Source organism: Chlorocebus sabaeus, chromosome 1, assembly GCF_047675955.1.
Source record: "Chlorocebus sabaeus isolate Y175 chromosome 1, mChlSab1.0.hap1, whole genome shotgun sequence".
NCBI lineage: Eukaryota > Metazoa > Chordata > Mammalia > Primates > Cercopithecidae > Chlorocebus > Chlorocebus sabaeus.
This window is the reverse complement of record NC_132904.1, coordinates 8,791,181-9,250,557: the sequence shown is the minus strand read 5'-3', so window position 1 is coordinate 9,250,557 and position 459,377 is coordinate 8,791,181. Positions and strand designations below refer to the sequence as shown.

Here is a 459,377-nt window from a genome sequence, read left to right as displayed (position 1 = left end):
AAGACTCCATCTCAAAAGAAAAAAAAAGAGACAGGGGCCCTGTGCGGTGGCTCACGCCTGTAATCCCAGCACTTTGGGAAGCCAAGGTGGACGGATCACCTGAGGTCAGGAGTTCGAGACCAACCTGGCCAATATGGTGAAACCCCGTCTCTATTTTGTAGAAATACAAGATCAGCCAGGCGCGGTGGCTCACTCCGGTAATCTCAGCACTTTGGGAGGCTGAGGCAGGCACATCATAAGGTCAGGAGATCCAGACCATCCTGGCTAACACCGTGAAACCCTGTCTCTACTAAAAATACAAAAAATTAGCCAGGCATGGTGGCAGGGGCCCGTAGTCCCAGCTACTCGGGAGGCTGAGACAGGAGAATGGCCTGAACCTGGTAGGCGGAGCTTGCAGTGAGCCGAGATTGCAAGATTGTGCCACTGTTCTCTAGCTTGGGCAACAGAACAAGACTTCATCTCAAACAAAACAAAACAAAAACAAGATTAGCCAGGCATGGTGGGGCACACCTGTAATCCCTGCTACTCAGAAGGCTGAAGCACAAGAATCTCTTGAACCCGGGAGGCAGAGGTTGCAGTGAGCTGAGATCACGCCATTGCACTCCAGCCTGGGCAACAAGAGCAAAACCGCGTCTCAAAAAAAAAAAAAAAAAAAAAAAAAAAATGGTGTGGGGGAGGGCCAAGCGCGGTGGCTCACATCTGTAATCCCAGCACTTTGGGAGGCCAAGGCAGGCAAATCACGAGGTCAGGAATTCAAGACAAGCCTGGGCAACATGGTGAAACCCCGTCTCTACTAAAAATACAAAAATTAGAGTTGGGCATGGTGACCGCGTGCCTGTAATCCCAGCTACTCTGGAGGCTGAGGCAGGAGAATTGCTTGAACCTGGAAGGCGGAGGTTGCAGTGAGCTGAAATCACACCACTGCAGTCCAGCCTGGGCTACAGAGCGAGGCTCCATCTCAAAAAAAAAAAGAAAGAAAGAAAAGAAAAAGGAAAAGAAACAAAGAAACTGCAGAGCAGTTTTCCAGAGTGGCTGTACCATTCTGCACTCCTGCCAGCAGAGTGTGAGAGTTGCTCTGCATCCTTGCCAGCACTTGATATTTTCAGTTAAAAATTTTTTGCCATCCTAATAGATGTGTAGTGGTATCTAGTTATAGATTTAATTTGCATTTCCCTAACGACTAAGAACGTTGAGCACCATTTTTATGGGCCCTTGGGATTCTTGAGAATTAATAAACCTATACCCTAACTCAGAAACAATTTACAGTGCTGAAGAGACTCACATGGATTCAGACTTAGCCTGCCATACTGGAACATTTCAACAGCAATGCTCGCAGATGACAACAGAATTCAAAGCACATATACCAGATCTGTCAAGCCAGCCAGCACATGGCAAAAGCCTGGCAACAAAAAATAGCACGCTGTGTGTGTGTCTGTCTCCAAGAAGCTCAGTGTCACTTAAATATAAGAAACAGGTGGCCGGGTGTGGTGGCTCACACCTGTTATCCCAGCACTTTGGGAGGTGGAGGTGGGCAGATCACCTGAGGTCAGGAGTTCGAGACCAACCTGGGCAACATGGTGAAACCCTGTCTCTACTAAAACAAACAAACAAACAAACAAAACACAAAATTAGCCTGCACCTTAATCCCAGTTGGAGGCTGAGGCAGGAGAATCACTTGAAATCGGTGGGTGCAGGTTGCAGTGAGCTGAGATTGTGCCATTGCACTCCCGCCTGGGCCAAAAGAGCAAAACTTCATCTCAAAAAAAAAAAAAAAAGAAAAGAAAAGAAAAGAAAGAAACAGGTGTGGAGTGGCAGGAGATAGGGTTGAGTGGGGACACAGGAGCTAGACTACGAAGAAGCTTGTGCTGAGGTAATTGAATTTATCCCTACAGCAATAAGATGCTTTTAAAAGTTGGATTTTGGTTTCAGAAAAATGTTCCTGAGGCCAGGTGCGATGGTTCACACTTGTAATCCCAACACGTTGGGAGGCTGAGACAGGAGGATCTCTTGAGGTCAGGAGTTCAAGACTAGCCTGGGCAACACAGTAAGACTTCATCTCTACAAAAAATAAAAAAATTAGCCAGACCTGGAAGTGCACGCTCGTATTCCCAGCTATTCGGGAGGCTGGGGGGAAAGATCGCTTGAGCCCAGGGATTCAAGGCTGCAGTGAGCTGTGATCATACCACTGCAGTCTGGCCTGGGGGACAGAGCAAGACCCCCACACCCCCAGACCCTCCCGCCGCTAAAAAAAAAAAAAGTTCCTGGAACCCTGGCGTCTTCATTTTCATTTTCTGCCTATTTATTCTTTCTTATTGTTCAAGGCCCAGCCCAAATGCCACCTCCTCTGAGAAGCCCTCTGTAATCCCCCTAGCCAGAAGATCAGGTCCTTTTTTATTTTTGCCTTTCCTTGTATTGACTGGCCAGTCTGCCTAGAGGGTGGGAACTGTAATTTACCCCACTTTGGGCTTTTTTTTTTTTTGAGACGGAGTCTTGCTCTGTCACCCAGGCTGGAGTACAGTGGCGCGATCTCGGCTCACTGCAAGCTCCGCCTCCCAGATTCACGCCTTTCTGCCTCGGCCTCCTGAGTAGCTGGGACCTGCCACCACACCTGGCTAATTTTTTTTTGTATTTTTAGTAGAGACGGGGTTTCACCATGTTTACCAGGATGGTCTCAATCTCCTGACCTTATGATCTGCCAGCCTTGGCCTCCCAAAGTGCTTGGATTACAGGTGTGAGCCACGGTGCCGGCCACTTCTTATGTGGCTTGACAAGGGATTTAGCACATAGAAGGTGCTAATCCATGTTTGATGAATGTCGATGAATTTTCAAATGAAGGAAGTTTACTGGGCAATCCAGCTCTGGAGTCCTGTCAGATTACACCAGTATTAGTTCTCAAACTAGGGCATGCATCAGAACTACCTAGAGGGCTTGTAGATTGCTGGACCAAGCCCCCAAGTTTCTAATTTGGTAGATCTGGGGGTCTGAGGATTTGCCTTTTGAACAAGTAAGTTCCCAGGTGCTGCTGCTGCTGGCAGAAGGGACCATACTCAGATAAACTTTGGATGAAACAGTCCCTACATGTGGCTGTGGGTACAGTTCAGGTGCTTCTCAGAATCAAACTCTGGCCTGGACACTCTCAAGGGACCATCATTCCTATGCTTTATCACAACCATCTGATCACCAGACCCTTCAGCAGATGTCGTTGGTCTTGACTACTGTCCCACCCCTTTGACCTGGAGGCAGGATTACTTTACCCTCTCCTGGTCCCTTTATTTATTTATTTATTTATTTATTTATTTATTTTATTTTATTTTTGAAACAGAGTATCACTCCTTCGCCCAGGTTGGAGTGCAATGACACGATCTTGGCTCACTGCAACCTCTGCCTCCTGGGTTCAAGCAATTCTCCTGCCTCAGCCTCCCAAGTAGCTGGGATTACAGGCACCCACCACCACATTCAGCTAATTTTTTTTGTATTTTTTGTAGAGATGGGGTTTTGTCATGTTGGCCAGGCTGGTCTTTAACTCCTGACCTCTGCCGATTCACCCACCTCGGCCTCCCAAAGTGCTGGGATTACAAGCGTGAGCCACCGCGCCTGGGCTATTTATTTATTTATTTATTTGAGACGGTGTCTCACTGTTGTAATCCCAGCACTTTGGGAGGCTGGAGTGCAGTGGTGCAATCTCGGCTCACTGCAACCTCTGCCTCCCAGGTTCAAGCAGTTCTCCTGCCTCAGCCTCCCAAGTAGCTGGGATTACAAGCATGCACCACCACTCCTGGCTAATTTTTGTATTTTTAGTAGAGATGGGTGTTCACCATGTTGGCCAGGCTAGTCTTGAACTCCTGACCTCAGCTAATCTGCCCGCCTCGGCCTCCCAAAGTGCTGGGATTACAGGCGTGAGCCACTGTGCCCAGTCCTCTCCTGGTCACTTTTTCCCAGGGACTCCCAGAAAGGCTTCTCATAGGGGCCCTGGTCACACGGTCACATTCTATAACTGGCTTTCCTCCCCCTAAGCAGTACAGTCTAAGAGCCTCAGAGGACAAAAGAAATCCTGTCCTAGGAAGGGCCTAGCACGTACAGAGGAAGAATGGAGTGCTGGGAATAGGGCCCCCATTAACTGCCAGCCCCTGAAGTTCTTAGGGAAATGCTCCGCAGACCCATGATCTCCTGGAGAGGATCAGAACCAGGTCTTGTTCCTTAGAGAGCTGCTGCTGCTTCTTGGGCCTGTGCAGCTTCCTAGCCTCCAAGGCTGAGCGAAGGAGCCATTTAATCAACAGCTCCATTTCCTGCAGCACCTGGGGCTCCCCAACCCCTATCACCTCCCTTTGGGCTTCCCAGGTCAATTACCTGCCAAGCAACGGGCCTCAGCTCAGAAAAGCTGGCCAACCAGACACTGGTCTGACGGGCCATGGGGAGTTGAAATGATCTGACTCAGAGAGGCAACCCTGGGGGTGGGTGCAGGGGGGTCCGCCCCCACCCCTAGGGCAGTGTAATTTAGTCTTCAGTTCACCACTCCCTCTGTGTGTTGGGTGTCTGGCTCACAGTAAGGCTGTGAAACCCAGTGACCATCCAGATATGAGCCTTGTGGAGCTTGAGGAGGTGATAGGGTGGGATAGGTTTGCTCAAAGAGGCCTCCAAATCCTTCCAGGCTCAGCCCAGACCTTGAAGGCCTTTGTGCAGTTTTAGTAACAGGAGTTGATTCCTGTGGTTGGTGGCTGTCACAGGACAGAAGCAGAGGTCACCAGGAAGGAGGTGAAACTTCCAAGAAGGAGGTGAACCACTAACCCAGGAGTCCCCTCCGCAACCACAGAGATCCTTCAGAAGAGCTCTGTTTGGCGACGTTTTGTGTTTGAATGTAACTCAAAATACCGGGTTGTTAGAGGCTCAAGTGTTCCCAAGAATCGTCCATGGAAACTGTTCTAGACACTGGGTCCAGGCCCACCCCAGGGAGTCAGATTCAGGAGTCTTGGCATGATTGAGAGATCTGTCCTAGGTTATTTTTACCCTGACTGGAGTCTCTTCCCTGTCCACTGCCTCACCAGATAAACAGAAGCCAAGACACAAGGAGGAAAGCTTGCAAGGGCCTGGGCACGCTGTCGGATGTAGTGGAGGCAGGACTGGCCTCTTTGGAGAGACTTCAGCATTCTCCGCTTTGAAAAACGGGGCTGTAGACCTTTTTAAATGGCATGCATTTTTGCAGGAACACACACACAGACACTTACAGTCCCCAAGGAATAGTCTCTCCTACAGGATGGGAATGCCCCCAGAGGGCACTGAACCACTAATCAGAGAGGAAAGGTCTCAGATTCCTTCTTGCCTCAGGTACCCTGTATCAGACCTGAGATTTTTCCTTCAATCTTCCCTGAGTACAGGCTCTGATCTGTCCATGGTTCTGATTTTTAATGGAGTTCACTTGGGGGCAAGTCATGAGTTCTTTCATTCATTTGGAGCAGCTAACATTTACTGAACACTTACTATGTGCCAGGGACTGTGAGCTACTTCTTACATGCAACCCGCTTTTTCCAAAGTAACCAGACATAATAGAAAAAAACCACAGGTCAGGCCAGGTGCGGTGGTTCATGCCTGTAATCCCAGCACTTTGGGAGGCCGAGGCGGGCACATCATGAGGTCAGGATATCGAGACCATCCTGGCTAACACAGTGAAATCCGTCTCTACTAAAAATACAAAAAATTAGCCGAGCGTGGGGGCAGGCGCCTGTAGTCCCAGCTACTTGGGAGGCTGAGGCAGGAGAATGGCATGAACCCAGGAGGCGGAGCTTGCAATAAGCCGAGATCGTGCCACTGCACTCAAGCCTGGGCGACAGAGCGAGACTCTGTCTCAAAAACAAGACAAAACAAAACAAAACAAAAACCCACCACAGATCATAAACGTGTAGCTCAGTGAATTTTCTTTTTCTTTTTCTTTTTTGAGATGGAGTCTCACTCTGTTGCCCAGGCTGGTCTTGAACTCTTGGGCTCAAGCCATCCTCTCACCTGGCTTCCCAAAGTGTTGGGATTACAAGTGTGAGCCACCATGCCTGGCTGAACATATACTTTTCTATTATACCTTTTGTATTAGTTTTCACACTGCTGACAAAGACATACTTGAAACTGGAAAGAAAAAGAGGTTTAATTAGACTTACAGTTCCACATGGCTGGGGAGGTCTCAGCATGGCAGGAGGCAAAAGATACTTCTTACATGACAGCAGCAAGAGAAAAATGAGGAAGCAGCAAAAGCAGAAACCCCTGATAAACCCATCAGATCTAGTGACACTTACTCACTATCACGAGAATAGCACAGGAAACACGGACCCCCATGATTCAATTACCTTTCCTTGGGTCCCTCCCACAACAGGTGGGAATTCTGGGAGATACAATTCAAGTTGAGATTTGGGTGGGGACACAAGCAAACCATATCACCTGTCTACATTATACATTCATATCTTTGTCTATACACACACACACACATATATATTGGGTAGACTGTAGGTGGGTACCTTTTTAAATCTCCATTTTCCAGATGAGAAAGCCGAGTCTTGAAGTTGAGTGAGGAAATAATAGAGCTGGGACTTGAACCTAATCCTATCTGACCCTGGAGTCTATGCTGTCTAACCGCTATGCTCCACTGCCTCTGAAAGCACAGGCTTTTTTTTTTTTTTTTTTTTTTTTTGAGGCGGAGTTTCGCTCTGTCGCCCAGGCTGGAGTGCAGCGGCCAGATCTCAGCTCACTGCAAGCTCCGCCTCCCGGGTTCACGCCATTCTCCTGCCTCAGCCTCCCGAGTAGCTGGGACTACAGGCACCCGCCACCTCGCCCGGCTAGATTTTTGTATTTTTTAGTAGAGACGGGGTTTCACAGGGTTAGCCAGGATGGTCTTGATCTCCTGACCTCGTGATCCGCCCGTCTCGGCCTCCCAAAGTGCTGGGATTACAGGCTTGAGCCACCGCGCCCGGCCCTAAGCACAGGCTTTTTAAAAGTACTCATTGGCCGGACACAGTGGCTCATGCCTGTAACCGCAGAACTTTGGGAGGCCGAGATGGGAGAATCGTTTGAGGCCAGGAGCTCAAGACCAGCCTGGTCAACATAGCAAGACCCCATCTCTAACGAAAATTTTAAAAAGTGAAAAATTAAAAAATAAAAGTATTCATTATGTGTTGGCCAAGTGTGGTGACTCACACTTGAAAATCTAGCACCTTGGGAGGCCGAGGAGGGAGAATCACTTGAGCCTTGGAGGTCAAGGCTACAGTGAGTTGTGTTTGTGCCATTGCACTCCAGCCTGGGCCTCCCTGTCTCAGTAATAATAATAATAATTATAATCATTATGTGCCACACTGGTGCTGTCATTGAGGGCGATAAGAGGGTAGCAAGACGCAGTCACACAAAAAGGAAGATGATAGAAAAGCACATGGTGAGGAAAGCAGGTCACTTTTTTTTTTTTTTTTTTTTTTTTTTGAGATGGAGTTTCGCTCCTGCTACCCAGGCTGGAGTGCAATGGCATGGTCTTGGCTCACCACAACTTCCGCCTCCTGGGTTCAAGCAATTCTCCTGCCTCAACCTCCCGAGTAGCTGGGATTACAGGCATGCACCAACCACGCCAGGCTAATTTTGTATTTTTAGTGGAGATGGGGTTTCTCCATGTTGGTCAGGTTGGTCTTGAACTCCCGACCTCAGATAATCCACCTACCTTAGCCTCCCAAAGTGTTGGGATTACAGGAGTGAGCCAATGCACTGGGCCTGCAGGTCACTTTTATCTTGGAAAATTACAGGAGGCTTCCTGGAGGAAGGAGCATTTGAAGAGGAAGGATGGGGGCAAATTCTGGGCATGAAGGAGTGATAAGGGAAAGACTATCAGGCTGAGAGCTCTGGGTGCACAAGAAGACACAGGCTGCAAAGGCCCTCAGAGGTCATCCTGCCCATCTCTCATTGTCCACCAACCTACTGATGGCTTCCAAATTTATTTATCCAGTTCTGACCTTTCCCAGACTCCAGACTCTTATTTAAACCAGTTGGATGTCAAATAGGTATCTCAAATTTAACATAGCCAAAACAGGGCTCCTGATCCCTACCATGAAACCCCAAACTGCTCCTCTTCCAGCCTTTCTCGTTTTTTGGCACTACCAACCACCAATTGCTCAGGTCCCAAATCTCAGAGTCATCCTTCCTTCCTCCCTTTCACCACACTCAATCCATGAGCATATCCCATCAGCTCTATCTGTAAAGCACACCCTGAATCCAACCACTTCTTTTTTGTTAATTTTTGATTTTTGTGAATACACAGTAGGCGTGCATGAGATGTTTTGATATAAACATGCAATGCACAATAATCACATCATGGAGAATGAGGTATCCACCCCTCAAGCATTTATCCCTGGTGTTACAAACAATACAATTACACTCTTTTAGTTCTTTCCAAGTGTACAATTAAATGTTTATTGACTATAGTCACCCTACTATATGCTATCAAATAGTAGGTCTTATTTGTTCTTTCTTTTTTTTTTTTTTTTTAATCTCTTAATCATCCCCACCTCCCCCCACCCACCCCCAATCCTCTTCTTAGCCTCTGGTAATCATCCTTCTACTCTCCATCTCCATTAGTACAATTATTTTGAGTTTTAGATCCCACAAATAAGTGAAAACATGTGATGTTTGTCTTTCTGTGCCTGGCTTATTTCACTTAACATAATGATCTTCAGTTCCATCCATGTTGCAAATGACAGAATCTCATTCTTTTTATAGCTGAATAGTACTTCATTGTGCATATGTACCACATTTTCCTTATCCATTCTTCTGTTGATGGACACTTAGGTTGGTTCCACATCCTGGCTATGGTGAACAGTGCTGCAACATGAGAGTGCGGATATTTCTTCGATATACTGATTTCCTTTCTTTTGGATCTATACCCAGCAGTGGGAGTGCTGGATCATATGGTAGCTCTATTTTTAGTTTTTTGGGGAACCTCCAAACTGTTCTCCATAGTGGTTGTACTAATTTACATTCCCACCAACAGTGTTCAAGGGTTCCCTTTCTTGCACATCCTTGCCAGCATTTGTTATTGACTGTCTTTTGGGTATAAGCCATTTGAACTGGGGTGGGGTGGTATCTCATTGTAGTTTTCATTAGCATCACTCTGATGATTAATGATGTTAGCACCTTTTCATATGTCTATTTGCCATTTGTATATCTTCTTTTGAGAAATGTCTACTGGAATCTTTTGCCTCCCCTCACTTTTTTTTTTTTTTTTTTTTTTTTGAGACGAAGTCTCGCTCTGTCTCCCAGGCTGGAGTGCAGTGGCATGATCTGAGCTCACTGCAACCTCTGCCTCCTGGGTTCACACAATTCTCATGCCTCAGCCTCCCAAGTAGCTGGGATTACAGACACATGCCTCTCAAAGTGCTGGGATTACAGGCACCCGCTACCACACCTGGCTAATTTTTGTAGTTTTGGTAGAGACAGGGTTTCGCCATGTTGGCCAGACTGGTCTCGAATTCCTGACTTCAAGTGATCCGCCTGCCTCGGCCTCCCAAAGGTCTGGGATTACAGGCGTGAGCCACTGTGCCCAGCCTTTTTGCCCATTTTAAAATCAGATTATTAGGTTTCTTTCAGGAAAATAGGAAGAAAATTTTAAAAGAAAGATTATTAGATTTTTTTCCTATAGAGTTGTTTGACCTCCTTATATATTCTGGTTATTAATCCCTTGTCAGATGGGCTGACCTTTTCTTACCACCTCACTGCTTCCACTCTTACCGCTGAACAATCTGATCTTTTGTAAATGTCAGGCTCCCTGATTCATGGAAAAAAGGCAATGCCCTTGCAGTGGTCTGTATGATCTGGCCCTTGGTTATCTCTCTGACTTTATCCCTGACCAACTGACCATCTCTGACCCTCCTTCATTCCCTCCAGCCACACCAGCTTCCTGTCTCAAATGTTCCAGGCTCACACCTGCCCCCAGGCCTCAGCACTGGCTGTTTCCTCTGCCTGGAACGCATCTCCACCTGGCTAATTCACTGCCTTCTTCAAGACCTTGCTCAAATTTTTTTTTTTTTTTTTGAGATGGAGTCTAGCTCTGTCACCCAGGATGGAGTGCAGTGGTGTGATCTCTGCTCACTGCAACGTCCACCTTCTGGGTTCCAGAGATGCTTGTGCCTCAGCTTCCCAAGTAGCTGGGACTACAGGCATGTGCCACCATGCCCTGCTAATTTTCTTTTCTTTTTTTGAGATGGAGTCTTGCTCTGTTACCCAGGCTGGAGTGCAATAGCGTGATCTTGGCTCACCGCAACCTCCGCCTCCTGGGCTCAAGCAATCCTCCTGCTTCAGCCTCCCAAGTAGCTGGGATTACAGGCATGCGCCACCATGCCCAGCAATTTTTTTGGAATTTTTAGTAGAGATGGGGTTTCATGTTGGCCAGTCTGGTCTCGAACTCCTGACCTCAGGTGATCTGCCCGCCTCGGCCTCCCAAAGTGCTGGGATTACAGGTGTGAGCCTCTGTGCCCAGCCACTAATTTTCTTTTTTTGTGTATCTATTTATAGTAGAGAAGGAGTTTAAGTTTTGCCATGTTGGCCAGGCTTATCTTGAACTCCTGGCCTCTAGTGATCTGACCACCTCAGCCTCCCAAGGTGCTGGGATTTAAAGCCATTACACCTGGCTTCAAATACCCTCTTCCTATTGAACCGACCTTGACCACCTTTTTTATTTTATTTTATTTTATTTTATTTTATTTTATTTTATTGAGACTGAGTCTCGCTCTGTCACTGAGGCTGGAGTGCAGTGGTGTGATCTTAGCTCACTGCAACCTCCACCTCCCAGGTTCAAGCAATTCTTGTGCCTCAGCCTCCTGCATAACTGGGATCACAGGTGCCTGCCACCATGCCTGGCTAATTTTTGTATTTTTAGTAGAGACGGTGTTTTGCCATGCTGGCCAGACTAGTTTCAAACTCCTGACCTCAAGTGATCCTCCCACCTCAGCCTCCCAAAGTGCTGGGATTACAGGTGTGAGCCACCGTGCCTGGGCGACCACCCTATTTTAAATTGTACCTTCTCCACCATGACCTTCTTGATTCCTCTTTTCTTGTCTTACCCCTCTTGACCCAACTTCCCTACTAAATATAAGCATTTTTGTCTGTTTTGTCCTCTTCTTTATCCCAAATGCCTAGGATAGTGTTTGAAAAGAGGTGCTGAATATTTTTTAAATGAATTTAAAAAAATCAGAGGCTGGGCACGTCAGAGTGCTCTGTTAGCCAGGCTGGAGGCCAAGGCGGGCCGATCACCTGAGGTCAGGAGTTCGAGACCAACCTGGCCAACATGGTGAAACACCGCCTCTACTAAAAATACAAAAATTAGCCGGCGTGGTGGTAGGCACCTGTAATCCCAGCTACTCGGGAGGCTGAGGCGGGAGAATCACTTGAACCCAGGAGGCGGAGGTTGCAGTGAGCTGAGACTGTACCATTGCACTCCAGCCCAGGTGACAAGAATGAAACTCCATCTCAGAAAAAAACAAAACAAATCTCTCTGTCTCTCTCCACACACACACACTCTATTGGTTCTATTTCTCTAGAGAACACTGACTAATACACCTGGGCAAGTCCATCTCATCTCTGAGCCTCAGTTTCCTCATCTGTAGTATGGGAGGGAGATTAATTAGCCGGTTCATGAGGGGTTGCCCATCTCTATTATTCTCTCTTCTTTCAAAGACTCTATAGGTTACAACCAGAGGTTTAAGCAACTAGGCAAAGCAGAAAAGATTGCAAAACACTTTATTTCCATCACATATGTTCCAAGACTTGTGTTCAGTATCCAGGAATGCGTTAAATACTAACATAGTGTTTCATTTACATGTGAGTGAAACCTGGGTGAAGAGCCAGGGTTTCTCTCCCCAGTCCCCCTTAGAGTGCTTGTCCTGGAGTCAGAGTGCAAAACACCCTCTTGAAGCAGACACCATCACTGAACTCCCACCGGGTCCTGGGCCATACTCTTCCTGCTGTTAGCCCAGGCCAAGGAGCAATGAGGGAACTGCTTAGGAGGGGTCTGAGGGTAATGGGGGCCTAGGGGCCACACACGGGTGGGTGCTACCAGGAAAGGTATAGCCTCCCTGCTGTCAGGTGCAAGCCCATCACTGCTTGAAAATAACCTTGCACAGGGTCCTTGCTCATTCTTTCCTCTTGCTTTTTGTTTATGAGATGAATGGCTCTTCCACTGTGGCTTTAGGGGCAGTGGGGAGGCAGGGAGCTATTTGGGAACAGCCTGGAGAGCTGACCCTGCAGAATCTCCCAGAAGCCTTGGTGTGGCTATGAGTACCCAGGCTGTAGAAATCCCAGATGGGCCTGTTCCAGGCCTCTCCCCAACTCCAGCCTGCAGGTTCAGCTTCTTGGCACTGAAAACACTACTAGGGGAAGCAAGAGTCCGGGCTTCTACTTGGCCTCTACCCACCAGGGCTTGGACTCTGGACCTGCCCCAGCCTGGTCAAGATTTCTGGGACCATAGGGCTCTGGCCCTGGAATCACGTAGGAGTGCAGAGAGCCCTTCTCTGATCCCAGCACACAAACCTTCTCACATCAGCCCTCAGTTTCCAGGATTTCAGCCCCTAGGATGCCTGGGCCAGGACAGGAGAAGGAGGAGCAGAGGGTGGTGTTTCGGGCTCCAAGAAAGGCTTTGTGACCTTGGCCTTGTCACTTGGCTTCCCTGAGCCTCAGTTTCCTTGTCTGAAAAAGTGGAGTGATCATCTCGATTTCTCAGGTCAACTGTGAGGTTGAAATAAGATATTGGTGGTGACAGTGGGAGGCATCATTGGTGACTTCCTTTTCCACTGTGAAATCCTGGGCCAGCTGGTCAGCCACGCAGGGCAGCACCCAGTAGCGAGGGAGGAGAGGCCCGTGTGCTAAGGTTGCTTCCTGAGCCTGAAGAAGGGGCCAACGCAGCTCCAGAGACCAGGTTAGAAGTGGACTTGAGAGAGGCGAGCAGAGGAAAGGCCAGGAGAGGGTGAGGGCTAGGATCCACACCCAGCCCTTGCCAAGCGGCCGCTGAGAGAGCAGGTTTGTGCTCCCTGATCTGCAGACATGCAAGCCCCAGGTCAGAAGAAGGGTTGTTGGGAGAGGACTTCAGCTTCCCTCTGGTGGGATGCTCCAGCTCGAGGGGCTGTGGAGGGGCAGTCTGGGCTGTGAGGCTGGGCTGGAGGGCACTGAGCTTAGAGGAAGACCCCTGCAGGCTGGAACCAGTGTGTGAGGCAAACAGGAGAGGGCTGGGGGACAGTTGGACAGGAGGTTCAGCAACCACAGTGGGGCCAAGGGACAGTGAGGGCAGAGGGGACTGGAGGAGGCTGGGGGAATCATGAGGCTGTGGACCTGGAGACAGCGGCTGAGCTGGGGAACAGGAGTCCGGGGTCTGGAACAGCTCCAGCTGCTCCTGGCAGCCATGTTGTCCCTGTGGGCCAGGGCCCAGGAGCCCCTCAGCCTGGTCCCAGCAGCCCAGGAGCCCTGGAGCTGAGCAGGAGGCACAGTCCATGGGGCACAGGCGCTCATGCACGTGCAGGGTCTGGCTCCACCACGCCAGCTCGGCCTGAAGGGCCTGGATCTCCTTCCGCAGGGCGAGGTTGTCTTTCTCCAGAGACTCGTGCTGCTGCAGAGAAGCAGATGGAAGGGGCGGGGAACCTCAGCCAGTGTCAGGAGCCCTGCATTAGCCTTGGCCCCTTCCAGGGTTCTCAACTTCAGGAGACAGATGCCACCACCATTGGAATAGCCAAGTGGGGTCTCTTGGCCCTTCTCTGGTCAGCCCTTCATAACCACCTACCAAGTCTCCCCTGTCCCACCCCCTGAGGGGGCTCAGATCCACCTGCTTTCATCCCACCGCTAGTGCCCTAGAGCCAGTGCCATTTCTCACCCGGTATCTCCATGGGCCTCCAACCCGTGTGCCCCCCAAACCACCTATTCCCTTGCCCACAGGAGCCATTCACCAACTGTGTCATTAATTGCAGGTTAAAGCCCTTTAGAGGCACCCACCAAATTCCCTGTGGTAGAATTCCAGGCCTGTGTGGTGGCCGCAGCTCAGATCTCTGGTATTCTCTCTCTCGCCTTCTTTCTTTCTCCCCTCCCTTCCTGACCCTCACATGAACTCTGCTTCCTGGCCACATTTCCTGTTTCCTCTGCCTGGACACCCTTCCACTGCCCTTCCCTGTGCAAATCCCAACAGGGCCTTCCCGTGGCAACTTTGATGTCATTCTGTCCTAGATTGCTTATTGCCAGTGCCAGATCTTTTGAGGGCCCAGAACTCGCCCCTACAAGCACTGTGGGAGGATTCAGGAGATTGTTTTACAGGTTGATAGCACGAGTGTGTTCGATTCTGCATCCCTGAATCAGCATTTATTAAGTTCTATTCTGCTGAATGCCGGTTCTGAGAACCCCTGAGACACAATCAATGTGCAGTTCTAAATAACCATTTATGATGACAATAGTGGTAAAAATGCAGAAAGAATTTTATGTCCACATCTCACACAGGGCTGAATATATTGAACAACTTCCTTCAGTCACCCCCCGCCCCCTTTTCTGGACACTTTGAAAGAAGAAGTTGCAAGGGTGTTTTGCATAAAAATGTGGTTTTGGCCCTGGACTCAAAGTTCTTTTTTTTTTTTTTGAGACGGAGTCTGGCTCTGTCGCCCAGGCTGGAGTGCAGTGGCTCGATCTCAGCTCACTGCAAGCTCCACCTCCTGGGTTCACGTCATTCTCCTGCCTCAGCCTCCTGAGTAGCCAGGATCACAGCCACCACGCCCGGCTAATATTTTGTATTTTTAGGAGAGATGGGGTTTCACCATGTTAGCCAGGATGGTCTCGATCTCCTGACCTCATGATCCGCCCACCTCGGCCTCCCAAAGTGCTGGGATTACAGGCATGAGCCACCGTGCCTGGCCCTGGACTCAAAGTTCTAACAGGCCTGAAAGCCACCAGCCCCATTCCCAGACTGGTTTCTGCACGTTGAATGATGAATTTTTTTTTTTTTTTTTGATACAGAGTCTTGCTCTGTCGCCCAGGCTGGAGTGCAATGGTGCGATCTCAGCTCACTGCAACCTCCGCCTCCTGGGTTCAAATGATTCTCCTGCCTCAGCCTCCCGAGTAGCTGGGACTACAGGTGCGCACCACCATGCCCAGCTAATTTTTGTATTTTTAGTAGAGATGGGGTTTCACCATGTTGGTCAGGCTTGTCTTGAACTCCTGACCTCGTGACCGCCAGCCTCGGCCTCCCAAAGTGCTGGGATTACAGGGGCGAGCCACCGAGCACAGCTGGAATGATGGACATTTCTAAAATGTATCATTAGGTCACCCTTCACCTAAATTCTCCAAAGGCCTCAACTCACCTCCAGGAACTGAGTCACTCACTCATTCATTTATTCATTCATTTGCTACCTTCAGGAGGCTCAAGGAGTGACAATTTCAATTTCGTCCCTTTCCTCTTCCCTGTTTTAGTTTTCCTGACAGGATTTAACACCATCTGACATCCTGACCACTCGAGGGACTTTTTGTCTGTGGGTCTGGCTTACCCAGGAGAATATAAGCCCTGTGGGTGAGGCTAGGGTGGGCGTTTGTCTACTGTGTCTACAGCTCTACATCCAGTGCTTAGAACTGTGTCTGGCACACGGGAGATGCTCAATAGGCATTTCCAGAAGGAAGGAATAAACGAATGCATGGGTCTCCTAGGCACCATTCTGAGCACCAGTCCTCACTCTCACCTGGTCTACAGGTTGCTGCTCCCCACGCCTGTGCCAGCACTGTGTCATTTGTTCCCAATGTGTTTTCTTACCTTCATCCTCTGGGAAAACGCCCATTTGTTCTTAAGCTCAGGCTTCATCGCCTTTTTCTTTGTTATTTTGGCCCTGGACTCAAAGTTCTTTTTTTTTTTTGAGACGGAGTCTGGCTCTGTCGCCCAGGCTGGAGTGCAGTGGCTCGATCTCGGCTCACTGCAAGCTCCACCTCCCGGGTTCACGCCGTTCTCCTGCCTCAGCCTCCTGAGTAGCCAGGATCACAGCCACCACACCTGGCTAATTTTTTGTATTTTTAGGAGAGACGGGGGTTTCACCATGTTAGCCAGGATGGTCTCGATCTCCTGACCTCATGATCCGCCCGCAGAGTCTCTCTCTGTTGCCCAGGCTGAAGTGCAGTGGCATGACCTCAGCTCATTGCAACCTCTGCCTCCCAGGTTCAAGCAATTCTCCTGCCCCAGCTACTGAGATTGGCTAATTAGCTCCCAAGTCCCTGTAATCCCAGCTACTGGGACTGCCTAATTAGCTACGTGCTTGGCTAATTTTTGTATTTTAGTAGAGATGGGGTTTCACCATGTTGGCCAGGCTGGTCTCGAACTCCTGGCCTCAAGTAATCCACCCACCTCAGCCTCCCAAAGTGCTAGGATTACAGGCGTGAGCCACTGCGCCTTGCTCATCTCCTCTTTAGACCACTCAGTGCCACTACCTATGTGCTATGGACCCTATTATGTTCCCTCCAAAAATTATATGTTGAAGCCATTATCCCCAATATGATTACATTTAGAGATAAGGTTCTTAGAAGGTGATTTAGATTAAATGAGGTCCTAGGATAGAGGATAGGGTTCTAATCTGATAGGATTGGTGTCCTTATAAGAAGAGGAAGGGAGACCAGGAGCAGTGGCTGAAGCCTGTAATCCCAGCACTTTGGGAGGCCGAGGTAGGTGGATCAATTGAATCCAGGAGTTCAAGACCAGCCTGGGTTACATGGAGAAACTCTGTCTCTACAAAAAATACAAAAATTAGCCAAGTGTGGTGGTGCATGCCTGTAGTCCCAGCCACTCGGGAGACTGAGGTGAGGAGGATCGCTTGAGCCTGGGAAGCTGAGGTTGCAGTGAGCTAAGATCGTGGACTGCACTCTAACCTGGACAACAGAGCAAGACCCTCTAAAAAAAAAAAAAAAAAAAAAAAAGAGGAAGGGGCCAGGCATGGTAGCTCATGCCTGTAATCTCAGCACTTTGGGACATGGAGGTGGGAGGACTGCTTGAGCACAGGAGTTCAAGACCAGCCTGGGCAACATAGCAAGACCCCCATCTCTATTAAAAAATAAAGAATATGAAGACATCAAAAAGAAAGAATAAATAAATAAGAAATGAATAAACAATTAAAAAGGAGGGGGCCAGGTACGGTGGTTCACGCCTGTAATCCCAGCACTTTGGGAGGCTGAGGCGGGCAGATCACTTAAAGCCAGGAGTTTGAAACCAGCCTGGCCAACATGGTGAAACCCCACCTCTGCTGAAAAACAAAAATTAGCTGGGCGTAGTGGCGCATGCCTGTAATCCCACCTACTCAGGAAGCTGAGGCCGGAGAATCACTTGAATCCAGGAGGCAGAGGTTGTAGTGAGCCAAGTGGCGCCACTATACTCCAGTCTGGGCAACAGAGTGAGACTCTGTCTCAAAAGCAACAACAACAACAAAAACCCCCAAAAGGAGAAGAAGGGAAAGAGATCACTCTGTCCTCTCATGTGCACTGGGAGGCCATAAGCACACAGTGAGAAGGCAGCCACTTACAAGTCAGGAAGAGCACCCTCACCCGGAACCGAATTGGCCGGCGCCTTGATCTTGGACTTCCCAGCCTCCAGAACTGTGAGAAATAAACGTCTGTTGTTTAAGCCACCATCTATGGTATTTTCAGATGAGCATGAAGCTCAGTAAAGGAAGCAACTTGAAACTGGGACTGGAAACCCCGCCCATTTTAACCCTGAACCACAGTTCTCACAGTATGGTCTTGGCCACCTCCTGAACTCTGACCCCTGAGTGGTTAATCACAGATCACCATGCAGGTCCTTGGGCCCCACCTGGCCTCATGAGGTGGGAGCTGACAGAGGAAGAATAATCCACTTTTTTTTTTCTTCTACAGACAGGGTCTCAATCTGTTGCCCAGGTTGGATGCAGTGGTACAATCATGGCTCACTGCAGCCTTGAACTTCTGGGCTCAAGCGATCCTCCTGTCTCAGTTTCCTGAGTAGCTGGGACTACAGGTGTGTACCACCATGCCCAGCTAACTATTTTTTAATTTTTGTAGAGACAGAGTCTCACTATATTGCCCAGACTGGTCTTGAACTCCTGGGCTCAAACAATCCTCCAGCCTCAGCCTCCCAAAGTGCTAGGATTATAGGCATGAGCCACTGTGCTCAGCCTAGAATCTGCATTTTAACCAGTGTCTCAGCTGGCCATTGTGTTGGGGTCTCCCTGTCTGCCTGCACTTCCTGTCTTCCTTGCCTTAGACTGCAGACACCTTAGGACAAGGCTGGGCTGAGGATAACCCTTTGTGTCCCTGGATCCTGGTGTGTACCTGGTACATGGTTTGTACTCAACACCCAGAACTTTCCAAATCTCAGCCACAGGACCCTTTCCGCATCCCAAACCCAGGTGACCTAGAAAAATACAGGAGTTTGGGGAAAGTCTGCTCACAGGTGGGGTGGAGAAGAGGTGACTGGGCCGGTGAATGGAGTCAGAGACAAGGAAAAGGGTTGTCCGCACCTGGTGTAGGGCGTCTGCCTTGTCTGTGTGCTTCTGCCGGCTTCGCTGGGCAGCTGCCCGGTTCTTCTGCTTCTTCAGCTGCCTTTGTTGCTCCTCGGGGTCCTGAGGGGCATGAGGCAGAGGACTCAGGGGGCGTGGTCAGGCCTTGTGCCCTCCATCCTAGCCTGCCATTTGTAAAGCCAAGTCTTTCCCCTTGAGTCAAGCTCCCAAGGGTCTTTGTTCTCCCAGAAGCTCCCTTGGCACCCCTATAGCAGGCACTGCACACCGTGTTGGAATGCCAGCCTCACCCAGTGTCCTGCTCACAGCTCACGTGGAGGGTGGGAGGGCAAGCAGGGAAGATGGGAAGCCTGAGAGTCAAACTCAGACAGAGCTGACTTCAAACCCCACATTCTTTTTTCTGTTTTTTTTAAGACAGAGTCTCGCTCTATTGCCCAGGTTGTAGTAGTACAGCGGCACAACCCTGGCTCACTGCAACCTCTGACTCCCGGGTTCGAGCAATTCTCCTGCCTTAGCCTCCCAAGTAGCTGGGACTACAGGTGCCTGCCACCATGCCTGGCTAATTTTTGTATTTTTAGTAGAGATGGGGTTTCATCCTGTTGGCCAGGCTCATCTCAAACTGATCTCGAGCTCCTGACCTCAGGTGATTCACCAGCCTCGGCCTCCCAAAATGCTGGGATTACAGGTGTGAGCCACTGCACCCAGACAAGCCCCACATTATTATTATTATTATTATTATTATTTTTTTTTTTTTTTGAGACGGAGTCTCGCTCTGTCACCCAGGCTGGAGTGCAGTGGCCCGCTCTCTGCTCACTGCAAGCTCCGCCTCCCGGGTTCGCGCAATTCTCCTGCCTCAGCCTCCCGAGCAGCTGGGACTACAGGCGCCCGCCACCTCGCCCGGCTTATTTTTTTTTTGTATTTTTAGTAGAGACGGGGTTTCACCATGTTAGCCAGGATGGTCTCGATCTCCTGACCTCGTGATCCGCCCGTCTCGGCCTCCCAAAGTGCTGGGATTACAGGCTTGAGCCACCGCGCCCGGCACAAGCCCCACATTATTGAACCCAATTGCCCCATCCCTGCAATGGAAGCACCACAGCAGAGGGGTAAAGCCCATGCGGCAGGCAGCCCAGAGCCAGCGTGGCATAAAGCTCAGCTTCCATTCTTCTCACTGCCATGATTTCCACACCAAGGTGTGAATTTTCCTGTGAGCTCCATGAGGGCAGATGTTCCCTGTGCCTAGCTCCGCTCAAGCCCAAAGCAGATATTCACTTACTCAACAAACATGTATAAGGCTCCTACTATGTTCCAGGCAGTAAGCTAGGGGGACACAATAACAAACAAAATACACACAAATCCCTGCCCTCAAATTGCTCACATTGTAGTGGGGTGGTAGCGAAGGATGAATGAATGAAGGGTTTACTCTGGTGGAAGAGTGGACTCAAAGATTGACAGTTGTGACCACCTTGTACCCTGGGGTGAATGAAACTTAGATAAAATATTTTACCCAAATGTCCAGAGCTCTGCAAAGTCAGAGCAAGAGGGACTGTTGGAGAGCTCACAGCCCAGCCCTCTCCCGCAAGTCTCTCTGGGGCATGTGTTTTGAGGGTAAGGACCTCAGGCAAGGCCCTGGCCGCCCCGGCCGCAGATTCTTTTTTTTTTTTTTTTTTTTTTTTTTTGAGACGGAGTCTTGCTCTGTCGCCCAGGCTGGAGTGCAGTGGCCAGATCTCGGCTCACTGCAAGCTCCGCCTCCCGGGTTCACGCCATTCTCCTGCCTCAGCCTCCCGAGTAGCTGGGACTACAGGCACCCGCCACCTCGCCCGGCTAGTTTTTTGTAATATTTAGTAGAGACGGGGTTTCACCGTGTTAGCCAGGATGGTCTCGATCTCCTGACCTCGTGATCCACCCGTCTCCGCCTCCCAAAGTGCTGGGATTACAGGCTTGAGCCACCGCGCCCGGCCCGGCCGCAGATTCTGAATGCTCCTAGGCTCCTGCCACAGCTCCACCCTGGCCATATGCTCCCTGGGGCCATGTCCACGGCAGGCTCACTGTAACACTGGGGCACCAAGAGACTAAAGGCTGAGACAGGACCCACGGAGAGTGAATGGGGCTCCTGTGAGATGGGCAGAGCCTCCAAGGGAAACCATGGCCCAGGGAATATTTTTATTTTATTTTATTAATTTAATTTAATTTATTTTATTTTAGAGACAGAGTCTCTCTCTGTCACCCAGGCTAGAGTGCAGTGGCACGATCTCGGCTCACTGCAACCTCCGCCTCCCAGGTTCAAGCGATTCTCCTGCCTCAGCCTCCTGAGTAGCTGGGATTACAGGCATGTACCACCACGCCCAGCTAATTTTTGTACTTTTAGTAGAGACGGGGTTTCACCATGTTGACCAGGATGGTCTCGATCTCCTGAACTCAGGTGATCTGTCCGCCTCAGCCTCCCAAAGTGCTGGGATTACAGGTGTGAGCCACCGAGCCTGGCCTATTTTATTTTATTGAGACAGAATCTCTCTCTGTCGCCCATGCTGGAGTGCAGTGGCAGAATCTCAGCTCACTGCAACCTCCATCTCCCGGGTTCAAGCAGTTCTCCTGCCTCAGCCTCTCGAGTAGCTGAGACTACAGACGTGCCCTGCCAAACCCGGCTAATTTTTGTATTTTCAGTAGAGACGGGGTTTTGCCGTGTTGCCCAGGATGATCTTGAACTCCTGGCCTCATGTTATCTGTCTGCCTTGGCCTCCCAAGGGGCTGGGATTACAGGCGTGAGCCACCACGGCCAGCCGGCCTGGGTTATATGGAGAAGGAAGGAAAGGCTGCTGTGAGGGTAGTGAGGGGGGACCAGGTACGTTAGGGGAGAGCAAGTACACAGAGGTCAAGTTCTAAACCGAAGGCTGGACCTGCAATGTGAGAGCTGAAAACAACTCATTCCAATCCCGACTTCAGGGGAGGAAAGTGAGGCCCAGAGAGGGGCATGCAGAGCTGTCTGTCACACTGCTAAGAGTATAGAGCTGGGACTAGGAGCTCCTGACTGCAGCCCTCACTGTCTGGGCACTGAGAACCCTTGGGATGCTCCCCTTCTCATCCCCGATCCCCAATCCCCTGTACTCACTGTCCCGGTCAGCAGCCCACTGCCCCTACAGAGGTGCATGGCTTGGGCGGGGAAGCAGAGTCGTCCCTCAGCAGCTGTGACTTCTCAGTGCCCTCTGGAGGCCTAAGGAAGTGGTGGCTCTTTAAATCCCCAGTGGCCACTCCGCCCCCAAAGGGCCAAGTTTCAGTTTCTCCTAAAGCCACCAGTTGCTCAGAATCCCTGGCTCAGGCTTGTTCACGTGGCTAGAATTTCCTAACATGAACTGGTCTTCCGGTTGGGCCCCTTCTCTGGAAAGAGGATGGTGGAGGGTGGAGAGGAGGGAAGACCAAAGGCCAGGTGTGAGGAGGGTGTTCCGGGGAAGGGAGGGCAGGCGGCCAGGGACTGAGATGAGAGGAGAAGCCAGTGGGGACTGAGGCTCATGTGGGGTAGAGAGCCCTTGAGCTCTGGAATTGGGGGAACTGGATCACAGCCCACATTGGAGCTGTCCAGCTTTCAGAAAGTGACTCTCCTTCTCTGAGCCCTAGTTTTCTCATCCATAAGGGTATGGGCTGCAGGATGGTACAACTACCCACTCCCAGGTTCATTACAGGAACTAAGCCAGATAATACAACCACCCCCAACCTTCTGAGACCACTATGGAAGCATGTCTGCAAAAATAAGCAATGGCCGTTGGATAGAACAGATGGATACATTACTGTTTTCACACAACAGACTGCGTAGCAGTGGAAAGATTGATGTCCAGTGGTTAGGAGCCCAACTTCCAAGCTACGTGACTTGGGTTCATAATTTCATCTGTGTTTCTGTTTCCAAATCTGTAAAGTGGGGATAAAAACAATTTTATTAGGCCAGATGCAGTGGTTCATGCCTGTAATCCAAGTACTCTGGGAGGCCAAGGCAGGAGGATCACTTGAGCTCAGGAGTTTGAGACCAGCCTGGACAACACAGCAAGACCTTATCTCTACTAAAACAACAAAAAAAATTAGCTGGGCATGGTGGCACACACTTGTATTCCCAGTTACTCAGGAGGCTGAGATGGGAGGTCACTTGAGCCCAGGAGTTCAAGGCTGCAGTGAGTGCCCATTGCACTCCAGCCTGGGCAATACAAGACCTTGTTTCAAAAAATTAATTAATTAAAAATTAAAAAATAAAGACCTAGCAAACCCTGAAGCCCCAGGCATATCTGCATGGTTGCTGTATCTCTAAGAGGGACCACACTTGGATGGGGCATCTGTTTGGGGGCCAGAGAGGCCAGTAATTCCTGTCCAAGAACAGCATGCATGCAGTCTGTAGAGTCCTATGGTCTGGTGACTAGAGCGTCTTGGGGTTGTACCTGAGACCTGAGGGTTCATGGCTGATGATGTGGGGTCACAAGAATGGCAAATACAGGTATGATCTTCTGATAGGTGATGGTGGCTGGAATGTTGTTTTAAAGAGTCATGGACACCTCTGAGCTTAGTAAAAAAGAGTACTGCAGTTGATTAGCAATGTCTAATAAAAAAATAAAAATAAAATAAAATAAAATAAAATAAAAGATTAGCAATGTCTGCCACACCATGATCGATTAGTGATGTCTGTCATGGGCAGCGATGTGGAGAGTGCAGTCCCCTGCTGTCCTTAGAACCAGGCATAAAGCAAGTCTGGGTTTCAGAGTCAAAAGACTTGACTCTCAGTCCTGGCACTCCACTCACCCAGTTTATCACCTGGAGCCTCAGTGTCTTCAAATATATGCTGGCAATTACAAAGAAATGATACCTATTTGACAGTTGTTTTGAAGATGGGAAAGAATGAAATGAGAAGAAAGTTCTTGGGATATTGTAAAGTACTATGTGGCAAGGAATCCCCCTCCTGAGATTTGTGGTGTCATATTCTGGATTCTAAGATTATTAATGCAGGCTCCTAATTTAAAATGCCTGGGTGGGTGGGATTGGGCATAACAGCTGGGCCTTGCCCTCCTAGTTTCTGAGGGGCCTGGGGGCAGAGGCTGAAGTGGGATGCCCCACGCAGTGAGGCCATCCCTGTTTCTCTGAATTATTATTTCCCAGAAACCAGGAAGGCTGGGGCATCTTGCCTGAGGCAGGCACCTGAAGGGCTCATTAAGCCAGCCTATGAACTCCCCTGGGAGGATCTGCAGGTGCCTTATGCATGATGTGACTAAGAAGAAACACCCACGCGCGCGCGTGTGTGTGTGTGTGTGTAGGGGCTAGTGTCCCCACTCCAGATCCCAGCCCCCACCCCGGACCCCTAATCTTTCTTCTCCAGACCTCAGCTTCTGACAGAGGTGAGACAGCAGGTATAGCTCTTCCCAGAACACCACAGCCCTGGGAGAAGACCAAAGAAGGCAGCATTTATGGCTTCCTAAGGAGGCGGCTGGGAGAGGGAGTGGCAGGGAGGGAGGGAAGGAGGGGGAGTGGGTAATGTTTAACTAGGAATGGCTGTGGGAGACTTCTCCCAGGCTGGTGGGACCATCCAATCTGACCTTGCCTTAGACGGTGTCTCAGTCAGCTCAGGCTGCTATAATGCAATACCAGAAACTGGGTGGCTTAATGACACTTTTATTTCTCACAGTTCTGAGGGCTGAGAAATCCAAGAGCAAGGTACTGGTAGGTTTAGCTCCTGGCAAGGCCTCTTCCTGGCTGGAAGATGGTGGCACTCCTGCCGTGTTCTCAGATAGTCTGTCTGCCTTCTTATAAAGACACTCATCCCATGGTAGGGTCCTACCCTCACGACCTTATCTCAGCCAATTACCTCCTGAAGGCCCCACCTCCAAATACCATCTTACCAAGGGTTGCCACTTCAGTGTGTGAGTTTGCGGGGGACACAAACTTTCAGTCCATAAAAAGAGGGTGAGGAAACTAATGCCCAGAGGGGCAAGGTCACCCCACAGGAGGGGCAGAGCTGCAGGGAGAACACAACCTCTCTCTTCCAGGCCTCAGTCCTGCTCCACACCCTGCTTGGAAAGGCCTGGTCCATTAGTCCAGAGCCAGCAGCCCCAGTGGGTGGAGGGTTGGAGGCCTCCCAAATACCACACCTACCAATGAGCTCCTGCATGGCAGGACTGGTTCTTTGAAGGGTCCTCAGTGCTTCAAACACTGCCTTCACATAATAGACGCTCAATTAATGAATTAATGAGTTAAAGTCCAGCAGGCAGCTTGCCACCCAGGAACCCCAAAACTTTTCTGAGGAAAGAAACTTTTCGCTCATTCCCACAGGGCCTGCTCTGGGTTCCTGGTGGGCTCTCCTCAACCAACTTCATCATTTTACCAGTGAAGAAACTGAGGTAGAGGGAAGAGAAAGTCACACCACTGTTTGGGAGAAGCCAGGATGCATTGAAGCCCTGTGCCCCCACTTTTTTTTTTTTTTGAAACAGAGTCCCACTATGTCACCCAGGCTACAGTGCAGTGGTACAATCTTGGTCACTGTGTCCAGCCCCTACCCTGTCCCAATTCTTTCCCACACTTCCTGGGGTTAGACAGACGGTCAGATCTCCAGCTGCTGAAGATGAGGACCCTTCAGTCTAGGTCCTTCCACCATGTGCATCCCTCATATTAGGGATTAGGTCGTATTAGGCATGGCCTCCTCAGGGCACCTCCAGAGAGCTACAGATGAAAGCAGAAAAAGAGGCCAGTAAGTTGCTGGCAGGGCTGACTGGCTACTGACTTCCCATCCACACCTCAGTGCGAGCCAAGCCTCAGCTGGGAGGAGTTTACAATCCAAGGGTGTGTGGGACACGCCTGTTGAGGAAGGCACTTCCTGTCATAGAACTTCCCACTGGGGAGGTCACTTTCTGCTGGAGAGGTCAGGGAAGGATTTCCAGAGCAGGAGCTCTTTTGAAGGGACATTGAAGGATGGGCAGGCTCTATCCTAAGACCTGGAACTTGTTCTTGGGCAAGGTTACTTAACAAACCTCTTTATACCTCATCTGTAAAATGGGGATGATATGTTATGGTGGTTGTCTTTATGGCAAAGAGAAACATACAATTTTGTGGGGTTTTTTGTTTGTTTTTGTTGTTTTGAGATGGAGTCTCTGTCGCCCAGGCTGGAGTGCAGTGGCGCGATCTCGGCTCACTGTAAGCTCCGCCTCCCGGGTTCACACTATTCTCCTGCCTCAGCCTCCCGAGTAGCTAGGACTACAGGTGCCCGCCACCACGCCCGGCTAATATTTTGTATTTTTAGTAGAGATGGGGTTTCACCGTGTTAGCCAGGATGGTCTCGACCTCCTGACCTCGTGATCCGCCTGCCTCAGCCTCCCAAAGTGCTGGGATTACAGGCGTGAGCCACCGCGCTCACCTTGTTTTTTTATTTTATTTTTATTTTATTTTTTTTTTTGAGATGGAGTTTCACTCTTGTTGCCCAGGCTGGAGTGCAATGGCACGATCTCGGCTCACCGCAACCTCTGCCTCCCAGGTTCAAGCAATTCTCCTGCCTCAGCCTCCGTAGTAGCTGGGATTATAGGCATGTGTCACCACGCCCGGCTAATTTTGTATTTTTAGTAGAGATGGGGTTTCTCCATGTTGGTCAGGCTGGTCTCGAACTCTCGACCTCAGGTGATCCACCCACCTCGGCCTCCCAAAGTGCTGGGATTACAGGCGTGAGCCACCGCACCCGGCTTTTTTTTTTTTTTTTTAGACGGAGTCTTGCTCTGTCTCCCAGGCTGGAGTGAGGTGATGTGATCTCAGCTCACTGCAACCTCCACCTCCTGGGTTCAAGTGATTCTCCTGCCTCAACCTCCCAAGTAGCTGGGATTACAGGTGCAAGCCACCATGCCCAGCTGATTTTTATAATTTTAGTAGAGATGGGGTTTCACCATGTTGGCCTGGCTGGTCTCGAACTCCTGACCTTAGGTGATCTGCCAACCTCAGCCTCCCAAAGTGCTGGGATTATAGGCATGAGCCACCATGCTTGGCCAATGAGGATAATAATAGAAGGATTTAAGTAATTCGTGTAAAGGGCTTAGAACAGTGCACAGCCCACAGTTAAATCACATAAACATCTGTTAAACTTAACAAAGGCACTCAATACACATCTGATTAATTTTTATTCATGTAACAACAGGCTTGTATTTTGTCCTTCCCTCCTTCCCTCCCTCCCTCCCTCCCTCTCTCCCTCTCTCTCTCTCTCTTTCTGATGGAGTCTCGCTCTGTCGCCCAGGCTGGAGTGCAGTGGCACGATCTCAGCTCACTGTAACCTCCACCTCCCAGGTTCAAGCGATTCTCCTGGCTCAGCCTCCTAAGTAGCCGGGACTACAGGCACGCACCACCACACCCAGCAAAACTTTTGTATTTTTAGCAGAGACGGGTTTTCACCATGTTGACCAGGCTAGTCTCAAACTCCTGGCCTCAAGTGATCCACCTGCCTCTGCCTCCCAAAGTGCTGGGATTACAGGCATAAGCCACCACACCCAGCCTTTTTTAAAAATTTTTTTGAGACAGGATTTTGCTCTTGTCACCCAGGCTGGAGTACAGTGGCGCAACCTTGGCTCACTGCAAACTCCACCTCCTGGGTTCAAGCAATTCTTCTGCCTCAGCCTCCTGAGTAGCTGGGATTACATACGTACACCACCACGTCCCGCTAATTTTTGTATTGTTAGTAAAGACAGGGTTTCACCACTTTGGCCAAGCTGGTCTCGAACTCCAGACCTCGTGATCCTCCCACCTCAGCCTCCCAAGAGACTGGGATTACATGCAGGAGCCACCACACCCGGCCGTAAGTGAAGTATTCTCCATGCAACTGCTCGTGAAACCTTCACTGGGAGGTAGCAGATATCTGTGTTAGAGGAGTCTCTTTCCCTTATAGATGATCTAAGTTAAGTTACTACCAAGTCTAGAGTGTACCAGCTTCAGACACCATGCCCAAACGATGTCATCGGGAGTCAGACTCTTCCTCTATTTGTCCTCCGGGCTGGCTACATTCTCAGGCAAAGCCCGCTCATGGCAGTAGGATGGCCACCAGAAACACCAGCTTCACAGCACCCCAGCAGGGGCACATCCCCAGCCCCTCCCGCTTTCCCAGTAGCTACAACAAAAGTCCCAGGCTTGGCCTTCCTTGGTCTGGCTTGGGTCATGTGCCTATTCCTGACATCAATCACTGTGACCAGGTGAGATTGGCAAGGCCAGGACTTCAAGCCCATCCTGGAGCCCAGGGTTGGGGTCAGCCCCATCTAAACCATAGGGACTAGGGGTGAAGGGGCAGTTCCCCAGGGCATTGGGTACTGTTGGCAGAAGAAGGGTGAGTAGATGCCAGTTGATCCCACAACCTCAGCTCAGCTTCCGACATGAGGAAACTGCCACTCAGCAGCACATCCTGGACCCTGGTCACCTCCCCAGGTTGATAGACTCCAATGCCCCCCTGCCTCTGATACCAAGCTCAGCACTCTTCCTGTCCATTGTTTCACAGCTGCCCAAGATGCGGAGGAAGGTCCCAGCAGTCAGGGACCCGTGGACAGGAAAGCAAGGGCTTGCCAAAGGATGATTCCAGATGTACTGAATGCTGGGCAGAGACAGGGGAAGCATCATGGGGACTCCCCAGGGCGTGGGGAGAGAAAAACAGACTTACTTTCAGCACATTGTGCACAGCACATTTCAGTGCTCATTAAAGATGGAGTCTGGGCCAGGCGCAGTGGCTCACACCTGTAATCCCAGGACTTTGGGAAGCCGAGGTTGGCAAATTAAGAGTTCAAGACCAGCCTGGCCAACCTCGTGAAACTCTGTCTCTACTAAAAATACAAAAATTAGCCAGGCATGGTGGCACATGCCTGTATTTCCAGCTACTCGGGGGGCTGAGGCAGGAGAGTTGCTTGAACCTGGGAGGCAGAAGTTGCAGTGAGCCGAGATTGCACCACTGCACTCCAGTCTGGACAACAGAGACTCCGTGTTAAAAAATAAAAATGAAAAAAGATGGAGTCTGCAAATAGCTGGGCCTCCCAGGAACTAAGTGACTTCCCCAGGGCTCTATGGGGCTCTTCACTGCCTGGTCCTCGGTGCACCTTCCCACGCTCACTCCCCTCCCCAACCCCCACTCCTGCTGGCTCTTTGCCACCTCCAATGCCTTGTGCTTCTGAGTCTCTGCCATTCCTTTAATGTACTTGCACATCTTTCCAGGAAGTGGTCTGGAACTTCTGGAAACGGGCAGGCAGTATAAATTATAAACAGCTGAGCTCTGAAGAGTCTGAGAGCATCCCAGGGCTTTGTTTGCAAATGGCAGTTGCGACTATAGCTCCTGGATTTTCCCAGGCAGTTGAAGTCCCGAAAAGACCAGGGTTCAATCCTCGCTCTGTCCTGCTACTGTGTGAGCTTGGACAAGGCCCTTGGTTTTTCTGGGTTCTCACTGTCCTTGTCTGTAAAATGGTGATAATTCCCTCACTTTGCCAGGGCTGCCCTGATGACTGAAACAAGGTATGGAAAGTGGTCACCAGTGACCTCAGACAGGGTAAGTCCCTTGCTCTTGTCCTAGTTACCCCTAAAGACGGGAGGGCCTCATGCAGAGGCTGGTGCCAGGGAGTGGCCAGCCAAGCTCATGGAGCAAGGGACTGGAGGGCTGGCTGGGGTGCAGTGGGGTGGGAAATGAAGCCCAATCCAGGCTAGCTAGTGACTTGAAATGCAACAGACAAGACGGCGCTGCCCTTGGCAGAACCAGCATCAAGGTTAGCACCAAGGGTGCAGGAGAGCTTTGACCACACAGGTCAGCAGTCAGTCACCATCAGAGGACTCCAGAGATTCTCCAGTTTGTTTTGCAACTGGGGAAACTGAGGCCTAGCAAGAAGAGGGGAACTGGCCAAGTACAAGAAGGCAGCGGAGACAGACAAACCCAGGTTCTGCTGCAGCCTCCGTGTGCTCTTCTCATGTATTCCTCACTGATCCAATGTGGGGAAAAGAAAGAAAGATCAGACTGTTACTGTGTCTATATAGAAAGAAGTAGACATAAGAGACTTCATTTTGTTCTGTATTTGAGATGCTGTTAATCTGTGACCCCACCCCCAACCTTGTCCTTGCAAGAGACATGTGCTGTGGTGACTCAAGGTTTAAAGGATTTTGGGCTGTGCAGGGTGTGCTTTGTTAAACAAGTGCCTGAAGGCAGCTTGCTGGTTAAAAGTCATCACCATTCTCTTAATCTCAAGTACCCAGGGACACGTACACTGCCGAAGGTCGCAGGGACCTCTGCCTAGGAAAGCTAGGTATTGTCCAAGGTTTCTCCCCATGTGGTAGTCTGAAATATGGCCTCGTGGGAAGGGGAAGACCTGATCGTCCCCCAGCCTGACACCCATGAAGGGTCTGTGCTGAGAAGGACCAGTACAAGAGGAAAGAAGGCTTCTTGGCGGTTGTTGGCGGTTGAGATAGGGAAAAGCATCTGTCTCCTGCCCATCCCTGGGCAATGGACCATCTCGGTGTAAAACCCGATTGTATGTTCTGTTTACTGAGAAAGGAGAAAACCGCCTTAGGGCGAAAGGCGGGACTTGCTAGCAATGCTGCTCTTTATGCACTAAAAAGGTTTATGGAGATGTTTGCATATGCATATCAAGGCACAGCACTTTTCCTTAAACTTATTCATGTCACAGAGATCTTTATTCATATGTCTTACTGCTGACTTTCTCCCTATAATGATCCTATTATCCTGCCACTTCCTTTTCTTTAATACTGAAGGAACTCAGAGACCGGTGCTGGCATGGGTCCTCTGTAAGCTGAGCGCCGGTCCCTGGGCCCACTTTTTCTTTCTCTATACTTTGTCTCTGTGTCTCACTTCCTTTCTCAAGTCTCTTGTTCCACCTAACGAGAAACGTCCACAGGTGTGGAGGGGTAGGCCACCCCTTCAATCCAACAAACATCCTGGGGCCTGGAGTGGAAATAACAGGGGCACAGGACACCCTTAGAGGGCAGGGAGCATTTGTAACTGTTGTGGGTCTGCAGGAGCAGGATTGATTCCCAGAAGCCCCAGACCAGGGTCCCAGGAGCTGGAAAGGGAGCCCCATCCGGAAGAAAGTCTGGGGATGGGGTTCTCTAGAGAGCTGAGTTCACCTGCAGCTCACGTGCACCAAGCTTCAATGTCTCAGACAGTCTTGTGCCCTCTCTGGACCTGTTTCCTCATGTGTAAAATGAAGGAACTTAACTAGGCGCTGTGGCTCACACCCTATAATCCCAGCACTTTGGGAGGCCAAGGCAGGAGGATTACTTGAGCCCAGGAGTTCAAGACTAACCTGGGCAACACGGCAAGACCCCATCTCTGACAACAACAACAACAACAAAAACCCCAAAAATGAAAACAAAAATTAGCTGGGCATGGTGGTGTGAGCCTACAGTACCAGCTACTCAGGAGGCTGAGATGGGAGGATCACTTGAGCCTGGTTGGCAGAGGTTGCAGTGAGCTGAGATCACATCACTGCATTCCAGCCTGGGAGACAGAGCAAGATCGTGTCTCAAAATAAATAAAATAAAATGAAGGAACTTGACAATGACTTCTCAGGGAGGCCAGGGCCTGCCTGCACCTCTTGGGAGGCTTTTTTCTAAACAAGGGACTAGCAATGAACCGAGGTTGGTGCTGCAGACAGAGACCTGGGTGCCTCCCCCAGCACTGCCACCTGCCTTCCACTCTGGGGCTCAGTCTTCCCTTCCCGGCACCCATGGGGAGGGGTACCTATGAGATGCCCCCCCCTTTTTTTTTTTTTGAGACGGAGTCTCGCTCTGACCCCCAGGCTGGAGTGCAGTGGCCAGATCTCAGCTCACTGCAAGCTCTGCCTCCCAGGTTCACGCCATTCTCCTGCCTCAGCCTCCCAAGTAGCTGGGACTATAGGCGCCCGCCACCACGCCTGGCTAGTTTTTTGTATTTTTAGTAGAGACGGGGTTTCACTGTGTTAGCCAGGATGGTCTCAATCTCCTGACCTTGTGATCCACCCGCCTCGGCCTCCCAAAGTGCTGGGATTACAGGCGTGAGCCACTGCGCCCAGCCGAGATGCCCTTTTTCTTTTCTTTTTTTTTTTTTGAGATGGAGTCTCACTCTGTCGCCCAGACTGGAGTGCAGTGGCACCATCTTGGCTCACTGTAACCTCTGCCTCCCAAGTTCAAGCAATTCTCCTGCCTCAGCCTCCCAAGTAGCTGGGATTACAGGTGCCCAGCACCATGCCCAGCACCACATCCAGCTATTTTTTTTATTTTTAGTAGAGATGGAGTTTTGCCATGTTGGCCAGGGTGGTCTCAAACTCCTGATCTCAGGTGATCCACGTGCCTCGGCTTCCCCAAGTGCTGGGATTACAGGCATGAGCCACCATGCCCAGCCAAGACGCCCTTTTTGATTTGGGGCCGGTGTGGGAGTTGGAATCTGTGGGGATCTCAGAGAGTGGGAGCCGGGTCTGCCATGGTTTGGGGGCTGAGAAACCTGATGGCGAGAACAAGCCTGGTGAAGCCCTGCTGCTTCCTGTCTGTGAAAGCAGCTAGAAAGCAATTCACAAACCTCTATCCCTATTTCTACCACCCAGCAACTATTTCCTGAGCATCTCCTATGTGGCAGGCCCTGCTCTGGGTGCTGGGAGACATCTGTTTTTTAAAAAAGATTCAAGTCCTGCCCTTGTGGCATTTCCATCCTAGGGAGGAGCAGGGAGACAATAATTCTATTAAGGGAATTATCTAGTCTGGTGGGAGTCCACAGGTACCACGGGGAAAAGAGAGCTAGGTAAGGGCCGTGGGGAGTGTAGGGTGGGGGATTTCACATGTAAATAGTGGGGTCAGACTGAGCCTCATTGAGACATTTGTACAAAACAAAATTGTTTTTGACATTGGATATTTGAGCAAAGAACTGAAGAGGAGAGAGCCGTGACAGTGAGGTACTGGCTGGGGTCGGGGGCAGAGTGGTGTAGTGGACTCCTGGGACTGGCAGGGTCGGGGGAGCAAGAAATTGGGGTGGAGGCCACGGGCCATTCACGCAGGGGCTCTTAGGCCAGTGAGAACCTTGGGCTTTTACTCTGAAAGATACAGAGAGCACCAGAGGGCTCTGAGCAGAGGAGAATGTGATCTGATGCAGATGTTAAAAGGGTCCCTGGTTGGGCATGGTGGCTCACACCTGTAATCCCAGCATTTTGGGAGGCCGAGGCAGGAGGATCACTTGAGGTCAGGAGCTCAAGACCAGCCTGGCCAACATGATGAAACCCTGTCTCTACTAAAAATACAAAAATTAGCCGGACGTGGTGGCGCACGCTTGGGAGGCTGAGGTGGGAGGATCATTTGAACCCAGGAGGTAGTGGCTGCAGTGAGCCGAGATCGCACTGCTGAGCAAGACTCCATCTCAAAAATAAATAAATAGGCCTGGCACGGTAACTCACACCTATAATCCCAGCACTTTGGGAGGCGGATGTGGGCGGATCACCAGAGATCAGGAGTTTGAGACCAGCCTGGCCAACATGGCGAAACCCTGTCTCTACCAAAAACACAAAAATTAGCTGGGCGTGGTGGTGGACGCCTGTAATCCCAGCTACTCAGGAGGCTGAAGCAGGAGCCACTGCACTCCAGCTTAGGCAACAGACAGGAGCCACTGCACTCCAGCTTAGGCAACAGACTGAGATTGCATCTCAAAATAATAATAATAGCAATAATAAATAAAAATAAATAAAAAATAAAAGGGTTGACCGAGCGCTGTGGCTCATGCCTGTAATCCCAGCACTTTGGGAGGCCAAGGTAGGTGGATCGCCTGAGGTCAGGAATTTAAGACCAGCCTGGCCAACATGGTGAAGCCCCATCTACTAAAAATACAAATATTAGCCAGACATGGTGGCTCATGCCTGTAACCCCAGCTACCCTGGAAGCTGTAGCACGAGAATCACTTGAACCCGGGAGGCAGAGGTTGCAGTGAGCCAAGATCACGCCACTGCACTCCAACCTGGGCGACAGAGTGAGACTCTGTCTCAATAAATCAGTAAAAATAAAAAGGTCTCTGTGCCTTGGAGCAGGTGAGCAGGGAAGCTGGTCAGGAGACTGCTGCATCGATCCAGGTGAGTGGGGGGGTCTGTCACATGGACAGAAGAGGGGTACCTGCCGCTCAGGTTCCAGAGTAAGGGCACAGCAGGACACAGGCAGCCAGAGGCAACAGTTTCTCCTGCATTCATTCACCAGGCTCAGCCCCATAGAGGCAGGAAGCATCCAGCACAAGCAACAGGTGAGGTGGACGAGCACGTGGCTGTTGGAAGAGCTCAGATTTTCAAGTCCTTTCTACCTCCGAAGGTTCTGGAATAGCTTGCAGATGTCATGTGCCCTTGGGGGATGAGTAACACCTCCTTTTGTCATCTGGAAATTGGGGAGGATGCCTCTGTTGCCTCCCACACTGGCAGATGGGCTAAGACCTGTAATGAAGATGCTTGAAAACTCTGACTTGTCTTATGAGGCATGCAGCAGTGGCATGCAGGATGTACACACCCACTGAATCATCAGTGACCAGCACTAGGGACCCAGCTGTCTTTGGATATGTAAAACCTGCAGAGGCTGAGCGCAGCAGCTCATGCCTGTAATCCCAGCACTTTGGGAGGCCGAAGTGGGTGGATCACTTGAACCCAGGAGTTCAAGACCAGCCTGGCCTACATGGTGAAACCCTGTCTCTTCTGAAAATACAAAAATTAGCCAGGCATGGTGGTGCATGCCTGTAATCCCAGCTACTCGGAAGGCTGAGGCAGGAGAATCGCTTGAACCCGGGAGGTGGAGGTTGCAGTGAGCCAAGATCGCACCACTGCACTCCAGCCTGGATGACAGAGTGAGACTGTCTCAAAAAAAAAAGGCCTACAGGAAGATGAGCGGTGGGAGGGCAGAACTATGGTCTGTATGCAGTTGCCATCTCTGTGCTTCCAGTTCTTTGCTTATTAATTAGTGGGACAAAACCTACACTTGGGTAAGCTGCCAGCACGTGCTGGTTGGTGCCTCTGTCACAGGCATGTGGTCCAAAAAATAAGACTGGCATCATAGATTGTCTTATCAGAGAGGGAAAACAGGTTTTCTGTCTTCTCATTAAAACTGTGACTTTATCATAAACAATCTAATATAAACAATGTATAAAAGTTTAAAAGAATTAAATAGGCCAGATGTGGTGGCTCACGCCTGTAATCCCAACGCTTTGGGAGGCCAAGGTGGGGAGATCACTTAAGCCTAGGATTTTGAGGTTAACCTGGGCAACAAGGTGACCTCAACCCTGTGCTCCAGCATGGGCCTGGGGCCCTGGCCTTGCCAATCTCACCTGGTCACAGTGATTGATGTCAGGAATAGGCACGTGACCCAAGCCAGACCAAGGAAGGCCAGGCCTGGGACTTTTGTTGGAGCTACTGGGAAAGTGGTAGGTGCTGGGGATGTGCCCCCCTGGGGTGCTACTAAGATGGTGTTTCTGGTGGCCGACCCACTCCCATGGGCAGGCTCTGCCTGAGAATGTAGCCAGCCCAGAGGACAGCACATAGAGTAAGAGTTTGACTCCCAATGACATGGTTTGAGCATTATGTCTGAAGCTGGTGCACTCTAGACTGGGTAGTAATTTAACTTACATCATCTATAAGGGAGAGACTCCTCTAACACAGATATCTGCTACCTCCTGGTTAAGGTTTCATGAGCAGCTGCATGGAGAATATTTCACTTGCTGCAACACTGCAGAAAAATAAGGCAAGTCCACAGAGGGCAACAAATGACAGTGAAGGGTTAAACAGGGAAAACTAAGAATCCAGAGAACCCAATTTCCCATCTCTTATTGAGACTCCTTTATAAGCATAAGAAATCTGGAGCAATTTACACCAGATATAAGTGCTGCTTCTCACACATGAACACAATCATAACTTGCTCCCTCTTTTTTTTTTTTTTAATTTTCTTTTGAGACAGTCTCATTCTGTCTCATACAGGCTGGAGTGCAGTGGCGCAATCTCGGCTCACTGCAACCTCCGCTGCCACCCACCACCCCCGGGTTCAAGCGATTCTCATGCCTCAGCCTCCCAAGTAGCTGGGACTACAGGCACGCGTGACCACGCCTGGCCAATTTTTTGTATTTTTAATAGAGACGAGGTTTTGCCATGTTGGCCAAGCTGGTTTCAAACTCTTGGCATCAAGTGATCCACCCAGCTTGGCCTTCCAAAGTACTGGGATTACAGGCATAAGCCACCACGCCCAGCCTCATCATTATTTAAGAAAAAAAAATTAAAAAATTTTAAAAATAGCTGGGCATGGTGGCATGTGCCTGTGGTCCAAGCTACTTGGGATGCTGAGGTGGGAGGATCATGTGAGCCTGGGAGGACGAGGCTGCAGTGAGCTGTGATCATGCCACTGCACTTCAGCCTGGACGACAGAAAGAGACCCTGTCTCAAAAAAAAAAAAAAAAAATTAAAACAGAAACTGTGTGTCTAGAGCAAACTTAAAAATAAATATTTAGATATATAAACAAATAAATAAATAAATAAAATACTTGAGTATACTCCTTCCTAATGCTTAATGGTCAGCAATTCTAATTTAAGCAGAGTCTTCTCCCCGGTCTTTTTTCCTTCTGGTTCCATAATATAGAGTTTTGTTACTTTTCTTATTATTATAAAGGTAATACCTGAAATATAATGGTTGATTAAAATGATTTACTTTTTAAAATTAAAACTATAATGCCAAATTTTCAGGCCCGGCACAGTGGGTGACGCCTGTAATCCCAGCACTTTGGGAGGTCAAGATGGGAGGATCACTTGGGGCCCAGAGTTCGAGACCAGTCTGGGCAACGTGGCAAAACCCAGTCTCTACAAAAAATACAGAAATTAGCTGCGTGTGGTGGTACAGACCTTTAGTCCCAGCTACTCAGGTGGCTGAGGCGGGAGGATCACCTGAGCCCAGGGAGATCAAGGCCGCAGTGAGCCGTGATTGTGCCACTGCACTTCAGCCTGGGTGATAGAGTGAGACCCTCTCTCAAAAATAATAATAATAATGCCAAACTTTTCTTTCCAGATGTTGGGTAAACATGCCTTGGTAAAAGGCTCTAGATCTCTATCCTCAGGTTACAAGCCACTTACTCAGACCTAAGAAGTTTCCCCTTCAAAAGCAGGTTTCACAGATGTCACGATTTGGGTATTTTAATTTCACGATTCTTTCTTGTTAAAAAAAAAATATATATATATATATATATTCATATTCACAGTTATATATAACTACAGCTCTATACATCTTCTTTCCTAGTTTTCTTCCAAAGGTATTTCCCAAAGATTTTATTTAAGAGCTCTCTTCTGTTCCTCTGCTTGAAAGTAAAAAAACAGAAAGAAAAAAAGCCAGGTGTATTGGCTCACGCCTGTAATCCCAACACTTTGGGAGGCCGAGGTGGGTGGATCACTTGAGGTCAGGAGTTCGAGACCAGCCTGACCAATATGGTGAAACCCCGTCTCTACTAAAAATACAAAAATTAGCCGGGCGTGGTGGTACACGCCTGTAATCCCAGCTATTTGGGAGGCTGAGGCAGGAGAATCGCTTGAACCTGGGAGATGGAGGTTGCAGCAAGCTGAGATTTCGCCATCACACTCCAACCTGGGCAACAAAAGCAAAACTTCATCTCAGAAAAAAAAAAAAAAAGAAAGAAAAAAGAGCTCTCTTTCCTCCTTTCCATGAGGCAAATGAAAACACAGCTTGTAATGAGGCCCCTTACTTGTCTTTGAACGCCTCTCCACCCAATTTCTAGCTACAGTTAGTTCTTCAAAAGTTAAACACAGGCCAAGTGGGGTGGCTCATGCCTGTAATCCCAGCACTTTGGAAGGCTGAGGTGAGAGGATCACCTAAGCACAGCAGTTCAAGACCAGCCCAGACAACACAGCGAGACCCTCGTCTCTACAAAAAAATTTTAAAAATTAGCCAGGCTTGGCCGGGCGCAGTGGCTCAAGCCTGTAATCCCAGCACTTTGGGAGGCTGAGACGGGCAGATCACGAGGTCAGGAGATGGAGACCATCCTGGCTAACACGGTGAAACCCCGTCTCTACTAAAAAATACAAAAAACTAGCCGGGCGAGGTGGCGGGCGCCTGTAGTCCCAGCTACTCGGGAGGCTGAGGCAGGAGAATGGCGTAAACCTGGGAGGTGGAGCTTGCAGTGAGCTGAGATCCGGCCACTGCACTCCAGCCCGGGTGACAGAGCGAGACTCCATCTCAAAAAAAAAATAAAAAAATAAAATAAATAAAAATAAAAAATTAGCCAGGCTTGATGGCATGCACCTGTAGTCCCAGTTACTCAGGAGACTGACGTGAGAGGACTGCTTGAGGCTGCAGTGAGCCATGATCGTGCCACTGCACTCCAGCCTGGGTGACAGAGTGAGACTCTGTCTCTAAAAAATGTTTAAAAAGTTAAATATAGTTGGGTGGGCGTGGTAGCTCACGCCTGTAATCCCAGCACTTTGTGGGGCCGAGGTGGGTGGATCACGAGGTCAGGATATCAAGACTATCTTGACTAACACGGTGAAACCCCGTCTCTACTAAAAATACAAAAAAATTAGCCAGGCGTAGTGGCGGCGCCTGTAGTCCCAGCTACTCGGGAGGCTGAGGCAGGAGAATGACGTGAACCCGGGACATGGAGCTTGCAGTGAGCTGAGATTGTGCCACTGCACTCCAGCCTGGGTGACAGAGCGAGACTCCGTCTCAAAAAAAAAAGTTAAACATAGTGACTTCCTGAACTCCTCCTTTTTCACAGAGCTTGGATTTTTTTTTTTTTTTTTTTTTTTTAAATTTCTATTCACTGAAATTCTACTATGTGGCCTCTGGGAACAGCATGGACAGGCAAGACTTTAAGCCAGACATTTGAACAAGTTCTTTCAATGCTACTGGTAGGAAATAAAACAATCCAAGGCTGGGTGCAGTGGCTCACACCTGTAATCCCAGCCCTTTGGGAGGCTGAGGAAGGCGAATCTCTTGAAGCCAGGAGTTCGTGACCACCCTGGCCAACATTGTGAAACCCTGTTTTTACTGAAAATATAAAAATTAGCTAGACATGGTGGCTCATGCCTGTAATCCCAGCTACTCAGGAGGCTGAGGCAGGAGAATCGCTTGAACCCAAGAGGCAGAGGTTGCAGTGAGCCGGGATTGTGCCACTGCACTCTAGCCTGGGAGACAGAGTCAGACTCTGTCTCAAAGAAAAAAAGAAAATACAGAAACACCCAAGGCAGGCCAGGCGCAGTGGCTCATGCCTGTAATCTCAGCACTTTGAGAGGCCAAGGCGGGCGGATCATGAGGTCAGGAGATCGAGACCATCCTGGCCAACATGGGGAAACCTCGTCTCTACTAAAAAAAAAAAATACAAAAAATTAGCCGGGTGTGGTGGCGGGCGCCTGTAGTCCCAGCTGCACGGGAGGCTGAGGCAGGAGAATGGTGTGAATCCGGGAGGTGGAGCTTGCAATTAGCTGAGATCACGCCATTGCACTCCAGCCTGGATGACAGAGCGAGACTCCGTCTCAAAAAAAAAATAAAAAAGAAACGCCCAAGGCAATAATTTTATGTTGTCCCAAACTTACTCCCCAGTTAACAGCTGCATTGCACTGATTTTCAAACTTTTGTGACTGTGACTCACAGTGAGAAGTATTCATATCTGTATAAATATCTGAAACAAATGTTTCACCAAACACTACTTACCTTTACTACATGGGTAAAGGTAGTAATGTTTTCAGTTCTGTTCATTCTGTTTCATTTTTGTTAATGCTACTAAGTTGAACCATACATCTGTGTACTCAAAACTGTCAAATATGGGCAATTTCATACAGTTCAACCTCTTTGTGACACTAATTTTACAATCCACTTCCTTAATGGAATGCATCTCATAGATTAAAAAACATTGCTAAGTGGGCATATTTCCAGTTAATGTTATTTTTAAAACTAAAACAGGACTGAATTTGTTTTTGTTTTTCATTTAGTATGGTGCGGACATCTTTCCACACTGCTATCTTACAGCTCCACCTCACTGTTTTCTGTTTCTTTGAGACAGGGTGTAACTCTGTCATGAAAACTAGAGTGTAGTGGCATTATCACGGCTCACTGCAGCCTCGTCCTCCCAGGCTCCCACCTCAGCCTCCTAGGCAGCTGGGACTACAGATGTGCACCATCACACCTAATTTTTTTTTTTTTTTTTTTAAATAGACTCCATCCCCCAGGCTGGAGTACAGTGGTACAATCTCAGCTCACTGCAACCTTCGCCTCCTGGGTTCAAGTGAGCACATCTGGCTAATTTTTGTATTTTTTGTAGAGATGGGAGTCTCCCTAAGTTGGCCAGGCTGGTCTTGAACTACTGGGATCAAGCAATTCACCCACCTCGGTCTCCCAAAGTGCTGGGATTACAGGCATGAGCCACTGCGCCAGGCCCGCTTCACTGTTTTAAGGGCTTCATGGAATCCACATGCACCTACCCCGGCTGAGGTAACCTGCCCTCACTGGAGACACTTAGGTTTTTTCCAACTTCTTGCTGTTCCAAACTATGCCACAGTGAACTTCCGTGTCATATCCAGAATGCCTGTGGTGCAGGCTCCTAGAAGGAGGATAGCAGGCTCCTACCTCTAGGCATTTCTCTTTTTTTTTTGAGATGGAGTCTCGCTCTGTCACCCAGGCTGGAGTGCAGTGGCACAATCTTGGCTCACTGCAACCTCCGCCTCCCAGGTTCAAGCAATTCTCTGCCTCAGCCTCCCGAGTGGCTGGGATTACAGGTGCCACTACCACACCCGGCTAATCTTTTGTATTCTTAGTAGAGACTGGGTTTCGCCATGTTGGCCAGGCTGGTCTTGAACTCCTGACCTTGTGATCCACCCGCCTCGGCCTCCCAAACTGCTGGGATTACAGGTGTGACCCACCGCGCCCAGCTAGCATTTCCCATTTTGATCTTAGTTGGGTTTCAAAGTCTCTGGGTAGGCGCTATGCTCAGTTTCTTCCTTTGTGTGTGTCTGATGGAGGGTAAATGGTGCTGACCAAAGGGTCACACTCAGGCAGCCTATCTGTTCAGCCCTCCTCTGACCACAAGCCCCTTTCTGCAAGATGGGAAGCTCCAGCTTCTTCCAGACCGCTCTCTAGGCAAACTTCAGGGAGGCATGAAGACATTGTGCTTTACCATTGACCAGACCTGAGTTTGAATCTCACCCACGCTCCTTAAACACTTTGGATTCCATTATCATAGCTACGGAAAGAATAGAAACCTCTCAGGGTTGCGGGGAGGATGAAGCTGAACACGTGGAGTGCACTGCAAACAGTTACACAGGAGTTAGCCATTGTCTTCAGCTGGGGCTGACAGCTCTTTCCCAAGAAAGAGAGAGGATCTTCTGCGCTGCCTATTCACATTTAGCCTGCAGCCGGCTGGGGCACCAAATTAAGACAATAAGGCTCTCTCCTGAGTTTACAATAGGCTTGATGCTTGACCTATTTCCTCACTTCTTCTGGACTTCTTGAGCGCTAAGGTAAAGAATGAAACTCTTGGACAAAGCCATTCATTCAACAACAAATATTTATCGAGCACCTACTACATGCCAACCACTGTGCTAAGCACCATCTGGGCCTCAGTTTTTCCATCCGCAAAAGTAGGAATTGTGCTTCTCAACAGGGAAACGCTGGGCCTCTGCGTGGGGGAGCCTTTAGGACGGGACTACAATTCCGTCATTGGAACCCAGGGACGCCCCGCACGTTTTCGAACGGCCTCCAGGGGGCACCGCCGCCCTGAACTGAGAGCCACAGAAGCAGGGTAGGGGGAGGCCCAACTTTCTGCTCTGTCACTGGCAGATTGAGGACGATGCCGAGGGCCCAGAGGAGCAGGATTTGGACCGTGTTGCTGGGAACAGGGGCCTACACTGGCCCCAAGATGAGTTCGTCCGTACCTGGAGACCCTGGGTTCTGACTCTGAGGTCAGACGCAGCCAAGATGCAACTCAGGAACTTCAAAGTTTCCGCTCTGGCCCAAAGCCCCGGTCTGGCGGGGGAAAGGGTGAGGGTGTCGCCCTTACTCCCCCAGCCTCAGCCTTCGGGAGGCGCAGCGTCAGGGCGGGCGGCAGCACAAAAGGCTCCTGCGCCGCTAGGGGCACTCTCGCAGCAGCTGCGCGGGCGACCTCGCGATCACGTGCGGCGGGGGCGGGACCAAACGAGCGTCCAGCCAATTGGCTGTGCCGTCGGCGAGCGTGATAGCCAATAGGAACCGGGAACGGGGTCCCGGGACTGGGAAGAAACGGCGGCCGGGAGGGGCTCCGGGGACCATGGGGCTCCTGACCATTCTGAAGAAGATGAAGCAGAAAGAGCGGGAGCTGCGACTGCTCATGCTGTATCCTCCCAGACGCCGGAGCCGCGCGGGTAGCGGGGCCCCGCCGGGCGGGCGGTGCCGGGCGCCCCCTGTCGGGAGCGGAACGCGGCGGCCGGCGCGTCCCAACTGCCCCTGGCGTCACCACGCCGGCCCCACCAATCGCCCCGGGGGCCGGGAGGCGCAGCACCCCCGGCCTGGGGCAGGGGCCAGCTCCGAGGGCCGCAGAAGCGGGCCTGCAGGCGCAGCGGCGGGTGGCCTGAGTGTCAGGGGCGGTGGGTCCCGGAGATGACTCGGACGCCACCACCCGGCGGCCTGGCGCAAGCGTGGGGCCGCTGCCTTCCCGGCTCTCATCTCCCCCGGGCCCAAAGGTTCCAGGCCCCGGCCGCGCCCTCCAGCTGCGAATCTCGGGGGCGTGCGGGGTGGCGGGTGGCGGATGTGGGCTCTGCAGATCATTTCGAGCGTGGCTCCAACAGTCCGTCTCTTTGGTGCTACGCGGCCCTTGGATGACCCTGTGGCTGAGGATGTGTGTGTGTGAGCCCGAGTGCCCCGTACGCGCTGTGCGCCTTCTGAGTCCATTTAGGCGCTGGCACCTGTTCCCTCTGCTCTGTGCCAGGCCCCGCGGGGGAATGGCAGGGGAGATAAGACGCTTACGTGCACATATAACTTAATAATCAAATCTCACATTTTTGAGATAGGGTCTTGCTCTGTTGCCCTGGCTGGAGTGCAGTGGCGCAGGCCAGGCTTACTGCAGCCTCCAACTTCTAGGCTCAAGTGATCCTCCCACCTCAGCCTCCCAAAACTCTGGGATTATAGGCATGAGCCACGGAGTCCGGCCCATGTCTGTTTTATTTTATTTTATTTTATTTGAGACGGAGTTTCGCTCTTGTTGCCCAGGCAGGAGTGCAGTGGCGCAATCTCAGCTCACTGCAATCTCCGCCTCCCGGGTTCAAGCGATTCTCCTGCCTCAGCCTCCCAAATAGCTGGGATTACAGGTACCCACCACCACGCCCGGCTCATTTTAAAGAATATTTTTAGTAGAGACAGGATTTCACCTTGTTGGTCAGGCTGGTCTCGAATTCCTGACCTCAAGTGATCCACCTGCCTTGGCCTCCCAAAGTGTTGGGATTCCAGGCGTGAGCCACCGCGCCCGGCCCCATGTCTGTTTTAAAGAACTCTGAGAAAAGCATACAGTTCACTCATTTGATAAATATTGAGTGCCTAATATGTGCTAGGCACTGTCCTAGGGGCCAGGGTACTAAAACAAAGAAAAATGTTACCTTCATGGAAATTCTGTAATGCAGGGGGGTAGAAAAATGATAACACAGGAAATAAGTAAAATATGTAATAGAGGCTGGGTGCTCAGTGGCACACACCTGTAACCCTAGCACTTTGGGAGACTGAGGTGGGAGGCTCGCTTGAGCTCAGGAGTTTGAGACCAGCCTGAGCAACATAGACCCCGTCTCTATCTATACATATATATATTCTCCATACATATTATATATGTATATGGGCCATGCTTTGGACCATGCTTCTGGGGAACAGGGCCTTTTACTGCTCCAGGATGAGCTCCCACTACGTATCTATGTATGGAGAATAATGCAATTTAGGGTGGTCAAAGAAGGCCACTGTATGTTGGTGGGGCATGGTGGCTCACACCTGTAATCCCAGCACTTTGAAAGACCAAGGCGGATGGATCACCTGAGGTCAGGAGTTTGAGACCAGCCTGGCCAACATGGTGAAATTCCGTCTCTACTGAAAATACAAAAATTAGCTGGGTGTGGTGGTGGACACCTTTAATCCCAGCTACCCAGGAGGCTGAGGCAAGAGAATCGCTAGAACCCAGGAGGCAGAGATTACAGTGAGCCGGTAAGCTGAGATCGCGTCATTGCACTCCAGCCTGGGTGACGAGAGAAACTCTGTCTCAAAAAAAAGTGACAATTGAGTACATGAGGGAGGTGAGGGTTGAACCTTATAGCAGTCTGGGGGGAAACTTTAAAGCAAAGAGAACAGCAAGTCAGAGGCCCTGGGAGGACTAATTGGCGTGTTCAGAGGACTGGCGAGGAGGGCAGTGTGTCTGGAGTGGGGAGGACTGTTGAATGGGAACCACCTCACCTAGGGCCTTTTGGTTTTTGATTTTCCCTTTCAGTGAGAAGTGCAGAGGATAGAAGGAATCAGAGACCAGTTTGGCCACTACAGTGATGCAGGCGAGATAGAATGGTGACTTGGACCATGATGGAAGTGTGAGGTCATGGAAGTTTCTGGCCTGAGCAGTTAGAAGGGTGAGGAGCCATTTGCTGAGGTGGAGAGGACTGGGGGAGAAGCAGGTTCTTGGCTCACTGTAACCTCTGCCTTCCGAGTTCAAGCAATTCTCCTGCCTCAGCCTCCCAAGTAGCTGGGATTACAGGTGCCCAGTACCACACCCAGCTATTTTTTTTATTTTTAGTAGAGATGGAGTTTCACCATGTTGGCCAGGGTGGTCTCGAACTCCAGACCTCAGGCAATCCACCTGCCTTGGCCTCCCAAAGTGCTGGGATTACAGGTGTGAGCCACCGCGCCCGGCCTATTTGCTCTTTTGAAGGTGGGAGAAAGAACGGCAAGCTCATCAGCCAGTGGGGATGATCAAGAGGGGAAGGAAACATGGACGATGGCTTGGGGGCAGGGGGTCATCAGCGGCCAGGTTCCAGGGACTAAGGCTGGGCCTCAGGGGAAGTCTCCTCCTCACCCCTCTCCTGGACTGGGCTCATTCGCCCCAGCTCCGATGAGCAGGGAGAGGTGGTCCAGTCCAGGACCTGCCCACCCCACCATGCCCAACTGAGCTGCAGTGTTGGGAGGATAGAGGAGGGTGGTTCCCTCCCACAGTAAGCACACCCATTAATTTGCACTCTGCAGTAGCAGGTCTGGAATATTCCAGAAACACATGAGGGTGGCTTCCTCCAGATATCTGTTCTTCCCTTAGTTCTTCAAAAAGCTTGCTCCTTGTATTTTGGGTCTCAACTCCAGATACCTCAGAGAGGCCTTCCCCGGCACCCGAGCTGAAAGAGCCTCCGATGGCCCTCTCGGAAATCCTCTCTGTTGTGTTGATGGTACTAGCCAGGACCTGGCAGCTCCTTCTTTTCTCATTTGTTTGTACTTTATTGACTGTCTTCCCACTAGAGTGTAAGCTTCCTAAGGGCAGGGCTTTGTCCTCAAGCACCCAGAAGAGAGTCTGGCACATAGTAGGTGTTCAACAAATTAAGGAGCTTTTGGTCAGTAGAGATGATATTTATATCTTGATACTTTCACATTTATTGTGGGCCAATGATGGCCAGGCATGTGCTGAACTCAGTTTGATACATGGCGGAAAATAATGAGTCCCCTAAGAGGGGCTCTGTGACGATGTCACCACCCGGCGGAGAACAGGGACTTCTCCTTAACCTGCTGCGCCCCAGTGGCCTGGACAATGCTGGAAAGACAACCATCCTGAAGAAGTTCAATGGGGAGGACATTGACACCATCTCCCCAACACTGGGCTTCAACATCAAGACCCTGGAGCACCGAGGGTGAGCAGGGGCCCCACGGGTGGGCCAACCCAGAGCAGGGCAGGGAAGGTGGGAGAGGGGCCCAGCTGACCCTCTTGTCACCTGCTTCTTGCCCAGATTCAAGCTGAACATCTGGGATGTGGGTGGCCAGAAGTCCCTGCGGTCCTACTGGCGGAACTACTTTGAGAGCACTGACGGCCTCATCTGGGTAGTGGACAGCGCGGACCACCAGCGCATGCAGGACTGTCAGCGGGAGCTCCAGAGCCTGCTGGTGGAGGAGGTGGGCAGCTCCTACCCTTTGTGCAAATGTGTGGACATGTGGCCGCCTTCTCAGCAGATGCCCAGAGGGGTCCGTGGCCCCAGAGGGAAACTAGAGGCAGGATCCATTCCTTCACTGGGCCCCCACCATGGGAGGCCCATGGTGCCAGAGGCAGGACACGTGCCGTGGACTGAGATTGAGTTAACGTCCCTGGGTTGTTACTACGTCAATACCCTGAGTATCAGTTTCTGTGCCTTGAAATGGTGATGATGACACCCACATCATTGGGCTTTAGGGAGGATGACCCAAGGCCAGCATGAAGCTTTGAGAGGCTGTGGAGCCTGGCTCAAGAGTCTGACTCTTCGCTGTGTGACCTCAGCCAGGGGTGGTGGCACGCACCTGTAGTCCTAGCTACTCTGGAGGCTCAGACAGGAGGATCAGTTGAACCTAGGAGGTCGAGGCTGCAGTGAGCTGTGATCATGCTACTGCACTCCAGCCTCCTGGGTGACAGAGCAAGACCCTGTCTCAAAAAAAAAAAAAAAATAAGGGGCAGGGCGCGGTGACTCACACCTGTAATCCCAGCACTTTGGGAGGCTGAGATGGGCAGATCATGAGGTCAGGAGATCAAGACCATCCTGGCTAACACAGTGAAACCCCGTCTCTACAAAAATACAAAAAATTAGCCGGGCATGGTGGCGGGTGCCTGTAGTCCCAGCTACTCAGGAGGCTGAGGCAGGAGAATGGTGTGAACCTGGCAGGCAGAGCTTGCAGTGAGCTGAGATTGTGCCACTGCACTCCAGAGTGGGCAACAGAGCAAGACTCCATCTCAAAAAAAAAAAGAAGGAAACTTGCAAAGATAGTACAGAGGTCCCCCATATACCCTTTACCTTGCTTCCCCATCTTACCTAACCGTGGCCTGTCCAAACTAATAAATCAACATTGGTGAATTACTATTATCTTAATTACAGATTTTATTTGAATTTCACCAGTTTTTCCACTAATATACTTTTTGTTTCCAGTGTTTGATTGAAGCTACAACATTGCATTTAGTTGAAAATGAGGACACTTGTGAGAGTGAAAGGGGGGATTCTGCAGGCAGAGTCGGGATTATCCTGGGCACACTGCACACACCTCCTGTGTGAGTGAAGCAGGTCTAATGAGATCAGGGCCATCAAATGCTGGTCAAGGCAGGTCAAGGCCCAAGGGTTAGACCCGTCCACCCACATCTCCCAATAACAGACACTTATGTGGAAACAACTAGAATCAGAGGTGGACAGTGTGGCCTGTCGGGAGTGGAACGGTTAAAGGGCTGTGTGAACCCAGAAGAGGGAGAGATCACATTCTCTGTGCATGTCTGGTCATCAGATTGGAGCAGTCTAGAACCACAGAGAGCTCAGGGATCATCTTATCCAGCACCCCTCCTTGTTTATGGAAGGGGAAGCTGAAGCATGGGGGACAGCGGTGTCCCCTGTGGTGGTTGACTGGAACCAGAACCCTGGCCCAGGACTGCCATCGCCCATGTGGTCCAGCCTTGATGGCTATGTCCACAAATTCACTCCTGGGCCTCTCCCACCACCACAGGGCCTCACCTTGATCTTCCAGGTCGATCCTTCACCCCAGATGCTCTGGGCCATTAGAGAAGGGGTCAGGCTGTCCTCTGAGTCCCCACCCCACCCCTCTGTCTTCTCTTCCCCAGCGCCTGGCCGGAGCAACCCTCCTCATCTTTGCCAACAAGCAGGACCTGCCTGGAGCACTGTCCTCTAATGCCATCCGCGAGGTGAGTCCAGGCCCTGGGACAGGCTCGCTGAGGGAAAGGGGCGCACTTTTTTTATTTTAAAAGCATTTATTAAAAATAACCAAAAAAAGTAATAATAAAAGCATTTATTAGCCCCTGCTAGGTGGCAGGACCTATGCAGGGCACTGGGGATCCAGTGATTAATAAGGCATGGGGTGGCCCACAGCCTGGGGAAGGCAGAACTGCGCATGTGTTGTTCACAGGCTAACAGTAGCCAGCGCATGTGTTGTTCACAGGCTAACAGTAGCCAGCACAAACAGAGTGCTTTCAGTATGCTCTGCTCCTTGCATGGATTAACTCATTTCATTCTCACAACAACCTCATGAGGTAAGAACTATTATTTTACACATGGTGAAGCAGGCTCAGAGAGATTAGGTAACTTGTCCCAGGTCACACAGCCACTAAATAGACCAGAAGCCTGTCTGACCCCAGAGCCCACATTTTAACCATGATTCTAGTGCTCAAGCACCACAGCGAGAAAGAGCAGCGTTAAAATCTTGGCTCTGCCACTTATGAGCTATGTGCCCTTAGGCAGGTTGCTTAACCTCTCTGAACTTTGGTTTCCTCCTTGGTGAAATGACTGACACAATCCCTGGCTCATGAGGACTTGAGGAGAATGAGAGAGGGTGTGTGGGGCTCCTGGCATGATGCCCAGATCCTGGGGGATGCTCAAGAGCCCGTGTTGCATTTACATCACTAAGGGGCGGCACTGGTGTGGTACTGGACAGAGAGCCCAGGTGCCCCTGGGGGCTGACAAAGTCTCCCAGGGACCAGCGGGGCTTCCTGGATGGGATGACCTGGAACAGGGCCTTGAGGGAGGTGTGGAGCTCCTCTGGGCTGGGGAGGGAAGGGGCTGAGGGCAGGCAGGGTCTGCAGTCACTGGCCACCACCATCAGCACCTTTGTTCTTCCAGGCCCTGGAGCTGGACTCCATCCGCAGCCACCACTGGTGCATCCAGGGCTGCAGCGCCGTCACCGGGGAGAACCTGCTGCCAGGCATCGACTGGCTCCTGGATGACATTTCCAGCCGCATCTTCACAGCTGACTGAGCCACTCCAGATGTCCCTCCACCTAGCAGTCCAGGTTCCCCAACCCTCACCAAACACTATCCATGGGGGCATGGGAGTCAGCCAGCCAAACTAACACTCCCCTTCCTCCACCCCAACCTGCTGCTGCTACTGCTGCCCGCTGCTGCTCTGTGGCCACCCAGCTCCTGTGGCGGGAGGGCTGTGCCCTGGCTGTTTCCCTGGCTCCTGACCTGGCCTTTGGCTACCATACCAAGAAGAGAGGACTGGGCGGGGAGGAGCTGCTACTGCTGCTACCGAGGCTGTGGGCCTCATCCTTCACTCAGCTGTGAAATAAACCACTCCTTGCCCTGATTCCTGGCTGAGTCATTTGTTGATTCAACAGCGTTAGAGACCACCTGGGACCCACAATCCAGCAGGGGACAGAAAGGAACAGACCATTGCAGTCAATGGTGAGCTGCGGCTATGTCAAAGGGATGCAAAAGAAGTTATAGAAGCATGGGACACGGTGCAACTGATTCCATCCGGAGTCCAGGCAGGCTTCCTAGAGGAGGTCATGTTAAAACTGGGAATAAAATGTGAGTAGTTTTCCAGGTAGAGGAAGGGGAAGACGGTTCACTAGGGGAACTCCAACTCTCATAGGTATGAATTAGAAAAAGGGACACAGCTCCAGACCAGGGCTCCAACTTTTTGAATGGAACATGGGCTGAAGCTCCCAATTCTCTGTTGTAGCCAGGACCTCATGTGCAGTGGACAACCTGAATAGCTGTACGAGGCCAGCAGAGGTTCAGGCAGAGGGGATCACAGGACAGGCATGAAGAGCAAAGGCTCTTGGGAAATGGGGAGGGGCATAGAGTAATGTGTGGGAGGGAGTGCAGCCAGAGGGCGGGAGGGGGCCACATCAGGTAGGGGTAGCTGAGTCCTTCCCTGAAGGCGACAGGAACTCGGAACTAGTGCCAGGCTGGGAAAGGATAGGAAATGAGGCCACCCCAGGGGTCCAGTCCAAGTGGCAAGACTGGTGGATGTTTTCACGGCCCAGGGTCCTAACAGCTGCTTACTCTGCAGCGTTCTGTTCTAAGTACTACCCATTCAGCAATGCAGTTAGGGACAGCCCTGTGCAGTGCTGCCTATCAAGATCTCCCTTTATATGGTACACTAAGGGGTGGCACTGGCGTGGGACTGTACAGAGAGCTCAGGTGCCCTGGGGAACAGATAAGCTCTCCCAGGGGCCAGGGGAGGCTTCCTGGATGGGCTGACCCTTGAGCAGGGAGGGAAGGGGCTGAGGGGAGGCACTGGCCACCACCAGTACCTTTGTCCTCCCAGGCCCTGGAGCTGAACTCTACAGCCACCACTGGTACATCGAGGGCTGCAGCCCCGTTGCTGGGAAGAACCTGATGCCTGGTATCGACTGGCTCCTGGATGACATTTCCTCCAGGAGGTTAAGTGACTTCCTCAAAGCCACACAGCTAGGAAGTGAGGGAGGGAGCTGGACTTGAACCCAGCACACTTGGTCACTATACCTACCCTGCTGCCTCCCAAAATAGCTCAGGCCTAATTGTCTTCAATTTTTGTCTCTCTGCTCAAAATTCAAATGCCAAGGAGAGGCAGCCTGCCCGGCGCAGCTTGAGGCTCACGATTATCTTTTGATGTGGATTTGTGGCCCAACAACCCTCCCAGCAGAGTATATCCAATGGAAGAAGGGCAGTTTTCCCAAAGGAAAGTTGAATGCTATTATCAAAAGGTGAGGAAGAGACACTGGGATTTACTCTGAAGCTGGCACTAGGATCCTTTTGATGAGGGGTAGAGACCTGTGCAAAATCTGGGTTTCCTTTTTTTTTGAGACAGAGCCTCCCTCTGTCACCCAGGCTGGAGTGCAGTGGCATGATCACAGCTCACTGCAGCCTTGACCTCCCAGGCTCAAGCCATCCTCCCATCTCGTTGCTGGGACTACAGGCTTGTGCCACCACGCCCAGCTAATTTTTTATTTTGTAGAGATGGGGTCTTGCCGTGTTACCCAGGCTGGTCTCAAACTCCTGGGCTCAGGTGATCCTCCCACCTTGGCCTCCCAAAGTGCTAGGAAAGTGCTGGGATTACAGGCGTGAGCCACCATGCCCGGCCTAGGTTTCCTTAAAAGTGGAAGAAAGGGCTGGGTGCAGTGGCTCACGCCTGTAATCCCAGTACTTTGGGAGGTCAAGGCGGGCAGATCACCTGAGGTCGGAAGTTTGTAGACCAACCTGACCAATATGGAGAAACTCTGTCTCTACTAAAAGTACAAAATTAGCCAGGCATGGTGGCTCATGCTTGTAATCCCAGCTATTCGGGAGGCTGAGACAGGAGAATCGCTTAAACCTGCGAGACAGAGGTTGCAGTGAGCTGAGATTGCATCATTGCACTCCAGCCTGGGCAATGAGAGTGAAACTCCGTCTCAAAAAAAAAAAAAAGGTGTGGAAGAAGGGAAGTGAATGTTGCGTGGACAAGCTTAGAACATGAAGAAACTGCCCTTCAGGGTACAAAATTAGAAGCCCCTGCCCTGTCCTCCTTGCAAGACAGACCTGGTGGTCTGCAGGCTCTTAAACCTGGACTCTGGAGCCAAATCCTGGCCTGCCACTCCCTGGTGGATGCTGAGCAACTTGCCTAGCCTCTCCGTGCCTCAGTTTCCCTCCTAGTGTTGGGAGGACCAAATGAGTTGGTGTCTTGTATGTCATAAGTATTGTGTAAGTGTCAGCTATAATTATGATTATTTGAACCAGTAGGACTGTACGCAAATTCAACTAATGTGAAGTCAGCCACCCACTGACATATGTGTCACCCCAGTGTTCACATCCTCCCAGGTGCCCTTAGGAAACAATGCTTTTCTTGAAAAGGTGAATTAGGCCGGGTGCAGTGGCTCACTTCTGTAATCCCAGCACTTTGAGAGGCCGAGGTGGGCGGATCACTTGAGGTCAGGAGTTCGAGACCAGCCTGGCCAACGTGATGAAATCCCATCTCTACCAAAAAAATACAAAAATTAACCGGGCATGGTGGTGTGTGCTTGTAATCCCAGCTGCTCAGGAGGCTGAGGCAGGAGAATCACTTGAACCCAGAGGGCAGAGGTTGCAGTGAGCCGAGATTGTGCCCCTGCACTCCAGCCTGGGCAACAGAGTAAGACTCCGTCTCAAAAAAATAAATAAATAAAAGGTGAACTATTCACAGAGACAAATATGAAAATAACAAGGTGATATTCATCACAAAGGTCTCCACCACATGGTCAAGCATACCCTACCCTGGGTGAGCTTGGGGAGCAGACCCTGGAGAAGCGTGGTGGGCAGCCCAGCGCGGCGCCCCTGCAGCCTCTCCTGCTCCACTGCTGCCTTCTTTTTATTTTGAGCCGGAGTTTCACGCTTGTTGCCCAGGCTGGAGTGCAATGGCGCGATCTCAGCTCACCACAACCTCCGCCTCCTGGGTTCAAGCGATTCTCTTGCCTCAGCCTCCTGAATAGCTGGGATTACAGGCATGGACCACCATGCCCGGTTAATTTGGTATTTTTAGTAGAGACGGGGTTTCTCCATGTTGGTCAGGCTAATCTTGAACTTCCGACTTCAGGTGATCCACGCGCCTCGGCCTCCCAAAGTGCTGGGATTACAGGTGTGAGCCACCGTGCCCGGCCTCCACTGCCGCCTTCTGTTTGCTCCTCCTGGTGAGGGAACTGGTGGGGTGGGAGATCTGGAGAAGGCCAGGGGCTAAATTGCTCTAGATGGAAAAGGGCTTGGAGAGGACAGGGAGAAAGAAGGGTAAAGGGAAGAGTGTGGGAGACACTGAGCCAGAGAGGGAGGGAAAGATCGGTGAGAAGGAAACTGGGATAATATCCCTGCCGAGGGAACTTTGGAGAGGGGAGCAATGTCTGAAGGGGTCTTCAGAGGACTTCTGGTGTGTGTTGCATGAGGGGACATCCCCCATCCCTGGCCTCCTCCTGAGCAACTGCTAGATGAACTACCCAGTTCAGACCCTCCAGAGTTTGATCTGGAGTCTGCTTTTCTTTTCTTTTTTTTTTTTTTTTTGAGACAGCATCTCACTGTGTTGCCCAGGCTGTAGTGCAGTGGCATGATCATAGCTCACTGCCACCTTGAACTCAGTGACTCCATCATAGCTCACTGTAACCTTGAACTCTCAGGTTCAAGTTATCCTCCTGCCTTAGCCTCCAGAATAGCTGGGACTACAGGCCCACGCCACCATGCCCAGCTAATTAATCTTTCTTTCTCTCTTTCTTTTCTTTTCTTTTCTTTTCTTTTCCTTCCTTCCTTCCTTCCTTCCTTCCTTCCTTCCTTCCTTCCTTCCTTCCTTCCTTTCTTTCTTTCTTTCTCCTTTCTTTCTCCTTCTTTCTTTCTTTCTTTCTTTCTTTCTTTCTTTCTTTCTTTCTTTCTTTCTTTCTTTCTTTCTTTCTTTCTTTCTTTCTTCCTTTCTTTCCTTTCTTTCTCTTTCTTTCTTTTCTTTTTCTTTCTCTCTCTCTCTCTGTCTCTCCCTCACCCCCCTTTCTTTCTTTTTCTTTTTTTTGATACAGAGTTTCGCTCTTGTCGCCCAGGTTGGAGAGCAATGGCGCGATTTCAGCTCACTGCAACCTCTGCCTCCCGGGTTCAAACAACACTCCTGCCCCATACTCCCGAGTAGCTGGGATTATAGGTGCCCGCCACCACACCTGTCTAATTTTTGTATTTTTAGTAGAGATGGGTTTTCACCATGTTGGCCAGGCTGGTCTTGAACTCCTGACCTCAAGTGATCCGCCTGACTCGGCCTCCCAAAGTGCTGGGATTACAGGCATGATATTTAAATTTTTAAATTTCTCATGAAATCAGGGGCAGCCTGTTGCCCAGGCTGGTCTCGAACTCCTGGCCTCAAGTAATCCTCCCGCCTTGGCCTCCCAAAGTGCTGGGATTACAGGCATGAGCCCCAAGCCATGCTTTGCTTCTTTCTGAAGACCAAGGCACCGCACCTGTACACCTGAGTTCCAGGAACAAGAGTGGCTATTCACAATGCTTCCTTTGCACTAAATACTATGTACTGTATTTAAGCTTCCCAGCTTTATGCTGCATTTCAACAGATTTTTGCTTCAATTCTAACACTTACTGGAGCAAAGGTCTCAAAACCTATGCCGGGTCTGGGAACACCAGTCTCCACATGGCCCACAGTGACAGTATCAATAACACCAATATTGCGGACATCTGGAGGGGCAGAACCAGGAGCTTGTGAGTTGGTAGGATGCGATCTAGAGCTTCTGAGCAGCGTGGTTCCACAGCATTGCCATCTTTACAGGTGACTTCCTATCCCTTGAGCTAAGGCATGTGAGCTCTTGGCTCCCGCCTGTTGTCACCACTCCAACCAGATATTGGCACAAATACTACTATGTCAGGGTTGTAGCCAATTTCTTAATGTAGGTGCTGATTTCCTTAATGATTTATCCCATCGCTCCTCTTCTTTTTATTTATTTATTTATTTTTTAAGATGGAGTCTCACTCTGTTGCCCAGGCTGGAGTGCAGTGGCACGATCTCAGCTCACTGCAACCTCTGCCTCCCAGTTTCAAGCAATTCTCTGCCTCAGCCTCCTAAGAAGCTGGGATTACAGGTGCCCGCCACCAGGCCCAGCTAATGTTTGTATTTTTAGTGGAGATGGGGTTTTACCATCTTGGTCAGGCTGGTCTTGAGCTCCTGACTTCGTGATCCACCCACCTCAGCCTTCCAAAGTGCTGGGATTACAGGTGTGAGCCACCACGCCCGGCCCCCATCTCTCCTCTTTAGAATGGCCCATTGGGATCCATTTTGTTAACACCAACAATTAGTTTCACACCCAGCATGTAAGCCGGAAGGGTGTGTTCACATGTCTGCCCATTCTTGGAAATACCAGCTTCAAATTCACCAACACCAGCAGCAACAATCAGGGCAGCACAGTTAGCCTGAGATGTGCCTGTAATCAGGTTTTTGGTAAAGTCTCTGCATCCTAGGCCATTGATGATGGTCACATAAGACCAGTACTGACTGGTCTTTTTTTTTTTTTTTTTTTTTTTTTTTGAGACGGAGTCTGGCTCTGCTGCCCAGGCTGGAGTGCAGTGGCCGGATCTCAGCTCACTGCAAGCTCCGCCTCCCAGGTTTACGCCATTCTCCTGCCTCAGCCTCCCGAGTAGCTGGGACTACAGGCACCCGCCACCTTGCCCGGCTAGTCTTTTTGTGTTTTTTAGTAGAGACGGGGTTTCACCGTGTTAGCCAGGATGGTCTCGATCTCCTGACCTCGTGATCCGCCCGTCTCGGCCTCCCAAAGTGCTGGGATTACAGGCTTGAGCCACCGCGCCCGGCCGCCTGACTGGTCTTAATTGCCAGCAGGGAGGTAGCAGTGGTGATAGCACTCTCACGTTCAACTTTTAGCTTACCCAAGACCCAGGTATGCTTGAAGGAGCCCTTTCCCATCTCAGCAGCCTCCTCAAAATTTTCGATGACTCTTTTGTGGATCCCATCATACTTGTAAATCAGATAGCCAGTAGTGGTGGACTTGCCCAAATCAGATGACGATGTTGAGCTGAGTCTTTTCCTTCCCCTGCACCCTTTCTTTTGAGATGGAGTCTCACTCTGTTGCCCAGGCTGGAGTGCAGTGGTGCGACTGCAGATCACCGCAGCCTCAACCTCCTGAGCTAAAGCCATCGGCCAGTTCCACCTCTGGAGTAGCTGGAATTACAGGTGTGCGCCACCACGCCCAGCTAATTTTTGTATTTTTAGTAGAAATGGGGTTTCACCATGTTGGACAGGCAGGTCTTGAACTCCTGACCTCAAGTGATCCACCCGCCTCCACCGCCCAAAATGCTGGGATTACAGGTGTGAGCCACGGTGCCAAACCCCCATTTTGGCTTTGATTTAATGGTGATTTTCACGACACCTGTGTTCTGGCAGCAAGTCCATTGCAAGAAAGCTCCACTGACCTACATAGATTCTATTATAAACATCTCCATGCTACAGATGAGAAACTGAGGCTGAGTAGTTATGGGAAACTCCTACAGCTAGTAAGAGTCGTGACTCAGAGCCCATGACACCATCCTGCTTCTCCAGCGTTCTTTGCTTCCTCTACTTTCCAGAAAACATGAATTAGGGAATCCTGACAGGGAAATAATTTGACGTTGTCCTGCACATACTGGGCACAATAGGAGTTGGGTGGATGAATGAAAGCAGGGATTTGGGAAGCAGGGGAGAAGTCCTTTGGAGGACTGTGACAAGGGTTTATGCTTGGATAGGGTAGGCTTGATCACCCGGCAGAAATGAGACGAATGATCACAACCTCCCCGACCAATCTTTCCAATGACTTGGGTTTACGCTTCACCACAGAGAAGGAACTTTTCAGACGCTCCCTTGGCCGCGCACCCGGGATCGGAACAGCGCTGTCACTTGCGATAAAATCCCTGGGCCGGAGGAAGAAGGGCGCAGGCCCAGGCGAGGCGGCGGCGGTCGGAGGCCGGGCCGGAGGGGTGGGGACAGGGAGGAAGCGGAGTCCGGCGCTCCGCTCCGCTCCAGCTCGGTTTCATGTCCCGCCAGGCGAAGGATGACTTCCTGCGGCACTACACAGTGTCGGACCCCAGGACGCACCCCAAGGGCTACACCGAGTACAAAGTAACCGCGCAGGTGAGGTGGGGCCCAGCGCGTACTTTACCCTTTTAACTAGAGGGGCGCCGAGTTTTACCTTAAGGAAAGGCGCTGCAGCCACCACTCCCTTTTTAGACGACAGAAATGGGTTTCCCCTTTAAGCGGCGGTTGCAGTACGAGGGTTCGTTTACTTCTTTAACCATCAGCGAGGCCGGGCCCTGAGTGGGCGCTGTCTTTTTTTAAAAGGGCGTGGATGCCCACGCCCGGCGTGTAGTGTCTGGGCATCAGACTGTGAACTTCTGTAAATTAACATGAAAACTCTGGTTTAACCCAATTATTAATACTCCAATCTCGTAGAGTAAGTTTTGTTTATTGGTTTGTTTGATCTTACATAAAATCCCTTTAACGAGTTTAACCATTTTTAATTTTTCAGAAAATAATACTGGTCAATGGTTGAAAAAAATTCATGCAGTTCGGAAGGACTTAAGGAGTAAGTCGCCATATCAAGGTCACAGCAGGAAGATAGATAGGCTAGACTTGATATATGAAGCGATAGCAACATCATAAGCACAATTTATAGAGAGACATGGAGGAAACCATGAAAATAATTAAAAATAGTAAAACAGGACACCTGTAGAATGATATACAAGAACGGGTAACAAGAAGGTCCCCAGGGAGAAGAACTGTGTCACTGGGGACAGAAGTTGGGGAAGGCTTTTTACTGTAAGTTTTTTGTACTTTTAGAATTTTCAACTAGGTGACTATTAAGCTGGTGCATTAGTTAACTATAAAAGCAAAGCAGGCACATAAGGACACTTATAAAGGGTCTAAGTGCAGAATCTTAGCTATTTAAAATATGCTTTCCCCAAATCGTTTGTCTTTTCCATGCCTAAAAAAAATGCAAATAAGGCCGGGCTCAGTGGCTCATGCCTGTAAATCCCAGCACTTTGGGAGGCTGAGGGAGCAGACTGCTTGAGCTCAGGAGTTCAAGATGAGCCTGGGCAACATAGTGAGACCCCGGCTCAATATTAAAATGCGCACACACACACACACACACACCCGCCCCCCACACACCTTTTAAAAAATGCAAATAAAAACGTTGTCCCTGGGAAGATAGACTGGAGGTGGGGTTGGGTTAGGAAGGATGTGGCAAGGAACTGTAACCTTTTATTATAAGTCTTCCCAGTGGGTTTTTTGTGTTGTTGTTTGTTTGTTTATTTTTTTTTGAGATGGAGTCTGCACTGTCGCCCAGGCTGGAGTGCAGCGGCGCAATCTCGGCTCACTGCAAGCTCCGCCTCCCGGGTTCACACCATTCTCCTGCCTCAGTCTCCCCAGTAGCTGGGACTACAGGCGCCCGCCACCATGCCCAGCTATTATTTGTATTTTCTGGTAGAGATGGGGTTTCACCTTGTTAGCCAGGCTAGTCTGAAACTCCTGACCTCAAGTGATCCACTGGCCTCACCCTCCCAAAGTGCTGGGATTACAGGTGTGAGCCACCGCACCCGGCCTCCCATTGGCTTTTTAAACCAAGCAACATGCATTACTTTGATATATTTTTGTACATATATATATATAATGTATTATATATAATAAATATATAAAATATAAAGCACATTCTCTCTCTCCCCCCCCATATATATATGTGTGTATATTTTTTGAGACAGAGTCTTGCTCTGTTGCCCAGGCTGAAGTACAGTGGTACTGTCTCAGCTCACTGCAGCCTCCACCTCCTGCGTTCATGCAGTTCTCCTGCTTCAGCCTCCTGAGTAGCTGGGATTATAGGCGTGTGCCATCACACCCGGCTACTTTTTGTGTTTTTAGTAGAGACGGGATTTCACTTTGTTGGCCAGGTTGGTCTCGAACTCCTGACCTCAAGTGATCCTCCCACCTCGGTCTCCCCAAGTGCTGGAATTACAGGCATGAGCCACCGCGCCCGGCCTATATTTTTATTTTATTTTATTTTATTTTATTTTATTTTATTTTATTTTATTTGCGACAGAGTCTTGCTCTGTCACTTGGGCTGGTGTGCAGTGGCACGATTCGTGTCTTACTGCAGCCTCAAGTTCCTGGATTCAATCCGTCCTCCTGCCTCAGCCTTCTGAGTAGCTGGGACTACAGGCATGTGCCACCATGCTTAGCTTAATTTTAAAATTTTTTGTAGAGACACAGTTCTGCCATGTTGCCCAGGCTGGTCTGAAACTCCTGGCCTCAAGCAATACTCTCATTTTGGCCTTCCAAAGTGTTAGGCTTATAGGCCACACCGTACCTAGCTTCCTGTGGCACTACACAGTGTCAGACCCTAGGTCCGACTGGCTAACACGGTGAAACCCCATCTCTACTAAAAATACAAAAAAAAAAAATTATAGAATTTTTTTTTTTTTTTTTTTTTTTTCTTTTGAGATAGAGTCTCGTGTTGCCAGGCTGGAGTTGAGTGGCATGATCTCAGCTTACTGCAACCTCTGCCTCCTGTATTCAAGTGATTCTCCTGCCTTAGCCTCCTGAGTAGTTGGGACTACAGGCGCCTGCCACCACGCCTAGCTAATTTTTGTGTTTTTAGTAGAGACAGGATTTCACCATGTTGGCCAGGCTGGTCTTGAACTCCTGACCTCAAGTGCTTCACCCACCTCGGCCTCCCAAAGTGCTGGGATTACAGGCATGAGCCACCACACCTGACCACTCAATAGTTTTTAAGTAGTTTCTTTTACCAGAATATTTTAGGCAAGTCTCTGTTGTCAAAAGCCAAGTCCAAGGTTTTAGTTCCAGCGATCTTTCGTACCTAGTATGTGATCTTCTATGGCCACACCTCTCAAAGCCTCCATTTCCTTATCTCTTAAGTGGGCATGTTAATTATGTCTGCCTCAGTGGGATCTAGGATAAGGAATAGATGTTTTTATTTATTTATTTAGTGTGTAAGAGACAGGGTTTCACTCTCTGCAGTCGGGAGTGCAGTGGTGCGATCTCAGCTCATTGCAACCTCTGCTTCCCATGCTCAAGTGATCCTCCCACCTCAGCCTTCCAAGCAGCTGGGACTACAGGTGTGCCACATCACCACTCCCAGCTAATTTTTTGTATTTTTTGCCGCTGTTGGGTGTCACTATGTTGCCCAGGCTGGTCTCAAACTCCTGGACTCAAGTGATCTGCCCACCTGGGTCCCCTAAAGTGCTGGCATTACAGGCTTGAGCCACCGTGCCTGGCATAGGAGATGTTATTAAACTGTCAAGTACCCTAGACCATAGGGCATTATTTTAAAATTATTATGAACATAACATGATGAAAACTGAATCTCGTTTTCACTTCAGACCCAAGTCTGCCCTTCCAGGGACCTCAGCTCCAGCAATGGTTTCTTCTGTGTCCAGGGCGCTGAAGCACAGGACCTTCTCTCTCAGGGAAGGAGGTTCCTGAGGCAGAACCTCCCTTCTTTGGAGACTTGGGGTTCTTTGGTTTCAGAAGGAGATGCAGGGAGTTGGCCTGCTCAAGGAACCGGGATAAAAATTGTGCTGATGGCCAGGTGCTCACGCCTGTAAGCTGAGGCCGAGGTGGGCGGATCACTTGAGGTCACGAGTCCAGACCCGCTTGGCCAACATGGTGAAACCCCATCTCTACTAAAAATACAAACATTAGCAGGCGTGGTGGTGCATGTCTGTAATCCTGGCTTCTTGGGAGGCTGAGGCAGGAGAATCGCTTGAACCTTGAAGGCAGAGGTGGTAGTGAGCTGAGAGTGCACCACTGCACTCCAGCCTGGGCGACAGAGCAAGACTCCATCTCAAAAAAAAAAGTTGGGCTGAGGTTGGAGCAGTCCAGATGGGCCTTTAGAGGTCCTTCTATTTGACAGATGGAGAAACTGAGGTACATAGTAGGAAAAGTTTCTAAAATTATACGGAAAGGCTTAAAGTCAGGATGCCTTGACGCCAGAGGCCAAAGGCCATTGCCCCATGAGGGGGATTAGGAGGCACCTGGGGCAAACGGGGTGAGAGGGTGTCAGATGGTGGTCTCTGGTCTCAAACAGCTCTTGCCTTTCTTTCTCAGTTCATCTCAAAGAAGGACCCAGAGGATGTCAAAGAGGTGAGGCTCCTGGGAGGAAGAGGGCCTATTCTGCAGTTCCAGATCTGGAAACTGTCAAGGGGCAGCTGGTAACTCTGCTTGGACACCGGCCCTCCTTCCTCCCTGTCCCTGGGCGAGGGGCTGCTGCAGCTGCATCCTGATCCTCACCTGCCCTGGGGGCAGGCTGGGCACCGGGGGCAGCTGCCTCCCACCATTGCCAGTTCTGGGCAAATCTCATGTCCCTCGTAGGTGGTGGTCTGGAAGCGGTACAGCGACTTCCGCAAGCTGCATGGAGACCTGGCCTACACCCACCGCAACCTCTTCCGCCGCCTTGAGGAGTTCCCTGCGTTCCCCCGGGCCCAGGTGTTCGGTGAGTGTTAGATCGGGGCACTCGGGCCAAAGATGAAGGGAGCGTTGGACAAAAGGGGACCTCTGCCAGTGGGGGCTGGATAGAGAGGGCCTGAAACTCTGGGCACAGACATGTTTGGAAGGGCTTTTAGAGATGACCTCATTTGACAGATGGAGGAACTGAGGCTCAGAGCAGCCTAACACTTACTGTGTATTGCACCTTTTAACATTCCTGTTGGGCCAGGCGTGGTGGCTCACACCTGTAATCCTAGCACTTTGGGAGGCCGAGGTGAAACTCCATCTCAAAAAAAAAACAACAAAAATCCTGTCTTTATTAGCTCTATTTTATTTTCCTTTTTTTTTCAATTTTTTGTTGTTGACAGCCTCACTTTGTCACCCAGGCTGGAGTGTAGTGGTGTTATCTTGGCTCACTGCAACCTCCGCCTTCCAGGTTCAAAGGATTCTCCTGCATCAGTCTCCCGAGTAGCTGGGATTACAGGTGCACACCACCATACCTGGCTAATTTTTGTATTGTTAGTAGAGACGGAGTTTCATCACATTGGCTAGGCTGGTCTTGAACTCCTGACCTCAGCTGCTCTGCCCGCCTTGGCCTCCCAAAGTGCTGGGATTACACGCCTGAGACACTGCACCCAGCCTATCTCAATACTTACTATATTGATTACACGTTGCAGTGAGAATATTTGGGATATATTGGGTTAAATAAAATATTAAAATTAACTTGTGGCTGGGCGTGATGGCTCACACCTGTAATCCCAGCACTTTGGGAGGCTGAGGCAAATGAATCACAAGATCAGGAGTTCGAGACCAGCCTGGCCAACTTGGTGAAACCCTGTCTCTACTAAAAATACAAAAAATTAGCCGGGTGTAGTGGCGGGCGCTTGTAATCTCAGCTACTCAGGAGGTTGAGGCAGGAGAATCGCTTGAACCTGGGAGGCCAAGATTGTGTCATTGCAGTCTAGCCCGGGCGACAGAGTGAGACTCCGTCTCAAAAGAAAAAAAAAAAGTTGTTTCTTTTTTCCTTTTATTTAATGTAGCTGCTAGAAAATGTAAAATTGCATATGTAGCTCATATCTGTATTAGACAGTGCTGAACAGTTGCTTGGGTCTGCGTACTCACGTGAGATGTTCTTTGTTGTTGGTTTTTGTTTTTGTTTTTTGAGACAGAGTCTCACTCTGTCGCCCAGGCTGGAGTCCTGTGGCATGATATCAGCTCACTGCAAACTCTGCCCTCCCAGGTTTGAGCGATTCTCCTGCCTCAGCCTCCCAAGTAGCCAAGTAGCCTCCCAAGTAGTGTGCGCCACCACACCTAATTTTTTTACTTTTACTAGAGACGGGGTTTCACCATGTTGGCCAGGCTGGTCTCGAACTCCTAACCTCAAGTGATCCACCTGCCTTGGCCTCCCAAAATGCTGGGATTATAGGTGTGAGCCACCACGCCCGGCCGAGATGTTCTTTTGTTCTTTTGAAGCAAGGTGAAGGATTGCTGTTGTCAGGTTATGCCAGGCCAGTGGGGAAGTACCACAGAATGGCCACACAGTAACTGGACCAGAGTTAGCCTGCACTGCATAATACCTAGGACAGAGCAGTGAAACTGTGACTCGCACCTGTGATCTCAGCACTTTGGGAAGCCAAGGCAAGGTAATCACTTGAGCTCAGGAGTTCAAGACCAGCCTGGGCAACATGGTAAAACCCCATCTCTACAAAAAATACAAAAATTAGCCAGGCATGGTGGTGTGTACCTGTAGTCCCAGCTACTTGGGAGGCTGAGGCAGGAGGGCGGCTTGATCCCAGGTGGCAGAGGTTGCAGTGAGCTGAGATTGTGCCACTGCACACCAGCCTAGATAACAGAGCCAGGCCTTGTCTCAAAAAACAAATGGGGGCTACTTGCTGTGTGACCTGGGGCAAGTCACTTTCCCTCTCTGAGCCTTACTTTTCTCCTCATTAGATCAAAGCCATCAGAAATGTTTTTGTTTCTTGTTAACTACCTAGCTCCCCCTGTGTAGGATGTGATATTCACAAGGGCAGAGACTTGTTCCTCCCCTGTTCACCTTCTGAGTCTAGCATATAGTAGGTGCTCAGTAAACATCTGGCAAATGAATGAATAGGGAAATTGATCTGTCCTGGAAGCCCCTCCCTCACCCCAGGAGGAGCCAGAGAAGATTGCTGGGAGAACGGGTAGGAGGGCAGTGAGTTGCTCAGAGCATCTCAGGCAGGACCAGGAAAAGTGGCCCTTGGGGCAGAAGCCCCTATAGGTCACCGCCACTCTCCCCTGTTCCTTGTCCTGGGGGCTGTAGGCCGATTTGAAGCCTCAGTGATCGAGGAGCGGCGAAAGGGGGCAGAGGACCTGCTTCGCTTCACTGTGCACATACCTGCGCTCAACAACAGCCCCCAGCTCAAGGAGTTCTTCAGGGTATGTGCACCTTCCACCTTACCAGAACTTGGGCCACTTACCCACCCACCAGATTGCACCCCATGACTCCCCATGGCTGATCTTTCTGTCCTGCAGGGTGGGGAGGTGACCCGACCCTCGGAGATGTCCAGGGACCTGCACATCCTGCCACCCCCTCTGATCCCCACCCCGCCCCCTGATGACCCCCGGCTACCCCAGCCGCTCCCTGCAGAAAGGAGGGGCCTTGAGGAATTGGAGGTGCCAGGTACATCAGGGTGGGAGGAGGGAACCGAGGCTGGAGGGTACAGAGTGGGGAGGGGGCCACACTCACTCCTCAGTGGTCTTAGTGAGAAATGGGCGTGTGTCCAGGTCTATCACTGACTGGCTGAGGAACTTTGGGCAGGTCCTTTTCCTTCTCTGCACTACAGTTTCTTAATCTGTAAAATGGGCATAAACCCTAATAACGGGCTTGTCTATGCCCATGGTTGCTGCAAGGGCTTAGAGAGAGAGTAATTCCATTTTGAAAGCTGAGAAATAAATGCGGGTATTCATGACCCCAATGATCTCTTCCTCAGTGGACCCCCCACCATCCAGCCCTGCCCAGGAGGCCCTGGATCTTCTCTTTAACTGTGAGAGCACCGAGGAAGCGTCTGGTTCCCCTGCCCGAGGCCCCCTCACCGAGGCTGAGCTGGCCCTCTTCGACCCCTTCTCCAAAGAAGGTAATGAGCTGGGTCAGCCGGGAAGGAGCCAGGGCAGGACATCCTTAGGACAGGGAGGAGGGCAGAGCCCCACTAGCCTGCTCAGTGCCTGCGCAGATCTGGGAAAGACATCCCCTCAGTAGTGCTGCCCTGTGGACCAAGAGCAGCTTCAGTGAGAATTAGCAGCCCCGTGCCGGGGCTCGTGGTATGGTGTGCTGGATGCACCTGTGCAACAAGTAGCCATGAGGAAGGAAAGGAGGCACTTCCCACATTGGGGCCATCTCACTGAGAAGGCTTTGGAAAGAGCCGGGTCACACTGCTCTGGGACATTTTAGTTCCTTCGCTGTAAGCTCATGGTGGGATTTCCTGGCTGGCCAGGGTCTGGCTGCAGATCCTGAAGGCAAGAAGCCTGCTGGTCAATGGGAGTGAGTTCTGAGCTCAAAGAGCAGCTGCAAAGGGAAACCCCTCTGGGGGCCTGGAGCCACTGGCATTTGGGGATGCCGGAGATTGAAGGGCCCCCTGATGGAGGTTAGGGTCCTGGGCACCTTCTTGCTGTGAGATCCTGGGACTCGACAGTCCCAAGCTCTGAGGCATTGGAGTTTTTCATTCTAAAATTCGCCAAGGCCTGGCACATTGGCTCACACCTGTAATCTCAACACTTTGGGAGGCTGAGGCAGGGAGATCCCAGGAATTCAAGACCAGCCTGGACAATATAGCGAGAGCCCATGTCTGTTATTCTTTTTTTTTTTTTTTTCTGAGACAGAGTCTCACTCTGTTGTCCATTCTGGAGTGCAGTGGCGCAATCTCTGCTCACTGCAACCTCCCGGGTTCAAGCGATTCTCCGGCCTCAGCTTCCCGAGTAGCTGGGACTACAGGCACACGCCACGGCACACGCCTGGCTAATTTTGTATTTTTAGTTGAGATGAGATTTCTTCATGTTGGTCAGACTGGTCTCAAAACTCCTGACCCTCAAGTGATCCACCCTCCTCGGCCTCCCAGAGTGCTGAGATTACAGGTATGAGCCAAAGTGCCCTGCCTCTTTCACTTTTCTCGTTCTGCTTCCTCCTGTTCCTGCTACTGCCTCTCCAGGGTTGGGGAGTGGGAAGAAGGAATGGGAGGGAAAGGCAGTGTTGGTGTCACAGGACTGTTGTGTCTGGCCTCTGGGTGGCAGGCATCCAAGTGCTCTGTCCTTGTGCCAGCTGAGCGCTTGCCTGGGCAGGAGCTTTTCTATTTTCTCTTTTTTTTTTTTCCTTTCTTTTTTTTCTTTTTTTTTTTTTTGAGATAGGGTCTGGCTCTGTCACTAGGCTAGAGGGCAGTGGTGTGATCGTGGCTCACTGCAGCCTCTACCCCCTAGGCCCAAGTGATCCCCCCACCTCCGCCTCCTGAATAGCTGGGACAGAACCACAGGCATGCACCATCACGCCCAGCTAAGTTTTTTATTTTTTGTAGAGACAAGCTCTCACTATGTTGCCCAGGCTGGTCTCAAGCTCCTGCACTCAAGTAGTCCTCCCACCTCGGCCTCCTGAAGCGCTGGATTATAGGCATGAGCAACTGTCCAACCAGGATCTTTTCAAGACCCTTCACAGGCAGCTCCAGTGAGACTCATTCAGCCCATGGGGAGAGTCCCCAGAGCCTGGAGCTGCAAGGCTTCAGAAACCCCTAAGATTCTCTAAGTCTCCTATTCTAAGATTATTCCAAGGCTTGGAGGATTTCTACCCTCAGCCTGGTGTCGTTGGCCTAGCATCCTTCAGGAAAACTTTCTGGAGGGGATTTTTGGATTTCTAGGTCAACTGGAGTCAAGAGGGAAATAGGACCAGTGACCCAGAGCTCACAAACTAAAGTGAGTGTGTACCTAATGAAATAATTAGGAAGGTAAGGCTGTGTTTTTTTTTTGTTGTTGTTGTTTCTTTTTTTTTGAGACGGAGTCTCACTCTGCCGCCCAGGCTAGAGTGCAGTGACGCGATCTCGGCTCACTGCAAGCTCCGCCTCCCGGGTTCACGCCATTCTCCTGCCTCAGCCTCCTGACTAGCTGGGATCACAGGTGCCCGCCACCACGCCCGGCTAATTTTTGTATTTTTAGTAGAGACGGGGTTTCACCATGTTAGTCAGGATGGTCTCGATTCCTGACCTCGTGATCCGCCCACCTCGGCCTCCCAAAATACTGGGATTACAGGCGTGAGCCACCGCACCCGGCGGTAAGGCTGTTTTTACAGAAGCACATGAACCCTATCTATCAAATACATCATGGCCAGTTTTTGATCCACAGACGACTTCTGGATTGCCCTGGCATTGGTCCCCTCTACTGGGGACAGGCTGATACCCTGATGACAAAAGAGGTCTTGGGTTGGGCAGAGGGCCTGAGAAAGGAAGGGCTAGTCTGGTCTGAGTCCTCCCTTTCTAATTGCAGAAGGCGCAGCCCCCAGCCCCACCCATGTGGCTGAGCTGACAACGATGGAGGTGGAGTCGGCAAGGCTGGAACAGGAACCCTGGGAGCCAGGAGGGCAGGAGGAGGAAGAGGACGGGGAAGGAGGGCCCACCCCTACCTATCTAAGCCAGGCCACAGATCTCATCACCCAGGCCCTGCGGGATGAGAAGGCAGGCGCTTATGCTGCCGCACTCCAGGGCTACCGAGATGGTGTACACATCTTGCTTCAGGGAGTCTCCGGTGAGTAGGGACTGAGGGTGGAGGGTCAGGCCTGGGTCCCAGGTGGGGCATTGATGAAGGGAGCAAAAAGCAAGCAATTCACAGAGCAGGAGCCCTTTTGCTCCTCACTGACCAGCTGTGTAACCTGGGCAGATTTTTGTTTCTGTCTTTGTTGTTTGTTTGTTTGTTTTGAGACGGAGTCTTGCTCTGTCACCCAGGCTGGAGTGCAGTGGCGCAGTCTTGGCTCACTGCAAGCTCCGCCTCCCGGGTTCACGCCATTCTCCTGCCTCAGCCTCCTGTGTAGCTGGGACTACAGGCGCCCGCCACTGCAGCCGGCTAATTTTTTGTATTTTTAGTAGAGACGGGGTTTCACCGTGTTAGCCAGGATGGTCTCGATCTCCTGACCTCGTGATCCTCCTGTCTCGGCCTCCCAAAGTGCTGGGATTACAGGCGTGAGCCACTGTGCCCGGCCTGTTTGTTTTAACACCTCTTGTGGCCTCAGTCTTCTTTTTTTTTTTTCTTTCTTTCTTTTTTTTTTTTTTTTTTTTTTTGAGAGTCTTGCTCTTGTCACAGGCTGGAGTGCAGTGGCACAATCTCGGCTCACTGCAACCTCCGCCTCCCAGGTTCAAGAGATTCTCCTGCCTCAGCCTCCTGAGTAGCTGGGATTACAGACGCCCACCACCATGCCTGGCTAATTTTTGAATTTTTAGTAGAGACGGGGTTTTGTGATGTTGGCCAGGCTGCTCTCGAACTCCTGATCTCAAATGATCTGCCTGCCTTGGCCTCCCAAAGTGCTGGGATTACAGCCGTGAGCCACTGCACCCGGCATGGCCTCAGTTTTCTTGTTTGTAGAATGGGAAGAATGGATGCTGGGCCCCAGAGAAGAGGGAAAAGCACATGGTGATACTCTGTGAATTGTAAAGGACCAGACCAGGGGTTCCGACTAGACCAGTGGTGCCCAGGTGCCTCAACTGAGCAGTCTCTCTCCACAGGTGACCCGTTGCCTGCCCGCCAGGAAGGTGTGAAGAAGAAGGCAGCTGAGTACCTGAAGCGGGCAGAGGAGATCCTGCGCCTGCACCTGTCTCAACTCCCACCCTAACAGGGAGTGGGCCCTTCCCTGGGACTCTTGCTCCTGCACTGCCAGCCCCTTCTCCTCTCCCCAGGGCCTAGCCCCACCTCCTGGTCTTGTAATCGCAGGGGCCATTTCTGTAGGTAACTGGACCAAGCATGAGAAAAATAATGAATTCTCAGTTCCCTGATTACACTTGCCACCTTGGAATCAAGGACTCACACTTCTGATCCTGCCTGTCTTTTTGTGTTTTTCTTGAGATGGAGTCTCACTCAGTCACCCAGGCTGGAGTGCAGTGGTGTGATCGCAGCTCACTACAACCTCCGCCTCCCAGGTTCAAACGATTCTCCTGTCTCAGTCTCCCTAGTAGCTGGGATTACAGGCACATGCCACCATATCCAGCTAATATTTTGTATTTTTAGCAGGGATAGGGTTACACCATGTTGGCCAGGCTGGTCTCAAACTCCTGACCTCAAGTGATCCACCCGCCTCATCCTCCCGAAGTGCTGAGATTACAGGCATGAGTCACTATGCCCGGCCCCTGCCTGTCTGTCTTGATGTGTGAGCAGCAGCTGTGGTCATTAAACCATTAGTTTACCCCTCTAGAAGTGGGGTCTGCAAACTCCCGCCTGCAGCCAAATCTGGCCCACCCCCTTTTTAATGTAAGGCCTGTGAGCTACAGTGGTTTTTACATTTTTTTAATGATTAAAAAAATCGAAATAATATTCTGTGACAGAAAGACAGATGAAATTTATATGTAACAGGTGAAAATTATATTAAATTTAAGAGTCTATAAATAAAATTTGTTGGAACACAACCAGGCTAATTCATTCAGTATTGTGATGGCTGCGTTCGCGCTACACCAGATGTTGAACAGTTGCAGAGTTGAGTCTTTGCCGCCTGCAAATCCCAAAACATTTACAACCTGGCCCTTTGCAGAAAACATTTGCTGAGCCCTGAGCTAGAAAATAGCACAGTCTCCAGGGAAATAGAGAATGACAAGACGATGAAGCCGGTCTATTGGGTGGAAGGGACGAAGGAGAGGAACCCAAAGCAGGGGTACCTGTCTCCGAGGCCCCAAAATCAAATCCTGATTGCTCAGCGGGCTGGAAGGCGTGGCCTCAGTCCCGCCCCGCCCCTCCTCGCCACAAAGCGGTTGGTGGCGGCAGGGACTACACCGGTGTATCATGGGAGCGGCCCAGGCTACCCGTTAAAAAACACTAAGGGGAGCGCGCAAAGCTGAACCTGGCGCTCGATGGGGGCCGTTAGCCGCCCCAGAGCGCGCGGAGCCGCAGAGGCGTCGCTGGACTACAACGCAGTGCATCTCGGGAGGCCAACTCCACAGGACCGGGTGAGAAGACAGAGGCGGCCCGATGGGCGGCCCGGAGGCCGGGGATCATGGCGGGCAGGCGGGCCCAGCCAGGTTCAGCCCCGCCCCACCGCTCCCCACCCCCAGCCGGCCTCGCTTGCCTTCCCGCAGCACCGCTGTCCCCGGGATGCTGAGCGCCCACCGTCTCCCCGCAGCCCCTCATGCTCGGCTGCGAGCTGCCCGTGGGCACCTGCCCGGACATGTGCCCGGCCGCCGAGCGCGCCCAGCGCGAAAGGGAGCGCCGCCTACACCGCTTGGAAGTGGTGCCGGGGTGCCGCCAGGACCCGCCCCGCGCCGATCCGCAGCGCGCGGTGAAGGAGTACAGCCGACCCGCCGCCGGCAAGCCCCGGCCCCCACCCAGCCAGTTGCGTCCGCCCTCCGTGCTGCTGGCCACGGTACGCTACCTGGCCGGTGAGGTGGCGGAAAGCGCCGACGCTGCCCGCGCCGAGGTGGCCAGCTTCGTGGCAGACCGCTTGCGAGCTGTGCGCCTGGACCTGGCCCTGCAGGGCGCGGGCGACGCCGAGGCAGCGGTGGTGCTGGAGGCGGCGCTGGCCACGCTGGTGGCCGTGGTGGCGCGGCTCGGGCCCGACGCGGCGCGGGGACCTGCTGACCCGGTGCTGCTGCAGGCCCAGGTGCAAGAGGGCTTCGGCTCGCTGCGGCGCTGCTACGCGCGGGGCGCGGGACCACACCCCCGCCAGCCAGCCTTCCAGGGCCTCTTTCTGCTTTATAACCTGGGTGAGTCGGGGTCCTGGCGGCTGGGCAGAGCGTGGGGACAGGAGCCCACCATGACAGTGGAGGTAGGGAAAAGAAAGATTAGCTTTAACATCTTACCATTAGGCGCCTCCCAGGACAGCACAAGATCCACCAATCCCCGACATGGGACCTCGGGCCCATCTCGGGGTCTTACTTGTCTCAGGAATAAAAGTGGAGGGGCAAGGGTGGAACGGGAGAGTTGGCCTAAACAGTGATTTTAAAACTTTTTTTTTTTTTTTTTTGAGTCTGACTCTGTCGCCTAGGCTGGAGTGCAGTGGCTCGATCTCGGCTCACTGCAACCTCCACCTCCCTGGTTCAAGGGATTCTCCTGCCTCAGCCTCCTGAGTAGCTGGGATCAGAGGCGTGCCACCACACCTGACTAATTTTTGTATTTAGTAGAGAGGGGGTGTTTTACCATGTTGGTCAGGCTGGTCTCGAACTTCTGACCTCGTGATCCGCCCATCTTGGCCTCACAAAGTGCTGGGATTGCAGGTGTGAGCCACCGCACCCGGCAGATTTTCAAACTTTTTTTAAACCTCCCTGCCCAGTCAGGGTTACAAAGCAAACAAGAACACATATGCCCACGAATATACCTGAGACAGAAGTTTAAGGCATTAGAGATACTTTCTATGGGTGATGCATTCTAATAAACTCTATTATTTGTTACTTTGTTTGTTTTTGAGACAGAGTCTACCTCTGTCGCTTAGGCTGGAGTGCAGTGGCATGATCTTGGCTCACTGCAACCTTTGCCTCCCAGGTTCAGGCTATTCACCTGCATCAGCCTCCTGAAGAGCTGGGACTACAGGTGTGCGCCACCACGCCTGGCTAATTTTTGGATTTTTAGTAGAGACAGGCCAACACCATGTTGGCCATGCTGGTCTCGAACTCCTGACCTCCAATGATCCGCTCACCTCTGCCTCCCAAAGTGCTGGGATTACAGGCGTGAGCCACCGCACGTGGCCTGTTTTCTTATTTGTAGAATGTGTTTTTTGAGACAGGGTCTTACTCTGTTGCCCAGGCTGGAGTACAGTGGCTTGATCATAGTTCACTGTAGCCTCAACCTCCTGGGCTCAAGGGATCCTCCTGCCTCAGCCTTCTGAGAAGCTGGGACCACAGATGTGTGCAATCACACCTGGCTAACTTAAAACAAATTTTTTTTATAGAGATGGGGTCTCGCATGTTGCCACTTGAATTCCTGGGCTCAAGTGATCCTCCTGCCCCACCCTCCCAAGTAGCTGGGTGCCTGCCATCATGCCCAGTTAATTGTTTATTTTTGTCCACACTGCTCTTGCGAAGAAGGCATAGTAATTATCCCTGCTCTAGTGGGGGAAGAAATCGAAGCCCTGGGTGGTGAGGTGACTTGCCTGTTGACTCAGCACTGGTTAACAATAGCAGAGGTATGACCATGATTTTCTTTTAATTTTTTAAAATTTATTTTTATGTAGGGATAGAGTCTTGCCATGTTGACCAAGCTGGTTTCAAACTCCTGGGCTAAAGTGATCCTACCGCTTTGGCCTCCCAAAGTGCTGGGATTACAGGCATGAGGCACTGTGCCCAAACAAGCTCTGTTCTGGCTGGGCCCTCTCTACTAAAAATGCAGAAACTAGTTGGATGTGGTGGCACATGCCTGTAATCCCAGCTACTCAGGAGGCTGATGCAGGAGAATCGCTTGAACCTGGGAGGTGGTAGAGGTTGCCATGAGCCGAGAGCCACTATACTGCAGCCTGGATGACAAAGCAAATCTGTCTCAAAAAAAACAGGCCCTGTCCTATACAATTTTAACAAAATGCTGTTGACTTCACAACCTACTAATTGGTCAGAAGCCCTAGTTTACAAATGAGGCCCAAAGTTCCAGTGTCTGAGACTCTTCTGGAAGGGAAGCAGGGGCAGAGTCTCCTGAAGGAAGGGGCCTTCCCAGGTGTTGAGGGGAAGGTGGGGCAGAGTTGGCTCCCAAAACCATGGGTGCAGGGAAGCCAGGGTAGTGGGAAATCCAAGTCAGAAAACTTGGACTGGGGTCAGGCTCAACTACATACCCACCCTAGGACACTCTCAGGCGAATCATTAAATTATCTGGGCCCGCTTCCCAAATCCGTAAACCCTGCCCACTTCAGTGCTGTAAGGATCTGGACTGCAGGAAGTCAAGAGCCTGAGGCAACTCATTCAAATATGGGTCAGGGAAGGAGCCAAAGGCTGGCCCTTAGAGGGGAAAGGGAAGTTAGGCTAGGCCTAGAGAAGGGGTGTGGTCGAGAAGAGAGGAAGGACAAGGTGTTGGGAGGGGAGATGGGCCTGATCCTGTAAGGACCAGGCGTCCTCATTCTGGCTTCCTGCTCTCACAGGCTCGGTAGAAGCCCTGCGTGAGGTTCTACAGCTGCCCGCTGCCCTGCGCACCTGCCCGCCCCTCCGCAAGGCCTTAGCGGTAGATGCTGCCTTCCGAGAGGGCAATGCTGCTCGCCTGTTCCGCCTGCTCCAGACCCTGCCCTACCTGGCAAGTTGCGCTGTGCAATGCCATGTGGGCCATGCCCGCCGGGAAGCCCTGGCCCGCCTCGCTCGTGCCTTTAGCACCCCCAAGGGCCAGACCTTGCCTCTGGGCTTCATGGTCAACCTCCTGGCCCTGGATGGACTCAGGGAAGCACGGGACCTGTGCCAGGCCCATGGGCTGCCCTTGGACGGAGAGGAGAGAGTTGTGTTCCTGAGGGGTCGCTATGTGGAGGAAGGGCTACCGCCTGCCGGTACGTGCAAGGTGTTAGTGGATAGCAAACTTCGAGGACGTACCCTGGAGGAGGTGGTCATGGCAGAGGAGGAAGATGAGGGTGCGGACAGACCTGGGTCCCCAGCCTGAGGAGGGAGCGTGAGCCTCCCAGAGCCCCAGGACTGGGCCAGAGCACTTAGATTTCTTTTTCTATGGTTCCCAGATAATAAAAGGAACTTGTTTTGTTGGTACCAGTCACTAGATGTGATTTATTTGAGGGGCTGTTGTAGGGAGTTAGGATACACAGTATGTAGGGAGAGGAACGCAGACTAGGCAAGTCCTAAGGCACCCCATGCCTCACTTTCGCCACTGGTCCTTGGCCTTGATGATCTGAGTTGGCATCTGAAGTTGGCATTATGCATCCCATCTTCACCTACCCACCACCAAGAGCAGCTGGTGGTTTTGCCATCCCATCCCTGTCCCCTGCTGCCCACCCTCTGCCACCTAAGCACCAGGATGAGGGTGAGTTGCATTAGGGATTGCCACTCCCCTCATGGACCTCAAGCTATTGCCTGAGAAGCTTGAGAGGGTCCTGTGGTAGTGCCGCCTCCTGGCACCAGGGAAGACCAGGACATCTCAGGAAAGCAGGCAGGAGAGGGTTGGGGTAAAGGGAGGGCCTAAGAAAGAGGGCTGGGGTCAAAGGTCAGCCACAGGCAGAAGGAAGAGGGCTGGGGTCAGAGGTCCGCCACAGGCCTCAGGGTGGCTGCCGCACCCTCCAGGGCTGTCACCACAATGCTGAGCTGTCTCTGCACCTCAGCCCAAGCTTCAGATCCAGAGGCTGTGTCCCTGGCCCTGGAGCAGGCATTGGATAGGCCCGGGAATGTGGCTACGGAGCCCGTGCGAGTTGCCCAGAGCACATGGCTGACAGGAGAAATGGGACAGGATCAGGGTCAGTCAGGGGCCAGGAAAGAGAAGCCTGGACTTAGAACTGGCTTAGCTCCTGTACGCAGCTAGGCAGAAGAGCACCCCTCTCCACCTGTCTCTGAAGGCCAGGGGGCTCTTACAGCAGTGGCGGTTGGGGGAGGAAATGTAGGTTCCAGTCCTAGCTCCCAGAGGGACCCTGAAGCAACTTCCCTCCCTGAGCCTCACATTCCACCTTCTTCAGGGGCTGGGTTGCACTCTAAAGGGCAGAGAAGCTGAGCACCTCATCTCAGGTCGGGGGCCATTGCCCGGCCCCACCTGGCGGCACCTCCCAGGACTCTGGGACAGACTCACCTGTAGTAGCGTTCCTCTGGGAAGGCTCGAGGGTTCAGAAAGGTCCGTTCCAAGAGCATCAACTGGTCATTGAGCATCCGGACCTGCAGGGGACTGGTGGAGGCAGGACCTGCCGGTCACCCTGGAGCCAGCAGCCCAGCTATCAGCCTGGTATCCTGCCCTGGATGCTGCTCTCCCAACCCCTGCCCACTGCCCTTGCTCACTCGGGGCTGCCCTTCTGCAGCGCTGATATGCGTTGGCCCAAGGCTGCAGCTTCTGCCTCAAATTTCTCCACTGCAGTCACCAGAGGCCCTGTGAGGAACAGGCAGTGGCTTAGTCCTGGGGGTGCAGGGCTCCCCATGCCTCAGGGTCAGGCTGTGCATACCCAGGCTGATGCTGTGCTGCTCCAGCAGGGCCCCGAGGTCTTCCTGGGCTGCCTGCAGGAAGCTGCGGAGTGTCTCACTGTAGTCACTGACTTTGAGGGGCAGGAAGAAGCTGTCACTGAGCCGGAGAATAATACTCCCCGCTGTCCGGGCCACAGCCTGATGGCTGCTGAAGCCTGCGGCAAGGTCACAAGGCCAGGACTCAGTCTTCAGCCTCTCCTGTCCTGTTCTAAGGATGCCCTTTGTCTCCCTCCTCACCTGGGTCCAAAAACTTGTCCACATAGTCAAAGGTGTCAAAGGCTGTGTGGTAGGTGGGGTAGATCCTGGCTGAAGTCTTGCTCTGGGGGAACAAAGCCCAGAGGTGACAGGCTTGGGATGGGAAGGGGGAGAAGGTGTACCTCCAGTGAGCTACAAAATGTGGGCATTATCTCCATTGAATCTTGGCCATGTCTGTGAGGTGGGTTCTAGAACTCCCACAGAAAAGGAAACGGAGACTCAGAGAGGTTAACCTGCTGACATCACACAGCTAATTAGTGGAAGAGCTGGGTCTGGTGCCAGTTTCCAGTTTCACAGGAAGGAGAAGAACCTGGGGCTTTGGAGTCAGAGAGATTCAAATTCCAGCTCTGCTACGGAGAATTGCTGTGGCTGTGAGGTAGAGAACGTACTTTTTGGAGCATCAAACAGGGAGGTGCCAGCTGGGCACTCTGCAACCCTTGTTTTACCTTCATGCCAACGCTCACACCAATGATCTGAGTTAATCAATGCTGAGATTAACCTTTTTCCCCGCTACATTTTAAGATCTTTGGAAACAGAATGCTTCTTACAGGCAATGTCATCTTACAACTGGTTGGAAGCGGTGGGTTTTTTGCGGTGGGTTTTTTTCCCTTCCTGAATCACATCTTATAATCAGTAGTATCTTACATTTGATAAAATAACAGATGAGCATAAAGAGGTGCTTGAAAAGGTTAAACTTGGCAGAGCCCTGGCACCAAGGCTCACACCTGTAATCCCAGCACTTTAGGAGGCTGAGGTGGGAGGATGGTCTGAGCTTAGGAGTTCAAGACCAGCCTGGCAACAAAGCAAGACTCCGTCTATATAAAACGCGCGCACGCGTGTGTGTGTGTGTGTGTGTGTGTATTTTTAAGAAACTTGGCAGAGGTAGCAGTGAGTAAAGGAGCAGGGTTCAGTCTGTGCGAGAACAGCTCCAAAGAGAGGAGGGGGCGCATGCAGCAAGGTACCGAGGCAGGGACGGAGGGGCGCCTGCTCACCCGGTCATAGGTGTAGGCGATGTCCATGGAGGAGATGCCCAGGAAGTGAATGAAGGGTGCATAGTCGCTGCCAGCACCCAGAGAACCCAAGCTGCGGGAAGGAAGGGGGCCAGGATAAAGAGCGCTGAGCCGGACCGCCTCGCTCCGGGCCCCCTTCTATCCCTGGGCTCACCTGGGGACCAGGCCGTACACTGGGCTGCTGCGATTGAAGTACTGGATCCAGTTGTCGTAGATGCTCAGGTCGCCAGGGCCTGGTGAGCGGATCTGGCCGGAAGGAGAATTTAGTCTCGGTGCGGGGCCCTCCCCAGCCCCAACAACAGGGCGGGTCCTCCACCGTCTCCTGCCCACGCACAGTCCAGTCCTTCTTAAAAAGCTCGCCCCAGCCTCAGTCTGGCCCCAGCAGATCTGGAGAGTACCACTCCCCAGTCCCGCCCACCCGTGCGGCCCGTCCGCCGCACAGGCCAGCCCACCGCACTGCCCCGCCCCCGCCAGTTCAGCCCCGCCGGCCCGCCGCCTTCCACCTCTTTGGTTGCAGAGAAGACGACACTCTGGACAGGGGGCGTCCCCTGCACCCTAAGGGTAGCGTTGGCTGTGGGAGGAGGGGAGAAAGACTATTTGGGCCCCAGCCCCTTCTTTTACCCACCCCGTTGTCAGGCCGTCCCCTTCCCTTTCCCTCCCCGCCACCTCCATACCAAACACCGCGATGTCCACATTGATGTAGGCCACAGTGCGCTCCTGCAGCTTGTTGAAAAACTCCTGCGGGTGCGAGGAGCGACGTCAGCCCCGCGCTGTTCTGCCTCGGGAACCCCTTTTGATCCCCTACCCTGTAGGGACACTCACTTCTGTGAATTCCGTGGAGCCAATGAGCCCAAACTCCTCAGCCCCCCAGCTCGCAAACACGATAGATCTGCGAGGACGCCAGGTGCCTGGGAATGGAGGACAGAGGGTTGGAGGACAGGGTCCTCCTGATCCTAGGGTGCCTTAGGAGAAAGGCTGCGGACGTGAGGAGGAGGGGAGAGCTGGAAAAGGCGGGGTAGCTGGTGACAGGAGGTCCTGGCACTCTGCAGCCAGGTCTTCCAGGAGGCTCCCGCACCAAACACTGAACACAACTCCAAGCCCCCTGAAGGGTCGGGTGGTCCCTTCTATCAGAATGCCCACTGCCCCTCTCTCTGTGGGCATGATCTGGGAAGACTTCTGACCTGCCACCCTCAACCCCCGCCTCCAGGCCAAACTCCATAGCCATCTTCACTTGGTGATAACACATGAACATTTCCTGTTAGGGTGTTATCCACATTGAACCAATCCCTACAACAATGCCTTGAGGGAGATACTATTATTATTTCCATTCACAGTTGAAGAAACAGAGAAGCTAAATGACTTTCCAGGGTCCCAAGGCTGGTAGGCAGCAGAGCCAGTTTCAAATCCAGATATTTGGCTCCACACTGTGGGTATAGGGACTGGAGGTGGAAGCCAGGCTGCAGGATGCTCCGCCTCCCGGGTTCAGGCAGAAGAATTGCTTGAGCCTGGGAGGTAGAGGTTGTAGTGAGCTGAGATTGTGCCACGGCATCCAGCCTGGGTGACCTAGTGTCACTCTGTGGCCCAGGTTGGAGTGCAGTGGTGCGATCTGGGCTCACTGCAGCCTCAACTTCCTGGGGTCTAGCGATCCTCTCACCTTAACCTCCCAAGTAGCTGGGACCACAGGCACACACCACCGCACCTGGCTGATTACTGTATTTTTGGTAGAGATGGGGTTTCTCCATGTTGCCCAGGCCAGTCTTGAACTCCTGAGCTCAAGCGATCCACCCACTTTGCCTCCCAAAGTGCTGGGATTACAGGTATGAGCCACCGCAACCAGCAAATGAATTTTTCAGTGTGATGTGATCACATGCTTGCAATTACACATTTTTACACTTTTTTCTGCCAAAAATATAATCTAAATCAAATGAGACAAATCCAAATTGAGGGTTATTTGACAAAATAATAGGATAATAATTGCAGAATCATGAAACACAAAGAACAGCTAAACAATTATTATAGATTAAAGGAAACTAGTGACCAGATCACTAGTGTGATCCTGGATTGGAGCTTGGGCCAAAAAATTATTTTGCTATCAAGGTCATTATCACGTCCCAACACTTTGGGAGGCTGAGGCGACGAGGATCACTTAAGCCCAAGAGTTCGAGAGCAGCCTGAGTAACACAGCAAGACCTTGTCTCTACCAAAAGTAAAAAATTATCAGAGCTTGGTGGCACACATGTAGTCCCAGCTAATCAGGAGGCTGAGGCAGGAGGATTGCTTGAGCCCAGGAGGTCGAGGGTGCAGTAAGCTGTGATTGTACCACTCCACTCCAGGCTAGGCAACAAGGTGAGACCCTGTCTCAGAAAGGTTTTTTTCTTTTTTTCTTTTCTTTTTTTGAGGCAGAGTCTCACTCTCATCAACTAGGTTGGAGTACAGTGGCGCAATCAGCTCACTGCAACCTCTGGCCCCCAGGTTCAAGCGATTCTCCTGCCTTAGCCTCCCGAGTAGCTGGGATTACAGGCGCGCACCACCATGCCCAGCTAATTTTTGTATTTTCAGTAGAGATGGGGTTTTACTCTGTTGGCCAGGCTGGTGTCGAACTCCTGATCTCAGGTGATCCACCTACCCCGGCCATCCAAAGTGCTGGGATTATAGGCATAAGACACCACACCCGGCTGGAAGTATTTAAAAGTTGTGGAAAATTGGTCGGGCACAGTGGTAGAGGTTGCAGTGAGCTGGATTGCGCCACTGCACTCCAGCCTGGGTCACAGAGCGAGACTGCATCTCAAAATAATAATAATAATAATAATACTTCAGACAAAAACATATATAGTTATATTATAAATAGCTAAGGCTTTTTTCCCCTATTTTTTGTAGAGACGAGGGTCTCACTATGTTCCCAAGGCTGGTCTTAAACTCTTGGGCTCAAGCAATCCTCCTGCCTCTGCCTCCCGATGTACTGGGATTATTGGCATAAGTCACCATGCCTGGCCCATATGTTATACATAGACAGACAGAAAGCAAATGTGGTGAAACATTAATATTAGGAGTGTCTGTATAAGAGGCTTCTTTGTACTATTTTTACATCTCGGTAAGTCTGAAATTATTTCACCATAAAACACTTCGACAAACAAAAAAATACAGGAATTTCTGTGCTACCCATAAGGGTAAAGTTGAAAGCCCAACCTCTCTCAAGCTTGCCCACTCCCTCCACCCATGGCTTCTGAGCTGATCTCAACCACACTTGTGGTTTCACAGACCATTTTGCTACCAACTCCCCAAGTCATCTCTCAAGTCTTTCTTTCTTTCTTTCTTTTTTTTTTTTTTTTGAGACAGGGTGTTGTTCTGTTGCAGGCTGGAGTGCAGTAGTGTAGTGTGATCATGGCTTACTGCAGCCTCCACCTGCCAGGCTCAAGCGTTCTTCCCACACAGCCTCCGAAGTAGCTGGGACCACAGGCGCATGCCACCACGTCTGGCTATTTTTTTATGTTTATTTTTTCATAGAGACAAGGTCTCACTATGTTGGCCAGGTTGGTCTTGAACTCCTGGGCTCAAGCAGTCCGCCCACCTCGACCTCCCAAAGTGCTGGGAGAACAGGCATGAACCACTGTGGCCAGACTTCAGGTCTCATTTCTGAACTGTGACATCATATTATACAAGGAGGGGAATGGAGCTTGATAGCAGTGGCGTGTTTGTGTGCAATTAAAGTTGAGTGGGTATCGGTTCAAATGCCATGCTTAGCACTCCGGGATGTTATATGTAAGGCAAGATGAAGAAGTTCTCGAGCCGATGGCAGTGATGGTTGCACAACTTTAGAAATGTACTTAATGCCACTGAATCAAATACTTACAAATGTAAAACTGGTCAATTTTGTTATGTATATTTTACCATGAATTTTTTAAACTAACAAAAGAGGGCCTGGCATGGGAACACAATGCCTGGGGATCACTTGAGTCCTGGAGTTCAAGACCAGCTTAGGCAACATAGTGAGACCCCGTCTCTATCAAAATAAATAACTAAAACTGAAACAAGAAATCAATATGGGAAGACCCGGATTCACATCTTCCTTCTCGATCTGTCCTAGATCCGCCCAGTTCTGTTTTTCATAAATGACACTAACGTCGAGTCCCTTAGACCAGAGCCGTTGACTTGTCCTCTCTCTTGCCCCTGGAGCCAGACCCAGGCCCAGCAGCCTGTCCCTGCCCCACTGCCCTCCATCCTGGTCCAAGCCCCACAGCATCTCCAGCCTTGGAATGACAAGGCTCTACCTGGCCCCCCTACGTGGCTTGCCCTCCCTGACCTCCTTTTCTTTTAGACGGAGTCTTGCTCCATTCCCCAGGCTGGAGTGCAGTGGCATGATCTCAGCTCACTGCAACCTCCGCCTCCCAGGTTCAAGTGATTCTCCTGCCTCAGCCTCCCAAGTAGCTGGGACAACAGGCGCATACCACCACACCTTGCTAATTTTTGTATTTTTAGTAGAGACGGGATTGCACCATGTTGGTCAAGCTGGTCTTGAACTCCTGACCTCATGATGCACCTGCCTCAGCCTCCCAGAGTGCAGGGATTACAGGTGTGAGCCACTGTGCCTGGCCAGATGGGGTTTTACTGTGTTGGCCAGGCTAGTGTCGAACTCTTGACCTCAGGTGATCCACCGACTCTGGCCTTCCAAAGTGCTGGGATTACAGGCATAAGCCACCATGCCCAGCCTTCACCAGCTTCCCACAACCCTTGGACTGAACTCCAAACTCCCAGCCTGGCCTGGCACTGCCTGCTCTGTCACCTCACCCAGCCCTGCCCACCTCCTTTCCGGCTGCCACCTCCTTGCCCTCCTCCCCTTCCCTGAAGCACTGAAACATTGAAGTGCTGCCTCTACTGAGAGACTTGTCCCAACCTGGCCTGGCACATCAAAGGCACATGAGATATTAGAGACATCAGAGTTAGCAATCGGCTGCCATCCCTGACCCAGCTGAACTAAAGCTCCCAGAGGGCAGAGCCTGGGCGCTGCCTGCTTCACAGCAGCATCGGGCCTCGCTCCTTCCAGGCACACTGGAGGCACTTGGAAGCTGCACACGAATCAACCCACAGTCTATTCCCTGTACCACACTGGGCTGCTGCAGGCCAAGGCTGGTGTCATGCATTTCTGCCCCCAGGACCCTCAGGCATGGCACAGGAAGCACTGCAGTGTGAGGGAGAGGAGGTGGAACAGGAAGGGGACCTCCAGGGGCAAAGGTCCCTGGTCCAGGGGAGGGGGCCGCCTCACCCTTCTTCAGCAGGGTCCCCAGGACGCGGGAGAGCTCCAGGAGGACGGCGGTGCCACTGCTGGGGTCCACGGCCCCGTGCACCCAGCTGTCTCGGTGGTTCCCATATAGCACATAGCGATCTGACCAGAGGAAAAGGGGCAGAGAACCAGAGGAGAGGGAGAGGTGGGCACGGGGAGCTGGGCTGGGTGGTGACACAGTAGCAGTGGCACCCAGAGCACAGCAGGGGCCTGGGAAACAGTCAGCAAGAGGAGGGCTCACCAGGCTCCACAGCCCCGCGGATGATGCCCAGGACGTTGGAAGAGTTCCTTAGCTCCAGGCGGTTGTAGACGCTCACGTTCACCTGGCTGGGGAGGGTGAAGGGTGTGAGGAGACTCTTGGCCTTGCCCACTGCCCCCAACCCAATGCAGGAGACACCGAGGCCCGGAGCCAGAAAGTGACGTGGCAAGGTCGTTGGCCCAGAAGTACCAAGAGAGGCAGCAAGGCTGGAGCCAGGCTCTCCTGCTCACTCACTGGGGAGGTGCTTATTGGGTGCTCAGTCCCTGACTAGGCTCTGGGCAATGACTGCGACAGATGCGGACCTGGTGCTCATGGGGCCTCCCTCTCCCGAGTGAGACAGACCACGAGGACAGGAACAGCTGGGTGAAGGGGCCTGGGAGGAGAGGGCACCTGGAGGCCACGGGGTGCTGCAGGGAGGGAGGCTGGTGCATGTCAGGAGTGGCAGTGGCCCTGATTTGGGAAGGAGCTTGGCATCTTTAAGAGAGGGAGTCGTGGGGTGCAGATGTCGAGATGAGGTGGGAGGGGCAGGGGAATCCAGGGGCTTCCCCAAAGACAAGACAGATATTTTGGGGTCAGGAGAGGGTCTGGGAGAGAGAAGAAAGGGAAAAAGGTCAGGCTTTGAAGTGGAAAGAGGGAACATAATCACGAGGGAAGGGGAGAGGCAAGTTGGGGGAGAGGGCAACTGAGGGAGAACTGGTCTGGCTGCATCTCACCTGTCTGCTGAGAAGTTTCCATCAGGCCGGAAGCCGGGACCCAGACTGTAGGGGCAGCCCAGTGCTCCCTGCCAGGTGGCTGGGGCCAAAGTTCCGTTGAGGTTACTGGGGAGGAGGAATAGACCCCTCAGGGTAAATGTCAGTGTGGGGCTTGAGGTCTGGAGGCCACTGGGGGCTGGGCAGGACATCCCAGGGAACAAACTCACCAGAGCAGGTCTCTGGCATCCTGGAAGCCAATGGGCTGTGTAGGAATTGGGGGAAACCCGGAGACATTGGCAAGGTCCAGGCGGAAGGAAGAGGGGATGGCTGGAAGGTAGGGAGTCAGAGGGTCCCCAAAATACTTGTAGTAGGAGCCTCGCTCCACTCCTGAGGGTGGCAGGTACCAGGAGTTGGGAAAGGTTTCGTTGGGCAACCTCAGCCCATCGTTGATGTCGGCAGGGTCTGTGTACACCAGCACCCCGGCCACCCCGTGCTTGGCAGCATTCACAGCCTGCAGTGGCAGAGGAGGCTGTGTGTAAGGGAGGGACTGGACCGGATGTGTCCTGTTCCTCTTCCTCCTTCCTCAACTATGGAAGCCAGGATAGACCAGTCTTCCCATGGGCAAGATGATGTTTGCACAAGTCATTTATGGCAGTGCCTCTTGCAACAGCAAAGGTCATTTCGGCACAGCCAAGTCAGTGCCTATCAGTGGAGTCTGGCTGAATAACGGGGATATCCTACAGTGGAATACCATGAAGCTGCATAAAATAACATGGTTGTGTACTCGCGTCCACAGCAACGTTATCCTCAACGGCCAAGAGGAAGAAATAGCCCAAGTGTCTATCAACAGATGACTGGCTAAACCAAATGTGGGCTGTAACATACAGTGAAGGCCGGGTGTGGTGGCTCATACCTGTAATCCCAACACTTTGGGAGGCCGAGGCAGGCAGGTCACCTGAGCTGGGATCACCTGAGATCAAGACCAGCCTGGCCAACATGGTGAAACCTTGTCTCTACTAAAAATACAAAAATTAGCCAGGTGTGGCTACACCTGTAGTCCCAGCTACTTGGGAGGCTGAGGCACAAGAATCGCCTGAACCTGGGAGGCAGAGGTTGCAGTGAGCTGAGATCATGCTACTGCATTCCAGCCTGGGTGACAGAGCAAGACGCCGTCTCAAAAAAAACCCCAAAAAACAAAAAACAAACAAACAAAAATAATGGAATATTATTCAGCCTAAAAAGAAATAAAGTTCTGCCGGGCGCGGTGGCTCAAGCCTGTAATCCCAGCGCTTTGGGAGGCCGAGACGGGCGGATCACGAGGTCAGGAGATCAAGACCATCCTGGCTAACCCGGTGAAACCCCGTCTCTAGTAAAAAATATAAAAAAATAGCCGGGCGAGGTGGCGAGCGTCTGTAGTCCCAGCTACTCGGGAGGCTGAGGCAGGAGAATGGCGTAAACCCGGGAGGCGGAGCTTGCAGTGAGCCGAGATCCGGCCACTGCACTCCAGCCTAGGCGACAGAGCGAGACTCCGTCTCAAAAAAAAAAAAAAAAAAAAAGAAATAAAGTTCTGATACGTCAATGAGTCTTGAAGATGTTATGTTAAGTGAAATAAGCCAGACACAAAAAGACAAATATCTTATACTTTCACTTATGCAAGGTCCCTAGAATAGGCAAATTCATAGAAAGTAGAATTGAGGTTACAAAAAATAGAATAGGGGCTGGGGCAGGGACCTGGGGAGTTATTGTTAAATGAAGTGTCTGTTCGAAATGATGAAAAGGTTCTGGAAATGGGTAGTGGTGATGGTTAATTAATCATCTGTGTATTTCTACACTATTTGTTCCCCTTTCTTTTTCTTTTCCTTTTTTCCCTTTCTTTTCTTCCTTCCTTTCCACTTTCCTTCTTTCTTTCTCTTTTCCCAGCTCTTATTATAGACACTTTTTTTTTTTGAGACGAAGTCTTGCTCTTGTCCTCCAGGCTGGAGTGTAATGGTGCGGTCTCGGCTCACCGCAACCTCTGCCTCCTGGGTTCAAGCGATTCTCCTGCCTCAGCCTCCTGAGTAGCTGGGATTACAGGCGCCCGCTACCATGACCGGCTAATTTTTGTATTTTTAGTAGAGACGGGGTTTCACCATGTTGGCCAGGCTGGTCTCAAACTCCTGACCTCAGGTAATGCGCCTGCCTTGGCCTCCCAAAGTGCTGGGATTACAGGCGTAAGCCACCGCGCCCGACCCACTTTTTAAAAAATTGTGGTAAAATACACATAACGTAAACTTAGCATGTGGAGTGTGCAGTTCAGTGGCATGAAGTACATCCATGTTGTTCAACCATCACCACCATTCATCTCTAGAACTCTTTTCATCTGACAAATCTGAAACTTTGTCCCCATTAAATACCAACTCTCCCTTCCCCTCTCTCATTCTACTCTTTTTATATTAATTTTTTTTTTTTTTAAGAGATGGAGTCTCGCTCTGTCACCCAGGCTGGAGTGCGGTGGTGCAATCTTGGCTCACTGCAACCTCCACCTCCTGAGTTCAAGCAATTCTCCTGCCTCAGCCTCCTGAGCAGCTAGGACTACAGGTGCACGCTGCCGTGCCTGGCTAATTTTTTTTTTTTTTTTGTATTTTAGTAGAGACGGGGTTTCACCATGTTGCCCAGGCTGGTCTCGAACTCCTGAACTTAGGCAATCCGCCTGCCTTGGCCTCCCAAAGTGCTAGGATTACAAGCGTGAGCCACCATGCCCACGTCCAGCTTTTTTTTTTTTTTTTTTTTGATCAGAGTCTCGCTATCTCCCAGGCTGGAGAGTGCCATGGTGCAATCTCAGCTCACTACCATCTCTGCCTCCCAGGTTCAAGCAGTTCATCTGCCTGAGCCTCCCCAGTAGCTGGAATTGCAGGCATGCACCACCATGTGTGGCTAATTTTGCCTTTTTAGTAGAAATGGAGTTTCGCCATGTTGGCCAGGCTGGTCTTGATCTCCTGACCTCAGGTGATCTGCCCACCTTGGCCTCCCAAAGGGCTGGGATTACAGGCATAAGCCACTGCGCCCGGCCCCTAGTCAGAATTTTTGATGGAAAGGAAATGGCAGGGACAAGGAGAGGGCCAACAGGAGGGACTTAAGCTGAATATTCAGAACTACTTCACAGGAGGACTTAGACTTCCAGAATACCAAACCTGAAAATTGTACTCAGCCCCTTTATTTCCTATAGCTCAGAGAGGGTCAGGGAGGCATCCGAGGCCACACAGCCCCTTGGTGGGACAACCTGAAAACACCTCACCTTTCCTGCCCCACCCCAGGGCTTGGGTCCCCACTCAACACTGCCCCTTCTCCTTCCCTTTCCCCTCACTTCCTCCAGTCCACTGCCCGGCCCCTTCCTCACCCAGGCCTCGTGCACTGGGGGGCTGCCACTCACCTTGGCCCCACGCCCTACACCCCCATAGCGAGTCAGGGCGATGGTGCCTTCGAGGTTGATGCCCTGAGTCTGTAGCTCCTTAAAGTCTTCTTCCGTGCCACGGTTGGCATAGACGAGGAGGCCCTAGTCCCAAGAGGGGGTGATCCTTAGAGCTGGGCCCAGCGAAGGGCGGGTGGGGAAGGGGTGGGGGAAGGCTGGATGGCAGGAGGGAGAATTTAGATTCTGTTCCTCCACCTCACCCAGAGCATGTAAGCTCCCCAAGGACAGTCACCCCTGGTTTCCTCCATGTCTGGGTGCCCTGTAACAGGCCTGGCCTTAAGCAGAGCCACTAGTGTTTGTTGAATGACTGATGGAGGAAAGGAGCAGCGATGGAGTGTCCAGGTGAGTAAATTCGGGAGGGGGCGCTGTGCCCCAGTTGAGGCATGTTCCCTGGGTCAGGGTGGGGAGAACCCTAGGTGGAAACAAGGGACCTGGGCCAGGGCAGTAGGGGGGTTCCGGGCCCACCTGTGGGGTTCCAGAAGGAGCATAGGCGGCATAGGGTTGTACCACATCTGGCCCCCCTTGCTCCCCGGTCACATTCTCCTCGGTCCGGTGGCAGGAGTGGATGATGTCCCCGGTGGGGCCCACTGTTGGAGGGGGTGGTAGTGTCATGGCTGGGCCCAGCAGCTTCCCCCCACCAACCCTCTGGGCATTCCCAAGGCTGGGCAGGACCTCACCAATGTCCACGACGTTGGGCTGCTCCTGGCTAGGGAAGGACAGCAGCACCTCGTACGTGAAGGCCTCGGCCGAGTCCAGGCCTGACTCTGGGTCCTTCCAGCGCTGTAGCAGCAGCTGCACCAGATCCTCATCCCGAGGGCTAGAGGCCAGGTGTGGCTCCCTGGAGAGTTCTCTGCAGGGTGGGCAGAGGGAAGGGCAGGGCCAGCATCAGGGAGGGGGCCTCTGGCAAACGGAGGAGCAGACGGCCCCACCTCTCACCTGAGGTTCTCCCGGATCCTGTGGGCATCCAGCTGCCCCATGACGGTCTCCAGGATCTCCAGGTCCAGGTCCTGGGGGGCTGAGACGCTGGGGGCCGGTGAGTTGGCTTTTTTGGGAATGGCAAAGTGGCCCAGGATGATCCCCAGCCCCAAGAGGGCAGCAGCCCCCAGCCCCAGCCCCAACACCTTCGTCCACTGCATCCTGCAGACTCTTAGCCAGCTGGTGTGGGACTGGTCTGTAGGTTATTCCCTATAGAGGGGGTGTCGGGCCTGGTTAACCATTACCCCATGGGTGGCACTGCCCTTTGACCCCCAGCTGGCAGGGAGAGTGAGGGAACATCCCGCAGTGAGAGCCAGGAGCCATCCACATCCACCACATTCTGCATCATTTACCTGGAATGGCCCTCCAAGGGCAACAAGGTCGCCCAGGGACACAGGCCCAGAGGGAAGGGTCTCATCCGGGGTATCCCAGGAAAACAGAGGCCAAGCCAGGGCTGGAACTCAGAGCTCCTGTGTTCACAGCAGGGCCGTGCCCACTGGCCACCCTCACTGCCTCTGCCTCCCTCCAAGGCGGCTAATCTGCAGCACACCCAGCCCTGCCTGCCTGAGCAGATTTTGAGTTGAGATCCCCTCTTTGCTGGACGTAAGCTGTGTGACCTTGGGCAATTCACTCAGCTTCTCTACGCCTGTTTTCCTTTCTTTCTTTTTTTTTTTTTTTTTAGACTGTGTCTTGCACTGTCACCCAGGCTGGAGTGCAATGGCGTGATCTCGGTTCACTGCAACCTCTGCCTCCCAGGTTCAAGCAATTCTCCTGCCTCAGCCTCCCAAGTAGCCGGGATTACAGGTGCCCACCACCATGCCCGGCTAATTTTTTTATTTTTAGTAGAGACGGGGTTTCACTATGTTGGCCAAGCTGGTTCTCGAACTGCTGACCTTGTGATCTGCCCACTTTGGCCTCCCAAAGTGTTGGGATTACAGGCGTGGGCCACTACGCCCGGCTGCTCCTGTTTTCTTAGCTGCACAGTGGGGATAATAAAACCTGCTTCACAACGCTCTGGTGTCATTTTTTTTTTCTTCTTCGTCTTTTTTTTTTTTTTTTTTTAGTCAGGGTCTCACTCTGTTGCCCAGGCTGGAGTCTAGTGGTGCGATCTCAGCTCACTGTAACCTCCACCTCCCAGGCTCAAGAGATTCTCCCGCGTCAGCCTCCCAAGTAGCTGGGATTATGGTATGCACCACCATGCCTGGCTATTTTTTGTATTTTTAGTACAGACGGGGTTTCACCATGTTGGCCAGGCTGGTCTCGAACTCCTGATCTCAGGTGATCCATCCGCCTCGGCCTCCCAAAGTGCTGGGATGACAGGAGTGAGCCACCGCACTCAGTTATGGTTTGTCATTTTCGTTAAACAAGATGGCATCTGTAGAAATAGCTAGTGCAGGCTGGGCGCGGTGGCTGAAGCCTGTAATCCCAGCACTTTGGGAGGCCGAGACAGGCGGATCACGAGGTCAGAAGATCGAGACCATCCTGGCTAACATGGTGAAACCCCGTCTCTACTAAAAAATACAAAAAACTAGCCGGTCGAGGTGGCGGGCGCCTGTAGTCCCAGTTACTCGGGAGGCTGAGGCAGGAGAATGGCGTAAACCCAGGAGGCGGAGCTTGCAGTGAGCTGAGATCGCGCCACTGCACTCCAGCCTGGACGACAGAGCGAGACTCTGTCTCAAAAAAAAAAAAAAAGAAAAAGAAAAAAGAAATAGCTAGTGCAGTGTCTGACATGTAGTGGGAGCTCATTAATTTTAACTACTCATCCCTCATCTGACCATCAAAAACAGAAGGCCTAGAGCTAAAGGAAGGAGGAGGACCCAGAAGAATTCTCCGCATCTATCCTGAAGGGAGCCCAGCGATGCGAGGAGTGGGAGTCCTGGGAAGGGAGGCTGTCCCAGAGGACGCGGCAGGGGAAGCCCATGCCTCCCTGGCGAGTTGACTTCCTCTTCTATTCCCTGGCTCTGCCTGGACTCTGTCATCCACCCTCCTATTTATGCATCCACCTATCCCTCCATTCACTTACTCATTCCTTCCCTTGTACATGCAAGTACTGTTCATTCTGCACTGTGCTAGAGCCATGCAAGGCCATGGGGAAGCAAAGTCCAGCAGGCGAGGCAGACAGGCTTCGGGTTCAGCCATGTGGAAAGTGCCCTGTAGAGGGAGGACCACCATGCTCCCAGTGAGAGAGCGAGTTCTGTCTAGGAGGGAACATCTGCGGGGGTCCTCTAAGGCTGAGAAGGTGTTCCAGCATGTGCAAGGGCTGAGAGGGAAGTGACACTTCAAGTACGCCATACACATAGTGAGCCTCTCTTCCAGACCTCACGGAGAGCCAGGCGGGGCTGCGGGGGTCCCTAGGGACTTGAGCTAGGACTTCTCCCACCCTCCCACGGCCTCTCCTGCCTTAACTCTGCCTCGCAGGTTGCAGCCCATGGATGGGCTCAAAGATGCCTGCAGAGCTTGGGGGCTGGGTCAGGGCAGTGTGTGTGTGTGTGCGCGCGCCCGCGCGCCCTCGTGTGCGTGTGCGTGTGCGTGTGCGTGTGCGAGATTTCACAGACCCCCCTCAGAGCAGCCTCCTTCCTGCTCACAACCCCATTTTGTGGACACCACCATCTGTTGTGCTGCTGGTGAGGAGGGTCAGCATGAGAGGACTAGGGGTGTCTGGGAGGGGATGTGGTGTGATCAGTGACTTCAGGGAGGTGCACCAGGAAGCCACAGTTCTTGGCAAGGTGATTATCGACGCCCAGAATATGACCTTGGATCTTATCAGAAACCCATCAGTGCAGGGAGCATACACCTTCCTTATGAAGACACAGGACAGTCACCACCAGGTGGGGAGTGGGACGCCAAGGTCAGCTGATAAGTTGAGGGACTGAGGCAGCAGCCACATGGTCCTACCCCACCCACTCCTGGAAGGATTTTTTTTTTTGAGACGGAGTCTAGCTCTGTCGCCCGGGCAGGAGTGCAGTGGCCGGATCTCAGCTCACTGCAAGCTCCGCCTCCCGGGTTCACGCCATTCTCCCGCCTCAGCCTCCCGAGTAGCTGGGACTACAGGCGCCTGCCATCTCGCCCGGCTAGTTTTTTTGTATTTTTTTAGTAGAGACAGGGTTTCACCGGGTTAGCCAGGATGGTCTCAATCTCCTGACCTCGTGATCCGCCCGTCTCGGCCTCCCAAAGTGCTGGGATTACAGGCTTGAGCCACCGCGCCCGGCCCCTGGAAGGATTTAACCCCTCCATCATATGAAGTCACAAACAGGACGCCTGGACAGGAGTGTGTGACATCTGAGTGATGACTCCTGGGAATGTGGTTTGTGTCGGAGAGTGTGCAAACAGCTGTGTGTGTGACACCCAAGAGATTCACTCAGGCTGTTGGAATCCACTGGTGTCTACATGGCTGTAGGCACCAGACATTAACTTGGTCAATTTTCCTTCCTCCATCTTTGCTGGGTGGGTGGTATGGCCCCTCCCAGAACATTCTGGATTGTGGGAGTTCCTGGAAATCACTTAAGGTAGTTAGAGCACATGAACACCTTTCATTTTCCTGCCTTATTCTCCCAATGGCTCTGGCTCCAAGGGGTCTTCAATCCTCCAGGACCAGCAATGCACTGCTGCTGGCTGCCTCCCCACTCTCCACCTGCCCCACACGCTCGCCTCCGTCACACCCTTCTTCACCTCCCACGTGTACTCACCTTGCCCAGTTTGAGGCCCTGGAAGCCCTCTCAACCCCCAATCCTCTCTGCTTTGGTCACATCCACTGGGAAAACCCCATTCTGGTTACACCTGACTCACTCTCTGCTTCCTCTGCGCCTGCACCCTTGCCCCTGGATGTGCCTGCAGAGTCATGTGGCCTCCTGGATGCCATATTGTGAGGACACTCAAGCAGCCCTGTGGACAGGCCTCATGGTGAGGCGCTAAAGCCTCCTGCCAACACTCAGCACTAACTTGCCAGCCCTGTGAATAAGCCACGTTGGAAATGGTTCTTCCAGCACCAGTCAAGCTGTCAGAATACAGCAGCCCCTGCTGCCAGAATCTTGACTGCAGCCTCAGGAGAGTCCTTCAGCCAGTACCACCCAACAAAGCCACTTTCAAATTCTTAACCTGTGGACACTGTGTGAGATAATACATGTTTATGGTTTTAGGCTGCTAGGTTTTGGAGTAATTCGTAACACAGCAAAATAGAGAACCAATACAAATGACCAAATGTAGACCAGAAACCCACAAGTAAATGTCTCCAGTCTAACCTATCCCCTGAACTCTTGTATTTTCAGCTGCCTAATTTTTTTTTTTTTTTTTTTTGAGACAGAGTTTTGCTTTTGTTGCCCAGGCTGGAGTGCAGTGGCGTGATCTCGGCTCACCACAACCTCTGCTTCCCAGGTTCAAGTGATTCTCCTGCCTCAGCCTCCTGAGTAGCTGGGATTACAGGCATATGCCACCATGCCCAGCTAATTTTGTGTTTTTAGTAGAGATGGGGCTTCTCCATGTTGGTCAGGCTAGTCTCAAACTCCCAACCTCAGGTGATCTGCCCACCTCGGCCTCCCAAAGTGCTGGGATTACAGGCGTGAGCCACTGTGCCCGGCCTGCAGTAGCCTCTTAACTGGCCTCTCTGATTGTATTCTTGTCTCCTCCAGTTTTTTCTCTACGTAGCAGTCAGACTCAGCTTTGTGAAACCCAGGTCGGCCATGTCACGACCGTGCTCACAGCCCTCCAAGTCTCCCTTCACACTCAGAATGACAGTCATGACAGTGACCATAGAGCCCTTCATGTCTCCGACCTGGTCCCCTCCCTGTCCTCCTCACTCACGGCTCCTGCAGCTCTGGCCTGCTGCTGTCCCCTGAGCCTACCAGGCATGCTCCTGACTCAGTGCCTTCGTGTTGGCAGCTCCGGCTCCCTAGAACCCTGCTCCCCAGTTGTCCACAGGGCTCCTTCCCTCAGGTCCTTTGTGTCTTTGCTCAAATGTCACTTCTCAATGAGATCTTCCCTGACCGCTCTATTTAAAATTGCATTCCTGACCGGGTGCAGTGGCTCATACCTATAATCCCAACACTTTAGGAGGCTGAGGCAGGAAGATTGCTTGAGTCCAGGAGTTCAAGACCAGCCTGGGCAACATAGTGAGAATCCATGTTTAAAAATACATAAATAGGGCCGGGCGCGGTGGCTCAAGCCTGTAATCCCAGCACTTTGGGAGGCCGAGACGGGCGGATCACGAGGTCAGGAGATCGAGACCATCCTGGCTAACATGGTGAAACCCCGTCTCTACTAAAAATACAAAAAACTAGCCGGGCGAGGTGGCAGGCGCCTGTGGTCCCAGCTACTCGGGAGGCTGAGGCAGGAGAATGGCGTGAACCTGGGAGGCGGAGCTTGCAGTGAGCTGAGATCCGGCCACTGCACTCCAGTCTGGGCGACAGAGCGAGACTCCGTCTCAAAAAAAAAAAAAAAAAAAAAAAAAAAAAAAAAAATACATAAATAGGCCGGGCGCGGTGGCTCACGCCTGTAATCTCAGCACTTTGGGAGGCCGAGGCAGGCGGATCATGAGGTCAGGAGATCGAGACCATCCTGGCTAACACAGTGAAACCCCATCTTTACTAAAAATACAAAAAAAAGTAGCCGGGCGTGGTGGTGGGCGCCTGTAGTCCCAGCTACTCGGGAGGCTGAGGCAGGAGAATGGTGTGAACCCGGGAGGTGGAGCTTGCAGTGAGCTGAGGTTGCGCCACTGCACTCCAGCCTGGGTGACAGAGCGAGACTCTGTCTAAAAAAAAAAAAAAAAAGAAGAAGAAAAGAGATGTTAGCTCAGCTCAACTCAGCCTGAGGCTGGGGCAGAATTAAATGGTCACTAATCAAGCGCTTCATCAGTTACTTTGCCCAGGCCTGATCCCTAGGAGTCTGGTGTAAGTCAAACCAGGCCTGGGGAGGAGCCACAAACCTGAATTTCCATCCTCTTGGCTGTGGTCTCCCTACGGTGAACGTAAGGCAAAATGATCATCCTTAGCCCCTTCTGTGTCACACGAGGATTAACGAAGGGATTCTGCTTGATCTTTCACCATCGATTAGGCCTAGATGCTGTAAAATTAAGGTCACTTTACAGAAAACTGATTAAGATGCAAATGATTTCTGCCCAGTGAATAATACAAGCCTTAGGGTTATGAGACCTTTTATTTTACTTTAAATTTTTAAATTCTTTTTTTTGAGACAGTGTCTCACTCTGTCGTCCAGGCTGGAGTGCAGTGGTGCCATTTTGGTACGCTGAAACCTCAGCCTCCCAGGTTCAAGTGATTCTTGTGCCTCAGCCTCCCAAGTAGCTGGGATTACAGGCATGCGCCACCACACCTGGCTACTTTTTATATTTTTAGTAGAGACCGGGTTTTTCCATGTTGGCCACTCTGGTCTCAAACTCCTGACCTCAGGTGATCTGCCCACCTCGGGCTCCCAACGTGCTGGGATTACAGGTGTGAGCCACTGTGCCCAGCCCAGGTTATGGGATTTTAAAAATAAATGCCGTATAGAATATTAACCAATTTTGTATGTAATTTAGCAATCTTCTATCATTATCCCTTCCTTTCTCCGCCTTGACTATATATGTGTCAGATTTTTTTTTTTTTTTTTTTTTTTTTTTTTTTTTTTTGAGGCGGAGTCTCGCTCTGTCGCCCAGGCTGGAGTGCAGTGGCCGGATCTCAGCTCACTGCAAGCTCCGCCTCCCGGGTTCACGCCATTCTCCTGCCTCAAGACTCCCGAGTAGCTGGGACTACAGGCGCCCGCCACTGCGCCCGGCTAGATTTTTGTATTTTTTAGTAGAGACGGGGTTTCACCGTGTTAGCCAGGATGGTCTTGATCTCCTGACCTCGTGATCCGCCCGTCTCGGCCTCCCAAAGTGCTGGGATTACAGGCTTGAGCCACCGCGCCCGGCCTATATGTGTCAGATTTTTGTATTCTTTTCTGCAACCCCATTGGTGGAGGAGGGTTGGGGGCTCCCAGGAGGCCCTGGGCCACAGGGCTCCTGCGTTGGGGGTGAAACTAAAAATCGATATGTATCTCCAGTCCTGAGGCGTGTAGGATGCAGGCCCTTGGGGAGTTGCCACCACCTCTCTCTGCCCCCAACCCCATGACTTACGAAGGGGAAGGGTCTTTTCCAAGGTTACCAGATGGTTAGTGGCTTTTCCCCTATCCCTCCCCCACTGACACCCCAGTATCCTTCTGCACTTTGGAGTTACAGCAGGTACCCGGATCATCTGGGGAGGAACTGTGGCCCCTTTCCAGCCCCACCCCAGTGCTTATCTTGGGAACATCACCCTTGAGCTCTCATCTCAAGGCTGACAACAACCAGGTCTGGAACCTTCTGTAAGGGGCAGGGGGAGGGCAGGGCCATGTCAGGGAGGGGTAGATCCAGGATGGGTGAACTGAGGGAGTGGGGGTGATGTCAGAGGGTGGCTGAGGGGCTGAGCTCAGTGTGGACGTGGTGACCTCCTGCTCCCCACCTGAGCCCAGGGCCCACAGACACTTGGCGGAGCTGAAGCTCAGCTTCTAAGTTTATTTCCAGGATCTAGGGAGAAGCTGGCTGATGGAGTGGCCTCCCGAGGAGGTGTCCGACCTCTGACCTGGGGCCTAGCCAGGCCTGACTCTGGTCTCTGTGGCTGTGGGGCAGGTCAGGCAGCATGAAGAGGAGACCTGCCTTCCGGGGGTTTGGGTCACTGCAGGCAGAGACAGCTAGAGTGAGCAGTGTGGGGCAACCGCCTCTTCCCTCCCCGCTGCCACGGCTGCCCGAACACCTGAGCAGAGCCACCTCCAGCAGGGCCTGGGTTTCCTCCTGCAGGGCCTTCACTTCATCCTGGATGGCCTGGGCCGCCTCCTGGATGGCCTGGGCTCCCTCCTTCAGGCTCTTATACAACAAGGTGGGCTGGACAAAGGGTTGCAGGGCCCGAGGTGGGTAGCCTGCTGTGCAGGCCAACCCGAGGCCCCTCTAGGAGAGCTGGGCTGGGAGGCAGGGAGAAGGCAAGACAAAGAAAGGGGGTCCTAGCTCAGGGTCTCACCAGGTTTTGCAGCTTCTCCCCCAGGGCCAGGTTGTGCACTTGGGTGGTGTTCAGTGACTCCCGAAGCCTAGGGTTGAAAAACAGACCCCTCCCACCTCAGCCCCCAGGCTTTTGTTCCAGGCAGCACCCCTCCCCCCACCTCCTGCATCAACCACCTGGTCCTATAGCCACCTGGGACCAGTGTTTCACTAAGAGCCCAGTCCTCCTGTCCCAGCAAAACCACAGGTGGGACGAGAATGTTCTCCCTGAGTGATTGGTAGCAGGGGACCCAGAGAAAGACTAATTATGCTTTTTGCCTTCCTTTGCAAGAGCAGGGCAGGCTGCCTCTGGGTGAGCTAGAAACCCTCTCAGGCTCCTCTTGGAAGGGGTGGGTGGTAGAGGGCTAGCCGCTCCTTTGGGCTGTAGGCAGGGTTAAGACAGGATTCTCTGTGGCTCCAGGCCAGTGACAGGGTCAATGCTGGAACAAGCCCTGCCGAGGGGTATGAATGGGAGGGCTGATCACTCAGGTCTATGGCCTGGACGCCTCTGTCATGCCCCGCCCCCACCTCAGGACCTCTGCTGACAGATGGGGCTCTGACTCCAGCATTACCCGAGAGGGGTGAGTGGCCACGGGATTGTGCAGACCCCAGCTCCAGGGCCCGACATCTGGGGAACAAGCCCCTCCCCGAGACTGAACGCTCCTCAAGTTCTTGGACAATTAAAGGTGGGGGTTCCTGAATGCCTGCTCACCAGGCATGTGGGCCCTGACCTGAAAGCCAGACCTGGCCTCAGTTGGGGGCAGCCCTGTCACCCTATCTGCCCCCATCTGCCCGCCCAGCTCACCTCATGCAGTCATTCTGCAACTGCCTGATCTCCTTTGAGGTCCGCTGGGGGCCCCAGTCTTCCTGATCTAGGAACCGGTACTCCTGGACCTCCGAGTCCCTGGAGCAAGTGGGCAGTGAAGGTCAGGCCAGAGGGTCTAGGGGATGAGGGAGGTGGGTGGGCAGTGTGGGGGTGCCCAGCCAAAGGCCCAGGTTCCAGCAGGCCTCTTTGGGCCTCCTCTCTGCACGGGCCAGGGCTGAGTCCTGGCCCAGGTTTGAATGTTTCTGGGTATGGGGTGGGGAGAAACACCATCCGCCTCCCCCAGTTTTGCGCGTGCCTGCATGCTCCTGCACGTGCACACACTCTCTCTCTCTCTCTCATGCAGCCTTACGATTCAGGGTCTTTGGGCTCAGTGGGCTCAGATGTGTTCAGGAGTGTAAACAGGAACGTGACGGTGGGTTCCAGTTGTTCTGAGCAAGGTGGCTTTGTAGAGAAGGTGCCAAGGTGACTGGAGAGGGTCGAGGCTGCTCACCCAACAGCCCGGGTCCTCCCACGCCCCCCATCCTTGCCATCTCCCTGCCTTTCAGGGGCCCCATCTTCTGTGTCCCCCACCCTGTAGAGAAAGCGTGGTAGGAGGTGTGAATGGAACCTGTCCAGGAGGCCCTCCAGCGCTGAACTCCCCTGCACCCATTCCTCAGCCCTGAACCCAGGAGCTGGGCCTGGACGCCCTGACAGCTGGGGGTTGGGTGTGACGACGGGGGTTCAGGCCTCCATTCAGACACAGGAAGAATTTCTCCAGCTGTCCTGCCTTCCCTGCCCGCCGCCTTGGGAGGCGCTGGGGTTTCCGTCACCTCCGAGTTCCGCTTCTCGGAAGCCTGAGGGTCCTTGGGTTCCTGCTCCTCAACAGGCTGCACCACTCGCTCGTTGGCCAGCTTAGAGTGGGCTTTTTGTCTGCTCCTAAGAGACTGAGAGAGACAGAAGCCTGCTAGTCACCCACACCTACCATCCCCCCACGCCCTTTCTAGCCTGGTCTGTTTTTTGTGGGGCAGCTTCCAGCCTGGGGAGCGTCTATCACCAGCTTTATCCAGCATGCCAGACCCCCCTCAAAGTGAAAGTTGCCAGATTTAGCAAATACAATACAGCCTACCCAGTGAAACCTGAATTTCAGCTGAAAATGGAGACTTTTTCAGTATCTGTCTCACATAATGTTTGGGATATACTTACACTAAAACACGATTCACTGTTCATTTGAAACTCAAATTTAACTAGGTGTCCTGTATTTTATCTGTCAGTCCTACCAAACTACATGCTAAAAATATTTTGAGGCTGAGTGCAGTGGCTCACGCCTGTAATCCCAGCACTTTCAGAGGCCAAGGCAGGAGGATCGCTTGAGCCCAGGAGTTGGAGACCAACCTGGGCAACATAGCAAGAACCCATCTCTACAAAAAATTTAAAAATTGGCTGGGCATGGTGGTGTGCACCTGTAGTCTCAGCTACTTGGGAGGCTGAGGTGGGAGAATCACTTGAGCCTGGGAGGTCGAGGCTACACTCAGGTGTGTTTGCATCACTGCACTCCAGCCTGGGCTTCAGAGCAAGACTCTCAGGAAAAAAAAAAAAAAAAAAAAAAAAAAGGCTGAAGTTAATAGAATTGTGGCTATTTTTCACCCTGGTATTTTTCAGAATCCTGTGCATCTACTGGCCAAGTAACCACAGACAAGGTCCTTCTTCACACTGAGTCCACCTGCCCCTCTAGATCCCCATGGACTTGTGGCAGGGGGCTTGTGGCTGCCCCTGTTATACTGTTATATTGTACCTTTCTAGGCAGCCTAAAATTACACAATTCCTGAGCATGTGATATAAACCGACAGCTCTGCAGAGGGCCCGTAACCCTGGAAAGTCCCTGAGCTCCAGCGTGGTATGACTGCTGGAGAATAGGCAACTCTGTCACCAGGGGAACCTGGCTGCGTATAACAAGATCCACAGAATGATGGAGAGTCGTGCCTCTGAGAACCTCACTTCGGAAACGGCTTAAAGAAACAACTCCGGGCCGGGCGCGGTGGCTCAAGCCTGTAATCCCAGCACTTTGGGAGGCCGAGACGGGCGGATCACGAGGTCAGGAGATCGAGACCATCCTGGCTAACACGGTGAAACCCCGTCTCTACTAAAAATACAAAAAACTAGCCGGGCGAGGTGGCGGGCGCCTGTAGTCCCAGGTACTCGGGAGGCTGAGGCAGGAGAATGGCGTAAACCCAGGAGGCGGAGCTTGCAGTGAGCTGAGATCCGGCCACTGCAGTCCAGCCCGGGCCACAAAGCGAGACTCCGTCTCAAAAAAAAAAAAAAAAGAAAAAAAAAAGAAACAACTCCAAATAAAAGTAATTCACACGGATGACCACAGTAGCTGATTTGCACCATGAAGAAAAGCTGCAAGGGGCCTAAAAGGCCCAAATATAAGAAGTGGTAAGGAAACAAAGACTTCTTCACGTGGTAGGACACAATTCACTCATGCGCTTACTGGTCTCCTGTAAACATTGCCTGTGGCATAGGCCTTGGGAACATATAGATGGACACAACCTGGTTCTGCCCAGGAGAAGTTCCAGAGGATGAGGGAGGCCCCAGGTTTGCAGCTGACAGTACGGGCGGATGAGCCACACAGAGGTCTGTACAGAGCCCTGGCTGCAAGAGGAAGGAGTCACGCACTCTGCTTTGGAGTTCCAGAAAGACTGCACACAGGATGTGCCGCCTGGTCTCAAACAAAGATGCAGGGGAAAGCAGAAGAAGGAATGGTGTAAGCAAGAGCCATGGGGTCCTGCAAAGGGCCCATGGCAGGGCCTGGGCTATAGCCCACAGGGGACGAGGAGGCATGGGGATCATTTTGTGTCTGTCTATGTGGGCTGTTTGGCATAGTTCAGAGGATAGGTGGAAGGAGCAGACACTGGGGGCAGGATGCCAAGGGCCTTGGAAGTGAAGAAGAGAGACAAGCCACTAACTGCTGCATGTGACAAGTGTCTAAACTGTGTTAATCCTGGAGAAGGTATGCATGAGACCCTGTCACACCACAAAAGAGGATCTTACAGTGGTATGAGCTGGGTACCAGTGTACCCACATAGGGTTGCCAAATAAAACACAGAATGCCAGGTTAAATTGGGATCTCAGATAAATGATGAATTTTTTTTGAGACTTTATTATTTATTTTTGAGACAGGGTCTCACTCTGTCACCCAGGCTGGAGTGCAGTGGCATCCTCATGGCTCACTGCGGCCTCGACTTCCCAGGCTCAGATGATTCTCCCACCTCAGCCTCCCGAGTAGCTAGAACTGCAGGCCTGCCACCACACCCCGCTAATTTGTGTATTTTTTGTAGAGATAGGGTTTCACCATGTTGCCCAGACTGGTCTCGAACTCCTGGGCTCAAGCGATCCTCCTGCCTTGGCATCCCAAAGTGCTGGGATTACCGGTATAAGCCACTACACCCAGTCCGATTGAGAATTTCTTCTCCAAAATGCCTATCTAGAAGTGTTTTGGATTTCAGATTTCTTAGGATTTGGGAATATTAGCATTATCTGAAAATCCAGAATCCAAAATGCTACAGTGAATGTCAGGGCAGTGCTCACAGTTTGGGATTTTGGATTTTCTTTTTTCTTTTTTTTTGAGATAGAGTCTCGCTCTGTCGCTCAGGCTGGAGTGTAGTGGTGCAATCTCAGCTCATTGCAAGTTCCGTCTCCCAGATTCATGCCATTCTTCTGCCTCAGCCTCCTGAGTAGCTGGGACTACAGGTGCCCGCCACCACACCTAGCTAATTTTTTGTATTTTTTAGTAGAGATGGGGTTTCATCATGTCAGCCAGGATGGTCTCAATCTCCTGACCTCATGATCTGCCCGCCTCCTCCTGACCTCATGATCTGCCCACCTCGGCCTCCCAAAGTGCTGGGATTACAGGTGTGAGCCACTGCGCCCGGCCAGGATTTGGGATTTCCAACCCACATATTTATACCCCATATGTGGCATGGGACATAGTTGTACTAGAAAACTATTATTTCTCTGATTTGGGAAACGCTTATCTTTTTTTTTTTTTTGAGACACAGTCTCGCTCTCTTGCCCAGGCTGGATTGTAGTGGCGCAATCTCAGCTCACTGCAACCTCTGCCTTCAGGGTTCAAGCGATTCTCCTGCCTCAGCCTCCTGAGTAGCTAATTTTTGTATTTTTCTTAGAGACGGGGTTTCACCATGTTGGTCAGGCTGGTCTCAAACTCCTGACCTCGTGATCTGCCTGCGTTGGCCTCCCAAAGTGCTGGGATTGAGGCAGGGTCATGCTTATTCTTAAAAAATTGTGTTGTTTATCTAAGATTCAGGCTTAAGTGGGCATCTTGTATTTTTTGCTAAATCTAGCAACTCTAACACCACGGACACATGTTGGTGCCCATCAGAGGACACTGGAAGGCATGAAAAGCTCCATGATTACCAGTTGGTACGTGAGGAAGATGAGCAGATAGACAGACAGACAGGACTGGGGTCCTCTCAGGGTCCCACCAGCCAAGCACAGACAGGTGCTTAATTCAGACTTAGACAGAAGATAGCTCAGGACCCGGATTTGAGTCCTGCTCTGCTGCTCATAGGTGGGGCAGCTGCAGGAACTCAGGCTCAGCTTCCTAGCCTGTGAAATGGGTATTCAACTCCACAAATATTGATTGAGCCCTAACTTTGTTCAAGGCCCTTTGCTCAACGCTGAAAGGGTACAAAAATGAATCTCCTCCTTTGAGGTTTAATCACAGGCTGTGTAAAATGCTACTAGCCATCAGTGATGAGGAACTCTGCTGGTTGCTTTGCATATGACATCAACCTTGAAAACAACCTCCCGACCAACTCCGTTAGAGAGATGGAATTGGCCCCACTTTTCAAAAGAGAAAACCAGGGCTCGAGAAGAGTCACAGATGGGGGTGTACTGATCCCCAAGCAGGTGGCTATCAGGGAGCCTGCCAACCTGTCAGCCACACTGTGGAGAGGGGAAGGCAGCCTGGTCTAGGCCCACATGTTGGGAGAACCACCAGGCCTGAGCTAAAGCCTCATCTCAAGGGGTGGTGGGCCACCGGGCTGAGGAGGACCTAGGCAAGGAGGCAGGGGTCCGTAGGCTGTGTGGGGAACTGCCCTGTGGAGAGGGAGGGTGAAGTTCATTCTCCAAGAAATAGGGACAGGTGTGAGCCAGGGGTTCAGACCTCATATGCACATTAGTGGGACTAGAATTTTGGTGTGGGAGGCTCATGCCTGAGGCAGGGTGCCAGGCGCCATCACTCCTGACTCCACCTGTGCCCCTCCTACCGGGCACTCAGAGGCTCTCTGAAGCCCCTGTCCCCAGCTCCCACTGGAGGGGCACACCTGCCTAGGCTGGTGAGAAACCACCACACCCACTTACTCCATGACGTGTCTGGACACTGGGAGAACAGAGACAAATAGGACCCTGCCTCCAGCCTGAGCTGGAGTTGACACAGCTACTGTGTAAACGTGTGTGCAGAGCAGACAGAATGGAGCTTGAAGGTGCTATGATGGAGGTTTGTGTGGACTTCTGGGATTTCTGGGACTTAAAAAGGGAGGGAACGGTCAGTTCTACTTGAAAATTGTTCATTGAGCACTCACCATGCACTAAGTGCTTTACTTGTATTATCTCATTGTTTTTTTTTTTTTGAGATGGAGTCTTGCTTTTTCACCCAGGCTGGAGTGCAGTGGCACGATCTTGGCTCACTGCAACCTCCAGCCCCCGGGGTTCAAGTGATTCTTCTGCCTCAGCCTCCCGAGTAGCTGGATTACAGGTGCCCACTACCACGCCCAGCTAATTTTTGTATTTTTAGTAGAGACGGGGTTTCATCATCTTGGCCAGGCTGGTATTGAACTCCTGACCTCAAGCAATCCACCCACCTCAGCTTCCCAAAGTGCTGGGATTACAGGTGTGAGCCACCGCACCCAGCCGGCCATCTCATTTTTAAACACTGTGGCACAGGTATTATTATTGTCCTCATTTTACAGATAAGTAAACTGAGGTACAGCAGAGTCTAATTATTATCATTTGCCTGGGGTCATACAGCTAGAAGCTGGCAGAGCCAGGATTCAAACCGGGTTGGATTGCAGAACCTGTGCTCTTTGCTTTCACCGGGTGGGGCAGGTGGGGAGGAAAGACTGAGCAGGGGTGGCGTGTGAGCCAGACTTAATGACGCAGGGCTACCCAGGTGACGCAGGAGTGGGAAAAGACACAAGAGGCAGAGAGCAAAGGTTCAGAGGCAGGGACCTCCGAGCAACTCGCAGCCTGCGTTGGGTCTATGGTCTGAAGCCTGGACACCAGCCTTGGCCTGGAGTCCTCATGAGCCCCGCTAAGGTGTCAGGAGCCCCCTAGACCAGCCAGGGTTCTGGGGTGCAAACAGGAAACAATGCTGGCTGATTTGAGCAAAAAGGAGTTTATTGGGAGGATGCTGGGGAGTCACAGAACTCATGGAAAGAAGAGACTTCAAAGGGCAAGCACTGTAGGGCGCCGACTGCCAGAACCAGGACGGGGGAGGGCCTGCAGACGAGCAAACACACATTTCCCCCACCAGACACTGCTGGACAGGCGGTGCCTTCATCCCTGCTCACACCCATTGCTCAAGGTGGGGAATCTGATCAGCTTAGGTCCTGGTTGCGGGGATCCACCAGCGAGCATCCATTCTACCGCAGCACGGAGCATGGGAAGTCAGCAGAGGTTTCTGTTTTGGCTGGAGAGCAGTGGCACAATATTGGCTCATCACAACTTCCACTTCCTGGGTTCAAGCCATTCTCCTGCCTCAGCCACCCAAGTAGCTGGGATTACAGGCAACCGCCACCAGGCCCAGCTAATTTTTCTACTGTTAGTAGAGACGGAGTTTCACCATGTTGGCCAAGCTGGTCTTGAACTCCTGACCTCAAGTGATCCGCCAGTCTTGGCCTCCCAAAATGCTGGGATTACAGGTGTGAGCCACTGCACCTGGCCCAATTTCCTTCTTTTTAAGGCTGAATAATATTCCACTATATCGATAGGTCATACTTTATCCATTCAGCTGCTGGTAGACATTTGTGTTTCCAGCTATTTGGTTATTGTTGAATAATGCTGCTAGGAACATGGGTGTACAAATCTATTCCAATCCCTGCTTTCAACTTTCTCTGGTCTTATTACACTCAGATGTGAAATTGTATTAAAAGGTTTTAAAGGTCAGGCATGGTGGCACACGCCTGTAGTCTCAGCTACTTGGGCGGCTGAGGTGGGAGGATGGCTTGAGTCTGAGAGGTGGAGGTTGCAGTGAGCCCAGATCACAATACTGCAGTCCAGCCTGGGCGACAGAGCCAGACCCCGTCTCAAAAAAAACCAAAACAAACAAACAAAGGCAGGGGTTTTGGCTGGGCATGGTGGCTCACACCTGTAATCCCAGCACTTTGGGAGGCCGAGGATGGTGGATCACCTGAGGTCGGGATTTCAAGACCAGCCTGACCAACATGGAGAAACCCAGTCTCTACTAAAACTACAAATCAGCTGAGTGTGGTGGCACATGCCTGTAATCCCAGCTACTCAGGGGCTGAGGCAGGAGAATTGCTTGAACTCGGGAGGCGGAGGCTGTGGTGTGCCGAGATTGTGCAATTGCAGTCCAGCCTGGGTGACAAGAGTGAAACTCAGTCCCCCCCCAAAAAAAGAGTTTTAAGGAGAGGAGAAATAGTCCCAGCATGCCAGCCATGGTGATTCACACCTATAACCCCAGCATTTTGGGAGGCCGAGCTGGGCGGATCACCTGAGGTCAGGAGTTCAAGACTAGCCTGGCCAACATAACGAAATCCCGTCTCTACTAAAAATAGAAAAATTAGCCAGGCATGGTGGCGGGCATCTGTAATCCTAACTACTCGGGAGGCTGAGGCAGGAGAATTGCTTGAACCCAGGAGGTGGAGGTTGCAGTTAGCCGATTGTGCCACCACACCCTAGCCTGGGCAACAAAAGTGAAACTCCATCTCAAAATTAAAAAATTAAGGAGGGAAGAGACAGGATCGTATTGTGTGTTTTAGGAAATATGTTCTAGCTGCAGTGCAGACAGTGTGGAGACACAGCAGCCAAAGGGAAGCACCCATAGGAGGCTAGTGCAATTGTCTGGTGACTGTGGAGTGGGGGGATGTTGAGGGGGATGGGGCTGGCCAGATGGGGTGAAGGAAGGAGCTGGTCCTGGGTTCCTGGCCTGCGTGACTGTGTCAGCTGGTGGCTCTGCTAATGGCACAGAGAACACAGGAGTAAGCAAGCTGCTGGATGAGCAGAGCTTCAGATGACTTCCTGAAAGGCAGTTCTAGATTCTGATTTGTAGCTCAGGACAGTTTTAGGTTGGAGATAAAGATGGCCAAGTCTTGAGCAAGGAGGCAGTTCAGAGAACCTGAGGCTACCTGGCAAGAGCAGGCAGGTGGGAAAGAGGGTCCAGGACTGAGGCCTGGTATCCAGACATTTCAGGAAAAGCCAAGAAAAAGGAGCTGGCAGTGCCATAGCCCCAAAGAGGGTGTGCTGGCAGAGTCCTGAGCTTGGAATACTGGACATTAGGACATCACTGGTTACCTTTGAGCTGTAAAGAGAGTGATGAGGGCATTGGGAATAAATTCAAAGCCTGAGCTGGAGTTGGAAACAGCAACTTGGAACGTTCCTTCAAGCTTAAAAGGAGGGAGTAATGGTGGTAGCTAACAACAGATGCTGGCCAACTTTTGGTGGTTTTTGTCTTTTGAGACAGGGTCTATACTCTGTCGCCCAGATTGGAGTGCAATGGCGTCATCATGGCTCACTGTAGCCCTGACCTCCCAGGCTCAGGTGATCCTCCCACCTCAGCCTCCTGAGTGGCTAGGACTACAGATATGCGCCACCACACCCATTTTTTTTTTACATTTTTTTGTAGAGTCAGGGTCTCCCTATGTTGCCCAGACTGGTCTTTTTTTTTTTTTTTTTTTTTTGAGACGGAGTCTTGCTCTGTCGCCCAGGCTGGAGTGCAGTGGCCAGATCTCGGCTCACGGCAAGCTCCGCCTCCCGGGTTCACGCCATTCTCCTGCCTCAGCCTCCCGAGTAGCTGGGACTACAGGCACCCGCCACCTCGCCCGGCTAGTTTTTTGTAATATTTAGTAGAGACGGGGTTTCACCGTGTTAGCCAGGATGGTCTCGATCTCCTGACCTCGTGATCCACCCGTCTCCGCCTCCCAAAGTGCTGGGATTACAGGTTTGAGCCACCGCGCCCGGCCAGCCCAGACTGGTCTTGAACTCCTGAGCTCAAGTGATCCTCCTGCCTCGGCTTCCCAAAGTGCTAGGATTACAGGTGTGAGCCACTGTGCCCAGCCTGGTTGTCATTTTTTAACAACAAAGCAAATAAAAGCCATTTAGGATTTGGCAGAAAGAGGAAGGTTTCAGAGACAAGATAATTGGATCAAAAGCCAAGGTGGAAAGGTTAGCCTTGAAGAAAGGACTCGTGTCCTCTGGGTCAGAAAAGGAGGCCAAAGTGAATTAAGTCTGCGGAAAACTTAATGGCCTTGATTTGTTTGGATGACTAGGAGGCAAGTACGGGTATGGAGGATGGGATGGGAGGCTGGTCTGTGCCACCTACATGTAGGGTCCTAGCCTTACCTAAGGCCAAGTGGGAGAATTTCCAGGCATCAGCATCTTTGAGCAGCTCCCCAGGGGTCCCACAGCACCTGCTGCTACACAGCGTCCAGTCTGGACCATGGAGTGAGCAACTCAGGCTCCTTCAAAGGGGCCTGAAAGGGAATGGGGAACAAGGGCTGGACTTGGGAGGATGTTTACTTCCCAGGCATCTCCTGTGGGCACTGGGGGAGCTCTCAGCACCCTCACCCCAGACCCGGCTTTCTTCCTCCTGGAAGAGGATCGGATTAGGGACTGGACAGAAATAAACAAGACAAAGGGCAGGACAGGCCAGGCACGGTGGCTCACGCCTGTAATCCCAGCACTTTGGGAGGCCAAATCACTTGAGGTCAGAGTTCGAGACCAGCCTGGCCAACATGGTGAAACCCCATCTCTAATAAAAATATTAAAATTAGCTGGGCTTGGTGGCAGGCGCCTGTAACCCCAGCTACTGGGGAGGCTGAGGCAGGAGAAACGCTTGAACCCGGGAGGTGGAGGTTGCAGTGAGCTGAGAGCACGCCACTGGACTCCAACCTAGGCGACAGAGTGAGACTCTGCCTCAAGAAAAAAAAAAAAAAAAGTGGGGCAGGACAGTGATCTACCATGGGGCAAATGGGGGTGAGTGGGGCTGGGAGCGCCCGGACAAAGGGACAACCCCAGTGATGCAGCCCACAGGAGGCCTGGCCTTACCCTCGGCTCTGCCTTTGACTCAATAAAAGAAACATAGTCCATGGACAGGCAGAAAATCTTTAATCAGGATTTTTTTCCAACTATAAAACAAAATCCCATTTTTTTCCTTAAATTTAGTTCCTCAGGAACAGAGAAGTTTGCAGTGATGATCTCAACTCCGCATCATCTGGTGACCCCTGATTCTGCAGAACTAAGACATTTCCCAAGAGTACTGCCACATCAGCCAGTGAGGACAAGAGTTCTTTAGTGCCGTTCAGCTCAAGGACACCTAGGCCTCCCCCGCAAGGGGGCTTGCTTGCAAGTCTGACAAAGCACAGTGTTGAGCAGATGGCCTGGGACTCCCAGGCCTGGCAGAGGGTTTTATTAGGGCCTGCCTGGCCTGCAACGTTTCTTCCAAGTACCCTGACCCAGCACTCATCTTCACTGGCATTCTCTGTTATCCATCAGCTCCTCTGCACACCTCAGTGTCTACTTCCATGAACTTATAAACATCAAAAGGTACAACGGACTGGGGTGCGGTGGGAGAGTCGGGGCAGGGCAGCCTTCGAATCCACACTATTGAATCCTCAGTATTCAAAGAAGAGAAAGATGGGGAAATTCTCCAGAGATCATGACATGCATCCAGGCAGTGTTCTCATGTGAGAGGATAGGGAGGCCAAAAACTAAAACTGCTATCAGCCCCCACCGCTGTCTGGTACACAAGGAGTTTCCGAGGACTTTACAGGTATAGTTGCAAAATGCTAGTAAGACTGGCACTCTTCAACTTTTTCTTCTAGGGCCAAGTAGACTCTGTGTAACTTATTTTGTAAGAAATGGGTGTGGGTGACAAGAGGGGCCATCTTCCACCCCTGCAGCAGAGTGGTAAGACTCCAGCGTGGGCCCTGTGCAAGGCACCAGCCCAGAGGCCGTGAGCCACAGAAACCCACAGCACCTGGTGGCCCCTTTGCTCCAAGCAGCCAGTGCCCTATCAACCTGGCATTTACCAAACATCTCAACAGCAGACCAGAACTAGAAAACACAGCTTCTTAGCCGGGCGCGGTGGCTCAAGCCTGTAATCCCAGCACTTTGGGAGGCCGAGACGGGCGGATCACGAGGTCAGGAGATCGAGACCATCCTGGCTAACACGGTGAAACCCCGTCTCTACTAAAAATACAAAAAACTAGCCGGGCGAGGTGGCGGGCGCCTGTAGTCCCAGCTACTCCGGAGGCTGAGGCAGGAGAATGGCGTAAACCCGGGAGGCGGAGCTTGCAGTGAGCTGAGATCCGGCCACTGCAGTCCAGCCCGGGCTACAGAGCAAGACTCCGTCTCAAAAAAAAAAAAAAAAAAAAAAAAAAGAAAACACAGCTTCTGTGTAGTACACACTTATGGTCTGAGACCCAACTAAGGCTTCCCACATCCTTCAAAACTCAGACTTCACAGGCTGAATGTCCAGCTTCTTCCTCCAAGATAGAATTGCCCTCAGCCCACGAATTCTCTCTGGGACTATTTACAGAATTGGAAGGAAAACCCACGGAACCGAAAACTTCTTTAGGCAGATGAGTTCAGGAAGAAAGCCACCAACAGAAGGCAGCTCAGGATGGAAAGGCCGAGGCTGGCAGAACCCCTGGGCCTATTTCCAAGGAGCCACCCTTCCTGGCAAGAGCAGAGGGTGCCCCTCACCTCAAGCCTCAGCCCTTTAACTTCTGGCTGGGCCAGTGATTCTCCTCCCCAGTCTGTGGCCCATCTGGAAACTGACTGTGGTACTTTGGAGAGATAGGAAGGACAGGACGACAAGAGACAGGACACCAGTGAGTGGCTGGGCCAGGCGGCCCCATTTCCTAAAACCAAGATGGCTGCCACTGCTGCCTAAGCCCTCAAAGGCAGACAGGCTTCATGCGCAGCACCAGCACACACACAGGTAACAAGACCAGGGGAGGGGACCCTAAGTGTCCCCTCCACAAGGAGGGGGCTATGTACAGGACAGGAGGGAGAGTCTGGCCAGGTGCACCCCCCACTGCATCTCATTCAACCAGGAGATCAAACTGCTCAGCAGCTTCAAACTCCGCGTTCATGGCCGCCGCCCACTCATCCAGCTCCGTTTTCTGAGGGAAGAGAAATGGGGAGCAGGTGAGTGAGAAGGGAACATGGTGGCTGGAGCATCTCACCCACACCCTGCAGGTGCTGCCTATCCCCCAAAAGAGCCAGAGCCCCAGCCGTGCACGTCTGCCAGAGCACACGGCAGAGAAAAACCCCTGCCTCTCACTCACCAAGATCTCTGGCATCTTCTTCTTCTTACGTTTCTGTTTCTCGGGTGGTGGGGAGATTCCAGGGAGAGTCATGTCTGGGGCCCAGGGCTTTGCACAGACTCTGGGGACCTCAGTGAATTTGGAGCACACCACTGGTGAGACTCCGGACAAGTCTTCTGCCCCCAGCAGCCCCTCGAAGCCAAAGCAGGACCGGCGGCCTGGGGTGGAGGTGGAGGCAGAGCCCAGGGTCTCCAGCCGGCTGTAGGAACGCCTGACTTTCTTAGACATTTCCAAGTCTCTGGCGTCCAGCTCTCCTTCCGTGGAGCTGGACTCGGCATCAGGGTTGGGCACAGGAGTGGTGGTGGGGGTGGCAGGGATGCTGTGTGTCTTGAAAAGGTCCTCTTTAGTAAGCTCCCTGCCAGGGGGCTCGTTTTCTTTCTCCAAGAGAAAGGCAATCTGTACCAGGACAGAAGAGAGGATGCCCCCAGTACTTAGTTGGACTGCTTACTTCCAGAAAAGCCTGAGAAGATTCAGCGTGGAAAGAAAGACCCACAGGACACACACTTTTTTAAGGAAGAGACAAATCAGACCCTGAAAGAGACGAGGGGAGAAGAAAACAACCCACCATTGCTTCCGAGGAGTCTGCTTTTGTGACACGAGTGGACTTGCCCCCATCTGCTGATGCTGTCGCTTGCTTCCAAAATGTGCCCAGCATCCAGCCTCCCCTCTGACCAACTCAAGCCCTCATTAGGTGTCTTCTAGACCAGCTGAGCAACCTTTTTTTGTTTGTTTTGTTTCCGGATATAGGGTCTTAACTCTGTTGCCCAGGCTGGAGTGCAGTGGCATGATCATGGCTCACTGCAGCCTCAGCCTCCAGGGCTCATGCAATCCTTCTACCTAAGCCTCTGAGTAGCTGGGACTACAGGCATGTGCCACTCTGGCTGATTTTTTTTGTTTCTTTGTAGAACAGAGGGATCTCCCTATGTTGCCCAGGCTGGTCCCAGTGACCTTCTGATTTCTCTCCACATTTCCGCCCTTGCCTTCTGTGGTCCATCTGCCACACAGCTGATGAGGATTGTCCTAAAATGTCCACTCAGTCCATAAGTATTTATCAGTCACCTGTTCTGTGCCAGGAACTGGGAATACAGCAGGGAATAAAACAGAGAAAACCCCTGCCCCATTCTAAGGGAAAAACAGATAAGAAAATTCAGTATGATGTGAGCAGTATCAAGCACTACAGGAAAACACAGAACAGGACAGAGTGCTTGGGGCAGGTTAGAATTGCAAAGAGATAAAGGTCAATACAGGCCTCACTGAGGTGACATTCTTGCTACAACTTGAAGGAGGTGTGGGAGTGACTCGTGGCCAAGTGTTCTAGGCAGTGGGAACAGAAGGTGCAAAAACCCTGAGGCCACAGCGTACTAGTCAGGGTCAAAGAACAAGAGGCCAGCGTAGCTGAAGTGAAGGAAAGAGGAAGAAACTGAAGATGAAGTTCAAGAGGTAACGGGTGGCCAGACATGGTGGCTCATGCATATAATCCCAGCACTTTGGGAAGCTGAGGTGGGTGGATCACCTGAGGTCAGAAGTTCGAGAGAAGTCTGGCCAACATAGTGAAACTGTCTCTACTGAAAATACAAAAAAATTAGCTAGGCGTGGTGGCAGGTGCCTGTAATCCCAGCTACTTGGGAGGCTAAGGCAGGAGAATCAACTGAACGTGGGAGGCGGAGGTTGTAGTGAGCCGAGATTGCGCCACTGTGCTCCAGCCTGGGTGACAGTGCAAGACTCCAACTCAAAAAAGGCCGGGCACGGTGGCTCACACCTGTAATTCCAGCACTTTGGGAGGCCGAGGCGGGCGGATCACGAGGTCAGGAGATCGAGACCATCCTGGCTAACATGATGAAACCCCGTCTCCACTAAAAATACAAAAAAATTAGCTGGGCCTGGTGGCGGGCACCTATAGTCCCAGCTACTTGGGAGGCTGAGGCAGGAGAATGGCATGAACCCGGGAGGCAGAGCTTGCAGTGAGCCAAGATTGCGCCACTACACTCCAGCCTGGGCGACAGAGTGAGACTCCGTCTCAAAAAAACAAAAAACAGGGAAGCTGAATAAATTGGTGGTCACCACTACCACTTCCTCATCCTCTGTAGCCAAGCAGTCACTCAGGTCCTGGCAACTTTATCCTGTTTGATGTACCGTGAATCTCAGTCAGTCAACAAGAATGAGTGGCCACTAGGAAAGGCAGAAGTCCCTACCCTCAAGGTGCCTATGTTCTTAGAGAGGAGAGAAAGACATCAAACATGCAAGAAAATACACTATAAGAACTGGTAAGGATCAGGCACAGTGGCTCATGCCTATAATCCCAACACTTTAGGAGGCCAAGGTGGGAGGATCACTTAAGTCCAGGAGTTCAAGACCAGCCTGGGCAACATAGTGAACCCTCATCTCTACAAAAAAAATTAGAGAAAACATAAAAAAATTAGCCAGGCATGGTGGTGTGCGACTGTAGTCCCAGCTACTTGAGAGGCTGAGGAGGATCTACAGTGAGTCAAAATCTCACCACTGTGCTCCAGCCTGGGTGGCAGAGCAAGACCTTGTCTTTAGAACTGGTAAGGCCTTGGGCCGGGCGCGGTGGCTCAAGCCTGTAATCCCAGCACTTTGGGAGGCCGAGACGGGCGGATCACGAGGTCAGGAGATCGAGACCATCCTGGCTAACATGGTGAAACCCCGTCTCTACTAAAAATACAAAAAAAAAAAAACTAGCCGGGCGAGGTTGCGGGCGCCTGTAGTCCCAGCTACTCCGGAGGCTGAGGCAGGAGAATGGCATAAACCCGGGAGGCGGAGCTTGCAGTGAGCTGAGATCCGGCCACTGCAGTCCAGCCCGGGCTACAGAGCAAGACTCCATCTCAAAAAAAAAAAAAAAAAGAACTGGTAAGGCCTAACAGAATTACATAGAGAAATGTGCCAGCAATAGGATAAGGGTGATCAGGGAAGCCCTCTGGGGAGGGATGCCCTCTGAACCCAGTACTGTGTATCATCCTGGCTTTAGCTCACGCCCTTGGCTTCATGCTTCAGAATTCCTGGACTTCACGTCATTCCACTGGTCTTGGAGCCCCAAGGTAGCGCTTCTCCAAACCATTCTCCCCACAGCTCCCAGAAGGGTCTTTCTTAAAACATTCAAACTTGACTCAGTCACTACCTTACCCAGAACTCTCCAAAGGCTGCCCACAGACCCAAGAATGAAGCCCAAGTCATGAGTGTGGCTTTTGTGCCTCATCGGGCTCTGCTCGGCCTCTGAAAACATGGCTTCTTCTTTGGCCTGGAACCCTCCAATTTTTTTTTTTTTGAGATGGGGTCTCGTTTTGTCGCCCAGGCTAGAGTGCAGGGGTGCGATCTTGGCCCACTGTAACTTCCGCCTCCTGGGTTCAAGCGATTCTCCTGCCTCAGCCTCCTAAGTAGCTGGGACTACAGGCATGTGCCACTATGCCTGGCTAATTTTTGTATTTTTAGTAGAGACAGGCTACTCTACTATCATGTTGGCCAGGCTAGTCTTAAACTCTTGACCCAAGTGATCTGCCCGTCTCGGCCTCCCAAAGTGTTAGGATTACAGGTGTGAGCCACTGCACCCACCTCTACTTGTCTTTAAAGACTCAGTTTAAATGTTTCTTCTTCCATGAAACATTCCCTGAGCCACATGGTCTGGGTTAGCCACCATCATAGCATCTAGTATTCCTTATTGCAGTCCCAGTACAAAACGCTGCCATCACTGGTCATTTGTCTTTCTCCCTAGTTGACTCTAAGCCCTATCAGCTCTTCAAAGGAGTTCACATTTCTCATTCATTGTGTCTTCAGATTGTCTATTAATGAAACATCCTTTGATAATAGCTTGTGCTAAAACTGTAAAAATGTCATACACATGACTTATCTTAGAACACCCATAAATGAAAGCTAAAGGCAAAATGGATTAGAAAGGCAGTATGTGGAGTTAAGACATCGCTCAGTTTTTACATGAAGTTCCAGGAAAATGGTAGAAATACACAAGGCATAAAAAGTTAAGTGTATTAAGTCTTCAGGGAGTACTCAAGACTGGCAATGCATGCAGGTGCCCAAAGTCAAACTGTTTCTGTAGTACTGCAAAACAGCTCCCTGGGCAGATGTGAGCAGCCAATGTATGCTGTCCACCTCTAGAGTGACCCAGATTCTACTTAATTAAGTAGATGAAAGTGAACTCACCCTAGGGCTCCTGCGAGGTGACTGGACAGCTGGGACCTGCGGGGTACAATACCAATTATCTCATAGCTAGCCCCCAGTTTTGCCCGCCTACTCACCCACAACACCCTCCTTAGCTTTTACCTCTACAGCATGGGCCACGATCCTCTTTAAAACGATGGGCTTTCTGATTGCAGCCGCACTGGGTGTCTGGAGAAGAGGGATGAACGTGAGCTCAACATTAGGTGAGGGGCCACAAGGGGAGGAAGTGAGAAACCTGGGGCTCACCTTCGGCCAGATTTCAGGGAGGATGCTCGGGAGTTCAGAGCCTGATTTCCGCTGGGACCTCCGCAGAGGCTTAGTAGGAGATGGGGCCCTTGGCCCTGGAAAGAGAAAAAAGTTAAGTGGTAGAGGAGGACTCTAGACCTTAGAGTCCAGAGAACAGGTTCTAGAGACAGCGAGAAAATTCCCAAACAAGCCCGTCTAAGGGCGCCCCACTGGAGGCAGCAGCGGGAGAGAAGGGCAATCTTTCACAGGACTGCGTCCCCCAAACGGCTCGACCTCACGTCTCCCACGCGCCCTCCGCTCACCGGAGCGCTGAGCGGCTCCTCCAGACCGCGTTCGCCTCCCAGACATAACTAAGCTCGGTCTTGAGCTCCTCCAGCGCCGCCGCCCCGGGCGCGCGCCAACGGGGAAGGCCACTCGCTGCAAAAGACTTTCGAATTACCCGCCCTGCGGAGAAGGAAGCGGAAGTGACGTAGGGAGAGAGGTCCGCGGCGCTCGGGCCCCCACTCTTTTCCACCGGTATTCACGCCTAGCGTCAGCGGAGGCGTGGCCCAGGGGTGCGATGGCGTCATCAGGGCGCGCCGCACCCGGAAGAGACGTGGCAGCGGAGGGATAATCGGGGCGGCCGGGGCTGAAGGGAGCGGAGCAAGAAGCTTGGAGAGCGTGGTCCCTGCCCTTCCTCGCCTCGAAGCATCGCTGCCGCCCTTCGGAACCGGTGCAGCGGCCGATCAGTAAACACAGAGACTGGGGTCTGTAGAGAAGGGGCGGGGCTTGGAGGGGGTGGGGCTCAGGAGAGGCCTTGGGGGCGGGGCCGGTGGTATCGGGGAGTCGCTGATGGAGGGGCCTGGCCAGGGGCGGGATCCAGAAGGATTGAGGGGTCGCCGGAGGTGGGATTTATGCAGGGGGTGTTTCCCCGCATAAGGAGGAACAGTGGGCAGAAATCTTGGGTCGGGGCGAATAAGAGAGTGTCTGGGGGAGTTAAGAGTGGAAACTGGGCTGGTGAGAGCGTAGTGGTGGCCACCAGAACCTGGCTTCCTACCAACTCAGGCCCCTTTCCCAGGATCGATCATGGGGCTTTGTAAGTGCCCCAAGAGAAAGGTGACCAACCTGTTCTGCTTCGAACACCGGGTCAACGTCTGCGAGCACTGCCTGGTAGCCAATCACGCCAAGGTGGGGCCTTCAGGGGAGCGACTGAGCGGGGCACTGGGTGGGCAAGGCGGTATTGGCTTCCTCCAAATCCATGAGGGACCCCGCGCTAGAATGTAAGCCCCACAAGGGCAAGGACTTGGTTTATTTTGTTCACTGATATATCCCCGCCCCCAAGAGAGAGTCTGGCGCACAGTATGTGCTCAATAAATATTGATTGAACAAACAAAAGGATGAGTCTCCTCTGTGACTAGAGAAAAAGAGACCGTCAGACCTTGGGGTGATAGGCCGAGCAGCCCCAGCACCAGTTGTGACATCTCTCTCCCACTCCAGTGCATCGTCCAGTCCTACCTGCAATGGCTCCAAGATAGCGACTACAACCCCAATTGCCGCCTGTGCAACATACCCCTGGCCAGCCGAGAGACGACCCGCCTTGTCTGCTATGGTGAGGCCTTGGCACCTCGGGGGGATCAGGCCATCCTCAGGGGCCAGCTTGGTGACTGGTTTCCAGGCCCTCCTCAAGCAGCAGGACAGTGAGTCCCCCAAGTCTCAGAACCCAGATTCTAGTCATATTAAAGTTCCTTACCTGCTCTGTAAGTTCAGGCAAGTTATTCTTCCTTTCTAGGCCTCACTGTCTTTCCTAAAAATTAAAGCTCCTAGTTCCTCTTTCCTAAAAATTCAGCCCTGCCAATCTGGAGGTTTGAGCGAGAGCCAGTCAAGCTTATGTGTATGCTGGTGGCCGTGACTATCAGCTAGCCAGACCGGCATGTCGCTTTCAGATATTCAGGATCCACCACTGATTCCAAGTCTAAACAGAGAGGAAGTGAGTTTCCCACGTTAAAGTTAGCTAAAAGAAGTCAGCAGACATATGTGTCATGACTTTGACCTGAATCTGGAGTAAGAGCCTTAGCTCCAGTTTTTGAAGGAGCTCATGCAAGAGGCAGCTCCATATGTGTTTCTCCTTATGAGTGCGTGTGTGTACTTGCAGGCACTTAATGTACACTGTGTGTTTAAATGAGTGTTAGTGTGTTGATTAGTACTTGGGGGTGAATGAATGGGTAAATGTATGTACGTAAACATGTGAACACAGGTGTGTTGTGGGATTACAAGAGAATGCATGGTTGAATGTGCCTGAGTGTTAGCAAACCTGTGAGTGTATAGATGTGTATGTGTGAAGGCTCCTGTGCCCATAGTGTAGATATAGTGAATGCTACTTGTGTTTGATTACGTGCTTATAAGCACATGTACATGTGTGCCCAGGGATGTGTACATGCATATGTGTGCCTGTGTGTATATCAAGGAACCTTTTCTGAAACTGTTCATTATTAGCCATTAGCCCAAAGAGTATGATGAGTGCAGGCCCAGAGAGGACTCACTGAAAGGAGAGGTGGCATTTCTTCCCACCCAAACTTACCCCTGTGAGCTGGACAGCTTGGTAGCACTGCCTGGACTTAGATGGTGATAGCCAAGAAGACTGATGTTTTAGGGAACAGGACGGGGAGGAGAAGGCTCTGGCACACACGTGTGTCCATATGTCCTGCAATGGTTTGGGGGCTATTGCTAGGCTAGGAGCCCTAAGTGTCTTCTTCCTCATGTCTCTTCTCCCCTGTCTCATGGGTCCTAAGATCTCTTTCACTGGGCCTGCCTCAATGAACGTGCTGCCCAGCTACCCCGAAACACGGCACCTGCCGGCTACCAGTGCCCCAGCTGCAATGGCCCCATCTTCCCCCCAACCAACCTGGCTGGCCCTGTGGCCTCCGCACTGAGAGAGAAGCTGGCCACGGTCAACTGGGCCCGGGCAGGACTGGGCCTCCCTCTGGTGAGAGTCCCTCTGTCTGTCTGACCATCCATCTGCCCTGGGCCCCACCTGAGCCAGATGGGTGGGGACAGTACTAAGCAGCCTGGTGACCCAGATTCCTTCCTCCAGATCGATGAGGTGGTGAGCCCAGAGCCCGAGCCTCTCAACACATCTGACTTCTCTGACTGGTCTAGCTTTAATGGTAAGTGGTGGCTTCCACCGACTGTCTGGGCTTTAGCCTCCCTGCTCTGCTGACAGCTCCCTTGGTCTACAGTCACATGCTCTACCCCTGAGCTCTACCCACTACTTCTGCTGATGGCTCTCTTTCCGCCCACAGCCAGCAGTACCCCTGGACCAGAGGAGGTAGACAGTGCCTCTGCTGCCCCAGCCTTCTACAGCCAGGCCCCCCGGCCCCCGGCTTCCCCAGGCCGGCCCGAGCAGCACACAGTGATCCACATGGGCAATCCTGAGCCCTTGACTCATGGTGAGCCTGGGAGTGACCCAGGCCGCGGAAGGATAGAAAGAGGGTGGTGGAGTGGTTTGTGTACGGGGATCTTGAGGATCCAGAGAGAGACCCACCTGGAGGAACCTGTCCTCAATCCAGGCACAGCCATTACCTCCGCACGATTCTGAGATACTCTGTTAGACTGAGGAGGGCAGGTGATCCCCCTAGCCCTCCCAAAGCGGCCAGTTTTCCTGAGTCTATTGGTGCTAGTGGCTCCACCCTGTAGCCCCTAGGAAGGTGTATGATACGCGGGATGATGACCGGACACCAGGCCTCCATGGAGACTGTGACGATGACAAGTACCGACGCCGGCCTGCCTTGGGTTGGCTGGCCCAGCTGCTAAGGTACACAGGGTCAGGCGGGCAGAATGCCGGGAAGGGGTAGAGAGGGAGTGGGAACCAGAGGCCCTGGGAGGGACAGTTTCATGACCAAAGGGGCTTGTTCTGGGGAGTGACAGTACCTGGTGCTGGGGCTGTGCAGAGGCCTTGGCTGTGCAGCAGAAGCTGTGGTTTGCTTCTCTCTGGGGCTGTCTCAGTGCCTCCTACACAGGAGGTTTGGACTCAGGCTCTTTGAGGCCCCTTCCTGAACTGACACCCCCTAATCTTTGTAACTCTCCCCGACGCCTGACACGTTGTAGTTTCCAGAACACAGTCGTGTGCCTCAGCTGGTCTGAGCTGCACAATAAGGCCCTATGGTGGCAAGTGCAGGAGTGATCATCTCTGAGGCACAGACGAGGAGATGGAGGTTCAGGAATGGGTGGTGACCGGGGCTTCTCTCTAGGCCGTGGGGGCCACCAGGGACTGGGGCCTGACCTGATTTTCCCCTCATCCCCCCAGGAGCCGGGCCGGGTCTCGGAAGCGACCGCTGACTCTGCTCCAGCGGGCAGGGCTGCTGCTACTCCTGGGACTGCTGGGCTTTCTGGCCCTCCTTGCCCTCATGTCTCGCCTAGGCCGGGCTGCAGCGGACAGCGACCCCAACCTGGACCCTCTCATGAACCCTCACATCCGCGTGGGCCCCTCCTGAGCCCCCTTGCTTGTGGCTAGGCCAGCCTAGGACTTGGGTCCTGTGGAGGAGAGGCGGGGTAATGGGGAGGCTGGGGGCACCTCTTCACTGCCCCTCTCTGTCAAGCCTAAGACACTAAGACCCTGGACCCAAAGCTGAGTCCACCAGAGTGGTTGTAGGCCGGGCCTGGAGTCCCTGCGGGTCAAGGATTTGTCTTGGCTTGCTTTCCTCCCGGGTCTCCAGCCTCCCACCCCTTGCCCCATGAAGGAGCTGGCAGGTGGAAATAAACAACAACTTTATTAAAACACCCGAGGCAGCCTTTTCGTTCAGCCTCCTCAGCCCTGTTCCGACTCCCCAGGCCTCAGTGGTTCTCCTCCCGGTACTCGATGGCCAGAAACTCCAAGGACAGGCGGTTGAAGAACATGGCTCCGTTGAGCACTGGGTGGAGGAGAGAGCCCCCCGTGATCCCCAGTACCCTTCCCTGGCTACTCCTTGCCATATCTCAGGGTTCCAAAGCTCCCCGCTCCCCCTTGTACCCTCCCCCTCCCGCCACTCACTCAGGATGGTCAGGGCAGAGCAGCGGATGTACTTGTTTTCTGTCATCTCAGCATAGAGTGACCCCATGGCGGCCCAGCAGATGCTGATCACCTGGGAGAACTGTAGGCCCATCTAGTGGGAGAGTGGCCCCCTGACACAACAGTGGGGTTTCCATCAGCCCCCTGGGCCTCCCGCAGCCAGCCCTTGTGTCCCTGCCCCGAGCCTACCATCAGGACGACCGTGTAGTGAAAGCTCATGTGTTCGTAGTGGTGGGTGATGCAGAAGTTGTGCACGTCGTTGATGAAGATGCCCAGGTGTAAGAAGAAGAGCATCAGTGCAGCCGTGGTGAGCATCATGCCTTTTGGGAAGAAGAATGTGGCGATGCGGTCTCGCAGCCGCATCTTGCCCACAGCGTAGATGCAAGTCAGACTTGAGAGCTGGAGCAAGCAGGCCCTGCCCAGGAAAAGCAGCAGTCTCTGGTTCTAGAGTGCCTGGTATGGAATAGCAGTGGGATTCTAGAACCAGGAGGACAGTGGAGGGGACAAGATTCTAGAACACAGGCTGATTCCAGCCAACACAGGACTGCCTCACAGGTGGTAGGGGTGCTCTGAATTGTGAGATCAGTGGGGGCCCATAGCAATGGCGAAGGGGCAGCAGCCCTAGTTGTCCCATACTCACTCTAGACACTTTTGTGCACATCTCAATTTTCCCACAACGGAGGCAGCGTGAACACAGTCTACAGATGAAGAACGGGCTCAGAAAAGTTGACGGGTGTGGTCTAGATTCACAGCTAGTCTTAGGCAGATGAGAGATTAGGACCCACCTGCATAGCTGGAAGGCATTCCCAGGTGAGGGGAGGCCTGGGGTGAATCCCAGGTTTCAAGTATTTGCTCTACCCTCTGGTGGAAAGGAATTACGAGAAGGAAAGATATCAACAGATTCTTCAGAGCTGTCCCGGGATCTTCCCTGTGCCCTTCCCAGTGTGGCCCAGAGGGCACCTGGCTTTACCATTCTCTCCCCAGATGTTCTTACAGGACCCAATGCTGGTCAGCTTTCCTCTCTGCCACCTTCAGGTGCTTGGAGCATTTTCACCTCCATCAGTCCAAGAGTCCCATGAGACAGCTGGGGCTGGTGGCATAAATCCTATTTGACACTTGAGTCTGAGGCAGAAAGGATGGTCTTCCTCAAGTTGTCATAGCCAGTAAGGGAGGGAGTCAGTACTGAAACTAAGATCTGATACTACCTGAGGCTGTGCTGAGTGAGCAGGGTCAGATGCAAGCCAGAAGGAAAACATTTCCTCCATGCATGTAAGAGATAAGAGCTAGGCTGGGTGTGGTAGCTCACACCTGCAACCCCAGCACTTTCAGAGGCCCAGGTGGGAGGATTGCCTCGGGCCAGGAGTTCAAGACCAGCTTGGGAGACAGCAAGACCCCATCTCTCTCTCTTTTTTTTTTTTTTGAGACAGAGTTTCACTCTCGTTGCCCAGGCTGGAGGGCAATGGCGCGATCTTAGCTCCCTGCAACCTCTGCCTCCTGGATTCAAGCGATTCTCCTGTCTCAGCCTCCCGAGTAGCTGGGATTACAGGCATGCACCACCAAGCCCAGCTAATTTTGTATTTTTAGTAGAAACAGGGTTTCTCCATGTTGGTCAGGCTGATCTCGAACTCCCAGCCTCAGGTGATCTGCCCGCCTTGGCCTACCAGGCGTGAGCCACCACTCCTGTCCAGCAAGACCCCATCTCTTAAAAAAAAAAATTGCTGAGTGTGCTCGTGCGTGTCTTTAGTCCCAGCTACTCAGGAGGCTGAGATGGGAGGATTGCTGGAGCCCAGGAGTCCCAGGCTGCAGTGAACTATGATCATGCCACTGTACTCCAATCTGGGTGACACAGAAAAAAAGAAAGGAAAAGAAAAAAAACAAAGGTGAGCACTCCAAGGGCGTCAACAAAATATGCCAGAAAAACAGCCAGAAATGGTATAGAGTGAGATGACAGCTCCCAGGGATTGAAGCAGGAGAAGAGGAGGGAGGAGTACAGGACTTGATGTTGAACTCAGCCACCCCACTGCCTCCTGCCCAACTGTTTGCCCCAAAAGTTAGGTCCCAGGTCAGCCCAAGACCCACAGGCTGCCTCCCAGCAGTGGGCTTAGAGCCTGCACCCGCCGCCTGTGCTTGCTGGCCAGTCTCCAGACAAGCACAATAGTTCTTCAGAGCCCCATCCTAACCACATGAAAGGGGTGATGCCCCAAGGCCCAGCTGTGGTCCCACTGTTGAAACAATTGTTTGTGCCTCAGTCCTTATTTGAATACAAATGAACTTTTATGCATAAAAGTTCCTAGCTCCTAATTCTATTTTATTTTTGAGACAGAGTCTCACTCTATCGCCCGGACTGGAGTGCAGTGGCGGGATCTCAGCTCACTGCAACCTCCGCCTCCCAGGTTCAAGTGATTCTCCTGCCTCAGCCTCCTGAGTAGCTGGGATTATAGGCATGTGCCACCATGCCCAGCTAATTTTTTTTTTTTTTTTTAAGACGGAGCTTCGCTCTTGTTGCCCAGGCTGGAGTGCAATGGCGCCATCTCAGCTCATAGCAACCTCGGCCTCCCGGGTTCAAGCAATTCTCCTGCCTCAGCCTCCCAAGTAGCTGGGACTATAGGCATGTGCCACCAAGCCCAGCTAATTTTGTGTTTTTAGTAGAGACGGGGTTTCTCTATGGTGGTGAGGCTGGTCTCGAACTCCCGACCTCAGGTGATATGCCCACCCTGGCCTCCCAAAATGCTGGCATTACACACGTGAGCCACCACGACCTGCCTGGATGATTTTTCTTAACACTATTCTCCAACTTTTAAAAACGTTTATAGACTTCTTTGAGTAGGCCTCAATCTATACCCTTTTTCATGTTCTTAAGATTATAGTTTCATAGGCTGAAATCAAGTATTTTAAATGGTTTCTAGACATCCCATTGATTCAGAGGTCAGCAAACTTTTTCTGTAAAATAGTAAATATTTTAGGTTTGGAGGACCATGCAGTCTCTATGGTAGCTACTCAACTCTGCTCTATTTTTTTGTTTTTTGTTTTTTTTTGAGATGGAGTTTTGCTCTTGTCACCCAGGCTGGACTCACTGCAACCTCCGCCTCCTGGGTTCAAGCGAGTCTCCCACCTCAGCCTTGGGAGTAGCTGGGACTACAGGCGAGCTCTTCACCTTTGTGCACAGCTGCACTTTTGTCCAAGTCAGAACCCTGGGAGAGCAGCTCAGGAGGCTGAGGTGGGAGGGGAGGTCAAGGCTGCAGTGAGCCGAAGACAGCACCACTGCACTCCAGCCTGGATGACAGAGCAAAACCCTGTCTCAAAAAAAAAAAAAACCAAAAAACAAAAAAACCAAAAAAAAAAAAATAGGAAAAGAGAACCCTGAGAGTTATCCTCCACATTTCCACCCAGCCCTTCACTCAGCACATTCCATCAGTCAGTCACATAAGCTCTGCTGAGTCTGTCCTTTTTTTTTTTTCCAATAATAGAGAGGGGGCGGGTCTCACTATGTTGTCTAGGCTGGTATTGACCTGACCTCCCGGGCTCAGTTCTCCCACCTCCGCCTTCCAAAGTGCTGGGATTACAGGCGTGAGCCACTGTGCCCAGTCTTACAGGTTCTTAAATGTGAGTGTGTATCAGAACTACTTGAACTACTTGGGAACTTTCTAAAAAGAAGCTAGACCTGGGTGAACCCCAGAGTCTTTTTTTTTCTTCTTGCTCTGTCACCCAGGCTGGAGTGCAGTGGCACCATCCGGGCTCAAGCAATTCCCCCACCTCAGCCTCCCGAGTAGCTGGGACCACAGGCGTGCGCCATCATCCTGGCTAATTTTGGGTTTTTTTTTGAGACAGAGTCTCGCTCTGTCATCCAGGCTGGAGTGCAGTGGTGAGATCTCGGCTCACTGCAACCTCTGCCTACCGGGTTCAAGTGATTCTTCTGCCTCAGCCTCCCGAGTAGCTGGGACTACAGGCATGCGCCACCATGCCTGGCTAATTTTTGTATTTTTAATAGAGACGGGGTTTCACCATAATGGCCAGGCTGATCTCGAACTCCGGACTTTGTGATCCGCCCGCCTCGGCCTCCCTAAGTGCTGGGATTACAGGCCTGTGCCACCGCGCCCGGCCTGTATTTTTTAAATAGAGACGGAGTTTCGCCATTTTGCCCAGGCTGGTCTCGAACTCTTGGGCTCAAGCGATCCACCCGCCTCGGCCTCCCAAGCGCTGGGATTACGGGAGTGCCTCGCGCAGCTCAGCGCAGAGACTTATAATGTGCCACAGATAGTCCTGAAGGCAATTCTGATGCACGTCAGAGGACCAGGCCCTAAGTAGAACTGCGCTAGAGGCACGGTACAGAATAGTGTACATGCATTTAATCCTCGTAGCTCCCCTGTGAACTATGTACCCCAATTTTAGGAATGGGATAAACTGAGCCACTGCCCAGGTCTCGAGACAGTGGCGGGATCCCAGGAACACTCTACTCTGGCCTCACGTCCCATATCCGTCCATTGTGTCTGGGCACATATTCCGTGGGCTGCTTGCCTGCGGGAGTGCAGGTTTGGGAGCCACTACCCGTCCCCGTTCTGGGACAGCAGCAACCCCAGGCAGTTGCACAAAATGCTTCCACCTAGGAAACTGGGGGAATTCAGGACTCTCCCGGAACCTTTGCAACCGGGGAAGACAGGTGCGGGGGAACTCTAGTCTCGAAGGACCTAGGGCTGCAGGGGGACGTTTCACCTGAAGGACTGCCTCGTTTCAACAATAACTTTATGGCTCCCGGAAGTGCCTCCTCCCCGTCCCTTTCCTTCCCAGCCTCACGCCCGTGGGCTGCAGTTGGAGTGATGGCGGCAGCAGCTGCCGCCGGGCCTATCCCGGGGTCTGGACCTGGGGACTCCCCAGAAGGGCCCGAGGGGGAGGCTCCGGAGCGTCGGCGGAAGGCGCACGGGATGCTGAAGCTTTACTACGGCCTCTCGGAAGGGGAGGCAGCGGGACGCCCTGCGGGGCCCGACCCCCTGGACCCGACTGACCTGAACGGGGCGCACTTCGACCCGGAAGTTTACCTAGACAAGGTGTGTGTGCCGGGAGCGGGGGATGCGGGGATGGGGGAAGGGCACCAGGCCCCTGATATATTGATCCCCCAGATCATGCCTCCGACTTTTTGTGAGGTTGAGGGGAGCAGGGGTTCATAAGAGGACGAGCTTCGGCCAGGGAGTACGAGCAGCTCAGGCGTCTGAGGTGATATGAATAGGACTGGACTGGCCTAAGGTGATGCGGCAGCTGAGGTCTCCTGGGCTGATGTGATAGGCCCCGGATTGGGGGCGTGGCCCAAGCGTTGACAGGCGCGGGGCTGGGCTTAGGCCGAGCCCCAGGATTTCAAATGCTGACAAACACCAAACAGGGTTGAACCTAGTAACCCCTGAGCTAGGCCACGTAGGGCCCCATGCCTGGGATTCCTGAGAGCCGGCGGGGGTTTAGCGGGTGGGGTGGGGATCAGAGATTTCTTGCACTGAAAGCCTATCAGCTGCGGGCAAGGCTGAGGGACATGAGTGCCTCCTGACCCGAACACTAACCACCCAACTTCTTCAGCTGCGTAGAGAGTGCCCTCTGGCCCAGCTGATGGACAGTGAGACGGACATGGTGCGGCAGATCCGGGCTCTAGACAGCGACATGCAGACCCTGGTCTATGAGAACTACAACAAGTTCATCTCAGCCACAGGTGATCCCCACGGGGACACACCCTCCAAAGTCTCACAGCCCCCATTCTCCCCACCTGTGTTGGGAAAACCAGCAAGGGATTTAGAGGGGGGAGACTCAGATTCCAGTCTTGCCCTGACATTATTCCATTCTCACCTCCTTCCCTTTGAGCCTTCGTTGTCAGACTACTGTAGAGATAATAGCTGCTCTGAGAGAGTTGTCTTAAGTACCAAAAGAGAGAAAAGACAAAAGGAGATTATTTGTTTATTTTTTAGAGACAATGTCTTGTTCTGTCTCCCAGGCTGGAGGGCTGTAGCATGATCATGGCTCACTGCAGCCTGGACATCCCAGGCTCATGTGATACTTCTGGATCCTCCCAAAGCACTGGGATTATGGGTGTGAATCCCTGGCCCAGCTTAAAGTGAAATTTTAAAATGAAATGTATTTATCTGAAGCACTTAAAAGGCCAGGTATGGTGGCTCATACCTGTAATCCTAGCACTTTGGGAGGCTGAAGTGGGAGGATCACTTGAGCCTAAGAGTTTAAGATTGACCTGGGAAATACAGTGGGACTCCATCTCTACAAAAAAATAAAATATAAAAATTAGCCGGACATGATGGCGTATGCCTGTAGTCCCAGCTACTCAGGAGACTGAGGAGGGAGGATCACATGAGCCTGGTAGATGGAGGCTGCAGTGAGCTGTGCTTGTACCACTCCACTTCAACCTGGGCAACAGAGCAAGACCTTGTCTCAAAAAAAAGAAAGTATCTATCTGAAGAAGAATCCCTGACGCGAGGCTGGGCGCAGTGGCCCATGCCTGTAATCCCAGCACTTTGGGAGGCCGAGGCAGGTGGATCACCTGAGGTCAGGAGTTCGAGACCAGCCTTGCCAATATGGTGAAACCCCATCTCTACTAAAAATAAAAAAATTAGCTGGGTGTGGTGGCAGGCGCCTGTAATCCCAGCTATTTGAGAGGCTGAGGTGGGAGAATCGCTTGAACCTGGGAGGTGGAGGTTGCAGTGAGCCGAGATAAGGTCACAGAACTCCAGCTTAGGCAACAGAGCAAGACCCTGTCTGAAAAAATAATAAGAATCCCTGACACCAAGGAAACCTCAGTAAAGTGTAGTTTCTCTTATTATTGATAGCTTTCTTTTCTGCTCCAGAGAAGAAAAGGTGGTCTTGTCCCTCCCTTTCTTTCTCTCTCCCTTCTTTCCCTCCTTAACTAAGCAAAGAGAGAAGATGTATGATATTAAGGGACACAAAGATCATGTCAAGGCTTTTTTTTTCTTCTGTCCTGTTTTTTTTTTTTTTGAGACAGAGTCTTGCTCTGTCGCCCAGGCTGGAGTGCAGTGGCCGGATCTCAGCTCACTGCAAGCTCCACCTCCCGGGTTCACGCTATTCTCCTGCCTCAGCCTCCCGTGCAGCTGGGACTACAGGCGCCCGCCACCTCGCCTGGCTGGTTTTTTTGTATTTTTTAGTAGAGACGGGATTTCACCGGGTTAGCCAGGATGGTCTCGATCTCCTGACCTCATGATCCGCCCGTCTCAGCCTCCCAAAGTGCTGGGATTACAGGCTTGAGCCACCGCGCCCGGCCTCTTCTGTCCTCTTTATTCTCTAGTACCAGACAGTGTTCCGCTATTTTCCACACTAGCTTCTGTGCTGTTTTGAGGAGATGTACTACTCAGACTTTTGTAGTAATTGTACACCCACGTGTAGTAAGTCCAGGAGGCAGATCCGAAGGGTTTACCTGCAGTCTGTGGAATGTTCTGGGAGCATCTGTGGGGTTGCATTCTGATGTCTGTTACTCTCATGTCACAGTGGTGGGTGTGGTAACCTACACACATTGTTCTTTTATCTGATTTGAAGCATATTCCATGAGTAGGCACCTTTCTGTTAGCTAATACCAGCATCAAAGTGGCAAGAAATCATAGTTTCTGTGCTGGGATATTTCTCACAGGAATTTAGTAAGATTACATTTTCCATTTGTTGGAATGTGTATAATATTTTGAGACTTAGCTTTTTTTGTAGATCCCACAAAAGGAACAAACATTTGGCAAACTGCGAGGATAACCAGGAGCATTGATGTCTTAGAAGCTTAAGTGAGGGGCCGGGCATGGTGGTTCTCGTCCGTGATCCCAGCACTTTGGGAGGCTGAGGCAGGTGGATCACTTGAGGCTAGGAGTTCAAGACTAGCCTGGCCAACGTGGTGAAACCCTGTCTCTACTAAAAATACAAAAATTACCTGGGCAAGGTGGCGCATGCCTGTAGTCCAAGCTACTTGTGAGGCTGAGGCAGGAGAATCGCTTGAACCCAGGAGGTGGAGGTTGCAGTGAGCTGAGATCACACCACTACACTCCAGCCTGGGCAACAGAGTGAGACTCCGTCTCAAAAAAAAAAAAAAAAGCTAAGTGAGGAAGGTGTTCCAAGACATGGATTTGATAGACATGGACGAGACAGTCAGGAAAGTAATGTAGCATGGAGTATGTGTTGATTAGGCGAGAGAGAGAGAGAAATGAAAAAGGAACAAGGTCCTCAGGAAGGAGGCGGGTGGAACAGAGCAGGGATGGAGGCGTCAGCCTCAGCAAAGGGCCGGGAGCTCATCTATGGTAGCAGGAGGGGAAGCAGGATGTGGGCAGAGCCAAGCGGGTAGTAGATGTTCAGTTTAACTAGAAACCTTCCAGAACATGTTAAGGATTTGGCTTTTATCCACAGAGAGCTAAGACAAATGAGTGATGGGCTCAGATTTCTGGTTTGAATAGATTCCTCCAGCTGCACTGGTAGGAATGGATGGGGCTGAGCGCAGTGGCTCATGCCTGTAATCCCTGCACTTTGGAAGGCTGAGGTGGGAGGATCACTTGAGCCCGGGAGTTTGAGACCAGCCTGGGCAACATAGTGAGACCCGATATCTAGGAAAAAAAAAAAGGCTGGGTTTGGTGGAACACACTTGTTAGATTAAACCCAGCTACTTGGGGAGGCTAAGGTGGGTGGATCACATGAGCCCAGGAGTTGGAAATTGCAGTGAGCTATAATCTCACCATTGCACTCTAGCCTGGGTAACAGAGCAAGACGTAGTCTGAAGAAAAAAAAAAAAAAAAGCCGAGCAGTGGTTCATGCATATAATCCTAGCATTCTAGGAGGCCGAGACAGGTGAATCACCTGAGGTCAGGAGTTTGAGACCAGGCTGGCCAGCATAGTGAAACCCCATCTCTACTAAAAATACACAAATTAGCCAGGCCTAGTGGCGGACACCTGTAATCCCAGCTACCTGGGAGGCTGAGGCAGGAGAATTGCTTGAACCCAGGAGGCGGAGGTTGCAGTGGCTGAGATTGTGCCATTGCACTCCAGCCTGGGCAACAAGAGTGAAATTCCATCTCAAAAAAAAAAAAGGAATGGGTTGGAGAGGTGACCATCATATCAATAGTTGGGCCAGAGATTCTGGGATCTGACACCAAGATAGTAATGGTGAAAATAGACAGTGATAAGCAGACTGGGGTATGGACAGCCCTGGTACTGAGGAACTCTAGATGTAAAGAATGACCCCTGGCTTTCAGCTTAAGCACTGAATGGTAGATATAGCAGCAAACAAGACAACATTAAGCTGTCACAGAACATACATTCTAGAGAAAGAGACAGTTAGTAAACAGACTGATGAAACAACCTATGCCGAGGCCCTGGGAAAGCTCTCCTGTGCAGGAAGAACAGGAATGTTGGGAATGAAGCGAGCAGGGCTAGACCATAAACCAGGGGTTGTCAAACTTTTTTTCTGAAAAGGACCAAAAAGTATTTTAGGCTTTATGGACTATCTATTCTCTTGCAGCTACTCGACTGTGCCATTATAGCCTGAAAGCATCATAGCCAGTATGCAAATGAAAGAGCTTGGCTGTATTCCAGTAAGATTTCATTTACAAATGTGGGCGGTGAGGTTCTGGAGTGACATCAGCAAAAATGCTGGAGTAAATACATTAAATATTTTTATCCTCCATAAAAGCAATGAAAAAAATTAGACTGGGGGCAGTGGCTCACACCTTTAATTCTAGCACTTTGGGAGGCCAAGGCAGGTGGGTCACCTGAGGTCAGGAGTTCAAGACCAACCTGGCCAACAAGATGAAACCCCATTTCTACTAAAAATACAAAAATTAGCCAGGCATGGTGACAGATGCCTGTAGTCCCAGGTACTCAGGGAGGCTGAGGCAGGAGAATCGCTTGAACCTGGGAAGCAGAGGTTACAGTGAGCCGAGATCATGCCACTACACTCCAGCTTGGGTGACAGGGAAACTCCATCTTAAAAACAAAAAACAAACAAACAAAATAGCCGGTTGTGGTGGCGGGCACCTGTAATCCCAGCTACTAGGGAGACTGAGGCAGGAGAGAATCGCTTGAACCTAGGAGGTGGAGATTGCAGTGAACTGAGATCACACCACTGTACTCCAACCTGGGTGACAGAGTGAGACTCATTTTCAAGGGGAAAAAAAAAAAAAAAGCCATGAAAAATCTAGCCAGAATAGTCAGAAACAACTTTTTCCGAACTCTGGAAATTAACCAAGGTTTGCGGCAAGCAATCCAGGGAATATTTATTTAAGAAAAGTAGCTGAATCTTGGTAAGAATAGTGAACCCTGTGGTGTTTGAACTTGCCCTAGCCCCACTGCTTGCTGTCCAACTCAGCTGTAGCCTTAAAAAAAAAAATAACAGCTCAGGCCGGGCGCAGTGGCTCACACCTATAATCCCAGCACTTTGGGAAGCCAAGGCGGGTGGATTATGAGGTCAGCAGTTCAAGACCAGCCTGACCAACATGGTGAAACCCCGTCTCTACTAAAAATGCAAAACTTATCTGGGCGTGGTGGCAGGCACCTATAATCCCAGCTACTCAGGAGGCTGAGGCAGGATAATTGTTTGAACTCAGGAGGCGGAGGTTGCAGTGAGCCGAGATGACACTACTGCCCTCCAGCCTAGGCGACAGAGCGAGACTCCATCTCAATAAAAAAACACAAATAAAATAAAATAGCAGCTCATGGCTAGGTGTGGTGGTGCATGCCTTGTAATCCCAGCACTTTGTTTTTTGTTTGTTTATTTTTTTTTTGAGATGGAGTCTTGCTCTGTGCCCAGGCTGGAGTGCAGTGGCACGATCTTGGCTCACTGCAAGATTTTTATTGAGACTCCATCTCAATAAAAAAATAAAATATCAGCTCATGGCTGAGTGCGGTGGCTCACGCCTTGTAATCCTAGCACTTTGGGAGACCGCGTCAGGCAGATCACTTGAGGTCAGGAGTTTGAGACTGGCCTGGCCAACGTGGCGAAACCCTGTCTCTACTAAAAATACAAAAATTAGCTGGGCATGGTGGCGGGCGCCTGTAATGCCAGCTACTCAGGAGGCTGAGGCAGGATAATTGCTTGAACTCAGGAGGTGGGGGTTGCAGTGAGCCAAGATTGCACCACTGCCCTCCAGCCTGGGCAACAGAGCAAGACTCCATCTCAATAAAAAACACAAATAAAATAAAATAGCAGCTCATGGCTAGGTGTGGTGGTTCATGCCTTGTAATCCCAGCACTTTGTTTTTTGTTTGTTTGTTTGTTTGGTTTTGTTTTTTTGAGATGGAGTCTTGCTCTGTGCCCAGGCTGGAGTGCAGTGGCACGATCTTGGCTCACTGCAAGCTCTGCCTCCTGGGTTTATGCCATTCTCCGGTCTCAGCCTTCCAAGTAGCTGGGACTACAGGCACCCGCCACCTCACCCAGCTAGTTTTTTGTGTTTTTTAGTAGAGATGGGGTTTCACCATGTTAGCCAGGATGGTCTTGATCTGATGTCTTGGCCTCCCAAAGTACTGGGATTACAGGCTTGAGCCACCGCACCCGGCCATAATCCCAGCACTTTGGGAGGCTGAGTCGGGCAGATCACTTGAGGTCAGGAGTTCGAGACCATCCTGGCCAACATGGTGAAACCCTGTCTCTACTAAAAATACAAAAATTAGCTGGGCGTGGTGGCGGGTGTCTGTAATCCCAGCTACTTGGGAGGCTGAGGCAAAGAATTGCTTGAACCCAGGAGAAGAAGGTTGCAGTGAGCCGAGATTGTGCCAATGCACTCCAGCCTGGGCGACAGAGTGGGACCCAGTCTCAAAAAACAAACAAACAAAAACAGCTCCTGTTGCTGGTACTGAGTGGAATAGAGCAGAGAGGAACTCTTTCAAAGCCTCATGCCCAAAGATGTTCATCATTTGACCTATCTGGTGGTTTTTGAGAGATTCCACACCACAGACTTGTCTTTATTTGACTGACTTAGAGGATACCCTATGCTAAAAACCTTTCACGGGGACTTTTTTTTTTTTTTTTTTTGAGACGGAGTCTTGCTCTGTCGCCCAGGCTGGAGTGCAGTGGCACGAACTCGGCTCACTACAGGCTCCGCCTCCTGGGTTTACGCCATTCTCCTGCCTCAGCCTCCGGAGTAGCTGGGACTACAGGCGCCCGCCACCTTGCCCGGCTAGTTTTTTGTACTTTTAGTAGAGACGGGGTTTCACCGTGTTAGCCAGGATGGTCTCGATCTCCTGACCTTGTGATCCGCCCGTCTCGGCCTCCCAAAGTGCTGGGATTACAGGTGTGAGCCACCGTGCCCGGCCTCACGGGGACTTTTTGTTTGTTTTTGAGACAGGGTCTTGCTCTGTCACCCAGGCTGGAGTGCAGTGCTGCGATCACAGGTCACTGCAGGCTCAACTTTCTGGGCTTAAGCTATCTTCCCACCTCAGCCTCCTGAGTAGCTGGGACCACAGGGGCACACCACCACACCCAGCTAATTTTGTGTTTTGTTTTTTTTTTTAGAGAAGAAGTCTCACTCTGTTGCTCAGGCTGGTCTTGAACGCCTGGGCTCAAGCAGTCCTCCCACCTCAGCCTCCCAAAGTGCTGGGATTATAGGTGTGAGCCACCACACCTGGCCACCAGGGCTTTTTGTCAAAATAATTGTAGGCCAATGTGTGACTGCCCCAGTTGCTTTATAATAGTTGGTACAGACGTAGACTAACCAAAAAGCCTTAATGGAAAGCCGAGGAATGAGATAGCCACAGCGGCTCTGACAAGCTCTGACGTATTTATTCCTGGGAATCTTGAAGGCCACTTGCATTTGTAGGGCTGTATGTTTGCTCAGGAAAGACTTGAGAATACCCTAAGCTCTCATGCCTGGCTCATCTTGAGGCACTTCTGCACAAGCAGGAAGTGAAGGCTGAGGCCAAGCTAGAAACTGTCTGGCTGAGTGTTTTAGTTATGCCAAAATACGCACACAGAGCCCCTCAGCAGAGACAGGGATTTATTGGTTCCAGGCATTTAATTTTTAATTTTAATTACTTTATTTATTTTTGAGACGGAGTTTTGCTCTTGTCTTCCAGGCTGGAGTACAGTGGTCCGATCTCGGCTCACTGCAACCTCTGCCTCCCAGGTTCAAGCGATTCTCCTGCCTTAGCTTCCCAAGTAGCCAGGATTACATGTGCACACCACCATACCTGGCTGGTTCCAGGCATTTAAGGAAATTGCTGTTCAATTATTAGCTGACCACCAAGCTGGCCAAGTAAAGATTTTAGCGACTATATACAACAAATAACACAAACTATATAGTATTTCCTCAGCAACTAATTAGTTCAGGCTGAGTAACTCAAAACTCAGTAAACAAACAGCAACTACAACAAGGAGCAACAATGAACCCGAGGAGGGAAGATAATCTGATTTCCAGAGTTTCCTTAATATATTATATGATTTTATTTTATTTTATATTATTTATTTTTTTGAGATGCAGTCTCACACTGTTGCCTGGGCTGGTGTGCAGTGGCATGATCTCGGCTCACTGCAACCTCCACCTCCCAGGTTCAAGCAATTCTCCTGCCTCAGCCTCCCAAGTAGCTAGGATTACAGGCACCCACCACCACACCTGGCTAATTTTTTTATTTTTTTTATTTTTAGTAGAGATGGGATTTCACTATGTTGGCCAGGCTGGTCTCAAATTCCTGACTTCGTGATCCGCCTGCCTCAGCCTCCCAAAGTGCTGGGATTACAGGTATGAGCCACTGCGCCCAGCCAATATATTTTAAATGGTTAATTTTGAACAAAAATTGATGAGACATGCAAAGAGACAAGAAAGCATGGTCCATTCACAGGAAAAATACCCCAGTAATCAATAGAATTGGGTTTACTACTCAAAGGCTTAAATCTGTTATTTTAAGTATATTCACAGAGCTAAAGGAAACGATGTTTAAAGAACTAAATGAGGCCAGGCGCAGTGGCTCATGCCTGTAATCCTAGCACTTTGGGAGGCTGAGGTGAGAGGACCACTTGAGCCCATGAGTTCGAGACCAGCCTGGGTAACATAATAAAACCCCCATCTCTACAAAAAAATCTTTTTTTTTAAATTTTCTTTCTTTCTTTTTTTTTTTTGAGACAGGGTCTTGCTCTGTTGCCCAGGCATGATCTCTGCACACTGCAACATCTGCCTCCTGGGCCCAAGCGAGTCTCCTGGCTCAGCCTCCCGAGTAGCTGGGACTACAAGCATATGCTACGAGGACCAGCTAATTTTTGTATTTTTAGTAGAGATGGGATTTCACCATGTTTGGCCAGGCTGGCCTTGAACTCCTGACCTCAAGTGATCCGCCCACCTTAGTCTCCCGAAGTGCTAGGATTATAGTGTGAGCTACTGTGCCTGGCCTCTATAAAAAAAAATCTTTAAAAATGAGCTTGCGTGGTGGCATGTGCCTGTGGTCCTAGCTGCCTCAGAGGCTGAGGTGGGAGGATTGCTTGCTTGAGTCTGGGAGGTTAGGTTGCAGTGAGCCTAGGTCGTGCCACTGCACTCCAGCCTGGGTGACAGAGCGAGACCCCATCTCAAAGAAAAAAAATAAATAAGAAAACAGTTCCATTTACAGTAATATCAAGAATAAAATATTTAGGAATATATTTAATAAAAGAAGTAAAGGTATTTTTGGTATTTTGTATACTGAAAACTATAAAACATTGTTGAAAGAAGTTAAAGGAGGCCAGGCGCGGTGGCTCACGCCTGTAATCCCAGCACTTTGGGAGGCCAAGGCAGGTGGATCACAAGGTCAGGAGATCAAGACCATCCTGGCTAACACGGTGAAAACCAGTCTCTATTAAAAATACAAAAAATTAGCTGGATGTCGTGATGGGCGCCTGTAGTCCCAGGTACTCAGGAGGCTGAGGCAGGAGAATGGTGTAAACCCGGGAGGCGGAGCTTGCAATGAGCCGAGATGGCGCCACTGCACTCCAGCCTGGGCGACAGAGCGAGACTCCATCTTAAAAAAAAAAAAAAAGAGAAGTTAAAGGAGACCTAAATAAATGAAGACATTCCATGTTCATTGATCAGAGAACTTTATGTTTTAATTTACTATTTAAGATGGCAGTACTTCCCAAATTGATTCAAGGACTTCCCTATCACTTTTCCAACTGACTTTTTTTTTTTTTTTTTTTGTAGAAATTGACAAACAGCATAAAATTGTATGAGGAATTGCAGGAGACCCAGAATTTCCCAAATAACCCTGTAAAAGAAGAACAAAGTTGGAAGACTAACACTTCCAAGTTTTTTGTTTTTTGTTTTTTTTGGAGACAGAGTTCGGTCTCACTTTGTAGCCCAGGCTAGAATGCAATGGCATGATCACAGTTCACTGTAATCTTGGCCTCCCGGGCTCGTGATCCTCCCACCTCAGCCTTCTGAATAGCTGGGCCCACAGGTGTGTGCCACCACACCTGGCTAATTTAAAAAAAAAAATTTTGGGCTAGGCATGGTGGCTCATTCCTGTAATCCCAGCACTTTGAGAGGATGAGGTGGGTGGATCACTTGAGGTCAGGAGTTCAGGACCAGCCTTGCTAACAGGGTGAAACCTCGTCTCTACTAAAAATACAAAAATTAGCTGGGTGTGGTGGCGCACACCTGTAATTCCAGCTACTTGGGAGACTGAGGCATGAGAATCGCTTGAACCAGGGAGGCAAAGTTTGCAGTCTGCCGAGATCGCACCACTGAACTCCAGCCTGGGTGATGGAGTGAGACTGTGTCTCAAAAAAAAAAAAATGTGTAGAGACAGGATCTCCCTATGTTGCCCAGGTTGGTCTTGAACTCCTGGGCTCAAGTGATCCTCCTGCTTTGGTTTCCCAAAGTGCTGGGATTAAAGGTGTGAGCCACTGTACCTAGCCACACTTCCAAGCTTTAAAACTTAGTATAAATCTACAGTAACTAAGGTGGTGTAATATTGGCATAGGATAGATATCCAGATCAACTGAATAGAATTGAGAGTCCAGAACAAACCCATATATCTGCAGTCAACTGATTTTTTTTTTCCTGCAAGCTCATCCTTAAGGTGAACTGTTTTTTAATAAGGAGGCCAAGGTCATTTAATGGGGAGAATAATCTTTTCAACACATGGTGGAGTGCTGGGACAACTGGATATCCCCAGGCAAAAGAATGAAGTTGAAGGCGGGGCGCAGCGGCTCATGCTTGTAATCCCAGTGCTTTGGGAGGCCAAGGTGAGAAGATCACTTGAGTTCAGGGAGTTCAAGACCAGCCTGGGCAACATAGTGAGTCCTCAATCTCTACAAACAATTAAAAAAAAAAGTTAGCTTGGTGTGGTGACACACACCCTATAGTCCCATCTACTTGAGTGGCTGAGGTGGGAGGATTGCTTGAACCTAAGAGGTTAAGGCTGCAGCTGCATTACAACCTGAGTGACGGAGCAAAACCCTGTCTAAAGCAAACAAACTACAACAACATAAAAAATAAGAGTGAAGTTGGACCCCTACCTCACATCACATACAAAAATTAATTCAAAGTGAAACATAGACCTACACATAAGAGCTAAAATTATAAAACCTTTTTTTTTTTTTTAGATGGAGTTTCACTCTTGTTGCTCAGGCTTAAGTGCAATGGTGCGATCTCTGCTTACCGCAACCTTCGCCTCCTGGGTTCAAGCAATTCTCCTGCCTCAGCCTCCCGAGTAGCTGGGATTACAGGCAGGCACCACCACACCCGACTAATCTTCTATTTTTAGTAGAGACAGAGTTTCTCCATGTTGGTCAGGCTGGTCTCCAACTCCTGACCTCAAGTGATCTGCCTGCCTCGGCCCCCCAAAGTGCTAGGATTACAGGTGTGAGCCACCACGCCTGGCCTATACAACTCTTAGAAGAAAACATAGGTGTAAAATTTTTTAACCTTGGATTATGCAGCAGTTTCTTAGGGATGACACCCAAAGCACAAATAACTAAAGATAAAAATAGATATATTTGACTTCATCAAAATTCAAATCTGTGCTATAGGGACCCTATCAAGAAAGTAAAAGGATCCTGGGCAACATGGCAAAACCTCATCTCTACCAAAAATACAAAAAATAGCCAGGGATGGTGGTGTACACCTGTAGTCCCAGTTACTTGGGAGGCTGAGGTGGGAAGATCACTTGAGCCCAGGAGGTTGATGCTGCAGTGAACTGAGATTGTGCCACTGCACTCCAGCCTGAGTGGCAAAGCAAGACCCTATTTCAAAAAATAACAAAAAAAATAAGGCCAGGCGTGGTGGCTCATGCCTGTAATCCTAACACTTTGGGGGTTGATGTGGGTGGATCACGAGGTCAGGAGATCAAGACCATCCTGGCTAACACAGTGAAACCCCATCTCTACTAAAAATACAAAAAATTAGCCAGCGTGCTGGTGGGCGCCCGTAGTCCCAGCTACTCAGGAGGCTGAGGCAGGAGAATGGTGTGAACCCGAGAGGCAGAGCTTGCAGTGAGCCAAGATGGCTCCTCTGCACTCTAGCCTGGGTGACAGAGCGAAACTCTGTCTCAAAAAAATAAAAAATTTAAAAAAATAAGGCCAGGCACAGTGGCTCATGCCCGTAATCCCAGCACTTTGGGAGCCTGAGGCGGCAGATCACCTGAGGTCAGGAGTTCAAGACCAGCCTGGCCAATATTATGGTGAAACCCCGTCTCTACTAAAAATACAAAAATTAGTCGGGCGTAGTGGCAGGCACCTGTAGTCCCAGCTACTCGGGAGGCTGAGGCAGGAGAATCACTTGAACCCAGGAGGTGGAGGTTGCAGTGAGTTGAGATCATGCCCCTGCACTCCAGCCTGGGCAACAGAGCGAGACTCCATCTCAAAAAATAATAAAATAAAAAATAATAAAAGGGCAGCCCACAGAATGGGAGAAAATATTTGCAGGTTATTTATCTAATAAAGATCTAATGTTCAGAACATATAAAGAACAGTTTTTAGCTCAGGACTAAAAAGACAACCCTAATTTAAAATGGGCAAAGGATTTGAATAGACACTTCTCCAGAGAAAACATACAAGTGGCCAAAAAGCACATATAAAGATGCTCAACATCATTAGGTCTTAGGGAAATGCAAATCCAGACCACAAAATGGTGCACCCAATGTGGAAGACAGTTTGACTGTTCTTCAGAACCACACTCAAGGTTACCATATGATCTAGCAGTTTTACTCCTAAGAATATACCAAAGAGAATTGAAAACATGTTCACACAAAAACACGTACACAAATGTTCATAGCAGCATTTTGTTGTTGTTGTTTTTGAGATGGAGTCTAGCTCTGTCACCCAGGCTAGAATGCAGTGGTGCCATCTTGGCTCACTGTAACACACTCTGCCTCCCCAGTTCAAGCGATTCTCCTGCCTCAGCCTCCTGAGTAGCTGGGATTGTAGGTGTGCACCACCACACCTGCCTAATTTTTTTTTTTTTTTGTATGTTTACTAGAGACAGAATTTCACCTTGTTGGCCAGGCTGGTCTTGAAATCCTGACCTCAAGTGATCCACTTGCCTCGGCCTCCCAAAGTACTGGGATTACAGGCATGAGCCACCGTGCCTGGCCAATAGCAGCACTTTTTATAATAGCCACAAGGTGGAAGCAATCCAAATGGCCATCAACTGATGAATGAATATAAACAAATATCCACACAGTGGACTATTATTCAGCCATAAAAATAGGTATTACATACTGACACAGGCTACAACATAGATTAACCTTGGAAACATGCTAATGTTTCCTATGCCTATGATTCCATTTCTGTTAAATGTATTTTGTAGAATAGACAAATCCATAGAGACAGAAACTAGATTAATGGTTGCCAAGTTCTAGGAGTGGGGGAATAAGGAATGACTGCCAAGGGTTACAGGGTTTCTTTAGGGGATGATGAAATGTTCTGGAATTACATAGTGAGGTTGTTTGTACAACCTTGTGAATATATTAAACATATTAAAAACCACTGAATTTTATGGTATGTCACTTATATCCCAATTAAAAACAAAAACCAGGGGTTGAGCCAGCTTTGGCCCGCAGGCTGTAGTTTGCCAACCTCTCACCTAGACATTGAGTTTCATTATGTAATAATGCATTTACTTGTGTCAAAATTAGAAAGATCTCAAACGTTATACGGGGAAAAGCCCCTTCTAATTCTTTTCTCCAGGCAAAGACAAAGGAGTCTTTGACAGTACATTTCACTGAAAATTAAAAGAGGCCAGGTGTGGTGGCTCACGCCTATAATCCCAACATTTTGGGAGGCAGAGGCAGGCAGATTGCTTGAGCTTAGGAGTTCAAGACCATCCTGGCCAACAGGCTACACCCATCTCTACAAAAAATACAAAAATTAGCTGGGTGTAGTGTCGTGTCCCTGTAGTCCCAGCTGCTCAGGAAGCTGAGATGGAAGGCTTATACCTGGGAGGCAGAGGTTGTAGTGAGCCAAGATTGTGTCACTGCACTCCAGCCTGGGTGACAGAGCCAGACCCTGTCTCAAAAAAAAAAAAAAGAAAAAATTAACAGACATGCAGAAAAGTGCACAGAGGTGAAGAGCTCCATGGATTTCACATAATCAGTATCCAGATCGGGAAACAGCATAACCAGCAAAGCCCCCTGAGCCTCCTACCAGTTACCACCCAGTCCCCTCCCAAGGTAGCCAGCATCCTGGCATCCAGATGGTTTCCACTCTGCCTGGTTGCAAACTGCTTTGCTTAACGAGCTTTTTTTTTTTTAGACAGAGTCTTGCTCTGTCACCCAGGCTGGAGTGCAGTGGGGCAATCTTGGCTCACTACAACCTCCGCCTCCGGGGTTCAAGTGATTCTCCAGTCTTAGCCTCCCAAGTACCTGGGATTACAGGCGCCTGCCACCACACTTGGCTAATCATTGTATTTTTAGCAGAGACGGGGTTTCACCATGTTGGCCAGGCTGGTGAGCTCAGGTGATCCACCCACCTTGGCCTCCCAAAGTGCTGGGATTGTAGGCGTGAGCCACCGTGCCTGGCTTGCTTTTCTTACCAAGCTTGAAATGCAAAGATGAACAGTGTAGTCTTTATGACTGAATGGTATGGATGCTTTTCACTGTCATTTTTGGATATGGTACAACTTTTATCTCCAGTTTAATGGCTCCATGGCTATGCAGGCAATGACAATCACAGCACACAACAATGTTGAGTTTTCTTTTACTCTATTTTCCTAATGACTTAGTGTTTGGATTTTACCCTTTAGAAGTTGGATTCAAACTTCCCTCTTCAGGTAGCCCCTAAGTGTCATGGGCTCAAACACCCACTACTGAAAGAGTCTCCTCTTTTGATGGCAGCTTTTGGCAGACCTGGAAGGAGATTGTGTCACATGCCTTGTAAACAAAACCAGTAATTCACTGGGTGAAGACGAAATGCCTCATCAACTGCCAAGCCTCTGTCTCCCTTAGATCATTAGCCCATGATCCCTTTACGAACCTCAGCCTTGGCTCTGCTTTTGTTGTTTTTCACTTCATAGCACTGCCTTTGCTATGTCCTTTAGTTCACCATCTATGAATTGTCAAGAAAAATTATTTTTCTGCCAGGCACAGTGGCTCATTCCTGTGATCCCAGCACATTGGGAGGCTGAAGTGAGAGCATCGCTTGAGCCCAGGAGTTTGAGACCAGCTTGGGCAACATAGAGAGACCCCATCTCTACAAAAAATTTAAACAAAAATAAAAAAATTAGTCAGGTGTGATGGCACTTTTGTGTAGTCCTGGCTACTTCAGAGGCTAAGGTAGGAGGATCACTTGAGCCCCGGAGTTCAAGGCTTTAGTAAGCTGTGTTTGCACCACTGCATTCCAGCCTGGGTGCCATCTTGGCTCACTGTAACCTCCACCACCCTGGTTCAAGTGATTCTCCTGCCTCAGCCTCCTGAGTAGCTGGGATTATAGGCGTACACCACTACACCAATAGACAGAGCAAGACCCTATCTCAAGCAAAGAAACCCCCAAAAATTATGATTTTCCCAACAAAATGCAGGCAATGGTCCCAAAAGTAATATAGATGTTTCGTATCATGTGATTTTATTCCTTAGTAACCTTCCTCTCTGTGAAATCGTCTCTAAGAGGGCTAAATGATCTTTTCTTGTGGACTGTGTTGTTAAAATGAAAAGTTCATTTTGCTGATACATGATCTACCTTTCCATGTAATTTAAAAAAAAAAAATTTTTTTTAATAGCTCTACAGATGTGAGCCCTGTAAATTCTTTGTCTTGGGCAGTTCTTTCTCTTGGATTTTCTCTAGTATTTTTTTCTTGCATTTTTTGTGTCTGTTTGTACCTTGTCAAATTGACCTCAATGCTTTTGTCTTTACTCACCCTTCCAGCTATCTCCCCAAGTGGGATGGATTCCCAGTGTTGCTTGGAGGACATTCCCACAGTCCAGGAGCCACATACAGACAGGTGTGGGTGTGTGAAGGCTCACAAGTGATTGCAGTTAGATATTTCCAGATTCTTCTTTATAAACACTGATCAGTTTACATAACCACCAGCAAAGAAGAGAATACCTCTTTCAATCTTTTACAATCTAAGAAGTGTATCTCTTGTTTATAGCAACGTTTACAGGGTTTTTTTTTTGTTTTTTTTTTTAGGGCTTTCTATTTATTCAATTATTATTATTATTATTTGAGACAGAGTCAGAGTGCAGTGGCACAATCTCGGCTCACTGCAACCTCAGCCTCCAGGGTTCAAGCGATTCTCCTGCCTCAGTCTTCCCAGTAGCTAGGACTACAGGTGCCTGCCACCACGCCCAACTAATTTTTGTATTTTTAGTAGAGACGGGGTTTTACCATGTTGGCCAGGCTGGTCTCAAACCCCTGACCTCAAGTGATCTGCCTGCCTTGGCCTCCCAAAGTTCTGGGATTACAGCATGAGCCACCACGGCCGGCCTATTTATTTGATTATATCATCTGCAAATAGTGATACTTTTCCCTTCTTTCCAATTTGTGTATCTCCATAATACATCTTGTGAATCTAGCTGAGTTGGCTAATGCCCCAGAACGATGTAGATAACATTGGCAATCAAGGTTGTCCTTGCCATGTTTTGACTTTAATTGGAGTGCTTCTAGCACTGCCTTAGTAAACATGATACTGAGTTTTGGAGGTTAGGGAAATATTTAGGCCAGAGGTCAGAGACCAGTCTGGCCAACATGGCGAAACCTTCTCTAGTTAAAGTACAAAAATTAGCCAGGCGTGTTGGCGTGCGTGGGTAATCCCAGCTACTCAGGGGGCTGAGGCAGGAGAATGGCTTGAACCTGGGAGGTGGAGGTTGCAGTGAGCTGAGATTGTGCCACTGCACTGCAGCCTGGGTGACAGAGGGAGACCCTGCCTCAAAAAAGGAATGAGATTTTTTTCTTTGTGACCTACCATATGGAAAGGTTTGGATATATTTTATGGCATTGTTTGGGAAAAACGCAAACTGTGTGCTTCCTATGCTGTCACATCACCACAATCATGACCACAGAAGAGTTCTGTGACCAAATGTGTTGGGTTTCTTCCCCACACACCAAGCAGTGGACACCCGCTGCGTGTACTCTGATTTAATTCCAACACATTTACCCAGAGATAGCATCAGATTCCATGAGTTGAGAGCTCAGTCCCCAAGTCTGCCTCCCCCCACCTTCAGATACTAGCTGCAGGTCGGGGCCTCGGGCCTCCAGAACTTCTGACCAACTGGCTCCAGGTTGGGGTTTCCACAACTCCCTCTTTGGGCTCAATTTGCTGGAGTGGCTCACAGAGCTCAGGAGAACACGTTTGCCAGTTTATTACAAAGGATGTTACAAAGGGTACAGATGAAGGGTACAGAGCGAGGTGTAGGGGAAGGAGCGTGGAGTTTCCATGCCCTCCCTGGGCGTGCTACCCTCCAGGAGCCTCCAGAGCTGAGATCACGCCACTGCACTCCAGCCTGGGCAACAGAGCGAGACTCTTTCTCAAAACAAAACAAAACAAAGCAAAAATATCTGTTACACATACACATTTCTGTCTTATCCTTTCGCCTTCCTTTATGAACATTGTTGGTATGTTCGATGGAATTAGGGAAATTAGTTGGGAAATGTTGGCAGTTGTTGGACATGAGATGATAGTGGCTTAGATAGAAAATGTTGCAGGTAGACCTTCCATGACTTGGTAGTGGATTGATTACTAGGTGTATTAATCCGTGTTCATACTGCTATAAAGGACTGTCTGAGACTGGGTAACTTACAAAGGAAAGAGGTTTAATTGACTCATAGTTCACAGCATGACTGGGGAGGCCTAGGGAAACTTACAATCATGGCAGAAGGTGAAAGAGAAGGCATCTTCTTCACAAGGCAGCAGGAAGGAGAAGTGCCAAGCAAAGCAGGGAGAGCCCCTTATAAAACCATCAGTTCTCGCCAGGTGCAGTGGTGCAGTGGCTCAAGCCTGTAATCCCAGCACTTTGGGAGGCCGAGGTGGGTGGATCACGAGGTTAGGAGATTGAGACCATCCTGGCTAACAGGGTGAAAGCCTGTCTCTACTAAAAATACAAAAAACTAGCCAGGCGTGGTGGCGGGCACCTGTAGTCCCAGCTACTCGGGAGGCAGAGCTTGCAGTGAGCCAAGATCGTGCCACTGCACTCCAGCCTGGGCGACAGAGTGAGACTGTCTCAAAAAAAAAACGAAAACCAAAACCCATCAGATCTCGTGATAACTCACTATCATGAGAACAGCATGGGGGATCTGCCCCCGTGATTCAATTCCCTGGTCTCTCCCTTGACACATGGGGATTCTGGGGATTACAATTCAAGATGAAATTTGGTTGGGGACACAAAGCTTACTCATATCACTAGGTGAAAGACAAATAAGAATCAAAGATTACTTCCGAAAGGCCAAGGGTTTTGTTTTGGAGGTGATACGTGTAAGCTCTTTGTGCACTGCCCCCATCAAGGTGTTACATAGGTCATTAGGCAGCGCTCTGGTCAGGACAGGAGGCAGAAGTGTCTCAGTCACCACAGCTGCAGGATTGGATGAGACCTCTCAGGAGAGGGAGAGCAGAAGGCATAGACTGTGCACAGAAGTCTGTTTGCTTTGCAGACTTAGAGGGAGTTGATGTTTGCTTTTATTCTCTCCATGAAGTATGTGTATGAAGCAGGGTCCCAGTTGAGAGTTAGTGAGCATGTATTGGAGGTTTTGTTGTTTTTTGTTTGTTTTTGAGACAGAGTGTCGCTCTGTCGTCCAGGCTGGAGTGCAGTGGGATAATCTCAGCTCACTGCAACCTCTGCCTCTCAGGTTCAAGTGATTCTCGTGCCTCAGCCACCCGAGTAGCTGGGATTACAGGTACACCATGATGCCTGGCTAATTTTTCCATTTTTAGTAGAGCTGGGGTTTCACCATGTTGGCCAGACTAGTCTTGAACTCCTGACCTCAAGTGATCCACCTGCCTCAGCCTCGCGAAGTGCTGGGATTATAGGCGTGAGCCACTGAGCCCAGCCTTGTATTGGAGTTTTGAGGACTGAGGAGAAAATTTTACTTTGGAAAATGGGAAAATAGACCCACTAGAAGCTTTGGAAGGATGGCTGGGCAGTGTGGAGTGCCACTTTGGGACTTCGTGTCATAAAATTTAAAGGGAGACTAGCTGGGTTGATTGGTTCAGGTGCCAGGGTAAGTGGCTCATTGGGCTTAACCTGCACTAGGGTTTTGTCTGACAAGTAATGGAGGTGGGTGGGGCTAGAGAGGCAAGGGAGCTTGCAAATGTGTGATGATGCTGATGGAGGACCCCAAATTCTGAGAGGAGTGAGGGGGCAGGAAGTGAAGCCATGAGGGGCGTTGTGAACAGGGACCAAGTGCTGGTGTCAGTGTGCCCAGACTTCCTGCAGAGGCCAACGGATTGTCAGAGAGGGCAGAAAGGGTGAGTGGCCCGAATAACGAAGGCAGCAAGGCTTGAGGCTGAGATTTTAGAGGGGCAGTTCTTGGTGATGGCAAGGAGAGGGTAGATCAGAAAAGGCAAATGCAAGAATAGGTGGAACTGGCCGGGCGCGGTGGCTCAAGCCTGTAATCCCAGCACTTTGAGAGGCCGAGGCGGGCGGATCATGAGGTCAGGAGATTGAGACCATCCTGGTTAACATGGTGAAACCCCGTCTCTACTAAAAAGTAAAAAAAAAAAATAAAAATAAAAATTAGCCAGGCGTGGTTGTGGTCGCCTGTAATCCCAGCTACTCGGGAGGCTGAGGCAGGAGTTTGCAGTGAGCCAAGATTGCGCCATTGCACTCCAGCCTGGGCAGCAGAGTGAGGCTATCTCAAAAAAAAAAAAAGTATAGGTGGAATTGAGGCGGTCAGTGAGCAGTCAGGAACGTTTGAAGGCTCATCCATGTGGATGTGCACAAGGAGGTGACAGGAGGGGGACAAGAGGAGGCAGTGATCGGGAACTGAGAGGAGTGGCAGAGAACAGTAGAGACGGCAAAGAGGAGGGTTGTGGCTTGATGGCATGGTCTTCCGAGAAGCCGAGGTTTTGAAGAGAGATCTAGGCATGATTTAAAAGTATGAAGGGACCAGGCTCCCAGGCACCTGGTGTGTGAAAGGAAGAACAGCCTCCCTAGGCAGGATTCTATCAGGACCAAAAGGAAAGGGCCCTTCAGAGAAGACAGCCCATGTTCTGGAACGCATGTGAAAGGTTGGGCGGTCTGGAAAAGAGATAAGGGTGAACAAGAATGTATTGCCTCCTCTGGTCAGTGCACTGGGCATGCCCATGCGCCTGGGAGCCAGCGGTCCCTGCCTTGGCTGCTTGAGGGAGTAATTGAGGCACAGTGGTGGCAGCTGGCTAAGCACCTGTGGCCCGCTTCGGATCTGGACTTCTTGTGAGGACTGGCTCTCCTGGCTACCAGGGCTAGGGAGTTACAGGGGGTATGTGAGTGACGCCTGCTTTGGGAACATAAACCCCCCTCCCCCGCCCCCATGTGCGCTGTGACCCGCGCCCTCGCAGTCCTTTCTGTCGAATCATCCATGCGCTCCTGGAGCAAGCTGGGGCGTCTGTGAAGGGGTGGGTGAGAACGGGCTGAGGTTGCGCCCGCCCCGTCACCCGCTCTCCCCTCTCCCCCGCCCCTGACATCCTAGACACCATCCGGAAGATGAAGAACGATTTCCGGAAGATGGAGGATGAGATGGACCGGCTGGCCACCAACATGGCAGTGATCACGGACTTCAGCGCGCGCATCAGCGCCACGTTGCAGGACCGCCACGAGCGCATCACCAAGCTGGCAGGTGGGCGCCGCCAGGCGGGGCCTGCAGTGGGCCTTTCCTGGGGCTCTGGGGCTAATGTCACCCTCCATCCCCCAGGGGTCCACGCGCTGCTGCGGAAGCTGCAGTTCCTCTTTGAGCTGCCTTCGCGCCTCACCAAGTGCGTGGAATTGGGCGCCTACGGGCAAGCGGTGCGCTACCAGGGCCGCGCGCAGGCCGTGCTGCAGCAGTACCAACACCTGCCCTCGTTCCGCGCCATCCAGGACGACTGCCAGGTCATCACGGCACGTCTGGCCCAGCAGCTGCGGCAGCGCTTCAGGTGTGGCCCCCCTGCCCTGACCCCAGCGCTCCCGCCGGCCCCGAACCCCATCTATGCCCTGCTCCTGGGCCCTCCTGGAGCTGTTGCTCTGCCCTGTGCTTTGCTTTCCTGCTCCTGCCCCATCCACCGGCAGCCCCAGCCCTGCCCTTCACTACCTCTCTCTCGTGCAGGGAGGGCGGCTCAGGCGCCCCGGAGCAGGCGGAGTGCGTGGAGCTGCTGCTGGCCCTGGGCGAGCCTGCAGAGGAGCTGTGCGAGGAGTTCCTGGCACACGCCCGCGGCCGCCTGGAGGAGGAGCTGAGAAGCCTGGAGGCTGAGCTGGGACCCTCGCCTCCGGCTCCTGACGTGTTAGAGTTCACCGACCACGGAGGCAGTGGCTTCGTGGGCGGCCTCTGCCAGGTGGCGGCGGCCTACCAGGAGCTGTTTGCAGCCCAGGGCCCAGCAGGTGCCGAGAGGCTGGCGGCCTTTGCCCGGGAGCTGGGGAGCCGCTATTTTGCGCTGGTGGAGCGGCGGCTGGCGCAGGAGCAGGGTGGTGGTGACAACTCGCTGCTGGTGCGGGCGCTGGACCGCTTCCACCGGCGCTTGCGGGCTCCCGGGGCCCTGCTGGCTGCTGCTGGGCTCTCAGAGGCTGCAACGGAGATCGTGGAACGCGTGGCCCGCGAGCGCCTGGGCCACCACCTGCAGGGTCTCCGGGCGGCCTTCCTGGGCTGCCTGACTGACGTCCGCCAGGCGCTGGCAGCGCCTCGAGTGGCTGGGAAGGAGGGCCCTGGCCTGGCCGAGTTGCTGGCCAATGTGGCCAGCTCCATCCTGAGCCACATTAAGGCCTCTCTGGCAGCAGTGCACCTTTTCACCGCCAAAGAGGTGTCCTTCTCCAACAAACCCTACTTCCGGGTACGCCTCCTCTTGGGTGTTCCTTGTTCAACCTGCTGGTTGACCCTCCAAAACCTTTTATACCAGTGCTTGGGAAACTGGGGAAACCAGGCACTCTGGGTGTGGTTTCAGGTTCTTATGCACAGTCTGGGGGGTGGGTAAGGTTCGGGGCATCTGCAGCTGGGCTGAGTGCCCTGAGAAGCAGGCATGGTGGGGTCCCCAGTGTTGGCTTTCTCTACCCCCACTCAGGGAAGCTGCTACAGGGTACTTAGAAAGCAGGATGATGCTGTCCCTTGCAGAGGGGGCTGGAGCACTTAGAGCCCCAGCAGAGGGTCATTAACAGCCCTACCTGGAAGAGGGGACCTGCTGTGGACCTGGGCACCTTCTCCTTGCAGGGTGAGTTCTGCAGTCAGGGTGTCCGTGAGGGCCTCATCGTGGGCTTCATCCGCTCTATGTGCCAGACGGCTCAGAGCTTCTGCGACAGCCCTGGGGAGAAAGGGGGTGCCACACCACCTGCCCTGCTCCTGCTGCTCTCCCGCCTCTGCCTGGACTATGAGACGGCTACCATCTCCTACATCCTCACTCTCACTGATGAACAGTTTCTGGTGCAGGTGAAGCACTAGCTCCTAGTCGGGCAGGGAATGGTGGTTCGGGGAATGCAGGTGGCTGGACAGTGCCCTCATGGCCAGACCCCGGACCAGCTGCCTGTGTGTACCCCAGCCTCCACCTTGCCCAATCTGTGCCCAGCTCCTGGTTGGCAGTGGCCCCTGAGCTGTACCCCCATACCCACTCCCTCTGTCCTCTGCCTCTTTGGCTCAGGATCAGTTCCCAGTGACGCCCGTGAGCACACTGTGTGCAGAGGCCAGGGAAACGGCACGGCGGCTGCTGACCCACTACGTGAAGGTGCAGGGTCTGGTCATATCACAGATGCTGCGCAAGAGCGTGGAGACTCGGGACTGGCTCAGCACTCTGGAGCCCCGTAATGTGCGGGCCGTCATGAAGCGGGTGGTGGAGGATACCACCGCCATCGACGTGCAGGTGCTGCCCAGGCTGTCTGGGGGAGCCCTGACGCAGGCTGGGGGTGCTGTCCCTTCAAGAGGGGCTGGGGAAGCAGAGGATCACTAGCAGTCTCTGCCTGGAGGAGGAGACATGTGTATCTGGGCTTCTTACGGGGCCAGTTCTGTAGCCAGGGCGTCCCTGAGGGAACCCCGGGGGAACAAGTCTCCAAGGATGAAGACGAAAGGGGCTGGGCAGTGCCTATGTCCACGGTCTTGTTCCTCTTCAGCCCAGGATTATGACATCTTCGCCCCTATTTTACCTGTGGAGAAGCATAGGCTCAGGGTTACCCAGGAAGTCAGGGCAGGGTTGGTGCTGGTGCCCATGCTGAGGCTGAAGATTAGGCCTCAGACCAACTCTTGTGTCCTGCCTTTGCCCCACTCCACTGGTTCTATAAATAGCGACCACGTACCTACTAAATAGCAGGCCCGGTGGTGACTACCCTGTTATTCTCGTAATGCTTGAGTAGCTGACTTAAGGGCATCCTCAGCACCGATGGGCGATTTCCCCTGGCTCTGGCCTCCTTGTAGTACCCCTTTTTACCACCAGGTGGGGCTTCTGTACGAAGAGGGTGTTCGCAAGGCCCAGAGCAGCGACTCCAGCAAGAGGACCTTCTCCGTGTACAGCAGCTCTCGGCAGCAGGGCCGCTACGCCCCCAGCTATACCCCCAGGTCTGGCTGGTCAGGGGAGCCCCAGGAGAAAGGGACAAAAGAGGGCGAAGGTGCAGAGCGGGCTGTGATTCCTTGTCTCCCCCAATTCAGTGCCCCGATGGACACCAACCTCTTGAGCAATATCCAGAAGCTGTTCTCTGAACGTATTGATGTGTTCAGCCCTGTGGAGTTCAACAAGGTCCGACTTCCAGCGTGACTCAGACTTCCAGGGAGCCCGGGGAGGGTTGGCTGGAGCAGCCCCACACCTGCCCAAGGAGCTCCAGGACTCTGTGACCAACTGGGGGTGACCCTGACCCTCTAGTCTCTGTCTCTAGGGCTGTTCTTAGGTAGTACAGAGTGCCCTGCCCCCAAATCCCACAGCCATTGTCCCAACCTTGGTGTGTGCCCAGCCTGAGTCTCTGGGTGCTGAACTGGGATGACTCTGCCCTTGTCCTTATCCCCACAGTAGTCTTGGGGCCTTCCCAGGGTTTTCTGTTCACCCATGGTTCCTGCCCCACCTCACCCCAAGCTCAGGGATGCCTCTGATTGCTGGGCCCTACCTGTCCCCTGCCCGCCAGATGACGGCGCTAATATTGTATCCCTCCGCTTTTATCTGGCCCTGGAGACTTTCTGCCTCATCCCAGCTACTTCCATCGTATGTCTCCCCGGCCCCTGCTTGGAACTTGGGTGACCCCCCCCCAAAACCTGCTGTCCCCAAGCTGCATCCCTGTGTACCTGTCTGCAGGTGTCGGTGCTGACTGGCATCATCAAGATCAGCCTGAAGACGCTGCTGGAGTGTGTGCGGCTGCGCACCTTTGGGCGCTTCGGGCTGCAGCAGGTGCAAGTGGACTGCCACTTTCTGCAGCTCTACCTGTGGCGTTTTGTGGCCGACGAAGAACTGGTGCACTTGCTGCTAGATGAAGTGGTGGCCTCGGCTGCCCTGCGCTGCCCAGACCCTGTGCCCATGGAGCCCAGTGTGGTCGAGGTCATCTGCGAGCGCGGCTAGGCGCAGCCGCTGCCATGCACAGGCCTGTCCCGGCGCCCCATGGCACCCAGGCTTTGGTCTCCGCCCGGTGGTCCCTGCAGGCAGGTGTCAGGACCTACCTAATAAACATGTGTGGCCTCCTCCTCTCGCTTGCTGGGCGGGCCTTTCCGAGGGCGGGGTTTTGAAGCTGAGGCTTCTGAGGCGCCCGCGTCGGGTCCGCCCCTGAGTGCCGATTGGCTGGTGTGCTGGGCCCAGGATGGGCAGGGGGCGGGTCCATTTAAAAACCCTGGGACAAGAGCGGTCCTTGTCTGCACTCGGTGTCCAGGCAGGTGCAGGCGCCGCGGGGCCGGATCCTCCGCGCGGACAAGTCCATCTCCTGGGAAATGGGGCGGACTGTGTTTCCTTGACCGACTATTGTGAGCGCCCTCTCTCCGGCGGAGCGGAGACCATGGCCCCTCCTGAGGGCCCCCGGGCCCCGCTGGAATTCGGAGGGCCCCTGGGTAATGGGGCAGCGAGAAGGGACCTGGGGCAAAGGCTGAGCGAAGGAGAGCTGGAGGGGGTGAACTAAGAGCGGAGACAGGATCTGAGGATGGAAGGTTTTGGGGGTGTCGGAGGCAGAGGGACCCGGGGGTTTGCAGCGAAGGTGTCTGGAGAGGGAGAGCTGAGCAGGGGTCGGTTCTGGGGCTGCAGAACGGGGATTTATGGTGTCGACTGGGAGCAGGAGGAGGGTCTTCGAGGGGGGAGCGGGGGACCAAGATGGACGCCTGGGAAGGGAACTGGGAGGCAGCGGGGTACCTGAGGGCTGAGGAGGGGTGCAGAGGCACACTCTGGGAATGCCGAAAGGGTCCCGCGGAGACGTCAGAGCGCCGGTGGGGGACGGGGGGGGGAGCTGGGGCGCTGGGGGCGGACGCCCGATGTGATGGCCCATCCCGCAGGCGCCGCGGTTCTGCTGCTGCTGCTGCCCGCCACCATGTTCCACCTGCTCCTGGCGGCCCGTTCGGGCCCCGCGCGCCTGCTGGGTCCACCCGCGTCCCTGCCTGGGCTGGAGGCGCTGTGGAGCCCACGGGCGCTGCTGCTGTGGCTCGCCTGGCTCGGCCTGCAGGCGGCGCTCTACCTACTGCCGGCGCGCAAGGTGCGGGCGCCGCTCGCGCACGCTCGGGGGAGGGAGGCGGAGGGGCTTGGCGAGGGAGAGGACGCCCCGGGCCTTATCAGAGCCCCCTTGGACCCGCAGGTGGCTGAGGGGCAGGAATTGAAGGACAAGAGTCGCCTGCGCTATCCCATTAACGGTGCCTGGGGGACGGGCCCTCGCGCTGGAGTTAAGCGGCCGTGGGTGGAGCTCCAGCCCTAGCGGGGAGGTCCACGGAGATTGGCCCCCACCCCAGGCTCCTTTGCGTGCCTCTTTGTGAGCCCCAGGACAGACGCCGGGGGCTCTCCCTAAGCCCCTCGTCCCCACACCCTTACCCCGTTTACTGCTACTCCGTGCACCACAGCAGTGGCTGGGGTGATCCTCTGAAGGCCAGGGTGGCAGCCTAATGCTTGGGGTAGGGTCTGCGGCCCCCCTGAGTTTTGGGCTCTGTGTGTGTTCGCAGGGTGGGGATGTGGAGGTGCGCAGCCCCAGGGCTCACTGTGTGCTGTGGTTTAGGCTTCCAGGCCCTGGTGCTGACAGCCCTGTTGGTGGGGCTGGGGGTGTCAGCAGGGCTGCCTCTGGGGGCGCTCCCGGAAATGCTCCTGCCCTTGGCTTTTGTCGCCACCCTCACCGCTTTCATCTTCAGCCTCTTTCTCTACATGAAGGCGCAGGTAGCCCCAGTTTCGGCCTTGGCACCTGGGGGGATCTCAGGTGAGAGGGGTTCTAGGGGTGGAGATGGAAGCAGATCGGGGCGTCTGCCTGTACATTCACTCTCCAATATTCTCCAGGCAATCCGATTTACGACTTTTTTCTGGGACGGGAGCTCAACCCTCGTATCTGTTTCTTTGACTTCAAATATTTCTGTGAACTGCGACCTGGCCTCATCGGCTGGGTATGTTGGGCTTGACTGAGCTGGCCTAAGGCCAGGGGGAGGGTTAGGGTGGGTGAGCAGCGCTTGGGCAGGGCAGGGCCAAAACTGTGCAGACACGAATCATTAATCATTCCTATTCCACAAACATTTGTTAAATCCACCTGTGCCCTAGGCACTGCTCTAGGTACTGGGAGACAAAAATAAAGTTAGAGGCAAGAAAAACATCTTTGCCGCAGAGAGCCTACATTCTGGTGGGAAAGACTGACAAAAAATAAGTAAAGTATATATAGCATGTCAGGGATAACATCAGGAGAGCACGTGCAATTCTCAACAGCAGTCAAGCACAAAATCTATTTCCAGGGAGTGACCGCATGCTGCTTGGTGGTCAAAGCAGTGCACAACCTGAAATTGATCACTGGGTTTAGCAACCTACCCGTCACTGGTGGCCTTGACAACATTCCAACTGTGATCTCTGGTTCTGTGGCCAAGATGACCCAAAGAGACTCTTGGGCAAGGCCTCTCCTGTTGCCCTGGAAATTATCTTACCCGAGGCAGGAGTGCCAAGTGCCCACCCTGGATCTGGGCCCTGGCCTGACAACACTTTCTGAGGCCACTTTCTCATCTGTGAAATGGGATAAAATTAAAGCTTTCTCCTAAGATTACTGGGAAGATTAGAAGAGGTAATCTGTATGACAGAACAGAGCTCAGTGTAAAATGCAGGCACCCAACACAGGGTTGCTCTGGCTAGCCACCATTGAGCACGTACCACTTGCTAGGGACGCTGTGGAGGACTTCAAACACAATGATGCCATTGAGTCATGACAGGCCCATGATTATTCCCATTTTTCACACAGGGGTGGGGAAAGTAGGCTATGGAGAGGGCAAGCAACCTGCCCAGGTGATGCTGAGATTTGAAACCAGGTCTGTTTGAGCTCTGAAGCCTCAGCCCCCAACTGCTCCCAGGGCTACTCTGCAAGAGCTTAGGACAGACAAGGCAAGAAGAAACAAGCTGCGGACACCTCCCTGTCTACAGTCTCTGTCCTTGGGTCCAAGGCCTGGATCCACTTAACAAAGGGTTAGAGTGTAACTGACAGCTGAGAAGGGCAGAGGTTAGCCATTGCTCTGCCCAGGGCTGCCACCTCTGTGGAGACGATTGCCCTGTTCCCCCTCCCCCAGGTCCTCATCAACCTGGCCCTGTTGGTGAAGGAGGCAGAACTTCGGGGCAGTCCCTCACTGGCCATGTGGCTGGTCAATGGCTTCCAGTTACTCTATGTGGGTGATGCCCTCTGGCATGAGGTGAGGCTGGACTGGACAAGGGTGGGTGTCTGAGGGCCGCATGGGGACTAAGCCAGTGTGTCTGGGTCTTGTCCTTGCAGGAGGCCATCCTCACCACCATGGATATCACACATGACGGGTTTGGCTTCATGCTGGCATTTGGGGACATAGCCTGGGTGCCCTTCACCTACAGCCTGCAAGCCCAGTTCCTGCTGCGCCACCCGCAGCCCCTGGGGTTGCCCATGGCTTCCGCCATCTGCCTCATCAATGGTCAGTCAGGAAGGGACAGCAGGCTGGGCCCATCTTTCCCCTCCTTTTCATTCATGCTCTGTTTACATACACACCACACAGGTGCTAACCGCCAGGGTCTTCTCTAAAGCCAGGGGTGGGGTCCTGGGTGTCCAGGCAGAGTCTGGGCTGCAGACAGGTTGGGCAGATGGTCAGGGTCAGGCAGGAGGCTGCAACCCTTGACCCTGACCACTTGTTCACACTCTCTCACCAGCTATTGGTTACTACATCTTCCGTGGGGCGAATTCCCAGAAAAACACTTTCCGAAAGAATCCTTCTGACCCCAGAGTGGCTGGTGAGCTGGGTCTCTAGGGCCATGGGTGAGGTGGGGCCACTGGGCTTCCTGGGAACTCCCCACCTGCTGTCTTTCTCCAGGGCTTGAGACCATCTCTACAGCCACAGGGCGGAAACTGCTGGTGTCTGGGTGGTGGGGTATGGTCCGCCATCCCAACTACCTTGGAGACCTCATCATGGCTCTGGCTTGGTCCTTGCCCTGCGGTGAGTGGCCCATGTGGATAGGGGCAGGAACATATGAGGGGAAGGGGTGGCTCAGTGACCACAGGATGCCTACTTTGGGTATGCACCAGTGAGAGTAGTCAGAGAGCTGGGATGGACCCAGTGTGTGGCTGGGGCCCACCTCTGTGCCAGCCTAGTACGGTATGCCTAGATGCAGACCCTGGAGCTTTTGCTGCTGAGCCCTGATGCCCACAGGAGCCATTAGGTGTGGAAATGTTTGCGAACTGAGGGATGGAGGGGGCTGGCAGGGTGGTCACAGAGCCTCCTTCTCTACAGGGGTGTCACACCTGCTGCCCTACTTCTACCTCCTCTACTTCACCGCGCTGCTGGTGCACCGTGAGGCCCGGGATGAGCGGCAGTGCCTGCAGAAGTACGGCCTGGCCTGGCAGGAGTACTGCCGGCGTGTGCCTTACCGCATCGTGCCCTACATCTACTGAAGCGGCTCCACCACCCCAGGTGGGGGCATATGCCCACTCATCCACCAGCACACCCAGGACCAGGAGCCTGGACACACTTGGGACTCAAGGGCTTGTACCCCACCCAGCCCTGAGGATGAACAGCCTCAGAGAAGAGGTGGTTTAGAGCAAGGAAAAAAATGAAACCAGTGACCAAAATCGGAGATGCTCTTCCTCCTTTGGATAAACATTGGGAACCCTTGGTGCACTTCTCTCCCCTAGGACTGGCTGAGTCAGCACTGATCAGGGAGAAGCTGAGCAGTGGCTTGTGGGCCCAGGAATCTGGGGGCCTGGTAGGACAATAGCTATCCTTCAGAAACAGGCAACAGGGCTGACCAGTCACAGCTTTATTAATGACCAGGGTCCCCAGTTCAGCCAGGGAGCTCCTCAATGAGAGTCCTTGGGGCAGGTGGCACGGGGCCTCCCCAAAGCCGCTCCAGCTCCCCAGTGAGGGCGGCCACCTCCTCGGCTGCCACAGCATGGGCTTGGTGAGCCCTGGCGCAATCTAGAGCCAGGGGTGTGAGGGCCGCCTCATTTTCATTGGTCCAGGCCAGGAGGAATTGGCACTTTTTTCGGGCCCGGTAAAGATGATCTCGCTCTTCTCTAACCACAGCCTGTTTCCGGGCACGGCCCAGGGTCTTTGCCAGGTCTCCCAGTGCTGCCAGCGTGTAGCCTTTCTGGTTGGTCGGGCCCTCACCCAGCAGGATGCGGGCAACCTCGTGCATAGCCCCTCGTGTGCCCAGGGGCCCAGGCGGGTGCTCGCCTGCTTCCAGCACGTGGGCTGCGGCCTGCAGGGCTTCTTCCACAGAGGCGAAGACTTGCTGGGCACCCAGGGCTCCGGAAACGCCGAGCAGTGTAGCACAGAAGTCAGAGAGCAGTGCGTCGTCACCGCCGTGATACAGGGCGAGAGTATGCGCGTAGGCGAACAGCACATTGGGCAGCTGGAAGCGCACGAGCGGCGACACTGGACCGCGGTTCAGGCTGACCAGCGTGGGGATGCGGGTGGGTATGGCGGGCGTGCAGGCCCCCGGGACATCTCCAAGAACCAGCTCGGCAGCCGCGAGCTCCGCGGCGAAGGCATCTTTCATAGATTCCGGCGGGGTCCTCGCAAGGGCGGGCTCCAGCCCCGCGGCATCACTGCCCGGGGCATCATCCAACTCCTCCAGAAGCCGCCGCGGTCCGGCTCCGCGCTTCCACCACCACGGCCGCCATGGAGGCAGCAGCCGCCCGGCCTCACCACGGCTCAGCAGCCGCTCGAAGGCAGTTTTTTCGGCCGGCGCCAGCCGCTCCCACAGTCCCGAGAGGCCGCCGGGCGCCGGGCCGGGGCTAAGGCCTGTTTCCCCAGGCTCGTCCTCGGTATCGCGTTGCTGACGCAGCCGGCGTAGGGCGCTTGCCAGGCGGCTGGGCGAGGCGCTGCGGCCGCGGAGCTCTCCCAGCACCTGGTCACGGTAGAAGTTTTCTGCGCAGGTGCCATGCGTCCGGTAGCAGCGCAGCGAGCAATAGGGCGCATTACAGCGAGGGCAGGTGTAACGCGCGGGCTGGGCCTCCCCCGCTGGGCAGAAACCACAAGGCCCGACCGGCTCCATAGCAACTGTCACTGCGATATACCTGCGAACGCACGCCGGCGGTAGTTCCAAACTTCCGGGGCTTATTCAATTACTTCCGGCTCACCGCGGGGTCGACGACGGTCCGTCGTTTCGCAAAGCTCCCGAGGATTCTGAGCAATTTCCGCCCACGCCCGAAGGCCGAGCCCCACCCCTTTCCCTAGTAGAGTGAGAGCAGGCCCAGACGCCGGGCGTCAGGTACGAGCCCCGCCCTGTGCAATGACGCAAGGAGCGGAAAAATGGGTCTGGCGAGCGCTCCGCCGGTGCCACCTCTCCCCCTAGCGGTCACACCAAAACGTGGCCCGATCATCTGAACAGAAAACCCTCTCTCTTTAGCACTATAATGCGCTGTAGCAGAAATCCTTTACTAAGCACCTACCCTGGGCCAAGCCTCAGAAAGGGGATGCATCCCTGCGCTGTACACAGACAAATAAAATGCACTAGGGGACACAGACGAATAAAAGGGCAGTCGGGATCGGGTGCGGTTCGGGTCGGGATAGCGGCTCTCACGCCGGTAATCCCAGCACTTTGGGAGGCCAAGGCGGGCAGATGACCTGAGGTCGGGAGTTTGACCACGGCCTGACTAACATGGAGAAACCCCATCTCTACTAATACAAAATTAGCCGGGCGTGGGGGACGGGTGCCTGTAGTCCCAGCTACTCCGGAGGCTGAGGCAGGAGAATCATTTGAACCCAGGAGGTGGAGGATGCAGTGAGCCGAGATCGCGCCACCGCCCTCCAGCCTGGGAGCCTGGGCCACAGAGAGGAACTCCACCTCAAAAAAACAAATAAAAAGCAGTATTTAAGAAATATTTGAGCTCCTATTTTTTCCTCCAAAACTGACTCTTCATTAGTGTCTTCTCATTAAATACCACTATTCATCCATCTCATTAAGTGCAGGCCCCATTCTAGGTGCCAAGAACACAATGCACATCAAAGGGAGTCGGGGGTCCCTGTTCTAACAGAGCTCATTCTTGTGGTGGAGTGGAGGTGTGATGAACCAAACTGTGAGTGTTCTTTGCATCCCTACTACTACTACTGGTGGTCTAAGCTTCCTGACCCCTCACGTGGATGACAACACATTGTGTTTTTCCTTTCTTGCCACCCTCCAGAAAAACCTGCCAGAGAAATTAGATCACAAGTCAGATCAGATCCTTCTCTTACTCAAAACCCTTCTGCGACCCTCCATTGCACTTGGACTCAAACCCAAACTCCTCTCCATGGCTGACAAGGCCTTGCAGGATCTGCTCCCACCCCTAGACATCACCTCGTCCCCATCTTCATACAGTCCTCTTGGCTTAAAAATATTCCCCTACCTGATCACTTATTTATTCATCTCAGGTCTCACACATGTCATTTAAACATGACCTCTCAGTTGGGCACAGTGGCTGACACCTGTACTCTCAGCACTTTGGGAGGCCAAGGTGGGCGGATCACTTGAGCCCAGTTCAAGACCAGCCTGGGCAACACAGGAACAAAACCCCGTCTCTATAAGAAGTACAAAAACTTAGCCAGGTGTGGTGGTGCATGCCTGCAGTCCTCAGCTACTTGGGAGGCTGAGTAGGATCACCTGGGCCCAGGACTTGGAGGCTGCAGTGAGCCATGACTATGTGACTGCACTCCAGCCTGGATGAGAGACCTTGACTCAAAAAGAAAAAAGGCCAGGTGCTGTGGCTCACACCTGTAATCCTAGCACTTTGGGAGGCCGAGGCGGGTGATCACAATGTCAAGAGATCGAGACCATCCCGGCCAACATAGGGAAAACCCATCTCTACTAAAAATACAAAAAATTAGGTAGGCATGGTGGCACATGCCTGTAGTCCCAGCTACTCCGGGGGCTGAGGCAGAAGAATGGTGTGAACCCAGGAGGTTGGAGACTCTGTCTCAATAAAAAAGAAAATAAAGAAAAAAGAAAAACAAAAAAGAGGCCCTCTCTGGGATGCTATTCTATCTGTCCACGTCCTCCCCCTTTCTAAACTGCTAGAAAGCAGAAAGCATGTCTTTAACACCACGAGACAAAAATAGCCAAGATTCTCACACTACATCCTTTAACCCTCACAGCAGCTCTGGAGATGGCAGAGATTAAATTAGTAGTTCAAAGGCCAGTCACCCAGTAAATGGATTAGGAAAAAAAAGAAGGTCCAAACTCAGGCATTCAAAGTCCACAGCCCAAGGGTTTTACCCTGTTGGATGCTATTTCCCAAGAACTGGCAGGTCCAGAAACTTTAGCTGAATGAGTAAGGCTCAGTTGCTAGAAGGGAACCCTGAATCAGCCCCAGAGATAATCCAACTTTTGGGAACACCGAAACATCACTATATCCAATCACAGATGTGATTAGGTTACCAAGTCTAGCCAGGCAATCATAGAGGTACAAACGAGACCATGCACCCAACGTAATATTTATTTCTAAAACCGAGGCAGACCAGATTCCTGCCCTGGACTCTAAGGCCACAGCTGGTACCAAGTTCAGGGAATGACCAGGTTCACCTTCTATACAAACCTCTTCCCCCACCCAGCCCTTCCATTGCTGCCTCCATAACAAACGTCTCACCACAATGATTCCTGCTACCTTCTCTGTTTAGAAGATGAAAAAGAATGACTTGAGGGGACTGATCAAGTTACTTAGGATAGGGAATAACTCCAATTCTACACCTGAAGCCCCAGGATCTGTGGCTACTGTTTCTTCACAGAAAATTTCTCTTGCAGTTTACTATTTCTTCCCCCATACCAAGGGCTTTTCTGCCTCACTGTTCTTAGTGGGGACACAGCACCAACCTCTCCCTGAGGCCTTGCAAATAAAGATGAAGCAATGCAATGACTGAACTAAGTGGCTTTTTTATTAGAGAAAGCCGGAATTACAAAGGACTTAAGAATTGGCATTGGGGCCCTTCTTCTTGCCAAAGGTGGGCACAACGTTGACAAAGCGCCGGTTGTACTGCATCCGGCGCTTAGCCCGACCGGTCTTCTTCTTCTTCTTCTCCTGTTTGGCCACCTGAAGAAGGGAGGGTTAATCAGGCCCTGGTTTCTGTCTTCCACACCTAGCATCCTTTCCCTCAGGCTCATCTCCAGGGAGGGAGAAGGCAAACCGGGTAAGAGCCCAGGGACTTGATTTAGCTGTGACAGGAAAAGACAAAGTCCAAACACCATGACCACTAATACTCTCACTCACCTTAGGAGTCTGACCTCTCACTTTCCCAGCACGGGCCAGGGAACCATGGACTTTACCTGTAATGGGAAAGGAAGGAACCAGCAGGTAAGAGCAAGAAGGTGCCACCCAGCAGAACCCCTCTTTCCTCAATTCAAGCCTTTAAAGAGAAGCTGGGCCCAACAGGTAATGAGAACAAAGCTGCAGACATCTGACCTTGAAATCTTAAGTTTCATTTCAGGATTTTCCAGCTTCTAACTTTCTAGAGCACTTTGGGGGCCCCGGTCTGACCTAATTTTAGTGGGGAAGCTGATAACCAGACTCGGATCTCGTGATGTGACAGAAACACAACTACACTCTGGCTCAGTCTCCCATGGACATCTGTGTTCAACATGAGGGATGTAAACAGGAAGAATCACTCTGAACTGAGGACAGTGAGAAGTACTCTATTACCATAGGTGTGACACTCAGCTGCCAGGACTATGCACCCCCCACCCACTAGACGCTTACCGGTAGTTCAAAGAACATTCTTCTCTCACTCACCTCCAAGCATGCGGCCTGCTACTTCCAGGGTAGTCAGGGCCTCCACCCCGCACTGGCCCAGAGTGGCCTCATCCTCCAAGGGGGTACCTGCCAGGAGCACGACTTGATCTTCCGGGGCAATGCCCTCCAGTGAAGCTACATGAGCCTACAGGGAAAGATAAGGCTCGTAAGTGTTCCCTCGGGCCGCGAGGGTGAAGAGCACAAGAAAATGGAACCCACGGCGCACCAAGCAGCCTTACCTTGATCTGGGCGACCGTTTCCTGGCCGGTCACCTCGAGGGTGTGTAGCTCCTGGGCGCGGACAAAGAGCTGCATGTTGACGACTGAGTAAAGAAAGACGGCTTGTAAGAGAAGCGAAGAAATGCTCTGGGATAAAGGAGGTTTGGGAATGGAAAGTGGTCCAGAAACGATAGCGACGGGATGGAGGTGGTCGCGGCGGCTCACGTGGGGAAGGCCAGGCCTCCCGAAGAATTCGGATAGGGACTGGAGCAGGGCCACAGAGCCGGCCCGGTTCTTCAGTTTCCCCCGCGCCCTCTGACCCCGCAGCCAACCTGCTACAAGCCCTTCGGATCCAGCCAAGGCCCTATTCTTACCTGAACCGCGGTCCCAGCTGCCGCTAGCGCGAAGATGGAGTCGAGAAAGAGGAAGAAGCGAGGGCGCGTCTGTACAGAGCGCGAGCTGCGTATCTCGTCACTGCTGAGCGACCGCGCGGGTCTCTGATATTTGTACCGCCCAAGGCGACCCTAGCTCCGCCCCTTTACGCTCGCACAGGCTAGCCTGCCAGGGGCAGGGAGCACGCGCAGGAGGGGGCGGAACCAGACAGTTGCGTGCACAGACGGCTGGCGTACGAGGTCAAGATGGCCGTTACCATGTTCCGGGCTGCGCTTCGGGGATGGAGAACCGGTGTCCAGCGGGGCTGCGGGCTACGGCTGTTGGTGAGAGCGCTGAGCGAGGAGCTGAGGGCATCTTGTGGGTGTGAGGCTCAGTGTTAATCATTGTTAACCCCGAAAACTAAGGCATTCCTACTTGGGGCCTTAGTTTTGCCGTTTTCGATCGGAAGAGCTTGTCTCCGATCGAGTGTAGATACAGAAACGAGAGGGAAAGTGGTAGACTGCGGTGCTCTTTGGGAGCACTTAACACAGTGCCTGGCAGTGTCTATATAAGCCAAAACGTTTCAGATAAGGGGCGGGATCCTAGCATGAGTGTGCGTAGGGAATTATGATTGCCTTCTTTTTTTCTTTTTTCTTTTTTCTTTTTTCTTTTTTTTTTTGAGACAGAGTCTCGTTCTGTTGCGCAGGCTGGAGTGCAGTGGCGCGATCTCGGCTTACTGCCAGCTCCGCCTCCCGGGTTCACGCCATCCTCCTGCCTCAACCTCCTGAGTAGCTGGGACTACAGGCGCCCGCCACCACGCCAGGCTAATTTTTTTTGTATTTTTAGTAGAGATGGGTTTCACCGTGTTAACCAGGATGGTCTCGATCTCCTGACCTCGCGATCCGCCCGCCTCGGCCTCCCAAAGTGCTGGGATTACAGGCGTGAGCCACCGCGCCCGGCTGATTGCCTTAATTGTTAAGGCAATCATAAGATTAAACACCACTATATCCAATCACAGATGTGATTAGGTGAGCAAGACCAGCCAGGCAATCATGAAGGTACAAACAAGGTTACGCTGCCAATGTAATAATATCTATTTCTAAAACCGAGGCAGAAAGTTAAGCCTTAAGTTTCTAAAGACTTGATTGACTTTTCAGAAGTCTACACATACTCTTTTGAATCCCACCGAAATCCTCAGAGAGGCAGACCATTCAGAGTATCTGAGCCTCCTTTCCATCCCATCTGTACCCTGCACCGTGGAAAACCAAAGACTGGTGCTATCTTATGTCAACTTAAATAACAGACTCTAAAAGAAAATGATATTTATTCGGAGATGGGTGTAGACTATGTGCTTATCAGGGAGGTAAAAGAAGACAAAGGTTTTTAACGGAAAAATGGGCCAGGCACGGTGGCTCATGCCTGTAATCCCAGCACTTTGGGAGGCCAAGGCGGGTAGATCACCTGGAGTCAGGAGTTTGAGACTAGCCTGGCCAACATGGTGAAACCCGTCTCTACAAAAAATACAAAAATTAGCCGGGTGTGATGGCGTGTGCCTGTAGTCCCAGCTACTTGGGAGGCTGAGGCAGGAGACTTAACTTGAACTTGGGAGGCGGAGGTTGCCGTGAGCTGAGATCACGCCACTGCACTCCAGCCTAGGTGACAGAGTGAGATTCCGTCCCAAAAATAAAAAATAAAAATAAGTCAAAGGAAAGGAAAAAAGAGTATTACATAATTGCATTGAGATAGTTATCCTTGGCTACAAGGATGAATAACAAGGGTGGTGCCAGCTCAAGATTGGACAGGCAGTTGTTGGACAGGTGGCCTTGTAGAAATTTTTGTTTATTTTTGTTTTTTGAGAGAGTCTTGTCGCTCTGTCACCCAGGCTGCAGTGCAGTAGCATGATACCAGTTCACTGCAACTGCTGCTCCCTATGTTCAAGCAATTCTCCTGCCTCAGCCTCCCAAGTAGCTGGGATTACAGGCATGCACTACCATACCTGGCTAATTTTTGTATTTTTAGTAGAGACGGGGTTTCGCCATGTTGGCCAGGCTGGTGTTGAACTCCTGACTTCAGGTGATCCACCTGCCTCGGCCTCCCAAAGTGCTGGGATTACAGACGTGAGCCACCGTGCCCAGCCAGAAATACTTTTTTGTGTAAGGTTGCAGTGGCCTTTGTGCAAGTCTGTGGTTTTTGCAGTCTTTTGTGATAGTTCTTGTTATTAAGTATTTGTGCACAAGAACTCTTTTTTTTTTTTTTGTCTTTTTTTTTTTTTTTTTCCTTTTTGTGGAGAACAGGGTCTCGCTATATTACCCAGGCAGGTCTCGAACTCCTGGGCTCAAGCTATCCTCCCACCTCTGCCTCCCTGAGAGCTGGGATTACAGGCGTGAGCCACCGTGCCCAGCCAAGAACTCTCTCTTCATGGCCCTCCCTAGCTTTGTTTGTTGGGATTTTTAACCCAAGTGACTCACTCCATTTTGATTCTGATAGCTTTCACACCGATCGCCCAGCCTTTTATTTATGCCATTCTCTCTGCCTGTAATGTTTCCATTCTCTACTTACTGAACTTATGCCATCCTGTGTTGTGTAGGCTAATGGAGAAATGGAATTTTTGTTTTGCTTCAGAGCCAGACCCAGGACCCTCCAGATTACCCCAGCTTTGTGGAGTCTGTGGATGAATATCAGTTTGTGGAGCGCCTGTTACCAGCTACGAGGATCCCAGATCCCCCAAAACATGAACATTATCCTACCCCTAGTGGCTGGCAGCCTCCCAGAGGTGAGCTGGGTGGTTAGGGATGATTTGAAAACTTCACGGAGCATCACCTCTTCCCCAGAGGTTGGCCTCCCCCATGAGGCTCTGGACTCTTCAGTGGGTTCAGGACTTGTTTTGTGATCCCTATGGGTTACATCTGTCTCATGCCTGAGGAAGAGCCCAGGAATGGAGTCCTCTGTTGTTCACTGGTACTCATCCATCCACACTATTGGAATTGGGTCGTCCCCATATGGGGGAAAGTAAACAACAGAGAGAAAACCCAAGAGCTTGGACCTTCTTTCCCCCCAGGAGACTATGTCTATAATTAAGAACACAGCATGGAGTCAGGCAGTTCTGGGTTTGAATTTGGCTTTATTTACTGTTGATATTATCTTGAATTAGTCACTTAGCTTGACCCAATCTGTTTTAGCAAAATGGAGATGATCTGCTCAGTACCTAGAGCCCTTAGTGCAGAGCCCAGCATATGGTAGGTGCTCAGTGCTTGTAAATCCCAATCTCTTTGTTCCAGAGATTGCTTTCAGCCTCCCTGACCCAGTGGAGGAGGGCAAGGTTTGGCCTAGAGGGGGACCCAAAGATCCAGGGAGGCATGTCCCTGACTTCATGTTTTCTTGAGTACCTACTTAGTGACAGGCCTTGTGTGGGGCCTTAGGGTACCAGGGTGAACAATTTGGTCCTGACTCCAAGCTGAAGGAAAGAGGAGACCCCCTGACCTAAAGTCTGGAGGTGGCTTGGTCCAGCTGGGTGCATTTGCCCTCTGCAGACCGAGAGCAAGGACCTTGGCTGAGGTGGGATGGCACCTAGGAAGAGTTGATTTAACAGTGTCTTTCCTTGTCGCAGACCCCCCACCCAACCTGCCCTACTTTGTACGACGCTCTCGGATGCACAGTGTCCCTGTCTACAAGGACATCACGCATGGCAACCGGCAGATGACTGTGATCCGGAAAGTAGAAGGGGACATCTGGGTAAGTAGGTGGGTGGGTCTGGGGCTAGGCCTGACCCTTTCAGGGCTGGAGGGACAGGAGTCCTTTCAAGGGAAGGGACTCTTGGCCTGACCTGATTTGTCATCTTTCCCTAGGCCCTGCAGAAAGATGTGGAAGATTTTCTGAGCCCGCTGCTGGGGAAGACACCCGTCACCCAGGTCAATGAGGTGACAGGTACCCTGCGAATCAAGGGCTACTTTGACCAGGAGCTTAAAGCCTGGCTCTTGGAGAAAGGCTTCTGAGGCCTAGCTGAGGCCTGCATGTCACCCTTCCCTGCGGATCAAGTCTAGGGGGCCTCAGGAGGAGGGAGGTGGGTGTTGGAGCCCCTGAGACAGGGGATACAGAAACTAAGGCTAAAGGACTTTGGGGTCAGGCCTTGCTTGCATAAAGGAGAAAACTGGACCCTATGTACATGCTGGGGGAGAGTGCCTAATGTGGGAGACCAAATAGGAATAACCAGGCTAATGGGGGATGTCAGCAGCTTTCTCTCCCTCCTATCTTGGCCTGTTGTTTTTTGTTTTTTGAGATGGAGTCTCACTCTGTTGCCCAGGATGGAGTGCAGTGGCATGATCTTGGTTCACTGCAACTTCCACCTCTGGGTTCAAGCAGTTCTCCTGCCTCAGCCTCCTGAGTAGCTGGGATTACAGGCATCCGCCACCATAACCTGCTAATTTTTGTATTTTTAGTAAAGATGAGGTTTCACCATGTTGGCCAGGCTGCTCTCAAATTCCTGACTCCAAGTGATCCGCCCACCTCGGCCTCCCAAAGTGCTGGGATTATAGGCGTGAGCCATGTGCCCTGCCCACCTTGGCCTGTTTTGTTTTCCTTTCCTTGGGCTCAGCAATTCAAATTCTAGTTGTTATTTGGTGGAAGCAGTAGCCCAACCTAGTCTAGGGGAAGGTAGCACAGGGCAGAGCCACTGGGCACTTTGTTCCCTTGGCCCTCCAAAGCTCATTGTTGCAAACGTCCCCAAGCCCTTGCTCTAGGCCAGATCTTGTTTGGTACAGGCTATGAACACAGATGACTCGGGCATGGGGCTTGGAGATCTTCTGTTCGAAGTCAGGCCCATTCTTGGTCACTGTTCCACTGCAGACCAGACTTGCTGGCCTGACCACAAGGGAGTGGCTGGGAACTCCTCACAGCCAGCATAGGGCCATCCTCCCCAGCCTGCTGACCTGGAATCAAGGCTGGGGAGGGGTTTGCAGGCAGGAATATGCTGACCTTTCACCCTGCCATCTCATCCCAACCTCAGCTCACTAGCCTTCATTGGAGTCACGGGGCCAAAGGCCTGAGACCCCACCCTACCCCCAAACTGGCTAAGACAGCTCCCAGTTCCTGGCTCCCCAACTTGGTCTCTGCCCTGAGGCAGGGCACTGAACTCTGGGCTGCTTTTCCATGTGTAAAATGGGCACTTCTTCCTAATCTGTTAATGGTCAATGGTGTCCCCAAGGATAGTGCTGGCTTCCATGGAAACCCTAACTCCTGGAGATTCCATTCCATTCTCAAGTGTACAGCCACAGCAAGGAGCCCGACACTGATTTTATTGATTCCATGAGACAAACCCCACTAACTGTTAATGCAAGTTTTTATTTGGTTGTATATACAATTTAAGCTATTAAAATTTGTACAATATTTACAAATTAAATAATCATCTGAAACTGTCTCCAACAACTCTTGTAACACAAAACCAAGACAGGGGCAGGCAGGTCCCAGCTCCTGTGGTCCCTCCTTGGTACAGAGCCTTTTCTAAACTGGAAAGACCTTCGTCTTTCCCGGGATTAAGCATTCAACTTCAAAAGACAAAATTTAAGCCAAAAGACACTAGTAAGGAAGTAATTCCAATTCTAAACTCCGGAAGTTCTGCCAGTTGAGAAGTGGCCTTCCTTGGGCGCTGGGATTGCAGTGGTCAGGAGCAGGCACACTGGCCCTTGCCTGGAGTGCGGCTGGGCAGTGGCTGCTGGGTGAGACAGGTCAGTCTCACCTGAGAAGCTGCAGGGGAAAGGGGCCTGGGGGGAGGGGCGGGGCAGGGTCCCTCAGTGCTGCCCGCCTGCCCCCCCCACTCCCAGGCATTCCTTTCCCTGAGTTGTGTGGTTGCCAGTAAGACGCAGAAATGCCACAGGGCATAGGGGGCACAGCCACCACCACAAGAGGCTGCTGGGGACATCAGGGTAAGAAAAGGAAATGGGTGGGTAAGAAAAGGAAATGGGTACCAGTCTTAGGGGTGGGCCAGGGAGCAAGTTCATAGCTTGCGTCCAGCCCCTCTGGAGTCCACACTTAGGAACGGGAGCTAATACTGTTCGGCACTGCAGTGTGACTCCACACATACAAGTAGGGCTCAGAGGGGCTGCCCCTTCTCCCAGAAAGGGGGAGGGGAAGAAGAGGGCTTCTCAGAGGCTCAACCTTCTGCCTTCATGGCCCCAGCAGAACACAGGGCTGAAGAGTTGGAGAGGAAGGCTGGAACTGACCCGAGATCCCCATGGCTGCCTGGGACTCTGAGAGCTGGAGTCAAATGGGAACCCCAGCCTCTTTCCACTTGGCCTAGGGGATGCCGCCTCTTTCTCAGAGCTGGGGGTACTACTCCCTGCTGCAGACAGAGAGGGAGCTGGCACTTGGTGGCAGGATGTGTTCCAGCGAGGGCTGCTCAAAAGAGCAGGGGCTGGGGCTGGGCTGGGGCAGTGTCAGTGGGCAACAGGAGACTCCAGCTTTTGCAGGCGGCGCCGGCGGAGCTCTGCTGCATCAGGCTCTCCATCCTCGGGCATCTCCTCTGTGCCCACTGACTCAGGAGCTGGGGACAGAGAGACTGGAAGTGGAACCTAGAGAAGTTCCCTGCTCCCCTGGCTGGAGGCCAATCACACCTACCTGGAGGCCTTTCCGTTTCAGGGGCTGTTGGGGAGGCTCCTGTGGTTGGGGTCGTGGCCTCTGAGCTGGGGATGCTGGTGGAGGAGGCAGCAGCAATAACTGTAGTGGCAGTCTCCTCAGGGGAGCTGACTGAAGTGGCAGGCCGAGGGGGCCTGGGAAGAGAAGGGACGAGAGGCGGGTCTGGCCTTGGCATCCTAGGTTGGGCAGATTCTCCTGCCCTTGGTGAGCCTTGCAGAACAGAGTATAGAATGATGTGCCCTTGTGGCCCCAGTGCCTGGCAAACACAAGTGAACATGCTGAATGAACTCAGACAGGGTGACTTGACTCAAGGGCCAAGTGATTCTATCCCTTAACTGTAAGGTGCTTGCAGGCAGGGACTGTTGACCTATTCACTCTTACCCTGCAGTCTCCACCCTGGGGAGTCAGGCACCTTATAGGGGACCCACTGAATAAGCCACAGTGCTCAAGCCTTGGACTCAAGTTCCTCTCCGAGCCTGTGCTGTCACTGCTAGATGCCAGGCATTATGTACATGTCACTTTTTTAAAAGACAGGGTCTCGGCCGGGCGCGGTGGCTCAAGCCTGTAATCCCAGCACTTTGGGAGGCCGAGATGGGCGGATCACGAGGTCAGGAGATCGAGACCATCCTGGCTAACATGGTGAAACCCCGTCTCTACTAAAAAAATACAAAAAACTAGCCGGGCGAGGTAGCGGGCGCCTGTAGTCCCAGCTACATGGGAGGCTGAGGCAGGAGAATGGCGTGAACCCGGGAGGCGGAGCTTGCAGTGAGCTGAGATCTGGCCACTGCACTCCAGCCCCCAGCGACAGAGCGAGACTTCGTCTCAAAAAAAAAAAAAAAAAAAAAAGACACGGTCTCGGCTTCATCACCAAAGCTGGAATTTAGTGGCACAATCATAGCTCACTGCACCCTTAAACTCCTAGGCTCAAACAGTCCTGCCTCAGCCTCCCAAAGTGCTGAGATTACAGGTGTGAGCCATCGCATTGGCAGTAGATATCACTTACGAATATGAATTAAGACCCCTTTATTCAAATAACATTAAGAGGTCAAAAACAAGTGAGTGATGGGACCAGCGCTTGAACTTGGGCCAGGATGGCTCCAAGTGACTTCCTATTATTTGCTCCCTCAGTTTGGGGGCAGCAATTGTCAATCTAAGTGTCACTACATCTCAGGAGACTATCATGTGATGAACTAAAGCACTGCAAATTCTGAATAATTTGACTTTAGAGAAATAAAAAGGAGTAAGATCCAGCCGGGCGCGGTGGCTCAAGCCTGTAATCCCAGCACTTTGGGAGGCCGAGACGGGCGGATCACGAGGTCAGGAGATCGAGACCATCCTGGCTAACCCAGTGAAACCCCGTCTCTACTAAAAAATACAAAAAAAGGCCAAGAACCACTGCTGGGGACCTCCTGGCAGCTCCACTCCTGACCCACCAAACCCACTCTGCTTCCCCTGTACAGACACACCCCAAGGAGGCCAGCACAGTGAGGTACTGGTTGATCTGCAGCATGGCGGCGTCCAGCAGTGTGTGGATGTTACGCAGGCTCTGCAGCCGGGCCTCCAGGTGCTGCCGTTCATGGCCCTCCAGAGCTCGTAGCTCCTCTGGGGTCAGCCCAGCAAACCCCGCAGGGGGCACAGGCATCGGGGGGAAGGCTGTAGAGAGAGAGAAAGGCTCAGTCTGGGCTGCTGGGGCCAGACACCAACCTCACCCCCTAGAAGAACCCAGAGTGGCCCAGCTTACCAAAGGGCGGAGGCAGGGGCATACCCATCCAGGGAGGAGGGAAGGGGAAGCCAGGGGCAGGGCCAGCTTCTGGGGCAGAGCCAGAGCCTGGGCCAGATGCTGTGGCAGAAGCAGCAGCAGCACTGGTGCCAGCAGCTGTGGTTGTAGCTGCTCCACTGGGCCGAGAAAGGGCTGCTGAAGAGCAGGAACAAGTCAGTGAGTGTTCTATCCCTGCCACCCCCTGGCTGTCACAGTACCCAAAGGCTCACCTGCACTGGTGGATGGAGGGACCACAGCCTCTCCTGAGCTGGGGGGAGGCGGGACAGGTGGAAAGGGGCCCATGGGGGGCCACAGTGGGAACATGCCTGGAGGAAAAGGAGGCAGGAGGCCCTGGGGGACTGCAGAGAGAAGACAGGGAGGTAAGAAAAGGGCCAAATGGACACAGACCCAACTCCCAGGCAGGGGGCCTGACTATTGCAAGCTCTGTCCTATTCCCACAGGCCCTGAGCCCAGCACTGGTCACACTGACTGCAAGCATCTATTTCTCATCTTTCCATCCCTTCCTGGCCCAGACTGAGATTCTGGAGGGCAGGGACTCTCCAATTTCCCAGCATCTTCCATACCCAGTCCAGGGCAAGTACCCAGCGGTGTGCTGGGTGGTCAGACAAGGGGACACTCACAGTTGGGGGGCTGAGGCAAGAGTGGTGGGGGGTGGGGCGCAGGGGGTGGCCCCTGATCCGCAGGCTCCGGGGGTGGTGGTGACTGGGCTGGCAGCGATGCCCGAAGGACATCCATACGGCAGGTGGGGCAGGTCTGCTGCCGCTGGAACCAGGAGCGCAGGCAGCTGCGGGTCAAGGCCAGCCAGAGGTCAGCAGGTCCCTAGGGGCCTGCCTTCTGGGGCCTGTGCCCCGCTGTGTAGGCTCCCCAGGGCCCCTCCCACCTGGTATGGAAAATGTGGTTGCAAGGCAGTCTCTTGGCACCAGTCACCATCTCTTCTCGGCAGATGATGCAGACATTGTCCATTGCCTGGAGCTCCTCTGGGGTGGCATCTGGATACCTGGTTAGGATGACGGGCTGTATCAGATCCAGAGCTGGAAGCAGAGGGACCCAGGACACAGCTTGGGACAGCAGCCATGACAAGCCTACTTACAGGGTGTTCATGTTGCGGATGGCTCGGCGAGACATGATGGCATCTGTCACAGCTTTTTTGAACTGTCTGAAAGGACAGTCAGTGAAAGCAGGAGAAGGGACGGGATCGGGTTGGGAGGATCGGGGGATAGGGCTGGGCTCACCTCATGGCCAGGTACATGGGCCGGATGGCAAAGAGTGGGAAGGTGTGCACCTTGATCATGATGGTCATGAAGGCCATGTACAGCAGAACCTTGATGAAGCCTGCGGGGAGGGGATGCAGAAAGCAGCAGGTCACAGGGCCAGGAGGCAGAGTGGAGTATGCTGGTCCAGATCAGGAGAGGCCCAGGCCCCTCTCACCTGTAAACAGCTCTGTGTAGAGCATGTACACAGCCTTGTTGTCCCAGGGGTTCTCACTCTGGAGGTCCACGGAGTGCAGCACATACTTGATGAAGATGGTGAGCACCATCGTCATCAGGATGGCATACTGAAGGGAGAGGGGGACGAGGGGGACGAGGGGGATGTGAACACACAGCTCCCCCTTGCTGCACCCACACTGCTCCCCCGAGCCTCTGCACAGCAGGTGCAGTGGTACAATCACAGGCTGTAGACACACCCGGGGTCCTCCTAGCCCCTCCACTTACTAGCTGTGACTTTTGGCAACTCAACGAACCTATATTAACTTATCTATAAAATGACAGAATTAACTGTTCCTTTATAACAGTATTGTCTTGCTAAATAAGAGATGCAGGTCAGGAGCTCAGCACAGGGCCTGGTGTGAAATTCGCATTCAACAAATACGAGCTGTTGTCACTGAACACATTCTCCCTCTGCCAGGGACACGCCTCCAATTGTCCATTGAGCTAATCCTCTCCTGTCCATTACCAGCTAGCTCTGGCACAAGCCTCTAGGAACCCTCTCCTGAGCCCCAGGTTGGGGTTCCTCCTCTGTCCTAGGCTCTTTGTGCTCTTCCCCAATCACCTAGGAGTGAGTGTGTGGAGGGCAGGAGCCATATCTGATCACTGCCCCTTGGTGGCCAGCACAGGTTGGCCACATAGCAGGTGCTGAGGAAGGGTCTGTTGGGTTATTCAAAGCGCATGTGGGGTCACCTCGGGCTTGTCTTCTCAACCTCCCAAGCCAGTTTTACCTCAAAGCCAAACACCAGCTGCACAGAAGCCCCACGGGTCAGGATGCTGTGATAGGCATGGCTGACGAAGAGGAAGTCCAGGATGCCCAGAAGGAACATGAGAGCTGTGGGGACCCCCATACATGCGGGGTAGGGGAGGTCAGCCCAGGGCCCAACAGCTATTTAATGATCTACGACAGCCCCACCCTCCAGCCTACCATGGCCCCAGTGATCTAGTCAGGTGGGCACACTCCACTGAACCTGGCCCTCTGGGAACTTCCTGGGGGAGGGGGAGTCGTTGGGGCTGCCCAGGCTGCAGGTGAGAAGGCAAAGGGCTGAGGGCCCAGGCAGTTGAGAAGCCCTGGAGTGGAACAGGACAGAGACTATGCAAATTAACTTCCTAAATTATCTTTCCTGTACAGCTGTGGGGGGCGGCCTGTGCTCCAGAGTACAGGCCCACTGTTCACATTCCACTCCTCCCCTCCCTTCCCCTGAATCTCACTCACAGACAATGCGGCAGTGAAAGAGCCAGGAGATGTTGGGGCTGCGTTCCATCTGAGGCAGAGCACACAAGAGGCCTGTCAGGAAGCCTGGGGCTCACCCCACATCCTCAACCCAGCCCTCCCTGCTCTTTAAGCCTGCCCGCTGGCCACTCCCTGGCTTCCACCTGCTTCAGAACTCCCTTCCTTGACTCACAAAGTCCACACGATCCTCAGCCAGCCAGTGGAAACATTTGAGGAAGAGAAGAAGAGTGAAGAGTGCAACAAAGCGGGGGCTGAAGTCATCCCGAAAAACGGTGAAGGCCAGACAAGTCTCTGTGACAGCATACCAGGAACGTTCCAGAAGGTGCTGGGGGCCAGGCAGGGAATAATGTGGATCCCAAACATTCTTTCCCAGCACCCTGCCCTCACCTTTGGGGCAACCGACATCTTACCTCCATCTCTGCTGCCCTCAGTTGCCCAAAGAACACCTTGCCCATCACCTTGCCCAGGAGGAAGACAAGGACAAAGGCCTGGATGTACAGGACCTAGGAGTGGGGAGAGGCTATGGTTTGAGGTCACTTTCCGCTTTCCTCTGCTTGGGACTCATCATTCGGGATCCTCCACATCCTAATCACAGTTTATTCAAAGTTAGACAGCTGGCGGCTACTTCCCTACTTACCTGACCTCTAGCCCCGCCCCTGGCCCAGGCAGACTCCTCCTTCCCTCCCAGGGAGTTCCTCCCTCCCTGAGCCCTGAACTCACTGCCATGCTGGGGCTGGACTTGGTCAGGTACACCACAGTGGGGTAGAACTGGTGTTTGAGGTAGTAGGCGTGAGCCACCACAGCCCCGGTCAGCGCCAGGCTGGCCGCCATCATCACTGCCGTGCGGAACATTGCCCTGGCCCGGAGACCTAAATGGGGCAAGAAAATAACTTATGTGATGCGCCTGCTGTGCAAAATAGCACGGTGCCTGGCACAGCCTTAATCAATAGGAGAAAGCGGGGAGAGGGGGGAATCACATTTCGCCCTCGAAATCATCAGACCAAGAATAGCTTACTCTTCCCCATTTCACAAATAAGCCTCGAAGGGGTTAAGTGATCACACTGACGCAAGGCCTGGAACCTGGGTCAGTCTTGTTTCAAATCTAGGGCTCTTTCCACGCTGACTGCCAAGCCGCCTCCTCTAGGGAGGCGATGAGGAAAAGCTGCAGTGTTGGAGGAGGGGGAGCTGCACCGCTGACCCTCCGGTGGAGGAGATGGGGTGGGAGGCAACAGCAGAAATCTGCTCCAGGGGCGGGAACGCGCGGCCAGGGCTGAGCAGCCAAGGCAAAGAGGGTAGCAGACTGGGCAGGCGACAGCGCCGGTGACAGCTGTGTTAGGGTGGGCAGTTCGGACGCGCGCCCCGCGGGAGCGGGCGGGGAACGTCAGCCTGGAATCCTGGGGTCCCCCGACCATCGGAGTAGTGTCAACTCAGGGCACCACAAGAACGGCCGACCGGCAGAGAGCAGCAGCGGGACGGGAGGAGCCGGGTCGCCCTCGCGGCCGCGCACCTGTGAGCACTAGGAGTTGCGGACGTCGCAGGCAGGGCCCAGGCTTGAGCAGAGCGCCCGCACCGGCGTCTGAGGTCTCCAGCCAGCTGACAGGCCGAAAGCGGGCGGCGGGGCTGAGGGCCGCGCCCACTCCGGAGCCCTCAAGGGGAAGGTTCGGGTCCCGACCCCAACCACAACTCGGGCCAGACTTCGCCCCACTCACCAGGAACGCAGCGCCGCGAGCCCGCTCAATCCGCGCGACTGCGGCGGCCGCTCCGGTTAACAACACTCCCCACCCCCTGCAAACCGGAACTTCGGGGGTCAGACACCTCACTTCCGGCGGCGCGGGGCGCGGCGTGGGTCATACCAAATGCGTCCTGCCCTGGCTCGCACTGCGCCCTACGTGGGTCCATAGCAATGGTGTCACCACCGTATCTGGGGCTCGTGTCTACGGGGAAGGGCTGGGCAAGAGGTCCGAGAGGTGGTCAGAAGGTAATAGAGCAACAGTGGGACGTTGTGGGGGGGGTCCCCCTATTATTTATTAGTCACAGATGGTATGGCCCCTGCGCTGAGTGGCCTCCGCCTAGTCGGGGACTCGGCCCCGCGAGGGGCTGGGAGGTGGAGCCGCTTGCGGGCTGTACCACCTGGAGGGGGGAGTAGGCCAGGGACAGACTGTACAAGCCTAAGGGGAATGAAATGTTTAAAAGCCTCAATTTAGGGAGAGTCACAACAGTTTGACAAATACGGTGCTCTCTGAGAGAACTGGATGCGGAAAACAAAAATTTGTCTTCTCCATGATCACCCCCCAAGTTGTGTGGGAGTGAGTTGGGTCCCGTGGCTGCCACTGATTGGTTGCGATAAGTTACGCGGACCAATAAGAAAAAGAAAGTACCTTTACTGGCCTATAGAAAGGGGAAAGCAGGTGAGTGGTTGTTAGGGGCGGACAGCTGCGTTGCCTAGGCCCAGGTCCGGCTCCAGTTGGCTGAAGAGTAGGGAAAGCGCAGTCCTTGGGCGGGTGATCCCTGGCTGGCCTCCGGGGACGTTTGCCGCGCCAGGACAGGGAGGGGCAGCCAGGTGTACCCGAGACTAGGAGATTAATTCCTGCTAATCTTGGGACGGAAGTGTTCTGTTTGTGCAAAGGAATTGACTTCAGCATCGCAGACCTGCCCCCATCTCAGGTTCTGGTTTTGCTGTCCGTGTATTGTTCAGCTCTGAGCCATAAGCAAGACCCCCACTGGTCCTGGGCTGCATTGTGTTTTAGTTCGTGTCTGGGTCGCAGCCAACTAAGCCCGCTGATTAACAAAATGGAGCCAATGCATCCACTTTGTGCCTTGCGTTTTCCTCCGTCATCTCATTTAATCATCAATCACTAAGGTTTATGAGCTAGGGGGTGCTACCCCCTCCCGCGAAACGTGGGGCAATTGAAATTCAGAGGCTTATCAAAACCTGTCCTAGGATTGGCGCCAGGTCTGTCTGCCTCTAAATCTCTGTGCTCATCTTCCCTGTCACCTGTTGACCTGACAGTTTCAGCTTATAACCAGTCAGACTTGGCTTCCCCGTAAGGCCACGTATAACTTTTTTTCCCCCCTTTTCTTTTCATTTATTTATATATTTATTTTTGCGACAGGGTCTCGCTCTGTCGCCCAGGCTGGAGTGCATGGGCGCTATCAGGGCTCATTGCAGCCTCGACCTCCCAGGCTCAAGCGATCCTCCCACCTCAGTCCCCCAAAGTGCTGGGATTACAGGCGTGAGCCACAACACCCTGCCTATCTGTAACTTTCTAGTGACTGCATCCAATGGCTGGCTTTCAACCCTTGCTTGACTCAACTTCTCTCCCCTTCTTCTCTCCTCCCTAAGCTTCTGTGATCCACGTGTCTCTGCTCCTCTTTTCTCTCTGGCTATGCATATGTCCTCTTCTCTTTACCTGATGTCCTTCTCTTTACTCTTCCTGCATGATTTCCTCTGCTCCATTCCACCCCCTGACCCAGGTGCTGATGATTTCCATGTCTGGTCTCCAGCCGGGATCTATCCTGCTTTCAGTGTCCCTAAACACTGTCCGCACCCCAGCTCCGGAAACGGGCATCATGCTCACTATCTGTCCCCCACATCCAAACTGGTAATTAAGTCATTTATTCAGTTAGTCTACAAATATGGATCAAGTGTCTCCTGTTCTAGGGACTTAGGATGTCACTTAACAAAATAAAGATCTCTGCCTTTATGGAGCTTATCCTAGTAGATGTGACAGCAAACCATAGACATAAGTGAAAAATCTAATGTGCTGGAAGATGATCAGTGCTATAGGAAAAAAGTAGAACAGAATAAAGGGGATCAGGATGTGGTGGGGTACTTGAAGCTGGTTGCAGTATCAGCAAGGATAATCGGGTAAGCTTCCTTGAGAAGGTGACATTTGAGCAGACTTAAAGGAAGTGAGGTTATGAGCCAAGTGGATGTCTGGGTAAAGAGTTACAGCTCAATAAAGGTGGAGCGGTGCTACTTTGTTGGAGGAGATGAGTGTGGCTATAATGGAACTAGTGAAGGGTGTGTAGGAGGAGAGGGGCCAGGGCAAGATTGCATTGGCCATCACAGGGACCTTGGCTTTTCCTGAGTGAAGTGAGAAGTCACTGGAGGGTGCTGAGCAGAGGTGTGACATGCTCTGACTTAGGTGTAATAAAGTCACTCCAGGCCAGGTGTGGTGGCTCACACCTGTAATCCCAGCACTTTGGGAGGCCAAGGCGGGCAGATTGTGAGGTAAGGAGATGGAGACCATCCTGGCTAACACAGTAAAACCCTGTCTCAACTAAAAAATACAAAAATTGGCCGGGCGTGGTGGCAGGCGCCTGTAGTCCCAGCTACTTGGGAGGCTGAGACAGGAGAATGGCATGAACCCGGGAGGCGGAGCTTGCAGTGAGCCGAGATCATGCCACTGCACTCCAGCCTGGACAACAGAGCGAGACTCAGTCTCAAAAAAATAATAATAATAAAATAAATAAAGTCACTCCAGCCCCTGTGTTGGAATAATCTGTAGTGGGGAGGAAGGCAAGTGTGGGAGCAGAGAAACCAGTTAGGAAGCTCTTGTGGTGCATTAGGCAAGAGAGGACATCCTGTTGGTTCTACCTCCTGAGTGTCTCTAGAATTCATTCTTGCCTTGCCATTTTCACTGCCACTGTCCTAGTCCAGACCATCATCATCTCATGCCTGGGAAAATGCAGCAGTTCCCTTTCCTATGCGTTCCTCCTCATCCGTTATCCATACAGCAGCCAGAGAGATCTCCTCACACTTGAGCTCACGCCTTGCCTTCCCTCCCACATTCTGCCCTTCAGGCATAACGCCCAGTTTGTGGGGCCTCAGGTGTACCGTCCCTACCATGCCCCAGGCAGGCCTATCACCTTTTGCATATTTCTTTCCTTCTCCCAGGAACGTCTTTCTCAAATATCACAAAAAGCATTGCCCACCTCCTCAGGCTGGGTGGAGTGCATGCCATCATGGCTGGCTAATTAAAAAAAATTTTTTTTGTAGCGACAGGGTCTTGCTATCAGGCCCAGGCTGCTTTTGAACTCCTGAGCTCAAGTGATCCTCCCAACTTAGCCTCCAAAGTATTTGTATTACAGGCGTGAGCCACTATGCCTCGACTAAAAAGCAGTTGTACTTCTAAGTACTAACAATAAGCAATCAGAAATTGAAAATTTCAAAATACTAATTACATAACTTCAAAAAATCAAATGTTTGGCCAGGCACGGTGGCTCATGCCTGTAATCCCAGCACTTTGGGAGGCTGAGGTGGGCAGATCACTTGAGGTCAGGAGTTCGAGACCAGCCTGGCCAACATGGTGAAACTGTGTCTCTACTAAAAATACAAAAACTAGCCGGGCGTGACCGGGCGCAGTGGCTCATGCTTGTAATCCCAGCACTTTGGGAGGCTGAGGTGGGCGGATCTTGAGGTCAAGAGATCGAGACCATCCTGGCTAACATGGTGAAACCCCATCTCTAATAAAAATACAAAAAATTAGCCGGACGTGGTGGTGGGTGCCTGTAGTCCCAGCTACTTGGGAGGCTGAGGCAGGAGAATGGCGTGAACCCAGGGAGCAGAGCTGGCAGTGAGCCAAGACCGCACCACTGCACTCCAGCCTGGGCAACAGAACGAGACTCCGTCTCAAAAAAAAAAAAAAAAAAACTAGCCAGGCGTGGTGGCATGCGCCTGTAATCCCAGCTACTCAGGAGGCTGAGGCAGGAGAATCGCTTGAAACCTGAAGACAGAGGTTGCAGCGAGCCGAGATTGCGCCACTGCACTCCAGCCTGGGTGAAAGAATGAAACTCTGTCTCAAAAAAAAAAAAAAAAAAAAACAAATATTTAATAATAAAATATAATCAGGGGTGTGCAAGACCTGTACACTGAAAAGTATAAAACATTGCTGAAAGTGAAGATCCAATAAATGGAGAGATATACTATATCCATGGATCAGAGCACTCCATATTCCTATGATGTCAATTTCCCCCAAATTGATTTATGGAGTGAATGCCATTCCAATCAGAGTCTCAGTAGGCATTTTTTAAAAATTGATGCTGATTCTAAAATACATGAAAATTCAAAAGACCTATAATATCCAAGACAACCTTGCAAAGTATAAACAGAGTTGAAGAACTTATACTACCTGATTTTACGACTTACGATAGGCCGGGCATGGTGGCTTATGCCTGTAATCCGAGCACTTTGGGAGGCTGATGTGGGTGGATCACCTGAGGTCAGGAGTTTGAGACCAGCCTGGCCGACATGGTAAAACCCTGTCTCTACTAAAAATACAAAAATTAGCTGGGTGTATTGGTGCATGCCTCCCAGCTACTCAGGAGGGTGAGGCAGGAGAATCACTTGAACCCAGGGGCAGAGGTTGCAGTGAGCCAAGATCGCACTATTACACTCCAACCTGGGTGACAAAATGAGACTCTGTCTCAAAAAAAAAAGACTACTATAAAGCTACAGTGATTAAGATAGTGTGGTTTTTGGTGTAAAGATAGACATGCAGATTAGTGAAACAGAATGCATTACAGAAATAGAATAACATTTATATTTGTAGCAGGACGAGCTGCAGACAAAACCCCTCAGACACTGAGCTAGTGAAGGGAGTGGCTTTAATCAGCTGGGACATGGGCAGGCTAGCGTCTTAAAATCCGAGCTCGTCAGGTGCTCAACTTCTGTCCTTTTTAAGGACTCACAACTCTACGGGGGTCCGCGTGAGAGGGTGGTGATCGATTGAGCAAGCCAGGGGGTACGTGACTGGCTGCGAGCATACCGGTGGTCAGAGTGAAACAAAACAAATGGGAGGTTTCACAATGTCCTTCCATACAATGTCTGGAATCTATAGATAACAACAGTTGCTAGGTCAGGGGTCGAATTTTAACTACCAGGCTTAGGTCAGGCAGGCCCAGGCCTGGTTTCAGGTCTGGTTCCTAGGCGCCAGGCTACCTGCCTGTAGTTTCGCTTCTCTTTCCTTTTCTGAGTATAAAACAATATGAGAGGGTCTCTCTCTTCCCTCATACTGATTTTCTTTTTTTTTTGAGACGGAGTCTCACCCTGCTGCCCAGACTGCAGTGCAATGGCGCCATCTCCGCTCGCTGCAAGCTCCGCCTCCCCGGTTCTCGCCTCCTGAGTAGCTGGGACTACAGGCACCCCCCACTATGCCTGGCTAATTTTTGTATTTTTAGTAGAGACAGGGTTTCACCATATTAGCCACGATGGTCTCGATCTCCTGACCTTGTGATCCGCCTGCCTCGGCCTCCCAAAGTGCTGGGATTACAGACGTGAGCCACCGCGCCCCACAGTATATTGATTTTCAATATAGGTACTAGGGCAATTCAGTGGTGAAAAATGATTTTTCTTTTTCTTTTTTCTTTTTTTTTTTTTGAGACAGAGTCTTGCTGTGTCACCCAGGCTGGAGTGCAGTGGTGTGATTTTTGGCTCACTGAAAGCAATTCTCCTGCCTCAGCCTACCAAGTAGCTGGGATTACAGGTGTGCGTCACCATACCCGGCTAATTTTTGTATTTTTAGTAGAAACGGGGTTTCACCATATTTGTCAGGCTGGTCTCGAACTCCTGACCTCAGGTGATTCACCTGCCTCGGTCTCCCAAAGTGCTGGGATTACAGGTGTGACCCACCGTGCCTGGCCAAAAGATGATTTTTCAACAGAAGTGCTGAAATAATTGGATATCCATATGAAAACAAAAAACCTCATTCCCTACCTTGCATCGTATACAACACTTAACTTGAAATGCACCGTAGGTCTAAATGTAAAACCTAAAACTATAATATCTCTAGAAGAAAACAGAAAAAATCTTAGTGATGTTGGGTTAGGCAAAAATGTCTTAAATAGGATACAAATAGCATAAACTATCAAAGAAACAAATTGATAAATTGGATTTAATCCTAACTAAACACTTTAGCTGTTCAAATGACAGTTAAAGGGAGAAAAATTGGGAGAAAATATTTGCAAAGCATGTATCTGACAAAGGACTCATATTGCGAATACGTGTTCTTCTAACTTTATAATAAATAAATGAAAAGCTAATACAAAATGGGCCAACATTTTGAGCAGACATTTAATCAAAGAAGATATTCAGATGAGAATAAGCCCATAAAAATGTGCTCAACACCATCAATTATTAGATAAATTCATTGAAAGCAATGCAATACTATTACTACTAGAATAGTTAAATTAAAAAGATGTCATACAAAGTGGTGATAATGATGTGGAACACCTAGAACTCTCTTAGATTGCTGGTGGGAATACAAAATAGTATAGCCATGTTGAAAAAAGGTTTGGTAATTTCTTACAAAGTTAAATATACATTTACCATGTGACCCAGCAATTCCATTCTTAAATTACCCAAGATAAATGCAAATATATGTTCATACAACTAGTGACAGAGAGCATCTCTAGTAGTTGCCAGGGACAGGGGGTGGGGGAGGGGACAGATTGCTCTATGGCACAAGCAAACTTTTTGGATAGTGGAAACATTCTATATATCATGATAGTAGTGGCAATTACCTGACTTATACACCTTTGGTAAAGCACACCAAGTTGTGTAAGTGGCTAATCTTATTGTGCGTTAAAACTGGCAAATCTTATTGTGTTAATATACATGATTATACCTCAGTTAAGTTGACATAAAAGTTGTTGAAAGCAAACTTACATTTTGACCTAGATTTTCCCCTTTCAGGAATCTATCTTGTTGAAGAGCTTGTACATGACCCCAAAAATTGTAAGTCCAAGGATGATTGCCACAGCATTGTTTGAAATAGTAAAACAAGACAATAGAACCATATACCCATTAGGGAGAGGATGGTTAGGTCTGTCTTTTAAATTTTTATTTATTTGTTTGTTTGTTTATTGTATTTTTTTGTAGAGACAGTCTCACTCTGTTGCCCAGGCTGGTCTTGAACTGCTGACCTCAAGTGATCCTTCTGCCTCAACCTCCCAAAATGCTGGGATTCACATGTGAGCCACCATACCTGGCTGAATTGTATAGTTTAAAATAATGAATTGTGATATGTTAATTACATCAATAAAAAAGGTAAGGAAATAACAAAGACAAAATGGAATTCAGAAAATAGAGGACAGGTGCGGTGGCTCACGCCTGTAATCCCAGCACTTTAAGAGCTTGAGGCGGGCAAATCATGAGGTCAGGAGTTTGAGACCAGCCTGGCCAACATGGTGAAACCCCGTCTCTACTAAAAATACAAAAAATTAGCTGGGCATGGTGGTGGGCACCTGTAATCCCAGCTACTCAGGAGGTTGAGGCAGGAGAATTGCTTGACTTCTGGGACTTCAGGTGCCCACCACCACGCCTGGCTAATTTTTTGTATTTTTAGTAGAGACAGGGTTTCACCATGTTGGCCAGGATTGTCTTGATCTCCTGACCTCATGATCCACCCACCTCGGCCTCCCAAAGTGCTGGGATTACAGATGTAAGCCGCCACGCCTGGCCTTTTTTTTTTTTTTTTGAGACAGTGTCTTGCTCAATCACCCAGGCTGGTGGAGTGCAGTGGCATGATCAGGGCTCACTGCAGCCTCAAACTCCTGGGCTCAAGTGATCTTCCCACCTCAACCCTACAGAGTAGCTGGGACTACAGGCATGTGCCACCGTGCCTGGCTTATTTTTGTATTTTTTGTAGATATGGGGTTTTGCCATGTTACCCTGGCTGGTCTCAAACTCCTTGGCTCACGCAATCTACCTGCCTTGGCCTTCCAAAGTGTTGAGATTACAGTCATGAGCTGCTGCGTTCGGCTTAAAGTTTTTCAACATTTTTGACAACAACATCTGGATTCTCACATTCTCCCTCCATGAAAGAGAAAATGAGGAACTAGTCTCCCTCTTCCATGGTAGAACACTCCAGGTACTTCCAGCCTGGAAGGCCAGACCCTCCAACATTCCCTGAATGACCCCTGCCAAGAAGTGTGCATTGAATGTGGGACTGACCACACATGAGGTCAGTTTGTCTGTCTGTTGGTCTGTCTAGACTGCCTTTGGACTTCCCTTGGCCTCTGATCTCATTCCTTCAATTAGCAAACATTTACTGAGGGCCTACTATGTTCAGGCCCCAGGCCAGGTTTTGAGGACACTGTGGAGAACAAAATACCTTCCCTGACCTCATGGAGCTTTCAGTCTCATGGTGGAGAGATCCACAAGCTAATTGCAGGGTATTGGACTATCTGCTGAATGAATGCATTAGTGGAAGAATGAATGAGTAAAAGCTACATTGTCCAAATTTCTGTCCTGTCAGAATTGATGTTGACATTCTTTTGTTTGTTTGTTTAGATACTCACTTACTTTAACAACAGTACATATACCATGTTATCACCATGAAATGTAAATTCAGGTTAGACAAGAGAATTTCACAAATGTAATAACATTCTATAGTTTATAAAAGTTTGGGTATACTGTCTGGCCAAACCAGCTTTCTCATAAGTCATTAATCAGTTCCATTATAGGTAATTTGTTTGGTTTAATGTCTGTAATTCTGAGGGAAAAAATAAGCAACGCACACATTTAAAAAGGGTTCATTGGGCTGGGCACAGTGGCTCATGCTTGTAATCCCAGCAATTCGGGAGGCTGAGGCCAGCAGATCACGAGGTCAAGATTGAGACCATCCTGGCCAACATGGTGAAACCCCGTCTTTACTAAAAATATAAAACTTAGCCAGGCATGGTGGTGTGCACCTGTAGTCCCAGGTACTCAGGAGCCTGAAACAGGAGAATCGCTCAAACCCGGGAGGTGGAGGTTGCAGTGAGCCGAGATCATGCCACTACACTCCAGCCTGGCGACAGAGCGTGACTCCGTCTCAAAAAAAAAAAGTGTTCATTTACCTTTGCATGAGTGCTTAAATACGTATTTCTATCTCAAGATGACATTTAAAAATTATTCAGATATAACAGCAGCAAAAATATAATTCTGCAATTACAAAATAACTAAACTAGAATCCATAAGTTATTCTCATGTTTACAATTGTGATTCTTTAATAAATACCACTACTATGCAGCTCTATTGTAAGCTTTCTAGATTTGGTTTAAACACACACATAGATACATCAGTTGTGGGAAGCTTTACAAGTTATATTCCATGCACTTTTTGGACGGAGTTCTAAAAGAGCCAGCCAGTCCACAAGACGGGCAGAAAAAAGTCAACTGGGGCAAATAGGACTCTTATATAACATCCAAAACATGTGAGATCCTGCAGCAAACTGGGAGTACTTCAGGGTTGGCCCGTTATCTTCTTTTTTTTTTTTTTTTTTTTTTTTTTTTTTGAGACGGAGTCTCTCTCTGTCGCCCAGGCTGGAGTGCTGTGGCGCAATCTTGGCTCACTGCAAGCTCCGCCTCCCGGGTTCACGCCATTCTCCTGCCTCAGCCTCCCGAGTAGCTGGGACTACAGGCGCCCGCCACTGCACCCGGCTAATTTTTTCTATTTTTAGTAGAGACGGGGTTTCACCATGGTCTCGATCTCCTGACCTTGTGATCCGCCCGCCTCGGCCTCCCAAAGTGCTGGGATTACAGGCGTGAGCCACCGCGCCCAGCCCGTTATCTTCTTTAGAACTAAGTTCATCTTCACAGTTTAAGAAGGTGGACATTTCAACACAATCTAGTGCATTTAGGTGACATGTTTCTTTTATGCTAACTTGATTTCCTTGAATGACCTAGTTAGTAAACTAGTCACTAGTAATTTGGTCACCAGGCAAATCAAGCCTGCAAGAAAGGAAGCCAATATTCAAAATGCTGTGTTACCATCTAAACCCACTCAAATAGTTTATTTTCCACAATAACACATAACTTCAATAATGAGACGTCTAACTAAAGCAAGCTCGTCCAACAAGACCAAGACAGCATCTCTTCTTCTAAGGCTTAGGTTTTGTCTGGAATTCCCGATACACGGAACAGCCCTTACCAACAGTCGTTGCTCCTGCAGCAAAGCCAGATGAAGGGACATTTGAGTATTTCCCCTGCTCTTCAATGTGTATAATCCATATGTAACAAGTGCTGCAAAACCTGCTATTCCAACGGGTACGAATAGTGCCTCTTTAGCTTTTCGAATAAGTTTGGATCCCTGATCTTCATCATATGAAGAAAGGGAAACATCTGTGTCTGTTAACATAGTGACCGCTTGAGGAATCTCCCTAGAGCAGAAAACCTGTCACACCTGATGTCAACATTCTTTTAGTTAACACTTAACGTGTTTTAAGTGCCAAGTATGTGACAGATTTAGACCAAGCGTTTTTACAGGGCATGCAACGTAACACCCAGTCCTTCCCTGCCCAAGTTTAGTACCATCTGAAAAACAGACACATAGGATAGAGATGAAAATGTTACTTCTGTAACCAATAGAGTTGTTGAGAAAATGCCATTTGATGTCCCCGTACCCATCCCAGAGTTGCACAGACTTACCCACTCTGCTCCCAAAGGTTTCTCCTCCTTTTGATGTAGGGTAGGCAAGCCCCCAAATTGGGGCTTAGGCTGGGAGGGTTTTTGGCTTTGTCCAGGAAAGAATTCCACTGTGAGCCAGTGCTGTTAGCCACTTTTATTGAAGTGGCAGTGCACAGCAGCAGCAGATGTACTGCTCCTTGCAGACCAGGGCTACCCTGAGTAGCAGCTCAGAGGCAGTTCTGCAGTCCTATTTATAGCCACTTTTAATTATATGCAAATTAGAGAGCAGATTATGCAGAAATTTCTAGAAATAGGGTGGTAAATTCTTGAGTCATTTGGTCATTAACACAGAAAAGGGTAGTAACTTCCAGGTGTTGCCATGGTAATGGTAGACTGACATGGCACACTGGTGGGTGTGTCTTATGGAAAGCTGCCTCCACCCCCATCCCTGTTTCAGCAAGTCCTCAATTTGATCTGGTGACCCAGCCCCACCTCCAGAATCGAGACCTGCCTCCTATCTCACTTTGGGTCCCATACCTAGTTGCTTCTAACAACTTCACCAAGAAAAGTCTCTTCTCTACTTCTTGGGAGGAGTGAGTGACAGAAAGTGGGACGAGGCCACTTTTCTGCAGTGTTAGTTACTCCAGAAAAGGCCCACCATGCAGAAAGAGATATAATGAGAAATAATCCTTAGTTTGTGTCAATCAAACCCAAACAGTCAGTTATCCAACCAATCAGTCAATTCCTCAATCCAAGCAGCATGAAACTGCACTCCTAGTTAGGTTTGTGGATTACAAATGCTCATAAATTCCTTATCCTTTCCCTCATGGAAAAGTGGGGTTTACTTCTCCACCTCCTTAATTCTAGACTTGGCCGATGACTTGCTTTGAACCAGTAGAATATGGTGGAAATGATGCTGTGCCCAATTCTGGACTTACCCTTTAAGACAGAACTGGCAGCTTCTGTTTTCTTCTCTTGGAATTCAGCCACCATGCTGTGAGGAAGCCCAGGCCGTCCTGTGGGGAGGTCCATGTAGAGGAGAATCAAAGCTCCATTCTCAGCCTTTTGGGTAAGATCAAGTGTAGTAGTATCTGTTTTTATCAGTTTAATATCTGATATGTCCTCTACTCGAGGACACAATCTATATTAAATAGATTTTTGGAACTAAGAGATAGAATAGGAGCTTGCCCCACCCACTCCACACATCGACCTAGCATTGCAGTACCTCCAGGAACAGTGTACCCCTAAGGAGAGATAAAGTTTAAAAATGAAAAAAGTAGGGAATAAAAAGCTCTAGCCCTACCATCCAATTGGCTGGGGGAATTTAAATAAACAAATAAATAGCTCTAGCCAGCATCACCTTGCCAGCCATTGGAGTGCACCATCTTTGAAGGGTCCTCCAGCTCCAAGGATGAAGCTGGAGGCACAAGAAGAGCTGTCTCAACCAGGCCTTGCCCAAATTGCGTAATGGTGAAATAAATGATTGTTATTGTCACAAGCCTCCAGGTTTGAGAGTGGCTTGTTTCACAGCCCTAATCTAATTTGACTCCCTGTTCTCGGCCCCAGAGCCAGGGCCTGCTACAGAATAAGAACTCAGGGAGTGTTGAAGAAGTGAGTCAACAAATGACTGGGCTGAGTGCTGTGGCTCACGCCTGTAATCCTAGCACTTTGGGAGGCCAAGGCAGGTGGATCACCTGAGTGAGGTCAGGAGTTCAAGACCAGCCTGGCCAACATGATGAAACCCCATCTCTACTAGAAATACAAAAATTAGCCAGGTATGGTGATACGCGCCTATAATCCCAGCTACTCAGGAGGCTGAGGCAGAAGAATCGCTTGAACCCAGGAAGTCGAGGTTGCAGTGAGCCAAGATAGCGCCACTGCACTCCAGCCCCTGGCCGACAGAGTTAGATTCTGTCTCAAAAAAAAAAAGATTGGATTGGCTAAGTGGATGATGGATGACTGAATGATTGGATAAGTGAATTGTGTTAGGCCTGAAAGGTCTAGAGTGATGAGCTCTGGCAGAACCAGGGACTCAGAGTCCAGCAGCTTCAAGGAGGATGAGAAGCCATCTCTGCTGGAATTGTTATAAATAATTTCCTGGGAAGGGCCCCTGGCAGATCTACTTGGAGTGGCATGTCACAGGCAGTGCATACTCAGCTGCTCAAGTGAGACACTAACTGCAGTCCCAGAATCTGGAAAGCTCCACAGTGCATTAGGCCCAGTCTCACTATCCCTGCTGGACCCACACCAGCAGAAGGAGTGCCCGGGGGCTGTTACCTGTCTCCCTCGACTCTACTTGGTTCCAAATGTAAGTCTCACATGATTGAAACTGTGGAAGGAGGCTGGGCACGGTGGCTCTCACCTATAATCCCAGCACTTTGGGAGGCCAAGGGGTCGGATCATCTGAAGTCGGGAGTTCAAGACCAGCCTGACCAACATGAAGAAACCCCGTCTTTACTAAAAATAAAAAATTAGCCACCCATGGTGGCACATGCGTGTAATCCCAGCTACTTGGGAGGCTAAGGCAGGAGAATCACTTGAACCCAGGAGGCAGAGGTTGCGGTGAGCCGAGATCGCACCACAGCACTCCAGCCTGGGAGACAAGAGTGAAACTGAGTCTAAAACAAACAAACAAACAAAACCAGAAGGAATATCTGCAACTCGTGTTTATTTATTTATTTATTTATTTTTATTTATTTATTTATTTATACCATTCCAGCCTCTGTGGTCCAGGCAGCCAGCTGGGAGGAGGCTGGGACAGATGCTCAGTGACCAGCGTGGGCTTGCTAATCTGACAAGGGCCTTTCTAAGGGGATATTTGGATTTCTGCATGATCTGCTTCCAGCCTGCCTCCCTAACCCTGCCAAATCCTCATCATGCACTTTGTTTGTTTATTTATTTATTTATTTATTTATTTATTTTTGAGATGGAGTCTCACTCTTGTTGACCAGGCTAGAGTGCAATGGCATGATCTCAACTCACTGCAACTTCCACCTCCCGAGTATAAGCAATTCTCCTGCCTCAGCCTCCTGAGTAGCTGGGATTACAGGCAACTGCCACCATGCTCAGTTAATTTTTGTATTTTTAGTAGAGATGGGATTTCATATGTTGACCAGGCTGGTCTCGAACTCCTGACCTCAGGTGATCCACCCGCCTCAGCCTCCCAAAGTGCTGGGACTACAGGCGTGAGCCACTGTGCCCGGCCCTCATCATGCACTTTGGTGTTTTTGGTTTTTTTGAGATGGAAGTCTCGCTCTGCCGCCCAGGCCGGCCCTCCAGTGAGGGCCTGTGGTGAATTCTTCCTACTATTGAAGCAGTGTCTCGGGGCTGTCATTTCCAACAGTTTCTGTGCAAAGCCAGGGAACAGCCACCTCGGGCCCCTTGGCAGGCTGCCACCCTAGGCAGTTGTCTCGAGTCTGGGTGTCCTCAGAGGGCAGACCAGGGACAGGAGGTTGATGTCTGTCATCCCTCTGCAGGAGCACGGGCAGCTGGGCAGTGAGGCCACATTAGGACTCAACTCAGGCTGTCCTGAGCATCTGAGAAAGGGAAGTAGGATAGAGGGGCAGGCGGGGACAGATCCGCGGGCAGCATGGATCACCCAAGACTAGTATAAGGAAAGGGGCTGGGGCGCTAAGGTGCAAGTTGGGCAATCAGCTGGCACCTGGGCAATCAGCACACAGTTACCTGTTATGTGCCAGGTGCAGGGCTGGGTGCTGGGATTCCAGGGTGAGCAAAAAGACACCTGCCCTCATGAGACTTTTGCCTAGTGCAGGAGATTCAGGGCACACACCTTTCCTCCTACTGCTCACACTTGGTCCTCCTGCCTCCTCATTTTTCCTTCCAGCTAGAATGGGTGGGGTTTCCTCTTCACATTCATTCACTCAATTATTCACCCAAGTATTTATCCAGTGTCCACCTTGAACCAGGTCTTGTTCTAAGTGTTGTAAATGTATTAGCAAATGAAATAGAAAAACCTCCCTTCCCTTATGAAGCTTACAGAATATTAAAGACAAAAAATAAACCAGGAAGCACACAGAGAAGTGACGACTTTGAGAAATCAAGAAGGGAGGGGAGGCAAGCAGGTGAGGAGGACCCAGAAGCTTTGAAAGGAAGAGAGAGGTTGGGCGTGGTGGCTCACGCCTATAATTTTAGCACTTTGGGAGGCTGAGGCAGGAGGATCACTTGATCCCAGGAGTTTGAGACCAGCCTGGCCAACATAGCAAGACCCCGTCTGTATAAAAAAATAAAAAGAAAAAAGAAAAGAGGAGAAAGATGGCTGTTCCATTCTAGTAGGAGAGGAGGCAGAGAAAGTGTTTACAGGTGCAGATTCAGGTAAGATAGAGGAGAAGAAAAAGGAAAAGGGGCTGAGCGCAGTGGCTCACACCTGTAATCCCAGCATTTTGGGAGGCCAATGGGGGTAGACTGCTTGAGCCCAGGAGTTCAAGACCAGCCGGGGCAACATGGTGAAACCCTGTATCTACAAAAAATCAGCTGGGCTTGGTGGCACGCACCTGTGGTCCAAGTTATTCAGGAGGCTGAGGTGGGAGGATGGCTTGAGCCCAGGAGGCAGAGGTTGCAGTGAGCAGAGATCGAGCCACTGCACTAAACAGCCTCGGTGACAGTGAAACCCTGTCTCAAAGCAAAAAAAGCAAAGGGGAAAGAAGGCGTGTTGGAGCTTTGCAGAGAGAGGAGAGGGTGTGATTAGTTACCTCAGAAAGTGGAACTGTGATTCTGAATGACATTTTCGTAAGAAAAAAAAGTGGAAATGTGAAGTTTCTAGACATCTGCAGTGTGATTGCCAGGAAACATGAATGGCCAAGGAGTTTTGTAGCTGAATTGAAAGTGAAACAATCGGCCGGGCGCGGTGGCTCAAGCCTGTAATCCCAGCACTTTAGGAGGCCGGGACGGGCGAATCACGAGGTCAGGAGATCGAGACCATCCTGGCTAACACGGTGAAACCCCGTCTCTACTAAAAAATACAAAAAACTAGCCAGGCGAGGTGGCGGGCGCCTGTAGTCCCAGCTACTCGGGAGGCTGAGGCAGGAGAATGGTGTAAACCCGGGAGGCGGAGCTTGCAGTGAGCTGAGATCTGGCCACTGCACTCCAGCCTGGACGACAGAGCGAGACTCCGTCTCAAAAAAAAAAAAAAAAAAAAAAAAAAGAAAGTGAAACAATCCTCTGGCTATCTGATTTCCTCTTCTTCCAGTACAGGCACTAAGTAGGTGGATGGATGTTTCAACCAGGCCTTGAGTCTCCCAGGCGAGGTGGTTTTAGGAATGTCCATGCATTCTAGATGCCACTTCCTTCCTTCCTTCCTTTCTCTCTCTTTCTTTTCTTTTCTTTTCTTTGACAGAGTCTCGCTCTGTCACCCAGGCTGGAGTGCAGTGGTGTGATCTTGGCTCACTGCAACCTCCGCCTCCTGGATTCTAGTGATTCTCCTGCCTCAGCCTCCTGAGTAGCTAGGATTTCAGGTGTGGGCCACCACACCTGGCTAATTTTTGTATTTTTAGTAGAGATGGGGTTTCACCATGTTGGTCAGGCTGGTCTTGAACTCCTGACCTTGTGATCTGCCTGCCTTGGCCTCCCAAAGTATTGGGATTAAAGATGTGAGCCACTGCACCTGGCCTGATACTCCTCTTTTCAAGACATGGAGGCTCGCTCCCCTCCCCCGAATGTAAACTGGACTTAGTGACTCACTTCTAAAGAATAGAATGAATGAAGGTGGTGGTGAGAGACCTAGGAGAGCTGGCACAAACGCACTTTGGCTTCCTGTCTGCACTGTCTCTTGGATCTCTTGCTCTGGGGGAAGCCAGCTGTCATGAGACACTCAGCAGCCCTGTGGACAGGTTCACATGGTGAGGAACTAAGGCCTCCCAGCCCACAGCCGTGTAAGAGAGCTGCCTGGGAAGGCAATCCTGCAGCCCCACACAAACCCTCAGAAGACAGTAGCCCTGGCCAGCATCTTGACTGCAAACTTCACGAGAGACTGTGAGGCAGAACTTCCAAGTTAATGCTCCCACATTCCTCATCTACAGAAACTGTGAGATAATAAATTGGGTTTTTTTTTTTTTTTCATTTAAACCACAAAGTGTAGGGTAATTTTTATTTATTTAGTGCAAAGCTGACACATTCCAGATAAGGCTCCCAAACTCTAGATGCTGTCTCAACAACTGGACCAAAAGACTTTCTGCATAGCCACTGCCTCTCCTGCTGCTCCTTGCCTCTAGTCCCTTACTACATGATGTGATATGTACTTGTGGGGTCTAGTTCACTGCACATGGCAAGATGTACTCTCTGCAATCCTTGAGATTGTTCAATTTTCTCCCGTAATCTGTTAAGGAGGAAAATCAGATTTATCAATTTTCTCATCTCTAACCTTGCATTTTTAGAATAAATCCAACTTGGGCACAGTGCGTTCTCTTCCTATATATTACCAGATTCATTTTGCTAATAATTTGCTTAGGATTTTTCCATCTGTGTTTATGAATCTGGGTCGGATGCAGTGGCTCATGCCTGTAATCCCAGCAGTTTGGGGGGCCAAGGTGGGTGGATCACCTGAGATCTGGAGTTTAAGACCAGCCTGACCAACATGGTGAAACCCCATCTCTACTAAAAATACAAACATTAACTGGATATGGTGGCTCACGCCTGTAAGCCCAGCTACTCAGGAAGCTGAGGCAGGAGAATCGCTTGAACATGGGAGGCAGAAGTTGTGAGCTGAGATTGTGCCATTGCACTCCAGCCTGGGCAACAAGAGTGAAACTCTTGTCTTGAAAAAAAATAAAAAATAAAAGAAAGAAATTGTGGAAGGAATATCTGGAACTCACGTGGTTTTTTTTGTTTGTTTTTTGTTTTTTGTTTTCAACCGTTCCAGCCTCTATGGTCCAGGCAGCCAGCTGGGAGGAGGCTGGGACAGATGCTCAGTGACCAGTGTGGGCTTGCTAATCTGACAAGGGCCTTTCTAAGGGGACATTTGGATTTCTGCATGATCTGCTTCCAGCCTGCCTCCCTAACCCTGCCAAACCCTCATCATGCTCTTTGTTGTTTGGTTTTGTTTTTTGTTTTTTGTGATGGACTCTCACTCTTGTCGGCCAGGCTACAGTGAGTTGAGATTGCACTACTGCACTCCAACCTGCGCAACAGAGTGAGACTCCATCTCAAAAAAAAAAAAAGGCCGGGCGCGGTGGCTCACGCCTATAATCCCAGCATTTTCGTAGGCCAAGGTGGGTAGATCACGAGATCAATAGATCAAGACCATCCTGGCCAACAGGGTGAAACCCCGTCTCTACTAAAAATACAAAAATTAGCTGGGCGTGGTGGCACGCATCTGTGGTCTCAGCTACTCAGGAGGCTGAGGCAGGAGATTCGCTTGAACTCGGGAGGCGGAAGTTGCAGTGAGCCGAGATTGAGCCACTGCACTCCAGCCTGGCGACAGAGCAAGACTCAGTCTCAAAAAAAAAAAGAGAGAGAAATACAAAAAATAAAAAAAAATGTTAAATGTATGAACAGAATCTAGTTTGAGACACTAAGAAGGATAAGACATCAGTTTTAAAATAGTCCCTATGAAAGAAACATGAATTATGCTAAAATTGAAGCAAGAACAAACATGAAATTTATAGTGAAGCATTGGTGGAAGGATGAAGAGATCACTGATGCTTTATGAAAAGTTTATGGAGACAATGCTCCAAAGAAATCAGCAGTTTACAAATAGGCAACTTGTTTTAAGAAGGGATAAGATGATGTTGAAGATGAAGTGTGCAGCAACAGATCACCCGCAACAATTTGTGAGGAAAAAAATCTTATTGGTACCCTGATTGAAGAGGACTAAATGATTAACAGTAGAAATGATAGCCAACACTAAGCCACCTTAATTAGTCCAGCTTATACAATTCTGACTGAAAAATTCAAGTGAAGCAAACTTTCCACTCAATGGATGCCAAAACCGTTGCATCCAAATCAGTTGGAGACAAGAGCACAGCTTTCCATGGAAATTTTAAAACAAGCAGGATCAAGATCCTGAAACATTTCTTGGAAGAATTGTAACAGATGAAACATGGCTTTCGCAGTAGGATACCGAAGGCAAGGCACAATTAAAGCAATGGCTTCCAAGAGGTGGAAGTGGTTCAGTCAACTCAAAAGCAGACCAGTCAAGAGAAAGGCGATGGCATCAGTTTATGGGGATGCTCAAAACATTCTGCTTGTAGACTTTCTGGGCAGCCAAAGAATGGCAACGTCTGCTTATTTTGAGAGTGTTTGGTGTAGCAAAAGCTTTCTCAGAAAAACACCCAGGAAAGCTTCACCAGAGAGTCCTCCACCGTGACAATGCTCCTGATCATTCCTCTCACTAAAGAAGGTCAATTTTGTGAGAGTTTCAACAGGAAATCATTAGGCATCTGCCTCATAGTCCAGATTTGGCTCCTTCTGACTTATTTTTGTTTGTTTGTTTGTTTCTTTCTTTCTTTTTTGAGACAGTGTCTCGCTCTGTCACCCAGGCTGGAGTGCAATGGCGTGATCTTGACTCACTGCAACCTCTGCCTCCCGGGTTCAAGCAATTCTCCTGCCTCGGCTTCCTGAGTATCTGGGAATACAGGCGCGCGCCACCACGCCTGGCTAATTTTTGTATTTTTGGTAGAGATGAGGTTTCACCATGTTGGTCAGGCTGGTCTTGAACTCCCAACCTCGTGATCCACCTGCCTTGGCCTCCCAAAGTGCTGGGACTGCAGGCACGCGCCACCATGCTCGGCTAATTTTTGTATTTTTTGTAGAGATGAGGTTTCGCCATGTTGCCCAGGCTGGTCTCAAACTCCTGGGTTCAAGCGATCTGCCTGCCTCGCCCTCCCAAAATCCTGGGATTAGAGGCGTGAGCCCCTGCACCCAGCCTCTGGTTGCTTCTTCTTCCATGAATTTGTCACTTTTGAAGAGTACCAGCCAATTATTTTGTGGAACATCCCTCAATTATTTTGTGTTTATGTGATGCTTGTAATGTGTCGTCTGAAGTTATTCATTTTTGGCAAGAATCCTAGAGCAGTGAATTGTGCCCTTCTCAGAGCCTCCTAGTACGTGCACATGATGTTGACGTGCCTTATAATACTGGTGATACTAACTTTGATCATGTGGTGTCTCCCAGGCTTCTCCACTGTCGATTTACTCTTTCCCCCTTTATTTTAGTCTGTTTCTGCTGCTATAACAAACTACCCAAGATTGGGTCATTTATAAACAATAAAAACTTATTTGTTATAGTTCTGGAGGCTGGAAGTCCACGATCAAGGTGCCGGCTGGCATGTTTGGTTTCTGGTGAGGGCTGCTCTCTGCCTCTAAGATGGCACCTTGTTGCTGCATCCTCCAAAGGGGACAAACACTGTGTTCTCACATAGCAGAGGACCAGAAGGGCAAAAAAGCGGCAGAACAATGCACGAAGCCTCTTTTATAAGAGGTTTATCCCATTAGCCGTGCCTGGTGGTACGTGCCTGTGGTCCCAACTACTTGGGAGGCTGAGATGGGAGGATCTCTTGAGCCCGGGAGGCGGAGGCTGCAGTGCGCTGAGATTGCTGCGCCACTTCACTCCAGCCTGGATGATAGAGCAAGACCCTTTCTCCAAAAAAAAAAAAAAAAAAAAGGGCCCCACATCTTCATACTATCACATTGGCAATTAGTTTCAACATGAGGTTTGGAGGGGACAGAAACATAAACATTCAAACCATAGCACCCTTTGTGATTAGTAAACGTTGTGAGGTGCACTTTGAGTGTACACAAATATCTTCTTTTGCATCATACTTTCACTCACTAATTTTAGCATCCACCAATGAATGATTGGCACCTGCAACAATGATGACTGCGGTGTTTGTCTAATGGTGATTTTCTATTTCCATCACTTCTCCTACATTTATTTATTAGAGTTCTGCTGCACAGAGGAGTTGTCTCTTCTCTCTCAGTTATTTACATATATCAGTATAAACTCATGGATAGTTATTTTATTCTATGAGTAATAATTTATTGATATCATTACTTATTTTGTTGCTCAAATTATCCCAGATTTGGCCCTTGGGAGCTCCTTCGAGTTGACTCTTGTGTCCTTTTGAAGTGTCCCCATGACTTTGTGAGTACTTCCTTACTTTCTGTCACTACGTGATGTTCCAGACTCATCTTGTATTATCTCTGCCCCAGCCCTGAAATGAACTATTTCTCCAAAGAGTCTAGATTCCTTTTATTACAGAATGGAATTTTTTTTTTTTTTTTTTTTGGACTTAGTACGCTCCATTGCCCAGGCTGGAGTGCAGTAGTGCAATCTTGGCTCACTGCAACCTCCGCCTCCCAGGTTCAAGCAATTTTCATGCCTCAGCCTCCCCAGTAGCTAGGATTACAGGCGAGCACCACCGTGCCCGGCTAATTTTTTTTGTCTGTTTGTTTTGAGACGGAGTTTCGCTCTTCTTGCCCAGGCTGCAGTGCAATGGTGTGATCTCAGCTCACCACAACCTCCATCTCCCGGATTCAAGTGATTCTCCTGCCTCAGCCTCTTGAGTAGCTGGGCTTACGGTCATGGGCCATCACGCCCGGCTAATTTTTGTATTTTTAGTAGAGACGGGGTTTTGCCATGTTGGCCAGGGTAGTCTCAAACTCCTGACCTCAGGTGATCCACCTGCCTCAGCCTCCTAAAATGCTAGGATTACGGGTGTAAGCCACTGTGCTCAGTCAGTAGTTAACTTCTTGAACATAATCGTTTCCTGAGATCACCAAAACTTCTGCAAATTCATTATTCAGTTTAGTTGCTTTCCACTCAGCCAGTCTCTACTGTCTGTACATTTCAATGGCATGTTCATCCTCCTCATTAAATTCATCTACATGATCCTCCAGCTCTTCCAAATTCACATCTTCATATGTTTTCACTCCACACAACAGTAAGAGTATGAATGAGAAGTTTCCCAAGTTTACAAAACAAGAGTTTTATCTGCCTGACGTCACCTGGTTCGGCCTTCAGGTAAACCCCTGGGCTGGGTGTTATCAACAGTTCCCATATCATCCAAGGAGACACAGAGGACAATATTCTGCACACAGGATCAATCTTCCAGGGTATTTGCTGTTTGTCTCTGGCCAGGGCTACCGTCTTCTTGTGTGGGGCTTGTGTGGGGCTGGAGAATCCCCTTCCCAGGAGGCTCACATACACGGTTGTTGGCTGTTGGCTGTTGGAGTAACAGAAGGTAAAAAGAGAGAGAGGAAGGTAGAGAAATATTTGGAGAAATATGAAATAAAAATGAGAAAGCATACAAAAAGATACTCAATGTCATATGCCATTAGAGAGTTGCAAATTAAAGCAACAGTCAGGTATCACTGCACATCTATCAAAGCAGTTAATTTGCAAAATACTGACAACACCAAGAGCTGATGAGGATGTGGAGCAACAGCAACCTTCACTCATTGCTGGTGAAAATGCAAAACTGTACAATCACTTTGCAAGATGGTTTGGCAGTTTGATACGAAGTGAAATAGATTATAACCATGTGATCCAGCCATTGCTAGGTCGTAGATATTTACCCAATTGAGTTGAAAATTTGTAGGTATTTGTTTAATTGAGTTGAAAACTTACATCTACCTCTAAACCCCTGCACAAATATGTATAATAGCTTTTTCACACTCTCCCCAAACAGGAAGCAACCAAAATGTCCTTCAATAGAAGAATGGATAATAAAACTGTGGTATATCCATACAATAGAATATTATTCAGTGATGAAAATCATAAGTTATTTTGATGATTCATTTTATGTGTTTATTTGGCTGGGCCACAGTGCCCACATTTGTGGTCAAACATTATTCTGGATGCTTTGGTGATGGCGTTTTTGAATAAGAGTGACATTTAAATTGGTCAACTTTGAGTAAAGCAGATTGCCTTCCATAATGTTGGAGGACCCTGTTCAGTCAGTTGAGGTTCTGAATAGAACAAAAGACTGACCTTGGCCGGGCGCGGTGGCTCACGCCTGTAATCCCAGCACTTTGGGAGGCCAAGGCGAGTGGATCACGAGGTCAGGAGATCGAGACCATCCTGGCCAACATGGTGAAACCCTGTCTCTACTAAAAAAATACAAAAATTAGCTGGGCGTGGTGGCACTTGCCTGTAATCCCAGACACTCCGGATGTTGAGGCAGGAAAATCGCTTGAACCTGGGAGTCGGAGGTTGCAGTGAGCCAAGATCACACCACTGCACTCCAGCCTGGCAACAGAGCGAGACTCTGTCTCAAAAAAAAAAAAAAAAAAAAACAACAAAAACTGACCTCCTCCAAGCAAGAGACAATTCTGCTAGCAGAGGCCTTTGATTTGAATTGTAACATCATCAGGGTCTTCAGTCTGACAGCCTTTACATTTCCCTATTTTATTTATTTGTTTATTTATTTATTTTTATTTTTATTTTTTCTTTCTTGAGATGGAGTCTCACTCTGTCGCCCAGGCTGGAGTGCAGTGGCATGATCTCCATTCACTGCAGCCTCCGCCTCCTGGGTTCAAGAGATTCTCCTGCCTCAGCCTCCCAAGAAGCGGGTATTACAGTCACCTGCCACCACATCCAGTTGATTTTTGTTTTTTTGGTAGAGATGAGATTTCGTCACGTTGGCCAGGCTCAAATGCCTGACCTCAAGTGCCCACCTCAGCCTCCGAAAATGCTGGAATTACCGGCATGAGCCACCACACCTGGCCTCCAATTTTAAACATACTACAAAACTACAATAATTAAGACTATGTGCTACTGGCATGATAGACAAATAGATGAATAGAATAGAATTGACAGTCCAGAAATAAAACTATACATTTCTGGTTAACTGATTTTCTGTAAGGGTGCCAAGACTTTTTAATGGGAAAAGAATAGTAGAACAACTGGATATCCACAGGCAAAATAATGAAGTTAGCCACCTACCTCACACTATGCAAAAAACACAACCGAACCAATCTCAAAATAGATCATAGGCCTGAAATGTAAGAACTAAAACTATGCAACTCTTAGAATAATCTATTTATTTGTTTACTTATTTCCTCTTGTCACTTTTGAACATATTTATAACGGCTGCTGTGAAGGCATTGTGTGCTAAGTCCAATATCTGGGACTGTTCAAAAGCAATGTCTATGGCTGCTTTTTCTTTTCCTGTGGATGGACCAGACTTTCCTTGTTGCTTGCATGTCATAATTTCTGTTGAAAAAATGTACTTTTAGGCCGAGTGCAGTGGCACATGCCTGTAATTCCAGCACTTTGGGAGGCCAAGGCAGGCAGATCACCTGAGGTCAGGAGTTCGAGACCAGCCTGGCCAACATGGTGAAACCCTGTCTCTAGTAAAAATACAAAAAAATTAGCCGGGCGTGGTGGCACATGCCCGTAATCCCAGCTACTCGGGAGGCTGAGGCAGAAGAATCGCTTGAACCTGGGAGGTAGAGGTTGCAGTGAGCCAAGATGGTGCCATTGCACTCCAGCCTGGGCAACAGAATGAGACCCCCCTCTCAATCAATCAATCAATCAATCAATCAATAAAATGTACTTTTATCCAGTTTCATCCATGTTGCTGAGAATGACAGAATTTTGTTCCTTTTATGGCTGAACAATATTCCACTGTGTGTATATACCACATTTTCTTTACCCATTTATCCACTGATAGGCACTTAGATTGATCCAATATTTTGGCTATTGTGAATAGTACTGCAATAAACTTGGGAGTGCATTTAAAAATATATACTTAAATGAACCGAATGTTTTTATTACAATGTACTTTTTTGTTTGTTTGTTTTTTGAGACAGAGTCCGTCTGTCGCCCAGGCTGGAGTGCTGTGGCATGATCTTGGCTCACTGCAACCTCTGCCTCCCGGGGTCAAGGGATTCTCCTGCCTCAGCCTCCCAAGTAACTGGGATTACAGGCGTGTACCACTACGCTCAGCTAATTGTTGTATTTTTAGTAGAGACAGGGTTTCACATATTGCCCAGGCTGGTCTCAAACTCCTGACCTTAGGTGATCTGCCCTCCTTGGCCTCTCAAAGTGCTGGGATTACAGGCATGAACCACTGTGCCTGGCCAAAATGTACATTTTAGATAATACATTGTAGGATGCCAGTCCTCTGTTAGGAGTCAATGTTGTTACTATTTGATTGGCCATTTCTTTTTATGTTTAGTGACTTGGCTGAATTAACTTTGTGAAGTGTATTTTCCTTGCAGTGTTTAGCCTAGAATGTCTGTTTTCTGATTTTTTTTTTTTCTTTTAAAAAAATCTAGCTACTGGGCCTGGTGGCTCGTGCTTGTAATCCCAGCACTTTCAGGGTTGAAGCAGGAGAATAGCTTAAGCCCAAGAGTTCAAGGTAGCAGAGAGCTATAATCATGTCATTGCACTCCAGCCTGGGTGACATAGCAATACCCTGTGTCAAAAATAAAAATAAAAAAATAAATATATATATATATACACACACACACATACACACACACACATATTTTAGCTTGGCTCTCTAGGGGTCACCCCCGGTCAGCATAAATCACTTGTGGTCAAAGTGACCATAAACCACTTATTGGTCAAAGTTCGTGCTTAAGTTTCAGATTTTTCTCTTTACTAGTAGGTATGTGTGTGGCCTGCAGACTGGCTACTGCACTTCAGTGAGTTTATGTTTGTGTCTATGTTCAGTCAGGGAATATGCTTCCCCATTTGCTGTATGTGCCTTTAGGATAATTTACAGATTTGAAATGATTGGGTTCTTAAAATAAATCTTTCAGGCTGGGCACGGTGGCTCACACCTGTGATCCCAGCACTTTGGGAGGCCGAGGCGGGTGGATCACGAGGTCAGGAGTTTGAGACCAGCCTGGCCAGTATGGTGAAACGCTGTCTCTACTAAAAATACAAAAAATTAGCCGGGCATGGTGGTGCGCACCTGTAGTCCCAGCTACTCGGGAGGCTGAGGCAGGAGGATTGTTTAAACCTGGCAGGCAGAGGTTGTAGTGAGCAGAGATCACACCACTGCATTTCAGCCTGGGCAACAGAGTGAGACTCCGTCTCAAAAGTAAATAAATAAATAAATTTTTCTAGTTAAATGGTTGTTTTGTTGGGGAATGGGTCTGCTGAGCTCCTTACACCACCATTCTGGGAATTGGTATTAAAATTATTTTAAATATCTTGTTCCTATGGTTCCCTCCCTTTTGTCATGTATTTGCTATATTTGTCTTTCTCCTTTTTTCCCCCTGAAACAAGGTAACTAGTGGTTTGTCTTTTTTTTTTTTTTTTTTTTTTGAGACAGATTCTTGCTCTGTTGCCCAGGCTGGAGTGCCGTAAACATGGCTCACTGCAACATCTGCCTCTCAGGCTCAAGCGATCCAGCATGCCCAGCTAGGTTTTTTGGTGTGTGTGTGTGTGTGTGTGTGTGTTTTGTTTCATAGAGACAGGGTCTCTCTATGTTGCCTAGGCTGGTCTTGAACTTCTGGGTTCAAGCAACTCTCCCACCTTGGCATCTCAAAGTGCTGGGATTGCAGGTGTGAGCCACTGTGCCAGGCTGTGTTTGTCTTTGTTAATAATGTCTCATTTTCGCTGGGCATGGTGGCTTTCACGCCTGTAAAGCCAGTACTTTGGGAGGCTGAGGCAGATGGATCACGAAGTCAAGACATCGAGACCATCCTGACCTACATGGTGAAACCCCATCTCTACTAAAAATACAAAAAAAGTAGCTGGGTGTGGTGGCACCCACCTGTAGTCCCAGCTACTCAGGAGGCTGAGGCAGGAGGATTGCTTGAATCCTGGAGGCAGATGTTGCAGTAAGCCGAGATTACACCACTGCACTCCAGCCTGGCGACAGACTCTGTCTCAAAAAATAATAATAATAATGATGTCTCATTTTATTACACTGTGCTCAGAGAATATTTGTATATTTCTACTTTTTTTAATGTACTGATGATTTCTTTGTGACCTAAGATATAATCATTTTTTTGTAAATATTTTGTTTCTTTGGAAACATGGTTGTTTTTTTTCCAGAGCAATTTTTCTTAGTTGATGTGTGTTGAATTTTGTTTTCAGATTTTTTTTTAATATCAGCTCTGTACAGATCTATTCATCTTCTTTCTATTCGTTTTTGTGATATTGAATGGTTTACAAGATTCCTAGCTCAATAGCACACTGTAAGGTCAATATAGCAAAGTTCAGATGCTTTAGAAGCTTTTTGTTTGTTTGTTTTGGTGTGGGGGTGGGTAGGGTTTTGTGTTCTCCCATTGCTTGGTTCTCTTTTGTCTTGTAGGCCCCTCAATTTCTCCCTTCTGCATTTTCTCACTTCACTTAATGCCCACGGATGCTTCTGGCCCGTTTTAGCACCCGCCCCCGACCTTTTTTAAAACCGCTCCCGCGGAATCAATGGACTTTAACAACCTCCCTTCCTATCGCACACACTTGTGAGCCCCTTCCCTGAGGTCTGAGCTCTGACTTCCCAGGACGTCTTCTTGGTATTTTCAGATTTTAGAATGTCGCCGTCTTTCTGATGGTGGCTCTCGACCAACCCCAGCCCGGCCACTCCTGTCTCCCCTCCTTCCCCAACTTTTCTTGGCACAAAGCCTCGTGCCTAGGAGAGGCGGCAGCGCACGATGGCGTGCGGGGATTTTGTCGCTTTCTTTTTATTTACAGTTATCTTGAAGTTTGGACCTTCTCTGCTTTCGAGTTATGCTGACACTGTGGTTTTGGCAGCGTTTTATTTTTTCTTTCTTGTTGCCTGGAGCTGTGTGGGGAGCAAAAGTTGGCGGATGGGGACCCAGGCAGCCCCTTGGGCCTCAGAACCGCGAAGTACCCCGGGCTCACTTGTGACTTTTTAAGATGGAGTTCAGTTCGTCAGCTTGTCTTATTTTCTAACACGCGCATTTGAGGTCATAAATTCCTCTCTAAGAATTACTAGTTGTGTCCTCCAACTTTGACAGACAATATTTGCTTTCTTTTTCTTCTTCTTTTTTTTTTTTTTTTTTTTTTTTTTTTTTTTTTTTTTTGAGACGGAGTCTCGCTCTGTTGCCCAGGCTGGAGCAGTGGCGCGACCTCGGCTCACTGCAAGCTCCCCCTTCCGGGTTCACGCCATTCTCCTACCTCAGCCGCCTGAGTAGTTGGGACTACAGGCGCACACCACCACACCCGGCTTTTTGTATTTTTAGTTAGAAACGGGGTTTCACTATGTCGGCCAGACTGGTCGCGAACTCCTGACCTTGTGATCCACCTGCCTCGGCCTCCCAAAGCACTGGGATTACGAGCGTGAGCCACCTCGCCCGGCTGCATTTGATTAATTTTTAGGAAGATGTTCTGTGCGTGCTTTTCTGCCTTTGTTGGGTGCAGTGCTACCTTATTTGTCCACTAGGTCAAATTGGTTCATCATATTCTTCCTATCTTTTACTGCTTTGCTAACTTTTTTGCCTTGCATGTGCCATCAGATCTACAGTTACGTTTGTGATTTGTTTTTCTGTGTGGTTCTGTTGATTTTACACACACACCCACACACACACACACACACACACGGTTTGTTGCTTATTGACTTTATTTTTAGGAGTAAACAAATTACTATATATATATTTTTTTCTTTACCTGGATTCTGGTTAGGTAATTATATACATTTTTTTTTCTTCCTTTCCTCCCACCCTTCTTTCTTTCTTCTCCTTCCTTTTTCCTTTTATTTTTCTTTTCCTTCCTATTTCTTTTCCTTTATTTTCCCTCCCCTTCTTCCCCTTCTCTTCTTTCCGACAGGGTCTCCCTACGTTGCCCAGGCCAGCACTACGGGTGCACACCACCACATCCAGCTATATATTTTTAAACTCTCTTTCTTTCTAGTTACGCTTTTTGCCCAGAGTTCCTTTTTTTTTTTTTTTTTTTTTTTTTTTTTTTGAGACAGGGTTTTACTCTGTCACCCAGCAGACTGGAGTGCAGTGGTGCAATCTCGGCTCACCGCCACCGCTGCCTTCCAGACTCAAGCGATTCTCCTGCCACAGCCTCCCGAGTAGCTGGGATTACAGGCATTTGCCACTACCACCCACCTAATTTTTGTATTTTTAGTAGAAATGGGATTTCACCATGTTGGCCAGGCTGGTCTTGAACTCCTGATCTCAAGTGATCTACCTGCCTCGGCCTCCCAAAGTGCTGGGATTACAGGCGTAAGCCACTGCGCCTGGCCTAAAGTTGTTTTTTTTTTGTTTTTTTTTTTTGTTTTTTTGAGACAGAGTCTCACTCTGTCGCCCAGGCTGGAGTGCAGTGGTGTGATCTCGACTCACTGCAAGCTCCGCGTCCCAGGTTCACACCATTCTCCTGCCTCAACCTCCGGAGTAGCTGGGACTACAGGCACCCGCCGCCACACCCAGCTAATTTTTTTTGTATTTTAGTAGAGACGGGGTTTCACCGTGTTAGCCAGGATGGTCTCGATCTCCTGACCTCATGATCCGCCCGTCTCGGCCTCCGAAAGTGCTGGGATTACAGGCGTGAGCCACCGCGCCTGGCCCTAAAGTTGTTTTAATATACTAGTGTAGTTATCCCAGCTTTCTTTTAGTAATTGCAAATTATTTTTCTATCTTTATATTTTCAAATTTTTAATTAATTAATTAATTAATTAATGTTTTAGAGACAGGGTCTTGCTGTGTCACTCAGGCTGGGTAGAGTGGCAAGATAATAGCTCACTGCAACCTTGAACTCCTGGGCTCAAGTGATCCTCCCACCTCAGCCTCTTGAGTAGTTAGGACTGCAGGCATGTGCCACCACGCCAGGCTAGTTTATTTTTTGTAGAGATGGGGCCTTGATGTATTGCCCAGTTTAGTCTCCAACTCCTGAACTCAAATGATCCTCCTGTCTTGGCCTCCAAAAAGTGCTGAGATTATAGGCGTGAGCCAATGGACCTGGCCATATATATATATTTTTGAGCTGGCAGTATGTTATTATGTTTTATGTGTATCCTTTTATATCCTTTTATGTGTATCCTTTATAGCATGCAATGTTAATGTGTGATTTTATAAATTATATATACATTCACATGAATATAAATTTTATAAATAGTATATTAGTTAGCATAGAATAAATTTTGCTGTGATAATTGTAACAGGCAGAATAATAGACTCCCAAAGATGGCTACATTCCACTTCCCAGACCTGAGAATATGTTATCTCATATGGCAAAAAAGACTTTGCAGATGTGATTAAGTTAAGGATCTTTTTTGAGACCAAGGCTTGCTCTGTCACCCAGGCTGGAGTGCAATGGCATGATCTCAGCTCACTGCAACCTCCACACCCTAGGCTCAAGCAATTCTCCTGTCTCAGCCTCCCGAGTAGCTAGGATTACAGGCATGCGCCACCTTGCCCTGCTAATTTTTGTATTGCCATGTTGACCAGGTTGGTCTTGAACTCCTGACCTCAGGTGATCTGCCCGCCTCAGCCTCCCACTGTGCTAGGATTACATGGGTGAGCCACCTCTCCCAGCCAAGTTAAGGATCTTGAGATGGGGAGATCATCTGGGCAGATTGAAGAGCCCAATGAATCATGTGATTCTTAAAGGTGAAAGAGAGAGGCTGGGTGCAGTGGCTCATATTTGTAATCCCAGCACTCTGGGAGGCCAAGGCGGGTGGATCACGAGGTCAGGAGTTCGAGACTAGCCTGGCCAATATGGTGAAACCCCGTCTCTACTAAAAATACAAAAATTAGCTAGGTGTGGTGGCACTTGCCTGTAGTCCCAGCTGCTTGGGAGGCTGAGTTGAGAGAATCGCTTGAACCCGGGAGGCGGAGGTTGCAGTGAGCTAAGATGGCACCACTGCACTCCAGCCTGGCTGACAGAGCAAGATTTTGTCTCAAAAAAAAAAAAAAAAAAGTGAAAGAGAGGCAGAAGAGGGGTCAGAGTCAGAAAGATTTGAAGACACCAAGTTATTGTCTTTGAAGAGGGAGAAAGGAAGTCACACTGGGAATGCAAGCAGCCTCTGGAAGTTGGAAAAGGCAACGAAATGGGTCCTAGAACTCCCAGAGCGAGGAATCCTGCTGCCACCTGGATTTGGGCCTAGTGATACCCATTTTGGACTTCTGACCTCTAGAACAGTAAAGTAATAAATAAGTGTTGTTTTAATCCACTAACTTTATGATCATTTGATAGAGCAACAAATAGAGATCCAGTACAATAATAACCCCTCAGTCTCAGTGGTTTTCAAATACAAAAGTTTGTTTCTTGCCCATATTACGTGCCCTTCACAGTTTGGCTTTGGCTCTGTCCCATGTCTTCTGTGTCCCAGAACCCTGGCAAGAGAGGCTGCCCCTGGCAGGAGAGGCTGCCCCTACCAGGGGGACACCAGGCTCAGGGCAGATGGAAAAGCACAATGGCAGAACCACATTGGGGCTTTGAAAGCATCAGAGAGGTGCTTTGATGCTCTGCTTCATGTCTTCTATATCCCAGAGCCCTCTCTTGTCAGGGTTCTGGGATACAGAAGACATGGAGCAGAGTGAAAGCCAAACTGTGGGCTGAGCGCCATGGCTCATGTCTGTAATCCCACCACTTGCTGAGGCCGAGGCGGGCAGATTACTTGAGGTCAGGAGTTTGAGATCCACCTGGCCAACATGGTGAAACGCTGTCTCTACTAAAAATATAAAAATCAGCCAGGTGTGGTGGTGCTCACCTGTAATTCCAGCTACTCAGGAGGCTGAAGTGGGACGATCACTTGAACCCGGGAGGCGGAGGTTGCAATGAGCTGAGATCATGCCACTGCGCTCCAGCCTGGGTGTCAGAGCAAGACTCTGTCTCAAAAACAAAACAAAACAAAAAAATAGCCAGGCGTAGTGGCACATGCCTGTAGTCCCAGCTACTCAGGAGGCTGAGGCAGGAGAATTGCTTGAACCCTGGAGGCGGAAGTTGCAAAGAGCCAGGATTGTGCCGCTGCACTCCGGCCTGGGCAACGGAGCGAGACTCTGTCTCAAAAAAAAAAAAAAAATAAAAAAATAAAAAAAAAAAAAATAAAAAACAGACATTCTCCCCAGTGTAGGAGAGCAGTGTCAGATCTCCAAGGGTGGCACTGAAGGAAATGAGCCTGGACACCCTCCCAAGGTTAAAGTGACTAGCCCACTCCCAGGCTTCTTTTTGGTACCCCTTCCTGATCTCTAACCTTAATTATGGGGGGGAGAGGAGAAGAGTTGAAAACACAGCTGGTCTAGGAGATTCATTCCATTTCATGGAACACCTTCTCTGTGCAGGCTGTGTCCGGGAACAGCTGTAGACCACACAGCCAGGCTACCCAGCGTGTGGGCCCAGCAGCCAGGCTGGAACTCTATCTCCACTTACCTGCTGAGTGGCTGGCAGGAAGTTACTCAGCCTCTTGGTGAGCAACCCAAACTCTGTGTGTTAGTTGTTTGTTCATTGATAAAATTAGGCTTCTCATCATTCTCATCAACTTCACGCGCTTGCTGTGAGGAACACATGAGCTGATGCCATCACAGCCTCCTCAGTAGGCAGCAGTAGGTGTTTAGGGAGCTGGCTATGGAGGCTGCCCCGCTCACTGCTTCCTTTCTAGGGGAGGCCGACTTCACATGCGTGCACACACACAAACAGGGTGGCCTGATGCAGACCAGCTGGTCTAGAAAGGCCTTCACGGCCTCAGGGAGCCTGTGAGGCGGCTTGGGGGAGACCATGAAACGCAGATAGACCAGTGACCCAGAGATCAGAGAGACCAAAGGACCCAGAGATCCAGAGACATCCAGACACCAGAGGCAACAAGAAACTGAGAGGCTCAGAGGGCCATTGAGACCCAGGCAGCTTGTTCTGTGTTACGAGGGGAAAAATAAAATAAAAAACAAAAGAAACAAAAGAGAGACCCAGGGAGCCTCACTGAAACCTAGAGACTCAGGGAGGCCAATAGATTCAGGGACACCCATAGAGAGCCAGAGACCCTGCCCCAGCAAGGTACAATCAATGAATCAAAACTCGCCACCGGGCCCTCGCAGTCCAGGCCTCATTTCCCGGCTCAGCACCTTGGCGCTGCGTTTATCAAGAGGGGAACAAGGATCCTAGCTCCCTGCCTGTCCTATGGAGTCTCAGGCCCTGGGGTCCAGCTGGCCTGCCTTCACGTCTCTTATAGTTGATGAAGCTTTGGAGAGGTTTTCACCCTGGGGAGCCACAGCTGGGTGCCGACTGGGCTCACAGGCGGAGGGGCAGGAGGTGAAGGCCAAGCCCCGCCCCCCAGGAAGGCCCTGATTGGTGGGCGGGCTGCTCTGGGCAGGGCCGCCCTCAGGCTATATAAGCCCGCTCGCTGTCTGCACGGGCATTCTGCTCTGGGCAATTTCTGAGCTCGGGTAAGGCTCTCTGGAGGAGGAGGCTGGGCTGCTTGTGCGCGCCGAGATGGAGATTGGCCCCGGGGTGGTCGACCGCACGTTCTCCTCAGCCCGTGGTTAGCGTCACTCTCTCGGGGATGAGGGTGGGTTTAGGACAGGAGCTGGAAATGTTTGAAGTGGCCCCATCAGCTTGCTCTAAATTCAGGTATTTCTCTAATTTCGTTCATCCCTGAGGGCCTCAGTTTCCCCTCGGTGTAAAGGGATCAGTGGCCCTTTCAACTCTGCTTTGGTGAGGGGTCGGGGGTGGTTGTGAGTTGGGGCCTGGAGGAGCAGTTAAACTCTGGGTTTTTTTTTTTCTTTTTTTGCTAGGCGCAGTGGCTCACGCCTGCAATCCCAGCACTTTGGGAGGTCAGGAGTGTGAGAGCAGCCTGGCCAACACGGTGAAACCCCGTCTCTACCAAAAAATACAAAAAATTAGCCGGGCGTGGTGGCGCATGCCTGTAATCCCAGCTACTCGGGAGGCTGAGGCTGGAGAATCACTTGAACCCAGGAGGCAGAGGTTGCAGTGAACCGATATCGCGCCACTGCACTCCAGCCTTGGCGACAGAGAGAGACTCTGTCTCAAAACACACAAACAAACAAACAAACGAAACTCGAAAAACCTCTTGGGGTTTTGGAGACCAAAGACTTCACTTTTAACTGGCTGTGAGGTTTTCAGTTTCCTCGTTTAAAAATGGGTCCGAGGTAATCACCTCCTTACCAGAATGGAATAAGATAAGGCCCTTAAGCACAGCTCCAGGCACTTAGGAAGCCCTCAGCCGTGCTTGTTGCTGCTGTTACTCTGGCCTGTCCTGGCGTGCCAGGAGGAGGGCGGGGGTGCCACAGCCCATAGCAACTCTTTGCTTCTTTTCTGACCTCCCCACTCCTCTTGCATCCCAACTGCCTTCTATTCTGAGCCCCTAAGTCTCTGCACCCACCCCTCCGCCATCCTGGCCCCTGTCACCACCCTCTTGATTTGTGGGCGTCATGGGGGTACATGCTAAGTCCTGAGCCTCCTTTCTCTACAGGTCAACCTGCCCCATCTCCATCTCTTATGAGATGAGTGACTCCCAAGACCCCACCACTTCCCCTGTAGTTACCACCCAGGTAGAGCTGGGTGGCTGCAGCTGGCAAGGTGGGGGCAATGGGTTCCTCCGTTTTCGCCAGCACCAGGAGGTCCAGGCCTTCCTCAGCCTTCTGGGTGAGTTTGGAGGGCTGGCATGGGAGGGACTGTGAGGCCAAGTGTGAAAGCAGACGTGAAGTGTGAGGTCTCACCTGCCTGTACAGACTGAGGCCTCTGACCCTCACCCTCTCAAGGTAACCCAGCTTAGGCAGGTAGGAGGGGAGTCCTCTCAGAAACTGGGTTCATGGCCGGGCGCGGTGGCTCAAGCCTGTAATCCCAGCACTTTGGGAGGCCGAGACGGGCGGATCACGAGGTCAGGAGATCGAGACCATCCTGGCTAACACGGTGAAACCCCATCTCTACTTAAAAAATACAAAAAACTAGCTGGGCGAGGTGGCGGGCGCCTGTAGTCCCAGCTACTCGGGAGGCTGAGGCAGGAGAATGGCGTGAACCCGGGAGGCGGAGCTTGCAGTGAGCTGAGATCCGGCCACTACACTCCAGCCTGGGCGACAGAGCCAGACTCCGTCTCAAAAAAAAAAAAAAAAAAAAAAAGAAACTGGGTTCAGGGCCAGGCGCCATGACTCATACCTATAATCCCAGCACTTTGGGAGGCTGAGATGGGAGGATTACTTGAGGCCAGGAGTTCAAGACCAGCCTGGTCAACATAGTGAGACCTCATCTCTATTTACATTAAGAAAGAGAGAGAGAGAGAAGAGAGAGAGAGAGAGAGAGAGGGTTCAGTGGTGGCTTGGGCTTTGGAGCTTCTGATGCCACTCTTCTCCATGGAGGTGGTAGTAACCTGCATCCTGTCTTCTCTTCTGTACCCTCAGAGGACAGTTTTGTCCAGGAATTCCTCTCCAAAGACCCCTGCTTCCAGATTTCAGATAAGGTGAGGGAGCACAGGCTGGGGGTCTCTTGAGGTTCAGGTTGAGTTGGTGGGAATTGAGTGCCGCTGCTTTATTGGGTGCCCTGGTCTGGTCGGGAGAGCCACTCCCCTTCCACCCTTACCAGTTCATCTTTGCATACCCCTTCCCACCATTTTACTGACTTTCTTTCCCTGCAGCAAAACCTCCTTGGGTGCAAATGAACCTGGGTGCAAGCCCCTCCTCCTCAGAGGATAACTAACCCCCCGACCCTGATCTGTCTCTGCAGTATCTTCTGGCCATGGTGCTGGTCTATTTCCAGCGCGCCCACCTGAAGCTCAGCGAGTACACCCACAGCAGCCTGTTCCTGGCCCTGTGAGTGGCGGGGGCAGGCAGTGGAGGCATTTGCTGGAGGTGTCGTATGGGACAGGGCAGATGTGTGGCCTCTGCTCCCTGACCCTGTGCCTCTGTGGCTAGGTACCTTGCAAACGACATGGAGGAGGACCTGGAGGGGCCCAAATGTGAGATCTTTCCATGGGCCCTGGGAAAAGATTGGTGTTTACGAGTGGGGAAATTCCTGCACCAGAGGGATAAGCTTTGGGCACGGATGGGTTTCCGGGCTGTTGTGAGCCGCCAGTGCTGTGAGGAGGTGAGGTTGTGGAGGCAGCCTGGGGTGTGGGGAAGGCTGGGGTTCCTGCCCCATTTACTGTCCACTCTGCTCCTCCCAGGTCATGGCAAAGGAGCCATTCCACTGGGCTTGGACTCGGGACCGGCGCCCCCACCATGGTGGGGTTCAGAGGGTCTGTCCACAGGTCCCTGTTCACCTTCCCCGGGGTCCTGGCCTCTCGCCGCCCCACTGTTCCCCCTGTGGCTTGCCCCAGCACTGCAGCCACCACCAGCTTAAGCCTGTGTCATCCAAGTGCCCTTCTCTGACCTCGGAGTGTCATCGTCCTCCTTCCCAAAATTATCTCTCAAGGGTCAAAAACGCCTGGGGTGGGGACTTTCTCATCGTCTTGCCCCCCCAGATGCAACTGGAACCAGGCACCTACTCCCTCCACAGTGAGTGCAGGATGGGTCAGCAGCTACAGGGCTGGTGTGGGAGCTTGGGAGGCAGGAGTGAGGACCAACAGTATGAGAGGGAGTGCTGTGGGCCTGGATCGCCCTTCCTGTGTGAGCTCGGCAGGCTTCCTCTCTGAGCCTCACTCTTTCCTCTCCGCAGTCTTCCCAAAGCCTCCGGCACGCCCTGGGCACTGAAGCCCTGCAGGGTGAAGAACAGCACGCCTGCTGGCCCACTGACCGACACACCACTGGCTGTGCCCCCACCCCTGCCCCTTCCTCCCAGCCCGCAGCTTGTGCCCACTCTGGTCCTGGTCCCCTCTAATAAATTCATGTCCACAGGACACCAACTGTGCTTAGGTCCTGGCCTGGTTCCTTGACCCAGGGTTGGGGTAGGGAGGAGGTGTCTACCAGGGTTATACCATGTGAGCACAGGCTCTGTAACAGCGTGGCCCCTTCCCATTGGTGGCCAGTTATTCTGAGCCTCAGTTTCCTCTCTGTGCTATCCACGCCTATGGATGATGAGATCTACACAGTCTAGATGGGATTAAATGAGATGAGGTATCTGCAGCCCTTAGAAGAGGGCCAGGGAGCCAAGCCTGGTGGCTCACACCTGTAATCCCAGCACTGGGAGGCTGAGCCGGGTGGATCACTTGAGGTCAGGAGTTCAAAACCAGCATGGCCAACATGGTGAAACCCCTTCTCTACTAAAAATACAGAAATTAGCCAGGCATGGTGGTGGGTGCCTGTAGTCCCAGCTACTCGGAACACCAAGGTGGAAGAATTGCTTGAACTGGGGAGGCGGAGGTTATAGCAAGTTGAGATCATGCCACTGAGCTCCAGTCTGGTGACAGAGTGAGGCTCTGTCTCAAAAAAAAAAAAAAAAAGGGGGGGGGGGCGGGGGCCAGGAACATATTGGGAAACAAAATTTGAATGGAAAACAGCTCTTTATTTAGTCTAGAAATGCCTTCAGGGCCAGATTTACTTAGGAATAAGACTTGATCACTTCCTTGAGCTGCAATCAAATATAATATTATTATTATAACAACCCCCTCTCCCCCAAGAGACATGAGGACTCAAAAGGGTTAATTTCTTTCTTTCTTTTTTTGTTTTTTTGAGACTGAGTCTCGCTCTGTCGCCCAGGCTGGAGTGCAGTGGTGGGATCTCAGCTGGCTGTAACCTCCGCCTCCCCGGTTCAAGTGATTCTCCTGCCTCAGCCTCCTGAGTAGCTGGGATTACAGGTGACCACCACTGCACCTGGCTAATTTTTTTTGTATCTTTAGTAGAGATGGGGTTTCACCATGTTGGCCAGGCTGGTCTCGAACTCCTGACCTCATGATCCACCCACCTCGGCCTCCCAAAGTGCTGGGATTACCGGCGTGAGCCACCATGCCCAGCCCAAAAAGGGTTAATTTCTTAATGGAGGAGATAGGAAGGCTTCCCAGAGGAGATGGCAATTGGACTGCACCTGGATATTCATGGAAGGACAGTCTAGAGTAGTGATTATGGCTTGGTCTTTGGAGCCAGCTTTTTAAATTCAAATTCCAGGTCTCTGGGTTAGCTTGGCATGTTATTTAATCTCCCTGTGCCTTCATTGACTCATCTGTAAAATGGGTTATTCTGAGATGTGAGTGGGTTAATCCCATGGAAGGGTTTAGAACGATGTCTGGCATGAACAAGTGTGAACCCTGGGTGTTCCAGTGGAGGAAACTGCCTAGAGAAAGGCTGGTGAGGAGGGTGTTTAGGGGGTGAAGATGGAGAAGGGTAGCAGAGGATAGACAGAGTTAAGAAAGCCTGGAGACTGAGGACATTAGAAGCCAAGACAAGGACTAAAAAGTATTTTTAATATGTTTTTCCAATAGATAATATATTCACATGTACATTTTAAACCAAGAGCCACCCTCCTACCCCTGACTTCAGCTCCCTGGTTCTCTGCCCTGAAATCAACGAAAGCAATGTTTCTCCTGTCTTTCCAGAGAAAGAGTCTCAACTTATAGAAGCCCATGTGGTATAATAAAATTTTTAAAAAATATATAGATTGCTGGGCGTGGTGGCTTACACCTGTAATCCCAGAACTTTGGGAGACCAAGGTGGGAGGATCACTGGAGCCCAGGAGTTCGAGACCAGCCTGGGCAACATAGTGAGACCTCATCTGTGCCAAAAAATTTAAAAATTAGCTGGGTGTGGTGGTGCGTGCCTGTAGTCTCAGCTACTTGGGAGGCTGGGGTGGGAGAATCACTTGACTCCAGGAGTTGGAGGCTGCAGTGAGCTATGATCGCACCAGGGCGCTCCAGCATGGGCGATGGAGCGAGAGCCAGTCTCAAAATACATATGTATGTATATTTGGTTCCTAACAGAGCTCCTGAAACCCTTGTAATTTTCTTTTCTTCTCGCTCTGTTGCCCAGGCTGGAGTGCAGTGGCATGATCTCGGCTCACTGCAAGCTCCGCCTCCTGGGTTCATGCCATTCTCCTGCCTCAGCCTCCCGAGTAGCTGGGACTACAGGCGCCCAGCATCACGCCCAGCTAATTTGTATTTTTAATAGAGATGGGCTTCCATCGTGTTAGCCAGGATGGTCTCGATCTCCTGACCTCATGATCCGCCCGTCTCAGCCTCCCAAAGTGCTGGGATTACAGGCGTGAGACACCGCGCCCACCCCTAACCCTTGTAATTTTCTAAGTGATAGAAGTGTCTTTTCTTGATAGCAACCCTCCCACCTCTATTAATCCTAATAAGACCACACCTGAGTTTATGCTAATGAGGTGACAAAACCGGGGGCTCGGGGACTAAAGACTGGGTTATAAAAACGGGTGGCTGTAATCCCAGCACTTTGGGAGGCTGAGACGGGCGGATCACGAGGTCAGGAGATCGAGACCATCCTGGCTAACACAGTGAAACCCCGTCTCTACTAAAAAATACAAAAAACTAGCCGGGCGAGGTGGCAGGCGCCTGTAGTCCCAGCTACTTGGAAAGCTGAGGCAGGAGAATGGGGTAAACCCGGGAGGCGGAGCTTGCAGTGAGCTGAGATCTGGCCACTGCACTCCAGCCTGGGCGACAGAACGAGACTCCGTCTCAACAAACAAACAAACAAACAAACAATAACAACAACAAAAAAAACGGGTGGATGTGCTGGGAGGGTAGAGAGGGCCCTGGAAGCTCTGTGTACCATACCCCCAGTGCCTTGCCCTATGCATCTCTTCCATCTGGCTGTTTTGGAATTGTTTCCTTTATAATAAACAGGTAATATCCTAGGAAGTGAGGCACTTTCCTGAGTTCTGGGAGTTGTCTACTGCATTATCAAACCTGAGGAGGCGCTGGGGGAACCTCTGAATTTGTAGTTCTCCAGAGAGAAGCATCAGTTCCCTGGGCACCCCCTTTGTGGCTGGTATCTGAAGTGGGGGCAACCTTCGGGTACTGAAGCCTTAACCTGTGGGGTCTGTGCTAACTCCAGAAGTAAGTGTCAGAATGGAATTGAATTGTTCAACACCCCATTGGTATTGGAAAATTGGTGTGGAAAAATGTATTTCGTGAAAAAAAGACAACACACTGATATGTATATATTTCTCACACCATTTTTATTAAATGCCAGAATTCTCTGCATCCTGTTGTGCACTTATGAATGCATTATGAAGTTGTTTTTTTTTTTTTTTTGAGACGGAGTCTTGCTCTGTTACCCAGGATGGAGTGCAGTAGTGCGATCTTGGCTCACGCAACTTCCACTTCCTGGGGTCAAGCAATTCTCCTGCCTCAGCCTCCCGGGTAGCTGGGATTACAGGCGCGCACCACCATGCCCTGCTAATTTTTATATTTTTAGTAGAGATGGGGTTTTGCCATGTTGGCCAGGCTGGTCTCGAACTCCTGACCTCAGGTGATCTACCTGCCTCAGCCTCCCAAAGTGCTGGGATTACGGGCATGAGACACTGCACTGGCTATTTTTTTTTTCCTTTTTGTGAGACAGCATTTTGCTCTGTTGCCTAGGCTGGAGTGCAGTGGCACAATCTCAGCTCACTGCAGCCTCCGCCTTCAGAGTTCAAGCGATTCTCCTGCCTCAGTCTCCCGAGTAGCTGGGATTACAGCCATCTGCCACCATGCCTGGCTAATTTTTGTATTTTTAGTACAGAATGGGATTTCACCACGTTGGCCAGGATGGTGAAGATGGTCTTTTATTCATACATTTCTTGCTACAGCTGTGTTGTATTAATCTTTTTTTTTTTTTTTTGAGACGGAGTCTTGCTCTGTCGCCCGGGCTGGAGTGCAGTGGCCGGATCTCAGCTCACTGCAAGCTCCGCCTCCCGAGTTCACGCCATTCTCCTGCCTCAGCCTCCCGAGTAGCTGGGACTACAGGCGCCCGCCACCTCGCCCAGCTAGTTTTTTGTATTTTTTAGTAGAGACGGGGTTTCACTGTGTTAGCCAGGATGGTCTCGATCTCCTGACCTCGTGATCCGCCCGTCTCAGCCTCCCAAAGTGCTGGGATTACAGACTTGAGCCACCGCGCCCGGCCTAATCTTTTTTTTTGAGACGGAGTCTTGCTCTGTCGCCAGGCTGGAGTGCAGTGGTGCAATCTCAGCTCACTGCGACAACTTCTGCCTCCACGGTTCCAGTGATTCTCCTGCCTCAGCCTCCCGAGTAGCTGGGATTACAGGCACCCACCACCATGCCTGGCTCATTTTTTGTATTTTTAGTGGAGTCAGGGTTTCACCATGTTGGCCAGGATGGTCTCAGACTCCAGACCTCGTGATCCGCCCACCTCGGCCTCCCAAAGTGCTGGGATTACAGGCGTGAGCCACTGCGCCTGGCCATCCTTTTTTTTTTTTTTTTTTTTTTTTTTTTTTTTTGAGATGGGTCTCACTTTATCACCCAGGCTGGAGTGTAGTGGTGCGATCTTGGCTCACTGCAGCCTCGACCTCCTGGGCTCAAGACATTCTCCTGCCTCAGCCACACAAATAGCTAGGACCACAGGTGTGCACCACCACGCCCTGCTAAATTTTGTATATTTTGTAGAAAGGGGGTTTTGCCATGTTGCCCTGACTGGTCTTGAACTCCTGAGCTGAAGGGATCCCCCCACTTTGGCCTCCGAAAGTGCTGGGATTACAGGCATGAGGCACCGCTCCTGGCCTTGTGTTCTTGTTTATGGATGTACCATAAAGTAACTAATTGCCTATTGGTCACCATTTAAGTTGTTTCTAGGATTCTGGTAATCCCATGGTGTGAGACTTTTTTTTTTTCCTCCAGACGGAGTCTTGCTCTGTTGCCCAGGCTGGAGTGCATGGCACAATCTCAGCTCACTGGAACCTCCGCCTCTTGGGTTCAAGCTATTCTCCTGCCTCAGCCTCCCGAGTAGCTGGGATTACAGGCACAGGCACATGCCACCGTGCCCGGCTAATTTTTTGTATTTTTAGTAGAGATGGGGTTTCACCATGTTGGCCAGGCTAGTCTTGAACTCCTGACCTCAGGTGATCTGCCCACCTCAGCCTTTATTCTTAAAGACAGGGTCTTGCTCTATTGCCCAGGCTGGAGAAGTGACACAATCATAGCTCACTACAGCCTCCAACTCCTCAAGCCATCCTCCCATCTCAGCCTCTGGAGTAGCTGGGATGACAGGCATGCACCACCACACCTGGCTAATTTTCTAACTTTTTTATAGATGGAGTCTCATTATGTTGTCTCATTATGTTGCCCAGGCTAGTCTCAAACTTCTAGCCTCAATTAATTCTCCTCTCTAGGCCTCCCAAAGTGTTAGGATAATAGGAATGAGCGACCACACCCAGACCATGATTTTTAAAAAAATATATATGGAGAAAAATACTCCTGTAAGATGTTAATTGTAAATGTTTTCTTCAGTCCATCATTTTGACATAACTGTATGGATTTTTAATGTAGTAAAAAATGCAATTTTATGACTTTTGGGTTTTGTGTCATAGTTAAAAAGACCGTTTCCACACTGAGATGATATAAAAAGTTTCTCCTTTAGGTCCTGGCTGTGTTTTTTTTGTTTTTTTGAGATGGAGTTTCGCTCTTGTTGCCCAGGCTGGAGTGCAATGGTGCAATCTCCACTCAGCGCAACCTCCACCTCTGTCTCCCGGGTTCAAGCAATTCTTCCAAAGTGGTGGTGATCATTTTACCCTCTCTTGGTATATGAGAACTCCAGTTCTTCTATATCCTTGACAACATGACAACACTTGATTTGGTCAATCTTAAATTTTAGCCATTCTAGCAGGTGTTCTTTGAGAAGCAGTCCTTCTAGTGACTTTAGTTTACATTTCCCTAAGAGTAATGCACTCAGTGCTTTTTCATGTGCTTATTTGCCATCCAGAGATCTTTTTGGATGAAGTGTCTATTCAAATGTTTTGTCCATATTTTGACAGGCATGGTGGCTCACCCTGTAATCCCAGCACCTTGGGAGGCAGAGGCGGGCAGATCACTTGAGGTCGGAAGTTTGAGACCAGCTTGGCTAACATGGTGAAACACCATCTCTACTAAAAATACAAAAATAGCCTGGCGTGATGGCAGGCGCCTGTTTCCCAGCTACTGGGGAGGCTGAGGCAGGAGAATTGCTTGAACTCGGGAGGCGGAGGTTGCAGTGAGCCAGGATCATGCCACTTCACTCCACCCTGGGTGACTGAGGAAGACTCCATCTCAAAAACAAAAACAAACACAAACACCAGAAAACAAATGTTTTGTCCATTTTTACTGGATTTTTATTCAATTGTAAAAGTTCTTTACACAAGTCCTATATCAGATAGAATTTTCACAAATATTCTTCCTAGTCTATGGCTTATCTTTTCATTTTTAATAGTTTTGTGCATTTTGAAGAACAAAAGGGTTTTATTTTGATGAAGTTCAATTTATTGATTTCCTCTATCATTTATACTTTTTGTGTCATATTTAAGAAATCTGGCCAGGTGCCAAAGTTCACACCTGTAATCCCAGCACTTTGGGAGGCTCAGGCAGGAGGACTGCTTGAGCCCAGAAGTTCATGACCAGCCTGAGTAACACAGCAGGACCCCATTTCTACAAAACACTTAAAAATTAGCTGGGTGTCGGGGCACATGCCTGTAGTCTCAGCTACTCAGGTGGCTGAGGTGAGAGATCTCTGGAGCCCAGGAGTTTAAGGTTACAGTGAGCTGTGATCAGGGCACTGCACTCCTGCCCGGTCAATGAAAGCAAGACCCTGCCTTTAGAAAAGAAAAAAGAAATCTTTTCTAAACCCAATATTGTTAAGATAGTCTCCATTTTTATCCAATCCATCTACTTCTGCTTGCCACCTCTCTAGTTTAAGCCACCGTTCTCTGTCCCTGGACACCTGCGCAGAAAGCCTAGGAGCTGGTTCCATCCCTCACTCATCAGATTAGATCAGCGGCTCTTAACTTTTGAGGGGTCATGGGCCCTAGAGTCCTGGGAACGCCATGCAGTTTCCTCAGCAAAATGCTTGCATCCACAACCTGCAAGGCTGCAGCAGCTGCTGGGCTGGGACTGCGAGACCAGCGAAAAGCCCTGACTTGGGAGGGTCTCAGGGGTCTCCGCAGTCTCCCCACCCACACCCCCGGCCTCCGCGCCGAAGCCTGGCCCCCCAACTTCTTGCAGCCCGTGAAGCAGGACCTCCGGGTCCTGGAGGTGGGGAGTGGGGGCTGCCGTCCTGCTTGGGCCTCTGCCGCCCTCTCCTGGGTAAGGTGATACATGGGCGCTTCCAGGTGGGTGGGCTGAGAGCTTGGGGGAGAGGACAGGGATGTCCACCTCTCGAAGTTTCCAGGTTCAAGAAACCCCAGAACGTTAAAGAAAGATGGGCTCCCGCAATTGCCCATCCCCATCCCATAGGCTGCACGCATGCGGAAAGCCGGGCCAAGCGGGGCATGGACTTACCCAAGGTCACGCAGCGAGCCCGGTCCCCCAGGGTTCCCCTGGGGAGCGCCGAGCAGGGGCGCGGCGGTGGGGTGGGGGCGGGGAGCGGCGCGGCCCTGCGGGGTGAGGCTGCCGTTTGCGGAGTGTCCGGCAGGGGTCTGCTCGCTGCCAGCCCGGTCCCTCTTCAGAGCAGCTGCCGCAGCCCGAGGTAATCTCAGCCCCGTGCCTGGGCGGACTGGGAGCGGCGGGAGCAGCTGCAGCCGCGCGGAGCGAGGGGAGCTGGGGACGGGGCGGGTCCGGGACTGCGGGAGGCGGCGCCGCCGCCCGATCGCCCGGGAATGCCCGCCGGGGCGCGCGTGGGGTGCCGCCGTCCGGCCCTGCAACTCGAGCTGCTGCCCCTGGTTAAAAATACCCCCTGCCCGGCCCTCCCCCTCCTCTCCCCACGGTGCCCTTCCGCCGCGCCCCAGAGCCTCCCCGCCCCACCCGCGCAGGCCCCTCCCCGGGGACTGCTCTGCCTTTTACTAATTTGTCCTCTCGCGGAATTGGCCCCCGGCCTGCGGAGGGAGGGGCGGGGAGACACCGTGGGTAAGAGATAGTCAGAGACCGTGCCGGAGAGATAAGGGAGAGCCGAGAGGAAGCGGGGTAGGAGCCCCAGGAGGAGGAGGAGGAGAAGGAGAAAGGGAGGGCGGAGGGCGGAGGGGCGGCGGGAGGAGGGCGGGGAGGAGCGCTCTTCCTGGTTGGGCCCAGCCCTGAGCTGCCACCGGGAAGCCAGTCTCAGGGACCGCAGCGACCCCCAAACACCCCTCCCCCAGGTAAGAAGCTGGGTGGCCGAGCCAGGATTCTTTGACCCTGGCCACTGCTCCCGGGCTGAGGGGCTGCCCCAGTTCGGCCCCTTCTGGGGGCCCTCTGCGTGCCTGGGGCAGGGGCGGGGGCTGGAGGAGCTGCACAGCCCGGGCGCTTGTCCCAGCCTGGCTCACCGCTGTCCCCAGGGGCTGGGCTAGGGCCCACCAGCTCTGATATGAGCCTGCTGCGGGATGTTCCCAGGGACTGGGTTAGGGCCCACCAGCTCTGATATCGAGCCTGCTGAGGGGGCCTGAGGAGGGGGACCCCGACTGTCTGGGGTTTTCAGTCCACGGCAAGGGGCCGGTGAGCAAGGAGCTTGGTTAATTTGGGAAGGGGGTTGCAGGCCCGTGAACAGGATCAAAGAGGCCTTCCCTGCCGTGTCCCACCTGCCCAGTTCCTTGTGCTGTCTGGAGGCTCCGCCCTGCCCCACCTGACCTGCTGGCTCACCACAGAGCTGCAAGCCCCTGACAATGGGATCCGGGAAAGGAGAGGTGGCCGGCACGCCTGGGAACTGGGAAACCCCTTTCCTGTATTCACTGGGAGCACCGAGAGGTGGCTAAGAACCCTACTTCTGTGAGGGGAGCAGTGAGGCAGGGAAACCCCAGGTTTGGGGATGGATAAGCAGGGGCAGGAGAGCAGCGCTTGCAGGCAGGAGCCCAGGTTCTAGTCTTAGGAAGGCCTGCGTTCTGAGCAGGCCCATCTTTCCCGCAGGATGGCTGAGGAGATCATCACACCGGTGTACTGCACCGGGGTGTCAGCCCAAGTGCAGAAGCAGCGGGCCAAGGAGCTGGGCCTGGGCCGCCATGAGAATGCCATCAAGTACCTGGGCCAGGATTATGAGCAGCTGCGGGCGCGATGCCTGCAGAGTGGGACCCTCTTCCGTGATGAGGCCTTCCCCCCAGTGCCCCAGAGCCTGGGTTTCAAGGACCTGGGTCCCAATTCCTCCAAGACCTATGGCATCAAGTGGAAGCGTCCCACGGTGAGAGGGGCCATCCTGGGTGGGACTCCGCTGAGCCCAGATCCTGGATGAGGAGTAGGGATGGGACTTCATGTCTCTGGTGGGCAGTGGGGTCGGGGTGGCCTGGTGCCTATTTCTGGGAGGGGCTGGCCCAGGAACAGGACTCTGGGTCTCTCCTAGGAGCTGCTTTCAAACCCCCAGTTCATCGTGGATGGAGCCACCCGCACAGACATCTGCCAGGGAGCACTGGGTAGGCCCCCAGGGCGCGGGGTCCTGGGTGTTTTTTCCACAGTAGTTCCCCATTCCCGCTCCTTCAGGCTCTGCCCCAACCCCTCCCTCTTGCAAGCCCAGGCAGGCTCTGGCTATCAGCGCTGGGGCTGGTTTGCCCAGATTACTGGGTCTTTTCTGCAAGCTGAGGGGAGTTAAGTGGCACCCTGGCCAAGGAACCCCAGATTCTCCCTAGCACCTGCTTCCCCCCGGGGCAGGTTGGTAGAGCAGGCTGATGTGCGTCCCTCCCTCCCCAGGGGACTGCTGGCTCCTGGCGGCCATTGCCTCCCTCACTCTTAACGACACCCTCCTGCACCGAGTGGTTCCACACGGCCAGAGCTTCCAGAATGGCTATGCTGGCATCTTCCACTTCCAGGTGAGGGCCCCCCTGGGGAGGAGGGGAGCAGGCACTGGGGGAGATGCGGAAGGATGACCCACAGCACCTGCAGTTAGGGCCACACCCTGTGGGGCCAGTCCTCCCTGTAGCAGGTATTTGACCTCTCAGTGCCATCTCGGGTCTGTCATGTGTGAAGTGACTGGGCTGGGCAGGTATTTCAGCTGGCAGTTTTCCTAGGTGGTTGTATGTATCAGGTGGAAACTGCATGAAAGAACAGAAAGAGGTTTATGTTATATCCTGTGGGACAAATTCCGATCCTCCCGGAGGTCGGTCTCAGTTGCCCCATCTGAGAAAGGAGTGGTCGCTGGGGAAAACAGATCAGCACGCGTGGCCTTCTCCACCTGTCAGGCCTCCTATCCCCCAAATCCTGCGCTTTGGCAAGGTCTGACTGAGCAGAAAAGAAAGACTCGGGATTAAGTCTATGTAAACGAGCTTTTCCTGACAGTGTGCCCAGGGTCCATTTTTCAAGTCACACCAATCAATTCTCAATGATCTACCTTTGGGAGGGACATGCCCAGCAACCAGGAATGAAGCCCTCCAGCCTTGGAGGCCCCAGCCCTGCCCGAAGGACTCCTGTGTGTTCCCTCCTTCTGCCTGGTTAGAGAGCCCCTTACCCTATTCTGTCCTTGCCCGCCTTGCGCGGGTGGAGGTGGTCCGCGGAACCCACGGTGCGGATCCACTTTGGCTCAGCGCCACACCCACCCGCTCTAGTCTGCAGGGGCGCAGCCTCGCCCCCTTCCCTCGCTCCTCCAATCCGCTCCTTCCTGGCCTTCGATTGGCCAGTTCAGTACCCGCCACCCACACTCTCCGCAACCTGGGCTCTTAGGGCCGCCTCCTCTCCTCCCCGCCACCCTCCCCACGTTGTCCTGGCCTCGACCCCTCAGATGGAACCTGGAGTCCTTGGTCGTTTCTGACCCCAGACGCCTTGGGCCACGATCCTGCCCTGGGAAACCTGCCCCTTGTGGCATCTCTGAAGCAAAGCATCTGCCCATCTTGTGGTTGTAGGATCTGGATGCCACATTTTCACTGCTCACCCAATGACATAGATGTCCCCTAACCCCCTAGAATAGGGAGGGAAGAGCTAGGGGGCCATGGCCTAAAAGGGGGCTAGTTCTGGAAAGCCCAGGCCCGAGAGCTTTCCCACCTCTCTGTGCCTGAGGAGGAACCCTGTTTGTTCAGTGACTCACTAAAGGCTTTGTGCCTGTGTGCTCCTGTTTAAATCTTCGTGAAGAAGGCACTGCTGCTCCTTTTTATTGATAGGGAAACTGAGGCTCAGAGGCGATAATTTTCCCAGGATCATGTAGCTAGTGTATCTCCAGCATACATGTACATATCAAATATACACGTCTATATGTGGTATGCATGTATTAGTATACATCAAATATGCATATAGCTAGTATATGCTGTACAGGCAAAGGAAAGCATCCCCTTAGCCCTCTGAGGGTTCACTGAAAAATCAACTCACAAAAGGAGGTTAGTAGGAGAAATGGCAGACAAATTGATTAGCCTGCAGCGTAGGGTCGGGAACCACAGAGTGATCACCCCAGCCCCACAGTGGGTACAGAAGCGTATATACATACCATCCCGAGGTTACGGGAAGAATGGGGGCTCGAAAATGGCCAAAACCAGGTTCTGGTGGTAAATTAGGTTATAGTGGCAAGACAGGCTATGGAAGGGGAGAAAAAGGGGGCTGGGTAGCAAAGACGGTCTTGTTATGTAGATGAAACCTCACAGGTAGCAGCCCTCAGACAAAATAGATGGTAATTATTTCTTTCAGACCTTTAAAGGGTGTCAGGCTCTCAGTCTGACAAGGGAAGGCCTTAGAGAAAGCCCGGCATCATCAATGCAGATTTTCTCTACGGATGCAAATCTCCCCCACAAAAGACAGTATACAGGGCTACTTCTGTTTGCAGACCCTCTGAACAGCTATCTCAAAATATGTTGAAGAAGTATATTTTGGGGTGAAATGCTTTGATTTGTTCAATACCCAGATACATGTATCTAGTGTATATGTAGCATACATGTATCTAGAGGTATACATGCATCTAGCATGTATCTAGTATATGTGATCAAGTATACACACATCTAGTATGTATCTGGTATACCTGATGTAGTATACATCTAGTATGTATTTAATATATATGATTTAGTCTACATATATCCATTATGTATCTGGGATCTAGAATCCCGCATCTAGGAAGTTATGTATCTAGATACATATCTAGATCCTAGAATGTATCTAGGATCTAGAATCCTGCATCTAGGAAGGTAGAGGTAAGGGTGGAGCTCAGGTCTGGGGGATTCCAAAGCAGGTACTCACCGTGCCCCTCCCCTACAGCTGTGGCAATTTGGGGAATGGGTGGACGTGGTCGTGGATGACCTGCTGCCCATCAAGGACGGGAAGCTAGTGTTCGTGCACTCTGCCGAAGGCAATGAGTTCTGGAGCGCCCTGCTTGAGAAGGCCTATGCCAAGTGAGTAGCGGCCGAGGGGACAGCTCCAGCTTCCAGCCCCCTCCAGGGGTGGGGGCTCCTGACTGTCTTTCCAGAGGGTCCTGCTTGATGTCAGAGCACTGACCTGGAGCTGCCCACAGGGTAAATGGCAGCTACGAGTCCCTGTCAGGGGGCAGCACCTCGGAGGGCTTTGAGGACTTCACAGGCGGGGTCACCGAGTGGTACGAGTTGCGAAAGGCTCCGAGTGACCTCTACCAGATCATCCTCAAGGCGCTGGAGCGGGGCTCCCTGCTGGGCTGCTCCATAGACGTGAGTGCACCCGGCCCCAATGCTTTGGGGTACCCTGGAACCCTGTTATCCTGACCTGTCACATTTTCCAAAAGTCCTCACCCAGGCTTTGATCCAGACCCCTGTCCTGCACCTAAGCTCCATCTCTGGATGCATACCCAGCCTCATCCATCACTTCCACCCCCATGCCTGGTGTCATTCCTGTCCTCACCTCCCCATTCCTTCCCCAAAACTTCATACCTCAGCTCTTTCCTGGGCTTGTTTTCCCGACCATCTACCATGCTGTTTCCCTCATTCCTGTCATCTCAATCCATGCCATCCTCTGTCCAGTTCACCAGCCTCAGATTTCATCTCCTGGTCTCAGTTCCCACCCATTCCTGGCCTTAATCCCACACTCACTCCATTCCCACCCTTCCCTGCTCCTCTGTTCCCACACTCAGCTCCGTTCCCCGGTCCTCGACGCCAGACTTGACCCCAATATCACTGCCATCTGCAGCTCTAACCCCAGCTCCCATTCCCATTTCTAACCGACCCTCCTGTCCTCACATCTTTCTCCGTGAGGCCCACTGAGGGCTGTGTGGCTCTGGTGGGCTGTGCACGGCTGTGTGTGTGCACAGGCATGTTCGCACAGGTTCTGGTCAGCCCTGGCCAGTAGCAGTGTCAGCAGGGTGCCTGGGCTTCCCCATCCCAGTGGCAGCTTTGGTGGGGTATCCAGGCTACCCCTCGCCAAAAGAGCAGCATCTGTATGTGGGGGTGTCTATAGGTGGGGGTGACAAACTAGGTGGGATCGGGGTCCCTGCTTGCTGCTCCTAGAACTATTGTATGTACAAGTGGGAACATCCAAGACCCTGAATGCTGGGGGCTCATCTGATACAGTGGAGGGACCTAGCCACTGACCACAGTGTGTGCCTCTTTCTGCAGATCTCCAGCGTTCTAGACATGGAGGCCATCACCTTCAAGAAGCTGGTGAAGGGCCACGCCTACTCTGTGACCGGGGCCAAGCAGGTACTGCCCTGGGTGGGGCCTTCCCTGCAGGGCGGTTCCTGCCCCCTGGCCTGTCCTTGCCTCTCTGGCACCTGACCAGGGCTGTGGAAGGTGCTGGCTCCACCCTTCCCCTCCTGCAGCACCTTATCTCTCTTCTGGGGACACTCATCTGAGATGCCTATCATGTCCTGCCCTGACTGACTGTAGTTCACGTGCGCGGCTGCCTGCCTGGGTTATGAATTCCAGGAGGACAGGCTTCATCTGGGTGCTGAGCAGGGCTTGGAGACGATGAGGGTATGGGAGGCGGAGTGTTAAAGTGCATGCATGGGCCAGGTGCAGTGGCTCACACCTGTAATCCCAGCACTTTGGGAGACTGAGGCGGGTGGATCACCTGAGGTCAGGAGTTCGAGACCAGCCTGGCCAACATGGTTAAACTCTGTCTCTACTAAAAATACAAAAATGAGCTGGGCATGGTGGCAGGTGCCTGTAATTCCAGCTACTAGGGAGGCTGAGGCAGAAGAATTGAATTGCTTGAACCCAGGAGGCAGAGGTTGCAGTGAGCTGAGATTGCACCACTGCACTCCAGCCTGGGTGACAGAGCAAGACTGTCTCAAAAAAAAAAACAACAAAAAAACAAAAAAACAAGCGCCTGCTGGAAGCTAGCACTGACAGGAGCTCTGGGAAACAGGTGAACTACCGAGGCCAGATGGTGAACCTGATCCGGATGCGGAACCCCTGGGGTGAGGTAGAGTGGACGGGAGCCTGGAGCGACAGGTGAGGGGCAGTGGGTACTGTCTGGGGTGCCTTGGGGAAACTGTTAGGTGCCCCGACATTTCTGCTCGGGGCTCTACCAGGCCAGGCTGGACTCAGGATTGAGCAGAGGGACCCATCTTCACGCAGCTGGGTCTGGGGGACTGCCCTAACAAAGCTCAGGCCATGCGGGCCGGTGCCCAGCCGTCGGGTGTGCGCAGGGCATCTGACTGGCCCTGATGAGACCACTCGCTAGAACCGGAACTTTGGGGTTTGACCTTGAGGAGGCCACCTGGGTTGGGCTGGGGGAAGACAGGCCAGGGTAGACAGGCCCCAGGGGCAGAGGCCAGGCAGGTCAGTGCCACCAGCCCTGGCAGAGCCCCGCTCCTCACAGCTCCTCAGAGTGGAACAGCGTGGACCCATATGAACGGGAGCAGCTCCGGGTCAAGATGGAGGACGGGGAGTTCTGGTGAGCGCCCCCTCCCCTTCTCCCCCACCTCTCCACCCCTACACATCAGCTCTGTGCCCTGATGGGCTGTGCCTCACCTGTGCACCTCCTCCCTCAGGATGTCATTCCGAGACTTCATGCGGGAGTTCACCCGCCTGGAGATCTGCAACCTCACGCCGGACGCCCTTAAGAGCCGGACCATCCGCAAATGGAACACCACACTCTATGAAGGCACCTGGCGGCGGGGGAGCACCGCGGGGGGCTGCCGGAACTACCCAGGTGACCTGAGTTCGCTGACGCGGAGGTTGCACACAGGCGGGCTTTCGTTCTTGCTGCTTCCTGGCTTAGGGGCTCCAGAAGGCACGTCATCTCACTGAGCCTCTGTTTCCTCACTTGCAAGATATAGGCTGATCTCTTGAATTTGCTTTGAGGAATAAAATATTAAATGTCTTCGTACATTTTAAAGAGGCAAGCTTGACTCACCGTCCTGGGGCCTGAGCCCAGTGTGCTCACGCGGGGAGAAGACCTTGTGGCCATCCAGCCACCTCTTTGTCACTCCTTTCCTGGGCCCTTCCCTCCTGTCTTCTCTTTTTTTTTTTTTTTTTTGAGACAGAGTCTCACTCCTTGAGTACAGTGGCCTGACCTCGACTCACTACAACCTCCATCTCCCGGGTTCAAGCAATTCTCCTGCCGTAGCCTCCTGTGTAGCTGGGATTACAGGCACCTACCACACCCAGCTGATTTTTGTATTTTTAGTAGAGGCTGGTTTCTCCATGTTGGCCAGGCTGGTCTTGAACTCCTGACCTCAGGTGATCCAACCACCTGGGCCTCCCAAAGTGCTGGGATTACAGGCGTGAGCCACTGCTCTAGGTCCCTTCTGTCTTCTCTTGCCATCTTTCCCTGGGCTTCTAGATCCATGTGGCTGACACGGGCCACAGCCTGGCCTCTCAGTTCCTTGTCACTCTCACCTACAGCAGGCTTTTCCTGTACCTTAGCTCAGCCCCCACCACCAGGGCACCACAGCTGCCTTGCCTTGCAAACAGCCGCTCTCTGACCTCCACCTTTGACTCTTTCTACTCCCTTAGTCTTCAACCCTTGAACCAAGCCAGCCCGTTGAACTCACTACTTGTATACCATCCTGCCTCTCCCGTCTTGCCTTTTCTCCTTACCTAGGTTAGAGCTATCATTTTAATCTTGTTCCTACAAACACCTTCTGTCCCCTGGCCCCTGTCTCCCATCATCTGGCACAAAACCCATCCTAGTGGAACCCAGCTCTCCACCGGCTTGGGAACCATTGAGTATGGCAGGAGAGAAATCACATAACTGATGCCATATTTTCCCTGTAAATTCATAGCCACAAATCTCAAATAAGCATTTTCCATGATCTCCAGCAATTCCACTACTGGTTAGTAACGTTTCCACTCTCACCTCGACCTCTCCCCATTGTTACTCTCACCTTCGGGCCTGGCCTTACACATCATTGAAATGATAGACGTCATCCTGCAGGACACCTCGTGTTCCCACCTCCAAATCCCCCAGCCTTCTGCACCTGTGCCTGTGTCCTCACTGCCTCCCCACCTGCGACAGTGGCAGAACAGTCCCTGCTCATGGGGACCCCCACCTCTGCTCTGGATCCCATTCTCCCTGACCTCTGAAAGCATTTGCTCTTTCATCTGTCACCTCTCTCCAGCGTCATTATGGAAAATCCTCTGTCTTAACACAAAGCAGCCCTCTCGACCCCACTTCCCTGTTCATTTCTCTGCCCTCCTTCAAAGCACAATTTCTCGGGAATTACCATACTCCCTATTTCCTTTCTCACTTCTGCTTCATTGCTTAACCCTTCCCAGTCCAGCTTCATCCCTACCATGCTGCTAAAACCGCCCTTTCAAAGGTCACTTACAGCTTTGGCCTTGCCAGATCTGCCGCTGTGCTGTTCTCCTGTGCTTCATTCTCAGCACGGCTCCCTGCCCTCTGTTTTGAAGCATTCTTCTCCCTTGTAGGGATCCAATTTCAGTCTTTCCCGAAATAGATAACCACCGTTCCCTGTACCATTTATTGAGAAATACATCATCTCCTCACTTCCCAGCAGCACTAGCGCCCTCACCTAGTCCCCAGGTATGTGTCGGTGTGTGTCTGGACTCACCATTCTGTCCCTGGATCTATCCCTCTGCCAATAGCACATTGAATCCATTACTATAGATGTGTAAGTCCTGCTGTTGGACAGGGCAAAGTCCTTCTTCAACAGTCTCTTAGCTGTGTTTTTGTTTTTTTTTTTGAGACGGAGTCTTGCTCTGTTGCCCAGGCTAGAGTGCAGTGGCGCGATCTTGGCTCACTGAAACCTCCACTTCCTGGGTTCAAGTGATTCTTCTGCCTCAGCCCCCTGAGTAGCTGTGATTACAGGTGCCTGCCACCACACCTAGCTAACGTTTGTATTTTTAGTAGAGACGGGGTTTCACTATGTTGGCCAGGCTGGTCTTGAACTCCTGACCTCAAATGATCCACCTGGCTTGGCCTCCCAGATTGCTGGGATTACAGGCGTGAGCCACTGCTTCTGTCTTAGCTGTTCTTGACCTTTGTTTTTCCAGATGAATTTTAGGATCAGTTTACCAAGTCCTATGAAAAACCATTTTGAGGTTTTAATTTGGAATTGCATGAAACCTATAGACCAATTTGGGGAGAATTGACATTTTTATAATTTTAAGTCTCATCCAAGGATGCGTTGTATCTCTTCATTTATTTTGGCCTTTAATGTCTTTCAATAGAATGTTGTATTTTTTTGTCATAAAGAATTTATACATCTCTTGAGATTTAATGCTAGGTACACTATAATTTTGTTGCTATTATAAATAGTATATTCTTTTTTTTTTTTTTTTTGAGACAGTCTCACCCTGTCACCCAGGCTGGAATGCAATGGGGCGATCTCAGCTCACTGCAACCTCCGCTTCCTGGGTTCAAGTGATTCTCCTGCCTCAGCCTCATGAGTAGCTGGGATTACGGGCATGTGACACCATGCCTGGCTATTTTTTTTTGTATCTTTAGTAGAGACGGGGTTTCACCATGTTGGCCAGGCTGGTCTTGAACTCCTGACCTCGTGATCTGCCCACCTCAGCCTCCCAAAGTTCTGGGATTGCAGGCATGAACCACCACGCCCGACAATAGTATATTCTTTAAAATTACAGCTCCCAAGTGAACTTGTTGCTGATACAATAACATGCATTTGACCTTTTAGATGTATTTTTTATATCCAGCAAATTTTTAAAAACTGTAATTAATTTTACTGATTCATCTGTATGTATTTTTTGGCACAATCTTAGCTCACTGCAACCTCTGCTTCCCTGGTTCAAGCGATTCTCCTGCCTCAGCCTCCCCAGTAGCTGGAATTACAGGCGTGCAGGCACCACTCCTGGCTAATTTTTGTATTTTTAGTAGAAACGGTGTTTCACCATGTTGGCCAGGGTGGTCTCGAACTCCTGACCTCAGGTGATCCGCCTGCCTTGGCTTCCCAAAGTGCTGGGATTATAGTCATGAGCCACTGCATCCAGCCCTTTTTGGTTTTCTTTTTTTTTGTGGTTTTTTTTTTTTTTTTTTTTTTGAGACGGAGTCTCACTGTGTCGCCCAGGCTGGGGTGTGCAGTGGTGCGATCTCGGCTCACTGCGAGCTACGCCTCCCGGGTTCACGCCATTCTCCTGCCTCAGCCTCCGAGTAGCTGGGACTACAGGCGCCCGCCACCACGCCCGGCTAGTTTCTTGTATTTTTAGTAGAGACGGGGTTTCACCGCGTTAGCCAGGATGGTCTCGATCTCCTGAGCTCGTGATCCACCCGCCTCGGCCTCCCAAAGTGCTGGGATTACAGGCTTGAGCCACCGCGCCCAGCCCCTTTTTGGCTTTCTAATTAGGAATATAGCATCTGCAAATAATGGCAAATTGTTTCTTCTTTTCTAATTCTTACAACTTTTGTTACTTTTCTTGTCTAATATGCTGCCTAGAACTGTAGAGGTTCCTGCTCTTGTTCCTCCCTTTTTTATTTTTATTTTTAGGAGCAACGCTATTAACTAGGCCTCACTCTTAAAGGGGAAGTTGTCACCACTAAGTACCTTTCTAATCTAGGTTTTTTTGTGGATACCTTTTATCAGACTAATGAAGTTTAATATTGTTAAACACTTTCAATTGTCTATATAATAATGATCGTATGCTTTTTACTTTTATTTATTAACATGGTCCCAGGAGTTTGCAAATAACTTGGGCAATACAGTGAGACCTCATCTCTACTAAAAAATTTAAAAATTAGCCTTGTATGGTGGTACACGCCTGTGGTCCCAGCCACTCAGGAGGCTGAGGAGGGAGAATCATTTTAGCCAGGGAGGTGGAGGCTACAGTGAGTCATGTTTACGCCAGCAACTGCACTCCACCCTGGGCAACAGAATGTGACCCCGTTTAAAAAAATAATAAAGTGGTAAATTGCATTTATTGCTTTCCTAACATTAAATCAACTTCACATTCTTGAGATAAAAACAACATGGTCGTGAGTGACATTTGCCTGTTATTTTCCTTTCTCATACTGACCATACTGGTATCAGTGCTATGTTCGTCCTGTACAGTGAGGTGGGAAGTATCCTCTCTTCTTCTGTTTCCTAGAAGAGTTTACCTAAGATGGGAGTGATTCGTTGTTTGATTGATTGGTAGAACTTGTCTGTAAAGCTGTCAGGCTTGCTTTTTTCTTTGTATGAAGATTAATGATATTCAGTATTGAAAGTTAAAGGTTATATAGAATTGTTCAGATTTTCTGTTTCGTGAGCCGATTTTGATGAGTTGTATTTTCTTTTCTTTTTGTTTTTTCTTTTTCTTTCTTTTTTTTTTTTTTTCTTAAGAGAGACAGGGTTTTTTTAGAGACAGGTTACTCACTGCAGTCTCGAACTCCTGAGCTCAAATCCTGCCTCAGCCTTCTAAGTAGCTGGGACTACACAGGTGTGAGCCTCTATGCCTGGGTAATTTTTTTTTTTTTTTTTTGAGACGGAGTCTCGCTCTGTCGCCCAGGCTGGAGTGCAGTGGCGTGATCTCGGCTCACTGCAAGCTCCGCCTCCCGGGTTTGCGCCATTCTCCTGCCTCAGCCTCCCGAGTAGCTGGGACTACAGGGGCCCGCCACCACGCCCGGCTAATTTTTTTTGTATTTTAGTAGAGATGGGGTTTCACTCTGTTAGCCAGGATGGTCTTGATCTCCTGACCTTGTGATCCGCCCGTCTCGGCCTCCCAAAGTGCTGGGATTACAGGCGTGAGCCACCGTGCCTGGCCTTAATTTTTTTTTATAGAGATGGGAGTCTCACTATGTTGCCCAGGCTTATCTCGAATTCCTGGGCTCAAATGATCCTCCTGCCTTGGCCTCCCAAAGTGCTGAGATTACAGGCATGAGCCACTGTGCCCAGCCCTGAGCTGTATTTTCTAATATTCTTTGCATCTGTGTTCAAAGTTATTAGCACAAAGTTATCCTTAATATACTTTTATGTCTCGTGTGTAATAATATCCCCTTTTTATGCATGAGATTGCTCATTTGCACTCTCTTTTGTCTTTATTAATTCTTCAAGAAGTTTGTCAATATTAATCTTTACAAAGAAATGACTTTTGGTTGGGCATAGTGGCTCACGCCTATAATCCCAGCACTTTGGGAGGCCGAGGCGGGTGGATCACGAGCTCAGGAGATCGAGACCATCCTGGCTGACACAGTGAAACCCTGTCTCTACTGAAAATACAAAAAATTAGCCGGGCGTGGTGGCGGGCGCCTGTAGTCCCAGCTCCTTGGGAGGCTGAGGCAGGAGAATGGTGTGAACCTGGGAGGTGGAGCTTGCAGTGAGCCGAGATTGTGCCACTGCACTCCAGCCTGGGCAACAGAGTGAGACTCCGTCTCAAAAAAAAAAAAAAAAGAAATGACTTCTGACTTTGTTGGTCCTTTGTATAGTATTTCTTTTTCTTTTATTATTTTTACTTATTTATTTAGAGATGGGGTCTTGCTCTATTGCCCAGGCTGGAGTGCAGTGGCACAATCCTAGTTCTCTGTGATCCTAGGTCACTGCAGGCTAGATTCCTGGGCTCAGGTGATCCTCTCACTTCAGCCTCCCAAGTAGCTGGGATTATACGTGTGTGCCACTGTGCCTCGTAGTATTGTATTTTTTTCCTATATCATTAATCTTTACTGTTTATTATCTCATTCCTTCTACTTTCTTTGGATTTATTTTTATTTATTTATTTTTTTTTTTGAGACGGGGTCTCACTCTGTCACCTAGGCTGCAGTGGTGCGATCTGGGCTCACTGCAACCTCCATCTCCTGGGTTTAAGTAAAATTTAAGCAACTAAAGTGATAAATTTCCTTCTAAGTACATCCTTAAGTTACATAATTTTGATACATAGTGTTTTTGAAAATTGTGAATGAATATAATTCACACACTAGAAAATTTGCACTTTTAATGTGTGAAATGTAGTGGTTTTTAGTGTACCAGTGTTGTGTAAGCATTACTGTTATCCAGAGTGTTTCTTCACCCCCTCCCCCGAAAATCCTGTAACTACTGGCCATCACTTTCTATCCCTTTCTCCCTAGCAACCACGAATCTACTTTTTGTCTCTATAAATTTACCTATTCTGGACTTTTTTGCTTTAGCATAATGTTTTTAAGGTTCATTTATGGTGTAGAAGTACCTCATCTCTTTTTTATCACAGATTAATCTTTCATGATATGGATCTATCACACTTTGCTGATTCATTCATCAGTTGATGGACATTTGTGTTATTTCCAGTTTTTGGCTGTGTGAAGAATGTTCCTGTGAACATTCATGTGCATGTGTTTGAACATATGTTTTCACTTCTCTGGGGCCTGTAACTAGGAGTGAAATTGTTGGGCCATAGGGTAATTCCATGTTTAAGTTTTTGAGAAACTGCCAATTGTTTTCAAAAGCAGCAGCACCATTTTATAACCCCACCAGCAATGTGTGAGGGTTCCGATTTCTCCATATCCTCTTTAATACTAGTCATTGCCCTTCTTTTTGATTATAGCCATCCTACTGGGTGTGAAGTGGTATACTGAAGTTTTTTGTGTTTTTTTTTTTTTTTTTGAGACCGGGTCTTGCTCTATCGCCTAGGCTGAAGTGCACTGGCGCGATCTCCGCTCACTGCAACCTCTGCCTCCCAGGTTCAAGTGATTATCCTGCCCCAGCCTCCCTTAGTCCCTAGCTGGGACTATAGGCGCACACTGCCACACCCAGCTAATTTTTCTATTTTTAGTAGAGATGGGGTTTCACCTGTCAGACCAGTTGTGTTGGTCAGGCTGGTCTCAAACTGCTGACCTCGTGATCCGCCCACATCAGCCTCCCAAAGTACTGGGATTACAGGTGCGAACCACCGCACCCAGCCAATTTTCTGAATTTTTAAAATCATGAACTGATGTGCTTTTTGTGCATCAATTGAGATGAATGAGGTTTTTTTCCCCTTCATTCTATTTATGTGGTATATTACATTGATCCATTTTCCTTTGTTGAACTACCCTTGCATTCCTGGGATAAATCCCACTTCATCATGGTGTATATTCCTTTTAATATACTGTTGGTTGGGTTTGTAGCTTTTTTGGGGGGGGAGTAGATTTTTGCATCTATATTCATAAGTGATATTGGTCCGTAATCTTCTTTTCTTGTGGTGTCTTTATCTGGCTTTAAGGTAATGCTGGTCTCCTAGGATGAGTTAGGAAGTATCCCCTCATCTTCAGTTTTTTAGAAGAGTTTCAGGATTGGTGTTAATTTGTCTTTAAATGTTTGGTGGAATTTTGAAGCCATCTGGTCCTGGACGTTTCTTTGGTGAGAAGTTTTTTGTTGTTGTTGATTCAGTCTTTTTATTATTATAGGTCTATTTAGATTTTCTATTTTTCCTAGGTCGGTTTTGGTGGTTTGTTTCTTTCTAGGAATTTGTTCTTTTTGTCTATATTTTCTAATTTATTATCATATAATTGTCCACAGTAGTTCCTTGTAATCTTTTTATTTTTGTTAGGTTGGTAGTGATGCTGCTTGTTAATTCCTGATTTTAGTAATTTGAGTCCTCTGTCTTTTCTCCTGTTTAGGCCAGGTAAAGAATTGTCAATTTTGTTGAGTTTTTCAAAGAACTATTGGTTTTATTGATTTTTCTTTATTGTTTATTCTCTATTTCATGTATTTGGACTTTAATCTTTATTAGTTCTTTTCTTCTGCTTGCTTTGGGTTCAATTTGCCCACTTTCTTTTTTCTTAAATCCCAAGAACCAGTGAATGTTCATTTTCTACTTTCTTTTTTAAAATTTAATAAATCCATTTTTTTATTTGATATATCATAGTGGAACATATTTTTGGGGTACATGTGATATTTTGATAACATATACAATGTGTAATGATCAAATCAGGGTAATCGCGATCCATCGCCTCAAACATTGATCTTTTATTTGTGTTGGAGACGTTACAATTCTTCTCTTCTAACTATTTTGAAATATACAATAAACTATTGTTAACTATAATTTCCCTGCCTTACTGTCAAATACTAGAACTTATTCCTTTTATTTAACTGCCTTTTCTAGTTTCTTAAGGTGCAAGTTTAGGTTATTGATTTGATAGCTCTCTCTTTTAATATACGTACATTTTTCATGGTCATGCTATGTAATTTCTCATTACCATTATCATCTCTTTCTGATAAACTAGTTATTTTAGAAGAATGTTTTTTAAAACTTAAAAAAAATTTCTAACTTAATTTTCTTGTGGCAAAAAAATGTGACCTACATAAGATCAGAGCTTTGAAGTGAACAGAAGCTAGTGCTATGGCTCAGTGTATGATGAATTTTCGTAAAGATTCCTTCGTTTGCCGGGCGCAGTGGCTCAAACCTGTAATCCCAGCACTTTGGGAGGCTGAGACGCGTGGATCACGAGGTCAGGAGATCGAGACCATCCTGGCTAACGCGGTGAAACCCCGTCTCTACTAAAAAATACAAAAAACTAGCTGGGCGAGGTGGCGGGCGCCTGTAGTCTCCGCTACTCGGGAGGCAGAGGCAGGAGAATGGCGTGAACCTGGGAGGCGGAGCTTGCAGTGAGCTGAGATCCGGCCACTGCACTCCAGCCTGGGCGACAGAGTGAGACTCTGTCTCAAAAAAAAAAAAAAAAGATTCCTTCATTCTTGAAAAGACTAGCTAACAAATTGTGACTGTATGTGAAGCACTCCTAAGTATTTTAAATATTATAATTAGCTTAACTCACACTGAGCCTACAAGGCAGGTACTATTATTATCCCTCTCTTAGGGATAATAAAGAAACTGAAGCACAGAAATATTTAAGCAACTTGCTGAAGTCACTGATCTATGAAGTGGCAAAACTGGGATCTGAACCCAGACAGAGGGATCCTGAAGCCTGTTCTCTCAACCAGTATGCTATTCTCTGAGTATTAGGGGGATTGTTCTATAATTGTCCATTATATCAAACTTATTATTTTGTCTGCTTAATCTATCAATTACTGAAAGAAAGATGATAAAAATCGTATCCTAATGGCTTTGCCAACTTCTCTCTATATTTCTATCAATTATTTTTCATTATATATTTTGAGCTATGATATTTGGTACATCACATTTAGAATTCTTATAAGCGCCTAGGGAATTAAACATTTTTAAAAATCTAGTGGCCACCTTCATCTCTAATAATTATTTTTAGTTTCCAGTCTATTTCAGCCGATGTTTCTTTTTTTTTTTTTTTTTTTTTTTTGGAGACGGAGTCTCGCTCTATCACCCAGGCTGGAGTTCAGTGGCCGGATCTCGGCTCACTGCAAGCTCCGCCTCCCGGGTTTACGCCATTCTCCTGCCTCAGCCTCCCGAGTAGCCGGGACTACAGGCGCCCGCCACCTCGCCCGTCAGCCAATGTTTTTATAGCTAATTCAGGAAGGATTTTTGTTGAATTTTTAAAATATATCCTTTTATACTCTTTGATGTCCAATCTTTCTATAGCCCAGTGTTTTGTTTTCTTGTAAACAGCACTTGCGGACTTTTTAGTAATCCAGTTTGAAAAATTTTGTCCATGGCCAGGCGCGGCGGCTCACGCCTGTAATCCCAGAACTTTGGGAGGCCCAGGCAGACGGATCACCTGAGGTCAGGAGTTCAAGACCAGCCTGGCCAACATGGTGAAACTCCATCTCTACCAAAAATAAAAAAATTAGCCGGGCAAGGTTGGGGTGGGTGCCTGTAATGCCAGGTACTTGGGAGACTGAGGCAGAAGAATCACTTGAACCCAGGAGGTGGAGGGTGCAGTGAGCCAAGATTGTGCCATTGCACTCCAGCCTGGGTGACAAGAGCAAAACTCTATCTCAAAAAAAAAAAAAAAAAGGAAAATTTTGTCCTTTGACTAGAGAGTTTAGTTCGTTTACACTCACAGTGATTAATGCTGTATTGATTTCAGCTGACTTACTGTTTTTACTGATTTTCTGCCTGCCTTTCCTGTCATGCTGCTCTTTGGATTGAGTTCCTGCTTTTCTCTCTACTAGTTTTGTTCCCTGTGAGTTTGAAAGACAGAAGCGTTTGCTTAATACATACTGAAATTAGTTCATCAGTTTCTTTCTTTTTTTTTCCTGAGACAGGGTCTGGCTGCGTCACCCAGGCTGGAGTGTGGTGGCGTGATCTCAGCTCACTGCAACCTCTATCTTCTGGGCTCAAGCCATCCTCCCACCTGAGCTTCCCGAGTAGCTGAGTGGTACTATAGGCACACACCACCATGCCTGGCTCATTTTTGCACTTTTTTGGTAGAGATGGGGTTTTGCTTTGTTACCCAGGCTGGTCTCAAACTCCTAGCTCAAGCCATCCACCTGCCTCAGCCTTCCAAAGTGCTAGGATTACAGGCATGAGCCACCTCACCCAGCCCTAATCAATGTCTTTACCTTCCTCTCGAACAATGCAAAAACTTTAGAAATTAAGCCTGAATCACCCCTTTCCTTTGTTTATGATGCTATGGTGGGCTAATATTTTAATTCTAAAGTGTGTTTTTTTGTCTCAAACATCATCATTTGAGATAACATGGGCTATCTCAAATATCATCATGATTTGAGATAGCCCATGTTATTTGGATTACCCACAGAATAACAGTATTTTTGTTCAGCATTCTCAGACCTTTCATCTGAGATCATTTTCCATCCACCTGAAACATAGCCTTTTGTATTTCCTTTGTTTTGTTTTCTTTTTGAGCAGGCTTGATCTCGTGGTCTCAGGTGAGCCTCTCACCTCAGCCTCTCAAGTAGCTAGGACCACAGCCACCATGCCCAGATTTTTTTTTTTTTTTTTTTTTTTTTTTTTTTTTGCGGTGGGGAGTTGACGGAGTCTTGCTTTGTCGCCCGGGCTGGAGTGCAGTTGCGCGATCTCGACTCACCACAACCTCTGCCTCCCAAGTTCAAGCGATTCTTCTGCCTCAGCCTCCTAAGTAGCTGGGATTATAGGTGTGCACCAACACACCCAGCCAATTTTTATATTTTTAGTAGAGATGGGGTTTCACCATGTTGACCAGGCTGGTCTCGAACTCCTGGCCTCAAGTGATCCACCTGCCTCAGCCTCCCAAAGTGTTGGGATTACAGGCGTGAGCCACCACGCCCAGCCCCAAGTTAGTCCTGAACTCCTGGGTGCAAGTGATACTCCTTCCTTGGCCTCTCAACGTGCTGGAATTACAGGCATGAAGTACCACACCTGGTCCTTTTTGTATTTTTTTTTTTCAGCTAGGGTCTGTGGGTTATAAACTTTCTCAGTGTTTGTCTAAAATGCCTTTAGAGTGTGCTTATTCTTGACAGTTCTCTGGATATAGAATTCCGGCTTGACATTATTTTCAGCCTGTCAAAGACACTATTATTCCTTGTTCTGCTTCCATCATCACTATGTAAGCCAGGAGTCTGTCTACCTTGCCTTCTGGAAAAAATCTTAAATTTTTTTTTCTTTCTTTTTTTTTTTTTTTTTTTTTTTTTTTTGAGACGGAGTCTCACTCTGTCGCCCAGGCTGGAGTGCAGTGGTGGGATCTCCACTCACTGCAAGCTCCGCCTCCCAGGTTCACACCATTCTCCTGCCTCAGCCTCCAGAGTAGCTGGGACTACAGGCGCCCGCCACCTCGGCGGCTAGTTTTTTGTATTTTTTAGTAGAGACGGGGTTTCACCGTGTTAGCCAGGATGGACTCGATCTCCTGACCTTGTGATCCGCCCGTCTCGGCCTCCCAAAGTGCTGGGATTACAGGCTTGAGCCACCGCGCCCGACCTTTTTTTTCTTTTATACTATACGATGCACCAAGATGCGTGGAGCTATGGATTTCTTTTCATTCTGCTTTGAATGTATTGAACTTCCTGGCTATGAATTGATGTCTTTTAACAATTTTAGAAAATTTGTAGTCATGATCTTTGAGAATATCACCTCCTTCCCACTCTCTGTATATCCTAATCAAATATAAACTGGACCTTCTCACTCAATCCTCTCTTTCTCTTAATCTTGCTTTTAGATTTCCCATCTCTTAGTGTCTCTGGATTGCATTCTGGGTTGTTCCTTCAGTTCCTTTCTCAATTCACTAATTTTCTTTTTTGCTCTGTCAAATCTGTTGGTTATTTCTTCCAAGAACTTAATTTCAATTTAAAAAATTTTATTTCTAGAAGATATAATGGATCTTTTCAAATCTATTCATTTTTGCTCAAATTTTCAAACTTTTCATTTATTTCTTTAAATATAGCAAGCATAGTCTTATATTCTGTGTCTGATAAGGTCAGTATCTGAAGTCTTAGTGGTCAGTTTTTGTCCACTGTGGCTGCTGCTCAGTTATCACGCCTTGTTTGCTTGTGAGATCTCTGCCTTGCTTGGCCTAGAAGTTCACCTGTGAGAGAGTTCTTTGAGTCCTCAGATAAAGTTAAATTGCTCCAGGGTGTTTCTGCTAGTTACCTGGAATGCCACCAATCCAGAACACCATTTTCGTTCTTTTTTATTTATTTATTTTTTGAGACACAGTCTTGCTCTGGCTGGAGTGCAATGGCACAATCTCAGCTCACTTCAGCCTCGATCTCCCAGGCTCAAGGAATCCTTCCACCTCAGCTCCCCAATAGCTGGGACTACTGGCAGACAGCACCACGCCCAGCTAATATTTGTAGATGGGGTTTTACCGCCTCACCCAGGCTGGTTTTGAGCTCCAGGACTCATGCGAGCTGCCTGCTTCAGCCTCCCAAAGTGCTAGGATTACACGCATGAGTCACCACACCCAGCCTTGTTCTTTTTTTTTTTTTTTGAGACAGAGTCTCACTCTGTTGCCCAGGCTGGAGTGCGGTGGTGTGATCTCAGCTCACTGCAACCTCCAGTCCCCAGGTTTAGGCAGTTCTCTGCCTCAACCTCCTGAGTAGCTGGGATTACAGGTGTGCGCCACCAGACCCAGCTAAATTTTTATATTTTTAGTAGAGATGGGGTTTCACTATCTTGGCCAGGCTGGTCTTGAACTCCTGACTTTGTGATCCACCTGCCTTGGCCTCCCAAAGTGCTGGGATTACAGGTGTGAGCCACCGCACCTGGCCACCTTGTTCTTTTTTAGAGACAGGGTCTCACTCTGTCACCCAGGCTGGAGTGCAGTGGTGCAATCATAGCTCACTGCAGCCTCAGTCTTCTGGGCTCAAGCTATCCTCCAAGTAGCTGGGACTATGATAGAGACACATACCACACACCCAGCTAACTTCTTACATTTTTTGTAGAGATGGGGTCTTGCTAGGTTGCCTAGGCTGGTGTTGAACTGGGCTCAAGTGATCCTCCCACCTCAGCCTCCTGATTTACCTGGGACTACAGATCCATGTCACCATGCCTGGCTCATTTTTTTACTTTTTGTAGTGATGGGGTCTCCCTATGTTGCCCAAGCTGGTCTTGAACTCCTGGGCTCAAGCAGTCCTCCCACCTCGGTCTCCCAAAACACTGGGATTACAGTCCATCAGCCACTGTGCCTGGTGCAGGACACTTTTAAAACTAAATTATCTTCTTAAGGTTTCAAAGGCAGTGTGAATTAAAACTGAAAGGTCATATGAAGGCTGGCTTGAGGTTATTTTTCCTTCCCTCCAAGGAGGTTTAATTTTCTTTCTTTCTCTTTTTTTTTTTTTTTTTTTTTTGAGACACAATCTTGGTCTGTTGCCCTGGCTGGAGTGCAGTGGCATGATCTTGGCTCACTGAACCTCCGCCTCCTGGGTTCAAGCGATTCTCCTGCCTCATCCTCCCGAGTGAGTGGGACTACAGGTGCCCACCACCATGCCTAGCTAATTTCTGTATTTTTTCAGTAGAGACTGGGTTTTACCATGTTGGCCAGGCTGGTCTCAAACTCCTGACCTCAAATGATCCACCCGCCTCAGCCTCCCACAGTGCTGGGATTACAGGCGTGAGCCACTGCGCCCCAGCCTAATTTTCTGTCATACTTAATTGCTGACATTCCTGAATAGGGGGTTCCAGTTTAATTGCAAGAACCTCCTATTGGATTCTCTACCTCACGTAGATCTTTATCATCTGCTTCTATACCCTGGGGCTCAGGGGTCTACAGAAGCCCTTTAGCATTATTTACCTTGCAGGGTTCCTACTTTCTGTTTTTTAAAAACATCTTTATTGATAGTTAATTCACATACCATACAAGTCACCTATTTAAAGTTACAATTTAAATATACTATTAAATATACAATTTAAATATACTGAAGTATATTACGATTTTATTTATTTATTTATTTGTTTGTTTGTTTGTTTATTGAGACGGAGTCTCGCTCTCTCACCCAGGCTGGAGTGCAGTGGTGCGATCTCGGCTCACTGCAACCTCTGTTTCCTAGGTTCAAGCAATTCTCCCACCTCAGCCTTCTAGGTAGCTGGGATTACAGGTGCCTGCCACCACGGCCACCTAATTTTTGCACTTTTAGTACAGACAAGGTTTCACCACGTTGGCCAGGCTGGTCTCAAACTCCTGACCTTAGGTGATCCAGCTGCCTCGGCCTCCCAAAGTGCAGGGATTACAGGCATGAGCCACCACATCTGGCCATGAATTACAATTTAAATATAATATTAAATATACAATTTAAATATACTATTTAAAGTATATTCACAGAGTTGTGCAACCATCACCATGTCAATTTTAGAACATTTCATTATCCCAAAAACAAATGAGGTACTCCTTAGCCATGACTCCCCAGCCCTCCCGGCAGCCCTGGCAACCACGAATCTACTTCTTATCTCTATGGATTTTCCTATTCGGAATATTTCATGTGAACAGGATCATATAATACACGGTCCTTTGTGGCTGGCCTTTTTCACTTAGCATAATGTTTTCAACGTTCCTCCATGTTGTAGCATGGATCAGTATGTTGTACCTCTTGGTTGCCAAATAGTATCCCATTGTTGGGCTCTACATTTTGTATATTCACTTTTCAGTTGATGGATAATTGGGTAGTTTCATCCACTCAGCTGTTATAAATAATGGAGCCATTAACATTCTCTCTCTCTCTCTTTTTTTTTTTTTTTTTTTTGAGATGGAATCTTGCTCGCCACCCAGGCTGGAGTGCAGTGGCACGATCTTGGCTCACTGTATCCTCTGCCTCTGGGTTCAAGTGATTCTCTTGCCTCAGCCTCCTGAGTAGCTGGGATTACAGGCATGCACCACCACGCCCAGCTAATTTTATGGGTTGTTTATTTGTTTTTGAGACTGAGTCTCACTCTGTCGCCCAGACTGGTATGCCGTGGTACGATCTCAGCTCACTGCAACCTCCACCTCCCGGGTTTAAGCGATTCTCCTGCCTCAGCCTCCCAAGTAGCTGGGACTACAGGCATGGGCCACTATGCCTGGCTAATTTTTGTATTTTTAGTAGAGGTGGGATTTCACCAAATTGGCCAGGCTGGTTTCAAAACTCCTGACCTCAAGTGATCCGTCCGCGCGGGCCTCCCAAAGTGCTGGGATTACAGGCGTGAGCCACCGCGCCCTGCCACGCTCTTATGAACAAGCCTTTGCGTGGACACATGTTTTCATTTCTCTTGGGTATAGAGCTGGGAGTGGAATTTCTGGGTCATATGAAGCTTTGTGTTTAACCTTTTGAGAAACTGCCAAAGGGTTCTTCGGAGCAGCTGCAACATTTTACATTCCTGCCAGCATCCAGTGAGGTTTCGATCCCTCCACATCCTCACCCAAGTTGTTATTATCTTTATTATTATTATTGTCAATGGAGGGCAGGGGATGCTGTACCTTTAAAAATAAGTTTTGCAGTTTACCGTTCTATCCCGCACTGGGTTGTTTTAGTCAAGAGGGTTCTTCAGGCAGCAAAATGACCCAACTGCCAGAAATGCAAATCCCTGCCTTCCCTTGCTGGCTGGCTGTGGCCTCCTGTCGGACCTTGCTTTTTCTCTTGCCCTTTTCTAAGTCTTTGTCCACACAGCACTCTAGCCACCTTTTAGAGTCCTAATGCAGTCACATCCCTCCTTGCTGCAAGCTGTGGGAGGGTCCTTACCCTTTGCTTCAGTCCACACGCCCCTAGCCCCTGGCCGGCTCCTGTGAGCTCTGCAGCCACCCTGGATCTCCATGTTCCCTGGAACCTCTGAAGGTGCTCCCTGTCCGCAGATGCGTGGGGCCCTTCCCCACCTCTGCTCTGGGGTGCCCTCCGCCTGGCTTCTGCTTCTCAGTGGCTTCCCAGGGCAGCCCCTTTGGGTCTCAGCGCATAGGCCCCCTACTCTGATCTACTCTGTTTGCTTTTTTTTTTTTTTTTGCAATTGCTCTGCTCGCTAACTTAATGGACTTGCTCACACTTAAGCCTCTAGTTTCCAAATACAGGCCTTGAGGGCACGAACCGAGCCTGGCCCAGCCTGCCCATCACCCTGCCTGCTCCCTGCGCTCAGTAATATTAGTTGAATGAATGAATGCACACACGGGAGCATGCTGGGGAGGCTTGGGGGCCACTTGGCTCTGCCCCACCCTGCCTCTGATCCCCACCTCCTCACCTGCCCGCAGCCACCTTCTGGGTGAACCCCCAGTTCAAGATCCGGCTGGATGAGACGGATGACCCGGACGACTACGGGGACCGCGAGTCAGGCTGCAGCTTCGTGCTCGCCCTTATGCAGAAGCACCGCCGCCGCGAGCGCCGCTTCGGCCGCGACATGGAGACTATTGGCTTTGCAGTCTACGAGGTGAGCAGGGTGGATCCCCGGTGGATCTCACTGAGCAGGCAGAGGACCTGGCACCCCCCTACCCGCAGCGCACGTAGGCTTCCGCCAGGGGGCGCCAGGGGCCGTAACCTTCCCCCCAAATTCCACCCCACACCCCCACCCTCCACTCTGGCCACCATCCTGAGGGCTGGGAGATCTCAGCCTCCAGGAGGCACCTGCTGAGGCCCTCTGGCCGAAAGAGAGGAAGAGGGTTGGCTCAGGGAAGGGAGATTCTGGGATTAACCTCCTGCTTAGAGGGCGGCCTGCTGCTCTTGGAGGAGGGAGCTGGCTCAACTGACGCCCGGAAATACTGAGCTTTCGGTCTTGGAGGCTGTGAGCAGAAGCTGGCAGGGGAAAGACAGGGGATAGGGAGGGCCTGTCGGCCAAGGTGCGGCTGTGCCAGTCGTTCTGTGATTAGAACTCCTTGCTCTTGCCCTATATCTGCCCTGCTTCACACACTGCCCTCAAGACAGGGACAGAAACTTCTGGACCTCGCTGGTGGCAGTCTTGGCCCACACCCAGACCCCCTGGCAGCAGCCTGCGGTGGCCCTTTCCTGTCCCTGGGCTTTGGAACATTGCAGTTGGCCACCCCGAGGGCTGGCCTGGAGCCTCTGACTCAAGAGTGGAGTCCTAGGGCAGACATTCCCAGGACCAAGAGGACCCTGCCTGAGCCCTTCCTCCTGGGGCCCTGCTCTGGTGCAGGGACCACATCTGGGTCCCCAGGGCCCTGCCTTCTGCCTCCTCATCCCATCAGTCCCGTCTGAGAACTCAGGACCTCTGCCTGTGACCCCGTCCTGGGACAAACACACGTCTCTGACTTCCTGTGTCTCTCTATTGCAGGTCCCTCCGGAGGTAGGTGTGGCACTTGACCCACCTGCAGTCACACACCTCTGATGGTGCCACAGGGGAGCAGCCCAGTGGCAAACCCACCCTGGCCTGGAGAGCTAAGAAGTCACCTTGTTTCACTGCTTGAAAAATGCTTCTCCCCACCTGTTCAGTGGGCAGAGCAAACATTGCCCTCCTAAGGGGCAGCACAGGTAGTCAGTGAGGGAGCTGGATTTGAGCCCTGGTCCTCAGAGCTCCTGTCTGACATGTACACATGAGGCTCTTCCTGCCTTCCCATCTACACCAAGTAAGTGCCAACTAGGGCCGTCCAGCAATGTCAGGAGCAGGGCATTAGACAAGCTGAGAGTTCTGTACCCTTGAGCAGTTGCTTCAGCTCCGAGCCTGTGTTTGTGTCTGTAAAATGGGCATAACAGCAGAACAGCAAGTGAGGTGCTGAGTACCCTGCAATGCCTGACCTGGGGAAAGCTCCCAGTGATAATAATGACCACGTTATTGAAACACATGCCTAATCTGCAATCTGGTGCTCCTCTCCTCTGCAGTAAGTAGGGTTGTTACATTTTACAGATGAGGAAACTGAGGCAAAATGTCTTGTTAGGGTCACACAGGCTGTGAGTGAGTCATGTCCTAGCTCTCCAGCCCCTTGGCCAGGACAAGGAGCCCGGAATCTGGGTCTGGGGGCGGCCCCTGAAGGTGGGCTGAGTGGGCAGTTGCAGCCCTGCTCCCTCCTCCCTCCCACCAGCTGGTGGGCCAGCCGGCCCTACACTTGAAGCGCGATTTCTTCCTGGCCAATGCGTCTCGGGCGCGCTCAGAGCAGTTCATCAACCTTCGAGAGGTCAGCACCCGCTTCCGCCTGCCACCTGGGGAGTATGTGGTGGTGCCCTCCACCTTCGAACCCAACAAGGAGGGCGACTTCGTGCTGCGCTTTTTCTCGGAGAAGAGTGCTGGGACCGCGTGAGTCATGGACCAGCCCCTGCCACTCTCCCCTCTCTCAACCTCCCCCGCTTGGCCCTCTGCTGTCCCCCTCTGACTGGCTTCTTTCCTCCCCACTCTCTGCAGGGAGCTGGATGACCAGATCCAGGCCAATCTCCCCGACGAGGTACGTGGTCCCACCCTACCAGACCCTGTCCTCCTCTCTTCCTCAGCCCTGGGTGTGTGATGGGGACCCAGGTGTTCTGTCCCCTGAGTTCCTGCTAACAGGGAAGATCCCCTCCTGGCGGGAGCCATAGGAGTAATGCTAATCCCTCATCAACCCAACACTTCACAGTTTGCAGAGGACCTGTGATACTAATGGCACAGGCCCTGAGCTCTCGCCTGGTGGCGAGTTTGTGCTGAGCACTTCATCTGTGTTACCTCATTTCCTCCCCATGTCAACCCTGTCCGGGTCTTGTTACTATACCTCCTCTGAATGGGAAATTCAGATTCACAGAGGTTAGGGAACTTGCCTGAGGCCATACAGTAGGGATCCAAACTCTTACCTATTTTTTTTTTTTGAGACAGAGTCTCACTCTGTCACCCAGGCTGGAGTGCAATGGTGTGATCTCGGCTCACTGGTGATTCTCCTGCCTCAGCCTGCGGAGTAGCTGGGATTACAGGCGCACGCTGCCATGCCCGGCTAATTTTTAGTAGAGACAAGGTTTCACCATATTGGCCAGGCAGGTCTCGAACTCCTGACCTCAGGTGATCTACCCACCTTGGCCTCCCAGAGTGCTGGGATTACAGGCATGAGCCATGGCACCTGGCCCAAACTCTTGCCTTTTACTCCCTGAGCTGCACAGCACCCCCTTCATTTAGGTCACGAGTCCTGGGCATGGAGTAGGGCAGGGCAGGGACAAGATTCCCTTTTCACAGATTAGAAAAGTGAGACTCAAACTGGGTGCGGTGGCTCACACCTGCAATCCTAGCACTTTGGGAGGCTGAAGTGGGCAGATCACCTGAGGTCGGGAGTTCGAGACCAGTCTGGTCAACATGGCAAAACCCCGTCTCTACTAAAAATACAAAAATTAGCCGGGCATGGTGGTGCGCACCTGTAATCCCAGCTACTCAGGAGGCTGAGGCAGGGAGAATGGCTTGAACCCGGGAGGCGGAGGTTGCAGTGAACTGAGATCGCGCCACTGCACTCCGACCTGGGTGACAGAGTGAGACTCCATCTCAAAAAGAAAAGAAAAGTGAGGCTCAGAGAAGCGAAGTGACTTGTAGCAGATATGCGGCCTCAGCCCTCCCTCCAGCCGCCTCCACACAGGCAGGGCCAGGGCCTGGGCCTCTCTTACCTGCTTTCCCCCCTTCTCGGTCCAGCAAGTGCTCTCAGAAGAGGAGATTGATGAGAACTTCAAGACCCTCTTCAGGCAGCTGGCAGGGGAGGTAGGTTGGGGCATGGAGGGTTGGGAGGGGCCTGTGAGGGGCAGCCCTTTCCTGGGGCAGGTGCCACCTCCTCTCTCTCCCCAGGACATGGAGATCAGCGTGAAGGAGCTGCGGACAATCCTCAACAGGATCATCAGCAAACGTGAGTCCCCGCGGGGCTGCCGCACCACCCCACCATTTCTTCCACATCAGAATCCAGGCCCCTGCCCACACACTGAGCTGAACCCCATCCCTTGGTCTGCATGAATCCAGGAACCCTCCAGTTTTTCTGAGCCCAGTTTCCTGCCATTTCCATCCCATACTCCTCCTCCTGACCTGCCGTCCTGAGAATCCCTGTGCTTGGGTGCTGTGCCTTTGTGAGATTAGACGCACAGCCTGGCCAGGTACAGTGGCTCACACCTGTAGTCCCAACACTCTGGGAGGCTGAGGCAGGAGTCGCTTCAGCCCAGGGGTTCAAGACCAGCCTGGACTATATGGAGAGACCCTGTCTCTACAAAAAAGTACAAAAATTAGCCAGGCCTGGTGGCATGCACCTGTAGTCCCAGCTACTCAGGAGGCTGAGTTGGGAGGATGGCTTGAGCCCAGGGAGGTTGAGGCTGCAGTGAGCTGTGATCACATCAGTGCACTCCAGTCTGGGCAACACAGCAAGACCCTGTCTCAAAAAAAAAAAAAAAAAAAAAGCAGGAGCAGCACCTTAGTACCAAGGAAAAGTCTACCCTTCCTCTCAAAGCCTCCTGGACCAGGCTGAGTGGCTTGGGGAACACCATGTGACTGGCTTCACTCCCAGTGCAGACAACTGTTGGCAACCCCTCCCCTCTCTTCCCCTCTCCTCTCCTCCCCTCTCCTCCCCTCCCCTCCCCTCCCCTCGGCTTTGTTGCCACTGACCTCCATCCACACAGTTTCCTTAACCAGAGCCTCTCTCCTCCTCTCCTTGCCAGTGAAGCACTGCCTGCCCTCCTAGCCTGCAGCAAGCCCTGCGCTGCCCCATCTTTCTACCCAATTTTGCGCTTTTCTGTTTCACAGTCGTTTCTTTTTACTTTGGATTAATTGTGGCTGTTGGGACTTTGGCTTGATTGCTAACATGCTTTGCCTGTACTTCCTGATGATACAAACAATCCTGCCCACTGCCTCTGCCAGATATTGCACCCACTGGGCAGAATTTGTGCTTCCCTGACTCTGCCCCACGCAGTGCTCCCAGCAGGGGCAGGGGCAGGAGTCTCGCTAGGTGGAGGTGTTGGAATTGGTTTTTCTTGCAGACAAAGACCTGCGGACCAAGGGCTTCAGCCTAGAGTCGTGCCGCAGCATGGTGAACCTCATGGATGTATCCTTCCATTTGCTTTTGTCTCCTGAGTGGGGTTTTGGGTGGAGGTATCCATGCTGGGAAAACTGTCCCAGGACAGTGCAGAGAACAGGACAGAGCCATGTGAAGTGTGGACACACACACAGTGCCTCATGCTCAGATGCCTCCCTGGACATCTTCCTGTTTGTTGGGAGGGAGAAACTGAGGCACAGACCTGTGTCAAGTGAAAGGCGGAGCAAGACCTGGGTCCCCATTGACCCGAGGCTGGTGCTGTTTCTGACCCCTCCCCAGCCCACTCCACTGCAGCCCAGCTCAGAACAATGCAAGCCCGGCTGTGGGCTGACTGTGTGTGGCTTTTGCTGCTTCTCCTCACCCAACCCCAAGTCGGCTTGCTGGCTCTGCGGCCGTCTCCCTTCCACACAGTTGCCCACTCTCTCCCATGCCTGGTCTAAGTGGTGGAATTTCCTTCTTAATGGCCACCCAGCGTGACGGCAATGGGAAGCTGGGCCTGGTGGAGTTCAACATCCTGTGGAACCGCATCCGGAATTACCTGGTAGGTTGTCCCCACTCACCTCAGTCGTGTAGGTGCGGGCCGGGCCGGCGGGAAGGGCTGGGTGACTCAGCCTGGCCCTCACCCTCTGCCCCCACCCCAGTCCATCTTCCGGAAGTTTGACCTGGACAAATCGGGCAGCATGAGTGCCTATGAGATGCGGATGGCCATCGAGTCGGCAGGTGAGACCCCAAGGCTGATGGCACCTGTGGGGCCTGGGACAGGTAGCCCCACTGCTCCTATGCCCCAGGCCCTTGTCCCTGCGGTGCTGGTGGTGACGTGGTAACAGCCATCTTGTCCTTTTCCCCGCAGTTACTGAGCGAAGTGCATTACTGGGTTTCCTTCCTTCCTTCCTCTCTGCAGCCTAACGAGGCTAGGGTCTTTTACCATCCCCACCGTGCACATGACAAAAGAGAAGCTCAGAGAAGGAAAGTGACTGACCTCAGGCCTCACAGCCAGCAGGGGCAGAGCCAGGCTGCAGAGCCTCCAGTGAGGGAGACGCAGGGCTCACCCACCCCAGCCCGCTTAAGCACAAGGCCAGGGCATTCAGCACAAACTAAGCTGGACCCCTAAGCCCTCACTGGCCCGCTCCTGATTCCCTGGCATGACCTGGGCCCAGAGACCGGCACTCACTTGCCCAGCCCCTCACAGCTACTGGCCCTGCCCAGGAGGCCTTCATGCCCCTTCTGGAGAAGAAAAGGCCCCAGGCACCCTGCCTAGCTCCAGCCCCCTCCTGGGGACTCAACCCCTCCCCCATCCTGTTGGGCAGGGGCTGCGCCTCCCTGACCTTCACTCACTCTCCTGGACCAGGCTTCAAGCTCAACAAAAAGCTTTATGAGCTCATCATCACCCGCTACTCGGAGCCCGACCTGGCGGTCGACTTTGACAATTTCGTGTGCTGCCTGGTGCGGCTAGAGACCATGTTCCGTGAGTGTCCAGCTCCGTCCCAAACGCGTCACCAAGGAGCTGGGGGGAATGACAGATGGGTAAATTAGCAGATACAGGCCAGTGCTGTAGATGTGTGCCAGAGAGGCCTGGTTCTGGGTTTGGGGGGCCCTGGCTGAGTGCCAGGAGAGTTGGGGAGGGAGGGAGTTGATGGCAGCTTCTCAAGCAGCAGGAAGGGGTGAAGCTTCCCAGCTTCAAGGGGTGTCAGCTTGGGGTACTGTGGGGACGTAGAGAGAGACCAGGCAGGAAGGGGGCCAGGCCTGGCCCTGCGTGAATGTCCCACTGAGTTTTCAGCCCTGTATCACCTTTTCTTGAACACACAGGATTTTTCAAGACTCTGGACACAGATCTGGATGGAGTCGTGACGTTTGACTTGTTTAAGGTGGGAACCTCCCTGGGCCCATGGTGGGGGAAGAGGTCCAGGCAATCGAGTTTTCTTATCTGGCCAGTGTTCCCTGTCCTTTCGTGGAAATGAGCCTGAGCCTCAGAGGCAACCCTGAAGGCCGGGCCACCTGAGTCCTGAAAGGCTGGGGTGGGGGTGTCTGGATTCTGGGAAAGAAGCAGGAGGGGAGACCCAGGCCTTTGGAGGCCTCTATGGGAGCAGCACTCTGGTTTCCTGGGGGTGGAGGAGGTAAGAAAGTAGCCCCTTCATGAGGTCCCTGAGGTGGTCCCTGAGCCGTGGAGTTGGGGGCTGGACCTGGGGTTTGGGTGGGGAAGAAGCCAGGCAGCCATTTCTGTGGCCCCGGCTGACCTGCCTGCTCTCCCGCAGTGGTTGCAGCTGACCATGTTTGCATGAGGCAGGGACTCGGTCCCCCTTGCCGTGCTCCCCTCCCTCCTCGTCTGCCAAGCCATGCCTCCTGCCACACCACACCAGGCCACGCCAGCTGCAAGTGCCTTCCTTGGAGCAGAGAGGCAGCCTCGTCCTCCTGTCCCCTCTCCTCCCAGCCACCATCGTTCATCTGCTCTGGGCAGAGCTGTGTGGCCCCTGCCTGCGCCAGCTGTGGGCTCGGGATGGACTCCCTGGGCCCCTCCCATTGCCAAGCCAGGAAGGCAGCTTTCGCTTGTTCCTGCCTCGGGACAGCCCCAGGTTTCCCCAGCATCCTGATGTGTCCCCTCTCCTTACTTCAGAGGCCACCCACTCAGCAGCACCGGCCGGGCCTTGCCTGCAGACTGTAAACTGTAACCACTAGCTCTACACTGTCTGCAGTCCAGGCGTGTGGAGCTGCCTCCTGGCTCGGGGAGGCCCCGGGGCTGGGAACGCCTGTGCCTTCCTGTGCCAAAGCCAGTGCCCCCTCTGTCCCTCCCTGGCCCTGTTGCCGACCAGGAGCTGCCCAATCTGTGGGCGGTCGGCCTTCCCCCCTTCGGTCCTTTTTTATATTAGTGATTTTAAAGGGGACTCTTCAGGGACTTGTGTACTGGTTATGGGGGTGCCAGAGGCACTAGGCTTGGAGTGGGGAGGTCCCATGTTCCATATAGAGGAACCCCAAATAATAAAGGAAAAGGCCCCACATCTGTCTGTGACTTGTTTCTCCCCAGTCTACTGCCTGGAGGGCACCTGCAGGCCCTGGCCCATGGGGGCAGCTCGTGGCCTCAGCTCACCCCTCCCCTCCAACCCTTCCATCTCTTTCCCCTTGACCTGAAGCCTGAACCCCTACTGGAGTACTGGGTATCTGGGCCAGGCTACCCCTGGCCCTGGGAGGTTGGGAAGGAGGGGACCCAGCTGCAGGGACAGGGCCACACAGCTGAGGTCCCACATGACTCTGCTGATCCTACATGCCCTCCCCGCCGCCCAGGAGGCCTGACCCCTACCTTTCTTGCACACTTCAGCCCATTGAGGTGAGGCTCTGGCTGAAACTCAAACCTCTACTTAGCACACACCCGGTCCCCCAGGGAGCTCCCCGGAGCACAGAGCCACCTTCAGGTCCTTCTGTGGGGAGCCCCTGTGACCCAGACACCTGCACTTATATAGGCCCCTCCAGGCCCTTCCGGGATCCGGGATTTTCTTACCAGAGATAAGAGTGGCTTGGGGGAAGGAAGAGGGGATGGGGCGAAGCCGCAAATGCAGAGCAGAGGCCAAGGTGGGGGCGGGGGGTGGGCTGCTGTCAGCTACTGTGGGTCCCAGTGTTGGGGCAGAGATGGAGGTGGAGGCCCCTGTGCGCCCCATGGGGCAGGCTGCCCGCACGCTGCTGTCTTGAGCTTGCATTTTGCCCTTGTCACCTCCTCACTGGGAGTCCAGGTCCTGTTGGACTCAGGGTCTTCAGCAGTGAGGGCAGTGGCTCAGCTCTTCCTGGAGCCTGGGCGGGTGTATGAGCGGCTGGAGGGCGGGAGAGTGTGCAGGGCCCCGCCATCTTGCTCAAACCCTTACTTGCTCTCCGGATTGGGTTTTATTTGATGAGGGGATGGGAACACCAGAGTCTGGATGACCTGGGGCCCTAACCTCTCAAAAACTTGGAGTCATTGAGGTGGGAGTGGGAAGAGCAGGGCTTCCTCCTGACTGCCCTATTTGGGCTTGCTTTCCTTTCTCTTTCCTCTCCTCCTCTCCTTCTCTCTTTCTTTCTTTCTGACGGAGTTTCTCTTTTGTTGCCCAGACTGGAGTGCAGTGGCGTGATCTCGGCTCACTGCAACCTCCGCCTCCCAGGTTCAAGCGAGTCTCCTGCCTCAGCCTCCCAAGCAGCTGGGATTACAGGTGCCCGCCACCACGCCTGGCTAACTTTTGTATTTTTAGTAGAGACGGTTTTACCCTGTTGGCCAGGTTGGTCTAGAACTCCTGACATCAGGTGATCCACCTGCCTCAGCCTCCCAAAGTGCTGGGATTACAAGTATGAGCCACCACGCCCGGCCTATTTGGGCATTTTAAAAGGGCTTTTTCCCAAGTGTCACCTGTGCAGCCAAGTCCCTGCCTTCTTGGGAAGTGGGGAAGGGTAAGCAGCTGTAACCACTGCACCCCATTATTCTGAACTCTCAGCACTTAAGGCTCCAGCTGCAATTTGGAGCCTAGTGACAGGGACTGTGTCCCAAGTGCCAAGACTGGAATCGGGGCTTCCTAACATGCCTCGGTGTCCTCTGGAGGAAAAGGAACGTGACGGTGCTCCGTTCACTGCTGGGGTCCTGCCGGTGAGAGCAGTGGGCAGGGCGGCTGGACCTGCGGATCTGGGTGGTGGGCTGTGACTCCGCCCTCAGGGTGAGAGATGGAGAGACCTAGAGAAAGGGCATGGGGGAGGGGAGCCCTGCAGATGTGGGGACACCTGAACCCTCCTATGGGGTGTAACCTGAGCCTTCTGACACAGGGTGCACAGGATGTCTGCAGTCCTCACCCCTGGCCTGTTCCTCCCACTCCCAGGGCCCCTCCCCAGCCTCTCTACATAAAGCCAGGCAGGCTGGGCCTCAGGTCAGGCCTATGGCCATGGCCTTCACAGACCTGCTGGACACTCTGGGCGGCATGAGCCGCTTCCAGCTCATCCATACGGCCCTGCTGTTGCTGCCTTGCGGCCTGCTGGCCTGCCACAACTTCCTGCAGAACTTCACGGCCGCTGTCCCCCTGCACCACTGCCAAGGCCCTGCCAACCACACTGAGGCCTCCACCAACGACTCGGGGGCCTGGCTGAGGGCCACTGTACCCCTGGACCAGCTTGGGGCCCCTGAGCCCTGCCGGCGCTTCACCAAGCCTCAGTGGGCCCTGCTGAGCCCCAACTCCTCCGGCCCGGACTCAGCCACGGAGCGCTGCAAGGATGGCTGGGTCTATACCCACAGTGTTTTCCCATCCACCATCGTGATGGAGGTCAGAAGGGGCTGGGCGCGTGGGGGGCTGCTGCCGAGGCCCAGTCTGAAGCGCTCACGTCTTCCCTGCAGTGGGATCTGGTGTGTGAGGCCCGCACTCTCCGAGACCTGGCGCAGTCTGTCTACACGGCTGGGGTGCTGGTGGGGGCTGCCGTGATTGGCAGCCTGGCAGACAGGTGAGCCCGTGGGGATAAGTGTCCCAGCCACCCAGTGCGGGCCAGAAAGCCTAGGCCTCTGCATTCATTTTTCTTTGTTACAGTTGATTTGTGCATTTTAAACAGATAATACACATAGTACATTCACATGGCTTCAAATCCCAAAAGGCACAGAAGAGCCTGCTGGGGATCACCCCTTTCCTGCCTCTGCCCCTCCCTGCAGTAATCCCCAGAGGGCAGCCTGGTTTCTATGTCTTTTACCAGAGACATTTTATGATTCTATGCAGTCAAGCAAGTGGGTGTATATGTTCTATTCCCCCATTTTTATTTTCCTGTTTTTTATTTGTTTTCTTCTTCATGTCCCCCCATTTTTTTCTTTGAGATGAAGTCTCACTATGTTGCCCAGGCTAGTCTCAAACTTCTAGGCTCAAGCAATTCTCCTGCCTCTGTCTCCCAAGTAGCTGAGGTGACAGGCCTAGCCATCCTTTTTTTATGCAAATGCTGGCATACACCCCACATGGTCCTGTACCCAGCTTTTTCTTCACTTTGGAGGCCTCCTCTCCTATTCCTTCAGAAAGAGCTGTCCCACCCTCCTAGTCTTTACACTACACCCCACTGTATGTATGAGCCAGTACGAACCCTAACTTGCTCCTCCTTATTTTTTAGGGTGAGGTCTCACTCTGTCACCCAGGCTGTAGTGCCGAGGTACGAACATAGCTCTCTGCAGCCTCGACCTTCTGGGCTCAAACGATCCTCCTGCTTCAGCCTCCCCAGTAGCTGGGACTACAGGCACCCACCAACACACCCAGCTAATTTAAAAAAAATTTTTTTTTAGTAGAGATGGGGTCTCACTATGTTGCCCAGGCTGGTCTCAAACTCCTGGGCTCAAGCAATCTTCCTCCCTCTACCTCCTACAGTGCTGGGATTACAGGTGTGAGCACTGCGCCCAGCCTAACTGACCCCTATTGACAGATGGCGATGTGCAGCCAGCTCATGGCTCTGAAGTTGGCTCCCACATCTCTCTCTCTCTGCACCTCTTTCCCCTTCCTCCTCTTCGCTCTCTCTCCCCTCTCCCTTCTCCTCTGCCCTTCTTCTCTCAGTTCAGGTTTAGGGGGTCCTCCCGGACTCCACCCCACACTCTGGAGTATAGATGGCTCCCTGTGCCACACACCTCAGGCCCACATCACACTGTCATGACACATCCTGGTCTTTCTACATGTGAGCTTGTGTCTTATCCACTGTCTCATTTGTCACCAGCCCTCAACTCAGGCCTGTCACTTAGAGGTGATTAATGATCAATGAACATTGTGTCACAATGAATGAGTGAATGAAAGAATGCATGAAGAAATGAGTGAGTGGGTGAGTGAGTGGGTGAGTGGGTGAGTGAGTGGGTGAGTGGGTGAGTGAGTGAGTGGGTGAGTGAGTGGGTGGGTGAGTGGGTGAGTGAGTAGGTGAGTGGGTGGGTGAGTGGGTGAGTGACTGGGTGGGTGAGTGGGTGGGTGGTGGGTGAGTGGGTGGGTAGGTGAGTGGGTGGGTGAGTGGGTGGGTGGGTGAGTGGATGAGTGGGTGGGTGTGTGAGTGGGTGAGTGAGTGGGTGGGTGGGTGAGTGGGCATGTGAGTGGGTGTGTGAGTGGGTGGATGAGTGAGTGGGTGGGTGAGTGGGTGAGTGGGTGGATGAGTGGGTGGGTGGGTGAGTGGGTGGGTGTGAGTGGGTGAGTGAGTGGGTGGATGAGTGGGTGGGTGGGTGAGTGGGTGGATGAGTGGGTGGGTGGGTGGGTGAGTGGGTGGATGAGTGGGTGGGTGGGTGAGTGGGTGGGTGTGAGTGGGTGAGTGAGTGGGTGGATGAGTGGGTGGGTGGGTGTGAGTGGGTGAGTGAGTGGGTGGGTGAGTGGGTGGATGAGTGGGTGGGTGGGTGAGTGGGTGGGTGTGAGTGGGTGGGTGAGTGAGTGGGTGAGGGAGTGGGTGGGTGAGTGGGTAGGTGAGTGAGTGGGTGGGTGAGTGAGTGGGTGGGTGAGTGGGTGAGTGGGTGGGTGAGTGGGTGGGTGGGTGGGTGAGAGGGTGAGTGGGTGGGTGAGAGGGTGAGTGGGTGGGTGAGTGGGTGGGTGGGTGGGTGAGTATGTGGGTGAGTGAGTGGGTGGATAAGTGAGTGGGTGAGTGGGTGGGTGAGTGAGTGGGTGGATAAGTGAGTGGGTTAGTGGGTGGGTGAGTGAGTGGGTGGGTGGGTGGGTGAGTGAGTGAGTGAGTGGGTGAGTGGGTGGGTGGGTGGGTGGGTGGGTGAGTGAGTGAGTGGGTGGGTGAGTGAGTGAGTGAATGAGTGAGAGGGTCATGGGGTGTGTGGAGAAGAAAAGCTGCTTTCCTTCTTGGCCTGCTTCCCTCCTGGCCAAATTGGGGTTGTGCGCTCTAGCCATGGACCTTCATTTGCAAATAGGGCAAATAACCCTGCCGTCCTGTCCTCGGGCCCCTCTGTGGCATGGCAACCCTCTAGTCCACGTAAAGACTCAACCCTGGCTCCTGCTCCCACACTGGGGACTGGCCAAGGGCTCACCCGCTGTGAGTTCTGGTTCGAGGCCTCCCTCTAGCCAGAGCAGTGCTCAGGTGACCTCTCCCCACCTGCCACACGCCCCTCTGGGGCTTTGTAGAGTCCCTGCCTTTCCTCGAGCCTGGACTAAATCTCCTTGCCAACTTCCTAATACACCATGTCCCTGTGTCTGTGACCAGCCTCTGCCACCAAGCCTGGGTCCCAGCAGTTTCAAGTTTCTGTTTTGGAGGGGTGGCTTTTGCGGGGTACCCCATCTTCCCCGTGACGTGACTGCCTTGATAACGCCCCTGCTCGGGTGGAAGGGGCAGGCGTGGGCTGCCAATTTGTTCCTTGGGGGCTGCTGCTGCTGCCTCTCAAAACCCTAATGCCTGTGCCCATTCTCTGGACTCAGGCTGGGCCGCAAGGCCCCCCTGGTCTGGTCCTACCTGCAGCTGGCAGCTTCGGGGTCCGCCACAGCGTATTTCAGCTCCTTCAGTGCCTACTGCGTCTTCCGGTTCCTGATGGGCATGACCTTCTCTGGCATCATCCTCAACTCCCTCTCCCTGGGTGAGTCCAGCCGAGGAGAGGCCGAGAAGGACTGGGGCTCCTGAAAGAGTGGGGCGGGTGGGGGGCAGGAGGGCGGGGGCAGGGGGACACGGGGATGGCAACGTCCAGGGTTGTTGGACATTTTTCTCATGTTGTTTTGTTGGGATTCTCATCCAGCAACCTCATCTCAAAGCCTCCCGCCAGAGTTCTGGACTTGGGGGACCTGGGCTCCCAGGTAGTGGTGGCCCTGCTGGCTGTGGGTGGGGAGTCCCTGGATGGCCTTTCCCAGATCTGAGCTTTAGTGTACTCATCTGTAAACTGAGAGGGTTAGATTTATTTTATTTGTGAATTAGCCAACAATAACCACTTACTAAGCACCTATTGTCTCCAGGCTTAGTGTGGGGACACAGAGGCCACAGGGACGCAGGAGGGGAGTGAGCCATGATGGTCCCCAGGGCTGCAGCCAGCCCTGAAATTGTGTGATTCTAAAAAGGCTGGTGATTCTTCAGCTTCATGGTGGAGACCTGGCTCCTAATGCCAGCTTGGAGTGTTGTGCCCCCAAGTGATAAATGGCAGACTCAGTCCTCACTCTGGGCTGGTTCTGGGCAGTCCCTGGGTGGTCCTTGGAGAAAGCTTTGCAGGGCAGTAGGAAGCCCACCCAGGACACAGGCCTGCCACCCACCCAGGCTTCATTTTAACACTTAGCTTGCTCCTGGGGACATCGCTGGGCGCGGAAACTGCTGCCACCGTCAGCTGTGCAAAGACAGGATGGGTCTTTTATATCAGGGGTCAGGGAGAAATCTTGGGACCGGAGAACCAGGACGCACCAGGCCAGCACACCTGACCTCCCCTCCCTCTCCCAGCACAAAGTGGGATCTCAGCAAATCCCAGCCTACACAGCTCACTCTGCAGGGTGGGCATCCGGCCATGGCTTGAAACAGGTGTCTGAGGTCCACTTCATGCTGGAATGGGCTCTAACACCTACACAGACACATACAGACACACACAGACACACACACACACACACACACGCATGCACACATACGCATCAGAGACTGCCCAGCCTCTTAACACCTCCTGAGGCTGGAGAGGACGGGCGCTGTCTTAGGACATCTCAGCCTGTAAAGACGACTTTGCAGAGATTCTATCAAGTGCCCTGGAGCTCCCACCACAGGCCATGCCCTGCCTCGGGTCACACCGCACAAGTGTAGTGACCCCCCCACCTATGTGTGTGTATATATATATATATGCCTCCCCTCATGTTTGTTCCTGTGCACACTGTTCTGTATCTTGATTCTTCTACTTAACCAAGTTGTCACTGGTCCACTGCCTGATAGAGGACCTCCTAGTGCCCGGAGAGGCTCTAGAGGTTGCGATGAACACAGCAAAGCCCCGCTCCTTGGGGTCCATGTTCTAGCGAGGGGCGATATCACCACCACACATAACGAATCGTATCGTTTGTTCGAAGACAGTAAGTGCTACAGAGGAAAACCGAAGCCTGGAAAGGGGAGAAAAATGGCCAGGTTGCCCAGGCACGGTGGCTCATGCCTGTAATCCCAGCACTTTGGGAGGCCAAGGCGGGTAGATCACCTGAGGAGTTTGAGACCAGCCTGGCCAACATGGTAAAACCCCATCTCTACTACAAATACAATTAGCCGGGCGTAGTGGCGGGCGCCTGTAATCCCAGCTACTCGGGAGACTGAGGCAAGAGAATTGCTTAACTCGGGAGGTGGAGGTTGGTGTGAGCCGAGATCGCACCACTGCACTCCAGCCTCGGTGACAGAGTGAGACTCTGCCTCAATAAAACAAACAAAAAACCCCACAAAGAATGGCCGGGTTGGAGGAGAGGGGTCTGCAGTTTTAATTAGGGTGGTTTGGGAAGACTGCACTGAAAAGGGGTCATTCTGAGCAAAACTGGGAGGAGTTGAGGGAGTGAGCCCTGCAGGTTTCTGGGGTAGAACATTCCAGGCAGAGGGAACTGCCAGGCAGAGGCCCTGCCGCGGAAAGTGTGCCCAGGGTGAAGAGCAAGGAGGTCCCCGTGGCTGAAGCAGAGTTGGGAGGTGGGCGACAGGGGAGGTCGGGGAGGGCAGTTCTGCAGGACCTTGTGGCCAGCGTTCTAGGACCTTGGCTTTGCCTCTGAATGAGACAAGAGCCACTGGAGGATTTTGACCAGGGAGAGACCCGATCTGATTTAGGATTTGAGATCTGATAAGATTTATCTGGCTGCCATGTGACACCAGGACAGAAGCAGGGAGGCCGGTTAAGGGGCTACTGCTGTCATCAAGCAAGAGACCAGGTTGAGCTGGGCCACGGTGGCAGCAGTGGAGGCAGCGAGGAGAGCTCAGATTCCGGCTCAATTCTGAAGGATTTGCTGAAGGGCTGGACGCACAGGCTTCTTGCCCACTGGGAAGAAGCTTCCTCATTAATTCGTTACAGCTGCCTCGTAAGGGTGTGTCGTCGTTATTTAACCAGTCCCCTGTAGATGGACATTCAGGTTGTTCCAAGTTTTGCTCTTTACAAAAATTAGTGTTTTCTGTCTTTGCATGGGGTTGAGCACCTCTGCCCATTTTCCTTTTAGCTTGTTGGCTGTTTTCTAATTGATTTGTGAAAACTCTTCCAGTATTAGGGAAATTAGTCTTTCTTCTTTCTTTCTTTTTTTATTTTTTGAAAAATAAAAGAGTTTTTTGAGACAGAGTCTAGCTCTGTCACCCAGGCTGGAGTGTAGTGGTCCAATTAATTTCAGCTCGCTGCAACTTTCGCCTCCCAGGTTCAAGCAATTCTTGTGCCTCAGCCACTCGAGTAGCTGAGATTACAGGCACACACCACCATGCCCGGCTAATTTTTGTATTTTTAGTAGAGACAGTGTTTCGCCATGTTGTCCAGGCTTGTCTCAAACTCCTGACCTCAGGTGATCCACCCGCCTCAGCCTCTCAAAGTGCTGGATTACAGGAGTGAGCCACTGCACCCAGCCCAAAATTAATCCTTTATCTGTTAGTTGGGTTAGTTTATCTGTTAGTTGGGTTACAACAACTATATTTTTACGTTTTTTGTTGACTTTTTTTGGCTTGACTTATGGTGTTTTGTTTTGTTTTATTCCAATGCAGACATTTTTTATTTTTACAACTCCAAGTTTGTCAACCTCCCCTTTTATTGCCTCTGGGTTTTGTGATGTCTTTGGAAAAGCCTTTCCCTACTCTAAGATTGTAAAATAATCTCCCCTGATTTCTTCCGGCATTGTTGTGGTTTTATTGTTTGTTGAGTTCTTTGATCCACTTAGAATTCATCTGGAGTGCAGTAAGGACACCTTTGCCTGTGTCTCAGCAGGTCTCTGGAATGAGTTTAAGCTGTCAGAATCATAAGGGGGGTGTGGTGAATTAACCACATGGGTAGCTGAATGCCACTGCATGTCACTGTTTTCTCCCCAGTTGTGGAGTGGATGCCCACCTGGGGCCGGACTGTGGCAGGTATCTTGCTGGGGTACTCCTTCACCCTGGGCCAGCTCATCCTGGTGGGGATAGCCTACCTGATTCGCCCCTGGCGGTGCCTGCAGTTTGCCGTCTCTGCTCCTTTCCTGATCTTTTTCCTCTATTCTTGGTATGTCCTGAACAGAGTGGGGTGGGGGAGGGTGCACCTGTGTGGCCGAGTCTTCACCTGGCCCTGTGAGAGGTTGGGGTGTGCAGTGACTGGGACTTGTTGGACTTGACATGGGACACGAAGGATGCCAGGCATTCGTGGAGGCAGCAAGCTCTCAAGTCCTCACAAATGGCTACTGGGACACTCTGGTAAAATCCCTTGCATTAGTGTGGGGCCCTGGAACATCCCAAGAGCTTTTGCCTTCATCAACTCCTTCACATCCCTCAACATTTTATAAGTACTCTAAGTACTTATAAAGTTATAAGAATATAACTGGGGCATTTATAAGAGGGTAATGAGGCACAGCCTCGTTACAGAGAGGGCCCATGACTCACTCAAGGCCACACAGCTGGGGTCAGAACCAGATTCAAAACCGAGTCTGGGACAGGTGTGGTGGCTCACACCTGTAATCCTAGCACTTTGGGAGACTGAGGCAGGCAGATCACTTGAGGTCAGGAGTTTGAGACCAGCCTGGCCAACATGGTGAAACCCCATCTCTAAAAATAAATTAATTAATTAAATAAAATTAGCCGGGCATGGTGGCGGGTGCCCCAGCTACTCGGGAGGCTGAGGCAGGCGAATCACTTCAATCCGGGAGGCGGAAGTTGCAGTGAGCCGAGATTGCGCCACTGCACTCCAGCCTGGGCGACAGAGTGAGACTCCATCTAAAAAAAGAAAAACCACGGGTCTGTTGAAATCCTAAGTCCTCTGTAGTTTTTGTTTGTTTGTTTTTTGTTTTGTTTTTTGTTTTTGAGATGGAGTCTCTCTCTGTTGCCCAGGCTAGAGTACAGTGGAGCGATCTCGGCTCTGCAACATCCACCTCCCAGGTTCAAGTGATTCTCCTGTCTCAGCCTCCCGAGTAGCTGTGATTACAGGCACACACCACCACGCCTGGCTAGTTTTTTGTATTTTTAGTAGAGACAGGGTTCCATTATGTTGGCCAGGCTAGTCTTGAACTCCTGACCTCAGTTGATCCACCCTCCTGGGCCTCCCAAAGTGCTGGGATTACAGGTGTGAGCCACCGTGCCTGGCCAAGTCCTCTGTAGTCTGTAAATACTGTTCATTGAGTCTCTGTATGATATGCTGCAAAAAAAGGGAAGCTGGCATGGCCCCCAGACTTCCTGATGCAACAGACAAGAGGACAGGTCACCTTTTCTGGGTCTGAAAGAAGGTGGACAAGGAGCTATTGGGTTTGGGGAACAGAATGAGCTCTACCCAGCCCCAGATCCTTCTTCCTCCTCTCGATCCCAGGTGGCTGCCAGAGTCATCCCGCTGGCTCCTCCTGCATGGCAAGTCCCAGTTAGCTGTACAGAATCTGCAGAAGGTGGCTGCAATGAATGGGAGGAAGGAGGAAGGGGAAAGGCTGACCAAGGAGGTAAGCGAGCTGGGAGGAAGGAAGGGTGGGAACAGTCTTCAGTCTTGCTGGCAACCTCCAGTTGCACCAGAATTTAGCAACTTTCCAGGACTCACGTGCCATCCAGGTGTAGATGCTGGGAATACAAGTACAGGCAGAGTTCTGATGTGTGAAAGATGTTGTCTAGGTATTGAATGACTGTGTGATTTAGGATAAATAATTTAACTGCTTTGCTCATCAGCTGATCCATCTTTGCAACGAGGAAATAACCCTATTAACCTTGACATCCAGTTGAAATTTTAATAAAATAATAAACTAAAATTATTAAAATAGCAACCACAAAGTAAAATTACTGGGGAATCAATAACAAAAGTACTATCACAAATACCATTTATTGTAAGATAGTTACCATTTATTATCAATACACATCATTTCTCAAGCCCCATGCCAGACACTAGGCTAAGAGCTTTATGTACATAACCTCGTATCATGTCTCATTTTTGCCAATGAGGAAATTGAAGTGCGGACAGGTCAGGTAACTTGCCTGAGAACATACAGTAGGAAGTGGCAGAACCACTTGGAACCCCTGCTCTTATCTGACACAGTCTTCAAGTCTATATCAGGAATGGGGTGGGAGGCCCTCCAGAACCACAGAACCTCAGTACTGTTGGGGTTCGTGTTGGAGCTTCTCAACACCCTGGAAACAGCCCCTCAAGTGCCATCAGTCTTTGGATGGAGAGGAGACAAGGGCCAGCCACCTCACCAAAGACCTCAACCCCAGCTCTCCTCCATACAGATGAAGGGGTTCCCTGCAGGGATGTGGGGTCCCAGCTCCCTCGCTTCCCCTGAGCAGACTCTTCTCACCTAGGCGGTGAGCTCCTACATCCAGAGCGAGTTTGCAAGTGTCCGCACCTCCAACTCGATCTTGGACCTCTTCCGAACCCCAGCCATCCGCAAGGTCACATGCTGTCTCATGGTGATCTGGTAGGTGACAGGCTCATGCCCAAGTCTTTCACCCAAGGCAGGGGCATGCTCTCTGCCCCCACTGAAAAACTCTGTTCTGAAATACTCTTAATGCAATGAGCAGGTGAGCCGTGTGAACTCAATCTCTTCCCACACCCTTTTTCCAGCACTCGGCCTCTGCTGGACGCTGAGATGTGACAGATGAGATATCGTGCTAACCCAGGAACCCCATTTCTGGACAGTGGGTCTCACCTGGGTGGGAGGACTACTGGAATCACCAAGGCAGCTTTTCCAGAATGTAACTTGTCCCATCCTGATATGCCCCTGGGGCTGGCTCTCCAGTGGATTCTGGGAAGTGTCGCACTCTGGAAAAAACACTTCTGGATCCAGAAGGCAATAGACAGGAAAATCGTAATTTCCATGCAGTGAGACAAGTATCTTGACAGCATTTCTGCTAGTTGGGGCTGCTGAGGGCTTCAGGCAGGAGACAGCATTTAGACTAGTTTTAAAAGATGGTTAATCAAGTTTGCAAGGTGGGCAGGAAGGAATTCCTAACAGGTTCACAGGCATGAAGATGTGAAATGGACAAAAATACAAAGGCAGCCCATATGCAGTAGTGCCACCTACTGGAAGCTGACAAATCCTAAGGGGAAGGGCTGATCAAAAACAACCGTGTTGATTTCATTCCTACGGGATTTCCTGCACATTTAAATAATTGGTATTGATACCAACAGGGACTGCAGGCAATGACTATTCGTTTTCTTTCTTTCTTTTCTTCTTCTTTCTTTCTTTCTTTCTTTCTTTCTTTCTTTCTTTCTTTCTTTCTTTCTTTCTTTCTTTCTTCCTTCCTTCCTTCCTTCCTTCCTTCCTTCCTTCCTTCCTTCCTTCCTTCCTTCCTTTCCTTTCCTTTCCTTTCCTTTCCTTTCCTTTCCTTTCTTTCTCTTTCTTCTTTTTCTTCTTCCCCTCTCTCTTTGTTTCTTTCTTTTTTCTTTTACTTTCTTTCTTTCTTTTTTTTTTTTTTTTTTGAGACGGGGTCTCCCTCTGTCTCCAGGCTGGAGTGCAGTGGTGTGATCTTGGCTCACTGTAACCTCCCCCTCCCGGGTTCAAGCGATTCTCCTGCCTCAGCGTCCCGAGTAGCTAGGACTACAGGTACGCGCCACCACACCCAGCTAATTTTTGTATTTTTGGTAAAGACGGGCAACTATCTGTTTTCTGTAGCAGACTGGGGAGTCGCTTTTAGTAGATATCAGCTGGGCTCTGAGGCCAGACTATCCATGTGACCTGAGCAAGTAAGGGAGCCCAGCCTCATGGGGCCTCTTTCCTACATCTGTAAGGTCCTTGTGAGGATCCAAAGTTAAGACATGAGGCCAGCCCTGGTGACTCATGTGTGTAATCCCAGCACTATGGCAGGCAGAGGCGGGAGGACTGTTTGAGCCCAGGAGTTCCAGACCAGCCTGGTCAACATAGGGAGACCCCCCGCCAGCCGGGCATGGAGGGCTGTACCTGTGGTTCCAGCTACTTGGGACACTGAGGTGGGAGAGTCGCTTGAACGCAGGAGTTGGAGGCTGCAGTGCTCTGTGATCTCACCGCTGCACTCCAGCCTAGGTGACAGACGGAGACCCCGTCTGGAGAAAAAAAAAACAGTTAAGGCACATAAAGCACTTAAACCACAGGTGGCCCCTTGGGAAGCTCTGGGGTATAGAATCTTTCCTCTGGTTTGGATTTGGGGCTGTGACCCCTGTGTACTGGGAAGATGGGATGGCCCCCGACTCTGGGAGGCTGTGAGGGCTTCTGTCCCCAACAGCGTGGCAGGCAGCGCAGTTCTGGCTCTGGGGAGCGAGGGGGCTCCTGCGAACCCGAGTCCAGGAGGGGGTGTCTTCCTGCGGTAGCCCCGCCGGCCTGGGCTTGCCTTTCCTCCACCTTCCTCTTTCCGCGAAGGAGAAACGGATCCTGAGTTCAAAACTCCAGAGCAGAAAGTCCTGTCTTGGATCCTTCTGGAAAGAGTAAGCAAAAGCCCGTTTTTGTTGAGAAAGTGACTCGGCAGCCATCCGGAGCTTTCTGCCTGCAGGTGGGGCCATTCTCCCATGGAGCCGACCCGACCCGCTCAAAGCTGCCCCAGGCACTGCAGGTTTGGTTTGTGCACGCTGGGACTTACCAACCGCAGCCGGAAAATCGGGGCCATTTCCCAATGTTTCGCTTCGCTGCCGGCTGGGAGCCACGCCAGGCTCGCGCCTGGGATCAATTGCACAGTCCTGGCTTTGAGGAGCGGGAGGCGGCGAGCGTGCTCCCCTACCCCTTCCTCGCCAGTGTGTCTGGGTTGAGGTGGGGATGGGGAGTCCTGGGGTTCGAAAAAGGATGAAGGAGGAGAAAGAGGAATTGTTAGGAACTGGTGAACTTTCACAAACTTCCACAAACCCTATTGTAAATGCCTTCAATTAACTGGGATTTTTTTCTTTACTGGTTGGTTGATTTGATTGAGACAAGGTCTTGCTCTGGCACCCAGGCTGGAGTGCAGCGGCACAATCGTAGCTCACTGCAGCCTCGACCTCCTGGGCTCAAACGATCCTCCCACCGCAGCCTCTGTAGTAGCTAGGACTACAGGTGCCTGCCACCAAGCCTGGGCTAATTTTTAAAAATAGAGATGGGGTGAGGTCTTGCACTGTCGCCCAGGCTGGTCTAGAACTCCTGGACTGAAGAGATCCTCCCCCTTGGTCTCGCAAAGTGCTGGAATAACAGGCTTGAGCCACCTTGTGGTTTTTTTTCTAAATTCTGAAAAGCATGCATATTCATTGTTAAAAACTTTTTTTTTCCCTAAAGAATCCAGAAACAGATAGGCAGTGTGCGCATTGGTTAAGAAGCAGGACTGTGGAACCTGCTCCTTCGGTTTGAATCTCAGCTCTGCCACTTACTGACTTTGTGATCCTGGGCAAGTTACTTAACCGCTCTGTGCCTCAGTTTCTCCATTTGTAACATGGGCATCATAATAGAACCTACCACATAAGGTTGGTGTGAAAATTAGTCTGCAAAGGAGGTGGAACAATGCCTGAATGCGAGTTGTTTTCTGTTATCAGATATACAAGTGAATATTCCTCTCAACCTACTCTCCCTTCCACCTCTGAACATCTCCCATCTCCCATTTCTGTCAGGCATGAATTTGTACCCTTGAAGATACATGTACTAAGGTACATCCATGACACCCACATACTTACACACGCACATACACACACACACATACACACGTTCTTATAGAAATGGATTTAATAGTGGCTGGGTGTGGTGGCTCATGCCTGTAATCCCAGCACTTTGGGAGGCCGAGGTGGGTGGATCACCTGAGTCAGGAGTTCGAGACCAGCCTGTCCAACATGGTGAAACTCCATCTCTACTGAAAATATGAAAATTAGCCACGTGTGGTGGCGCGCACCTGTAGTCCCAGCTACTTGGGAGGCTGAGGCAGGAGAATCACTTGAACCCAGGAGACGGAGGCTGCAGCAAGCCAAGATCTTGCCACTGCACTCCAGCCTGGGCGACAGAGTAAGGCAGAGTGTCTCAAGAGAAAAAAAAACAGGATTAATACTCTACCTATTCTGCTTTTGTTTTTTTAAATAACTTAATCACATCTGTAAAAAACTTTTACAACATTACATGTAACCAGCTCCTGGCGTGTGATAGCTTTGCAATAAATATTTGATGAGTGAATGAACCAATGAATGAATGAATGAATTTTAGAATACTGTGAGCCACAGAATTATAAGATGAAAAGGAATCTTAGAGAATGTCTTGTGCATTCTCCCTGCCACTGCCAGTCTCTCCTCAGTGGCAGTGCTGGCTGGTCATGGTCCAGTCTCTCTGGGAAGACTCCGTTTCTGGAGCTCACATTCTCAGGAGCCTTTCCGCCTTCTTTCCTCCTAGGTTAGCAGACATGTTAACAAGCAAAAGATCTGAATGTAAACCTGGTGGTTTTTGACTGAGTGTCCCTCAAATTTCTCAATGGTCACTTTATTTTTTGTGTAATGTTTTAGTCTTACATTGCTATGTAACAAATCACTATAATTTAGTGGCTTAAAATGACACCCATTTATGAGCTTACAATTCTGCAGGCCAGAAGTGCCAGCTGGGTTCTCTGCTCAGGCTCTTAGGAGGCTGAAACGAAGCCTCCTTTCTGGAGGCTCTGGGGAAGAAATCACAGCCAAGTTCATTTCAATTGTTGGTTTGATTTAACTGCTTACAGCTGTAGGATTTATGTCTCCATTTCCTTACAGGCTGTTAGTCAAGGGACACCCTCAGATCCTAGAAGCCATCTATATTGCTGGCTAAGTGGCCTCCTCCATCTCAAAGGAACATCTTCCTCACATCAAATCTCTCCCATGCTTTGCATCTCCAACTCCCGGTCTTTGAGCTCTAGACCCAGATTTAAATCTCATGTAATTAGACCAGGCCCTCCCAGAAAAATCGCTCCGTTTTAAAGTCAAGTGATTTGGGACCGGAATTACATCTGAAAAATCCTTTCACAACACCTAGATTAGTGTTCGAATAACTGGGAGAAGGTTTGTGTTCACCCAGGCCAGGAATTTGACGGATCATCTTGGAGTTCTTCTTCCCACATATAGTTTTATTTATTTATCTTTTTCCGAGGCAGAGTCTTACTCTGTCGCCCAGGCTGGAGTGCAGTAGTGCCACCTCAGCTCACTGCAACCTCTGTCACCTGTGTTCAAGCAATTCTCCTGCCTCAGCCTCCCGAGTAGCTGGGACTACAGGTGTGTGCCACCACACCTGGCTAATTTTTGTACTTTTAGTAGAGACAGGTTTTCTCTATGTGGGCCAGGCTGGTCTTGAACTCCTGACCTGAAGGGATCTGCCCACCTCAGCCTCCCAAAATGCTGGGATTACAGGCATGAGTCACTGCACCTGGCCCACATATACTTTTTGTTGAAGTATCACACACATGCAAAAATGTACAAGGCTCAGCTTAACAAATTCTCACAAACTCTACACACCCATTAATGACATACTGACATACTGGTCAAGAAACAGAACATGATCAGCCTCCAGAAGCCCGCCCCACCGTGTCTTCTTCACTCATTACCCTCCCCTAAGGGAATCACTATCCTTATTTCTAATGCCACAGATTACATGAGCCTGTTTTTGAGCTTTATATAACTAGAGCTACATAGTTTTGTAATTTATACTGTTTGTGAGATGCACTCATGTTGTCATATGTAATTTGGTTCGTTCTTTCTTTGTGTATAACAATCCATGGTATGAATATACTACTTGTGGTAGACGGAATAATGACCCCCAAAGATGTCTGAATCTTTACAGCTTTTCTGTAAATATGTATTTATTCCAAAATTAAAATTATTTTTAAAAAGCAAGGTATGCAGTAGAATCAGATACTTGCAGAAACCAATATCCAACAAAAAACCATACCCAGAAAATATATCTATATCTATATATAATATAGATATTACTAGAAATCGGTAAGTAATCCCTGGAATCTGTAAATGTGTTACCTTCTATGGCAGAAGGGACTTTGCAGATGTAAGTAAGGATCTTGACGGAGGATTACCCTGGATTATCTGAGTGGGCCCAGTCCAATCACAAGGGTCCCTTTAAGTGGCAGAAGAAGGTCAGAGAGAGAGACCTTTGGAGATGCTGTGTGCTGCTGGCTTTGAAGACAGAGGAAGAAGCCACAAGCTAAGGAATGCAGGCAGCCTCTAGAAGCTGGCAAAGGCAAGCAAACAGATTCTCCTATGGAGCTTCCGAAGGAACACAGCCCTGCCCACACTCTGACATTAGCTTAGTAACACACATGTTGGGCTTCTTACTTCCAGAAGTGTGAGATAATACATTTGTGTTGTTTTATGGCACTAAATTTGTGGTAATCTGTTACAGCAGCAATTGGAAACTAATACAGAAACTTTACCAATTTTTTTTTTTTTGAGACAGACTCTCGCCCTGTTGCCCAGGCTGGAATCCAGTGGCGCAATCTCAGCTCACTGCAACCTCCTCCACCTCCTGGGTTCAAGCGATTCTCTGCCTCAGCCTCCCAAGTAGCTGGGAGTACAGGCGTGTGCCACCATGCCCAGCTAATTTTTTGTATCTTTAGTAAAGGCAGGGTTTCACCGTGTTAGCCAGGATGGTCTCAATCTCCTGACCTTGTGATCCGCAGAGCCTGGCCTCCTAAAGTGCTGGGATTACAGTCGTGAGCCACCGCGCCCGGCCTACCTATTCTACTGCTGAAGGACACTGGGCTTTTCCCAGGTTGGGTTGTTACAAATAGTGCTGCTATACATATTCTTGTACATTTCTCTTGGTGAGAAAACACACCTGTCTTTCCTTTCTTTCTTTTCTTTTTCTTTCTTTCTTTCTTTCTTTCTTTCTTTCTTTCTTTCTTTCTTTCTTTCTTTCTTTCTTTCTTTCTCTTTCTTTCTTTCTTCCTTCCTTCCTTTCTCTTTCTTTCTTTCTTTCTCTTTCTTTCTTTCCCTCCCTCCCTCCCCTTTCTTTTCCTTCCTTCCTTCCTTCCTTCCTTCCTTCCTTTCTTCCTTCCTTCCTTCCTTCCTTCCTTTTCTTCCTTCCTTCCTTCCCTCCTTCCTTTGTATGGAGACAGTATCTCACTATGTTGCCCAGGCTGATCTTGAATTCCTAAGCTCAAGCGATTCTCCCACCTCAGCCTCCCAAAGTGCTGGAATTACAGATGTGAGCCACTGTGCTGGGCCCACGCTTGCATTTCTGTCAGATACATACCTAGGATTGGCATTGCTGGATCATAAAGTATGGGTGTGCTTCTCTGTAATAGAAGCAAGCAGTTTTCCAAAGTGGTTATGCCAATTCACACCCTTATCAGAAGCATATGAGTTCAGCTTGTTTCACATCCCTAGTAACACTTGGTATTATCTGTAATTTAATTTTAGCCGTTATAGTGAGTGTGTAGTGATACTGTACTGTGATTTCCAATTCTCTGATGTCTTAAGGAATGAAAAATATTTGCATGAACTTACTGGTATTTTGGATAGCTTGTTTTTTTTTTTTTTTTTTTTTTTTTTTTGAGACGGCGTCTCGCTCTGTCGCCCAGGCTGGAGTGCAGTGGCCAGATCTCAGCTCACTGCAAGCTCCGCCTCCCGGGTTTACGCCATTCTCCTGCCTCAGCCTCCCGAGTAGCTGGGACTACAGGCGCCAGCAATCTCGCCCGGCTAGTTTTTTGTATTTTTTAGTAGAGACGGGGTTTCACCGGGTTAGCCAGGATGGTCTCGATCTCCTGACCTTGTGATCCACCCGTCTCGGCCTCCCAAAGTGCTGGGATTACAGGCTTGAGCCACCGTGCCCGGCCTTGGATAGCTTGTTTTTTGTGAAATGCTTATCCAAGACTTCTGCCAATTTTTCTACAGGATTATCTTTTTTCTTATTGCCTTACATAAGAATTTTTTTTTTTTTCCTGGCCAGGCGCGATGGCTCATGCCTGTAATCCTAGCACTTTCGGAGGCTGAGGCGGGCAGATAACTTGAGGTCAGGAGTTTGAGACCAGCCTGGTCAGCACGGTAAAACCCCGTCTCTACTAAAAATACAAAATTAGCTGGGTGTGGTGGTGTGCACCTGTAATCCCAGCTACTTGGAAAGCTGATGCAGGAGAATTGTTTGAACCTTGGAGGCAGAGGTTGCAGTGAGCCGAGATTATGCCACGGCACTCCAGCCTGGGCAAAAAGAGTGAGACTCCATCTCAAAAAAAAAAAAAAAAAAAATTATATATATATACCCATGTATATATTTTTTTCTGGATAAAATTTATTTTCTGAATATTAGTTTTCACAAATATATTCTGTTAGCTTATCTTCATAAAATTTTGAAATAAATGTATATTTATTCTTCTATAAATGTATAATTATAGAAAAGTTGCAAAGATAGTACAGACAGTTCCTGTATCCACTTCACCCAGTTTCCCCTCATATTATCATCTTTTTTTTTTTTTTTTGAGACGGAGTCTTGCTCTGTTGCCCAGGCTGGAGTGCAGTGGCCGGATCTCGGCTCACTGCAAGCTCCGCCTCCCGGGTTCACGCCATTCTCCTGCCTCAGCCTCCCGAGTAGCTGGGACTACAGGTGCCCGCCACCTCGCCCGGCTAGTTTTTTGTATTTTTTTAGTAGAGACGGGGTTTCACCGGGTTAGCCAGGATGGTCTCGATCTCCTGACCTCGTGATCCGCCCGTCTCGGCCTCCCAAAGTGCTGGGATTACAGGCTTGAGCCACCGCGCCCGGCCATATTATCATCTTAAATTACCTTAGTACATTTGTCAAAAGTAATAATTTAAGATTGGTAATTTACTATTAACTAAACTAGAGATTTATTTGGATTTCACCAGTTGGTATATCCCATTACATTTAGTCATTATATCTTCCTGGTCTCCTTTGATCTGTGGCTGTTTGTTAGTCTTTCCTTGTTTTTCATGACCTTGACAGTTCTGAAAAGTATTGGTAAGGTATTTTGTAGAATGTCCCTCAATTTGGATTTTTTTTTCTTTTTGGCCCAGGCTGGAGTGCAATGGCATGATCTTGGCTCACTGCAACCTCTGCGTCCCGGGTTCAAGTGATTCTCCTGCCTCAGCCTCCCAAGTAACTGGGATTACAGGCATGCACCGTAACGCCTGGCTAATTTTTGCATTTTTAGTAGCGATGGGGTTTCACCATGTTGGTCTGGCTGGTTTTGAACTCCTGACCTCAGATGATCCACCAGCCTGGCCTCCCAAGGTTCTGGGATTACAAGCGTGAGCCACTGTGCCTGGCCTCAGTTTGGATTTGTCTGATGGTTTTCTCATGATTAAACTGGGATTGTGGATTTGGGAAAGGAGAACCATGGAGGTGATATGAGCTTCTCATCATATCATATCATACCATATGAGGGCATATGTGATGTCAACATGACTGATTACTGGTGATATTGAAGTTAATCCCTTGGTTAAGGTAGTGTCTATCACGTTTCTCCACTGTAAAAAATAATGTTCTCTTTCCATATTCTTTTTTTACTTTTAAATTTTAATCTATTTATTTATTTTGAGACAGGTTATGAGACTGGCTCATTTTTGTACTTTTGGTAGAAATGGGGTTTCACCATGTTGCCAAGGCGAGTCTTGAACTCCTGGGCTGAAGCGATCCACCCACCTCAGCCTCCCAAAGTGCTGGGATTAAAAGTGTGAGCCACTGTGAGCAGCCTCTTTCCATACACTATTATTTGAAAGTGAGTCCAGTCCGCACTCAAGGGGAGGGAAACTAACTTTCATCTCCTGAAGGAATGGATTTTTTTGTTTGTTTGTTTTGTTTTGTTTGAGATGGAGTCTCCCTCTGTCACCCAGGCTGGAGTGCAGCAGCGTGATCTCGGCTTACTGCAACCTCCGCCTCCTGGGTTCAAGCAATTCTCTGCCTCAGCCTCCTGAGTAGCTGGGATTACAGGTGCCTGGCTAATTTTTGTATTTTTAGTAGAGATGGGGGTTTCACCATCTTGGCCAGGCTGGTCTTGAACTCCTGACCTCGTGATCCACCCACCTTGGCCTCCCAAAGTGCTGGGATTACAGGTGTGAGTCACTGCTCCCAGCCAAGGAATGGAATATTTACACATATTGTTTGGAGTTCTTCTGTAAGAAAGCCTTTTTTATTAAATCATTTATTTATATAGGCTCATGTATAATCATGTAGTTTATACTTTGGGTTATAATTCAACGACGTTTTTCCTTTATTTAGCAGATACTACATTCTTTACCTTATTTCCCAAATTGCTCCAACTTTGGCTATTGGGAGCTCTTCCACATTGCCTCCTGTGTCCTTTGACCTTCCTCCATCTTCTTCTCTTTTTATTTTTTAGCACTGCCTTAATTTCGGCACTGAGGTGGTACTGCAGAGAAAAGCAAACACACTCCAGAACCCTTGCACTGGATCCAGGAGTGGGTGGTGGAAAGGGATGTGGAGGGAGGGGTCTGAGCTCTAATACTAAAGACAGAGACTTAGGAGACCGAGAAGGGGTGTTTATGGAAAGTCAGGGAATTTTACTCCCCGAGGGGAGGAATCCTGTGTCATCCATCTTTGAGTCCCCTCCCCTGGGCTCAGAACAGTAAACCACGGGGTCAACAAGGACCATTCCACTGCCTCTCCCAGGTTCTCCAACTCTGTGGCTTACTATGGCCTGGCCATGAACCTGCAGAAGTTTGGGCTCAGCCTTTACCTGGTGCAGGCCGTTTGGAATCATCGACATCCCGGCCATGCTGGTGGCCACCGCCACCATGATTTACATGGGTTGCCGGGCCACGGTGGCCTCCTTCCTCATCCTGGCCGGGCTCATGGTGATCGCCAACATGTTTGTGCCAGAAGGTGAGTCACCCACTTCTGCCCTTGCTGCCCACCAAGAACTGGGAGCCTCTGGGGTCTGATAGACAACAAATTTCACGTGGCAACAATGCTGAGGGGTGTGTCTCCGGATCTGAAAAGAAAGCAACTGTTAGGCTGAGAACGGTGGCTCACACCTGTAATCCCAGCACTTTGGGAGGCCAAGGTGGGCAGATCACCTGAGGTTAGGAGTTCCAGACCAGCCTGGCCAACATGGTGAAACCCCGTCTCTACTAAAAATACAAAAAAATTAGGTGGGTGTGGCGGTGTGCACCTGTAATCCCAGCTACTTGGGAGGCCGAGGCAGGAGAATCACTTGAACCTGGAAGGTGGAGGTTGCAGTGAGCCAAGATCGTGCCATTGCACTCCAGCATGGGTGACAAAGCAAGACTCCACCTCAAAAAAAAAAAAAAAGAAAAAAGAAAGAAAGAAAGAAAAAGAAAAAGAAAGCGACTGTTGATTACTAGAGTTTGTATTAAGCACTTAGTGCCCAGTGGCAATTAGGGGCAGGTGGAGGCCTTGAGCCGTGGCCCTCAGAGCTTCTACTGTGTGGCCAGGGAGGTTAGACAGGTGCATCTAAGCAGCTGGAGAGCACAGGAGCTGGCTCCGTGTGGCCAGCAGTGTGTGCAGCCCCCCAAAGTCTGAGCAGGCAGCATGTCCAAGGGTTGAGAAGTTAGGATTCAAACCTCAGCTGGACTGGCCCTGGAACAGTGGTTTGCAAACCTGGCTAAAATGACCTTCACCAGGAGCACTTTGAAAACTCCCAGGGCCCAGGTGCTCCATGCCAGTGCCCTGGGAATCTCAAGGAGTGGGACTCAACCCTCAGTATTTTACAAACTGTCCAGTGAGTCCAGCAAGATGCCAGTGTTGAATAGCAGCGACATAGAGCATGTGATAAACCCTTTGCCCATTGTGACTGCAGCCTTGGCTGTGGGCAGGTTGTCCAACTTCTCTGTGCCTTGGCTCTTTACCTGTAAAAGTGGATAAATGTTATTATTGGTATCTTGATCTATTTTCTTCCAATCTTTTTTTCCTATTTATAGATTTGTATTTAGCATAGTTGAGATATTTTATATGTTTATACATACAAAAATATAAATAGGATACATACATCTATATGTATATATGTGCATATGTACATATATATAATGTGCCCTTATTTCATTATATGTTGAAACATACACATGCTTTTCCATGTTAGCACAAATGTTTCATGGACCTGATGATCACTCATCGCCCAGACTGGAGTGCTGTGGTGCTCACTGCAACCTCTGCCTCCTAGGTTCAAGTGATTCCCCTGCCTTAGCCTGCAGAGTAACTGGGATTAGAGATGTGTGCCACCATGCCTGGCTAATTTTTGTATTTTTAGTAGAGACAGGGTTTCATCATTTTGGCCAGGGTGGTCTCGAACTCATGACCTCAAGTGATCTGCCCACCTCGGCCTCCCAAAGTGCTGGGATTACAGTCATAAGCCACTGTGCCTGGCCTCATGGACCTGATTTTTTATTACTATATGATCCTTCCTTCCTTCCTTCCTTCCTTCCTTCCTTCCTTCCTTCCTTCCTTCCTTCCTTCCTTTCTTCCTTCTTCCCTCCTTCTCTCCCTTCCTCCCTTCCTCCTTTCCTCCCTCCCTCCGTTTCTTCCTACCTTTTTCTTTCTTTTCTTTTTTGAGACAGAGTCTCACTCTGTGGCTCAGGCTGGAGTACAGTGGCACAATCATGGCTCACTGCAGCCTCAACCTCCCAGGCTCAAGCAATCCTCCCACCTTAGCCTCCTGAGTAGCTGGGACTACAGGTGCAGTCCACCACACCTGGCTAATTTTCTGTATTTTTGTGTAGAGACAGGGTTTTGCCATGTTGCCTAGGCTGGTCTCAAACTCCTGGGCTCAAGCGATCTGGCTGCCTTGGTCTCCCAAAGTGCTGGGGTTATAGACGTGAGCCACTGCACCCAGCCTAGATAATGTTTCATCTGGATTGGTGTTTCTAACTCTGGCTTCACAATAGAATCTCTTGGGAACCTTTAAAAAATACCCAAATTCAAGCCTATCTGCAGTCGGTCTTGCTAGAGTGGGTATTGAGTAAGACCCAGGTGTGAGTGTTTTATAAATCTCCCCACCTGATTCCAGTGTGCAGCAGCCAGTGCTGCCACCCAGCCAGAGAAGGCACCATCATTTCCTTGACTGCTGCCCTAATGTTGGATGTCTGAATAGGGGTTTTGCTATTTATAAACAACAGCAGGATAAGCATATTGAAAATCAGGGCAAAGGGCTGGGCGCGGTGGCTCATGCTTGTAATCCCAATACTTTGGGAGGCCGAGGCAGGTGGATCACCTGAGGTCAGGAGTTCGAGACCAGCCTGGCCAACATGGTGAAACCCTGTCTCTACTAAAAATAAAAAAATTAGCTGGGCATGGTGGTGCACACCTGTAATTCCAGCTACTCAGGAGGCTGAGGCAGGAGAATCGCTTGAACCCAGGAGGCAGAGGTTGCAGTGAGCCGAGATTGTGCCACTGCACTCCAGCCTCAGTGACAGAGTGAGACTCTATCTCAAAAAAAAAAAAGAAAAAAAAAAAGGAAAAGAAAGAAAATGAAGGCAATGGCAAACATTTAATGGACACTTTGCACCCCTAGCATCATGTCCAGCTTACACCAACCCCACGAAGCAGGTGCTGCTATTTTCCTCATTTTTTTTTTTTTTTTTTTGGAGATGGAGTCTCGCTCTGTCGCCCAGGCTGGAGTGCAGTGGCGCAATCTCGGCTCACTGCAAACTCCGCCTCCTGGGTTCACGCCATTCTCCTGCCTCAGCCTCCTGAGTAGCTGGGACTACAGGCGCCCGCCACCACGCCCAGCTAATTTTTTGTATTTTTAGTAGAGACGGAGTTTCACCGTGTTAGCCAGGATGGTCTCGATCTCCTGACCTTGTGATCCGCCCGTCTCGGCCTCCCAAAGTGCTGGGATTACAGGCGTAAGCCACTGCGCCTGGCCAATTTTCCTCATTTTACTGATGAGGACAGGGAGGTGCAAAGGGGGTAAGAAACAGTGACCAAGGTCAGCCAGCGGGGTGAGAGCTGCGATTTGAATCCAGGCCTGACTCTAAAGCACCTGCCTACCCAGCAGGACTTGGCAGCAGATGCAAATAAGGGAGCAAGGAGGCAGAAGTCAGAGAAGGGCAGTTGGGGGACTCCTGGGTCCCAGAAACAGTTGGGAAGGGGAGATGGTGGAAATCCTGGTTCTCCTCTGGGTTCTGAGTGGGCTCTGCCTCTTCCCCGGGGCCTATCCCCTCCTGAGGCTCCGCCCCCTCCACTGCACCCTGGGCCTCCCCCTCCTCCCTCCCTCCTCAGCTCCACCCCACTCCCGTCTAGGCATGCAGAGCCTGCACATGGCCTAGGCAGCGCTGGGCAAAGGCTGCCTGGCCAGCTCCTTCATCTGCGTGTACCTGTTTACGGGCGAACTGTACCCCACAGAGATCAGGTGGGTGCATGGGGGGAGACACTGCAGGTTGAGACCTGCTGGGCTCACTGAGGCAGGATCCCCGGTCCCTCCTGTCCTCTGACACTCAGGGTACGGCTCTCTTGGGCCCCTAGGGGTGCAGGTCGCTACACTGACCCATCCACACACCTCCCACAGGCAGATGGGGATGGGCTTTGCCTCGGTCTACGCCCGCCTCAGGGGCCTGGTGGCACCCCTGGTTACCACACTTGGGGAGTACAGCACCATCCTGCTGCCTGTGAGCTTCGGGGCCACCGCAGTCCTGGCTAGGATGGCCGTCTGCTTCCTGACCGAGACCCGCAAGGCACCCCTGGTGGAGACGATCGCAGCGATGGAGAGAAGGTGAGGGTCCTCCAGCACCAATAGGTCGAAAGTTACAGGAAATAACTGGGGGGCAAATGGGGTGCTCTCCTCACTCCTGTGCATCAGAAACATCTTGGCTGGATGCACCAGAGCTGTGAGATGCGTCCCCCACCTCTATCTACAATGGCTTAGCTTTCCCCAAGAACGGACCCAATCATGAAGGTTTTAAAAAGAATAAACTGTGAACCAGGAAACACGTGGGTTGGAAGTGAGAACTGGCAGAGAAGTGGGGAGAGGACAGCAGGGGAAACTGAAGCAAACAAAGGCCCCCGTGGTTGCTGTGCAGGCTTCAAATTTGGTTCTGGGCTTCCTCCCAACAGAAAGGGAGACCCCATTCACGACTACTCTTGGAGAGGAAAACGAATACCAGCCCCTCAGGAGAGCGAAGCTTTCCGCTTTCCTCAGCATTTAGCACTAGGAGAGGTTTCTCTTCTCTTTTTGGCCTCTTTTTTTTTTGAGATCATCTTGGTTTCAAGTGTGGGTCTCATTAGAAAAGTCACTAAGGTAACAGCAATGTCCTGGACAATGTTTCTAAAACAAACACAGCAGGGGATTTGATCTGGCTGCTGCTTGCAGCATTTCTTAGCAACAGTGGGCTCAGGGAGGACCTTTAGTTTGCAGGAATGGTGACAGGGACAGTAGCAGGGCCCGTCTATAACCCTCTCTGAAGGTCAGCTTGATCCCAAAGGTGGACCCATCTGTACCCAGTGGCCTGTATAGGTGCTGTGTTTGCAACCCTGAAATAACTCCCATCAACATCCCATCTCTAACCTGAGCCATGGGCCAAGGTTGCACTGCAAGAAATGAAGGATATATTCTTTGGCAAGTCCTATCATTTCTTTTCTTCTTCTTCTTTTTTTTTTTTTTTTTTGAGATGGAGTTTCACTCCGTCGCCCAGGCTGGAGTGCGGTGGCACGATCGCGACTCACTGCAACCTCCACCTCCCAGGTTCAAGTGATTGTCCTGCCTCAGCCTCCCGAGTAGCTGGGATTACAGGCGTGCACCCTTGCGCCTGGCTAATTTTTGTATTTTTAGTAGAGATGGAGTTTCACCATCTTGGCCAGGCTGGTCTTGAACTCCTGACCTCATGATCCACCCACCTCGGCCTCCCAAAGTGCTGGGATTACAGGCATGAGCCATTGCGCCCAGCCCAAGTCCTATCATTTCTGCCTCCAGAATAGACTTAAATCTGTCATTCTCTCTCCAGCCCTGTGTCCATGGCCCTACATCAAGCCACCATGTATTGTCTCTTGTCTGGACAACTATGAGAGCCTCATATCCTCCCCTGTCCCTGTCCACTTTATTCCCTGCAGGCCAAGCGGGGGAAGACAGGCTTCATCTGGGCGCTGAGCAGGGCTTGAAGAGGATGAGGGTGTGGGAAGCGGAGGGGTAAAGTGCGTGCATGAGCCAGGTGCAGTGGCTCACACCTGTAATCCCAGCACTTTGGGAGACTGAGGCGGGTGGATCACCTGAGGTCAGGAGTTTGAGACCAACCTGGCCAACATTGCAAAACCCCGTCTCTACTAAAAATACAAAAATTAGCCAGGTGTGGTGGTGGGTGCCTGTAGTCCCAGCTACTTGGGAGGCTGAGGCAGGAGAATTGCTTGAACCCGGGAGGTGGAGGTTGCAGTGAGCCGAGATCGCACCACTGCACTCCAGCTTGGGCGACAGAGCAAGACTTTGTCTCAAAAAAAAGAAAAAAAAAAAGGTTAAAAAAACCTAAGATAATTCAGTGGGAAAGCAGTTATCAGTGTCCACGATGCAAAGATAAAAATAAATAGAAGGAATTAGAACATAAATCATTTCAAAGACTAGAGGGTTCTTTTTTAAGGCAATAGGCCAGGCATAGTGGCTCAAACCTGTAATCCCAGCACTTTGAGAGGTCGAGGCGGGAGGATCGCTTGAGCCTAGGAGTTCAAGACCAGCCTGGGTAACATAGCAAGACCCTCATTTCTATCCCCCACCCACCAAAAAAAGGCAAAATTGGACCTGGTCAAATAATAGAAAGCCAGTGGGGTAGCCTTGGACTATCTGGGACTGAGGGGGCCTCAAAGTCCAGGCAAGCCCCTCCACCACCCTCAACCTGCCCTGACTTCTTGAAAAGCCAAAGAGGGAAGGGCAGGAGTGGCTCAGAGCCCCAACCTTTGCCCCTCCCTGCCTCCTGGGGTGGGAGAAGAAGGGCGCTAATAGTGCCCAGTCCCTGGGGGTGTCTGCTGGCCCCTGTTCTCCAGCCAAGTGACCTCGGGCACGTGTCCAGCCTCTAGGTCCTCATCTGTAAGACTCTTCATTGAACTCCTTGACCCTGCAGCTCTTTCAAGTCTGTCTCCAGACACGCCAGCCTCTGCCAGCTGCGAGACCCCAGGGATAGAGCAAGGAGGGAGCTGGAGGGACAATAGGAGGGTGGCCACCAGGGTGCCTGAGAGAATCCGGAGGAGGGGCCGCTGCAGCGTCCGCCTCCCTTCTGGCTTCAGGAGGGTGGAGCTGCACCCCGTGCATATGGCACCACTCTCCCCAAGACATGCACACCGCCTGCCCCTCACCACTGCCTTCTGCCTTTTCATTTCTACAGGGCCAAAGAAGCCTCTTCCAAGAAACATGTAGAAGAGAAGAGTGAAAAAATTTCTCTTCAGCAGCTGAGAACATCTCCCCTCAGAGAAACCATCTAAGCTGCCCGGAGCCTGGTACTTGCTAGTAGCACCTGAGCCGATGTCCAGACGGCCCCCTGGGGGCTTCTCCTGGAAGCCCCTGGGGATACTGGTACTGAACTGGAGGAAAGGTCGCTGAAAACATCTTGGCTCCTATAGAGAGCCACCCACAAGCCAGGGCTGCTTGGAGGGAAACCCCCACCAGAAACAGCCAATCTGCGTTACAGATGCATAGAAAGCCAGGAGAAGCCAGTCCCAAGGACCAAAGGAGAGACTGTTTTCCTTTCCCATCCCCAATCTGCCCCTTAAAATGTCTCTGTATTAGTCCATTCTTGCACTCCTATAAAGAAGTACCTGAGATTGGGTCATTTATGAGGAAAAGTGGTTTAATTGACTCACAGTTCTGCAGATTGTACAGGAAGCATGGCTGGGAGGCCTCAGGAAATGTACAGTCATTGCAGAAGGCAAAGGGGAAGCAAGCACGTCTTCACATGGCTGGCAGGAGAAAGAGAGATATTCTATTTTCTTCAAAAATAAAAGTAAAGGCTGGGTGTGGTGGCTCATGCCTGTAATCCCAGCACTTTGGGAGGCCAACGCAAAAGGATTACTTGAGTCCAGGAGTATGAGACCAGCCTGGACAAAATAGCAAGACCCTGTCTCTTCAAAAACTTTAAAAATTAGCCAGGCATGGTGGTAGACACCTGTAGTCCTAGCTGCTTGGGAGATTGAGGTGGGATAATTGTTTGAGCCAGGGAAGTTGAGGCTGCAGTGAGCCGAGATCATACCACTGCAACTCCGCCTCGGGTGATGTAGTGAGAACCTGTCTCAAAAATAAATGAATAAATAAAATAATAGTCATTCATGGCAAGGCGCTGTGGCTCAAGCCTGTAATCTCAGCACTTTGGGAGGCTGAGGCGGGTAGATCATCTGAGGTCAGGAGTTCGAGACCAACCTGGCCAACATGGCGAAACCCCGTCTCTACTAAAAATACAAAAATTAGCCAGGCGGCCGGGCGCGGTGGCTCAAGCCTGTAATCCCAGCACTTTGGGAGGCCGAGACGGGCGGATCACGAGGTCAGGAGATCAAGACCATCCTGGCTAACCCGGTGAAACCCCGTCTCTACTAAAAAATACAAAAATCTAGCCGGGCGCAGTGGCGGGCGCCTGTAGTCCCAGCTACTCGGGAGTCTTGAGGCAGGAGAATGGCGTGAACCCGGGAGGCAGAGCTTGCAGTGAGCTGAGATCCGGCCACTGCACTCCAGCCTGGGCGACAGAGCGAGACTCCGCCTCAAAAAAAAAAAAAAAAAAAAAAAATTAGCCAGGCATGGTGGCGTGCACCTGTAATCCTAGCCACCCAGGAGGCTGAGGCAGGAGAATCGCTGGAACCCCAGGGGCACAGGCTGCAGTGAGCCGAGATTGCACCACTGTACTCCAGCCTGGGTGACAGAGCAAGACTCCATCTCAAAAAATAAAATAAAAATAAACATAAATAAAATAAAATAAAATAAAATAAAATAAAATAGTTTTGGGGCCGGGCATGGTGGCTCATACCTATAATCTCAGCATTTTGAGAGGATGAGGCAGGCAGATCGCTTGAGCTCAAGAGTTTGAGGCCAGCCTGGGCAACATGGTGAAACCCTGTCTCTAATTCAAAAAGAAAAAAATGATTTTGAGGCCAGGCAGTGGCTCACGCTTGTAATCCCAGTGCTTTGGGAGGCAAAGGCGGTTGGATCACTTGAGTCCACGAGTTCGAGACCAGCCAAACCAACATGGGGAACTCGTTTCTACAAAAAAAAAGATACAAAAATTTTAAAATAATTGTTTAATTATGGTATTTCTAGGTGCAGTGGCTCGGGCTTGTAATCCCAGCACTTTGGGAGGCCGAGGCAGGTGGATCACCTGAGACCAGCAGTTCGAGACCAGCCTGGCCAACTTGGGGAAATCCCATCTCTACTAAAAAAACAAAAATTAGCCAGGCATGGTGGTACACACCTATAATCCCAGCTACTTGAGAGGCTGAAGCACGAGAATCGCTTGAACCTAGGAGGCAGAAGTTGCAATGAGCTGAGATTGCGCCACTGCACTCCAGCCTAGGCAACAGAGAAAGACCCTATCTTAAAGAAAAAAAAATGTGGTGGCATGGGTCTGTACTTCCCAGCTACTTGGGAAGCTGAAGCAGGAGGATCACTTGAGCCTGGGAGGCAGAGGTTACAGTGAGCCAAGATCAGACCACTGTACTCCAGCCTGGGTGACAGAGTAAGACCTTGTTTTTTTGTTTTTTGTTTTTTTATTTTTATTTTATTTTATTTTTATTTTATTTTTTTTTTGAGACGGAGTCTGGCTCAGTCGCCCAGGCTGGAGTGCAGTGGCGCGATCTCGGCTCACTGCAAGCTCCGCCTCCCGGGTTCACGCCATTCTCCTGCCTCAGCCTCCCGGGTAGCCGGGACTACAGGCGCCCGCCACCTCGCCCGGCTAATTTTTTGCATTTTTAGTAGAGACGGGGTTTCACCGTGTTAGCCAGGATGGTCTCGATCTCCTGACCTCGTGATCCGCCCGCCTCGGCCTCCCAAAGTGCTGGGATTACAGGCGTGAGCCACCGCGCCCGGCTGTTTTTTGTTTTTTTAAAAAAGTTTTTGGTAAAGTCCCTATCAGTGCAAACAGCTAGAGTATCTGATGGTGCAGCTATACCCCTTAGCTGGATATATGAAAGACCAGAGACCAGTCAGATGCGGTGGCTAACAACTGTAACCCCAGCACTTTGGGAGGCCAAGGCAGGTGAATCACCTGAGGTCAGGAGTTCAAGACCAGCCTGGCCAACATGGTGAAACCCTGTCTCTACTAAAAATACAAAAATTAGCTGGGTGTGGTGGTGCACGCCTGTAATCCCAGCTACTCGGGAGGCTGAGGCAGGAGAATTGCTTGAACCTGGGAGGTGGAGGTTGCAGTGAGCCGAGATTGTACCACTGCACTCCAGCCTGAACAACAGAGTGAGACTTCATCTCAAAAAGAAAGAAAGAAAGAAAGAAAGAGAGAGAGAGAGAGAGAGAGAGAGAGAGAAAGGAAGGAAGGAAGGAAGGAAGGAAGGAAGGAAGGAAGGAAGGAAGGAAGGAAGGAAGGAAGGAAGGAAAGAAAGAAAGAAAAGAAAGAAAGAAAGAGAGGGAAAGAAAGGCCAGAGACCAAAATACTTAGGCTAGGTGGCAAAGGCTTCAGCTGCAGCTCATCTGAGTCTTGGCAGGGCATCTTGCCATCATCCAGAGGGTGAAAGGCCTATAGTAGCTGCTACCAGGCCACCTCCCATTGGCCTCCCCATTTCCCCTGGAGGCTGTCATGAGACGGTTCTGCATCACCTCCAGGTTCTGTGAGATCTGAGGCTCTCTGCCCTGCCCTCCTCTAAATAGAGCTGCAGAAGATAAAATTACTCAGCTGTATCTGGAATAGGCTCCTCAGCTACGGGGCATCCCCTAACTCCCCTTTCAGCCACCAGCCCCTTCTCTTTCAGGGTCATCCTTTTTGGTGTAGGGGACAAGGACCGCAGGGGCTGGCATCTTAGGCTTGTCCTCCTTTTTGCTGTCTATGTAAAGAATTAACCCTAGGCCGGGCGCGGTGGCTCAAGCCTGTAATCCCAGCACTTTGGGAGGCCGAGACAGGTGGATCACGAGGTCAGGAGATTGAGACCATTCTGGCTAACACGGTGAAACCCCATCTCTACTAAAAAATACAAAAAACTAGCCGGGCGAGGTGGCAGGTGCCTGTAGTCCCAGCTACTCGGGAGGCTGAGGCAGGAGAATGGCGTAAACCCGGGAGGCGGAGCTTGCAGTGAGCCGAGATCCGGCCACTGCACTCCAGCCTGGGTGACAGATCGAGACTCCGTCTTAAAAAAAAAAAAAAGAATAAACCCTAAATCTAAGAGTGGTTCATCGTGCCTTGCAGGTCAAATCAGTCAGGTGAATCCTTTCCAGAAGGTTTTCAATTTACTTTGCCCAGATCCATCAGAGGAATCACTTTCCACGGCAGCTACAGCCTTACAAAAAGGTCTTTTTTTTTTTTTTTTTTTTTTTTTTTGAGATGGAGTCTTGTTCTGTTGCCGAGGCTGGAGTGCAGTGGCACGATCTCAGCTCGCTGCAACCTCCGCCTCCCAGGTTCAGGCAATTCTCCTGCCTCAGCCTCCCAAGCAGGTGGGATTACAGGCGCCCACCACATCCGGATAATTTTTGTATTTTTAATAGAGACAGGGTTTCACCATGTTGGCCAGGATGGCTTCGAGCTCCTGACCTCAAGTGATCCGCCTGCCTCAGTCTCCCAAAGTTCTGGGATTACAGGCGTGAGCCACTGCGCACGGCCACAAAATGTATTTCTTAAATAATAAAACTTAAGAGTTGAAATTATTCCTTCACCTGCTGCAGAATGGATGTTGTGTTCACAGGCGTGAAAACATTCATCTCCGTGCACATCTCCATCAGATGTCTCGGTGACCAGGTCCATTGTCAATGAGCAGTAATGTTTGAAAGGAATCTTTTTTTTCTGAGCAACAGGTGTCAACAGTGGGTTTAAAAAGATTTAGCAGGGCCAGGTGCTGTGGCTCATGCCTGTAATCCTAGCACTTTGCGAGGCTGAGGCGGGCAGATCACGTGGTTCTAGGCTCTAGATTTAGTCTCTACTGTCTAACCAGGTTGTCACTGCCACATGTAGCTACAGAAATTTTTTTAATTAGTTAAAACTACATGAAATTTAAAATGTAATTCCTCAGCTTCTCTAGCCCCACTCCAAGTGTTCAGTAGCCACGTGGGGCGGGCAGCTACCGAATCCAGCGGCACACATCTAGAACATTTCCACCATGCCCTCCTCTCACGGTTTCTGCTCCAGCGTTGGTCCCACTGAGGCACTGGCACAAAGACTCCCTCATTTGCAAGAGGAGCCCCACTCCTAAAGAGTCCTAAATGCTTTTAACACATAAGGTAATGCATGATGAATATGACTGTTATGGGTGATGTCCTACCATTCTAGACGGAAGTTCTGTGCAAGAGAGGATGACTATGCAGAATTGCAAAAGAAGGAAAAAAGTTTAAATAATGTGTCCATTGTTATCTCCTCGGGGCCACCCTTCTTGGGTTCCCAGGACTACTTCTCTCTTAGCAAGCACTCATTCAAGGGCAAGCCAAGGTCGGTTGTCATACAATCCTAGCCCACACCCAGCTCACTCAGGAGAGGAAACCCAGCCAGGTCTGTTCCTAGCACACTCCTCCCTTCTCACAGCCGTCAGCAGGTCTCAGAAGGCTATGGTGAGGATTATAATACAGCCCCATTGAGCAGAAATGGAGCAACTGAGACGCCCAAGTCCAAAGAAGGGCAGTTCACCAGAGTGGTCCCAACCTGCTGCTGGCTTCAAGCAAAGGGGCCCTCTGGCATTAGCTGGGAACAACTGTGAACACAGCCGGCTTCATGGGCGTGCAACCTGTGCAACTGCATAGAGCCCCGAGTTCAGAAGAGTCCCACACTTCGTTCATGTTCTGCTTGAACTCCTGGCCTCAAGTGATCCACCCACCTCAGCCTAGAAGAAAAAAGGAAAAAATCTTTGTGATCTTGGGTTATGCAAAATTTCTTGGAAACAAAAAGCATAAACCATAAAAGAAAAAATGATAAACTGGATTTCATCAAAATTAAAAACATCTCTTCAATGGCCGGGTGCAGTGGTTCACACCTGTAATCCCAGCACTTTGGGAGGCCGAGGCGGACAGATCACTTGAGGTCAGCAGTTCAAGACCAGCCTGGCCAATGTGGTGAAACCCCATCTCTGCTAAAACTACAAAAATAGCTGGGCGTGGCAGTGGGCACCTACAGTCCCAGCTACTAGGGAGGGTGAGGCAGGAGAATTGCTTGAGCTTGGGAGGGGAAGTTTGCAGTGAGCCGAGATCGCATTACTGCACTCCAGGCTGGGCAACAGAGCGAGACTCCGTTTCAAAAAAAAAAAAAAGAACAAGAAAAAGGCCTCTTGGGTCAGGTTGAGAGGCTTAATCTTCATCCTAAAAGAAAGAGGAACTCACTGACAGGGTTCTAAGGGGACGAGGAATGCTGACATGATCGGATTTAAATTTTAAGCAGATGACAGTGGCCTCCATAGGGAGAACTATGGGAGGGTGGGAACAGTCATGGCACACAGGGCTGCCTAAGGAGTAAAGATAACTTGGGGGAGGTGGCCAACAAGGTGCCCATCCCAGCTGCTGTTGTTATTCCCTCTGAGCTCCCACCACCTTCACCACGGGTCTAACTCAGTGCCTCAGACATAGTAGTAACTCAATAAACAGTTGCTAATAGGTTCAAAGTTCAGAGCTTTGGATTTTTTTTTCAGATAGAATCTTGCTCTGTCACCCAGGCTGTAGTACAGTGGTGCAGTCTTGGCTCACTGCAACCTCCACCTCTTGGGTTCAAGCGATTCTCCTGCCTCAGCCTCCTAAGTAAGCTGTGATTACAGGCACCCGCCACCATGCCCAGCTAATTTTTGTGTTTTTAGTAGAGATGGGGTTTCCCATGTTGGCCAGGCTGGTCTTGAACTCCTGACCTCAGGCGATCTGCCTGCCTCGGCCTCCCAAAGTGCTGGGATTACAGGCGTGAGTCACCGTGCCCAGCCCAAGCTTTGTTTTTTTAAATCTTGCCTCCCACAATGCAGAAAGCCTTAGTTTCAGATAACAGCATGGGGAAGAAGGAAAATTTGGGAGGAAGAAAATTTGAATAACAATAATATTGATGTTGGCAAGGATGTGAAGAAAAGGGAACTCTTTTTTTTTTTTTTTTTTTTTGAGACAGAGTCTTGTTCTGTTGTCCAGGTTGGAGTGCAGTGGCGTAACCTCGGTTCACTGTAATCTCCACCTCCCGGGTTCAAGTGATTCTCCTGCCTCAGCCTCTTGAGTAGCTGGGATTACAGGCAACTGCCACAACGCCTGGCTAATTTTTTTTTTTTTTTTTTTTTTTTTTTTTTTTTGGAGACAGAATCTCACTCTGTTGCTCAGGCTGGAGTGTAGTGGCATAATCTTGGCTAACTGCAACCTCTGCCTTCCTGGTTCAAGTGATGCTCCTGCCTCAGCCTCCCGAGTAGCTGTGATTACAGGCAACCGCCATCGTACCCGGCTAATTTTTGTATTTTTAGGAGAGACAGGGTTTCACTATGTTGGCCAGGCTGGTCTCGAACTCCTGACCTCGTGATCCACCCGCCTCAGCCTCCGAAAGTGCAGATTATGCACTCTTAACACAACCCAATAACACTCATCACACCAAAGGAGGCCATGCTGAAGCCAGTGCCATCAGAAACAGGAAGAAGGCAAGGATGCCTACTGTGATTCAACAACGATTCCAAAGTTTGGTTCAATGCACCAAGACAGGAAAATAAAATGATTAGTATCAATATTTGAGAAGAAGGGAAAAATATATTTTTATTTGTAAATGTTATTATAACCTAGGAAATCTGAGATTCTCCTAAAACATTAATATTAATAAGAGAATTTGGTCAAAGTGACTGGTTGCAAGAAATATGTCCAAGGCTGGGAGTTGTGGCTCATGCCTGTTGGTGGATCACCTGAGGTCAGAAGCTTGAGACCAGCCTGGCCAACATGGCGAAACCCCATCTCTACTAAAAATACAAAATTAGCTGGGTGTGGTGGTGGGCACTTGTAATCCCAGCTACTCGGGAGGCTGAGGCACAAGAATCGCTTGAATCTGGGAGGCAGAGGTTGCAGTGAGCTGAAATCACTCTACTGCACTCTAGCCTGGGCAACAGAGTGAGATACTGTCTCAAAAACAAAAACAAAAACAAAAACAAGCCAGGTGTGGTAGTGCATGCCTGTAGTCCCCGCTACTTAGAAGAGTGAGGTTGGGGGATCACTTGAACCCAGGAGACTGAGGCTGCAAAGAGCTTGATCACACCACTGCACTCCAGCCTGGGCAACAAAGCAAGATCCTGTCTCGAAAAAAAAAAAAAAAGTAAAATGCTTCAACAGTTTTGGGAAGTTACTGTAAAGCTACTTGGGGCAAACACTACTAAGTGCTTACTTAGTATTAACTCCTTTCTGAGTAACAAAATTTGTATATTGATGGGGTAGCAATGTGTTTCCTCAATAATATTACAATGTAACTTATAAGAAGGCTTTCCCAGCCTCCTTTAAAGATATGGCTATTATAAAAAATAATAAAAACAAACAAATAAATAAATAAATAAATAAAGATATGGCTATGTGGCTAAAGTCTAAGCAAAAGTGGTTGAGAAGGATTTCTAGAAAGACTCCTCTTCAAAAATGGATAGACAACGGTTTGCAAAAGTCATTTTTTTGTTTCTTTTTTCCATTTTCGTTTCATTCCTCTTTTCACTCTCTTTTCTTGTTTATTTAAGTTTTATTTGCCATTTCTTCTTCCTACTTTCTGCTACCTGGAATGGAATGTGAATCTGATGGCTGGAATTCCAGAAGCCATCTTGTACTATGAGGTGACTGTAAGGATGGAGATTAATTCGAGGACAGTGGAGCAGAAAGATGGAGGCCTGATGAACGTGAAGCCATCATTTTAGCCCTGGGCTACCTATCTCTGAAATTATTTTACCTGACAGAAAAATAAAATTCTGTTTTGTCTCAGCTACTATTGTTTTAGGACTTGGCTATGTCACAGATCTAAAACCCACTTAATTTACTCCTGCAATCAAAATATTATATTGACACAGAAAAGACAACAAATAAATCAGTGGGATAAAACAGAAAATCCAGAAACAGATTCAAGTATTTATGGGGACTGGATACATGAAAGATCACAATTCAAGTCAGTTGGAGAAGAATGTTTTATTTACTAAGTATAACTGCTGACATGCTGGCTGTTTGTCAGGAATAAAAAAAAGCTAAATCCTTCCTCACATCACAAATAAGATTAGTTCTAGGTGGATTAGCAAACTAAAGGCAAAACGTAAGTAAAATTAATAAACAAAAATTAGAAGAATATTTTCATAACTTTAGGTCGAGGATACCTTATTATACAAAGCAGGAAACCTAAAACCCATACAGGAAAATAATTGTACAATGTTGTGTAGAAAAAAAAAAACACATACACAAAGCTAAAAGACAGGTTGGGAAAAATACGTATGTAACACATTTGCTATCCATTAGTTACTGCTGATGGTGGGAAACTGCAAACATTTTCCATAAAGAGCCAGATAGTAAACATTTGAGGCTTAAGGGTGTGAACCCTAAAAGAGGTTCATGATGGATCCGGAATGGCTAACTAGGCCTAAATTCAAAATACAGCCAAGCAGCCATTGGCTGACTAGAGGTCACAAGTACTTCAGTTTTGTTTGCTTTCTGAGACATGATCTTGCTCTGTTGCCCAGGCTGGAGTGCAGTGAGGCGATCATGACTCACTGCAGCCTCGACCTCCCGAACTCAAGCAATCCTTCTGCCTCAGCCCCTGGAGTAGCTGAGATCACAGGAACCCGCCACCACCGCCGGCTCATTTTTTGTAGAGAAGGGGTTTCACCGTGTTGCCCAGAATGAACTTGAACTCCTGGGCTCAAGTGATCTGCCCGCCTCAGCCTCCTGAAGTGCTGGGATTACAGGCGTGAGCCACCGCACCCGGCCTGGGACGGGCATTTTTAAGGCTCCTGATACATATTGCTAAATTGTTTTCTAGAAACGCTCTACCATCCAACCAGCAAAGTATGACTCCTACGGTAGAGATTTTTGGCTCAAAGAATTAGGATGTATTTTAAGGGGAGAACCCTCTTCTCATCTTACCCCTAACCTCTATCCTTGAGTGACCTACCTTCACTCCCAAGCCTCCAGTCACCCACTGGGAATCTCTACCTGGAAATCCCAGAGGCACTCAAACTTAACGTGTCCACAACTAAATTATTATCTGTCACCTTCCCACCACATATCCCCCAAAATGCCCCAGATTCAGAAAACATACCCATCACTGTGGCTGGCACCACGGTGATAATCACGATAATAACCATGGCAACCAGATTCCTCACTGAAGCCATTCTTTTAGGATGAACCAAGGGCACAACAGGCAGAGATGACAAGGGGAATGGAGAAGGGGGTACAGTAAGTTTGAGACAGTTGAAGGCACGCGCACGACAGCGCCTGCGCACCACGGAACAGGGCAAAAGGGTGACGAACATGCGCCACTGAGCTTCACCGAGCAGCCGATGCCCAGAAAACAGGTATCCGCACACAGACTCAGTTTCCGTGTAGGTAACCCCGGGGCGTTGCGGGTCGCACCCGGCTTTCTCGCCCAGTGAGAAAAAACTGCGCAGCTGCCGACTGGCTGGCCGCCAGGCGCGTGCGTAGAGACGCCCACACGCCCGGTGATGCGCACGCGCCCTGGGCCGCGCGTGCGCGCGTCGGGTCCCGGAATGAGCCGGGGAAAGCAAGCGGAAGGGTTGGGGTTGGCTCCCGGTTTCGCGCATGCGTGCGCTGCACAAACCATTTGGCGGGTTTTTCCCGGCCACTCTGTTCTGCCGCCGTCGCTGAGAAACTCAGCGGTAGCTTTTAGGAAGCAGGACGTTCTCTCCAGGAAAGCGTCCTCTCGAGATTTCTGCTCCCTCCATTCAGGGCGTTTGGGAGCCACCCCTTCATTTTTTAAAAAACATATTTCTCTGTGACCGACGGCCGGGGCCCTCTGACGGTCCGAGGTCTTGCTTGGGCCAGTCACCTCCTGTCACGGTCCGCGGAGGGTGGAAGGATAAGAGGGCGAGGCGCTCATCGCTCGCCAGGCCCGTGGGTTTCTTGGGCACAGGTCGGAGCTGGGTGGGCCGGCTCCCCGGCCCCTGGCTTGGGCGACCATGTCCGCATCCCCCCAGCAGCTGGCGGAGGAGCTGCAGATCTTCGGCCTAGACTGCGAGGACGCTCTAATTGAGAAATGTGAGTCCGGCACCCCTTCCCGCCCCGCAGCCGTGTTCCACGCTCTCGCCCGAGTTCCTCGGCGCTTAGAACCGAAAGGGGAGCGCTTCCAATTTCCCCCTCCCCTGGAGCGGAGTTCTCGGTGGCTGTGAGATGAAGAATCAGACTGAGTTTTGAGATTTAGGATGTGGGCACTTTGAAATGCCCACCGGGTGCCGCTTGGATGCCAAATCAAAAATACGAATATGCAGCACGATTTTAAACCAACTCGAAGTTCTCGAAAGGCGGAATTGGGATGTGCTAGATCGAGACTAGGCCCCGGTGGCACCTGAGTTTGGGAATTGTTGAGGCCCAGGTAACGGGTAACGAAGCAAGAGATGTGGGGGTTTTGAAATGTAGCTTTTTATTCTTGGCTCCTCCCTTTCCAGCCTATACCTTAAACCTCTGCTGATCCATCAGTTCTCTTATCGGAGCTGTTGGTGGTCTGTGCAAATATGAATCCCTTGAGGTGGATTCCTAAAATTGAATTTGAGCTGTGGAAGGGGCTTTAGGGAGCTTGTTGGCTCCCTCTGTTTACAGATGGAGAAACAGACAAGGAAAGCTAATTGCCTGAGCTGTCTGTGAAGCCAGGTGTCCTGCCGTGGAGTCCTGGGCTGCATCATACGGGTCCATCGTGTTGGTCAAGCTGTAGATCAGTGTAAGGAGTCATTTGAAGCAAAGCCCGGGAGATGTGGAAGTTCTGGAATCCGTGTGAATGTGCACCTGCCTTAACCACTCAACACTTTGAACTTCTTATATATAAAAAGAGAATGAAACATGTTAATTTATGGTGAGAAATTCGTTTCAGAAACCAGAATACTTTGTCTTCATGCCCAGTGCCTTCTCTCTCTCTCTTTTTTTTTTTTTTTTTTTTTTGAGACAGTCTTGCTTTATCACCCAGACTGGAGTGCAGTGGCGTGAGCTTGGCTCACTGCAGCCTCCACCTCCCAGGTTCAAGCGACTCTCCTGCCTCATATTCCCAAGTAGCCGGGAATACAGGCGCCCACCACCAGACCCGGCTAATTTTTTTTTTTTTTTTTTTTTTTGTATTTTTAGTAGAGAAGAGGTTTCACAATGTTGGCCAGACTGCTCTCAAACTCCTGACTTCAAGTGATCCACCCACCTTGGCCTCCCAAAGTGCTGGGATTACAGGCCTGAGCCACCGCACTCCGTCCTTCTCTTTTTAAAAGAAGACTAGCCAGGCGCAGTGGCACACGCCTGTAATCCCAGCACTTTGGGAGGCTGAGGCAGGCGGATAACCTGAGGTCAGGAGTTCGAGACCAGCCTGACCAACATGGAGAAACCCTGTCTCTACTAAAAATACAAAATTAGCCAGGCGTAATGGCACATGCCTGTAATCCCAGCTACTCAGGAGGCTGAGGCAGGAGAATCGCTTGAACCTGCGAGGTGGAGGTTGTGGTGAGCTGAGATCACGCCATTGCACTCTAGCCTGGGCAACAAGAGCGAGACTCCTGTCTCAAAAAAAAAAAAAGAAGACTTAAGTGGAAAACCTGATCATAGTCAGAAATTTATGTGGTAAGCATGAAATCAGCATGAGAGAAATTAGTTATGTGAACCAGATTTGTGAGAAATTAGTTATGTGAACCAGATTTGTAAAGGCTTCAGGCCAAGATGCCAATTGCTTTCATCTCGTGTAGAGCGAAATTGGCAATGGCTTTGGAATTGTGGACTTTGGATCATCAGTAACCTCAATGGCACCTTAATGTTTCCTGAAAGTAAACCATATTTCCCTGGTCTCTTCCCCCCGCCCCAGACGGAATCTTGCTCTGTCGCCAGGCTGGAGTGCAGTGGTGTGATCTCAGCTCACTGCAACTTCCGCCTCCTGGGTTCAAGCGATTCTCCTGCTTCAGCCTCCCGAGTAGCTGGGACTACAAGCACGCACCACCATGCCTGGCTAATTTTTTTGTATTTTTAGTAGAGACGGGGTTTTGCCATGTTGGCCAGGATGCTCTCGATCTCCTGACCTCATGATCCGCCTGCCTGGGTCTCCCAAAGTGCTGGGATTACAAATGTGAGCCACAGTGCCTGGCCCTTTTTTTTTTTTTTTTTTTGAGATGGAGTCTTGCTCTGTCACCCAGGCTGGAGTGCAGTGGCTTGATCTCAGCCACTGCAGCCTCTGCCTCCCGCGTTCCAGTGATTCTCCTGCCACAGCCTCCCGGGTAGCTGGGATTACAAGTACACGCCACCACACCCGGCTACTTTTTGTTGTTGTTTTGTTTTTTTGAGATGGAGTTTCTCTCTTGTCACCCAGGCTGGAGTGCAGTGGCGCAGTCTTGGCTCACTGCAACCTCCACCTCCTGGGTTCAAGAAATTCTCCTGCCTCAGCCTCCTCAGTAACTGGGATTACAGGCACCAGCCACCACACCCGGCTAATTTTTTGTATTTTTAGTAGAGACAGAGTTTCGCCATGTTGGGCAGGCTAGTCTTGAACTCCTGACCTCAAGTGATCATCCCGCCTCGGCCTCCCAAAGTGCTGGGATTACAAGCGTAAGCCACCGCGCCTGGCCTACTTTTTGTATTTTTAGTAGAGACAGGGTTTCACGTTGTTGGCCAGGCTGGTCTTGAACTCCTGACCTCAGGTGATCCACCCACCCTGGCCTCCAAAAGTGTTGGGATTACAGGCGTGAGCCATTGTGCCAGGCCCCTGGTCTCTTCAGAGTCTTCCAGATGACTGTTTTCCACCTACTCCTGTAACATCCTTCTCTTCCACCTTCACTCTCAGCTGACAAACTTCTATTTTTTTTTTGCTGAAAAAAATTTTGCTTGCCATCTTTAAATGTTTCCTCCTTAAATCCATTTCAGTAAGTTCTTTTGTTGCCACCACTTCACTGAAGCTTCTCTACTCAAAGTTACCAGTAACCTTCACCTTGCTAAAACCAGTGATAAATTTTCAGTCCTCATCTTGAATTAGCAATTAGCACCAGCACTTGACACTATCATTTTTTCTTTTTTTAAAACACATTTTTCTCTTAGCTTCTTAGACACTACTAGTTTTTCTTTTTCTTTTTTTTTTCTGAGACAGGGTCTTGCTCTGTTACCCAGGCTGGAGTATAATGGGCAAATCACAGCTCACTGCAGCCTCAACCTCCTTGGCTCAAGCAATCCTTCCACCTCAGCCCCCGAGTAGCCGGAACTACAGGCACATGCCACCAAGCCCAGCTAAGTTTTGTATTTTTTATAAAAACAGGGTTTCACTGTGTTGCCCAGTCTGATCTCGAACTCCTGGGCAATATGCCCACCTCAACCTCACAAAGTGCTGGGATTACAGGCATGAGCCACTGCGCCTGGCTTACTGCTAGTTTTTCTTAAGCTTTGCTTGTGTCACCACTTCTCAGGCTTTGCGGATTCATCCTCAGAGGCCCTAAGGCACCCCAAGACTCAAGCCTGGGATCTTTTCTCCCTTCTAGATACGCTTGCTCCCTTGGTGATCTCACCTGGGATCTCATAGCTTTAGTATCCCATGTATTTACTGATGGTTCCCAAATTTATACCTCTGCCCACACCGCTTGCCTGAACTACAGGCTGGCTTGTTCAACAGCCTACTGTCTTCAGTTGAATGTCTAAATGGCACCTCAGACTCTGCATGTCTAAAACTAAGCTCCTGGTATCTCCTCTCTCTCCTCAGAGTAGTGCCTCCGGCTCTTTTCCCCATCTCAGTTAATAGGGACACCACTCTTCCTGTGGCGCAGGCTAAAAATATCAGCATCATCCTTGCCTTCTTTGTTTTTCTTATACCTTCAGTTAGCAGATCCCACTGGCTTCACTTCCAGTATGTAAAGTCCTATCCAGAGTCCAACCACTTCTCACCATCTCCACTGCCACCACCTTGATCCAAGCTACCATCATTTCTCACCTGGGCCTTTCCATGATTCTTTATTTGGTCCCACTGATTCTTCCTTTGTCCCCCTCTGTTTCCCCCCAATAGCGAGCTTTGTGAGGACAAGGATGCTTCTGTTTTCTCATTGCCCAAAACAGTGCCTGGCACTAATAGATTATGAGTAAACACTGATTGAGTAAACCAGGATTATTTTTGCTTTTCTAGGTGAAAGCTTCGACAAATGAACTAAGTTTTTACTTGTCCAATTTTCCTTTCTACAGTGGTAGAGCTTTGTGTTCAGTATGGACAGAATGAGGAGGGAATGGTAGGCGAGCTTATAGCCTTCTGCACCAGCACACATAAAGTTGGCCTTACCTCAGAGATCCTGAACTCTTTTGAGCATGAGGTAAGAACAGAATGAAAGCAAACTAATAATGTAATTCTCCATTTCTGCTCTACAGGGGAGGCATTGTGATCTATTGAGAGGAGTGTGGGCTTTCAAGTCAGGCCCGGATTCCAGTCCCAGTGTGAACTTGGACAAACTACTTTATGTTCCTGAGCCTCAGTTTCCTCTTCTGTCATTGGGGCTAATAATCTGTATTTTTTATGATTGTTATAAGAATTAAATGGGGCCAGGCGCTGTGGCTCACGCTTGTAATCCCAGGACTTTGGGAGGCCGAGGCAGGCAGATCACAAGGTCAGGAGTTCAAGACCAGCCTGGCCAACATGGTGAAACCCTGTCTCTACTGAAAATACAAAAATTAGTTGGGCATGGTGGTGGGCGCCTGTAATCCCAGCTACTTGGAAGGCTGAGGAAGGAGAATCGCTTGAACCTAGAGGAGGCAGAGGTTGCAGTGAGCTGAGATCGCACCACCGCACTCCAGCCTGGGACGGAGCGAGACTCCATCTCAAAGAAAAAAAAAAAAAAAGAAAGAGATGAGAATGGACATACAGCACTTAAAACTATCACCCAGCAGGTGATAAGTCTTCACCAAATAGTTGGTATTGTTAGGATTGTTATGTGTTATAGACAGTAATGGGATGTCTTTGTTTTTAGTCTGTATGTATCTTAATTCTTTGAGGAATGTTAGATCTTTGATTATATTTTGAATACATTTTATTATCTCAAGGCTTTGGAAAACACCTCTGCTATTACTTGACTATGAAGTACAGTATTCACTATCTTTTCTTTTTCAGTTTCTAAGCAAAAGATTATCAAAAGCCCGGCACAGTGCCTGCAAGGACAGTGGCCATGCGGGAGCTAGAGACATTGTTTCCATTCAAGAGCTGTATCCTTTTCTGCTGAAGGTCTTTTTCACCCAGCTGCATGTTGCATTTTATAATTTGTCTGTAGTTGCATGTGTAATTTAAACACAATAATAAGGCCGGGCATGGTGGCTCAGACCTGTAATCCCAGCACTTTGGGAGGCCGAGGCAAGCATATCACTTGAGCCTAGCTAGGAATTTGTGACCAACCTGGGCAACAAGGTGAAACCCTGTCTCTACCAAAAGTACAAAATTTTTTATGTGTGTGTGAGTTGGTTTCACTCTTTTTGCCCAGGCTGAAGTGCAATGGTGCAATCTTGGCTCACTGCAACCTCCGCCTCCCGATCTCAAGTGATTCTCCTGCCTCAGCCTCCTGAGTAGCTGGGATTATAGGCACGGGCCACCACACCTGGATAATTTTGTAATTTTTTTTAGTAGAGACAGGGTTTCACCATGTTGGCCAGCTGGTCTCGAACTCCTGACCTCAGGTGATCCGCCCACCTAGGCCTCCCAAAGTCCTGGGATTACAGGCGTGAGTCACTGCCTGGCCAAAGTACAAATTTAAAAAAATAATAATAATCTGGCCATGGTGATGCATGCCTGTAGACCCAGCTAGTTGGTAGGCTGAGGTGGGAGAATCTCTTGAACCTGGGAGGCGGAAGTTGCAGTAAGCTGAGATTGGGCCACTGTACTCCAGCCTGGATGACAGAGGAAACCCCATCTCAATAATAATAATAATTTTAAAAATTACCTAATATTTAGATTTCTTCTAGCAATTAGCCCTTGCCTTATATGAAAGTTTATTATTATTATTATTATTTTTTTTTTTGAGATGGAGTCTCACTCTGTCACCCATGCTGGAGTGCAGTGGCGTGATCTCGGCTCACTGCAAGCTCCGTCTCCCAGGTTCATGCCATTCTCCTGCCTCAGCCTCTGGAGTAGCTGCGACTACAGGCACCAACCACCACGCCCAGCTAATTTTCTGTATTTTTTTTTTAGTAGAGACGGGGTTTCACCATGTTAACCAGGATGGTCTCTGTCTCCTGACCTCGTGATCTGCCCACCTCAGCCTACCTAAGTGCTGGGATTACAGGCATTAGCCACCGTGCCTGGCGATTATTGTTTTTCTTAACCAGTGTTCTTAGAATTGAAGTGGAAGAAGAAGAGGAAATCCTCTTGAACTCTTACACCACACCCTCAAAGGTAAGTAAACAGTGTTTGGACATCGCATTTTACAAGTAACATTTTAAAATAGGTTATCGCAACATTTGAAGATCGGAGGGAAAAAAATCAACCACTCTCATGCATTTCCTACTATATTTCCACTTATACATCTTCCTTTCTGATCGTATGTCTAAATGTTTTACATAATGGCAGTCCTTATAAACATATAGTTATCCTGCTTTTCTTAGCACAACATAAAACATTTCTATAAATATAATTTCTCCATAATTGCCCTTTTTAAATAGTTGCATAGTTTTATACTATAATTGAATAATTCAGTTTTGTGTTGGATCCCAGTGTGAAAGGTCAAGTAGAGTAGTGGAAAAGCATTGCCTTCAAAGTCTGAGTCAGAAGACCTGGGTGACCTGGAGTGAGTTGTTTTATCTCTCTGAGCCAGTTTCCTTATCCATAATATCAGGATATTCATTCAGTTATCCAGCAACAACTATATACTGCACTAGGACACTGGGTAAACAGTGGTGAACGAAACAGACATGGATGGGCTCTGCCCTCAAGAAGCTGACAGCCAGTGCACAACATCCCCCATCTTGGAGGGCCTGAAGAGGAAATAAATAGGTAAAGTATCAGGCCCTATGCAATGTATTCAGTAATAGTAATTATTCTTTATACTAACTAAATAAGTTCATAGAAATTCATAAACATGGAGTGAGCCTTAATTATTCAAAGTAAATTACATCATAAGAAAGATGTAATGTACATTGCCCTACGCAATGTATTCAGTAATAGTAATTATTCCTTTTTTTTTTTTTTGCAACAGTTTTCCTCTTGTCGCCCAGCTGGAGTGCAATGGCACGATCTCGGGTCACTGCAATCTCTGCCTCCCAGGTTCAAGCAATTCTCCTGCGTCAGCCTCCCGAGGAGCTGGGATTACAGGCGCGCGCCACTACGGCCAGCTAATTTTTGTATTTTTAGTAGAGATGGGGTTTCACCATGTCAGCCAGGCTGGTCTCGAACTCCTCACCTCAGGTGATCCATCTGCCTCGGCCTCCCAAAGTGTTGGGATTACAGGCGTGAGCCACCGTGCCCAGCCCAGTAATTATTCTTTATACTAACTAAATAAATTTGTAGAAATTCACAAACATGGAGGGAACTTTAATTATTCAAAGTAAATTACATCATAAGAAAGAAGGTAAGGGCTGGGTGCAGTGGCTCATGCCTGTAATCCCAGCACTCTGGGAGACCAAGGCAGGGGGATCAGTGACCAGAGATCATGCCACTTCTCTACAGCCTGGGTGACAAAGTGAGACCCTGTCTCAAGAAGAAAGAAGGGGCCGGGCACGGTGGCTCAAGCCTGTAATCCCAGCACTTTGGGAGGCCGAGACGGGCGGATCATGAGGTCAGGAGATCGAGACCATCCTGGCTAACACGGTGAAACCCCGTCTCTACTAAAAAATACAAAAACTAGCCGGGCGAGGTGGTGGGCGCCTGTAGTCCCAGCTACTCGGGAGGCTGAGGCAGGAGAATAGCGTGAACCTGGGAGGCGGAGCTTGCAGTGAGCTGAGATCTGGCCACTGCACTCCAGCCCGGGTGACAGAGCGAGACTCCGTCTCAAAAAAAAAAAAAAAAAGAAGAAAGAAGGTAAATAGATTTGCCTGTGGAGAGTAAGAGGGTCAAAAATGTGCCCCATGAAGTTGCTAGCACAAAACCAGGTGCATATAATATTAAAAGAAATAATGAGGTGTTTGTTAGAGTTTCTTAAGATTGGAGAGACTGTAACTCATTTGATTTTCCCCCTAAAGTGGTTTTCCGAGTCCATATCCCAGTGAAGGACACCTCTGTTCTTCCATTGGCTCAGGCCAAGAACCTTAGAGACCTCCTTAAATCCTTTTTCTCTCACACCCCAAGTCCAACTTAGCTACCAGTCCTGTCATCCATCTCCAGGATCTGGCCACCTCTCACCATTTCCACTGCCACTACCAGGTCCACAGCATCATTGTCTCCCGAATGATTGGGACAGCCTCCTAACTAGTCCGTTGGCTTCTTTCTGCCGTGTCTGCCTCTAACCAGCTCTCCACCCAGCAGCCAGGGTGCTCCTTTCCAATGAAAGGTCAGGTTTTCCTGCTCACATCTCTCCCACTGACTTTTCATCTTTCCTCCTAATACCCAAAGTTTGAACCAGCATGTGTGAGGTTCTGTAGGAGCTGGCCCCTCCTCCTTCTGTCCTCTTTCCCTGCTGCCCCTTGCTCTCTGCTTCTGCCATGCCAAATATGGGTCCATTTCCTGTGTCTCTTCGTCAGAGGGAACAAGCCTGCCTAAAAGAACAAAACCCTTCCTCTGTTTTATTTTCTTGCTTTATTTTTCTCATTATTCTCTTGCTTTATTACCACCAAACATGTTACATACTTACTTTTTTGTTTTGGTTGGCCTTCCCTCCATTAGATGGAAGCTCCTTGAGAGTAGAGACTTTGTTTTTACTTGCTGCTATTTTCCCAGCACCCTGACACGTTAATTGTTGTTAAAAGACCTCTGAATAAGGGAGTGTGGTTGACTCTCCAAATAGGATCTCAATTGCAATACCAATGGGACCACCACAGTTTTATCTGGTTGTCAGCTTCACAGATCCAGAATTTTATCTAATTTGTCTGTGTATCCAGAATTGATCATATTCTTGGAGTCTGACTCATGGTAACCCAGCTGTCAGTAGACTGATGAGTAAGCCAGGTACAAATTTGCTTATTTTACTGTTCAAGTAGATACCCTTCCAATAACTGAAATCCCATATTTAGGCTATCCCATTCCTGCTATGGAGATACTTAAGAGACTAAATTGTGAATCAAAGTTTGTGACTGTGAGGCTGGGTGCAGTGGCTCACGCCTGTAATCCCAGCACTCTGGGAGAGTGAAGCAGGTGGATCACTTGAGGTCAGGAGTTTGAGACCAGTGAAACCCCATCTCTACTCAAAATAAAAAATTAGCTGGGCATGGTGGTGGGTGCCTATAATCCCAGCTACTCAGGAGGCTGAGGCAGGAGAATCGCTTGAACTTGGGAGGCAGAGGTTGCAGTGAGCCCAGATCACACCACTGCACTCCAGGCTGGGCGACAGAGAGAGACTCCATCTCAAGAAAAAAAAAAAAAAAAGAAAGAAAAAAAGTTTGTGACTCTGAATTCCAAGCTAAATGAGTTGGATTGAAATGTTAAGCAAACATTATGTGTCTGGACTAGAGATACATAAAATGCTTAGAACAGTACCCATCACGTGGAAATTGTTCAGTCACTGTTAGGCCATGCATCAATGGCAGCATGATAAAATAGTCAAAGTGTGGCCAGGCGTGGTGGCTCACACCTGTAATCCCAGCACTTTGGGAGGCCAAGGTGGACAGATCACCTGAGGTCAGGAGTTCGAGACCAGCCTGGCCACCGTGGTGAAACCCCATCTCTACAAAAGTACAAAAATTAGCTGGGCATGATGGCAGGTGCCTGTAATCCCAGCTACTCGAGAGGCTGAGATGGAAGAATCACTTGAACCCGGGAGGTGGAGGTTGCAGTGAGCTGAGATTGTGCCATTGCACTCCAGCCTGGGTGAGACAGTGAGACTCCATCTCAAAAAAAAAAAAAAAAAGGCAAAGTGTGAAGGTTGGCCTTTCCATACAAACAGTGCCAGGCTGAGGTTGCCTGACCCTCAGGTCTTAGGAACAGGTGTCCTTCTGCTATAAAGGTAAATATGATATGTCAGTGATTTTAGCTTATCACTATTAAATATTCCTGTGCAATTGACAGCTGTTCTTTTGCTTCCGTGTTCACCATAAATCTGCTGATGATTTGGCTGCCATGTCCCTGTCTAACAGGGAGAGAATGTGTTAGCCTGGTGACTTGACGTTACCATACCCTGGGCAGTTATATTTCTAGTAAATTAATAAACCGGTTATAATTTTATTTTCTCTGTGGGTGTGAAAATGTGCTTACCCTAGGATATGAAAATATGGTACCATTGCTGACTACATTTATCATTAAAAATGATGAAACCGCCCACCGCGGTGGCTCATGCCAGTAATCCCAACACTTTGGGAGGCCAAGAAGAGGGGATCACCTGAGGTTAGGAGTTCAAGACCAGCCTGGCCAACATGGTGAAACCCTGTCTCTACTAAAAATACAAAAATATTAGCTGGGCGTTGCAGCGGGCGCCTATAATCCTGGCTATCCAGGAGGCTGAGGCAGGAGAATTGCTTGAACCCGGGAGGCGGAAGTTGCAGTGAGCCGAGATCGCGCCACTGCACTCCAGCCTGGGCAATCAGAGCAAAACTCCATTTAAAAAAAAAAAAAGAGAGAAAGAAAGGAAGGATGAAACTAGCCAGGCATGGTGGCTTATGCCTGTAATCCTAGCACTTTGGGAGGCCGAGGTGGGTGGATCACCTGAGGTCAGGAGTTTGAGACCAGCCTGGCCAAAATGGCAAAACCCCATCTCTGCTAAAAATACAAAAATTATCCCAGCATGGTGGCACATGCCTGTAATCCCAGCTACTCGGGAGGCTGAGGCAGGAGAATTGCCTGAACCCAGGAGACGGAGGTTGCAGTGAGCTGAGATCATGCCTCTGCACTCCACCCTGGGCGACCCTCCGTCTCAAAAAAAAAAGAAAAAATGATGAAACCAGCATTAAGTGTTAATAATGAATCTTATGAGCTTGGTTAAAGGGGGTGCATCTTTGAGAACTGGGACTGGAGTTGGTGAACACTATTGGATTTCAGCCCTAAGGCTGAGGACCGGAACACCAGACTGTGCCTTGTTTACCAAAGTGCTGTCACCTTGCCACGTGCTACGAGACAGACTGTCATTCTCTCGAAATATCCCTGCCCCACAACATTGGCCCTAGAGTGTTGTAGCCCACTGTATATTAGGAGAATCTTTTGGAGGGATAGTTTGAGAAAATATATTCAAATTATAGAATCTCTTTTTTAATTATAAAAAAAAATAAAGACACGGTGTCACTGTGTTGTTCAGGCTCAGGTTGGTCTTGAACTCCTGAGCTCAAGTGATCCATCTGCCTCGGCCTCCCAAAATGCTAGGATTACAGGCATAAGCCACCATCCCTGGCCAAATTCATAAAATCTTTTTCTATCCTTTGACCCAGTAATTCTCCCTAGAGGAGAAAAAAAAATCTGTTCTGAAGAAATAATTCAAATTATGGGAAAAGCTATATGCATGACGATATGCACCTTAGCATTATTTTATTTTGAAATTTAAAATCTTAACTTGCCAAATCACTTTTCACATAAGAATCAGCATTATTTGTAATCACTGAAAAATCACAAGCAACCCATAATCCAGCAATTGAGAATTATGTAAATCATTGTAGATCAATTTAAGCAAATAACACAGCTACTAAAAAGGATAAAGACCTGTAATCCCAGCACTTTGGGAGGCCGAGGCAGGTGGATCATCTGAGATCAGGAGTTCAAGAGCAGCCTGACCAACATGGCAAAACTCCCATCTCTACTAGAAATACAAAATTAGCTGGGCATGGTGGCACATGCCTGTAGTCCCAGCTACTCGAGAGGCTGAGGCCGGAGAATGACTTGAACCTGGGAGGTGGAGTTGCGGTGAGCCGAGGTTGCAGTGAGCTGAGATCGTGCATTGCACTCCAGCCTGGGCAACAAGAGCAAAGTGAAACTCCGTCTCAGAAAAAAAAAAAAAAGGAAAAAGATTGGGCCAAGTGCAGTAGCTCATATGTATAATTCCAACATTTTGGGAGGCCGAGGCAGGTGGATCACTTGAGGTCAGGAGTTCGAGACCAGCCTGGCCAACATGACAAAACCCCATCTCTACTAAAGATACAAAAATTAGCTGGGTGTGATGGCGGGCACCTGTAATCCCAGCTACTTGAGAGGCTGAGGCAGCAGAATCGCTTGAGCCCAGGAGGCAGAGGTTGTAGTGAGCCGAGATCTTGCCACTGCCTAAGCCTGGGTGACAGAGTGACTCCATCTCAAAAAAATATATAACAAAAAAACAGTGTGGGAAAATATTTATTATTAATATAGAGTGAAAAAATCAGCACATAAAATACTTAGGTTTATATTTAAACTAAGATTATGACTATAATTTGTATATTTGTAATCTTAATATGCAAATTATCAGCCACCATGCCTGGCTTTTTTTTTTCTCCTCAGATGTGAGGTCTCGCTGTTGCCCAGGTTGGTGTTGAACTCCTGGGCTCAGGTGATCCTCCCACCTTGACCTCCCAGAGTGCTGGGATTACAGGCATGAGCCACCACCCCTGGCCTAGAAAAATATTAAAATACTATTAAGGAATATTCAAAACTGGTTATTATATCAGGATGGTAGAATAATGGATTTTTTTTTAAAATCTGTTTTCCATTGCATCTACCTAATGATGGTTTTGAATCTGTTCTCTGGCATTCTGTCCTTTAGTTGCTACCAGTTGATCACTCGGCAGTATAACTTCTTAAACTTGCAGCCAGGAGGAGCCCTAGGGCAAGGAAAGCTGCAGACTAGCTGGCTTCCTGGCTGCTATCCAGGCAAGGATTTTGTTTTCTCTATTACAGTTGATTATCCTAGACTTTAGGGAGGAATGGGTCTCTGAACTGTAGGTTTCAGCCTCCATTCTGGGCTTATCTTTGGATTCTTGTTGATGAGTCAAAGGAAAAAAAAAAAAAAAGGGAGTGACCATCAATGAGATGTTTGCTGACTCTTCTAGTATGAGCTCAACCTTGTTATCTGTTATCTGCCGGGAGTCATTTCCTTTGAAAATGTGTGGTATACTTTACCAGAGTAAGTAGTAATGTCCCATTCCTTCTCAGGAAAATGTGTACACGTAGGTCAAAACTATGCATTGTAAAACTCAGATCTGTTTGAAAACAGAGAGGTGGGGACAGAAAGTAAACATACGAAGGATTTGACAGGACAGATTACCAGCCTGGTGGTCCTTTCTGGAAAATGTTTGCTTTGTCGTAATTGCCTTCAAAATAGGGAATGTTGGTTACGGTTGTTGAAGATTTCTTTTTGAGATTATGCTTGGATGATGGGGCCTTAAGAAGAGAACCCACCCAGTCCTGTTTTGTGCCTTCATTTGGACATGCTCTTTCTTTTCTTCCAAGGAACTATACACTTAATTAGTATTGGGTCTAGTAGGACTGAGATTTTGTTTTCCTTTTTTTTTCCCTAGGGTTCTCAGAAGCGAACTATCTCCACCCCAGAAACCCCCCTAACAAAAAGAAGTGTATCAACTCGTAGCCCCCATCAGCTCCTCTCACCATCAAGTTTCTCTCCAAGGTATGGATCATAATTCATTCAAGTGCCATAAAGCTGGCTTCCCCTCCCCTTTCTCTGGCTATCTGAGGAAGGCTAACAGCAGAGTTATTTATTAACTGTAGGTGGGCATGTACATCTGCAGTGAATTGGCTTGAAAGCCTATTGCTCTTTGCCTTCCTTGCTTTCCCTTTCTTTGTGGAAAATTACTGATTCTTACGGTAATTAAGGAAACACTTTCCACCCACTTTTCTAGGGCTCATTTCCTAGATCAGGAACTGATACCTTCTGTTGAAAACAACCTGTCTATTCAGAAGTCTAAGAGTCTTAACAGGTCTTGTCAGTAGAGGCAAGTAGGTTTCCACCTGCTTCTGTTTGTGTTTTGTTGGGTTTCTTTTTCTTTCTTTTCATCTAAAGTTTTTTTGTTTTGTTTTGTTTTTAAAGAAAAGCACATATCTTTGTTCATAATGTTTCGTAACCTGTTTATTGTTTCAAACTCAGGTTACAACTAGTTTCTGAGAGTTTTCTTGTCACTGTGAATCTGCACTGACTTAATTGGTATTTTGTCCCTCTGCCACCACTGCACATAAATCCACAAAGATCATATGTAATTTTTTAAAATCTGTAAATGACACGTCTCATATTAGAGAATTCCATAGGCAAGTGCTCTGCTGAGTAGATGGGTTTTTAGAAGCTTCCACATCAAGATGAGGCTCAGGAGCAGTAGTATTAACCCTTTAGGGAAACACCAACTGCCAGGAGTCATTACGTCTACTTTGGATCACTTCTAGATGAACCAGAGCTTAAGATTTTTCAACTCTGTCACTTTTTTTTTTTTTTTGAGACAATCTCACTTTGTCACCCAGGCTGGAGTGCAGTAGCACCATCTTGGCTCGCTGCAGCCTCTGCCTCCCCAGTTCAAGCGATTCTCCTGCCTCAGCTTCCTGAGTAGCTGGGTCTACAGGCGCCCGCCACCACGCCTGGCTAATTTTTGTATTTTTAGTAGAGACAGGGTTTCTTTCACCTGTTGGCCAGGCTGATCTTGCACTCCTAACCTCAGGTGATCCACCCGCCTCAGCCTCCCAAAGTGCTAGGATGTCAAGCATGAGCCACCGCGCCCAGCCTTTTCAGCTCTGTCACTTTAGAAAGCTGGTGATAGAAGCTCTGCAGTCATTCAAGGTGAGTGGTTATTGGATTTTTTTTTCTTTTTTCTTTTGTTTTTTTTTTAAGATAGGCTTTTACTCTGTTACCCAGGCTAGAGTGCAGTGGCACAATCATAGCTCACTGGCCTTCCAGGCTCAGGTGATCCTTCTACCTCAGCCGCCTGCGTAGCTGGGACTACAGGTGTATGCTACAAAGCCCAGCTAATTTTTGTAGAGATGGGGTTTTACCATGTTGCTCAAGCTGGTGTCGAACTCCTGGCCTCAAGCAGTCTGCCTGCCTTAGCCTCCCAAAGTACTGAGATTACAGGCATGAGCCAGCGTGCCTGGCGGTATTTGGATTTTGAAGGACAGTTTTACTTTAGGGTGGTCTACTGCTGCTCTGGGGAGTTCTCAGACTTTTTGGAAGAAAGCTTTCTAGGCTTAACAAGAGCATCTTTGCAACCTGGTATGTAGGGATGGCTCTTATGGACATGCCAGCACCATTGCAGGAGTTATATTCTCCAAATGTCAGTACAATGCTCTGAAACCTGTAGATCTGTTTATAGCTGTCCTCATGTGAGCATCTTGCTGCATTAAAGGGCCTGCTGTAATGGATGGCTCATGGAGCTTTCCAGGGAAGAGCTTGGAGAAGTTGGCAAAATGCTGCCTAGTCATTTTTTAATGCACACTAATAAAGCTGACAGCAGAAACTGGTTTTGTAATGTATGAAAGTAACTTCTAAATTATTCAGGTAGAGGTGGCACTGGAGATTGAGATAATTAATTGAGCTCATTTTCTGTAGCCTCTCTGTGAGAAGAAAGAATGATGGCATTAATTGCGATGGTGCCCCACATAAAACTGGTTCCTGCAGAGTTTCAGTGCATTAAACAAAGCCTGTTTTAAATAGAGCTCTGTACGGCGTGTTTACAACCAGAGAATTAGAAGACTTCACTGTTATCTAAGCAGATCGGCAATATCCGTGTGTTCTTAGAGGTGTAATTTACCAGTCAGGGAGTGGAAACGTGAGAACTTGGCAGTTGAGCCTAGAAAAATGGGAATGTTTGCATATCACCAGACTGTTAATTCATTACTTCTCCATCTCTATAGACACTGGGGAAAGTTGATTAATTTTAACTTCATTTTATTGTTGTTTCTAACCTTGAACCATATTGTGCGTTTTTATATATGCTCAGCAAGTTTTGGCTTATCCACAGTTGCAGGCTCAGATGATGTTCCAATAAATGCTAAAAATTCATAAGAAGAGAAAAATGGAACTTAAAGTTTGCCTTTTAATCAATTCAGAATCTGGGGATTTTTTGCCTTGCTTAGTTTTAATGCCAAGAGAACGACAACCTTTTAAAATACGTTTCTGTCTCTAAACTTCTTTAAAAATGTTTGGTATTCCTCAGCCTGGTATTCCTCAACCCTTCATTCCTGAAATTCCTTAAAGGTCTGGGTATGTCCAACCCCGTTAAACTGATTCGATTTATAAACTATGAGGCCACCTTCCTTTTCTCCAGTCCCCATTTCCAAAGATAACCTCATGTTATTCCTCTCTCCCTTTAGATATGAACACAGTAATATTAATCCTTTTTGCTTCCAATTAGTGCTACTCCCTCCCAGAAATACAACTCAAGAAGTAACCGAGGAGAAGTGGTTACCTCCTTCGGCTCAGCACAGGGAGTATCTTGGTCTGGGAGAGGAGGAGCTGGAAACATCAGCCTGAAGGTCTTGGGGTGTCCAGAGGTACTAACAGGGAGCTACAAATCCATGTTTCAGAAGCTCCCAGACATTCGAGAAGGTGATTGTTTTTCCCTTTGAAATTCTGGTGGATATAAAACCACCTGGAAGGGTCTAGAGTAACAAAGCTTCAGCTATGCTGGTAGAACAAGTTCCAAGGTTGCCTTTGAATATATGAGTTGGTAATGTCTTCATGGAATCCCTAGTAGTGGAGGGACACTGGCAATACTATCAGTGATTGCCCCAAGTTACTTCACTTGGCTAAAAAGCACATAACCATTCCCAGCAGCAAAAATTCAAACGATGTAAAGGAATTCAACTTAAAGATATTCATGGCTCCTTCCTTAGAAGCCTTCTTCAGGTTGGCCTTGACTTGCCTAAAACCTCAATGAGGACTTGAGTAAAGGGCAGACTTGGGGATGGGGTGGGGTTCATGCTGATTCCCTGGAATTGTGCTGTGGGGTCTCCTGTGGCCAGATGGAAGGCCAGGTTCAGCAACCAAATATCGGAAAATTGGCAAGGGTTTTAGAAGGTTTAAACTGGCCAGATGTCCAGGCACCCTTCCTGCTTCTATAAAATGACTGACTTTAATATTTTACAATGTGCTGTATTTTCTCTTCTTGGCAAGTGAAATGTCTTAACATAATATTTTTTTTTTCCACTTCTGGGATTGCAGTTCTGACCTGTAAGATAGAAGAACTCGGCAGCGAACTCAAGGACCATTATAAGATTGAAGCTTTCACTCCTTTGCTAGCCCCAGCACAGGTAAGAGTTGTTCTAATAGTTCTCACTAATTAATATTACATTTTTTAATCGATGACCAAGAGGCATCCTTCTTGCTTCCTTTTTCACTTCTTGTCTGTGTTCTAGTTTGAACATCTATCTTGGTTGAATTTGGGAAAATAGGCCCTTCTGAAGAAAGATTTGTAAGTGCTGTCTGGTTTTGTGGCCAGAGAGTGATTTTCTTCCCACTTGGATTAGAGTCTTGCACATAAGCAGAGACTGAAGGCCTTGTTTCCCTTGGTGGTGAGTCAGGTAGCTCCCTGGGGATTTCCCACAAATAGAAGCATTCACATATCGAGATAAAAGGACAGCAGCGAGGGTGGGGTTTTCAGAATCTTGTTCTCTGGACAATGACTCACAGTCTCTCCCCTGGTTTGGTCTCTTGTTATAGACAAACTGCTGCCAATACTATCTTTATATCATAGTTTAATCTGGTGTATATACCAATACTGTCTCTCTAGAATGTTTTCTAATCTAAGAGGAAATATATTCTAGAAGTTTCTTTAAAGTACCTTTGTCAATGTTTACATTCAAAGAATGACCAGTTGGGGAAGTGATGCAGAACTGTGTCATAGAAGGAAGTGTTGGAGGACTTGGAAGGAAATAATTGAGGGAAAGCAGGGAAGCACGATCACTGGGAAAGATGAGACTTCCTCTTTTTTCTCCCAAGAGTGGGAACAGAACAGAGGAAGCCATAGGGACAGAGATTTTAGCTCAATTAATAAAGAACTTCCTGTTAGGAGGTTGTATGGTATGTGGCTAAGGATATGGCTCTAGAGCCAAATTTCTGGTCTCAGACCCAAGCTTCACCCACAGTTTGACCTTGACTAAATTATCAACTTCTCTGTTGCTTGTTTTCCTCATCTGTAAAATGGGTACAATAATATCCACCTGATGGTTGTTGCAAGGATTAAATGAGTTAATATATATAAAATGCCTAAGAATACATTTTAGAATAGTGCATGGTATTTAGTAAGCTCAAGAAATGTTAGCTATTATTAAGTAGTTATAGCTGTCCAAAGATGCAGTGTGCTGCCCTGGGATGGTGAGGACCAGGTGGGGTGGGCATCCAGGGGCAAGTTCCCCTACACTAGAGATGCTCACACTTAGGCAGCCTCCTTGGAGGGCTCAAGTGCTGGGTTGGTGGGTGGACAAGATGCCCTTTCAGAGTTCTTCCATCCTGAGAGTCAGTGATGATGCTGTAGTCACCTCAGGGTCAAAGCAATGCCCTGCCAAAAAATGTATTTGTTGTTTGCAGTTTGTTTTGCTATTCATCCTATTGACTTCAGATTTTGAGCTCCTGCTCCAAAGACTGTCATTCTTATGCTGTGACCTTCCTTTGGTAGGAGCCTGTCACTCTGCTGGGCCAGATTGGCTGTGATAGCAACGGGAAACTGAACAACAAGTCAGTGATTCTCGAGGGAGACCGGGAACACTCCTCGGGTGCTCAAATCCCAGTGGATTTATCTGAGCTTAAGGAATATTCTCTGTTTCCCGGACAGGTGAGATAGGAGGAGTTCCACCAGGATGCAGGTGCACTCTTTACTCCTGAAGAGTATGTGCTGTGCCATGTGCAGCTGCTCCTTAGTTCCTGTCTCTGCTGCCATGGGGTGTGGGTGGAGCACATGCACCAGAGCAGACACCACTGTTGGGATTTCCATTTCCCCCATGCTCTGACTGAGGCTCTGGGACCCAACTGCCCAGCCTCAAATCCTAACTCCCCACTCCACGAGGTGCATACCTGTGGGCAAGGTACTTAACCATCTAAACCACAGTGTCTTCACTCACAACATGGAAATAATAATTCTTACCTCATAGGATTGTTGTGAAAATTAGATCACTTATGTAGAGCATAATTATTATTACTAATGCAACACCCTTAATTTGTTTTCTGCAAAAATGCCCTAAGTTTATGATTACAGATTAAAAGTAGTTGGACAATGCTTTTAACTGCCTCAAAATAATGTATTCCAGACCTCATTGATCTCCACTGCTTAGCAATCCTGTTTGTTTTTGTCTTTCAGGTTGTAATTATGGAAGGAATCAACACCACTGGTAGGAAACTTGTTGCCACCAAACTCTATGAGGTACACAGCGTACCCCCACTTGCCTCTTGGTTTGCTTCAGGCAAAGTGTGTCTGGAAGCTGTCTGTTCTAGAAACTGGTCCTTTTTAGGAGCCCATTTATTTGTTAGTCAGTTCTCCATCTGTAAGTGGAAATCTACCCCGGGCCAGGGGTCAGCAAACTCTTTCTGTAAAGGGCCAGACAGTAATTCTTTTAGACTTTGTAGCTACATGGTCTCTGTCACAATGACTCAATTCTGCCTTTGTCTACAAAAGCAGCCACAGAGAACTCTTAAACAGATGACTGTGGCTGTGTTCCAATAAAACTTTATTTAAATAGTGGGCTAGAGCCAGATTTGGCCCAGAGGCCATAAGTTTACCTATCCCTGCTCTAGGCAACTATCCTCCAGAGATTTTCATAGAATGCCAGGAAAAGTTGCAAGACACTCTCCCATTCTTGCCTAGAAGTACACTGATACTTTAGGTACCTGTTTTGCTCCCACTTGTCGCTGAGTGTTTTATGACAATTGAGTAGTGACCTCCCATTACCTGGGTTTCTTCACCCTCTGAGCAGTATAGAAAAATGGCGGGTCCTGGCCAGGCACGGTAATTCACACCTGTAATCCCAGCACTTTGGGAGGCCAAGGCGGGCGGATCACAAGGTCAGGAAATTGAGACCATCCTGGCTAACACAATGAAACCCCATCTCTACTAAAAATATAAAAAATTAGCCAGGCGTGGCGGCATGTGCCTGTAGTCCCAGCTACTCAGGAGGCTGAGGCAGGAGAATGGCATGAACCCGGGAGGCAGAGCTTGCAGTGAGCCGAAATGGCACCACTGCACTCCAGCCTGGGTGACAGAGCGAGACTCCATCTCAAAAAAAAAGAAAAGGAAAGAAAGAAAAGAAAAATGGCAGGTCCCATCAGATCCAAGGAGCAAGACAGAGGCACATCCTTCCCCTGCCCTCGCTGCTCCCCACTGTCCTCCCATCACACCTGCACCGCCCCCCAACCCGGTGCCCTCCCCTTTCCTTACCAAGGTGATGCCTGGCGCAAGACCTTACTTGAGCTTTTCACCTGTTTTTAGGGCGTGCCACTTCCATTTTATCAGCCCACTGAAGAGGATGGAGGTGAGTTTCAGTTCAAATATTGTTTTTGCAAACAGTGAGGGTGGTAGACATGAGTCCAGGAGTGCAGTTTCCCGAGCCCAGGAAAGCTGCAGAAGCTGCTGAAGAGCAATGTGACCAAGCGGTGAGGGTACCACCATCAGTGAGTTCGTAGGTTTTTTGTCACAAGACCCCTGATCTGAGCCCAGTGAGCGTTGGTCATGCTATCACCTGAGTTCTGCCTACATGAAGCATGTTGTTTAAAGACTAATGTTTAAACAGGTATTTTTGAAGGTTGCCTTGGAAAGGAAAAAGATGTACAATTTCAAGAAGAATTTCTTTACATGCAGTGTCGGCCAAATGCAGTGGCTCACACCTGTATTCCCAACACTTTGGGGGGCCAAGGTGGGAGGATCACCTGAGGCCAGGAGTTGGAGACTAGCCTGGGCAATATAGGGAGACCCTGTCTCTACTAAAAATTATAAAATTTAGCTGGGCTGGTGGTGCGTGCCTGTAGTCCTACCTAATCAGAGGCTGAAACAGGAGAATTGCCTAAGCCCAGGAGTTCAAGGTTGCAGTGAGCTATGGTGACACCACTGCACTCCAGCCTGGGTAACAGAGCAAGACTGGCTCTTAAAAAAAAATTAAAATTAATTAATTTTTTGAAAATGTAATGTGGCATCCTGGATTGAATCCTTGAAGAGAAAGGGAACATCAGTGGAACAACTAGCAACGTCTGAGTAAAGCCAGGAATTTACTTTTTTATTTTTCTGGTTCTTTTTTTTTTTTTTTTTTTTTTGAGACGGAGTCTCGCTCTGTCGCCCAGGCTGGAGTGCAGTGGCCGGATCTCAGCTCACTGCAAGCTCCGCCTCCCGGGTTCTCGCCATTCTCCTGCCTCAGCCTCCCGAGTAGCTGGGACTACAGGCGCCCGCCACCACGCCCGGCCAGTTTTTTGTATTTTTTAGTAGAGACGGGGTTTCACCGTGTTAGCCAGGATGGTTTCGATCTCCTGACCTCGTGATCCGCCCGTCTCGGCCTCCCAAAGTGCTGGGATTACAGGCTTGAGCCACCGCGCCCGGCCTATTTTTCTGGTTCTAACACTGAACCTCGAAAATCCAAGAATTTGGTTAACAGTGATATACCAGCATTAATGCCTTAATTTTGACAAATATTCATGGTTACCTAACATGTTAAGATTGAGGGCCCTCTGGTGAAAGACACACAGGAACTCTGTACTATCTTTGTAACTTTTCTACAATTCTAAATTTGTTCTAAAGTGAAAACTTAAAAATAATTTCTTTTTTTTCCTTTTTGGTTTTTTTTTTTTTTTTTTTTTTTTTGAAATGGAGTCTCGCTCTGTCCCCCAGGCTGGAGTGCAGTGGCAAGATCTCGGCTCGCTGCAAGCTCTGCCTCCTGGGTTCAAGCGATTCTCCTGCCTTAGCCTCCCAAGTAGCTGGGATTACAGGTATGTGCCACCATGCCTGGCTAATTTTGCATTTTTAGTAGAGATAGGGTTTCTCCATGTTGGTCAGGCTGGTCTCAAACTCCCAAACTCAGGTGATCTGCCCGCCTTGGCCTCCCAAAGTGCTGGGATTACAGGCATGAGTTACCACACCCAACTCTCAAGGCATGTTTGTAAGCACAGTGGAGCACTGTTCAGGATTAACAACCAGATCACTGACACTAGCATGTTGTCATCACCCCATGCATGTAACAGTGGCCAGAGCCATTCTTGGAGATGACCTAGAATCAGGAGTGAAATTTAGGACTCTGTTATAGTGCACATTTTATCAGAAAATACAAGTTTGGCCGGGCGTGGTGGCTCACGCTGGGGCAGGAGGATTGCTTGACCACAGGAGTTTGAGACCAGCCTGGGCAACATGGTGGAACCTCGTGTCTACAAAAAGTACAAAAAATTAGGCCGGGCGCGGTGGTTCACACCTGTAATCTCACCACTTTGGGAGGCCGACGTGGGCGGATGACAAGGTCAGGAGATAGAGACCATTCTGGCCAACAAGCTGAAACTCCATCTCTACTAAAAATACAAAAATTAGCTGGGCGTGGCAGCGTGTGCCTATAATCCCAGCTACTCAGGAGGCTGAGACAGGAGAATCACTTGAACCTGGGAGGTAGAGGTTATAGTGAGTGGAGATCGCCACTGAACTCCAGCCTGGCGGCAGAGCTAGACTCTGTCTCAAAAAAAAAAAAAATTCAGCTGGGTGTGGGCATGGTGGCATGTGCCTATAGTCCCAGCAACTCGGAAGGCTAAGGTGGGAGGATCACTCTCCTGAGTCCAGGAGGTCAAGGCTGCCTTGAGCCATGATCATACCACCACTGCACTCCAGCCTAGGAGTCAGAGTGAGACCCTATCTCAAAAAAGAAAATACAAATTTATAGGGGCAAGGGTGGCATGCTGGTATTAGGTCAACTTCAGGTAATGAAATCAACCTGGCTGAGATACCAGGAGCCTGAGCTGTGTACCAGGGAAGCCTTTGGAAACAGTTTAACAGGTTGTTAATGAACTTTTTTATAAGGAATTAAAAGAGGCACTCATGGAGATACAGAATAAGACATGGCCCTTGCCGTCCAGAGACTCACTGCTTACACTGGAGCTCACATCTCCTGTAGGCTTCTCAGAGCCAAACTTAACTTTGTCCTTACCCCACCACCACATGAAACCTACTCTTCCCCTTGAATGCTCTGTCAGTTCATGGTATTACTACTATGATAGACTCAATTATAGCCCCAGGAATCCCTGGAGCCTGTGAATATTTTACCTTTTGTCATAAAGGAGACTTTGCCCGTGTGATTAAGTTAAGGCTGTTGAGATGGGGGATTATCCTGGATTATCCAGGTGGGCCCACTGTAATCACAAGGGTCCTTATAAGAGGAATGGCAAGAGAATCAGAGTCAGAGCTTGGAAATGTTAGGCTGCTATGATTTGAGGAAGCCGAAAGAAAAATTTTATTTCAAAATAGAGAAATCTTAGGCTTCTGGCTTTGCCGCTGAAGGTGGGGCCATGAACCAGGGAATGCAGGTGGCCTCTGGAAGCTGGAAAAGGCAAGGAAATGGATTCTTCTCTAAAACCTCCAGACAGGAGGAACTCAGCCCTGCCCACACCTTCAGTTTAGGATTTTTGACCTCTGGAACTGTAATATAATAAATTCGTAGGCTTTTTTTTGAGACAGTCTCACTGGAGTGCAGTGGGCATGAGCTGTGATCACAGCTCACTGCAGCCTCAACCTCCTGGGCTCAAGCAATCCTCCCACTTTGGCCTCCCAAGTAGCTAGGACTATAGGCTCAGGAGGTACGCACCACCCTGTCCAGCTAATTTTTGTATTTTTTGTGGAAACAGGGTTTCACCATGTTGCCCAGGTTGGTCTCAACCTCCTGAGCTGAAGGTATCCTCCCGCCTTAGCCTCTCAAAGTGCTGAAATTACAGGTGTTGAGCCGTCACACCCGGCCAAATTCGTGTTGTCTTAAGGCACTAAGTTTGTGAAAACTTTTTATAGCAGCAATAGGAAACTAACACAACAGCATGTTAAGAAGCCTGGGATCTTTGGATTTTGTTGTTGTGAGCCACAGAAACTGACTCAGACTAACAAGAAAGCAGGAATTTATTAGGGGAGATCCAGGTAGCTCACAGACTGGACAAGTGGCTAGAAACCCAGGCTTGGAACCAGGATGACAGCCCAGGAACTCTAGCATCCAGGTAGCAGGAATTCCCCAGCTGTCTCATCTGGGCATCTCGGCTGGAATAGGTTAGCTGTAATCTTTTTTCTCTCCTTGGATTGTTCACCTCACGATTGCACACCCTGGGAGGAGAGTGTGAATTCCCTAAACTGGGTCATGTGCCTGCCCTTGGCTAGAGGAAGACAGAGCACCCGATTTACAGGCCCATGTAGACTGCTTTGTGGAGAGGAGGGCTGATTCTCCAAAAGGAAAGCAGCTGCTGTTAGGAAAAGGGCAAAGCGTGATGGGTGGCCCCTGCACCCCGTCACCCGGGAGTCTCCCGTTCCAGTCTCCTGTTCCCCAGCCTGTCTTTCTGGGCTTTTCAGTACCCCATATTCTCCAGCCACACTGGACCACCAGACGTTTCCTAACACTGAGCACACTCAGGTCTCAGTGCTGTCCTGTACCCTGCCTTGCCCTTGATTCCCCAAAATTCTCAAACGTGTTAGCAAATTCCACCTTGGTAAATTCTTTACTGACTGCCACTTTCCTCAAATCTTTCATGTGCACTGCTTGTAAAGTTTCTAGTGCGTGTTCTAGGTATTTGTGTTCCTGCCTGTCTCTCTGTCTCTACCACCTAGTGGTGTGTTCTTAGAGGGTGGATATGAGGTCTTCCTTACCTTGGGTCCCCAGAGTTGCACACATAAAGGACTCATTGAGTTGAATCCTGTGGCATTTCCCCTAATTGTCCTTTCTCCTCCCACCATTCTAATACTAGTCCTCTTCTAATCAAGACCTACAACCTCTGTCTTAGACTTTGAGCAAAGCATGGTCCTGGTTGCCTGTGGGCCATACACCACGTCTGACAGCATCACATATGACCCCCTGCTCGACCTGATTGCTGTCATCAACCATGACCGGCCAGATGTCTGCATCCTGGTAAGAGGCACCAGTGCGAAAGCTGAGGAGTCAGCCTTGGAAACTGACTTTAATGCAGTTCTAAATTTTTAGGAAGCATGTCAGTCCCTCCTTTTGGAAAATACCTTTTCATTCTTAATCTACGTCTTTGGAGAGGTATACATAATCTATGGGCCTTTGCTAGTTTTAAAAGCCCAACTTTGGCTGGGTGCAGTGGCTCACGCCTGTAATCCTAACACTTTGGGAGGCCAAGGTGTGTGGATCACTTGAGAGCAGGAGTTCTAAGCCAGCCTGGCCAACGTGGTGAAACCCCGTCTCTACTAAAAATACAAAAAAAAAAAATTAGCTGGGTGTGGTGACAGGCGCCTGTAATCCCAGCTACTTGGGAGGCTGAGGCAGGAGAATTGCTTGATCCTGGGAGGCAGAGGTTGCAGTGAGCTGAGATTGCACCATTGCCCTCCAGCCTGGGCAACAGAGTGAGACTCCATCTCAAAAAATAAAAGGTCAACTTTTTTTTCCCACCCTTTGTTGATTTTACAGTATTCTTACCTCTTTCTCATTACTCCAACTTCTGAACTAATCTCTTTTTAAAGCTCAAAATACTACTATTAGTATGGTGATCAATTTCCCTTGCTAGGTGTGGAAAGTCAGAAAAAAGCCCAGTGTGCTTTTTTTTTTTTTTTTTTTTTTTTTTTTTTTTTTTTGAGACAGAGTCTCACTCTCACCTAGGCTGGAGTGTGGTGGCGCGATCTTGGCTCACTGCAGCCTCCACCTCCTGGGCTCAAGTGATCCTCCCCATCCTCCCTATCTCAATCTTCCGAATAGCTTGGACTACAGGCACATGCCACCATGCCCAACTAATTTTTGTATTTTTTTGTAAAGAGAGGGTTTCACCATATTGCCCAGACTGGCCTTGAACTCCTGGGCTCAGGCAATCTGCCCACCTCGGCCTCCCAAAGTGCTAGGATTACAGGCGTAAGCCCAGTGTTATAGTGGGCATTAATAATGGTTATGGGGCCCTGGGAGCCTCCCTCCATCCGGGGCACACGTGCTTCTGCCTGTGAAATTGGCTTGGCGCCCCCGCCAGCCCATCTGCTAGCTGTCCCCAGGCTCTCCAGGCAGCCTTGGAGGGACAGATGGGCCCTCGGCAGAGGACTTCCAGAAGAGGTGATCTGAAGTCGTTCACAGACACAGGTGATTCTGATTTGTTCTTTTGGTGTCTTTGTTTCTCCCCTCGCAGTTTGGCCCTTTCCTGGATGCTAAGCATGAGCAGGTGGAGGTGAGTGGGCTGGGGTGGGAAGGGGTCCTGGGTACTTGCGTTCAGTCAGGCTCTCACTTTTCTTTTCATTTTTTAATGTTTATCCCACTTTATCGCACATCTATAACAAACACATTAATTCCTGTGGCTAATCAGAAATCATTTTAGCAGGCACTTTATTAATAAAGATCTGGAATCCGAGAGCTTCCTTTCACCAGAATACAAGGCTGTCTGGAAGCTGGGGGAGGGACATGTAAATATATCAGTCTTAATGTTCCTTTGTTTGTGATGCCTGGTGCTAAGGCATAAGAGCACTAGCACAAATGCAGGTGTCTGGCAGTCACAGGTTGCCCTGTGAAAGAACCTATCCTGGCCAATACCCCGAGCTTATAACTCATCTTGCTGTCCTTTGCATAAAACACAAATGGTCCTTCCTGGGACATCTCCATGGCTGAGGTCTGGGACCTCTGATCCTTTGTCTCACAATACTTTACCTTCCATGGAAAATATTTCAAAGCAGTCTTTCTTCCTTGTAGTCTCTCCCACACTGCATTCAAGAGAGTTAATTCCCACATCTCCCCTCCTGCCTTCAACTAGACTTAACTCCTTAAGAAAAAGACCCCATCTTTCTCATCTTTGCGTCTCCTTCAGCTTCCAGCCCAACAGCTGACATCTATGGGTCACCTAACAATGTTAAGTGAGTAAACACCAAACATCTGCTGTCTAAATTTATCTCCTTTCCTTTCTTGCAGAACTGTCTACTGACAAGTCCGTTTGAAGACATTTTCAAGCAGTGTCTACGTACAATTATTGAAGGCACAAGAAGGTCAGATTTCAAAATACTGGACAGAACCTTAAGCTTCCTAGGTTTCTCCAGAGCTTCCCATTAAGAAACTGAAACCATTTAAAAGTCATGGCAGTGCCAGGCTTAGTGGATCCACATCTGTAATCCCAGCACTTTCGGAGGCCGAGGTGGGTACATCACCTGAGGTCAGGAGTTTGAGACCAGCCTGGCCAACATGGTAAAACCCTATCTGTACTAAAAATACAAAATTAGCCAGGCATGGTGGTGGGCACCTGTAATCCCAGCTACTGGGGAGGCTGAGGCAGGAGAATCACTTGAACCCGGGAGGCAGAGGTTACAGTGAGCCAAGATTGTGCCATTGCACTCCAGCCTAGGCAAAAAGAGCAAAACTCTATCTCAAAAAAAAAAAAAAAAAAAAGCTGGGCCTGGTGGCTCACGTACTCTGGGAGGCCAAGGCGGGTGGATCACCTGAGGTCAGGAGTTCAAGACCAGCCTGACCAACATGGTGAAACCCCATCTCTACTAAAAATACAAAATGAGCTGGGCGTGGTGGCACATTCCTGTAATCCCAACTACTGGGGAGGCTGAGGCAGGCAAATCACTTGAACCCAGGAGGCAGAGGCTGCAGTGAGCCGAGATCGTACCACTGCACTCCAGCCTGGGCAACAAAAACAAAACTCCTTCTCAAAAAAAAAAAAAAAAATCATGGCAGTTCCTATTCTTTTCTTCCTTTTGCACTACTGAGATCAGCTAGAACCCTTGACCTTCAAGTGCAAGTTAAGAGGCATCTCTGTAAAACACAAAGATAAACATACTTGAAAGGACAAGGCTGCATCGGCTTTCACTGTTTGGTTGCTCTTTCTCTTCTATACTTAGTTCCTTTTCTCCCTTTTGTATAAACTAATATTCCACGGGAATCTTCCCAGGATGGCTTTGAGAAGTGTTTGATGACTTACGCAGTGAAATCCTGTGAGACCCCACACATCTCGTTGTGTAAGTGATTGTTTTGGGTAAGCCCAATTTCCTCCCAAGTCAGTGCTTCCCCAGGGTGCGTGGGATGCCGCCAGTGGCTACAGCTGGTGGTGATAGACACTCTCAGTGAGGGTGGGGCCTTGAATCCTTGCCACAGACCAAACAGAAGGAACTGTGAGAGGTCACAGCAGAGATGAGAGAGCTGTGCAGTTCTCATTTGAGAGGAAAGTCACTGTTCCAGGAAGAGGCTAAAGCCGGGAGTGGAAAGTTATTCAGAAATCTGACATCCTCCATTCCTGTCATTCCTGTCCCTTTCCCCCAGTGCCAGTGTTTGAAAGAAGCTGGTATAGGTGGTAGATCTCATGAGATCTGCGTGCCTGTAGCTGAGCTAATAAAATAGAAATGTTCCTGAGACTAAGCGTTTAAAGACGAGTCTGTCACAAAAGTGGTTTTTAAAATAAGATATCTAACCTTCCGCCTTTTAGCCATGAGAACTGATCCCAGAGTCAGTAAGTTGTATCACTACCTTCTTGTACCGGCAGTGTGGGCCAGGATGGTAGATGGCACAGCTGGAATAAAGAACATCCCCCAACTCCCAGAATCAGAGACATGGGTTGTGCCAGTGACAACCATGGCTGGTTCTGCCCTTTCCTCCCTCCCTCCCTCAAATGAAGGTGATACAGGTGCCTTCCCTCTTCCCCAGATTTGCTGTGATCCTGGTCAAGTTCATCAGGCCTGGAGAGTGGTTAGAACTCCTCAGGAGATAGGCCCCCAAAACACAGGAGCAGGGCTGTGTTCTCCTTTTGTCAGCCCTTGGGGACAGGCAGGGACTGTGTCGTAGTGCCCTAACACTGGCTGGGTGCTTTCAGTTTGAGGTTGGGTTCTGTTTTTGGTTCCTTACCCCATGTGGTATTGTCAGCAGTGATAGAAATAAAGCACAGATAAGGCATTGTTACACTGGGGATGAGAACCCAGCACCACCAGGCACTTTCATCTGTGGCCAGTGTGTGCCACGAGGCAGGGGGAGCTGCCCCACCCTTCTAGAAACAGTATATAAACAGTTCTTGGGCAGAGAATTTCTTTGTATTTCTGAGAGGTCAGAAATGCAGAGCATTAAGCTGAGTCATCATGTAAAAGCCAGAGCCAGGCTAAGCGCAGGGGCTCACGCCTGTAATCCCAACACTTTGGGAGACTGAGGCAGACAGATCACTTGAGGTCAGGAGTTCGAGACCAACCTGGCCAATATGGCAAAACCCCATCTCTACTAAAAATACAAAAATTAGCCAGGCGTGGCGGTGGGTGCTTATAATCTCAGCTAGTCGGGAGGCTGAGGCAGAATTGCTTGAACCCAGGAAGTGGAGGTTGCAGTGAGCTGAGATTGCACCACTGCACTCCAGCCTGGGTGACAGAGCAAGACTCCATCTCAAAAAAAAAAAGAAAAAGAAAAAGAGCCAGTGAGAAAGCACCTCAGAGGAAGCAAGCAGAGCCCGCAGTTCTCATCCTGTTTGCGGGAGCAGCTGGAGGACCCTCCCCCTGTGACGTATGAGGTTGTGCAATGCTGAGCATAGTTGGAATTTTTTTCTGATCCCTCCTTCTATAGCCGGTTTCTAACCATGAGCAGGAAGGCTATTTCCTCCTTAACTATTGCCCTTCCAAAGCCTACTGAAACAGGGCAGTTTTGTCCCTTGAGAGCAGCCAGCTGCACCTCAGTTCGTTGTGTTCATCACAGATGTCAAGCCCTTGAGATGTGGAGCACAGATTGTCCCATTCAAGTTACCCCGTGGCTTGTTTACCAGACCCTGGCACCCAAATGGTGGACTGGATCATCCTAGTGAGCTTTTCAGTGTCAAAGGGACAATAATGAATATGTAAACACCTTTGGTCTCAGGATTCTGATTTTCTGTTGTAGAAGTCTCAGTTCGCGCCGGGCGCGGTGGCTCAAGCCTGTAATCCCAGCACTCTTTGGGAGGCCGAGACGGGCGGATCACGAGGTCAGGAGATCAAGACCATCCTGGCTAATACGGTGAAACCCCGTCTCTACTAAAAAAATACAAAAAACTAGCCGGGCGAGGTGGTGGGCGCCTGTAGTCCCAGCTACTCAGGAGGCTGAGGCAGGAGAATGGCGTAAACCCGGGAGGCGGAGCTTGCAGTGAGCGAAGATCCGGCCACTGCACTCCAGCCCGGGTGACAGAGCGAGACTCCGTCTCCAAAAAAAAAAGTCTCAGTTCGCACTCTGAGAGGACACCACAGTGATAAGGGTGACAGCTGTCACCAGCACCTTTATCACATGTCAAAGTGTACGTATGCCTGAGAAGTCCACACATTTTAAGCAGGAGACGGAGATGGAAGTGAGAGCTATTGGTGGATTTTAAACATGCCCGCAAAGTAACACTTTATGCCTATTTGATTTATAAATGGCCCCTCTGCCAAGGTCAGCAAAGGGAACCAAGGAAACGAGACTTTCTTTCTCTTTTGTGTGGCTGGGAAAAATAAATAGTTGGCCCCCAGAGTTACAACTTTCTTCTTCACTTGTATGTTGTAACCCTAGAGATTCTCCTGCTCCATCAAAGGAAACATCTGCTGTCATCTGTGCTTTTACTGTTGCTGTTAAATATTTCTTTCATTTTTGCAAGATAGCCTGCTGAGAAATAGAAACTCAGGGCATTACTTACATGTGTGAGAGGGGAGGGATGTGATGGCTCAGGGAGAGGCCGCTTGGGCTTTTCCGCCTCCCGCTGGAAATGTCTGTGTCTTGATTGTCCAGTAATTATGGCCCAGTGTTCAGTCAGTCGGAGGGTTTCAGCTGGATCTTCTAAATACGAAGGCAGGCCAGGCGTGGTGGCTGACGTGTGTAATCCCAATACTTTGGGAGGCCAAGGTGGGTGGATCACTTGAGGCCAGGAGTTCGAGACCAGCTTGGCCAACCCTGTCTCTACTAAAAATACAAAATTAGCTGAGTGTGGTGGTGTGCACCTGTAGTTCCAGCTACTCGGGAGGCTGAGATACAGGTATCACTTGAACCCAGGAAATGTAGGTTGCAGTGAGCCCACATCATGCCACTGCATTCTGGCCTGGGTGACAGAGTGAGGCTCTGTCTCAAAAAGAAAAGAAAAAAACGGCAGTCTCAGGGTCTTTTTGGTATACTGCCTTCTCCCTAGGAAAGATGCCCCAGCTCCGTGCACTCTGCCAAGGTGTGGCAGGGACACTGTTTAATGCCTGCAAGCTACACTTGCTTAGAAGGTGTAATGAGTCCAAGCTGTGGTTTAAACTCTGGCTCTGAGGCTGTGATTTTTTATTCGCATCCTTGTCTTTCTAGATTTTCTAGATCTCCATTTCTTTGCCCCTTTTTCTGCCAAACAATAGTCTCCATCCTCTTGGGAGAAAGCCACACAGAGCAACAAGAAAGTGTCCCAGGCAATCGGAGCCTGTCCAGATGGATGGGTGTGAAGTAGAACAAATTGTCCTTCACTCCCAGTGTCCCATGGGAAACAGCGTCTCTGTTCATAACAGAGTGCAATTCTGAGCTGCCTGCCTGGAAGTGGGCTCTGCCTCCAGCCCTGAGGCATCCTGCCTGTTGCGCAGCTGTTCTAACTCAACCGCACTCACTTTTCTCCCTCTTCTGTTTGTTCTTTTGCCGTACTAGCTCCGGCTCCCACCTTGTCTTTGTCCCGTCGTTGAGAGATGTGCACCATGAGCCTGTGTACCCCCAGCCACCTTTCAGCTACTCCGATCTGTCTCGAGAGGACAAAAAGGTAGCAGTACCCACTCCTTGACCAGCAGGCAGCCAGAATGCAGCATGCCTCCGCCACTGGCTCTGGCCCTGGCCCTGAAGGGGAGGGTGGAGAGGCCTCTTTAGAGAATGCGTACAGCCTGAATCTTAAACCCTTTTTTTTTTTTTTAAAACAAGCAAATGTGTCTATAAGTTTGATGTATGTTGGTTTGGTCCCCTTTTCCGTGGTCTCCCCAGCCCTCAGACAACCCCCACTTTCATGGGAAGATGTTTCTAGCTTTGGCGTACAAATATTTGTTCCAATCTGTTCTCATTTTAGCAAGTACAGTTTGTGTCCGAGCCCTGCAGCCTGTCCATAAATGGAGTGATCTTTGGCCTGACGTCTACGGATCTGCTGTTCCACCTGGGGGCCGAGGAGATCAGTAGGTAAGAAGTATGTTCCAGGCCCCAAGCAGGATGACTGGCTTTCTGGTCCCAGCCCTTTCTTCAGCCAAGAAAATCAAGGGGCTGCTTGACAGTCTTGACCAGAGAGTCCTGAAAGCAGCAAGCTGTGCCCGACCCTCTGGCCATCTGAGTTTCTCTGTACCCAAGGGGAGGGGTTGGTTGGATGCATTAGTTTCTGTTACCACCTCTCGAAACTGCATTTGAGACCCCAAAGAACCACGTCCATTCTGTCTTTGCACTTAAAGGCATCGAAATTCATCTACATTTTCTTTTCTGCTCCTGTTTTTTTCATTTCCCAAATTTGTGACCTGAAAACAAATGTGGACATCCTGTTTGTGGAGGATAAACTGGGAATTTTCTCTGAAGGGCTTTCTTCATTACTAGTACGACATCCAGCTCTGCAGATAATCAGGCCCTGCCAAATTTGTTGAGTTGATGTTGGGCAGCTCCGTTCTGCCGTCATCCTTGATGGGAAGGGGCGTGTGAAGCGACTCTCGTGTGAAGCAAGACGGGTGTGGCTCCTTGGCTGAGGTTTGAGATCGAGTCAGCCTGGCTACACGCCCGCCTCACAATGGTGCCAACTTTGCATCCTCTTGCACAGCACGGTGCTGGCTAATGGCCCTCCTTGATCTTGATTATGAGGGATTCCTGTGCTTTCCCTTCTCAACCCGGTGTCCTATGTCCCTCCTCATGTGGGGACAGACCAAGCTCCTTGTGGGTGGGTCTTTAAACTTCCCCAGATGCATCCTCCTCTTGTCACTGGGCCTTGGCCATTTAGCTTCTCTCTGGTTTATTAAATTCTCCGGTCCTCCCTGAAGAGAAATGGGCTGAAAAACAGGGTTCTGTGTTCGTGCTTTCTTTTCTTTCCCAGTTCTTCTGGAACTTCAGACAGATTCAGCCGAATACTCAAGCACATCCTGACCCAGAGAAGGTGAGCTTGCCGCTGGGACCCCTGACTGTGGAGAGAGTGCCTTGGGATCATGAAGCTATGACAAGCATGACTATAAGAGCCTTCACCAGGCTACCAGCAGGGAACTTTACCCTGTGATGACAAGCCTGCATTCTGCCCCCACACACAGAGAAAAAGTCGGTCTGCGGACGCAAGCAGCACAGAAGCCAGTACCTACGGGGACTCTGTGTGAGAAGGGGGCCCCCCGGTCTGCTACTGCTGACCATTTCTCTCTGTCTCTGTAGCTATTACCCGCTCTACCCACCCCAAGAAGACATGGCCATTGACTATGAGACGTTCTATGTCTACGCACAGCTGCCTGTCACCCCAGATGTCCTTATCATCCCGTCAGAGCTGAGGTACTTCGTGAAGGTAGGTTTGAACTCTGCTTTTTCCCAGAAACACCAGAACCCAGTCTTTGACTTTCCCTTCTGGACCACCTGGCACTCACCCCTCGTGGGTCTGCTGAGGGGGATGGGGCCTCTAGCACCCTGCCCTGTGGCCTTGTTTCTGTGGGGAGGTGGTGGGACCAGAAAACAAACAACTCTGTCAGTAAAATGTTTGAGTAAACAGTGTCCCCTCCTCCCTTCCCAAGAGAACAGGAGCCCAGGTGACTAGGAAGGCCCTCAACTGAGGGCTTTTACCAGGCCACATCAAGGTGACCTGGGGAAGATTTCAGTGTACACTTGCCTGTCCTGTGCCTCCCAAATTCTGATACGACCTCCAAGTGGGCTCAGCTGGGAATACCTTGAAGAAGCTGTCAGGTCATTCTGATCTCTGCCACCCTTCACCCTGCCTGCCTTGGAGTTAGGTCACTTACAGGGAATCTGCCCAGACCAGTCCCACTCTTGCCAAACAAGAGCTAGTTCAACCTCAAGGGGTTAAAAAAGGAAAAAAAAAGTTTTTCACATGGGAAAGCAGTAAACAGCTAGATCAGGTTTGTCTCCAAGTTTGGGGGCTGATTATCATTCTGCCAAATCACCTCATTCTTCTGTTTGAAATATTTAAAAGGAATTCAAAGCTTTCTAGTAACAAGTTAACATATGTGATGGAGGCTGGGTGCAGTGGTTGACGATTGTAATCCCAGCACTTTGGGAGGCCAAAGTGGATGGATCACCTGAGGTCAGGAGTCTGAGACCAGCCTGGCCAACATGGTAAAACCCCATCTCTACTACAGATACAAAAATTAGCCAGGCATGGTGGTGTGCGCCTGTAATCCCAGCTACCTGGGAGGCTGAGGCAGGAGAATCGCTGGAACCCAGGAGGTGGAGGCTACAGTGAGCTGAGATCTTGCCACTGCACTCCAGCCTGGGCAACAGAGCGAGACTCTGTCTCAAAAAAAAAAAAAAAAAAGACTGAAAATGAAAATGTGTCTGGTTGTTTGTCTGCCTTCATTTCCATTTTGTAAAACCCTCTTTGGGGTCCAGCCATCTGATGTCACTTCTTTTTCACATTGGTTCCCAGTTAGTTAAGGCCTCCAAACCTGTCTCCCCTTCTCTCCTCCCCAGGATGTCCTCGGCTGTGTCTGTGTGAACCCCGGGCGCCTTACCAAAGGGCAGGTGGGAGGCACCTTCGCACGACTCTACCTCAGGAGGCCAGCGGTGGACGGAGTGGAGAGGCAGAGTCCGTGCGTTGCCGCGCAGGTCGTCAGGATCTGAGGCTTCTGTCCTGTGCTGTGTGGGCCCTTAAAGTCTTAGCCAAGAGCCAAGATGTAGTCCTGTGACAAGGTGAACAGTTGGGTAGGAAAGGAGGGAGGGGCAGCTGCAGGGACCAGGCCCAGCAGGGAGGGCTCGTGCAACCGGGCCTGCCTGTGAGTGGAGCCTCTCCTGGAAGGAGGCTGTTGCTTCTCAGTCCATGCTCCATGTACAGAAGTAAGCCAGCTGTGGATCCCGCCCACTCAGAAAAGGTGAGAAGGCTTTGTGATTTTCTGCATGAATCAAACGCAGAAACAACTTTTGGAGAAATTAAATTCTGAGTGTGACTTCTGGGTTTGACCCTTCTTCTATTTTCTTTATCCTGGTAGTAGACAGAGAATGTTGCCTATTTGACCTATGACCAGAGAAGGCAGAGTGTCGGTCACACTGGGTTTCTGTCCAGCCCTGGTCTTGTCCAGTGGGTAACTCTCAGCCCCACCCCTCATCCCCCAAAGGCCCCAGCGACCTCTATGCTGCAGAGGTGCACTGGGCGGGCCCTAGAGCTGGGCTGCAGAGCAAGCAGCTGGCCACATGCCTGGGCCTCCCTGCGCGGTTCCTCACATGCATGCTGTGGTCCCAGCCTGACCTCTCCATCTGGAGGGGGTGGCCTCGCCGGGCTGTTCCAAAGCTGGAGTCCTGGTGGCAGCTGCTTTGCCAAGTCACGCAGTGGCCAGGGCTTGCCTACAGCCCAGAACACTCAGACAGGGTCAGGCCTTCCAAGGTTCACAGCACATCCCATGCCCCTGTGTCCTGGCATCTGGGGAAAAGCTGTCACTGGCCAGACGTGGAGTGGCTTCCTGCCCTAAGCTGGCAGGCTGTCCTGCCTCACATGCCAGAGCCAAGACCAGCAAACCCCAGCTGTCAGGGCAAGGAATTGGGCAAGGGGGCAGCCAGCTGCTGGTGTCTGTGCCTTGACTCAGAGATAAATAGGTGACCTGACGGTGGCCAGCTTTTGCCTCTCACCTTTCTGACAGTGAAATGGAGTTGAGCTCCAGATCTGACCAGCGTACAGTAAAAGGTCTCCCTTTAAACACAAGGAGCAGCTGTTTTATTTCATTGGTTTTTAGGCACCTCCTCTGAGGCCAAGAATTAGAAACTCATCCCGGCGTGGGGAGCGGATTTTTCCCTCCTCCCCCAGCTCCTCCACACGTGAAGCAGCCAGCCATATTCCATGGGGGCACCATGACTTGTCAGCCTCTGGATGTGGAATTTTGGGAGCCCAGGCAACGGTTGCCTGGATACCAGTAGTGTGACTGTTGGAAATGATCTAGGAGGGCTGGGAGGGCTGGAGCAGGCATTTAAGAGTCAGACAAAAAGAAAGCAGGATGCGAACCCCTGAGCAGACAGGTCTGGCAGGCGTGCCTCTGCCACCAGACAGTTCCTTTTTGCTCTTATCAGGAAGGTGCCAAGTGACTGCTAGCTGACCGTCCCTAGACCCCACTTCAGCTGTGTCACCAGTTTCCCCAGGCATCTGTTATCCCAGACGATCTCAAGCAGGCTCTGGGGGCGTGTCGGTGATGGAGGGTGGAGAGTGCCCAGGAGGTCAGGCCCATCTGCCTTACAGCCGCCTTTGGTGGCCTCCCCCTGATCTGGTCATGGTCCCTGCCCTTGAGACACCAACTAGATGGCCTTGAAGAAACAGTCCTGAGCTCTTGCCAGGATTTGCCTCCCATGCCCATGCCCCCACCTTGCCCTGCCTCTGCCCTGGCAGAAGGAGCCACCCTCCCTTGCCCACCTGGTGGCTTCCCTTTAGGGTTCCAGTCTCAGAGGGAGAGCTGCCGAGGGAACAGAAGCCACTCCTAGTTGCTGTGCCTGGGAACCTAAGTGGGTGCCAAGAATGAAGCGAGGGAATTAGGACCTCGAGGGGCCCCCAAGGGTGGGGGCTGGCAGGGCCATGGCGCGGATCTTCCATCCAGCTCTACCTTCAGCAGCCACTGGGGCTCAGGGTTTCCTTTCCTTTGACCTCAGGGCACCTGGCCCAGCTCAACCTGGCCCTGCAGCTTCCCTACTGCTGGGAGTAGCCATCGGAGCTGGCTGGAGTGCAGTGGCGTGAACCTTGGCTCACTGTAATCTCCGCCTCCCGGGTTCAAGCTATTCTCCTGCCTCTACCTCCCGAGTAGCTGAGATTACAGGCGCCTGCCACCATGCCCAGCTAATTTTTGTATTTTCAGTAGAGATGGGGTTTCGCCATGTTGGCCCGTCTGGTCTCAAACTCCTGACCTCAAGTGATCCACCCGCCTCAGCATCCTAGAGTGCTGGGATTGCAGGCATGAGCTACTGTGCCCAGCCATAAACATCATCATTTTAAAGTGTACGATTCAGTGGTTTTTAGTATGTTCATGGTGTTGTGCAGACCTCGCCACTATCTAATTCCAGAGTATTTTCATCACCCCTGCACCCATTAGCAGTCAAATTCCATCCCCTGGCAATCATTAATCTAATTTCTTTTCTGTAGGTTTGCCTATTTTGGGCATTTTGTATAAACAGAATCATACAATACATCCTCTTCTTGTTTTTGAGATGGAGTTCCGCTCTTGTCACCCAGGCTGGAGTGCAGTAGCGCAATCTCGGCTCACTGCAACCTCCGCCTCCCGGGTTCAATCGATTATCCTGCCTCAGCCTCCTGAGTAACTGGGATTGCAGGTGCCTGCCACCACACCTGGCTGATTTTTATATTTTTAGTAGAGACAGGGTTTTGCCATATTGGCCAGACTGGTCTCAAACTTCTGACCTCAGGGTTCAGCCTCCTGAGTAGCTGAGATTACAGGTGTGTCTTGAGCTCCTGACCTCAGGTGATCCACCTGCCTTAGCCTCCCAAAGTGTTGGGATTACAGGCATGAGACACTGTGCCTGGCCCATGCCCTTTTCTGTCAGGTTTTGTTTGTTTTTGAGACAGTCTCGCTCTGTCACTCAGGCTGGAGTGCAGTGGCATGATCTCTGCTCACTGCAACCTCCACCTCCCGGGTTCAAACGGTTCTCCTGCCTCAGCCTCCTGTGTGGCTGGGACTACAGGCGCCCGCCACCATGCCAACTGATTTTTGTATTTTTCGTAGAGACAGGGTTTCACCATGTTGCCCAGGCTGGTCTCGAACGGCTGACCTCAAGTGATCCACCCACCTTGGCTTCCCAGAGTGTTGGGATTACAGGCATGAGCCACCGCGCCCAGCCTGTCAGGTTTGTTTCACTTAGCATGATGTTTTCAAGGTTTGTCCCTGCAGCAGCACGTATCAGTCCGCCATTGTCTCCTGTGGCCGAGACCCCGCCGTGTGGCTGTCTGTCCGCCATTGTCTCCTGTGGCCGAGACCCCGCCGTGTGGCTGTCTGTCTGCCATTGTCTCCTGTGGCCGAGACCCCGCCGTGTGGCTGTCTGTCCGCCATTGTCTTCTGTGGCCGAGACCCCGCTGTGTGGCTGTACGGTATTGGTATTTTGTTGATCAGTGCATCCACTGTCAGGTTTTCCCACTTGTTGACTATTATGAATAGTGGAGGCTTGGGTACAAGCTTTGTGTGAACACCTGTTTTCAGTTATCTTGGGTATGTTCCTAGGAATGGGGAGGGGCTTTAGATTTATGAAGGAAGGGCCGGGCGCGGTGGCTCAAGCCTGTAATCCCAGCACTTTGGGAGGCCGAGACGGGCGGATCACGAGGTCAGGAGATCGAGACCATCCTGGCTAACACGGTGAAACCCCGTCTCTACTAAAAAAATACAAAAAACTAGCCGGGCGAGGTGGCGGCAAAAAAAAAAAAAAAAAAAAAGATTTATGAAGGAAGACAAGGCAAAGAGAGGGAGGGAGGAGGGACAGAGGGCGAGAGACGGGTAAAGGAAAAGAGGGAAGGACAGAGGGAAAGAGGGAAGGGAGGCAGTGATGGACCTGGAATGGTGCTTCAGAGCCAGACCGTGGTCTTGCTAAGGCGTTTGGACCTGATTCTTTCTGCCCCAGAGAATCTTGGAAGGGTTTGCCTCCCACCCCCTGTGCCTCACCTTGACCACCCAACAAGGACCAACTTAAGAGGAGTCCCAGGTGCAGCCCCAGTATCTAGGAGCACGTAGCAAAGGGGTGGTTTGAGCAGAGAAGGGCTCAGGGGAGGGGCCTGGATCTGTTGGGGCAGGTTGGGAGGAAGAGGGGCACCAAGTGGGCCATTGGAATACTGGAAACAGCACTCCAGTGAGACATGGGCATTGGAGGGGTAGATGTGGGAGTCACTGCAGTCAAAAGCCTCGGAACTGGAGGCGCTGGGAGGGTGGCCGAGAGAGGGATGGGCAAGATCGTGCCATGGAGAGAACTTTGGCCAGCACTTGCACTTAGCATCACCGATCAACAAGGCAAAGGGTGGGACTGGCCTGGGGGCAGGGGAGAGGAGGGGTGGCAGCAGAGAGGTGCTGGGATTTCTGGCTAGAGAGACCACCGGAAGACACCCATGGTTGTTCATGGCGAGACTCCCAGCTGCGTTCAGGCATTTGGGCCCTTCCGTCACCGCCCTTGGTCTTTCTGGGTCTCCAGTCCCCGAGCGACCATGCCTACTGCTGCTTCTTGGGTCAGCCCTGGAAATGCCCAGGGGTCTAGGGGCTGGCCTCCCCTCGGACCCACCTGGACCGCTGCCGGCTCTGAATTCCCCCATCCTGCGCCGCCTCTTCCCGGGGCTCTAGGCTCCTCCCCACCCAGAGCCTGCCTGACAGCTGAGGCCTTGCAGCTGCCCAGGCCAAGGGGCCACTGGGAGGTCTCAGAAACAGCTGCTGCCCATGACCCCTCTGACCCTGGCCCCTGCGAACTGCTCCCTGAGATCCCAGGTTTCTGCCCAGTGGCCAGTGGGGCCCAGCCAAGCCCCATCATCTCTGCTTACTCCCATCGCTCCCAGATCTTCCCAGGGGCTGAAGCATTTCATGCTGAGTCAGCAGGCCCCACCTGAAGAGTGAGAAAAGCTGCTGGGTAGAGGCAACCCTAGCCCCGCTCCTGCCCCAGAGGAAGTGCCTTTCCGGGGTGGATGAGGGGTACACCTGCCTCCATCAGGCAGGCTGGGCCCTGTTCAGCAGGGTGGGGACCCTGCCCTCCCACCACCTGCCTCCCACCACAGAGCAGGGCATGAGGGTGACACGGGGCAAAGGGAGAAGGCACCGTCACTTCTGATTCCTGACGCATAGGGGGAAAAGGCTCAGTCACTCCTGATTCCTGGCAGCTTCTTCCCTTGAAGGTTCAATTTCTCCCTGAGGACTTGAGGCCCCTTCAAATTGTCTGCCCCTTAGAATGTTTCTAGTAATAGTAGTTGCCTCTGGGGATGGGTGTCCAAGGGCTAGAGGTCAGAAGCAGGAGGGCTCGGAGAATGATTTGTCATGTCCACACTCATATGCTGTTTGAATTTTTTTTTTTAATTTTTTTGGAGACAGGGTCTCACTCTGTCGCCCAGTCTAAGTGCTGTGGTGCGATCACAGCTCACTGCAGCCTCAACCTGCCAGGCTCAAACGAGCCTCTCGCATCTGCCTCCTGAATAGCTGGGACCACATGTGTGCACCACCACACCCAGCTAATTTTTGAGTTTTTGGTAGAGACAGAGTTTCGCTATGCTGCCCAGGCCAGTCTCAAACTCCTGGGTTCAAGCAATCCTCCTGCCTGAGCATCCTAAATTGTTGGGACTACAGGCATGAACCACCACACCTAGCTGTGTTTGAAATTTTTTACTATGTGTCTGGATTACTTTAAAAGAAGGTGGGTGCCAGGCGCGGTGGCTCACGCCTGTAATCCCAGCACTTTGGGAGGCCAAGGTGGGTGGATTGCGAGGTCAGGAGATCGAGACCATCCTGAGTAACACAGTGAAACCCCGTCTCTACTAAATACAAAAAATTAAATACAAAATACAAAAAATTAGCCAGGCGTGGTGGCGGGCACCTGTAGTCCCAGCTACTTGGGAGGCTGAGGCAGGAGAATGGCGTGAACCCGGGAGGCAGAGCTTGCAGTGAGCCAAGATTGTGCCACTGCACTCCAGCCTGGGCGACAGAGCAAGAATCCGTTCTCCAAAAAAAAAAAAAAAAAAAAAAAGGAAGAAGATAGGATGGGCACACTGGCTCATGCTTATAATCCCAGCAATTTAGGAGGTTGAGGCAGGAGGATTGCTTGAGTCCAGGCAGTAGAGATTGCAGTGAGCTGACATTGTGCCATTGTACTCCAGCCTGGGCAATAGAGCAAGATTCTGTCTCAAAAAAAAAAAAAGAGGAGATGGGGTCGGGGGAATAGACACATACAAATGTTTATATGTAGATCCAGCTTTCTGTAAGCACCCCACACCTGACAGCTGTTGTAGCATCCACCTTCCTGGGAGGCAGGCTCTCAGAATCCCTGCTCCCTGAGGGCAGGGACTGTCATGTTCACTGTTGTCTCACTGGTCCCTAGACAGTACTTGGCACATAGTAGGCCCACAAAGAAACTCCTGCAGAAGCAGTGCCTTCCCATGACATGCCTCCTCTCCACCTTCCAGAAGCAGGCAGCTTGGAAAGAAAAGAGGTGGGAGGCCCGCCTGTGGGGACAGCACAACAACAACACCCACTAAGGGCCCTGCAGGATGGAGGTCTTTTCTTGGCAGCAAGATGTAAAGATGACTGAACGGACAGAATCTCTGCTGCCACCCAGAGCTGCCACTCCAGCACAGAAACCTGTAAACAGTGGACACTGCAGAGCATCAGATGAAGCCAAATGTGTCAGATGGAGAAAACCAGAGCAGGCCAAGGGCAGAGGCACCTGGTGGTGTGGGTGCTGCACAGAGGGGTCACCGACTCCCGGCTTTTATTTCCTAAACATTTGCCTCCATACAGCCCCTTCTTGCTATCCCCAGCATCCTACCATCTACCCATCCATTTACCTAACCATCCATTCTTCCATCCATCCATCCATCCATCCACCCACCCATCCACCCACCCATCTGTCCATCCACGTAACCATCCATCCTTTCATCCATCCATCCATCCATCCATCCATCCATCCATCCATCCACTCATCCACCCACCCACCCATCCATCCACTCATCCATATTCACTGGGTGCCTACCACATGGCACACACTCTAGGGGACTGGCTATGGGCCAGTGGAAGATGGACATGAACCAAATGACAATGGCATGGAGAGGACCATGGTCCAGAGTTTCCCACGGTATCACAAGGGGACCCAACATCGATGGGGGTCCAGAAAGCTTCCCTAAGGGGAGACATCACAGCTGAGAGCCACAGGAGGCATGGGGGTGGCCAGGTGAGGTGGAGGGAGCCAATCCCGGGGCTCATGGAGGTGCGTGTGCAGGGACCTAGTCCTGGAGGCTGGGCATGGCCGACAGTTGACAGGCACGTGTTCAGGGCAGCAGGTGCGGAGCACTGGCTGGAGGCTGAAGAGGCTAGCAGGGGCCCTGCTGCAGGTTTGTGGCCATGGCAGCACATGAACAGGGCATGTGGCAGTCAGAGTGGTGTTTCTGTCTATCACCATGTGGAGTGGAGAATAGGCAGGCAGCACATCATCCTGGCCCCCAAAACCCTTGAGGGCTCCATTGTCCCCCCACCCCCACCCTGTCACCCAAGTTATAAGCCTGAACTGGGCCTGACGCCCCCTTCTTCCTCCATGGCCCCAGTCAGGGCTAACCTATCACCTAATCTCACCTTCCAACTTCATTATCTCCATCTCCAGCTCTCACACCCCTCCTCAGGGCCAAGTTTTCTTTCACTCCTACACTAACTGTCCCCAGAAGTGGCCTCTGCCTCTAGTCTGGCCTCCCTCCAGGCCCCACTCTCCAAAGCTGCCCGGTACCACCTCCCTAAGGGAAATTCTGCAGTTCGTTCACCAAAAAGAAACACATGTGGCTCTTAAGCAAATGAAAAAGTGGCCAGCCTCATGAATCGTAAGAGAATCACAAACTCTAGCCACACCCAAATTCCTTTGTTTTGTTTAGTTTTTACCTTTCAGATGGACAAAAATCAAAATAGGTGGAAACCAGGGGCTGGTGAGGCTGAGGAGAAACAGCTCTGTCGACTGTGTGGGGGCCTGGTACCTGGCACAGTCACCGAGAAGGACAAGCTGACAGAGCTGACAAAATGACCACTGCAAGCTGGGCATGGTTGTGCATGCCTGTAGTCCCAGCCATGTGGAGGCCAAGGCGGGAGGATGGCTTAAGCCCAGGAGGTCAAGGCTGCAGTGAGCTATGATGACACCATTGTACACTGTGCTCCAGCCTAGGTGACAGAGCAAGACCCTGTCTCTAAAATAACAATAATAAGACACTACTGCACGTATCTTTTGCCCCCCAATCCTCCCAAGTCCCTTCTGGGAATGTATTCCGCAGCAGCGCTCACGCGTGTGTGAAAGGGCTTTTGTACAGACGACTCACCATGGCACTGCCTGTCTTGGGAAAGGGCTGGAAGCAACCTGAAGGTCCCTCTTCTGAGAAGTGCATTTGTAAATTACCATACACCCTTGTGCTGGAATACCATGCGGCTGTGAAAATAAGGACACACTCTGTGTATTGATGTAGAGTGGCCTCCAAAATATAATGTTAAATGGAAAACGCAAGGTGTCAAGCAGCATGAAGAGCAGAGGCTCAATGAAAGGTGGCTTCTCACAGTCCCCAGCAGGACTGCCCTCCGCCAGCTCCCACCAGGGCCTGCAGTACTTTGGGGCTCTACTTGTCTGAATATTGACATTTGTGTTTAAAAAAAAATGAGAAGGGCTCTGCTTGTACATGCAAGAATATCCCTACAAATGTTTACAAGGAACTGATAACACCCATTGGCTATAGGAGAATGGAGACCTGTCCCTTAAGGACAGGGATGAGGAGACTTCTTGCCTCTTAGGACTTCTGAATTTCTTTTTCTTTCCCTTTTTTTTTTTTTTTTTTTTTTTTTTGAGACAGAGTTTCACTCTGTCGCCCAGGCTGGAGTGCAGTGGTGTGATCTCGGCTCACCACAACCTTCGCCTCCCAGGTTCAAGCGACTCTCCTTCCTCAGCCTCCTGAGTAGCTGGGATTGCAGGCGCCCGCTACCATGCCTGGCTAATTTCTGTATTTTTAGGAGAGACGGAGTTTCACCATGTGGGCCAGGCTGGTCTCAAACTCCTGACCTCAGGTGATGCGCCCCCGCTTGGTCTCCCAAACTGTTGGGATTACAGGTGTGAGCCACCGCGTCCAGCCAACTTCTGAATTTTGAATCACATAAAAGCATTACCTCAGCCAGGCGCATTGGTTCACCCTTGTCATCCCAGCATTTTGGGAGGCCGAGGCAGATGGATTGCTTGAGCCCAGGAGTTCAAGACCAGCCTGGGCAAGATGGCGAAACCCCGTCTCTATAAAAAATGCAAAATTTAGCTGAGCATGGTGGCATATGCCTGTGGTCGCAGCTACTCAGGAGGATTGCTTGGGCCCAGGAAGTTGAGGCTGCAGTGAGCAGTGATCACACCGCTGCGTTCCAGCGATAGAGCAAGACCCTATCTCAAAAAGAGAAAAAGAAAAGAAAGAGCATTACCTAATCAAAAAGTAATTATTTTTATGTATTTATTTATTTTTGAGATGGAGTCTCGCTCTGTCGCCTAGGCTGGAGTGCAGTGGCACAGTCTTGGCTCACTGCAACCTCCACCTCCCAGGCTCAAGTGATTCTCCTGCCTCAACCTCCCGAGTAGCTGGGACTACAGGTGGGTGCCACCGCGCCTGGCTAATTTTTGTATTTTTAGTAGAGACAGGGTTTCACCATGTTGCCCGTGCTGGTCTCGAACTCTTAACCTCAGGTGATTCACCCGCCTCGGCCTCCCAAAGTGCTGGGATTACAGGCATGAGCCACTGCGCCCGGCCTCAAAAAACAACTTAAATGAAAGAAAATGTATTTCTGATGGCATTGTACCTGTACACACAGATCCTCGTTGCCTTTCCCACGGCATTCAGCAATTCTCATGAGTGATCACCTGCCTTTAGCTCCTCTGCAATGGGCCCTTCATTCTCAGTGGCAAGTGACAGAAGCCCAACCCTAATTGTATTAAGCCAAAACTGAAATGTGTTGACTCATAGAATGGAAACTGCTTCAGGCATGACTGGATCCAGCAGCACAGGCAATGTCATTGAGATTCATTCTCTTGGTGCTGTATTCTTCTATGTTTGGCTTTATTCTTAGGTAGGCTCTCCCCTTAGGGTGTCAGAGCTGGCCACCAGCAGCTCTGGCCTGGCATCTTGGTATTTGTGACCCTAACAGTCCCAGCAAGTTCCTGGGCTCTTTGATGTCATATGCCAGAGCCTTTCCCATGACTCAGATGGGCTAGGCACGGGACTCAAACCCACTTTTAGAGCTTGGGGGTGTGGGTTCAGTCACACTGGAGACTAGAAAACTGAGGGACAGTCATCAGAGTGAGAGATGGATGCTGGGCAGGGAATATAGTGCTTACCCACTACCCTTTTGGCCTGGCCCCTCTCCTATGCCATGGGCAACTGGACATCTCTTGTTTTCTGATCATACCATGACTTTACTTGCAATCCTCCTGGCCTTTGCCTTGCCAGGCCTCTGCCTGCTTCCTCTGGAATGTCCTTCCTTTTCTGTGCCTGGAAAACTCCTGTTCATCCATTTGTGACCTGTTCACATATCACCTTCTCCTTGAAGCCCTTCTCACTCTCCCATCTGCTTTCCCACCTGTAGCAGACAGATTTCATGGCTGTCCTCTTTGGTTTTTCATTCAATTCCCAGTCATTGGCTGAGTCTGCTCCACGCTGGCCTGGGAAGGACAGAGGGCAGAATCAATTATTTGTTTCTCACGCAGGCTATCTGTTCCCTGAGGGCTGGGCCCAGCTTTGGCCACCTGTGCCTTCTCTAGTCCAGCATAGCCCTAGGCACAAGAGAAATGCAAGCCTAGGTTTTCAGAATGAGTAAGGACAAGATACCTGGAAGGCACAGAAAGTGTGGAAGACAGCCTCTGCTGACTCCACAATTTACTCCCTAGGACAAAATGACAGCTTTGAGGCTAGGACACTCCCAGAGGGCTCCCCCGCAGAGGGAGGAAGTGCTTGGGCTGGTCCCTGCTAGGACAAGGCTGTCACCACACTGGAAACCCCCATAGCCCTGGGCCCGAGACCAAAATCCAGATGCAAAGGAAAGTCCCCCCAGCAAGGCCCTGCCACCCAACTCCCAAGGAGGGGTCCCAGGCAGAGGCAGCAGCTGGAGGTAACTCCGAGGGTGACCTCTCATCTCAAATCCCAGCCTGCAGTGGGTCACAGTTCTCTGAAGTGGGGTGAAGAGCCAGGAGGGTAGGGCTGGAGTTGGCAGGAGTCTAGGGGAGGAAGGAAGCAAGAAACAATCAAGGAAAAAATCCAACCCAGGTCTGGGGTTGGCTCAGGCCACAGGGCCCTGCAGGCTGAGCTCAGGCTGGGACGTCGGAAGCTTCCGGAGGGTGGCTGAGCACCTTCTCAGGTCCCTGTCACCCTGCATCCTAGCAGAGGGACTAGGGCACCTCCAGAGACCCCTGTCACCTCTTAGCATTTCCCCTAGATGCACCCCCAAGATGCGCCTCCCCTAGATACCACCCTTCCCTGTGACTCTGCTCCCAGACCCTAGGTCCCTGCTATCTCATCTGCCTCCCAGGGTCCTGGGTTCCAGGTGGTGCTGCCATGGAGAGCTGGCTTCAGCCTCCCTGGGGGTAGGAGGGAGCTTCCCTGCTGGTCCCTCCAATCTGGCCAGTGTTGCGGGAGGGGGCTTCCAACTCCATCCCCCAGGTCCCATGGGGGTGCTATGGCCGCTGATGATGGCAATTTCCAGGAAAGAGAGGCTGGGAGGGGAAGGAAGGGCTGAGTCAGTCCCTGTGTAGTGATCACAGTGGGGGAGGCGGCTGTGGGGTCGGTGGGGGAGCCTATTGGGCCCATCTCAGGACAAGGGAGAGGCTCCAGGCTGAGGAGACGGAAGCCAAATACCCTACTCTGGATGTTTCTCCATTGTGGCCTGCTCTGCCCCGCCCAAATGCACCCTTTTTTTTTTTTTTTTTTGTATTATTTTTTAGACGGAGTCACACACTGTCCCCCAGGCTGGAGTGCAGTGGCGCGATCTCAGCTCACTGCAAGCTCCACCTCCCGGGTTCACGCCATTCTCCTGCCTCAGAGTAGCTGGGACTACAGGCACCCGCCACCACGCCCAGCTAATTTTTTGTATTTTTAGTAGAGATGGGGTTTCACCGTGTTAGCCAGGATGGTCTCGACATCCTCACCTCATGATCGGCCTGCCTCGGCCTCCCAAAGTACTGGGATTACAGGCGTGAGCCACTGTGCCCGGCCTTTTTTTTTTTTTTTTTTTTTGAGACAGAGTCTGCTCTGTCACCCAGGCTGGAGTGCAGTGGTGTGATCTTGGTCACTGCAACTTCCGCCTCCCAGGCTCAAGCAATTCTTCTGCCTCAGCCTCCCAAGTAGATGGGACTATAGGCGTGTGCCACCACGCCTGGCTAATTTTTGTAATTTTAGTAGAGACAGGGTTTCACCATGTTGGCCAGGCTGGTCTTGAACTCCTGACCTCAGTTGATCTGCCCACATTGGCCTCCCAAAGTGCTGGGATGACAGGTGTGAGCCACTGCACCCAGCCCCAGATGCCCTTTTGGATCCTTCCCCTGAACTACCGGGGTGTCCAGGAGCCCTTCTGGCTAGGACAGTTCAGGCCCTGGCTGAGGCATCAGACCCTGGGGTCCAGACTGGGGGATGCAGCGCTTGACCTGAGCGTCTCTTGGGTCAAAAATGCAGGCCACACTTCCCCGTGGCTCAGGCTATTCCAGCCTCCCTACCCACACCCCAGGCCCCTACATACAGCCTGAGAACTTGCACAAAAAAGCCAATTTTAGGAAACGAAATCCTGTTTTATACATGGCCTTATGAATTGCAGGGCTCCCATGGCGGTGCTGGGTGTACACACAATGATCCTGTCCATTCAGCAGAACCTCCCCAGGGATTCCCTGGGCCCCAGCCAAGTGACAACCGCATCTGTGAATGGGGAGAAAGAAGCGCCCTCCCTGGGTGCTTGCACAGCGCAGAACCCGGGGCCAGGCACCGATCACTTCTGCGATGTGGACTTGGTCAGGGCCCCTGCTCTGAATGACAGCAGGAGTGGATCGAACGGCAAGGGGACTGGCACTGGGCGGAACACTTCACATCCAGGTGTGTTGAAAACAGTCCCCAAAGTGCAGGTAGCATTTCTAGTCCTGGTTGGAAGGCTGAGGGAGGAAGCAAGAGCTTGCACCAGGTTTGGGGGCTCCGCTGCTTTCTATCCCTACTCGAGGGTCCCCTAATCACCCAGCCAGCCCAGAACTTCTTCAAAGAGCTCCGGGTTGGTCCCCAGCTGTGTGTGGCCTTGGGTGAGTGGCTTTGTCTCTCCCTCTTCCATCCCTGTAACTTGTTTTGTCCCCAGCTCTGAATGGAGCATCTGACCCTTCCCTGACCCCTACCCCCCCCCCCCGCCAATCAATGGAGGACTCTCAGCAGATGGGCAGGGGATGGGGGCTTGGCCTCAGCCTCATTCCCGCAGGCTCAGGTGGCTTCAACATTACAGCCATTCCGATCAAGCAGCACAGCCAGCTGGCCAGGCCCCAAAGCTCTTGTTCTAATGTTTCCGTGAAACCATGTCACCTGAGGGGCTGCGTATTCCCACGAACAAAATATGTGCACGTCCATCCCTTATCTGGTTTGGGACTTGCCTGAGCTGATGCTACCACCCCATATTACAGACAAGGAGGCTCCGAAAGGGAAAGTCCTTTGCCTGTGGTCACAGAGCAAAGCAACAGCAGAGACAGCTCAGAACCTGACTGATGGCTCAGAGGCCAGGACTCAAGGCACTGAGCTGCCCCTCCTCTCAGAGCTGCGTCCTGGGGATGGGCAGGAATGTTGATTGTGAGGTTAGAAGCCTGAGAAGAGAAGGAGGGGCCAGAGCCCACATGCCTTGCCACTTCCAGGCTCAGCAAATCACTGTCAGTGCCCTGAGCTTTAGTTTCCATCTGTAAAATGGGGATCGGGATTCAGGCTCTGGCCACGTCACTAGGCACCCCCAGGAGGATGTAAGGAATTCAGGAACAAGAAGCAATGGGTAAAGGGCACAGGGCGGCCTGGGTGGACTGGCGCCTGGCAAAGCCTGATGACAAGAATGGGGAGAGGCACACCCTTTACCCACCCCCACCACAGCTTGGCCCAGGGCCATCATCCCCACTTACTCAATGGTCCAGGCCTGTTTTCCTCCAACCTGCCAGGCCATTCCTGGCAGAATCCACCTGATCAATACTCCCTGCAGAGTTGAGGGCACGCTCAAGATTAAAACCTGAACTTCCCTGGATTCGTTTTCTATCACTGCTACAACAAATTATCAGACTAGGTGGCTTAAAACAACAGAAATTTGTGATCTTACAGTTCTATAGGTTAGAAGGTCAATGTGGGGCTGGGCGCAGCGGCTAATGCCTGTAATCCCAGCACTTTGGGAGGCCAAGGTGGGCAGATCACTTGAGGTCAGGAGTTCGAGACCAGCCTGGCCAACATGGTGAAACCCTCTCTCTACTAAAAATACAAAAATTAGCCAGGCATGGTGGTGGGCTCCTGTTATCCAGGAGGCTGAGGCAGGAGAATCGCTTGAACCCCCCCAGGAGGTGGAGGTTGCAGTGAGCCAAGGTTGCGCCACTGCACTCCACCCTGGGCGATAGAGCAAGACTCTGTCTCGAAAAAAAAAAAAAAAAAAGGCCAACATGAGTCTCACTGAGCTAAGATCAAGGTGAGGAGGTGAGGGCAGGGCTGTGTTCCTTCTGGAGCCTCTAGGGTAGATAGGGTAGAATCTGTTTCCTTGTCTTTTCCAGCTTCTGAAGGAGTTCCTTGGTTTGGGGCCTCTGCCTCCATCTTCAAAGGCAGCAGCACAGCATTTCTCTGGCTCTTCGGTCATCATATCTCTTTTTTTTTTTTTTTTTTTTTTTTTTTTGAGACGGAGTCTCGCTGTATCGCCCAGGCTGGAGTGCAGTGGCCGGATCTCAGCTCACTGCAAGCTCCGCCTCCCGGGTTTTTACGCCATTCTCCTGCCTCAGCCTCCCGAGTAGCCGGGACTACAGGCGTCCACCACCTTGCCCGGCTAGTTTTTTGTATTTTTTAGTAGAGACGGGGTTTCACCGTGTTAGCCAGGATGGTCTCGAACTCCTGACCTCGTGATCCGCCCGTCTCGGCCTCCCAAAGTGCTGGGATTACAGGCTTGAGCCACCGCGCCCGGCCCTCTTTTTTTTTTTTGAGACGGAGTCTCGCTGTGTCACCCCAGCTAGAGTGCAATGGTGAGATCTCAGCTCACTGCAACCTGTGTCTCCCAGGTTCAAGCGATTTTCCTGTCTCAGTCCCCCCAAGTAGCTGGGACTACAGGCACGTGTCACCATACCCGGCTAATTTTTTGTATTTTTAGTAGAGACGGGGTTTCACCGTGTTAGCCAGGATGATCTTGAACTCCTGACCTCTTGATCCGCCCGTCTCGGCCTCCCAAAGTGCTGGGATTACAGGCATGAGCCACCGCGCCCGGCCCATCACATCTCTTTCTCTGTCTCCCGCTTCTACTTTTAAAAACCCTTGTTATGACACTGGCCCACCCAGATACCTCAGCATAAGCTCTCTGTTTTAAAGTCAACTGATTTGCAACCATAATTTCATTGGTAATTTTCTTTTTTTTTTTTTTTGAGACGGAGTCTCGCTCTGTCGCCCAGGCTGGAGTGCAGTGGATCGATCTGGGCTCACTACAAGCTCTGCCTTCCGGGTTCACGCCATTCTCCTGCCTAAGCCTGCTGAGTAGCTGGGACTACAGGCGCCCGCCACCACACCCAGCTAATTTTTTGTATTTTTAGCAGAGATGGGGTTTCACCATATTAGCCAGGATGGTCTCGATTTCCTGACCTCATGATCTGCCCACCTCGGCCTCCCAAAGTGCTGGGATTACAAGTGTGAGCCACTGCGCCCAGCCCTCATTGGCAATTTTCATTTCCATTTCCCATGTAACAAAACATATTCACAGATTCCACAGGTTCAGATGCGGGCTTTTTTTTTTTTTTGAGATGGGGTTTTGCTCTATTGCCCAGGCTGGAGTGCAGTGGCATGATCACAGCTCACTGCAGCCTTAACCTCCAGGTTCAAGCAATTCTCCCACCTAAGGCTCCAGAGTACCTGGGACTACAGGCTTGAGCCACCATGTCCAGCTACTTTATTTTTTGTAGAAACAGGGTCTCACTATGTTGCCTAGGCTGGTGTCAAACTCCTGGACTCAAGCGATCCTCCCACCTTAGCCTTCCAAAGTGCTGGGATTATAGGCATGAGCCACAGCACCTGGCCATATGTGAACATATTTAGGGGGGCTTATTTTGCCTACCACGATCCCCTTCTTCCTATCCAGACCTCCCAGCTTGTCTGGCATCTTCCCCCACCACCAACATCCTGCCTTCTTCCCTGAGGTTTTCCTGGCCCTGCCTCCCTAAAAGCCCTTCCCACAGTGACGGCATAGAAGCCAACCATTCTGGTCACACTGAGCTGGCGTAGCTGTCATCCTCTAGAAAGTGAGGTCTGTCCACCCCATCACTACCCACCACTTCCTCCACCCCACTCTTCTTAGCACTTACCCACCTGGAAGGGTATCATGATGTACCTGGGAACTTGGATTTCCCCATTTCCCTTCTTTGGGCTGCAGGTCCCAATCCAGAGGCTGAATCTCCAGGGACAAAAACAGCGCTGGGCACTTGGTAGATACTCAATAAATTTCTCTTGAGTCACTGAGCGGTGCAGTTGCCTTCAGTCTGTCTCCAGCACCCTGTGGGGTGCCTGCCCTTCAAAACATGTTTCTGGGCCGGGCGCGGTGGCTCACGCCTGTAATCGCAGCACTTCGGGAGGCCAAGGTGGGCAGATCACCTGAGGTCAGGAGTTTGAGACCAGCCTGGGCAACATATAGAAACCCTGTCTCTACTAAGAATACAAAAATTAGCCAGGTGTGGTGGCACATGCCTGTAATCCCAACTACTCAGGAAGCTGAGGCAGGAGAATCTCTTGAACCCAGGAGACGGAGGTTGCGGTGAGCCTCCCGCCATCGCACTCCAGCCTGCGCAACAAGAGCGAAACTCCGTCTCAAAAAAAAAAAAGTTTCTGACCCTGTAAGAGTGACTGACTGACTTAATGAACGAATGGACCAGGAACTAATCTGAGTATGAGCCCCACCTTCACTCTGGAAGCCTGACAGCAAAGACGGGGGTCCAGGCCACGCGGCCTCTGCCTTCCCATATTCTCTTTTCTTGCGGAAGTTAAACTCATCAACTCGCTTGTAAGTTTGTAGTATTCTTTTTTTTTTTTTTTTTTTTTTTTTTTTTTTTTGAGACGTAGTCTCGCTCTGTCGCCCAGGCTGGAGTGCAGTGGCCAGATCTCAGCTCACTGCAAGCTCCGCCTCCCGGGTTTACGCCATTCTCCTGCCTCAGCCTCCCGAGTAGCTGGGACTACAGGCGCCCGCCACCTCGCCCGGCTAGTTTTTTGTATTTTTTAGTAAAGACGGGGTTTCACCGGGTTAGCCAGGATGGTCTCGATCTCCTGACCTCGTGATCCGCCCGTCTCAGCCTCCCAAAGTGCTGGGATTACAGGCTTGAACTACCGCGCCCGGCCAAGTTTGTAGTATTCTAACGTAGGCGCTTCCAAGGCCTCATTCATTTCCAGGAAGTCACTGAATATACTTGTGCCGGCGCCTCCCCGATCCAGCCCTGCAGGGAAGGATCCTGTCCAAGGTCTCTCTGCGATTTCTGAAGAATTCGGTCTTCCGGGAGTCTGTCTCTCGGCCTTTCTAAAACCGAGGGTTTTAGTTCCCATGGGCACAGCCGGAGTCCCGGGAGGCCACCCTGAGCCATACGGACCTCAGACTCCCGAACCAGGACAGGACCCCAGGGCGCGCGCGACCGCTGGACCCGGGAGCTGCACCTCCCACACCCGGAGCCCCGGGCGGTGCCCGGAGTGGGGCGGGGCCTGGGCGGGGATGGGGAGGGGCTTGGCTGGCGCGGCCCAGGCATTGGCTCCGCGGGCCGGGGCGGGGCTGCGGGGGCCGCGGTGGGCTCTGTAAGTTCACCGCCGGTCGGGTTCCGCAGCCGCGCTGTCCAGCTCCTGAGACCTTGCTGTCCGCCGGTCCGCCGTCTGCTTGCCTCACGGTGAGTTCAGGCTGGGATTTTCGCAACTCCGCGGCCCCCCCCGCCCCGAGAGGCCCATCTTTGTGGCGCCCCGCCCCAGCTCGCGCCCTGGCCCTGCCTCTCACCTCACTCAGGTCCTTTCGAGGGCGCCTAAGGCTCCATGGGTTTCCCGCCCGCATCTGGGTGCCCGCAGCCTCGCCCGTGCCCGCCACGGTCCGTGGGGCGCCGCGCATCCCGACCCCGAATTCCCCGTTCTGCCCTCCATTCTGTACCCGGGCCCCCGCCCCCCTCCCGAGACTCAGGGGTGCCCCGCCGCCCAGCGTCCCCACCGGGGCTGGGGGCCATATTTTTAGCCGATGGTGAGGTGTCCTCCTATCTTTAGCTGCGGCCGCGAGTGTCCTGAAACGGATCCGTGCTGGGCTGGGCTGCGCCCGGGTAGGAGCGGGGAGGGGTCGGCGCCGGAACCCGAGCCGGAGCTAAGGAGCCGGACCCGTGGGAGGAGCGGGGGCCCGCACGCCCGAGCTCTGGCCGTGCGCCAAGCGGACACTAGGACATCGCCCAGGCCGGAAAGCACGGGGGCGGTTCCTCCCAGAGCTTAGAGACTAGGGCAGGGTCTCCAGTCGCCTCCTTTTTCACCGATTGTGGGACCAGAAACCCCGAAGCAAAAAGATCTCGCAGGCAATCCCCGTCTGGTACTTGAACGCGCAGCTCCTTGGGGAGCGCCTGCCTGGAGCCCGGGGGGAGGGGCGTTGGAGACCCCGGTGCGCTCTCGGAATCCTCCGGGACACGGGGCGCTCAAGGGAGCACGCGTGCCACCTGGCGGCCGCGGAGCCGAGCGCCTCTCCAGAGGCACGGGGACCCGGGGAGACCCCGCGGCCGGCTAGAGGGACTCTGCATCCGCGAGGTCTAGGAGGGCGGGAGGAGGTGGATGCCTGGGGCCAGCAGCCGTTCGTTTTTGATATTGTTCAAAGCACTGGCCCCGGAGAACCGAAGTGCTTGAGGAAGGAAGGTCTTGTAGATATTTGCTGAATGAATGATAGAACCTACAGTAACCCGCTGAACCCCGCTGTTGTACACTGGTGCTCTCATTTGCAATATTGCAGTGGGATCTCCAGTAGCCCTCTAGTGGTGGCTTCATTGTCAGCCCATTTTATAGATGGGAAAGGTGAGACCCAGAGAGGAGAGGCGTCTTCCTGAAGGTTACAGAGGAAGTCCCAGGTGGAGCCGGATTTAAGGACAGTCTCCTGATTTGGGGGGGAGGGGGGTGTGAGGTGGCCTAATATTCCTCATGATTGGAGGATCCCTGCCTGCCGGAAGTCATTTTCTCGTTGGGAGGTCCAGGGCTCCTGTCCAGGGCAATCACAGAGAGCTAGGATGCTCCTATCTGCTCCCCGATTGCTGCAGGGAGCTCCCCTCCCAGCCCGCATAGCCCTGTCCTGATGGAGAGCTCATTCTCATATCTCTAGACACATGAAAGTTGGGCAGATGGGGGCAGCCAAAGGTCAGAATGTAGATGGAGGAGGTCTGGGGACCCACTGTTCCCAGCCTAGCTGTTTCTCTCCCGCTCCCCAACCATATTACGGAGGTAGGCGTGGCCCACTGCATGGAAGCCACATGGACCAGGCTGGGTACCCACTCTTCCACTTCCTAACTGGATGACCTCGCCAATGTTACTTAACATCTCTGAGGTTCAGCTTTGACTTCTGTAAAGGGCGGTAATGACCCCACCATGCTGTGGCTAGAAGTATTAAAATGGGAAACTGTGCGTGACAGGCTGGATCCTAGGGTCTTGCGGTTGCCAAATCTGAATTCTTCCGGTGTGAGGGTTGTAATTCCCAGCTCTCCCCTGGGCCGCTGATGCTGGCCTCACCCTCAATTCTCCCCACATCTGGAATTGGGTGTGTACATCTGGCTGTGAGTGAGACAGCTGTCAGGGACGCCCAATTTGTTGTGGAAACACTCAGGCTGTCTTGGCATTGCTGTGTGATGGGGTTGGGGGTGTGGGGAGGACCTGGCCCAGGCCCTGGGCACATCCCCCCAGTCAGCCCCACCAGGACTTCTCTCCTGATGAGCGACAAGTTGCATGTTTGTCAGCATGGCCCCCAGGCCTGGCATGGTTGACACAGGATGAATGCGTGACGGGATTCCAAGACCTCGGGGTGCTCATGCGTCCCCACCCTCCCCCCAGCTCCTTGCAAGCTGAGCTGGATTTCTACCATGGGAAAGTTATTCGTTTGTTTCCTGTTAAGCTCCAGGTGCTCTGGGAGGGGCAAGATGTCCGGCCTCTGTGGCTCAGTACGACTGACCCGGGTGTCCGGTCCTGGGGTGGGGTTTCCTGAGCAAGGGCCTCAGCTGGTGGTGGGGGTGCAGTTGGACTCTGCTTCTCCTGCATCCTCCTTCCTCCTTCCTGCTCCCTCCTCCCAACCCCCTCACCCCCACCCTCACCCTGTCCAGAATGAAAACTGAGGCAAAGAACTGGCAAGAGCCACCTTTGGTGAGCCCTGGCTGGGGCTGGGGGTGGGGTGTACAGGAGGGTGGGCTCATCTGGCTTGAATTCCCACCCTGCCCTTACTCACTGGGTGACCTTGGACAAGTTTCTCTCTTTGCCTTTTATGCTGAGTCTACATCTGGGCTTGTGTGTACCGGACCAATCAGGTCCCACATGCATCCCCCACCCTCAAGCAGAGGGACTGCTGGCTTCATTTCTTTTTTCTGTTAAATCAGTATGACACCCCTTCATAGCTATTTATTTTACTACGTTAAAAATAGCTTAATTTTTTTCTGACTACATAAATATTATGTGCATATAAATAATACATTGCTTATTAGTAAGAATTTGAATTCATAGAGGTCTGAACAAGAAAGGAAACATCAACCTGAAATTCTACCACTTTGAGATAACCATTGTTAACATCTGGATGACCATCTTTTCATATTTATATATATTACACACATTGATCATGTCATAGTCATGGGACCAAAATATTACATGTTATTTTTATTGATGACTCCTTTCCTCCCATATCAGTGACCCCACACCCCATCCCTGCTGTGTACCCTAGTCAGGGTAGCCCATATGGCAACCTAGGGCTGGCCTTCTAGATTTTTCTCTGTTTTTTTTTGTTGTTGTTTTTTGTTTTGAGGCAGTCTCACTGTCACCCAGGCTGGAGTGCAGTGGCGTGATCTTGGTGCACTGCAACCTCTGCCTCCTGGATTCAACCAATTATTCTGCCTTAGCCTCCTGAGTAGCTGGGATTACAGACGTGTGCCACCACACCTGGCTAATTTTCATATTTTTAGTAGACACAGGGTCTCCCTATGTTGGCCAGGCTGGTCTCGAACTCCTGATCTCAGATGATCTGCCTGCCTTGTCCTCCCAAAGTGCTGGTACTACAGATATGAGCCACCGCACCCAGCCTCTATATATATATATATATATATATATGTATGTATGATAGAATTCTACACAGACCTGTACACATGCAGGTGCATAACATACATATGTATCAGAGCGGGGAGGCAAGCAGTCAATTCTTTCAATAAATGGATCGTCTATATCATGTTTTTGCATTTTGCTTCTCTCTCTCAGCAATGCCCTGTGGGAATCCTCCAAAATTTTTCACCTCTAGGTTCACCTCAGGTTCAATTTTGAATTTTGACACCTCTGATTTTTCTTTTTATTTCTTTTTTTTTTTTTTTTTTTTTTGACGGAGTCTTGCTCTGTAGCCCAGGCTGGAGTGCAGTGGTGTGATCTCAGCTCACTGCAACCTCTGCCTCCTGGGTTCAAGTGATTCTCCTGTCTCAACCTCCCAAGTAGCTGGGACCACAGGCGTGCGCCACCACACCCAGCTAATTTTTTGTATTTTTAGTGGAGACAGGATTTCACCATGTTAGCCAGGATGGTCTCGATCTCCTGACTTCGTGATCTGCCCGCCTCGGCCTCCCAAAGTGCTGGGATTACAGGCATAAGCCACCACGCCCAGCCCCAACACCTCTGATTTTTAAATGGGGTTGATAATAGGGTGGTTGTGTTGATTAATTGAGATGTGTCTGCAAAGAGCACAGAAGAATGCCAGGTACAGAGCAGAGCCCCCCTCACCTAAAAAATATACGTACTCCCCACTCCACCTTCTCTTTAGGTGCCAGGGTAGGGAGGAGGGCCAGAAACTATCCTAGACTCAGCCCCTGCCCATAAGGAGCTCCTAATAGGGAGAGGAGAAAACGCGACCCCGCCTCCAGGTGGGATACGATTGGGTCAAATGGGAAGTGCCAGCCACCCAGCACCCTTGGCCAAACGCCTGCTGTGCTCCAGGTCCCTGCCAGGTCTGGGCAGGAGAGACAGTGGTCACAAAGCTCTCTGTCCTTGGTCAAGTAGGGAGCCAAGGCCATTTGTGAGGCACCCCACAATCTGGCACTTACATTGTGGGGCACACGTGATATGCAATGGAGGTGGGGGGTATGGCATGAGTACCTGGATAAGGGTGATGAGATCTACCTTGCCGGGGACCCAGGGCAAGAGACTAGAATAGGACTTTCTGTGTGACTTTGGACCTGTCATTCAGGTTCCACCTCAGTTTCCCACCTGTAAGGGGAGGGGCTTGGCCCTGGTGGTGAGTCTCTAAGATGCAGTGGGCCTTAGAGTGAAGACATGCTTCTCCCAGCACAACTGCCTGCAAGGGGAGTGCCCCACCCCCTCAGGCTCCCATGGCTACCACAAGAGGCCCAGAAACAAGACAGATGTTTCTGGCCAGGAACAGTGGCTCACACCTGTGATCCCAGCACTTTAGGAGGCCGAGACGGGCAGATCATTTGAGGTTAGGAGTTCAAGACCAGCCTGGCCAACATGGTGAAACCCCATCTCTACTAAAAAAAAAAAATGCAAAAACTAGCCAGGCGTGGTGACACACGCCTGTAGTCCCAGCTACTCAGGAGGCTGAGGCAGAAGAATTGCTTGAACCCAGGAGGCAGAGGCTGCACTGAGCTGAGATTGCGCCACTGCACTCCAGCTTGGGCAACAGAGTGAGACTCCATCTTAAAAATAAAAAAGATGTTTGCGTCTGACTTTGGTCCTGCTGTCTCTGACAGGTGTGCACCCTTTGTGTTTCAGCTCCTCAGCCCTGGACCAGGGACAAGTAACCCTCGGTGACAAGACCAAAGTGCACTGCTGCCCACACAGCTCCTACCTTTCTGGCTTCAATTCTTCAGAAGAGTTTGCCGTCCTTTGGGGAGAACGTGATTTTTGTTATCTCAGCCCTCTGACTTCATTGATCTCTAATCTTTTTTAATTCCTTGGGCCAACTTTGGTTGTGCCCCACCCTGTAGCCAGGAGCCCTTTGGCAAGCTTTGGGCACCAGCAAACCACCCCTTGAAACGGGTGTTTCCTCTGGCTGAGAGTTTGAGAGGAGGCGTGGTCTCCGCAGGCAGCCTGTAGCCTCACAGCCAGGCCTGGTGGTGAGGTCACCATGTCCACCAAGGTGCCCATCTATCTGAAGCGTGGCAGTCGCAAGGGCAAGAAGGAGAAGCTTCGGGACCTGCTGTCCTCGGACATGATCAGCCCGCCGCTGGGGGACTTCCGCCACACCATTCACATCGGCAGTGGTGGCGGCAGTGACATGTTTGGTGACATCTCCTTCCTGCAGGGCAAGTTCCACCTCCTGCCGGGGACCGTGGTGGAGGGGCCTGAGGAGGATGGCACCTTCGACCTCCCCTTCCAGTTTACCCGCACTGCAACTGTGTGTGGGCGGGAGCTCCCTGACGGCCCATCACCTCTGCTTAAGAACGCCATCTCCCTCCCGGTTATTGGTGGACCCCAGGCTCTCACCCTGCCCACAGCCCAGGCTCCGCCCACAGCCCAGGCTCCACCCAAGCCCCCTCGCCTGCACCTGGAGACCCCTCAGCCTTCCCCACAGGAGGGAGGGAGTGTGGACATCTGGAGGATTCCAGAGACTGGCTCCCCCCACAGTGGGTTGACACCAGAGTCAGGGGCTGAGGAGCCCTTCCTGTCCCATGCCAGCTCCCTACTGTCCCTGCACGTGGACCTGGGGCCTTCCATCCTGGACGATGTCCTACAGATCATGGATCAGGACCTAGATAGCATGCAGATCCCCACATAGGACCCGAGGCTGACTAGGCTGGGGGCCCAGGTGGGGCCGAGCCAGGAGGTGGGGTATGGACACGGCCCTGGTGGCGGAGTCAGGGTCCCAAGATCCCACTTGTATGGTCACTGGCCAGTGATTCTCCTTCTGAGCCGTGTTTCCCCTCTCCCTCCCTCTCCACGTGGGCAGGGCAGGCCCCATCGCTTTCCTCTAGTAACCACATGGACACGTCCTGAAGTCAGCCCAGGGCGCCCTGAACGTCTTGGGGCACCTGGACCCCACCACAATACTCCTTCCCTCAGGTCCCTGGGTGAAGGCTTTGCTGAAACCGACCCCCATTTTCACCCTCCTTCTGCCTCAGCCCCGTTGGATGCCCTGACTGGGGGCAGGGGAAGAGACAGGGCACAGCTGGCCGCAGGGCTTGGCCACTGGGCAAGCTGTTCCGGGCCTTTGGCTTTGCATCCTGGACAGGGAGTGCCCTGTCGGGGACCAGATGCGTCCTGCCTCATCCCCAGCGCCATCCCTTCCCCACGTGACCGGGGATTCTGGTTGCAATAAAACATGCTGCTGCTGGTGGCTGAGCTCCCTGTCCCCTTGCCCCAGGTTTCCTCATGGAGGTAGACAGTCTCCCAGAGCTGAGGGCTCGCCTCTGGAGACCCCAGCCCCAGAGGGCTTTGTGGAGGACAGGCCTTGCCCTCAGGAAGGTCGTACCTGATGCTGAGCCTGTTGTGAGGATGCAACAGGAGCAAACCAAGTATTGCTGTGGATATTCCAACATTGATTCAGATGTTTGGGAAGAGGTGGCTGAGCACTCGGATAGGCTCAGCACTGTGTCAAGCCTGGGGCCAGTCCCTGCCCAGTCAGCTGGGGTCTGGTGGGGGACACCCAAGAATAAAAGAATAACCACAAAGTGTGCAAGGGACCAACAGCTTCTCCAGCTTCAGAGCATCGAGGGAGCATGCAGGAGGGATGCTCGGAGCTGGGAGGGTCTCACGGTGCTGCTTCAAGATTCATCCCATCCACAGCTGTTTACTGAGCATCTCCAGTACACAAGGCATGGCTCCGGGTGCTGGGGATACAAGGCAGATGTCATCCCTGCTCTCTGGGAGTTTAAATTCTAGTTGGAAGGGGGATATTAAATTGGTAAACAAATAAGAGATGATTTCCAGCAGTGGTAAAAACTTCGAAGAAAACAACAGGATCAGGAATGCCTAGCAGGGAGGGCAGGGGGTGTCAGGACTCATTAATGTGATCGGATGTGATTCTGAGCCAAACCAGAGCTACCAGCTAGAAAACTCATGTGTAAGCACAGGCACTGAGGAACCAGAGTGAAGACAGAGCCGCCACCACACAGCAAAAGAGTGTGGACCTCCAAGTTGCACTTAGCCTGAGACCCAGTTTCCCCATCTCTAAAATGGAGCAGGCCAGGCATGGTGGCTCACACCTGTAACCCCAGCACTTTGGAAGGCCAAGGTGGGCAGATCATGAAGTCAGGAGATCGAGACCATCCTGGCCAACATGGTGAAACCCCGTCTCTACTAAAAATACAAAAATTAGCTGGGCGTGGTGGCACGTGCCTGTAATCCCAGCTACTAGGGAGGCTGAGGCAGGAGAATCACTTGAACCTGGGAGGCGGAGGTTGCAGTGAGCCAACATTGCACTACTGCACTCCAGCCTGGCGACAGAGTGAGACTCGATCTCAAAAAAAAAAAAAAATTAAATGGAGCCACTGATAGCTACCTCACAAGGTTACTGAGAAAATTAGGGATAACACTACTAGCCACAGGGAAGTTTTGTTTTTGTTTTTGTTTTGTTTTGGTTTGGTTTGTTTTGAGACAGAGTCTCACTCTGTTGCCCAGGCTAGAGTGCAATGGCGAAATCTTGGCTAGCCGCAACCTCTGCCTCCCGGGTTCAAGCTACCCTCCTGCCTCAGCCTCCCAAGTAACTGAGATTACAGGTGCACGCCACCATGCCTGGCTAAATTTTTCATTTGTTTGTTTGTCTGTTTTGTGATGGAGTCTCACTCTGTTGCCTGGGCTGGAGTGCAGTGGCACAATCTTGGCTCACTGCAACCTCTGCCTCCTGGATTCAAGCAATTCTCCTGCCTCAGCCTCCCAAGTAACTGGGACTACAAGCACCCACCGGCACGCCTGGCTCATTTTTTGTATTTTTAGTAGAGACAGGGTTTCACCATGTTGGCCAGGCTGCTATCTAACACCTGAACTCAGGTGATCCGTCCACCTTGGCCTCCCAAAGTGCTGGTATTACAGGCACGAGCCACCATGCCCATCCAGGAAAGGTGTTAACAAATGGTTGCAATGTGTTATGAAGGAAGAAACTGGAGCTCGGGAAGGGCAGGACTGTGAAGCTGGAACACAGGCTGGCGTCAGCGGGGAAGAGTTTCGCTGGCCAGGCTGACGCTGAGACGATGGGACACTGCTGAAGGACATGAAAGCAGGAGAGGTAGGTGGTCAGATAGAGACTTGAGGAAGAACACCACCCAGGCCAGGTTGGGGATGGAGGTGGCCATGGCAGGCGTGACCAGGAGGAGTCGACCCAGGTGAGGATGCTGGGGACAGAGAGGAGGGGGGTGGCCTAAGGTGGGGCCCAGTGGCCCCTTCTTCCACCCTCAGCCAGTTCTTTTCCACCTGTGTGACCCTCGAATCCCAGACACCCAACACTCCCCCAGCCTTTCACAGACATTACTGTGTGTGTGTGTGTGTGTGAATGTATTTTTTCTTGTTATTATTTCTGGACATCTTATTTATTTATTTCGAGATGGAGTCTTGCTCTGTTGCCCAGGCTAGAGTACAGTGGCACCATCTCGGCTCACTGCCACCTCCGCCTCCGGGTTCAAGTGATTCTCCTGCCTCAGTCTCCCAAGTAGCTGGGATTACAGGCGCCTGTCACCATGCCTGGGTAATTTTTGTTTGTTTGTTTTGTTTTGAGATGGAGTCTCGCTCTGGTGCCAGGCTGGAGTGCAGAGGCACCTATCTCAGCTCACTGCAATCTCCGCCTCCCAGGTTCAAGTGATTCCCCTGCCTCAGCCTCCCAAGTATTTGGGACCGTAGGCTCGCACATCACGCCCAGCTAATTCTTTGTATTTTAGTAGAGACAGGGTTTCACCATGTTGGCCATGTTGTGATCCTCCTGCCTCGGCCTCCAAAAGTGCTGGGATTACAGGTGTGAGCCACCGCGCCTGGCGCCCAGCTCATTTTTGTAGAACAATTTTTGTATTTTTAGTAGAGACAGGATTTTGCCACGTTGGCCAGGCTGGTCTCAAACTCCTGACCTCAGGTGATCTGCCCACCTTGGCCTCCCAAAGTGCTGGGATTATGGGCGTGAGCCACTGTGCCTGGCCTTTATTATTATTATTATTTTTGATACAGAGTCTCACTCTGTCACCCAGGCTGGAGTGCAGGGGCACGATCTCGGCTCACTGCAACCTCTAGCTCCTGGGTTCTCCTCCCCCAGCCTCCCTGGTAGCTGGGACTACAGGTGCGTGCCACCATGCTCAGCTAATTTTTGTATTTTTAGTAGAGACGGGTTTTTACTGTGTTAGCCCTGATCCACCTGCCTCGGCCTCCTAAAGTGCTGGGATTACAGGCGTGAGTCGCCGTGCCCAGCCGTTTATTTTTATTTTTATTTTTTGTAGAGATGAGGTTTTTCTATGTTGCTCTGGCTGGTCTCAAACTCCTGAGCTCAAGTGATCCTCCTGCCTCGGCCTCCCAAAGTGCTGGAATTACAGGTATGAGCCACTGTACTCAGCCCGCATTTTTTTTTTTTTTTTTTTGAGACGGAGTCTCGCTCTGTTGCCCAGGCTGGAGTGCAGTGGCCGGATCTCAGCTCACTGCAAGCTCCGCCTCGCGGGTTCACGCCATTCTCCCGCCTCAGCCTCCCGAGTAGCTGGGACTACAGGCGCCCGCCACCTCACCCGGCTAGTTTTTTGTATTTTTTAGTAGAGACGGGGTTTCACCATGTTAGCCAGGATGGTCTCGATCTCCTGACCTCGTGATCCACCCGTCTTGGCCTCCCAAAGTGCTGGGATTACAGGCTTGAGCCACCGCGCCCGGCCAGCCGCATTTTTTTTTATTGTGGTAAAATATATATAACATAAAATTTACCATTTTAAGTATACATTTCAGTGGTATTAACTACATTTAGGTTATTTTGCAACAATCACCAGCATCCATCTCCAGAATTGTTTTCATGTTTCCAAACTGAAGCTGTGTCTCCATTAAACATTAGCTCCCATTCTCCCCGCCCCCTAGTGCCTGCAACCACCATGCTACTTTCTGTCTCGTCCAGCTAATTAAAAAAAAAAAAATTTTATAGGCCACATGCAGTGGCTCACACCTGTATTCCCAGCACTCTGGGAGGCCAAGGCAGGCGGTCACAAGGTCAGGAGTTCGAGACCAGCCTGGCCAACATGGCGAAAACCCCTCTCTACTAAAAATACAAAAATTAACCAGGCATGGTGGTGCATGCCTGTAATCCTGGCTACTCGGGAGGCTGAGGCAGAATTGCTTGAATCCGGGAGGCAGAGGTTGCAGTGAGCTGAGATCGCACTGCTGCACTTCAGCCTGGGCAACAGAGCAAGACTTTGTCTTGGGGGAAAAAAAAAAGAATACACCAGCATCATCTCTGGGTTTTTCTTCCAAGCTGCTAACACCTATTCTGCATGTTTTGAAACTGGTGCAGGGTTAGCAATGACAAATACTTCACAACTCTCATCTGCTAAATATGATTTTAAGACATAGGAGGCCTGGCACAGTGGCTCACACCTGTAATCCCAGCACTTTGGGAGGCCGACGCAGGCGGATCACAAGGCCAGGAGTTTGAGACCATCCTGGCTAACACGGTGAAACCCTGTCTCTACTAAAAATACAAAAAATTAGCCGGGTGTGGTGGCAGCCGCCTGTAGTCCCAGACACCCGGGAGGCTGAGGCAGGAGAATGGCGTGGACCCGGGAAGCGGAGCTTGCAGTGAGCCAAGATCGTGCCACTGCACTCCAGCCTGGGCGACAGAGAGAGACTCCACCTCAAAAACAAACAAAACAAACAAAGACATAGCAATGGTAACATGTGTCCTGCTTCTGAAATATTAAAATGGGGGGGGGAGAATATGTGCATCTTGGAATTGGTGAAATAAGGTATATCGGAAAAATGATGGCCAGTGTGGTGGCTCACGCCTGAAATCCCAGCACTTTGGGAGGACGAGGCAGGCGGATCACTTGAGGTCAGGAGTTTGAGACTAGCCTGGCCAACGTGATGAGACCCCATCTTTACTAAAAATACAAAAATTAGCTGGGCATGATGGCGGGAGCCTGTTATCCCAGCTACTCGGGAGGCTGAGGCAGGAGAATCACTTGAACCTGGAAGGTGGAGGTTGTAGTGAGCTGAGATTGCACCACTGCACTGCAGCCTGGGCACCAAGAGCAAACTCTCTCAAAAAAAAAAGGAAAAGAAAAGAAAAATGACAAGTACCAATGACCAAGCCCTGAGGACTCTGACAGAGGCTGAACAGAGGAAGAAGGTGAAAGGAAATGCCAGTGGGGAAGGACAGCCAGGAGGGAAAGGCGTCTCAAAGATCTGGAGAAGAGTTTGAAAAGCAGAGAGTGGCCAACGGTGTAATGGGGGTCGACAGGCCCATGAGGACAGAAAATAGATCTCTAAATCTGCTGAAAGGGAGGTCGTGGTGACAGGAGCTGTTTCAAGTGAACAGGTGGGAACAAAGTTCCCATTAAACTGGATGAAAGAGGGACCTAGAAACAACTAGAAACAAAGTAACAGAGATAGGGAATACTATTTGCTTTTAAAGGGTGAAAAGAGGTGATAGTTGAAGATTGACTTGGGCTGTTTTTTGTTTTTTGTTTTTTTTGAGACAGGGTTGGCTTTGTTGCCCAGGCTGGAGTCAGTGGCGCAATCATGGCTCACTCACCTTCGACCCTCCTGTGCTCAAGCAATCCTGTCACTTCAGCCTCTAGAGTAGCTGGGAACACAGGTGCACGCCACCACATCCGGGTAATTTTTTTTTTTTTTTTTTTTTTTTTTTTTGAGACGGAGTCTTGCTCTGTAGCCCGGGCTGGACTGCAGTGGCCGGATCTCAGCTCACTGCAAGCTCCGCCTCCCGGGTTTACGCCATTCTCCTGCCTCAGCCTCCGGAGTAGCTGGGACTACAGGCGCCCGCCACCTCGCCCGGCTAGTTTTTTGTATTTTTAGTAGAGACGGGGTTTCGCCGTGTTAGCCAGGATGGTCTCGATCTCCTGACCTCGTGATCCGCCCGTCTCGGCCTCCCAAAGTGCACATCCGGGTAATTTTTTAATTTTTAGTAGTGAGGAGGACTCGCTATGTTGCCCAGGCTGGTCTCGAACTCTTGAGCTCAAAGCAATCCTCCTGCCTCCGCCTCCCACAGTGCTGGGAGCCACCGTGACTGACCTCCTCCTGCTTTTTTTTTTTTTTTTTTTTGAGACAGAGTCTCGCTCTGTCATCCAGGCTGGAGTGCAATGGCATGATCTCAGTTCACTGCAACCTCCGCCTCCCAGGTTCAAGCGATTCTCCCCCTTCAGCCTCCCGAGTAGCTGGGATTACAGGTACCTGCCATCATGCCGGGCCAATTTTTGTATTTTTAGTAGAGATGGGGGTTTCACCACGTTGGCCAGGCTGGTCTCGAACTCCTGACCTCAGATGATCCACCCGCCTCGGCCTCCCAAAGTACTAGGATTACAGGCGTGAGCCACCGCGCCCGGCTCCTGCTCTTCTTTTTTTTTTTTTTTTTTTTTTTTTTTTTTGAGACCGTCGCCCAGGCTGGAGTGCGGTGGCGCAATATCGGCTCACTGCAAGCTCCGCCTCCCGGGTTCACGCCATTCTCCTGCCTCAGCCTCCCGAGTAGCTGGGACTACAGGCGCCCGCCACCACGCCCGGATAATTTTTTGTATTTTTAGTAGTGATGGGGTTTCACTGTGTTAGCCAGGATGGCCTCGATCTTCTGATCTCGTGATCCGCCCGCCTCGGCCTCCCGAAGTGCTGGGATTACAGGCGTGAACCACCGCGCCCTGCCCCGCCTCCTGCTCCTCTAAGTAGAAGAGGCGGGCCTCCAACCGAAGCTCTGGGGCGCACGCCAGTCTCCGGTTGCGCCTGCGCGTCGGGCTCCCGTTGGGTCCTACCCGGCCCCTGGGAACAGGCGTAAAGCTCTTTCTTCGGTGCTCGCTCTCGTGCGCGCGCCCGGACGGCGCTTGCGCAGAGGGCGAGGAACCTGGTACCCCGGTGCGGTCCCGGCGCCTGCGCGCTGCGGACTTTGGGGCCTCCCGGCCCGAGGGAGAGGAGCAGGGAAGATGGCGGCTGTGGTGGAGAATGTAGTGAAGCTGTGAGTGGTGGTTTCTTTCTCTCCTAGGGCGGCAGGTTTTGTAAAGGGCCTGGGAGTAGGGGGCGGTGGGGAAAGGGACTAGGCGGAGAGAGGGACATCCCCGGGAAGGCCATGTTGCGACTCCTGGTGGGGAGGGCAATAGGAGACTCCGGAGAAGACGTTGCGCTTCTTTGGAAACTTGTGGAGGCCCTGATGGGGGCACACTGGAGCCCCGACGGGCGGCCTCTCTGCTGGGCTGTGTGGCCTCAGCGTTCCTCGGGGCTGACGGTTTCCAGAGCATGGCGCCCTCCCTGCACGCGAGACTCACCGTCCCGGTCCTCTCCCGAGACGCCTCAGTCCGGAGGAGCGGGGCCGAGGCCCGGGCGGCCCCACGGCTAACCCGCCGCCCATCCCGCCCCGTCCCGTCCGCTGCAGCAACAGGCTCGGCGGCCCCTGTGGGGTGCACTGCGGGGCTGGCTGTTTCAGTTCCAAGCAGCCCCGTGATGTTTGGGAGGATCTTGGGTGGCAGGCACCTAAGACTACAAATATTCTTGGGAAGCATTTGTCGAGGAGCGGATCCAGAAGGGGAGTGGGCCTTGGCGCCTTCCAGTGGCAACCATCAAAAACCTGCAACTGTACCGAAGCCGTTCAGGACAGCTTAGTAGCCTAAAGGGGCATCTAAAGGGGCATCATTCTTCCTATTATGCGATACCGTTGTGCTGGTCAGATTTCAAGCAAAGTTAAAGTTAATAGCTGTTGGGGCCATGGACACTGGCCTATGAACTGCTTCCTGTGAGTTAAAGATGCTTTGGGACTGACTTGATTTATTCCTACAGGAGAATCAGAATGAGTTTTAGATTGGGTTAATGCCCGGTGGGCGAATAGAGCTTCTTTTAATGGGTATGTTGGGCTTGGTGCAAGGGTGGGAAAATTGAGTGGTGTCTAACTGTCCAGTCAGGGTTTTTGGATTTTGACTGGGTGACGAGGTAAAGGTTTGGTAAGTATTCTAAGGGACTCACAGCTTCTCATCTGTTTTTGTCGTGGCCTGAGCCCCTCTTTTCCTAGGGGCCTTTTTAAAGAGTAAGTTGCTTCTCCCTCCTGCCTGAAGCCTTTTATTTGAGAATGCTTTCCCACTTCCATTAAGCTAAGTGCCTTTCCTCCTCTTGTGGTTTTTTTTTTTTTTTTTAACTTGCTTTCTGCTCTATCCTGCTGTCTCTTTCAGCCACCCCTCCTCCCAACACTATTGTCTTTCTCTCTGATCTGCCCACTTCAGTTTCCCCAGCTCTCTCTTCAGGCTGACATTTTTCTCAATTTAGAAATGACACTGTTGATCTACCATTTATCCAGTTATCCTTCCTGACTCAGATGTTCTTTCTTTGTTTCCCTGCGTCTTTGTTGACTTCCCTCATCCCATTGTAAGGGGATGTTTTACACAAGTTTCTCCAAAAATAAAAAGAAAGATTCTCATTGTACTGGAGGAGTATCAGACTTGCCTAGGTTTTGAGAGTTAAACGTAGTGAGGCTCTTCGTGTTGGAAGATTTTCCTTGGGGAAATAGGGTTGCCAGTGCTTTCAAGTTGTGTCATAAGTGAGGGGTTGCCCGTTTAAACAGAGCATGACATCTTGTTTCTCTTTGAAAAACTGTAGAGATTGTGAGCATCACCGGCCACTAATTCCTGAATGCCAGTAATGAGAAACCAACTCTCTCCTCCTCATTTCTAGCTGCACAGGGCCTCAGATCACAATTAATACGTACTCCCGCAGAATTATCCCTTTAAGAAGGGGCTTCCATTCTTCCAGTTCATTTGGAGATCATTTTTTGTCACTTCTCTTGATTATAGTGTACGTAGTCTTCTGACAGCTGATGTTATACATTGAGTATGTTGTGGTCAGGACCACTGGCTCATCTTTTCTTTTTTTTTATTTTCTTAGAGTTTCGCTGTTGCCGGCCCGGGCTTGAATGCAGTGGCATGATCTTGGCTCACTGCAACCTCCACTTCCTGGGTTCCAGCAGTTCTCCTGCCTCAGCCTCCCGGGTAGCTGAGATTACAGGTGCCCACCACCACACCTGGCTAATTTTTGTATTTTTAGTAGAGATGGAGTTTCATCACGTTGGCCAGGCTGGTCTTGAACTCCTGACCTCAGGTCATCCACCCGCCTCGGCCTCCCAAAGTGCTAGGATTACAGGCGTGAGCCATCGCGCCCGGCCTTAAGAATTTTCTTATTTGTAAGTTTCTGTCCCTTCCAAATGTGATGTCAGAAATGAAAGTCTTGGCTGGGTGCAGTGGCTCACGTCTATAATCCCAGCACTTTGGGAGGCTGAGGCGGGCTGATCGCTTGAGGTTAGGAGTTCGAGACCATCCTGGCCCACATGGTGAAACCCCATCTCTACTAAAACTATAAAAATTAGCCAGGTGGGGTGGCACACACCTGTAGTCCCAGCTACTCGGGAGGCTGAGGCACAAAAATCGCCTGAACCCAGGAGGTGGAGGTTGCAGTGAGCTGATGTCACACCACTGCCCTCCGGCCTGAGTGACACTTTAAGACTCTGTCTTAAAAAAAAGAAAGAGACGACTGGGCGTGGTGGCTCACCCCTGTAATCCCAGCACTTTGGGAGGCCGAGACGGGCGGATCACAAGGTCAGGAGATTGAGACCATCCTGGCCAGCATGGCGAAACCCCACTCTACTAAAAATACAAAAATTAGCTGGGCGTGGTGGCATGTGCCTGTAATCTCAGCTACTCGGGGTACTGAGGGAGGGGAATCGCTTGAACCCAGGAGGTGGAGGTTGTAGTAAGCCGAGATTGCGCCACTGCACTCCAACCTGGGTGACAGAGCAAGACTCCATCTCAAAAAAAGAAAAAAATGAAGCTGGGCCGGTGGCTCACGCCTGTAATCCCAGAACTTTGGGAGGCCGAGGTGGGTGGATCATGAAGTCAGGAGTTTGAGACCAGCTTGGCCAACATGGTGAAACCCTGTCTCTACTAAGAATACAAAAATTAGCTGGGCATAGTGGCGCATGCCACTCGGGAGCCTGAGGCAAGAGAATCGTTGGAACCCAGGAGGCAGAAGCTGCAGTGAGCCGAGATTGCACCACTGCACTCCAGCCTGGGTGGCAAAGCAAGTCTCTTGTCTCAAAAAGATATATATGTATATATATATATAGAGAGAGAGAGAGAGAACAGTAATTAATGTTAACTTGACATTTCATGGTACTGGAGCCTTAAGTTTTTGTTGTTGTTGTTGTTTTGTTTTAAGAGACAGAGCCTCCCTCTGTCCCCCAGGCTGAAGTGCAGTGGTATAACCTTGGTTTACTGCACCCTCAACTTCCTAGGCTCAAATGATTCCCCTACCTCATCCACCCCAGGGACTACGTGGGACCACAGGCCTGCACCACCAAACCTAGCTGATGGTTTATTTATTTTTAACGTTTTGTAGAGATGGGATCTCACTATGTTGCCCAAGCTGGTCTCTAAGTCTTGGTCTCAAGAGATCCACCGGCCTTGGACTCCCAAAGTGATGGGATTATAAGCATGAGCCACTGTGCCCAGCCTCCCTTAAGTTCTTAAGAGCTCACTCTCATCCTGTCCTGTTCTCTCTTCATCAGATTCTCCCCTCACAAACACTTCCGTGTTTCATTCCCAGCCCTTGTACCCCCAAGACTGTTTGCTTTACCTTTTGAAATCCCATGTAGCTCACAAGAGCCCTGACAGAACATCTCTCATTCATTCCTCCCAATACTGTTTCCAGCCTCCTTGCTCTGACTTTGCCGCCCTCGCCAGCCTGGCCCTGCCTTCCATTTGACTTCCAGTGTCAGTATCAATTCCCATCAGCAGAAACAAAGGAGCTGCGGCACTCAGCCTTGTTTATCCAGTTTTATTCTGTGTGGTGAAGACGTGGCTGCCTCCTAAAGGCGAGCTCGCAGAGGCGAGGCTGCTTTCTCCATTCTGCTCTCCAACGTGAGATTCGTGCCTACCTCAGATTACAGTCATTACAGCTCATTGAATCATGCCAGGCCGTATTTGTGGCGTTGCCATCTCTGTGTGTGCTATATGTCTTTTTTACTTGCTGGGCACATGGTAAGTTATGCAGTGGTCTATTGTGGCTGCTCGCTGAAGGCCCCCATCACATTCCAGATCAGGATTTTTTGGTGTAGCCCGAGTTACGGACAGAAACCACAGAGACTTAATCTGTTTGCTGTTTCATCCCCAGGCTGTTTCTTGTAAAATCCTGATATGTCAAAGCTCATTTGGTCCAACCTCCTCAATCTATAGAAGAATAACCAAGGTCCACCCGGGTTGACTAAATGTCCATGTTCATGTGGTGACTTGCAGGCCAGCCAGGTCTTTTTACTCTCAAGTCGGGTCTGACTGTATCTCAGACATCTTCGTGAGGACTGGGGATACTATGAGAAAGAAATCCGTTCTGCCTTTGGTTTAAGATTGATTGGCACCAGGCACTGAGACACATACTTCTATTCCCGGATACTTGGGAGGCTAAGGCAGGAGGGTCGCTTGAGCCAGGAGTTTGTGTCTAGCTTGGGCAACATAGTGAGACCTTGTCTCTAAAAAAAAAAAAAAAAAAAAAATTGATTGAATATAAATATGAACTGATAGAGTTTGTTTAAAACTCCGTTACCAAAGTCCTGGTTAAACCCTGCAAGATGAGAACAAGATAGGTTCTACGTACATGCTTCTTAGAACCTGGCACTGTGCAGTTTTCCAGTTTTCCACTTAAAGGTTTACCCTTGATTCAGACTTCAAATTGAGTCTTTTGAGACCAAGGAGATTTTTTCCTATATAATTTTATTTTGTGAGAATAGAGAAGCACCCTAAGATGGGCCTTAGAGCAAACAAGTTTCTTATCAGTGATGGTGCTCAATAAAAACTTCAAGGAACTTCAGGTACTTGTAGATATCTTCCATAAATGTAAAATTAATTAGTTGATTAAAAACCTAGTTCAAAATTCAAAAGATATAAAAAGGCATATGGAAGGAAGTGGCCTAGTCACCCACTTTTTCTTCCTGCTGACCTGCAGTTTCTTTTCCATTTTGTTACATAAATGATAGCTTTCTTTGACACTTCTCAGCAGTGTACCTTGCTTTGCTTTTTGTCCCTAGTTAACTTGAAATGCTTTAATATCAGTATGTGAAGAGCTTCCTCCTTATGGCTAAATAGAATTTCATTGTATGGATTTACTAGTTTGCTGAATACATTTTAATAAGTCCCCTAGACCTTGAACTCTTTCCTTCTGGAGCAGACCCTGGGGCGAGGATGTGGGAGCATGTAGTTTATTTGGGAGGTGATTCTAGGAAGGAGGAAATAAGGAGGAACTTAGAGGGGACTATCGTTTGCTTCTCAGCGTCATAAGGGTTAAGATAAATAACATCTTAACTAGCACAGGGGTGGGCTTGTGAGACACATGGAGTGAACATTAGTTCCTTACCCTCTTTGGGGGTTAGACTTAAGTCTGATTAGACATATGATGAAATCATGTGTTCCTGATAGTAATTTATTCGTAAAGTAATTCCTAATGGTGGCCTAGAAAAGGGACTTGCTGTCCCGTGAGGCAGAAGTGGAGGCAAATAGAATGGAAGAGACAGCCTCCCAGTCCCTTGAGCCTTCTAGAGAAGCAGATGACAGGGGAGAGAAATAGCTCGGCACCCTATGCTCCCCACTCCAACACACACGCCTGGTTTCTATCTTCTCTGCAGCCTTGGGGAGCAGTACTACAAAGATGCCATGGAGCAGTGCCACAATTACAATGCTCGCCTCTGTGCTGAGCGCAGCGTGCGCCTGCCTTTCTTGGACTCACAGACCGGAGTAGCCCAGAGCAATTGTTACATCTGGATGGAAAAGCGACACCGGGGTCCAGGTGAGGGTCCAGACTTGGGAGAAGGGGACTCAGGAGCATAAGGAGGAAGAAGCCTCCTCATCTTAGGTGATGAGACAGTTGATCAGGTTTTCCCTACTGCCTTCCACCTATGGATGAATATGGTCTTCGTGTGGTTAGAAACGCAGGGAGGATGAAGCAGATAGGTTGATACCAGCATCTTTGTTTTCTACCCTGCTGAGGCCATTGTATGTCTGGAGAACTATGTATTAGCCAAGGCCCCTAAGCTTATATATCGATTTTTCTTTTCCACAGACTGTTCCATCTAACCCCCTAGGCCCTCACTGTCAGAATTCCTCCCTTGCTCTAGAACTCAAAAGGGGGACTACGTAATTAGAAAGTGTTTGGTATTATTTTCTAATACTGGGTTAGGGCCTGACTTCTATCTTTCTTCCTGCCGTAGGATTGGCCTCTGGACAGCTGTACTCCTACCCTGCCCGGCGCTGGCGGAAAAAGCGGCGAGCCCATCCCCCTGAGGATCCACGACTTTCATTCCCATCTATTAAGCCAGGTAAGGCACATACTTCCTGCGCAGAGGCGTGGCCTGCTGCATGGTGAGAGCCTGCTAATCACTACGATATACCAGGCCCAGTACTAGATCCCAAATATACTCAAATGAATATGATGTGATTCTTTCCTTTAAAGAGCTTAGTCTAGAAGGGGAGACAGGTAAACAGATAAGTTATGGTGCCAAGTGAACTAGGGGGTCTTAATTCCTGGGCATCCAGAGAACAAAAGACAGTGACAGACCTTTGGTAAGCCCTAGCATTATGTGGACTCAGAGCAGTCTGCTTTCAGCCATTCTGAGCTTTGCTTCATCCTGATCTTGCTTGCAGACACAGACCAAACCCTGAAGAAGGAGGGGCTGATCTCTCAGGATGGCAGTAGTTTAGAGGCTCTGTTGCGCACTGACCCCCTGGAGAAGCGAGGCGCCCCGGATCCCCGAGTTGATGATGACAGCCTGGGCGAGTTTCCTGTGACCAACAGTCGAGCGCGAAAGGTACAAGATTATCCCTGTGGCTAAGGGAGCTTTGATGGAAATCAGCCTCCTCTTCACTGGGGCCATGCAGTTTCTAGAACTGAAACAGAAGCTGGGGTCCAGGAAGCAGGCCCCTGCAGTTCTGTTCTTACTTCAATCCCTGGTTATTGTCAGGTACTGACTGGCTTCTCTTTTGCTTGCTTCTAAGTATAGACTCTCACTCATTCATCCACTTTTATCACAGAACGTTATTATTATACACATATATAATTTTCATTTAAAAAATTAAAAGAGGCCAGGTGCAGTGGCTCATGCCTATAATCCCAGCACTTTGGGAGGCCAAGGCAGGAGGATTGCTTGAGCCCAAGAGCTCGAGACCAGCCTGGGCAACAAAGTGAGACCCGATATCTACAAAAAGTAATAATAAAAAAAATTACCCGGGCATAGCGGCATGTGCCTGTTGTCCCAGCTACTAGGGAAGCTGAGGTGGGAGAATCGCTTGAGCCTGGGAGTTGGAGGCTTCAGTAAGCCGGGATCATGCCACTGCACTCTAGCCTGGGCAACAAAAAAAATTTAAAACCAGAAGGTACAAGAATAGTACAAAGAAATACCATATACTCTTTACCTAGATTTATCAGTTTCACATTTTGCCACATTTGCCTTATCTGTCTTTGCTAAACCGTTTGAGAGGAAGATTCATATATCAAAAACTTTTCAGCCGGGCGCGGTGGCTCACGCCTGTAATCCCAGCACTTTGGGAGGCCGAGGCGGGCGGATCACGGGGTCAGGAGATCGAGACCATCCTGGCTAACACGGTGAAACCCCATCTCTACTAAAAATACAAAAAACTAGCCGGGCGAGGTGGCGGCGCCTGCAGTCCCAGCTACTCAGGAGGCTGAGGCAGGAGGATGGCGGGAACCCGGGAGGCGGAGCTTGCAGTGAGCTGAGATCCGGCCACTGCACTCTAGCCTGGGCGACAGAGCAAGACTCCGTTTAAAAAAAAAAAAAAAACTTTTCAGTCTAGGCAACATAGCAGGACCTTGTCTCTACTAAAAATAAAAATAAAAAATTAGCTGGGCATGGTGGCACACGCCTGCAGTCCCAGCTACTCAGGAGGCTGAGGTGGGAGGGTTGCTTGAGCCCAGGAGATTGAGGCTGTAGCTCTGCTCATGCCACTGCACTCCAGCCTGAGTAACAGAGGGAGACCCTGTCTGGGGAGGGAGGGAAACAAACTTTTATCCCTAAATACTTTACTCTTTTATCACAAAAGTTTGTGTCACAAAGTTTTTTGGTCCCTGAGGTTGCACAGTGAAACACACTTGGTCTCTGCCAACAGAGAAGATAAGACTATATATAAAAATAAGAGCTATAAATATGCCAGCATTGGGCTAAGTGCTTTCTCATGCTCTTTCTCCTTTAGTCTGTACAACCTTATGGGGGAGGTCCTGTGTTCCCCATTTCACAGACAAGCTGAAACAAAGCGGTTTAAAAACTTCCCATGGGCTGGGCACGGTGGCTTACGCCTGTAATCCCTTTGGGAGGCCAAGGCAGGCGAATCATGAGGTCAGGAGATCAAGACCATCCTGGCTAACACGGTGAAACCCCGTCTCTACTAAAGATACAAAAAAATTAGCCAGGCGTGGTGGTGGGCACCTGTAGTCCCAGCTACTCAGGCGTGAACCCGGGAGGTAGTGCTTGCAGTGAGCTGAGATCGCACCACACTGCACTCCAGCCTGGGTGACAGAATGAGACTCTGTCTCAAAAAAAAAACTTCCCATGGCCGGCCACAGTGGCTCATGCCTGTAATCCCAGCACTTTGAGAGGCCGAAGTAGGTGGATCACCTGAGGTTGGGAATTCAAAACCAGCCTGACCAACATGGAGAAACCCCGTCTCTACTAAAAATATAGTATTAACCGGGCATGCTGGCGCATGCCTGTAATCCCAGCTACTTGGGAGGCTGAGGCAGGAGGATCACTTGAATGCAGGAGACGGAGGGTGCGGTAAGCCAGTATTGCACCATTGCACTTCAGCCTGGGCAACAAGAGTGAAACTCCGTCTCAAAAAAAAAACTTCCCACAAAGTCACACAAACAGGCAACAACATTTTCATTTAAACTAGGAGGCGAGTGTCAGGACAGAACCACCAATAATGTGCTCCCAGGGTGGCCAATCAGAGGCAGGAGAGGGCATGGCTGCTTGTGGCATTGGGGCAACCTTTTGGAAGCATGCTATTTGATTTGGCCCTGTGGCATGGTAGGGAAAGCATTTCAGGCTAAGGAAATAATGTGAAGCACAGGGGAAAGAAATCCCAAAGTATGGAAGGGAGCAGGAGCAGGATTGTAGGGTGCTTGAAGGGCATTGGTGAGAAATGAGGCTCATTCACCTGTGGGTGGGACCAGGTCACAGAGGAGGTTCTGGGTGGCCTTGGCCAATCTCATCATAGGGGAGCTTTTGGATGCACATATTTCTACCCATGCTAACCCTGCTGTCCACTCAGCGGATCCTAGAACCAGATGACTTCCTGGATGACCTCGATGATGAAGACTATGAAGAAGATACTCCCAAGCGTCGGGGAAAGGGGAAATCCAAGGTGAGGGGCCAGCGTGCTACCTGCATCTTGGGACAGGGTGGCCTAGGGAATTCCTTGTTTTATTTCAAGTGAGATTAGCAGCCACTTCCCAAAGAGTCTAACTCCTCAGGCCCAGCTACTGCAATAAGGGTGTCTCTTTGCTCTTCTTGGCAGGGTAAGGGTGTGGGCAGTGCCCGTAAGAAGCTGGATGCTTCCATCCTGGAGGACCGGGATAAACCGTATGCCTGTGACAGTGAGTGCCTCACAAGTGGGTGGGTAGACCTTGCCTTGGACCCAGCTCCTGCTCAGGCTATGAGAGGAGGGAGGGTTATGTTTTTGCCCAGAGTATTAAAACAAACCTGGGTTCTTGTCCTGCCTGCTGACTGCTTCCCTATGAGACCCCTGGGAGGCCTGGGGCCCTGCTATATGACGGGTGGGACCTGCATGCTCTGGGAAAGATTTCTGCCATCCTCTGGGGTGGGGTTGCTTGTGGGGGCCACAGCAGGCAGGGTTGGCCTCTCAACAGACGGCCTGCAGGTCTCCTGGCCTCAGTTAAGCCAGGGCCCCAGGGGTCTGACACTGAGTTTTTCAACGTCTGTTCTCTTTTTCTTTCTCTCTGCCTTGCCCCGCTTCTGTCCCTCCACCCTGGGAGCACCATCGCCGCTGGGGTTTCTCTCTCGTTTGCTCCGCTTTCCTGCTGATGCTGCTCCTGTCTCAAGTGTGTCAAGGCCTTCTTCTCATGACTTTTCTTTCTGTCTTTCAGATAGTTTCAAACAAAAGCATACCTCGAAAGCGCCCCAGAGAGGTAGCTCTCTCAACTTTTCAGACTTGTGGTTTTCCTGTCCCTTTTTCCCTCTTCCCTTGTTCCTCCTGCCTTTCTCATTTCCTGGGATGCTAGCTTTAAAATCTCTGGAATGGCATGGGGGTAGGAGCAGTGGAACTTCTGCTGTGCTCTACTCCTCAAAGTCCTGGAGGCTGCCTTTACCACTGCTTGTCTCCCACAAACCTACTTCTAGAGCTGCTCAGCCCGGTGCATGGGGTGGCTTCAGAAGCATTATCAGGAGCCCATTACAATCAGACCCTTCCGCTCCCTTCCCAGATCAGGCACCTGGTGGTCAGCTCATGTTCCCCACTGCCCCACTACCTCCTGCCATCCTCTCTCCCCATTCCTTTCCTGCTGGCCCCCTTGCCCTTCTTGGTATTACCTGTCAATATGACAAAATGCTTCGTGGGGATCTGCTTTCCTTGCTGATTGGCAGGCCTGGACAGGGCAATTATGTGGGAGTGTGTTTGAATTTCTCTGGGGACAACTGCCCAGCTGGCTTCATTGATAGGATATCCCCAAGAAACCCACCCCTGCTCGTTTCCCCACACTCAGAGGAGATGGCTCCATGGTCTGTGTGGGGTGGCATGAGCCTCCCACATTTACTGAGGGGTAAAAACGTTTGGAGTTTTATCCGCTTTTCCCCCTTCCTGCCACACCAAAGACTTATAGGAATATCCTTCCCTTTCCTGACCTGGAGCGTCCCAGACTGTTACTATATCCCAGAGCAACTAACTGGTGATGGGCCGAGGGCTAAGCCTCCAGAAGTCAACATGGAAGAGCAGTGGTGGCCATGGGGTTGGAGTTTAGGAGGTAAAAGCGTCCCAGAGGCTAGAGAGCCCCAGGGCTTGATGCTTGTGGCTGAGGGAAAGGGGCCATCACTCAAGGCCTGTCCCAGAGTAGAGCTGCTAGGGGAAGGGATGGTTGCCCTCTGCCTCAGGTGGCGCCCCCACAGTTTGCAGGGGTGGGGACATGGCACTCTTGTATCCTAACACCTTTCTCTGCAATCTTCTCCCCACTCAGTTTGTGGAAAACGTTACAAGAACCGACCAGGCCTCAGTTACCACTATGCCCACTCCCACTTGGCTGAGGAGGAGGGCGAGGACAAGGAAGACTCCCAGCCACCCACTCCTGTTTCCCAGAGGTCTGAGGAGCAGAAATGTAAGCTGAGGTGTCAGAAGTGGTGGGCAAGCAGAAGTTAGCCTGGTTATGAAAACCACTCCTTGCATGGGTGTTGAGTGGCTCAGGGACCCCATGGGCGTCATCAAAACTCTTTCTCTCTGCAGCCAAAAAGGGTCCTGATGGATTGGCCTTGCCCAACAACTACTGTGACTTCTGCCTGGGGGACTCAAAGATTAACAAGAAGACGGGACAACCCGAGGAGCTGGTGTCCTGTTCTGACTGTGGCCGCTCAGGTACTGCTTCCCGTGAAGGCTGCTGCTGTGCCCAGTCCCCAAGGGGCTCTTGGCTTGCTGGCCTCTAGTGCTGTCATAACCAGCCCACCTTGCTTTACCTAACCAAGAGAAGATGTAGCCACAGGCAGGAGCTCCTCTCTTCCCCCTGCATTTCCAACTGTCTGTCTCACTCACTTCCCCCACTACAGGGCATCCATCTTGCCTCCAGTTTACCCCCGTGATGATGGCGGCAGTGAAGACATACCGCTGGCAGTGCATCGAGTGCAAATGTTGTAACATCTGCGGCACCTCTGAGAATGATGTGTGTATCCCCGCCCCCTCCTCAGCATGGCTCCTTCTGGGCTTTTACTGCTGTTTGCACAGTTCCCTCTAAAGTGAGCTTTCTTTTTTTAAAAAGGGAGCAAGATCCCTCCTACATGCCACATGCCCCTCCCTAGCATCTCAGTCAGAACTCTGATTTGTTGCCAGATATATATTGAGTGCTGATTTTATGTCAGACACTGTTCTAGGCACTAAAGATACTAAAGACAAACAAGGTCCCTCCCTCATGAGATTTATATTCTTACAGGAACAACAATAAGCAAGGATGTGAGATTTGTATAATGTGCCATGAAAAAAATGAAACCAGTAATGTGGCAGAGAATAATTGCATAAGTGATTTATTTTGATGGTGAGGTATGGCTCTTCTGGGAGGGGGATGCTGGTGTTGAAATTTTGGTGATACCAAGGAGCCAGTCAAGAAGATTTGGAGGTAGAGCAGTCCCAGGAAAGGAGCAGCCAGCGCCAAGGCCTTATAGTGGACAAGCCAAATGATAGGGCATGGGAGAGGATGGCGGGAGATGAGATGAGAGAGGCAAGCACTGCCAGATCTGTGGGGCCTTGGATTTTATTCTAGGTACAATAGGACACTGTCAAAGGGTTTTAATCAGGGAAGTGACATGGTTATGTATGTATGTATGTATGTATGTATGTATGTATGTATGTATTTATTTATTTTTTTGAGAGGGAGTCTTGCTGTGTCGCCCAGGCTGGAGTACAGTGTCACGATCTCAGCTCACTGCAACCTCTGCCTCCCAAGGAGCTGGGATTACAGACACGTGCCACCACATCTGACTAATTTTGTATTTTTAGTAGAGGGATGGGGTTTCTTCATGTTGGCCAGGCTGGTACCAAACTCCTGACGTCCGGTGATCCGCCTGCCTCAGCCTCCCAAAGTGCTGGGATTATAGGTGTGAACCACCGCGCCCGGCTGTTTATTTATTCTTTATGTATTTATTTATTTATTTTGAGACAGAGTCTCTCTGTCACCCAGGCTGGAGTGCAGCGATGCAATCTTAGCTCACTACCACCTCTCCCTTTAGGCTCAAACAATCCAATCCTCCCACCTCAGCCTCCCAGGTAGCTGGGACCACAGATGCACACCACTATGCCTGGCTTCTTTTTTTATATTTTTGATAGAGACAGGGTCTTGCCATATTGCTGAGCTGGTCTCAAACTCCTGAGCTCAAGCAATCCTCCCACCTTGGCCTCTCAAAGTGCTGGGATTACAGGCGTGAACCCACTGTGTCTGGCATTGTCTTGTATTTTATTTTATATTTATTTATTTATTTCAAGATGGAGTTTTACTCTTGTCACCCAGGTTGGAATGCAGTGACACAATCTCGGCTCACTGCAACCTCTGCCTCTAGGTTCAAGCAATTCTCCTGTCTCAGCTCTCAAGTAGCTGGGATTACAGGTGCCCGCCACCACACCTGGCTAATTTTTAGTAGAGATCAGGTTTCACCATGTTGGCCAAGCTCGTCTCTAACTCCTGACCTCAGGTGATCCACCTGCCTCAGCCTCCCAAAATGGTGGTATTACAGGCATGAGCCACCGCACTTGGCCCTTGTCTTATATTTTTAAAAGAAGACTTTGGCTGCTGTGTGGAGGGTAGACTGTAGGGACAAGGATGGAGGCTTATGCATATAATCCTAACACTTGAGAGGCTGAGGCGGGAGGATCACTTGAGTCTACGAATTCAGGACCAGCCTGAGCAACATAGGGAGACCCTGTCTCCACAAAAAAAAATTAAAACTTAGTCAGGTGTGGTGGCATACATGTTAACCCCAGCTGCTTGGCAGGCTGAGGTGGGAGGATCGCTTGAACCCTGGAGTTTGAGGCTGCAGTGAGCCACAATCACACCACCGCACTCCAGCCTGGGCAACAAAGCGAGACCTTGTCTCAAAAAGAAATAGTCACTGGGTACGGCGTCTCACACCTGTAATCCAAGCACTTGGGGAGGCTGAGGTGGGAGGATTGCTTGAGCCTGGGAATTGAGGACCAGCCTGGGCAACATAAGGAGACCTTGTCTCTCCAGAAGAATTCAAAAATTAGCTGGTGTGGTTGTGTGTGCCTGTAGTCCCAGCTACTTGAGGCTGAGGTAGGATCACTTGGGCCCAGGACGTCAAGGCTGCAGTGAGCTGTGATTGCACCACTGCACTCCAGCCTGAGTGACAGCAATACCCCGTCTCAAAAAAATATACCTATAGAGCTTGGGCTTTAGGAAAAAAAAAAAAACTGGAGGCGATTTGATCGATTAGGAGCTCTGAAAGGACTCAAATGAGAGATGACAGTGACTGGATCTGCGGTAGAGAGGGACAGCGTGGTTCCTACATAAGATTCCTGCATCTGTTGTTACCTGCTACCTACCCCTCTTGGAAACTGCCCTGTCACAGAAGCCCTCCCACTTCCTGTAGTGGCCTGAGGCACATCAGTCATTCAATCCCCATCCTCTTCCCTCTTGCCTACTTCAGGACCAGCTGCTCTTCTGTGATGACTGCGATCGTGGCTACCACATGTACTGTCTCACCCCGTCCATGTCTGAGCCCCCTGAAGGTAAGTTGCCCAGATCTTTTACTCAGAACAATTATTTTATTAGTTACTTGGAAAATAGTGAGTTCTATGTTCTTTATGTTATCATCCCCTTGCCTTGGCTCAGTTTAGAATGCCTTCCTAACATTTCAACTTAAAGAGTTTAGTGTTTGCACATTATCAGCTACATTTACAACAGAAAATTCACAGCCCAGAAGAAAGCAGATGCTGAGCCGAGATCAGTCACCCAGGAGGAATGATTTATTTTCTTCCAACCAGTCGCGGAAACTCAAGTGGTAGATTATCTGATGTGAAGCTTCTACAGTCACCTCTTGAAATTTGATAGATTTGAGCATTTATTTCCTATCCCTTCCCCTTCTGAATTGGGAGGGGACTTGACTTTGGAGCCTGAATGGGTCAGTCTGCTTCTCCCATAACTTACAGTAATAATGGTCCAAGTTTATGGAAGCTATTCGCTGAAACCAGTGGTGGCACCAAGAATTGGTTGCATCTCCACAAGTCCCCTTCCAGCTGAATTTTCTGTACAGAAATTCAGGAGCTTACTCAGAACACAAATGCCCAGGAGCTGTTACTGTGCACAAAGGATGTGGGCCAGCATTACAGTCAAGAGAAAGTGTTTCATTATGTGATGTAAGCTGACTTGTAACATATTGGTCAAACTGCTGTCACCCCTCTAGAGAATGAGGCCACTGACAAAGTCTAAGAGTCCTTTAACAGCTGCAGGGGAGTACTCAGCTTCTGTCGGGCCCAGTTTATGAATCTGCTTTGGGGAGAAGTCGCGTGTTTATGTTTTGTTTTTAACCATCAAACAGACTATCTATATTACAAAATGGCTTTCCTATTAAAGTTCTGTGGGACATTGAGGGGGTGGAGAGCTGTGGGACATTGAGCGGGTGGAGAGCTGTGGGACATTGAGGTGGTGGAGAGCTGTGGGACATTGAGGGGGTGGAGAGCTGTGGGACATTGAGGGGGTGGAGAGCTGCAGGACATTGAGGGGGTGGAGAGCTGCGGGCCCGAGCGTCCTCACTGGAGTGTTAAGGCAGCTGAGGGGCAACCCCTGGAAGTATCAGATGTTCTAGGTTCTAAGGGTCAACAAGCTACAAGCTACAACCTATGGGCCACATCCAGCCACAGCCAGCTTAAACAGCTTGCAAGCTATTTTCTTTTCTTTTCTTTCCTTTTCTTTTCTTTTTAATTTTTATTTTTTGAGACAGTGTCTTGCTCTGTTGCCCATGTTGGAGTGGAGTGGCATGATCTCAGCTCACTGCAACCTCCGCTCCCCTGGGCTCAGGTAATCTGGTAATCCTCCCACCTCAGCCTTCTGAGTAGCTGGGACTGCAGGCATGCCACCACACCCGGCTAATTTTTGTATTTTTAGTAGAGACAGTGTTTTGCCATGGTGCCCAGGCTGGTCTCGAACTCCCGGGCTCAAGTGATCTGCCCGCCTCAGCCTCCGAAAGTGCTGGGATTACAGGTGTGAACCACTGCACCTAGCCTGAAAAAAAAAATCCCCTTGGCCAGGCGCACTGGCTCAAGCCTGTAATCCCAGCACTTTGGGAGGCCGAGACGGGCGGATCACAAGGTCAGGAGATCGAGACCATCCTGGCTAACACGGTGAAACCCCGTCTCTACCAAAAAAATACAAAAAACTAGCCAGGCGAGGTTGCGGGCGCCTGTAGTCCCAGCTACTCGGGAGGCTGAGGCAGGAGAATGGCGTAAACCCGGGAGGCGGAGCTTGCAGTGAGCTGAGATCCGGCCACTGCATTCCAGCCCAGGCGACAGAGCAAGACTCTGTCTCAAAAAAAAAAAAAAAATTAAAAACTGGCTGGGTGCTGTGGCTCACCTCTGTAATCCCAGCACTTTGGGATCTATTGAGCCCAGGAGTTCAAGACCAGCCTGGGCAGGATGGCAAAACCCTGTCTTTACTAAAAATACAGAAATTAGCTGGGCGTGGTGCTGTGCACTTGTAATCTACTAGAGAGGCTGAGGCAGGATAATTGCTTGAACCTGGGAGGCAGAGGTTGAAGTAAGCTGAGATCACCCTACTGCACTCCAGCCTGAGCAACAGAGCGGAAACTCTTGTTTTGACAAAAAATAATAAAGGGAGTTTAAAAAAAAAAAAAAAGATGTGCATGAGACTGTATGTGGCTCACAAACCCTAAAATATGTAACACTCTGGCTCTTTACAGAAAAGTTTGCCAACCTTATTGACTTTTGGGTTAGAAAGGACTTACATTTTTGAGTCACATGTTTCTGAAGAGCGGATAAAAGCTGTGGATCCTTTCCCCTAGAATAATGTCCAAATGCACATATGTATAATTTTGCTTATCATTTCAAGGCATTAAGGACTAATTTTATTCAAAAAAATTAGAAGAATTCAGCCATAGTAAATATTAATAAACAATGAATGAACCAATTGTTTTTCTTAAGGGACAATTATTTTGTGTTTTTTGGTGAAACTACACAAGTCTTAAAACTGAGGTAGCGGCTGGGCGCGGTGGCTCAAGCCTGTAATCCCAGCACTTTGGGAGGCCAAGACGGGTGGATCACGAGGTCAGGAGATTGAGACCATCCTGGCTAACACGGTGAAACCCCATCTCTACTAAAAAATACAAAAAAAACTAGCCGGGCGAGGTGGCGGACGCCTGTAGTCCCAGCTACTCAGGAGGCTGAGGCAGGAGAATGGCGTGAACCCGGGAGGCAGAGCTTGAAGTGAGCTGAGATCCGGGCACTGCACTCCGGCCTGGGTGACAGAGCGAGACTCCGTCTCAAAAAAAAAAAAAAACAAAAAAAAACAAAAAACACTGAGGTAGCTTGACAAACTTCTGTCTTCCCAGGCCTTCTTCATACTCCCAGAACTTCTGATTTAACAGGGCCAAGAGGGCCTGGGCACTGGTATTCTGAAGTCCTCTAGATGATGATTTCTTTCATCTCCATTGAGGATGATATTTCACAATATTTGAAGACTTAGAGGTTTATCCCAGCTCAGGAAACCATGGAACTTTCCTGCCGCAGAGCATCCCTCATCCTACCTGTAGCTGATCCTGCTGTAGAGATGGGGTATCAAGAGCAGAGCAATTGCAAGCAGATGGGGATTGTGTGGGACCCATCCTGACCCCATTTTGCTTCTCTGCAGGAAGTTGGAGCTGCCATCTATGTCTGGACCTGTTGAAGGAGAAAGCTTCCATCTACCAGAACCAGAACTCCTCTTGATGTGGCCACCCCCCTGCTCCCCGACATATCTAAGGCTGTTTCTCTCCTCCACTTCATATTTCATACCCATCTTTCCCTTCTTCCTCCTCTCCTTCACAAGTCCAGAGAACCTTGGGGTGGTTGTGCCAGCCTGCCTTTGGCAGCTGCAAGCTGAGGTGGCAGCTCTGACCACCTCTGGCCCCAGGCCCTCAGGGAGAAAGGAGCAACACACTGCCCCTAGGCGTATGTGTGGCCCAGTTTCTCTGTGCTCTCCATTAAGTGCATTCACTCTGCTTGCCTTGGGCCCAGGCCCTGGTGATCACAGGGTTCAAACAGTGTCCTCCTAGAAAGAGTGGGAGAGCAGCTCACTTCTCTCTGTTCTTCCTCCACTCTGGTCTCCAGAGTTTTCCCATCCCCCAGAGGCAAGCCAGGCCAGGGAGCTGGGAGCAAGCAAGCCGAGGCCACGTCCACAAGGAGCTTTCCATGCCCCTGTGCCACGTAGCCTCACCTCTTTCCTGCAGAGTGGCTCTCTGCGGCCCTCTGTTCCTGCTACAGAGGGTTCTTTGCTGGAGTCAGGATGTTCTCAGTCACCCTCCTGGCTCTGCCCTGTCCCACTCCACCCTACCCCAGGGGGAACAGCAGCTTCACCTTGTTACTCCCAGTGCTCTCTTGGCTCACTCTTATGGGCGGTCTCCAGTGACTGAAGCATTCCCTACCCTTGGAATTTCTCATCTTCTGTCTCCCTTCTTATTCCTTTTGGTTTTGTGGGGAGAGGGGAAGGATCAGGGGGCCAGGCCAGCAGCTCGGGGGCTACAGGGAGATGGATAATGTGCCTGTTTTTTAACACGACAAAAAAGCCTACCTCCAAAATCCCCTTTTTGTTCTTCCTGGACCTGGGCATTCAGCCTCCTGCTCTTAACTGAATTGGGAGCCTCTGCCACCTGCCCCGTGTATGCTGACTCTCAGCTCATGGGGAAGCCACATAGACATCCCTTTCTTCCCTTGCACGCTCGCTAGCAGCTGGTAAGGTCTTCACACCCTGATTCCTCAAGTTTTCTGCTTAGTGGCACTGACATTAAGTAGTGGGGGGACAGTCCATGCCAGGACACCCTGGAGTAGCCTTCCCCGTTGGCCGCGGGCAGGCCCTAACTCACTGTCGCTTTGGAGTTGAGGTGTCTTTTTTTTCTTTCTTTAGTTCCTGTATTCTAAACATTAGTAAAAATAAATGTTTTTACACAGAGCCCTCTGCTGGATGGTTTATCTCCTGCCTCTCTCCATTAAGAAGGCCATTTCATGTTAAGATTTCCATGATGGTGTTTTTTTTTAAAAAAAAAAGTTTTGAAATACAGCTTTTTTCCCCCCAAATTAAAATTTTTTTGTGGAACCCCAATATGTAAAGCAAATATAAAATTGGTTATTTTGTTAGTCTTAATTTATTACATAAATTCAAGTTTATAACAATTATTTGTTATAAAGAACAATGAAGCTGTTTTGATCAATACAAAATTTGGGTTAAAATCAACTTTAACATCCATTTTTGTGTTTCAGTTGGTTTGGAGAAAATTCTGTTAGTCTTGGATGCATAGATGGAAGTGGTGACAGGTTTATAACAGTTGACCTTGCAATCTCAGACATTTAAAACAGGACCAGAAGTTTATATAATCAATAAGCAAACTAATGACATCACCATGGGACACACAGAAGTTCTTGCAGGAGCAGGGTCTGTGTGGCTTCAGTTGCCTGCAGTGCTCCCAGGCCAGAGCAAGTGCCCCAGGGTCTGAACTGCCCGCAGTGCAGCCCTGCAGCCTTTCCCAGGCATGTTGATGTGCACAAAGTAAGTTTCCCTGAAGACAAAGTGAACGTGTCGACAACTTACGTGGCAGCATATGTTATGTCCTGAGTGTGTGTTTTAGAAGTCCAACTGTTGTTTTTATGTTTTTAAAGGAAATATTTGAATCAAGCAGTTATGGGCCCCCTGAAGTATCCGTTTTTCTAGAACATTCTGAAAGTCATCCTTGCCTATGGAAAGCCTAGGCCTACCTGCACTGTTATGTTCAGTAAATAAGCAGGGTGCTCTGGGCTGGGAATTGTGTGAGGAGCAGAGCGCAGCCTGTCCTCATGCTTTTCCACTGAAGTAGGCCAGGCGGAGAGGGAGTAAAGCAATGAATGCTCTTTGGCGGCTGAGTAGTCCAAGAGCCAGAAAAGAAATGTTCAAATTAAGAAGGCTATAGCAGGCCAAAGTTGAGGAAATTTACGGTTTGCGGGAGGTGGGATTTGAGATGGGTCTTGGAGAGTTGGACAGTGTTAGCCGGTAGGATGGGGTTGCAGACGGAAGCCTGTGAGGAAGGCAGAGGATGCGGAGCTGTGAGCGCAGGGAGCAGAGAGGCTGGAGGGTAGCTGGGCTGTGGATCAAGACGTCTGCTTTTAATTAGGGACTGAAGGTTAGCAGGTAAGGGAACGATACCGGATCTTGAATTTAAGAACTTGAATCTTGTAAAGTACCAAATCTAATAAAAATTAGTCCTTAGTCGTCCTAAATCAGAACTGGCCCAGGCATGCAGTGTTTCCGTGGCCGACAGACGAGCCAGCGCTGTCCATGGTAACCAGCTTTTGTGTGGCTTAAAGCTTGCATCCATTTTCTCCTTTCATCGTTTCCCCAAAACAACTCCGTGAGGGCCGTTAGCCCTGCTTGGTAGACGAAGAAGCCGAGGCGGCCTAGGGTCACGGCCAGGGAGCCTTTGGGACGCCAAGTCAGCTCGGTGGTCCTCAAGCCGCCTACAAGGCTCGTCGGGCCCTCGAGGTCCGCGGCTACTGGAGGCGCCCGGGGATGTCCTGCAGGTTCCTGGCTCCGCCTCCCGCCCCTCCTCGCTAGAAGCTCCGCCCCCAGGGGGCTCGACGAACCGCCACTTCCGCGGCGTCCATTGAAACTTAGCCGGGGGAGGGACGGGGCGCCACTAAGGGCCAATCTGCTTGGACCGGGGCGGGGCTGCAGCGGGTGGGTGAAGAAGGGCCGCACCGCGGACTTCGGAGCCGGGAGAGAGCCCGGCGCGGGCGGCGCGCACGGGGCCCTGCTGTGCGCGCGCCCGCCCGCCGCCCGCGCAGCCCCTCGGCCCGCTCTGCCCTCGGGGTCGTGGCGCCCATCCCTCCCCTGTTCTGCTGTCGCCGCCCGGACAGGGGCTCGGGAGCCGGGCTGGGGGCAGGGGCTGGAGCCGCGGGACCAGCGCCTGAGGTGGGTGCGGAGCGGGAGGCCGGGCGGGCGGGCGCCTGGGGCCACCCCGCCGACAGACTCCGGGTCGAGGGGGAGTGACCGGCCAGGGCGCGGAGCCGGGCTGCCGGCCTGCCTGGGTTCAGGCGACAGTCCCGGCGCCCTGGGACCCTCCCAGGCGACCACCCTTCCAGCGGGGACACACCGCCCCTCCGCTGCCCGCAGCCTCCTCAGGCCTCCCGCCCTTTGTCGCTCATGCACCTGCGCCCTCGGCCCTGCCCTCTCGCTCCCCTCAGGGCGGACCCTCGCCCAGCCTCCCTTTCAGGACCCGGCACCAAATTAGCCTCGCTCCTTCAGACCCCCTCTGTCCCCTTTGTCGTCTGTACACCTGTCACCTCAACTCTGTGTGCATCCACCCACCTCCCCGCCCCCAGCGGCGTCATCTGAATACAGTCCAGGCCGCCTCCCACTCCCTCCCGGGGGCTCCTCCCCTGCTGCCCCGTAGCCCACACCTGCCCCCTCGGCTCCAGCCCCAGGCCCTCCCCCGTCCGTGCGCCTTTGTTATCTCTGCAGCTGTCCCTTCCACTCTTCATCCTTCTCCCCCAGTGAGGCCAGACCCCAGCCCAGACTCCCCTGTCCTTCTGAGCGGAGAGACGCCCCCTCCCCAGCTCTGCCCTGGCATCCTGGGGACGGGGCCAGCTGGCTTCCACTCGGCCTAGCCACTTTCCTGCCTCTTCCGGCGGGTCCAGTCTCCCCTGGTGCGTGCGCACATCCTCATCTAATCTCTTTTCCCTCCTGCGCTCCTCCTAGCCCTCCCGGCCTCAGCTTACTCTACCGGCTCATTCTTTCCTCCCCGCACAGGTGCCCTGGAGAGGCCATGGAGCTGAGCAGCAAGAAGAAGCTTCACGCCCTGTCCCTGGCCGAGAAGATCCAGGTGCTGGAACTCCTGGATGAGTCCAAGATGTCCCAGTCGGAGGTGGCCCGGCGCTTCCAGGTTTCCCAGCCCCAGATCTCGCGCATCTGCAAGAATAAGGAGAAGCTGCTGGCGGACTGGTGCAGCGGCACAGCCAACCGAGAGCGCAAGCGCAAGCGGGAGTCCAAATACAGCGGGATCGACGAGGCTCTGCTCTGCTGGTACCACATTGCCCGGGCCAAGGCCTGGGACGTGACGGGGCCCATGCTGCTCCACAAAGCCAAGGAGCTGGCCGATATCATGGGCCAGGACTTCGTGCCCAGCATCGGCTGGCTGGTCCGCTGGAAACGCCGAAACAACGTCGGCTTTGGGGCCCGCCATGTTCTTGCTCCTTCATTCCCCCCTGAGCCACCTCCCCCAGGGCTCACATCCCAGGCTCAGCTGCCTCTTTCCCTAAAAGACTTCTCTCCAGAGGACGTGTTTGGCTGTGCTGAATTGCCCTTACTGTATCGGGCAGTGCCCGGCAACTTGGGTGCATGTGATCAAGTACAGGTGCTGCTGTGTGCCAACAGCAGGGGCACCGAGAAGCGGCGGATATTGCTGGGGGGGCTCCAGGCTGCCCCGAGATGCTTCTTTGGGGTCCGCAGTGAGGCTCTGCCTGCCTCCTACCACCCTGACCTGGGCGTCCCCTGGTTAGAGTGGTTGGCACAGTTTGACCGGGACATGGGACAGCAGGGCCGACAGGTGGCTTTGCTGCTGGCTGCCCGAGTGGTGGAGGGACTGGCAGGCCTGCCTGGGCTCTACCACGTGAAGCTCTTGCCTCTGGCCGCCTCTAGCACCACGCCTCCCCTGCCCAGCTCAGTGGTTCGGGCCTTTAAGGCCCATTACCGACAACGGCTGTTGGGCAAACTGGCTGCCATCCAAAGCGACAGGGATGGCACCTCGCTGGCTGAGGCCGCGGCAGGCATCACCGTGCTGGACGCCTTGCACGTGGCGTCTGCCGCCTGGGCCAAGGTGCCGCCTCAGCTCATTTTCAGCAGCTTCGTTCAGGAAGGGCTGGCTCCCGGCAAAGCGCCCCCGTCCTCGCACAAAGCCTCTGAGATGCCACCAGTTCCCGGTGGGCTGAGCCTAGAGGAGTTTTCCCGCTTTGTGGACCTGGAGGGTGAGGAGCCAGGGCCTGGAGTGTGTAAAGAGGAGACAGGCACCGAAGACGAGGAGGGGGACAGAGAGGGTGCCTTTGAGCCCCTGCCCACAAAAGCTGATGCCCTCCGGGCCGTGGGCACCTTGAGGAGGTGGTTTGAGTGCAACAGCACTTCTCCTGAGCTGTTTGAAAAATTCTACGACTGTGAGGAGGAGGTGGAGCGGCTTTGCTGCCTATGAAGGCACCTTTGCTGCTTGCCAGAGCCCCCTCCTCTCCTGTTTCCCATGGAAACGGCCTCTTCAGAAGGCAGATCTGGGCTGTCTCTTTCCTGTGGAAATAGAACTGTCATAAAGGTGTAGAAGGGAGAGAAGTTGGGACACCAAGTCTGAACTTGGAGTGGCAGTCGTCCAGGCCCCAGGAAGAGAGCTCTAAAGATGGGGCTTCAAGGGTAGGAATCCAGGCTACTTAGTTTCCTTGCTTGAAAGTTATAGAGCCTTAGAAAGGGAGTTAGTCTAGAGGCGGGCGCTTAGAAAGCTGGAGTGTGGGCTTTTTGGACAGACTTCTTCCTTGAACTCTGTTAAAAACAGTTCTGCTTCTGGAAATAAAGTTTTTAATCAGAAAAGAGGCCAGGGTGTTATTTTCGTGGGAGAAGGGTAAACATTTTCCGTTCAGATTTAGAAAATCAATTGCTGATAGTCGCTGCGGTGCAGCTGTCTGTCCATGAGCAGTAGGGATCCTCCTCTTCCGGATATTCAACAGCAAGGACTCTCAGGGCACGGGCACTGCTTGTGGGCTACCCTCCTGAGAAGGAAGCTCCAGGACAGATAGATCCCAGCTACTGCCCCAGAGAAGCTGCAGCTCCAACAGTTTCGCTCTCAGATTGTGTGTGTTTGGGGTTGGGCAGGCTACAGACATGTCAGGGAAACAGAAAGGAGCCGGAATTGGAATGGAATAGTCATTCATTTTTTTTTTTCATTTGCTCAATTCACAATATCACCTCAGCAAGGCGTCCTATGTGAACAAGTTGCAAAGATGGTGTCTCTGCTGGGCAGAACCTTGCAGCCCATGACAGTGGAGTGTGATTAAGGCTGTGATAACGGCTGTTCAGAGTGCCTGGCCCCACAGAGCTAGGGAGACTCCAGGGGGAGGCGAGCTTTGAGCTGCAATTTGAAGGGTGTCCCAGACCAAGGGACAGCATGCGCAGAGTCTGACTGGAGTGAAGGAGCACAGTGTGTTGGGGCGGGGGCAGGCAGTTCTGCCAGGGCATGGCATACTTGCGGAGGTAGGGGCGGAGTGCAAGGAGAGACCTGGAGAGTAGGAAGGGCCTTTAGCCAACCAAGCTTAGGGGTAGGACTGAAGGGGTGGCCTGCTCCTCCACACCTGTGGGCGTTTCTCGTTAGGTGGAACGAGAGACTTGAGAAAAGAAATGAGACACAAAGTATAGAGAAAGAAAAAGTGGGCCCTGGGGACGCTCAGCATACAGAGGACCCAGGCCGGCACCGGTCTCTGAGTTCCCTCAGTATTTACTGATCATTATCTTTACCATCTTAGAAGTGGCAGGATAATAGGATCATCATAGGGAGAAAGTCAGCAGTAAGACATATGAATAAAGATCTCTGTGACATGAATAATTTTAAGGAAAAGTGCTGTGCCTTGATATGCATATGCAAACATCTCCATAAACCCTTTTAGTGCATAAAGAGCAGCATTGCCACTAGCACGGTCCACCTTCAGCCCTAAGGCGGTTTTCTCCTTTCTCAGTAAACAGAACATATAATCGGGTTTTACACCGAGATGTTCCATTGCCCAGGGATGGGCAGGAGACAGATGCTTTTCTCTATCTCAACTGCCAAGAGGCCTTCTTTCCTCTTGTACTAGTCCTCCTCAGCACAGACCCTTCACGGGTGTCAGGCTGGGGGACGATCAAGTCTTTCCCTTCCCACGAGGCCATATTTCAGACTACCACATGGGGAGAAACCTTGGACAATACCTAGCTTTCCTAGGCAGAGGTCCCTGCGACCTTCCGCAGTGTGCTTGTCCCTGGGTACTTGAGATTAAGAGAATGGTGATGACTTTTAACCAGCAAGCTGCCTTCAGGCACTTGTTTAACAAAGCACACCCTGCACAGTCCCAAATCCATTCAACCTTGAGTCACCACAGCACATGTCTCTTGCAAGGACAGGGTTGGGGGTAGGGTCACAGATTAACAGCATCTCAAATACAGAACAAAATGGAGTCTCTTATGTCTACTTCTTTCTGTATAGACACAGTAACAGTCCGATCTCTCTTTCTTTTCCCCACAGTGACAATGTAGATAAGCCGGGAGGGCATTATACAAAGTGAAATAAGCCAAGTACAGAAAGACAAATACTGGGCCAGGCTTCCTGCGTGGCTCATGCCTGTAATCCCAGCACTCTGGGAGGCAGAGGCAGGTGGATCACCTGAGGTCAGGAGTTTGAGACCAGCCTGGTTAACATGGTGAAACCCCATTTCTACTAGACATATAAAAATTATATAAAACAAATATTGATTTGTTTAAAGGGCCTTAAGAGGAGTGATCCTGTCTATCTTGTTCTGTAACCTATATTGCAGCAATTTTCTATTTCTCCCTCTAGTTTGAAGGCAACTTAGGAACAGGACTGTGTCTTCCTTATCTTTGTTGCCCGGGAGCCTTAGGTGCCATCCGAACATAGAAGGTGTTCATTAGAGGCTTGGAAATACACTGAAATAAGACATCTTTGTCCTTCCCTCCCCTGCCTTGGTGTACATGTGGCAACACTTGCAGAATTGGATAGGATTGCCTGGCCTTGATAAAAGCTGAGGTCTGTTGGGAATAGTAGATGCTGCCTTTGCTGCCTCTCTTTCCTTTCTATCCTGCCTCTTAGGATGTCCAAGCAACTGTGGGAGCTTCCTAACTTACTTGGTCTTGAATTTCCACATTTGCTCCCCATCTCCCCATCTGTTCTTCACACAGCAACTAGAATGAGATGATGATGATGATGATGATGATTTGAGACGGAATTTCACTCTGTTGCCCAGGCTGGAGTATAGTGGTGTGATCTCAGCTCACTGCAAGCTCCACCTCCTGGGTTCATGCCATTCTCCTGCCTCAGCCTCCCAAGTAGCTGGGACTACAGGTGCCTGCCACCATGCCCGGCTAATTTTTTGTATTTTTAGTAGAGATGGGGTTTCACCGTGTTAACCAGGATGGTCTTGATCTCCTGACCTCATGATCCACCTGCCTCGGCCTCCTAAAGTGCTGGGTTTACAGGCGTGAGCCACCGCGCCTGGCCTAGAATGAGATTTTTTAAAAACATAAAACATAGGCTAGGCACGGTGGCTCACACCTGTAATCCCAGCACTTTGCGAGGCTGAGGCAGTGGATCACCTGAGGTCAGGAGTTTGAGACCAGCCTGGCCAACATGATGAAACTCTGTCTCTACTAAAAATACAAAAAAATTAGCCGGGCTTGGTGGCGTGTGCCTGTAGTCCCAGCTATTCGGGAGGCCGAGTCTGGAGAATCGGCAGAGGTTGCAGTGAGCTGAGATTGTGCCACTGCACTCCAGCCTGGGTGGCAGAGTGAAACTCTGCCTCAAAAACAAAACAAAACAAAACAAAAACATAGGCTGGGCGCCATGGTTCACACCTGTAATCCCAGCACTTTGGAAGGCCGAGGGATTGCTTGAGACCAGGACTTTGAGACTGGCCTGGCCAAGATAGAGAGAGACTCTCTCTATAAACAAATTTTTTTTTTTAAATTAGCTAGGTGTGGTGTGCACACTTGTATATTTGTAGTCCCAGCCACTCAAGAGACTAAGGCATGAGGGTTGCTTAAACCCAGGAATTTGAGATGGTAGTGGGCCGTGATTATGCCACTGTACTCCAGTCTTGGCACCCAAGTGAGATCCTGTCTCAAAAAAAAACACAAGAAACCAGAAAGTGAGACCCTGTCTCTAAAAAAAAAAACAAGAAACCAGAAACACACACATAAAACATATCTTGCGGGGCCAGGCGCAATCGCTCATGTCTGTAATCCCAGCACTTTTGGAGTCTGAGGCGGATGAATCATGAGGTCAGGAGTTTGAGACCAGCCTGACCAACATGGTGAAACTCCATCTCTACTAAAAATTAAAAAAAAAAAAAAAAATTAGCTGGGCGTAGTGACGGGCACCTTTAGTCCCAGCTACTCGGGAGGCTGAGCCAGGAGAATCGCTTGAACCCAGGCGGCGGAGGTTGCAGTGAGCCGAGATCACACCACTGCACTCCAGCCCTGGAGGCAGAGTGAGACTTTGCCTCAAATAAACAAAAACATATCTTGTTCCTCCTTTATCTAAACCACACAGCTCCAACCCACCCCACAAAAAAAAAAAAGAAAAAAGAAAAGAAAAGGCAAACCAACTTCCTATTTTGCTTAGAATGCAATCTAAACACTCCCTGGTGAAAGGCACCTGTCCACCTCTCTGACCTCCTCCCCTCCTTGGCCTCCCTCACTTGCTGCCATAGGCACTGCTTTCTGTTTCTTAACCCTGTGAAGCTGTTTCTAACCATCTGGATTGGTACCCACAGTTCCCTTTGCAGAGAAATCATTCACAACGCAGCTCACAGGTCATTTTCCTGACTACGCACCCTGTCACTCTCTCTGACATCATTATTTTATTTTCATCTTGATACCTTTCGCTGTCTAAAATGACTGTGCTCATGGATTTAATGTCTATTCTTGCTCTCCCTCTTCTAAAAAGTAAGGGCCTTGGCCGGGCGTGGTGGCTCACGCCTGTAATCCCAGCACTTTGGAAGGCAGAGTCAGGTGGATCACCTGAGGTTGGGAGTTCGAGACCAGCCTGATCAACACTGGAGAAACCCCGTCTCTACTAAAAATACAAAATTAGCCAGATGTGGTGGCACATGCCTGCAATCCCAGCTACTCGGGAGGCTGAGGCAGGAGAATGACTTGAACCTGGGAGGCAGAGGTTGTGGTGAGCCAAGATGGTGCCACTGCACTCCAGCCTGGGCAACGAGAGCAAAACTCCATCTGAAAAAACACAGCAAAACAAAACAAGACAAAAAACAAACAACAACAACAAAAAGTAAGGGCCTTGACAGACGGGATCCTCTCTGTCTTATTCACTATTGACGTTACAGTCCCAGAACAGGGCCTGAGCCACAAGCTAAGCGTTCGGGGAGTATTGCTTGCATGAGCAGATGAAGTTATCTGCAATTGGGAAATGTCTGCCATATGACAGCAATTCAAGGAAGAAAGAGATTAATTATGGGTCTTTAAAAAAAAAAAAACTCTGGGAAGAGACCAGCTGTAAAGCGTTGTGTTATATTCTGCTACTCTGACAGGAGTGGGACACCTGAGGACAGAGAGCTAATCTGTCTGCTCTCTGTTGCTTTGGTAAGACCCGGAGAGATTGTGTATTTTTTTTAGACAGAGTTTCGCTCTTGTTGCCTAGGCTGAAGTGCAATGGCGCAATCTCGACTCACCACAACCTCCACCTCCCGGGTTCAAGGGATTCTCCTGCCTCAGCCTCCCAAGTAGCTGGGATTACAGGCATGCACCACCACGCCTGGCTAATTTCATATTTTCAGTAGAGACGGGGTTTCTCCATGTTGGTCAGGCTGATCTCAAACTCCCGACCTCAGGTAATCCACCAGCCTTGGCCTCCCAAAGTGCTGGGATTACAGGTGTGAGCCACCGCGCCTGGCCTGTAATTTTGATTTCAACATTTAAAAAGAGATGTAGGGCCAGGCGCCATGGCTCACACCTATAATCTTAGCACTTGGGAGGCTGAGGTGGGCAGATCGTCTGAGGTCAGGAGTTTGAGATCAGCCTGACCAACATAGAAAAACCCCGTCTCTACTGAAAATACGAAATTAGCGGGCGTGGTGGTGCATGCCTGTAATCCCAGCTACGCTGGAGGCTGAGGCAGGAGAATTGCTTGAACTTGGGGGCAGAGGTTTGCGGGGAAAAGAAAGAGATCAGCCTGTTACTGTGTCTATATAGAAAGAAGTAGACATAAGAGACTCCATTTGTTTCTGTATTTGAGATGCTGTTAATCTGTGACCCTACCCCCAACCTTGTCCTTGCAAGAGACATGTGCTGTGGTGACTCAAGGTTTAATGGATTTTGGGCTGTGCAGGGTGTGCTTTGTTAAACAAGTGCCTGAAGGCAGCTTGCTGGTTAAAATTCCTGCCCGTCCCTGGGCAATGGAACAGCTCTGTTTACTGAGATAGGAGAAAACCGCCTTAAGGCATAAGGTGGGACTTGCTGCCGGACTTGCTGGTGCAATGCTGCTGAAAGGTTTATGGAGATGTTTGCATATGCATATCAAGGCACAGCATTTTCCTTTGAACTTATTCATGTCACAGAGAACTTTATCCATATGTCTTACTACTAATTTCCTCCCTAAAATGATCCTATTATCCTGCCACTCCCTTATCTTTAAGATGGTAAAGATAATTATCAATAAATACTAAGGGAACTCAGAGACCGGTGCCGGCGTGGGTCCTCTGTAAGCTGAGCGCCGGTCCCCTGGGCCCACTTTTTTCTTTCTCTATACTTTGTCTCTGTGTCTCATTTCTTTTCTCAAGTCTCTCGTTCCATCTAACAAGAAACACCCACAGGTGTGGAGGGGCAGGCCACCCCTTCAAGGTTACAGTGAGCTGAGATCGTGCCATTGCACTCCAGCCTGGGCAACAAGAGCAAAACTCCATCTCAAAAAATAAATAAAATAAAAAAGAGAGATATGGGCTGGGTGCGGTGGCTCACACCTGTAATTCCCAACACTTTGGGAGGCCAAGGCAGGTGGATCACCTGAGGCTGGAAGTTTGAGATCAGTCTGACCAACATGAAGAAACCCCATCTCTAATAAAAATACAAAATTAGCCCAACGTGGTGGCAGGTGCCTGTAATCCCAGCTACTCAGGAGGCTGAGGCAGGAGAATTGCTTGAACCTGGGAGGTGGAGGTGGCGGTGAGCTGAGATCATGCCATTGCACTCCAGCCTAGGCAACAAAAGCAAAACTCCATCTCAAAAACAAACAAAAACAAACAATAAATAGGCTGGGTGCAGTGGCTCACACCTGGGTAATCCCAGCACTTTGGGAGGCCAGAAGTTTGAGACCAGCCTGACCAACATGGTGAAACCCTGTCTCTACTAAAAATACAAAAATTATCTGGACATGGTGGTGGATACCTGTAATCCCAGCTACTCGGGAGGCTAAAGCCGGAGAATCGCTTGAACCCAAGAGGTGGAGGCTGCAGTGAGCCGAGATCGTGCCACTGCACTCCAGCCTAGGCGACAGAGCAAGACTCTGTCTCAAAAATAAATAAAATAAAATAAAAAGAGATATGTCAGAACTGGAAAAGTTTCAGAAAAGAACAATTTATATGAATTCAGGGTAGAAAAAAATAGACCCTATGAGGAAAGGCTAAATGATTTGGGATCTCAGCCTAGAAAATGGAAGGCCGGCAGGTGGCTTCGTAAGTGTTTGAAAGGGAATCATTAGTTCAAGCTGCCAGGTGTGGAGGTGGTCAATTAGGACAACGAAGCAAGCTGAAAGTAACACAAAAGCTTCTTTTCATTCACTGCAACCTACAAGCAAGAGACAAAAACAGGCCCCAGCTCCCCAGCGTTCCATTTTACAGAACAGCACGGGACGAGGGTCAGCCAGGAACAGTTTCACCGTCAAGGAGTTTCAGAATAAAAAGAATAAAAGCTCCTTGCTCTTTACAGACCTGACCTGAAGTGGACTTTAGGGAGGCAGGGGAGAAGGGCTGGAATGAGAGGTACTGAGTCGAAGCGGAGAAAGGATGGAATGAGAGGTACCGAGTCGAAGTGGAGAAAGGATCTCAGTCATTGCTTCCAGTCAGGAGGTCTTGGTAGAAGCTGTTGGAAACTGCCTCAGCCCAGGTCCCCGAATAGAGGTGCCCGGCTAGGAATGCAGGTGAGCTTAAGAGCAGGGCAGTCTGGGGACCTGGAGTCTTTGACTGCAACTCTCTCCGGAAACCTGCAATGCACAGGCAATGCACTAAACTGGGGTGGGAGGGCAGCTTCCCTCCATGAGGCCTGCCAGGCAAAATTCTTGTGATTGCCAATGGTGGAGACTGAAAGGTCACCCTTAGGATTTTGGCATGCAGCTTGTATTTTTATTTTATTTATTTATTCTGTTTTTGAGAGGGAGTCTCGCTCTATCTCCCAGGCTGGAGTGCAGTGGCGTGATCTTGGCTCAGTGCAACCTCCACCTCCCAGTTCAAGTGATTCTCCTGCCTTAGCCTCCTGAATAGCTGGGACTACAGGTGCCCACCACCACGCCCGGCTAGTTTTTTATTTTTGACAGAGATGGGGGTTTCACTATGTTGGCCAGGGTGGTCTCGAACACCTGACCTCAGGTGATCCACCTGCCTCAGCCTCCCAAAGTGCTGGGATTACAGGCGCTAAGTCACCGTGCCCAGCCAGTATTTTTATTTTTTATTTTTTATTTTTGAGACAGAGTCTCATTCTCTCACCCAGGCTGGAGTGCAATGGTGCGATATTCGCTCACTGCAACCTCTGCCTCGTGGGTTCAAGCTATTCTCCTGCCTCAGTCTCCCAAGTAGCTGGGATTACAGATGGGCGCCACTATGCGTGATTAATTTTTGTATTTTTAGTAGAGACAGAGTTTCATCATGTTGGCCAGGCTGCTCTTGAACTCCTGACCTCAAATGATCCACCAGCCTTGGCTTCCCAAAGTGCTGGGATTACAGGCATGAGCCACTGTGCCCAGCCTGCAGCCTGTATTTTTACGAGCTAGAGTCTGTGTCCAAATCCCATATCCTTTCCAGGTAAAACCATTTTCTTTTCTTTTTTTCTTTTTTTTTTTTTTTTAAGACTGAGTTTCACTCTTGTTGCCCAGGCTGGAGAGCAGTGGCAACATCTTGGCTCACTGCAACCTCCACCTCCCGAGTTGAAGCGATTCTCCTGCCTCAGCCTCCTGAGTAGCTGGGATTACAGGCATGTGACACTGCGCCCGGCTAGTGTTTTGTATTTTTAGTAGAGATGGGGTTTCACCATGTTGGCCAGGCAGGTCTTGAACTCTTGACCTCAGGTCATTCACCCACCTCGGCCTCCCAAAGTGCTGGGATTACAGGTGTGAGCCACCATGCCCAGTCAGTAAACCATTTTCTTTATATCCTACTTTCAGGATCTGGCTCAGGCTTCACCTTCTCGCACCTGGATCAGTCAGAGTCTCTCTGCCTCTAGGTTTTACATCTTTGACACACCCTACACAGACTCCGTTCTTCTAGAACCCCAAGAATGACTTGTTTCTGCCTATCTAAAACCCTCTGATGGCGTCCTACGTGGGGAAAAGAGAGATCAGACTGTTACTGTGTCTATATAGAAAGAAATAGACATAAGAGACTACATTTTGTTCTGTATTTGAGATGCTGTTAATCTGTGACCCTACCCCCAACCCTGTCCTTGCAAGAGACGTATGCTGTGGTGACTCAAGGTTTAACGGATTTTGGGCTGTTCAGGGTGTGCTTCGTTAAACAAGTGCCTGAAGGCAGTATGCTTGTGAAAAGTCATCACCATTCTCTTAATCTCAGGCATAAGCCACCACACCTGACCCAGTCCCTTTAAATATATACCCAGAAATGGGATGGCTGGATCATATGGTAGTTCTACGTTGCATTTTTTGAGGAACTTCCATGCTGTTTTCCATAACAACTGAACCAAGTACGTCCTCACCAACAGCGTGCAAGGGTGAGGACCTTCACCAACACTTATCTTTTTTTTTTTTTTTTTTTTGAGACGGAGTCTCTCCCTGTTGCCCAGGCTGGAGAGAAGTGGTGCATTCTCGGCTCATGGCAAGCTCCACCTCCCAGGTTCACACCATTTTCCTGCCTCAGTCTCCTGAGTAGCTGGGACTACAGATGCCTGCCACCACGACCAACTAATCTTTTTTTTTATTTTATTTTTTTTATTTTTAATAGAGATGGGGTTTCACCATGTTAACCAGGATGGTCTCAATCTCCTGACCTTATGATCCGCCTGCCTCAGCCTCCCAAAGTGCTGGGATTGCAGGCGTGAGCCACCGCACCCAGCCTATCTTTTCTAGGCCAATGGCAGGTGATATTGTGGTTCTGATTTCCATTTCTCTGATGATTGGTGATGTTGAGCACCTTTTTGTAAATTTGTTGGCCATTTGTATGTCTTTGAAAAAATGTCTGTGAAGGTCCTTTGCCCTTTTTTTTTTTTTTCTTTGAGACAGAGTTTTGCTCTTGTTGCCCAAGCTGGAGTGCAATGTTACGATCTCGGCTCCTGCAACCTCCACCTCTCAGGTTTAAGACATTCTCCTGCCTCAGCCTCCTGAGTAGCTGGGATTACAGGTGTGTGCCACCACGCCCAGCTAATTTTTTGTATTTTTAGTAGAAATGGGGTTTCACCATGTTAACCAGGCTGATCTTGAACTGCTGACCTCAGGTGATCTGCCTACCTTGGCCTCCCAAAGTGCTGGGATTATGGGAATGAGCCACTACACCCGGTCATCTATTTTTTATTTTATTTTATTTTATTTTATTTTATTTTATTTTATTTTATTTTATTTTATTTTATTTTAATTTTTTTTGAGACGGAATCTCGCTCTGTCGCCCAGGCTGGAGTGCAGTGGCACAATCTCGGCTCACTGCAAGCTCCGCCTCCCGGATTCATGCCATTCTCCTGCCTCAGACTCCCCAGCAGCTGGGACTACAGGCGCACACTGTCACACCCGGCAAATTTTTTGTATTTTCAGTAGAGACGGGGTTTCACCATGTTAGCCAGGATGGTCTCGATCTCCTGACCTCGTGATCCGCCTATCTTGGCCTCCCAAAGTGCTGGGATTACAGGCGTGAGCCACCACACCTGGCCTGTTTGTTTATTTTATTTATTTATTTATTTATTTATTTATTTATTTATTTAATTTTTTTTTTTTTTTGAGACGGAGTCTTGCTCTGTAGCCCGGGCTGGACTGCAGTGGCCGGATCTCAGCTCACTGCAAGCTCCGCCTCCCGGGTTTACGCCATTCTCCTGCCTCAGCCTCCCGAGTAGCTGGGACTACAGGCGCCCGCCACCTCACCCGGCTATTTTTTTTTTTTTTTTTTTGTATTTTTAGTAGAGACGGGGTTTCACCGTGTTAGCCAGGATGGTCGCGATCTCCTGACCTCGTGATCCGCCCGTCTCGGCCTCCCAAAGTGCTGGGATTACAGGCTTGAGCCACCGCGCCCGGCCTATTTTATTTTTTTAATTGGGTGATTTGTTTTTTGCTATTGAGTTGTGTAAGGGAATTTTTTATTAGTTGGACTTAATCTCAGGAAAACCTGAAGAACCTGATTTAGGATGCGCTCTGTTTGAAAAATGTGTAGTTGCCAGGTGCAGTGGCTCACGCCTGTAATCCCAGCACTTTGGGAGGCTGAGGCAGGTGGATTACCTGAGGTCAGGGGTTCGAGACCAGCTTGAGCCACATGGTGAAACTCTACCTCTACTAAAAAATACAAAAATTAGCCGGGCGTGGTGGCGGGCGCCTGTAATCCCAGCCACTCGGGAGGCTGAGGCAGGAGAATGGCTTGAACCCGGGAGGCAGAGGTTGCAGTGAGCCAAGATCGCGCCACTACACTCCAGCCTGGGCGACAGAGCAAAACTCCTCTGAAAAAAAAAAAGAAAAAATGTGTAGTTACTCCCACTAGACACAAGGGGACACTACTAGCATGACACATTCGTTTCCTAGAGGCAGGCATCCCAGACCTGAAGGGAGTACAGGGAGTAGGCACAGGTTCTGAATTCATGGGTCCAGGTATTCCTAAGTTTTTTCCACCACAAAGGAAAGGGGCAGAGTTTGTCGATCAATTCCCTTACTGGTGGGTGGAGGTTTTCTGGTCTACCTTTCACTGCATAGGTAGCCCCTTCCAGGATCCATAGGAATCTACTACGAGCCTTGGTTTCGGCTGCCCCACCATATGTGGACTCAAGGTCTAATCTGTTCCCCGCGGTTCCTTAATCTCCAAGGTCATGGAGTCATCAACATTTGGCCAGGCCCCAGTTCCAGCACCCTGATTTACACCCTTTCTTGTTTTGAAGGGATCCTTGGGAAGTTCCCTTACTTTTTGCAAAGTTAGCAATGGTTTTGTTTTGTTTTTGTTTTTGTTTTGAGATAGAGTCTTCCTCTGTCACCAGGCTGGAGTGCAGTGGCATGATCTTGGCTCACTGTAACCTCTGCCTCCTGGGTTCAAGCCATTCTCGTGGCTTAGCCTCCAGAATGGCTGGGATTACAGGCGCCCACCACCACACCCAGCTAATTTTTGTATTTTTAGTAGAGACGGGGTTTCACCATGTTGACCAGGATGGTCTCGATCTCCTGACCTCGTGATCCACCCACCTCGGCCTCCCAAAGTGCTGGGATTACAGGCGTGAGCCACCAAACCCAGCAGTAATGGTTTTAAAATGATGTTTGTTTTTTTATTGAGATAGGGTCTCATTCTGTCGCCCAGGCTGGAGTGCAGCCGCGAGACCATGGCTCACTGCAGTCTCAAACTCCTGGCCTTAAGCAATCCTCCTGCCTCTCCAGCGGGATAATTAAGGAATCAGAAAGACTGAGAGGTTGAGGAGGAATTACTTAATTACTTAGGTGCACAAACCCAGTCAGATTAACATCCAAAGAACTGAGCCCCGAACAAAGAGTCTGGTTACCTTTTAAGCATTTCGTGCGGCAGGGGGAGATTTGTGCAGGGGGAAGCATATTACAGAGGCGAGAAACAAAGACAGTTATTTAATTAAGACATGCATTACATTATTTCTTACTTTTCAAGGAACAACATGTTTTATGACTTGAGATGATCTGTTTGGTGACCTTGCAGCTGCACAGCTAGAGAAACAGAGTTCACAATGCCCAGGAAAGCGAGAGATGAGGCTCACTAGCCACAGACAAACAGGCAGTCAATTTTTACAGGACTTTAACTCCTTCTCTTCCTCAGGCATAATTGGTTTTTCTTACACACAACTGAGTTTTTGCTTACATTTTTGGCGTGAAAGTGTTTGCTTACACTTTTGGCGTGAAAGCTCCGCCTCCCGGGTTCACGCCATTCTCCTGCCTCAGACTCCTGAGTAACTGAGACTACAAGTGCCCGCCACCACGCCCGGCTAATTTTTTGTATTTTTGGTAGAAACGGGGTTTCACCATGTTAGCCAGGATGGTCTCGATCTCCTGTCCTTGTGATCCGCCTGCCTCGGCCTCCCAAAGTGCTGGGATTACAGGCGTGAGCCACTGCGCCCGGCCTGCTTACACATTTTTAAATTTATTTTAAGTCTTGTTCCACCTCAGCTTCCCAAAGTTAAAAATTATGTTTATTATCACTGATAGGGAATCTAATTGCATTCCAGTAGGAGAGCACTACATAAATTCTGGAGCACCAGCCTGCCACAGGGGAAGTGGGGAAGACCAGCTTGCTTCCTTTTATTCATTCATTCACTCATTTGTTCAATAACTTGTTTTTGAGACAGTATTTTGCTTGTTGCCCAGGCTGGAGTGCAGTGACGTCATCATGGCTCACTGCAGCCTCAACCTCCCAGGCACAAGCGATCCTCCCATCTCAGCCTCCTGAGGAGCTGAGACCACAGGCGCATGCCACCAATACCCAGGTAATTTTTTGGTGTTTTTTGTTTTGTTTTGTTTTTGAGACAGAGTCTCACTCCATCACCCAGGCTGGAGTGCAGTGGTACTATCTTGACTCACTGCAACCTCCAGTTCCCAGGTTCAAGCAATTTTCCTGCCTCAGCCTCCCAAGTGGCTAGGACTACAGGCATGCACCACCATACCTGGCTAATTTTTATATTTTCAATAGAGACGGGGTTTCACTCTGTTGGCCAGGCTAGTCTCAAACTCCTAACCTCAGGTGATCTGCCCACCTCGGCCTCCCAAAGTGCTGGGATTACAGGCATAAGCCACTGTGCCTGGCCATTTTTTTGTATTTTTGCAGAGATGGGGGGTCTCACTATGTTGTCCAGGCTGGTTTCAAACCCCTAGGCTCAAGTGATCCTCCCATCCCAGCCTCCCAAAGTGCTGGGATCACAGGTGTGAGCCCAGTTGTTGGCATCCAGCCAACAGCTATTTACTGAGCACCTCTGTATGCCAGTTAGAATTTTGACAAGAGCTAACACAGGGGTCTTTGCTTCCCTGACCTCATAGTTTAGAGGAGAGACAGATATAACCCAAAGGTTACACGAATGAGTGTGTGTCATTATAGACTGATGAAGGGGGACAGTGTGAGGACATGGGCCAGTGGTTCTCATGGCGTTGCTCTCAGCAGCAGCAACAGCAGCAGCATCTGGGCAACATAGTGAGACCCTATCTCTAACATAATGGAAGGCAAATCTTGGACCCGCCCCAAGCCTTCTGAATCAGAAACTCGAGGGTGGGACCCAGCAATCTGTATTTTCACAAATTCCCCAGGGGATTCCAAACAACAGGCATAAGTCAAAGGAATGTGATCAAGGTTTCCCTAAGGAAGTGTGGTTGAACTGACAGCTGAAGGCTGGGTGGGAGGCACACAGGCAGGCAGAGGGCATGTGCAGCCGGGCACAGTGGCTCATGCCTGCAATCTCAGCACTGTGGGAGGCCGAGGCAAGAGGATAGCTTGAGTCCAGGAGTTCAAAAACAGCCTGGGCAACATAATGAGACCCCATTTTTACAAAAAAAAAATAAAAATTAGGCTGGGCGCAATGGCTCATGCCCGTAATCCCAGCACTTTGGGAGCCCGAGGCAGGCAGATCACCTGAGGTCAGGAGTTCGAGATCATCCTGGTCAACATGGTGAAACCCTATCTCTACTAAAAATACAAAAAAATTGCCAGGTGTGGTGGCGGGTGCCTGCAATCCCAGCTACTGAGGAGGTTGAGGCAGCAGAATCTCTTGAACCAGGGAGGTGGAGGTTGCATGAGCCATGATCATGCCACTGCACTCCAGCCTGGGCAACAAGAGCAAAACTGTCTCAAAAATAAATAAATAAATAAATAAATAAATAAATAAATAAATAAATAAAATTAGACTGGGCGTAGTGGCTCACGTCTGTAATCCCAGCACTTTGGGAAGACAAGGTGGGTGGATCACAAGGTCAGGAGTTTGAGACCAGCCTGGCCAATATGGTGAAACCCCGTCTCTACTAAAAATAAATAAATAAATAAATAAATAAATAATTAGGCTGAATGCAGTGGCCCACGCCTGTAATCCCAGCACTTTGGGAGGCCAAGGCAGGTGGATCACCTGAGGTCAGGAGTTTGAGACCAGCCTGACCAACACGGAGAAACCCCATCTCTACTAAAAATACAAAATGAGCCGGGTATGGTGGCACATACCTGTAATCCCAGCTACTCTGGAGGCTGAGACAGGAGAATCACTTGAACCCGGGAGGTGGAGGTTGCGGTGAGCCAAGATCGCACCATTGCATTCCAGCCTGGGCAACAAGAGTGAAACTCTGTCTCCAAAAATAATAATAATAATAAAATAAAATATAAATAAAAATTAGGTGGGCAAGGTGGCACACACTTGTAATGCCAGCTACTTGGGAGGCCAAAACGGGGGGATCACTTAAGCCTGAGAGGTTGAGGCTGCAGTGAGCTTTGATGGTGCCATTGCACTACAACCTGGGCAACACAGCGAGACTCTGTCTCAAAAAAAAAAAAAAAAAAGAAGAAGAAGGGCATGTGCGAATGTCTTGTGATGGGAGGGAGCCTGATGTGCTTAAAGAACCAAGAGAAGGTGCATGCCTGCGAGCCTTGCAGGCTGCGGGAGGGAGGTTGCCCCGGTTCTGCAGAGGACTGGGAAGGCACCGAGGAGCAGGGAAACTTGGGGAGAATCGTACTGCCAAAAGTTAAAGCACGTGGGCCAGGTGTGGTGGCTCACGTCTGTAATCCCAGCACTTTGGGAGGCTGAGGCTGGCAGATCACGAGATCAGGAGTTCGAGACTAGCCTGGCCAAGATGGTGAAACCCCGTCTCTACTAAAAATACAAAAAATTAGCCGGGCGTGGTGGTGGGTCCCTGTAATCCCAGCTAGTCGGGAGGCTGAGGCAGAGAATTGCTTAAACCCGGGAGGTGGAGGTTGCAGTGACCCGAGATCTTGTCACTGCACTCCAGTCTCGGCGATAGAGCACGACTCCGTCTCAAAAAAAAAAAAAGTTAAAGTACTTGTTCAGATCTGAGACAGGACCAGGGCTGTGCTATTAAGATTGGTAAAGAGGGAGTGGAGACCAGATGTGGTGGCTCACGCCTATAACCGCAGCACTTTGGGAGGCTGAAACAGGAGGATCACTTGAGCCCACGAATTCGAGACCAGCTTGGGCAGCATAGTGAGACCCCATCTCTAAAAAATTGGGAAGGAGTAGAAATCTTTCAAAGGGTTAAGAGGAGTTAGGGGCTGGGCACGGTGGCTCAAGCCTGTAATCCCAGCACTTTGGGAGGCTGAGGCGGGCGGATCACGAGGTCAGGAGTTTGAGACCAGCCCGGCCAATATGGTGAAACCCTGTCTCTACTAAAAACACAAAAATAGCCAGGCGTGGTGGCAGGCATCTGTAATCCCAGCTACTCAGGAGGCTGAGGCAGGAGAATTGCTTGAACCTGGGAGGCGGAGGTTGTACCGAGCCAGAGATCGCGCCATTGCACTCCAACTTAGGTGACAGAGTGAGACTCTGACTCAAAAAAAAAAAGAAAAAAAAGAGGAGTTAGGGACTCTTTTGGTGTGGCGTGGGGAAAGGAGAGCTCCTCTGAGGCATCAGCCCGGGCTGGGAGCTGAGGGCAGCAGGGCAGGCTGGGGGAACTCGAGGTGCCTTTGGGACACCCCAGGATGTGTGACCAGAGACAGCAGTGTGGGCCTGGCACTCAGGATCCTGAGCAGACTGCAGACACCAGTTAAGTCACATTCACAGTGTGGACCCCCTTGGCTCAGGTGTTTCCTGAGTCTGGTCAAAGTGATTTAAGCAGAGTCATCTCGTGGTTGTGTCCTCCCCCTTTCCCTGCGCATGTAGCTTTCCCCAGGCTGGAGTGCAGTGGGGAAACCCACAGGGAGTGTCACTACACATGGAAGTTAGTCTTCTGGAATTTCTTCAGCTGTGGTCACTGCTAAAAAAAGAAGTATGACGCTGGACAACAGGAGTCCAGTGGGACTTTGTTTAACATATTTGCTCAAGTTATCAGCTCTTTGCAAGTGACCGACAGACTCCACCTCCTTTGTAACCTCAAAGCATGTTCACAGACTATCTCCTAGTTCTTAGGGGTTTCTTCTGTCTAAAAGAGTTCTGAAAAATAACAGCAACCTCAAATACCATCTGTTAAATCCCTAAGCAATTTCACATGCATCTTATGAGACCCTGCTGATTAAAAACATCTAGGTTTTTTTTTTTTTTTTTTGAGACGGAGTCTCGCTCTGTCACCCAGCCTGGAGTGCAATGGTGCAATCTCGGTTCACTGCAACCTCCGCCTCTCTGGTTTGGGCAATTCTCCTGCCTCAGCCTCCCGTGTAGATGGTACTACAGGCGCCCGCCACTACGCCCGGCTAATTTTTTGTATTTTTAGTAGAGATGGTGTTTCACTGTGTTAGCCAGGATGGTCTCGATTTCCTGACCTCGTGATCTGCCCACTTCAGCCTCCCAAAGTGCTGGGATTACAGGCATGAGCCACCACGCCTAGCTAGATTTCATGGTTTTTTTTTTTTGAGATGGAGTCTTTCTCTGTCACCTAGGCTGGAGTGCAGTGGGGTGATCTTGGCTCACTTCAACCTCCACCACCCGGGTTCAAGTGATTCTCCTGCCTCAGCCTCCTTAGTAGCTGGGATTACAGGCATGTGCCACCACGCCAGGCTCATTTTTGTATTTTCAGTAGAGATGGGGTTTCACCATATTGGCCAGGCTGGTCTCGAACTGCTGACCTCAGGTGATCTGCACGCCTTGGCCTCCCAAAGTGCTGGGATTACAGACGAGAGCCACCACCCAGCCAACATCTAGATTTTTAGAATCTCTCTGGTCCCTTCCTGCCTTGTCTTTCTGCCCTCCCCTCCAGTAGTGGCACCTCCTCCTGGGGCCTCCGTGCAGGAGGAGTGAGTTATTCGCTCACTAATCACGCCGTACTAAACCCTCAACTCACTCCAGGACCGTTCTCCCAGCCCAGCGGGTAGCCTTTGCTATGGGTTGGCGGAAAGAACCTGGGCCTGGAACTCCCTGGTCCCACCCCACTCTGGCCACTCTCTGTGGCTGTAAAGGTGGAGTTTAGAGGAGGGGCACTCCAGGCTCTTTAGGAGATGCCTCTGGATAGAACCAGAGAAGGAGAATGGGAGCCCATTTAACTAAAGCCAAAAAACAGATGTTTTTCGTTTTATTCCCTTGCTAACTGGTTTTTTTTGTTTGTTTTTTTGTTTTTGTTTTTGTTTGTTTGTTTTTTTTTTTAGTTTAGGAGCAGATGTTTAATAGGCAAAGGACAGAAGAGAACAGCTCTCTCTCAGACAGAGGGACGCCCACATGGGAATTCCCGCTGACTAGTAATTTGATGAGAAATAGCAAACAACAGAGGACCACTCTTACCTGCCCTCCTGCCTACTTCCTGCACTGTTTATAGGAGTCCACCTCCTCCTCCTCATGCGTCCTGTTTGCTTCCTTCAAGCCTCTGGCTGCCCAGTGGTGTTCTGACGCCTGCTATACCGTTGCTGCAGTGTCCAGCCTGGAGTCCCTGGCACTGTGGTGCTGCTGGGTGGACTCAGAGATTGTCCACTCAGAAGGGATCACAGAGGAAAGCCCGGCGAGGTGGCTCAGGCCTGTAATCCCAGCACTTTGGGAGGCCAAGGCGGGTGGATCACATGAGGCCAGGAGTTTGAGGCCAGCCTGGCCAACATGGTGAAACCCCTGTCTCTGCTAAAAATACAAAAACTAGCTGCAGATGGCTGGAGGCCAGCACAGGATCTGGTGAAGGAGAGCTCCGACGAGCACATGACGGAGCATGGTCCCGGCGGGTCTAGCCCAGGGTAGTGTGGGGGCAGGTGAACTTAGGTGACTCATGGAAGACTCCCATATGCCCAGGTGGAGCAGGGTAGCTAAGTAACTGGACGCTGGGGCTGGAAGCTCAGAGGCATCCAAGCACATCATATGACTTACCCGTGGTGTGGCCTAGGACAAGCTGCAAACTGTCTCTGAGCCGAGGCTGCCTCTCTGTCAGCTGTGATCATTACACTGTGATTGTTTCTACAGGGAGGCACCAGTAAATGGCAGGAATTCAGGTCACCATGAGGTGCACTCACGTTGGTCTCAGACCAGACAGGGACATTAGTAGGTACAAATGGCCCTTGATGCTCAATTTTGTTGTCAGTTAAAAGAACCCTCTCAGCCAGTTTTTAATTCCCACTGAGCAACTGAGATGGGTAAAGAAAACGACAGTGGCTCGCACCGGTAACCTCAGCTCTTTGGGAGGCCAAGGTGGGAGGCCTGTCTGTGCTCAGGAGTTCAAGACAGCCTGGGCAACATAGTGAGACCTCCTCTCTACAAACAATAAAAATAAAAAATTAGCCAGGTGCAGTGGCACACACCTGTAGCCCCAGCTACTTAGAAGACTAGGGTGGGAAGATCGCTTGAGCCCAGGAGTTCAAGGTCGCAGTGAGCTATGATGGCACCACTGCACTCCAGCCTGGGCAACAGAGTGAGACCTGTATCTAAAAAAAGAAAGAATAGAGTAAAAAAGAAAAAGAAAACAAGTGCCATCGGCTGGGAGTGGGCAAAGCAGACAGACCCCCAGCTCCCAGCATCCTCCACTGCAAGTGACCTCGAGACGGGTCAGAGCAGGCAAATGGGGGCTGGGAGGTTCAACAGAAAGCTGTGTGGCAAGACCAAGAAAGCAGGTGTGGCGGCTGGCGTGGGAGAGACAGGTCAGGAGTACAGTTGCATCATTTAATGAGCATTTATTGCACACGTCTGTTCAAGTACCAAGCTCAGGCTGGAAACCATCCAAAGCGCGATCCCTGACCTCAGGGAGCTCACAGTCCAGTGGGGAAGCCGAGAAGCAAATTAACGACTCTGAAGAAGCACAGGCAAGTGCTATGATCAAGGCAGGTGTGCGGGTGGGGTGTCTGGGAACCCCAAAGTCAGCCTCAGGTGGGGGGGCGAGTCAAGGAAGGACCAGGAGACCAGGTTCAGCTTGGGTCTCGGAGGAGAGTGGGCCCAGCCCAGGGAATGGTGGAGTCACCCTGCCGGGCACTGCTGGCCAGGCCCAGGCAATGAGAGCACAGCTTGTTCAGGGTCCAGGAAGCAACCCCAGGAGAACAAAGCCTTGTGGGGAGGGAGGAACCTGGAAGGTGGAAGGAGTTTGGGCTTTCCCTGAAGGTGATGAGAGCCACTGAAGGATTCTGGCTGGAGGAGACATAGGGTTATCCTGCGTCATGGGGGAGAGAGCTTTGAAAGGCAGGGAGGTGGGAGGCAGCGGGGACTCTCAGAAGTGGAGTCTCAGATCTCCTTAAGAGGTGAAGGCAGCCGGACACGGTGGCTCACACCTTTAATCCCAGCACTCTGGGAGGCCGAGGTGGGTGGATTACAAGGTCAGGAGATTGAGACCATCCTGGCTAACATGGTGAAACTCTGTCTCTACCAAAAATACAAAAAATTAGCTGGGCGTGGTGGTGCCTGCCTGTAGTCCCAGCTACTTGGGCGGCTGAGGCAGGAGAATCGCTTGAACCTGGAAGGTGGAAAAGCGGAGGTTGCAGTGAGCCGAGATCGCTCCACCACACTCTAGCCCGGGCGACAGAGCAAGACTCCATCTCAAAATAAAAAAAAAAAAAAAGAGGTGATGGCACAGGACAGGAGCTGGGATGTTGCCAGCTCACTTGTGCCTCATGCTCCCTGTTTCACAGACGTGGGAGGCAAAGGAGTCAAGGCCAGCTACACAGGGAGGCTGTCCAGGCCCCCTGGCTTCTGGCTCCTGCAGGCATCTGCCCAGCCCAGATCTGCTCGGGTGGGAGGGGCCTTGGTTAGGAAGGGCTGAGCCTCTTGCACTGATTTGCAAGCTGCAGATTTTCAACCTGGCCTCCAATCTCAAACTGGCTTCCGGGCCGTGGGCCTGATGGGGAGCTATTGGCATTGCCGCAGGGCTCATCCCCACCAGCGGAGGAGATATTCGTAGCTGAGGAAGGTGACAGCATTGACGGGAAAGGCGCGGGCACTGTTGATGGTGACCCCCCGGAAGAAGACCCCCAGTCCTTCCTGCCGGACGCTGCTCACCATGCAGTCCAGCACCCCCTGGTATACTCTGCGTCTCAGCCCATCCATCTGCATCCGGGACTTGATCACGTCTAAGGGCGTGGCTGCCACCCAGGAAGCAATGCCTGCAAAGCCCCCTGCCACCAGCACTGTGGCTGAACCTGGGGCAGAGGGAGCCCAGAGCAGGGGTCAGACCAAGAACACAGCATCCTCCCCAGACCATAATCTCCTTCCCCAGTCCCCGCTGGCCTCTGCCTGCTACACATGTCTCTGTCCCCCGTCCTCTCACACCACTTTACTTACTGGGATTCTGGCCTTCCGGTGTGTACTGGCGACAGAGCCCTTCATAGGTGATGAAGTAGATCCCCACCGTGGGGGTGTCCCTCAGCATCAGGGCCCAGGCTCCTCGGAACAGCCCCCGGTACCCCTCCTCCCGGAAGATGGAGGCTGCACAGTGCACGGGCCCCTGGTACTGGGGTTGGGGGCTACCCGGTTGGGCCACTGGCTCTGTCTGGTTTTGTAGCCGGACTTTGATGAGGTCAAAAGGAGCCAGACAGTAGGCCTGTTGGGAATGAAACATGAAGACCCCCAGTGGGGCTTTGGGCTGGGAACTGGCCCCTTACATTCACAAGAGGAAGGATGCAGGCAGAGGACCGCATCATCCGGTTCCTCAGGAACCCTGCCAGTGCCCAGCCTCTCACGTGCATGTGTGGCTGGGATGGCCAGGATGTCTGCATGCGATGGGGACAGGCCACCTCCCTTGGCATCAGGCCCAAGAGCGAGAGGCACTGCCCTTTCCTCATGTAACAGTGACCAACTTGCCTGGCCTGCACCAGGCACTCAGAACAAGCCCGGATTCTTTTTGCAGGAGCAGGTTGGTTTCTGGCCTCCCGAAAGCCGGCAGTGAGCACACCTGCACAGTGAGCACACCTGCACAGTGAGCATACCTGTACAGTGAGCACACCTGCACAGTGAGCACACCTGTACAGTGAACATACCTGTACAGTGAGCACACCTGCACAGTGAGCACACCTGCACAGTGAGCATACCTGCACAGTGAGCACACCTGCACAGTGAGCACACCTGTACAGTGAGCACACCTGTACAGTGAACATACCTGTACAGTGAGCACACCTGCACAGTGAGCACACCTGTACAGTGAACATACCTGTACAGTGAGCACACCTGCACAGTGAGCACACCTGCACAGTGAGCACACCTGTACAGTGAGCACACCTGCACAGTGAGCACACCTGCACAGTGAGCACACCTGTACAGTGAGCACACCTGCACAGTGAGCACACCTGTACAGTGAACATACCTGTACAGTGAGCACACCTGCACAGTGAGCACACCTGCACAGTGAGCACACCTGTACAGTGAGCAGGGGCAAGCAAGTGAAGGATTCAGCCTGTGACTGTGAAATAGCAAAGAGGCCACCCTCTCCCAGGGTGAAGGAGGTCCCCTCGCGAGTGTTGTTCTCCTGCACCCACTTCTCAGAGGCCCGGGGGGCACGGGGCCAGCCCTTCCTGCCTCTGGAGAGGCAAGACTCCCTCCCATTAGCATTCCACCAAAGAGGCTTCTGAGTGTGGGAAGGTGGGTAATGGGGGGACTTGGCAGGTGCTAGAGCTCTTAGCATCGGTGGAAGCAGACACTACACAGATTTGGGATGGAATTGGGGCTGGGGTCCTGGTCAGGGTCAGTGCTGGGGGGATGTAGAGAGTGATGGCGGCAGTTAAGGTTTGGGTCAGAGATGCCACTAGGTCAAGATGGCTTTCGGAGTCCAGGTGAGAGTCAGAGTCCATGTTGAGGCTAGCCTATCTAGGAGGGACTTATGTGTTTTTCGCTCGTTTGTTTTGTGACAGGTTCATGGGCTCAGTTCTTCAGCCCTGGCAATGGCTGATGGCGACGGGGGCTGGCGGTCACCTCCGGTGCTGGTCCTTAGGGTTTGGCAGGCCAAGTCTTCGCTTGTTTACTTTGGCCCTGGCAGGAAGGGTCGTAGGTTGGGGACCATCCCTTGGGAGATGGGGCCTTGTGCCACCCTCCAGAGCGTGCTGGCAGGGCTGAGCTCAGGGCTTCGGGGGTGTTCTGAGCCCTGAGCTCCTGGGGGCTGAGGACAGGGCGAGGCTGATGCCAGGTGACAGACAGCCCCACGGGGTGGTGGAATGTCAGATGCTCTTTCAGAAGGTCAGCTTTGGCCAAGCCCAGGGCAACATCTGTGCCTGTCAGAGGCTGCCAATCCCTGCCTCTTCTTCCCACTCCACACTAAACACATTTTTCCTCTAAGACTCTGGTAAACGGAAGCCACAGGTTTGACTGTAAACCCAGGCTCCATCAGCGGCCCTCACAGTCCCCACTTCTGCTTTCCAAAGAGCTGGAGGGGGCAGGGTGACTTAGAAGCTGGGCCTGGCCACTTAGCTGAGGGCCTCGGTTCTCTTCCTTGTGTTTGTGGGATGTGGCTCGTGGGACTCAGGAAACCTATAGGTGACACCTCGCACAAGAAGGGGCAGAAGAAAAGCCAGGGCCTCCGGGGGTCTCATTAATCATTAATTCATTTGAAGGAGCAGCCTTTGTCCTTTGTCCTTGCTCTCTGCCCCATGAAGCGTGACAGGGAACTGGGGGCAGCCGCCCAGGAGAGGGCGACCCTGACTCGCGGTGGGGCTGTGAGTGGGTACCGGGCGCACCCTGTGCCTGCTTATGTTCGCAGGCAACTGTCAGCACCGGCTCCCACTGGCGGCAGCTGGTCCCTCTTCCCTTCATCTGCCCCTCTAAAGCCTAAAGCCCAAATGACGGCAGTGACTTAATGGCTAATGCCCTGCTAGGCCGGGGCCTCAGGTGAGGCTTCCAGGTCATGCAGGCAAAGGGTAGAGCCGGCGGGACCGGGGGAGTGTCAGGACCTCATCAGGACCTGGCCAGAGGGGCTGGGCTCACAGCTCTGCGGGGGGCTGGCAGTTCTCCAGGGTCAAAGGTCTCCTTAGGGAGTGGGGTCCCCACAGCCCTGAGTCTGGCAGACCCCTCTGGAGGAGGGCAAGCCCTGTCAGCTGGAGCGAGTGGCCCAGGCTGCTTCTCCCAGCACCCTCTTGGTACTGCCCAACAGCTCTGTCTGCCTTTTGCCTCTTCCGTTCCCCACAGCGTTCCCCCAAAGGCCTGCAGCCTGGAAAGCCACAGCACAGGCCTCTTGTTCCCCTCCAGGAGGCCTGTGCCTCCATAGCTGTGGGTCACCAGAGCAGGGTGGGAGAGGACAGATCGACATGACCATCCCTATGACACTCGTGTGTGCCCACCCACTGCCCCCTCACCTGCAGGAACCCCCCGGTGCAGCCCGCTAGGAAGATGTGTGTGTAGCTGGGTGGCTGGGCCCGCCGCTCCTGGTGGGAGGTGGCCGTGAGCACCAGCAGGGTGTTGCTATAGACCCCAAACAGGACAGAGTTGACCACAGCTATGCTGGCAAGGGGGAAGCTCATTCCCTTGAAGAAGCCCAGGAGCTGCAGAGAGACACAGTGGCACTGGAGTAGGCACCGTGGGGCCTCCCCTTTGTCCTCTCCAGCCCTGGAAAGGCAGCCTCTGGCTGGAAACTGCTCCCAAGTCCTGCCACAGGGAGGTGGGGACAGGTGGGGACAGGCTGAGGCTGAGCCATTGGGGTGCCAGGCTACCACCCAGGCCCCCCAAGCATCCCAGACATGGTCTTCTCTCCTCCAGGGGCAGAACCCTGCTGGAGCGGGAAGCTGGTACCGATGGCCCCAGATGCCTCTCTCAAAGGGGGAGGACCCCAAAGGAGTGGTTCACTCACGGACTCATGGCGGTAAATCTTGACCATGCAGTCAACGATGCCCCGGTAGGTGGTCTGGGTCTGCAGTCGCACCTGGGTGGGAGAACGGGGCAGGTGGGGTGGCGGGATGGGCAGGTGGGCCAACCTTTCCCTCTGCCCCCTCAAGCAGGATGCCAGCCAGCAGGAGAGGCAGGAAAGGCAAGATTAGCCAGGCCTGATCTCAGGGCACCCTGACGTTTGGGTTAGGTGCAAGCTTTCATTCCTCTGGTGCCTCTCCTAAACTCACCTTTACAGTATCAAAGGGGTGTCCCAGGACCAAGCCCAGAGCTCCTGTGGTGACAAGAAGGTGGTATGAGTGAGGGCCCTCGTGCCAGGCCCAGGAAGCAAGTCTGTGCCAAGAGGAAAGAGGGGTTCAGGCAGGAGGAAGGAGAGCAGCGCCGTCTCAGACACGTGCAGCCACCTTCCTGCCAAGCGCTAGAAACTCCAGCTGCCCCGACTCCCGCTCCACACAGGCACTGGGCCAGGAAGGCACTGGGACAAGGAGTAAGACCCCAGGCCCCACCTGAGGACGCACACCCAGGAGGGAAGAGCCAGCCAAAGATGCATGTGTCCTCTCTGGAGCCCATACCCAGGTATCCCACTGCCGATGAGACGTGGGACTCTGGGCGAATCACCCAGGTTCCTGCCTCTCTGAGAGCTTTACTCTTTTTTTTCTTCAACTCGTAATGTTGTCGCCAGGATCCAGAGCAGGCCCTGCTGCCAGCTGGCCACACAGAACTGCAGGGCCCTGATGGGGGTCATGCCTGGGCACCTGCAGAAGAGCTTCTCCCCTCCCCTCCACCTGCCCACTGCTAGCCCTGCCTCCACAGCAGAGGCTGGTTCTGGAGCTTAGGGGAGGTCGCACTCCCAGGAGGCAGGTTCAGAACGTCCCTCTCTTTCTCCTAAGAGGAATGCCACCCAGAAGCTGGGCTGGGACCACAGCACAACAGGCCTCAGGGCTCCGGACTGCGGCCCCCAGCCAGGTAGGGCAGAGGCCCAGAGGGCGCTTAGGACAGCAGGTGAGGCCAAAGGAGAGCTTCCTTTGTGAGCTCCACAGGGTGGGTCTAGAGAGCAGGGCTCAAGGTATAGGGTGCTCACCTGGCTCTCCCGCCCTCTGCAGGTGTCAGGCAGAGTGACCTTGGAAGGCAGAGGCAGCACCTCCCACCTGCACCTTCTCTTCTCCCCATCGGCCAATCCCCGGAGGACTGGGGACAGCTGGCTCTGGGGCGCTCCAGGGAACCCAGACTTTTTTTTTTTTTTAAAGACAGGGTCTTGCTCTGTTATCCCGGCTGGAGAGCAGTGGCATGATCATGGCTCATCGCAGCTTCAACCTCCTGGGCACAAGGGCTCCTCCCACCTCAGCCTCTGGAGTAGTTGGGACCACAGGCATGCATCACCAAGCCTGGCTAATTTTTTTCTTATTTCTTTTTTTTTTCTTTGAGACGGAGTCTCGCTCTGTTGCCCAGGCTAGAGTGCAGTGGTGTGATCTCAGCTCACTGCAAACCTCTACCTCCCGGGTTCAAGCGATTCTCCTGCCTCAGCCTCCCGACTAGGTGGGATTACAGGTGCCCACTACTGCACCTGGCTATAATTTTTGTATTTTTAGTAGAGTTGCGGGTTTCACCATGTTGGCCAGGCTGGTCTCGAACTCCTGACCTTATGATTCACCCACCTCAGCCTCCCAAAGTGCTGGGATTACAGGCATGAGCCACAGGGCCCAGCCTCTCATTTCTTAGAGAGACAGGGTCTTCCTATGTTGCCCAGGCTGGTCTCAAACTCCTGACCCCAAGTGATCCTCCTGCCTCAGCCTCCCAAAGTGCTGGGATTACAGATGTGAGTCACCATGCCCTGCCTTTTTTTTTTGTGGCAGAGTCTCATTCTGTCACCCAGGCTGGAGTGCAGGGTGCAGTCATAGCTCACTGCAGCCTCGAACTCCTGAGCTCAAGCAATCCTCCTGAGTAGCTGGGACTACAGGTGTGAGCCACCACGCTCAGCTAATTCGTTTTTTGATTTTTTGTAGAGACAGGGGCCTCCCTATGTTGCCCAGACTGGTCTCAAACTCCTAGGCTCAAGTGATCCTCCTGCCAGGCCGGAACTCAGACTTTGGTCTCCACTCCTCCCGTGTCACCCATCTTCCCCAGGAAGTGACCTACCATTGGGTGTGATGTGACAGAAGGAAGAAAAATGTCTCACCAGAGATCCAGCCAGCCACAAACTCCTCCACCGGCATTGTCTGGGCTTGCAGAAACTGGCAGCTCCAGCAAAGGAGACAGAGTTGAATTTCCCCCCTCCCTCCCCTGGCCCACGCTGATAACCTCCCACTAATGTTTAACCCTGGCGGGAAGGTGACATGTGGCCTGGTGCCCGGACCTCCAGCAACTGGCAGAGGGGAGCGAGCCAGCTCCGGTGACCCTGGCCACCTGGAGGAGTCGTTCAGAGTACAGTCTCACGGGCCAGGCGTGCCAGGACCACAGGAGCCCTGATTCCCCAGCCCGGGCAATGATCCTGGCTCTGGAGATGGCAACTGGGTCCCTGCCCCATGGTCGGGCCCCTCCAGGGCTGCCTTAGTCAGCAAGAGGCAAGCCCCTGCCTGCCCAGCCAGCCCAGCTCCACTCCCATTCATCGCCACCAAGGGGCACGGCCGCCCCCATGCCACAGAGAGAGGCCAGGTGCGGAGGGAGCATGGCCACCAGGGGGTAGGCCCAGCCCGCAGCTGCCGGCTGCGTGGCAGGGTGGGGAGGAGCCACTCCCAGGAGTGACTCACCAGGCCTGGCTGTTCTCTCCAGGGTTGTTTACGACTCCCCCGACTCCCCCGTGTGAGTCAGAAACAGCCTTCCTTGGCCTCCTCCTTCCCAGGGGAAAGATGGGGGTTTTGATCATTTAAAGTGCGTGTTGATCTGCAATGGCCCCGTTCTGCTCAGTAAAACCAAAATCCTTTCAAGGATCTGTGAGCCACAGGGTGCCGCCCATTCTCCTCTGACCTCACGTCCTGCCACCCACCCCCTCGCTTTCTCTGCTGCAGCCACCGGAGCCTCCAGATTCTTCTTCAGTCAGCCTTCTGCCTCCAGGCTCTTCCCTCTTCCTGGGCACTCTTGCCCTGGCACCCCTTCAGCTGGGGCTCAAATGTCACCACCTCGGTGAGGTCTGACCCGCCTCCCCAGGCTCTTCCTCTCTTTCTCCATCACAGTTATCACCCCAACATGTGACGGGAAGAACTTGTCTGTCTGGGCAGGGATCTCTGGGTGTTCTGTTCACGGCGGGTGGCACGGGGTGGGCGCTCAATAAATCCTGAGTGACTGAATGAACGGAAATGTCAGCGAGCAGCATCAGCGGCAGCCTTGGAGCTCCAGTTCCCTCTTCTCACCGCCAAAAGGCCCTGGGGAACATCAAGGCCCAGTGACACCTGCATCATCCCCTCCAGATCTCCCTGCAGCTCCTAGTCTCCTATGGGAGATGCCCAAGGCCCAGTCCTGCTCACACCTCTTCTCTCATTGTGGCTAAGGCAGAACCCAGCCACCCCTGCTGCTTTCTTGTGGGTAGACAGATTATGGAAACAGGACCTCCCACCTCCTCCCTCTGGAGCTGCCTGGAGCTCCTTGGGCCACCCACAGATATCATCCTGAAAGACCATCCCCAAAGACTGGCCTCTCGTGGTGGCTTGGGCTGCAGTCCTGGTTCTGCTTCTTATTCCTGAAACTGCCTTTGCAGAAACTATAACTGATACAGGCCGGCTGCAGTGGCTCAGGGTGCAGTGGCTCACGCCTGTAATCCCAGCACTTCGGGAGGCCAAGGCAGATGGATCACCTGAGGTCAGGAATTCAAGACCAGCCTGACTAACATAGTGAAACCCCGTCTCTTCCAAAAATACAAAAATTAGCCAGGTGTGGTGGCGGGCGCCTGTAGTTCCAGCTACTTGGGGGGCTGAGGCAGAAGAATCGCTTGAACCCGAGAGGCGGCGGTTGCAGTGAGCCAAGATCATGCCACTGCACTACAGCCTGGACGACACAGAGAGACTCCGTCTCGGGGTGGGGGAAAGTATAACTGATACATTTATTACAGTGAAAGAGATCTGACCTAACTGACTCCATCTTGCTTCTAACTTCCAAGCTGTCCTTTTTCACTCCTGGCCATAGGCCGAACTAACTGGGAGGAACTCAGTTTATAGTTTAGCTTTGAAACAAAGATGATAACAGCCCTTTCCCAAAACAAAACCTGTTCCTGCCTGGGGACTAGACTGCCTTTGTAGGACTAACAAATTAGCCACAAGATTAGAAATGATGGTTTAGGAGTCATGCAGCTGGAGACTGCAAGATTCTAACCCTCCCAAATTGCTCCCGGGAATAACATCACTATTGTAAAAGCTCAGATCAGGGCCTGAGATATTTTGCAGACCCTGCACTTGATGGATCAGCGGGCACCACTCAGATCCATAAACTGGCTCATCTGGTCTTGTGGCCCCCACCCAGGACCTGACTCAGCACAAGAGGACAGCTTCAACTCCCTGTGATTTCATCTGAGACCCAACCAATCAACACTCCCAACTCACCGGCCCCTACCCACCAAATTATCCTCAAAAACTCCGTCCTGGAATTCTCAGGGAGACTGATGTGAGTAACAATAAAACTCCAGTCTCTCGTACAGCCAGCTCTGCATGAATTAAACTCTCCTTATTGCAATTCCCTTGTCTTGACAAACTGGCTCTGTCTAGGCAGAGGGTAAGGTGAACCCAGTGGGCGGTTACATGATCTCCCTGAGTGATGTTAAGCAGCCCCTTCTGTGGGCCTTGGGGTCTATTACCGTTTGCCAAAGTAGGACAGCAGTCGGGCTAACTGATGTCTGAGCCTCTCGGCTCTAAAGGCTGGAAGCCACCTCCTCCCTCACTTCAGAATGGGTCTCATTCTCTTTTCCAATCTCACCGCCTCACCCCAGTTCAAGACCCTCATTCCCACTTCCTGAAGGGAAGCCCACCCACGCATGGCGTCATCTTGTGAATCTCTAGCTCACAACCTCCAAAATGTTCTTACTGTCTGACACACCTGCCCCATATCTGTCATCCTGGGGTTCAAGGCCTCCCCCACGGTGCCACCCACCTGCTGTGCTCTGACACAGCGGGGGTCTTTCCTGGGGTCCTAACCATGCTCGTGCAGTTCCCACTACATGGAATGCCTTTCCTTCCCCACCATCAGCCTCCCGGACTCTCTCCCAGTGACCTTCCTTGGCTAGACCCGGGTTCTAGCCTCGCCACCACCACCACAGAGACTCCCCGGTGTCAGTCTTTGACATAAAATAGAGATACGATACTCACCTTTTAGTGAGTTCTAAGGATTAAAGCACTTTAAAAAGTGGCTGGCACATAAATGGCAACTGCTATTACTTATTTCCACTCTCAGGAAGCGTGCGAATGACACAGGAAACGGGGAAAGGGCCTGGCCCAGTGCCCCACACACAGCAAGACTTTTCCTGCTTGTAGCATTTCATAGTTCTTAAAGCAATGCTGTCATCTTCTGTGGTTTTATTTATTTTTTTGGAGACAGAGTCTCGCTGTTGTCTAGGCTGGAGTACAGGGGCAGGATGGCAGTATCAGAGCTCACTGTGATCTTGAACTCCTGGGCTCCAGCGATCCTCCCACCTCAGGCTCCTGAATGGCTAGGACCACAGATGTGTACCACCACACCTGGCTGAGTTTTGGGTTTTTTTACAGATGGGGGTCTCACTATGTTCCCCAGGCTGGTCTTGAACTCCTGCCCTCAGGTGACCCTCCTGCCTTGGCCTCCCAAAGTGCTGTGGTTTTAAATGTGCTGTTCTCCTGGGCTTCTTCCCCTTTCCCCTCTTCCTCAACTCACCAATTAAACCACAACAGACACTTCCTGAGGGCAGGGCCATGTCTCCCCTCAGTCTCCATCCCCTGACCTAGCACAGGCCCTGCATCCAGCAAGCATTCAAAACAACACTGAACTCTTCTGCTCCCGCATCACTCCAGCTGGGTCGAGAGGCCATGGAGATACAGTGTGTCCTGGTCTGAGGGTCCCAGAGCTGAGAACCAGGAAGGAGATGCCTGCCCTCACTGGACACCCTTCCCTGCAGGCCACGTCTGAGTTCCTCAAGTCCTTAGGTCACATCAGCAAGGCAGATGTAGTGTCAGGGGCTCAGCTGTGGGGCAGTGTGGATCACACAGGAGGGCAGGCAGAGCTGCTTCACATGCCGAAGAAAGGAGGACTCGGCCAGGAGCTAGAGCTGCTTTCCAATCCGAGGGAACCAGGGCAAAGTGAACCCACCGCCCTCTGTTCGTGATCACCAAGCCCACTGCTGTCACTTGAGACAACTTCTGGTTCCTCTGGCCCCAGAAGGTGCTCCATGGACTTATTTTTCTCCCCGAGTTCCACATCTCAGATGCACACACGTTGCATTACCAGGACATGTCAGTGACATGGCCCTGAGGGTAGGTGGTTTCACACCTGCCTCTTTGGGGCCCCAAGTCTCCTCCCAGCCTGGGAACACCTCAAGGTCTCCTAGGCTGTTATGTAAGATTGCAAGGGCTCACGTGACTGCTCCCTGGAAAAACAGAGTGTCTGCCCTGGTTTTCTGACATAGACATACATTAATAATCATTTGAGAGTAGAGATAGTCCTTGGGAGTCCTTGAGTTCAACCTTCTCATTTTACAGATGAGGAAAACTGAGGCCCAGAGGAGAAGGGACTTGTCCAGGATGAGAATGGGCCAGGACCCATTCTCCTGACCACTGTCGAGAGAGCTACCAGTTACAGGCCACTGCCAGCGCCGCGTGGATCCCTGGCACGTGCCACGAAGTGTCCATTTCACAGGGAAGGAACTAGCCCGAAGTCCCAGCGTGGGCATGCCAACGCCCCTAGCCTGATTCTCGAATCTTCGCCAAACCCTCTTACAGGCCAACACTCGGGGCCTTTGTGAGGGGAAACTAGCCCTGGATCACTCGGGTGGTGGCGGGGCTGGTACGTGACGCCGCCACCCTACGGGCGTGACAAGACACGCGAGGCGGGCGGCCGGGCATGCGCGGGCCGCGCGGGGCGACTCTGGGCTCCCATTGGCTCCCGCCGGCCGGAGGGGCGGGGCCTCGCGCGCCGCGCTTCCTCCCGCCTCAGCTTCCGCGTAGCTTCCCGGTCAGCTGGGTCCTTAGCGGGAGCCGGAGTGCGGCCGGTGGCGGGCTTGGCGGCGGGGCCGGATTCCGGGCAGGAGCCTGGCCTCTCAGGTGGCGGGCTCTGTGTCCCTGCGTGGTGAGAGCACGGCGACGTCTGGCCCGGGCCCCCGTCCCCGGCTGGCGGTGCGCCTTGTCCTGCCTGGGCATCCTGGTCGACCTCCGTTCTTGACCGTAGCAACCCGCACCCCTCCCACCAGTGCCCGGTCTGCACTCTTGGCCCCTCCAAGCAGCGCCGCTCAACCTTGCGAACCCAGTCCGGGACCCCTTACCGTCCTCACTGAGAGCTTGAGGAGACCTCCAACCCCCCCATCCCTGGCTCCCGGTAACTGCTGTTTCTCTTTGCCTTTGCAGATGGACGGGACAGAAGGCAGTACCGGGCAGCCCGGCCCCGCTGAGCGGTCCCACCGAAGCAGCGTGTCCTCCGTGGGAGCCCGAGGTGGGTCCGCCCGCATCTCCTGTCTTCCACACCCTCCTGGGACCCTAGCCCTGGAGAAGTGGCTCTGGCTTGTCTTCTTTTTCATTAAAGATAATTTATGTATCAACTAAGAAATAATAGGGTACATTCAGATGTGGAAAACTCACAGAAGTCAGAGGCTCTGTCACTAGTTTACTGGCCAGGTTGGGTCCTCGTGAATCTCACATTCATTTGTAAAATGAGCTTATTTAACATAGCTGTGAAATTCAAATGAGATTGTATGAATGAAAAGTGAGGTCTGATGTGGTTCACGCCTGTAATCCCAGAACTTTGGGAGGCCAAGGTGGGCAGACCACATGTGCCCAGGAGTTCGAGACCAGCCTGGGCAACATAGAAAAGTGACACGTTCACTTTCTGTGTGTCCTTTCTTTGTGTGTGTTCGTTCGTTCTTTCCTTTCCTCTCTCTCTCTCTCTCTTTCCGAGTCTCGCTCTGTTGCCCAGGCTAGAGTGCAGTGGCGCGATCTTGGCTCACTGCAAGCTCTGCCTCCTGAGTAGCTGGGACTACAGGCACCCGCCACCACTCCCGGCTAATTTTTTGTATTTTTAGTAAAGACGGGGTTTCACCGTGTTAGCCAGGATGGTCTTGATCACCTGACCTCGTGATCTGCTCACCTTGGCCTCCCACAGTGCTGGAATTACAGGTGTGAGCCACTGCACCCAGCTGTGTCATTTCTTTCTCCCAAATAGCCTTTTGAAAGCAGGGATCCGTCGGCCCGGCGCAGTAGCTCACGCCTGTAATCCCAGCACTTTGGGAGGCCGAGGCAGGCAGATCACTTGAGGTCGAGAGTTCAAGACCAGCCTGACCAACAATGGAGAAACCCCGTCTCTACTTAAAATGCAAAATTAGCTGGGCATGGTGGCGCATGCCTGAAATCCCAGCTACTCAGGAGGCTGAGGCAGGAGAATCGCTTGAACCCGAGAGGCGGAGGTTGCGGTGAGCTGAGATCGCACCATTGCACTCCAGCCTGGGCAACGACAGTGAAACTCCATCATCTCAAAAAAAAAAAAAAAAAGAAAAAGAAAAAGAAAGCAGGGATCATGATCTTCATTTGATAGGGGGGAAACTGGGCCCTAGGGAGGTTAAGTCGTAGGCAGGCTATGGAAGCTCTCCAGGTGATCACATCCTGCAGCTTCCAGTGCCTCAGTTCTCCTTGCCTGTGAAGTGGATCTGAACCTGAGCCTCCTGGAAGTGATTTTTTGATCTCTGAGAGTAGCTGCTGGAGCATAACAGACTGGGGGTCCAAGAAGCACCTTCCCTTGTGTAGACGAGAAACTGTGCCCTTCCACACACTCTTGGAGGGAGGAGTATTAGCTCTACTTTTACAGATGAGGCAACTGACACTTAAATTGACTCGCTGAAGTTGGCCAGCGACCAGGCAGGGATGGGAACCCAAGTATGTCGGCCCCAAAGCTCGGCGTTCCTTCGCCTTGCCTGCAGTCCCAGGGGTGGGGATTTGAATCTGGTTGCTCTTCTAGGTGTCTCCGTTTGGCTCTGGAACCCACAAGTTGTCACAGGGAACTCTCAGCTATTTGGGCTGTTCTTCCCCAGGCTGCTTCAGGCTGACCTGAAAGACCCAGTATTGACTCCTGAGGCTTAAAGAGTCCTAAGACTTGAAGAGTCCTAAGGAAGCTGAGACCTTGCTTTAACCTGGGTGACCTAAGGAATCCTCTCTTCCCATCTTAGCCTGAGTCAGAGAGAGACTTGCCTGAGGACAGCAGTGGGTTACCAGCTCTCGCTGCTGCCAGACAGACAGACAGACAGACTGCCATAGCCTCAGGATGGTTTCAGCCTCTCTGTGCCGTAGTTTCACATTTGTGGAATGTTCTTGTTCAGGGCAGAACAGCTGAATCCTTGGGGCAGCTATGGCGGTGAGGGGCAGGTTTGCAATGGCCAGGCTTAATTTGAATCTTGGGGGATTGGGGCGGGGCTGGTCTCTGGGCAGGAGTTCCTGGGTTTCTGGGTGGTTTGAGGGCGTCAAGGAAACACTAATAGACAGCAGCCATGATAGGGTCTTTTGGGGCTGCTGGGGCTCTGCCTCTGGCGTGGACTCTTGTCTCAGGAGTGTAGGGTGGGGGCTCCAGCCCCAGTGGGTGGTAGAGGGTACCTGGTTGGCCGAGGGTACCTGGTTGGCCTGGCCTGGTTGTGCCAGGCAGAGGCCTCAGCTGAGCCTGCCTGGCCTCCATCACAGCGGCTGACGTGCTGGTATACCTGGCGGATGACACGGTGGTGCCCCTGGCTGTGGAGAACCTACCCTCGCTCAGTGCCCATGAGCTGCACCGCGCCGTCCGCGAGGTCCTGCAGCTCCCAGACATTGCCCTGGATGTCTTCGCGCTCTGGCTGGTCTCCCCTCTGCTGGGTAAGGCTTGGCAGTGAAGAGCCCAGGCTGGAGGGTTGGAAGAGCACTGACCAGTACAGGAGGGAGGGGCAGTGTTTGGAGCCGCTGGCCACTGCACATGGGGGAAGGTGGGACTTGGGTTTATCCTGAGCTGTCTACCCATCTAAGCACCTAGAGCCCTGAGAAGGCCCCCGCTCCTGGCCCTGCTGTCTGTCTGTCTGCTGGTGGTGGAGGGGTGGCCACGCCTGCCCCCCAGGTCGTGCTGGGGCTGGGTGGTCTGGAGACGGTACTGCAGGAGGGAGGGAGGAAGGGGGCCTTGTCTGCGGAGCATAACCTTTGCCACAACCTGGGTGGTGTTGGGGAGCCTTGATTTCACCTTATCCTCAGGCCCAGGCCAGTCTTGCAGGGAGGAAGTTGTGGTTAAGGTGGTGAGACCGCTGTGTGGCAGGAGCAAGACAGATTCAGGCCTGAGTGGCTTCCCGGTCTGCCTCTTTGAACTGTTTCTGTTCCTTGGGGACAGGGAGGAGAAGGGACATGGCCCAGGAAGTAGGCCCCTCTGACCCTGAGGCTGTTAGTGAGGGTGGGAAGAGTAGAGACTTGACTTCTCTGGGAGGGGAGCCTCCAGCCCTGCCTGCCTGGCCTCGTGACCACCCACATCCTGCCCTTTCAGGCTGAGATTGCAAGATGGAGGGACCTGGGGGCAGTGGCTCTCTAGACCCTCAGCCCGGGGTCCCTCAGTGAACAGGGTCTCTGAGCCTGCTGGTTCGCACAGGAGGGGGTCGAGGAAGAGGCTGCCCCATGTCGTTGTTTAGTAAATTGGTGCCATGGCCAGGCGAGTTTTCTTAGCTTGCACATTCCCTTCGTTGTAGAGGAACGCAGGCAAGAAGGGGGTGACCAGTCCCAGGACAGCCTGAGTCAGGCCCAAGGGTTATGTCTTCTGAGGTTGCTGGTGGGGGGACAGGGAACATTTGGCACCCCTGTTCCCCACCCTTATCCTTCCCTCCACCCCCTCCCCTCTGCCAGTAGGAGCTTCCTGCTCAGCTGCTGCTGGGAGCTTCTCGCCCACCCTCTTCCTGCTGCCCCGGCTCCTCGGCCACCCCATGCCCAGCCCAGTCACCTCTCCTTCACCTCCGGGCCTCGGGTCAGGACTGTGGGCCCCTTGGTTTGTGTCTGAAAGCTGGGGGTACAGTTCTGCATGGGTTGGCCCCTGCCTTGGCTCAAGAAGCTCCCAGAGCCTGCTGGGCAGCCTGTCTCCTCCTCTCACCTCCTCCGTCCCCGCTCCCTCCTCACCACATTCCCGCTCTCCCACAGCCGGAGGCTGGAACTAACATGAATGGGCTGCTTTGTTGCCCAGCCCCCGCAGGAGGATGGTGGCAGAAGACCCCGGCACAAAGTCAGCACCCACTCTGTTCCCAGGCTGGGTTCAGGGAGGTTGAAAAGCCACTTCAGCTGTGACTGGGGCCTCCCAGAACCCTTGCCCCCCTGCCCCCACACTCCTGATGGGGTGAACCAGTGACAGATGCTCCAGGGCCGTGAGTGCCCTGCAAGGGCAGGGAGGGGCGCCGGCTTCTGGAGCTGCCCTTCATGCCGGATGTTTTGGCAGGACTTAGCTTTCTCAATGCCATTGTCGCTCTGCATGGAACAGGGCTCCAGGGACCTTCCGTCCCATTTAGACAACAGCCTCCAGGCAGGAAGGCCCCATCTGGAAGTCTCTGGGACTGCACTGAAGACAGGAAGGAGTCTTTTGAGCTGCTGGGGCTTGGGGTTAAGGCTGGTCAGGGCTGGGCTATAGACAGCAGGAAGGGCATCCTTGTCTCCAGGGTGTCCCTAGGCCCCATCTAGTCAGTTACTGCGCTCGTTCCACGAGGACGTGCAAAGCCTCTCTCAGGCTACGTGGTATTCTAGATGCTGGGAATACAGGAGGGAAGGCACTGGTGGAACTTAATTTAACTTTCTTTTATTTATTTATTTTTTAGTTTTTAGTTTTTTGAGACAGAGTCTCACTCTGTTGCCCAGGTTGGAGTGCAGTGGTGCAATTCTGGCTCACTGCAACCTCCGCCTCTTGGGTTCAAGTGATTCTCCTGCCTCAGCCTCCCGAGTAGCTGGGATTACAAGCATATGACACCACGCCTGGCTAATTTTTGTATTTTTAGTGGAGACGGGGTTTTGCCATGTTGACCAGGCTGGTCTCGAACTCCTGACCTCAAGTGATCCACCCGCCTCAGCCTCCCAAAGTGCTGGGATTACAGGCATGAGCCACCGCGCCCAACCACCATTGGAACTTTAGAGCCTAAAGTATGGTGAAGGGAGGTTTAGGAAGCAGAGCTCTGTTCCTGGTTTAGCCACTAGCCCCATGTGGCCTGAGGCATTGTGCCTTCCCGAGCTTCAGTTTCCCCGCTGTAAAGTGGGTGATCTCTGTGTCCTCCAGCCCTGACATCCTTTGAGTTTCCAGACAGAGAGAGCATGAGGACTCCATGAGGGGAGTTGATGGAGCCCTTTCACCCAGTCAGTAGGGAGGCGACTATTGGGGGTAAATAAATGGTGTTTCCCTACTGGAGGTGGTGACATGGGTGGGGCCCAGGGTTTAGGTTGTAAAGGAGGGCTGTGGAGCCTCTGGGAAATCTGGACCAGAAATGATGGGACCAGAATTGATGGGACAAGAAAGGGCTGCAGAGGCTGGATGCAGGGGTGAGTCGAAGGGCTGTGGGCAGGGAGGCCCAATTGGAGGCTGTGACTGCTCTTCCAGGTGGAAGGCCCAGATAGCCCAAAGAGCAGAGATGAGGACCCCTGGCCTCAGGCCAGCAGGAGAGGCGATCGGCCATCAGTGGGGACCACGGAAGGGTAGAGCGGGGAGATGTGGATCAGGCAGGGCTCAGGAGGCTTGAAGCAAGCTCTGGCTCCTGTACCCCGGTGACAGACATCCCCATACATCTCTAGATGAACTTGGAAGTGGCCTCATACCTCTCAAAGGCAGAGACCCCCATGGCCACTGTTTTTTGGTGGGTGCTGGTGTGTGAGCCGAAAGGCTTTGTCCCTCCTGGCCTGAGGCACTGAGTCCTGGGTCCAGAGCAGTGGTGGCATGGGGCAGCCTGGAGTTTGAGGGGCTGGACTGGTGCACTTGGTCATTCTGCCAACCCCTGGTGAGGTCACTGCGCCCCAGGGATACAGCGGTGGACGAGTCGGCAGCCCTGTGAGTGGCAGCAGCAGGGAATGTCAGGTACTGATCAGCCTGTGAAGGCAAACACATGTGGTGCCATCGGGGTGATGGTAAATTTTGAGGAGGGGCTGCCTTAGTAGTTAGGGGTCCAGGGAAGGCAGCCCTTGAACTAAGACCTCAGTTAGCCACAGGAGGATCTGGGACAAAGGAGTCCAGGAAAAGAGGAACAGCAGGTGCAGAGGCCTTGGCACAAGCAAGCTGGGGATGACTTGAGATTCAAGTCAGGAGATTTAAGAAGGCCAGGGTGGCAGGAGCAGCGCGGGAGAGGCAGTGAGAGGAGATAGGGTGGGAGGGCCAGGCAGGAGCTGGGTTGCGGGTGGGCCACAGAGGTGCAGAGCTTGCAGGATGGAAGGTCAGCTAGAGCTCCTTGGAGGTGTCAGGGGTGGGAAGTGAAGACGGGGAGGCCCAGGCTCTGCCAGGGGGACGGCAGGGCAGCCCCTCGGGCCTCTGGGCCCCAGTTGCCAATTTCAGGTTCTGCTTCCTGATGGCATTGCGGGTTCCTTTGTGCCCTAGCACCTTCCTTCGGCCACAGCCTCCAGCTTCAGCTTGCCCTGGGGCTGCAGTGAACAGGTAGCGGCTGGCTGTGCCTGGAGCCAGACCTTCGTCACTTGCTGTGTGACTTTGGACTAGGAACTTGACCTCTCTGAGGCTCATTTGCTCCATGGGTGAAATGGGGGATAGGGTTATTGCAGAGTAAATGGCTCTGGACCCTTGGCACCTGCTCAGTTACTATTGGTTGTGACTGTCGTCATGCTATGCAGTGTGATAGGTGGGAGGGCAGCCGCTGGACTGGCCGGAGGCTGCATGGGCTGCTCCCCATCTCGTCCTGCAGAGGTGCAGCTGAAACCCAAGCACCAGCCCTACAAGCTGGGACGCCAGTGGCCGGAGCTGCTGCTGCGCTTCACCAGTGCCCCGGACGACGACGTGGCCATGGGTCAGTGCTGCTGTCTGTCCGTCCTTGCCTCGGGACCACCTGAGTCTGCAGCTCTGGCTCCCAGCCCAGCCAGGGCCCTGCCAGCAAGGAGCAGCCCTGACTGAGGGGCAGGGCCTGCGTCTCCCCCAGGCTCCAACAGCCACCACTGGCAGGGGAGGAAGGGGTCCCTGAGAGAAGCCCCGGGGGGGGTGGGCTGGGAGCTGCTGGGGCACGTTGGGATGAGCTGCGCACTCCACCCTCTGCACAGCCCTCTGGTTTTCTCAGCCGTGGTCGGTGAGGTTGGTGGCTGGGGCCTGGGCCAGTCAGGGGAAAGGGGAGGGCTAAGCAGAATGGGGATGCCTGGCAGTGACCTAGCCTGTCTCCCCAGATGAGCCTTTCCTGCAGTTCCGAAGGAACGTATTCTTCCCAAAGCGGCGGGAGCTCCAGGTGAGGCAGGAGCCCTGGTGGCCCCACCAGGCCCGGCCCCTTGTGCCCAGCCTCTTTGTCTCTAGACCCCTGGACGTTTGCACCTTGCGAACACCTGCTCGCACCAGCTGAGCGGCTCTCCCTGCCACACCCGCCTGCAGATCCGTGACGAGGAGGTCCTGCGGCTGCTCTATGAGGAGGCCAAGGGCAACGTGCTGGCTGCGAGGTACCCGTGCGACGTGGAGGACTGCGAGGCTCTGGGCGCCCTGGTGTGCCGCGTCCAGCTCGGGCCCTACCAGCCCGGCCAGCCGGCAGCCTGCGCCCTGAGGTGAGGGCCTGTGTGACCTGAGGCGGGGATGCTGGGTAGGGGAGTTTGTCCCTGGTATCGAACTTACAAGCAGTCTTCGGTCTCGCAAAGTGGGGCAGGGTTCTGGAGTCAGGAGGCCTCAGCCCCGTGTGCTCACTCTGGCCCTAGGCAGTTGCTCTGCCCCTCAGCCTCCTTTTCCTCACCTGCCCTGGGTGGGAGCCTCAGGTGAAGTCGGGGAGAAGAATCTGGAGCCCTGCCTCCGGCCGAGGTCAGAGGAGCTGGGCTTTTGGAGTCACAGCCAGAGACCAACCAAATACTGACCCTTTGTCACCAGTAACAGGCCAGCTTAGTTCCAGACTCCTGGGATGTTCCCCAGGCAGTCAGCACGTTGGTTGTCCGCCTCCCAGCCCTCTCTCCAAGAGCTGAGCTCTCTGCTGTGTAACTTAGCAGGGCCTTGGGTGGCGAGGATTGAGTCTGCCCTGCCAAAGCCCAGGCCAGTCTCTGGTCTCCATGGAGGATTATCCTGAGGTTTAGAAATAATTCCAGTGAAGGGGCCGGGCATGGTGGCTCACACCTGTAATCCCAACATTTTGGGAGGCCAAGGCAGGCAAATCGCTTAACGTCAGGAGTACGAGACCAACCTGGCCAACATGGTGAAACCCCACCTCTACTAAAAACAACAAGTAGCCGGGTGTGGTGGTGTGCACCTGTAATCCCAGCTGTTCGGGAGGCTGAGGCAGGAGAATCACTTGAACCCGGGAGGTAGAGGTTGCAGTGAGCCAAGAGTGTGTCACTGCACTCCAGCCTGGGCGACAGAGTGAGACTCTGTCTTAAAAAAAAAAAAAAAAAACTGAGCACTCTGACTGCAGCTTATCTGATGGCCGATCCCCAGCCCACACAGTACCTGCTGCCTGAGGTGGGGAATCAGCTGCGGTTATGCCAGGGCCTCTCCTGCTTCGTGTGTCGGGGGGAGATGCCCTTTCTTTTGTGAGCCTGTGCTGGTTATAGATTGGCGTTTTCACGTTTTTATCTGGCAGAACAAAGCATCGAGAGCATTAAAACCCCTGCACCGGTTTTTGTTATAAAAGTTCCACCAGTTCAGAAATCCCAGCGGTCCTGACTTGGTGACACAGACATTGCTCTGAAACCCTCCAGCTGTAGTCTGATTCCAGGCGGGTGGGGGCTGTTTGCTTGGCCTCCAGATCTTCCCTCAGCCTCTCGCCTTCGCTGTGAGCTGCAGACCTGGGCCCGCCTCCTGGGCCTCCTTCACTTGCCTGGCGGCCCTGTGTGTCTGTGTGCCCTTGCAGGTGGGGGTAGGGGGACCTCTGCAGTGCGGGGCACACTGCGGGCGCTCAAAGTGGTGGGTTCCTTCCTTTCTGGGGGCGAAGTCTGCCCCTTCGGCTGCTATGAGTTTCCTGGGTGGGTACGTGGTAGCCAACCAGGCAGGAGGCAGGAAGGGTTGGGAGACAGGACCAGGCCCTGTGGGGGACCCTGGCGCACATGGGGCTGCAGTGCAGAGGCTGCTGGCTAAGGCAGGACTGGTGGGAAGTGCAGGAAGTGGGGGCCCGGGTTCCTGTTGGAGATGCAGCTGGAGATGCAGGCATCTGGAGCTGCAGGCTGAGCCTTTGGCTTCAGACGGTGACCTCAGGTTGGATGGGCAGAGGGACAGCCCCAGGTGGGCCTCATAGGGAGCCCCATCACAGTCCTTGGCCTGCACTTGGAGAGCTTGTCAGGTTTTAGGGCCAGGGGAGCTCACCCAGGACAGGTAGGGGCGTCAGCATCCCCACTCTACAGAGGAAGCGGGAGCAGGACAGGAGGTGCCTCTCACCAGCTACACAGCTGCTCGTGGCAGACGCAGGCCAGCCCTGGAGTCTGCCCTTCAGAGAGGGGCCAAGAACTGAACCCCCGCTGTCTGGTGCCTGGGTCTCCTCCTGGGCTCCTTACCTAGTGTCTGATTTGGAAGTAGATGTGTGTCCGCTTCCTCCAGGCAGCCCTGCTTCCCCCGCCCTCCCCTGTGAGCCTGGCACCTCTAGTTGGGCTGCTAGCACCCGTCTTCCTTCCTCCACAGGGAGAAGCTGGACTCCTTCCTCCCTGCCCACCTCTGCAAGCGGGGCCAGGGTCTCTTTGCTGCCCTTCGGGGCCGCGGGACCAGGGCCGGGCCGGGCGAGCAGGGCCTGCTGAACGCCTACCGCCAGGTGCAGGAGGTTGGCAGCGACGGCGGATACGAGGCTGCCCTGGGCACCCACTACCGTGCCTACCTCTTCAAGTGCCACGAGCTGCCCTTCTACGGGTGAGAGGCACAGCACCGTGGTCCCCCAACCCCCCTGCAGACTGTCCTTGGGCTTTGCTAACACAGCTGCCAGTGAGCCCACTTCTGCCCCAACTGAGCTATGTCCCCATGAAGTGGTGTCTTGTCCCGAGCACCTCAGGCCCCACCATCCCAAACTGGGCACCTGTCCTCCTCCCCTTTCCCCTGTCAGGGGCTGGGACCCTTTGGATGGGTCCTCTCCTCCTACCTGGCACAGTCGGCTGGTCACTGGCCCAGCCGACCTCGCCTTCAGCCGGCTCTGTCTGTCACGAAGTTGGTGTCTAACAAACAGCTCTGTGCACCTACTGCACGCGCGCTCCCTGGGCACTGGAGGCCCCTGTGAGCCAGACACCATGCCCCTGCCTAGTGAAGCTGACGTTCTAGTGGAGAGAGACAAGAACAGAGAGGTTGAGGAGAGCCTGTCAGTGGGCACAGGCGGCAGCCAGGAGACCAGAGGGTGGGGTGTGGCTCGGGCCCTGTGGTCAGAACAGGCGAGATGGTCAGATGCAGGGCATCTGAGGGCAGAGTGACAGCATTTGCCAGATGGATGTGCAGTGGACGAAGCAAAGGAGAGGAGGCAGAGAGAACTGGCCTAAGCCCCTGGCAGATGGTTTCATCATCAGCTGAGCTGGGGGCGGTGCTGTGGAGCGGTCAGGGGAAGTGTAGGAATGTGGTGGTTTTTGTTTTGAGACAGGGTCTTGCTCTGTCACTCAGACTGGAGTGCAGTGGCACAATCATAGCTCACTGCAGGCTCGACCTCCGGGGCTCAAGCAAGCCTCCTGAGTAGCTGGGACCACAGGTGTGCACCACCATGCCTGGGTTTTTTTTTGTTTTTGTTTTTGTTTTTTGAGATGGAGTATTGCTCTTGTTGCCCAGGCTGGAGTGCAGTGTCATATCTTGGCTCACTGCAGCCTCTGCCTTCCGGGTTCAAGCGATTCTCCTGCCTCAGCCTCCCAAGTAGCAGGGACTATAGGCACGTACCACCATGCCTGGCTAATTTTTGTATTTTTAGTAGAGATGGGGTTTCACCATGTTGGCCAGGCTGGCCTCGAACTCCCAACCTCAGGTGATCCGCCTGCCTCAGCCTCCCAAAGTGCTGGGAGCCAGCACACCCGGCCTAATTTTTGTATTTTGTGTAGAGACAGGGTTTTGCCTGTTGCTCAGGCTGGTCTGGAACTCCTGGGGTCAAGTGATCCTCCCGCCTCAGCCTCCCACAGCACTAGGATTGTAGGCGTGAGCCACTGTGCCCGGCTGGGAGCTTGCTTTGGACATGTTGATTTTGAGATGCTTGTTAGGCGCCCCACTGGCAACTTCGAGTGGGCATCTGGTGTCTAGTGCAGTCTGAACTGAAGCTCATATTTGGTGAATCCTGTGCATATGGATGGCACCTGAAGCCTGGAGAGATGCTGGGAGGCAAGTGTGGGCCAGGTGAGAAGGGGCCCTGGGCCCCTAGCAAGGCAGGAGGGCTCCAGCTGCAGTAGCTCCGAGCGCACGTCCCGCTTGTCCTCCTGGCAGCCGGCGAGGGACGTGGGCTCCAGCCTGGTGGGCAAGCGTGAGCAGGGATGGAGACAGCGAGTGTGACCAGCTATCACAGCCCTGCTGTAAAATGGGGTGAAAAAACAGGGCTTGTAGTGATTTTGAGGGGGAGGTGACAGCCATGTGTGCTGACCGGCAGGGGGCCCTCTCCTGGCTGCTCGGTTTCCTCAGTGAAATCGGAGGTCTGGCCATCAGCTGAGCCTGGGGGACAGAAGTCTTCCAGCAGACGGCCCTAGGAATTCAAGGTGGCCCGTGCTGGTCTCCGGCTCCGTCCCGTTGTGTGGAGAGAGCGGGGTTTAACTTGGGCTCTGGCTCAGTGGGTGGTGAGGGCAAGGGTGAACCCGAGGGATGGGAGAAGGCGAGGCTGCAGGAGGGACAGGCGGCAGCTCTTCTCAGTTTTGAGCCCTAGAGCCACTCCCCTCACCTCCTCGCACTTCCCAGCAGGCCCCTGCTACTGAAAGGTGTCTGCCCGGACAGTGGCCAGCCGGCTCTCCTGGCCGCCTCCCGCAGCCCTGGCCCCCAGACCAAGTGCCAGGCCCACATGACTGGTTTGCTCCACGCCTGGGGCCACGCGCTTCCCTCCGCCTGCAGTGCCCACCCTTCTGTGTGCCATCAGGCCTTTCTCCCTCCAGTCACACACTGCCAGCTCAGATGCTGTCTCCCCACAAAGCCTCCCACCTCCGTTTCTCCCTTCCCCAGAGCGGGTTTAGTCACCCAAACAGCAGAAGCTTCTCAGGGCCCAGGCTGGGGCCTCGAGCAGCCTCCCTCAGCATTTTTGATGCCGGCCGGAGGCTGACCCCAGTCTGCTCCCTAGATGTGCCTTCTTCCACGGCGAGGTTGACAAGCCAGCCCAAGGCTTTTTGCACCGGGGTGGGCGCAAGCCAGTTTCTGTGGCCATCAGTCTGGAAGGCGTGCACGTCATCGACAGCAGAGAGAAGGTACCGCCCCCAGCTCCTCCAGGGTGGAGAGGATGGGAGGGGGCTCCTGACTCAGGCCTTCCTGGTTCCTCTGGGCCTGTGGGGGTCTGGGGGCAAGGTGGGTGGACTATCTGGGAGGGACCCTGCCTCCCTCAGATGTCTTTGTAGCCCCTGAGGGTGATCCTGGGTCCTCTTGCCCAACATGCTAGGCTGTGGCGTGGCCGGGGCAGGGGAGGCCGCAGCTGGGACTTCCACCCCTGAGTGGAGGGAGGGCAGCAGGGCCCTCTGTTCTGCCTGGCTGATGGCTAGAGAACAGCCTGGTGCTCCAGAAGACCCTGTTGCTGGGGAGCCCTCTTGGGCTGACCATGTCCTCTTCTCCCTGCGTTTGGTGGCCAGCCCTGGGTAGAGGGCCGCGTCAGCAGCCAGCCCCGTGGGGCAGATTACCTGTCCCTGGCAGAAATTCACCCCTAAGCCAGCAGAGGAGTTTTGACTGGCTTCTGGTTGTCCCGGAAGAGGGACCTCAGCCCCTCCTGCCATCTGTGCCCTGGGAGGCAGGGCCCAGCTCAGCCTCATGCTAGATGCCACCCCCAACCTCATAGAAGAGGCTCCCCTTCCCCACCTGCCTCCTCCCCGACGTGCATCCCCAGCTGTCAGGGGCTTGGCCCGCTGGTGGGACTTGTGGGAGAGGGGATCTCAGCCTCCCTGGACCGCAGCCCCCGGGAGACTCTGATGAAAGCTGAGGCTCTCTCCTTAGAGAAACACACGAACAAATGTAGAGTCAGCCTTGGAGAGGCACACACCCTGGCCAGGTGTCCCCTCCTGGTGGTGTCTGAGTGGGATGGGGTGGGGAGCAGACCTCTGCCCAGGGGTCAAGCCTGGCTCTGTGTCTCCTGCTGGCCAGCACGTCCTGCTGGGCCTGCGCTTCCAGGAGCTGTCGTGGGACCACACCTCCCCCGAGGAGGAGGAGCCCATCCTGTGGCTGGAGTTCGACGGAGACAGCGAGGGCACGCCTGTCAACAAGCTCCTCAAGATCTACTCCAAGCAGGTAGCGCGGGTGGTGCCTGCACACGGGTGGGGAGGCCGGGCCCAGGTGCCCTGGGTCCCAGACGATTAGAGGCACCAGGCTGGCAGGGAAGGAGGTGAGAAGCTGCCTTGGGCCTGAGGATGAAAGCGGCCTGGGTACAAGGGGTGCCTTGACTCCTGCTGACCCAGAGCCGCCCTGGGAGGTCAGGAGGCCTGGTCTGCGGACTCCACGCCGGTGGCGGTGGCAGCTGTGGGTTCCGGCAGCTGTTTGTTGAGGGCTTGCCCAGTGCTTTGAGACCAGCCTGCACCCTCTCCTCCTGTCCCCAAGAGCAGTGCTGTTGTGACCCTGCTCACTGTCCCCTGTGGTGGGCGTGGAAGCACTGGGCCTCTCCAAGCCTGTGTTTGATTTTCCCCTTCATTCGGCGTGTTTTACTCAGCACTGAGCACCTCTTCCACCCCAGCCTCCCTCCCCTGCCTTTCCTCTCCCACTTGGGTCACATCAGAGGCCCCTCCCTGCCGCAGGGCCCTTTCAGGACTGCTCCCACCCTGTCTTGTCTTCATCTTAGGTCTCTCTGGATCTTTCATCCCACACCTTTCCAGCTTCCTTTTGATGCCCTTCCCCACCTTCACCCCTCCCTTCACAGCCAGACCCCACCCCTGTGCCTCCCATACTGGGGGCTGCTCCTAGCCCCATGGGCCTCTGCTTTGCCACAGGAGGCCCCTCCCCCTTCTCAGCTTAACCACACGTTCCTGGAAGCTTCTTTCCGCCCCCACCAGCCACCTCCTCCCCCAGCTTCCCTTGCTGCTCCCCATTTTCCTGGCCCCCACTCGAGGGCACTCCTGTCCCTGCCTCATGGCTTTGAACTCCAAGATATTCTCACCTTTATGTTCAAAGTTCACAATTTTCTTTTTTCTTTTTTTTTTTTTTTGAGACGGAGACTGGTTTATGCTTTTTGTTTCCTAAGAAATTTTGCCTAACCCAAGACCACAAAGATTTTGTCACGTTTTCTTGTGGAAGTTGTGTAAATATAAGCCTACCAGCCATCCCAGTCAATATTTTACATCAGGTGTGATATACAGGTCAGTGTTCATGTTCGTGTTTACAGATTCTCAATTGTTTCGGTGTCATTTGTTGAAAAGACATTGAATTGGCAGGCACAGTGGATCATGCTTGTAATCCCAGAACTTTGGGAAGCCAAGGTGGGCGGATCTCTTTAGGCCAGGAGCTCAAGACCAGCCTGGCCAATATAGCAAAACCCCCGTCTCTACGAAAAATACGAAAAATACGAAAAATTGGCCAGGTGTGGTGGCACACGCCTGTAATCCCAGCTACTACTTGGGGGACTGAAGCACGAGAATCACTTGAACCCGGGAGGTGGAGATTGTGGTGAGCTGAGATGGTACCACTGCACTCCAGCCTAGGCAACAGAGTGAGACTCTATCTCAATAAAAAAAAAAAAAAAAAGAAAGAAAAGAAAAACACATTGAATTGCCCTGACCTCTTTGTTGAAAATCAATTTGCTGTGCGTATATGGGTCTGTTTCTGGATTCCCTCTTCTAAACCACTGATCTATGTGTGTCTTTCAATAATAATCACATGATATATTGATTTTTGAACCTTTATAATAAGTCTTGAAATCAGGTAGACAGATGTTCAGAACTTTGTTCTTTTCAAAATGGTTTCAGCTATTCCAGTTCCTTTGCATTTCCATAGAAGTTTTAGCATCAGCTTATTGATTTCTAGGACGCTCCCCGATTCACCCCCCGAAAAAAGGCTGCCTAGGATTTTTATTGAGATTGCATTGATTACTTTGGAGGTAACTGACCTCTTAAGTCTTCCATTCCATTTATTTCTGTATCTCCATTTATTTGTCTCTGATTTGTTTCATTAATATTTTATAGTTTTCAGCATACAAAGCTTCTATTTCTTTTGTTAGATTTATCCCTGTTTTTTTTTTCTTTCGGTGCTACTGTAAATGCCACTGTTTTTAATTTCAATTTCCAATTGATCATTTCCTTGTATAGAAATATAATTGTTTTTTGTTTGTTTGTTTGTTTTGTTTTGTTTTTTTTGAGACGGAGTCTCACTCTGTCGCCCAGGCTGGAGTGCAGTGGCACGATCTCGGCTCACTGCAAGCTCTGCCTCCCGGGTTCCCGCCATTCTCCTGCCTCAGCCTCCCGAGTAGCTGGGACTACAGGCGCCCGCCACCACAACTGGCTTATTTTTTGTATTTTTAGTAGATATGGGGTTTCACTGTGTTAGCCAGGATGGTCTCAATCTCCTGACCTCATGATCCGCCCATCTCGGCCTCCCAAAGTGCTGGGATTACAGGTGTGAGCCACCGCGCCCGGCCAATTGTTTTTGTTTTTTTGGAAACACTCTCGTTCTGGCGCAATCATAGCTCACTGCATCCTCAACCTCCTGGGCTCAAGCTGTCATCCCAAGCCACAGGTGTGCACCACCGTGCCAGGCTAACTTTATTTTATTATATTTGTAGAGACAAGGTCTCACTATGTTGCCCAGGCTAATCTTGAACTCCTGGCCTGAAATGATTCTCCCACCTTGGCCTCCCAAAGTGCTAGGATTACAGGCGTGAGCCCCTGTGTCTGCCTGGGTCTTTTTTTTTTGAGACTGAGTCTCGCTCTGTCGCTCAGGCTGGAGTGCAATGGCACAATCTTAGCTCACTGCAACCTCCGCCTCCTAGGTTCGAGCGATTCTCTCACCTCAGCCTCCTGAGTAGCTGGGATTGCAGGAGCCTGCCACCACGCCCAGCTAATTTTTGTATTTTTGTACAGATGGGATTTCACCGTGTTGGCCAGGCTGGTCTCAAACTCTTGACCTCAGGTGATCCACCCGCCTCAGCCTCCCAAAGTGCTCGGAGTACAGGCATGAGCCATGGCGCCTGGCCTGGCCTGGGACTTTCTATGTGGACAGTCATGTGGTCTGTGAGTGGGGAAAGCTGGGTCTCACTTTCCTATCTGTGCCTCTTGCTTGCCTTGCCTGACAGTGCCTCTGACCCCCAGTGTAGGATGGATAGGTGTGAGCAGGCGTCCCTGACGCACCCGGCCTGAGAGAAGGTATTGTCTTTCACTGAATAAGTGGGATTTTGCTGTGGGTTCTTCCGAGATGTGTTTAATCAGGTTGAGGAAGTTCCTTTCTGACCCTGGCTTGCTGAGTTTTTTCTTGGACGGATGTTCAACGGAACTTCCTCTTTCAGCTGCATGTGAACGGCAGGCTCCCTGAGCCTCAAAGGCATGTTGCTGTGCAGTTTTTGTTCTAGGGGACTTAGAAGGCTTCCCTGTTATGGTTGCAGCTCAGGACTCCGTCCCCACCAGCTGCCGTCCCCTCGCCAGCCCACTGCCCTTTGGCTGGTGGAGTCCACTCGGTGAGCAGAGGAGTGCGGGTGGACAGTCCACCAGGCCTCTGCTCTTCCTTCTGGGCCGGGCAGCAGTGCCCCCCTCACCCACCCAGGGGGGTTGTAGCTGCCCTTAGAAAGGCAGGAGCCAGGCCAGTCTCCGCAGGGCCACTCCCAGCGTCTGACCCAGCCCCACCAGTCAGAAGCACAGGTGACCATTCCTGTCTACTTGGACTCACCTTGTCCTAGGCCTGCAGCAGTGCCTGGCACGTGGGAGGCACTCAGGAAATACCTGTGTCCTGACTAAGGGGCACCACCCTCTTGATGCCCTCTGTCTGTGACTCCCTCAGACCCCTGAGGGCCCTGTCCTTGGTGCCCAGCTGTGCCTGCTGGTACCTGGCTGCTGTATCTTTTCTGTCAGTGTGCCTCATGCTTCACACCTGTTGAGTAGGAGTCAGTTTTGAAGAATGTGCTGTTGGGGAGCCACCCGCCCCTGCCCCGGTGACATCTCGCCCCTTCCTCCTGGCTGCAGGTTTTCCTCCCAGCCAGCACTACCCGCCTCCCCGCCCCGCCTCCCCACTCTTCCTCCTCTTTGCAGCAGCCGGGCTCCTTTCCCCCTCCCTCCCCACCTCTTCTGCCCACTGGGTCAGCCTTCCTGGGCTGCACCTTCTGACTAGAATGTTCTTTCTTTCCCACCCGAACTCCCAGACCTGGGGACCCCTCCTCATCCACCAGGACTCACCTTCACAGTCATCCGAGTGGGACAGCTCCCCTGCCTCCCCACTCCCTCCCTCCTGAGCGATGTGTGTCCCCTCCCCTGCTTCCCCAACCAGAGAGCAGACTCAGCAACAGGCATGGAAGGGGGGGTCTGGCCAGGCGTCACACTGCCCCCTCCTCCCCAGGCCGAGCTGATGAGCAGCCTCATTGAGTACTGCATTGAACTGAGCCAGGTGGCGGAGCCCGCAGGCCCCCAGGACAGTGCGACGGGCCCGCCCTCGGACCCCAGCTCCTCACAGGCTCCTGTTCAGCGCCCCAAGCTGAGGAGGCAGGGCAGCGTGGTGTCCAGCCGGATCCAGCATCTCTCCACCATCGACTACGTGGAGGACGGTGAGCAGCCCTTCTGTGCACATGCACACACAAACACGCATGCACATGCGCACGCCGGGGGGCGTTCCTGAGGACAGGCATTGCAGAGCAGCTCCAGACCCAGTGTGAGCTGGCCTCCATCTCAGGACCCAACTGTGAGCAGGGCGAGCCTGGGTCTTGGCCATAGTGCCTTTCCTGTCCCTTCTCACTGCTGCGCCACAGACGTGTTCTGCAGCGTTGTCTGGGATGTGATCCGGGAAACTACTCAACATCTGTTATTAAAGTGTTGGGTAAGGCCGGGCGCGGTGGCTCAAGCCTGTAATCCCAGCACTTTGGGAGGCCGAGATGGGTGGATCACGAGGTCAGGAGATCGAGACCATCCTGGCTAACACGGTGAAACCCCATCTCTACTAAAAATACAAAAAAAGGCCGGGCGCGGTGGCTCACGCCTGTAATCCCAGCACTTTGGGAGGCCGAGGCGGGCGGATCACGAGGTCAGGAGATCGAGACCATCCTGGCTAACACGGTGAAACCCCGTCTCTACTAAAAAATGCAAAAAATTAGCCGGGCGAGGTGGCGGGCGCCTGTAGTCCCGGCTACCCGGGAGGCTGAGGCAGGAGAATGGCGTGAACCCGGGAGGCGGAGCTTGCAGTGAGCCGAGATCGCGCCACTGCACTCCAGCCTGGGCGACTGAGCCAGACTCCGTCTCAAAAAAAAAAAAAAAAAAAAAAAAAAAAAAAAAAAATACAAAAAAATTAGCCGGGCGTGGTGGCGGGCGCCTGTAGTCCCAGCTACTCGGGAGGCTGAGGCAGGAGAATGGCGTGAACCCAGGAGGCAGAGCTTGCAGTGAGCCGAGATCGTGCCACTGCACTCCAGCCTGGGCGACAGAGCAAGACTCCGCCTCAAAAAAAAAAAAAAAAAAAAGTGTTGGGTAGGCAGGGCATGGTGGCCATGCCTATAATCCCAGCACTTTGGGAGGCCGAGGCGGGAGGATCACCTGAGGTTAGGAGTTCAAGACCAGGCTGGCCAACATGGTTAAACCCTGTCGCTTCTAAAAATACAAAAAAGTTAGCGAGGTGTGTGACGGGCACCTGTAATTCCAGCTGCTTGGGAGGCTGCGGCAGGAAAAACGCTTGAACCCGGGAGGCAGAGGTTGCTATGAGCCGAGATTGCATCTTTGCACTCTAGCCTGGGAGACAGAACAAGACTCCGTCTCATTCATAAATAAATAAATAAATAAATAAATAAATAAATAAAGCGTTGGGTAATCAGTGTTGTGACCACATCCTGGGGTGTTCAGTGCAGCTGGTAAAAATACAGTACCCAGGCAGGGCACAGTGGCTCACACCTGTAATCCCAGTACTTTGGGAGGCCAAGATAAAGAGGATCGCTTGAGCCCAGAAGTTCAAGACCAGCCTGGACAACAGAGTGAGACCCTGTCTCTACAAAATGTACTTAAAATTAGCTGAGCGGCCGGGCGCGGTGGCTCAAGCCTGTAATCCCAGCACTTTGGGAGGCCGAGACGGGCGGATCACGAGGTCAGGAGATCGAGACCATCCTGGCTAACACGGTGAAACCCCGTCTCTACTAAAAAAAATACAAAAAACTAGCCGGGCGAGGTGGCGGGCGCCTGTAGTCCCAGCTACTCCGGAGGCTGAGGCAGGAGAATGGCGTAAACCCGGGAGGCGGAGCTTGCAGTGAGCTGAGATCCGGCCACTGCAGTCCAGCCCGGGCTACAGAGCAAGACTCCGTCTCAAAAAATAAAATAAAATAAAATAAAATAAAATAAAATTAGCTGAGCATGGTGGTATATGCCTGTAGTGCACCTACTTGGGAGGCTGATGAGGCAGGAGTATCTCTGAGCCCAGGAGTTGGAGGTTTGCAGTGAGCTACGATTGCACCACTGTACTGCAGCCTGGGTGACAATGATGAGACCCTATATATTTTTTTAATTAATTAATTAATTTATTTATTTATTTATTTTTGAGATGGAGTCTCGCTCTGTCACCCAGGCTGGAGTGCAGTGGCGTGATCTCGGCTCACTGCAACTTCTGCCTCCCCGGTTCTAGCGATTCTCCTGTCTCAGCCTCACGAGTAGCTGGGACTACAGGTGCCCGCCACCATGCCCAGCTAATTTTTTATATTTTTAGTAGAGATGGCTTTTCACCATGTTAGCCAGGATGGTCTCGATTTCCTGTCCTCGTGATCTGCCCGCCTTGGCCTCCCAAAGTGCTGGGATTACAGGAGTGAAACACCACGCTCGGCCCGAGACTCTATTTTTAAAAAGGAATACCCTGGCTGGGCACAGTGGCTCATGCCTGTAATCCTAGCATTTTGGGAGGCCAAGGCGGGCGGATCACCTGAGGTCGGTAGTTCAAGACCAGCCTGACCAACATGGAGAAACCTTATCTCTACTAAAAATACAAAATTAGCTGGGCGTGATGGTGGGCACCTGTAGTCCCAGCTACTTGGGAGGCTGAGGCAGAAGAATCGCTTGAACCCAGGAGGCAGAGGTTGCGGTGAGCCAAGATCACGCCACTACACTCCAGCCTGGGCAACAAGAACGAAACTCTGTCTCAAAAAATAAATAAATAAATAGGCCAGGTGCGGTGGCTCACACCTGTAATCCCAGCACTTTGGGAGGCCGAGGCAGGCAGATCATGAGGTCAGGAGATCGAGACCATCCTGGCTAACATGGTGAAACCCTGTCTCTACTGAAAATACAAAAAAGTAGCCAGGTGTAGTGGTAGGTGCCTGTAGTCCCAGCTACTCGGGAGGCTGAGGCAGGAGAATGGCGTGAACCTGGGAGGCAGAGCTTGCAGTGAGCCGAGATTGCGCCACTGCACTCCAGCCTGGGCAACAGAGTGAGACTCTGTCTCAAAAAAAAAAAAAAGAAATGAGTAGCCTGGGCACGTTGACTCACGCCTGTAATCCCAGCACTTTGGGAGGCCAAGGCGGGCAGATCACAAGGTCAGGAGATGAAGACCATCCTAGCTAACACGGTGAAACCCTGTCTCTACTAAAAATACAAAAAAAATTAGCCAGACGTGGTGGCGGCCGCCTGTAGTCCCAGCTACTCAGGAGAATGGCGTGAACCCAGGAGGCGGAGCTTGCAGGGAGCCGCAATCGCGCCACTGCACTCCAGCCTGGGTGACAGTGCGAGACTCTGTCTCAAAAGAAAAAAAGAAATGAGTAACAGGACAGCATGTGTGCAGCCACGCGCATGAGGCGGGAGGGCCCAGCTGTGGCCGTCAGTGGCTATAGCTTTGACTTTTTCTTTGTACTTCTTGGAGCACGTAAATCTTTTACAAGTCTTGTAATTTTTAGAATAATTGTTTTTTCTTTTTTTTGGAGGTGGAGTTTCACTCTTGTTGCCCAAGCTGGAGTGCAGTCGCGTGCTCTCGGCTCACCACAGCCTCCACCTCGTGGTTCCAGCAATTCTCCTGCCTCAGCCTCCCGAGTATCTGGGATTATAGGCAGGTGCCACCACGTCCAGCTAATTTTGTAGAGATGGTGTTTCTCCATGTTGGTCATCCTAATCTCGAACTCCTGACCTCAGGTGATCTACCCACCTCTTCCTCCCAAAGTGCTGGGATTACAGGTGTGAGGCACCTTGCCCGGCCCTAGAATAAGTTTTATAATCAGAAAAAGCAAACTTTTTCTCTAGTATAATTTGGACCACTGTGTGGCACTCCTTAGCATGGTTTTAGCACGCTCATTTTCACCCAGTCCTCTGCTTGTGGGCATTACAGTTTTCAGCGTTCGGCTCTTCTAAACAGCACATCTACGGCAAAGTCTTTCCTTAGCATCTGAACTGTTTCCTCAGGATACGTTCCTAGAAATGGCCTTGCTGTTGTAAAAGTGTGCAGATTTTTCTTTTTTTTTCTTTTTTTTTTTTTTTTGAGACGGAGTCTGGCTCTGTCGCCCAGGCTGGAGTGCAGTGGCCGGATCTCAGCTCACTGCAAGCTCCGCCTCCCGGGTTCCCGCCATTCTCCTGCCTCAGCCTCCCGAGTAGCTGGGACTACAGGCGCCGCCACCACGTCTGGCTAGTTTTTTGTATTTTTTAGTAGAGACGGGGTTTCACCGTGTTAGCCAGGATGGTCTCGATCTCCTGACCTCGTGATCCGCCCGTCTCGGCCTCCCAAAGTGCTGGGATTACAGGCTTGAGCCACAGCGCCCGGCCCCAGATTTTTCTTTTAAACAGGGTTTCACTCTGGTGCCCAGGCTGGAGTGCAATGGCCTAGTCAAGGCTCACTGCAGCCTCTACCTCCTGTGTGCTCAAGCAATCCTCCTCCTGCAGTCTCCTGAGTAGGTGGGACTACAGGCATGAGCCACTACTCCCGGCTGATTTTTAAATTCTTTGTCAAGACAGTATCTCACTATGTTGCCCAGGCTGGTCTCAGACTCCTGGGATCAAATGATCCTCCCACCTCGGCCTCCCAAAGTGCTAGGATTACAGATGTGAGCACCATGCCTGGGCAATATGCTGATTTTGAAGAGGCTTTTCATACCTGCCACCTTCCAGAGAGGTTGTACCCAGGTGTACCCTCCACAGCAGAGAAGATGGCATCTGCCTCCTATGCCCTCACCCACAATGAGTGTAATCATTCTGAGCCAAAGGAAACTTGTCTGGGCTGGTGTTTGAACACAGTGAGATTGGAAATTTTTCTTTTTTTGAGACCGTCTCGCTGTGTCGCCCAGGCTTGAGTACAATGGCGCAATCTCGGCCCACTGCAAACTCCGCCTCCCAGGTTCAAGCGATTCTCCCTGCCTCAGCCTCCCGAGTAGTGGGGATTGCAGGCGCCTGCCACCATGCCCGGCTAATTTTTGTATTTTCAGTAGAGACAGGGTTCCGCCATGTTGGCCAGCCTGGTCTCGAACTCCTGACCTCAGGTGAGCCACCGCGCCTGGCCGATTGCAAATTTTTACATGCTTGATCATATTTAGATTTCCTTCCTGAATTACTGATGATTTCTTTTGCTCATTTTTCTTCTGTTGCTTGACTTTAAAATTAACATCTTGGCCAGGTGAGATGGCTATAATCCCAATACTTTGGGAGGCCGAGGCAGGCAAATTGCTTGAGTCTAGGAGTCTCAGCCTGTGCAACATAGCAAGACCCCATCTCTATTTAAAAGATTAGCAGGGCATGGTGGCGCACACCTGAAGTCCCAGCTAGTTGGGAGGCTGAGATGGGAGGATCACCTGAGCCAGAAGGGTTAAGGCTTCAGTGAGTTATGATCACAACACTGCAGTCCAGCCTGGGTGACAGTGAGACCCTGTCTAAAAAAACAAAAAACAAAAATTATTACTAACGTCTTGGCCAGACACGGTGGCTCACACCTGTAATCTCAGTATTTTGGGAGACAAAGGCAGGAGGCTCACCTGAGCCCAGGAGTTTGAGACCAGCCTGGGCAATCGAGCAAGACCCTGTCTCTACACAAACTAAAAAAACATTATCCATGGCTCACACCTATAGTCCCAGCTACTGGGGATGCTGAAGTGGGAGGATCAGTTGGGCTTAGGAGGTAAGGCTGCAGTGAGCCATGATTGTAACACTGCACTCCAGCCTGAGCAACACAGCCTGTCTCAAAACAAAACAAAACAAACACACAAAGGTGGGACATGGTGGCTCACACCTGTAATCCCAGCACTTTGGGAGGCCAAGGCAGGTGGATCATGAGGTCAGGAGTTTGAGACCAGCCTGGCCAATATGGTGAAACTCCATCTCTACTAAAAATACAAAAATTAGCCAGGCATAGTGGTCCTGTCACATCTGTAATCCCAGCACTTTGGGAGGCCGAGGCGGGTGGATCACGAGGTCAAGAGATCAAGACCATCCTGGCCAGCATGGTGAAACCCCATATCTACTAAAAATACAAAAATTAGTGTGCGTAGTGGTATGCATCTATAGTCCCAGCTGCTCAGGAGGCTGAGGCAGGAGAATCGCTTGAACCTGGGAGGCGGAGGTTGCAGTGAGCTGAGATTGCGCCACTGCACTCCAGCCTGGGTGACAGAGCAAGACTCCATCTCAAAACAAAACAAAAAACAAAAACTAACATCTTACAGCAATATGGTACTTTTGTTTTAATTAATGACCCGGTATTGCTATTATTAGCCAAAGTCAGATTTCCATAGTGTTTTCCAGACGTTCCTCTGTGCCAGGATCCCACCAGGACCCCACACTGCATTAGCTGTCGCATCTCCCCAGGCTTCTCTTGGCTATGAAGACCCTCCTTGTTTGTGATGACCTTAGGTCGGCAGTGTTAGGGAGCGCTGCTCAGGTACACTGTAGCATGCTGAGGGGGCTGACACTCGGACGAGGAGAGCTCAGTCTGACCAGGCTCTGGAAGAAGCCATCATGCTGGAGCCAGAACCTGGCTTTCTGGGCCTGAGCCTCCTCACACAGGGACAGCACCTCTGCTCAGTGTGCCCTCCTGTTCCCTCGCAGGCAAGGGGATCAGGCGAGTGAAGCCGAAGCGCACCACGTCCTTCTTCAGCCGGCAGCTGTCCTTGGGCCAGGGGAGCTACACCGTGGTACAACCCAGCGACAGCCTGGAGCAGGGCTGAGGACACCGCACCCGGCAGGAGGAGGGCAACTGGGGGCCCTGGCCCGGCACTGTCCTCCTGAGGGGCAGGGGCTGGCTGCAGCAGTCTCATGGGTCATGCACATGGGGTGGGCTGCCTCAGCAGATTTCTCAGACCACAGAGAAGTGACTGGCCCCGGGCTGTGCGAAGCTGGCCAGGGCTTTCCGCAGGGCCCCTCTGCAGCCTGCCCGCCCTTCCCCCAGACACTGGGCCCTGCTGCTATCTCAGGACCATCTGATCAAGCTGCAGCTGCCACCCTCACCAGAAACATGCCTTTGTGCCCACCTCAAGATGGGCAGTGTCCCTGTTCTGAAGTACCCGGTGGCAGCTCCAGTGGCAGAGGACCAAGGATTGAGGTTTGGGACCTGAAGGTCCAATGTGTGCCTTTGACCTCTTCCCTGAACTTGGGTGACAAGTCCCCGCCTTCCTCCTGCTAGTGCTCCACCCCCTGTACTTGGATGACCAGTTTCCTGCCTGCCTTCTGCTGGTGCTCCACCCCTGGCCACCAGGGCCACCTGCCAGGCTGGGCCACCACTCTGAGGAGGGTGGGAGGGGCCTCTCTGGATTGAACCAGGACAGAAACACAGTGAGGGCCCCCACCACACCTCCCTAGTTGAATCAGGAATGGAGGGAGCCAGGCAGAACCCTACCTGGGTTTCCTATGCCCCTCGTTCTGGGTCTCCTTTGCAGGCACGAGACACCAGAAGGAGCATGCCTTTTTGGTAGTCTTTGGTGATGTCACTGCTGGGAGGTGGCTGTCCTGTGGACCACCTGGCCTCCAGACCCACACTCACAGTCTGAAAAACTCCTGAAAATCCCCGGGTGGGCACTCCCTGGAGCCCAGGCAGCTCCCCTAGTGGACTGGCCAGACCTGCCCTCTCCTCCCCGTGTCTGGGTCTTCAGGTTTCAGTTTGGTCTTTGTTCATTTGAGTTGTGCCGGGGCAACGCCAGGAAGCCCCCTGGGTAACCTCTGCTGCGCGCTCCTTCCCAGGCGGCACCATGGATTCCTCTGGGGCCAGTGCATGCCCAGAAAAGCCTGGGCCACACAAGACAGTCTCTTTCTCGAGGACACTTGGAAAGATGACTTTGCTGTGGGTGCTTGGCTTCTCTGGTCCCAGCTTGCCCTCCGGGCAGCAGGGGCTCTGCCTTGTCCCAGATGAGCTGAGCCCGAGAGGAGGGCTTTCCCAGCCCTGGGACCCTCCGAGGTGGGTGTGCGGGTCTCACAGGTGCTTCCTGGGACTTCCTGTGGCAGCACAGGGCTTGGCTTGCCTTTGTCTTCTGTTCCCGGTGGAAAGCCGTGGGAGAGGAAGCTACTCCAAGTATCAGAGCCTGTTGGCCCTCCACTCTTTGGTAGCTTGTGAATGTGCCAGGTGTTTTGAGGTGGGCTTGCCTTCTGGCAGCATGGACTTTGTTAAAATAATAGGCGGAAAGAAGAGGCCTGGGAAGTGCTCCTAGTCTATTGGAATGTCCTGGCCACAGGGTCATGTCAGCTGCCAGTTCTCGTCTCCCCTCCCGGAGTTGCTCGGTCTCACCAAGCCGCCTGCCCACCTGTTCTGGTGGCTCCAGCGCAGGTTGTCCCAGCCCCACTGCTTTGATTCCAGGTGATTTTTTTTTTTTTTTTTTTTTTTTGAGACAGAGTCTTGCTCTGTCGCCCAGGCTGGAGTGCAGTGGCACAATCTTGGCTCACTGCAACTTCTGCCTCAAGCGATTCTCCTGCCTCTGCCTCCTGAGTAGCTGGGATTACAGGTGCGTGCCACCACGCCCCACTACTTTTTGCATTTTTAGTAGAAACAGGGTTTCACCATGTTGGTCAGGCTGGTCTTGAACTCCTGACCTCATGATCCGCCTGCCTTGACCTCCCAAAGTGCTGGGATCATAGGCGTGAGCCACCGCCCCCAGCTGATTCTAGGTGAATTCTTATCTGATGGGTGGGCAAGGGTGTGTCGGTGTGGTGGGTTGGAGTGTGTATGTCTCAGTACACAGATGACGTGTTTTCCCATCAGCTTCTTGTTTTCTGAGCATCCATTGTGCCTTAACATTTTCTGCTTGTCCTTTGGGACAAAGCAGGATTTTACTCATTCTTTGAATGTTCTCATTCTTTTGTATCATGTGACTTATTAATAAAATCAGTTTCTAACAAACTCTGGGGTAGCTCATGATATGAAATAATGAGGGTGTGTCCGTAACAGTCCAGGAGTTGATTACAGGCTGCATATTTGGTTTTCATGAAACGTGTGTCGAGGTGTGCAGCCCTCAGGCCGGCCAGTTTGATGCCCATGGAGCACCCGTGTGAAGCTGTCTTGGTGGCTTATAGTACTGCCAGGCCCAGGTTGCCCAGGAGGGGTTCTGGGGTTCCTTTGGGGACCAAGGTGGGTAACTGCAGATGCTCATGCCCTTCCTGAGGGCACCTCATGCTCCAGGCCTGGCAGGAGGCCATTTGTTTCCCACAGATCCTGCTGTCAACACCTACCTGGGAGGGAAGGGACAGCAGCAGACCCCCCTGAAGGACTATGAGCCCTGCAGCAGCCGCCCAGGACCTGGGCCTGCAGGAGGAGCACCAATGGGAGATTGAGGTTCACAATGAATGTTTCCAGAGACGGGAGGAGTATGCCACCTGTCCCTTTGGCAGCGTGGTCGTGGGAACAGGCCCATCTCCTTGGGTGTCCATGACAGTGAGTGGCTTGTCCTCTGTGCGATCGTCTTTGCCTGGCAAGGCAGCACAATGCCATGACCATGGGTACCTGTGACCTTTCGTGGGAATAACAGTGCCAGGCACAGTGGCTCACTACTGTAATCCCAGCACTTTGAGAGGCCAAGGCGGGAGGGTCACTTGAGCCTAGCCTGGGCAACATGGCGAAACCCCATCGCTACAAAAATAAATAAATAAATACAAAAATTAGCCAGGCATGGTGGCACAAGTGTGTCATGCCCAACTGCTTGGGAAGCTGAGACTAGAGGATCACCTGGGCCCAGGAGGTCGACGATACAGTGAGCTGTGTTTGCACCACTGTGCACTCCAGCCTGGGCAACAGAGCAAGACCCTGTCCCCAAAAAATCCCCCAAAAAAACAACTCACCTCAGCCAGATGTGGTGGCTCATGCCTGTAAACCCAGTGCTTTGGGAGGCCAAGGCGGGTGGATAACCTGAGGTCGGGAGTTCGAGACCAGCCTGACCATGGAGAAACCCTGTCTCTACTAAAAATACAAAATTAGCTGGGTACGGTGGCGCATGCCTGTAGTTCCAGCTACTCGGGAAGCTGAGGCAGGAGAATCACTTGAACCTGGGAGGCGGAGGTTGTGGTGAGCCAAGATCATGCCATTGCACTCCAGCCTGGGCAACAAGAGTGAAACTCTGTCTCAAAAAAAAAAAAAGAGCTCACCTCATTGGACCGTTGGGAGCATTAGTGTCTGGGCAGCCGAGGCCCTCAACAGGTGTAGACTCCTCCGCCTGAGTGCTGTGTCTGGAAAGCTGGGAGGGTGCCCTGGGACCACAGGAGTGGCAGGGCTGCCAATGGCAGAGACACCCCCATTCATGGGCCTAGAGCCCCTCCCTCTTGCCCAAACCCAGTCTGCCCAGGCCACCTGTGTCAGTTGCCTGTTGCTGCTGTGACACAGGACCATGGCCTCGGAGAGAACAACACACGTTCATTATCCCAAGCTCTGTCAGTCAGATGTGGAGGTCTCAGTGTCTTCCTTCCTTCCTGGAGGCGCTGGGGGAGAACCCCTTTCCACCACATTCCTTGGCTCCTGGCCCCTTCCTCATCTTCCAAGCTGGCAAAGGCAAGTGGAGTCCTCAGGTCACAGTGACCTTTGTCCTCACATCTTTGACTCTTCTTGAAGGACCCTCTGATTACACTGCGTCGCTCGCATAATCCAGGCTAATGTCCCAGTGAAAGGAGGGCACCTGGGGGCCCTCAGCAGACGAAGGCCAGGGTCAGTGGCTCATGCCTATAATCCCAACACTCTGGGAGGACAAGGCACATGGATCACTTGAGGTCAGGAGTTTGACACCAGCCTGGCCAACTTGGTGAGACCCCTGTCTCTACTAAAAATACAAAAATTAGGCTGGGTGTGGTAGCTCATGCCTGTAGTCCCAGCACTTTGGGAGGCCAAGGTGAGAAAATCACCTGAGGTCGGGAGTTCAAGACCAGCCTGACCAACATGATGAAACCCTGTCTCTACTCAAAATACAAAAAATTAGCTGGCCGGGCGCGGTGGCTCACGCCTGTAATCCCAGCACTTTGGGAGGCCGAGGCGGGCGGATCACAAGGTCAGGAGATCGAGACCATGGTGAAAGCCCGTCTCTACTAAAAACAGAAAAAATTAGCCGGGCGAGGTGGCGGGCGCCTGTAGTCCCAGCTACTTGGGAGGCTGAGGCAGGAGAATGGCGTGAACCCGGGAGGCGGAGCTTGCAGTGAGCCGAGATTGTGCCACTGCACTCCAGCCTGGGCGACAGAGCGAGACTCCGTCTCAAAAAAAAAAAAAAATTAGCCAGGCATGGTGGCTGGCACCTGTAGTCCCAGCTACTCGGGAGGCTGAGGCAGGAGAATTGCTTGAACCTGGGAGGCAGAGGTTGCAGTGAGCTGAGGTCGTGCCACAGCACTCCAGCCTGGGCAACAAAGCGAGACTGTCTCAAAAAAAAAAAAAAAATTAGCTGGGCGTGATGGTGGGCACCTATAATCCCAGGTATTCAGGAGGCTGAGGCAGGAGAATCGCTTGAACCTGGGAAACAGAGGTTGTAGTAAGCCAAGATTGTGCCATTGCACTCCAGCCTAGGCAACAGAGCAAAACTCTATCTCAAAAAATAATAAAAATTATTTTTCTTGACTGGGCGCGGTGGCTCATGCCTGTAATCCCAGCACTTTGGGAGACCGAGGCAGGTGGATTACCCAAGGCCAGGAATTTGAGACCAGCCTGACCAACATGGATAAACCCCGTCTCTACTAAAAATACCAAAATTAGTCAGGTGTGGTGGTGCATGCCTATAATCCCAGCTACTCGGGAGGCTGAGGCAGGAGAATCGCTTGAACCCAGGAGGTGGAGTTTGCAGTGAGCCAAGATAGCGTGCCATTGCACTCCAGCCTAGGCAAGACTCCGTCTCAAAAAAAAAAAAAAAAAAAAAAAAAAATTTATTTATTTTAAAAAAGGGCCTCTAAAAATATGTTTCAGGCCCCACAAGTCCTGGATTGTCGTTGGCTCACCAGATATACTGGCTCCACTTGTTTCCAGAACACCCTGCAGTCTCCGGCCTCAGGGCTTCTGCCTAAGCAGGTTCCCCTCCCTTTTGAAAGTCTAGGTGTGCTCAAGGCCAAGGCAGGAGGATCCCCTGAGCCTTGAAGCTCAAGGACATCCTGGGCAACAGAGACCCTGTCTCTACAAAAAATAGCCAGGTGGCTGGGCGCAGTGGCTCACACCTGTAATCCCAGCACTTTGGGAGGCCAAGGAAGGCAGATCACCTGAGGTCAGGAGTTTGAGACCAGCCTGACCAACATGGAGAAACCCCGCCTCTACTAAAAATACAAAATTAGCTGGGCGTGGTGGCGCATGCCTGTAATCTCAGCTACTCAGGAGGCTGAGGCAGGGGAATTGCTTGAATCTGAGAGCTGGAGGTTGCAGTGAGCCAAGATCATGTCACTGCACTCCAGCCTGGATGACAGGGTGAGACTCAGTCTCAAAAAAAAAAAAAAAAAAAAAAATTTGCCGGTGTGGTGGCATATGCCTGTGTTCCCAGCTACTCAGGAGGCTGAGGTGGGAGAATCACGTGGGTTCAGGAGGTCATGTAGTGAGCCGTGATCATGCCACTGTGCTCCAGCCTGGGTGACAGAGCGAGATCCTGTCTCCAAAAAAAAACAAAAACAAAAACAAAAAAACGCATTCTCCAACCCCCTCCCCCCTAGGCATCCCAACACCCCATGTCCCCTGCCCCACTCCCCCTAGCCTATCTGGCTGGACTGCGTCCCCTGCTGAAACTGACTATTCTTACTCTACAGGCCCAGAGTAAGAATGCTGTGTTATTCACTGTTTTTTAAGAGTATTTATTTAGAGAGAGAGAGACAGAGGGTCTCGCTCTGTCGCCCAGGCTGGAGCGCAGTGTCGGGGTCACAGCTCACTGCAACCTCTGCCTCCTGGGCTCAAGAGATCCTTCCAGCTCAGCCTCCCAAGTAGCTGGGACTACGGGCACAAACTACCACACCCAGCTAATTTTTGTATTTTTTGTATTGACGGTGTCTTGCCATGTTGCCAGGCTGGTCTTGAACTCCTAAGCTGAGGTGCTCCACCCTTCTCAGTCTCCTAAAATATTAAGATTAGAGGCATGAGCCACCATACCCAGCCTATACCTACTTTCTCAGGTTATAAAGGAGATACGATATGATGCCTGCTGTGCCTGGGTGGTACTGGGCTCAAGAGTAGTGGTTTGTTCCTACCCACAAGGGCACGGTGTTTTGTGCACATCTGCAAAGGAGAGGCAGGCAGCTGGACTTCCAGAGTCTGGGGAGGTGGTCATGCCATTGTGAGGCCAGAAGTCAGCTCTCTGAGCCCTGGGTTCTTCATCTGCGTAGTGGAGCAGTCACCTGTGCTCCAGGGGGTTATGGGTGACAGATGTGAAAGCATCTGCAGCCTGTGATGGCTGCATTTGTGAGTGATCGTGTCTGGCTCATTCACTCACTCATCCTTAAGACTCACTGTGACCGAAAGTCATTTGGTTCCTACCTGTCTTAGTGTCCCAGGGCTGCCATAATGAAGTACCACAAACTGGGTGGCTTTAAACAATGGAAACTTGCCCAGCACGATGGTTCACCCCTGTAATCCCAGCACTTTGGGAGGCCGAGGCGGGTAGATCATCTGAAGTCAGGAGTTCGAGACCAGTCTGGACAACATGGTGAAACCCCGTCTCTACTAAAAATACAATATTAGCCGGGCATGGTGGAGCATGCTTGTAATCCCAGCTACTCAGGAGGCTGAGGCAGGAGAATCGCTTGAACCTGGGAGGTGGAGGTTGCAGTGAGCCGAGATAGCGCCATTGCACTGGGTGACAGAGCAAAACTCTGTCTCAAAAAAAAAAAAAAAAAAAAAAGTAAACAGATTGTCTCACAGTTCTGGGGGCTACAAGCCCAAAATCCAGGTTTCAGCAGGGCCGTGCTCCCTCTGCAACCCTGGGAGTCCTTCCTTTTCTGCTCCTAGCTTCTAGTGCCTTGCCGGCCACTCAGGCATTCATTGGCTTGCGGCTGCACAGCCAGTCTCTGCCTATGTGGTCGCCTGGCATCTTCCTTAGTGTCTGTGTCTTCACATGGCTGTTTTCTTACAAGCACACCAGTCAGATTAGACTACGGGCCCACCCTACTCCACCACGACCTCATCTTAACTAATAACACCTGCAATGATCCTACTCCCACATCATGTCACATTCTGATGCACTGAGGGTTAGGACTTGAACATACCCTTCTGGGGGAACACAGTTTAACCCTTACCACCACCCTGCAGATTATTGTCTTGGACTTCTTTGGGGCTCTTTAATGCAGCAAAGGCTGTTATTTTCAAATCCTAGCTACCCTTGGGTTGCATGGAGCAGCAGGAGTGACTCCCCACCCCGCCAGCCTGGCACACACAGCCTGGCTCAGCCAGCACCTGGATCCAGAGGCCGGAAGACCTGAAGAGGCTCTACCCAGACTGCCCCTGAGGACAGTGCAGTGGGACAAGGTCTTCACAGTCCCCAGTCCCCAGATGATCCCTAGCTCTTCAGAATGCAGGTAGCAGAGGTGACCAGAACAGTCAACACATGTGATCCTACTGTCCCTTCTGAGGCTGCGGTTTCCAGGTCATTATCCACTTACCGCAGCAGCTGGGGCATTCCTGGGGCCTTCCCAACCCAGGGCTAGCTAGACACAGGAGGCTCCAGCCACAACCCAAGCCCAGCAAGAAGCCTGCGCAGACCCACAGCTGAGGCTTCATGTGGCCAGCCCCCAGCCAAGTGGCAGTGCATGGAGAGACCCACAGGAGGCCAGAGGTGCTGCTGGGACTCAGAAAAGCCACAGCAACCAAGGCAACCCAGGACACTGTCATGCTCAGTCTGACAAAACAAAGGTGCAAGGGGCACAGATAAAGCTGGAAAGGAGAGGGCTGGGGAGGATGTGCCAGGGGCCTCTGACACTTGTCAGGGAGCAGGAATTCCAACTGCTCCCTGCACACAGAGTTGCAGGATTAGCAACTGAGTTACCCATGGAGACATCAGCTCAGAGTCCAGGCAGTTTTTCAGATGACACCGGGGATAAGAACATAAAGGCCAAGAAAATGGGTCACTTTGCACACACATGATGCCCCAACAGATGTGCCGGCTACCACCCAACACAAGACAAAGACGAACAGACAATAGACTGGTGGGGGAGCAGTGATCAAAGAAGGCTTCCTGGAGGAGGGGGCCTGACCGGCTCAGTAGGATACAGGTAAATGGAGCAAAGTGAGCGGGCATGGGATGGAGCAGGGTCAGTCAACCAAAGCCTGTGACTTTGAGCCTAAGGGACACTGACAGTCCTGACCCAAAGGAGGTGCAAGCCTCAGGACAGATTCTCATCGCTCATTCTTCTCCCTGGCGCAGAGGACTTTAGAGCTACCTGGCATTTTCTCCCTGTCCAAATCCACCCCACATTTCAAAAAAAGTAGGCAGACTACCCAACTTCACCCAGAACGGGGGTGCAGGGCTGGGCCTGGGTCTGAGGACTTCAGTTTTAAGCAGCAAGTCCAGTGCCTCTCGCCCCCATTGGGCGGACCGCGTGGGTGGGGCGGAGCCTGCGCCCATCTGCAGGTTGCTGGTTCGACTGCGGCCAGCAGGGGGCAGCTGAGCCCACTCTTTTCTCCCGACGGGCTGCAGGGACAGTGAACAGTACCGCCCGCCCAGGCAACCTGGAACCAGGGTCGTGTCCCACGGCAGAATCTGGGGGACCTTGGGTCTGGCGCTGCGCGCTCACCCCCTCTCAGAGTGGGAGTCCTGGCTCCTGACTGCTCTTTCTTCCTGCCACTGGGCCCATGATGGTTGTCCCCAACTTTCAAGAACACAGGGTAAGGGGTTTGTTTCCCTGGTGGTAAGGGGGGGCATTCCTCAGCTTCGTGATGGGTCCTGAGTTTTCCAAAGATCAGCATCCATGTCCTGGAAACGGATTCTGCTTTAGATGTGTGTTCTTCTGTGAAATGACAACTTAGTAAAAATATTTAAACTGGGGCTATTTGGAGACATCTAAGAGATGGGGTGAGCACAACCTGGCACTAGTTGCCTCCCTCGTGAGGCAGCTGACTGTCTGGCCTCTGCCCCTGGGCCCTTCCTTCTTCCCAGCTGCCCTGGGTCCTCTTCCAGCACCTCCTGTCCCCGCCTCACACACTAAGTCCTCCTGCTATTTTTAACTATTTGGCATAATTTGAAAAAGAGAGAATAATAATAGTCCCAGCTCTTCCCAAGGACTTATTTGTCCGGTGCCCATCTGACCTTGGCACTTTGTTGTGGGGGTGGAAGTGACCCTGACAGGTTCTCCCAGCCAGGCTTCCCATACAGCATCGTCAAGGTCAGCAGCCTCGTGGGCAGGGGCGCTCTACTCCCCCGCGGAAGCGCTGGCACCACGGCCAACTTGCTCACAGAGGGCACTCAATCAGACCAAGGTGGGTTGGGGCAGAAAAGCCTCCTTCAGAGATTCAAGGACAGTCACAACCGGTGCTGTGATGGGGCCACCGGGACAAGCACAGTGCGCCATTCCCGCCAGCAGGGACCCAAAAGAAAGTGGTAGGCTCTGGCAGTGGGGGCTGCTGGCGGCCCTGGAGAAGAGAGAGGGCTTTGCAGACCTGGGTGGAGGTGGTGGGATGTCAGCACCCGGGCTCCCTGCTCAGAGGAGCTGGCGCCAGGATTCCCAGTGGGTGGGCTTGGGGAGGAGGCTGGAAAGGTTGGCACAGGCAAAAGTGTCGGGCCTAGGAAAGCTGGGCTTGCTTATTTGGCCAAGGCGGGTGGGGAGGGTTGGAGGAGGTCTAGGGGCCGCTGGAGGTGCAGGGCAGCCCGGGGAGGCAGGGCTATGGGGCCCAAACACGCATTCCACAGGCCTTCCCTCTGCGGGAACAGGAGTGAGGACACAGGCGCTCAGCATGGCAGGATGGGAACAGGAAGGTCTGGTGAGTGCTGTGACCATTAGGATGCGGCTACAGGAGACAGAGGTGACAGTGAGCTAGTGAAGAGGCAGGAGGAGGCAAGGAGGGCAGGGTGTTCTGGGGTGCCAGCTCAGGCAAGGCTCCAAGGAGTGGGTGCGTGCTCAGGAGGACGGGGGACCAGGGCCTGGGGTAAGGGGCAGGCGCCCAGGAACTCTAGCATGGCAGGGAACGGGGTAGTCCCAGGAGATCCAGATACAGGGGCTGACACCACAAAGTTCTTTCCTGTAAAGTACAGCCTGAGGCCTGGGGCTTGGCCCTGCGCAGAGGAAGCCCCCCTTAGATGTGCCTCGGCAGTAGTGAGGAAACGGCACACACAGACCCCACACAGCCCGAGGAGACGGGTCAAATGCAAGAGCGAGAAGCTCTCTCCTGAGGGTCCCTCCCCTGCCTCGCCTTCCTGGCGGGCAGCCTGCTTTCCAGCACACTGGTGGTGGACCAGCCCACATCAGGTCAAAGTGTTAAAAATAGCTGGAGGGCTCAATATGTGGGGGGGGGGGGTATGGGGGGTGCTGAGGGAGGGCCCAGGACAATTGGGAAGGAGGAAGGGCCCGTGGGGCTGGGGCTGGGACAGTGGCTCCTGTGGGTGCAGCAGCTCCAGGACATGCTCACCTCACCTCGGCTTTGTAAACCAGGGCCGTGGGAGTCCCCTCTCCCTCAAATGCCTCTGCCTCTGCCAACGTGTGACTGAGAGTGCACCCCAGTTCCCTTTGACCACCCCAGGCAGTCCCAGTCCACAGAGAGCAGCTGTTGCCCTTCCCTCTCCTGCCTCCTGACCTAGGAACCCACAGAGCTGGGCCTGTCATCACATTTGTGGGGCCACAGCTGACCTGGGAACTCCCTTCCTCAGTCAGTCCACAAATATTTACCCAGAGCCTCACTGTGCTCAGTGACCTTTACAAAACATAAAGTGCAGAGTCCCGTGCCAGGGGACAGCGATCCCAGGCAAAACAGACCGAAACCCTTCCCTCGAGGAGATCAAGTTCGGGGGTGCTTTACAGCCGTGGTCAGGAGGCTGGCTGGCTGAGTGGTGACCTTGGGGCAGAGCCTGAAGGAGCAGTGGGGGTGGACTAGGCAGCAACTGGGTGAAGAGTGTTCCAGGAAAAACTACATTGTCAGAATCAAGAGATGTTAAGGCCGAGAGGAGCCTCAAAATGGGGGAAGCAAGGCTGGGTGCGGTGGCCTGCCCTGGTCACATGAGAGGTGGGGGCAGAGCAGGCCAGAGCCTCACAGGAAGAGGCCGGTTAGAGTTGGGGGTGGGGCCCAGCTTATGTTTCCTGCCTTGGCTACAAGGCATGAAAGACGGGCTCCCCGCCAGCACGCAGTGACACTGCAGTTTCCAGACCCAGGCCCTGAGCTGAGGGGCCTCAGGGCTCAGAAAGGGCCTAGGCCTCAGATCTCTGGTGAGCAGGGAGCCCAAAATGGCCCTGGAGGCCACAGCTCCAGAACTGGACCCATGGAGAATGGAGGGCTGGGGCCCTGCACATTCTCAAGCAGTAGTAGCAACACTGTCATTGTCCTGCCCTTGGTATAAGCCCGAAGCACCACCCTTTCTTACCCAGCTCCTGCTCCCCTTTTCCAGGGGCTCCTATGGGAAAACCCAGGTACTTCCTGGGACTGGTCTGTCTATATGTTTGGAAACCACAGAGCTGACCTGGCTTCACAACAAGATGTGGGGGCCAGGCACCCAGGAGACCAGTGATCCTGACTGGCAAGAGACGCAAGAAAGGGCTTGGAGACAGAGCCAGGTGCTGTGGCTACCCACGTAATACCAGCACTTTCGGAGGTCGAGGCAGGCAGATCACTTGAGGCCAGGAGTTTGAGATCAACCTGGCCAATGTGGTGAAACCTTGTCTCTACTAGAAATACAAAAAAGAATATTAGCTAGCATGGTGGTGTAAGCCTGTAATCTCAGCTACTCGGGAGGCTGAGACAGGAAAATCGCTTGAACCCGAGAGGTGGAGGGTGCAGTGAGCCAAGATCACACCACTGCACTCTAACCTGGGCAACAGAGTAAGACTCCATCAAAAAAAAGAAAAGAAAGGAAGGCCTTGGAGACAGGGCGCTGACCCTGGAATCCAGATGTTGCCAAAGCAGCCCCCTCCTGTTTCTCTGCCTGCCTGGGAAGAAGCAGGCGGTGGCCACCCACCCGGGCAGGGTGGGGCCTTCACCACCCAGCCCCACCCCGGAATCCAAGGGCCTCTGTTTGCTGCTGCTTTCTGGAACAACTTGTTTTGATTTAGAGAAATCTGCTGACACCAGCCTCCCTGCTCTCGCCCTCCAGCAGGGCAGAGGTATTTTTAGACTTATTTGAAGAAGAAGAGAGCAGAACCCAGGTCCAATGTGTACCCTTCTTGCTGTGGGCACAGCTTTGGCCCCTTAAGGCAGGACAGAGATACCCATGTGGTTGTCTACCCTCAGCTCATCTCTCCTTCAATACGTTCCTTTCCTGAGAAAAATGAACTGTGTGCAAATTGGAGGCCAGCAAAGCTTCTACATAAGGACCCTCTGAAACAGTGCTCTTTTATCCTCGAAAACCCAGGGTGGCAGAGGCAGCTCCAGACACAAGGGCACAAAAGAGCCTTGGTTCCCTTTGTGACAGGGAAGCCCATGCTTTACAGAATCCTATGCTTTGTATGTCAATAATTCTCTATACTTAAGAAAGAAAATATATACATATATACATATATACACATATCAGAAGGGGTCTCACTGTATTGGCCAGCCTGGAGTACAGTGGCACAATCCTAGCTCACTGCAGCCTCAAACTCCCAGGCTCAAGAGATCCTGCTGCCTCAGTCTCCCCGATAGCTGGGACTACAGGCAGTCATGTGCACCTGGCTTTTTTTTTTTTTTTTTCATTTTTTGTCCAGACAGGGTCTTGCTGTGTTTCCCAGGCTGGTTTCAAACTCCTGGCTTCTAGGCAATCTTCCCACCTTGGCCTTCAAAAGCAATTGGATCCCACTCTTTTTTGAAAAATAAAATCTACCATAATTTGTTTTTGGGATTTGGGAATGATGTGTGTGAATTAGAGAGATTTTGAGACCTGAGATAGAGAAAAGCAAGTTAAGACATCAACTGGGGCCTGGAAACAGCACTACAGTGGGGATGACCCACCTCTCAGGTGCCTGGTGAGATAAAAGAAAGGCCTGGCTGACTCCACCGCCCAGTACTGTGAAGCAGCAGGGGAGTCACTCCATAGGTTTCATAAGCTGCCCAGCTTTCTAGAACATTCTGACAGACAATTCCCTCTTTCCACACGGTTCTTTCAGGCCAAATCACCCCCCCCCAACCCACCCTGGGAGATATAGTCAGGACGAGACCGATGGGGCAGATCCTGGAGGAGGCCGCACTGCCGGAATCTTCCCCTGGCAGAGAAACAGGGCTAAGCAGCCGCCAGGGAGCAAGCCTGGGCTTGCCACATCGTCACCTTCTGTGCCGAAGGTCAGATGACACACAGTCACCAGTTTTCCGAGAAGCACAGGGAGGGGTGCATGTCGGGCCCAGCCCTGCCTGCTGATGCCACCTCACAGACGCAGGCGAAATGTCATCAGCTTCCTCCCGGTTGCCAAGGGAGCCTGTTTTTAGGGGGTTGTTTTGTATGGGGTGTGGGTGTTAACCAGGGAGAGGTTCCTGGCAAGGAGTTCCTGTCAGAGCCCATTTTCCGTTCTGGTTACTTGGACCGGGGTCCTTTTTCTACCTCTACCTCAGGGACCAGGGCTTCCTCATCACCCTGCACCCCCTAGCAAGTGAGGCGCCCGCTACACGGTCCAAAGTCCTCTCCAGACTTTCGGGTCCTGCCCGCCTTGGTGGAGGGCTCAAGAGTTCCCCAGGTTTGCTTCCAGAAGAGCCAGGCTGGGGGTGCCTGCTTGCAAATGCCGCAGATAAATAAATAAACAAATAACCTTTCTCCCCATCCCCACCCAAATGTAAAATGAGCCGACAGCCGGTCCCTGGGCTATGACAGATACTGCTTTCCGCACAAAATCTTGGTTTTACATTATTTTGCAAGGGCCTTTTCCCACTTAATCCATCCTGAACACACTTCTTGAATGTTCTACCCCGTCAGGGATGCGCGTTCTCAGGAAACACGTCCCCTCGCCAGGCCCCTGGGAACAGTCACAACCACGACGCCTGTCCCCGAAGCGCCCGCACGGCTCCATGGGATTCCATGTTGTCACCCACTGGATCCTGGACGCCATCAGCTCGCAGCAGGGTTTCCAGACCACAGAAACCGCCTGTTGGGGTGCGGGGCGTTACACGTCCCCTCGCAGCGCCCCGCTGGGCTTCTGGGCCGCCCCGCCCCCACCCCGCGCCCGGACGCTGACGTCACTGGCCGAGCCCGACTCGGAGCCGCCGCCCGAGAGTCACGCGCGCCTCCCGGCGGGACGCGCCCTCTGCAGAGATCCCTCCGCCGCCGCCTGGAATTTTCCAGACGTCCTGCCGGCCCTTCTTTCGGGCCTCGTCGGGGCGTGGTGACCTGAGGCGACCTCGGCGGCTCCCGTCGCCCACTTAGGAGGGCGCCCCCGCCCGCCTCTTTCCGAGCCCCTCTCTCTGGGAAGCGAGCCTTGCCAGACCCCAACACCCAGGAAGAAAGTCTTCTCCGTCATGGCATCCGCCTTCCAAATGTCACCTTGAGCGCTGTCTGCGATCCCAAAAAGCACTGCTAAGGAGAAGCGGGGATAAACTGGGGTCCTTGCGTCGGGGGCGCCTGGGAGACCATGCACCGCCTGGGTCGTCTCCCCGGGCCGGGTCGGGGAGGGACTTTTTTTCCGGTGGCCGTGGAGGAATCGTCCCGTTGAACAGTGACCCCGGTGACGCGGCAGAGGGCTATAAAAGCAAAAGTTGTGGCCGGTCCAGCAGAAGTTAGCGATAGGGAGGGATTCGCATTTGGGTGTAGTTGTGGGGGAGGAAGTGGCCAGTTCAGGGCCTCGGGACAGACAGGGAGAGATGATTGAGTTAGATGAGACTGGGGGGCCTGGGGGTACAAGAAGGAAGCTTGACAAGGAGACTAGGTCTGAAGAAACCACAGTGGGGCAGGCTGCGTGGAAAATGCCCGCAGGAGCCCCCAGAGGGGACTGCCATGCTCCAGGCCAGGCTGTCCCTACTGCCTGCTGGAGGGGGAACTTGACCTCTGGGAGGGAGCCGCTCTTGCATGGCTGAGCGAGCCCCCGTGCGCTGGTCTGTGTGGAAGGAGGAAGGCAGGGAGAGGTAGAAGGGGTGGAGGAGCCAGCAGGAATGAATGGGCCGCTGCGGCCCTGGAAACGATCAGGAAGGCAGGCAGTGGGTGCAGGGCTGCAGAAGGGCCGGGAGGGCCGAGCTTCAACTTGTCCATGCCAGCAGCCCCTTTTTTTCCAGACCAAGGGCTGTGAACCCGCCTGGGGATGAGGCCTGGTCTTGTGGAACTGAACTTAGCTCGGCGGGGCTGACCGCTCTGGCCCGGGGTGGTATGTAATTTTCGCTCGGCCTGGGACAGGGCCCAGACCGGGCCCAGCCTGGTGGAGCGTCCAGGTCTGGGTGCGAAGCCAGGCCCCTGGGCGGAGGTGAGGGGTGGTCTGAGGCGTGATGTGGAGTTAAGGCGCCATCCTCACTGGTGACTGGTGCAGCACCTAGCATGTTTGACAGGCGGGGACTGCGAGGCACGCTGCTCGGGTATTGGGACATTGACCAACGCTTTATTTTCCAGGTGGCAGTGCTCCTTTTGGACTTTTCTCTAGGTTTGGCGCTAAACTCTTCTGTGAGCTCACTCCACCCCTCCTCCTCCCTTTAACTTACCCATTCACTTAAAACATTACCTGGTCGTCTGGTAAGCCCGGGACAGTAGCCGAGTGGCTTTTGGAGTCGGTATTGTTGGTAATGGTGGAGAAAGAGAGGCCTTCCCGCTGAGGCTGGGGTGGGGCGGATCGGTGTTGCGTGCCTGCAGAGAGGGTGGGGAGTGAATGTGCACCCCTGGGCGGGCCTGCAGCCATCCAGCTGAAAGTTACAAAAATGCCTCATAGACCGTGGTTTGTTACTATAGTGTTCCTCATGGCGAGCAGATGGAACCGGGAGACATGGAGCCCCTGGCCAGTGTGAGTCCTAGCAGTGCAGGAGGGGAGACCATGGAGGAGACAGCCCGCCTCAATTGATGCCTGCAGATTGAATTTCCAGAGGCTTAGGAGGAGGAAGTTCTCCAATGTCGTGTTTCCAGGCCTTGCTGGGGAAGCCCTGTATTCAGGAGGCTACCATTTAAAGTTTTCAGATGAGCTTATGGGGGGCAATCTTAAAATATCCACAGCAGATGCATCCGGCTCGAGGGGCCATCAGCTTTGAATAAATGCTTGTTCCAGAGCCCATGAATGCCAGCAGGCACCCCTTCTTTCCTGGGGTAAAGGTTTTCAGATGCTGCGTCTTCTAAATTGAGCCTCCGGTCATACTAGTTCTGTGCTTGGAACCTTGCTTCAAGAAGATCCCTAAGCTGTAGAACATTTTAACGTTGATGCCACAACGCAGATTGATGCCTTATAGATGGAGCTTGCAGATGGAGCCCCGTGACCTCTCACCTACCCCCCCATTTGCCTGCCTGCCTGTGCGTTGCTCGGAGAAGTTCTTAGCCTGATGAAATAACTTGGGGTGTTGGAAAGCTGTTTAATTTTAAATGCCTTAGACGGGGGATGTATTAGAGGAAGCAGATTGTCAAGAGTGTCATTGTGTTATGCTAAACTCTGGGAGGGTACAAATTGGTCATTCCCAAATCTGTGTGTGAAAAATGGCAGGTCTAGTTTGCGCATTGTGATTGCATTGCAGATTACTAAGAGAAGGTAATGATGGGTATACTGGTAGTGCTCTTTTGTTCTTGCTTCGTTTTTTTGCACCTGAACTTCGTTAGATTTCATAATGCTTTTTTGGCATTCTAATAAGAGGACCCTGAGGTGGGAGTTGTGGGAGATGGGGAGAAGGGGACAGCTTGGCACTGGTCATGTGGGAGTTGCAGTGTGGGGGATGGGGGTGTGCAGCTTGGCACTGGTACTGGGAGGGATGAAGGTGAAGGAGAGGGTTGATTAGGTATATAGTGTGGGTGGTAGGAAATGCAGGTTGAAGGGAAATTCTCTGGGGCTTTGGGGAGTTTTGTGCGGTGGGTGAGCCAAGAAAATACTAATTAATAATAGTAAGCGTTGGTTAAGTTGTTGCTTGGAAGTGAAAAGTTGCTTAGAAGCTTTCCCAAAGCTTAGAACTTTAAGTGCAAAAAAAAAGAAAAGAAAAAAACCCAAAACAAAATTGTTTTGCTTTGCTGCAAGGTGGGGAAGACTGAAAAAGTGTAACCGAAAACAGATGACACAGAGTCACCCGTTTTCCGAGAACCACAGGGAGCGGTGTATGATGCCATCTCACAGGCAGGGCAAGTGTCTTTACCAGCTTCCTCCCGGTGACCAAGGCAGCCTGTTTTAGAGGGTTGTTTTGTTTGGGGTGTGGGTGTTATCAAGTGAATTAATCACTAGAAAGATGGGTGTCAGACTTGTAGACGCAGCAGATCGGGCAGCAGATCGGCATCCTTCACTGCCCCTTAGCAACTTAGGTGGTCAACCTGAAGCTGTGAAGGTGTGATTTTTCAGGAGCTGGAAGTCTTAGAAAAACCTTGTAAATGCCTACATTGTGGGCTTTTGACATTTTTAAGGGACCGCTTAAGACGAGATTAGATGGGCGGCTCTGGATTTGTAACTCATTTGTCACGGATACCTTGTGATTGAAAATCATGAGTGAAGTGAAATTGCAGTGCATTTCAAGGGAATTTTGTATGTAAATCGTGCCTTAGAAACACTTCTGTTGTCTTTTCTGTGTTTGGTCGATATTAATAATGGCAAAATTTTTACCTACCTAGTATCTTCAAATCGTAGTCTTTGTAACAAGAACCAAATAACCTTTTGTGGTCGCTGTAAAATTAATACTTGGTAGCAGACAGAATCCATGTACCTTTGCTAAGGTTAGAATGAATAATTTATTGTATTTTTAGTTTGAATGTTTGTGCTTTATAAATGATCCAAGACTAGAGGGGAAACTATCACCTAAAATCCATGTGGAAAACAAGAGCTAAAAAGGAAAGGGGATGGGGATTGTGGGGAGGGAGTGGGTGAGGTGCCTTTACTACATGTGTGATCTGAAAAACCTGCTTGGTTCTGAGCTGCGGCTATTGAATTGGTAAAGTAATGCCAATGGCCTTTTATCATTTCCTTCTTCCCTTTAAATTTCACTTAAAATTTTTAAAATCACGGTTATTTTTATCCTTGGGATCTTTCTGTCTTCTGGGTTCCGTTTTTTAAATGTTTAAAAATATGTTGACATGGTAGTTTAGTTCTTAACCAGTGACTTGGGGATGATGCAAACAATTCCTGTTGTTGGGATTTAGAGTGTATTACTCATGCATGTATGAGGAAATAGTCTCCGGTATGCTGTTGTGAAATTGAAACTGTAAAAGTAGATGGTTAAAAGTACTGGTGTGTTGCTCTGTATGGTAAGAACTAATTCTGTTACGTCATGTACGTAATTACTAATCATTTTTCTTCCACTTTACAGCACAAATAAAGGTTTGAGTTCCAAACTCATGAGAATTGTTGTATTGCTATGTTACATTTCTCGACCCCTGTCACATTGCCTTCATAAGGAAGTTGTGGATGTATCTTCATATTGTAGATTTAGGTCTAGATTTGCTAGCTCCAAGTAATTGAGGCCATGTAGGAGAGCATGGTAACCACAGATAGAACTGCTATTATCCCAAGTGGGCTGCAGACTGCTGGGTGGGGAGGGTATCTCTTGGGAGTTGGTAATGATTTGTTTGAAATGTGATGAACCACTCAAGCCAGTGAAGGTGGGTGTGTGTAGGTGGGGAGTACTTTGCCATACTATTTTAAAACATTACCTGGTTAGAGTTCTAAGTGGTATTTTTGTTTGGTTAGGGGAAAGTCTGAATAAAAACAGAAATGGACACATAATATGTATATTCCATAGTCTTTGGGAGGCTGGAATGTGTCTGGGATTTGGGTCTAAGTATATGTGTAATTATTATCTCACTAAAGAATTTGGCTTGTTTTTTTCTTTTGGTGAGTGACTAAAACGTCTGGGCTTCCCTGTGTGTGCGCTACACTAAGCAAGCAGAGGCTGTGCAAAGGTGTGAGCAGAAGCACATGGAATCTGGCGGGTACATCTTGGCTTGCAAACTGCCTCTGTGTCCTGGGTGGGACTGTTCTGTCCTTGCACTGCGGTTCGGTGTTACCTCTTGGGGTGTAAGGTTTATGCTCACAGGAGACAAACATTGGGCATAAAATGGAAGCCACTGCCAGCCTCTGTGCTGAGAAGGAAGGTGCTTGTTTCAAAGGGAGCAGCAAGGGAGGCTTGTTCTACTCATCTGGGCCTGTTGGCCTGAGAAGGGGAGATAAGGGCTGAACTGGGACTAGCCAGGGGGACCAACACAAGTGGTGGGGGATCATGACCTGAAGGATTCTTTCCTTCTCATGAGCTGCGGGACTGGCTGCCGTCCTTACAACTGTGTCTTATTTGCCTGTGCCGTTGTATCTGGGTGACCCCTCCCCGTGTACACTACTGACAAATGGGTTGAGTGCTGGAAAGAAGTCACTGAGCCACCCACCCAGTAAACCTGTTTGTGCTCACGGCACCGCCAGAATGGGGCACTGCTGTGTGCAGGGTCCAGGGCCCTCTTCCTGCTTGCCACTCCTTTCCCTGGATGCCCCAGAAACAATCCAGGCCTCCTTTCCTATCTTACCCCTTTGCTTTGCTTTTACCCCAGCACCTCTATAACCACCCTGTCTTCTTTTCAGAACTCCTTGTTTCTCCTCTTGTTTTTTATGATTATTACAAAACTGTTGCTTCCACCCTGGAAGATAACTGCTATAGATGCCTCTGTGTAAATGGCCGGGCGCGGTGGCTCAAGCCTGTAATCCTAGCACTTTGGGAGGCTGAGACGGGCGGATCACGAGGTCAGGAGTTCGAGACCATCCTAGCTAACACGGTGAAACCCCGTCTCTACTAAAAAATACAAAAAACTAGCCAGGCGAGGTGGCGGGCGCCTGTGGTCCCAGCTACTCGGGAGGCTGAGGCAGGAGAATGGCATAAACCCGGGAGGCGGAGCTTGCAGTGAGCTGAGATCCGGCCACTGCACTCCAGCCTGGGCTACAGAGCGAGACACTGTTAAAAAAAAAAAAAAAAAAAAAAAAAATTGATTCACAGGGTTTAAATGTTGGAAATTGGAGGTGGGGATGAAATGGCACTTGTTGACACAGGAGCAGAGAGGTGAGGCTGACTGCTGAAGACAGCTCGCCACCCTCCTTGCCTCCACTCCAGTCCAGGGGCTGGGGCCACATTCTTTGCCTTCAATTATCCTCAGATCAAGTGAGATCAACAGGAGGTGTTGATGGCAGTGCCAGCAATTATTGCTAATCAGTTTGCATCCTTATGCATAGATCTGAATTCAGACTTTCTGTGAATTTCCAGGGGTGTGGGTAATATAATGGAATTCAGTGAGCGGGCATGGCTGATCTTGTGCAAATTGAAAGTTATGGGGCATAAGAATAGCAAAAGTTGAACTTGAACTTCTTTTAAAAAGGAAAGGACCCTGAGAGCCAGTATTGGTTGAGGCTCGTCAGTATGCCCAGGTTGGCGACAATGAGAACTGCAGGAACAGCCTGTGTTACAAAAAGGAGATTGACTCAGCTGTCCTCGGTGCATCTTATTGAGTGTGACTCTTAAGGGATTCCAAGGACCCTTAATGCCAGGGCTAACTCTCCATGTACGGTGAGGCCTCTGGAGGAAGTGTTACCCTCTGACTCTGTGTGCTACTCGTTACGGTGCAGTGCTGGCATGAAATGAAGACATGCCCAAATAGGCTTTCAGATGTTCATGATGTGTTTTAAATGTTCATATTTAACAAACAAAAACATACTGATGCTGTTTGGAAATGGCAACAGGAAGATAGCAAGATGAACACTAACATTACGAAAAGATGAGCAGGTATGTGTTCCAAGGCAGGTGACTGTGACCTTCCTCTGAGTGAGGACATCCCCTCCAGCACCTCCCAGCCTGCTGGTTAGGATGACCCGCCACCATCCTCCAGGACCCCCAGCCCTTCACTGCCTTTCCTCTCTTTTAAATAATTCTTCATTGAGTTCTAATATGCTAAAAAAAAAAAAAAAAAAAAAAAAGTTTACTGTAAAGTTTGCAAATAAGGAAATTTTTTTTAAAAGTCCTCAGTAATCTTACCATTAACAATCGTTATGGGCATATTTGCTTTTGGAGGATTTCTTTTGTATGCATGGGATAAGTACATTTTTATACAAAAATGGGATTATGCCATAAATTCTATTTTGTGACTAGTATATAGTGAACACCTTTTAATGATGACAGGATGTTCCCTTGCATGGCTTTATCAATTTAAACAATCTTGATTCAGTGGACATACAGGGTATTTTCTAGTTTTTTTTTTCCTCTTAGTAAATAATACTTGTGGTGACTTTCTTTGTAGCTCAGACTTTTTCACGTCTGTTATCTCTTTGGGAATGCTAAATACATTTTGAGAAGGAAATGACTCTGTTAAACTCTTAAAACTTCAGGTTCATATTGCTGAACTGCCCACCAGGGAGAGATTTTTTTCAATTAGTGTTCTCACTAGTGAGGCAAACCTGATGCCTTCCCCTCTTCCTCAGAACGGGCTTTATCACGTTGAAAACTTTGCTCCTCCAGTGGATCGAGTCTGCTTTCCCTGTGGGTGTGAGCATTGCTTTGTCTGCTGGCGATTGAACATCTCTACCATATGTTGATTGACCATTTGTGGGGTATGTGTGTGTGTGTATGATTTTTGAATTCCTAATTAGTCATTTTTCTATTGGTTGTTTTGTAAAAGCTATTTACATCTTAAGGATATTAATAATATTTTGTTATATTTGATGCAAATATTTTTTCCAGCTTATAGATTGCCTTTTAATTTTGTGTTTCAGATAGATAAAAGTTACATGATTTTCTGAGGATAGTTCATCACTGCGGTTTCTGAACTTGTTATGTATAGATCTTTTCCACCCCAAGAGTATATAAATCTTAATCCATACTTTCTTGTGGAACTTGTATGGTTTCGTTTTTTTACGTTTAAACCTTATTCCCTGTGGAGTGTGTTGTGGAGTCTGTGTGTGAGGAGGGGCATGGTGCTCTCAGAGCCCACCTCCTGTGACCAGAGAGCCCTGTCCTGTGAGGGTGGTTGTCACAGTGGGAGGGTTCACTGCAGAAGACCTTGAGGGCAGGCTGGTGTTTCCTGAATGGGCCTCTGGTTGTTGCTCGTCCCTGACTCTGTTTCCCCATCTGAGTAGATTTGGACCTAATAGGGCACTGGAGCTGGTTTGAATCCTGACTGGACTACTTGGCAACTTTATGTCTGGGAGCAAGTTACTTAACCTCCCCGAGCCTGTGTCTGTGAAATGCGAGTAAATGAATGGAGATGTTTGGCAGCAGCTACTCCTTGTTGAGCTCCCACAGTGAACCCTCCTGCCTCTGCCCTCCTTCCCCGCCTCCTCTGGTGCCTTGCGTCAGGTCTAGCCCCTTCCTCCTGGGTCCCAGTCCCTGTTCTGTGGCTGGCTGCCCGCCCGCCTGGCGCTGGACTTTTCATGCAACAGAATCAGTGTACGTGTTCTGGTCTGATCTGTTTCTACACTTAGTTTTGTTTCCACTAATATTTCCCTGTACCGGCAGAGTTCACAAACACATTTGAAGAGGCTTTTTCTCAGGATTCTTAACCTTCCCAAAGGAAGTCCCATGGATGGGTTTCTAGAAGTCTATAAATGCTCTGAAATTGTGTGTATTTTTTTGTGGAAAGCATAACTTTCATCTGCTTGTTCATCCTCAAAAAAGATGATGAATGAATGATTGCATGATTTTATGCCATTGTGCTTATACTAAAGGATATTTAGCCCATCTCTTGAGTTGTTAAACTGTTTTGACTATTTTAAATCGTGCAGCTGTGAGCATCTCTGTAAATTTAGTGTACATATGTATCCCCGGAGTGGCATTGCCTGGGCAGTGAGAACTTACACCTTTATAACTCTTCACAGACTCAAATGACTCCAGAAAGCTACACTTCCTCTTGTGAGTATATTATATCCATTTCCCTACATAGCTGCTAACATCACGTTTTTGCAATTTTATTTATTTGTTGCTACTCGTAAAAATTTTTGCAGTGAAATACATATAATGGAAGTTTACCGTCTGAATCATTTTTAAGTATACTTTCAGTAGTATTAAGTATGTTTCCATTGTTGTACAACCAATCTCCAGAACTTTTTCATCTTGCAAAACTGAAACTCTGTACCCATTAAATAACATTAAACATTCCATTCCCTCCAGCCCTGGCAACCACCATTCTTTCTACTTTCTGTGAGTTTGACTACTCCAGGCACTTCATATCAGTTAAATCATGAAGTATTTGTCTGTTTGTGACTGGCTTATTTTGCTGGACACAGTGTCCTCAAGATGCATCTATGTTGCAACATGTGCCAGAATTTCCTTCCTTTTTAAAAGCCGAATAATATTGTATTTTATATCATATTTTGTTTATCCATTCATCCATTAGTGGACACTTGGGTTGCTTTTGGCTATTGTAAATAATGGTGCTATGTACAAATACCTATATTATTGCATTTACAAGTATAATGCTGTAATGTACACACATCTTTTTGAGATCCTACCTTCAGTTCTTTTGGGTATATAGCCAGAAGTGGTATTACTAAATCTTACGCTATTTCTATTTTTAATTTCTTGAGGAACCACTGTATGTTTTTCATAGCAACTGCACCGTTTTACATCCTCACCAAGAGTGCAAAAGGGTTCTGAGTTTCGCACATCCTCCCCAACGGTTGTTATTTTCTGCTTTTTTAGATTGCTGCCATCCTAGTGGGTGTGAGGTGACGTTTCATTGTGGTTTTGATTTGCATTTCCCTAATGATGAGTGATGCTGAGCATCTTTTCATATGCTTGCTGGTCATTTGTATGTTGTCTTTGGAAAAATGTCCCTTCAAGTCCTTTGACTGTTTTAAAAATTGGGTTATTAGGGTTATTGTTGACTTGTGGGAGTTTCTATATTCTGGATATTAACCCTCTATCAAATATATGATTTGCAAATACGTTCTCTTATTCCATAAGGTTACTTTTTAACTTTGTTGATTGTGTTCTTTGATGTACAGAAGTTTTGAGTTTTGAAATAGTCTAATTTATCTGTTTTTATTTTTGTTGTCTGTGCTTTTGGTGTCATGTCAAAGAAATCCATGCCAAATCCAACGTTATAAGGTATTTTTTAAGGTATTTTAGTTGTCTTAGTCTATATTTCTGTACTCACCTTTCTTTATCCCCTCATCAGTTGGTGGGATGTAGCTTGGTTCCATATCTTTGCAATTCTGAATTGTGCTGTGATCAGGTGTCTTTTTGGTATGACTTATTCTCCTTTGGGTAGATACCCAGTAGTGGGATTGCTGGATCGATTGGTTTTTATAATTTTCTATTTTACCACAGTTTCTATCTGCATTTTTCCTCTTTGACCACTAACCGTGTGAAATTTTCATATTGACCTTTATAATGATCATGAACTCTTAGTATCATTGGGAAGGCCACATTTGCCACTTATGATTATAAACCTTATCCTCCATTGTTCCTGTTATTGTTGGTGCAAAAAGTATCTATTGTACCAGGACTTTAAAAATCAGTCTGATAAGTCTTTGGTAAGTCTAATAATAACTGATAAGTCCATTGAATTTGCTTCTGATTACTTTTTCTTTAGTAGCTAAACATGTATGTATTCCTGTGGTTACAATGAACACTCCTCTCCATTTAAATTAATTATTTACACTGATGAAGTTGAAATAGCAAAATTTTAATGACTAAATACTGTCTTTGTTTTTTTGTTCCAGGTCTGTCAATATTAACTTCTTATAATTTTCTTTTTTTTCTTCATGTGTGTGTGTGCGCGTGTGTATGTGTGTATATATATATTTTTAAATTTCAGTGGCTTTTGGGGTATAAATGGCTTTTGGTCATATAGATGAATTCTACAGTAGTGAAGTCTGAGATTTTACCGCACCAGTCACCTGAGTAGTGTACATTGTACCCAATATGTGGTTTTTATCCGTCCCTCCCCCTTACCTCCCCACTTTGAGTCTCTAGTGTCCGTTGTCACTCTGTGTACCTTTTTGTACCCATAAGTTAGCTCTCACTCATAAGTGAGAACACACAGTGTTTGGTTTTCTATTCCTGAGTTGCTCCACTTAGAATAATATCCTCCAACTCCATCCAAATTCCTGCAGAAAAAACCATTATTTTGTTCTTTTTTATTGCTAAGTCATATTCCATGGTATAGTGATACCACATTTTATTTATCCACTCACTGGTTGGTGGGTTGGGTCCATATCTTTGCAATTGTGAATTTTGCTGCCATCAAGTGTCTTTCTGGTATAATGACTTCTTTTCCTTTGGGTAGATACCCAGGAGTGGGATTGCTGGATCAAATGGTTCTTAACATTTTTTGTCTGTATCTATTTCTGGAAATTTTAGGCTCCAGTTTTTGTTGTTGTTTTCAATAAAATGCAGTGGAATTTAATGATCATCACTTTTCATTATGCTTTAAAATCTAGTAAATGGAGGCTAGAACACTCCTCTAAGGCAAGAATATTCTCTCTGTGTTGGAACTCAAATACACAGAACTGAGTAAATCTTAGTCTTGATTCAGGACATAACATGGCTCTCTTTTATTTGCTTTCCTTAATTGTTTTTTAATAATGTGGTAAGCATTTCTGAATCTCCTATCCAATGCAAAAACTAGGACAATACAGACAGTAACCCCTTCCACTTATGTGGTCCCAGACTACCCGCCTTCACCTGCCGCCCCCTGCCACCCACTAGGCCGAGGTAATAATCATCCTGAATCGTGGGTTTATCTCTCACTTGCTTTCTTTTTATGTAACTTTGCAAAAGAATCTGATCTAAATGTGTTTTTCAAAGTATATATTTATATTTTAGTTATTCTTATAGAAAAGTTGTTATTTTGCATGTAACCTTATGGAACATTGTCATTTAATACGATGGTAAGGTTCAGCCCCTGCCCGGGGGTAGATCATTTATTTTCTTTACTGGATAGAGCTCGTCATGTGACTATACCTCAGTTAGTTCATCAGTTCTCCCATCCATGGCGACTAGGTTGCTTCTCAACGACACTGTTTCTTAGTGTCCTTGTAGAAGTCATATGTGGGTGTTTTCTTGTTATACAGAGTTGAAAGGTGACTGACAAGGTTGACACTACAATCCCCCACCCTCCAGAGGTAACCAGTGTTACCAGTTTGCTGTGTTTCCTGCTATACCTCTTCTTATTCACTTCCATTTGTATCTGAAAAAGATGTTGCATTATTTCTTTTCTATAGAAGTGGTAAAATACTATCGTACATTATGGATTACTTTTTCATATAACAGTAGGGAGATGCCTGGGAGTACACAGAGAACTGCCCTCATTGTTTTCAACTGCTGCACGGTATGTCTATGAGTTTAGCCCTTCTGCTATTAATGGAAATTTACAGTATTCTAATCTTTTGATATTACAAACAATACTGTGCGATCATTGTCATACACAACCCCTTGTGCACAGTGCATGAGTGTTTCTCAGGTACCAAGAAGCAAAATTCCTGGGTCGTAGGACGTGAGTCCGACATTTTCCTCCATTCTGCCCTGTTGCCCTCCAGAGTGGGTGTCCAGCTTTGCATACCTAAGTATGAGAGTATCTGTTGTTCATATCCTCTACGACGCTCTATATATGAAACTTAAATTTCTGCTGGTTGCCTTCTTTGGTCTATCATGTATGCAGTGACCTACTAAGACTTTAATTGGTACAATAGATTCTTGTCATCTGTGTGTGAATTTAGCATTCATGGGCTTAATGCTGATAAGACTCCCAGGGTCCAAGACATATAATCATGTATAATTTTGTCAAGGTATAATTTTTTAAATTGCTCTTGTCATGTGTCTGCTGGGGATCCCCAACCTAGTGCTCTGCACCCAGGTCACACTGTGGCTTTGTCCTCTGCTTATGCCTGCATTGCAGCAACTGTCCTGAAGAGACCAAAATTATGCAGATTTAGGTAAGTCCATGGCTAATGTTATTATATTATGTGCTATCGTAATGGATGGGACTGTGGAGTGTATGAATTTATAAATCACTAGTCTTGTAATTAAAATTCAAACACTACAGAAAAAGGCCGTGTAGAAAATAGAAGTTCCTCTGTAATCCCCGACCCCTAAGGTAACTACTAATGACAACTTCATTTATATTCCTTCAGACATTTTCTGGCTGTGGATGTACTAAAATTTATCCTATTCTCTGCGCTAAAATGGAATCATACAATGTGTACCATTATTTTTATGACTCTATAACATGTAATATTGTGCGTGTTGGTGTGGTTATTTTAACCATTTTTCTAGTGATGGCTTTAAGGTTATTTACAGAGTTTTCTAGCCATCGCAAAGAGTGCTGCAGGGATCTCTTTTGCATTCCTCTGGGTGCAGAGCTGAGGCACCCAGAGGCAGTATCCAGAGGAGGCAGCATCTGTAGGCATCTTCACCTGCTCTGGCTCTTGGCACATCTGGTTGGTGACACTGTTTTGTGAGATGGGTTGAAAGTGTCTGCTGCCAAAATAGAATAATGCTGGTCCTCTCCTCATGTGCCATGGAATTTGGGTAAAACTGCTTAGTGGCTACAACTGCCTGTCTATACCAGAATGGGGTATAACATGGCGCCTAGCTTAGCACAAAACAATAGTGGATCCTGCAGGTCCCAGAGTCTAATTCCTGGCATTCTTTCCCCTAAGCAGATTAAATAAACAAAAAACAAACTATTCTAGGAAAGCAGCTGTGACATTTGTAAAAATTGGTATTTAATAATCTCTTATTCACTTGTCTCTTTAGTTTGTTGAAATCTTACGTGGCATCCTTGTCTGGGAAGGAGTGCTGTCTGCACCTACCCTCCACTGGGCACAGCGTGGCAGCTTCAGGGCCTAAGTACACACTCTCTGTCCTGTAAGGGGCCGCCATATGCCAGGAGCTCAGGTGTGAGCCCGGCTCTGGCTCTTACCTCATAGGGGCACAGGGAGCTGAACATTGTACACAGCCAGGCACCACCCGGCTTGGCATCTGCCCCGGTGGACTTACTACCTCTAGAAGGTAATACCTGAGTTCCTCTGGCCTCAGCTCCTAGAGTGACTGGTGTGCTGTCCCTCTTACTTTTC

At 51.0% G+C, this 459,377-nt stretch overlaps 24 protein-coding genes, 4 long non-coding RNA genes, 1 other non-coding gene and 1 pseudogene across 68 annotated transcripts; 18 read left to right on the top strand and 12 right to left on the bottom strand.

Moving 5' to 3' along the window:
* Nucleotides 1-11,731: 11,731 nt before the first annotated feature.
* BATF2 (basic leucine zipper ATF-like transcription factor 2) lies at nucleotides 11,732-41,558 on the bottom strand. Of its 4 annotated transcripts, XM_073014848.1 has the most exons (5): nucleotides 41,366-41,558; nucleotides 22,275-22,391; nucleotides 18,498-18,599; nucleotides 17,526-17,598; nucleotides 11,732-13,606 (listed from the first exon to the last, which is right to left on the bottom strand). In XM_073014848.1, exon 5 carries the CDS (start codon nucleotides 13,490-13,492, stop codon nucleotides 12,821-12,823), a length of 672 nt encoding a protein of 223 aa, XP_072870949.1. In that variant the 5' UTR covers nucleotides 13,493-13,606; nucleotides 17,526-17,598; nucleotides 18,498-18,599; nucleotides 22,275-22,391; nucleotides 41,366-41,558; the 3' UTR covers nucleotides 11,732-12,820. The 4 variants fall into 4 exon arrangements, with proteins under 4 accessions (XP_072870949.1, XP_072870950.1, XP_007989899.3 ...); XM_073014849.1 differs by lacking the exons at nucleotides 17,526-17,598; nucleotides 22,275-22,391 and having other exon boundaries at nucleotides 41,366-41,498; XM_007991708.3 differs by lacking the exons at nucleotides 17,526-17,598; nucleotides 22,275-22,391; nucleotides 41,366-41,558 and adding an exon at nucleotides 21,601-22,234.
* A 139-nt stretch (nucleotides 41,559-41,697) lies between these two features.
* ARL2 (ARF like GTPase 2) lies at nucleotides 41,698-48,730 on the top strand. 2 transcript variants are annotated; one of them, XM_007991884.3, is made up of 5 exons: nucleotides 41,698-41,801; nucleotides 45,209-45,319; nucleotides 45,416-45,578; nucleotides 47,254-47,334; nucleotides 48,266-48,730. In XM_007991884.3, exons 1-5 carry the CDS (start codon nucleotides 41,737-41,739, stop codon nucleotides 48,398-48,400), a joined length of 555 nt encoding a protein of 184 aa, XP_007990075.1. In that variant the 5' UTR covers nucleotides 41,698-41,736; the 3' UTR covers nucleotides 48,401-48,730. The 2 variants fall into 2 exon arrangements, with proteins under 2 accessions (XP_007990075.1, XP_007989999.1); XM_007991808.3 differs by lacking the exons at nucleotides 47,254-47,334; nucleotides 48,266-48,730 and having other exon boundaries at nucleotides 45,416-46,127.
* Nucleotides 48,731-55,802: 7,072 nt separating this feature from the next.
* On the top strand, nucleotides 55,803-67,995 carry SNX15 (sorting nexin 15). Its single transcript, XM_007991579.3, has 8 exons — nucleotides 55,803-56,008; nucleotides 59,996-60,031; nucleotides 60,260-60,380; nucleotides 62,673-62,788; nucleotides 62,885-63,032; nucleotides 63,343-63,486; nucleotides 65,873-66,130; nucleotides 67,102-67,995. Exons 1-8 carry the CDS (start codon nucleotides 55,910-55,912, stop codon nucleotides 67,206-67,208), a joined length of 1,029 nt encoding a protein of 342 aa, XP_007989770.1. The 5' UTR covers nucleotides 55,803-55,909; the 3' UTR covers nucleotides 67,209-67,995.
* Nucleotides 67,996-68,115: 120 nt separating this feature from the next.
* On the top strand, nucleotides 68,116-72,240 carry SAC3D1 (SAC3 domain containing 1). Of its 2 annotated transcripts, XM_007991318.3 has the most exons (3): nucleotides 68,116-68,529; nucleotides 68,703-69,282; nucleotides 71,637-72,240. In XM_007991318.3, the coding sequence occupies exons 1-3, from the start codon at nucleotides 68,434-68,436 to the stop codon at nucleotides 72,137-72,139; spliced, it is 1,179 nt and encodes a 392-aa protein (XP_007989509.1). In that variant the 5' UTR covers nucleotides 68,116-68,433; the 3' UTR covers nucleotides 72,140-72,240. The 2 variants fall into 2 exon arrangements, with proteins under 2 accessions (XP_007989509.1, XP_037855020.1); XM_037999092.2 differs by lacking the exons at nucleotides 68,116-68,529; nucleotides 71,637-72,240 and adding an exon at nucleotides 70,464-71,626 and having other exon boundaries at nucleotides 68,685-69,282.
* Nucleotides 72,241-72,461: 221 nt separating this feature from the next.
* On the bottom strand, nucleotides 72,462-86,155 carry NAALADL1 (N-acetylated alpha-linked acidic dipeptidase like 1). The gene is made up of 18 exons (XM_073014846.1): nucleotides 85,526-86,155; nucleotides 85,267-85,439; nucleotides 85,055-85,176; nucleotides 84,551-84,673; nucleotides 81,369-81,652; nucleotides 81,163-81,267; nucleotides 80,432-80,517; nucleotides 80,173-80,292; nucleotides 75,735-75,820; nucleotides 75,587-75,650; nucleotides 75,416-75,483; nucleotides 75,067-75,158; nucleotides 74,895-74,985; nucleotides 73,885-73,966; nucleotides 73,629-73,802; nucleotides 73,468-73,555; nucleotides 73,265-73,357; nucleotides 72,462-72,910 (listed from the first exon to the last, which is right to left on the bottom strand). The coding sequence occupies exons 1-18, from the start codon at nucleotides 85,723-85,725 to the stop codon at nucleotides 72,724-72,726; spliced, it is 2,238 nt and encodes a 745-aa protein (XP_072870947.1). The 5' UTR covers nucleotides 85,726-86,155; the 3' UTR covers nucleotides 72,462-72,723.
* Nucleotides 86,156-92,958: 6,803 nt separating this feature from the next.
* On the bottom strand, nucleotides 92,959-111,909 carry CDCA5 (cell division cycle associated 5). 4 transcript variants are annotated; one of them, XM_073014813.1, is made up of 10 exons: nucleotides 111,731-111,909; nucleotides 111,429-111,523; nucleotides 111,285-111,350; nucleotides 111,165-111,200; nucleotides 95,235-95,348; nucleotides 94,775-94,866; nucleotides 94,405-94,503; nucleotides 93,583-93,649; nucleotides 93,322-93,449; nucleotides 92,959-93,243 (listed from the first exon to the last, which is right to left on the bottom strand). In XM_073014813.1, exons 1-10 carry the CDS (start codon nucleotides 111,774-111,776, stop codon nucleotides 93,096-93,098), a joined length of 891 nt encoding a protein of 296 aa, XP_072870914.1. In that variant the 5' UTR covers nucleotides 111,777-111,909; the 3' UTR covers nucleotides 92,959-93,095. The 4 variants fall into 4 exon arrangements, with proteins under 4 accessions (XP_072870914.1, XP_072870921.1, XP_072870916.1 ...); XM_073014820.1 differs by adding an exon at nucleotides 106,956-107,390 and having other exon boundaries at nucleotides 92,975-93,449; XM_073014815.1 differs by having other exon boundaries at nucleotides 93,168-93,243; nucleotides 93,336-93,449.
* A 76-nt stretch (nucleotides 111,910-111,985) lies between these two features.
* ZFPL1 (zinc finger protein like 1) lies at nucleotides 111,986-116,183 on the top strand. 4 transcript variants are annotated; one of them, XM_007990590.3, is made up of 8 exons: nucleotides 111,986-112,174; nucleotides 112,486-112,595; nucleotides 112,905-113,016; nucleotides 114,197-114,390; nucleotides 114,499-114,571; nucleotides 114,707-114,853; nucleotides 115,101-115,218; nucleotides 115,711-116,183. In XM_007990590.3, exons 2-8 carry the CDS (start codon nucleotides 112,494-112,496, stop codon nucleotides 115,895-115,897), a joined length of 933 nt encoding a protein of 310 aa, XP_007988781.1. In that variant the 5' UTR covers nucleotides 111,986-112,174; nucleotides 112,486-112,493; the 3' UTR covers nucleotides 115,898-116,183. The 4 variants fall into 4 exon arrangements, with proteins under 4 accessions (XP_007988781.1, XP_007988855.1, XP_007988936.1 ...); XM_007990664.3 differs by having other exon boundaries at nucleotides 112,023-112,174; nucleotides 112,473-112,595; XM_007990745.3 differs by having other exon boundaries at nucleotides 112,026-112,156.
* Nucleotides 115,762-116,891, bottom strand: TMEM262 (transmembrane protein 262). Of its 2 annotated transcripts, none has more exons than XM_007991052.3 (3): nucleotides 116,641-116,891; nucleotides 116,434-116,533; nucleotides 115,762-116,314 (listed from the first exon to the last, which is right to left on the bottom strand). In XM_007991052.3, the coding sequence occupies exons 1-3, from the start codon at nucleotides 116,812-116,814 to the stop codon at nucleotides 116,238-116,240; spliced, it is 351 nt and encodes a 116-aa protein (XP_007989243.1). In that variant the 5' UTR covers nucleotides 116,815-116,891; the 3' UTR covers nucleotides 115,762-116,237. The 2 variants fall into 2 exon arrangements, with proteins under 2 accessions (XP_007989243.1, XP_007989399.1); XM_007991208.3 differs by having other exon boundaries at nucleotides 116,171-116,314; nucleotides 116,466-116,533.
* Nucleotides 116,892-121,175: 4,284 nt separating this feature from the next.
* VPS51 (VPS51 subunit of GARP complex) lies at nucleotides 121,176-146,488 on the top strand. Its single transcript, XM_007990001.3, has 10 exons — nucleotides 121,176-121,493; nucleotides 122,011-122,140; nucleotides 142,468-142,614; nucleotides 142,690-142,909; nucleotides 143,080-143,797; nucleotides 144,172-144,387; nucleotides 144,596-144,814; nucleotides 145,382-145,503; nucleotides 145,594-145,681; nucleotides 146,228-146,488. The coding sequence occupies exons 1-10, from the start codon at nucleotides 121,194-121,196 to the stop codon at nucleotides 146,486-146,488; spliced, it is 2,421 nt and encodes an 806-aa protein (XP_007988192.3). The 5' UTR covers nucleotides 121,176-121,193.
* Nucleotides 139,143-146,325, bottom strand: LOC119624443 (uncharacterized). The gene is made up of 4 exons (XR_012092817.1): nucleotides 146,218-146,325; nucleotides 144,947-145,094; nucleotides 144,126-144,262; nucleotides 139,143-139,327 (listed from the first exon to the last, which is right to left on the bottom strand). It is a non-coding gene; the product is annotated as an uncharacterized lncRNA (long non-coding RNA).
* TM7SF2 (transmembrane 7 superfamily member 2) lies at nucleotides 146,470-151,157 on the top strand. 3 transcript variants are annotated; one of them, XM_007990277.3, is made up of 11 exons: nucleotides 146,470-146,572; nucleotides 146,797-146,967; nucleotides 147,403-147,599; nucleotides 147,699-147,753; nucleotides 148,110-148,304; nucleotides 148,382-148,485; nucleotides 149,641-149,760; nucleotides 149,841-150,009; nucleotides 150,242-150,322; nucleotides 150,403-150,525; nucleotides 150,820-151,157. In XM_007990277.3, exons 1-11 carry the CDS (start codon nucleotides 146,503-146,505, stop codon nucleotides 150,978-150,980), a joined length of 1,446 nt encoding a protein of 481 aa, XP_007988468.1. In that variant the 5' UTR covers nucleotides 146,470-146,502; the 3' UTR covers nucleotides 150,981-151,157. The 3 variants fall into 3 exon arrangements, with proteins under 3 accessions (XP_007988468.1, XP_072870887.1, XP_007988534.2); XM_073014786.1 differs by lacking the exon at nucleotides 146,470-146,572 and having other exon boundaries at nucleotides 146,709-146,883; XM_007990343.3 differs by lacking the exon at nucleotides 146,470-146,572 and having other exon boundaries at nucleotides 146,864-146,967; nucleotides 148,164-148,304.
* Nucleotides 151,158-151,330: 173 nt separating this feature from the next.
* Nucleotides 151,331-152,714, bottom strand: ZNHIT2 (zinc finger HIT-type containing 2). Its single transcript, XM_007989918.3, has one exon. It carries the CDS (start codon nucleotides 152,582-152,584, stop codon nucleotides 151,370-151,372), a length of 1,215 nt encoding a protein of 404 aa, XP_007988109.1. The 5' UTR covers nucleotides 152,585-152,714; the 3' UTR covers nucleotides 151,331-151,369.
* Nucleotides 152,715-155,421: 2,707 nt separating this feature from the next.
* FAU (FAU ubiquitin like and ribosomal protein S30 fusion) lies at nucleotides 155,422-157,004 on the bottom strand. The gene is made up of 5 exons (XM_007989818.3): nucleotides 156,883-157,004; nucleotides 156,530-156,612; nucleotides 156,291-156,435; nucleotides 155,772-155,827; nucleotides 155,422-155,594 (listed from the first exon to the last, which is right to left on the bottom strand). Exons 2-5 carry the CDS (start codon nucleotides 156,602-156,604, stop codon nucleotides 155,469-155,471), a joined length of 402 nt encoding a protein of 133 aa, XP_007988009.1. The 5' UTR covers nucleotides 156,605-156,612; nucleotides 156,883-157,004; the 3' UTR covers nucleotides 155,422-155,468.
* Nucleotides 157,005-157,096: 92 nt separating this feature from the next.
* MRPL49 (mitochondrial ribosomal protein L49) lies at nucleotides 157,097-162,288 on the top strand. The gene is made up of 4 exons (XM_007989716.3): nucleotides 157,097-157,224; nucleotides 159,503-159,653; nucleotides 160,488-160,612; nucleotides 160,726-162,288. The coding sequence occupies exons 1-4, from the start codon at nucleotides 157,147-157,149 to the stop codon at nucleotides 160,870-160,872; spliced, it is 501 nt and encodes a 166-aa protein (XP_007987907.3). The 5' UTR covers nucleotides 157,097-157,146; the 3' UTR covers nucleotides 160,873-162,288.
* Nucleotides 162,198-169,823, bottom strand: SYVN1 (synoviolin 1). Of its 4 annotated transcripts, none has more exons than XM_007988488.3 (16): nucleotides 169,715-169,823; nucleotides 168,726-168,874; nucleotides 168,416-168,508; nucleotides 168,178-168,330; nucleotides 167,988-168,036; nucleotides 167,503-167,606; nucleotides 166,716-166,842; nucleotides 166,520-166,619; nucleotides 166,378-166,443; nucleotides 166,168-166,284; nucleotides 165,908-166,071; nucleotides 165,497-165,625; nucleotides 165,249-165,422; nucleotides 164,974-165,160; nucleotides 163,490-163,641; nucleotides 162,198-163,415 (listed from the first exon to the last, which is right to left on the bottom strand). In XM_007988488.3, the coding sequence occupies exons 2-16, from the start codon at nucleotides 168,855-168,857 to the stop codon at nucleotides 163,309-163,311; spliced, it is 1,854 nt and encodes a 617-aa protein (XP_007986679.1). In that variant the 5' UTR covers nucleotides 168,858-168,874; nucleotides 169,715-169,823; the 3' UTR covers nucleotides 162,198-163,308. The 4 variants fall into 4 exon arrangements, with proteins under 4 accessions (XP_007986679.1, XP_007986824.1, XP_007986755.1 ...); XM_007988633.3 differs by having other exon boundaries at nucleotides 165,249-165,419; XM_007988564.3 differs by lacking the exon at nucleotides 169,715-169,823 and adding an exon at nucleotides 169,513-169,657.
* Nucleotides 169,804-206,070, top strand: SPDYC (speedy/RINGO cell cycle regulator family member C). Of its 3 annotated transcripts, none has more exons than XM_007988750.3 (8): nucleotides 169,804-169,983; nucleotides 201,561-201,685; nucleotides 203,702-203,874; nucleotides 204,627-204,685; nucleotides 204,949-205,034; nucleotides 205,137-205,308; nucleotides 205,388-205,718; nucleotides 205,879-206,070. In XM_007988750.3, the coding sequence occupies exons 1-8, from the start codon at nucleotides 169,909-169,911 to the stop codon at nucleotides 205,911-205,913; spliced, it is 1,056 nt and encodes a 351-aa protein (XP_007986941.2). In that variant the 5' UTR covers nucleotides 169,804-169,908; the 3' UTR covers nucleotides 205,914-206,070. The 3 variants fall into 3 exon arrangements, with proteins under 3 accessions (XP_007986941.2, XP_037855015.2, XP_037855016.2); XM_037999088.2 differs by lacking the exon at nucleotides 205,879-206,070 and adding an exon at nucleotides 176,887-177,054 and having other exon boundaries at nucleotides 169,869-169,983; nucleotides 205,388-205,868; XM_037999087.2 differs by lacking the exon at nucleotides 205,879-206,070 and having other exon boundaries at nucleotides 205,388-205,868.
* On the bottom strand, nucleotides 179,247-186,813 carry LOC140711529 (HIG1 domain family member 1A, mitochondrial pseudogene; annotated as a pseudogene).
* On the top strand, nucleotides 181,445-181,642 carry LOC119624698 (U2 spliceosomal RNA). Its single transcript, XR_005240842.2, has one exon. It is a non-coding gene; the product is annotated as a U2 spliceosomal RNA (small nuclear RNA).
* Nucleotides 206,071-210,552: 4,482 nt separating the features above from the next.
* On the bottom strand, nucleotides 210,553-215,096 carry LOC140711859 (uncharacterized). Its single transcript, XM_073016507.1, has 4 exons — nucleotides 215,080-215,096; nucleotides 214,531-214,646; nucleotides 213,575-213,968; nucleotides 210,553-213,421 (listed from the first exon to the last, which is right to left on the bottom strand). The coding sequence occupies exons 1-4, from the start codon at nucleotides 215,094-215,096 to the stop codon at nucleotides 213,058-213,060; spliced, it is 891 nt and encodes a 296-aa protein (XP_072872608.1). The 3' UTR covers nucleotides 210,553-213,057.
* Nucleotides 213,659-245,623, top strand: CAPN1 (calpain 1). Of its 4 annotated transcripts, none has more exons than XM_037999082.2 (22): nucleotides 213,659-213,761; nucleotides 215,108-215,375; nucleotides 215,535-215,604; nucleotides 215,879-215,997; nucleotides 218,357-218,490; nucleotides 218,610-218,778; nucleotides 219,679-219,762; nucleotides 220,430-220,515; nucleotides 220,886-220,960; nucleotides 221,058-221,218; nucleotides 237,923-238,098; nucleotides 238,957-238,968; nucleotides 239,702-239,913; nucleotides 240,019-240,058; nucleotides 241,255-241,320; nucleotides 241,405-241,462; nucleotides 242,577-242,641; nucleotides 243,105-243,173; nucleotides 243,274-243,352; nucleotides 243,981-244,097; nucleotides 244,439-244,497; nucleotides 244,885-245,623. In XM_037999082.2, exons 2-22 carry the CDS (start codon nucleotides 215,109-215,111, stop codon nucleotides 244,909-244,911), a joined length of 2,145 nt encoding a protein of 714 aa, XP_037855010.2. In that variant the 5' UTR covers nucleotides 213,659-213,761; nucleotide 215,108; the 3' UTR covers nucleotides 244,912-245,623. The 4 variants fall into 4 exon arrangements, with proteins under 4 accessions (XP_037855010.2, XP_037855013.1, XP_037855012.1 ...); XM_037999085.2 differs by lacking the exon at nucleotides 213,659-213,761 and adding an exon at nucleotides 214,044-214,138; XM_037999084.2 differs by lacking the exon at nucleotides 213,659-213,761 and adding an exon at nucleotides 214,095-214,195.
* A 609-nt stretch (nucleotides 245,624-246,232) lies between these two features.
* On the top strand, nucleotides 246,233-259,068 carry SLC22A20 (solute carrier family 22 member 20). The gene is given in 7 exon segments (XM_073016435.1): nucleotides 246,233-247,893; nucleotides 247,965-248,068; nucleotides 250,978-251,132; nucleotides 255,970-256,119; nucleotides 256,967-257,082; nucleotides 258,866-258,947; nucleotides 258,950-259,068. Coding segments are annotated over 7 exon segments (1,107 nt in total). The 5' UTR covers nucleotides 246,233-247,512.
* A 5,919-nt stretch (nucleotides 259,069-264,987) lies between these two features.
* Nucleotides 264,988-284,271, bottom strand: LOC119624441 (uncharacterized). The gene is made up of 6 exons (XR_012092776.1): nucleotides 283,854-284,271; nucleotides 278,312-279,465; nucleotides 275,469-275,701; nucleotides 274,318-274,413; nucleotides 267,263-268,394; nucleotides 264,988-266,935 (listed from the first exon to the last, which is right to left on the bottom strand). It is a non-coding gene; the product is annotated as an uncharacterized lncRNA (long non-coding RNA).
* On the top strand, nucleotides 268,401-274,283 carry LOC140711512 (uncharacterized). Of its 2 annotated transcripts, XR_012092780.1 has the most exons (3): nucleotides 268,401-270,892; nucleotides 271,049-271,252; nucleotides 273,843-274,283. It is a non-coding gene; the product is annotated as an uncharacterized lncRNA (long non-coding RNA). The 2 variants fall into 2 exon arrangements; XR_012092778.1 differs by having other exon boundaries at nucleotides 268,401-271,252.
* An 85-nt stretch (nucleotides 284,272-284,356) lies between the features above and the next one.
* Nucleotides 284,357-319,939, top strand: POLA2 (DNA polymerase alpha 2, accessory subunit). The gene is made up of 18 exons (XM_007988098.3): nucleotides 284,357-284,809; nucleotides 288,947-289,071; nucleotides 289,863-289,954; nucleotides 291,077-291,134; nucleotides 298,295-298,401; nucleotides 301,127-301,320; nucleotides 301,936-302,024; nucleotides 303,389-303,544; nucleotides 304,067-304,129; nucleotides 305,192-305,234; nucleotides 309,697-309,821; nucleotides 311,041-311,079; nucleotides 311,811-311,884; nucleotides 316,479-316,587; nucleotides 316,885-316,991; nucleotides 317,881-317,940; nucleotides 318,204-318,330; nucleotides 319,467-319,939. The coding sequence occupies exons 1-18, from the start codon at nucleotides 284,731-284,733 to the stop codon at nucleotides 319,614-319,616; spliced, it is 1,797 nt and encodes a 598-aa protein (XP_007986289.2). The 5' UTR covers nucleotides 284,357-284,730; the 3' UTR covers nucleotides 319,617-319,939.
* Nucleotides 319,940-337,672: 17,733 nt separating this feature from the next.
* Nucleotides 337,673-344,448, top strand: CDC42EP2 (CDC42 effector protein 2). The gene is made up of 2 exons (XM_007987790.3): nucleotides 337,673-337,793; nucleotides 342,880-344,448. The coding sequence occupies exon 2, from the start codon at nucleotides 343,235-343,237 to the stop codon at nucleotides 343,883-343,885; it is 651 nt and encodes a 216-aa protein (XP_007985981.1). The 5' UTR covers nucleotides 337,673-337,793; nucleotides 342,880-343,234; the 3' UTR covers nucleotides 343,886-344,448.
* A 1,148-nt stretch (nucleotides 344,449-345,596) lies between these two features.
* On the top strand, nucleotides 345,597-370,191 carry DPF2 (double PHD fingers 2). Of its 5 annotated transcripts, none has more exons than XM_073014756.1 (12): nucleotides 345,597-346,427; nucleotides 356,924-357,084; nucleotides 357,506-357,613; nucleotides 357,939-358,102; nucleotides 360,579-360,671; nucleotides 360,825-360,903; nucleotides 361,414-361,455; nucleotides 362,497-362,634; nucleotides 362,760-362,888; nucleotides 363,077-363,189; nucleotides 365,681-365,762; nucleotides 368,896-370,191. In XM_073014756.1, the coding sequence occupies exons 1-12, from the start codon at nucleotides 346,384-346,386 to the stop codon at nucleotides 368,970-368,972; spliced, it is 1,230 nt and encodes a 409-aa protein (XP_072870857.1). In that variant the 5' UTR covers nucleotides 345,597-346,383; the 3' UTR covers nucleotides 368,973-370,191. The 5 variants fall into 5 exon arrangements, with proteins under 5 accessions (XP_072870857.1, XP_072870861.1, XP_072870859.1 ...); XM_073014758.1 differs by lacking the exon at nucleotides 345,597-346,427 and adding an exon at nucleotides 346,764-346,786; XM_007987696.3 differs by lacking the exon at nucleotides 345,597-346,427 and adding an exon at nucleotides 350,903-351,232.
* Nucleotides 370,192-370,477: 286 nt separating this feature from the next.
* Nucleotides 370,478-374,832, top strand: TIGD3 (tigger transposable element derived 3). The gene is made up of 2 exons (XM_007987583.3): nucleotides 370,478-372,180; nucleotides 373,018-374,832. The coding sequence occupies exon 2, from the start codon at nucleotides 373,034-373,036 to the stop codon at nucleotides 374,447-374,449; it is 1,416 nt and encodes a 471-aa protein (XP_007985774.1). The 5' UTR covers nucleotides 370,478-372,180; nucleotides 373,018-373,033; the 3' UTR covers nucleotides 374,450-374,832.
* A 19,307-nt stretch (nucleotides 374,833-394,139) lies between these two features.
* On the bottom strand, nucleotides 394,140-402,754 carry SLC25A45 (solute carrier family 25 member 45). 11 transcript variants are annotated; one of them, XM_007986999.3, is made up of 7 exons: nucleotides 402,018-402,754; nucleotides 401,447-401,508; nucleotides 399,501-399,544; nucleotides 399,236-399,307; nucleotides 398,745-398,930; nucleotides 395,749-396,007; nucleotides 394,140-395,606 (listed from the first exon to the last, which is right to left on the bottom strand). In XM_007986999.3, exons 1-7 carry the CDS (start codon nucleotides 402,131-402,133, stop codon nucleotides 395,338-395,340), a joined length of 1,008 nt encoding a protein of 335 aa, XP_007985190.1. In that variant the 5' UTR covers nucleotides 402,134-402,754; the 3' UTR covers nucleotides 394,140-395,337. The 11 variants fall into 11 exon arrangements, with proteins under 11 accessions (XP_007985190.1, XP_007985339.1, XP_037855003.1 ...); XM_007987148.3 differs by having other exon boundaries at nucleotides 401,447-401,501; XM_037999075.2 differs by having other exon boundaries at nucleotides 399,501-399,603; nucleotides 401,447-401,501; nucleotides 402,018-402,751.
* A 3,621-nt stretch (nucleotides 402,755-406,375) lies between these two features.
* Nucleotides 406,376-433,053, top strand: FRMD8 (FERM domain containing 8). Of its 3 annotated transcripts, none has more exons than XM_037999067.2 (11): nucleotides 406,376-406,503; nucleotides 406,779-406,863; nucleotides 409,092-409,259; nucleotides 413,288-413,389; nucleotides 413,757-413,815; nucleotides 413,956-414,122; nucleotides 416,170-416,391; nucleotides 418,760-418,883; nucleotides 419,764-419,907; nucleotides 424,144-424,348; nucleotides 430,776-433,053. In XM_037999067.2, the coding sequence occupies exons 2-11, from the start codon at nucleotides 406,779-406,781 to the stop codon at nucleotides 430,892-430,894; spliced, it is 1,395 nt and encodes a 464-aa protein (XP_037854995.1). In that variant the 5' UTR covers nucleotides 406,376-406,503; the 3' UTR covers nucleotides 430,895-433,053. The 3 variants fall into 3 exon arrangements, with proteins under 3 accessions (XP_037854995.1, XP_037854996.1, XP_037854998.1); XM_037999068.2 differs by lacking the exon at nucleotides 430,776-433,053 and adding an exon at nucleotides 425,431-425,558; XM_037999070.2 differs by lacking the exon at nucleotides 409,092-409,259 and having other exon boundaries at nucleotides 406,379-406,503.
* Nucleotides 433,054-445,535: 12,482 nt separating this feature from the next.
* On the top strand, nucleotides 445,536-449,669 carry LOC103241899 (uncharacterized). Its single transcript, XR_012092759.1, has 2 exons — nucleotides 445,536-446,537; nucleotides 446,777-449,669. It is a non-coding gene; the product is annotated as an uncharacterized lncRNA (long non-coding RNA).
* Nucleotides 449,670-459,377: the final 9,708 nt, after the last annotated feature.

Coding starts and splice junctions, on each gene's coding strand:
- BATF2 (XM_007991708.3), bottom strand. CDS start 21,639: ATGCACCTCTGTAGGGGCAGTGGGCTGCTGACCGGGACA. Junction 18,600..21,600: donor GTGGGCTGCTGACCGGGACA/GTGAGTACAGGG, acceptor CATGCCCCTCAG/GACCCCGAGGAGCAACAAAG. Junction 13,607..18,497: donor AGGCAGACGCCCTACACCAG/GTGCGGACAACC, acceptor GCTTCTCTGCAG/CAGCACGAGTCTCTGGAGAA.
- ARL2 (XM_007991808.3), top strand. CDS start 41,737: ATGGGGCTCCTGACCATTCTGAAGAAGATGAAGCAGAAAGAGCGGGAG. Junction 41,802..45,208: donor GAGCTGCGACTGCTCATGCT/GTATCCTCCCAG, acceptor GCTGCGCCCCAG/TGGCCTGGACAATGCTGGAA. Junction 45,320..45,415: donor AAGACCCTGGAGCACCGAGG/GTGAGCAGGGGC, acceptor CTTCTTGCCCAG/ATTCAAGCTGAACATCTGGG.
- SNX15 (XM_007991579.3), top strand. CDS start 55,910: ATGTCCCGCCAGGCGAAGGATGACTTCCTGCGGCACTACACAGTGTCG. Junction 56,009..59,995: donor AGTACAAAGTAACCGCGCAG/GTGAGGTGGGGC, acceptor TTTCTTTCTCAG/TTCATCTCAAAGAAGGACCC. Junction 63,033..63,342: donor TGAGGAATTGGAGGTGCCAG/GTACATCAGGGT, acceptor TCTCTTCCTCAG/TGGACCCCCCACCATCCAGC.
- SAC3D1 (XM_007991318.3), top strand. CDS start 68,434: ATGGGGGCCGTTAGCCGCCCCAGAGCGCGCGGAGCCGCAGAGGCGTCG. Junction 68,530..68,702: donor GGCCAACTCCACAGGACCGG/GTGAGAAGACAG, acceptor GTCTCCCCGCAG/CCCCTCATGCTCGGCTGCGA. Junction 69,283..71,636: donor CTTTCTGCTTTATAACCTGG/GTGAGTCGGGGT, acceptor CTGCTCTCACAG/GCTCGGTAGAAGCCCTGCGT.
- NAALADL1 (XM_073014846.1), bottom strand. CDS start 85,725: ATGCAGTGGACGAAGGTGTTGGGGCTGGGGCTGGGGGCTGCTGCCCTC. Junction 80,518..81,162: donor GGAAACTTCTCAGCAGACAG/GTGAGATGCAGC, acceptor CACCCTCCCCAG/CCAGGTGAACGTGAGCGTCT. Junction 75,651..75,734: donor GCTCCACGGAATTCACAGAA/GTGAGTGTCCCT, acceptor TCGCACCCGCAG/GAGTTTTTCAACAAGCTGCA.
- CDCA5 (XM_073014820.1), bottom strand. CDS start 111,776: ATGTCTGGGAGGCGAACGCGGTCTGGAGGAGCCGCTCAGCGCTCCG. Junction 111,351..111,428: donor TCCCTGAAATCTGGCCGAAG/GTGAGCCCCAGG, acceptor CCTCTTCTCCAG/ACACCCAGTGCGGCTGCAAT. Junction 94,504..94,774: donor GAGCCCAAAGACCCTGAATC/GTAAGGCTGCAT, acceptor CACTTGCTCCAG/GGACTCGGAGGTCCAGGAGT.
- ZFPL1 (XM_007990590.3), top strand. CDS start 112,494: ATGGGGCTTTGTAAGTGCCCCAAGAGAAAGGTGACCAACCTGTTCTGC. Junction 112,596..112,904: donor TGGTAGCCAATCACGCCAAG/GTGGGGCCTTCA, acceptor CTCCCACTCCAG/TGCATCGTCCAGTCCTACCT. Junction 114,854..115,100: donor TCCTGAGCCCTTGACTCATG/GTGAGCCTGGGA, acceptor TCCACCCTGTAG/CCCCTAGGAAGGTGTATGAT.
- TMEM262 (XM_007991052.3), bottom strand. CDS start 116,814: ATGCGGCTGCGAGACCGCATCGCCACATTCTTCTTCCCAAAAGGCATG. Junction 116,534..116,640: donor ACTACACGGTCGTCCTGATG/GTAGGCTCGGGG, acceptor ATGGGCCTACAG/TTCTCCCAGGTGATCAGCAT. Junction 116,315..116,433: donor CTCTGCCCTGACCATCCTGA/GTGAGTGGCGGG, acceptor TCCTCCACCCAG/TGCTCAACGGAGCCATGTTC.
- VPS51 (XM_007990001.3), top strand. CDS start 121,194: ATGGCTCCCGGAAGTGCCTCCTCCCCGTCCCTTTCCTTCCCAGCCTCA. Junction 144,815..145,381: donor CCACCGCCATCGACGTGCAG/GTGCTGCCCAGG, acceptor TTTTACCACCAG/GTGGGGCTTCTGTACGAAGA. Junction 145,682..146,227: donor GCCCTGTGGAGTTCAACAAG/GTCCGACTTCCA, acceptor ACCTGTCTGCAG/GTGTCGGTGCTGACTGGCAT.
- TM7SF2 (XM_007990277.3), top strand. CDS start 146,503: ATGCACAGGCCTGTCCCGGCGCCCCATGGCACCCAGGCTTTGGTCTCC. Junction 150,323..150,402: donor TTCTGACCCCAGAGTGGCTG/GTGAGCTGGGTC, acceptor GTCTTTCTCCAG/GGCTTGAGACCATCTCTACA. Junction 150,526..150,819: donor GGCTTGGTCCTTGCCCTGCG/GTGAGTGGCCCA, acceptor CCTTCTCTACAG/GGGTGTCACACCTGCTGCCC.
- ZNHIT2 (XM_007989918.3), bottom strand. CDS start 152,584: ATGGAGCCGGTCGGGCCTTGTGGTTTCTGCCCAGCGGGGGAGGCCCAG.
- FAU (XM_007989818.3), bottom strand. CDS start 156,604: ATGCAGCTCTTTGTCCGCGCCCAGGAGCTACACACCCTCGAGGTGACC. Junction 155,828..156,290: donor AGCAGGCCGCATGCTTGGAG/GTGAGTGAGAGA, acceptor TTCCCATTACAG/GTAAAGTCCATGGTTCCCTG. Junction 155,595..155,771: donor TGAGAGGTCAGACTCCTAAG/GTGAGTGAGAGT, acceptor TCCCTTCTTCAG/GTGGCCAAACAGGAGAAGAA.
- MRPL49 (XM_007989716.3), top strand. CDS start 157,147: ATGGCCGTTACCATGTTCCGGGCTGCGCTTCGGGGATGGAGAACCGGT. Junction 159,654..160,487: donor TGGCTGGCAGCCTCCCAGAG/GTGAGCTGGGTG, acceptor TCCTTGTCGCAG/ACCCCCCACCCAACCTGCCC. Junction 160,613..160,725: donor AAGTAGAAGGGGACATCTGG/GTAAGTAGGTGG, acceptor ATCTTTCCCTAG/GCCCTGCAGAAAGATGTGGA.
- SYVN1 (XM_007988488.3), bottom strand. CDS start 168,857: ATGTTCCGCACGGCAGTGATGATGGCGGCCAGCCTGGCGCTGACCGGG. Junction 165,423..165,496: donor CCCTCCATCCACCAGTGCAG/GTGAGCCTTTGG, acceptor CCTGCTCTTCAG/CAGCCCTTTCTCGGCCCAGT. Junction 163,416..163,489: donor TGAAACGGAAAGGCCTCCAG/GTAGGTGTGATT, acceptor CTCTGTCCCCAG/CTCCTGAGTCAGTGGGCACA.
- SPDYC (XM_037999087.2), top strand. CDS start 169,909: ATGGTGTCACCACCGTATCTGGGGCTCGTGTCTACGGGGAAGGGCTGG. Junction 203,875..204,626: donor GGCCTTCCTCAGCCTTCTGG/GTGAGTTTGGAG, acceptor CTGTACCCTCAG/AGGACAGTTTTGTCCAGGAA. Junction 204,686..204,948: donor GCTTCCAGATTTCAGATAAG/GTGAGGGAGCAC, acceptor CTGTCTCTGCAG/TATCTTCTGGCCATGGTGCT.
- LOC140711859 (XM_073016507.1), bottom strand. Junction 213,969..214,530: donor CCCAGCCCCTGGGGACAGCG/GTGAGCCAGGCT, acceptor AGGGCCGGGCAG/GGGGTATTTTTAACCAGGGG. Junction 213,422..213,574: donor GGCTCGCTGCGTGACCTTGG/GTAAGTCCATGC, acceptor CTCTCCCCCAAG/CTCTCAGCCCACCCACCTGG.
- CAPN1 (XM_037999082.2), top strand. CDS start 215,109: ATGGCTGAGGAGATCATCACACCGGTGTACTGCACCGGGGTGTCAGCC. Junction 215,605..215,878: donor CATCTGCCAGGGAGCACTGG/GTAGGCCCCCAG, acceptor CTCCCTCCCCAG/GGGACTGCTGGCTCCTGGCG. Junction 244,498..244,884: donor TGACGTTTGACTTGTTTAAG/GTGGGAACCTCC, acceptor GCTCTCCCGCAG/TGGTTGCAGCTGACCATGTT.
- POLA2 (XM_007988098.3), top strand. CDS start 284,731: ATGTCCGCATCCCCCCAGCAGCTGGCGGAGGAGCTGCAGATCTTCGGC. Junction 304,130..305,191: donor TTGCCACCAAACTCTATGAG/GTACACAGCGTA, acceptor ACCTGTTTTTAG/GGCGTGCCACTTCCATTTTA. Junction 318,331..319,466: donor AGCTGAGGTACTTCGTGAAG/GTAGGTTTGAAC, acceptor TCTCCTCCCCAG/GATGTCCTCGGCTGTGTCTG.
- CDC42EP2 (XM_007987790.3), top strand. CDS start 343,235: ATGTCCACCAAGGTGCCCATCTATCTGAAGCGTGGCAGTCGCAAGGGC.
- DPF2 (XM_073014756.1), top strand. CDS start 346,384: ATGGAGGTGGCCATGGCAGGCGTGACCAGGAGGAGTCGACCCAG. Junction 360,904..361,413: donor TAAACCGTATGCCTGTGACA/GTGAGTGCCTCA, acceptor TCTGTCTTTCAG/ATAGTTTCAAACAAAAGCAT. Junction 362,635..362,759: donor GAGGTCTGAGGAGCAGAAAT/GTAAGCTGAGGT, acceptor TTCTCTCTGCAG/CCAAAAAGGGTCCTGATGGA.
- TIGD3 (XM_007987583.3), top strand. CDS start 373,034: ATGGAGCTGAGCAGCAAGAAGAAGCTTCACGCCCTGTCCCTGGCCGAG.
- SLC25A45 (XM_007986999.3), bottom strand. CDS start 402,133: ATGATCAAAACCCCCATCTTTCCCCTGGGAAGGAGGAGGCCAAGGAAG. Junction 401,509..402,017: donor GGAGAGAACAGCCAGGCCTG/GTGAGTCACTCC, acceptor CCTTTGCTGGAG/CTGCCAGTTTCTGCAAGCCC. Junction 399,545..401,446: donor TGTGGCTGGCTGGATCTCTG/GTGAGACATTTT, acceptor TTGTCACCACAG/GAGCTCTGGGCTTGGTCCTG.
- FRMD8 (XM_037999067.2), top strand. CDS start 406,779: ATGGACGGGACAGAAGGCAGTACCGGGCAGCCCGGCCCCGCTGAGCGG. Junction 414,123..416,169: donor CCGGCAGCCTGCGCCCTGAG/GTGAGGGCCTGT, acceptor CTTCCTCCACAG/GGAGAAGCTGGACTCCTTCC. Junction 416,392..418,759: donor CACGAGCTGCCCTTCTACGG/GTGAGAGGCACA, acceptor TCTGCTCCCTAG/ATGTGCCTTCTTCCACGGCG.